Source organism: Sugiyamaella lignohabitans, chromosome B (assembly GCF_001640025.1).
Source record: "Sugiyamaella lignohabitans strain CBS 10342 chromosome B, complete sequence".
Taxonomy (NCBI): Eukaryota; Fungi; Ascomycota; class Dipodascomycetes; order Dipodascales; family Trichomonascaceae; genus Sugiyamaella; species Sugiyamaella lignohabitans.
In genome coordinates this window covers 1,319,539-1,873,136 of record NC_031674.1, presented here as the reverse complement: position 1 = coordinate 1,873,136, position 553,598 = coordinate 1,319,539, and the positions used below count along the sequence as shown (strand labels likewise).

The 553,598-nt window shown below is 46.1% G+C and overlaps 162 protein-coding genes and 7 non-coding genes across 169 annotated transcripts; 84 read left to right on the top strand and 85 right to left on the bottom strand.

Moving 5' to 3' along the window:
• Positions 1 to 3,725: 3,725 nt before the first annotated feature.
• Positions 3,726 to 5,222, bottom strand: CTA1 (catalase A; the record flags this gene model as incomplete). The annotated part of the gene is made up of 1 exon (XM_018879549.1): positions 3,726 to 5,222. One exon carries the CDS (start codon positions 5,220 to 5,222, stop codon positions 3,726 to 3,728), a length of 1,497 nt encoding a protein of 498 aa, XP_018737456.1.
• A 6,742-nt stretch (positions 5,223 to 11,964) lies between these two features.
• On the bottom strand, positions 11,965 to 12,258 carry ARL1 (Arf family GTPase ARL1; the record flags this gene model as incomplete). Its single annotated transcript, XM_018879548.1, has 1 exon — positions 11,965 to 12,258. One exon carries the CDS (start codon positions 12,256 to 12,258, stop codon positions 11,965 to 11,967), a length of 294 nt encoding a protein of 97 aa, XP_018737455.1.
• A 4,584-nt stretch (positions 12,259 to 16,842) lies between these two features.
• RER1 (Rer1p) lies at positions 16,843 to 17,418 on the bottom strand (the record flags this gene model as incomplete). Its single annotated transcript, XM_018879547.1, has 1 exon — positions 16,843 to 17,418. The coding sequence occupies one exon, from the start codon at positions 17,416 to 17,418 to the stop codon at positions 16,843 to 16,845; it is 576 nt and encodes a 191-aa protein (XP_018737454.1).
• A 1,570-nt stretch (positions 17,419 to 18,988) lies between these two features.
• Positions 18,989 to 19,294, top strand: YAF9 (Yaf9p; the record flags this gene model as incomplete). The annotated part of the gene is made up of 1 exon (XM_018879546.1): positions 18,989 to 19,294. One exon carries the CDS (start codon positions 18,989 to 18,991, stop codon positions 19,292 to 19,294), a length of 306 nt encoding a protein of 101 aa, XP_018737453.1.
• Positions 19,295 to 20,571: 1,277 nt separating this feature from the next.
• LEU4 (2-isopropylmalate synthase LEU4) lies at positions 20,572 to 22,302 on the top strand (the record flags this gene model as incomplete). Its single annotated transcript, XM_018879545.1, has 1 exon — positions 20,572 to 22,302. One exon carries the CDS (start codon positions 20,572 to 20,574, stop codon positions 22,300 to 22,302), a length of 1,731 nt encoding a protein of 576 aa, XP_018737452.1.
• Positions 22,303 to 26,220: 3,918 nt separating this feature from the next.
• SNF3 (Snf3p) lies at positions 26,221 to 27,294 on the top strand (the record flags this gene model as incomplete). Its single annotated transcript, XM_018879544.1, has 1 exon — positions 26,221 to 27,294. One exon carries the CDS (start codon positions 26,221 to 26,223, stop codon positions 27,292 to 27,294), a length of 1,074 nt encoding a protein of 357 aa, XP_018737451.1.
• A 1,117-nt stretch (positions 27,295 to 28,411) lies between these two features.
• GAP1 (amino acid permease GAP1) lies at positions 28,412 to 30,157 on the bottom strand (the record flags this gene model as incomplete). Its single annotated transcript, XM_018879543.1, has 1 exon — positions 28,412 to 30,157. The coding sequence occupies one exon, from the start codon at positions 30,155 to 30,157 to the stop codon at positions 28,412 to 28,414; it is 1,746 nt and encodes a 581-aa protein (XP_018737450.1).
• Positions 30,158 to 35,316: 5,159 nt separating this feature from the next.
• Positions 35,317 to 37,203, top strand: RTG2 (Rtg2p; the record flags this gene model as incomplete). The annotated part of the gene is made up of 1 exon (XM_018879542.1): positions 35,317 to 37,203. One exon carries the CDS (start codon positions 35,317 to 35,319, stop codon positions 37,201 to 37,203), a length of 1,887 nt encoding a protein of 628 aa, XP_018737449.1.
• Positions 37,204 to 37,965: 762 nt separating this feature from the next.
• On the bottom strand, positions 37,966 to 39,375 carry HXK2 (hexokinase 2; the record flags this gene model as incomplete). The annotated part of the gene is made up of 1 exon (XM_018879541.1): positions 37,966 to 39,375. One exon carries the CDS (start codon positions 39,373 to 39,375, stop codon positions 37,966 to 37,968), a length of 1,410 nt encoding a protein of 469 aa, XP_018737448.1.
• A 3,154-nt stretch (positions 39,376 to 42,529) lies between these two features.
• Positions 42,530 to 43,768, top strand: RPN7 (proteasome regulatory particle lid subunit RPN7; the record flags this gene model as incomplete). The annotated part of the gene is made up of 1 exon (XM_018879539.1): positions 42,530 to 43,768. One exon carries the CDS (start codon positions 42,530 to 42,532, stop codon positions 43,766 to 43,768), a length of 1,239 nt encoding a protein of 412 aa, XP_018737447.1.
• A 3,577-nt stretch (positions 43,769 to 47,345) lies between these two features.
• Positions 47,346 to 49,208, top strand: MVP1 (Mvp1p; the record flags this gene model as incomplete). Its single annotated transcript, XM_018879538.1, has 1 exon — positions 47,346 to 49,208. The coding sequence occupies one exon, from the start codon at positions 47,346 to 47,348 to the stop codon at positions 49,206 to 49,208; it is 1,863 nt and encodes a 620-aa protein (XP_018737446.1).
• A 483-nt stretch (positions 49,209 to 49,691) lies between these two features.
• Positions 49,692 to 50,276, bottom strand: RCL1 (Rcl1p; the record flags this gene model as incomplete). Its single annotated transcript, XM_018879537.1, has 1 exon — positions 49,692 to 50,276. The coding sequence occupies one exon, from the start codon at positions 50,274 to 50,276 to the stop codon at positions 49,692 to 49,694; it is 585 nt and encodes a 194-aa protein (XP_018737445.1).
• Positions 50,277 to 51,771: 1,495 nt separating this feature from the next.
• TAF4 (Taf4p) lies at positions 51,772 to 52,728 on the top strand (the record flags this gene model as incomplete). Its single annotated transcript, XM_018879536.1, has 1 exon — positions 51,772 to 52,728. The coding sequence occupies one exon, from the start codon at positions 51,772 to 51,774 to the stop codon at positions 52,726 to 52,728; it is 957 nt and encodes a 318-aa protein (XP_018737444.1).
• A 581-nt stretch (positions 52,729 to 53,309) lies between these two features.
• Positions 53,310 to 54,998, top strand: TPO1 (Tpo1p; the record flags this gene model as incomplete). The annotated part of the gene is made up of 1 exon (XM_018879535.1): positions 53,310 to 54,998. One exon carries the CDS (start codon positions 53,310 to 53,312, stop codon positions 54,996 to 54,998), a length of 1,689 nt encoding a protein of 562 aa, XP_018737443.1.
• An 808-nt stretch (positions 54,999 to 55,806) lies between these two features.
• Positions 55,807 to 56,406, top strand: AWJ20_2584 (uncharacterized protein; the record flags this gene model as incomplete). The annotated part of the gene is made up of 1 exon (XM_018879534.1): positions 55,807 to 56,406. The coding sequence occupies one exon, from the start codon at positions 55,807 to 55,809 to the stop codon at positions 56,404 to 56,406; it is 600 nt and encodes a 199-aa protein (XP_018737442.1).
• A 1,038-nt stretch (positions 56,407 to 57,444) lies between these two features.
• Positions 57,445 to 58,128, top strand: JIP5 (Jip5p; the record flags this gene model as incomplete). Its single annotated transcript, XM_018879533.1, has 1 exon — positions 57,445 to 58,128. One exon carries the CDS (start codon positions 57,445 to 57,447, stop codon positions 58,126 to 58,128), a length of 684 nt encoding a protein of 227 aa, XP_018737441.1.
• Positions 58,129 to 58,401: 273 nt separating this feature from the next.
• COQ2 (4-hydroxybenzoate octaprenyltransferase) lies at positions 58,402 to 59,571 on the bottom strand (the record flags this gene model as incomplete). Its single annotated transcript, XM_018879532.1, has 1 exon — positions 58,402 to 59,571. The coding sequence occupies one exon, from the start codon at positions 59,569 to 59,571 to the stop codon at positions 58,402 to 58,404; it is 1,170 nt and encodes a 389-aa protein (XP_018737440.1).
• Positions 59,572 to 60,164: 593 nt separating this feature from the next.
• Positions 60,165 to 60,944, top strand: NNT1 (Nnt1p; the record flags this gene model as incomplete). The annotated part of the gene is made up of 1 exon (XM_018879531.1): positions 60,165 to 60,944. The coding sequence occupies one exon, from the start codon at positions 60,165 to 60,167 to the stop codon at positions 60,942 to 60,944; it is 780 nt and encodes a 259-aa protein (XP_018737439.1).
• Positions 60,945 to 61,025: 81 nt separating this feature from the next.
• Positions 61,026 to 62,519, bottom strand: CTS1 (Cts1p; the record flags this gene model as incomplete). Its single annotated transcript, XM_018879530.1, has 1 exon — positions 61,026 to 62,519. The coding sequence occupies one exon, from the start codon at positions 62,517 to 62,519 to the stop codon at positions 61,026 to 61,028; it is 1,494 nt and encodes a 497-aa protein (XP_018737438.1).
• A 2,660-nt stretch (positions 62,520 to 65,179) lies between these two features.
• BUD32 (serine/threonine protein kinase BUD32) lies at positions 65,180 to 65,974 on the top strand (the record flags this gene model as incomplete). The annotated part of the gene is made up of 1 exon (XM_018879528.1): positions 65,180 to 65,974. The coding sequence occupies one exon, from the start codon at positions 65,180 to 65,182 to the stop codon at positions 65,972 to 65,974; it is 795 nt and encodes a 264-aa protein (XP_018737437.1).
• Positions 65,975 to 67,098: 1,124 nt separating this feature from the next.
• On the bottom strand, positions 67,099 to 68,214 carry AWJ20_2578 (uncharacterized protein; the record flags this gene model as incomplete). The annotated part of the gene is made up of 1 exon (XM_018879527.1): positions 67,099 to 68,214. One exon carries the CDS (start codon positions 68,212 to 68,214, stop codon positions 67,099 to 67,101), a length of 1,116 nt encoding a protein of 371 aa, XP_018737436.1.
• A 3,052-nt stretch (positions 68,215 to 71,266) lies between these two features.
• On the top strand, positions 71,267 to 72,859 carry UGA4 (Uga4p; the record flags this gene model as incomplete). The annotated part of the gene is made up of 1 exon (XM_018879526.1): positions 71,267 to 72,859. One exon carries the CDS (start codon positions 71,267 to 71,269, stop codon positions 72,857 to 72,859), a length of 1,593 nt encoding a protein of 530 aa, XP_018737435.1.
• A 248-nt stretch (positions 72,860 to 73,107) lies between these two features.
• AWJ20_2576 (uncharacterized protein) lies at positions 73,108 to 74,571 on the bottom strand (the record flags this gene model as incomplete). Its single annotated transcript, XM_018879525.1, has 1 exon — positions 73,108 to 74,571. One exon carries the CDS (start codon positions 74,569 to 74,571, stop codon positions 73,108 to 73,110), a length of 1,464 nt encoding a protein of 487 aa, XP_018737434.1.
• A 2,088-nt stretch (positions 74,572 to 76,659) lies between these two features.
• On the top strand, positions 76,660 to 78,582 carry SSN3 (cyclin-dependent serine/threonine protein kinase SSN3; the record flags this gene model as incomplete). The annotated part of the gene is made up of 1 exon (XM_018879524.1): positions 76,660 to 78,582. The coding sequence occupies one exon, from the start codon at positions 76,660 to 76,662 to the stop codon at positions 78,580 to 78,582; it is 1,923 nt and encodes a 640-aa protein (XP_018737433.1).
• A 3,348-nt stretch (positions 78,583 to 81,930) lies between these two features.
• On the bottom strand, positions 81,931 to 83,415 carry MNN11 (Mnn11p; the record flags this gene model as incomplete). The annotated part of the gene is made up of 1 exon (XM_018879523.1): positions 81,931 to 83,415. One exon carries the CDS (start codon positions 83,413 to 83,415, stop codon positions 81,931 to 81,933), a length of 1,485 nt encoding a protein of 494 aa, XP_018737432.1.
• A 943-nt stretch (positions 83,416 to 84,358) lies between these two features.
• Positions 84,359 to 84,446, bottom strand: AWJ20_2573 (the record flags this gene model as incomplete). Its single annotated transcript has 1 exon — positions 84,359 to 84,446. It is a non-coding gene; the product is annotated as a tRNA-Cys (tRNA).
• Positions 84,447 to 87,161: 2,715 nt separating this feature from the next.
• EXO70 (Exo70p) lies at positions 87,162 to 89,003 on the bottom strand (the record flags this gene model as incomplete). The annotated part of the gene is made up of 1 exon (XM_018879522.1): positions 87,162 to 89,003. One exon carries the CDS (start codon positions 89,001 to 89,003, stop codon positions 87,162 to 87,164), a length of 1,842 nt encoding a protein of 613 aa, XP_018737431.1.
• Positions 89,004 to 90,696: 1,693 nt separating this feature from the next.
• On the bottom strand, positions 90,697 to 90,767 carry AWJ20_2571 (the record flags this gene model as incomplete). Its single annotated transcript has 1 exon — positions 90,697 to 90,767. It is a non-coding gene; the product is annotated as a tRNA-Gly (tRNA).
• A 460-nt stretch (positions 90,768 to 91,227) lies between these two features.
• On the top strand, positions 91,228 to 92,994 carry AWJ20_2570 (gag-pol fusion protein; the record flags this gene model as incomplete). Its single annotated transcript, XM_018879521.1, has 1 exon — positions 91,228 to 92,994. One exon carries the CDS (start codon positions 91,228 to 91,230, stop codon positions 92,992 to 92,994), a length of 1,767 nt encoding a protein of 588 aa, XP_018737430.1.
• Positions 92,995 to 95,569: 2,575 nt separating this feature from the next.
• Positions 95,570 to 96,142, top strand: AWJ20_2569 (uncharacterized protein; the record flags this gene model as incomplete). The annotated part of the gene is made up of 1 exon (XM_018879519.1): positions 95,570 to 96,142. One exon carries the CDS (start codon positions 95,570 to 95,572, stop codon positions 96,140 to 96,142), a length of 573 nt encoding a protein of 190 aa, XP_018737429.1.
• A 978-nt stretch (positions 96,143 to 97,120) lies between these two features.
• On the top strand, positions 97,121 to 98,278 carry VPS4 (AAA family ATPase VPS4; the record flags this gene model as incomplete). The annotated part of the gene is made up of 1 exon (XM_018879517.1): positions 97,121 to 98,278. One exon carries the CDS (start codon positions 97,121 to 97,123, stop codon positions 98,276 to 98,278), a length of 1,158 nt encoding a protein of 385 aa, XP_018737427.1.
• Positions 97,321 to 97,656, bottom strand: AWJ20_2568 (uncharacterized protein; the record flags this gene model as incomplete). The annotated part of the gene is made up of 1 exon (XM_018879518.1): positions 97,321 to 97,656. The coding sequence occupies one exon, from the start codon at positions 97,654 to 97,656 to the stop codon at positions 97,321 to 97,323; it is 336 nt and encodes a 111-aa protein (XP_018737428.1).
• Positions 98,279 to 98,799: 521 nt separating the features above from the next.
• Positions 98,800 to 100,167, bottom strand: ARG2 (acetyl-CoA:L-glutamate N-acetyltransferase; the record flags this gene model as incomplete). Its single annotated transcript, XM_018879516.1, has 1 exon — positions 98,800 to 100,167. The coding sequence occupies one exon, from the start codon at positions 100,165 to 100,167 to the stop codon at positions 98,800 to 98,802; it is 1,368 nt and encodes a 455-aa protein (XP_018737426.1).
• Positions 100,168 to 101,593: 1,426 nt separating this feature from the next.
• PSF2 (Psf2p) lies at positions 101,594 to 102,097 on the top strand (the record flags this gene model as incomplete). Its single annotated transcript, XM_018879515.1, has 1 exon — positions 101,594 to 102,097. The coding sequence occupies one exon, from the start codon at positions 101,594 to 101,596 to the stop codon at positions 102,095 to 102,097; it is 504 nt and encodes a 167-aa protein (XP_018737425.1).
• A 311-nt stretch (positions 102,098 to 102,408) lies between these two features.
• On the bottom strand, positions 102,409 to 102,900 carry AWJ20_2564 (pyridoxal 5'-phosphate synthase; the record flags this gene model as incomplete). Its single annotated transcript, XM_018879514.1, has 1 exon — positions 102,409 to 102,900. The coding sequence occupies one exon, from the start codon at positions 102,898 to 102,900 to the stop codon at positions 102,409 to 102,411; it is 492 nt and encodes a 163-aa protein (XP_018737424.1).
• A 3,891-nt stretch (positions 102,901 to 106,791) lies between these two features.
• Positions 106,792 to 107,151, bottom strand: AWJ20_2563 (uncharacterized protein; the record flags this gene model as incomplete). Its single annotated transcript, XM_018879513.1, has 1 exon — positions 106,792 to 107,151. One exon carries the CDS (start codon positions 107,149 to 107,151, stop codon positions 106,792 to 106,794), a length of 360 nt encoding a protein of 119 aa, XP_018737423.1.
• A 4,776-nt stretch (positions 107,152 to 111,927) lies between these two features.
• Positions 111,928 to 113,736, top strand: AWJ20_2562 (Putative transcription factor sre2; the record flags this gene model as incomplete). The annotated part of the gene is made up of 1 exon (XM_018879512.1): positions 111,928 to 113,736. The coding sequence occupies one exon, from the start codon at positions 111,928 to 111,930 to the stop codon at positions 113,734 to 113,736; it is 1,809 nt and encodes a 602-aa protein (XP_018737422.1).
• Positions 113,737 to 114,844: 1,108 nt separating this feature from the next.
• Positions 114,845 to 117,118, top strand: AKR1 (Akr1p; the record flags this gene model as incomplete). Its single annotated transcript, XM_018879511.1, has 1 exon — positions 114,845 to 117,118. One exon carries the CDS (start codon positions 114,845 to 114,847, stop codon positions 117,116 to 117,118), a length of 2,274 nt encoding a protein of 757 aa, XP_018737421.1.
• A 200-nt stretch (positions 117,119 to 117,318) lies between these two features.
• Positions 117,319 to 118,710, bottom strand: ALE1 (Ale1p; the record flags this gene model as incomplete). Its single annotated transcript, XM_018879510.1, has 1 exon — positions 117,319 to 118,710. One exon carries the CDS (start codon positions 118,708 to 118,710, stop codon positions 117,319 to 117,321), a length of 1,392 nt encoding a protein of 463 aa, XP_018737420.1.
• Positions 118,711 to 120,132: 1,422 nt separating this feature from the next.
• HEM15 (ferrochelatase HEM15) lies at positions 120,133 to 121,146 on the top strand (the record flags this gene model as incomplete). Its single annotated transcript, XM_018879508.1, has 1 exon — positions 120,133 to 121,146. One exon carries the CDS (start codon positions 120,133 to 120,135, stop codon positions 121,144 to 121,146), a length of 1,014 nt encoding a protein of 337 aa, XP_018737419.1.
• Positions 121,147 to 122,631: 1,485 nt separating this feature from the next.
• Positions 122,632 to 125,166, bottom strand: PEP7 (Pep7p; the record flags this gene model as incomplete). The annotated part of the gene is made up of 1 exon (XM_018879507.1): positions 122,632 to 125,166. The coding sequence occupies one exon, from the start codon at positions 125,164 to 125,166 to the stop codon at positions 122,632 to 122,634; it is 2,535 nt and encodes an 844-aa protein (XP_018737418.1).
• Positions 125,167 to 126,297: 1,131 nt separating this feature from the next.
• Positions 126,298 to 128,616, top strand: AWJ20_2557 (uncharacterized protein; the record flags this gene model as incomplete). The annotated part of the gene is made up of 1 exon (XM_018879506.1): positions 126,298 to 128,616. The coding sequence occupies one exon, from the start codon at positions 126,298 to 126,300 to the stop codon at positions 128,614 to 128,616; it is 2,319 nt and encodes a 772-aa protein (XP_018737417.1).
• A 628-nt stretch (positions 128,617 to 129,244) lies between these two features.
• On the top strand, positions 129,245 to 130,201 carry YNG2 (histone acetyltransferase YNG2; the record flags this gene model as incomplete). Its single annotated transcript, XM_018879505.1, has 1 exon — positions 129,245 to 130,201. The coding sequence occupies one exon, from the start codon at positions 129,245 to 129,247 to the stop codon at positions 130,199 to 130,201; it is 957 nt and encodes a 318-aa protein (XP_018737416.1).
• Positions 129,430 to 132,356, bottom strand: RPT6 (proteasome regulatory particle base subunit RPT6; the record flags this gene model as incomplete). The annotated part of the gene is made up of 2 exons (XM_018879504.1): positions 129,430 to 129,926; positions 131,210 to 132,356. 2 exons carry the CDS (start codon positions 132,354 to 132,356, stop codon positions 129,430 to 129,432), a joined length of 1,644 nt encoding a protein of 547 aa, XP_018737415.1.
• Positions 132,357 to 135,411: 3,055 nt separating this feature from the next.
• Positions 135,412 to 138,720, bottom strand: TIF4631 (Tif4631p; the record flags this gene model as incomplete). Its single annotated transcript, XM_018879503.1, has 1 exon — positions 135,412 to 138,720. The coding sequence occupies one exon, from the start codon at positions 138,718 to 138,720 to the stop codon at positions 135,412 to 135,414; it is 3,309 nt and encodes a 1,102-aa protein (XP_018737414.1).
• Positions 138,721 to 139,633: 913 nt separating this feature from the next.
• On the top strand, positions 139,634 to 140,890 carry MCA1 (Ca(2+)-dependent cysteine protease MCA1; the record flags this gene model as incomplete). The annotated part of the gene is made up of 1 exon (XM_018879502.1): positions 139,634 to 140,890. The coding sequence occupies one exon, from the start codon at positions 139,634 to 139,636 to the stop codon at positions 140,888 to 140,890; it is 1,257 nt and encodes a 418-aa protein (XP_018737413.1).
• Positions 140,891 to 147,428: 6,538 nt separating this feature from the next.
• GLO1 (lactoylglutathione lyase GLO1) lies at positions 147,429 to 148,466 on the top strand (the record flags this gene model as incomplete). Its single annotated transcript, XM_018879501.1, has 1 exon — positions 147,429 to 148,466. One exon carries the CDS (start codon positions 147,429 to 147,431, stop codon positions 148,464 to 148,466), a length of 1,038 nt encoding a protein of 345 aa, XP_018737412.1.
• A 3,082-nt stretch (positions 148,467 to 151,548) lies between these two features.
• AWJ20_2551 (uncharacterized protein) lies at positions 151,549 to 154,389 on the top strand (the record flags this gene model as incomplete). The annotated part of the gene is made up of 1 exon (XM_018879500.1): positions 151,549 to 154,389. The coding sequence occupies one exon, from the start codon at positions 151,549 to 151,551 to the stop codon at positions 154,387 to 154,389; it is 2,841 nt and encodes a 946-aa protein (XP_018737411.1).
• A 1,019-nt stretch (positions 154,390 to 155,408) lies between these two features.
• Positions 155,409 to 158,072, top strand: HIS4 (trifunctional histidinol dehydrogenase/phosphoribosyl-AMP cyclohydrolase/phosphoribosyl-ATP diphosphatase; the record flags this gene model as incomplete). Its single annotated transcript, XM_018879497.1, has 1 exon — positions 155,409 to 158,072. One exon carries the CDS (start codon positions 155,409 to 155,411, stop codon positions 158,070 to 158,072), a length of 2,664 nt encoding a protein of 887 aa, XP_018737409.1.
• Positions 157,070 to 157,303, bottom strand: AWJ20_2550 (uncharacterized protein; the record flags this gene model as incomplete). The annotated part of the gene is made up of 1 exon (XM_018879499.1): positions 157,070 to 157,303. One exon carries the CDS (start codon positions 157,301 to 157,303, stop codon positions 157,070 to 157,072), a length of 234 nt encoding a protein of 77 aa, XP_018737410.1.
• A 1,185-nt stretch (positions 158,073 to 159,257) lies between the features above and the next one.
• PRE10 (proteasome core particle subunit alpha 7) lies at positions 159,258 to 159,569 on the bottom strand (the record flags this gene model as incomplete). Its single annotated transcript, XM_018879496.1, has 1 exon — positions 159,258 to 159,569. The coding sequence occupies one exon, from the start codon at positions 159,567 to 159,569 to the stop codon at positions 159,258 to 159,260; it is 312 nt and encodes a 103-aa protein (XP_018737408.1).
• A 1,848-nt stretch (positions 159,570 to 161,417) lies between these two features.
• Positions 161,418 to 162,614, bottom strand: NUP57 (FG-nucleoporin NUP57; the record flags this gene model as incomplete). Its single annotated transcript, XM_018879495.1, has 1 exon — positions 161,418 to 162,614. The coding sequence occupies one exon, from the start codon at positions 162,612 to 162,614 to the stop codon at positions 161,418 to 161,420; it is 1,197 nt and encodes a 398-aa protein (XP_018737407.1).
• Positions 162,615 to 166,657: 4,043 nt separating this feature from the next.
• PDC2 (Pdc2p) lies at positions 166,658 to 169,057 on the bottom strand (the record flags this gene model as incomplete). Its single annotated transcript, XM_018879494.1, has 1 exon — positions 166,658 to 169,057. One exon carries the CDS (start codon positions 169,055 to 169,057, stop codon positions 166,658 to 166,660), a length of 2,400 nt encoding a protein of 799 aa, XP_018737406.1.
• Positions 169,058 to 172,289: 3,232 nt separating this feature from the next.
• Positions 172,290 to 173,801, top strand: FLR1 (Flr1p; the record flags this gene model as incomplete). The annotated part of the gene is made up of 1 exon (XM_018879493.1): positions 172,290 to 173,801. The coding sequence occupies one exon, from the start codon at positions 172,290 to 172,292 to the stop codon at positions 173,799 to 173,801; it is 1,512 nt and encodes a 503-aa protein (XP_018737405.1).
• Positions 173,802 to 175,342: 1,541 nt separating this feature from the next.
• AWJ20_2544 (uncharacterized protein) lies at positions 175,343 to 177,826 on the top strand (the record flags this gene model as incomplete). Its single annotated transcript, XM_018879492.1, has 1 exon — positions 175,343 to 177,826. The coding sequence occupies one exon, from the start codon at positions 175,343 to 175,345 to the stop codon at positions 177,824 to 177,826; it is 2,484 nt and encodes an 827-aa protein (XP_018737404.1).
• Positions 177,827 to 178,060: 234 nt separating this feature from the next.
• On the bottom strand, positions 178,061 to 179,176 carry AWJ20_2543 (uncharacterized protein; the record flags this gene model as incomplete). Its single annotated transcript, XM_018879491.1, has 1 exon — positions 178,061 to 179,176. One exon carries the CDS (start codon positions 179,174 to 179,176, stop codon positions 178,061 to 178,063), a length of 1,116 nt encoding a protein of 371 aa, XP_018737403.1.
• Positions 179,177 to 182,940: 3,764 nt separating this feature from the next.
• On the top strand, positions 182,941 to 185,475 carry VPS9 (guanine nucleotide exchange factor VPS9; the record flags this gene model as incomplete). Its single annotated transcript, XM_018879490.1, has 1 exon — positions 182,941 to 185,475. One exon carries the CDS (start codon positions 182,941 to 182,943, stop codon positions 185,473 to 185,475), a length of 2,535 nt encoding a protein of 844 aa, XP_018737402.1.
• Positions 185,476 to 185,594: 119 nt separating this feature from the next.
• PMT1 (dolichyl-phosphate-mannose-protein mannosyltransferase PMT1) lies at positions 185,595 to 188,393 on the bottom strand (the record flags this gene model as incomplete). The annotated part of the gene is made up of 1 exon (XM_018879489.1): positions 185,595 to 188,393. The coding sequence occupies one exon, from the start codon at positions 188,391 to 188,393 to the stop codon at positions 185,595 to 185,597; it is 2,799 nt and encodes a 932-aa protein (XP_018737401.1).
• A 1,071-nt stretch (positions 188,394 to 189,464) lies between these two features.
• Positions 189,465 to 194,189, top strand: RPA190 (DNA-directed RNA polymerase I core subunit RPA190; the record flags this gene model as incomplete). Its single annotated transcript, XM_018879488.1, has 1 exon — positions 189,465 to 194,189. The coding sequence occupies one exon, from the start codon at positions 189,465 to 189,467 to the stop codon at positions 194,187 to 194,189; it is 4,725 nt and encodes a 1,574-aa protein (XP_018737400.1).
• Positions 194,190 to 194,743: 554 nt separating this feature from the next.
• On the top strand, positions 194,744 to 196,084 carry APM3 (Apm3p; the record flags this gene model as incomplete). Its single annotated transcript, XM_018879487.1, has 1 exon — positions 194,744 to 196,084. The coding sequence occupies one exon, from the start codon at positions 194,744 to 194,746 to the stop codon at positions 196,082 to 196,084; it is 1,341 nt and encodes a 446-aa protein (XP_018737399.1).
• A 3,765-nt stretch (positions 196,085 to 199,849) lies between these two features.
• Positions 199,850 to 199,920, top strand: AWJ20_2538 (the record flags this gene model as incomplete). The annotated part of the gene is made up of 1 exon: positions 199,850 to 199,920. It is a non-coding gene; the product is annotated as a tRNA-Gly (tRNA).
• Positions 199,921 to 200,467: 547 nt separating this feature from the next.
• On the top strand, positions 200,468 to 200,567 carry AWJ20_2537 (the record flags this gene model as incomplete). The annotated part of the gene is made up of 1 exon: positions 200,468 to 200,567. It is a non-coding gene; the product is annotated as a tRNA-Lys (tRNA).
• A 477-nt stretch (positions 200,568 to 201,044) lies between these two features.
• AWJ20_2536 (uncharacterized protein) lies at positions 201,045 to 206,237 on the top strand (the record flags this gene model as incomplete). Its single annotated transcript, XM_018879486.1, has 3 exons — positions 201,045 to 202,124; positions 202,903 to 202,934; positions 204,443 to 206,237. 3 exons carry the CDS (start codon positions 201,045 to 201,047, stop codon positions 206,235 to 206,237), a joined length of 2,907 nt encoding a protein of 968 aa, XP_018737398.1.
• Positions 206,238 to 209,270: 3,033 nt separating this feature from the next.
• Positions 209,271 to 209,789, bottom strand: NCE102 (Nce102p; the record flags this gene model as incomplete). The annotated part of the gene is made up of 1 exon (XM_018879485.1): positions 209,271 to 209,789. The coding sequence occupies one exon, from the start codon at positions 209,787 to 209,789 to the stop codon at positions 209,271 to 209,273; it is 519 nt and encodes a 172-aa protein (XP_018737397.1).
• A 2,638-nt stretch (positions 209,790 to 212,427) lies between these two features.
• NCA2 (Nca2p) lies at positions 212,428 to 214,434 on the top strand (the record flags this gene model as incomplete). The annotated part of the gene is made up of 1 exon (XM_018879484.1): positions 212,428 to 214,434. The coding sequence occupies one exon, from the start codon at positions 212,428 to 212,430 to the stop codon at positions 214,432 to 214,434; it is 2,007 nt and encodes a 668-aa protein (XP_018737396.1).
• Positions 214,435 to 219,742: 5,308 nt separating this feature from the next.
• UGO1 (Ugo1p) lies at positions 219,743 to 222,498 on the top strand (the record flags this gene model as incomplete). Its single annotated transcript, XM_018879483.1, has 2 exons — positions 219,743 to 220,928; positions 221,678 to 222,498. 2 exons carry the CDS (start codon positions 219,743 to 219,745, stop codon positions 222,496 to 222,498), a joined length of 2,007 nt encoding a protein of 668 aa, XP_018737395.1.
• A 743-nt stretch (positions 222,499 to 223,241) lies between these two features.
• On the top strand, positions 223,242 to 224,192 carry AWJ20_2532 (aldo-keto reductase superfamily protein; the record flags this gene model as incomplete). Its single annotated transcript, XM_018879482.1, has 1 exon — positions 223,242 to 224,192. The coding sequence occupies one exon, from the start codon at positions 223,242 to 223,244 to the stop codon at positions 224,190 to 224,192; it is 951 nt and encodes a 316-aa protein (XP_018737394.1).
• A 696-nt stretch (positions 224,193 to 224,888) lies between these two features.
• Positions 224,889 to 226,907, top strand: EMP70 (Emp70p; the record flags this gene model as incomplete). Its single annotated transcript, XM_018879481.1, has 1 exon — positions 224,889 to 226,907. The coding sequence occupies one exon, from the start codon at positions 224,889 to 224,891 to the stop codon at positions 226,905 to 226,907; it is 2,019 nt and encodes a 672-aa protein (XP_018737393.1).
• Positions 226,908 to 229,334: 2,427 nt separating this feature from the next.
• Positions 229,335 to 229,781, top strand: AWJ20_2530 (uncharacterized protein; the record flags this gene model as incomplete). The annotated part of the gene is made up of 1 exon (XM_018879480.1): positions 229,335 to 229,781. One exon carries the CDS (start codon positions 229,335 to 229,337, stop codon positions 229,779 to 229,781), a length of 447 nt encoding a protein of 148 aa, XP_018737392.1.
• A 1,062-nt stretch (positions 229,782 to 230,843) lies between these two features.
• On the bottom strand, positions 230,844 to 231,812 carry YDJ1 (type I HSP40 co-chaperone YDJ1; the record flags this gene model as incomplete). Its single annotated transcript, XM_018879478.1, has 1 exon — positions 230,844 to 231,812. One exon carries the CDS (start codon positions 231,810 to 231,812, stop codon positions 230,844 to 230,846), a length of 969 nt encoding a protein of 322 aa, XP_018737391.1.
• Positions 231,813 to 232,577: 765 nt separating this feature from the next.
• Positions 232,578 to 233,585, top strand: BUD17 (putative pyridoxal kinase BUD17; the record flags this gene model as incomplete). The annotated part of the gene is made up of 1 exon (XM_018879477.1): positions 232,578 to 233,585. One exon carries the CDS (start codon positions 232,578 to 232,580, stop codon positions 233,583 to 233,585), a length of 1,008 nt encoding a protein of 335 aa, XP_018737390.1.
• A 2,119-nt stretch (positions 233,586 to 235,704) lies between these two features.
• SWD2 (Swd2p) lies at positions 235,705 to 236,730 on the top strand (the record flags this gene model as incomplete). The annotated part of the gene is made up of 1 exon (XM_018879476.1): positions 235,705 to 236,730. The coding sequence occupies one exon, from the start codon at positions 235,705 to 235,707 to the stop codon at positions 236,728 to 236,730; it is 1,026 nt and encodes a 341-aa protein (XP_018737389.1).
• A 1,127-nt stretch (positions 236,731 to 237,857) lies between these two features.
• On the top strand, positions 237,858 to 238,433 carry PIN3 (Pin3p; the record flags this gene model as incomplete). The annotated part of the gene is made up of 1 exon (XM_018879475.1): positions 237,858 to 238,433. The coding sequence occupies one exon, from the start codon at positions 237,858 to 237,860 to the stop codon at positions 238,431 to 238,433; it is 576 nt and encodes a 191-aa protein (XP_018737388.1).
• Positions 238,434 to 252,026: 13,593 nt separating this feature from the next.
• On the top strand, positions 252,027 to 253,232 carry AWJ20_2525 (uncharacterized protein; the record flags this gene model as incomplete). The annotated part of the gene is made up of 1 exon (XM_018879474.1): positions 252,027 to 253,232. One exon carries the CDS (start codon positions 252,027 to 252,029, stop codon positions 253,230 to 253,232), a length of 1,206 nt encoding a protein of 401 aa, XP_018737387.1.
• Positions 253,233 to 254,449: 1,217 nt separating this feature from the next.
• Positions 254,450 to 255,799, top strand: TCD2 (Tcd2p; the record flags this gene model as incomplete). The annotated part of the gene is made up of 1 exon (XM_018879473.1): positions 254,450 to 255,799. One exon carries the CDS (start codon positions 254,450 to 254,452, stop codon positions 255,797 to 255,799), a length of 1,350 nt encoding a protein of 449 aa, XP_018737386.1.
• A 290-nt stretch (positions 255,800 to 256,089) lies between these two features.
• LEU5 (Leu5p) lies at positions 256,090 to 257,403 on the bottom strand (the record flags this gene model as incomplete). Its single annotated transcript, XM_018879472.1, has 1 exon — positions 256,090 to 257,403. One exon carries the CDS (start codon positions 257,401 to 257,403, stop codon positions 256,090 to 256,092), a length of 1,314 nt encoding a protein of 437 aa, XP_018737385.1.
• A 2,098-nt stretch (positions 257,404 to 259,501) lies between these two features.
• AWJ20_2522 (uricase) lies at positions 259,502 to 260,419 on the top strand (the record flags this gene model as incomplete). Its single annotated transcript, XM_018879471.1, has 1 exon — positions 259,502 to 260,419. The coding sequence occupies one exon, from the start codon at positions 259,502 to 259,504 to the stop codon at positions 260,417 to 260,419; it is 918 nt and encodes a 305-aa protein (XP_018737384.1).
• A 4,727-nt stretch (positions 260,420 to 265,146) lies between these two features.
• Positions 265,147 to 266,514, top strand: CDC19 (pyruvate kinase CDC19; the record flags this gene model as incomplete). Its single annotated transcript, XM_018879470.1, has 1 exon — positions 265,147 to 266,514. One exon carries the CDS (start codon positions 265,147 to 265,149, stop codon positions 266,512 to 266,514), a length of 1,368 nt encoding a protein of 455 aa, XP_018737383.1.
• Positions 266,515 to 267,114: 600 nt separating this feature from the next.
• On the bottom strand, positions 267,115 to 270,468 carry REV1 (Rev1p; the record flags this gene model as incomplete). The annotated part of the gene is made up of 1 exon (XM_018879469.1): positions 267,115 to 270,468. One exon carries the CDS (start codon positions 270,466 to 270,468, stop codon positions 267,115 to 267,117), a length of 3,354 nt encoding a protein of 1,117 aa, XP_018737382.1.
• A 311-nt stretch (positions 270,469 to 270,779) lies between these two features.
• AWJ20_2519 lies at positions 270,780 to 270,861 on the bottom strand (the record flags this gene model as incomplete). The annotated part of the gene is made up of 1 exon: positions 270,780 to 270,861. It is a non-coding gene; the product is annotated as a tRNA-Leu (tRNA).
• Positions 270,862 to 272,885: 2,024 nt separating this feature from the next.
• MGA2 (Mga2p) lies at positions 272,886 to 274,787 on the top strand (the record flags this gene model as incomplete). The annotated part of the gene is made up of 1 exon (XM_018879467.1): positions 272,886 to 274,787. The coding sequence occupies one exon, from the start codon at positions 272,886 to 272,888 to the stop codon at positions 274,785 to 274,787; it is 1,902 nt and encodes a 633-aa protein (XP_018737381.1).
• Positions 274,788 to 274,969: 182 nt separating this feature from the next.
• Positions 274,970 to 277,387, top strand: MGA2 (Mga2p; the record flags this gene model as incomplete). Its single annotated transcript, XM_018879466.1, has 1 exon — positions 274,970 to 277,387. One exon carries the CDS (start codon positions 274,970 to 274,972, stop codon positions 277,385 to 277,387), a length of 2,418 nt encoding a protein of 805 aa, XP_018737380.1.
• A 5,344-nt stretch (positions 277,388 to 282,731) lies between these two features.
• Positions 282,732 to 284,255, top strand: ZPR1 (Zpr1p; the record flags this gene model as incomplete). Its single annotated transcript, XM_018879465.1, has 1 exon — positions 282,732 to 284,255. The coding sequence occupies one exon, from the start codon at positions 282,732 to 282,734 to the stop codon at positions 284,253 to 284,255; it is 1,524 nt and encodes a 507-aa protein (XP_018737379.1).
• A 910-nt stretch (positions 284,256 to 285,165) lies between these two features.
• Positions 285,166 to 286,092, bottom strand: AWJ20_2515 (uncharacterized protein; the record flags this gene model as incomplete). The annotated part of the gene is made up of 1 exon (XM_018879464.1): positions 285,166 to 286,092. One exon carries the CDS (start codon positions 286,090 to 286,092, stop codon positions 285,166 to 285,168), a length of 927 nt encoding a protein of 308 aa, XP_018737378.1.
• A 1,078-nt stretch (positions 286,093 to 287,170) lies between these two features.
• AWJ20_2514 (uncharacterized protein) lies at positions 287,171 to 287,434 on the top strand (the record flags this gene model as incomplete). The annotated part of the gene is made up of 1 exon (XM_018879463.1): positions 287,171 to 287,434. One exon carries the CDS (start codon positions 287,171 to 287,173, stop codon positions 287,432 to 287,434), a length of 264 nt encoding a protein of 87 aa, XP_018737377.1.
• A 506-nt stretch (positions 287,435 to 287,940) lies between these two features.
• KAR3 (Kar3p) lies at positions 287,941 to 289,641 on the bottom strand (the record flags this gene model as incomplete). Its single annotated transcript, XM_018879462.1, has 1 exon — positions 287,941 to 289,641. One exon carries the CDS (start codon positions 289,639 to 289,641, stop codon positions 287,941 to 287,943), a length of 1,701 nt encoding a protein of 566 aa, XP_018737376.1.
• A 2,986-nt stretch (positions 289,642 to 292,627) lies between these two features.
• Positions 292,628 to 294,253, top strand: YRB2 (Yrb2p; the record flags this gene model as incomplete). Its single annotated transcript, XM_018879461.1, has 1 exon — positions 292,628 to 294,253. One exon carries the CDS (start codon positions 292,628 to 292,630, stop codon positions 294,251 to 294,253), a length of 1,626 nt encoding a protein of 541 aa, XP_018737375.1.
• Positions 294,254 to 294,537: 284 nt separating this feature from the next.
• Positions 294,538 to 295,254, bottom strand: SEE1 (Efm4p; the record flags this gene model as incomplete). Its single annotated transcript, XM_018879460.1, has 1 exon — positions 294,538 to 295,254. The coding sequence occupies one exon, from the start codon at positions 295,252 to 295,254 to the stop codon at positions 294,538 to 294,540; it is 717 nt and encodes a 238-aa protein (XP_018737374.1).
• A 1,554-nt stretch (positions 295,255 to 296,808) lies between these two features.
• AFI1 (Afi1p) lies at positions 296,809 to 299,214 on the bottom strand (the record flags this gene model as incomplete). Its single annotated transcript, XM_018879459.1, has 1 exon — positions 296,809 to 299,214. One exon carries the CDS (start codon positions 299,212 to 299,214, stop codon positions 296,809 to 296,811), a length of 2,406 nt encoding a protein of 801 aa, XP_018737373.1.
• Positions 299,215 to 301,481: 2,267 nt separating this feature from the next.
• On the bottom strand, positions 301,482 to 302,516 carry GRE2 (methylglyoxal reductase (NADPH-dependent) GRE2; the record flags this gene model as incomplete). The annotated part of the gene is made up of 1 exon (XM_018879457.1): positions 301,482 to 302,516. One exon carries the CDS (start codon positions 302,514 to 302,516, stop codon positions 301,482 to 301,484), a length of 1,035 nt encoding a protein of 344 aa, XP_018737372.1.
• A 478-nt stretch (positions 302,517 to 302,994) lies between these two features.
• On the bottom strand, positions 302,995 to 303,066 carry AWJ20_2508 (the record flags this gene model as incomplete). Its single annotated transcript has 1 exon — positions 302,995 to 303,066. It is a non-coding gene; the product is annotated as a tRNA-Thr (tRNA).
• A 3,988-nt stretch (positions 303,067 to 307,054) lies between these two features.
• On the bottom strand, positions 307,055 to 308,890 carry REX3 (Rex3p; the record flags this gene model as incomplete). The annotated part of the gene is made up of 1 exon (XM_018879456.1): positions 307,055 to 308,890. One exon carries the CDS (start codon positions 308,888 to 308,890, stop codon positions 307,055 to 307,057), a length of 1,836 nt encoding a protein of 611 aa, XP_018737371.1.
• A 2,286-nt stretch (positions 308,891 to 311,176) lies between these two features.
• On the top strand, positions 311,177 to 319,484 carry MDN1 (AAA family ATPase midasin; the record flags this gene model as incomplete). The annotated part of the gene is made up of 2 exons (XM_018879455.1): positions 311,177 to 319,203; positions 319,466 to 319,484. 2 exons carry the CDS (start codon positions 311,177 to 311,179, stop codon positions 319,482 to 319,484), a joined length of 8,046 nt encoding a protein of 2,681 aa, XP_018737370.1.
• A 660-nt stretch (positions 319,485 to 320,144) lies between these two features.
• Positions 320,145 to 326,213, top strand: MDN1 (AAA family ATPase midasin; the record flags this gene model as incomplete). Its single annotated transcript, XM_018879454.1, has 1 exon — positions 320,145 to 326,213. The coding sequence occupies one exon, from the start codon at positions 320,145 to 320,147 to the stop codon at positions 326,211 to 326,213; it is 6,069 nt and encodes a 2,022-aa protein (XP_018737369.1).
• A 166-nt stretch (positions 326,214 to 326,379) lies between these two features.
• Positions 326,380 to 327,072, bottom strand: ERG20 (bifunctional (2E,6E)-farnesyl diphosphate synthase/dimethylallyltranstransferase; the record flags this gene model as incomplete). The annotated part of the gene is made up of 1 exon (XM_018879453.1): positions 326,380 to 327,072. One exon carries the CDS (start codon positions 327,070 to 327,072, stop codon positions 326,380 to 326,382), a length of 693 nt encoding a protein of 230 aa, XP_018737368.1.
• An 82-nt stretch (positions 327,073 to 327,154) lies between these two features.
• ERG20 (bifunctional (2E,6E)-farnesyl diphosphate synthase/dimethylallyltranstransferase) lies at positions 327,155 to 327,499 on the bottom strand (the record flags this gene model as incomplete). The annotated part of the gene is made up of 1 exon (XM_018879452.1): positions 327,155 to 327,499. One exon carries the CDS (start codon positions 327,497 to 327,499, stop codon positions 327,155 to 327,157), a length of 345 nt encoding a protein of 114 aa, XP_018737367.1.
• A 270-nt stretch (positions 327,500 to 327,769) lies between these two features.
• Positions 327,770 to 328,984, top strand: EBP2 (Ebp2p; the record flags this gene model as incomplete). Its single annotated transcript, XM_018879451.1, has 1 exon — positions 327,770 to 328,984. The coding sequence occupies one exon, from the start codon at positions 327,770 to 327,772 to the stop codon at positions 328,982 to 328,984; it is 1,215 nt and encodes a 404-aa protein (XP_018737366.1).
• Positions 328,985 to 329,088: 104 nt separating this feature from the next.
• Positions 329,089 to 331,893, bottom strand: SNU114 (U5 snRNP GTPase SNU114; the record flags this gene model as incomplete). The annotated part of the gene is made up of 1 exon (XM_018879450.1): positions 329,089 to 331,893. The coding sequence occupies one exon, from the start codon at positions 331,891 to 331,893 to the stop codon at positions 329,089 to 329,091; it is 2,805 nt and encodes a 934-aa protein (XP_018737365.1).
• Positions 331,894 to 332,797: 904 nt separating this feature from the next.
• Positions 332,798 to 333,718, bottom strand: AWJ20_2500 (hydrophobic surface binding protein A; the record flags this gene model as incomplete). Its single annotated transcript, XM_018879449.1, has 1 exon — positions 332,798 to 333,718. One exon carries the CDS (start codon positions 333,716 to 333,718, stop codon positions 332,798 to 332,800), a length of 921 nt encoding a protein of 306 aa, XP_018737364.1.
• Positions 333,719 to 335,796: 2,078 nt separating this feature from the next.
• ARO1 (pentafunctional protein ARO1p) lies at positions 335,797 to 339,801 on the bottom strand (the record flags this gene model as incomplete). The annotated part of the gene is made up of 1 exon (XM_018879446.1): positions 335,797 to 339,801. The coding sequence occupies one exon, from the start codon at positions 339,799 to 339,801 to the stop codon at positions 335,797 to 335,799; it is 4,005 nt and encodes a 1,334-aa protein (XP_018737363.1).
• A 176-nt stretch (positions 339,802 to 339,977) lies between these two features.
• Positions 339,978 to 340,580, bottom strand: ARO1 (pentafunctional protein ARO1p; the record flags this gene model as incomplete). Its single annotated transcript, XM_018879445.1, has 1 exon — positions 339,978 to 340,580. The coding sequence occupies one exon, from the start codon at positions 340,578 to 340,580 to the stop codon at positions 339,978 to 339,980; it is 603 nt and encodes a 200-aa protein (XP_018737362.1).
• A 477-nt stretch (positions 340,581 to 341,057) lies between these two features.
• On the top strand, positions 341,058 to 342,383 carry MAK11 (Mak11p; the record flags this gene model as incomplete). The annotated part of the gene is made up of 1 exon (XM_018879444.1): positions 341,058 to 342,383. One exon carries the CDS (start codon positions 341,058 to 341,060, stop codon positions 342,381 to 342,383), a length of 1,326 nt encoding a protein of 441 aa, XP_018737361.1.
• An 810-nt stretch (positions 342,384 to 343,193) lies between these two features.
• Positions 343,194 to 346,283, bottom strand: TAF1 (Taf1p; the record flags this gene model as incomplete). The annotated part of the gene is made up of 1 exon (XM_018879443.1): positions 343,194 to 346,283. One exon carries the CDS (start codon positions 346,281 to 346,283, stop codon positions 343,194 to 343,196), a length of 3,090 nt encoding a protein of 1,029 aa, XP_018737360.1.
• Positions 346,284 to 346,496: 213 nt separating this feature from the next.
• MTC5 (Mtc5p) lies at positions 346,497 to 350,510 on the bottom strand (the record flags this gene model as incomplete). Its single annotated transcript, XM_018879442.1, has 1 exon — positions 346,497 to 350,510. The coding sequence occupies one exon, from the start codon at positions 350,508 to 350,510 to the stop codon at positions 346,497 to 346,499; it is 4,014 nt and encodes a 1,337-aa protein (XP_018737359.1).
• Positions 350,511 to 350,939: 429 nt separating this feature from the next.
• On the bottom strand, positions 350,940 to 351,548 carry FMP41 (Fmp41p; the record flags this gene model as incomplete). The annotated part of the gene is made up of 1 exon (XM_018879441.1): positions 350,940 to 351,548. The coding sequence occupies one exon, from the start codon at positions 351,546 to 351,548 to the stop codon at positions 350,940 to 350,942; it is 609 nt and encodes a 202-aa protein (XP_018737358.1).
• Positions 351,549 to 353,211: 1,663 nt separating this feature from the next.
• On the top strand, positions 353,212 to 354,042 carry SEC62 (Sec63 complex subunit SEC62; the record flags this gene model as incomplete). Its single annotated transcript, XM_018879440.1, has 1 exon — positions 353,212 to 354,042. The coding sequence occupies one exon, from the start codon at positions 353,212 to 353,214 to the stop codon at positions 354,040 to 354,042; it is 831 nt and encodes a 276-aa protein (XP_018737357.1).
• Positions 354,043 to 354,283: 241 nt separating this feature from the next.
• Positions 354,284 to 355,780, bottom strand: MAS2 (Mas2p; the record flags this gene model as incomplete). The annotated part of the gene is made up of 1 exon (XM_018879439.1): positions 354,284 to 355,780. One exon carries the CDS (start codon positions 355,778 to 355,780, stop codon positions 354,284 to 354,286), a length of 1,497 nt encoding a protein of 498 aa, XP_018737356.1.
• Positions 355,781 to 356,354: 574 nt separating this feature from the next.
• Positions 356,355 to 357,413, top strand: THR1 (homoserine kinase; the record flags this gene model as incomplete). Its single annotated transcript, XM_018879438.1, has 1 exon — positions 356,355 to 357,413. One exon carries the CDS (start codon positions 356,355 to 356,357, stop codon positions 357,411 to 357,413), a length of 1,059 nt encoding a protein of 352 aa, XP_018737355.1.
• Positions 357,414 to 357,698: 285 nt separating this feature from the next.
• Positions 357,699 to 358,082, top strand: AWJ20_2490 (uncharacterized protein; the record flags this gene model as incomplete). The annotated part of the gene is made up of 1 exon (XM_018879437.1): positions 357,699 to 358,082. One exon carries the CDS (start codon positions 357,699 to 357,701, stop codon positions 358,080 to 358,082), a length of 384 nt encoding a protein of 127 aa, XP_018737354.1.
• A 38-nt stretch (positions 358,083 to 358,120) lies between these two features.
• On the top strand, positions 358,121 to 360,856 carry MYO1 (myosin 1; the record flags this gene model as incomplete). Its single annotated transcript, XM_018879435.1, has 1 exon — positions 358,121 to 360,856. One exon carries the CDS (start codon positions 358,121 to 358,123, stop codon positions 360,854 to 360,856), a length of 2,736 nt encoding a protein of 911 aa, XP_018737353.1.
• A 402-nt stretch (positions 360,857 to 361,258) lies between these two features.
• Positions 361,259 to 364,558, top strand: AWJ20_2488 (uncharacterized protein; the record flags this gene model as incomplete). The annotated part of the gene is made up of 1 exon (XM_018879434.1): positions 361,259 to 364,558. One exon carries the CDS (start codon positions 361,259 to 361,261, stop codon positions 364,556 to 364,558), a length of 3,300 nt encoding a protein of 1,099 aa, XP_018737352.1.
• A 1,251-nt stretch (positions 364,559 to 365,809) lies between these two features.
• Positions 365,810 to 366,799, bottom strand: COX18 (Cox18p; the record flags this gene model as incomplete). The annotated part of the gene is made up of 1 exon (XM_018879433.1): positions 365,810 to 366,799. One exon carries the CDS (start codon positions 366,797 to 366,799, stop codon positions 365,810 to 365,812), a length of 990 nt encoding a protein of 329 aa, XP_018737351.1.
• Positions 366,800 to 369,190: 2,391 nt separating this feature from the next.
• AWJ20_2486 (Cell wall endo-beta-1,3-glucanase) lies at positions 369,191 to 369,712 on the top strand (the record flags this gene model as incomplete). Its single annotated transcript, XM_018879432.1, has 1 exon — positions 369,191 to 369,712. One exon carries the CDS (start codon positions 369,191 to 369,193, stop codon positions 369,710 to 369,712), a length of 522 nt encoding a protein of 173 aa, XP_018737350.1.
• A 1,222-nt stretch (positions 369,713 to 370,934) lies between these two features.
• AWJ20_2485 (Cell wall endo-beta-1,3-glucanase) lies at positions 370,935 to 371,843 on the top strand (the record flags this gene model as incomplete). Its single annotated transcript, XM_018879431.1, has 1 exon — positions 370,935 to 371,843. One exon carries the CDS (start codon positions 370,935 to 370,937, stop codon positions 371,841 to 371,843), a length of 909 nt encoding a protein of 302 aa, XP_018737349.1.
• A 669-nt stretch (positions 371,844 to 372,512) lies between these two features.
• Positions 372,513 to 374,666, bottom strand: ALG6 (dolichyl-P-Glc:Man(9)GlcNAc(2)-PP-dolichol alpha-1,3-glucosyltransferase; the record flags this gene model as incomplete). Its single annotated transcript, XM_018879430.1, has 1 exon — positions 372,513 to 374,666. The coding sequence occupies one exon, from the start codon at positions 374,664 to 374,666 to the stop codon at positions 372,513 to 372,515; it is 2,154 nt and encodes a 717-aa protein (XP_018737348.1).
• Positions 374,667 to 376,766: 2,100 nt separating this feature from the next.
• Positions 376,767 to 377,954, top strand: KTR1 (alpha-1,2-mannosyltransferase KTR1; the record flags this gene model as incomplete). Its single annotated transcript, XM_018879429.1, has 1 exon — positions 376,767 to 377,954. The coding sequence occupies one exon, from the start codon at positions 376,767 to 376,769 to the stop codon at positions 377,952 to 377,954; it is 1,188 nt and encodes a 395-aa protein (XP_018737347.1).
• An 11,947-nt stretch (positions 377,955 to 389,901) lies between these two features.
• Positions 389,902 to 390,969, bottom strand: MET22 (Met22p; the record flags this gene model as incomplete). Its single annotated transcript, XM_018879428.1, has 1 exon — positions 389,902 to 390,969. The coding sequence occupies one exon, from the start codon at positions 390,967 to 390,969 to the stop codon at positions 389,902 to 389,904; it is 1,068 nt and encodes a 355-aa protein (XP_018737346.1).
• A 2,674-nt stretch (positions 390,970 to 393,643) lies between these two features.
• Positions 393,644 to 395,749, top strand: BEM1 (phosphatidylinositol-3-phosphate-binding protein BEM1; the record flags this gene model as incomplete). Its single annotated transcript, XM_018879427.1, has 1 exon — positions 393,644 to 395,749. One exon carries the CDS (start codon positions 393,644 to 393,646, stop codon positions 395,747 to 395,749), a length of 2,106 nt encoding a protein of 701 aa, XP_018737345.1.
• Positions 395,750 to 396,859: 1,110 nt separating this feature from the next.
• On the bottom strand, positions 396,860 to 399,097 carry VTC2 (Vtc2p; the record flags this gene model as incomplete). The annotated part of the gene is made up of 1 exon (XM_018879426.1): positions 396,860 to 399,097. One exon carries the CDS (start codon positions 399,095 to 399,097, stop codon positions 396,860 to 396,862), a length of 2,238 nt encoding a protein of 745 aa, XP_018737344.1.
• A 1,524-nt stretch (positions 399,098 to 400,621) lies between these two features.
• Positions 400,622 to 401,113, bottom strand: RAS2 (Ras family GTPase RAS2; the record flags this gene model as incomplete). Its single annotated transcript, XM_018879424.1, has 1 exon — positions 400,622 to 401,113. The coding sequence occupies one exon, from the start codon at positions 401,111 to 401,113 to the stop codon at positions 400,622 to 400,624; it is 492 nt and encodes a 163-aa protein (XP_018737343.1).
• A 3,923-nt stretch (positions 401,114 to 405,036) lies between these two features.
• On the bottom strand, positions 405,037 to 406,230 carry PDA1 (pyruvate dehydrogenase (acetyl-transferring) subunit E1 alpha; the record flags this gene model as incomplete). Its single annotated transcript, XM_018879423.1, has 1 exon — positions 405,037 to 406,230. One exon carries the CDS (start codon positions 406,228 to 406,230, stop codon positions 405,037 to 405,039), a length of 1,194 nt encoding a protein of 397 aa, XP_018737342.1.
• Positions 406,231 to 408,218: 1,988 nt separating this feature from the next.
• Positions 408,219 to 408,515, top strand: FAF1 (Faf1p; the record flags this gene model as incomplete). Its single annotated transcript, XM_018879422.1, has 1 exon — positions 408,219 to 408,515. One exon carries the CDS (start codon positions 408,219 to 408,221, stop codon positions 408,513 to 408,515), a length of 297 nt encoding a protein of 98 aa, XP_018737341.1.
• Positions 408,516 to 409,375: 860 nt separating this feature from the next.
• On the bottom strand, positions 409,376 to 409,756 carry mis18 (kinetochore protein Mis18; the record flags this gene model as incomplete). The annotated part of the gene is made up of 1 exon (XM_018879421.1): positions 409,376 to 409,756. One exon carries the CDS (start codon positions 409,754 to 409,756, stop codon positions 409,376 to 409,378), a length of 381 nt encoding a protein of 126 aa, XP_018737340.1.
• A 654-nt stretch (positions 409,757 to 410,410) lies between these two features.
• On the bottom strand, positions 410,411 to 411,292 carry SPE3 (spermidine synthase; the record flags this gene model as incomplete). The annotated part of the gene is made up of 1 exon (XM_018879420.1): positions 410,411 to 411,292. One exon carries the CDS (start codon positions 411,290 to 411,292, stop codon positions 410,411 to 410,413), a length of 882 nt encoding a protein of 293 aa, XP_018737339.1.
• A 954-nt stretch (positions 411,293 to 412,246) lies between these two features.
• TFC4 (transcription factor TFIIIC subunit TFC4) lies at positions 412,247 to 415,264 on the bottom strand (the record flags this gene model as incomplete). The annotated part of the gene is made up of 1 exon (XM_018879419.1): positions 412,247 to 415,264. The coding sequence occupies one exon, from the start codon at positions 415,262 to 415,264 to the stop codon at positions 412,247 to 412,249; it is 3,018 nt and encodes a 1,005-aa protein (XP_018737338.1).
• Positions 415,265 to 416,320: 1,056 nt separating this feature from the next.
• On the bottom strand, positions 416,321 to 417,883 carry YPK3 (putative protein kinase YPK3; the record flags this gene model as incomplete). Its single annotated transcript, XM_018879418.1, has 1 exon — positions 416,321 to 417,883. One exon carries the CDS (start codon positions 417,881 to 417,883, stop codon positions 416,321 to 416,323), a length of 1,563 nt encoding a protein of 520 aa, XP_018737337.1.
• Positions 417,884 to 419,022: 1,139 nt separating this feature from the next.
• Positions 419,023 to 420,147, bottom strand: AWJ20_2472 (L-asparaginase (predicted); the record flags this gene model as incomplete). Its single annotated transcript, XM_018879417.1, has 1 exon — positions 419,023 to 420,147. The coding sequence occupies one exon, from the start codon at positions 420,145 to 420,147 to the stop codon at positions 419,023 to 419,025; it is 1,125 nt and encodes a 374-aa protein (XP_018737336.1).
• A 1,549-nt stretch (positions 420,148 to 421,696) lies between these two features.
• Positions 421,697 to 423,169, top strand: THP3 (Thp3p; the record flags this gene model as incomplete). The annotated part of the gene is made up of 1 exon (XM_018879416.1): positions 421,697 to 423,169. One exon carries the CDS (start codon positions 421,697 to 421,699, stop codon positions 423,167 to 423,169), a length of 1,473 nt encoding a protein of 490 aa, XP_018737335.1.
• A 202-nt stretch (positions 423,170 to 423,371) lies between these two features.
• Positions 423,372 to 424,097, bottom strand: YUH1 (Yuh1p; the record flags this gene model as incomplete). The annotated part of the gene is made up of 1 exon (XM_018879415.1): positions 423,372 to 424,097. One exon carries the CDS (start codon positions 424,095 to 424,097, stop codon positions 423,372 to 423,374), a length of 726 nt encoding a protein of 241 aa, XP_018737334.1.
• Positions 424,098 to 429,245: 5,148 nt separating this feature from the next.
• On the top strand, positions 429,246 to 430,064 carry SDH2 (succinate dehydrogenase iron-sulfur protein subunit SDH2; the record flags this gene model as incomplete). The annotated part of the gene is made up of 1 exon (XM_018879414.1): positions 429,246 to 430,064. The coding sequence occupies one exon, from the start codon at positions 429,246 to 429,248 to the stop codon at positions 430,062 to 430,064; it is 819 nt and encodes a 272-aa protein (XP_018737333.1).
• A 1,370-nt stretch (positions 430,065 to 431,434) lies between these two features.
• Positions 431,435 to 434,497, bottom strand: TOK1 (Tok1p; the record flags this gene model as incomplete). Its single annotated transcript, XM_018879413.1, has 1 exon — positions 431,435 to 434,497. One exon carries the CDS (start codon positions 434,495 to 434,497, stop codon positions 431,435 to 431,437), a length of 3,063 nt encoding a protein of 1,020 aa, XP_018737332.1.
• A 1,787-nt stretch (positions 434,498 to 436,284) lies between these two features.
• Positions 436,285 to 439,665, top strand: SEC7 (Arf family guanine nucleotide exchange factor SEC7; the record flags this gene model as incomplete). The annotated part of the gene is made up of 1 exon (XM_018879412.1): positions 436,285 to 439,665. One exon carries the CDS (start codon positions 436,285 to 436,287, stop codon positions 439,663 to 439,665), a length of 3,381 nt encoding a protein of 1,126 aa, XP_018737331.1.
• Positions 439,666 to 439,804: 139 nt separating this feature from the next.
• On the top strand, positions 439,805 to 441,232 carry SEC7 (Arf family guanine nucleotide exchange factor SEC7; the record flags this gene model as incomplete). Its single annotated transcript, XM_018879411.1, has 1 exon — positions 439,805 to 441,232. The coding sequence occupies one exon, from the start codon at positions 439,805 to 439,807 to the stop codon at positions 441,230 to 441,232; it is 1,428 nt and encodes a 475-aa protein (XP_018737330.1).
• Positions 441,233 to 441,478: 246 nt separating this feature from the next.
• GPA2 (guanine nucleotide-binding protein subunit alpha) lies at positions 441,479 to 442,939 on the bottom strand (the record flags this gene model as incomplete). The annotated part of the gene is made up of 1 exon (XM_018879410.1): positions 441,479 to 442,939. One exon carries the CDS (start codon positions 442,937 to 442,939, stop codon positions 441,479 to 441,481), a length of 1,461 nt encoding a protein of 486 aa, XP_018737329.1.
• Positions 442,940 to 445,085: 2,146 nt separating this feature from the next.
• Positions 445,086 to 445,853, top strand: YPT1 (Rab family GTPase YPT1; the record flags this gene model as incomplete). Its single annotated transcript, XM_018879409.1, has 1 exon — positions 445,086 to 445,853. The coding sequence occupies one exon, from the start codon at positions 445,086 to 445,088 to the stop codon at positions 445,851 to 445,853; it is 768 nt and encodes a 255-aa protein (XP_018737328.1).
• A 6,788-nt stretch (positions 445,854 to 452,641) lies between these two features.
• On the top strand, positions 452,642 to 453,457 carry PRY2 (Pry2p; the record flags this gene model as incomplete). Its single annotated transcript, XM_018879408.1, has 1 exon — positions 452,642 to 453,457. One exon carries the CDS (start codon positions 452,642 to 452,644, stop codon positions 453,455 to 453,457), a length of 816 nt encoding a protein of 271 aa, XP_018737327.1.
• A 914-nt stretch (positions 453,458 to 454,371) lies between these two features.
• Positions 454,372 to 456,333, bottom strand: SRP101 (Signal recognition particle receptor subunit alpha; the record flags this gene model as incomplete). The annotated part of the gene is made up of 1 exon (XM_018879407.1): positions 454,372 to 456,333. One exon carries the CDS (start codon positions 456,331 to 456,333, stop codon positions 454,372 to 454,374), a length of 1,962 nt encoding a protein of 653 aa, XP_018737326.1.
• A 1,221-nt stretch (positions 456,334 to 457,554) lies between these two features.
• On the top strand, positions 457,555 to 460,293 carry YTA7 (Yta7p; the record flags this gene model as incomplete). Its single annotated transcript, XM_018879406.1, has 1 exon — positions 457,555 to 460,293. One exon carries the CDS (start codon positions 457,555 to 457,557, stop codon positions 460,291 to 460,293), a length of 2,739 nt encoding a protein of 912 aa, XP_018737325.1.
• Positions 460,294 to 460,349: 56 nt separating this feature from the next.
• YTA7 (Yta7p) lies at positions 460,350 to 462,035 on the top strand (the record flags this gene model as incomplete). Its single annotated transcript, XM_018879405.1, has 1 exon — positions 460,350 to 462,035. The coding sequence occupies one exon, from the start codon at positions 460,350 to 460,352 to the stop codon at positions 462,033 to 462,035; it is 1,686 nt and encodes a 561-aa protein (XP_018737324.1).
• Positions 462,036 to 462,225: 190 nt separating this feature from the next.
• HER2 (glutamyl-tRNA(Gln) amidotransferase subunit HER2) lies at positions 462,226 to 463,344 on the bottom strand (the record flags this gene model as incomplete). Its single annotated transcript, XM_018879403.1, has 1 exon — positions 462,226 to 463,344. The coding sequence occupies one exon, from the start codon at positions 463,342 to 463,344 to the stop codon at positions 462,226 to 462,228; it is 1,119 nt and encodes a 372-aa protein (XP_018737323.1).
• An 888-nt stretch (positions 463,345 to 464,232) lies between these two features.
• JLP1 (Jlp1p) lies at positions 464,233 to 465,372 on the bottom strand (the record flags this gene model as incomplete). Its single annotated transcript, XM_018879402.1, has 1 exon — positions 464,233 to 465,372. One exon carries the CDS (start codon positions 465,370 to 465,372, stop codon positions 464,233 to 464,235), a length of 1,140 nt encoding a protein of 379 aa, XP_018737322.1.
• A 2,218-nt stretch (positions 465,373 to 467,590) lies between these two features.
• Positions 467,591 to 468,298, bottom strand: REV7 (Rev7p; the record flags this gene model as incomplete). Its single annotated transcript, XM_018879401.1, has 1 exon — positions 467,591 to 468,298. The coding sequence occupies one exon, from the start codon at positions 468,296 to 468,298 to the stop codon at positions 467,591 to 467,593; it is 708 nt and encodes a 235-aa protein (XP_018737321.1).
• A 433-nt stretch (positions 468,299 to 468,731) lies between these two features.
• On the bottom strand, positions 468,732 to 470,048 carry AWJ20_2456 (putative carboxylic ester hydrolase; the record flags this gene model as incomplete). Its single annotated transcript, XM_018879400.1, has 1 exon — positions 468,732 to 470,048. The coding sequence occupies one exon, from the start codon at positions 470,046 to 470,048 to the stop codon at positions 468,732 to 468,734; it is 1,317 nt and encodes a 438-aa protein (XP_018737320.1).
• Positions 470,049 to 471,563: 1,515 nt separating this feature from the next.
• On the top strand, positions 471,564 to 472,583 carry ECM31 (3-methyl-2-oxobutanoate hydroxymethyltransferase; the record flags this gene model as incomplete). Its single annotated transcript, XM_018879399.1, has 1 exon — positions 471,564 to 472,583. The coding sequence occupies one exon, from the start codon at positions 471,564 to 471,566 to the stop codon at positions 472,581 to 472,583; it is 1,020 nt and encodes a 339-aa protein (XP_018737319.1).
• Positions 472,584 to 473,651: 1,068 nt separating this feature from the next.
• On the bottom strand, positions 473,652 to 475,199 carry FMP30 (Fmp30p; the record flags this gene model as incomplete). The annotated part of the gene is made up of 1 exon (XM_018879398.1): positions 473,652 to 475,199. The coding sequence occupies one exon, from the start codon at positions 475,197 to 475,199 to the stop codon at positions 473,652 to 473,654; it is 1,548 nt and encodes a 515-aa protein (XP_018737318.1).
• A 691-nt stretch (positions 475,200 to 475,890) lies between these two features.
• SAL1 (Ca(2+)-binding ATP:ADP antiporter SAL1) lies at positions 475,891 to 477,681 on the bottom strand (the record flags this gene model as incomplete). Its single annotated transcript, XM_018879397.1, has 1 exon — positions 475,891 to 477,681. The coding sequence occupies one exon, from the start codon at positions 477,679 to 477,681 to the stop codon at positions 475,891 to 475,893; it is 1,791 nt and encodes a 596-aa protein (XP_018737317.1).
• Positions 477,682 to 478,632: 951 nt separating this feature from the next.
• MTO1 (Mto1p) lies at positions 478,633 to 480,720 on the top strand (the record flags this gene model as incomplete). The annotated part of the gene is made up of 1 exon (XM_018879396.1): positions 478,633 to 480,720. One exon carries the CDS (start codon positions 478,633 to 478,635, stop codon positions 480,718 to 480,720), a length of 2,088 nt encoding a protein of 695 aa, XP_018737316.1.
• Positions 480,721 to 480,990: 270 nt separating this feature from the next.
• Positions 480,991 to 482,490, top strand: MET2 (homoserine O-acetyltransferase; the record flags this gene model as incomplete). The annotated part of the gene is made up of 1 exon (XM_018879395.1): positions 480,991 to 482,490. One exon carries the CDS (start codon positions 480,991 to 480,993, stop codon positions 482,488 to 482,490), a length of 1,500 nt encoding a protein of 499 aa, XP_018737315.1.
• Positions 482,491 to 482,840: 350 nt separating this feature from the next.
• Positions 482,841 to 483,704, bottom strand: MRPS28 (mitochondrial 37S ribosomal protein MRPS28; the record flags this gene model as incomplete). The annotated part of the gene is made up of 1 exon (XM_018879394.1): positions 482,841 to 483,704. The coding sequence occupies one exon, from the start codon at positions 483,702 to 483,704 to the stop codon at positions 482,841 to 482,843; it is 864 nt and encodes a 287-aa protein (XP_018737314.1).
• Positions 483,705 to 483,965: 261 nt separating this feature from the next.
• On the bottom strand, positions 483,966 to 488,258 carry RKR1 (ubiquitin-protein ligase RKR1; the record flags this gene model as incomplete). Its single annotated transcript, XM_018879392.1, has 1 exon — positions 483,966 to 488,258. One exon carries the CDS (start codon positions 488,256 to 488,258, stop codon positions 483,966 to 483,968), a length of 4,293 nt encoding a protein of 1,430 aa, XP_018737313.1.
• Positions 488,259 to 489,324: 1,066 nt separating this feature from the next.
• SPE2 (adenosylmethionine decarboxylase SPE2) lies at positions 489,325 to 490,599 on the bottom strand (the record flags this gene model as incomplete). The annotated part of the gene is made up of 1 exon (XM_018879391.1): positions 489,325 to 490,599. The coding sequence occupies one exon, from the start codon at positions 490,597 to 490,599 to the stop codon at positions 489,325 to 489,327; it is 1,275 nt and encodes a 424-aa protein (XP_018737312.1).
• A 2,193-nt stretch (positions 490,600 to 492,792) lies between these two features.
• AWJ20_2447 (uncharacterized protein) lies at positions 492,793 to 493,482 on the bottom strand (the record flags this gene model as incomplete). The annotated part of the gene is made up of 1 exon (XM_018879390.1): positions 492,793 to 493,482. The coding sequence occupies one exon, from the start codon at positions 493,480 to 493,482 to the stop codon at positions 492,793 to 492,795; it is 690 nt and encodes a 229-aa protein (XP_018737311.1).
• Positions 493,483 to 505,543: 12,061 nt separating this feature from the next.
• Positions 505,544 to 505,858, top strand: AWJ20_2446 (uncharacterized protein; the record flags this gene model as incomplete). Its single annotated transcript, XM_018879389.1, has 1 exon — positions 505,544 to 505,858. The coding sequence occupies one exon, from the start codon at positions 505,544 to 505,546 to the stop codon at positions 505,856 to 505,858; it is 315 nt and encodes a 104-aa protein (XP_018737310.1).
• A 234-nt stretch (positions 505,859 to 506,092) lies between these two features.
• On the bottom strand, positions 506,093 to 508,093 carry AWJ20_2445 (uncharacterized protein; the record flags this gene model as incomplete). Its single annotated transcript, XM_018879388.1, has 1 exon — positions 506,093 to 508,093. One exon carries the CDS (start codon positions 508,091 to 508,093, stop codon positions 506,093 to 506,095), a length of 2,001 nt encoding a protein of 666 aa, XP_018737309.1.
• A 206-nt stretch (positions 508,094 to 508,299) lies between these two features.
• IRS4 (Irs4p) lies at positions 508,300 to 511,122 on the bottom strand (the record flags this gene model as incomplete). Its single annotated transcript, XM_018879387.1, has 1 exon — positions 508,300 to 511,122. One exon carries the CDS (start codon positions 511,120 to 511,122, stop codon positions 508,300 to 508,302), a length of 2,823 nt encoding a protein of 940 aa, XP_018737308.1.
• Positions 511,123 to 512,567: 1,445 nt separating this feature from the next.
• On the bottom strand, positions 512,568 to 517,661 carry SLH1 (Slh1p; the record flags this gene model as incomplete). The annotated part of the gene is made up of 1 exon (XM_018879386.1): positions 512,568 to 517,661. One exon carries the CDS (start codon positions 517,659 to 517,661, stop codon positions 512,568 to 512,570), a length of 5,094 nt encoding a protein of 1,697 aa, XP_018737307.1.
• Positions 517,662 to 517,879: 218 nt separating this feature from the next.
• AWJ20_2442 (activating signal cointegrator 1 complex subunit 3) lies at positions 517,880 to 518,377 on the bottom strand (the record flags this gene model as incomplete). Its single annotated transcript, XM_018879385.1, has 1 exon — positions 517,880 to 518,377. One exon carries the CDS (start codon positions 518,375 to 518,377, stop codon positions 517,880 to 517,882), a length of 498 nt encoding a protein of 165 aa, XP_018737306.1.
• Positions 518,378 to 518,793: 416 nt separating this feature from the next.
• Positions 518,794 to 520,008, bottom strand: AWJ20_2441 (uncharacterized protein; the record flags this gene model as incomplete). Its single annotated transcript, XM_018879384.1, has 1 exon — positions 518,794 to 520,008. The coding sequence occupies one exon, from the start codon at positions 520,006 to 520,008 to the stop codon at positions 518,794 to 518,796; it is 1,215 nt and encodes a 404-aa protein (XP_018737305.1).
• A 443-nt stretch (positions 520,009 to 520,451) lies between these two features.
• On the top strand, positions 520,452 to 520,538 carry AWJ20_2440 (the record flags this gene model as incomplete). The annotated part of the gene is made up of 1 exon: positions 520,452 to 520,538. It is a non-coding gene; the product is annotated as a tRNA-Cys (tRNA).
• Positions 520,539 to 523,689: 3,151 nt separating this feature from the next.
• Positions 523,690 to 525,303, top strand: AWJ20_2439 (uncharacterized protein; the record flags this gene model as incomplete). Its single annotated transcript, XM_018879382.1, has 1 exon — positions 523,690 to 525,303. One exon carries the CDS (start codon positions 523,690 to 523,692, stop codon positions 525,301 to 525,303), a length of 1,614 nt encoding a protein of 537 aa, XP_018737304.1.
• Positions 525,304 to 525,539: 236 nt separating this feature from the next.
• AWJ20_2438 (beta-lactamase family protein) lies at positions 525,540 to 527,000 on the bottom strand (the record flags this gene model as incomplete). The annotated part of the gene is made up of 1 exon (XM_018879381.1): positions 525,540 to 527,000. One exon carries the CDS (start codon positions 526,998 to 527,000, stop codon positions 525,540 to 525,542), a length of 1,461 nt encoding a protein of 486 aa, XP_018737303.1.
• Positions 527,001 to 527,531: 531 nt separating this feature from the next.
• Positions 527,532 to 528,527, bottom strand: AWJ20_2437 (uncharacterized protein; the record flags this gene model as incomplete). Its single annotated transcript, XM_018879380.1, has 1 exon — positions 527,532 to 528,527. One exon carries the CDS (start codon positions 528,525 to 528,527, stop codon positions 527,532 to 527,534), a length of 996 nt encoding a protein of 331 aa, XP_018737302.1.
• A 723-nt stretch (positions 528,528 to 529,250) lies between these two features.
• On the top strand, positions 529,251 to 530,693 carry AWJ20_2436 (uncharacterized protein; the record flags this gene model as incomplete). Its single annotated transcript, XM_018879379.1, has 1 exon — positions 529,251 to 530,693. The coding sequence occupies one exon, from the start codon at positions 529,251 to 529,253 to the stop codon at positions 530,691 to 530,693; it is 1,443 nt and encodes a 480-aa protein (XP_018737301.1).
• Positions 530,694 to 532,097: 1,404 nt separating this feature from the next.
• Positions 532,098 to 533,165, bottom strand: AWJ20_2435 (mitochondrial inner membrane protein; the record flags this gene model as incomplete). Its single annotated transcript, XM_018879378.1, has 1 exon — positions 532,098 to 533,165. One exon carries the CDS (start codon positions 533,163 to 533,165, stop codon positions 532,098 to 532,100), a length of 1,068 nt encoding a protein of 355 aa, XP_018737300.1.
• A 919-nt stretch (positions 533,166 to 534,084) lies between these two features.
• On the top strand, positions 534,085 to 535,212 carry ZRT1 (high-affinity Zn(2+) transporter ZRT1; the record flags this gene model as incomplete). Its single annotated transcript, XM_018879377.1, has 1 exon — positions 534,085 to 535,212. One exon carries the CDS (start codon positions 534,085 to 534,087, stop codon positions 535,210 to 535,212), a length of 1,128 nt encoding a protein of 375 aa, XP_018737299.1.
• Positions 535,213 to 536,692: 1,480 nt separating this feature from the next.
• AWJ20_2433 (uncharacterized protein) lies at positions 536,693 to 538,504 on the top strand (the record flags this gene model as incomplete). Its single annotated transcript, XM_018879376.1, has 1 exon — positions 536,693 to 538,504. The coding sequence occupies one exon, from the start codon at positions 536,693 to 536,695 to the stop codon at positions 538,502 to 538,504; it is 1,812 nt and encodes a 603-aa protein (XP_018737298.1).
• Positions 538,505 to 541,090: 2,586 nt separating this feature from the next.
• AWJ20_2432 (uncharacterized protein) lies at positions 541,091 to 544,099 on the bottom strand (the record flags this gene model as incomplete). Its single annotated transcript, XM_018879375.1, has 1 exon — positions 541,091 to 544,099. One exon carries the CDS (start codon positions 544,097 to 544,099, stop codon positions 541,091 to 541,093), a length of 3,009 nt encoding a protein of 1,002 aa, XP_018737297.1.
• A 3,885-nt stretch (positions 544,100 to 547,984) lies between these two features.
• On the top strand, positions 547,985 to 548,938 carry ARG3 (ornithine carbamoyltransferase; the record flags this gene model as incomplete). The annotated part of the gene is made up of 1 exon (XM_018879374.1): positions 547,985 to 548,938. The coding sequence occupies one exon, from the start codon at positions 547,985 to 547,987 to the stop codon at positions 548,936 to 548,938; it is 954 nt and encodes a 317-aa protein (XP_018737296.1).
• Positions 548,939 to 549,183: 245 nt separating this feature from the next.
• On the bottom strand, positions 549,184 to 551,628 carry TRL1 (tRNA ligase; the record flags this gene model as incomplete). The annotated part of the gene is made up of 1 exon (XM_018879373.1): positions 549,184 to 551,628. The coding sequence occupies one exon, from the start codon at positions 551,626 to 551,628 to the stop codon at positions 549,184 to 549,186; it is 2,445 nt and encodes an 814-aa protein (XP_018737295.1).
• Between the last annotated feature and the right edge of the window lie 1,970 nt (positions 551,629 to 553,598).

Below are 553,598 nucleotides of genomic sequence, written 5' to 3'. Positions count from 1 at the left end.
GATGTAAGCTGGCTGACGAAGCACTGCAGTACAAGCTATGTGCCAAGACTTTATTTTCATCGATATCTTCTTCTCAAGGTTCTATGGAGAATATCTATCAAGTAAGCTGAGATGTCAGAAAATTTTGCACTGTCAATGGCCAATGGTAAATACGGTACTAGAGCGTCTGAATCTTGAAGTACGAGCTTGTAATATTTTCCAAGAAAACCGTCAATCCCCTGCTACTAATAGATACACAGTTTCTGGTTAGAAGGATTCTAGTGTTTTGCAGCTGTCATTCTGAATGTGGCATGTGAGGATCAGCAAGGGCCTGAACACTGTATGAAGACAGTTAACAGCCAACAGCCAACAGTCAACAGCCAACAGCCAGCAGCCAACAGTTGACAATTCCAACTTTCAACTTCTTTCCGAGATGTGACACATAGTAAACTGACTAAAGTACGGAAGACGATTATTTACTCGAACTTGGGAAAATGGAAAGTGGTTGGATATATTGCACATTAGATGCATGCGAAGGTTACCCGGTTTAGGTGCGCTAAAATTCAAGGCCGGGTAATGAAATACATACAGGTGGCACCCTGTATATACATAAAATGCCTTCCCGCCATCGGCGTTTTTCGTTCTTTTCGTTACTTCACTGAGTATCAGACGTGTATTAATTTGAAACTTTTGTCATACAAAGTAACGAATTTTTACCAACTCAAGGAATTTTTTAACGAAACAAGAAAACTCAATCAAAGACAAGGTTCCAGTCTTCAAAAAAATAACTCACAATGTCTTCCAACCTTGATAAGTCTCTCGATGATATCATCGCTTCTAAGCCTCGTGCTAGACGTGGACCCGGAGGTGTTCGTAAATTGAGAAAGCCTGTGGCTAAAACTACCAAGGCTGCCAAGGTTGCTAGTGCTGCTAGCAACAAGGCCGCGGCCAAGTCAGTCTCTTCCAAGCAAAAGGCTGCTGCTGCCGCTGCCGCTGTTGGTATCAAGTCTATTCAAGAGGCCAGTACTTTGGCTACTCGTGTTATTTTATCCAATTTGGTATGTTGATTACTTTATGAGAATATTCCATGGATGGGTGAGTGCGGTATTTGCGTACAGCGATTTATTTTGTGCTGAAAGGTGTTCAGTATTGTGTCCCAGAAGAAGCATACTATTTTGCGCCAATGGCTTTAGCGTGAAACGTAATGGGGATCGGGTTGAAATGAAATGACGAGAAAGAGAGCCCGTAGAGAAAGATTAGGGCTAGAAAAAGAGCAAGAGCAAGAGCAAGAGCAAGAGCAAGAGCAAGAGCAAGAGCAAGAGCAAGAGCAAGAGCAAGAGCAAGAGCAAGAGCAAGAGCAAGAACACGCATGAAGTAAGATGTGAGATATTGACTATAGAGGGAGTTTGGGCACGTCTGTCTTACTTTCTGATCATATGATTACTTAGACCAACAGCACCGAGCTCTAAGCAATATTGCTTAGATGCCCTGTCGCTGTTATTGTTCACTTCTGCTCGCTCTCTTTTTTTGGTTATTCTTCAAGATGGGCTTAACTATGGGCTTGCTTTGATACATGTTAGTGAAATATCAATCTGTGTTTTGCTATTTATGAGATTTCTTCTCCACAAAGAGCTGCCGATAATGACTTGTACGCTTATTTTTACGCTTGGTGGTAATACCGCACCGCCTTCCCAATGGACTCTCAACCCTTATTTTTAGATTTTAACTAACCAACCTCGTGTGCGCTTTAGCCAACTGATGTTACTGAAGAATCTGTTAAGGTATGTTAGTCTGCGCATGGTGTTCGCCGAGGTTTGGTAATGGCTTATGAAACTTCCTAGTTGTAGTGTGTACAGAGGATTGGCCGTCAGTATTGGTAGTCGTTTGAAGAGGAGAATTACAAACCGAGTCCCTACAAATTATGGTCAGTTTTTCATGTCTTGTAGATGTTTGGTTTTGGTTGTGGTTCTTTGCAGTATTTTAGGGGTTTGATTCTCTTCTTCAATTGACTTCATACTGTTTGGTTGGTTGTGAACCATCATGAGTATGCAAAGTTGACTGGTATGGTCATATCCCAGTATTATCAGTGTTGGTAAATACCTATATTGAAACTATACTGTGGAACTTGCAATCAAGGGCATACAAAAGTTTGTCAGCTTCTATAGAGGGATACGTGAAATTTTCAGACATAGAGATTGCCCAAACTTCTATCTGTCTAATAATTTTGTCCTTCTTGTAAATGAAGCTGGGCATTCTTTACTTTTGTAAACAAGTCCAAGTAACGAGACTAGGTACCGAATTTTTAACTTTCGGTGACTTTTAACTCCTACTTTGCGCAATCTCTGTTTGCTAGACTTGACTTCTAGCATACTCAGACGGTCGCACTTGAACACTCTTGGTCACGGTTCCAATTGAGACTTGCACAAGACTGAAATGGGAATATTATAGGGCAAATTTGAAGTGATGGTGAGCAATAACTGGAACCGAAAAGCTTGTGGCCTATAACGTTAAGAAGAGGGATCATCCTGTCAGAAGTTTAGGTATCGGGGTTGTGTTTGTAACGATAACACTTTTGCACTATTGTTTTGCATACCCTGTGTCTATTTACCAAGCTAAACGTTATTGTTGCTCTTGCTTTATGCTCTATAATACCACTCGTCTTTGTCCTTATCCCACTCTTGTCTCAGCTCCTTGTACTATTTCTGTCAAACCTGTACACACTCCTAGATATTTCTCTGCCTTATCGAACCCAGTATTCATCGACGCATTGATCCGGTTTCATTATTTATAAGTTCGATTACCAACATTATAGGCATACTTTTCACATCAAATTGGACCTGTCAGCAACATTCAAGCCAGTTACAACAAGAATGGTAGCTCGACTGGTGTTTTTTCATTAAACTTCAAGCGTCCTGGAGACGCTGCCAAGGCCGTTGCCCAATTCAACGGAACTTCTATTGACGATGGTGCCAAGGTTATGAAGGTAAGTGATGCGCATGTGACAGATGGATAGCAACATCGTTCTAACAGAAACAGGTTGAATTAGTCGTCGACCCTAGTAAGAGACCATTGGCTTCTCGTATCAAGTAAGTAACTCTCACACACACACTCGGACACCGTTTGTTAGGTGAAACTCAGCGTTCTAACTTTGTCCTTTAGCCCTGCTCCCAAAGCACATGAGCCCAAAGCTGCTCAGCCCAAGTCTGCTGCTCCTGCTAAGAAGAACAAGAAGCCCAAGGCTAAGAGAGTCACTCGTCCTAAGAAGACTCTTGAAGAGCTTGATGCTGAGATGGTAGACTACTTCCAAGAGAGCGCTCCTGCTGCTATTTAAGCAACAGCAAGGCTAATTGTGTATTATGCTGTCTGATCTTCAGATTCAGCTTCCTATCTGTGTAATAAATATGGTTTGTTTTTTAATTATCTAATTTTTTCGCTCCATAGGGCCAGTCCTCTGTGACCACTACGTGACGAGCGAAGCGAGCCACGGGGTCTGGGGCGGAGCCCCAGCCGCCGGAGGCAGCATTCCCCGGTCCCCTGAGCTGCCTCCGGCGGCTGGGGCTCCGCCCCAGACCCCGTGGCTCCTCTCGCTGCGCTCGAGTCGTTAAATCGGGCAATGGAGCAGCTTGGGGTGGTTCAAGGTCTTCTGTGTTTCGAGGTATCGAAGTCAATCACCAGCAATGCTGGATTCAAGCAGCATTGTAGAAAAAGTCAACATATTAAATTATTTTTAAATATATAAAAAATGGCTACAAACGGAAGCCAGGGGCCTTGGCACGGGGCTTGAGCTTGAGAGTGGCTTCGCGGAGACGGCTACCGAGATCGGGTGAGACCTTGGTGAACATATCAAAGGTACGGTCTTGGACCTCGGGCTTGGCGTTTTGAAGATGGACAGACACATTGTGGACAAAGGCGTCTTGTTGACCAGACTTGCCAAAGACCTCCCAGAGCTTACCGGCTTGAACATAGTCTTCAGGGCCAGTAACGTCCCAGTGGAAGTTGGTGGCAGTTCCAACCCACTTTTCGTGACGTTCAGACAGCTGGACATCGGTTCTGTAGGTGGTAGGAGAGTAATCGGTAGGGTAGTTTGGTAAAGCACCATAATTGCCATTGACAACGCCTGCACCATCTCTTTGGAATGGGTTGTGTACTTTGAGAGGGCAGTTAACGGGGATTTGTTGGTAGTTAACGCCCAAACGGTGACGGTGAGTGTCCGAGTAAGAGAACAAACGAGATTGCAGAACAGGGTCGGCAGAAGGTTCAAAGCCAGGAACAGTGTGGGCAGGACTGAAAGCAGCTTGCTCGACCTCGGCAAAGTAATTCTCAGGGTTCTTGTCCAAAGTAAGCTTACCGAAACGACGCAAAGGATAGTCCTTGTGAGGCCAAACCTTGGTCAAGTCAAAGACATTGAAAGGAGCCTTTTCAGCTTGTTCAGGGGTCATGGTTTGAACATACACGGTCCACGAGGGGAAATCGCCCTTGGCAATGGCCTCAAACAAATCTTCTTGAGCATGGTCGGGGTTCTCAGCAGTCAAATTACCAGCCTCTTCATTATTCAAGGTCTTAATACCTTGATCAGTGATAAGGTGGATTTGGACATAGTGCCATTCACCCTTCTTATTAGTCCACTTGTAAGCGTGACCAGAGTAACCGTTCATATTTCTGTAACTGGCAGGAGTACCTCTGTCGGAAAACAGTTGCATGACTTGATGAACCGATTCCTGGTTACGAGACAAAAAGTCCCAGAACATGGTAGCGTCCTTCAAGTTAGTCTCTGGGTTTCTCTTTTGAGTGTGAATAAAAGTAGGGAACTTTGAAGGGTTTCTGATAAAGAAAACAGGAGTGTTGTTATAAACCCAGTCAATGACACCCTCTTCAGTGTAGAACTTAGTAGCGAAACCACGAGGATCACGAGCTGAATCTGGAGAACCCTTCTCACCACCGACAGTGGAGAAACGGGTAAAAGTCTTGGTCTTCTTGCCAACGCCATTCAAGAAATCCGAGCTGACCAAATCACTGATATCGTCAGTGACCTCGAAATGGCCATAAGCGCCCGAACCCTTAGCATGAACAACTCTCTCGGGAATTCTCTCCCGATCAAAATGGGCCAGTAGATCAATCAAATGGTGATCCTGCAACAACAGAGGGCCATGTTGGCCAACCCGAATCGACGCATTAGGATCACGAACGGGACATCCGTTGGATGTAGTATAAACAGGAGGAGGTCCAGATTTCTTGTCAGACATTTTTTATCTATCAATGTTAGCTACACCTCCGGGAAAACTTGGGGGTTTGGGGTGTGCTCTCTGGGGGTCGGGGCCTGCCTCCGGCGGCTGGGGCGCTGCCCCAGACCCCGTTGTGCTCGCTTCGCGAGCGCTCAAGCCGCAAATTGACACCGAAAGACATAAAAAAAACCCCAGACAGCCAAAACCCACCACAATCCCCCCAAACAGCCCCTCCGCCCCCCGACGCTCGCGAAGCGAGCACAACGGGGTCTGGGGCAGCGCCCCAGCCGCCGGAGGCAAACCCCCCCATCCCAAACTTACCTCAATTGAAGTTAATAATCAAATCAGACACACTATAAAAAAGACACCCCCCTGATCGGATGGCGGACAGGCGGTATTTATATAGAGGAGAGGGGTTCACAGCAGGACCCGAGGTAGAGTTTGCGGCCAGTAAGGGCTAGCCAATTACTCCTCCTCCTGACCCTGACATGGACACCGACGTTGCTTTTTCCGGGGGGTTGCTGGCGCGCATCACTTAGCCGCTCGCCCTGTTTGGCTGGCCACTGGACAATCTGGGGTTGCTGTAAGGTGCCTTTGTTAGTAATAAGCCCTGTTTGGAAATTCTAGACCCATCTCCACATGCATACAATGTGTAAGATCTGCCGGCTGCTCACCAGACCCTGACTTGTCAGCGCGATCTCGCTTTTTACGTGCTTATTAGCAACAAAATTATTAACTAAGTTTCCTATTACTGTTTGCGGTTTGCTCCAGTAGTGTCCTATGAACGGATGTTTCAATGGTGATCCTGCAGTCTCCTGGCAACAGGTGTCGCACCAGTAGACCGTTTCATTGTCTAAATTTCTATAATTGTTAGAATTTGACGGGCCATCCTGACCCATCAGCCACTCATTTGCTTGGTAATGGCAGTCCCTACTTTCCAACTATAGAAACTACATTGGCTAAGCTAACTAACTAACCTCGAACGACCATCAAACCACGCCAGTGGCCTGATAAACGGTCTGGCAGCTGCCAAATGGCGTCACTGAGTCTGCCTCGTGCTGCTGCTGTGAGATGGGAGGGGTGGGCATGCCTCCGGCGGCTGGGCTCCGCCCAGACCTGGTTGTGCTCGCTTCGCGAGCGATGGGGGGTGCAATTGAGCCCGGGGGTTTGGTAATTAGTGCAATTAGTGCGTTTGGGTTCTGGAAATGCCGGTTGGTCGGTGGTTGATGTCGGTTGCCTGATGACGGTTGGTAATGGGTGCTTATTTTACTGCTGCATGATCCGTCTGTAGCTGCTCGCCAGGCTGATTAACCGACCGACTGATTGACAGACCAGACCGGCTGACAAACCGATTGATTGACAGACCGGCTGATAAACCAATTCAATGGCTGACTGATTGGCCAACTGGTTATCCAGCTGATGACGGACGGACTGGCTGACTGACTGACTGACTGACTGACTGACTGACAGGCCAATTGCCAGTCTGGTTCCTGCCTGGCTGACTATCTTTTGGGTCTCGGCCATGGCTGCCGCTACAGCTGCTGCTGCTGCTGCTTACACCTCTGCTGACGCTGATTATTCATGCCTGATAAGAGCCCATTCTAGCCCCCCCTGCTAGCTAGAACTGGGCCTGGCCTGATCTACTCAGTAAGCCAAGTTTTAGTCCCTGCCATATTTTCCCTGTTCGGACTGCGATTGATTACGTTACTAGCACCAAAAAAGCCATCATTCGACCTGACCTCTCTGGTCCAGGCATTCCAGTACCCCTGCAATCACCTTCACATGCCGCCGTGTACCGGCCTCCACTTACCGGATCCTGGCTGAGTTCATTACCGACAGCACATGCATCTACCCCTCTCGGCCAGAAACACCCCCTCTCCATACAACACGCATCGATCCCAATCAAACTTCGCAATCACACTTGAAAATTTAATAATTACCTGATTCTGATTAGCTAGTGGTGGGGTGCTGCCTCCGGCGGCTGGGGCTCCGCCCCAGACCCTGGTTGCTCCTGCTTCGCAGGAGACTACGGGCGACCCTCGACGCAACGACTCGAGCGCAGCGAGAGGAGCCACGGGGTCTGGGGCGGAGCCCCAGCCGCCGGAGGCACACCCACCCGTTTCGGACCGTACCTGCGTCGCGGCATGCTTATCAGTGGACCCTGCGCCAGCGGCTTGTCGGTTCCGGGTGTAGGAAGGAAAGAGCGGCATTTTGGCACAGTTTGGTGTTATTAGGCGTTTAAATAAGGGTCAGTGGATTGTAGTGGGATCGATATATACGGGAAATGAGTGGTTTGTGGCAGTTGAGAGCCTGGTCTGGTGGTGATACTGTATGCATGTGCCATGCAGGGACAAGGTGGGTAATCTGCAGGGGGTCAGGAGTAATCTTGGCATCGGGGCATTCATGAGAATTGCTGTCTCCGATATTTTCAGTCTGAAATCCGTCTGGCGGCCCGTTCACTGTGAGAGCCTGAATTCTGGTTCGCTGGTGGGGGTGTTGCCTCCGGCGGCTGGGGCTCCGCCCCAGACCCCGCTGCTCCTCTCGCTGCGCTCGAGTCGTTGCGTCGAGAGTCCCCCGCAATCTCCTGCGAAGCAGGAGCAACGGGGTCTGGGGCGGAGCCCCAGCCGCCGGAGGCAACTTCCCCACCAGCTGCTCGTTATAGCCCCGAACTTCATTGGAAATTGCTCGGTTGCTCCCGGATCGTCTTGTTACCACTTGTGAGTTGGGGTCGTGAGTGGTGATGCTATTTGTTGCGGGCACGCTATTTCAGGGAGAGAAGGCTGATGATACCATGGATATTTTGACTCATTATATTCCTGATGTGACATTGCTCAACTTGACAATGCAAGGGTATCTAATTGTTTAAAAGAACAGTGGAGGTACGCTCTTGAAGATCCTGAGGGCCGTGGTGAATCCTGAATATGATTGATGCAAGGTTTCTACAAATATAAATAAGCTTCGGACTGAAAGAGGTTATCACTTGGGTCGGTTGACAGTTTCCTGGTCCAAATCCGCTTCAGCAGAATGAATCCTAGACTTCAGTGTTATCGTCATGTAGAATGTATCCGGACTGAGCATTCCGGTGGAATTATTAACCATGACGTCTGTGTAATGAGAGAAATGTAGTTCTCCTAACTTTTCCATAGGGGAGTTACATTTTCTCTGACTGATCATGTAACAGGAGTAAGAGTCAAGTGGATGGTCCGTCTTCAAGAATTATAAGCCTCGGAACTACAGTGATCCTTATAATCTCAAGCACCATTTTCGACCTGTGCTATTGAAAAGGATATAGTACCAGCTGGCATATATTTGTGACAGATCCATGAGGTACGACTTTATTCTTGTTCTCTCTGGAGATTGTGATTTGATATGCTACTGATTGTCTGATTGCATAGTCTTCATAACTGTAAGTAGTCGTGCTACTCAACTGTGTATGTGCCCAAGGATAACTTTGATTCATCTCGTTGCCCGAGTCATTGCTTTCGCCTCGGCCAGTACCATCTCCTGCGAAGCAGGAGCAACCAGGGTCTGGGGCGGAGCCCCAGCCGCCGGAGGCAGGTTGGCAAGAATAGAAAAGTGATATGTGCGTTTATTATCATTAGGGGGTAGATTTATCAGTGAGGGGGATATTGATAGACTGTATAGTATTACTACAACAAAATTATAGACAGAGAAGTAGGCCCGGCCCAGGTAATAATTGGTTGGAGGTGCACGATGTCACACTAGTGGCGATGGGCCAACTGGTAATAAGTCAGGGATAATGATCTGACTGGGCATGATGTCAAGCGATAAAAATCCTCATTCACTCTTGGCCAAATAGCAGCTGCTAAATCCGAAAATAGTACTCGGACAGGTGAGCTGAAGATGATACCGGTGAATGAATGAAATGAGGCTAGGAGAAACTGAGGATGGGACTAGGCTAAACATCAGGGCATGCCTCGGGATGACAATACCAGATCTAGACAGTCAAGCGACAGGACACCACATCGCGACACGTCTAGTCTTAAGGGGAAGATGTTAACCGGCATCCAATGTTTGCTTCGTTGCATGACAAGTGGTGAATGCCAGGACCAGTGAAGTGTGATGAAGAAATTGAGTGGACAACCGTGAAGTAGAGACTGAAGTGTGTCTCCAGTGTGTGAATGAAATTGTAATGCCAAAATAAAAAAGTTGTTTACGTTCCATGTGGTCTCTAGAGGAATTGGTGAGACGAAGTAGATGGTGTGGATGTAACCTCGGCGGAAACTTTAGATGAATGTTTCTTGAACTTCAACTTCTTGAATAATCGTTTGATTCCGGATTTCTTCTTCTTTGGAGGGTCTGTGTCTGTAATGCTGACACTTCAATGGCAGGAGTTGCCAATGTCTGTAATGGCGACATGGCTGGGTTCTGGGATGCAGTGATAGATGGAATCACAGAATTCACATCGGATAAAATGCCAACAATTGCCTTCTGTTGTGCTTCGTCAACTTGGACCACGCTATCAGTATTGTTTGTCTGCTCAGAAATAAGAGTTCTTCCTGTCCTCCAATTCTTGACAACCTTCTGGCTGCGGTAGGCATAATTCCCACCAGCGGAAAAGGCCAGACATGTTTTACCCAATGCTTTGCCAAAAGCAGAAGCAGCTTGGACCACCAATTTATCTCCCACAGTCGGTTGGGGTTTGGATGGTTGGCTGACAATCTTAGAGGGACCATCACCACGATCTGGATACGGAACATAGAGGAAGCAGTAAACAAGATAGCCCACAAAGAAGAAGAAAAACACGATGGAATAAATCAAGCAGAGCTTGGCAATAAGAGGGGTCTCAATTTCGTTTGTCATGATTGCACCAGTAATCCAGAAATTAAAAGGATAGCAAATAATCACAACAACAAATAATAAAAGAATAAAAAAAATAATCCAGTAAACAATCAATTACCAGAGCAAACACGGGGTGATCTTCAAAACGTCAAAATCTCGATGTAACAAAATTGTTCAGCGAGTCAAACGTTGTTGTAAAGATGAAGAAAAAATGTATCTCACGGGGCGGCAGCCCCTGTAATATACTTTGAATTTATAAATTATGGCGCTTTTGGATTATGCACGGGGTCATGTGGAAGGGAAGCATCGGTATAGCGCTTGAACCTGCGTCAACACGTATAACGAGCATAAACCACGTGATTTCTTGCTAAAACCGTCTCGTGCTTCACTCGGTTATTTGGTCACAATCTCAGAACACTCTGGATGACCTGAATTTCACCATTGTGGAGTTGATTTTTTGTAATTTATGTCTGTATTTCCTGTCGTAATTAAGAAAGTTTGTTCCTGATCGGCGATGGTGTCGATCGCGATAATGCGGGATGCAATAAGACCCTGCAGCGATAATCCGATAAGGCGACACACTGTACCGTGCCCAACTTTCAGCTGTGTGCAGGGCCGGGTCTTGGGGACTGCCTCCGGCGGCTGGGGCTCTGCCCCAGACCCCGTGGCTCCTCTCGCTGCGCTCGAGTCGTTTCGTCGACGGTCCCAGCAGCCCTCTGTGAGGAAGATTGATGTCTCATGCCAGTATGAATACAAATAAGATATTATTTTGCTTTAGCATGAAATATGAAACTACAAGAGCACGGAATCCATGAGACGGATCTAAAATACAACTTAATGGTAGAGCAGTGGTTAGAGAAACATGGTTAATTATCTAGCTAGTAAGAATCAATCTCATGTTCTTCCGTGAACTTATTGCTCAGCTATCTGTTCGATATAATGATTCCATTGCTGGCAGTTTGGATTTAAAGAATTAGAAGACATGTATGTGACGTGCTGATGTTCTACGAAATGTGAAACTACTATTCCTGCCTATAGTCTAACTTTGGTGAAAGCTATTCGAAATACGTTATAACGCAAATGGACTGTCATATCGTCATTGCAAGACCAACGGTCAGCAAAACAAGCACCGACCATTGATGAAATTTAGTTAAAAGTAAAAAATGCTGGTTAAAAAAAATTCACTCATTATAAGATCAGAATCTCTCGAATTGAGTTAAATAAAAGACATATGAAAGAAGTTAAGAGGTCAATGCCTAGCACCCTTAATATATACAAGAACTTTCAAAGTTATTCTGACCTGGGTATGGGCAGGGTATGGGGTTCACTGCAGGGTCCGTATAATCGAGCGTTATGCCGCGAGTTTGGAACGGTTTGCACGTGATATATTGAGGACTCGTTCAGGCAAACTAGCTTGTAATCTAAGATTATTAGCTACAAGTGTATAGATATGGGTAGATAATTATAAGCTCGATTTGTTCAACTCCGTGATATTGCAGTATAGCGGAGAATATTAGTATGGCGATTGCACGGTGATAGACGCAAAGATCACCAGGGCAAAAGATAAGATAATGCAGATCATTTAATGCAGTGGGACAAACTGACCATGCATAATATTATCACCAAAGAAATTAACAGGGGTATCGTATTTCTATTTTTGAACTCAAAAGAACTCAAGAGTAGACCAACTAGAGATTATAAGAATATGGAGCGATCTTCTGGGCAGAAAGAAATTTTCTTGGAGGATCCTATTTACTAACGGGTCCGGGTTTAAGTTACGAAACGTTTCTTGTTCGACTTTTTGACGGGCATTATTACTTTGTTACTGCCAAAACAGCCATACTTTTGAAAGCAAATAGCAAGCTCTAAGCCCGGAAGATATCGGTCCAAGATATCGTCCTAACAGGGAGAACTATAAGGAGCCCGAGCTAAAGTGAAATTCTTTTATTCATTACATGGTTCAGATATGCTCCTCTTTTATTACATTTACCAGCCAATCCAGACCTTCATTAAGGCCATCACCACGTATAGCACTACATGCCATTATACTCCAACTACGATCTTTAAGACTGACAAGATCCAATGCCTTTGAAACCTCTGACGCCGTCAATGCCCCCTTCTGATCCTGCTTATTAGCAAACACGAGCAATGCCGCATCTGAGAGCTCGTCTTCTTTAAGCATGGTATGTAATTCCTCAGCACTAGTCGAAATTCGGTCCTTGTCAGTTGAATCCACGACAAAAATTACTGCCATTGTATTTGCATAATAGCATCGCCAGTATGGTCGTATACTTGTCTGTCCTCCCAGATCCTATTTTGTTAGTTCAATACGATCCAAGTTACAGGGTCAATACTTGCAGACCAAGAATCCATCACCACTTTCATCAACACTTTTCTACTGCTAGACCTTTGAATCTACAAAGTACGGTAACCGCGAAGTATTAAAAATTCTGCCCAGCTCAATGGATACTTACCCAGACATTGAATTTAAGGTTTTTGTATGTAAGTGTTTCGACATTAAAGCCGATGGTAGGCACTGTAGACACCACTTCACCAATCTAATCTGTTAGTGATGTTCAGTTATGGACTGTCAAAATTCATGCTACGGAAACGGAAACGAAAGAGCGTTCTCCAGTCAACTGTAGAATCAAGGCGGGAACCGGAAGAAGATGACTGTTTTCCTTTCTCGATTCAGATATATAACCCTGCTTATATCCCTCCATTCCACCAGCTCATTTTCTCACCAATAAAATCAAACACAAGACTCATGCCATATAGATTATAAGCTTACCTGGAGTTTGTATAGAATTGTCGTTTTACCAGCACCATCTAATCCCAGAATTAGGACTCTTATCTCTTTGTCGGTATTCCATAACCGCGAGAATAGTTTACCAAAAGATATTCCTAGGTCAGGTTAGTATTATTGTCTTCCGACCGTAATCCCAAGCTCTGCTAAACAGGAATCAGTGCTTACGGCAGGCACCAGTTGCCCTGTGCATCCATACACAGCACGCCTAAAACTTACCCATTTTATCTGTCTGTCTTAGTCTAACTCGTATTTCAACTTTGCGTAAGTAACCTGCTCAGTTGTCTCGTAGCTTATGGTCTCTAGATCAACTGTTAACTCTGAGACTTGACCCGATTATCTCATCAACATCAGCAAAAGCTAGGTGTTCATGCTTCGCGACTCCGGCGCATTCTTCCCGCGGCATGATCCGCTGGCGCGGCTCAAATGCTGCCACTGCGTCGGGCTGCCGTACGCCATCAGTAAGGTGACCACGAGAGAGTCGGAAATAGTATTTTTATAGCTACGGGCATGGAATTTTAGCTTTATAGGGGAATGTCCAATTATGTAGAATCTACGACAGGAAGGGAATCTAAGAAAAAAAAAACGGACGAAAACTACTGTGTGTCGGAAGGGCGTACTTCTGACTGACAGGGCTCCTCTGGCGCAGGATCACGGTGCCTTAAATGTAGTTGTGATCTCTTCTTAGGTAAAGTAAACAGATTTGTGTCTATAATTTTCTTGGTAGAGAAAAGCGTATACTCGACTTTTTCATATGCTCCACGATACAAACATCATTAATATCTGAAAATTGCAGCTCAAAAGAGTATGTTTGTCCAGTTTGATCTGTAGATGCGGACGGGAGAGAAATGACTGGATTACGATAATTTATCAGGTGACTACATAAGGTTTCAAGGAATGTATATTGACTGGTACGAAATATTTTCGGATAATATTCTACAGGGTCTTTGGGTCTTAATTCCCAATGATTTGGCCTTCTACAATGAGCGAGAGTAAGTTGCAGTAGGCTCTGCAATGCGTGTTGAAGGAGGTCTTGAGAAAATTGTTCGAGTGTTGTTTTTATCATGCGGGAAGACAGGGGTTATTTACCTCTCATGCCTTAACTTCCTTCTGATCAAAGTAGGGGGTTTCGAAAGTATCCTCTTTCATTCTTGTTTCCCGTATGTCGCCGAAGAGACTATGCATTTAGTCCGGTGAAGAACTTCTAGAATGTATTACTATGAAGTGGTAAGGTTGGTCAAATCTCACAATTTTTTCTTATACTTACTCTTAATATAAATAGTAACAAATTAAGATACAATCGATAAAAATCAAAAAGGTGGCTCATATCTCTTCTAAATACATGTCCTTTTTAATTCTCACTTTCCCGATTGATAAACTTGCTACATATATAACTCCGTTTAATTTAAGGTAAAAAACAGAAAGTGTCGCTGACCTTTTTACAAGGAACTCCTGCTTGGTGAGCTTGATAAAGTCGTAAAGTTTAATAGCCGACTTGCCTTATCTCTGCAGGGACTTATTGCATGATGCATTATCATGCTCATCGCCTGCCAAGTACGTCGATCATTCTTGAGTACTCACTGATAAAACAATACAGAAACAGATTCCAGCGACATTCAGATATGTATGGATCAAAAGCTATAGCAATTAGCCGATAAGCTATCTACATGGGCCATTATGAAGAAGAATTAAGAGTATCTCACGGTCACGTGCATCATGCTCGTTATACGCGTTGACGCAGGTTCAAGCACTATACCGATGCTTCCCTTCCACATGACCCCGTGCATAATTCAAAAGAGCCATAATTTATAAATTCAAAGTATATATACAGGGGCTGTCGCCCCGTGAGATACACTTTTTCTTCATCTTTACCACAACGTTTGACTCGCTGAACAATTTTGTTACATCGAGATTTTGACGTTTTGAAGATCACCCCGTGTTTGTTGCTCTGGTAATTGATTGTTTACTGGATTATTTTTATTATTTTTTTATTATTTGTTGTTGTGATTGTTTATTGTCCTTTTAATTTCTGGATTACCGGTGCAATCATGACTGACGAAACTGAATTCTCTCTTACTTTCAAGTATGTGTGGTTTTTCTTCCTCACTCTCTATGTCCTCTTTGTGGTCTATTCTTCCTTGCGGGCCCCCCATTCCCCGGACTCGCACCGACCCTCACATTGTGTCCCTCCTGTCCCTGAAAAGAATATTACCAAACCAGCCAAACCCGAATTGTCGGTCGCTGATATCGTAGTCATTGGAACAGTTAAGGTACTAGTTAAAACATGCCTCGTGTGCTGTTTTACTGGATATTACGCCTACCGTACACCTCAGGTTATCAATAATTGGAGAAGAGGAACATTTGGATCGTTTCGAGGCCACCTTCGCCAGCTCGCCATTACTGAGCAGGCCAATGCCACTGAGAGTTTCAACACAGCTTTCAGAGCCCAATTCGATAGACAACAAGAGTCAATTCAAACTACCCTATCTACCAGTGCATCCCAGATCCCAGCCATGTCACCATTACAGACATTGGAAGCCCCTATCATTGAAGTGTCGCCATTACAGACACAGACCCCTCCAAAGAAGAAGAAATCTGGAATCAAACGATTATTCAAAAAGTTGAAGATCAAGAGACACTCCTCTAAAGATTCCACCGTGGTCCCATCCCCATTGTCTGAATCTTCTTCAATTGAAACGACTACCAAACCTAAAAAGTCTTTTCTCAGATTCAAGAGACTCAAGAAGTTCTTCAAGAAGTCATCACCCCAAGTCACCCAGTAGATTTCGTTCCCTCATTAATTCCTCTAGAGACCACATGGAACGTGAACAACCTTTTTTTTCGGCATTACTATCTCATTCACTCACCGGAGACATACTTCAGTCTCTACCTCATCACTATCAATTTCATCCGGTACCTCAGTTTCCAGAAATCAGACAAGACTTTGGACATTGGCGCAACATCTTCCCCTTAAGACTAGACGTGTCGCGATGTGGTGTCCTGTCGCTTGACTAATCTAGATCTGGTATTGTCATCCCGAGGCATACCCTGATGTTTCAGCCAGAGCAGTTCCTTAGTTTCAACATCCATGGCACGCACTAGCATCTTCAGCTACTCTCATATCCGAGTACTATTTTCGGATTATGTAGCACTAGTTTGGTACTCCATGCCAACTAGGAAGTCTAGTCAATGTGCTTTTATTCTCTTATTTGTCTGATTTGTGCTTGTGGGAGCACTGGAACCTGAGTACCTGATGAATTGACTAGTGTGAAGTTTCATTATTACCTGGGCCGGGCCCCTACTACCTTGTACTAATATAATAATATTATTAATTCTCTATGCTATCTTTAGACTTTGAGACACAGTAAATTAACGCCCGTATTCCACGGTACCATGGGTAGAGAGAGTGCTCTTCATCGTATCAGATATCCTTGCACTAACGGCGAAAATTGAAGTCTTTCTACATTAATTGCCCTTACATCAATCTTTCAAGCAAAATAGTCATACACCCTGGTGTCAATCGTTAACACCATTAATGGCTCCGTGCCAGGTTCATCGACGAACTATTCAGTAGGTTTATTCGGCTTGTATAATATCTGAGAAGCGATTTGTGAAAAGGGTACATTATATTAGTAAACGACAGAGCAATTGACAAGTCAAGGGATCGCTACTGAGCAGCAAAATGCCGAGAACTAAGACTGCAAACTTGAAGAAAGATAACGAGATGTCGCCAGTACAGCTAAGTATACAGTAATTATTTGAGAAAGAGCACGGTTCTAGACGCCCGACTCGAGCGAAGCAAGAGGAGCTACGGGGTCTGGGGCAGAGCCCCAGCCGCCGGAGGCAAGAGAGTCCCGAAGACAAAATAGCTCTAAACGCAGAAGCCAACAGTCACAACTATTAGAAATAAAATACCAGCTCAATGAGAGATATCGCACTGAATAAGAAAATAACCTGCGTTATTAGACGACATGGATAATACATGGTGGCTTGTAGATGTATGTATATATTTGTATGAGAAGAGGTGTAAGATTACGAGCGGTTGTACTTGACTTTGCCCAAGTCAAAAGGAAGATATCTATACTTAATCATGTGCTGGATCTGGCGTCTCATAGTTAAACTAAAGAGGATGATGAAGTAGAGAAGCAGAATCTGCCAAAGCACAGGCACGTCGAAAACAGAGAACCAAGAACATACAAAACCAATTGCAGTGGCTCTGGTAGCATTGTGCCAGAACTTGAACTCTGGAAGACGACGGATAAATGGTCTGAACTCGTCATCCTTTGATCCTTGAGAAATAGGCAATCCCTCGCCCTCTTCCATATCCTGATCACGCAGGTCCTGTTCGAGTGAAGGGTCAAATTTGGGCTGCAAAAACGCTAGAAACAAGTTCAAGAGGTAGATTCCTAATGCGTAACACACAATGTACCAACCTTGACTTAGAATGATACGTAGCATAAATACTACTAACAGCACACCAAACCCGACCCATCTTTGAAGTGTAAATGGCACAGACTTGTCTAGATATGTCTGGTATAATTGCTTGTATTTGGCCAGCTTAAGCGAGATATCCGCAACTGCTGTTGGTGTTGAATCTGAAGAGTCCATTGTGGTACTTTTAATTGATACTTGGTTTAAGAGCTTTTCTTATTTTTGTGATTGCTGGTTTTTGGTTTGTATTCTTTACAAACTGCTCAGCTTTTTTTTTTTTGAATGAAATGATCTATAACAGAATGCAATATTCCAAACACAAGATCCTAATCTTTCAATGATTATGATGTCTTTCGATGTTCAGTAATGAGATATGGAAGATGATCTATGAGGCAGCCAACGACACGAGACAATAAATTGCACTGTCTAATGAAAACCGAGTCGATAGGCTATTAGTTTACACCAAATGACAATCTGGTCACAGAAAGATCTGACAAAACTAAAAGTCTACAAATGTCACAGGGAATGAAAGTCCGGTGCCAGAAATGTCACTGATCCGTTGCTTGACGATAAGAAACCGTTAAACAGTACAGTAATTCACGTCGAGGTCTATGTACAACAAATGTACAGAATATTAGTTGCGAGTTTTGAAACTATGCTTCACAGCTCAATTTCAATCACCAAAACACGAAGTAACGCGAAATATGTCACACCAAACTCGTGGATCCAGCTTGCAACGAGAACTTTTGCAACCTCAACCTGCAGCACGTTAAATCTACGTTAATCGACCAAGCGCTGATGCGCTGGCATGTCTACCTCTGCGGCTCTGAGCCGCACGGCTCAAACCTCCGGACCCTGGCTCACCTCCAAGCGCACAACTTTGTCCTGGGAGCACGGGTCGACTGTGTCGGCCATGGAAAGAACTGGGGGACGGGGTTTTGCCTCCGGCGGCTGGGGCTCCCGCCCCAGACCCCGTGGTTCGCTTCGCTCGTTACGTGGGGTGTGAAGTCTGTGGAGTCCTTTATAGGGATGTGTATTCAGTGTGGTAGCGTGAAGAACATGTTCGAGATCGGAGAGGTTCATGAACGTGAACAGTTGCAAGTTAACGAGAATAATAAGCCCAAAAATGGCGCCAGCTACTAATAAGCGAATCAAAGTGAGTTCAGAAACACATCCGGGAACCATATTTTGACCCCATATCACGCACAGAGTGTGACAATCGCATAAAAACGACACAAACCCCGAACACCCCCTGGAATTTATAACCAAGCACCCTCCTCCAAGCGCTCTGGACACCCCCTCTCCGACTCGAGCGAAGCGAGAGGAGCCACGGGGTCTGGGGCGGAGCCCCAGCCGCCGGAGGCACACCCGCACAGACCACTAACAGACACAGAACATCGCCATCAGCCGGCCGATTATCTACGGGAACAGCGCTGTGCCGCTGCTGGACGAAGAGAGAACTGAAGATACGCCAGCAGACCACAGTCATAAATGGACGATTTTTGTGAGGGATCCAAATAACCCTGATGAGGACCTGAGTTATTTTATTAAAAAAGTGGTGTTCAAGCTGCACGATACGTATCCGCAGCCGTCGCGGTCGATTGAGTCTCCCCCCTTTGAAGTTACAGAGACCGGGTGGGGTGAGTTCGAAATCACCCTACGGATCTATTTTGTGTCTCAGGCAGCAGAAAAGAATGTTCTTTTGTACCATCACCTGAAATTACACCCATACAACCCCATTACAGGCATGCCATTACCGGGCCCAGCAGCAGCCACAATCGAGAACCCGGTCGAAAGTTTTGTGTACGACGAACTGATATTCAACGAACCCACCGAGGCGTTCTTTGAAGTGCTGACGTCGCGACCTGGAGCTCTTCTCCCCGCCAAAAACACAGAAGGCCGAAAGTACACGCAACAAACGGAGAACGAGGAGCTCGATAGACTCAGTGCGGCCCTCGACAACGTCTACCAGCAAGTGCAAAAGACCAAAGAGCAGATCAAAGCGCTCGAGGCCGAGAAAAACGGGCTCCAAGCGCTTCCGGCCCCGTCGTGATCCCTCTCCCTATGTATTTATTTTATGCTTTGTAACGTGAACGGAAGGGGGACTGCCTCCGGCGGCTGGGGCTCCGCCCCAGACCCTGGTTGCTCCTCTCGCTTCGCTCGAGTCGGGCGTCGGGGCGACAAAACCGCATCTTTTGTGGGTGAAACTGGGGCCCTTCGAGCGGGCTGCTGGGAACCAGGACAGCGAAAAAGAGACAATGTCACCTCGCCGCCCGACTCGAGCGAAGCGAGAGGAGCAACCAGGGTCTGGGGCGGAGCCCCAGCCGCCGGAGGCAGACCCTCCGGGCTCGCCGTGTTCGGCCTGCTGGACTCTCAGGGGGGAGGGGTAGTGGCCGTCGAGACCCGCCGAGACCCGTCGAGATCCGGCAGGTCCACCGATCGATGCGCGCTATCGGCGCATGTCCACGTGGGTGGGGATAATTGTCAGGGGTTTAAGAGTTCTTTGAATGTGTTTTTTGAGACGGAAAAGTTTGTGGGGATTGTAGAGGTTGAATTGGATGGGATCAGGTGGAAATGGGTGCCGGAAGAGAGTGCGAAGCCCAGGTTCCCCCGATGGCATGTGCGATGAGATCGGCTCTGAAGCGGCTGGCCCTGCATGAGATCGCTGCAAATTTTAGGACTGCGTCAGGTAATGAATGTGTCATTGGCCGATACCGGCAGGTCTAGCTAGGTTATTATTAAGAGCGCACCGTGACTGGACCAGTTGTATATAAACATCCTATTCGAACTTGGTTTGGATTGTATCTCATAAACACAAGATTGACTAGTTGAATCACAATTTCGACTCAATTCTCTTCTTTATTTATTAATATTTTTCATCTTGTCCCCTGACTGGAACCCCGCATTTGTGATTTTTCACTAGAAACCCTTATATTATAAGGGCATATTTCTCGCCTCGTGCTTTCACTCTCACCTGACCCGCCTTAGGACCTTGATCTCTGATACTTAGTACTACAGCTCGTGCTACTTTTGTATTTACAGTATTTCTACTATTTCTTTCGTACTTATTTCGGAAGAAACTGATTGAATCACATTTTGTTTTTTGGAGTTTTATTTAGGTCGGCTCTTTTGCTTCATCCTATTTTGTTGGTCCTGCTAACCCAGCTCGCTTGACTCATCACTCATTCAGCGTGATCTTATTTGACCAACTGAGAAATCTAGAGAACCATAAAGAACAAAGAACAAATCAAAACTTATATTCAAATTCAAACTGGAACTGAATATACAACTAAAAAAACCGAATATTAACGGACACTAAAAACTAAGACAATGACTTTTCTTAAAGATCCTTCTGTCAAGTACAAAAAATTCCCTCCTATCAACCTGCCAAATCGTCAGTGGCCTGCTAAGACTCTCGACGTGGCTCCAAGATGGCTGTCGACTGATCTGAGAGACGGAAATCAATCACTTCCTGATCCTATGTCGGTTGAGGAGAAAAAGGAGTATTTCCACAAACTGGTGGAACTTGGTTATAAGGAGATTGAAGTCAGTTTCCCAAGTGCCAGTCAGATTGATTTTGATTTCACTCGTTATGCTGTTGAGAATGCTCCTGATGATGTTTGGATCCAGGTTCTCACTCCATGCAGAGAAGAGCTGATTCGACGAACTGTCGAGTCGGTTCGTGGCGCTAAAAAGGCTATTATCCATGTGTACCTTGCTTCATCTCCTCTGTTTAGAGACGTTATTTTTGGCATGACTGAACAGGAAGCCAAGGCTTTAGCCGTCAAGTCGACCAAACTGGTTCGTGAGCTCACTAAAGACGATGCTTCTACTGCTGGTACTGAATGGGCTTATGAATTCTCGCCAGAAACCTTTTCTGACACTCCTCTTGAATACTCTGTTGAACTGTGTGAAGCAGTGAAGAACGCCTGGCAGCCATCTGTGGAGATTCCAATTATTTTCAATTTACCTGCTACTGTTGAAATGTCGACTCCTAATGTGTATGCTGACCAGATTGAGTATTTCAGCACCCATATTTCCGAACGTGAGAAGGTATGTATCTCTCTCCACCCACATAACGACCGTGGTTGTGCTGTAGCTGCTGCTGAGCTTGGTCAAATGGCCGGTGCTCAAAGAGTTGAGGGATGTCTATTTGGTAACGGTGAAAGAACCGGTAATGTTGATCTTGTCACATTAGCCATGAACCTGTATACACAGGGAGTTACACCTAATATCGACTTTTCAGATATCACCAGTGTGGTTGATGTGGTCGAGAGATGTAACAAGATCCCAGTGCATGCCAGAGCTCCTTACGGAGGATCTCTTGTGGTGTGTGCATTCTCAGGATCTCACCAGGATGCTATTAAGAAGGGATTTGCTCGTAATGACGAGCTGAAAAAGAAGACTGAAGGCCAACACTCGTGCTGGCAAATCCCCTACCTGCCTCTGGATCCTCAAGATGTCGGTCGTACCTATGAAGCAGTTATCCGAGTCAACTCGCAATCCGGTAAAGGAGGTGCAGCTTGGATTATTCTACGAAACCTCGAGCTCGACCTGCCTCGTGGTCTTCAAGTGGCATTTTCCAAGATCGTGCAAACCGAGGCCGAGTTTAAGGGCCGCGAGCTCAAGGGCGACGAGCTTGTTAATTTATTTGAAAAGGAGTACTTCCTGGAAGAGTCGAGCGCCAACTACGACTACAACCTAGTAGACTTCAACATTGTCTCTGGTAAGGAGTTCAAAGACCAACGTCTTCTCGACGGTACTGTCAACTACAAGGGCAAGGAGCACAAGATTGCTGGTAAAGGTAACGGACCCATCTCGTCGTTCCTAGACGCCATCAAATCGACCTTCGACATCGGTCTCGAGGTGCAATCCTACTCCGAGCACTCCATCGGCAAGGGTTCGGCCACCAAAGCCGCTACCTACATCGAGCTCTCGTGCGAGCTTCCTGGCCAGCCCAACAAATTCATCGAATGGGGTGTCGGCATCAACGAGGACGTTTCCCAAGCCTCCATCCTTGCCATTCTCTCCGCATTAAACAGAATCTCGCAACGCGTATAACCGGGTCTTAGCAATGTATAAAATCTCGTGAACAACCTCTGGTCGGGGGGCATGCCTCCGGCGGCTGGGGCTCTGCCCCAGACCCCGTGGCTCCTCTCGCTTCGCTCGAGTCGGTTCCGTTGGGGGTGGCCAGTGCCTCCGGCGGCTGGGGCTCTGCCCCAGACCCCGTAGCTCCTCTCGCTCCGCTCGAGTCGGCCCCGTCGACAATCCCAGAAACTCCTGCGAAGCAGGAGCAACCAGGGTCTGGGGCGGAGCCCCAGCCGCCGGAGGCAGCGGGACCAGTTTCGGGGTCCGTGGTTCCCGTGGATCACCCCGCTTCGACTCATGCCACGGCATCGTTGAGGGGTCCTTGTGATCTTCACAGGTAATCGCTGGGGTGGGTGCATGATATCAACCGGTCTGAGTAGGTTGATCACGTCGATTGACGTTGGCTTGCCAGGAATGGGGGGGAGTGGATTTTATCCTCAGCGATATCCCCGGGTCTCAGCTGTCTAATTAGCCCTGATCGCTTGCAGACCGTTTCTAATCAGCACCGTCCTTGTATATCTATCTAACCGTTAGGAGGAAATGCCATCCTCAACCTGTCACCGATCAGATCTCGCCGCAACGAGGAATAGCGGAATTCAATCTGTTTCGACAAAATAGCCAAAGTAAACAGCCTGTAATCAGGTAAAAATGTGAGCAGTCCTCCTGGTAATGTGTAAATGATGGGATTTGAAATTATTTGTATTGTATTAAAAGTGTATAGTATAGGACTTTAAACAAGATTTTTTCATTCTGTTTAGACAGCCGTCAGGCAGATCCTCAGATCCATCTAGAGTCTGAAGATTGGCAATATAGGATTATAGCGATTTGTAATGTACGGTAACGAAGAATATAATTATGAGGACGGTGAACTGGGCTAACCGGTACGGGTGACACCGAACCCGGTCCTTCGCCAGAAGGTGCAAAACCTATAACGACACGGACTAGAACTAGAAGAGCTGGTGCTTGTTTTTTTGGCAGAATTATTAGAGCAAATAAATGACCAGCGGGATGCGGATACCGGCTGAACAGAGAGTCATAGAGTTAGACCAGAATGGTGAATTAGAACGCTAGACTGGAATGAGAAGCAGTATACAATGGTGCTAGCAGATATAGAACTAGAGATATAACCTAGACAATAACTATAGACGTAACTAGAGATATGACTAGATTAAATGTAGATATATAACTAGGGTAAAAGTAGATATATAGCTAGAGATGTTAGCAAATATAGGGCTAGAGTTAATGGGTGTTAAAGAGTGGTACAAGTGGAGATTCAGCGTTGAGTCTAGAACATCGTTGAGACTAAAGTAGCAAAAGCTAGAGCAGACTTGGGGGGTGATTAAAAAAATAAAACAATAAAACTAGTACCTGGTGCTAGGCCGAGACCAGTACGGAGCACGGGAGCCGGAATATTGCACCTGATTTGGAAGTGGCTTAATATACCCCCCATTTTCAGATCCAGTTTGCTGGGAAAAATAGACCGTATGCAGGTCCGCTGGTCCGCTGTTCGGCCCGCAATACGTGGTTGGTCTGAATGCTAAAATGTATTTCGAACTTAAACGTGTACTTTTATTATTATTTTTTATATTTTTTTCTTTTTAGTTCATGCGGTGGTTCTAGCAGTCAGCATCAGCGGGGTTTGTGAAAACGGACGGACTTTACTGGATGTGTTCTGAATTTTTCTGGCAGGCTCATCCTATTTAGTAACCTGTTTAATTACTTGGGAAAATGGGATAATAGAAAAATGGATACAACCGGCAGATAAAGTCTTAGCACTGGGACATTTGTGGAGAAGATACAGAAATGGTGCCGTGAAAAACGATTAGCGAGCACCTCGGCACCGAAGGTTAGTTTTGGGAGGTTTTAGGGAAAAACTCGGATAACAATAGAGATCGAGACGCATGGAACAAAACCAAATAAACCCGGTTGAATATGTGGTACCACCGAATATAGCCCAGGCAACCGAATGGTGTATAGGTTGAATCTCGCCGCGACCGTTTTCCCGCCGAGCATGATAATTCCGGAAAATTTCTGCCCCCCTGTCGGAACAATCTGTAATGATCCTTAGCCAGCAAGTGGCCAAGCTCAAGCGTCATGTGTAATTCCTGTAGTCCATTAGTCCTTTTACAGAGAAAACGGGCAGCAATTTGATCCGGACCTAAGTATATAGAGTGCAAAACAGAGTCACAGCATGCAGCATGTCTCAGGCAATTTAGCCGGCATAGTAGATATTCCCCAGAAAAAATTTATCGCTCTGCATTATTACATGGGGGGCATATGGGGCATCTGCAATATGGCGGGGTTCGGTTATGATTAGTTGTCGTGGGGTGCAGATAGGTGTGGTAGCGTGTGGGACAGAAAGGATGGGGGTCATGTGTTGGTGTAATGTGATGCAGATGAGCCTGGCAGTTTCTGCGCCACTGCTACCGACCCGCTAACTAAAATGGTTATTTCTCACCATGCACAGGGAGCGGATAAAGAGGAGGGGGGCTCTGCATCCGACCCCCTTTCCCCTCCAGATCGGAACCGGATAAACACCACATGAAAACTGTTGGCTTCAGCAGGAGCCAGCTCATCATGCCCCTTTCACATCCACAAACACCCCCACCATGCAACCTATAAGTGAGCTAGCGAACAATCACCCCGTCCAAATGTAACGCTAGCACAAGAGGGGCTCCTGGCTAAATAGCAGTCGAGGCAGGGAGGGAGGGGGTGTGCCTCCGGCGGCTGGGGCTCCGCCCCAGACCCTGGTTGCTCCTGCTTCGCAGGAGTTGGCTGGATCCGTGGGGCCCTAGACGCGACGACTCGAGCAAAGCGAGAGGAGCCACGGGGTCTGGGGCAGAGCCCCAGCCCCCGGAGGCACGCCCGCCCGCCTCGGAACCCGACAACGGACCCGTCAACGTCAGTGTCACGGCAATCGTCAGTCGATCGTTTGGGGGGTCCAGTCCGCAAGCGTCTCCGGGTTACGAACGCCAGAAAAAAAGTGGCCCGAGTTTCGTGACCGGGACTGGTGTGTCTCACTCGAGATGAGAGCCCCTCGTGAGCCCCTCCTGGACCACTCGTGAACCGTCTTGAACCCCACTTGAACCCCACCTTCCGCTTCTGCCTGCCCACTTTTGGCGTCGCTACGGGAGAGTGTACCCCCTTCGCCGCTGTAGGTACGTGCTCCGCATCCCATCGCCCGCTGGCATCCCTCCCCCTTAACAGGCCCGCCGCTGGCCGCCCCTTTACAGATCATGGAAAAACTGCCCTTTCTTGGCTACCTACCGTGCAATGTACATGTAAGATGAAACTGCTAATACTGCATGCAGGAGCACACGGTTAAAATAGATCAGCCCCCTTTTTCGCAGCCGCACCGTTATTCAGCATTCCTGTTAAATTAGTTTAATCGGGTATGACGTTTTGGCGGGGTTATTTGTATTTTGGTGGATACTTGTTGACACGGATTTGCCTATCTGATTTGGCTACTGGCTTGATACACGGTATGGACTTGGTGGCTTAGTCGGTTGGTTGCTGTGTCTTGTAGGTTGAGCCACATCAGCCCGGTTGCTATTTCCCCCAAGTCAGATTCATCTCATAGGCACTATGCATACTTCGGGAATATTGATCTCGAAGGGGTAATTAGCTGCGTCTCAAAAAGCAAATGCGATGATTACCGTTTCGAGCTTCGTACAGATCCACCCCGCGCTTTTAATATCTCCGATTGTGTGTGATCCAGGATTATCTGACCATGTCTTAAAGTATCCAAACTGAAATGATTATCGTGAGTGGTTCTGATTTCCAAAACTATAAAAGCAACTGAAAATCCGGGGTTGGTATGATCTTTTTTTATTTCATTAGTTCGACTTCACACTTTTTTTTTGGATAATAGTCGCTGATAGTTGAATAATAATGTCTAGCGATAACGAAAAGGAAGAACACGCTCACGTCGCTCCTACTGGAGCTGATGGTACTCCTCTTAATCTTTATGAACGTCGTCTTTTGATTGCCAGTCATGAGACTGGTTTCACTGCTCTTTTCACAAACAGACACGTTTTCTCTATTGCAGTGTTTGCTTCTTTGGGTGGTTTGATCTATGGTTTCAACCAAGGAATGTTTGGTCAAATTTTGAATATGGCTTCTTTCAGTAGAACTGTGAACCCCAACTCTATTAGTAATCCTACCAGTAGAGGTCTTTTGACTTCGATTCTTGAGTTGGGTGCTTGGGTTGGTTCTCTTGCTAACGGTTACCTTGCTGACAAGCTTGGTCGTAAGCTTAGTGTTGTTCTTGCTGTTGTCATTTTCATTATCGGTGTTATTGTTCAAGCTACTGCTCACAACGCCAACCAAATCTTGGGTGGTAGATTCGTCACTGGTTTGGGTGTTGGTAGTTTGTCTATGATTGTTCCTTTGTACAACGCCGAGTTGGCTCCTGCCGAGGTTAGAGGTGCTCTTGTCGCTTTGCAACAATTGGCCATTACTTTCGGTATCATGATTGCCTACTTCATTGGTTATGGTACCAACTTCATTGGTGGTGCTGGTAACCCCAACCAAAGCAACGCTGCTTGGCTCATTCCTGTCTGCATCCAATTGATTCCTGCTCTTATTTTGGGTACTGGTTTCCTTACTATTTTGCCCCAATCTCCTCGTTACCTTGTCCAAATTAACAAGGAGGATGAGGCTCTTGAGGTTCTTTCCAAGCTTCGTCGTGTCCCCAAGACCAACGAAATCGTTGTTTTGGAGTTCTTGGAGATTAAGGCTCAACACATGTTCGAAATCGAGACTGATCGTGAGATGTTCCCCCACCTCATGGATGGCTCATTCTCCTCTTCTTTCAAACTCAGACTCGCCAAGTACAAGTCTCTCTTTGTCGACAAGTCTCTTCGTCCCAGAACTTTCATTGGTATCTTCATCATGGTCTTCCAACAATGGACTGGTATGTATAAACAACCCCTGCCCATGCTGCTGTTATCTGTTTGGTTTTAGTGGCATCTCCCCCTGAGATATCCTGAAACGGATAACAACCACCAGACCGAAATGAAAAATATAGAATACTAACAAATACGCAGCTATCAACGCCATTCTTTACTACGCTCCTTTCATTTTCCAAGATGTCGGTTTGACTGGTAACACCACCTCTTTGTTGGCTTCTGGTGTCGGTGGTATTGTCATGTTCCTCGCCACTATTCCTGCTGTTATCTACGTTGACAAGCTTGGTCGTAAGCCCGTTCTTATTGCCGGTGCCATTGGTATGGCTGTTTCCCACTTTGTTGTTGCCGGTATCTCTGGTAGCTACAACATGGACTTCACTGGCCGTAGTGCCGGTGGTTGGGTTTGTGCCGTGTTCATCTGGTTGTTCGTTGTCCACTTCGGTTACTCGTGGGGTCCCTGTGCCTGGATCGTTATTTCCGAGATCTTCCCTCTCGGAGTCAGATCTATCGGTGTTTCTATCGCTGCTTCTTCCAACTGGTTGAACAACTTCGCCATCGGTATTGCCACCCCCACCATGATGGTGAAAATGAAGTTCGGCATGTACATCTTCTTCGGTCTTTTCTCGGTCGCTGCCGCTGCTTATATTTATTTCTTCGTTCCTGAGACCAAGGGCCGTACCCTTGAGGAAGTTGATGAGCTCTTCGACAAGGCCGGAACTCTTTCCACTGCCGACAGAGAGCGCATGGACCGTGTCCTCCGTCAACTCGGCCTCAACTCGGACTCTCTCCCTGTCCTCGAGAAGGTTATCCCCGAGCACGTCGAGGAGGCTTAAATGTATTTGTTGTTTTGCTCTTTAAATGTTTTAAATATAATCTTGATGACCTTATCTTTGGGGGCCTTGCCTCCGGCGGCTGGGGCTCCGCCCCAGACCCCGCTGCTCCTCTAGCTTCGCTCGAGTCGGGCGTGGGGATATGAGCAACGTCTGAAACCTTTCGTTCTGGAAACCCCAAGCCCCGACTCGAGCGAAGCGAGAGGAGCAACGGGGTCTGGGGCGTAGCCCCAGCCGCCGGAGGCAGTGACCCCTTGAGGGGAGATCCCCCCGCGTGGAGGAGAAGTACAATCAAAACGTAAATTCATAACAGATACAAAAATATACAATAGCTTGAGACTTTTAGCACCAGAACTTGTAGATTCTGTAGTACCAGCCCTTGCTCTTAATGTAGGCGCGCTCCTCCTCGATTTCTTGTCTCAGGAGGTCTCTGTCGAGCTCTCTGATACCGGTGAAGAGGTCGATGTCCTTGGCGCGGATGAAGCCCGAGCGCGAGTAGATCTTGTGACCGATGTACATGGCAAGGACAAGAGGCACGGATAAATATGACTGGAAGAAGTCTTGGGCGTTGGGGGTGGCTGCGCCGACGGGGTACAAACTCAACCAGAATTCAAGACAGATGATGACGAAGTTGAGCAGGAAACCGAACCAACTGCCCCACACACCGAGAGCGGCAGTGAAAGCGAGCTCGTCAGTGCTGACTCCTTGCACAGCCATGGCTCTGCGGACGCGGATGTGGCACACACAGATGGATCCCCAAGTGAAAAGAGCAGACAATCCAGAGAAAGCCAACAACCAGTTGAAAACCTCGTTCTGCTTGCCAGAACCAGCAATGAAACAGAGAAGACCGAAAATCAAAGTACCAATAACGGCGAAAAGAGGACGACCCTTGCGGTCAATGTATCCGAGGAACTTGGGGGCGAATCCTTGAACGGCCATGGCACACAAGGTTCTGCTACATCCATACACAGCAGAGTTACCAACAGACAACACAGAGATGAGAATGACAACGTTAATGACACTGGGAAGACCACGGATACCTGCGTTGGAAATGGCAATGACGAAAGGAGAAGCAGTGATATCGACAGAAGAAGTGGCCTGCAAAAGCTTGGGGTCGTTATAAGGAACCAAAAGACCAACAAGAGCAAGTGCGACAATGTAGAAAAGAGTGATACGCCAGAATACTTGCTTAACGGCACTGGGGAGGGTCTTTCTGGGGTTATCAGTCTCGGCAGCGGCCAAACCAACAAGCTCGGTGCCACTGAAAGAAAAGGCAGCATTGACAAATACACTAATAACACCCTTGACACCAGAAGCAAAAGCACCAGGATCGTGCCAGTATTTACCACCGATGTATCCACCATGAGGACCACCACCGCACACAAGAATGATACCGAGAATAATGAAACCTACTACCGCCAATACTTTAATTAACGAAAAGACAAATTCAGCTTCACCATAACCTCTAGAACCAAACAAGTTTATAAACACCACTAGCACGTAAAATATTACCACAAACGCATCAGGATTAATGGTATGATTCCAATATTCAATAGTAATCGAAGCAGCAACAAGCTCTAACGGAAACACAACAAGCCATTGAAGAGCATAATTCCAGCCCATGGCAAAACCCCAGGAAGGATCAAGGAAACGAGTAGAGTAAGTAGAGAAAGCACCAGAAACAGGGAAACGAACAGCCAATTCACCAAGAGCATGAACAGTGCAGTATAACATAGCACCGGTCAAAGAGAAACCAATCAACACACCAGCAGCACCACCAGTGGCCAAAGAACCACCACTACCAATAAACAAACCAGTACCAATAGCACCACCAATAGCAATCATTTGCAAATGACGACCTTTTAAAGACCGTTTTAAAGGAGATCTAGCAGTGGCAGCAGCAGCGATTTCAACTGGAGTCATGCCCTCAGTATCCAAATCAGACAAGTCAATAGGTTTGAAACTATCAACAAAGTTTCTCACGAAACCACCATTTTGTTGCTCGATATATCCCTCCTCCACTGGTACACCACTACCAGCGGATTTATCATAGGGAACGCCAGGATTCTTTTCCACGTCTTCAGTCATGATTTATATAAAATAAAACGAACTGAGGTAAGAGAAAAAAAAATATTAAATAAGACGAAGAAAAAGAAAATGAAGTGAAAAGTAAAGGATTTTTTCTAACATAAATCTGGGAGGATCACACCTGATATAAATACATGGTCAATACAAGTTTGACATGCAAAAGTAATTCTTGTGGGTGTTAAATGAAAATGCACCCCTGTACCGATCGGCAAGATATCCCAAATTGCTTTTTTATGCACAACTAGGGTTTCATTGATAATGACTAGCCTATCGCACCAGTCAAGTGCGTCTATCTTCTAGGGCCGTGCATATTCCAAGAGTATGATACAAATTTACGAGAACAGTAGGCCAAGCAGCGGATGAAGAAACCGACCGGGCAGAATAGGAAATCACCAGAACAGTAAGAGATGAGCACCGCGGTCGGTCCCTCTTGCGACACTGCCTCCACTGGGGAATATGTCCTGGTCGCGGTCTGGGTCCCCTGACGGGAACTTGCCGGGGACCGACTGTGGAGGGGCTGGATCTCGGGAGGGGGGCTCTGCCTCCGGCGGCTGGGGCGGAGCCCCAGACCCCGCTGCTCCTCTCGCTTCGCTCGAGTCGTGCGTCGGGACGAACGACTGTGGGAGGGGCAGGAGGGTGCAATTTGGAGGGGCTGGAGGGGTGCAAGCAGGGAGGGGCTGGAGGGGTGGGTGTAAGCTACGAGAGGCAAGAACGATTGAGGGTGGATGAGGGAGAGGGGAGCGGATAATTACAGACCAGAGACGATCGAAGGGCAGTTAGAAATTAGGAGAACCAGGGTCCGGCTGGGTTCTGGCAACTGGTCAGCCGAGCCAGCTCAAAGCTAGCAAAAGCATACCATGTAGCAGTGCATATATCATAGTAACTAGTAGCATTGTACCTGTACATAGAACTGTACATAGAAGCTCTACATAGTAAAATTAGGTAGCGAAAAAAGGCACCGAACGAAGCAAGCCAAAACACCATGGTACCTAGCGAAGCAAGCAAAAGACATGACATGGCTGCTAGTGGGGCCTACTAACGGTGCTAGTAATAGTATAGAACAATAAATAACCGTGAACTAAACGAAAAGACCCTAGCCGGAGCAAATTTTTCACTGGCTATAGACAGAAAAGTTAGTATGGGTTTTAGTAGTCTGGATCTCGGAGGCAAGGTTAGAACGTATTCGTCCAGGTGCAGAACCTGAGATAGCAGAAAATGCAAGCTGAAATGCAATGCAGCTATGAGCTTTGGGCAGCTGGCTCTAGACTGGTTTAGGGAGAAGGCGCATCTTGGCTTGAACTATGGTTGAGTAGCTTATTATGTAGTTCCATAATGTGGGGTAGTCTAGACGAGGGGCAAAGAGGGGAAACCCTGGTCATGAGTGAGGGGGATGAGGGGGCAGCATTAGGGGACCAGGATGGAACGTGTGAGGGGTGAGGGGGGATTACAAGACACACATATACACCCAGACATAGCCATACAGAGTTAGAGGCGACAGTGCCGTCCGTCTGTAAAGTCTATGATCATTGACCAAACCCTTCTGTCCACTAGCACTTATAGAGCTTATGGTTTGTAGTAAATAACACGAAAATACCATTAAACACCATTTTTAGGTAGCTGGCATGTCCTACCCGGTTGGGTTACCGTACCTGCCAGACCGGCGAAAAAAAACAAAAAGGTGATATCTGAACACGCATTTTGACTGGCCCGTTATATGTCTATTGCAGGCCCGTTGATAAAAGCCCCTCACGATTGTACTAGATTTTGGAACTGTCTCACAATGGGTATCCAACAAAGGCAGCTGTACCACCGATCAATATTCGCTATCGTTATATCGGCCAATAAGAATATGACCCGGCAAATCTACCTGCAGCTACTGGGCCAGAAGGCGATGTTATCTGGCTCATCACGTACAGGCCATGATCATGGCCTGGCGATCCTCGATAAAAAGAAACGTAGAAAAAGCAATTCTGATGAGATGAAAGTACCACCCTAAGGGTTCATTTCTACATCTGTCGGACAAAATATGTACGCGAGCTAACAACGGCAAAGGCGGGTCAATCACCCAAACTAACATCTCCATCTCTGATCTGATGGGCGAAGAGGGGTTCAACGGCTTTGAGGGGGGGATGGGGCCTGCCTCCGGCGGCTGGGGCTGTGCCCCAGACCCCCTGGCTCCTCTCGCTCCGCTCGAGTCGTTTGCTGGGGGGTGCCAGCCATCTCCTGCGAAGCAGGAGCAACCAGGGTCTGGGGCGGAGCCCCAGCCGCCGGAGGCAGTCCGCCCCTCCCCGCCCCCAGCGACTCGCAGCCGAGTCGGAGAACGGGTTGTGGGATGCCGACGGCAATGCCGCGGGGACCTGAGCCGGGGTGTGTCTTTAGCGGGATTTAACCGCCACTGCAGGCAGATAATAACTGCACATGACTAAAATAACCTCACACGCACGCCGTTTGCTAAATTTTGACCCTCTTCGAGCGCTAGGTTGAAACACGTTAGTTCGGCCCAACTGGCAGCCTGACATATGATGAGCATGCCTGAGAGCAGAAATGATATGCAGACTCAGAAGACGGAAAGAAAATAAGGAAGAACGAAAAAGAAACATCCACCAGGAAAAACCCACTTGACTCGGTCCTGTCTATTGCAGACTGATGATTGACCGACTGACAATCGAGACACGGTCAACCCGACACCTGGTATCTGACAAAATCAACCCCGTCGATACCCGGTTTCCATTCCCGATTTTTTTAGTATCCATATCAGAGACGATGATTCAGAGTCGACAAACTGACAAAATAGAGACAGAGAGTGCTGTGCTAATCCACTCAACAAACTCTATATCGACAGAGGCGATGCTCAGTCGATCGTTAGTTGAGCTAATGGCCGCCCATATTCTTTAGAAAATATAAGAAACCGACCGACTCGCCAGAATCGCACTCAACTGTCGCACTGGATCCTGCACAGAACCCACCTGGTACCACTCGTATCGTTATTATGGGCATCGAGATATAATCCGCTCCCCGTGTGATGGCCGGGTCTCGGAAAACCTTCCCAGTTAGGCATATCTCCCGACGACCTATCTCTTATCAGGCCATATCAGGCCATGTACGCTCCTTGCAGGAAACCACTCTGTGGTCTGATAATGCACCGCACATCCCAACCCCTGGAAATCCGCTCATCCAATCACACCCATCTGAAACCTGTCCTGAAACCTACCAATTTTTCTTGCTTCCGGCGAACTAATCCAGTTAGCGTCTTCTAATTGTTTTTTTTTGGTTCTATCTGCCAGAGCCCCAGATCGGTTTAGCTCTGGCTATGCCTGATCCGTCCCTTAGTAAACGGCAACACCAGTGCCAAGAGCTTGGGGACTCGGTTGACTGGCGGTCGGGAGTGTGCCTCCGGCGGCTGGGGCTCTGCCCCAGACCCCGTGGCTCCTCTCGCTTCGCTCGAGTCGTTGCTAGGGGGTTTTGTGGGCTTTGGGAGCGGGTTGTGGTTGGTGGAGTGGGAATGCAGCTCACCGGAGAATTAGAGTTTTCCACTGTCTCGGAAGTTTTATTTTTATTCGGTGAATTAAAACATCATAAACGAGATTTTGCAGAGAATGACTAGCAAAAAAATACTCGAAACGACTGCAGTCTGCCGGAATCGGTACCAGTTCACAAGAATCCTGCTCCTTGTGAGAAGAAAGACACCCCGCTTCAGTGCCACTGAGACACTGTAAAATAGAAAAGAGCTTTATTTTTAGAAGAGAACTGTGTATGGTTTTGATGCGTTGCTGGAACCGTCGAAACCCGACTCGAGCGCAGCGAGAGGAGCCACGGGGTCTGGGGCGGAGCCCTAGCCGCCGGAGGCAGCGTCCGGGAGCACAGAGCCTGAGAACCAGTATGCCCTGGGTGTAACAGGATTTTTGGTAGGGGTATGGTTGTTTGTCAGGGTGCCTGGTTGAGGGTGGTGGTCACAGAAAGTCGGAGTTTTGGGCTGGTGTTTGGGGGTGAAGTGGTATAGCATGAACATTAGGGGTTGGTTTGTGGGAATAAGAACCTTGATTTGTGACAGTGGCTCAGTCAGTGAATTAAAAGAGGGGGTTTCAGTTCTCTTGGTTCTATTTTCTTCGTTAAAAAGGTGATTTCGAGGGTATCTTGTTTCCTATTAACAGGTCAATTGTGAGACATTGATGCTAGGGTTTTATCCGAATATGTTATTTCCAGGGGTAAACTTTAAACTGTAAATACCGGGAGCTATTTATAGTGTATCTAAAGGTTAAGTTGGATTAGTTTCGACAAAAATTTTTTTCTCTTCCTCTTATAAATGACTTGTGAGCTACAGCACTTTTGGCGCAAAGAAATATTATTCCCGAATTTATTATTATCTTAGAAAACTCTTGGCACACTTAGTTGATACCAGCTGCAGCAAGCTGTTAGACTAGTGAGTGAGGGCACTTACTTGGAAGGAGTTTTTATTTTCGTTGTAGTGCCATTGAGAAAAGTATTTAATCGCAGCCATTATTTTCTAATCTTTAGTATCAGCTCTTTTTTAATGGCAGATGTGGCTTGGATTATATGAGAAAATATTTCGAGAGGTCGACTAGAGCATGTGAAAGGGATATTCGACATAACAGATTATTTTAGTGGGACACTATGAGGGCAGTAGGTCCAAAAGAGACTTTGTCGTGTCATCCCAGACAACAATTCAGATATGAAAATACTCGACAGATGGCTCAAAATATAGCTTGGCTTTTTTAGTTCAGCGACAAATAACCGAGGCTGCACAATTCACCCGATGTCAGTCACGTGCTAACAAGTCAACCGTCAGGAACATGGCCGGTCACAATTATTCCCCGGGCCAAAAATTAATTAAAAAAAAAGTGAAAACCCCCTCTTTGGCAATCCCCCAAGCCCTCCGCGAAGCGGAGCTACGGGTCTGGGCGGAGCCCAGCCGCCGGAGGCAGACCCAACCCCCCGCTGAGAGCCCCCCTGAAGCGCCGTGCTCGGCTAAAATACTCGCTAATTTACGTTGCAGTGCACTATCTTATCAAGCGGGTTGCGGTTGCAGTTGCAGTTGCAGCCTTTTTTGTTTCTTTCACAGTGAGCAGGTCGATGATTTCAGGTGTTTAAATTACAGGATCGATCTAATATTAACAAGTGGTTTCGTTTTTTTTTGGAAAATGTCCCATAGTTTAGACAGTTCGGGCTCGGGTAACCTGCGTTTGGGCAGCCAACGGTTTGAAACCGACTCAAAAGAAGAGGTGGCTAAGGGATCAATTGGATCTGGTCTTAATAATACTGACACTTCTCCACATTCGAATTTGCGGGCAATTGTTGACATTGGTTCAAATGGAATTCGGTTCAGTATTTCTTCGGTGGATCCTGCTCGGGCTAGAGTATTCCCGTGTGTTTTCCAGGATCGAGCAGCCATTTCTCTGTTTGATTCGCTTCACAGCTCACCTCCCAGTGTTCTAGAAAGCAATGACGAGGATCCCAGTGAAGAACCGCCTTCAGTAGATGTGACTCTGGCAGGAGCATCAGCAGCAGCAGCGGCAGCGGTCGATTCGTTTCCAACAGCAGCTTCATCGTCGGTGAAAAATAATATTTCGCCAGCTACTATTCTCGAGGTGAAAAATGCCTTGATTAGGTTCAAAAAGATTTGTCATGATTTCGGAGTTCCCGATTCGGACGTCAGAGTTATTGCTACTGAAGCCACTCGTGAAGCCCCTAATTCTGTTCAATTCAGACAGGAATTAAAAGATGCCACTGGCTGGGAGGTCCTTCTTCTCAGTAAACAGGAGGAAGGTAGAACTGGCGCTTATGGAGTAGCCTCATCGTTTTTCGAAATCCACGGCTTGTTTATGGATATTGGCGGAGGAAGTGTTCAATTGTCATGGATCTCGTGTAAAGAGGGCAAGTTTCTCATGTCAGATACTCCAGTGTCTCTTCCATATGGGGCAGCTGCTCTGACCCGCCGTCTTCAACGAGAACCTAGAGAATCTGTTCGCCAGGAAATTGCCAAGAATATTGCCAGTGCCGTCGAACATATTGCCATTCCGTCTCATCTTACAGAGGCGGCTAAAAAGACTGGTGGGTTTAAATTGTATGTTTGTGGAGGCGGTTTTCGAGGACTCGGTCACCTGTTACTCAGTACCCATCATGTACAGCCATATCCACTGCCAATCATCAACGGATTCTCATGTACTGGTATAGATATTGCCAAACTAGTATCTCTGGATTCTAATGATACAACTGTGGCCACAACTTCGTCTGGAGCTAATAAAGTATTCCGGGTTTCAGAAAGAAGAGCCAATCAACTACCAGCAGTGGCTCTACTTGTTTCACAAGCATTAGAGGTGCTACCTGCTATTCGCAAGGTATTGTTTTCACAAGGAGGTGTTCGTGAAGGAGCTCTTTTCCACGACCTTCCATCGTCAATTCGAAGCCAGGATCCACTACTAGTAGCCACCTCGCCATATGCTCCTGGATTGTGTCACCGGTATGTAGAAATCCTCCAAGGAGGATTTACATCTACAACGCCATACGTCATTCGCAACCGGATTGCCAAAGCACTTGTCAACGTCTCGTTCATACACTCGTCGTACCCGAAAGAACTACAACCCAACGCCGGCCTTAATATATGCATCACCGGCGTTGTATCAGGAACCCACGGGCTTTCACATGAGGTGCGTGCACTACTAGGACTAGCTTTGTGTCAACGATGGGGCGGTGAGCTGCCCGACAGACGACTTAAAGACGCCCTTCTATCCATTTTAAGTGCGCGAAAACTCGCCTGGTGGGCCATTTATACCGGCCACCTGATGCACGTCATTGGCGGCGTGTATCCCGGAGGAAACGTAAGAGACCGAATCATGTCGCTACGTACTGAAAACGTCACCGACAAGGGATTCACGCTCATCCTCAACGTAGTGGCCGACGATGTGCGAGCCAACGCCATTATGGTCCGCGGCCGCATCAACGGGCTCGAGAAGAAGCTTAAAAAGCTCAGCAAAGACCTCGGCTCCGCCAACAGCCACAAGGTCAATGTCATAGTAAACTGGGTTTAAATTATAGACTAATTATAGACTTGTCACCGGCATGCCTCTGGCGGCTGGGGCTCTGCCCCAGACCCCGTGGCTCCTCTCGCTACGCTCGAGTCGTTACGTCGGGGTCCTGGTACCTCGATCCGATCTGGGTACTCCAACTTCACACCGGCCCGCCTCCGGCGGCTGGGGCTCCGCCCCAGACCTCGTGGCTCCTCTCGCTACACTCGAGTCGTTACGTCGACGGTCCTGACAGCTCGCTCGAATGGGTGGAGGATCATTAACGAGTAAAACCACAAGACTTCCTTTCATCCAACGCCGGTGAAGTTAAATCTTATCTTGCTTGTTCGGCCGGCAATCAAACCTAATAATATTAAAGTTCAAAACTTTCACGGGCCTGCCTCCGGCGGCTGGGGCTCTGCCCCAGACCCCGTGGCTCCTCTCGCTGCGCTCGAGTCGTTGCGTCGACGGTCCTGGCACCTTTAATGGTTTGAAGAAACTGTACACCAAGTTCAGGGTTGTAATGGGTTTGATTTCCTCTGTTGACGGTCTTGGAACCTCGATCATGATACACCAACATCAGACTTGTAATGGGCCAGACCTCTCGCTTCACTCGAACCTTCGGGTCGACGGTCCAAGCAACTCCTGCGAAGCAGGAGCCACGGGGTCTGGGGCGGAGCCCCAGCCGCCGGAGGCACAGGTCCGGGTGGGTCCGCGAGCCGAGGCATCGAGTGGGCCCTGTGAGTGTGAAACCGGTTTATATTGCTCTATATATGGGGATATATATTAGGCCTTGAGGCCCACGGAGAGGTTCTTTTCGACACGGGCAGCGGTCAGGGCTGCGATGATGGCGGCACCCACACCGGAACCGTCTTCGGCAGGAGTCACTTTGACAGGGTAGTCGTCAGGGTTGGCGATATCCCAGTCCAGGATCTCTTTCAGAGCCTGGGCTCCACGCTCTTTGAAGAGTGGGTATTTATTCACGACCGAACCGTCAGCACCAACGTGGCATTCGGTCATTCCGGTCTTTTTGCAAATAGCAGCCACTCCACAGGCCGAAAGACGGGCAGCACGGGTTCCAATGAGCTCGGCCAAACGACGGATCAGTTTCCTCTCGGGTTCAGTGGTTCTCAGGTCAAGTTCTTCTTGGAACAACAGCTCGACATCAGACAAATTCTCCCATGGATCCTCCTCAATACGTGATAAGAACGATGTGTCTAAAGTATATGGCTCATCCAACTTGGTAATATCCTGCTTCTCAAACACAAATCCTTGTTTATGCAAATCGGCCAGCGTCAATCGCAGAATCTCTCCCAGATAATACCCGGCAATCATCTTTTCAAACGCCTGTTGGTGTGGACGGGGCGACTCTTCGTCGATTTTTACGTCGTAACTAGTTCGAGGAAGCACGGCGTGTTCGTTGTCAAAAGCTCCCCACTCACAATTAATAGCCATGACCGAGTCCGGTTTAATATCGTCGTTGACATGTCCCTTCAACTTGGGAATGTTCTTGACCACCTCGTAATACGCAGCATTACATCCGGTTCCAAAGATACATCCCATCTTGGTGAATGGATCCGTGTAGTTAGAAGCCACAAGTGTACCAGTGGTATCGTTGATAATAGCCACTACCGTGATAGGCACGTTTCTTTTCTTAAGAGCGGCATCCAGTAAAGGCTGGATATCTTGGCCTTCAACACCGTCAATATCAAATCCCTTGGTCCATCGTTGTAAAATACCCTTGTTAATGGCTGGCTGGGTACATGGATACGAGAAAGTGAATCCCAAATGAACATTAGTGATCTCCTGACCAGCGTGATGCGACGCCAGAAACTGTTCCAAACAACCGGCAATGTAGTCCCACAGCTCGTCTGAAGTGCCTGTCTTGATATTCTTGGGCATATGGTATTTAGATTGAATCACGTCGAAACCTCTCTTACCGTCCAAAGTGATCTCGGCCACTCTCAAGTTCGTACCTCCCATATCAAGAGCAAGATACGTGCCGGTCTCTTTTCCAGTGGGCCAGTCCATGACCCATGTTACGTTCATGGGAATACTGCCACCCTCGGTGCTAAGACCTTTGTCCAACTCACTCACAAAGTGCTCGGTAATCTCCTTCAGCTTCTTAGCATCCACTGTGAACAGGGCCTCCAATTGACTCACCTGCTCAAGCAGGTCCCGAGGGACATCTGCCATGGATCCCTGTGGTTCGTTAGTTTTGGGTACATGGTTTTGGGGGGTCGGGTTCTGCCTCCGGCGGCTGGGGCTCTGCCCCAGACCCCGCTGCTCCTCTCGCTTCGCTCGAGTCGGGCGTGAGGGTCCCTTCGAAGGTTGTTTCTATAACACCAGATGTGTGTCCGATGTTTCCTGAGCATCGACGAATCAAATACACGAGCAACCCAGGAGAGCGACTGAACAACAGAGACAATTAATTACTGGACTTCTGAACAACTGAACCAATCGAACAGCCCACCAATTAAACCAGTTGAACAAACTGAACCAATTTTGACAACTGAACAACTGAACGACAGAACGACCGAACAACCGAGTAACTGACTTGCTGAATAGCTGAACCGATTGAACAATTCGATAACCGAGCAGCTTTAGAACAACTATTATTATCAAGCTAATGGCCACTGTTCCATAGATCTTGGATCGAGAAATTGACCAAGCTCATCAGCAAGTGATAACAGGTGACACAAATAGCACCCCCTTTAGAGTTCTTTAGCTCGGGCAAATATCAGCGCTGATTCTCGTCATATCCTATATCAAAGCTCATGGTCATCCCAGCAGCCAGCAGCCATTGTTCACCAACAATTACTCATAGTCATTCTTAATTCATTCAGAGTCTTTCAAAGTTATTCGAAATCGGTCGAAGTCGTTCGTGGTCGTTAACAGTTGGTCATAATAGGTCAAGGTCATATACAGTCGTCGTTCACAATAGTTGCAATTCCTCAACTAGTTCATCATTCAATTTCGTCTCAATAGCTCATTCACTGTCTACTAATCTATTAATGCTCAGCAGCTCCTTTGATGGTACCTCCTAGTACTTCGCTAGTGGTTGGTTTGCTCGTGTAATGGTCCAAATTGTGCCTCAGAAACATTAGATCAAACTCAATTCAACCGACTCGACAAATCAAATTGACCAACTTTGATTCCAGAAACAAAACCCAATTACCACCACCTGCTAACCTCCACCCCACTGGATGGTTATACCCAGTATTGAGGTCGAGGTACGATCATGACATACCTTACGAGAAGGGGGTTTTCTTGGACCAAGATTAACCATTGTGTATCAGTGTGTTCTGTTTGTATAAAGTACTTTTAGAAATAAAAATCCTTTGATCAAGTGCAAATGTTACCAATCAACGAATTCCAAGTTCCTAAGTTCCGAGTTTCAAGTTAATATTGAAAAACGAACACTCGTCTGTTTTAAGTTGCCAAAATTGTCCGCAATTGAAGGAAAAAACAAAGGTACCGATTCCTATTCGGGCTGCATCTGATGCTTATCTTTTGGCTGGCGGTCCTATATCAAGTTCAGGGTACTTCTGGCGTGCAGATACCCCCCTCCAAACGCATCGGGCTGAATGCGTGTCCTCCCAAGCCCAGCCCATCCTTGCTTGCTTTCAGCCTAACCCGCTGACGTATGCTAGTTTCACTGCGGCCTCTGCCCCTGCTTGGGGCTGCTTGGGGGGATCGGATCTGCCTCCGGCGGCTGGGGCTCTGCCCCAGACCCCGTGGCTCCTCTCGCTGCGCTCGAGTCGTGCGTCGGGCTGAGGTTCATGCTGGGAGGGGGAGGGGTGGTGGGGGGTAGGACACGAGGGGAGAGGAGAGGGGAGAGGAGAGAGGAGAGGAGGAAGGGAGGCGAAGGAGGGGAGGGGACCGGAGGAGGGACAAATGGATCCAGGATTTTTGAGTATGGATTTGGGTCCTAGATTGGTGGGATATTGTGGGGTGTAATCTAGGTACGTCCGGTACCCTGAGGGGTAATGGTTGGTCGAGGCGGGGTGGGCCAATTGTGGCTTGATGGGCTTGGCTGCAGACGTGGAGGGCCCGATAGGTTTAAGGGCTTGAATGTAATTGCTGATTGATTGTTGGTTGATTGCGTGGGTGTCTTACGAATGTCTTGGTCACTGAGATAGTTGTTCCGGGGTTCCAGCCCCAGATTTGCATGGCTACCAGCAGCATGGCACTTTTAAGTTCAAGCGAAACCGGCCGGAAAGCTGACATGAGCAAAAAAATTAAAAAAATAAAAATAAATGAAACCTTGAGTATTCCCGACAAAACACTGCAAACAATCAATTGACATAAATAAACACGGGATATTCTGGTCCATTGCATTGCATTCAGCGCATTTAATGGAGTCTGACATGCGACATGCTCGTCATTGCCCTCAAAGCTGATTATGTGAGATTGCGAGAATGGGTGGATAACTGAGTCGCTGTGTTAGCAATGCAATCGGTTTGTAACCAAGTAACTGGTCTGGTAAACAACGCAGCATATCTGATGTCGCAAAATTATTTCAAGTCGACAAACTGAAGAATGTATTGAGGATCAGAGGTTCTACTGGGTCCAACTACCTTGATGCTGTATATAATTATGAGAGAAAGATTTCTTGTTATGAAGTGAGAACTGGATTCGTAACGGTTATACAGTATAGTTCATAACTGGAACTCTCAATTGCTGGTGTTCAGACTAGCGAGTTTGATATTAAGAAGCTGGATCAAAGTCCAATAGCTAGGTGGAGGTTAGTAGATACTTAACTAATACGTTCGTCAGTTAATGAACTGACAAGCCAGTCTGTTAGTTGTTAGTTAAATGGTTAGTTGTTTACTTAGTTATTCAGTAATTTAGTTAATTGGTTAATTAGTCAGTTGGTCATTCAGTTTATTATTCAATTGAATGGTTCATCAGTTTGTTAGATAACTATTATTGTTATTATACCCTGTCTAGTAGCAGAGGAGGTGATCATGTAGAGATCTGCAAAAGATAGCGACTGCAATCCAACCTGGTCCAGATAACAAAAATTATCGGAAAAAGGACCATCGCACACAACCACCACACAAAACGGCCCGGGACCCCCCAAACCCGACTCGAGCGAAGCGAGAGGAGCCACGGGGTCTGGGGCGGAGCCCCAGCCGCCGGAGGCAAGAACCCACACCCCGGTAAAGCGATGAAAGCACCGCACCAGTGATACCGTGCGGCTGGGGGACAAACAGTAAACGTCTGTGAAGTTCGCTGCGAGCTTAGTGATTGATCATAGAGACAAACGAAGAGGATAGAGGATTGCCACAGAGACAACAGTGCAGTTTAGAATTGGAATTGTTGAGAAGCACCAGTGAAATAGACCATGTCCGAGACCAAGAATAAGAGCGAAAAGCCCGACAACACAGCCGCTTCGACGCCTATTGAGCGGATCCCCGATTTCAGGCTCGCTGACTACATCTACCGGCTCAAGAACCCCAAGCTGGTGTCGCTTCATAAAGAGTCGCAAGATCTGTTATTAGAAGGAATCAAGGACCAGAAACTGGCTCCACTGTACTTCCATCTTCATGCTGAGGGTCTGCCTTCGATCCCCTGGGACGAACAGTTATATCAACAGCTCAAGGCCGATAACGAGAAGGAGATCGAGTCCATTAAAGACAAAATCAAAGAAGCCGAGGCTGAGGAAGAGGAATTGTCCATTATCGAGGGTTGGGTCAAGTTAGGTAACTACTATGCCAAGATTGGTGATAGAGAAGAGGCTATAAAGACGTTGCGCCGGGCGTATGATTTGACTGCGTCGTCAGGTGTCAAGATCGATATCTGTTTCACCATCATTCGAATTGGATTCTTTTTCGATGATAAGCCTTTTATTGGCGCCGAATTAGACGCTGTTAAGTTGCTTATTGATCGTGGAGGTGACTGGGAACGTCGTAATCGTTATAAGACATATAACGGACTTTACCTGCTATCGTCTCGCCAGTTTGATGAGGCTACTGATCTTCTTATCGACTCGCTGTCTACTTTTACATCGACAGAGATTTCAACATACGAGGAAATCGTTGAATATGCTGTTCTGTGTGGAGTTATTTCGTTAGGACGTGTTGATTTGAAACGGAAGGTGATTGATTCTCCTGAAGTACTGTCGCTACTGCCCACTACTCCTGCATTGGAACCTATTACCATGCTGACCAATTCGCTTTATACGGGAGAATATTCGACCTATTTCCAAGCCCTGGCCCGTGTTGAAGAAGAGTTTCTACGTGTATCGAGATATTTGTCGCCCCACTCGGCGTATTATTTGCGTGAGATGAGACGAAAGGCATATGCTCAGCTGCTCGAGTCGTATAAAACATTAAGCATGAAGTCCATGGCAGATGCATTTGGCGTGTCAGTGGAGTTCCTGGACCAAGACCTGTCGAAATTCGTGCCCCAGAAGAAACTCAACTGCGTGCTGGACCGCGTCAACGGCGTCATCGTCACCAACCGTCCCGACAACAAAAACGCCCAATACCAACAGGTCGTCAAACAGGGCGACGTGCTCCTCACTAAACTGCAAAAGTATGGAGCTGCTGTACGTCTCAGCGGTGCCGAAAGAGTAGCTTAATAAACCCCCTTCTTCTCCCTATGGCTCTGCCTCCGGCGGCTGGGGCTCCGCCCCAGACCCCGTGGCTCCTGCTTCGCAGGAGTAAATATTTTATTTTCAGACCGTGCCTCCGGCGGCTGGGGCTCTGCCCCAGACCCCGTGGCTCCTGCTTCGCAGGAGAAACTGCGATTCTACTCCGTATTTTCACACTGGGGGGATACTAACAGGGAGTTTTCACCTGCCTCCGGCGGTGGGGGATCCGCTCCAGCCCCCGTAGCTCCTACTTCGCAGGAGTGGACGCGTCAAACGTGCTCAATTCAGGTGAATTCATTTCCATTGGCCCACCAAAACAGATATCCACCCGCCAAATAACACGGAAAAATCACGGTCATTCGACCCCTTGAAACACTCAATAAGACCCCAAAATTGCCCCCCGGCCCCGAACCACTCCTGCGAAGCAGGAGCCACGGGGTCTGGGGCGGAGCCCCAGCCGCCGGAGGCACACCCTCCGACCCCACGTATTCGTCCCAACTGGCGTGATAGTCTCGGACCCTGCGTTTCCGCAAGCAGGAATTTCAGGGGTAGTGGGGAATAGTGCTGTTCTGGGGATTGTCAGGGGGTGTTAGTGGGCGTGGAGTGAATTGAGGGGTTTACAGGTGGGATTATTTAGGTGATTGAACGTTAGTGGTAGATAACAGGAGAGGTCAGAGGGAGTGAGAGTGGAAGAACAGGTCTGGCAGAGATGTGCTCAGGTGCATGCATTTTGTGCAAGTCCCAACTACAGGAACGCAAATCTACATCACAACTTTTTTTGCATTTTATTTACTTTGCACATACGCATTATCGTCGACGGGAATAATCCAATGTTGACACTGGGGCGCGGGGGGTGCCGAATTGCGGTTGTTTGCCGAGGCGGGGTTGACCGACGGACGTTTTTCTCGAGCGGATCAAAAGCCCCATCTGTCCAGGACTACCAGATCAAACGGGTTCTGAGTCTGCCACCACAGCCGGTGTTTCAAGCGGTATCTGATGTAGCATCCTACTCACAGTTCCTTCCGTACTGTGTAGCATCCAACGTCACAGCCAGAACTCCCGACACCGACCTTCCAAGTCGAGTGGTGCTAAAAGTAGGCTGGAACCAGTTCGAAGAGGATTTCGAGAGCTCGGTCCAGTTCACGGATAATACAGTGACGGTAAGTGCGCCTCTGGCGGCTGGGGCGCTGCCCCAGAACCCGTAGCTCCTGCTTCGCAGGAGTTTGCTGGGACCGCCGACGGAACGACTCGAGCGAAGCGAGAGGAGCCACGGGGTCTGGGGCAGAGCCCCAGCCGCCGGAGGCAGTCCCCCCACAGGAACATCCACTAACAAACAACCTAGGCGATAGCCAGTAACAGCGACATGTTCCGAGAATTGTATACGAAATGGACGATTCTGCCCGTGGCCGGCCGCGATGATAAGTGTTTAGTGGACTTCTCGCTGCGGTACGCTTTCCACAACCAGCTGTATCACTCAGTTTCGCACGCATTCGCACCCAAAGTGGCCTCTATCATGATCAAGGCGTTCAGCGAACGTGCTGCCGAGCTGGCTGGCCAACCTATTTGATGGGAGGGAGATGTGCCTCCGGCGGCTGGGGCTTCGCCCCAGACCCCGTGGCTCCTGCTTCGCAGGAGACTGCTGGGACCGTCGAGGTTGAGCCGACTCGAGCGGAGCGAGAGGAGCAGCCAGGGTCTGGGGCGTAGCCCCACCGCCGGAGGCATGGCCCGTCTGGCAGTCTGTGTGCTGTATATATTATTTATATATTATTTATATTGCTATTAGAGTTTAATCGACTCGGCCAGGGGAACGCCCGAAACGAGCGAAGCGAGCAGCGGGGTCTGGGGCGGAGCCCCAGCCGCCGGAGGCTGAGCTCTGATTCGATTAGTCCAGATGATATGGTCGACAGAAAATTATAAGGCTCTCTGAAGAATACTATGTACCGGATAATATGTTTGGCAAGTTGGAGTCAGCCTGGGAAGATCAGTTCACTGGGTCTAGCATGAGAAGAGTTTGGAGTTAGTGCTATATCAGCTGGTCGTTTAAGTGGATTGAGGCCATAAGAAGAAGTTAGACGTTTATCATCGGTCGTTTCTTGTTATTGAATCGTCTACTAAATTTGTTATTCAGGTATTATTTATTTCCCTATATAAAAGTGTCTTGACTATTTATTAATGAGCTTGGTTCGATGATTTCATCGGTTTAGGCCAAAGAAGGCCAGAGTGTTGGTATTTTTCTACAAAACTTTTGGAGGTAGTTCACTTGAGAAGGTGAGATATATAAGAGAGAAATAGGTCCTCAGTTAGATGGAGATGGTCTAATTACCCATGGTTTTTGTCTCAGAGACATGAAAGACGCAATAGACCTGCTTCCCACCCTGCAGAACGACTTGTATAGACAGAATGTAGTTGTACAGCAAGCTCTATCGATATATTTTAGTTAACTTTTCTCATAATTTTTTTGGTTTAGACATATTGACGAAATATTGACGATTAGCTAGAATAGAAAACAGCAGAGAACGAAATAAAATAAATAAAACTGGAATCGATTGTGAGCTATTGTGAGCTGGCTCGGCCCCAGACCCCGCTGCTCCTTCGCTTGTCAATGCAAGTTTGGGCTGGGAAGTATGGCGGTTACTCCCAACCTTTCCCTGCAGCGGGCCGAACCCAGCCTCAGCCAAACCAAACAGCCCCCTGTTTCGCAGCTGCAATCTTCAACCGCTCCATCAGACAGACATCGTTCGCCAAGTCGGTTTAATTGTACTTACGGAAACAATTGGTCGAGTTTGGACTGTCAGGATTTGCTGGTTTCACTGGTTTCAAGAGCTTTTCATACACAAGTGATTGGTTACTGAGTGTGGTAACAGAGAAACGAGTTCTATCGATAGTGGTTTGTATCCCTGAATGCTCGTGTGCTGCTACGGCTTCACTGGCTAATTTGGTCTTGACAGAGTTGGCAGTGGTAACTAGCGTTCTCTAGTGTCCTTTCGCTGTTGATAAGCCATTGTATTTTTAGATTACGTCTCTCAGATCGTGGATTGGTTCAGATCAGGTTTATAAAGAGTGATAAAGTCTGTGTTTCAAGGTCTGAACTGACAGAGTGTATTGGTACAGCTCAGACTTAAGTTGACAACATTGATAAGAGTTAATTGGCAGAGTTGAGTAGACAGATTTGAATAGAGTGGATTGAAAGGCTCGACTTGGCAGAAGTGAACTGACCAGAGTCAATTTGCTCAATTTGCATACCTTAGCAGCCTCAGGTCTTAGTTGTCAGAGTCGACAGCATTGACAGCGTTGACAGCTTGATAGCATTGATAGCATTGATAGCATTGATTGCACTGACAAGATTTTAGTCATAGACTTGATTGATATCATCGACAAGACAGAATTGACAGACTTTAGTTGACATTGAGAGACCAGAGTTGACTGATCTGAACGACGAACTGGATTGACTGTGCATTTCCTCGCTGACTATTTGGTTCATCTGCCCAAGCGTGGTATTGTTAATTTGGACTTTTTGCATATCTCTGTTTATTTGTTTGATTGCATTTCTGTCATATTATAGACCATGTCACTATTTGGTGACGACAACGATCTGTTTGGAAGAGCTTCGGGTCCTGGGGGAGGTAATGACGACGACCTATGGTCACTTCCTCAACCCAAAGGTTCCTCCAAAGATAGAATTTCTAGTCTTCTTGCTGGGGTCTCAGTACCTCAGTCTTATGATGAGCTTTATAATAGAGTTAGATCGTCTGATGGTCGTGTGGGCATAGCTGGCCTTGAAGATGTTATTGGAGAATCAGCAATCAGTGTGGGCACTGGAGAATTGATAGTCAATCTAGTCACAAAGGGCAAAAGCAATCAGTCCCTGGATAGAGATTCCTGGAATGTGGCAATGGCACTTGTTGGATTAGCCCAAGCTGGTGAAGACGATCTTGGTTTAGATGCTGTAGATTTCAGTCGTGATAATTTACCAGAGGTGTCTCTACCTCGTACTGGTCGGACGCTTTCTAGAGCTCGTGACAGTAGCAATGTCACTAATGGCGGTAATGTCACCAGCAATGGCAATAACAACAACAATTACAGCAGCAGTGGAAATGGTGGCCATCATGGGTCAACATTGACAACAGGAACTTCAGCATTTAGTCGAGAGAGCTCTATAGGATCTGAATACCAGTCTGCACCACCAACTTCTGCATGGGGAAGTGACCAAATGACCGATCCCAGCTTGACATCGAGCTCGCCTGTACCTTCGTTACCTCTTGGTTCATCCGACACTAATCCCGGGTCATCAGATTCAGGTGCCATTTCAGCTCCATGGTCGAATTCTGCATCGGACCCCAATAATTACAATCCCACTTCAAAAGACACTATTACTATTACATTGGCACCTGAAAGAGAAGGCATTTTCATGTTTCGCCATGTTGTGTATAACCTTGAAGGCACTATCAATTACTCCGAGTACTCCAATACTCCTAAAACATTCAAAGTGGTTAGAAGATACAGCAACTTTTTGTGGTTGCAAGACTGCTTGGTCAAAAAATATCCATTTCGCCTGTTGGCCGTTCTGCCACCGAAACGACTGGCTGTTGATGGCCGGTACCTGTCATCCGACTCATATTTTCTTGAACGACGGAGAAGAGGGTTGTCACGATTCATTAATCAGATAATTAAACACCCGCTGCTGCGAAAAGACAAGCTAGTAGTCATGTTCTTAACTGTTGACACCGAGCCATCTGTATGGCAAAAACAGGCCTCGCTCAAAATAGAAGAGGAGTTTGCTCACCGCATCATCTCTCCGGCATTTGTTGCCAAATGGAACCAAGATGAAGAGACCGCCAGATGGCGGGCAGTCAACGAGTCGGCTATTTTGTGTCTCGAAGCAGTTACCCAGCTCTGTTTCATAGCCGACCGAGTGTCACGACGCCAGGATGCCATGAGTGCCGACTACAATAAGATGTCGCAATCGTTCAGCTCCTTGGCGCAAAACATTGGCAGACTCTACTCTAGCCAATCTGGCGATATCCCCGTCATCAACGCCGGTATCGGATCCGCCATCAAATACACATCCACCACCTCTGCTCTCCTGCGTGACGAGAGCCAATCGGTCGACATTGGCTTCCTGGAAGAACTCAAACAGCTCCGCGAGTTTCTCACCAGTTTCAAGGTAAGTGACAGTGCCTCCGGCGGCTGGGGCGCTGCCCCAGACCCCGTAGCTCCTGCTTCGCAGGAGTTTGCTGGGATCGTCGACGCAACGACTCGAGTGAAGCGAGAGAAGCCACGGGGTCTGGGGCAGAGCCCCAGCCGCCGGAGGCAGTGCCACCAGCGGATAGTACTAACGAACAGGAAATATTTGTCCGATATGAGAAGCTTGGCGGGAATAAGATCGAGGAGCTCCAGAGAAGAGTCGAGGCAAGCACGGGCAAGCTGAGTCAGGCCCAGGCGAGGTCTGATACAAAGGAGTCGGAGATTTTGCGGCTTCGCGAGTTCATTGCCAACGATAAAAAGAACATTGAGAGACAGCGGAACAGGGACTGGCTCATTAAAGAATGCATTAGTGAGGAAATCGAGTTGTTCCAGCGAACTCAGTACCAGATATCCAAGTAAGTCGCCTCTCCACCTGTTTATTCAGACTTCAGGGACCGGCCCGACGCCCGACTCGAGCGAAGCGAGAGGAGCAGCGGGGTCTGGGGCGGAGCCCCAGCCGCCGGAGGCAAGTCCCGTATCACAGGTAAACCGTTACTAACCACAGTAGAATTCTGTCAGGATGGTCTGTGGACAATGTCAAGTACGCCGAGTTGCACTCGGAGAACTGGTCCAGCCTCAATAACGACGTATGTGACCTGCCCTTTTAAGTTGGTTGACACGAACCGGGCGGTTGTTGTAATTTTTTTATATTTAATTAGCGTGAAAACTAAGCGACTTTTTTACTGGAACTGACGAAACCCGAGCCTTTGACGGTACACATGACCTCGGACTCGCCGTCTTCTCTCAATACCACTTCTAAATTCCAGAACTTTTTGATATATCGCAACAAACGGACCACTTTCGCGTCAATGACTCCCTTGCCAAGGGAAATACGGCCCACGTCTTCTTTTCCTAGAACCATAAGCACGAGAGCCAGCGACACCTGATTTCTTCCTACAGTTCCTCCTAGAGAAAGCTCGTGCAATAGTTTGGCAGCCACCTGGGTTCCAAGATCTTCGGGAGTGACTCCGGCGGTAGCAATTCCTTCGGCTGAAATGGGCCAACCACCTTTAGTTTCGGCCACAATGGTGGCACCAAAACCAGGACTCTTGCCAGACTCCTCACCTCTAGCAACATCCGAATAAATAAACGTCTCGACCTCGGTGCCTTTAAGAACGCCACGAGACGCATCGATCAGTCGATTGACACTGGCTGGACTGACTCTTGTAGAGTATGCGATACCACGGATCTTGACCACAAGGTTCTTGGACGTGGCATGAATAGTCTTTGGCTGAAGCACCAGATGTGGCATATACAACACGACTTCACCACCACCCAACGGCTCAGATCCACGTTTGACGATTCGCAGCTCCTGTCTGTCTATTCCGAATTTCTGTAGCACCGGGAAGATGGCTGTTCTGATGGCATCGACCCCCAGATCCTTGGCTGAGGATGTAATGCCCTTTAAGGTCAGAGTCAGCGGTTTCTTGCCGAACGGCGCCAGAAGCAGTAATGGCTCTATGAAATAGCCCACTCCCCTTGTCAATGGACAGTTGTGTGTATGTGTTCCTCCAATAATCAGCCCGGGTCTATACACCACGGTGGTACCTGTATATGAGATCTCGATCACACTGCCGTTGGTGACGGCCTCGAGTAACCGTAGAAACGACACCTCGTAGTCTGTTAAACGGTTAGTTTGGGTTGTCTGCCTGCCTCCGGCGGCTGGGGCTCCGCCCCAGACCCTGGTTGCTCCTGCTTCGCAGGAGATGGCCGGGGTCGTGGACGTAACGACTCGAGCGAAGCGAGAGGAGCCGTGGGGTCTGGGGCGAAGCCCCAGCCGCCGGAGGCAGTCCCATTTTCGAGAACCACTTACCTCTGAGACCGGGCTCGACGTCGTCTGAGCGGATCTGCGAGATCTTGACTGGTTTGCCGGCCAGTGTCGCCAGCGTCAGTTTCATACGGAAGTCTTCGCTGCCCGTGAACTGGATAATCTCGACTTTGGATGCCATTTTGGATGCAAGTTACGAGTTTTGGGGAAATATCTGGACAAGCAGGCCAGAGGAATGCTTTGAAATGCTATTGGAGTTCGTTTAGCGGATATAAATAGGTCTCGTCGCCAAATCAAGATAAGTCCTTATTCTGATATTTCTGGTTGAATACGCTCTGTCGGCTGTCACAAACCGCTTTTGTTTACAGATTTGTCAATGTCAATAAACCAAGAACTACCCCAGTCAGAAGATCAACGGAAATAATGCAAATTAGATTGAAAAAAGTCCCGACTCGAGTTCGAATTCGTGTTATTATCCAGGCTGACGGCCGTGAAGTTATCGATATCTCGAAAATTTCATGTCGATCCTCGCATGCAAAAAGATCTTTTTCAGATGCGAAATATCAGCTATCAAGTTTAGGGCTCAGAAGTTACCCTCCTTTTATATATGCTTATATGCTTCGCCATTCGAACTTTCTATAAATTGATGTCAGTACCGCGTATGGCTGATTGACTTCTTTCCCTAGGAGCTCGCAAACCATTGATATACTATTAGACAGGTTTTATTCCATATTTTGTCGCTGATTTGCTTATTTATAAGGCACACGTTTTGCCTTTGTTAAGAGCGGATATATTGACGGATATATTGGTGGAGATATTTTTTGAATTCGTCGAGTGTGAAGCTCCATCATAAATCAGGATCTTTCTCGGTTTTATAGCTTTGGTTGAAGCATATTGGTAGCATATTATATTAGTTTCGATCTTGTTTTAAGGCATTGTCATTTGCCGGAGCTATTTTATTTATTGAACATTTCCAACAATGTCCACTCCAGGAGCATCAACACCATCGTCAAAGAGACCATCGCCACCAAGTGGATATGCGATTTCTGCATCCAAGAGACTCAAAGGTGATGAGGATGTAGTAAGAACCGCTGGTGATAGAACTACCAGTGGATCTGCCACCCCTCATGGTGGTACACACGGGGGGTCTGCAGTTGACCCTGATAAACTATCAGATGCTCTATTATCAGCTGGTGTGGATTTGAAAGAAGAAGAAAACCTTTTATCGTCAACTCTGCAACGAAACGATTATCCAGCAGGAGTTCCTATGCCTGGTAATCAGGCAAATGCATATATTCAGACCCCACCACCCCCTCCACCTCTTGTTCAAACCCCCTTTTTAGACCCTAGGAATGTTCAAAGATCTATTTTCAAGTCATCCAACGAACAAGGAGTGCGATATGTCATTGATAAGGAGAATGAGATTGCGTCTGTGATTTCTGCTTCGTGTGAAGAATGGCTTAATAACATTATTACTAGTGCGGTATCTTTATCACGACACCGTCGTCGGTCTCGAAACGATGTTCACTCGAATATTGCCAAAGCATTAAGAAACATTGCCATAAAAGATAAGGAACAAGAAGAAAAATATGCTGCTAGAAGACTGGCCATGGATCTGGCATCTGGCGACCCATCTGCTGCCGACGAAAAGAGACAGCAAGAGAATGAGGAAACCCAACACCGAGCCACTAATGCTACTGCTTTAATGATGACTCAAGGAAGAAAAAAGTACAGCTGGATGACCGGAGGCTCGTCACCTGCTGCCACTGCTAGAACTCCAGCTGGCACGAGGTCGCGAAACGAAACAACCATTCGATACCGTGAGGCCCGTGAAGAGCCTGGTGTTGTGCTGCGAGACCTCCTTGCTGCTCTCGAAGACAGGCGGGCCGGTGTCGAAAATGCTATTGTAAAAGGTTATGCTAAAATGCGAAACTAACCAATCTGTAATGACTAATGAATACTTGTAATATGATTTCTACCTACACACCGGATTTTGGACAGCATTACCTGGGGGTCTGCCTCCGGCGGCTGGGGCTCCGCCCCAGACCCCGCTGCTCCTCTCGCTACGCTCGAGTCGTTTCGTCGACGGTCCCAGCCATCTCCTGCGAAGCAGGAGCCACGGGGTGTGGGGCGGAGCCCCAGCCGCCGGAGGCACCAGGGACTTGATAGTAGAGCTTCGGTTATTGACGGTGCGTGCCGTGTCGGAAAATGATGGTTTTTTCCGTCTGCATATTTTTTCCGTTAGATTGCGTGGATTGCATTTTTCCGTTGATATCCAGCCGAATCGTGTGCAGATCACTACTGAAAATCCACTGATATGCATAGTTTAATGTCGGGAATCGGTGGGACTAGCTCGGTTTTTCGCGGACTGACAGTTCGGCCGAGAAAAATGCGTTGGAACCCGGGGACATTCCTATGGCTGGCCAAGGTATATAGATGAATGATTAGTCGTTTGTGAACTGAACTAATCGTATGTTGTTTAGTGTATAAGATAATCCTAGCACTTTTGCTTACGACATGGAGCCCAAGTCTTATGAAAGCACCTTGGTAGGCTCTCACGAGCCTGCTGAGCTCGACAGCTCTTCATCCTCGGTAATAACTAATATTATGGGTGGTAGTCCTTATAGAGATATCGAAAAGAATGACAATCTAGACGATGAGCCTACTCTTCTAGTGGAGGAGAGGCTAGCGGAACAGGATTTTATTACTAGAGTTCTCACCAACGGTTCCCGTCATGCAAACGATTACGCCGATATGGACTTTGCTGAGGGCAAAAAATATCCCCCTCTACTGAATGTTGACAGGGAGTTATATCGTGTCGATTTTAGTGGTCCCGATGACCCCATACATCCATTTAATTGGCCAATATATAAAAAAGTCCTGATTTCTGCCAGTTTATGCTTTTCTACATTCTGTGTAACTTGGGGTTCAGCTATTTATGCCCCAAGTACACAGCAGATTATGTCGGAGTTCAACGTTGGTTTAGAAGTGGCCATTCTCGGTGTATCAGTGTTTGTGTTGGGCTTTGCTTCCGGCCCTGTGGTGTGGGCCCCGTGCTCGGAATTATATGGAAGAAAGCTTCCTTCAGTCTTATCTGCTTTTGGGTTTGTGTTGTTCATTTTCGGTGCTTCCACAGCAAAAGATATCCAGACACTTATTATCTGTCGTTTCTTTGCTGGATTTTTGGGGGCTGCTCCATGGGCTGTTGTTGGAGGTGCATTGGCCGATATGTTCAACCCCGGGCAGCGTGGTACCGCCATTGCCTGTTTTATGTGCGTTAATTTTACTGGTCCTGTTTTGGCTCCTATTGTTGGTGGTTTTATCGTCAACTCGGAATTACACTGGAGATGGACTCAGTATATCACTGGAATAATGGGAACATTGGCGCTCATTGCCGACATCTTTATTATCGATGAGTCGTATCATCCAGTAATTTTGTCCAGAAAAGCTCGCAGTTTAAGAGAACAGACTGGAAACTGGGCCATTTATGCCCCTCATGACGAAGTCTCGGTAGATCTCAACGACATGGTATCACGACACCTGACAAGACCTTTAAAAATGCTCTTCACTGAACAGATCTTGTTTCTCGTGTCCCTATACACAGCATTTCTGTATGGAATCCTTTATCTTTTTTTGGAGGCGTATCCTATTGTCTTTAAAGAGTATGGATTTAAAGGTGGCATTACCAATCTTCCATATATTGGGGTTTTAGTTGGAATACTGATTGGTGGAACCTGTAACATTTTGATCTTCGAACCATATTTTACTCGGCAGCTTATTGCCAATGGCGGTAAACCAATACCTCAAGCCCGTCTTCCTGCGATGATGGTTGGTGGAATTGCATTTCCTATGGGTCTCTTTTGGTTTGCCTGGACGGGCTCCTATCCTGACAAGATTCATTGGATCGTGCCATCGCTATCAGGAGTTTTGACTGGTTTTGGTTTATTCATCATCTTCCCCCCTGCCATCAGTTATTTAGTTGATATCTACCTTCCATTTGCTGCCAGTGCAATGGCTGCAACAACGCTTCTAAGATCTACTTTTGGTGGTATCTTCCCATTATTTGCCAACCCGATGTTCAATGGCATGGGAATCAACTGGGCAGGTACCCTTATTGCATGTGTCGGAGTACTTCTGTGCCCCGTTCCCTTTTTATTCTACAGATATGGCAACCAGATTATTGCCAAATCGAAATTTGCATTATGATTATTTATTAGCTAGGTTCAAATAGATGTTTTTGTTTTTAACATTCTCCCGCTCCCCACGCTCGAGTCGGGCATCGACGGTCCCAGTGGCTCCGTGAAGCGGAGCACCCCGGGTCGAGCAGCGGTTAGAGGGTAGTTTTTTTGGCTTGGTGCCATATCTCGGGGCCACTTTAGAAAAAAGATGAGCTTTTACTCTAGATAAATTGAGGGGGACAATTCTACTACAGAGCCACACCTCATCTTATCGTATATAGTTGTCTATCTTCTATCTTACTATTCGTAAGTTCCTAAGATGCAACAGATCAGACATGTCTAAATCAAAATAATTATGTAACAACTATGTAGGTCACGTCTAGTTCTGATAAAACACTTTAGGTAGGTTCACCATCCTCTAGCAAGCAGTTTGTTCGAAGAAAAACACGAGCAGATGAATTTAATAGATATTTAGTATTACTTTACTTTTCTCCAAAATTGCATAATGTAGATGATCAACTCAGCACGACCCTAAGCCATTACTCTGACCCAGATGATTGGTAGAACTTCAAAATACAAAAATGATACTAATATTGTCACAGCACAATCAATAACATGTTTTTATATAATAATAATTAATTTAACGGTCTGAAAAAGCCAGAACAACCGCTCAATGCCCCGGATCACCTACATGTTTAGTTATTACCCTTTTGGGAAGCTGCCTTTTAGTGGGTGCGGCTAATCAAGGCGACAGCGGTTCAAGATCCAGCATGATCTCCAGTAAATGAAATATATCCTTCTTTGTTCATACGACCAGGACAAGAACTTTAAAGAATATGGCAGGCAAAAAAGAGACCAAGGGCCAGACGAAACTCACTGGCTCATTCGGAGTTTCAAAGCGAGGGTCTACAGGAGTAGGAAAAACCGCTGTGAATGCCGCAAAAAAGAGCAGTACGGCGCAACCTATACTAGATCCCACGGACAATTCTACAATCAAAGGTGTATTTTCAAAGCCAGGTTTAACTTCTGAAGCTGTTGTTGGAAAGAAGGACTTGAGTCCAGGGCCAGAAGAGAAAGAATCTACTGTATCGTCAGAAATAGCTGAAAAAGATACGGTGGTGAAGAACGAATCCAAACCGCTAGCTAAACTGGATGTGGAGAAACCTGAGTACAAAAACTATCTTCGTTCTATGGTAAAAAATAGAATATCGGAACCCATTCATCAAGAGGAGTATAATACGGCAGAAAAAGTGTTGAAGCAATTTGATATGACAGCTGCCTACGGTCCGACCGCCGGTATCACTCGCTTAGAACGGTGGAACAGAGCTGATAAACTGGGACTGAACCCGCCAGCTCTGGTAAAAGAGATCCTTGAAACAAAAGAAGGAGTGTCCGATTCAAAATATAGTGAGTCTTATTTATATGGTTATGTATGAGCTGGTCAATGGCTGTTGTTATTTATGTAGTATTGTTTATTTAATTGTATTTTAAAAGTGATTTCGGGTGACGCTCCCCAAGACTGCCTCCGGCGGCCGGGCTCTGCCCGGACCCGTTGTGCTCGCTTTGCGAGCGGCTTGGACCCTGCTGCCCACCATCCGGTAATTGACTCGAGCGGAGCGAGAGGAGCAACGGTATCTGAGGTAGAGCCCAGCTGCCGGAGGCAATTCGACTGGTACGTGGGTAAATACAGAAGGCATTGAAAATCACAAGAGTTGCAACTTAGCTCGAGTGGCCAGGATCAGACTGTCTGAGGTCAGAGTCATAAGTGAATTCAGCATTTTTGAAACACTTGCTTTACTTTCAAGCAAATGGTCTGAATCGTGAGATATGCAGTCCCTGCGTAGAACCTGCATACTTTCATATGGATCACGAAAAAATTTTAGCCGCATCATTATTTAGATAGTGGAATGGTCGCCGGGGTCATTCAAACTTCTGATAGTAAGCAACGATGGTGAAACATAAGGGGATTTTATTCAAACAGACCTTTGAGGATCCATTGTTTGCTTTGGCATTCCATCCTAATAGCAATATCTATGCGACGGGTCTTGCTTCTGGACGGGTGAGCACGCAAAAGTACAGTGTAGAGGCTGGTATTGGAACTCAGAGTGAAGCATGGAGTACAAAGCGTCATAAGAGCAGTTGTAGAGCACTTGCTTATGATTATTCTGGCGATTGTAAGTATTTTGTTATCAGCAGACTTCAAAACGAGAGCTGCAAGTTTGTTTATTACTCGATTGTCTTGATACTAACCTTAAGACCTGTATTCCATTGGCTCAGATCATGTAATCAAGAAAGCTTCCTCAGAGACTGGAAAGGTTGCTAGCAAGAATCTGGAAGCTCTGAAAAAGAGCACTCCAACTGTGGCTCGAGTCAACGAAAAGTATATAGCTGTAGGAGACGAAGACTCGACATTGACCATATTTGATTTGAGATCACTCGAGGTCACTCACAAATTCCCCTCTTTGCATTACGATATGATCACTAGCATTGTGGATATGTCATTTAAAAACTCGTATCACTTTATCACTACTGGATCTTATACGCTTGTTCATTTGGATATTAGAAAGGGTGTGCTGTCAACCAGTGAAGAGCAAAGCGATGAGTTTTTAAGCGGGTGTATAACTAGTGACAGGTACTCGGTGTTTGGCATGTCTGAAGGTACAGTCACTGTTTGGGATAACTCTCATCTGGATGAGATCCAAAAATCCGGTATGACACTCAGTGATCAAAGTATTGACTGTGTTATTGCCGGAGCTGAAGAAAACGAGGTCTTTGCTGGTGGTGCAGATGGTCTTGTTTATAAACTCAACGTCCATTCCAGTAAAAAAGAGTCTATATGGACTCATTCGAAGAAGGAAGAGGTATCCATGCTCGAGCTAGACAGTGAGTATCGACTCGTGACTGCTGGCATGGAAACAGTTAAAATCTGGAGGAGTCCAGCCGATCAGAGACAGCTGGAGGAAGCCGAAGAGGCTGAACAGGCAGCTACTTCAGCCGAGAAGGACATCGAAAACTCAAACGACAGTGAGTCACAGAAGAAAAATGACAGTGATGAGGAGGATGCCAAGCCGGCCCGCAAAAAAAGCAAAAAGGGTCAAGGCAAAGCCAAGAAGGCTCGCAAGTATGTTCATGGCATTTCCAGTTTTGAAGGTCTGTAGATAAATATTTATTTGGGTTCATCCTACTAGACGTATTTCTCGGGATACTGGTATTATGTTAAATATATATCTCTGTCACTGCTTCACAGGAGTGGTTGAGAAAGATATAGTAAAGTCCAGAGTTAAACCAGCGATGAAAGATGAGTCCAAGGCACACGGCCAACTTTTCCGGGACTTACTCATCTGCTGGACTACGTTCCTAGTCAGCTCTCTGATTCGCTTGCAATATGAATTGTAATTATGTACATTTCTTATTCTACGGTGGGAGAGAGCCTAAAGCAACCCTCCTAGTCTAAGAAGATAATCAGCAGAAGCACCTGCCCAAAGGAAATGACCGGTATTAATATTCTCAACAAACCATTTCCAACAGTTGGCAGGGTCGTCAAGATTGACTTTTTTGATCATTGTCAGTACACGATAGGCAGCAAGAACCGTGGCGCCAAAGAAAAAGGGGCCCATACCACCGAAGACTCCAGCAGCAGCAAGGAACCCAATCTGTCCGTAGGCGTACTTTTCCATGATATCCTTGCTTTTATTGCCCCATTTAAGAGCAGTTGACTTGATACCAGCCTTGATATCGTAGAGCTTGTCTTGATGGGCATATATCGTATCATAAATCATGCACCAGGCAAATGATGAGGCATGCAAACATAGCATGGCTGGCCAGTTCCAGACACCCATAGCAGGGAATCCCAGAAGAGCACCCCATGTAAAACAGAGAGACAGACAGACTTGTGGATAGTAAGTGAATCGTTTGAATAATGGATACGTGAATACCAATGGTAAAGATGCTGCTCCAAGAAGGAAACAGTCGGAAGGAAGAGACAGCAGAATTCCCAAACCTGCAAAACATTGTGCACCAAGAAATGTTATCGCCGCTGGCACCGAGACTGCTTTGCTAGCCAAAGGACGAGTCTTGGTACGTTCGACTTGGTTGTCAAGGTTTCTGTCCAAAAGATCGTTGATAGTGCAACCTGCACCTCTCATTATCACCGATCCAATTCCAAATAAAGTCAGCATCCACAAAGTTTGTGTAATGGGAGCACCTGTGTGATAAGCTGCCATGGTAATTGCAACTGTACAAGGACTGTATAACAGCCATGTTCCAATGGGTTTATCTAATCGCATGAGCTCGGCATATGGCTTAACAGATAGAGGAAGTGAGTTGACGAACCTTTGTGGTAATGTAGGAGTAGCAACTGCAGCAGTAGCACTAGTGACCATAGGCGATACAATTTCTGAGGCTGCACCAGTCGCGGTGGTAGCATTAGTTGCATTTCCAGGACGATTGTCGCTGGATGAGAACCGGATGCCATTCGTGGATAGCCTTAAATTCAGGCCCAATAAACTAGCTGACCTTCCAGATCGATTAACGAGCCAATGAGACGTAGAAGCTAAACTTCCCAGCGGGGAGCCGCTTGTTTTCAATCTGCCAACTAGCATTTTAGAACCTCTCTAAAAGCTTGTTTGCGAGTCTCGTCAAGTTTAAGATGATGTTGAAAGTACTGATCTGCGACAAGCTCTCGGTGGAAAATCGCTGCATACAAATACCGACTGCCGGCATTGAGCCCGCCACACTCGGTGGGGCTCCGTTGTGGTAAGACTCCATATCTCCTAATTGGAATAGTTCCATGATTCAGTGGTCTTCTTGTAGTTTGTCAATTATTTCAACAGATGTTTTCATCTTAATATCCGTCGGTTAGTGAAATATTATCTGTTATATCCATGATATAATCAACAAGTTAAAACAGTTTTAAAAGTCTATGTTTAAGGTAAGAAGAAGACCACAAATTCATCAGTGGTTTTAACTAACTATACCTTTTACTTCTTAGCTTGGACCAGTAAATTTAATTTGGTGATAGGATACAACTAAAGTTTCGAGAATGCTACACTATGATGTATAGGTTGACGCAGGGTCTAGGATCGTTATAAGAATTTTTCAAGTACATCGGTGATATATTGTCCACACAAAATTTAGATGTTCCTAAATTCATATTGTATTGAAACAATTTTGTGAGTCGAGTATCCAAGCAATTATGTCAAGCGATTCGGACATTGAGATAGATGGTAACATTTTTGAGGAACCAGAAGGATACCTGCCTCCTCCTCCAGAACCAACATTTGAAACTTACACAAGAGACTCTAAATATGTGAAGGATGGCCAGCCTGCCAATGTCCGTATGAGATTGGTTGGCAAATCTCCGCTGTGGGGACATTTATTATGGAACGCTGGTAAAGTAACAGCTGACTACATGGACTTGAAACGAGATGAATGGATCACTGGTAAAACTGTGCTCGAATTAGGTGCCGCTGCTGCGCTGCCTTCTTTACTTGCGAGTTTGACAGCAGATAACGTGGTCATCACCGATTATCCAGATCCAGATTTAATTGACAACATCAATGAAAACGTGAAATTACTGAGAGAATCTGTACCTAACGGAGCGAAATTGCCTATCACTGTTGAAGGATATATCTGGGGAAATCCAGTTGACGATCTGTTAAATGCCAAAAATCAAAATGGCCGTAAATTCGACCTAATCATCTTATCCGACCTTATTTTTAACCATTCAGAGCATGAGAAACTAATCCGCACCTGTGACAAATGCTTGGCTCCAGATGGAAAACTGTTTGTGGTGTTTACCCATCACCGCCCTAAGTTGGCTGACAAGGATCTGGCCTTCTTTCCCACAGCGAAGGAACAGGCTGGTTTCAAATCAGAACGTATTATTGAGAAAAAAATGACACCCATGTTTGAAGAAGAAGAGGAGACGGCGCATATTAGAAGTATGGTATATGGCTATGTTGTAACGAGGTAGAACTAAGAAAATAAAAAACTAAAAGTCAAATGCTATCAAATACAGTGTCATGTTATACAATGCAAGCTATTTGGTATACGATTAATGAGCATGATGTTTGTGTCGACGGACTACAAAGGTTTCATCTCTCTTTGAAGGTGGGAATCCGCAACTTGCGCCGCCAGACACAAGGCAAACTGTTCCAGCAGGACAATCAAATGTAACCCACTGGTTGAAATTGCAGACAGAATATTTTCCGTCAATGCAGGTGGTCTCGTTTCCAGTACAAGGGCCACCAGCAGAAGCAGAGCCTGTAGCTGAAGGAGCAGCAGCTGCAACTTCAGTGGAAGGAGGAGCAGGGTTAACTGATTTGATAGGCTGGACCTGCTTAGTAAAGGTAACATGGCCAACTACACTGGTGATACTCTCGGTGGTGGTGGCAACAGTAGTTGTAGTTGATTCTGGAATAGCCACAAGGGTCAGTCCAGTAGGATCCGAATCCAATCCAGAGTTGACTGCAATTGAGAAAGTTGAAGGAGAAGCTGTAACAACAGGCTGAGAAGATGACAGTGGGGCAGCGACAGAAGAGGTTGGGATGGAAACTGAACTGGTAGATGTTTGCAAGACAGGAGAACTTACTGATGCACCACTGTTACCACCACTCTGGCCGTCAAGAATGTTTTGCATGGCTTGCGCATATGAAACGCCATTCACCTGATTTGTAAATCCCTGAGAAGCATCCCACAGCATGATACCAGCGAAATTAGAATCAGTGGAGATACTGGCTACAGCCGAGGCCACAGCGTCAGGCTGCTCATAACCTGAACCAGCAGCACTAGTTGATCCGGGAAGTCCCAAGAATAGCTTGATGTTCTTATTTGGGGAAGTGTTAGAAGCAAAGTTTTGCCAAGTGTCAAAGTTGAAGTTTGGACCAATGGAACAGTAGTTATTGTAGAACTGGATGAAGGCAAAATCAATATCAGCATTGGCCAAAACATCACCAACATTGGCATCGGGATAGGGGCATTGAGGAGCAGTGGAGATGTAATAATCTTTACTAGCACCGCTAAAGTATTGACGAAGTTGATTAACAAGTGCAACATATCCAGTAGACGAGTCGTTTTCAATATCAAGGTCAAATCCGTCAACGACAGCATCATCAAAAGGACGAGTATCAGAAGAACCACCGCCAAACAAATCCCACAAGGTGCCAGCAAAAGTTTGAGCTTCACTATCGGAAGAGAAACCGTATTGTCCAACAGCACCACCAAGAGACAACAAAACCTTCTTACCAGCCTGCTGGCAAGATTTAATATCAGCCCCAATATTGGGACAGTGGAGAAGAGTGCTACCAGGAAAGGTCTCACTACAAGAGTCAATGTTTAAAGAAGGAGTCCCAGACCCAAACTCATAGAGGAACGACAAGACATAAATGTCACCGGCAGTTTGGGCACAATAGTCACCAAGTGACTGTTCTGAACCAGCAGAAGATTGGCCCCAGTACATAACAAGATTGTTCTTGCTATTAATGTCAAAGGCAGCACGGACGCCTGAGATAGCCACAGCTAATGCAATAAAAGATTTCATGAACATCATTGGAAGAAGTAATAAAATGAATGTGGATGCTAATGCAACGAATGAGTTTGTCAACAATTGAGAATAGAAAATAAATGAAAAGGAAATATACAATTTGAGATTGGGGTATGAATGAATGGACAAAGTCACCAGACCTGCTGGGTTGTTTTATTGTTTACAGTGCTTTCAAAGCAAAGAGAAAAAGGAGAGGAAACTTATGCTGTTAGGCGATGAAAAGAAATCCAAAAAAAAAATCTTTCTTCCAGTGGGGTAGATGGATCCATTATATATTTTTGTCCGGTTCACGAAATAAGGGGGCCGATGCGCATCCCCAAGCGTGTTGGAGTGCGTTCGCTAAACCATCATCAAGATTTCTTTTTCGTAATCCAAAAAATATCCTTAATTTAGTAGTTAATGCTACCTTAATTGACCGAGTTTTGGTACGATGATAGATTTAAGGAGCTGTTTGATTCTCATTGATGTGTGCTTTAGTGGTGTTAGCGTAACCAGGGGTGCATATATTGTACTAAACAGGTAGATATATTGCACATCGATGCAGAATACTATGGACGTCTACAGTTAAGATTTACACCGTTACTGCTACTCGATTAAATGAGAAGTCCAATACGTAATTGAGCGGGTGAAAGAGGGGGATTATTATTTTGCTGCGATGCAGTAATGTTTGAAGTTGGCCGAGAAGTGGAGACCAGGAGTTGAAAACTAGTTTCCATCGGTACCAACTGTTGTGTCTGGATCCCTCTAACTTGTTTTTTCGAGCTACTTCTTAGACCGATCGTGAAGATATTTTGTTAATTGAACTTTCTCACTCAACCGAGGCCTCAAGTAGAAACAACTACAAAATTAGACATTGGTCAAACTCTATCAAATATTTTGATTCATTTCCCCCGCCCGCCCCAAAATTTCGTACTGGAACTCAGATTATTTAGCAACAATTAATTTGGCCGCCAATATTAATTATAGTTAATATTTTTTCGGTTGACGCCTTCGCGCATTGATGTATACATTCCGACGCGAGATCCCATTTACCCCCTGAAACTCTGAATGCCGATCCCTGTAGTGTATAGTATTCTGACACAAAAAAGCCGTGCCAAAGATATGGCTCGGATGGCGTTAGAATTGTGATAAAGACAACTACCACTATTTTGAAAAAGGGGGCTAATTCCTGATGCTAAAAAAAGGATTTAAGGGATATAGATTAAGTAGCTAAAATCGACTATCTTCAATTGTAATCAAAGCAGTGGCCGTCTGAGTGCCTGCTTCTTGACCTGCAAACGCGTTTCATCTCGACAGCTGCTGCTGCACATGTGGTTCACGGCATGTCGTGGAAATAATTATGTCCTTCAAGTTTGCTCCGTGATCTGTGCATTGGTTCTCTGAGTTCCACCTTCAAACTCGGATCACATCTGTCTCTTCTTACTGTGCGATAAGCTGGTTACAAGGTACAAGGCCAGATGAAGCACCCGACATTAAGTTGACTACAGATTCACCAAGAGCTTCACCTGCAGCTACCAAGCATGATTTGAGAGCCTTTAACAGTCTAAGATACTAAGAGTTTAAGCGAACCGACTTTTTTGTTAAGGTTACTTTAAAGATAGATACCTCTGAAGATACCTCTCACCCCTCAGTCATCAGGCATAATCCCATTAACCGATCCCCAAACGTAGCCATTGCAGATAATACGGCTACAATCGGATGACATGCTGACATGTTATTATAGGGGTATAGCAATAATGTTTCAGATATTCGACCCATGATCTTATACGGCGAACGCAATAAAATGCACTCCAACAACGGTACCAGCTAGCAGTTCCGTGGCGATGGACGGCTCCCAATACGCGGTTTATCACAACCTGCTCGGCATAGATCCTCTATAAATGTTTCACATGTTGGGTAATAGCTTTTTGGGAGGCGGAATTGCACCGGATCCATCTACCCGGGATCTCTAGTGTCGTCGTAATTCCGATAACTACGGTCCAGACCATGGTCCAGTGCTCGTAAATCTCGGTTAAAATCACTCTTACATAACAGTGCTATGATACCATAGGGTAACGCGACCGTGTAGAAAGACTTAATACGTATGCTAACATGTGTGCAAATCTATCGGAGACATGACAAGCCCAAAAAACAAGCAATAAATGTTCTTTGCGTCTTTGGCCTATTTTTATATCACTAAACTTTTTATAACATTAAACTCCGACACAGAGCTCCGAATTCTGAAGTGCATGTCATGCAACGTCGATCAGGGTCTCAGGGTTCGCAAGATTTTAAGTCACTCGAGGTCTGAGCCAATCTGCACGCAATCATATGCACTTTTACGGCCGATTTATATGCTTTGAGCCTCCAACTTCGCACTCTATATTAGTCCTTGTTGCTGCCTCCGGCGGCTGGGGCGCTGCCCCAGACCCCGTTGTGCTCGCTTCGTGAGCCATCAACTCCCATACCATTAATTGGGTTTTAATCCTTGGATCCCCTACAGCACTATTCGAGTGAAGCAAGAGGAGTATTGGTATCTGGAACAGAGCCCCAGCCCCTGGGGACAAGCAGTAGTGGGTCCTGATACTAGTAACTTCAATAAGTGGCAGATATTGACCGTGAAGTAACTTGCATTTTGTTCACCAGTTTTTCCTTCCTGATCACGACTGAGACCGAATCCCCGTATAATGACTGACGTTCTCGAGAGGCAGTTGAAAGATATAACCGATCCTTTGGCTATCCAAAGCCTTTCCCAGGGTGCAGAAGCCCTGGTGTATACGACCAACACGCATCCATATCTCCCTGACCAAGGCAGCGAGACGCACAAATATATAATCAAGTACCGACCTCCAAAACCGTATCGACACCCGACGCTGGACGGACAATTAACAAAACATCGAACACTGGCTGAGGCCCGGATCCTACAAAAGTTGCAAATTATCGGTGTTAATGTTCCTAAACTTATCTATGTAGACCCTAGAAAGGGTGTCATCTGGATGGAGTACATTTATGGTAAGAGCGTCAAGCAGTGGATCTGGGATGAAGAAAATGCTGTTGATACAAAAGAAATAAACGGCACCGGAGAATCTGCGATGGTGAAACCTGTTCTTGTATCGGTAGGAAGACAAATTGCTAAACTGCATCTTTCGGACTTGGTGCATGGTGATCTGACTACCTCCAATATCATGCTGACGGACTTTGACCACGGCTCTACGGCATCCCTCAAACCTGTTCTTATTGATTTTGGACTGGCAAGTCAGGCAGCTCTGGCCGAAGATAAAGCTGTAGACCTCTATGTGCTCGAACGAGCTGTGGAATCTACCCACCCTGTTCACAGTGATACCTATAACCAGTGGCTTCTCTCCGGGTACCTAGCAGAGTACGACGATAATGGCAAAGTGGGCAAGCAGAAGGCTAAGGAGGTTATCGCAAAATTAGAGAAAGTTCGTCTGAGGGGCCGAAAGCGGTCAATGGTGGGTTAGATGGCCGCACAATCTGCCGGAGGCTATCGCTCTGTATCAGATTCCATTTACTCCTGTAGCTTCGTTTGGGTCTAATCTGTTGGGATCTCTGCTTGGTCCATCTCGATACATCTTCAGATGAGGATGACCTAACTTCCTATTTATTGTAATGCATCTAAATTTTTGATAAGGCGGCTTAGCTTATTTTGCTAAAATTGTCTCGTGTTAGAAGCTGTTTATGCCATTTATGCTATTTAACATGTGTTGTACTGATATTCTTTATATCTTGTTCTGTTGGACATGGACAAACCAATACTCTATTTCAACCTTATAAGGGATTCATCAGACTTATAATTGTAGCTAGTAAATGATCAGCCGCGTTACCCCTGAAATTACCTGGCCGGGCTCTAAGTAGATCTCCGCCAGCCACATGGGCAACGAGACTTAGAGAGAAACATGGCCTTTTCTATTTCTGATTGCAAGGCCAGCTTCCCTTCCATGAACAAATAATTGGGAGACACTTTTACCTCTGAAATCAAATAAGTAATTGTAAAATAATTGAAGGGTACGTGTTGGATTGATAAACATATTCGACGCTTTAGTGAGCAAAGCTGGTAAGTGTTGCGTTATTTTCCTGTCTCGACCTATTCTTTTATTAGTCTTTTTTCATGGTCATTCGCTGCACTTGGTTTAACGTCAGAGTCGATACCAACTAAATCTCACTCTCGTTTGCTCGAACGCCGAGAAACACTCAATCTAGGTCGAGTTTGTAAACTAATCAGGCTGCGGACGCGGGTGAATCAAGGCGGTCTTAAGAGAGAAAAACTACCATTCACGGGGAAGGGGTGTGCCTCCGGCGGCTGGGGCTCCGCCCCAGACCCTGGTTGCTCCTGCTTCGCAGGAGTTTTCCGGGCCGCGAGGGCAGTCCCCACGCAAGTGCACCGGATCAGGAAATTCACGGTAACCGCCGCTTATAGGGATCTGTATATGTAATTTCAGAAGATGAAGCGGTCCACAAATCTCTGTTGGCACAGTTTGATAGCCTCAACTGGCAAACCTCCTGCGAAGCAGGAGCAACCAGGGTCTGGGGCGGAGCCCCAGCCGCCGGAGGCATGCCATGGCACATGAGCAATAAAAGTATTCGATTAGGCGGCGATTTCGTCGCGGTCCCAGCCCACGGGGTGGCTGATGTTAGATTTTAGATCTTTGGCAGGTTGCTCACGGCCGCAGTCTACAACGAAGGCATAGGGGTTACGATCGACGTTCTGTTTGAGGTTGCCAAGCGTGTGGTTTACTTCGCGGTGCTTGCATTCATCGGCACGGACGTAGTAGAGCAGGTCTTTAATAGTGGCATTGTCAGCCATCTTCCAGTACTTTTTGGCGATATCCGGAACAGGAGCGTTGTCCCATGATGGGATCAAGCCTTTCTCGATGTCGTTGATGCATCGTGTGTAGGTGACAACAGCCTCTTCCTCGAGATAACCGACGAAACGATGACAGATTCGGGGATTGACTAGATATGCAATGAAAAACGAGTTGAAGAAGACGCCTTGAGCTATCAAAAGCATACCTCTCATGAAAATACCAGGATTAGTCAATTGCATAAATGTGAGCAAGTGCATTCTCTCATTATAAGCCTCTTCGAGCAAGGTCTCGATCCAAGCACGATCTCGACGAAGCAGTCGCAGAGACTGCAAGTGTCGAACCATGCCGCCGACCATTCCAGGGACTCCAGCAATACTTTCAAGAAACACGATTCTCTGCAACCACTGTTTATCAGTCACAATATACTTAGGATCATCTTCGTGGCCAGGAGGCGGATGTTTATACCCGGTTGCCTTGTCAAAGCACCATCTGACAGTCAACAGCGCATTACGAGCAATCTTATCAGCAAAGTTCTTAGGTTCATGGTGTGCCACTGCGACATTGTTCATATCAATGAAGTTGAACCCAGGATGTGCCCAAGCCGCTGGGGACAGGTCGTGACGATCGGGCTTGGCCAGGTCATTATCACGATTTACATTAGTAGTGTTAGCTTCTGCCAGCGATTGGAATCGTTCCAATTGTTCTCCCTGCTTTGTAGCTGGTGGTGGAGCCTCAGATTTAGTGGGATCGGAGTGCGGAGTGGCTGTAATCGTACGTCTCCAGAAAGAGGTAGAAAACGCATGAACTCGAATCCGGTTATGAGCAGAACCCACGACCGAATAGACGTTACTCTTGGTAGCCAATGTGGCCAAGCGATATTTGGATGTGACCAGCATAGTTGACGATGATGATGATGATGTTCTTGTTGCGTAGTTTGGTAATGCTCGAGGTCAGCAATTGAACGCCAATGGCTCAATTATTTAATTACCTAGTAGTGGTCAATATTCAAGTACCAACTTGTCAAATTGCAATTGTAATTGTAATTGCAAATTTGTCACGATCGTACACCAGTGGGCTTGACAATAAACAAACAGAGAGAGTATCCAGATCTGTAGTGTGTTGTTTACTTGAAGTTCTGATAAGCCAGGCTATCTTCTTATTTATGGTATTCTTGCTCTGTCGCCTCTAAGATATAACGACCAAATACCAATACCAATACCAAATATCCGTTCAATGTTTCTCTGAAGAAGCGAGGTAAACGAGAACTTGCTAACCAAGAAAAATTGGCCCTTTTATATAAACAAGGGCATCGTGGCTGGCTTCAGATAAGACATGGAAGCTGCCTGCAGCTGCATCGAGACGCACCGATCCCCACGCGATTATCTACTTAAAAGGTCTAAATAGCTCGAACATGCAGGAATGTTTAAAGTGACAAAGAAACAAAGAAACCAACCATTTTTCTGGTAATGTAATCCAATGTAAGGGGGTGCATTATACGCCTGTGTTCGACAAATTAGACTGTAGAGATTTGAACATAAGCAATCTCACTGCTGGCTTCTAGCAAAGCAAATAATATTTCACCACTCATCGCCCAGCCCGAGTCCATGAGCCAGCCGAGTATGCATTGTCAGTAAAAGCAACCAATTGACTGGCTATGACAGTTGCTGTGATCCGTCGTCACATTACCAACTGCCTCTACGGAGAAACCAGGGCCAACCGTTGAACAATTTAAGTTTAACTTTACCGGCCTGACAGCTGATGCAAATATTTAACTCAATAGACTCGTATTAAACCGGGCCATCAACGCACATCCCAGTCGGCTCGCGTTCCCCGTCCGGTTCCCTGACACAAGCCCTTACTCACAGCCCCACGTGACGCGGCCATCCTGCATGATCGGGCAGGGGGCCGTTTGTACACTAATTTAACCTCATCTTGTGTTGCGGTTCGTCAGGGGTTTGGGTGGTTTGCCTCCGGCGGCTGGGGCTCCGCCCCAGACCCTGGTTGCTCCTGCTTCGCAGGAGTTATTTGGCGTCGTCGCGAAAACGACTCGAGCGCAGCGAGAGGAGCAACCAGGGTCTGGGGCGGAGCCCCAGCCGCCGGAGGCAGGCAAGCCACCCACAATTTGCTCACTGCATGGACTTTCTGCACGGATCAAATCGGAGAAGGGGCCTAGCCTACCCGCGACGCCGTGGACATCTCAGGGGGATATGTAAAGAAGTGTATTTCGCCAGGTTAAGAATTGCTGGGCAAATGTAAAATATGTTTGCCAGCTGCTGTTGACTAACCCGTATGACTAATGTGGTATTGGACCAGACCCGTTGGACTCGCTTAACGGGTGATTTTGGGTTTCAGACTGATCCTGTTATTTCAATCGAGCCCTCTCCTGCTGCTGGTTCTGTGATATGTATTTTTCTGTATCCATAGAACTCTCCATGGCAAGAGCACAGAGGGTAGTGGGGCCTAATTAATCAACAATGTTGACTATTCTCTTTGCCCACGGGGGTCAAACGGAGCCCCAGACACCGCTGCTCCTCTCGCTACGGTCGAGTCGTCACGCAGAAGGTCCTAGCCATGTCTGCGAAGCAGCGAAGCAGAAGCTACGGGGTTTGGGACGGAGCCCCAGCCTACGGAGGCACCACCCCCGACCCCGTCGTTGCCTCTCACATTGCGGCTTGGTAGATACGGTTATCTTGCGCCACGAGATAAGCAGGCGCCACATTTGGCCAGCGGTTATCTGGAATTTCACCATGTACAAAAGGGAAAGATCCACCTGCAGCCAAGTGCATGGTTTTGAGTAGTCAGGGCCAGTTTTTTTAACCCGGGTCTCCCATACATGACTAGCTTATGGGCAGTCTAAGATCAATCAGAACATTTCGCAACGGTTTCACCCCGCTTTAGACCACATTTTGCCCAGTTTCATTCATAGATCTTGCTCGCTAGCTGGTACTAGTGGATTCGATAATATGTCGGTCATATATCCGGATTTGGAAGCCATGCAAGCACATCAGACAAATTCAGTAACTGGACCCACGATGCTACCCCTCTTCTTCCAGGATCCCCGCCTTAAAATGCCCCGAGTCAGATTCAAACTTTGTTTAACAAATCTAAATTAACAAAATGCAATCAGAACTGGGTATACAGTCTGTAGGTTTCCTGTGTGGTGGCGGAATATACAAAGTTAAAATCCCGGGTATTAACTCTTTCAGACTGCCTCTTATCTTAGGCATCTTGGCGATTTGTCAAGACAGATAACTGAACCCCGATATTATTATTTATGTTTGTATTTATTTTACAAGTATTTTTGTGGTGGTTCGGCTTCTTTTCTTCGTTGGATTGAACGAAAAAAATATCTGCAGTTGACCCGTTTTGTGTCGATGCTTCGTGACTTCCCCGCTACTAGCTACAGGTTGTGTCGTTGAAATAGTTAGTTAAGCGGTTAGTTTTTAGCTAGAATTTCTGACAGATACTGATTAATCGATTGATTGATGCGGTGTGTTAGTGGTGGTGGCCAAAAAAAGAAAAGTAACTATGACGCTGCAGAAGACCTGATGCAGTGCACCGGCAGTCCTTGATAACAGCGGACAAATGACCCTGAACTTTGGCGATAAGATCATCCGTTTGTCAGAAATGGAAATGTATATATGTATGAGTGCAAGTATGCCATGTTCCAGTTTATCATTTATATTGTTTGCAGTTGATGGACCCGGTCTTTGGTTTGTCTGTTGAGCATATCTAGTGGAGTTGTGGAGTTGATTTTGTACATTATCGGACTTGATTTGATCATACGTCTATTGAACTAGATTTTTGGTATCTTTCATTTATTGGAGTTGATTTCATCATACATTTTATTGAATGAATTGGATTTCGGTATCATACATTTATTAAACTTGGTTTCATCATACATTTCTTGAACTTGTTTTCATCATACATTATTGAACGATTTCTATCATGTCAGAAGTCGAGGCCCAGCAAAAACATGCTACTGATGAAGAAGTTCTAGCCCATTTGGGTATCGAGCAAGAGCTCAAGAGAGAATGGGGTGTGCTACAGAACTTTGGTGCTTCCTTTTCCATTATCAGTGTCATCACTGGTATCACTACATTATTCGAGACTGGTCTGCTTGTAGGAGGTCCAGCTGTCATGAGTATAGGATGGTTGGTAGTAGCGTGCGTTACACTGGTATCAGTGGGTCTTTCTATGGCCGAAATTGTCAGTGCAGTTCCTAGTAGTGGTGGTCCATATTACTGGGCAGCGGTTCTTTCCCCTCCTAAATATCAACCTTTTAATGCTTGGGTCACAGGATGGTTTAATCTCTTGGGACAAGTTGGTGTTACTACTGGTATTAGTTTTGGTCTTGCTGGACTGATTTCTACTGTTTGCACTCTCAAGAACGACTATGAACCTACCCCGGGCAAAACTATCGGCATTTATGCTGCTATTCTAGTATCTCATGGTCTTATCAACACTTTTGGAGTCAAGACTCTCAAGTACTTCAATAACACATCAATCATTTTGCATAGTCTTGGAGTTGCTTCGATATGTATTGCAGTTCTTGCTAAAGCTCCAACCCACCAGTCTGCCAGTTTTGTATTTGGCAAGTTCTTTGACGGTACTGGAACCGATGCCCCTGGTTGGAGTATCCGAGCCAGTAAGGAATACGTGGCAGTGACTGGTATTCTTATGAGTCAGTATACCATCACAGGGTTCGACGCTTCGGCACACATGTCGGAAGAGACCAAGAACGCGTCTTGGGCAGCTGCTGTAGGTGTAGTGACGTCGATTGGTGTTTCGGCCGTGTTTGGATTCTTTGTAATTCTAGCATTTTTGTTTTCTATTCAAGATTTCGACTCGACTGTGGCGTCTCCCACTGGCCAACCTGTTCTGCAAATCTTTTTAGATGTGTTTGGCGTCAACGGAGCTATCGTTCTCATGACTTTTATCATGGTGTGTGTTTGGCACTGTGGTCTGTTTTCTATTGCCAGTAACAGTCGAATGATGTACTCATTTGCCAGAGACGGAGGTCTTCCTAAGCCCCTGAGCCACGTACACGGGAAGTATCAAGTGCCTGTACGAACCATTTGGCTAGCGGTACTTCTTTCTTTCTGTCTAGCACTTCCATCCTTAGGCTCGTCAGTAGCATTTGCTGCTGCTACGTCCATTGCTACTATCGGTTTATACATCAGTTATTCGCTGCCGGTGCTTATCAAGCTGATATTCCCCCGTTATTTCGTAAAGGGTCCCTTCAATCTGGGTAAACTGTCCAAATTCATCAACATCATCTGCTGCTCGTGGGTGGGTTTCATCACCGTAGCCTTCTGTCTGCCGACTGCCAACCCCGTCACCAGCCAGACCCTGAACTACTCGGCAGTAGCCGTCGGTATCGTCGGCGGCTGGGCCCTACTGTCCTGGATTTACTTCCGCAAACACTTCAAAGGCCCCATCCGGCCAGAAGACATCGAGCGCATCGACGGCACCTACAGCCTCGAAGTGAACGCCGGACCCGACGAGAAGGGTGTCACCACCGCCAGTGGCAAGTTCTAGCTTATAAATTAAATTCATGTTTGTTGTTTGTTTCTCGGTGGGCACCTGCCTCCGGCGGCTGGGGCTCCGCCCCAGACCCCGCTGCTCCTCTCGCTGCGCTCGAGTCGGGCGTCGGGGTGACATTCTCTGCGTTTTAATTGCAACGTGGGATCCCCGAGCCCGACTCGAGCGCAGCGAGAGGAGCAGCGGGGTCTGGGGCGGAGCCCCAGCCGCCGGAGGCAGGTAGGTACCTCATTAGAGTCTAGAGTCTATTCATTGTGGCAGAGCCGGTCGTAGCGGACCAGGTTGTGGATGTCCTGGACAGACGCGTTGATGAATTGACGCACTTCGAGGGCCAGCCATACCTTGATCATGGACAAGGAGTCGTCGCTGAGCACCTTGAGATCCTGGTTTTTGGCCGGGCTGATCTGCCGGAGAATGGGGATGGCCGATTTGAACAGGTCGATGTCGGGGTCCAGCTGTCGCCCGATACCTTCTAGCAGCAGGATCGATAGCACTACGGTTACGAAGTCACCTTCCATACGCACGTGGTGCTCGCGAACCATGCCCAGCATCTGACCCAGTAAATCGCCAAGTTTAACACTTCCTAACGCGAACGTTCGCTCCTTGATATGACGCACCAGCCGTTGCACTTTGAGGTAGAAGATCTCGCTATCAACCGTCGATTCGGGCGTTCGCGACCGTTCAACCATCAGCTCGCCTACTCGGTATCCATCAAAAGCAGCAATGGCTTTAAACAGATCGATAAAATTCCTTCTATTGACCTGGTTCAACTCGGTTACAAGACCGGCATCGATGAAACATACCTGGGGTCTGTATCCCTCTTCATAGAGAGTGTCGAGCTCCTGGCGGAATTTATCTCCATCATCGACTAAAGACATAAGTCGTTGGGTAGCTTGCTCGACTTCTTGGCTCGTTACAGTGTCTTGAGTAGCTAACAGATTGAGTTTGCCCTTTTTATAGAACTTGACATAAATATTTCCCGGGTGCAAATCGGCATGGATGAAGTTGTCCACTAAAAGCATTTTCAAAAACGCATCCAGGCCCTTGTTGGAAATTTCCTTTTCGATATTTCCGCTACCATTCGATCTCTGCATGAGTTTGGTCATGGGTATACCACTAATATACTCTTCAACCAACACTTTACTGGTGCTGAAGTTGATATATGGTTTTGGAAACAGAATGTCCTTTCTATCAGCGAAATTCTGTCTGAATATTAACAAATTCTCAGCCTCGAGCCGCAGATTCAATTGAAACCGCATCATGAGTGCGAATTGATCCACTTCTGCCGGCAATGACAGCCATTCCATAGTAGGGATAATATCTATAACATTGGCAAAGAACCGCATGATCTTGAGATCCCGCTCTACTTTCTGCTCTACTTTTGGATGTAATACTTTAATGACAACCCAGTCCGATGGTGGAGTAATATCCTTGGGTTGTAATTTCTCTAGGTTCTCCTGGATAAACTTTGGTACATGACGATGCTTGCCATTTAATATATCGACATTTAATCGATTTTCTTGTTGATTGGCTATTATTTGTGGCGAGAGTTTAGCTTTGTACACTTGGGCCATGGCTCCTACTCCCAAAGGAGTCTCGATAAACTCTTCAAAAATGTCGTCAAATGGCATGCCATGGAATGCCTTGGACACGATTCGTTTGGTATCGGCTAGAGAATGGGCCCTAGCATTCGAATGTAATTTCGACATTTCCCGACAGAAAGTTTCTGGGAATATGTCTGTTCTGGAGGCAGCCCATTGGCCGAGCTGAGAAAAGAGTTAGTTTTTTTTTTTTTCTTTTATATTGAACAAATGTTGATAAAAAAAACACCCACACACAACATGGTGGCTAGAATGCAGCAAATGCTATTGTAGTTATCAACAGCCAATCTGCCCACCAAAATAAATAATCCCCCTCATCTTCTTCATATACCTTTATAAAAGAAGGACCAGACATCTCCATGGTCCATGTTAAATATCGGTACCAAATGATCGATCCCTGACGCTGGTTCAGCAGCTTTATATTACCGTCTTTTAGAGATTGGATTCGTGGGCCCACCAGAACAATTGGTAGTGATAGTATTACAGGCAAAAACAGTACTACCAGCTGTACGAACCGAGCACAAGTTCCTAGTGGTTCTATGAAATTGGCCTGTATGAAATGGATGGTGCTGGATAGAACCGACCGGTTGGCATCTTGCTGGGATTCCAGTTGAAGAATATCATAGATAGCCATTTCCCTAGTCTCAGGGTCGTTCGATAGGTCATCTTCTTTGTGTGACTTATGAATCCGATCGAGTTTATGACCAACACCGCTATCATCCGGTAATTCCGGTCTCGGGGAATCGTTATATATAGTCGACTCGCTATAGACATAAGAAGCCAGGACTATAGCAAAGGCACTTCCGGCGACGGCTGTCCATTTCCCGTGCCCTGCAAATTTAGAATAATGATTACTGGAAGTTCGTGAACTGATTCGAACTGCTGACGTCGAAAATCGGCAGGTCGAACCGACCACACCGAAATGCTGTGAAGTGATTCTCGACACACATGTCGCGGTCACCGTTGGCTGGCCAAACCCGAGAATGTTCAATTGCGGTTGGCACAGCGCCTGTCTATAGCAATTCTTCAGGGTCTGCCTCGCAGGCAAAGACCACAACATAGCTGGCGTTCTCAAGCCCATCATCTCGGCCCAAAACTCATATCAATCGGGTCGCAATCCAGCTAAACCTTGCTATCTTCGCTCGACAAGATCCCGTTCCGCGCTATCCCCTTACCCGCCCCATACATGTGATTAGCCGACAGTTGCTGAGGCGGTTCTTCCCTCTGGTCCATATCTGGACTTTGAAATAACTTGTAGATAATTAATTATCAGCATCGACATCAGCCTGCTAACCACGAAGACACAATTATAAATCTATTCATACATGCATTTACCTCATCAAAATATTCAAGAGTCCGATTCTCGACTTTTCACTATGCAGCCAAACCATACCTTTTCCGCCTTTTTCACTGCTAGCCAAGCCAGGCGACCAGTCTCAGTCACTTTGCGACTTCCCACCCAGACATTCGCCTGTATTTTCTATATTTTGTGCAGTCTCTGCCGAGACCCAGACTGAGTCAAAGTTAAACCCCTTATATGCAGGGTCCGATAAGATAACGCGAGGATCGGCACTCATCACCACCTTTCACCGGGCCTCCACCCCATCTCCTCGCCTCCCAGCCCCTTTTCCAAACGGTTATCAGCCCTTACCCGTGGCAGCACTAGCTCTGTCGAGGTGAGGGGCCTGCCTCCGGCGGCTGGGGCTCCGCCCCAGACCCCGTAGCTCCTGCTCCGCAGGAGAAGCCCGGGATCCCAGCAGTCCGACTCGAGCAGAGCGAGAGGAGCAGCGGGGTCTGGGGCGGAGCCCCAGCCGCCGGAGGCAAGACCCTCCCGCCTGTATCCCATCTTTCCCCGGTAACCCCGCTATTCCCCCACTTGTGTATACGAGAGCGTCTGGCGGTTGCTTCAACGGGTTCGGGTCTGTAGATTCGGGTCCGGACTGGCTGGGACGGTGGGAAGAACGTGCTTTTGAGGCAGGGAAGAGTGGCCGGATGAGGAGGAGATGGCGGAGATAGGGCGCGGCCGGTAAGTCCGAGAGTGCGGGGGAGGCGGCGGAGGCGGGAGGGGGGAGAGAGGGGCAGGTATGGCTGGTGAGCGAGGATTTACACCCCCGCGCGCCCCGCGCGCCCAGCTACCCCTACCTCAGGGTGAGAAGTTTAGCGGCAGGCTGGGGTGTAGTTGGACTCCTACTATCAATGGTGGATCATTGGAGGACCGAGGGTAATAGGAGTATAGCTTCAAAAGTGGATTTAAATAAGTCTTTGAACCGTGGCACAAGTGGGAATGGAAATGGTAGTATTAGCGGGTCCGATCCGGGTATAGCAGTTACTAGTGGGGCCATAGGGTCCAATAGATCGTCATCGTCATCCTCTTCTTCGTCGCAGCCTTATCATAACTTACTTCATATGAGCAATGGGTCTGGGACTATTGGCACCACGAATCCACAACAACGCCAGTTACGTTTAGACCAGTTACAGCAATTTCAGCAGCGCCAGCGTCGTCAGCAGCAGCAACAGCAAGAGCAACAGCAGCAGCAACAACAGCAGCATCAGAAGTATCAGAGTGTGTTGAGTCAGTTGGCTCGTAAGCCCGTAGAGTTACAACGACAGAGTCTTTCGAGTGGATCTCAGACACAACAAAGTCAGTCTGGTATTCAGACCAACGGTCACGGGTTAAGTTCGAGTCAGAACCACAATCAGAGCCTAAGTCAGAGTCGTAGTCAGAGCCTCAGTCAGAGTCGTAGTCAGAGCCTCGGTCAGAGTCGTAGTCAGAGTATCAGTCAAGGACACAATCAGAGCCATAGTCAAGGTTCGACTATTTCAAGTATACCATCGTCGTATAACTTCCCACTGCGAGGACTGAGTGGTGGGTTGGATAAACAGGTTCAGCCCGGACAGACATTTTCGCAGACTCTGGCACATTCACAAGCCCGAAGACTCAACATGCCAGCGTCAGTAGCAAACCCTTTGGCTGCTTATAAAGCGCGAAAGGACCAGGAACGGGTACGAGTGCTCGCCAAATATGACATTGTCGGTTATATAGCCGCTGGTACGTATGGACGAGTTTACAAAGCCAATTCAAAGAACCTGAAAGAGAATCGTGTGTGTGCTATAAAGAAATTTAAAGCAGATAAAGAGGGTGAAGTTACACATTACACTGGCATTTCACAGTCGGCGTGTCGAGAAATGGCTCTATGTCGCGAACTTAATCACAAGAACATCACTAAACTGGTCGAGATCATTCTCGAAGATAAAAGCATTTATATGGTGTTTGATTTTGCCGAACACGATTTACTACAGATTATCCACTTTCACTGTCATCCCGAACGTCGTGCTATCCCCGAATCAACTGTAAAATCGGTGCTATGGCAGCTATTGAACGGGGTGTCGTATCTGCATCAGAACTGGGTTCTTCATCGTGATTTGAAACCTGCTAATATCATGCTTACTAGTGATGGCGTCGTCAAAATCGGCGATCTGGGTCTAGCAAGACTGTTTAAAGAACCATTACAATCACTGTGGGCTGGAGATAAGGTGGTAGTGACCATTTGGTACCGAGCTCCTGAACTGCTTTTTGGTGCTAGACACTATACACCAGCAATCGACCTGTGGGCTGTGGGATGTGTATTTGCCGAACTTCTCTCACTAAGACCCATTTTCAAGGGTGAAGAAGCCAAAATGGATAATAAACGAAATGTACCATTCCAACGAAATCAAGTGCAAAAAGTAGTGGAGATTCTTGGGACTCCTACTGTGGAAAAATGGCCGGCCCTGTCAAAGTATCCTGAATACCACTCACTCCAGTCGATGAAACCATACTCTCCTAACTTAGAATCATGGTACCATTCGACAGGCTGGACTAATGCAAAGGGCTTTGAACTACTGTCTGATCTTCTCGAGTACGATCCCGCTAAACGCATCACTGCCAACGACGCTCTACTGCATCCTTACTTCACCGAAGCACCTCGAGTCTCGCAAAACGTGTTCGAAGGCCAGAACTTCGAGTACCCCTGCCGCAGGATCTCCAGCGAAGATAACGATATCAAAGCCAGCTCTTTTCCCGGCACAAAACGGACTGCTATCGACGACAGCACCCAGGTCCGCAAGAAACAAAAGTAGCATCTGCATATTTAACAATTTATTTATTTATCTGTCACAGTCTGCTGCCACGTCCTGCGACGTGTTTCAGGTACCGGGTCTGCCTCCGGCGGCTGGGGCGCTGCCCCAGACCCCGTGGCTCCTCTCGCTTCGCTCGAGTCGTTTACGTGGGGTGCCCTGGCTCTGGGCAAAAAGAACTAGGAGTGGATCGAGGTGTGAGACCATAACCGGGCTGGTCGAGACTTTGGATACCTCTGTTGTCCCACTACGTCTGTGACCGGGTGTGTAGCACATAATATGAATAAACACATTTGTATCTAGTACTTCCTTCAGAATGGAGACTGTTGGACCAGTGGGCATATGAATGTTCGAACCAGACACGATATGGAATGGTATAGAGTGTGATACAGACTGTCAACAGATCGATTCAACAAGTCTGGCTACCTCATATTGAATTCAGGATCCTACTCGCCAGTCATTCCACTCTCTAAGATACTAATTTGAGCTTTCTATTACGAATTGTATTGTTCTCAACCTTATTTCGAGTTTCAATCATGCCTCCATTGGCAGTCATTGGGGCATGTTAAGATGCCAATTGATAATGGATTCGAATCAAGATTAAATATATAGAGGCAATATAGCACAACACTCGGCAAACTTCAAAAATAATCAGTAGCTTTTTGTCTTTTTTCACTAAACAAATGTAAATTTAGTTGGACCCTGAGCTTGATAACCGACTTGCCTTATCAATGCAGGGATTGATTGCATGATGCATTATCGCGATTATCGTCACCTCGCAGATCATTTGAGTCACATGAGTTTTGACTGGTAAAAGTACAGAAAAAATCCTAGACTCCCTGAAAACTACGGACTATTTGTTCTAGTCACTAATTACGTGTTTTCGGGTTCAGACAGACCGTGATGAAGTATTAAGGAACTTTTGCCTGTCACGTGCTTCACGCTCGATATACGTGTTGATGCAGGTTCAAGCACTATACCGATGCTTCCCTTACCACATGACCCTCTCCGCATAATTCAAAAGCGCCATAATTTATAAATTAAAAGTATATATACAGGGGCTGTCCGCCCCGTCTGATAGATTTTTCTTCATCTTTGACACAACGTTTGACTCGCTGAACAATTTTGTTACATCGAGATTTTAACGTTTTGAAGATCACCCCGTGTTTGCGCCGCTAGTAACTGATTGTTTACTGGATTATTTTATTATTTTTATTGTGTTTTTTTGTGATTGTTTTGATTGTCTTGATTGTTCTCATCCTATTAGTTTCTGGACTACTGGTGCAATCATGACGAACGAAATTGAGACCCCTCTTGTTGCCAAGCTCTGCTTGATTTATTCCATCATTTTTTTCTTCCTCTTTATTGGTTATCTCGTCTACTGCTTCCTCTATGTTCCGTACCCCGATCATGATGGTACCCCTGAGATTGTCCGCCAACCATCCAAACCCCAACCGACTGTGGGAGATAAATTGGTGGTCGGAGCTGCTTCTGCTCTTGGTAAAGCAATGGGTAAAACATGCCTGGTCTTCTCTGCTGGTGGGAATCATGCCTACCGCAGTCAGAAGGTTGTCAAGAATTCGAGAACAGGAACAATTCTTGCTTCTGAGCAGATAAACAAAATTGTAGGCACTTCGTCCGATGTGAGTTCTCTGATTCCATCTATCACTGCATCTCAGAACCCAGCCATGTCGCCATTACAGACATTGGCAACTCCTGCCATTGAATTGTCACCATTACAGACACAGGCAATTCCAAAGAAGAAGAAATCCGGAATTAAGCGATTATTCAAGAAGTTGAAGTTTAAAAAACATTCCTCAAAGGATTCCACCGAGGTTACCTCCACATCATCTGAGTCGTCTTCTTCCGTTGAAACGACAACCAAACCCAGAAAGTCTTTTCTCAAATTCAAGAAACTTAAGAAGTTCTTCAAGAAGAAGTCATCATCCCAAGTCACTCAATAGTTTGTCGTTCGTCTCATTAATTCCTCTAGAGACCACATGGAACGTAAACAAACTTTTTTTTCGGCATTACAATTTCATTCACTCACCGGAGACACTCTTCAGTCTCTACTTCATTATCACTATCAATTCGCCCGGTACTTCAGTTTCCATAAATCAGATAAACTTTGGACATTGGCAGCATCTTCCCCCTAAGACTAGACGTGTCGCGATGTGGTGTCCTGTCGCTTGACTAATCTAGATCTGGTATTGTCATCCCGAGGCATACCCTGATGTTTCAGCCAGAGCAGTTCCTTAGTTTCACTATCCAGTTTCATTGCACGCACTAGCATCTTCAGCTACTCTCATATCCGAGTACTATTTTCGGATCATGTAGCACTAGTTGGTACTCCATGTCCAGTAGGAAGTCTAGTCAATGAGCGTGCTTTTGTTTCCATCCTTTTATTTGTCTGATTTGTGCTTGTGGGAGCGCTGGAATCTGAGTACCTGGTGAATTAGTGTGAAGTTTCGTTATTATCTGGGCCGGGCCCTTCTACTACCTTGTATTAATATAATATTATTATTAATTCTTTATCCTTTTCCTTACTTTGAATTGCAAACTAGCTGATAATCTATCCTGAGTTTTTCAGATCCATTTTGCAAGAAAATGACAAAGCTATTATACTACAACCACTGGCTCTGACATCCTCCATCTGTTATGAATTGGAACATACTCTGTATACTGCAATGACTAGGTGTGTCACGGATTGATATCATGTCCAAATCATGTCGCTTGACTGCACTAGATTTGGTATGTTTTCCATGACTCATCTTTAATTGGTCTTCGTTATGCTAGTGGATCATTTTCCACACCCAGGAATGCCAATTGCCATTGTAGCTCCAAATAGCTCAGGACATTGACTAGCCACTCATGCTGCTACGATATCTGACAACTATTTCAGAAAACCAGCGTCTGTCATTGGTACTTTTATTACTACCAGTAGCTAATCTTCTCCCTCCTGGTTTGTCTACGAGTATCTTGGACATCCCATCTTGGACCACGGTTTCTTTTACACTGACTAAACATGCCCATTCTTCTTCAACTAAATACAATAATTTTCCTTCTTAAAATTTATAGCGTTCTCGCAGCCCGCCGGTTGGAGCATATCGCGCCGGAAGATAATACTGGAGTACATACTTTGGGCGGAGAAACGACTCGAGCGCAGCGAGAGGAGCAACCAGGGTCTGGGGCGGAGCCCCAGCCGCCGGAGGCAGGTGCCACCATTGCTTATTCTTACGTAAGTGTGGAGCTGGATCTTCCGGTTCAGGTGCCTTTGCGAAGTCTCAAGCTCCGAATAATGCGTAACGCACCTGAGAAAAGTCTAAAAATACAATTTACTAGCTAGAAGATTCAAAGGTTTACACGGCCACGGCCATTCCAGAATCGCTGGAAGACGTCATTACAGGTCTTGACATGAGGGTCACAGTCCAGTTGGACCACAAAGTCACCGTCCGTATACGCCAGAGTAGGATCCTTCTTGACGAGGGGCGAAGTGGGTGGGTATGAGCAGAGGTATTTGGCGGGGACTACGGCCAATTTTGACAAAAAGCATGGGTGCCATTGGGTAAGATGATTAAGCGCCGATGCCTCAGACTCTGTGAATTGGCCATAAGTACGGTAAAGCTGGTCCCCCCAAAACTCCAGCAGACTGATTCCATAGTCGGAGTTGTGTATGATAAATGACGCCGGATTAAGACCAACAGTATCCTGGCTGATGACCATTTTTATATCTTCAGGCTTGGTAAACTTATATGTTTTGATAAAGTCAGCCGACTTAACAACTGGAATTCCCTTCAACATTTTATTCTCAAGCTCCTTGGATGAAATAAATTCTTGTTCGATATCAATCAGAGGATTCATAATTAATGCGGACTGATCAATATACCAAAAGTATTTTGCTTTTGGAAACGCCAGGAAAGCCGCTCTCATAATATCGAGCTTGGCCCATGAAGAACTGGAAGAAGATGAGTCACTATAGTGAGATTTGAACTCTTGTACAAATCTCATATAAGTTCCATAGCCATGAGCTTTGGCGTACTCGACACGGTTTTCGATGATTTTTGTCAAGTAGTCAGGCTTGTATTTCTCGTAGTCAATTCCCATAACTACAACTACTGATGGAGAAGGGCCATGCTTACCACCGTCGAACACAAACGAAGTGGTCGAGCCAGGTCCCGAGCCAGGGGCAGCAGCTCCACCATGAGCATTACTAACACTACTACCAGGCTTTTCCTTGACTTCTTTAGCATTATCATTAGGAGCACGCTTTGGTACACCTCGACTTTTGAACAGAGCCAAATCGTTCATTTTGGGGATGATTATAGGATCATTTGTTAGCTCGACATGAGCCGAATCGGCGATAATTGGTACATAACCATTTGGATTAGAAGATATTAAACCAGAAATGATGTACAATGTAAGTAGACAAAAGGCAAGGATACCTACATAGGTGGTGGCCTTATCAGTATCAAACGAAACTGTTTTTGATTTCATACTCCATGAGCCACTTCCATCGTTGGATGGATAAGAGTATGAAAATGAGGATCTATTACGATTGTGGTGGATTTTCCGGTCGTAATCAAGATAATGGCCATTTTCAGGATCTAAATGGTCTGAAGATGACGACATGGCTTGGTTTGTTTTTGATTTACTAGTTGAATGTAGTGATTCCGATGCTGATGCTAATGCAGACGAAGACGATGCAGGGGACTCTTCAATAGCAGACGAAGAAACGTCGTTATCAGATTCGGCGAGATCTAACTCTGGTGTCTGGAAACGAGGCAATGAAACAGACGATCTCTTTCTAGGTCTTAGATTGATACCTAGCGAAGACATGGAACGATGACACGGATCACGACCAATTGCCAGTCCTGACAGTTAAACTCAATTGACGATGTATTATATCGTTAACAGATGGACACTCTAGTTCGCCGGTTATCTATCTCGTGTTAGTCAACAATTCTAGAAATCTCCTGATAAAGCTGAGAAAACCCGGCAGTTGGGGCGCTGCCCAAGACCCCGTGGCTCCTGCTTCGCAGGAGATTTCGCCGGGAACCCCCGGGGATTCCGGATCGAAATATCAGTCGCTAGGATTAAATCTTCTGGGGATTCACCATTGTTTACAATCAATCTAATCCACTGATATTTCAATGGTATCTCCGAAATCACGACAAAGTCACCATTTTTCAAAGCCAACCCAACAGAACCACTTACTTTGAGATCAAACAAGATTTTGTGTACAAAGAAACACACGACCCGCGTTTCGCAAAACAAAAATAAACGAAATAACGGCTGGACTGTTGACAGATCTCCTCGTGCCGACTGATCTATTTATCCGGCCTGTGTATCTACGTGTAAACCAAACCTCACCTAACCTCCTGTGTTCATCTTCATACAATAAACATATCAGTTCAGCCGTACCATTTATGAAACAGGCATTTTCTGTGGAACATCATTTACGTGCCCTGCGCTAGCGGGTCCTGTAATTAAAGTTAAACTCTACATAGAAACTTTATTCATTTCTTTCCTTTAGCATAGGTCTTCTCCCTTGAGGTAATTTTGTGATTGTCGTCACGAATTTTTTTATTTTTTTTTTTGAAGATAGTGGATAAAGAAGCGATGAAGTTGACCCTTAGAAGAGTTTAATATTGGGCTAGTTTCCATCAGATATGTTTATATTGGTTCACGAGACTGTAGTTTAAGTCAATAATGGATAGGAAATAAAAAACCATACGGTCATTCCGAAATTAGCGAACGTCATCGAGCCAAAAAAAGATAAAGCTCGTGCCCGGATTCGAACCGGGAACCTAAAGATGTTTGTAATTAAAGAATTGCAATCTCACGCGCTACCGTTACGCCACACGAGCTTATCTGGAATTTTCACAATTCCCTTGTTTTTGAGTCCGTTATATTAAAAGAGAGCTCTCCTCCAATTTTTGTATATCTAGGGATATGATTCGATTTATTTGGCCAAATTCCGAGATTTAACTATTCATGTCGATCTTTTACAAATCTAGTAAGGCTGGTTGTGTTTTTTTGGCCCTTCAGATTGCATATCAATGCTCCTGCCTGAGAACGCTCTTGGTGATCTTTAAATCATGGCACGGAAATTGCTTGAATTGTACTAATCATACATAAGAAGGGGAACGAAATATTATGAATTATATTAATTCGAACATCCTATTCATATAATTATATTAAAATAATAAATTATAAAGAAGAATAAAAAATATTATTAATTATAATTTTTCCTATCGACAAGACCATTGTAAAATATTACACCCCGAGCTTAGGATGTTGGTTCATTCTCCTACTGGAGGCTTTCGGAGCCTCATTGTGTTTCAGACCAGGAATATCGGTGCTCGAGTATCGGCCAGATATCGATTAGAGCGGTGACAATGATCTCTCTTTAAACAAACATGATAAAACTATTTCAGTGATTGAATCAATCGTAAGTGTTCAATAGGTATTGAATATGAATTCAAAAAGAAAACAATAACTCTTATTTCTCATCAATTAACAACATCAAACTTCTAAAATATATGACGTTTATTTGCAATACTTATCACTCCTGCTTTATCGAAAACAAAATATGAGGCATGTAATATATACTCTTTCTCTTTCTGGTTACTTTTCGGTGCTTTAGTGACTTGGCCTTTTATGCTGCTCATGTTTCATATAGTTAAATATCAACGATAGAAGCAAATGGTGCCTCAATAAATATGAAACCACCGGTAGATCGCTTCCTGTTGAGGATATGCATGCACATTACCCCTGATTTTGATAATGCAGAAAGGCAGGTAGAACGGCGCTATCAAGATTCTGCAATGTTCCATCCCAGTCGTCTTAGCTAATCTGAGTTTTGACAGGTTATTTCGGAACGGTAAACTTGATATATATCGGATAGATCTAATCAGGACTGTCCTTGATAGATGCAGTAGATTGTATATTGGAGCAAATCATAACTAATGGATCCCATTGCGAATCAACATAAGGAGGTAAGTGAAAAAGATGCCCCACTTGATGAGCTGCTCAATACACGCTGGCACCGGAATGAGGTTTGATCTAACAATTAATAGAAGGGAAATGTACATTATAAAAACCAGGAATACCAAGATGCTGTAGCGGTAAGTAATGATAGATCTGAGAATTAGAGGAAATATTTTTCTGTATTCAAAGGATGATTCTAACTATTATTATAGGAGTACACTAAAGCGTATGTGCTGGATGTGGGATGAGTCGGAGTGACACTTGATTTGTATCCCTAATAATTAACTGGTGAACCAATACTAACAGTTGACTTAACAGGATTATTAGAGACCCTTCTAATATGACTTACTACAGTAATGTATGTTTTTTTGCCGACTATCTAAGCCTGATCAACAAACGCTTAAATGATGTAATATAAGCATTGGTACTAACAAATCATTCAGAGAGCTATGAGCAATTACAAACTTGGTAAATTTGAAGAAACAGTTCAAGATAGTGAGCGAGTCATTGAATTGGCAAATAACAATGGCACTGCGAACTCTGCATGTATGTACTACTATCTATGGGGCTATTGGCTATTAATCAGCTGGCACCGTGATTTGGCCCATGTCATTTGCGGTATTTGATGCTAACAGATTTCAGTCAAAGGTCTTTATTTTCTTGGTTTGGGTCAGATGGAACTTAATCGGCTGACCCAAGCGGAAACAAACCTGTTAAAAGCATATGAAATGGCACTGGCACAGAACTCACCGTCAGCATCGTCCATTTGTCAGGCTATCCTACAAGTGCGACAGAAAAAGTGGGATGTAAGTAATCCATTGAGGATCCAGGTTAACCTGCCGTCTGAGACAAACAAGTGATCCACTGCTAACGGCGTCACCAGGCCAAAGAAGAAAAAAGAATTGCAAATGAGGCACCTTTACTGAGTGAGCTCAAGGGTCTGTTGGAAGAGAAAAAACGACAGGAGATCCAGCATGCCAGTGAAACGTTGCCATCAGATGAGTTTGAAGACGAAAAGCAATATTTGGAAACTAGCTACGAAGAAAAGCTTCGTGATCTGGCAACAATATTTGCCCGTGCTGACCACAAGTATGAGAAAAGAGAAGTTCCAGATTACTTACTGGATCCAATCTCATTCAACTTATTTGTAGACCCCGTCATCAGCAAATCGGGCCAGACGTTCGAACGCTCATGGATCCTCCAACACCTGAAAACAAGTCGCACTGATCCGTTCTCTCGGCAGCCATTGTCGAAAACAGACCTCATTCCTAACCTCCAGCTCAAAAGTGCGGCCGAGGATTTCATGAGAAAGGAGGGTGCATTTTGATCCATTTTGATCCTGTATATTAAGGGATAGTTTTTAGCTAGAACTCTTTCTCGGGAAGTTGCCTCCGGCGGCTGGGGCTCCGCCCCAAACCCCGTTGCTCCTGCTTCGCAGGAGATGATTAGGACTCTTCTCGGATTTCGGGTGGCGACCAAGTAATCATGAGCGCAAATGGAGATACTCAGGTCTGGAGCACAGGGGTCTAGAGCAGGGCCCATACCAGCACGGGCAGTTTTAAGAGACCAAAAGGAACAATAAAAAAATCCGTCTATAATAAAAGAGTATTAATCGCCTTGTCCAGGCTGACTTTGTCGTACTTTATATACTTGTCGATGTTCTTTGTGAAATCACCTCCCTTATGTCTGTCGTAGAACTTATAATATATAGGGCCTACCAGGGACTTGATCTCTTTGACAGATTCCTGTTTAATTGCTACGTCTTTAATGTTGAGTGATTTGTGGCGGGTGAGGAGCGCTTCAAACTCCGCGTTGAATACCTTAAATTTCTCTTTAACCACTTCTCTGTCTTTGGAACTGAGCTGCTTGCCAGCTGGTAACGTCGTCTCCATGAGTCCATGAGATACTTTGTGCCATGCTCTGAGAAACAAATCAAACGCATGTTTCCGCAGTCTCTGAAGTCGTTCGGCTCCTGCTACACTGAGAACTGCAGACACATTGCTCTTTGTTATATATGACTCAATAAATGCTAGATTTAGCAGCAGTGTCAGTCCTATTTGATGATCTTTCTTGCCGCTAGCTGATAGTCTAAGCTCAAGGGTCAGTATCAGAGCATCGATGGCATCCGAAAAAAATGCTGATAATGTATTCCACGGGTCATTACCTGTCTGCGTGGTAATTGATGACAGTCCTTTAACGGACCTTTTCCATTCTGGTTCTGGTTGAGGCATCCATGACCCAGGGGCCAACCCTTCTATAGCAGCAGGTGCACCATTTTTGAATTCTGCAATTTGCTTTAATTTGGACATGATATCGAGAGTAGGAACAAATTGTTCACCCGGTGAATAAGTTGCAGAATTGACTTTGGATTCAACCATTTTCAAGAATTCCACAAATACTCTTTTAGCTGTAGCCTTGGCCTTTGCCATGAGTTCCGTTAAATTAGCCGGTACTGGTATGAGTATCATTCTCAGCGTACCTGTAATCGCCATGATAGCATCAACCACTTCAAATACCAAGATCTGTTCAGTCTCCATATTTTTGTTTATAAAATCATTGATAGTCGTGCAAACCTGAATAAAGTCGTTTAACAACACTTTAGTGACCTGGTCAAGAAGATACATCTTCTGCTTGTCGTTGTCGGTTTTGGCACCAATAAGAGTTAAATCATCCGCCCTGGCTACTATTAGCCCTCGCACAGCAATGGCATATGGATTTAGTGCACAGGTGCCTGGTTTATAAGAAGTCATACTTGACGCAGTCCTGGCTTTAAGAGCTTCCTTATGAAACGGAGCTAGCGATGTTGAGACTACTCTTGTTGCCATTTCAACATATAAATCATCTAGACTTTGTTTCGACAGTCTGAAATATTCAAACAAAGTAGCAACCGTATTAACATTCTCATCAGATAGAGAGGGCATTTGAGCTGTATTATTAGGAGTCGTTTTGGCTCCTTCAAGGCATTTGTTTATGTCGACTTGCTCATATGCTGATGCCAGTATCGATCGGAAATATTCCTTGAGTTGATTGTTCCCTGATTTAATCAGTGCTTCAGTTTTATCCACCACTTTATAGAATTTTCTCAGTTGACTCTTCATCAATTCATCCAGTGACGTGTGCAGTCGTTCAATTGTATTGATATATGTTGAAATACCGCTAGCCTCCGGACCAGCTTTAATGATGGTTTCACATTCACCAGTTATATTAGCATATCCACGAATCTCCTCAATTACCGATAGACTGGAATCAACGCTTCTAGTGAGAATAGCAAACATTTTAGTTCGTCCAGATATTGGCGTAATTGCTTTCTCGGCAAAGTCAGCGTTCGATGATATCTTCCCCAGCGTAGCATTGACTTGACCAGTCAATGAGCTTACTTTAGCCAGCGTTTCTTCAAGAACATGTACTTCTGCAGCACTGACTTGAAGCGCCATTTTTGGAAGCCGTCAAACTATTTTCTGTTGGAGTCTATGGTTGATAATCTGGTTCCGAGAATAGCTTTGTTGACAATGAACTTATGAACGTGACTTTATGCATGAATATATCAATCTCATTGAGTGGGTCGGTCACGGGACTGAATATCTAAGTGGGCCGGTTGCTTGGGCTTCAAACTTAAAGAATCATCCGCACCGGTGATGGACTTTAAACAGTCTTGGATATTTCAAATAATTTCAGAGAAAATTCGGGACCACGTGAGATCTGCCAGTTTTTAAGATTGCTTTCTCCGTATACCAATGTCAAATATTACCTCCAGTGAAAACAACTTTAGTGCTATTTTAAAAATCGGACGATAAATTGCTAATTATAATGATATATATATATAGTAGATAACTTAAAACATGATTTAGTGAGTGATTCTGCTCAGCTCTCGATTTCTTCTGTTTTTTCTCCGTTTGAAACACCTAGCCCCTTATCTTCGGGTTCTATGAACCGAAACAGCACATGTTCCGGACAACTACTGGTTGAACCCGATCAGCTGGAGACCCTAATTTGACATATTAGACGAGATTTCCGTCCTGGACAGTTTATTGAGTGATCCAACTCATAGTGTCGCCTGGAATTGCTTTAATATTTTTGACGTTTAAAAGAAGAAGAATAAAATAATATTATTATAAAGGGGTGAAAGTGGATAAGTAGATCAGTCAAAATATGATCTAAATAGTTGCCAGTCACAGATACTTGTTTCTAGTAGCTATGTTACCTCTACTAGTTAATATCGCATTAGTATTCACACATTTAGCATGTTGGCTGTGAAGTTCATGGACATTGACCTTCATTTATAATAGTTGGTTATCAACCTTATCAGATCGTAATCTCACGAGTGCAATCTTAAGATGCTGCAATAGGCAGGTATAACTCACAGACTTATTGTTGCTTGTTCCAGCTAACAGTCATGTGATTCCTACTCTTCTGCATATCTGTATCAACAGCTTTTGCACTTCAGCATCAACAAATATCAAGTAGGGGGTATTACAGTGTTACCCGGTGTTTGAACCGCTTCTGCTTCACCATTCCACCTTCGATCACTGACATATGCAAGGGATCTGTCAAAGATTGATTTCATTTGCCATCTTTTTATTTCATTTCCATTCCCATTCTCTTATTTTAATCTTTTAGACGAATTTAGAGATTTTCAAGAATATTCTAATTCTCAAAACTTGAATGGAAACTTAGGAATACTTAAAAGGAATCTAAAGAGGAACAAGAAAACTGTTCATGAGATTCGTATCTAGACATGAGTAGAACTGGTTTCTTTGATGTACAAATGATGCGATCTGTAATTAGTTGAATTGTGTTAATTATGTATAGTATAGGACTTTAAATAAGATTTATTGATTGAATCGCTTTCTTTTTACAAAATGCTTTATAAACGGTAGCTGAACCGTCTCCATCTACTCGTCGAAATATCACAAATATTCTTAATAAACTAAATAGGAAATCCACTGGTGTCAATATTTTGAAATCTAAAATAGCCACGGTAAGCCTGCAATAGGTAATAAGAAGGTGGTCATCCTGGTTATGTATAAATGATGCGACCTATAATTACCTAAATTATAGTAAGAAGTACGTAAAAAATCATTTGGATAGATACTCATGTGCTAAAAGTTAGGAGAAAGCAAAAAAGCATGCGTTAACCCGGAATCGAACCGGGGGCTCATCGATGGCAACGATGAATTTTACCACTAAACCATTAACGCTCTGTTATGATTTAAGTACTCTCAGCATCCTTGGATGGTATTCAAGATATTACGGTAACCTAATTCAACGAAGTCACATGACTAGCTCTCCGTATATATATCTGCTTATATCTGCTCCTGCAGCTCTCCTGTTTCTGGTCCTTCAGCTTCAACTAATCCTAGAGCTAACAGGACCAGGTGAGTTACCATTAATAAATATTTTTCAACTATCCTAGAGCTAACAGAACCAGACTCTATTAGCATTGAAGACGGTACATTTCAGGAACTATTGTTGTTATAGAAGAACCTTCCTTACAGAATATCGAACCTGAAAAAAAATTTCTTGGGAAATGCCTCGTGTTTGATTACATGGCAAGTCACACGAGAGTAAAACAAGAAAACCACTCCTTCCTGAAATCAACAAGCCTGACGCATTAGTAACAGAATTCAATTTCGCAAAAGGGAAGAGAAAGAAGCAAGAATGACCAAAGAGCTTGCCGTCACTCAGGTCGACTCCTTAGAAGGGGATACGGCACCTTTCCTTGAAGGTATGGACAAGAATAAGACTAAACAATGGGAATCGATTAGTCATAAGCACGGCCTCGGCAATTCCTACTCACGCCCCAAAACCGAATCCAACCCCCCTCCTCCACCTTATACCGTCGAAACCACACTTCTGTGGCTCAGACGTGCAAAGAGATACGTGGCATATCGTGAACGCACCCAATCAGATGCAGACGTAGCAACAGACATCATCAGTCTCTTACCTAAATCCGATTACAAAATCCAGGCAATTCATTGGTTCGAACAAGAGCCATACCCTTGGGAGAACTTATGGACCCTACTCGAAAAACAACATGCACAAGCGACAAAAAATGCACGGGCCAAGTTGCTTAATGAGAAATGCAACAAGATCTCGGATTACCCGGAATTCTTAACTAGAAAGCGCGTTGAGGCCCAACACTCCAAGTTAGACGAGGACGTGGTGATTAGTCAATTGATTGCGGCGGTACAAAATGTGCGTTTCCGTCAAGAATTGGAGCGACTGAACAGCGAGCACAAAGATTTAACTGTTGACGACTTCGTGCGCATGGCAACCCTGAGAGCAGAGCAGCATGTCGAACTACAAGGGATAGGGAAAGGGAAATCAACCAAATGGTGCTCGATTCACAAGAGCCACGGACACAACACAAAGGACTGCAGTAGACAGACGAACAAAAGTCAACAAACACGCAATCCCCAATCCGTGAAACGACCGGTGGAAGCGACAGCTACTTCTCAAAAGTCAATACAATCTGTGGCCTTTTCGCACGACGCCGAGATGATCAATCGGATAAATCAATCTCTGGAGAAAGATCCTAAGTACTCAAAGATTCTTCAACACTTCCGTAGTCCCCAACACAGTCCATTCCCAGGCGACAAGAAGGATAAACTTTGTTATTCTTATAGAAATGATATTTTGTGTTACCTGGGAAAAATTGTCGTAGGAGTGGATGAAGATTTACGTGAGAATTTGATCAAACTTTTCCACGATCATTGGATTGGCGGTCATCACGGAATTCGTCGCACGAGACAAACATTAACTGAAGTTTTCACATGGCCCCACATCAGCGAGTATGTGGAAAAATACGTCAAAAGTTGCTTGACATGTCAAAAATTCCGAATACGCAACCACGCACCATACGGCCTCTTAGAGCCTTTACCGATCCCCGATCGCCCTTTCCAATCCATATCATTAGATTTTGTAACGAGCTTGCCGGAATCTGGTCCCCGGAAGTCAACTCAGGTTCTAGTGATTGTTGACTGCTTCAGCAAATACGTCCAGTGTTACCCATGCTCCACCAACACCAACGCCATAGAACTCGCAACGTGTATGAAAGACTACTTCGACCGCTTTGGCCGTCCCGACACCATCATCTCAGATAGAGGCACGCAATTTACATCAAACTTTTGGCGATCATTCACCGCGAGTCGAGATATTAAACTTCAGTTCTCCGCTGCATACCACCCTCAGACGGATGATCAGACAGAACCCATGAACAGGGAAGTCACACGCCATATCGCGGAATATATTAAACTTCAGCACAACGATTGGTCTGAGTTATTGTCGGAAGCCACCTTCGCCATCAACGCCACTTATAATGAATCTATCAAGAACAGCCCTTATAAGGTAGTGTTTGGGTTCGAACCCAATATTCATTTCAATTTTGAAGCCGCGGAAGCTTATCCAACAATGGAAGCCAAGTGAGCACGTCAGGCTGACCTCCACAACAGTACTAAGGAAATAATTCGACACAGCCAACAGCAGCAAGCTAAGTATCACAACAAGCATCGAATTCACAAAGTTTTCAAACTGACGGATCGAGTTTTACTTTCCACGGACAAGCTTAACCATGACCGAGGTCCAAAACGCAAAATTGATAGGAAATGGATTGGACCCTTTACAATTGCGGCAAAAATCAACGACAACGCCTACCGTCTATTGTTACCCAAGTCTTGACGCAATAAAACCCTGTGTTCAACGTAGACCAATTGGAACTCTATGAGGAAAATTTGGCACATAGTACGAAATATGACCCTCACTCACATCAAAGAAATCGATTATTATGACAATAATCCTCTTCAAATTTGCTCTTCACTGTCTGGAAAATGATTATCCTTCAAATACCACTAGTGGATCCTGCAGTTGTCTGTGAAAATATATTATTAAATCAAGAGAGCGAAGTATCCAGGAATTCTTTATTTAACCGGAATCAACAATGTAACCGAGGCACAACCTTAGAATATCCCTTTTCATTGTCGTTCCGAAACCTGTTGTGCAGCAGGACCATTGAATCAGGTTCATGACCGGAAGTAACTTCCATTAGTTATTAATTAAGTAAACAGCCATATGGTAATGGGTCCTCTACAGAATATGCCAGGGTCAACAGTATTAAATAGTATAGTGGAACTATTCTCTTCAGGAGTATGATATTAGCTCTACTTAGCTGCTTCCCAGGTATAGTGTTTGTTCTTGACCATCCCAAACCTTGGCGGAAAGTACTTGCAAGCATCAAAATGAGTTTGTACTTACTTCTCTGGACAGTGTAAGTAAAGTAACATAGGGTCTGAACGAGCAAATCAACAAAGTCATCTTCGACCCAAGAACCATTCTGCTTCCGGCCACTGGGTCTCAACAGTTACCTTTCCTTAGCGCTGCTATGGAGACTAGGCTGGCTGTGCGTGCTGTATTATCACCGGTAAAATTTGTTGAAGGAGCTATATCCACATTGGTATTCATATCCAGAGACCCACTTTCGGATCTACATGAGTAATTATGACTTCTCTAGTAATATTACGGATTGGAGAGAAGGCTTTTCTTACAATGCGGTGGATACAAGAACAAACGTGAACAGGAAGGACATGACGGGAATTCTTCGAATGACTATGGCACTTTATCTTAGAAGCTAGTACAGATGGTAACAGATGCTGACATTGTGATCAAAGGATGACCCGTGTTTCAAAGGCGGGAACAGATCTCCGAGTCGGTCTCAGTCCGATGCCGCTATCCCAAAAGATCAGTTTAGGTCCTCATCACCAAAAACTTTAAAAACTAATACCCGTCTGCTAGAAGCTTTTAGATTGAAGGGTTTATAGTTATATTAAATAATTAATTTATTTTGAGCGGCGCTGGGACACTGAACCAAGCCGAACTCGGTTGGTTCATACCAACGTCGATTTCTGACTACCCACGATATCGGAATTATGACATATACCACATGACAATATAATATCATGAAGAACCAACTAACTATGCTAAGAAGCAATTAAACAAACTAGAGTCCAGACCAGATATTATAATGGAGGAGGCGCCAAGGAACCAAAAGCCAGATACCCCCACTGCACACCCCACCACAGTCAGACATAGAAAATATCCTCGGTCGATGAGATTACCCCTGCTTTAAGGAAGCCCTGCAGGACGCCCTCTGTTCTCAGCCAATCCGACCGAATCGTGCCGAGAACCTTGGCGGGGGCAATCAAAGAATTAAAGACATGGGGAATTGAATCAGGAACTATTACCCCACATTGTGGTGCCGTAGACAGAGTCGATCTCTGAGGTCCATGGGAGAGTAAAACCCGCAGCTCGGTGTCAAACCAAGACACAACAGTTCTCCATTGACAAACAGTACAAGACTACGTCGCCTCTATTGCGCTCGCGAAGCGAGCACAACGGGGTCTGGGGCAGCGCCCCAGCCGCCGGAGGCAGTCCCCCATCACCAAAAAGATGGTCGTCGTAATATACACAAGAAGCCTGTTGACATGATAATACACACGAAGATACAGTGACGTGTGATGGCCCGTGGCAACCGGCAGATGGTTGAAAAGAGTAGTGCAGCTGTGGCTTGCCGTAGCTTGTGGTACTGTCAGGATGGTGCAGGATGCTGAGAACAGATTTAAAGTTCAACTGTTTATTTTCGTTTCTTTTTTAAAATAATGAGAATTAAGGTTTCGAACTGGAAAAGTTGTATTTAATGGCAGTTTGAAAAGAGCGGGGGTGTGATTTACGTGTGAATCAACAAGGAGACAAAGAGGTAGTGAATCGCAATGTAATGGCGTCGTCAACCGGAACTAGTGAAGTTTTGAGTTTGGCATCGTATCTCAATGGTGAGGGGAAACACTGGGTCTTTTCCTGGCGAGAAAATTATAAAAAGACAAGAAGATCCCATGGAATTGCCTTGTCTTAACTAATACCAACAGTATCCATTCAGTAACTGAACAAACAACCACACAAGCACTTTTTTATCTGCTCACTCACCATCAAAACTAAATAACTCACAAGCAAAATGGTCGCCATCACCTCATTGTCTCCTCTTGTTCTTCTTGTAGGCTCAGTGCTTGCACAATCCTGTACTCCATCTTCTCAGGGTGCAGCCATTGCCAGCAACCTGGCCAGTATCCAGTCGGCCTGTACATCTACCGACAGTCTTGTCCGATCGTTCACCAGCTCTCAAGGATTGTTGGCTGCCTTGAACATCCAGACTTCGGAGCAAAACATCCAGAGCGCTGTCAATGCTGCTATTACCAACGCCGGAGCTCTGTCAGCACCCACTGCCTGCGACGAGCAGGTTATTGTGGCTGCTCTTTTGGCAGCTGCTCCTAGTATCACTCAATTGTTGTCGGACATCACCAGCAAGCAGGCTGATTTCAATGCTGTTGGTGTTAGCAGCATCATTGTCAATGACTTGACCAGTCTTCAGTCAGGAACCTTCAAACTTGAATCGCAAGTCTATGCCAAAGTCCCCTGTAGCGCTTTAACTTCAGCCAAGAGTTCCTTGACTGCCATCAACAACGGCTTTGCTTCTGCTCTCACTGCTTATGGAGCTTCTGGCGCTGCTGCTCCCGTTTCTCCCTGTTAAAACCCCCGACCTGCGAGCGAGACTGTGCCTTTTATACTTCTTTTTCATAACAATTTTCCTGTCAAAACCAATAAAAAAAATACTTTTTTAAGAACCAGATGCCTCCGGCGGCTGGGGCTCCGCCCCAGACCCTGGTTGCTCCTGCTTCGCAGGAGTGGTTGGGACTGTGGAGGGTCGGGGTGTGGGGTCTGGAGAAGGGTCCGACTGATAAGAATGGCGATCGGCGATGCGACTTTTATCCTCGTTGGGAAAAGATAAGGGCGATAGCGGTTGGGATTTTCAGCAGCCAGTTCGCGGACCACATAGCGCCGTGCCTGTCTGACAAGTGCCGCTATCGATCGTTCGGAGGATAACAAAAGCGGAGAAACAGAATCCACCTAACTAAGCATCTCCACTCAACTCACACTTAGAAACATCCTCGTCGTTTCTGACCGAAATTTAGTTTTCAGAAACAAGATTTGTATTTTAGAGAACCACACAGAATCACTCACCAAACCCTTGGAGTCATAAATCAACTCCACTCAGAACACTTTGCATCAAACGGACAGTTGACTGATACAGATCAGTCCAGTTCATAATCAGTCAATCAATCACATCCAGACCCAAAAACAAGCTGAGATTTCGGGATATATATACATTGACAGACAGAAAGACACGCGACAGAACGTAATAGAGCCATGGCTACAGCAGATTTTCTCAGCAAGGCCATTGATATCGTCCAGAAAGCCATTGAGGCGGACACTGCAGAGCGGTATGAAGAGGCATACAAACAGTACTTCAATGCTCTGGATTATTTCATGATGGCCATCAAATGTAAGTTCCTCCCTCTCCCAATCTCTTTACAACTGCCACTCACCCGACAAAAAGCTCGCGAAGCGAGCACAACGGGGTCTGGGGCAGCGCCCCAGCCGCCGGAGGCAGTCCCCCCTTCAACACGATTCTAACAAGACAGATGAGAAAAACCCACGAAGCAAAGAAATGATCCGGTCGAAACTGACTGAGTACCTGTCGCGAGCTGAGCAATTGAAAGATCATTTAGAGAAAGCAGAGACCAAGAAGGGCTCGACAGGTGAAGCGTCTGCTGGTAGTGGCAGTACTAAGGCTAAGAAAGGGTCAGGTGGAGGTGGTGGTGGCGATGATGATGACGATAACGATACAAAGAAACTGCGAAATGCGCTTCAAGGAGCCATTCTTTCAGAAAAGCCTAATGTTCGGTGGGAGGATATCGCCGGTTTAGAAGGAGCCAAGGAAGCACTTAAAGAAGCTGTGATTCTGCCTGTGAAATTCCCACATTTGTTTACAGGAAAACGGAAACCCACATCAGGTATTCTATTGTATGGACCTCCAGGAACAGGAAAATCGTTTCTTGCCAAGGCAGTAGCCACTGAGGCTAATTCGACGTTTTTTTCTGTGTCGTCGTCTGATCTAGTTTCAAAGTGGATGGGTGAAAGTGAACGGTTAGTCAAGCAACTGTTTAACATGGCACGAGAAAACCGACCTGCTATTATTTTCATTGATGAGGTCGATGCTTTATGTGGACCACGAGGAGAAGGCGAATCTGAAGCTTCACGACGAATCAAGACCGAGTTGTTGGTACAAATGAACGGAGTTGGTAACGACTCGGGCGGAGTGCTGGTGCTTGGAGCTACTAATATTCCTTGGCAACTGGACGCTGCTATTCGACGTCGTTTTGAGAAGCGAATTTATATTTCGCTACCTGATGTTGAAGCCCGAACAAGAATGTTTGAATTGAATGTCGGCTCCACTCCGACCACGTTACAATCGTCCGATTACCGACTACTGGCGGAAATGACTGACGGGTATTCGGGCCACGATGTGGCTGTGGCAGTTCGAGACGCTTTAATGCAACCCATTCGTAATATCCAGAACGCGACTCATTTCAAAGAAGTAGCCCCTGCTAGTTCTGGTCAACGAAAGCTGACTCCCTGTTCACCTGGCGAACCTGGAGCCATCGAAATGAACTGGATGCAGGTCGAAACCGACGAACTCGAAGAACCTCCACTGACCATCAAAGACTTCATCAAAGCCATCAAAGCCACCCGGCCGACCGTCAACGGCGACGACATCACCAAACAGGTCGACTTCACCAACGACTTTGGCCAGGAAGGAAACTAGCCCTATACCCATCCTCCCCTATAGCATATTAAATACTCTCTTAGAAGGTGACTCTGCCTCCGGCGGCTGGGGCTCCGCCCCAGACCCCGCTGCTCCTCTCGCTTCGCTCGAGTCGGGCGTGTGGTTCCCTGAGTGGATTGTTGAGAGGGATCTGGAGTGAAAAAAGTGAACCCAGCAGTGGGAGGGAGAATCTTCTTGTAAAATCGCAACACCAAAAGAGTAACACAGACACCTCCTCTCGACCCTAACTGGATTGTCGAGGGAGATCTGGACTGAAGTTCGTGTCCTAGCAGTCGAAAGAGAACCTCGCCATCGACCAACCACAGCAAAAGCACCAGGAACCCCAGTCCAAGCTCGCGAAGCGAGCACAACGGGGTCTGGGGCAGCGCCCCAGCCGCCGGAGGCAGAACCCCTTCACCGAATTAAATAGCAAATAAATTAATATCAAGAACCTCAGTCAAAGCTCGGAGCGAGCACAACGGGGTCTGGTGCAGCACCCCAGCCTCTGGAGGCAGATCCCGTCATCGGAGAGATGGCTCGATGGATGCACAGATTTGTTCATAGGCAGCCAGATCGGTGGTCTCACGGGAGTCAGAGCCATTCCAGAACATCATCCAGTGGGAGTTGGGTACTCGTTGAGTGCCTTTGGATCGCTCGAAGTACCATTTGTTGACGGGGTTGTTGGCCCGCGACCGCCAGAGGATCTCTCGTGGGAACATGCGTACCATCATAGCTTTGAATACAATGTCAGCGACCCCGGACCCTCCTTGAGACGAACTCTTGACTGCAAACTTGTCGAGATAAGCTACCCGAGCACCTCGTGCTTCTTCCCAGGTAATGATAGCGGCCCCTTCATAGTCGCCAGCAATTATGATTCCAGCGACTTTGCCATTGACACGGTTGAGATAATGGTCTAAATCGAGGGTCTTTCGAAACGAGTCGTTGATAAGACCGACCAGTTTAGTCAGATCAATGTTACCAACTTTGGCTTCTTTCAACAGATTGAGCCCCTTTTCTGAGTACATAGTCTTGACAGTCATACCTTTTCGCAAAATCGTGGTTTGGACTCTGGGTGTACGTTTCATGGTCACTGGAAGAGAAGACGAGGTGACTGGCCGGTCCGTGAGTACATTGTATATAATGGGATTTCGGTTGTGATTAGGAGACAGAGCAGCTACTTCTGGAGTGGTGATGATTCCGGCCGATGTCAGAGGTAGTAACGAAAGAACTGATTTCATGGTCTGTAGGTTTTTGAGATGTAGTTTCTGAATGTCTTGTGGAAGGTAGTTTGTGAGCACCAGTTCGGACGAGATCTCGGAAAACTCTCGCTCGAGATTTATAAATATATGCGAAGCCGTGATACCGCCTCGTTCCACAGAAGGAATGCCTCCTACGGGGTCTATAAAGATGATTTTTTCTACAGTGGATCTATCAGTCGACTCGTTATTTCCATGCAGACTGCCAACAAGCGATTGGATAGTATCGTTTGCACTGATAATCTTGTGTTCACTAGTCTGAGTATCATAAGCCAATGGTGCCACTACAGGAACAATACCCAGAGAAAGAGGGTTCAAGACAGCACTTACCGAGGACAGTACAAGTCCATTAGCATTCATATTAAATAAATCTTCAACCGGTCGAGACGAGATGGGATTATTCTCTTCTAACACCGCCGCCATTTTAAGAGCCCGTTTCTTGATAGAATCCTGATAGTGATTAAACGGGCGTTCTGTCCGGTCTAGAAACTGTTCCCTTTCACTATCACCATCCAATACAATAACCGGAGAAACTCCCAATTTCATAAGCTGAGATACCGTAGTGCCAATGCGATTAAGAGTCTCTTTACCGATAAACTGCTCATCACGCACTTTAATCACCGACACCCGCATCTGTTTCTGACTCGGTACCCGTTTGACTTTCAACGGAAACAGCGCACTTCCTGCATTTCCCACATCAACCGCCTGATCCAGAGCCGGCGAATACCTCGAAATATACTGTCTGGCCTCGCGTTTAGTGGCCGTGGATCTCAGAACCGACAGAATCAGATCCTACCATGAGTTAGTTTTACTTTCCGAGAACATGCCTCCGGCGGCTGGGCTCCGCCCAGACCTGGTTGTGCTCCGTTTCACGGAGCTCCCGATACCCCACGCAAACGACTCGAACGAAGTGAGAGGAGCCGGGGGGTCTGGAGCGCAGCCCCAGCCGCCGGAGGCACACAAAAGCCACACAAAAACCACACACACACCTTTTTTTCAGCGTTCAATGCCGCCTGGGCATTGAGGAATTTCGACTCCTTTTCTCGCAGAAGTGCTTTCTCGCTATGAAATCTAGCTCGACCCCATTTCTGGCCTTCACAAGCGACCGATGACCAGCAGCCGACCAGGGCCTGCCAGGCACCTGAGACAGTTCCCGCGGGTCTGCGAATCTGACGCACGATCTCCGCCATCCGGTGTCCACAATCAATCTCTCTCTACACCCGGTATCCACCAGAAAAATTCACACCCCAAAAAAAAATTAAAAAAGAATCAAATCCCTCACTCTCTACCCTGCTGAAATACTTTTTCCCCTGAAATATACATCACCGATTTTCACTCTGCATCCCGCTGGTCACGTGACTCAACGCCTGATTTCCGGCCATTTCTCGGTCACTCCACCCGCAGCGGGGATGGCCTGACTGGTCCTGAAACGGGCCTTTAATTGTGGGGGTGGGGTGTGCCTCCGGCGGCTGGGGCTGCGCCCCAGACCCCACGGCTCCTCTCGCTGTGCTCGAGTCGTTTTAGCGGGGGACCCCAGTTTTTGCCGGGACCGGAGAGGGTCTGGACGGCGGGGGAGACGACTCGAGCGGAGCGAGAGGAGCATCCAGGGTCTGGGGCGGAGCCCCAGCCGCCGGAGGCATGCCCAAGAGACAATGCTTATATCGGGGTTTGGTGGTTTTGAGATCGATTTTACAGAGAAGGAAAAAAGGCAATGGGTCTAGTGAAACTATTTTCCCATTTAGGAAATAGGTTTTTTTGAATAATGGCAGTTAGAAGAAGATAGAGGGCAGGGAAGGCCGTTTTCATTGGGGTAAATGAAAAGATCTGCATTTCTGTATCCGGGAAGAAGTGAAATTTGAGCCCCACGGGTTCGCATGTTCACAGGATGCAGGGGAGATCGCGACAAAACGCGGGTCTGATCTCAGTTTGTTGATTGATTAACCAGTTTGTTCGAGAGGTAGAAATGGCTTTACCGAATAAACTGGCGACGACGCTGCTGCCGTCTGAAATCAATTTCCTGGCAGAAGACGAACTGATAAGCATAGTTCCACTGCAGTCGATGGACAGTCTGAAACTGATAGGACTGCGAGTGCCGAAAATGAGTCCCATGGTACAAATGCAGGTACCGTTATGGCTGGCTCTGATTCTGAAAAAACAGGCCCGGTGTAAAATAGTCATGCCCTCGTGGTTAGAAGAAGAACATCTACGTCAAGTGTATGAACGAGAAACCACAGTTCAAGACCGGTTTTCAGACCAATTGCCCTGGCGATGGATGGAACTTAGTCAGTCGTTACTAGCACATGCCTCGGACGATTTAAAAAGTCCCCTTGCCAAAGTCCGGTCATTACTCCAGGATATTCGAGAAGTGCGACTGGCAAAAGCGCGCGCCGGTATCTCAGAACTCAACGAATCTCACGTCCAAATGGACAACCTAGGACACATGGAAATCAACGAGCTACGGCCGTTCGCCATCCTGGTCATGGACCAACTCCGGCGAATAACCAGTCTCACCGAACCCGAACCCGATCACGACGACGACGATTATGACAATGACGACGTATGAACCTCTCACTACCTCCCCTCTCCTGGAGGGGGGACTGCCTCCGGCGGCTGGGGCTCCGCCCCAGACCCTGGTTGCTCCTGCTTCGCAGGAGAATCTGATCCTGACGGGATCTGACCGTGAGAGGGGGAACTGCCTCCGGCTGCTGGGGCTCCGCCCTAGACCCGGGTTGCTCCTGCTTCGCAGGAGAACAGTTGCTGGCATTGTCGACGCAACGACTCGAGCGAAGCGAGAGGAGCAACCAGGGTCTGGGGCGGAGCCCCAGCCGCCGGAGGCAGACCCCTCGTCCCCAAAAAAAAAATCACATGCTATTGTTATGAAGACACTGAGTTACGAGTGACCCGGTTGTGGCTGTCAGCGACCGTCACGGTTTGCACTTTGACAGCGACAATGGCTGCATCGTGGAAGAAACAGCGGGCGTCGGCTGTGTGTGCTGCCATGTGCTTATCGCGGAAGAACTTCTCTTTATCGGAACCTGGTTCCAGAATCACTGCGTGGCCGCTGAATGTAGCGCTGATGCTCGATAGTTCCGACTGGTTCAAATCCTGGAGAAACTGCGCCAGTCCGCTGAGATGTTGACCGTCGCCAGCTCGGTCGGTAGTAATTGAATTTGCTGTTGTGGTCGTCGAGCCCTGTTTGGCGGCTCCTAAACTACGAGCGGTGACCCAGTCGTGCAACAGCAACGATACCTTGGGATTGCTCGAAATATTCTCGAACTTCTGAGTATCTTTGGGAGTAGCTATAATCACGACACCATCCGATTCATAGGGCTCGCCATCTCCGGGTCCAATATACGTGTACGTCATAAGACTCACGTGTGGAGTATCGTTCTTGGACGTGCCCAAATGAAGCTGGTTCTGTTAGATCGGATCGGGGCACTGGGGAGGCCGGATCTGCCTCCGGCGGCTGGGGCTCCGCCCCAGACCCTGGTTGCTCCTCTCGCTTCGCTCGAGTCGTTGTGTCGACGATTCTAGCAGCTGATTCTCCTGCGAAGCAGGAGCAACCAGGGTCTGGGGCGGAGCCCCAGCCGCCGGAGGCACACCCGGTCCCCCTGAGTGACTTACAAAGGTGCCTGATTTCAGAAGGGAAACAGCGCTCGGTGGGATGTCGGACATTGATTTCGGTTGGATGTGAGGAATAGTGATGGGTTATGACAGTGGTTTTGTTGCGTGAAGAAGAATGGCGTGTTTGGCTGGGTGACAAATACAAGGGTCAGATGTCGCTCGTCAATCTCTTATCGGTGCTAGGATTACGTGGGGAAGCGCATATGCGATAAGTAGTAAACATTGCGATCCTGCTACTGCCTCTGCTGCTACTGCGTGAAATTGAGATGACTGTCTGGCCCTGGTAAACTGGTGATTCAAAAATGCCAAAAAAAAATACGGGGTTCATTTGACGAGCAAGTTACGACATTGCCAGTGTGGCTCCAGGGATGTTTTTCCACATGAACCTCTGAACTGAATCTCAGTTACAGTTTGGCCACGAGCTTATTCGATTCGCGGCTGCAGCCTGTTTGTCTTTAATTTTAATTTCCAACTCCAAAATTTATCTGCTGTTCGGTTCAGAAGGTTTTTCGTGAAATGTTAGTGGTGGCTAAGGATGCAGGTGAGCCTGTCGTGGAAAAATACCCCGGATCGTCGATTTACCCCTGGTATCAGACATAACTCCGGATATAAGAGATTCCCTTTTGGGATTGCTGGGGAACACGGTCTTCGGGGAGGGGGGGATGTGAGCTATTGCTAATGGGATTTTCAGCCGAAATTTACGGTCCTTGTTCGTGGAGCCGTTTTCGAGAAGATTTGTTATAGGAGGAGTCAGGTTATCCCGTGTGACTATCAGGGAGCAGGAACACTAAATGGTTAGTGGTGGGACGAGATGTCTGATTAATTACGTAGGGTTAATTACGTAGTTACTAGCTATAGAGTTGTTATTGCAAGAGTGAGCAAATAACGAATAAATAAGTTACAATTGGCTCGATTGAAGTATGAATTGATTATACACGATACCCAGATGTATGAGAAGAGATTGAGTACATGGAAAACACCTATGACTGCTGGTACAAACCATTGAGATAGTTCCAGCACCTGAAAGAGCCAGATAATGGAGGACCAGAAGTATGCCAGATTTGAGAGGAGAGGTTCACAAGATCATTTGATAAGTGAGATCAGACTGCAATAATTGCTCTGGTATAAAGAAGATATGACCAATAAATGAATAAATAAACAACATCTCACTCCTCACTATTCCATTCAGTAAATGGGCATGTCAGTGAATGGACATGTCAGTAAATGAACATGTCAGTGAATGGACATGTCAGTGAATGGACATGTCAGTGAACGGACATGAATGGGCATGTCAGTGAACGGACATGAATGGACATGTCAGTGAATGGACATGTCAGTGATCGGACTTGTCAGTGATCGTACATGTCAGTGAATGGACACGTCAGTGAATGGACATGTCAGTGATCGGACTTGTTAGTGATCGTACATGTCAGTGAATGGACATAGCACAAAACGGACATGCTGGATACTCCAGAGGCATCATGTTCATACCCCTCTGATATATTGAAATGGTCAGCTGTCTCCGTATTTTCATCTGTGGTCTAAGAGAACCTGGAGAAATGTTTTAGGAAAATGCTGTCATCATGAAATTTACAGGACAGTTTCCTTTTAATTTCACTTTGATTCCATGTCAAGGGTACGAGGCTGTGAAGAGTATTTTAACGGACCTTCCAGCAACTTACTGGTCCATACGGAGATGCAAGTTCTGAGCATCATTAAAAGATTCAGGAGAATCGACAGAAAACTGGTTCAAAAACTACATTTCTTCGTGGAGTGATACTCCGTTGGCTGAAGAAGAAAGGCAGTTTAACAAATTTTTGCGAAGTGCTCTGTCATCCTGAATAGTCTTAGGGAGAATGTGAAAAACATCTGGCATGAGGATACAAGAAGCTCCTAAGAGAAGTTAGGTTCTATCAAGCTATTTTCTGAGATCATTAATTTGTTTGCTGAACAAGTTGAGGACAGATCAGGAAAATCCCAAAACACCAAACACGCCTTATTGAAATCCACCAACCATCTCAAGTACCGGATCTGTACCAACATCAAGACGGGTTTACTCTATATTGGAACGCCAGGCTTGAAATATTCAAATGTTTAAATAATTGGACAGAGAGCAAAAATCAATCAAAAACCCTATAGAAGTCGTAGAGCAATTATTCAGATTTATTCTCATTCAGGTTGTCACAGCCACACATGATACTGGATCATTTCCTAATGTTTAGATACAACAGGCACCAACAACCTCTCTCTTATATCACAAACCTCCAATTGCAAAACAGAATACCCATCATCAGCGCGAGAGGACGGACTACCAGTTTAGTCTACAAGTGCCTGAACAAGCTGATAGACAAGCCCATTGGTTACCAAGTTCAAATCATTGGAATTACTACTAGCATATAAACAGGACGCAGCAGATGATCACTCCACTACAAACTCAGACTCTGGTTACGCTCCAGCTGCAACCTCCGCTTGAAGCAAGCAAAGAGCAGAAACCGATTCTGATGGCAGACAACTTCAGCAAATTGCATACAACCGACAGGCAATTGAGTTTTCTGTAAAACCGACAACTCTGCCCGTGGGCCACACTGCCTCCGGCGGCTGGGGCTCCGCCCCAGACCCCGCTGCTCCTCTCGCTCCGCTCGAGTCGTTTCCGTCGACGGTGCCCGTAATCTCCTGCGAAGCAGGAGCAACCAGGGTCTGGGGCGGAGCCCCAGCCGCCGGAGGCACACCCCCTCCAGGAACCTGGTGAGTTGCGAGCTCGCACCGCATGCGCCGCACGGTATGATCTGTTCGTGAAGCTAATGCTGAGCCGGGTTGGAAAAAGCAGACGACAGTCGAATTCAGAGTGAAAATATAAGCGCAATGCAAATGGTGAGTAGTCAAAAGTTTTATGGAAAGGCAGCCAGGTCAAGGGACTAACAATTGTAGCTACCAGAGGGTCGAAAGGGCCCGGATGTAGAGGTCGTTTGGGAGGACCAGAAGCGGATCAACGAGTTCTCTAAACTCAACTCCCGACTGGCTATCTACGAACAAACATTAAAAGAACAGCAAGCAGAGAAAGAGTTTCTGGACGATGTGGTCATGGAACTGGAGCTCGTAGACGAGGACGAGAAAGTGCAATATAAAATTGGAGACACGTTTGTGTTCCTGCCGCAACCCGAGGTGCTCGAACGCTTGGAACAGGACACAGCCAAACTGGACGAGCAATTGGCTGACACACAAAAGAAAGTGGCTGACACCGAAAAAAGCATGGACGAACTGAAAACAAAGCTGTACGGCAAATTCGGCAATGCCATCAACCTCGAAAGGTAGACAGACACCGGGACGGTGGTATGCCTCCGGCGGCTGGGGCTCCGCCCCAGACTCTGGTAGCTCCTCTCGCTTCGCTCGAGTCGGTTGCGTCGACGATACATAAGATCTCCTGCGAAGCAGGAGCAACCAGGGTCTGGGGCGGAGCCCCAGCCGCCGGAGGCAGCACCCTACCGCCCGTGGAGAGATGAGTTTAGCATTAATAAATAGACATATAAAAAATAATAGGCTTTTCGTAACGAGCGAGCGAACTGGTCCTGCCAGAGAAATGAGGGTATTGCGTTTGCGCCAGGGGTGGTGGTGGTAGGGGTCATTAGGTCGTGATTAGTGGTTGTTAGCAGAGACGACTTGGTCGACCTCGACTATGAAGGGGTACTGGGCGTCGTTGTCATTCTTCTCGAAGATGGCAATGACATCGGCAGGAGCAGATACTGCAAAGCCCTTGACAACCGTGTTGTATTCGTAGGTGATGTAAGCGCCGATTTCCTTGAGTTTCTTCTCTGCGGCCTTGACAACACGGTCTGGGGTCTCGAGTCCTTTCTCGAAAATAATGATATACTTCATGAGTGACGAGTCCGAGGCGGCCTTCTGAAGAGTAGTAGTACCAGCCAGAGCCGCAGACTGGGCAGACAGAGCCATGGTGGCCAGTGTGGCCACAAATGCCAGCGTTGTAGACACTTTCATTGCTGTTTGTAGTGGAGTTAGAGTTGTAGTTTTGTTGAGACTGTCGATTCTGGATTCTGTCGTCAAGACTTCTTTCAGTAGAACGATAGAGTCAAGTGGTAGTCTCAGTGGCTACCAGTGATACGGTCGAAGTTGCTGACAATTGGTGGTGGTGGTGGTGGTGATGGTGGTAGCTCGAACGGACGAGACAATTGGCAATCTGCTGATAACCTCGAGGTGTGAGCCCGACGCGAGATTATATAGATTTTGTTCTAATTAGCAGCGGCAGAAGCAGTGGCTGAAGCAATGACCGAGCACTGACTGACTGACTGACTGTTGCTGGGGTTGTTGCAGTGGGTGCTTGATGCAGCAGACTCTTGCAGAGGCTGTAGTTGCAACAACAGATGCAATAGCGGTTTCTCCAACTGGTTGTTGTTGGTAAGTGCTGGCTGTTTATCTTGAACAGGCGTGGCCAGAGAGTACACAGTAAAAAAATCTCACTGTCTGTATCTTGTTATCTTGTTTTATCTTGTTTGAAAATGACGGATTTCCGGAAGTGCCGCAATGATAACAAAAATATACCAGTTCCTGTTTCCTATTTCCTGTTTCTGTTTCCCTATAGTGACTTAGAAATGAAATTCAAGTTGCTGGATTAGTTCAATTATACCTTTGTTATTGCCACACTGAGATACTTGAAAAGTAGAAGTAGCAGAAGAAGCAACAAACAACAAAAACGAGATTTATCGCGATAAGGATTGTCCACTAGCTTTATATGAAAAAACAAGCAGTTCCAAGTAATAATAAACGGGTAAAAAATGTGAAACACGAATTGGAAAAAACAAGTAATTTAACGATAAAATGAAACAAGTCCCAAGAAAAATAAAATAATAATAAAAACTCAAGTGATAATAAACAAACTAAGTAAGAAAGGTAAACTGAAAAACTTAGCAGCAGCAGCGGTCGTCGTCCCAGTTGGCGGATCCAAACAGGGCAATTGTTACTAAGTGGGAGAGTGCTATGTAATACTGATACAAAACGGCTGCAATCCAGATAATTAGCTGGTGCAGCAAAGGCATTTATGTGCAGGGTAAATCCGGTTAATGAGGGGCATCTAATCGCAGTCATGCATGCTGGAATGAGCAAAACGCCACTTTGGGGCCACATTAGCTGCATCCTCTGCGGGGGACCAGCCGATCCCCTCAGCGGGGTACGCGCCCCGCCGAGGAATGAGGCCCATCACTGGTTCAAGGTCACTTGAGTCACTGTGAAATCGGGGCTTGACATTCCTGATCCGATGGCGCTAGGCCCGGGCCACACGCCACGCGGCGGTGTGGTTGCGGGGTGTGACCCGTGCCTCCGGCGGCTGGGGCTCCGCCCCAGACCCTGGTTGCTCCTGCTTCGCAGGAGTTTGCGAGAACTGCGACGCGGGCAGATTGGACAGTCACTGTTCACACCCCTGCATCTGCGCCGTTAACAGTATCGCAAATAATAATTTGATGAACCGCTGCACCGGTCGCGCGACCTCTGGCGGGGTCCTGCTGCCTCCGGCGGCTGGGGCTCCGCCCCAGACCCTGGTAGCTCCTCTCGCTGCGCTCGAGTCGGTTTCGACACGGTCCCCGCACCCCTCCTGCGAAGCAGGAGCAACCAGGGTCTGGGGCGGAGCCCCAGCCGCCGGAGGCATGCAGGGCCACCCGTCCCTGCATCGCCGCTAGCCGCGAACGGCCGCGATCGCCCACCTGGAACCCGGGCCATAGCACCCGTTAGTTTATAGGTGTGCTTGTGAAACATGGCAGTGCCGAACCGGGCTGTGTACACGGGCCAGCCGGGGGTCTGCCTCCGGCGGCTGGGGCTCCGCCCCAGACCCTGGTTGCTCCTGCTTCGCAGGAGAGGTGTGGGGACCCCGTCGAAACCGACTCGAGCGCAGCGAGAGGAGCTACCAGGGTCTGGGGCGGAGCCCCAGCCGCCGGAGGCACGCCCTCGTGCCCGTGTATGCACGGGACCATCGTAATCGGATCCCCCGCTGGCTGCCCCTCCTGCTGTACGCAGGGAGCTGGCGACCAACCACATTCTGCTGTGCGTCGGGACCCACTGCTATTTTTGTATCTGCATGGCTACACTTGAGAGGTGCGTCAGGGGCAGCGAGGGGGAGGGGGGTGTGCCTCCGGCGGCTGGGGCGCTGCCCCAGACCCCGTTGTGGCTCGCTTCGCGAGCCCTTCACCCCTCGGGGCGTGGAGGGGTGATTTTTCACCGGCCGGCGCCACCCCCACGCCGCTCGCGGAGCGAGCACAACAGGGTCTGGGACGGAGCCCCAGCCGCCGGAGGCCAGTGAGCACCCCTGTCAGAAGTAACTTTGGCTCTGAAACATCCGTGATGCTCCTCGTGACTGAGTTGGCATCGGCTCAGCCAGCCACTGGCAATGTTTAGGTTGGCATCGGCAGTGCTGAAACGCGCGGGCCACGGAACGCGACCCTTCGAGTTGAGCTCCGCAGCAGCAGGTTTTTCCGTCCATTGGCGGGGTCAGGGGTAGGTTTCTCCTCGGTCAAGCTCGCTCGTCGGGTGGTTTTTTCACAGGTTCTTCTCCTTCGGTTCGACCACGTGATAATGCGAATGCGACAGCACACGAGGGACCGCGATTGTCTGTCGGCCTGTCTGCCTGCTGATCGGGTCTCAGATCCGTGCGAGAGACGGTTCCTGGTACCTCGAACTGGGGTCCAAACTCGATTGTGTCCTGCTACCGGCTGATGGCTCCCTAGTGGGACCTGGCGTTCCTGGTGATACCGTGCATCTCCGATTTGTCGCTGCTGAAGTGCGTTTTGATTGAACCGATTTCACTTTCCGCAGGTGTTTTGCGACAGAAATCGAGATTCAAACACTGCTGCTGATGCGGATGCTGCTCGAGAACCGAGGCTCCGATGATACTCGATTGTCCGGCTGGCACCTCCCACTGTACAGGGGACCTACAGGAACCCCAATCTTATCTAATGCTTTTCAGATCCACCGACTGGCTCGGTCGAATCCAGCGGTCAGCGTCCTTTTCGTATCTGCGGACAGCCCATTGTAACATCACCAAATAACTCCTGGACACCAGCATTTGACCCGTACAACCAATTGCACACCAATCACCAGCAAAATATGGGGTCGACTCTCCAACACATCCAGACCACCCTCCGATGGCTGGCTGGAAGTCGTCAAAAAAAAGGGGTAACTTTAAAGTGGATCTGTATGCATATAAATTAGTATGCACCAGCCGATCGCCAGCGATCTACGGCGTTGCCAGTTTGGGCAATTTTATAACCAAACTGGGCGAGGGTGCTGGACCCACTAAGCAATATAGAGAAATATGATTACCTAGTATGCGATGCCATCTGCCGACTCGACGCGTGGGCCAACGTAGTTAATTTTTCTAAACATAACTTTTTTTTTCCTGTCTGCTGTTGGTGCACTGTTCGGTGCTTTTACCTGTATAATCAATCGAATCCTTGTTAAATCGGCTGTACCTGTTTGACGTGGTTGGGTAATATCTATCCGAGATTGGCAATTGATAAACTGGCATTTGTGAACAAACTGACATGCAACTTCATGTCCTCTTTTCACACAATCTCCCTCGACTCACGAAAGTTATACTGCCAATTGAAGTTTAACTTGAGGCTCTATCCAGTTGGAATTTTTTTTCTTTTGGTTTTCTTTGTTTGACATTATCAAATTGTGCTTTCACAAGTCTTGGTTGTTGTACATTTTCATTCGCTAATTTTTATTTGTTCAGTGTTCAGTGTTCGGTGATTCCTGTTTGGTTCCTTAATTCGTTAGTCGTTCTTCTTCATTCGTTAATTGGTTGGCTTTTTGGTTGTAATACGCTTGATTCATTCGTCTCTCGTGGTCTTTTGTTCCTTTGGTCGTGTCCTGTTCGTGAATTCATCAGTTCTCTCTACTCAGTCCTAAATCCCTGTCCTGTGACCTGTGATCTTGTCTTTTCTATCTCCCTATTAAGTTTGAATTCTTTTGGGGGATCGTTGACTTTATCCCACTTGGCTTGCTGTCGGCTCCTTTCCATCTATCTACCATTATCAACGCCCCATTTGCTTGTTTCGTCATATTCCCAACTGCACTAAGGTTTCAAGGCAGTTAACCTAAAATATCCACTGTCTGTACTGCTGTGACTATCACATCAACTCAATTATCACTTTGGCTATCTGCAGAGAATAAAACGTTAACGTTAAAACCTGGTGGCTAAAGTTAGTTAGGCTCACGCACAGAGACTTAATAACCATTCTCTCTACCGACATACGCGTTCTCACGTATTGGCTGCATATCTATATATATATCTATATATTGTCTGTTCCTGGTTTATCATTAATTGGTTTCTCCTGAATTTCGCATAAAATCTGGTGTCTTGGTGGGCTGATTGATTCTGTCGAAAAAAAAAAAAAGTCTGGTACCTTTTTATTTGTGGAACTGTTGTTACCAAAGTTCAATCTGCAGTCTCATTTAACTTCGACTAACTGCTCAAGCGGCGTGTGAAACCCCACCATCCGTCTGTTTTTCCGTCTGTCGTTCTTTCTGTCTTTCTGCCTGTTTTTTTGTCTTTCTTTTTGCTGTTTGTCTGCTGTCTACCTGCTGTCTGTTCATATCGGTAACTATTTGTATCCTGTCTTCCTGTTTGACTGTTGTCAACTTCTACTGCTTACCCCTGATTTTCATTTTCAACTGGTGCTGTCGACCGTGTCTCGTTGATCTCTTCTCATAGTGTCGCGTTCTGCTTTGACCTTGTCATCAACAAAACCCCACTAGTACCCATCAATGGATCTCAAAGACATTGTGTCGCAGTCCAGCTCAAATAATGGCGCTCGCCTGCACACTTCGTCGTCCACTACTCCTAAAAGTGGACTAATATCTCCCGACAGCTCGATTGTCCAGGATTCTAATAACAATAACAGCAAAAAAGGCCTCGAAATGTCTAATAACGAGTCTATAACCTCCCCCAACAGAGGTTCTGCCAATACACATGCCCTGCATAATGAGAATGTCAAAAATCTGCCATCTCCTGAACCATCTCCTAAACCGTCACCTGAACCTGTCCCTACAATTGCTGAAACTGTGACTCGTGAGCTTCCTCCTCTGCCAAGCCAGTTTAAATTCGGCAGTGGATCTTCTGTGTCAAGTTCAGTCTCTGCTGAACCGGCTCAAACCAGCAGTACTTCACGGTCTATCCCTCTTAGTTCCATTCTAGCTCATAAAAGACAGCTCAGTGAACAGCCTTTACCCGACACTGTTCATGAAAAGAAAGCTGTTCTCGAAGGACGACGAAGATTACAGCCTAGGTCGCAGCAAATGGGACAAGACCAACAACCTCCACTCCAGCAGCTTCCACAACAGCAACAGCAACAGCTGCCCCATCTGCCACAGAAACAACGGCAACAACAGCAGCATGTTCCACCACCACTACAAGTTGCAGCAGCTCCAGAATTGCCTTATTCCGAGCCTGAACACAGAGACTATGGACACTCAACCACCCACACGTTACCTCATCAGTACCCCTCACAACCTGTAAACTACTCGTCATCAACTAACTCTATACCCTCTGGGAACTCCAATCCCGAGTCTGTAGCTTACTCTCATTCAGAAACTCAGCCAGAAGAAACTTCTGAAGACGATAAAGAAGAGTACCTGCCAATAGCACCATCCGGAACGGCCACTATTCCTGTTATGGCTCCTACCACAATCTCTAGCACCAGTGTTTCCAGTCGAAGACATGCCCATATTCTTTCTGAACAACGTCGTAGAGAGAATATCAACGGCGGTTTCAAACTGCTCAAAAATGCTGTTCCGTTTTGCCAAGGAACACAGGATTCTAAAGCCATGATCCTCAAAAAGGCCGTTGAATATATCAACTCTCTGGAATTAGAGATTCAATCACTTCGATATTCCAACTCATCGACAGTGACTAATTCCTCGTCTGCTACCTCTTCTCCTTCAAATCCAATGTATAATATGAACACATCTCGTCCATCTCGGTCTCCTACCTCGGCCACTCTTCCACCTCCTCCTCCACCACCTCCTAGTGCTGTCCGTCCTGAACGAACTATATCTCAACCAAACCCAAATCTACACCCCCCTCCTCCCCAACAGCAGAATCACCACCAGCCACACCAACAACAACACCCTCATCGACACCAGCAACCGGAAGACCAACATCGCCAAACAGCCCATCCAGGACCACCTCCTCGTCGACCTCCTCCTCCACCTCCACCACCTCAACGATCTCCAACAGCCATCCCCCTTGTACAGCCTCCACCTCTTCACGTTCACCATCCACACCACCTTCACACTCAACCTGTGATCCCTCCACAAGCGGTTCCTCAACGCTACGGATCTGTAGCCCCCCCTCCTCCAACATATAATTATGCATACAACGAGTCCATTTCACGGCCCACCTCCACACCACCTACAACACGACCTCTACAGTCGCCTTCAATCTCCACCAAACGCAACTTCAGTCTCCCCAACGAGAACTACACCATTCCTCGACTGTCATCCTCACCTGTCTCCCGGCCCTCAGGAGCCTTCACTCCACCTCCCCGCTCCTTCCCACTGCCACCCCCCTTATAAACTGTCTCACTAATCCCGCTGCTTGATCCCCCCCCTTAATATGTTTCGCATAATCTGTTCTAATTATTTATTTTATCTTGCCAATCTAATTTATCCTCCAACTCCTCCTGCCTCCGGCGGCTGGGGCGCTGCCCCAGACCCCGTTGTGCTCGCTTCGCGAGCAGCTTCGGGAGGGTCGTCCGCCAGGGGGGTTGTTGGACGAAATGCAGGGACGACGATCTGTGTATTAACTCGCACGACACCCCTGTCGATCCTGTGACTGAGTCCCTGATACACGTCAGTAACAACCTTCAATTTAAGGTGTATACCGTTTTCTGACTGATCTGGTTCTGAAACTTTGTCAAAAGACAAATTATTTCAGTTGCTGAACGGGGAAGAGCTGACGGTACCTGCAGCTGTCAGCTGTCATCTGCTGGTCTCATGCAGGTCTAGAACACGCCAAATGCCTCTCAGACCCGATTCATGCTCGTCTCACGGTTCTAAAATTAACACTAGAAGCTTTAAAAAGCCGTTATTCTGTGAATTCTATAAAAAGGAAAAGAAACATCAGATGAGACCAGCGGTAGTTACATGGCTCGTATATAGATGAAATACGAAGGTGCATAATCAGCTCCGAGAGCGGGATCCGACTGCTAAATTATTCAATTTCGTGCCAAAAACAGAGTTTCCAACTTAAAAAGCCATTTCACAGCTCTACCGATACCGCAATTCCACTCTCAAATCCCAAACTCAGTTCCCAGGAACGGACCATCCGGGTCCGCTCCCGACCCCGTACCCCCCAAAAAACCACCCATCCCCACGAAACGAGCGGAGCGAGCCACGGGGTCTGGGGCGGAGCCCCAGCCGCCGGAGGCATACCCCCATCCCCAGCGGAAAATTGAATCAGAAAGCTAAAAGACCCTGATGAGAAAGCAACCGCAGCAGGGTCCATCTGCAGCGAGACCTAACCCATTTGGACCTGTGATGAGTTGCATGTCGGAAGGAGGTCTAAGCCTGGTTCGACAGTTGCAAGCCGACGGAGGAGGATTTGTGGCTGAGAATTTATTAATTTTTTTATTTGTTGTTGGGATTGAGAGTGAAAATTGAGAGTGGCTGGGATTTAAAAGTCATGGCAAGGAATAAGAAAAGTCGGTCGACCAGCGACGAGGCCGCAGAGCTGGCGACTCTGGTGAATTCCAGGGGCACAGTTGCCACGGTCAGCGAGTCTGAGGTCAATGCTCAGGGAAGTTTTGCAAAGTTGAGTAATGGAGGCGAGTTCATTGGTGAAGATGGCGATCTCAGTAATTTCGCGTCAGCAAATCAGTCGTTAGAAGATGTAAATTCAGGGTCTGTCAGCGGGATTAATGACCCGGAGAACATAAATAACAGCGACAGAAACGATAGAACCGGCCCAAACGATGATTCAGGGTCAAATAATCAACAGGGAGGACCGCCTCCGGAACCGTCGCCGCTGATACGAGCAGCACAGACAGGCGATTTAGAAGGACTGACAGCCCTGGTTGAACAGGAGAAAGCGTCGGTCCATGATTTGTCGGAAGACGGAACAAGCGCTCTTCATTGGGCAGCAATTAATAATAGACTGACAGTTTGCGAGTATCTCATTAAACAGGGAGCTACAGTCGACTTGAAAGGTGGTCAATTACAAGCTACTCCTCTACATTGGGCCTGTCGAAGTGGTCTGGTGTATATAGTTCATCTTCTGCTCAATCATGGAGCAGATCCGTTGAGAACAGATGCTCAGGGGTTCAATGCTTTACATCTGGCTACCCACTCATCAAATGTGATGCTGGTCATTTATTTGTTACATCACGGATTACAAGTTGATATAGTGGATCCTAATGGCCGTAGTAGTCTTCACTGGGCTGCATATCAGGGAGACGCACTTACTATTGATACTCTGTTGAAATGGGGAGCTGATGTTAAATTAAAGGATAAAATGGGATTTATTCCTTTACACTGGGCTATTGTTAAAGGCTCAAAACCGTGTATTCAGAAACTGATTGAAGAAGGGTCAGACGTGTTTGCCCCGTCCAACGAGGGGAAAACCCCCAGAACCATGAGCCAAGAAATGAATACGGTCCAAGCGTTTGAAAGTGCATTAGTAGAAGCAGGACGACTGACAAACGGTGATTACAGACCCCGGTTTTTAAGCGAAAGACATACCAATATAATTATATTCCTGTCGCCATCACTGGTGTTTCCAACTGTTTTTGGCTTTTTCGCATGGCTGCCATGGTTTATAGCATGGCCTATTACGGCCGGATTCTATTATGGATATCTTAGAGTGTTGAACGATTTCATATTTCCTAACGCATATTTCGGTCATGGAGCGTTATTACGGTCGCCATTTCTGTCTGGGGTATTTCTTGCCAGTTGTAATATCACCTGGGTGGTCTACCTGTTTTTCATTCTGCCTGCTACAATAGCCATAGCACCTATTCTGAACCTGGCGTTTTTTTCAGTGTTTGCCCTGGCTATGTATGCATTTTACAAGACCATGACCATGGATCCTGGATACATTCCTAAACCATCAGGAATCAGCGAGCAGAAGAAGATCATTGAAGAGCTCATTGATAAAGGAGATTTCGACTCACGACACTTTTGCATTATCACCTATGTTCGCAAACCACTGCGATCCAAGTACGATAGAAAGTCGAAACGCGTGGTGGCCCGATTCGATCATTACTGTCCATGGATCAATAACGTGGTGGGAGCACGCAACCACCGGCTGTTTATTGTGTACGTTCTGAGTCTGTTATTTGGAATCTCGCTTTTCTTATGGATCTATTTCGGATACTATATTACCACACTGCCTGTCGAGACGGTTGCATGTGAAATTCTTGGTGCTACCCTGTGTAGAGCATTTGAGTATGCCCCGTACTCGACGACAGTCGCATTTTGGGACTCGTTTCAACTGGTATGGATAGTGTTTTTGACGTTTGTACAGCTGGTTCAGATTGCGCGATCCATGACCACTAACGAAGCAACAAATCTTCACCGGTTCGGGTTTATGGGAGCCGACGATTTCTCGAGTTCACCCCGCGATCATCCCAGTAACATGGCAGCTTTAAGTCATATGGCGAACATGCCAGCAGCTCCACGAACCCGTTGCTGGTCTACAGCGTTCCGAGTGCTCGGAATCGACCAGTTCGTGTCCACATCAAAAGACACGTTTATCCGCAACAACCCCGGCGCCAGCAGCAACCCGGCCAATCACGGCATTGTCACCAACTGCACCGATTTCTGGTGTCCTGGCGGCAACTACAACATCCTCGAAGAACCCCATGGCGCCCCTGGTTCTCTCGGCGGCAATCCCATCGACTACTACCAACTGTGGGACTTCCCGAAACCCAGGGGCCACGACGGGTACCAACACGTGTAATAAAAGATTCTCGTTGTAACGGACTCTGCCTCCGGCGGCTGGGGCTCCGCCCCAGACCCTGGTTGCTCCTGCTTCGCAGGAGTTTTACGACTGACGGGACCGGCCACATAACGACTCGAGCGCAGCGAGAGGAGCCGGGGGGTCTGGGGCGCAGCCCCAGCCGCCGGAGGCAGAGTCCGGGATAGTTTATTAAAGTAGAATTAGCGGTGAGCCGGGTGGGTGGCCCGGAAGTCCTGGAGTTGCTGGATGAGGTCGGCTCGGAGCTCGTCCATTTCGCGGATGGCGTCATGGATTTCGTCATCGAGGTGGTCAATGTCGGGTTGGGGGATTCCCAGTGACGTCTGGCTTGTGAGAATGTCGAGGTCGGCCTTGATTTGTTTGAGTCGTAGTGAATCGATCTTGATTTGTTCGCTGTGTGATAATGGTACTGGCTGTAGTTTCTTAAGTGCTTTGGTGATATATTTCTTTGGAGGTCCAAGGAAAAGGAACATTGAAATTGCTATTGCGATGTGGACGTAGTAGTATACAGATGCCCACATGGCCAATGATGGTTTCAGGTCCAGGATAATGAAGGGTTGGACAATGTATCCAAATGCCAACTGTGTCACCACAAAACAGGTAATGTCGTAATACACTTTATATGGACCAGGAGTGACTCCGTCAGCAGATACAAAGATGGGACGAAGGTTTCGTCTGAAAAGTTTGCCTACAGACTGGAAAAATGCACCTCCGACAAATGTCAGATAATATCCCGGTCTTGTTCCATGCCACAGAGCAGAAGTCACAAATGTAGCTAAAGTACTTCTGAACCCGGGTTTACGGCCCTTAGGAGTCACTCGGAGATACACATAGTTTTTCAGCCATTTATTAGTGTTCATGTTCCAGGCTGCCAACAGGATATGAGTATTCTGACCCGTTTCAAAGGCCCAAGGGTCGATATTTTGCACCCTGTTCCATAGATACTTGGTCTTACCGGTCTTGGGATTGGTATATTTCCCGTTGAATCCTAATCCACTGAGAATACACGCGCCCTCGGAAATTGTCCAAGCACCGTAATATTTCAGTCTGTATGTGATACCTAGTGCGTACAGATAGAAAGCACGCACAATAAATGGCAATTCTACAGTGAACTTATCAGATTGAGCGTACTCAAGAGAAATATAGTTCGTGATCTGGGTCCATAGCACGATCCACAGGATTCCCTGCACCAGTTTCTTGGTGGCCACACGACCACTACGAGGGATCCGTCGCTTTACAATAGTATCACCACTAGCTTTCTTATGAATGACATCGAACATGGACAGATCCATCCAGCGAGCAAACTCCATATAGTCATAAGACGGGCCTGTCATAAGAGACGGGAAGAAAAAAGCGTATGACAAAAACTCAATCAATGACGGGTGTTTTCGAACTGCCCGGTCTTTTTGTAATTCCGACAGACTAGATTCTGACAGCGTGCCATCGTACACATTCCAGCCAAACGAACTGAGTTTCATACACAAGACCATCTGAGCACCGGTTATATCAATGACATTAACATCGAAATCCGGCTTGATCTGTGCCTCAACATGATTAATAAACAAATGGCCCATGACAAAAACGAAGTTGGCCCACGGCATCAACGCCGACCGAGCAAACCTCTTTGAAACATAGTACGTGAACAGAGTACTAATCAAACACGTCTTCAACCCACCCCACAAATTGAAAATACCCACCAAATACACAAATGCCACGCTTTTAAACCGTTAGTAACGACAACCGACTGGGGACATGCCTCCGGCGGCTGGGGCTCCGCCCCAGACCCCGCTGCTCCTCTCGCTCCGCTCGAGTCGTTTTCGTCGAGTTTCCCAGCCACTCCTGCGAAGCAGGAGCAACCAGGGTCTGGGGCGGAGCCCCAGCCGCCGGAGGCAGACTCACTCACCCCAAAATATACACCTGGCGCAGCAGAAGATTCGAGTCGGGCAGTCGTTTGAGCACCGCACACAGCGGGTACGACAGCGTCAGACACGCCGCGATCCGGAGCAAATCCGGCGGCAGGCCTGTCGACGCACCCGTGGTCTCGAAAAACGTGTCCAGAAAAGCTACTGACGGCATCCCGCACCGCACTTTCTACCAATTGGGTCTCTTGATCGGATCTGGCGTCGTCTCACTCTCGTACTCTCGTGAACCTCAATCACGTTTCTCACCCCCGCACGGCTGATGGGGGACCTGCCTCCGGCGGCTGGGGCTCCGCCCCAGACCCTGGTTGCTCCTGCTTCGCAGGAGTTTTTAGGAGGATCCGTCCACGGAACGACTCGAGCGTAGCGAGAGGAGCAGCCAGGGTCTGGGGCGGAGCCCCAGCCGCCGGAGGCAGGTGCCACCCCCTGAATCCGTGCCAGGGTCCAGCTGCAGGCCATGTGGCGCCCGCGGCGAGCCTGTTTTCCCGGTCCCTGGCGGGGTTTGACAGTGACCAGGAGCGAAAGAGCGGGTGCGGTGGGTTCGAGACACGGGTTTTGGTGCCGGTTCATACCCGTGAGGGGTGGTGAGAGCGGGGGAAGGTTCAGGGTTCAGGGGGGCTGCGCCGATCGGTGCAGGAGGGTCTGGGCCCGATGGGGGTGACTGATCGGCATTTTTCAGTTGCTCGCAGGTTAGCTCGGTCTCGGTAGTGAGAGTGGCGTGGTTGACCATTGAACGCCACAATTGACCTTCTCCATTCAACAACAGCCCATTTCCAATGATTTCGAGACAAATTCTGAAGACTCTGGCGATATCGCGGCACCCACTGGGCCGCCGGTTCGCCAGCTCGTCCACAAACGGCACCGTAAGTGAGCTTCCGAGAGGGGGGATGTGCCTCCGGCGGCTGGGGCTCCGCCCCAGACCCTGGTTGCTCCTGCTTCGCAGGAGTTTTTTTTGTGGGATCCGTCGACGAAACGACTCGAGCGAAGCGAGAGGAGCAGCCAGGGTCTGGGGCGGAGCCCCAGCCGCCGGAGGCACACTTCGGAAGAACGAGAACTGACTGGGTGTAGGCTATTGTCATGATGAATATGGGAGGTCCTTCGACGATTCCAGAGACCCATGATTTCTTGTTGCGACTGTTTTCGGATGGCGATTTGATCCCGTTGGGTCCGTTTCAGTCGTGGATCGCCAAGGCTATTGCGTATCGAAGGACAGCAGATATCGAGAAGAAGTATGAGGAGATTGGAGGTGGGTCGCCCATTCGCAAGTGGACGTCGCTGCAGGCTTCTGAGGCTTGTAAACTGCTGGATGAGCTTTCCCCAGAGACAGCTCCTCATAAACCATATATCGCGTTTAGATATGCTGCTCCGTTGACTGATACTACATATAAACAACTGCTGGACGACGGGATCACGAGGGCTGTGGCTTTTACCCAGTATCCGCAATATAGTTACTCGACTACTCGAAGTAGTTTTAATGAGTTGAGGAAAGTTCAGAGGGAACTGGATCCGAATGGCAAGATTACCTGGAGTTTTATTGAACGATGGCCTACACATCCTGGTCTGGTAAAGACATTTGCTCGTCATATCCAGGACCAGCTTAATGCATTTGACGAATCTATTCGTGATCAAGTAGTGATTCTGTTTTCTGCACACTCGATTCCTATGTCGGTTGTTAATCAGGGTGACCCATATCCAGCCGAGGTCGCTGCTACTGCGTTTCATGTGATGCAGGAACTCAAGTTCTCCAACCCGTACCGAGTAGTCTGGCAGTCTCAAGTGGGTCCTCGGCCTTGGTTAGGTGCTCAGACTGCTAAAGTAGTTGCTGCTCTGGAACAACGTGAGAGTACAAAGGGAATTGTCGTGGTTCCTGTAGCGTTTACATCAGACCATATTGAGACATTGCATGAAATTGATATTGAACTGAAGGAAGAAATGAAGCGTCCCGAACTTTTACGTCGTGCCGAGTCGCTGAATGGAGACCCCGAGTTCATCAAGGCAATTGCCGACATTGCCCACGCCCATCTCGCCGAGTCTACTGAAAAACAGGTCGAGAGCGGTGCCGCCATCAAACCGTACATAATGCGAATCTAATCCCCATCTTGCTGTTACGCTACCGAACATGCCTCCGGCGGCTGGGGCTCCGCCCCAGACCCTGGTTGCTCCTGCTTCGCAGGAGATGGCGGGGACCCTGGAGTGAAATTCTCAGACCAAGAGCCAGTTTCTTGTATCGGAGAACCACCAAAAAGACACTCCGACTCGTGGGAGCTCGGTCTCACCCTGTTCTATTTGTTATTTATATTTTCGGAAATTTCAGGGGTCCTGCTAATATAAACCAGGTGTGGATTTGTCTGGACTCTGGCAGCATGATGGCCAGTATCGGTAGCGGGGTCAGGTGTCACCAAGTGGAATCCAAATAGTGTTGAGTCTTTATCACTACTGATCCATGGAAAGGCACCCCGTCTACAAGTCCCCGCCATCTCCTGCGAAGCAGGAGCAACCAGGGTCTGGGGCGGAGCCCCAGCCGCCGGAGGCATGTTGGGGAGTTGTGATTTTAGGGCCGTTAGCGTTTCTTTCTAGTCCATAAGCTTTAGGCTTGAAAATAACTACCCAAAGTACTGCTTTTTGAAAAAAAGATTACTATTCAGAATATTTTTACTATAAGAACTCTCACTATTTCATTCAGAGATCGGATATTTCAGAAAAATGACATGTCAGTGAATGGACATGTCAGTGATCGGGCATGTCAGTGATCGCACATATCAGTGATCGCACATATCAGTGAACGGGCATGTCAGTGAATGGTCATGTCAGTGAAAGGGTATGTCAGTGAATGGGCATGTCAGTGATCGGGCATGTCAGTGATCGGGTATGCCAGTGAATGGACATGTCAGTGATCGCACGTAGCACAGGACGGACGACGCGTGAACGGGAATGTCAGTGAACGGACATGGCAATCGAATTTATTTGTGACTGAGTGGCGGAAAGTGTGGCCCATGAGTAGTTGGCTGAAATTTACAGCTCCATAGAACCTTGTAAATAAATTTATAATATTAATTCAAGAAGAGAAGGTGATAACAGGAACTTGAACTGTTTTTAACTTTAAATACTCAAATCATAATTAAAAACATTTCTATAATAGTTGTTCTATAGTACGATTATTGCTTTCCTAACGTCGGTCGAGAATATCTTTAGGCTGGTTGATGAATTCGAAGCGTTCGAACTTTTTATTAGAGTTCTCGATAGACTTATGGCAAAACTCTAGAGACTTCAGCATGTCATTGGATTACAGAGTGGGATTTGGTCTCTACAATCCAAAATTCACTCTTGGAGTTCATTAGCAAAATGGAGGGGTTTTTTCTCATCAATACAAGCCAAAAATACAAACAATATGATAGCTCTGGTAATAGTGAGAGAGATATGTGGACATGGACTCACCCAGATGTCCCCCCAACACCCGACTCGAGCGAAGCGAGAGGAGCCGTGGGGTCTGGGGCGAAGCCCCAGCCGCCGGAGGCATTGCACACCAGGTAGAAGAAAGTTGGCAGGAACAGTAATAAATAATAATATATAGCAGAGTTAGGTGATGACGTAGGAGCCAAGCACGGATTTGATTCGCGAGACTTCTTGTTCTAGGTCACGGAGGTTTTCCTCGAGAGGAGCAACTTCGTTGAATCTGCGGTGTGTTTTGGACTCGGAGATCATGTTCTCGACCATGAACTTCTGTTCTTCCATGACAATGAGTTGTTCACGGTACGATTGGATCTCGTCATCAGACAGTAGCGGTGTAGGTGGAACAGGAGTCGAAGTTGAGCTGGGATCCATGTTCTCGGAGATGCTGGAATTGCTGCTGCTCACTTCGGTAGAAGCAACAGCAGCGGCGGCGGCTTTATTGTGTTTAAGGGCTCGTGGAAGTGCTTTTAATGGTAACATGTTTTCTTGAAGATACTGGGCAGCTACCTGGTATATTTGTTTCTGGAGCCTTTTATCGGTTTCTCGTAATGCATCGGCAGTCAGCACTTTACGGGCCATGCTGTCGTATTGTGAAAATGACTGGAGCAGCTTGCGTCGTACAGTGGCTGCTTCGTCTAGAACTTGGTGGGGAGGGGGATTTTCGGGGTCGTTGAGTTTCATTAACATATCTTGGAATTTGGGAAGACTGATATCAATAGAATGTTTGATATGAGCCATGGAATCGTAGATTTTAAGCATATCAGGCCGGTCGGCTTGACCTTCGGCTTCAAAGTTTCGTTTGGCAAATATTGTTCGTTTACAGTCGCGGCATATTCGAATACCTATATCGTCGCGGCGAGGAAGCTGGTTCGTCCCATTATCCAGCTTATTGGAGAGGACACTGATTGGAACGTCTCGTGAACAGTCGGTACCCAAGTCGGCACACACGACTTGGCCACATACTCGACAGTGATGTTTTCGCAACGAGTAGCCAAACTTTTGAGAGCAAATAGGACAATTGTGTACATCCTTATCATTCTGCCATACAGCTACGTGATGTTCTATCGATTTCCTGCGTATGCTGGTCGTGTATGTAAACAAGCCCTCACCGAGATCAGCCAGAGCTCGTATTAGTCTTATCAACCGTTTTTCAAGCCGGTTCACTTCTAATTCGTTAATATCAACTTGTTTCTGTCGAACTTGTAGAAAATATGCCGACAGGTCATGAACGGTGCCCGAATGATCGTTATATCCTGGACGCGACTCATAACAAGTCTGACATACTCGACACCAGACACTGGATCCGCTGGTTGGATCGTGTCGGGCAGTTTGAGGAGCCAGTTTCATCTGGTACATGCTGTGTTCTCGACAGAACAACTGGCCACATTGTCGACAATGAATAGCACCATTTCGAGACACAAGGAGTTTGTCACAGGTCGGGTACGAGCATTTGTCTCGACCAGCAGGACCAGTGCCATGATTTTTCCAGTGTTTTCGAGTCACTGCTTCGGATTTATCTTGAACATTTCGTCTCGGAGTCGAACTACCACTTGCATTTCCGCCAGATCCCGTCCCAGCTCCAACTCCAGCGCCAGAACTGGTACCAGAACCTACTACTACCGATCTGTCGCTTCCACTGTCATCAAACAAATTCAAATTCAGCGACTGGCTAAACACTGAAGTGACAGTTTGCAACTGCTGGATCTGTTTAGCCTGTTCGACCTTTTTTCTGAACCAACCTTTGAGTTGCTCGTTCTCGGTCGGAGTCACTGTCTCGGAGTGGGCATCATCCAAATGTCTGTTCAGCTGAAGCAGTGACACCATTGAATCACCACAAATCGGGCACATCAGATCCGGGACTGCTGAACCAGTTCCCGAACCAACTTCCGAACCAACTCCTGAATCTGTCACTATCAGACTCGGTACATCATCTGACGACGTTGCCAAATCAAACGACGATGGAACCACCAATTCTTTAATACCATCTCCATCCAACCCAGAAAACCCAGATCCTGAAGCAGCCAGACTGGAAATATCATGCAACTGGTCTCCTATATCCATATTCGAAGAGCCACTGTGTCCATGGCTGCTACCACTACCAGAACCAGCACCAGCATCAGCACCACTCAAACCGTATCCCGAGTTGATAACAGACTCAAAACCTAGCTCACCACTTGGTCCATCTCTAAAACCATTAACATCATTCAAAGCAGGAGCTGATCCAGGAACCGACACTGGCAAGCTGGATCCTCCACTGGCTCTGGCGTGCTTATCAAAAGCCGGCTCCGGTACGATAGTAGTATCATCTGAAGTGATACTGGAGCTGACTGATTCGGAAAGTGACAGTTCACTACTGCTGGGAGGCGAGTCCACACGTTTTGGACTGGATAGTAACGAACCCACCAGGGGAGACTTGACTCCTGACAAATGCAAATTCTGGCTGTCCTCCCTACTGTTAGAGCCAGAGCCGCTGCCATCAGCACTGACTGGTGGAGTTGCCAAAGGCGACGATTTCAAAGGCGAAGTAGCAAACGGCTTTACACCCACACCCGTTCCCGGAGGCCCAAACACTCGCGAACGACGAGACATGACATGCTGGAACGGACTCTCAACTTTGGCAACAATAACTACTTCCAAAGACGTAATAAACGAGATCTCCATCTGCAATACCGCTCCTGTTCTCATATCCCCCTGGCAGCACCCGCGCGTAGGTAGCCGCGATGGGGTCGGGGGGTCTGCCTCCGGCGGCTGGGGCTCCGCCCCAGACCCTGGTTGCTCCTGCTTCGCAGGAGAGGTTTGGGGACCGGTCAGAGAAACGACTCGAGCGGAGCGAGAGGAGCTACCAGGGTCTGGGGCGGAGCCCCAGCCGCCGGAGGCAGACCCCCTGTCCCCCGGAGTGCGCAGCCGCACGGCCAGGGTTCATGCAGGTATGCAGCGTGGAGAGTTAGAGTGAGTTAGAGGGTGTTTTTGTTCAGTGATTAAGAAAAGGTTGTCCCGGTGAGAAGGACTTGAGCTGGTTCTGGTAGTGGGTCGGGGTCTGGATTCCATCGCTGGAGAGAGTGTGAAAAGCGGGAACAAAAAAGAGTGTGAAAAGAAGGTTCTCTGAGGGCTTTTTTGTACCGTTATTTCAGAATTGTCAGCCTCGAGAGTCCGGTGTCTTCTGCATTAAGTTTATTTGTTGTTGTTGTGGTTGTCGCTGCGACATCAGACATTATTCAGAACACAAAAGTTAAATCGGAATCTTGTGGAGCAGGAGGTTCGGTGGTCTGAGAAAAACTTCGATATCCAGTGGTCGAGCCGGTTTCGTGGTTGAACAACAACTGTAGACTAACAAGCTCCTGGACTAGGTCTCAAAGGCATAATCGGATTGAAAAGTGAAATTTCAGTTGGAAGTTCAGCTGAAAAGTGACACACCAACGGCAACTGTAAACAACTGCCGGGATTATATTGTGCGAAAGGCATTTTTAGGACCTTCTTGGGCTATTTTGGGTCATTTTTTGGTCATTTCCAGTTCATTTTAGGGTCGACACAAGTGTCATTAACAAGGGTAATTACAAAGACCATCTTTAAAGCCAAACTCGATATCATTTCAAATCACAGTCAAAAATTAATAGCCAGCTCAAAAGACATTAGCATGCTATAGGACAGGACAATCTATTGTGAGAGCAAAATACCATAGTCCCCTTCACTGCATACACAAGGACATTTTAACCGAGCGATCCATTCTCTGGCTCGAGTTGACTTTGTCACACAAATTCTTTGCAAGATATATATTTTCCATTCTTTTTTATTATGACTATTACCTACACTGACCTGGCATATTTTGACGACCTGCTGGTCGACTGCCTGATCGATCGGTTGTTCTATTGGGGGACCATTCGGAAAGTCCGAGAATATAAACCGATCCGAGGTATTCCCGAAAATGAGATTTTGCATATCATCCAACAAGAACTGATAAAACCAGAAAAACCCGTCGTTGCGAATGCAGTAAACCGGCTGGTTAGTTTACGGGCCATACAAAGTTTTCTGTCTCGGTTTCAAGACCCCTCGGTAAGAAATGAGTTTGACAAGCATGCTAAACGGTACCTACAAATCTATTTAAAAGACTGTGCATTTAATATCGAAGTTACGGATCGATATAAAGTGAGGACTAATAAGTCAGAAGCCTGTGTAGTAGCCAGGAGGCCATATGAACAAGGTGAGGATATTCGTTATTTAAGTGGATTTCTGGTACAACTGACTGATGAAGAGGAAGACGAGCTTAATCAAAGTAATGATAAAGACTTTTCAATTATTAATTCCAGTCGAAGAGGTCGGAACTGCCTCATGCTGGGTCCTGCCAGGTTTGTCAACCACGACTGTGAACCAAATGCTCGGTTTGTATCTGCTGGCATGAACATGTCTTTACATGCTAAACGACACATTTCTATTGGTGAAGAGATTACTGTAGGGTACGCGGAGAATTATTTTGGTAAAAACAATAAGGAATGTCTATGTGCGACTTGTGAGGGTCTTGAGAGAAATGGTTGGAAGTGCCAGAAGGAGGAGGATGTCGACTCGGAACCTGAAGTCGACACAGACACCGAGGTTCATACAGAACCTGAGGTTCCCACGGAATCAGAAGTTCATAGGGAATCTGAGGTTCATATGGAGTCTGAAGTTCATATGGAATCCGACGTTCACATGGAATCCGATGTACATACACAATCCGAGGTGCATACTGAGGGAGAGGCCAGCACCATCATAAAGACATACTATGAGACCATCGATTCAACTAGTGACAGTGACTCTAGTGACGGCAAGGACGAGGACGAGGACGAGGACGATGATGATGATATTCTAGTGACATCCAGCTCTGTGAATGGCGTGCTCAATGCAGAATCCAGTGCAAAGTCGATTGAACAAAATACCGGCACCAGCACAGTCACTAGCACAGTCACTAGCACAGTCACTAGCACAGTTTCTAGTACAAATACCAGCACAAACACTCGTAAGCTCACCAGTCAAATCAGGGAACTGCATTCTGAGTCAACATCAGCAATTGCATCAAGCTCTATATCGACCGTGACTTCAAATGAACCAAATACAAACCACGATCCTCTGAAACTAAAGATCAATCTGACCTCTTCCAGTACCCGGGGTTACAAAAGACAGTCGCTGACATTACCCAATCCCAAGTCGTTTTCACGAAATACGACAAGCTCGTCACCCTCACTATCTCCATCTCCTACATTATTCTCACCTCAACGGTCGAGTACACCCTTGTCACATACCAGTATCGAGCCAGAAGCGAGTTCCGAAAGCGAAGATAGCACCCCGACACCAGAAACCGCGGCAAAGAGAGCATTAAGACCACGCAAGTCCATGACGTTCAACTTCAGTCTTCGCGGCAAAACTACTACAGTGTCCAAAAACGCACTCTTCGAGGAATGTCAGACGCATCAGAAGAAATTCTACATGGAACCGTTTAAAGAAGAAAACAAACAGTCTGTTCTCAAATGTCACAACTGTAAAACACCGTTTATGCGACCCAAAGAAGAAAAACTGGTACTTCGCAATCTCATTAGAAACTACTGTCCCAGATGTCATCGACATTGTATACTATACAATGCATTCTGGCCCAGTATGAAGGAACAAGAAGATAAAATCGAAGTATATCGCAGTCCTTTTGACCATTCACACGACGACCTTGACTCTACTGACGACGACAATGATAATGACAACAGTCAGAACAGCAGTGATAATGACGACGATGGCGATGAAAAGAAACTTGTTTTTCAACGAGGTCGACGACGAAGACAACTCGCACCAGCAGTTTCGGACGAAATCAAACCGCCTGCTCCTCGCAGAGTATCAGTTTGGCTTGCAAAACGGCAAAAAGAAGACTCGGCCAAATCATCAACCAAAACCAAAACCAAAACAAATTCCTCTACCATCCCCCAAAAACGGACTATAAACAGGAAACCGCGAACCAAAAGAGCCAAAAAACTCAAACACGAGCACAAACCCACGCGAACCTCGTCCCGTATCAAACTCCAACGCATCGAGCAAGATCTCCCCCACACCCCCCGCCGCCGTCTCGCCTCACGCAAGCTCCTGGACTCAATGTAAATATTTATTCAACCTGTACTACCACCTCCACTACTCCTCTTCCCCCTCTGCCTCCGGCGGCTGGGGCTCCGCCCCAGACCCTGGCTGCTCCTCTCGCTCCGCTCGAGTCGTTTCTCCGACTATCGCCACACCTCTCCTGCGAAGCAGGAGCAACCAGGGTCTGGGGCGGAGCCCCAGCCGCCGGAGGCACACCCCACCCGCGTGAGCGGCTACCAGGGTAAGGAGACTGGTGAAGTAGGGATTTGTATTTTCTGATGTTGGAGAAGTGACGCAGCTGACTAACGGAACTCACCACCAGACAACAGCTACAAAACAAGTTTCACGATGGATGCGGCGTCGGTACTGGAGCAGTACGTGTCGGATTGTAAGTTGACGAACTTTTTTGCCCGGTTTGCCTCCGGCGGCTGGGGCTCCGCCCCAGACCCTGGTTGCTCCTGCTTCGCAGGAGAGGCGTGGGGACCAGGAAGAAAAACGACTCGAGCGAAGCGAGAGGAGCAACCAGGGTCTGGGGCGGAGCCCCAGCCGCCGGAGGCAGACCCCAACCACGCGTGGATAGAGTACTAATGAGCCAGTGACGAATTTGCCGGCGGAAATCGCGTATATTCTCGAGGAGATTGGCGATAAGGATATGAAGTTTTATGAGACGAGGAAACGGATTCAACAGCGCGATAACCAGATTCATAAGTTTATTCGGGCAAATGGGTCGTTGGCAGATAATCCGAAAGAGGCAGCGGCGTATCCGAAGATTCGCGCTGATTTCGAGAAGGCCATGGGTATCCAGCAGGCCAAGTGCGATCTCGCCAATACGGGGCTTTATATTATTTCCAAACAGGTCAAGAAACTGAACGACGATATTAAGAAACTCGAGGAAGAAGGACTTCTAGCACCAGCATCGCCATCGGCATCAAATGGTCTGTATTCCTCGTATAATACCGACTCGGCTCCGTCGACCAGACAGGGGTCGGTTCCGGCTGGTAGAGAGTCGACACATGGACCTGGCGCTACTAGTGGCAGAAGTGGTGCTCTTGCCAGTTCTAGAATGGCTTCTTCAACTGCTATTACTGCTGGAATATCGGGATCAGACAGGAAACGGGGTTCACCAGCTCCTGGCGCGTCACGGAGTTCCACTCCAATGGCATCAGCTCGGCCATCAAAACGACAACGTCTTGCAATGGTGGCAATGGATGATGATTTATCGACAGCAGCTTCGTCTCCAAATGGAGTTTCTGTTAAACATACATCGAACCGACCTCTTGGTGCTTCTTCTGCTGCTGTTATGAACAGCGCTAATGGATTAGGTGTCCCGATGTCTGGAGGTGTTGGCAGTCATAATGGCGGTCTAACGAGTGCTGTTCGTGAAGAAGAAGAGGTTCTTTATTGTACATGTCAACAGGTGTCGTTTGGAAACATGGTTGCCTGTGATAACCCCGACTGTCAGTACGAATGGTTCCACTACGACTGTGTCGGTTTGAAGGAACCGCCTTCCGGTACCTGGTACTGTCCTACCTGTACCAAAGAACGGAAAGAAGCCCGCGATGCCGGTCCCGACTTCAAAGACACCTCGTCCAACAAACGACGCAAGTAAATACTCTAACCAACTGGTCCTCTTACCAAACCTATTTCTATTTATTTATTTATTAATACCATCATCTTCCTCCTTTGTCGCCTTTTGCCTCCGGCGGCTGGGGCTCCGCCCCAGACCCTGGTTGCTCCTGCTTCGCAGGAGTGACTGGGACTGTGGTCAGCGAGGGGTAACCAGAGTACCGGGTGGTGAGTGAGACAGGGATGTGAGACAGGGATTTTTTGGGGGATCTAAGACGTTAGAGAGTGTGGATACCACTCCTGAGATAGCACAACCAAAATTTGTTGTGCTTTTATTATTCTGTCAGAACCCGTGAAGCTGCCCCTTCTGTCTCGATCTAACTAGAAACCTAATTATTAATTATCTATTAGATTAGTATAATATGTTTCTTAAAATGACTCGACTTGAGTTGGAGCTGGAGTTGTAGTTGTAGTTGTAGTTGTAGTTGGAGATGGAGATGGAGGCCTCACAACACACGCCTTAGATGGGTGTCTCACCGGATTTCTGGCATTTCCGACGTAACATATAATAAATTAATAATATTTATTTCCAGGGGCACTAGAGGACCACTTACTATATCAGAATGGACATCGAATCTCCCTGGTCCAAAAAGATTGGGAGAAAGCATATGACGTACCAAATAGCTTCACCTATCACCTCAAAGCACGATCCTCTCTCACAAGCATATGACGTACCAAATAGCTTCACCTATCACCTCAAAGCACGATCCTCTCTCACGACCCACCAGCAGGTCGAACCCTCTCCAGCCGGCCACGGTCCCAGCCACTCCTGCGAAGCAGGAGTAACCCGGGTCTGGGGCGGAGCCCCAGCCGCCGGAGGCAGAGGGGGGACAGAGGATGAAGAGGATTGTATTAGATAGGGAAAAAGACTATTTAAAGAACTTGGCGAGGGAGATTTGGCCCTCGTCGTTGCGGGACATAACCTTGGCCACGGCGAGCTCGAAGTCTTCTTGGTTGACGTGGATACGACGTTCACGGAGTGCGTACATACCGGCTTCGGTACAGACACCCTTGACTTCGGCACCGGAGCAGCCGTTCATTTTCTCGGCAATCTTGCGGAGATTGATGCCACGGGTCAGGTTCATAGATCGCGAGTGGATCCGCAGAATATCGGTACGGGCCTCAACAGTGGGTGGAGGGAACTCGATTTTACGGTCGATACGACCAGGCCTTAACAGAGCAGGATCTAGAATATCCAGACGATTGGTGGCCATAATGATCTTGATATCTTTAGAAGACTCGAATCCGTCCAACTGGTTTAATAACTCCAACATGGTTCTTTGTACTTCGGAATCACCACCGCTCGAACCCTCTACACGACTGGATCCAATGGAATCGATCTCGTCCATGAAAATAATACTGGGAGCATGCTCACGGGCCATAACAAACAACTCACGGACCATTCTCGAACCCTCACCGATATACTTTTGTACCAGCTCGGAACCGCTGACACGAATAAATTTACATTCGGTATGATGGGCCACAGCACGGGCCAACAGAGTCTTTCCGGTACCAGGAGGTCCATACAGAATTACACCTTTAGGTTGGGCAATTCCAAGTGACTCAAAAAGTTCAGGATGCTTAACAGGCAGTTCAATGACCTCTTTAATCTCCTTGATCTGTTTATCTAAACCACCGACCATGTCAAAAGTACTGTCAGGAACCTTTTCCACCATCATCAAAGACACCAGAGGATCCACTTTATTAGGCAAGATCTGGTGTAATTGGTACGAATCGGATCGCAGACACACTCGAAGACTGGGAGTGATCTTTTTAATATCGATATCCGACGCGATATCAACCACGTATTTCCCCTCGGGATGGACTTTAACAAGAACTTTTTCCTTTCCCATGACTTTAACCACTTCTCCAACATATGACCCAGGTTCTTGTAACAGTTGAAGTTCTTCCTTCAATAGACGCACTTTGGCATTAAGTGCGTTGCGCTGGGCCTCGAGACGTCTCAAGTTCTGGGTCTTTTCATTGATTTGAAACTCGGTTTCTTCAATTTTTTGTGCAAAAAAAGGAACCACGCCACTCTCGGCATTCGACTTTTGGCCACTAAGTTTAGTGGATCCGGTCGCATTACTGCTAGTAGCCGGTTGAGGCACTGACGAAGCCGCCACTGCTGTTGCCATTATATGATTCGTCGATACGTTACGTTAATAACGGATAGTAACTGGAGTTTTATAGATGTACTTTGTTGTACTCTGTAGTCAGAAGATGCTGATGCTAATTCAGGAGAACTTGATACCAAACTTGTCTCTTACACAGTACGAAAGTGGATTACGAGAAGCTTCTATCTCTCGTTTCTCGTCGTGTCTCGTCGTATGTCGTTTCGTTAACTGATAACTAAATCTGAATCTGGAATACCAAAACACTTAGCAAATGATTTTTGATTCTTTGATCTGATTCTGATTCTTCAATCTCTTCTCGACTGTCAAAAAATGTCTTCGATTCAGTCGTCGATTCAATCTTCGTTCGTGTTCTTCAATTCACTGGTCGTTCAATTCCCAACTCACTAAACCCTTTGTCACCTTCAATCTCAAATCTCAGGTTCTCAGGTCGTTTTAATTCGCTGTTACAATTGCTAACTTCTCAAATGCCACTCAGCTGTAGATATTACAAACACACACACTCTCTCCGAACTGTGCGTTGTGGACTCTTACAAACAAATGAGTATCTCCCGCCGCTGCTGCTTCTCTCTCCATCCATCCTCAGCCTTGCCTCTCTCTCGACTTGCCTCATTTACCCTTACCCACCGCCAAAATTACCACATTTTAGATCACACATCACGTGATCGTTATCAGGGAGCGAGAGATCAGCAGTTCCTGCTGGCTGGAGAATATAAAACCACGTTTCTCGCACCAACTCCGACACTCCATCAACCATTTATTTCTCAATAGTGAATTTTTTTCCTGGATTTTTTCTGCTGAACCAATTCATCCGTGTCGTCTCTGTTACCTGTGAAACTTTCAAAACAAACCCAGTCCATTCAATGCATTTCCAAAAGACACTGGCTCTGCTGGCCACGGCCCTGGCAATCCAGCTCGTTCAGGGGTATCTACAACTCTGCCGGTGTGATTGCGGCCTCAATTACACCGTCGTGCCTTTGCTGGGCCCTAACAAAGAACTCCTGACTTGTAACAACTGCACTCGCAAATTCTGCACCGAGCAGTCGCCGCTGTGCCAGAATCTGACCGACCCGGCGGCCGTGTCCACCTCGTGTTTCCGTAAGTGGGTGTGCCTCCGGCGGCTGGGGCTCCGCCCCAGACCCTGGTTGCTCCTCTCGCTGCGCTCGAGGAGTTGCGTTGGCGGTAGCAGCCAGTTTTGGGGGTTTTGGAGGAGGAAGGTGTGAATGATGTGCCTCATTTACTAACATGAATTGCAGAGCGCGAGTCCGTGAAGGACCAGTTTTTTATTTACTCGTTTGTGCTGATAACGTCTGTGCTGCTGGTCTACGCCGGAATTTCGCATTTCTCGGAAAAAATCAAGGCCGTAAGTCCCACAAGTGCCTGATTTATGCACAGAAACAGCCCTTCCAGGTGCTCCCGGACCCCCTAGCAACGACTCGAGCGAAGCGAGAGGAGCAACCAGGGTCTGGGGCGGAGCCCCAGCCGCCGGAGGCACACCCCCTCCCAGAAGTGAGGCAGCTAACGAGTGTAGATCTTTGGTATCAGGAGATGAGGGCCGCGAGTGACCTGTCGTCTGTGGGGCAGGTAGCGGCCGAGGCGACGAGTCAGGTTGCCAGGGTTTGTATGCTGGGTATTTATAGAGTGGGTTTCGTCTGAGCAGGTGAGCTAGTGACTTGGTTTCCGAACAGTGAGGGTCGGATTGAGGTGAAGCTGAAATGGCTGCTGAAAGGTCGAGAGAAGGGGATGCGAGTGACAAGGAGGAGTTTCTGGATGGGGTATGGCCGGACCCGGAACTGGACGAGCTGCTTATCAGCGCAGAGCGAAGGTTCAGAGGGACCTGGTCGTTTACTGTGTACCGGATGTTGGTGAATTTGGCGTTGATGAGCTGTGTGTTTGTGATTAAAAGCATTTTTTTCCTGCGGGATTTGGTGGCTCTAGGAGTGTCTGCGACGTACTTTTTCGTAATTATTCCTCTGGAGATTGCTCTACTGTTCTCGTATATCGTCATGGTTCTCATCACTCCAGACTATAAACGTGAAAAAAAGTCTGCTGGAAAATTGGCGAACAAGTCTCTTCTGTCTCGCGGCGCAGGGTTTACTGGCTGTGAGACCGGTGAGCTCGATTTTGGTGTGATCCACGAACTGTTCTGGAACAGAGCTCCTATCAGTACTGCTAACAGGTTCACAGGCCTGAAAATCCCCTGGCAGATCCATCAGCTCGGTCTTGACAAGGCTGTAGTTCACCGTCGCTCGCTGTTTCGGGCAAATACGTTCTACGTTTCGTCGTCGGTTACTTCTGACATTGCTCATGAAACTGATGTGTTTGTCACAGGTTGGCGGCCTGACGAGTCGTCTCCTGTTGCTGCCAGACGTGCTGCTGTTGCCAACGAACAAAACAGCTGGCTTGCGGATACTATCGATACGCTTCTGCCCGATATCACGAATCGAATCTGGGGCCGCAACTCGCACCCTCGATCCTATGCCGTTACGCTCTCTCGCAGCTCAAAACGACGCTCTTTCAACTCCTCTGCCGTTAATAAGTACCCCTACGGGACGCTGGGCAAATCCGACGAGCTCGAATTGACGCAAAATCCACACTCCAGCGACGAGAATGACCTCCAAACGACAGCACAACCCCGACGAAGGGTCCACTATGGCCGTCGCGTCGTCAAAAGACTCCACCATCTTGCTAATTACGCCGACGAGCATCCGTAGGGGGGTGGTTAGACTGCCTCCGGCGGCTGGGGCTCCGCCCCAGACCCTGGTTGCTCCTGCTTCGCAGGAGTGGCTGCGTTCGTGGTGGCTGGTCGATGCTTCTTCTTACAATATAGCAAATATAACATAAACAAATAGTTCAAAAGGTACGTAAAAAAACTTTTGGGCCGAACCTGCATATACACGTAGTAGCGGGAGCTCAGATCTAGACGGGGATTATTTTATATGCATTCAAAGTGTCTTGCCAGCGTCTCTCTCGTCTCTTTTTTTGTTTGTGACGAGTCGACAGAGGCTCATCCTTTGGTCGCCTGCCTGGTGAGACGACCGTGGATGGGGTGACAAACTTAGTCTTGGGTTTCAGCAGCTTCAGACGTTGCAACAGCAGCAGTTTCTGCGGTTGGCTCGGTCTCAGATGGCTCACTGCTAGTGGCACTGGCAGCAACGGGCTTTTCTGGCGAACTTTCAGCAGATTTCGTAACTGACTCGCTGGAAACAGATGCAGCAGCAGCAGAAGCTGAAGTGTCTTTAGTGTCCTCTTCGTCACTCTTCTTATCATCCTTGCCAGACTCCTCGTCAGAATTCAGGTGCTCAAAGATATTGGCCCGGGTGTTCTGACTGGGGGTTCTAGATCCTTCTTTAGACAACGAAAGACCAGCTGACGAGGTAGATTTTCGGCTACTTCCACTACCACCGACATCTCTGTTTAACATAGACGAAGGGCCAAGGGTCTGGTGACCGCTCTGGCTTCGGATCATGCCGATTTTACTCAGATCTCCGGCCATCATATTACTGGATCTCAACGAGTCGGATCGAGCATCGCCACGAGCATCTCCTCTGTATGAACCTCCTAAACCACGACCAGAACGGTTGTTACGAACTTGTCTAGCAGCTTCTTCAGCTTGTTGCTTACGAGCAGCCTCATCGTGGATCTCGGAAAGGGTCTTGGGACCCTTGTCAAGTCGCTTGTTCTGCCATTTCGCCTTTCTCAGATCGAGAACGTCCATAATCATGAACTTCAGACGACTGGGCAAACCCTCCTTCTTGCGGAAAAAGTCCATTCGTTCAAAGTAGTACTCGAAATGCGTCTTAAGAGTAGTAGTGGCTTCTAAAGTACCTCCCACAGTGGTCATCAATTGACAAAGTGATTCAATAACATCCTCACTAGGGTCGTCTTGACTACACAGTTTGGTGATACAAGCATGAATGATCTTCTCCGACAACAGCTCCAACATGTACAATTCACCAATGAAACGAATCAAACCAAGACCTCTTCTCTTGGCAGTCACCATGACATAATACTCATCGGACATGACCTCGGGGTCAATAGCTGAACCGTCAGGGTTGGTTGGCAACTTGTCAGTCCAACCACGTTCAAACTCTTCTTGACATCTGGTAAGCAAATACTTTCTGAAAAGAGCTCCTCCCTTAACTGGATTGTTCTTAGCATCCTTGACATTCTCGTCTTCAATGTCCTTGTCAACCTTAGATGTCATTTGACGACAGAATTGTGCATACATTTTCGACCAGTGAGGTTCATCTACAGCCTTGGCAAATGTCAATTCAATTACCTGTCTTAAAGTACGACCGTCCTTCTCCTTCTTGGATTGATCAGTAATTTCCATGATTTGCTGAGAGATACGGTCAAAGTTCTCAAGAGTCATCTTATTAAGAAGAGAGTTGACCTTTCTTTGCACCTCTTCGGGCGATAATAATGCATTTTCGTCAGCTGGCTTAGCAGTTCGTACTTTTGGTACCCAAGCATTGGCTGATCTGACAAGCTTCTCAGCAGGAGCAGCTGGTGCTGCTGGGGCAGATCCATCATTAGGACCGTTATGACTGCCATGAGCACCGCCATGGTCTCCACCACGGTTCGATCCTTGTCTGTCACCACCACCTCTTCTCTTGGATGAACCTTGTCTACCACTCTTAGAACCCATTGAAGCGCCGAGATTGGTCGAAGAAGACATTCTACTGAGTCCCTTGTGACCACCTCCCATGTTACCACCAAAAGATCCAGAAACATTTCTATCACCCATGTTACGGAAATTACCACCCGAGCCAAATGAGCCCATAGCTTGCTGGCTGTGGCCTCCAACGCTCATATTACGCATAGAACCACTTCTAGCAAACGAGCCCTTGGAAAACGACTTACCACCAGCACCACCGCCAACATTTTCAAGGTTCATAATGTTCTTAATAGCCTCCCAGTTATCACGAGGAGGGAAGTTGACTACCGATTGGAACTGTAGCAAGAAGTCAATGTCGTATATGAATGCATTAACGGAACGGGTACTAGGAGGGGTAATGCCATTAGGATATGTGAAGCTGCTGACTTCCTCGCTACTAGGACGAGTAGCTTTAGCAAGTTGAGCAGTAGCCGCGGGGTTGGCTGTAAAAGTAGGAGCAGGAGCAGCAGCAGCAGCAGGAGCGCCAGCAGGACCAGGTCCGGCTCCAGCAGTTGGAGGAACTCCAGCAGCTGGTCCACTAGGAAGCTGACCAGGAATGCGATTCGAAACACGACCATTCAATGAATCGGCACCAGTAGCAGCACGACCAGCAGCCACTGATTCTGTGGTCTCACCAGTAGCAGCAGCAGCAGTAGCACCAGAAGAAGAATCAGTAGCTGTAGTAGCAGAAGCAGCAGTGGCAGCAGCAGAAGCATCTTCATCGGCCTTTTTCTTATCAGCAATAGCCTTTTCAGCAGCAGCCTTTTCAGAAGCAGCCTTTTCAGCAGCAGCTTTTTCAGCAGCGACCTTTTCAGCAGCCTCCTTTTCAGCAGCTTCTTTAGCCTCTGCTTCTTTACGAGCTTTTTCGTCGGCTTCACGTTTAGCCAGTTCCTCTGCCTCGCGTTTTTCCTTCTCTACACGATCAAGCTCGGCTTTCTTTTCAGCCTCGGCAGCTTCTTTCTTCATTTTTTCTTCTAACAGTTTCTGACGAATCTGTTCTTTGAGCTGGTTCTGAATCTTGACAGGACTTGTCGATCTGGCAGTAGTTGGAGAACCAGCGATTCCAATCGACGAAGCAGCTGGTTTAGGAGATGCACTAACAGGTCTTGGCGAGGCACTTCCACTGGATAAACTGCTATGAGCAGCGGGAGAAGGACTCGACACCGTAACAGGTTTATGAGCACTCAAATCAATAGGTTCATGAGTATAAGGATCTATCAACTTGATAGAAGCACCTTTAACCGGCTGAGTTCTGGTAGGAATAGGAGATCCATGAACAAGACCAGGACTGCCAGGAATTGGCACACCGCCAGCTCCACGAGAAGTGTCTAAAACAGCTGGCAAATGACCAGGGGACCCTGTAGCAGCATAGTAAGCGACCTGACTTCCCTGTAGCGGACCAGTGTAGAAACCGTATGCCGCGGGCTGATACATATCGTACGGAGAAAAACTGTGGCCAGCAGCAGCAGCAGCAACTGCCTGAGGAGATGCCACGTACTGTTGATAATGGTGCTGCTGCTGATGTTGGTGATGTCCATGGTGTGTATGTTGTTGTTGTTGTTGTTGTTGCTGTTGTTGCTGTTGTTGCTGTTGTTGCTGTTGTGGAAGGGGTTGCTGACCCTGACCAGCTACAGGACTCGCGCCCTCACCACCGGCAGGGGCACCAGAACCCGACTGGCCTCTTCCGCCTCGATAACCAGACGACATATTAAGCCACTTCACGAGTTAGTACTCACTTGACACACTTCTGACGGGGGACCAATGCCTCCGGCGGCTGGGGCTACGCCCCAGACCCCACAGCTCCTGCTTCGCAGGAGTCTTGCGAGCCCAACCACAAAACGAAACCCCACGAAAACTCCTGCGAAGCAGGAGCAACCAGGGTCTGGGGCGGAGCCCCAGCCGCCGGAGGCACGTCGCCCTCCCCCGTGAATCCACTTACCAAATATTTTTTTTCCAAAAAATCTTCCCAAAAAAGTACCTACAAACCACACGTTTCCTTCCCGAAGCTGAATCAGTCAACGGCGTACTTGTGTGTAGAGTCTGAGGTTCTGTAAAGGGGTCCCAGAAAATTTGGTTTTCTTGATTTGAAAATTTCAAAAAATCAAAAAACCTGTCTGTCCTCACCTGCTGCTTATTATTTTCGGTATGAATTTTTTTCTGCCGCACCATCCTCCCCTCCTCTCGTTCAGCCGTGCGGCCAGGGGGGGTCAGGGTGTGCCTCCGGCGGCTGGGGCTCCGCCCCAGACCCGGGTTGCTCCTGCTTCGCAGGAGATGCGTGGGGAATGCCGGAGAAACGACTCGAGCGCAGCGAGAGGAGCAGCCAGGGTCTGGGGCGGAGCCCCAGCCGCCGGAGGCAGCACCCCCGCCCCTGGTAGCGGGGGCCGCGCGGCTGAGTGAGGCGGGTGGTGATCGGGGATTATCTGGTGAAGAGCGAGGGTCGTATTTCGAGTGGTGAAGAGCAGGCTGAGTGAATTGTTTCGCGATCGGGTTTGAGATTCGAAAGGGTTTGGAGATATTTACAGATAGGAGAAGAACCTGGTACAGTCAATTGATATTTGACGTCGATATTTGACAGCTGAAGTGATATTTGAAGTGATATTTGAGAGTGACAGCAGACCAGATGTCGTATCCCGGACAGCAGCATAACAGCTACGGTCACCATGGATCCAGTGGTGGTGGCGGTGGCGGCTACGGACCACCTTCGGGCCCTCCTCCTCAACAGGGCGGTTATGGAGGTGGTTATGATAGCAGTGGATATGGTAGCAGCGGCGATTATGGCCCGCCATCGGGCCCTCCTCCTACAGGACCGCGTCCTGATTTTGGTGGAAGTCATAGCAATGGTGGTAGCCAGTATTCGAGTTATGGACCTCCTTCAGGGCCACCTCCAGGATCGCATCCTGGCGAATATGGCCACAGTGTTCCTACGAACCAGATGCACAGCTACGGTCCAAACGACCAGCTCCAGTACCAATTGTCCGACTGTTCAGGCAAGCGCAAGGCTTTGTGTATTGGTATCAACTATATTGGCAGTAAGAACGCTTTAAGAGGCTGTATCAACGATGCTCATGCCATTTCTGCTTATTTACAAGACCGTCATGGATATAAGAAAGACGATATGGTCATTTTGACCGACGACTCGCGTGACCCACGATCTATTCCTACTAAAGAGAATATCCTTCGTGCTATGCAATGGCTGGTTTCTGGAGCTCAAACTAATGATACTTTGTTTTTACATTATTCAGGCCATGGTGGTCAAACTCGTGATTTGGATGGTGATGAAGACGACGGATTTGATGAGACTATTTATCCTGTGGACTTTGAACAGGCTGGTAATATTGTCGATGATCAGATCCACGATATAGTGGTTCGTCCATTGATGCCAGGAGTGAGACTGACTGCCCTTTTCGACTCTTGTCATTCAGGATCTATTCTGGATCTGCCCTATTTATACTCGACCAAGGGACTATTGAAGGAGCCCAATTTGGCTAAAGACGCTGGTATGGGACTTATGGGCGCTGTGACCTCGTACTCACGAGGCGATCTGATGGGAGTGTTCAATAGTTTGAACTCCGTGTACAAGAAAGCCACCACAGGCGGGCGAGCCAACGAAATCACCCGTCGAACCAAGTTCTCGCCAGCAGACGTGATCCAACTATCTGGCTGTAAGGACGACCAAACGTCTGCCGACGCCGTTGAAGGCGGCACTAACACCGGAGCCATGTCGTACTCGTTCATCGAGGTCATGAGTCAGAACCCCAATCAGTCCTACATCTCACTACTCAACAACATGCGCCAGGTCATGGCCCGCAAGTACACTCAACGGCCCCAGCTCAGTTGCAGCCATCCCCTCGACATGAACCTCCACTTCATGATCTAGTCTTCTCTAACTTATATATATTACACTTTACACACTTCTGGCGGGGGGTCTGCCTCCGGCGGCTGGGGCTCCGCCCCAGACCCTGGTTGCTCCTGCTTCGCAGGAGTTGACAGGGGGAACTCGACGCAACGACTCGAGCGAAGCGAGAGGAGCAACCAGGGTCTGGGGCGGAGCCCCAGCCGCCGGAGGCAGCACCCCATCCTGGGGTTTACTCGTGTACGATGTGGTCGAGCAGCTGTTCGGAGAAGTGGGTGATTTGCTGGAAGTTCGTTTCAAAACCTTGAGACCCGCCGTAGTACGGGTCGGAGACTGTTTTGTTGAACGATTTGTCTTTGCGGAAGTCGCCGAACATGTGTACTTTAGTCGAGCTGGTGGCTGGTTTGAGTCGCAGAAGGTCTTCGTAGTTGCTTTCGTCCATGCCCACGATGTAGTCGAACTTCGCGAAGTGGCTGGCGTTAATTTGCTGGGCTCGGTGGTTGACGACAATACCGTGATCGCGACACACTTTCGCCGACCGCCGGTCCGCGTTCTCGCCGACATGATACGCTCCGACTCCAAACGAGTCGATAGTCGCGAACCTGTCCTGGTACCCGGAAGTGTTGACCACGTGTCGAAACACCGCCTCGGCCATGGGCGACCGGCAGCTGGGCTGTTAGTAGGGGGTCGGGGGGCTACCTCCGGCGGCTGGGGCTCCGCCCCAGACCCTGTTTGCTCCTGCTTCGCAGGAGTTGACGGGGGGATGGGGAGTGAAATGACTCGAGCGAAGCGAGAGGAGCAACCAGGGTCTGGGGCGGAGCCCCAGCCGCCGGAGGCACGTGGCCACGGGGTGACTTACATGTTGCCGAGACACACAAATGCCACCGAGACTTTGCGTTCGGGGTTGTTAGTGCCAGTCATGAGGTTTGATGTGGTGGTTGGACTGCCCGATGTCGTAAGTGGTGAAGTTGGTTTGATTGATGCAACTGTAGGTTTACGCGGCTCAGTTTATACTGGGTGGCTGTTTGGGTGTTGCTGGATGTGCTGTGATGGCCGTGGTTGTTAGTGGAAATTGGTCGGCAGTGGGAGGTTGAACTGAGGTTGCTCGAGTACTGCCGATGTAACGACCGTATAGAGACACATCTGGAATTTTCAGGGGGTTTGTAAACAGATAACCAGTCGATTACCCCTGAGTGATCGGCAAAAATGCTGATCGGCCCGGTATTAGCATGCAGATCAATTCATTTACCCCAGTCAAATCGACCTTCTCCTTATTCGATCTCAATAAAAGTAGGATATTTAGTTTCTGTCAGATGTCAGTTATTATATGAACTGTTTTATATCTTGTGGTAATTGTTCAATATCGAGTAAGAGCCGGCTAGATATGCATAGACCCCGTTATATGAATAGAGTGGTGACAGTTGTGTCGATCTCAGCGTGCAAGCTTATTAGTCCTTATATTAAATAAAATGAAGTTTCATTCTAGTGAAAGCTTTTGACACATCACCCGATGCTGACCAATTCCCTACACCCGACTCGAACGAAGCGAGAGGAGCCACGGGGTCTGGGGCGGAGCCCCAGCCGCCAGAGGCACATGTGTCTGTCGCGTATTCTGTGAAAGTAGGGCTCCGCTCCCAGACCCTGGTTGCTCCTGCTTCGCAGGAGTTCGCATTGGTGTTAGTTACTGGGGTTTTGGCTCTGTAGTGACCTCATGTGATTTATTTAAATGCCCAAGCGCTGTTTTTCAGGCACATCGTTAATTTGATTGGAATCTCGCTTTACCACCCTTGGGCTAGAGAAGAAATGGCAGTCATAAACCATGTCTCTATATAACAGTTGATGGTTACCCAAAGTAATAAATTAATACTGTGAAGAACTGACAGTAACAAATACTTTACAGGTTTGCTTTATCGTTAAGGCTACTAGATAAAATTGATGGCCACCTTGAATATAGCCTAGGAGAGTCTCACAATACCCCTAGTAAGTTGGCTACTCAACAATTCTTCTAATTGTTCCCTTTACTGAACTGCTTCTAGAAGAGACCACCAGAACCTAGAGTATTGAATTTGAAGATGTGGTGACCCCAGACTGAGAAATAGAGTTTCTACGATAAGTGATCGCAACACGGAGACGAGTTTTCACTAACTTCTTAATCAATAGGCCTTGTCTCTAAAACCTATTTTATCATATCTTTCAGGTTTATTCGCATAGCGACCAAACTTTGCAGCTTCATTCTCAAATTAAACGATATCTTAGTTGTATCAACATACTTCCTAGAGGAAATTCGATTGTCTTTGAGCAGTGGGACCGTCGACAAAACGACTCGAGCGCAGCGAGAGGAGCTACGGGGTCTGGAGCAGAGCCACAGCCGCCGGAAGCAGTTCCCATGTCCCGGCCCTGGCCGCAGGCTAAAGTTGGGGAACGGTACAGTCGAACCGCCTTATCGGCTTATCGCTGCAGGGTCCTCTTGCATGGTGCATTATCGCGATCGACAATACTGTCGATCATATGTGACCATTCGCAAGTAAATTAGGAAATACAAGCACAAATTAATATAAGACAAGTTCATAATGGTAATTCAGACTTGCCAGAGTGTTCTGAAATTGTTAGAATCAATATACCCAAAAGAATCGCGAGCGGACTTCAGAGAAGTCACGTGCGTCATGTTCGTTATACGCGTTGACGCCGGGACCAGCACTATACCGATGCTTCCCTTACCACATGACCTCTCCGCATAATTAAAAAGCGCCATAATTTATAAATTAAAAGTATATATACAGGGGCTGCTGCCCCGTCTGATACTTTTTATCTTTATCTTTGACACAACGTTTGACTCGCTGAACAATTTGGTTACATCGAGATTTTGACGTTTTGAAGATCACCCCGTGTTTGCGCCGCTAGTAACTGATTGTTTACTGGATTATTTTTATTATTTTTATTATTATTGTGTTTTTTATTTTGTGATTGTTTCGATTGTTTTGATTGTTCTCATCATATTAGTTTCTGGACTACTGGTGCAATCATGACGAACGAAATTGAGACCCCTCTTGTTGCCAAGCTCTGCTTGATTTATTCCATCATTTTTTTCTTTCTCTTTGTTGGTTATCTCGTCTACTGCTTCCTCTATGTCCCGTACCCCGATCGTGATAGTACCCCTGAGATTGTCCGCCAACCATCCAAACCCCAACCGACTGTGGGAGATAAACTGGTGGTCGGAGCTGCTTCTGCTCTTGGTAAAGCAATGGGTAAAACATGCCTGGTATTCTCCGCTGGTGGGAATCATGCCTACCGCCGTCAGAAGGTTGCCAAGAATTCGAGAACAGGAACAATTCTTGCTTCTGAGCAGACAAACAACACTGATACTGTGGACCAAATTGACAAATCACAACAGAAGGCAATTGTATGCACTTCATCCTATGTGAATTCTGTGATTCCATCTATCACTGCATCCCAGAATCCAGCCATGTCGCCATTACAGGCATTGGCAACTCCTGCCCTTGAAGTGTCACCATTACAGACACAGGCAATTCCAAAGAAGAAGAAATCCGGAATCAAACGATTATTCAAGAAGTTGAAGTTCAAGAAACATTCCTCTAAAGATTCCACCGAGGTTACGTCCATATCATCTGAGTCATCTTCTTCCGTTGAAACGACAACCAAACCCAGAAAGTCTTTTCTCAAATTCAAGAGACTTAAGAAGTTCTTCAAGAAGAAGTCATCATCCCAAGTCACTCAGTAGTTCTGTCGTTCGTCTCATTAATTCCTTTAGAGACCACATGGAACGTAAACAAACTTTTTTTTTGGCATTACAATTTCATTCACTCCCCGGAGACACTCTTCAGTCTCTACGTCAATGTCACTATCAATTTACCCGGTACTTCAGTTGTCCAGAAATTAGACAAACTTTGGATATTGGCAGCATCTTCCCCCTAAGACTAGACGTGTCGCGATGTGGTGTCCTGTCGCTTGACTAATCTAGATCTGGTATTGTCATCCCGAGGCATACCCTGATGTTCCGCCAGTTCCTTAGTTTCACCATCCAGTTTCATTGCACGCACTAGCATCTTCAACTACTCTCATATCCGAGTACTATTTTCGGATCTTGTAGCACTAGTCGGTACTCCATGTCCACTAGGAAGTCTAGTCAATGAGCGTGCTTTTTTTTCCATCCATTTATTTGTCTGATTTGTGCTTGTGGGAGCGCTGGAATCTGAGTACCTAGTGAATTGATTAATGTGGAGTTTCGTTATTACCTGGGCCGGGCCCTTCTACTACCTTGTATTAATATAATAATATTATTAATTTCTTCAATTTAACTTTGAATTGCTAGCTCCGTTCTAGCTTTTTCAAGTATCATATAAATATACCTCCGAGTTCGGGAGAGAATGTGATGTACATGTGCTTTTGCCATCGGCTGCGCTTTTCTACGACGAATTTGACTTTGTATAATAGTATGCTTCTTTTAGTCCCATACGGTCTATAGTACTGAATACATATCATATTATTCATGAATCTGATTATAAAATGTTAATCTTAATAAAATTATTACATAGCTCAAGTAAAACTAATATTAATATTTAAAATATCAGCATTTTTAGATGTCTGTTCAAATCAGACCTAGTTCGATATATTATTTTTATAAATTTATATAATAATTATAAAAGTTTAAATATCTATATCTAACTAACTTATTTAAGATTTAGTATACACAAAAATATAAAAAATTAGAATATTTTACGGAGCTACTTGAGCAGCCATCTGTACCTTTTTTCTAATGAATAAAGTAAACCATTAAGGCTCCTGGTGAGTTTCGTACTGGTTCGAAATGCCGGGTAACTTTGCTGTGTTGATATTGTTGGCAGATGAAGTGCAAGTGCACCTAAGGCATAGTATTGAAAGTTCAATATATTCAGCAAATTGAATTCATTTCCAGTCTAATACAGTCAATTCTACCTTCCAGACTACTAGACTCAGCCATATGGGGTCTTCTCGAATAATGAGTTCGGTTGGGTTTCACACAGTAATTTGGGTAACACTAATTCTCTAAAAGGCGGGTAACACACACATGGGACACATGGGACCCCGTTCACGGGTTCATTAGCATTCCCACTCGACAACGTGGGTTGATTCATGAAACAAACTATCCAGAATGAATTTCCAGACTAATATCTCCAGTAAATTACGCTCAAATAGTAATTTCAGTGAATAGCACCGGCTCTGGCTGCTCATAGACACAAGAGTGCAGATTTGATGGTGCAAGTGATCAGTTTAAGCTTTCCCGAAAAGTACCTCCAGACGGTCGAATTCAACTATTTCAGTCCATGGAATGAGCTCTCCAAGGTCAATTGACCAAACCAAAGTCGCCAGTTGATCGTGTTCAATTGGTATGGCCACCCGGTCGCATGGACTCTGACTCAGGATTCAGCCTGCGTGCAAGCGAATCAACATGAGCTTTCCTGACAAATAGCGTTTATGATAGTCCAAGCCATGCGTAATGAGATACAAATAAAATAGTTTCATTTATAAAATAATTCATTTCCATTGATTCGACTGTCATGGTTAGGTATTCAAGGAGTAATTCAAGTTTAACGATGTCGCCAACTTTGTCTGCCGGGTAAGTGGTATATGTTCCAAGTTTTTCTATTTATGTACATTTTTCTTGTTCCTGTTAAGGCTCCTTTTTAGTTTTTCTAAATTTCCATTTTATTCTTCAGAATTAGAGACTATTCTTGACTATCTATCAATCTTATCAATGTTTTAGCAAATTTGTTGAATTCTCTTAGAGGAAAACAAGAAAGTCGGTCGATATCAAGCGAAGTTAGTGTAATGAAATAAACTGTTGGAAATGTCAATCCCAATACATCTAGCCAATTGGATTGATATCCATAAGGAGTCCAATAATTCCTGTTACTGACATTTAATGCCACTTTACAGACTATTTCCACCATATGGGGCAATCTCATGTGACAAGTTTGGCTAATTACTACCAGATAACCTGTCGATTACCCCTGAAGGATCGGTGAAAAACGCTTATCATCCCGCTATTAGCATGTCGATCGATTCATTTACCCCGGTTAAATTCAACTTCCCATTATTCGATTCTGAATAAAATAGATACACCCGTTTCTATAACGATTCCATTGTTGTACGAGGGAGTTTTCATCTTGTTCTAAATCCTCAGTGTCAAGAGAATAAATTTTGAAAATGTTTGGTCCCCGTTATATGAATAAAACGTAACTGATGAGCCGATCCCAGCATGCAACCTTATCTATACGAACAGGCCGATTTTCTTATTAAATAGGCAATTCCACCAGCTTCTTCCATCCAATCAACCTCTTTGACCCCGCATGGCATTGAGCCAATTCCCACGCACGACTCGAGCGAAGCGAGAGGAGCCGCGGGGTCTGGGGCGCAGCCCCAGCCGCCGGAGGCAGGATCCCCCACCAGCTAGCCGCCGTGCAGCTGGGTGGGGGTGGTAATGTATAATTAGGGCCGATCAGATAGGTTGCGGTTGCTCGAGCAATATCGAACGAGAGGAAGTTCGTCAGATACTAATAACTTGATGGCATTGAGAAGAGCCCAATTAATAGCAAAACAGTTGAGAACCGTGACCACGAGTGCAACGAATAAGATGGCTTCAGTTTCGACAGTTCCCTATGCGTTGAACCACACCATGTTCCGTATAAAGGACCCCAAGGTTTCGCTTGATTTCTACAAGAAACATTTTGGTATGGATCTGGTGGCCACTTTGCCAGTCAATGAACTGGGGTTCACCAATTACTTTTTGGCTTTCAATGGAGCCAAGGCTCTTTATAAAGACAAGCCCTGGTACGAGCGCGAGGGTGTGCTTGAGTTGTGTCATAACCACGGGTCTGAAAACGATTCTTCTTTCAAAGCCAATAATGGCAATGTTGAACCTCATCGTGGATTCGGTCATATCTGTTTCTCTGTAGACAGACTCGAACCATTGTGTGAGAGTCTGGAAGCTGCTGGTGTCAAGTTCCAGAAGAAATTGTCAGACGGTCGTCAAAAGGATATTGCTTTTGCTCTTGATCCCGATGGATACTGGATTGAACTTGTTGCTAACAAGACAATTGCCGAGGCTGATAAACTGCCAGCTGGCGATTTGTCCCGTATCCGTTTCTACCACACTATGATCAGAGTCAAGGACCCAGTTAAGTCGCTCAAGTTTTACGAAGAAACTCTTGGTATGGTTCTTTTGCGTACTAACGAGGTTCCTAATGCCAAATTTAATTTGTATTTCCTTGGATATAACAAGGACCCTAATTTTGTACGCAATTCCGGAGAAGGTATCTCGGACCGCGAGGGTGTACTCGAATTGACCTGGAACTACGGTACCGAGTCCGACCCCGACTTCAAGTACCACACCGGTAATGAGCAGCCCCAGGGATTTGGACACATTGGAATCACCGTTCCCGATGTCGACGAGGCCATGGCTAAACTCGAAGCCAAGGGTGCCACCATCAAGAAACGCCGAACCGACGGCAAAATGAAATTCATTGGCTTTGTCGCCGACCCTGACGGATACGCCGTCGAGATCCTCCCTCGCGCCGATTTCCCTGAAAAGATCGTCGAGTAAATACTTCTCTAACCCGTTTGTTTCTTCATCCTATTTCTGCGGACCTGCCTCCGGCGGCTGGGGCTCCGCCCCAGACCCCGCTGCTCTTCTCGCTTCGCTCGAATCGAACGGGGGGGCCCGTCTCAGGCTGTTGTAGCCCGATCGCACTTTCGAAGATTCGAGTTCCTTAATTTGTTTGTTTCTCTGCTGTTCTCGGTTTAGCTAATGATTAATAACTTGTGAGAAAACGTCAAGTAAAATATATTGATAAGTTGAACAAATAACTTTCTGTGCGTAAAATTGTTCCGTAGTAGGGGATGCTGGTCTGTTGCATTTTTCGAGTCGGAGAAAAGAAAATTAATTTTGTAGCAGGGTCGATTGAAAGAAGAAATTGGACCATCGACGTGAGGCCCTTTCCCTCGTCCATGTACCCTTTCAAGTAAACCACCTCCAGAAATTGTGGGAGAAGACAAACACTACTCTTGCTCAATCTTTCTACAGCAACCACAGAGATCTAGTCAAGAAACTGGATGAAATCAAAAATACCTAGATAAGATACTTTTATAAGCAAATACATAATACATGACTCAATAACAAGAGCAACCCACGATAAAACCTTTTTTTATCTGTAATTCAAGGCCACAGCTGATTCTTGGGCTATGAATGCAGTGAAAAAATCCACTGATCTGGAGACTTTCGGGACTTTGTAGCAGGCTGACAAAAAGATCAATGAAGCCAAAATTGGTAAGTTTTAAAGATCTACCAAAACATCGTTGTCCTGTCAATCTATACAGAGATAAGTTTTACCTGTAAGTTATAGTAGGGATTGAAAACATACTAAAAGAGATTGCTAAGAGAGTTTTGAGGTAAACTACAAAAAAACATGACAACTGAAGAACCAAGCTCAATAATCTCGCTGGCCTAACATTCCCAAAAATAAGAGACGATCAGCTTTCTACAATTGAAAAAATTCAAATCTTCTGGTAAGCCCTGTCGCTACGGAATGTACTGTGTTCTTATCTTACAAGCCTTGAGATAGTGCTTAATGAAATAACAAAAGTTGGACTTAGCTGCTGCCAGAATTTATACACGAGTGGGTACAACAAACATACTCCACAGTTACTGGTAACCAGAACAGACGTGCAAGGGGGCCAGGTTTGTTTATTGACATTTCATCCCTAAGGGCAATCGTCGAGTAACAAAACTAATATCGAGCAGAATTAGGAACCAGTATCCTTCAGTTCCCTGAAGTACCCAGAACTCACTCGGATGACCAGCCAGTGAAAATCTACATCAAGCACGAGTATAGCTGGGATAACCTACAAAAACTTTGTCCATAATCAGTTACACACGAACGGGGGTGGAACAGCCTCAGTTGGACCCAAATCTAGAGAAATTGGCCATTAATTAACTGCCCATAGATTCTAATATGAACGTAAAATCGACCTCGCTGCCAAAAGAAGCAGAGATGATCTAGTGGAATCCTTACTCAGACGAGCCATTTAATCTGGATATTATGGTACAAGAGCCATATAACCAGGGCTCACCCACAATACATGGGTTTTGGAAGGCATTCTACGTGGAGTCAGTCAACTGTCTTCTCGACTCAAAGCCACTACTAGCAGAGAGGTCTGAGCATCGGTTGGTTGCGGTCAAAATCTATTGTACTCATTATTTATATATATATATATATATATATATATATATATATATATTATAAATATATAATATATCTAACGGTTATCTCTAGAGACACGGACGTCAATCAGTGCGAGGCACCTCCAGTTAAAGCACTGCCCCGGTCATGGTTGCTCTTGCTCCCCAGAAAACGACTCGAGCGGAGCGAGAGGAGCAGCCAGGGTCTGGGGCGGAGCCCCAGCCGCCGGAGGCAGACGGTTTCCCTAAATGTTCGGGGCTGAAAAAGGACAGTGGTCAGTGGATCAGTTGACATTGAGTTTCGTGCTGCGAATAGGACTGAATATAATCTTGACTGATATCCGACGTCATCCCTACCCAACCTTAACCTTAAAACCTTAGATAGGCCAGTCGCCTGTTCAGTCCGTCCCTGGTCATACCACTTAAAAATTCAAAGGAAAAAAAATGAACTACAAGCCCAAAACCACTATCCGGCAATTCTCAGCCCATTGACCAAATTTTTTTTTTATTTCTTATTATTTATGGATGGTTTTATTGCGGTTGTTGTTCCCTTTTTATATTGAATGCCGAGATATTTCAGAGCACGCAGGCATATGCGTGCTTCCCCTGAGCCGCTGTCGCGCATATGCATAGAAGGAAGATTAGATCGCAGACCCTTGCGTGTTCAGCCGCTGCCCTTGTTACGAGAGTGGACACTGACTACAGGAACGTACATATAAAGCCCGGATCTGCTGCTGTCGATGGACGAAGCTTGCTAACATTTGAATTGTGTTATCAGGCTGCCGAATTCTGGTAGTTTTCCGATCAATTGCACACTCAATTGCGGATATTTTCCTCGCGCCAACCGCCAGACAACTCTCGTGTGACGCAAATGTCGGACCGACGCGAAGAAACGGCCGAAGAGATCCGTCTTCGCGAAGACGCCCATCGCAAAAAGTACTGGAAACGTTGGGGTCCATACCTCTCGGAACGCCAATGGGTAGGTTTTTGAACAGGGGGTACTGCCTCCGGCGGCTGGGGCTCCGCCCCAGACCCTGGTTGCTCCTCTCGCTTCGCTCGAGTCGTTTTTGGGGGGTGCCGCGGTCATCTCCTGCGAAGCAGGAGCAACCAGGGTCTGGGGCGGAGCCCCAGCCGCCGGAGGCATGAAGCCAATCGAAGTCTAACAAGTGAACAGGCGACTGTGAGAGAGGATTACTCTGCTAGTGGAGACGCGTGGAGCGATTTTCCTCATGATCAAGCTCGGTCGAGGGTGTATCGTTGGGGAGAAGACGGCATTGCCGGAGTCAGTGATAACCATCAGTTCCAGTGTATCTCGTTTGCGTTTTGGAACGAGAAGGACGACTTTCTGAAGGAGCGTTTATTTGGTTTGACTGGTCATGAGGGAAATCATGGTGAGGATGTTAAGGAGGATTATTATTATCTCGATAATACTCCGACGCATTCTTATATGAAATACTTGTATAAGTATCCTCAGAGAAAGTTCCCATATGAAGAGCTTGTTAAGGCCAATGCTAGTAGAAGCCGTCTGGAACCCGAGTTTGAGTTGAATCATACCGGCATTTACGAGGATAACCGGTATTTCGATATCTATATTGAAATGGCCAAATCTAAGGATAATGCTGAGGAGTGTTTGTTCCGGGTCACGGCTTATAATCGTGGTCCCGAGGCTGCTCCGCTCCATATTGTTCCTCAAATATGGTTCCGTAATACGTGGGGCTGGGGATATGAGGAGAAACACAAGAAACGGGAACGGGAGTTCAAAAAACGCCAGGCGAAGGAGGCTGCTAATGGCCAAGTCACTGGTGATGATCCTGGGGTCGGGTCCGGTAATAGTGATTCCGATAGCGAGAATAATGGCGTTGACGATGAACATGAGGACGAGGCTCCTCATGGAGGTCCTGGTGCTTGGGGTAGTTGTGGAAAGGGCAGTGGCGAGATTCCTGATATTAAGCAACGGGATAAGTTCCAAATGGAATCGAATCATTGGAAGCTCGGTAAGAGATATGCCCATTTTGCACCTTCAGTAGGATTCACCGAGAATGACGATGATGTTGATCCGGTTTTACTGTTCACCAACAACGAAACAAACAAAAAACGCTTGTATGGAGTTAAGAATGAAAGCGATTATGTCAAGGATGCGTTCCATGAACGCATTGTTGATGACAAGGAAGCCGCTGTCAATCCTGAGAACCATGGAACCAAGGCTGCTGCTTGGTATGCATTTGACGCTGGCCAGGGTATTCCTGCTGGTGACTATGTTTGTTTGCGATTCAAGTTCTCTAACAAGGATCCTGGTCAATACCAAGAATTGGACGAGGAGGAGTTTGATAGTATTTTCGACGCTCGTGAAGACGAGGCCGACGATTTCTACTATAACATTTCTCCCTTGCCAGTGTCGGATGATTTGAGAACTATTCAGAGACAGGCATTTGCTGGTATGTTGTGGACCAAACAGTTTTACCACTTTGTTCATAGTCAATGGAGTAAAGGAGATCCCAACCAACCGCCCGCCCCACCTCATCGAGCCAATTCTCGTAATAGTGAGTGGAAACATCTCCATATTGACGATATTCTGTCTTTGCCTGATAAGTGGGAGTATCCATTTTTTGCTGCTTGGGATACCGCGTTCCACTGTATTCCGTTGGCTATGATTGATCCTGATTTCTCCAAGAAACAGCTCGATCTCATGACCAGAGAATGGTATATGCATCCTAATGGCCAGATCCCGGCTTATGAATGGAACTTTTCCGACGTCAACCCCCCTGTCCATGCATGGGCCACTTTCCGGGTGTTTAAGATTGAACGAAAGATGTATGGTCGTGAGGATCTCGACTTTTTGGAGCGTGTTTTCCAGAAACTGCTGCTCAATTTCACCTGGTGGGTCAACCGAAAAGATCGTGATGGTAAAAACGTTTTTGAAGGTGGATTCCTGGGTCTTGATAATATTGGTCTCTTTAATCGATCCGAGCCGTTGCCTACTGGAGGTGTATTGGAACAAGCTGATAGTACCGGATGGATGGCGTTTTTCTGTTTGCAGATGCTGAATATTGCACTTGAACTTGCCAAGCGACGTTCGGTTTATGAGGATATTGCCTCGAAGTTTTTCGAACACTTTATTTTCATTGCCGATGCCATGTCCCACCGATACGGCAGTGATGTTGAGAAGCCATTATGGAACGAAGAAGACGGGTTCTATTATGATGCCATTTCGTGGGGTGGCCCATGGAGTCAGCAATTGCCTGTGCGTTCGTTGGTAGGATTGATTCCTTTGTACGCCTCGTTGACTTTGGAACCCGAGGTGCTTGAGAAATGCCCCTCATTTGCCAAACGTGTCGAGTGGTTTATTGAGAACAGACCCAAGATGTCGAGTCGAAACATGGCCAGTATGAGCAAGCGTGGTAGTAAAGGTCGACTTTTGCTATCGCTTGTTAACCGTGACAGACTTGGGAAGTTGTTGGTGCGAATGCTCGATGAAGATGAGTTCTTGTCTCCCTATGGAATCCGATCCATGTCGAAATTCCATGAAAAGAACCCGTTCTCCATGGAAGTTAATGGCCAAACCTTTACAGTTGGCTATGTTCCAGGAGACTCGAATTCTGGTTTGTTTGGAGGTAACTCCAACTGGCGAGGACCCATCTGGTTCCCTACGACCTTCCTTCTCATTGAATCATTGCAAAGATTCTTCCTTTACTACGGAGCTGAGTACGAAGTCGAGTGTCCTACTGGTAGTGGCCAGATGATGAACCTTGCTAAAGTTGCCGAGAATATCCAGCACCGTTTGATCAACCTGTTTACACGTAACGACCGTGACGGCAGACGTCCATACAACGGATCCGAGGATATCTATGACCACGATGAGAACTTCGTTGACCATATTCTATTCCACGAGTTCTTTGATGGTGACACTGGCCGTGGACTCGGATCTAAGCATCAATGTGGTTGGACTGGACTCGTTGCTAAGCTCGTTCACGACGTCGGTGTCACCTGTACACGAGCCGCCACACCCCGTGATCCTATCAGTGCTGCCGAAGCGTTCTTTGACGACGTCATCACACCTAAACGTCGTCGTTCTCGTCAACTGTCGCGTCACAGCAGTTTCCTCCGTCACGGCAGCAAATCGCGAGCCTCTCGTCCCGAGAGCAGAGGCAGTTTCGAAGACACCACCCGTGAAGCCATTGAATCGCAGCTCGATCCCGATGCCGCCGAACGTATTCGCCGCATTCTCGAGTCCTACAACCTCAACACCTCGGCGAACGACGACGAGCTCGAAACAAAATACTCCAACTAGTCTCTTCGTAACTGCAATAAATAGATATCCGTTGACTTGGGTCTGCCTCCGGCGGCTGGGGCTCCGCCCCAGACCCTGGCTGCTCCTCTCGCTTCGCTCGAGTCGTTTCGTGAAGGGCCCCAGTAGCCTTCTGGAATGGGAAGACCCTTCATGTGAAGATGTTTATTACTAGACTTCATTTTTATCTGCTATTTTTTGGCTTTTCATCATTAAAATTTACTTTGAAAATATATATATTTCTAAAATAAACAGTATATTATTTACTTATTTATAGCACTGGACAGTCTAGTCCCTCGGAAAAATTGATCAGACACTAAACTTAGATTTTAATTTTAATTCTGTTTTATATTAATTAAATAGTACATAGATACCCGATAATGAAAGTGGATTGGCAGTCTTCAATGAGGCTCAGAAGCTTACAATCTCCCAAAAGTGTGAGTTCTCGGGATAATTCTTAACAGCGACCAAATTATGATATTAATCAAATGATAATAAGACCACCGCTGTGTTTTCTGGTTTATGCTTATATAAACACAATAAATGAATATCAATCCAAACAATTGATACCTTACAATAATTAACTAACATAGAACGGCCGGGATCCTCGACGCAACGACTCGAGCGAAGCGAGAGGAGCAACCAGGGTCTGGGGCGGAGCCCCAGCCGCCGGAGGCAGACCCTGACCCCATGTTCGACACCACCAGTCCGGTACCGGAGACGCAGGGTTTACCTGAGAAGCCGGCCTAGCCCTTATCTTATCGGGCTGCAGGAAGCTGTAGGTTAAGCGTTGCGTGCAGAGGTTACCCGGACCGATTTGAAAAATCTGTACAGGGAGATTGGCGGATTCAGTCATCGAGGAGCGATAAGGGAGATCCACCAGCCACGAGCGGTACATATATAGCCGGGAGAGTCAGCAGCTGCTGGTGATATTTCAGTGCAGGATCTATAATTATTTTTTCGAGTTTTTGACTTGCAAAAGTTCATTGACTGGTATTTTTATATTTTGACACAAGAGCGAAATGTTCCCAGTTTTACCTGTTACTTCGGTTTCTGGACTGATTGAGACCGCTGATGTCGTTTCTGGCTCAGTGGGTCGGGTTCTCGTGAGTCTGTCAGGAGATCAGATCAAGGATACACTTCCAATTGTTCGGTCGGTATCGGAGAAATTCGTCGACATTTCTGTTTTATTGACAGGAGATGCTTCTACAGACGAGCTTATTAGTTTATTGGATGCTGGTGTCGAATATTTGGTGGTTTCTGAACCAGTTGTAGCTGATCTGATCGAATCAGGTGTACCTGGTTCAAGACTGGTAATTAATATCAGTGAAAAGGCTGGTGAATTTTTAGAATCAATTGCTAGTGACTCGTCTCAACTGGATTCTAATTTGAATATTGGATTCTATATTGGTTCTTTTGGTATTTCTAAACACCAATCACTTGTCGCAGCTGGTCAGGCTATTGCAAAGACTGTTCTTGCTACAACTGGAGGAGCTAGATTCCTGCTTGTATCGGACCCATCTTTTGTTTCTTCATCAAATGCAATTGCCCCTGCTATCCCAGTCGTCGAGGCTCATTACTTATCTACAGAAACCACTGGCAATGGTACTTTATCTATTGCTAGTTTCATCACCAACCGTCTGGTCAGTGACCGTGTCGATGGTCTATATACGACTTTGGTAGTTGATGCTTATGACAACAGTCTTGGACTGGTATACTCTTCAGAAGAAAGTATCAGTGAAGCAGTTCGCACTGGCAAGGGTGTGTATCAATCTCGCAAGAGGGGATTATGGTACAAAGGACAAACTTCAGGTGCTGAACAGACTCTTTTACGAATCGATGTCGATTGTGATGGCGACTGTGTTAAGTTTGTAGTTGACCAAACGGCTCCTGGATTCTGTCATAACAACACTTCGACGTGTTTTGGTCAGTATTCGGGCATCAGTGCTCTCGAACAAACACTCATTTCCCGCAAAAAGAATGCTCCTGAGGGCTCATACACAGCTAGACTTTTCAACGACTCTAAACTGCTAACAGCCAAAATCATGGAAGAAGCAGAAGAGTTGTGTGATGCCAAGACTGCTAACGAGATTTCCTGGGAGGCTGCTGATTTGATTTATTTCGCCATGACCAAACTGGTACAAGAGGGTGTGTCGTGGAACTCTGTACAACGCAATCTAGATCTCAAGTCGAGAAAAATCTCCCGTAGAAAGGGTGATGCTAAACGCAAATGGCAAGCCAAGCTCGAGGAAAAAGAGCAAGACGCCAACAAGAGTCGTGACGATGCTAGACAGGACAAAAAGCCCAAAAACGCCGACCAAACCAGTAGTACTGTTACTACTAACGGCACAGAACAACCACAGATCAAAATGAATGTTGTAACTGTGACTCCCGAGACTTCTGAGACCGAAATCGCTAAAGTTCTAACTCGTCCTTTGCAAAAGTCGGCTGATATCATGAAACTGGTGACTCCTATCATCAACAATGTTCGTGATAACGGAGACAAGGCATTGATCGAGCTGACCGAGAAGTTTGATCGCGTCAAACTGCAGTCTCCAGTGTTGTACGCACCATTCCCCGAGAATTTGATGCAGATTTCCGAAGAAGTGAAAGCAGCTATTGACCTGTCCATCTCCAATATCGAGAAGTTCCATGCTGCTCAGATTAATAAAGACGAGGTTCTTCACGTCGAAACAGCACCAGGAGTCATCTGTTCACGATTCTCACGAGCCATTGAGTCGGTGGGTCTGTATGTTCCTGGAGGAACCGCTGTACTTCCATCGACTGCAATGATGCTTGGTATCCCAGCCAAAGTAGCTGGATGTAAGAACATCATTCTTGCATCACCACCACGATCCGACGGTACTTTGACACCCGAGGTTGTATATGTGGCACATAAAGTAGGAGCCAAGGCCATTTTGCTGGCTGGAGGAGCTCAAGCCGTTGCTGCTCTGGCATATGGAACCGAGTCAGTTCCCAAAGTCGACAAAATCATGGGTCCTGGTAACCAATTTGTCACCGCAGCCAAGATGTTTGTACAGAATGATACCAGTGCTCAAGTGAGTATTGACATGCCAGCAGGACCTTCTGAAGTTCTTGTCATTGCCGATGGAACCAGTAACCCGGCATTCGTGGCATCGGATCTGTTATCACAAGCTGAGCACGGAGTGGATTCACAAGTGATTTTGATTGCTATTTCTATGACCGACGACCAACTGGCTGCTGTCGAGACCGAGGTTCACGAACAAGCGATGCGACTTCCACGAGTCGATATTGTCCGCGGTTCAATTGCTCATTCGACGACCATCCGAGTCGATTCTATTGAACGAGCCATGCAATTGAGTAACCAGTACGGACCCGAGCACTTGATTCTTCAAGTGCACGAAGCCAGCCGACTGCTGCCACTGGTCGAGCACGCTGGCAGCGTTTTTGTTGGAGCCTGGAGTCCCGAGTCGTGCGGAGACTACTCCAGCGGTACCAACCACACCCTTCCCACCTACGGATACGCCAAAATGTACTCCGGTGTCAACACCGACACGTTCATGAAGCACATCACCAGCCAAGAGCTCACCGAACAGGGTCTCAAAAACATAGGCCCTGCCGTCATGGCCCTCGCGGCCACCGAAGGACTCGACGGTCACCGTAACGCCGTCAAAGTCCGTCTCGAGTCTCTCGGAGCTCTGTAAACACTATCTACAAATCTAACCGGTTTCTGTAAGTCTCTTGTGCCTCCGGCGGCTGGGGCTCCGCCCCAGACCCTGGTTGCTCCTGCTTCGCAGGAGACTGCCTGCGACCGTCGAAGAAACGACTCGAGCGAAGCGAGAGGAGCAGCGGGGTCTGGGGCGGAGCCCCAGCCGCCGGAGGCACATGGGGGACACTTCAATGTTTGTATTTTCAATTGTCGAGCTCTTTTTTGAGGTTCCGACTGTAGGGGGTTTTGGCGAAGTCGCTGTAACCGCCGATGAACTTGCCTTTGATGAAGATGTAGGGCACCGTGGACTGGTTCGTGAGGTTCTGCAGCTCACTCTGGAGACTCGCTCCATCGTCTTGTCGGGTCGGGTTAGTTTTTGCCGCCGAGTGACGCCGTTGGTACCGAACCACCTAATTTCAGAATAAAATAACTTACCTCTGGTGTCCAGTTCGAGGATTTTGGGCTTGACGCCCTGGCCTTCAACATTGGCAATGGCCCGTTTACAGAAGCTGGTCGTTAGATAACTGGCAGGATAAAAAATAGCATCTCGGGCTGTTGCTGGTGTCAATGGCTCCATAGCCAGTTCACTCGTTTCACAGCACGCTTGGATCATAGCTTCAACAAAAAAATTAGCTTTATCACTCAAATCAAGTCCTCTGGTCACTTACGAGCACCATCTGGATCAGTGTTAGTAACATGTCGGAGCCAAAAAAAAACAGAACGGGCACACTCACGATTTCGATGCAATCAGTACTGGATTGGAATTGATTAGGCTCTTCACGAGCTCGGCCGATTTACTCATTTTTCACTTCAATAAAGCTCTTCACTCTCAAAAATGCGGAAAAAGAACGGAATCGAGATTCGAACTTAATACTCGCTATTTATATACCTATCAGTCAGCAGCAGCACCTGCTTATCGGATGAACCCCAACCGCTATCGCACCCTGAACCGTCTTCCGAGTTATCTTTCAAATCCAGGGGGAGAGGATGTGCCTCCGGCGGCTGGGGCTCCGCCCCAGACCCTGGTAGCTCCTCTCGCTTCGCTCGAGTCGTTTCAACACCAGTTCCCGGCCAATCTCCTGCGAAGCAGGAGCAACCAGGGTCTGGGGCGGAGCCCCAGCCGCCGGAGGCAGAACCCCCTCCCGAGTGAAAAGAGATATTTAGTATTTAATTAGTAAAACTACTCTTCCATGTCGTCGCCGCCCGAGAGCTCGTCTATAGCGTATTGCTTGGCTTCTTGTAGCAGGTCGGCGGGCACGAACTCGTGTTTTCCGCCGGTGGCTGACTGGCTGACCCAGGTCATTTCGAGCTCGAAATCCTTGTCTTTCGAATCCTCGTGAGCCAGATAAATGATTTTGGCAGCTTCTTTAACGGCTTGACGGGCATCCAGACTACCGAGATCCAGTTTCTCGAGCTCCGATTTCGCCACTTGACGGCCCTTACCGGTGGCTGCTCCGTGGTATCCCCACGAGGTTCCACTGGGCTCAATCATGTACAAATGAGCACCCTTTTCATCCACTCCACCTACTATGGTGGTGATTCCAAAAGGACGGACCGAACTGTATAATGTATAAGCTTGGACATAGCTTCCTAATCTATCAGCAAGAGAACGCACCGGTATTGGCACGCTGTAAGTGGATCTCCACGAACTGGCCTCATCACGACCCCGATTGACAATATGTCTTCCATCAGGAACCAGACCCGAATATGCCACTCCGATATGCTTATCGACAGTTTGAATTCGTTTATTGGAATTGGGAACCAGCAGCTTCGAGGTGATGATTTTCTCGACTGCTAGAACCACTCCGTCCTTAAACCGAATACCCACCGAAGTACCGCCGTTCTCAACAGCCTTCGACGCGTACTCGACCTGGAAGTTTCTTCCATCCGGAGAGAAAACACTGTTGGACAAATCGTATCCAGTACCAATTGAAGTCTGTCTCTGTTAGCTCTGGTGGCTTTCTTGGGGGTGCGGTGCTGCCTCCGGCGGCTGGGGCTCCGCCCCAGACCCTGGTTGCTCCTGCTTCGCAGGAGATTGACCGGTACTGGAGACTGAAACGACTCGAGCGAAGCGAGAGGAGCTACCAGGGTCTGGGGCGGAGCCCCAGCCGCCGGAGGCAAACCCCCTCCCAGCCAGTGGCGAGTGGTGGCAATTGCTCGCTGGCGGGTTGACTTACCATTATAACGGTGCTGGTGTGTGTAGGGGATCAAGGGAAAGTCAGCAATGGCTTGTTCTTGTCCGCAAAGAAGGAATTTGGGTGTGTTCGTGTGTGTTTTTTCAGGTGGATTGGTCTTGTGAATCAGGTCGCCGGTGTCGATGTTGGTAAGTGAACCTGCTGCTACTTTAGCCGTGCGGTACAAATCACCCTCCATAGAACTGCAAGGCTGCAACCGCTGTGACCTGAAATGCAAAGAAATCAAAGTCCACCGACCGCAATTACATAGGAACTTTAATGGGGGTCTATAGATTTCTAGCGGTCTTTGTGTGTTTCGGAGTGGTTTTAGAGTCATGGTCCTGTGATTGTGTCCAGATACTTATGGTTGACGCCGTTAACCGTTTATATACGCTATAAACCTTCTCTGGACTCGGTAATCGAAGTCATGAGTGGATATTATCTAAGTCGAAATTGACTCGATTGATAAACTAAAAAAAAAAATCTGTCGAGAAGCGAGAGAGCTGAGGTAGTTGTCAGCTGATCAACTGACCAACTCGCCCTTTACCTCTGGAGCATCTCTCAAATTGCCTGTTGTTGTGACCTAAATCATTGTTACTGGAGGCAGAACCAGGGCTCTCAGATGTTGAAAGACACAAGAGTGCTATTTGAGGATGCAAGTGATCTAATATACGGCGAAAAATTGAACATGAGCTTCCCGGCTAGTATCTCCAGACGGTCGAATTTAGCTAGTTCAGTTCATGGAAATTATTCTCCAAGATGAAGTGACCAAACTAAAGTTCTCCAGTCGATGGTGTTTGACTAGTATTTCCGTCTGATCCAATAAACTCTGGCTTATAGATGCAAGAGATCTAACTGATAGATGCAAGAGATCTAACTTATAGATGCAAAAGATTCAACTTGCGGCAAATGATCGAGCATGAGCTTCGCGACTAATATTTTCTGTTCATGGCGTTCCAAGCCATGAGTAAGTGAGATCCAAATCTAATAATTTGTTTCTTCATTGATTTCTCGTGGTCCGAGATTCAAGAAATCGCCATATGGACCCAGAAATCTCATGCGAAGCAGGAGCCACGGGGTCTAGGGTGGAGCCCCAGCCGCCGGAGGCAGCAGCCACCCTCGAAAAAATAATAAGAACAATAATAATAATAATAATAGATTACAAATTACCTGACGACACCCTCTTCGAGTTTCGACAGCATAGAGTCGACCTGCTCGGTGTCGTCAGTGAGAACCTTGGCCAGATACGAGATGCCCATTTGCTGGGCTTTGAGGATCTTGGACAGTTTGTCGAGCTGCTCTTCGTCGCGTTCCCAGTCGAGGATGTTAGAGGTGCCAACAGCAGATGTGCCATTGGATGCAGAAGTGGAATTGATACCAGACGAGGCGGTGTTGCCATACACGGATATCTGCTGGTCCAGGGCGCGAGCGCGTTCTCTCAGAACCTTCATTCGTGCCCAGACTTCGTTGATGCGTCCAAATACCGCTGGGTTATCGATTTCTTTATTTAAAGCCTCGAACTTCTGTTTCAGCACCTCTTCATCAGGCCTTAAAACATACCCTCGACTTTTCAAAACCTGGATTTTCACTGCTAATGCTAGAGTTCGATGTACAAGTTTGCTATGACGAGCCTTCATTTCACTGATTTTCACTGTCGTATACAGATCGTGACGAGTGGATAGTTCATTGAGCTTGTTATTAATTTCGTGCATTCTCAGTCGATAAGCATTGACTTGCTGTTGTTGTAGCAGTACCCGTTTCTGTAAATCCGAAAAACCTACTGCCAATACCGGTACAGACGACGAATCGGGCCGGTTCTTGATAGCTTGGTCCCATTTGGCCTGATCTTGACCCGGGGGTTTGGTGTATAAAAGAGCCTGTTCAACAGGCACTTTGTTATAAAAATACGCCTGAAAAGCGCAATTCGCGCTCGATGGGTCGCACGAGTCTTTAATCTTTTGCAGCTGGTCCACCACCGACGGTGACAGATTCGCCGCCGTCTGAGGACGAGGTTGGGCAGGAGCCTGTGAGTTGAAGCTGATATTCATGGACGAACCCAGTCCATTCTGCAGCTGTTGCTGTTGCTGCTGCTGCTGCTGTTGTTGTTGAGGCTGTAGCAGCAACTGTTGAGTCTGCTGTTGAGGCTGTTGTGAGAAAGAATTCGTGCCACCAGCACCGAATCCAGCACCGAATCCCGAACCCGTTGCTGAACCAAAGCCCTGGTTAGCAGGCTGGCCAGCAGCATTTCCACCTGCGGTACCAAATAACGAACCACCGGCCTGTGCACCTGACACACCCGAACCTAGCGTCGACTGGTTCAACTGGTCACTGGGTTTCGACCACGAAAACATTGGCGTGCTCATCCTACACTCAAATTGCCGTAATATGTGAGTCTCTCCAGCATCAAATTTCACTTCACGAACTTTTGTTTACCCACTTCCTCGTGTATTAGGGTTCCCGCCGTGCGGTTCGGGGACTGCCTCCGGCGGCTGGGGCTCTGCCCCAGACCCCGCGGCTCCTCTCGCTTCGCTCGAGTCGGGCTTGGGGGGTGCCAGGACCGCTCGAGGTCGATGGCAGAACGGTTTAAGACCGAAAAAGTGGATGAAAACGACCTCGCGGAGCCCACACCCGACTCGAGCGAAGCGAGAGGAGCCACGGGGTCTGGGGCAGAGCCCCAGCCGCCGGAGGCAGTCAGGGACCCCAAAGGTACAGTTACGAGTCAATTGCGGATTAAAAGTACAAGCCAGTCCTTGGAGAAAAGAGAACGAATACTAAACAATTAACAGGAACAGGGCTGGCGGAAGGAAACGGAAATTAGAGTCGAAAGAGGGCGTGAAAAGAAAAAGGAAGGGTGAAAGAAGAGCAATAAAATGGGGGAAAAAGGGGAAATCACAAGTCAGTCATGTCATAAACGGAATAAACCATACAAATTATAAACCGTACCTGCCGAGTTTACAGCGCGTATTTGAAGCATTAAAGTAAAGAGCGTGCGGGCAGAGTGGTTTATAAAAGAGCAAGAGCAAGACCGGCAGCAGCCATGAGACCGCCGTTGACGATGACGGAGCCGGCAGCACCAGTGGCTTGCGAGCTTGTGGCAGCGGCCGTGGTAGAAGCCAGGCCAGAAGCAGAGGCTGAGCCAGTGGTGCCGGCAGTGGTTGGCGAAGCAGAGGTTCCGTTGTTGAAGAGAGCAGTGGTCGACGATGAGGTCGAGTTGGTGAAAGCAACTTTCGACGAAACAGAGCTGCTGGTGGTATTGGCCGAGGTGGTAATGTTTGCAACACTGGTGGTCAAGACAGTAGACGAAGTCGAGGTTGAAGGAGGTGCTGAAGTAGTAGCATTAATAGCGACAGCTACAATAGGAGCCTCGGTGGTAACAATGGCTTCAGTAGAAACAGCAGTGGATTCTTGAACAACCACTGAACCAGACACAATCGTGACATAGTCGTAAATAGTCGAGTAAATGGTGGTGGTGATCTCGACAGAGGCTTGTGCTGAGACAGTAGCAGCAAGTCCAAGAACAATAGCAGAGGCAGAGGTGGAGGTCAACTTCATTGTTTCAACTGTTTCAACAAAAAGACGAACAAAAAGGTAGATACAACTGAATTACTGACAAGACGAACAAACAGAAGACAGGAAAATAGACGTAATTAACAAACCAGAAATATTAAAGTAGTCGGGTCGCGGGTATTAATCGGAAGAAACTCTGGACAAAACGACTAAAAAGACTGGAGAATAAAAAACGCGAAAACGAAAAATAATCAGTAAAGGAGAGACTAAACCAGCGGTCTTTTTGAAACGAAGGAAAAACAGTTGGTTGTAAGGAGTGAGTACGAGTGACAAGAGAAAAAAAAAATGTGTATGAGAAAAAACTCAATTTCACAAGAAAGACGTGAAGTAGAAACAGATATATTCAAGCAACTGGTAAGAAAAGGAGAAAAAGGAGTCGGTCAATCGACGCAAAAAAAAGAATTGCGACCTGTAACACGCCGAATAGCAAAGCTTGCAGCTTTGATTGCAGAAAAATGTGTAACCTTCAGGAGGGACCTTAGGATCCAAGCGTCGCCTGCTGTTTACGGCTGCTCCGTGCAGAAATGGCATGCATATCGGTGTATACCTATTTCCTGTTTAGGTTAAGGAGGTCGCTACGAAAAAAATATAAAATATGCACCTCGTCATTTTCGGGAAGCCAATAAACATCGCTGCAGAACAGGCTTTGCGAGGGGGAGGGGGTCTGCCTCCGGCGGCTGGGGCTCTGCCCCAGACCCCGTGGCTCCTCTCGCTTCGCTCGAGTCGGGCGAGGGGGTCCCCTGCTGGGTTTTTGGGGTGGTGGTGTTTTTGGTTGGATGGGTTTCGGGCTGGTGGGAGTAGGGTGGAGTTTGGGGGATTGTGAGGTGAATGTGGGTTGGTTGTGAAGTGATCGGAGATGTTTGGAGGTGGAAAAGTGTGTTTTGGTCGGTCTGGCCCGTTGGCCCGTTGGGCAGGCGGCCGTGTGTGATTTACCAGGTGGGTCTGTGCATCGCTGTTGGCAATCAGACACTGGCAAGTCTGAGGGGTGCTAGGGCTCCAAGGGCTCCATCTGCCGTAGCGGGAGGGGGTGAATCTTCGGCCAATTGGCATCGGCGGCCTGTCGTGCACTGCTGGAGGGGGTAGTAGCCATCGGTTAATTATTGTTTGGGTGCTATATTCACTGACTGCTATCGTTGTAAGGAGACTTGACTGTGGTCTGTGTCCAGTGATTTGTATCTGTGAGATTGGGTGATCTGTGTGGTCTGTGTTACAGAGTACGTCAGTTTTACAGTTTGGCAATTTGCCCCCGCTCGTTTCATAACACCACGTTTCAAGAGACTGAATCCCGAGCTTACCTGTATTCACCCTCTCTCGTCCACAGCCAGTTTCTCACTCGGGTCACTACTCAACCTCACCTCTCAGCTAACAGCTTCATTTCACTTGAAATCTGAACCAGCAATAGACCGCCAGGTATGAAATGAAAAAATGAATGCCAAGTATGAAATCAAGGGGCTCACTTAGCCAAGTCCAGCAAAATAATGTCGAATCGGCCGAACAGAAGCTATTGATAGCCGGCAGTGGCAGCAGTTCATTCGATCGAAATCGATCTCGACCGAAGGTATGTAACTAACTAACGGCATGAACTAACCCCGCCTATCACTTCAACCCAGCAAAAAACAACCCTCACCACACGCATCCTCCACCCCTCGCTCGACTCGAGCGAAGCGAGAGGAGCCACGGGGTCTGGGGCAGAGCCCCAGCCGCCGGAGGCAGACCCTCGGTTTCACACGACCCCCTTTAACCAGGTGCGAAGTTTCAGTGCATACGTCGACGCAAGCGGGGTCCGTAATTAGGAAGCGCTGCGGGCGGTCACCTTCCTGTTTAGGCGGCCCGCTGGGTCTGCACGGTTTAGGTAATAAAAATTCCATTCCTGGGATCAAGCCAGGAGTACATATTAATTACCCATTTCACCCCCTATCGAAAAGCACCCTGCTCCACATCGGTCGGACCAGGGCGAGGGGTGTCACTTCTTGGCTCACTTCTTCGTCGGGTTCCAACCCTCTCATCCCCTGTCGCACCTCCTCCCACAACCCACAGACCGTACGGCCAACGCTATTTCCCCGCATCCATCCCCACCATTAAAGTTGGCCGCAGCTGCTGGCTGAAAATTAAGTTCTCCGCCGAGTTTCATCCCCTGTCGCGGGCTCTAGGGGTCTGGGGTGTGCCTCCGGCGGCTGGGGCTGCGCCCCAGACCCCCCGGCTCCTCTCGCTTCGCTCGAGTCGGGCGAGGGGGATTGGACTGGTTTTGGGGGTGTGAATGCTGTTTTGAGGGTATCTTTTGGCGTCTCGGTCGGAGCCTGTGGACGGTTTCAGGCTGGTATTTCACGATTTAAGGGGCAGAGAGCTCTTAACTGTAGCATTTCATTCGACATTTGTATTATACTAAAATTAATAAATAGCAAATAATAAATATCCGAATGGAGATCTCTTATCCGAACTCTCGAGCGTTTTATGCGGCAATATTTTATAAATTGTTAAATATGAAAATAATATTTATACATAAAAAATATTGAAATAAAATACAAATATTAAAATAAATACTAAAATAAAACATGAAATATTGAAATAGCAAAAACAACCGTAAAAATAAATTCAATTTGAGAATTTTGAGTATTCTCATTTGACCGCTATTGCGAGTTGAGGGTGTGCCTCCGGCGGCTGGGGCTCCGCCCCAGACCCCGTGGCTCTTGCTTCGCAAGAATTTGCTGGGACCGTCGACGAGCCGACTCGAGCGAAGCGAGAGGAGCCGGGGGGTCTGGGGCGCAGCCCCAGCCGCCGGAGGCACCCTCAACCCCCAGCATTCGTGTCCGTAGAGATATTTCAGTATATTCATTGCGGATTAGTTGATTCGGCGCTCGAGTTCGAGCTCGATCTCCTCGAGAGCACGCATTTGTGACCGGGTTGTGAAGTTTTGGCGCTCGACAAAGTTCATGACGACCTCGAGGTAGCCCAGGACCTGGTGTGGAGTCGGTTGTAGTGCCTCTTCTTGGGCGGTGCCGACACCTCGCAGTTTCACAGCGGTCGAGTCGGTGACTTCTTCGTCGTCCTCATCATCCACCTGAGACAGCCCTAAGTGGTAGTTGATGATGGCTTGTAACACTTCAGACTCGTCGACATCCTCGACTCCTACGGACTCTTCGGCTGAAAAGGCAATGAAATTGCCAAGATCAATCATATCAGCCAGCTGCTGAGTCTGCCATAATTGAGCATAGCTGGTTTCGAGGATCTGGGGCGTGGGGAACGGCATCACCGTGTTTCCAGGAACAGGACTGCTGACAGCTCCAACTCCGGCAATACTAGGATCCAGCATACTTGACGATGGCGGGGGCATAATATTATTGTTGTTATTGTTATTATTGCTGTTGTTGTTGTGAGTATTGTTCATGATTGCATTGGTGGTTCCTGATAACAGCTTCTGTTTGGCTTGTTTATTCAGCGATGGCAGAACTGAAGCTTCGTGAAACGCAAATTTAACTACCTCGGGCGTGATATCGTGATCCCATGCTTTGACAGCCCATCTCAGAGCCTCGCGCATTGTAACTACTTCCAATGGGTTCTGACCTTTGGCATAGCATTGCACCATGAAATCGATCCAGTGTTTCCGGTACAAAATCTTGAACTGTTCAACAACTCCTTTATCCAGTGGCTGGAAAAACGACACTGAATTCGACGGCAGAAACTGTACTCTGACGTTAGATGGTGGCGGTGATTCGGCTAATCCTTGGATATGTGCCGAGAAATTGTCCATTACCAGCAACACAGGACGGGAGCCGACATGCTCGTAAAACGACTGTAACCATTCTTCCATAATCGACCCCGTCAACCACGCGTTCTCATTCGACCGCCAGTGACTATCAATAGCAGCAAGATTCACATTGGCCAAACTACGGTACTCACGAGCTCGTCCAATACCCCATAACGGCAGTTTATCAGTACCAGACGCATTAGTACACAGAATGAGGGTGATTTTCGACCGGTCTTTATTCGTAGCACTGGCGGTGGGTGGACGACGCCAAAATAAACTTGTTTCGTCCATAGTATAAATGCTGTCTGGAGTATAGTTTGCAGTCAGCTGTTGAATCGATCGAATATCCACTGCTGTAGCATCTCCATACTGTTTATATGTCTTATACCGTCCCTTGAACCGTGACACCCAACCATTAGAAAAAGTAGGAGGGTTCTGGTCAGCGTAAATTGGAATCTGCTGCCAGATAGTCTTGGCTGCTTTGGTCAGAGTTTCACCGGAAACAGATGATGGAAACGCGCTTTTACCGCGTTTCTTTTCAATTGCTTGAAGATAGTCGAATAGAATTGCCTCGAGTTCGGGCCATTGAGCACTTCTTTGACGGAATGCTGACGATGGAGCTCCCGCAGCAAAATCAAGATGTTTATATCGATCATGAAGCGAATGAGAAATGGCTGCCTGACTAATGACTCGACCGAACTTCTCATGAAACCAGATGATCGATTTGGCCTGACTGGGTCTAGGATCCTGGGAAAAGAACCATTCTCGCAGCGTTTTCCGCTGTTCGTGAGTAATGGCTGTTCTTTTGACACGGGGTTTTTCCGACCCATGAGCGTCTGGGTCATGAACATCGTCGTCAACCACATCATCCACATCATCCACACCTCCACCAACACCCACACCACCGACTTCTCCAACACCAACTCCACCGACACCCCCACCATTGGCATTTGCAGAAGCAGTAGCTTTAGCGACTGCAGCAGCCACTGCTGCCACAGCTTTAGCAGCCGCTTCATCGTCTTCAGGATTTCCATGAACATGACCCATCTGAGGATGTCCATGACCACCTACACCCATGCCGACCACGGCCGGGTCTAAATTAGCACCCAATCCATGATGAGCAGCCGCATCCAGGCCATGATGGTGATGATGGTGATGGTGATGAGCGTCGGTCAACCGAGTATCGACATATGACTCGACTCCATTCGCGTCTTTTAATCCACCAACCACTGAATTATCATTCCCAGGGTTTCCCGCCAAAATATTAGCAGCTGTAGCAGCGCGAATGGCCGCGGCTGCCGTGTTAGTGGCTTCAATCAATGCCGGATCATGAGGTCCGTAATCTTCTTCACCGCCATGACCTTGTTGTTGGCCCTGCTGTTGAAGATGGTTTTGACCGGAATGATCCAGGCCCTGGCCAGGAACCTGTTGTCTCTGACCAATGGACCCACCGGACGACGGCTGCTGCTGCTGCTGTTTCCTAGCACGAGGCATTGTCTATGTCTGGATTTCTCGCGTGTATCCTCTCGCGACCGCGTGCCACACTCGAAATTATATTCTCCTCTCTCAGAGACAATATCACTATATCAAACGCGCTGGAACACTGCTCTCTCAACTGGCACGACACCAATATAAAAATATCCTCTTCACGACCCGCTATAGCAATGCAACCACAACAAAACATCGAGAACTGTTTTTTGTCTTATACCCAACGGCGGCTACCGGTAGCCGCCGGGGTGCGGCGCTTGCCTCCGGCGGGTGGGGCTCCGCCCCAGACCCTGGCTGTGCTCGCTTCGCGAGCGGCGTGGGGTCCGGGTGTGATTGTGGGGTTCTGGAGTTTCGAGGCGATTGGGGTCCAGAGGAGGACGGGATCTCGACGTCGCTCGCGAAGCGAGCACAACCAGGGTCTGGGGCGGAGCCCCAGCCGCCGGAGGCAGTGCCCAGCGACACGGTTCTCGTACGGTATAGCCAGCGTAAATTGTAGATATCGTGTGTAAATGTTTCGAGAGCTCCATGAGCTGGAGCGTCTCCAGTAGTGGTATGAAAAGTGATTTTTGCAGTTCTGAGGTGGGTTCGGGTGCTGGCTGGTCTGATTGGACCTGTTCTTGCTGCGCGTTCTGGTAGTGAGTGACTCGAATGTCTGTATCAGGTATCACAGAAGGTCGGCGGGTGACAGTTGAGTCTGTTTCTTGCCTGTGAGTCAAGGTGGTGAAATAGTAGTAGTTAGATGTGTGAAGACAAGAAGCCAGGTGCGGTTGGCTCACAGTCAGCTGGAAATCAGCTGGAAGATCCACCAGAAGCTGGTGGAATCTGTGAACTTATAGAGCATGTTTGGTTCGAGGGCAAGTTGAGAAGGCCAAAATGGAAGCAAAGGAAGTGGAATAGAGAGGCGAGAGGTAAAAGGGCACTTGTCCAGGACATATAATTTGCTAGTGAAGATGTCTATTGGCAGAATGATGAGAATGACTTTTATACAGTATTCTACAGCGCTCGAAGACAACTGGAAAGGGTGTCTTTGAAGCAGCATCCAATAGCGTGACGACAAACTTGGAAGGGTCTTTGAAAACAGCATTCTACAGTCTCCAGACAACTTGAAAGGATGTCGTTGACAGCAGATTCTACAGTCTCCAGACAAAATGAAAGGATATCGTTGACAGCAGATTCAACTGCGCTCGAATATAATTTGGAAGTATGTCTTCAAAAGCAGTATTCTACAGCGTGAAGACAACTTGAAAAGGCGTCTTTAAAAGCAGCATTCTATAGCGCTTGAATATGACTTAGAGAGATGTCTTTGAAAGCATCGTTCAACAGTATGACGACAACTTGGAGGGAGGTCTTTGAAAGTAACATTCAACAGCGCTCAAATATAACTTGGAAAGATATCTTTAACAGAACCATTCTACAGCCTCAAGACAACTTGGAAGGATGTCTTTAAAAAACTCTACAGCACTCTAAGACAACTGAAAAACCAGCAATCTCTATATTGAGACAAGCTGAAGCTACCGGTACTCCAGAGCTATTAGCTGTTAGCTATTAGTATTAGAAATTTTCTAAAAGTGTTCCGTGTTATGAAGCTATTAGCCATTAGTAGGTAATAGAAGTACTTTAACAATAATTGGTTCCGTGTCGTTATCTCAGATAATAGTCACTTATAATCGAGTAAACAACATTTCACTTTCGCTTAATATTGCGAAATAATTATCGTCGGAACATGGACAGACTGACGCTTCGGTCGACGACATGTTATCTGTTTGGTCACGTTCAAAATGGGATTATTCCGGCTGTTAGTTCTTATGGATAAATTTAGCAAACAGGCTATACAAAATCCCGCCCAAATAATTGCTTTCTCTGGTAAGAGAGGTATCGTTTCTAGAGTAAAAATAATTAGAGTCTTTGAACTGTTCAGTTTGTATTTTGTATCTTTTTTGGACTGTGGCTGCCAATAGGTTTGGACAAGAAAAAAGGATACTGTCAAGCAGCATCCAACTATGACATCACTTTCTTCATTTTCATTTAATCCAGAAGTATATCTGGATTCATCCTATATCCTAATATTGCTACCTTAGAAATCAAGATTGATCCCTAAAATATTAGCGGAACTTTGTTGAACTTTTGGACCTTCCCAACCCCGCACTCTTGACACCGATCTCGCTTCCCGCCGAACAATAGCTTATCCTCTACTTTTATTTGGCCTACTTCCCCAACTATATTTTTACTTGCCTTCCAATAATGATGTACTCCACTGGTTTTGGACTTATTCCGATGTAAGTTCCCCAGATTCGCAGGGGATTGGCATCTTGGCTTTATTAGACCGTGCATTGCCCGGATGTTTTGGATCAATTGTCTGGCGCTATGAATGGTTCAATTCAGACTGACAATAGACTGACAGTAGTGGGGGAGAACTTTTCGGATCTGGATCTACCTACCTGTAATCTGCTGACTTGGTGCATAGATATTCGTCACAAGGATCTCAAACTGGGCCCACTTGATAGGATATTCGGGCCAACTATCCCGTACAATTATACTTAAATAAGGTTCTTTTATATTTCTATTACAGTTACTTTTAGATTTGTGTTTCTAATCTGAGGCATATAAGAAGAAGTAGTTGCTGTTCCTCGTTTCCTTACATTGTATTCCAGTTCATTGGTTCATTTGCTCCCCCTCCGACCATTTGAAAATATCGGAATTAGCAATTAGAACGCTATCGCCGTTTGATGAATCTTTTGCCGTGGATAATCATAATCCCCTGTATGCCCCTGTAAGTCCCCCTATTGTCTACTGATTGGGGAAGAACGTTTTAGCGTGTGGGTTCCGTGGGGTACATATTGACGTACATGGTTCTGAAGATCCATTTCCTTTATTAGCAGTGATGCCCACTGGGCAAAACTTTAAGCGACTCACCACAATACTCCTCTATCAACATGCGTTCTCGCTCTGCATCATGTGTAGCCATTGATTGACTAAAAGCTGGTAATCTATGAGTGATGATCAGTGGGGTCCTAGATCTTGCTCGACATTTTTGACTGCGGGGTAAACGTTCGAAGGTAGATAACTGAATGGAGTTACGGATCAAGCTTCAACTATTTGAGACATTCGTTTTCGTTTTATGACTTTTTTCAAATATATATATAGACAGCTATAGATACGTGTCAGTGATAAACAAAGCATATTGGTTTCACTTTGTGATTACAAAGCTGATTCACTTTTTTTGATCTGAAAGTTCAACATGTCCAAGGAAATGACAGCTGCTACCGTCTACGTTGTCGAAGATGTTTCAAAGGAAAAAGAAGAAACAAGTATTTCATATCCTGAGAGTACTCAACTAAAAGTTGATAAACATGGAAATGTCCTAGATCCACAGCCTTCAGATAATCCACATGATCCGTTAAATTGGTCAAATATTAAAAAAAGTACCATATTATTAATCGTTTCATTCGCTGCGTTTTTACCAGATTATGGAAGTGCCACTGGTGCGGTAATGTTAATCCCACAGGCTGCTATCTGGAATACCACTCCTGATACTGTGAATCACTCTCAAGCTGGTAATGTAATTATGTTGGGTTTTGGTGGTTTGGTTGCTTGTATCCTTTCCAGTTATTTTGGGAGAGCTCCTGTCCTCTTCTGGTTTATTGTTAATGCTGTATGGACTGCCGTCTGGTGTGCTACTGCTACCAGTTTCAATCAATTCATGGCTGCTAGAATTTTGAACGGATTCTTTTCAACCGTCTCTCAAGGATGTGGTATGATGTTTATTGAAGACATGTTCTACTTTACTCAGAAACCTCGTCGAGTTAATATTTTATCAGGATTTATCATCTTCTCGCCATATTTGGGACCAAGTCTGTCTGCTTTCATGTTAACGACGCAGAGCTGGCGAACTGGTTTTGGTCTTTATTCTGCCCTCACTGGCTTAGCTCTCATCCTTATCGTTCTATTTGTAGATGAGACTTACTATGACCGTACTCTCGCTGACAGTGAACAACCAAAAAGAGTATCGAGATTTCTCCGTCTTATTGGCACCGAGCAATTTAAATCGAGGCACCTGAGAAACAGTTTCAAAGATTCGATTATGAGACCCATCAAGGTTCTTATGAGGCCTACTATGTTTCTTAGTTCTGTCTATTATGCGATGACCTTTGCTTGGGTTGTTGGAATCAATACTACTCTCTCAATTTTCTTCACTTCGACTTATAACTTTGGTCTCAAGCAAATTGGCTTCTTCTACTTTACTCCAATTGTTGCCACGCTTCTTGCTGAAACCACTGGTCACTGGCTCCATGACTATATTGGAAATAGATATATCAAAAGACATAATGGAGAGTTCCGCCCTGAGACTAGACTGCAAGCTATTTTCCTGTCTTTTCCATTCACTGTGGCTGGCCTTGTGCTATTAGGTTTCGCTCTTGAAAAACACTACCACTATATGGTGGCCAGTCTTGGCTGGGGTATGTACGTTTTCTCCGTCTTAATTTTGACTACTGCTTTGAATGCGTACAATCTCGACTGCTACCCTGAGGCCAGTGGTGAAATCAATGCTTGGATTAACTTTTCCAGAGCAACTGCAGGTTTCGCTGCGAGCTATTTTATGATTCCATGGCTAACAAAGGTTGGTGCCATTGCCGCCTTCTCCATTATGGCTGGTATCTGTGCGGTTGCCCTTTGCATTATCATTTTCATGTTTATTTTCGGACCACGCTTGAGAAAGTGGTCTGGACCATTAAACTTTCATACCTTTTAGGGTGATTGTATATCTGTATTTAAGTTATGAATAAATAAGAGTTTGGATTTTTGTACAAAATAATTTTGAATTACGAAAATCGTAAATGTTTAGATACCTTTTGAGCGTTCTCCACTGAGATCAATCAGCCAACTGCATCCTCTGTTTTAAAATGCCTGTCACCTGAAAAATAGCATTTAGTTTCTGTGTGTCTGATAAAATCAGCCAATTTCCATGCTCCATATTCATCTGCAACTTCCTATATACAGACATCTGACAGCATCTAGTTCATGCAGTAAGTAGAATCATCCAATTTCCATGGATTCATAGCCATCTGTATATTCTGGGTTTGAAAAACCTTCTTCATCATCTGACATAACGTCCAAGTTATATATCGGATCAAGGTTATATGCAAACTGTGGGTTGGCCTGATTGCGAAACAGCGCTTTCCAAATAGTAAACGACTGAGGTTCATATCTTATCAATGCATAAGAAGGTTTTTGGTAAAAGTGAAGCTTCAAATCGGGCTGGTTTCTCAGTACTGATAATGGCAACTCATTAAACAAAAAACTTCGTTCCGCATCTCCCTCGACGTCATCATCATCTAAGTATTTATCTATCGATGGAATAAACACCGTGTTAGGTCCATTTATATCCATATAATCATCATCAATTTGCGTCAAAGAGCTATCTGATAGTCTATTGGCATCATTGTGCCATCCATTTAAAGATAGCTGGGCTAAGGTATCCACGAGCTGGCGTTTAACATGTTCAGACGTCACATCTTCAGTTGCAGGTCTTTTTGTGCCGCGATTCTCATAGGACATCATTAAAACGCCACTAATTCCATGATTGAAAGATCCGAATGTATAAACTGTTCTATAAATCGAGATAGTGTACAATTAATTTTTGTTTGTTATGACCCTGTCAAGAGCATGACAATGAAGTTTCTAGAACCCAGCTAAATCAATATTGGGTAAATTTCCTATTTAGCTTATTTGTTATCTTGATAATGCATTATCAAGGTCATGTGACATCGAGCTGCGAAAAAATCGGAACCGGCAACCTTAAAAAAAAACCGTCGGTGCTATATAATAAGAGAATACCCAAGAATTATTTCAACGGAAATTTGAGCGGGTATCCGGTTATTTTTTCACCCCGTTTTAATTGCCTCGATTTGCGCGGAAAGCAATCCGCCTTCCCCGGCGTGAAGCTGCAAAGTAAATCGGCATGGAAACTTCTTTGGGTAGACTGATGGACAACAAAAGCATGCTTGATAATTAATTAATATACTTATGTGAATGAAGATATTTTAACCGTACTGAGAGCATATCTCCCCACAGCTTATCCACCGGTTAAATAGAGATAACCCATCTAGCATTGTGCTCCAGGTGGGGGTCGTGCAGAAGAACGGCCCCACCTGCATGCCCCGCCATACCCCGAGTGCACATCACCCCACAGGAGTCTCCCCGATTATAATATACAATATAATCCCGTATATTGAACTTGAAAAGATTTAATAACTTGTATACACAAATAGAATATCATTACTATTGTAGAAGATGGTTAGACAAGCAATTGACTCAGGTTGGAAGTTTAAACAGGCTGATAAGCCCGACTCAGACTACTCATCAGTCTCGCAGTTTCCCACTGTAGTCCAGTTGGATCTCCTCGCTCAGGGAAAGATTCCTGACCCTTTTCTGGATTCGAACCAGTCCAAAGTTCAATTCATTGGTGAGCGTGAATGGATTTACAAAACAGTTTTCACTGCTGATGACGAAAATGAAGCTACCTCTGAACTGGTTTTTGATGGTTTGGATACTCATGCTAATGTCTATCTCAACGGTGAGAAGATCCTCTATGCGGAGAACATGTTTGTTCAATACAGGGTTGATGTATCCAAGAAATTGAAGAAAGAGAACGAATTGCTAATTCACTTCGAATCTACATATGTAATCGGCAAAAAGCTCGAAGAAAAGCATGGCGCTGACTTCCTCTGTTGGAATGGTGTCAGTTCCTCCAGGCTCGCAGTGAGGAAGGCTCCTTACTCCTATGGTTGGGATTGGGGTCCAATCTTATTGACTGTTGGTCCATGGAAGCCAATTTGGTTAGAAAGATATTCGTCTAGAATTGTCGATGTGTCATATGCTACCAAATTCAACAGCTACTCAGATGTTACTCTAGAGATCACTACCGAAGTCGAGGGAAATGCTGGTGGTCTGAAATATGAACTTATATCTCCTAATGGTGATGTCGTTGCTAGTGAGAGTGGCCCCTCTAAAATATCATTTAACTTGAACGATCCTCTTCTGTGGTATCCCATTGGCTATGGAAAGCAATCTCTTTACACCCTACGCACATCATTGATTTCGTCGGGAAAGACTATTGACTCTAAGGAGACAAAGATTGGTCTTAGAGAGATTAAGCTGGTTCAAAAGCCTTTGGAAGGAGAAGAAGGTACCAGTTTCTTTTTCCAAATCAATGGAATTCCTATCTTCTGCAAAGGATCTGATTGGATTCCTTGCGACTCTTTATTGCCAAGAGTGGATGCCAAAAAACTCCGCAACTGGGTTCAATTGGCAGCTGATGGAAACCAAAATATGATTCGTGTATGGGGAGGAGGTGTCTATGAAGATGATGCCTTTTACGAGGCCTGTGACGAGATTGGTGTTATGGTATGGAACGATTTTCAATTTGCATGTGGTGCTTATCCCGCCGATAAGCACTATATTGATATTGTGAAGGATGAAGCTGTATACAATGTTAAGAGACTTAGATCTCATCCTTCTATTGTTTTGTGGTGTGGTAATAATGAGGACTATATGTTTGCTGAGCACTACAAGCTTGAGTATGATGCCAAGGATTCTAATCCCGAAAACTGGCTCAAGACCAACTTCCCAGCTAGATACATCTATGAAGTCACTTTCAAAGAGGTTTGTGAGAGTCTAACACCAGAAGTCCCTTACCACTTTGGTTCGCCTTGGGGTGGTGCACTCAGTAACTCCAAGGAGTATGGAGATACCCATTCCTGGGAAGTATGGATGGCAGATGGAAAGCAGTTGCCTTACCAGGAATATCACACTATTTCCGGACGATTTGTGTCTGAGTTTGGTATGAAATCTTATCCCAACATGAAGACTATCAAAGAGTTCATTACCGAGGAAAAGGACAGATATCCTCAATCTCGTGTCATGGATGACCATCAAAAAGCTCCTAGAGATCAATCTTCTTTAGCTCTTTATCTGGTTGATAACTTCAAGCACGGTTATTCAATGGAGAAATATGTCTATGCTACTCAATTACTCCAGGCAGAGGCATTGAGCAATGCATACCAATCTTGGAGAAGGCTGTGGAAAGGACCCGGTAAAGAATACTGTGCCGGATCTTTGGTCTGGCAGTTGAATGACTGTTGGCCAGTTGTCAGTTGGTCATTGGCTGACTATTCTCTTCGACCCAAGGCCTCATTTTTCACTATTAAGAGGGACATTGCTGATATTTCTGTCGGTATTTTCCGCAAGTCTGAAGAGATTAAGAAATCAAAGTACACTGATGTTGATATTGAGAAGAAAGTTTCAGTCGAAGTATGGGGATCCAACTTTACGCTCTCCTCGGTTCCTGCTGATTTGATCTTGACTGGTTATGCTGTGGATGGTAAGAAGCTTTGGACCAAGACCCAGTCCAATGTTGTTTTGCATCCTAACAGCAGTACCGAACTCACTGTCGAGGCACTGAACGATGAGCAACCTTGTATTGTGTTTGCAAGATTGGAAAGCAAGGGCAAAGTCTTGGCTAGAACCGCAAACTGGCCTCAACCACTCAAGTATCTTGACTTGGCTAAGCCTGATATTTCTCTGTCTGTCAATGGCGATGAAATCTCAGTTCGTGCAGATGCCCCAGTTAAGGGACTGATCTTTGATCTCGAGCACGACGAAGTCAAGTTCGAAGACAATTGTTTGGACTTGGAGCCTGGTGTCGAGCAAAAAATCCACGCCAAGGGCCTCAATGGCCGCTCTGTCACATATCTCCATCTCGGAATTGCCTATTAAATTATATTAAATAGAAATGAATTGCATTTTAGCATTCATACTTCTAGAGTAGCACCTAAACTACTAGTGCTGCATTTATCCTCTCACTTCTCAAACTTGAGACTATCAGCGAGAAACCAAATTAAAGCGATAGAAACAACTGCGCCATCGTCGGGAGACGTAAGATAGATACTGGCTTTGTCTAACTGTTTAAATTCCTACATAATAGTACCCTTCTAGTACTGGAGCTACAGCTTAATAAATTAGATCTTCTACGTCGGTGGGAAACCTGATTCCGTTTTGCTGACGAACTTGATCCATAACACTAGTGAGTTCAATGGTCTCCTTGAGAGGACACAATGGATTGTCGATGATCTTGTCTCGAATGCAGCGGGCTGTAGAGTCTGCCTCCAAGTAGAATCCATAGCCTGGAACATCGAAATTGACTGTTTCCGTCTTACCGTCTATAGTGATCTTGTAATATTCAGGTCTATTGGCACTACGGGGGATCTCAACAAATCCACGATCACCTTCAATTAACACAGAGTGACCACTGGCAGTTGTGATATCCATAGAGCTTGTAGCAACGCACAAAGTATTAGAGCCAGGGAACACTAAGAAGACACCGACCGATTGATCGACGTCAACTTGAGGATTCTTAACAGCAATACTGCGAACAATTGGCAATTGGTGCTGATTTTCTGGATCTCGGTAACCAAACAAAAATGCCCAGGTCAACGCATACATTCCTTGATTGAGAAGAGTTCCTCCTGCTAATGATGGCATGTACTTCTTATGAGTGAGATCAGTAGCAGCAAATCTACTGAGATCTGCCGAGATCCTTCTAATCTTGCCAATGGCACGGTCCTCAAAAAGACGTTTCTGTAAATCCAGAACCTGGGGGAAGAACTTTGTCCAAACTGCCTCCATAAGAAAGAGGTTCTTCTGCTTGGCAAGGATACTCAAGTGCACAGCTTGAGCAGTATTAGCTGTGAAAGGCTTCTCTAATAGAACATGCTTATTATTATTGAGAGCAAGTAAACAGCATGAATAGTGAAGAGCATTGGGAGTAGAAATGTAAACGACATCGACATTCTCGTCTTTAACTACTTCTTCATACGAGCCGTAAGTCTTGACATTCTTAAGCTGGTCTCTCACGTCAACGTTCTTAGCATCGCCAGTTGCAATCGTAGTGTCAATTAGTGCCTGAGCCTTGGCTTTGGAAGTTCCTGAACCAATTGCTACCACCGTATGAGTGACATCAGTCACTCCTCTGGTATGAGGAGGATATAGTAAAAGGTCCTGAACAAAGCTCTCGGAGATGTTACCAGTGTTGAAAATACCCCACTTGATATTGAAAGGAGACGACATTATAGCAAATTTCACCCTGTGTGCCCTGATATAATTGTACTGGCCTGCATTTTGACATCGTCCAAGGGCTCGTGCTTATATATATGTTGACATCTGGGGTATACAGCTATCGGTCTGGCCATGAGTGGGGGTGATGTATGCACTCCACGTCTCGGAAATACCACCGGTCCACATGCAGCATATCGTGCATGATTCAAAGTGGGGGCGCTTCTCCCTACCAAACGTGCGGACAAATTCACGGACCGTTCTCTTCCTAACAAGCTGGATGGATGAATGATGTGCCTCCGGCAGCTGGGGCTCCGCCCCAGGCCCCGTGGCTCCTCTCGCTTCGCTCGAGTCGTTACGTCGGCGGTCTTGGCATTCGTGTCAACGTGCAAAGCGGGGTCAGGCCCCTTCAATAAACGCTCAGTGGCAGTCAATTGGATAGAATAAAAGGGAGAATATATTTCTAGTAAACCTGAATGCCCTTTCTGATTGCTAAGTCTGTTCAGAAGCATAAATGGGATCATTATATAACACCTCTTGGCATGTAACACATATGCTACACTTTATATAATTAAAAATAATCATGGTTGCAATATTAGCGGCACCAGCGTCAATATAGAAAACAGATAAGTTAAATGCTTGAACTGTTCGTTAAATCTTGGGAATGCCACCACAAAAATTCACAGTACAAAATGGGGCACAGCTTATCGGCTTATGCACGATAAGAGCTCTAACGAGAAATGCACGCCCATCTATTTGATTCTCGGTTATCTTGTTTTCTTTTTTTTTGAATGCTCTTCTCAAAACTTCAGTGTTAAATTAGATTTGAACCAGGTGGCTTTTGTTAATGGCCTGAAGGAACTTGATTATTTGTTGTAAACAGAGGTACGAATGAAATTCTCGATCGATTGTCATGGCTGAGATTTAAGAATAAGAATACAGCTTTCACTTGCCGGCCAAGCGGTACATATTGAAGTTGCTTCTCATATATACTTTTCAAGCTCCTATTTCTATATTTCAATATTATTCTTTCGAATAAGACTATTCCTGATAATTTCTTATAATTTCTTAAGAATTCGCATAATTCCTCCGAGGAAATTCTCTCTAAAGGAAGAACAATAAAACTACATAATCTCCCCTAATAGTGAAGCGGTTACCCGGAATGCAGATCAGAGAATAGTCCAGCATTTAGAGGAATATATTGCTAGAAGCAGTAGCAGGTCAGAAGCTTGTCATTAACCATTAATTCATTTATATCTACGAAATTTTATGGGTAGGGCTTATTAAATCCATCAATGCTTGTTTCTGGTTCACGAAACAAACGCCATGAAATGCACGTCTCCACAAGATCATGTTTAATTACATTCGCAATACCGGGTAACACTAAAACTTCGAAAGCAGGAAAAGTACTCAGAATACTGAAAACAAGAGCCATAACGGTGTTAGAGTACTAGTATAAACTTTGATAAGCGCAAATCAAAAAGAGAATTAAAGAATTAAAGAAAAATGAGGAAAAAGCTAAATTGAGAACCAATTCGCCGGTTTGGTGATTTCTCGACACCGGGTAACATCTATGGGCCAGTTCAGACGTTGGAAACGCAGGCAACAGCAAGGCTGGCTCATACATTTAACTATTCAAGATGAATATACAAACTAATATCGCCATCTATCTAATCCACTTTACTACTATTTCTGCCTGGTTGCATGGATGTCACAATGAAGCAGAATGAGCTTTGCCGACTAATATCTCTATACAGCTAAATTCACTAGCATTTACGGATTCAGCTTGAAATGAACTCTCCAATAGGATGACCTAGCTAAACAAATACTTCTAGATGATCTCGTTCAGCAGGTCTATTGGCAAAAAGTGAAGGGAAATGTCCCGATTAATATGACCAGTGCCAGTCTACGTAAAATTTTAAGAGCCATCGTTTAAATTCGCCCTCAATTCTTAATGTCAGGGGTCGATGTAGGATTTAAAACAATATTCTCCTAATAGTTTTTATAAGTAATGAATGGAAGGATGGAGATAGAAAGTTTTTTCTAATACTATTAACAATGTCTCTTCTGTATTAAAGATAACTGCTGTTATACCAATGCCAGAAAAAACAAAGGAGAAAACTACATAAAATAGCTATAGAAACATTCAGCAATATCTGGTCCATTAACAGGAACCCTGCCAAAGAAAATAAATGGGTAACCCAATAGATATGAACTCTGCATTTGAGGAGTGGTAACATCAAGTCGTCAACTTGCAGCTGGCTGATATTGTTCAAATCGTCAGCTTACGTACTTCATGTTCATCCCACACCCGCCTTCGAGTCTGTTTTATCTGCACTTTTTCCAATCGTCACATTTTCAATTCGCTGTTCTTCCCTTTAAGTGCTCATCTCGTCAAATTGCAAACTCTATCTGCCTCTTAGTCTCTCTATGGGTATTACTAGCCTATGGCATCCAATGTCCAGGGGTCTAGCACATGCAATAAAAATGTTAAGAGCATGCATCAAATATCCAGAATTATATCTACCTCTTTCTACTGCCCAATGCATGGGACTCTAAAATATACTGGCCAGGATGAAATATCAAACTAATAGCTACAGCTAACAGCGTTCAACGAGTATTTCTAGCCGTTGGCATCAGCCTGCATGAATGACCAGTTCAGACTAATATTTTCAGCCGATTGTATTAAAATAGTTCTATTGCTCCGTTCAATTAATGCCACTTTCTATCACTCGTGGCATCTTCTAATGTAATCTTCTAATGTCTAATTAGTATGTATTATATTTGCTGAACGTCATCTTCCATATTGCATGATTTTCACATGCGATTGCGCTTAATCTTAGCCACTCTGTCATACTTCAATTCTCTTTTATCCGATTTCTTAATTTTAAAATTAAGTAAAAAAATCCAAAGTTCCAAGCTGCCCTTTCCTGTACACTTGGACAGAGTCAAAAGCTGATGGAGCCGTCGACACAGCGATTCGAGTGGAGCGAGAGGAGCCACGGTGTTTGGGCAAAGCCCTAGCCGCAGGCTAGCCGCCGAGTGATTTATGACATCACTGCCATTTGTTGAAAAGCTGTCATGGTTGTCAAGTGTGCTAGCAGCTTCCTGTTAATCAAATGTAATTTTCTAGCAGAATCAGGTTTTATACTACCCCTGGCTGATCGATGTCACTCAGAGACCCTTGTTTTATGTGGGAAAAGGACTGATTGCCCAGCAACGGCTCAATTAAACAAGTGGTTTAGGGGTTCTGCAATAATAACAGATCTGCAGTACCCTTAATTTTAGTCGTACATGCTAATCTGGTGACCGCCGTGGAGAAAACCTTAGTCTAGTTATGAGCATACATACACGATAACAGAAGTACACTACGCTCAAGGTTTCTTGTTAGCGATAGATATCAACCTACAAGGAAGTGAAGGTTTTCGAACTGCATTTTGGTCAGTTTGTTATTCATTCACATCTCTAGACTGAATCACAAGAAGGCTTTATAAGCAGTTAGCAGTCATAATTGGCTAGTGATTGCATTGTAAGAAAAGATACGAAAGGGTTTCCGGCAGATCCACCGTTGTTACCTTATGCCGCTGTGATCCGCCATCAGATTGATTTTCGCAGTTCTTCGAATGGTGTCTAGTTAATATTTGATTCATTTGTCGTGTTAATCATTTATGATCCTGGATTTGGGTTTGAATTCGTATTTTAATCTTGTTTTAATTCTTTTGAGTTAGGGCTGGTTTGTTGGTGTTGAGCCGTCTTTGAAACACTTACACGCATACAGAATGGCCACCGAGTCTGTAAATGATGGTCTGAGTGCCATGGCCCAAGCTGCGTCTAGTTTGCGGTCTCGGGAGTCTGTTCCACTATTTCACACACCTCCACCTGTTGATAGAAGTAGGTCTTGGATGGTTGAGAAGTCTGAGAAGGAATCATATGGTATTACTGAGCTTGACGATACGATAGTTCTCAGCCAGAGTATAGAGCATTCGGAAATGGATCATAGTGGATCTGGGTCTCCAACTGGTATAGAGAAGATTTCTAGTGCTAATGAAATTAGTGGTAACAAAGGTGCCACTGATTTTACTAAGAATAGCGTAGATGATGGCAACACCTCGACATGGACGTCTAATCCAATTACTTCTGCATCTGCATCTGCATCTGCTAGTACTACTGCTACTACACCTACCACTACCACGACATCTATGACATCTTCTGGTACGCCAAGTTCATCTGATATACCTACCACAACTGCATCACACATATCTAATGTCATTTCTGAAAGTACAGCTGGAACGAGGGCTGGTTCGACGTCAGGAGTGACGTCTGGGACGACGGCTATTGCCACTGACGGTATTACAGCTGGTGATGCCGCGACACCAGCTTTAACCAACAGCATAAGTGAAGGCACAGAGAAAAACATCTGTGCTAATACAACTAATACACCAGGTGCCAACGCCGTCAACGAAGATCTGACGTCTGGTGTCGATAGCGTTGCTGTGACTGACCAGTCGTCTGCAGCTGCCAGCAAAGAGCCGAGTTTGAAATCGTCACGAAGCAGCAGCACCTCTTTGGAAAGAGTTGCTGAACTGCATGGTGAAGAGGATTCTCATAGTGTTGGTGTGCCACCGCCCCTTCCAAGAAGAAGATCTCATTCACAGCATTCAGAAGAGCGCCATGATTTGTCACATCAGACTCCATCGCTGCCCCGGAAACTCACTCCTGCAGTCGACAGCTTCATTCATAGTTTACAAGAACCCAAGTACATGACTCCATTAAGTGGTGACGAAATTGCTGAACTATATCAAGAATTCTATCATCAATTTGCGGTTCAAGCTGAAGAATATGTTATTGGATCATCTAGTAGTTCTAAATCTCGTGCTTCAAAGGAAGTGCCCATGCAAACATATCGAGAAATTGCTGAGAAAAAACGTGAGAGATCACTTCGACCATCGAGAATAAAGTCCCTCGTGGAATCTGCTGAAGCAATTGTCTGTGAAGCAGTTTATAGCAAGATCTTTGCTATTTCATTCGGCGATGATAAGCCTCGTAACGAGCACCTTCAGGGCCGTGTCCGGGCATTGAATGCCATTCCCGTAACACTAGACCATTTGGCATTACCTATTAATGAATCTGAACTGTTACCTCTTCTCACCGAGGCAGGTGAAGAACTCGTGAATATGGATAGGGCCAAGGCGCCTCGAGCCAAGCTCCATCACCTGCTTAAAGTACACAAAGTGGTGGTGGCTGCTTTAACTGAGAAACGAAGTGACCAAACCAGTGCAGATTCTATACTTCCCGCACTGCTTTTTACATTTATCCGGTTTGAATCACCCAACTTGAGGCTGAATATGAACTTTATCAAGCGGTTCCGCAACAAACAGTTCCTTCAGGGTGAAGATATGTATTGTCTGACCAATTTCGAAGCTGCTATTGAATTTTTAGAAACTTTGACTCTGGATGCTTTGAACATAGATGTTGCCAGTATTCCTAGCTCGATAGATATCACCCCATTAATAACAAAACCAGATTCTGACCCATTGAAACATTCGTCGCCACGGTCTTCTAGAAGTAATTCCTTACAACAATCCCTGAATTCATCGACATCTCCAAGAAGACAGCACAGTAGTTCTAATGTAGCATCATCGGCGAATACTGGAATACTTGGAAAGCGACTCTCTATTCTGTATCCCGGTGACATTGCATCCACTGCTGTTAACTCGGCCGACCAAAGCATAAAATCTTTCAGCTCGACTGTGGGTAGTTCGTATAGATTTCTAGTGGGAAGATTTGTGGACAAGAAAGATGGTCAACTAGACGAAAAGTACCCGGATACTTTGGCCGAAGCCCGTAAGGTTGTTGGATTGGATGGCCCCAATGGCGATTTGGATCACTCGCACCGAACCTTGTCTGAAGACAGTCTTCCATTGTCGCCTGGACGAGATACTGGCACACCTGTGAATCCAGTTGTGCCTCCACCGCCAGTTGGGACCTCGCGATCTCGGTCTTCATCTTTACACATGGCCAATGGTGCCCTCGGATCTTCTGACTCTATCATTGGTAAATTTGCTGGGGGAGTCATGAGAAACTTCAGATCCCCTTCGTTCAGTCAGCCACATCCAGAAGATGAAACACATGTTACGAATGGTACCACCAGAGCAACTGCTGCTGTTGTCAATGTTCACAGCAAAATCACTAAGCCTATTGAGAAGCTACTTGTCACTGATACCGATTCCCTGAAACTGTCAGATATCAGAGATCTACACAATGATTATAAGCGATTAGTCGAGCACCTGAAGACTCTCAATGCATTTGAATAAGCATATATATGTATATCTATATATATTGATAGATAAGCGATGAAAGATTCTTGAATATAATGGTCTAGACGGCGCAACGATTATACAGATATCTCAGATCGCATGTTAAAGTATGCAAATCAATCGTCAATGACAGGTGGACGAGTCACCCTTGACCATTGAAATCGAATATTGCTTTCGAGTTCTGCATTCGTAGATGTTGGAAGCAGACGCTCAGTATTCTCTTCGACAAGTTCAGGAAAAATCTGAAGAAAGGCTTTTTCATTGCCTAGCTTTCTCTCTCGGAGATAGTCAATGACAATATTTCGGACTTCCGGATTTTTTACATCTATCCGAGGACGGAATGCTCGTTGTATCTGATCCCCAAGTAATGTCTCTTGGGCGATAGGCTCCAATTGATCATCAGAATCCTCGGATATCGAGTTAAACAACTTTCGAATGACACTATCTGGTCTGCTATACTGCTGCTGGAAGTCTTCTGAATATATGAAACACTGAAATGCCCAGTCTCCGAAATCCGTTTTGATACAGGTATCCATATCCCATTTAGTCCCATTTATCAAGGGAATATAAGTTATAAATGAAAACATTATACCAAGTCCCCATATGAACACAACTATCGCCTTTAGTTTCCTGGTATTAATCCAAGGAACGGCCTTGAATACCCAATCAGCAGATACCATACTGAAAAGTATTGAGAAGTATAACGCCGGAAGGTAATCTGAAATGTTAATATTTGAACTAGACTCTGACCCTATCTTGGCAAAGTGTACAAGCCAGCCTGTAAGCAAGTGACCAGCTTCATGATCTGCTCTGACATTGTAGGAAGAGCGTCTCATGACGAGCCAATCTCGCCGGAGCCCTATAAGTAGCAATAGTTTGAACAAGACATAACCGGTGATACACAAAACTGACATGTACCAGTTCACCAAATTTCCGAACAAATTGACTTGCAATCCTAGCTCTTTTAAAACGAGGTATTTCACACTCTCGGGCATTAGGGGAAGTTCATACCACTTCAGGGCGCTCTCCAAGGCCCTACCATCCGAGCTAGAGGCCTTACTCAATTCATCGATAACTTCAGTGTATTCTAGGAACTTTTCTCCTAAGGACATAGGGTGATAACCCACCATAGCCACATTGCTTGAATCATTGAAACCAGGATGGAAATTAGTTTCTACCGACCACAGTGTATACTCTGGCTTCCCCATAGTAGTGCATGTGACTTCAAAATGATCTTCCCCCCAGGATGGTAACCTTGTTCTATGAGAGAACAAGTAACAACCAGTAACAACATGTCTGAATCTGACTGCGGAGCCTATAGCTTGCCATTTGCCGATTTTGTTCTGTTTATCTCGGTTCTGATCTACAATTTCTACCACCCAGAGATCATTCATATCCCCCGGGTATCCATCAGCGCCATAAGCTGACACTTCGTATGACCAGTCTCTTTCAAGGACATGTGACTTCACATTGTGTGAATGTAGCCGTTTGTTAGTAGGGACATGTAGCAGTCTTACGATGTCTCCATTTGATACGGGCCACGGGTCAACTCCACTGTCGTTTCGAATAATAGGGGCAGGCGGTTCTATTAGCCAAATATTATTCACGTCTTTGAACTGATACAATGATGTCTGTTGTTGAAACGATTTTGTGGGATAAAATAAATCGTGAGAATGCAAGTATCCACTAGTCTTGACATTCCTCAAGGTAATAAACCCACCGTACGCTATATCTGAGGGGACCATGTGTTGATTGGAACCTATCAAACTGGATTGAAAGCGCCCAGACATTTCATAGTCTCCTCGACCAATATTTGGAACAAGATGTAAATGAACCATCCACGATGATATAAATATGAGCAGAGGGACCACTATAAGCACTGCGAAATGAACACTGTACACAGTAATAACCCTTCTGATATTAGCTTTCGAGTCCGAAAATGTCCACCAAAGGCGATAACAGCTAGTAACAAGAACAAACATTAATGAGCCTGTACCAGTAATTCGAGAAGCTGCAGCTCCTCCTAAAGAAACTGCCATTAAGAAGAGGTTTGTAAACCAAGGACGAGATAATGAGCTGTCTAAGCTGTAACTGTAAGATCTCTTCCAAAAGTAAAAGGAGCAGACCACAAAGAATTGCATAATAGGTTTTGACAAGAAATACTGATTCTCAGTATTAAATGAGTTCTCAAGTAATACGGCCAAGGTCCCCAAAAAAACAAATTGTTTGTCGAGGGAGAACGTATTCAGAGTCAAATAGGACAGATATACACTAAGCAGTCCCAGCACTCTGCTAAGAATTCGAAGATGAATATAAGGGAAATCGCCATATACCTGCCCAATTTCTCTAAAGGAAAAATTACCATCGTAGGTAGACGTTAGTCGGAGGAATGCATAATAAATCAAAAGGGTGAGAGGAGGCTCAGAAACAATAAAAAATCTTCCTTTATAGTATGAGTTTAGTGCTCTACCAATAGCTAACTCCTCAAAAACAACATTTTCCACAGGAACCCCACACAAAATGATGCTCACTGTGGCAATTGTTACCAGGATAACCTTTCCAAGGATTCCGCACTTGGTTTTCGAGTCTAATTCTGTCTCAAAATCTATAGGATTTGCACTTATTCTCAATGCGGGATTCCACAGACCAAGTCCGACACCTGTCCCATGATTCAAATAAGCTGAGAGACCAGCATCACCGCCATTCCCTGGCACTAAAGCTAAACTGGTGTCAAGATCAGGTTGGGATATACTACGAGTGTTATCTTGAATTGCAGTTTTTTCGTCTGAGATACCGTGGCCAACAAGAATCTCGAAATTTGCATCTTCGCTGTCAGACTCAAATGATACTACAGACTCAAGGCTGGCAGTCTCAAGCTCACTATTGTCAGTGGACTTATCTTCAAGGAGTGACATAGTCTAGACCACTAAAGCTCTGTTAACTGGAAGCTCGATAATACATCCCGAGTTAACCAACGAGTTCAAGTGACAACCTCGTCGGCACACGGCCAATTAGCATTAAATAGACACCCAAATATGGAAAATGCATTAATAATATCTAACTTCCGTATTCTACAAACATACAGCATAAATAATAAAATAACTATTTTTTAAAACTTTACGGCTTTCCTCAAGTCGAATCGATATGATCAAAACCCCCCCCTTCCTCACCTAATAAGCCAATGCACCAATCAGGCCCAAACATTCATCACTGTACTGTGCTAACCAAACTCCGTAGCAAAAGACATAAAAAACTAGTGGGTAAATGTATAGCTTTTTCGGAAGGCAGGTTCCAGGCTCTTGGACCGCTGAGGTGAAATTTTTGCCCTGCATACTGCGAGGTTGACCCTGCATCAAGATCCCTAGCACCGTTACTTCAACAGAAGAAATGTATTGCACAAACGAGTTATCAAGGTTAGGGCCAATATTTTTCTGAAATATTTTTTTTCCCTGCTTCTCTTCTCGAACTGTTGTACTTCAAGTCTTCAATAATCAAAATCTAAAAAAAAAAAATTACAAAAGAAAATTAGGAATAAAGTCAGTGGATGAAATTCTAGTTTCGTTTGAGACTGGAAATTAGATTCAAAAAAGATTTCTTTAACTACTGGCTTTTGCCCTTGTCCCTTCTAGTTGTCAGTGAAGATGGATATCGCTACACCAGTGGGAACTGAGATCACATCAGTTGATTTCGGATTTTTGACCTCACAAGAGATCAGAAAACTTTCTGTTAAGCAGATAAGCAGTCCGGAAGTGTTTGATAATTTGGGCCACCCAATTTCTGGTGGTTTATACGACCTTTCTCTTGGCGCTTTCTTGAAGAATTTGTAAGTAGTGGAGGACTGCAATGGACACGAATTGGGTGTGATTGATCGAATTCTAACTCGAAGCAGATGTTCAACATGTGGTCTGGATGATAGATTCTGCCCTGGTCACATTGGCCATATTGAATTGCCCATTCCTGTGTACAATCCCTTGTTCTTTGCTCAAATGTACATTTTATTGAGATCGTCGTGTCTCTACTGTCATAGATTTAAACTTCGTTACCTGGAAACGCATTTGTTTGAAAGTAGATTGAAATTGTTGCAGCATGGCTTGGTTTTAGAGAGCATTGAGATTGAAAACCTGAGAATTGGTGGTGGTCTCGAGGATGATATCGAAGAAGGTGAAGAAGACGAAGCTGGTTTGGGCTACTCCACTTCAAGTAGCTCTAAGACCAGTGCTGAGATTGCTCAGGCCAACGACCTAATTGCTCGTAGAAACAAGTATGTATCCAAGGCTATCAGCAAGGCTATTGCTGAGGGTAGAACCTCGAAATCAGGTGTTCAAACCTCATCTGTTCTTGAGGAGCGTAAGAGAGTTGTCAGTGAGTTTTACAAACGTATTCTCGTTAGACCCAAATGTGATAACTGTGGTATGTTTTCTCCAAAGTATAGAAAGGATGGCTTCACCAAGATCTTCGAGACCGCTCTTACTACTAAACAACTTTCAAACAACCGAGTCAAAGGTATGATGAGACAAGAGATGGTTTTCGAATCAAAGGAGAACTCTGCCAATGGTACAGAAGAAGTTGTTGAGCTTAGTGACATTCCAATTCCTAAGGCTAGTGGAAAGGACTCGAGTAGATATGTTTTGTCTACCGAGGTGAGAAATATTTTGAGAGCAGTCTTCAATAAGGAGCAAGACGTGTGCAAAGTGCTGTTTCAAATGAAGCCTGATTCAACGGAGAAGATCTCTGCTGATATGTTTTTCATTCAGTTTGTGGTTGTTCCTCCCACCAGATTCAGACTCCCATCTCAGTTGGGAGATGAAATCCACGCCAATACTCAAAATGACTTGTTAGCAAAGGTTCTGACTACTTCGCTGAGAATCCGTGATCTTAACGAACAAATTTCGGTCATGAGAAGCAAAAAGATTGGTGGTGAAGAACGTAAGCTTGTGTTCAACCAGCTCATGAACGGCTTTGTTACCATTCAAAACGATGTTAATGCATTCCTTGACAGTACTAAAAATCAAAATCCCACTGCTGGTAAACTGCCACTTCCTGGTGTCAAGCAAGCATTAGAAAAGAAGGAGGGTTTGTTCAGAAAAAACATGATGGGTAAGCGTGTCAATTATGCCGCCCGTTCAGTTATTTCTCCTGATCCCAATTTGGAAACCAATGAAATTGGTGTTCCTCCAGTGTTTGCTGTCAAGTTGACTTATCCAGAGCCTGTCACTGCATACAACTTCAACGAATTACGCCAAGCCGTCATTAATGGTCCTAATGTCTGGCCCGGTGCTACCCAAATTCAAAATGAAGATGGGTCTATCATTTCTCTACATAACATGACTACTGAGCAACGTGCTGCTCTTGGTAGTCAATTGCTAACTCCTTCAACTCTTCCAGGTGCTAGTGGAGTTATCAACAAAAAGGTATACCGTCATATCCGTAACCAGGATGTTGTGCTAATGAATAGACAGCCCACTCTCCACAAGGCTTCTATGATGGGTCACAAGGTACGTGTGCTGCCGGGTGAAAAGACATTGCGTCTCCATTATGCCAACACTGGTGCTTATAACGCCGATTTCGATGGTGATGAAATGAATATGCATTTCCCTCAAAATGAGAATGCTCGTGCTGAAGCGTTACTGCTTGCCAACACTGACTCTCAATATCTTACTCCTACATCAGGTAAGCCACTTCGTGGTCTTATTCAAGATCACATTAGTGCTGGTGTTTGGTTGACGAACAAGGATACATTTTTCACTCGTGAGCAATATCAGCAACTCATTTACGGCAGTGTGCGTCCTGAAGATGGTCATACTACTGGTCCAAGAATCTTGACTGTGCCTCCTACCATTTGGAAGCCTGTTCCATTGTGGACTGGTAAACAAGTCATTACCACAGTGTTGCTGAATATCAAGCCTCTTGATCGTCCAGGTCTCAATCTTGTTTCTAAGAATAAGATCAAGAACGAGTACTGGGGCAAGGACTCGGAAGAGAACAAGGTCCTGTTCCAAGACGGTCATCTTTTGTCTGGTATTTTAGACAAGTCTCAATATGGTGCAGCTGACTATGGTTTCGTTCACTCTGTTCACGAAATTTACGGTGCTCACTCTGCAGGTATGCTTCTCAGTGTTCTGGGTCGTCTTTTCACTAAATATATCATGACAATTGGTTTCACATGTGGTATGGACGACTTACATCTTACTTCTGAGGGTAACAAGTGGAGAAAGGACATTTTGGATGGTGCTTTTGACGTTGGTTTGAAGGCCGCTGCTGAAGTGACCAATCTTCCTGAACACACGACCACCAACGATCCAGAATTGAAGAAACGTTTGGAGGAAATTCTTCGTGACGATAATAAGCTTGGTATTTTGGATGCTATCACCCAGTCAAAGGTGAACGCTGTTACGTCTAGCGTCGTTTCCAAGTGTATTCCCGAAGGTACATCCAAGCGTTTCCCTCAAAATAACATGCAGTCTATGGCTCTTTCTGGTGCCAAAGGTTCTAATGTCAACGTTTCTCAAATTATGTGTATGCTTGGCCAGCAAGCCCTTGAGGGTCGTAGAGTACCAGTAATGGTGAGTGGTAAGACATTGCCCTCTTTCAAGCCCTTTGAAACTGCTGCTAGAGCTGGTGGTTATATCTCTGGTCGTTTCTTCTCAGGTATTAAGCCTCAAGAGTATTACTTCCATTGTATGGCTGGTCGTGAAGGTTTGATTGATACCGCCGTCAAGACTTCTCGTTCCGGTTATCTTCAAAGATGCTTGATTAAGCAGTTGGAAGGTGTTCATACCAATTACGATAACACTGTTCGTGATAGTGATGGTACCATGATCCAGTTCCTTTACGGAGGTGATGCCATTGACGTTATCAAGGAGTCTCACTTGAAGCAATTCGAATTCTGTGCCAAAAACTACGAGTCGCTGCTTCAAAAGCATCAACCTAGAAGTTCCATTGAGAACATCAACACTGATGAAGCCATTAGCTATGCTAAGAAGGTGCGCAAATATCTCAAGAAACACGGAGATGAAGAGCACCACTTGCAAGCCCCTAAATATGATCCTGTTCTGGCAATGTACAATCCATCCAAGTACTTGGGTAGTGTTTCGGAGAAGTTCCAGGATGATCTTGAGAAGTTCATTGAAAACAATCAAAACTTGTTTCCCAAGAAGGATAAAAAGGGTGGCTCCAGCACTGGTATTACAGAGAAGAAGTTCCGTTCTCTTATGCAACTCAAGTATATGCAGTCTGTTGTCAACCCTGGTGAAGCGGTGGGTATTATTGCATCTCAGTCTATTGGTGAGCCTTCTACTCAAATGACCCTTAACACCTTCCACTTTGCTGGTCACGGTGCCGCTAACGTAACATTGGGTATTCCTCGTATGAGAGAAATTATCATGACTGCGTCTGCCTCTATCAAGACTCCTCAAATGACTTTACCAATCTTGGACAGCATCAGCGATGACCAAGCTGACATCTTCTGCAGAGCTGTTGCAAGAATCGTATTGTCCCAGATGATTGATAATGTAGTCGTCACAGAGAGAACTGGTGTAAACGCTCAGGGCATGGATACCAGATCGTACACTGTTCGCATGAAGTTTTACAAGCGAGAGGATTATGAGGCAGAGTACGATATTTCTCAACACCAGCTTGAGGATATCGTTGCTAACAAATTCTTGGCTGCTCTTGAAACTTATGTCCTCAAGGAGATCAGAAAGCAGAAGAAGACTTCAGAAGCCGAGTCTATTGGTAAATCTGTGCCTGTACGAACGACATCAGCTAGCACCGCCAAGTTGTCTTCTTCTGAAGCTGCTGATGATGGTGACGATGATGATGATTCTGATGATGAGAACGTTGATGAGGAGGATGCCAAAGAATCACAGTCCAAATCCAAGCAAGCCGCTTCGTATGATGGACCCGATGACGAAGAATTGGAGGCTATGGAGAAAGCTCAAAAGTCATCAGATGAAGAAGATTCTGACTCCGATAGCGACTCTGACTCTGATTCCGACTCTGATGTGGACATGAAGGATGATGTAGATACTCCAGCTACCTTGTCAAGTAAGGCTAAGGAACGTCAACAGGCAGTTGTTGGTAAGCACAACACCGTGCGCAAGTTCAACTTTGACGATAAGAATGGTGAATGGTGTGAATTTGAGCTTGAGTATCCTGCTGAAACCAAGAAGTTGCTCATGGTTAACTTTGTCGAACATCTGTGTCGTACTGTTGTTGTCAGAGAAATCCCCAAGATTGGTAGATGTATTCGTCCTACTAATGACAAGAATGGTCGTGTTCTAGTTACTGAGGGTGTGAACTTTGGTGCCATGTGGGAGGAAGATGCCTTTATTAATGTCGATGGTATCCTTTCCAACGATATTTCCGCAGTTCTGAAAACTTATGGTGTTGAGGCTGCTCGTAACACCATTGTCAGAGAAATTAACAATGTGTTCGAAACTTATGCCATCACTGTTAACTTACGTCACTTGGATCTCATTGCTGATATGATGACAAGAGAAGGTACTTACTTGCCATTTAACAGACAGGGTGTTGATTCTGGAACTTCGCCATTCATGAAGATGAGTTTCGAAACCACGTGTCAATTCCTGACGAAATCAGTTCTTGATGGAGGCAGTGATACTTTAGAATCTCCTAGTGCCCGTATAGTCCTCGGTAAGATCTCAAAGGTCGGAACGGGCTCCTTTGACATTTTCTCTCCTGTTTATTAGTTGTGGTTTTGTTGGTTTATTTAAGTGCATTGTAGATATATTATATTAATTATATATGTTTTTTATAACACATGGTGTAGCGAGATGTCACTTCCAATGACTGTCATGGGGTCGACTGCTATGGTTTATGGCTATTTTTGCGGAATTATGACCAACGACCAACATCCTTGCTTATCTTATCAAATAATGCTTGGCTTCATTGGTTGGTGCGGCTGAAAAGTCGTGAAGTGCATATGGGAAATTGACCATCTTGAATCCATGTCAGAGAAGCGCCAGATCAGTGGTTTGCAAGTGTGTGAAGATGGCGTCAATTGAAGCCGTTTACATCATTGATTTAAATGGGTAAGTCTGGTTAGGAGATTTATTTTGTTCTGTTACCAATACTAATAATTATTAGCCGGACAGTGCTGGATTACCCAATATCGGGCTCGCCGCCTTCCATTAAGAGTTTGGCCAGGCTCGTGGTAGATGCCGAACAAGGAAAGATTTTAGATGTGTCGCCAGTGATAGAAATATCTTCTTCTAGAATACTTTTTCATCAGAAACACGGGAACATGGTGTTCATGCTACCATGTACTTCTCAAATGCCCGTAATGGTACCATTTGAATTTATCAATAGATTTGCCGAAGTGTTGGAGAAGTATTTCACACCACCGGTTGTACCCATGAGGATAGAAACTAATTTGGACGTTGTGAGCCTGTTATTGAATGAAATGCTTGACGATGGATACCCCTATGTAACTGAGCCAGATGCCCTTCGTGATCTGGTGCCGAATGGTGGCTTGTTGAGTAAGCTACTATCGGGAGGTAACAAGACTGTTCCAACACAATCAACGATCCCCTGGAGGAGATCTAATGTCCGACATACAAATAATGAGCTTTTTGTAGATATTGTTGAAACTCTTTATATGGTGTTACCTGCGAAACCATCTAATAGCCTATCTGGCAGAAGAGTATCTGAACCTATTGGATCCTCGGCACTATACTCACATTCAAGCCAACCAAACAGTGCATATTATTCTACTAGACCACTGGTGTCTAGGATTGAGGGAACAATATTTGTAACGTCTAATCTATCAGGCATTCCAGAGATTTCTCTCAATCTTAATACTCTAAATAACCATTTAGGACGGCCATCGTTTCATCCTGCTGTCAAAATTGATAAGTGGGTCCAGTCTCCAGGAACTTTACAGTTTATTCCACCTGATGGCAAAGCGCTTATTGCGTCATATACCTTAGACAATAACCGTGTTGGTGGTAAGAATGAAAAGAATAGGGCCCAAGGTCAAGGACTAGTATTCGCAGAATTCCGCACTGGTCTGGGTATTGCGAAAGACGAATTCGAAGCTCGGGTATGGACGACCATGTCTCGAGAAGTTAAGCATGTAGAGGGCCTGAGTGTAAATGTTATATGCGATGGCCAGAGGACTAAAAAGAATATAAAAGGACTGCGAATCACATCTGGAGATTTTCATTTTAATGATTGGGGTATTGGTGAATGGACTTTCCCAGGAAAGACTCCACTTGGATGGAGTGCTTCTTTACGAGGTGCTCTAGAACGTGAAGAAGTAGATGATGAAGAGGATGAATCTGAAGAGAACTCGAAGTCAAATGGAGTTGAGGATTCAATCGGTGACTCTTTTAGAGATGCTACTGGAAGCAGCCATAAATCGAAGGCATTAGATTCAAATGTGGCATCGAAAGAATCAGGTTCAGGGATCAAACCTATCTTTCCAACACACCTGTCAATCACATACACGTTGACGGGAAATGTTCCCAGTGGAATCAAGGTGAATAGCCTACGGATTCTCAAATCTCCAGGCCTAGGGGAAGGAGTCAAACCATTCAAAGGACTACGCTATACTACCAACGTTGGCGAGTACATAGTTAGATAACAAAATGCATTCTACATCCTTGAAAAACTTAATTCCCATTTGTTTTCTTTCTATAATTTACATTCTTGCTTTCTTCAAGCAATTGAACCTTTGCCTTCGGCTCTGTCCTCAACCGTTGGACAGCTTGTTCGCTTTTTTGTGGTGGTTCTGTCCATACTTATGGCCTAGCCTTTACTTCAAAACCATTGACCAGGAAATCTATAATTTTATCCAAGCTATCCACGGCAATGTCGGTCTCTGGCTCGTCCTTTACATGGCGATTTACATTATTTTCTAGAAGAATAGTAGCTGCACCAGCTCGGAATCCTGCTTGCATGTCGTCAATAGAGTCTCCGACCATGACAATGTTAGCTGGATCGATACCCTATTTTTTTGTTAGTTCAATCGGCTCGTCAGTATTTCCCCATCTTTTCGGTGAAAAGAAAAACCTACCCAAGACTTGGCGATATGTAAGATCCCGTCGGGATGCGGTTTAGGAGGCTTGAATTCGCGTGTTACTATGGGACCGAATTCATAGTCGGACAGGAAAGCATTCAACAGGTGGTCCACAGGAATCTGGTAGTATTAGTAAGAAATAAGGAATAATAAAATAAAATGCAGCAACTTACTGGAAAGTTTCTGGTGCATATGGATTTTTTGATATTGTGTGAATCAAGGAACTGGTTTTACGTTAGTCAAAATTCGTCTTTTGTAGCAGTCCATAATTGTCAACAACTCACATCCATTAATTGTCTCAATCCTGGCTGAGGTTTCATTTCCAACATAGCAGCTCTTTCAATAACCTCTAGCTTTTTTTGAGCTACCTTTTCCTCATCTGGGGGTAAACTATGAACATGATCCAGAATATCGACAGACTTATCGATACCCAAGGCATCTCTCATCTGCTCTGAGAACTGTTAGTATACCATTCTTATACTATACCCTCAAAGCCTTATCGGCATGCTCGGTATTTTATAGTATATATATATCACATACTGAACATATAAGTCTATTTTCTGGTTAATAAAAGTCAAGATAACCATCGCGGATGGATTACTCACCTGAGGAAGACAAAGTGTACCGTCCATATCGAATATAACGGCCTTGATTGGGATTTCCTTGGTGCCATTTGACGAGCCACTAGGATTCAAAATAGCCCTTCTGGGAGCTTGAATTGGAGACATGGTTGAAAAGAACGCTTTCAAGTGCTGACTCTTTATACGCTTTATCGACATCGAAGATAAGATAAACAGATCGGCTTCTGATTAGTTTGATGCAATACGCCATAAGCAGCACGTGACCGGAGAAAAGCCATAGGAATGTGGAAGTTTTGCAAGGAGAAGAGCTAAAACACATCAGCCTAAAAGTCTCTGGTGTAATAAAGTACGACTGGAGAATAATGAAATAGTGATTATCTAATTCTATATCTCTCACCGTCTAATATTCCGAGTCGACTGCATGGGTTTAACAGCAGGACAAAATGTATGACGGCTACTCAGATATGCTCATTCATATACAGAACACAGTGCTGGATATCATGAGCCGGAAACATAAAGCATAGACTGATGAGTTCAACAAAGCTTCACCCATAAAATCATGAAGCCGTTAGCGAAGTGAGTGACCCATGACAATCTGACTGCAATTAAGTATTAAGAGAGTGGTCATCCCGGTTATACATAAATGATGCGACATAACATTGTCTGATTTATATATTATAGATAACTTAAAACATGATTTAGCGATTGATTATGCTCAGCTCTTGACCCTCTGCCATTGGCACTCTATGAACCAGCACATGCTTCCGGACAGCTACAAGATGAACACGGTCAGCTGGTGACCCTACTTTGAGATATTAGTCGAGATGTCCATCCTGGACACTTTATTGATTGATCCAACTCATGCTGTCGCCGGGAATTACTGATATCAAAAGTGTGAGTTTTATACCGCTGTTACCCGGTATCTGTCCTGATTCTGGCTTCCATGCAGAGGATCTGACATGGATGTAGATGACTCGACATGTTCTTCCCCGACTAATATCTGATCGTGCAGAGGATCTGGCATGGATGTAGATGATTCGACATTGACTATATACCTGATCGTGCAGAGGATTTGGCATGGATGCAGTTGACTCGACATCGGCTTGCCCGACTCATATCTCCAGATGGTCGAATTCAATCAGTATTTCCTTTGGTATCAGAATTTCGATAGTTCTTAACAGATCGCTGAATTTCGCTGAGCAAGGAAAATTAAAATAAATAAAATTTTGAATAAAAAAATAAATATAAAATTTCCCAAATGTAAAATTGAGGGGTTACCCGGATTACAAATTCAGTAGCTGAAAGCTCGGTAATAATGAAAGCAGAAGTCGCATTGGTTTCCAGGATGGACATCTCGACTAATATATCGAAGTAGGGTCTCCAGCTGACTGTGTTCAGCTTGTAGCTGTCTGGAAACATGTGCTGGTTTATAGAGGGCAATGTCGTTGATTGAAGGTTGAATTCTTCCTAGTTAGGAAGAAAGAATCGGGACAGAAACCGGGTAACACCGGTAAACCTCACACTTTTGATATCAGTAATTCCTGGCCACAGTATGAATAGGATCACTCAATAAAGTGTCCAGAATGGACATATCGACTCATGTATCGAAGTAGGGTCTCTCTAGCTGATTATGTTCAAATGGCAGATATCCGTAAACATGTGGTCTTATGGGTCATAGAGGGCAAATCACAAATGTCAGTGATCGAAAGTTGAATTCTTCCTTATTGGGAAGCAGAATGGACTCGAAAGCCGGGTAACGCTAGTATACTCACACCTTTGATATCAGTAATCCCAGGCAACAGTATGAGGATCACTCAATAAACTGCCCAGAATGAAAACCTCGACTAATATCTCTAAGTAGGGTCCCCAGCTGATCGTTTCCAACTGCTAGCTGTCCGGAAACATGTGCTCTTTTGGTTCATAGAGGGCAAACGGCAAAGAACGAAAGCTGAACATATCAATCGCTAAATCATGTTTTAAGTTATCTACTATATGATTCAGGCAATTTTGAGTCGCATAGTTTATGTATAACCAAGATGACTACTTTCTTATTAGCTGATTGCAGGCTTGCTATGGCTATTTTAGATTTCAAAATATATGATTCCTCTGAATTCCCATTTAGTATATCAAGAAAAATTTGTGATATTTCGACGAGTACCGGGAAAACGGTTCAGCTACAGGGTTATAAACCGTTTTGTAACAGAAAACGAAACCGGCTCTACTCATCTCATATGTAGATAGGGATGAATTCTCACTCAATTTTGTTCTGGCGGGTAAGCGGTATAAGTTTAAGTTCTTTCTCATTTCCATTTATCTTGTTCCTCTTTAGTATTCCTAAGTTTCGGTTTAAGTTTTTTGGGAGTGGAATATTCTTGAAAATGTCTGCATTCGTCTAACATTAAAATAAAATAAGAGAATGGAAATGAAAAAAAAAAAACATTTATCGAAAAATAAAGACATATTTCCGCAAATATAACATATTTCGATCACAGGTGGTGGTGCAATAATTTTGAAGCGAACCAGTTGCACAAGAGTGCCTATTTCGTCAAAAAGCTAGACCATCGTGTGATTTTTGATTAAAAGCGCACTTCTGAATGGTACTACTGTGATTTAGTTGATAAATTTGGCTCGAGGGTGTGTTAGTGGGTTTTTCTGGTGATACTGGGCTATGTTGGGGCCTTAAGATCACGCAATAATACGGATGAGTGTTGAGGTTATCATTTTCGTATTCAAAAGGATAACAAGAGCGGGCCTCTTGGTGTAGTGGTAACATGATAGACTTCCAATCTGTCGCCGCGGGTTCGATTCCCGCAGTGGTCATACCTTTTTTGGCAGCTCTAGACAGAGCTGATTTCTTTTTGTGTTTGTTCTTTATTTCTTCTATTAAAGAGGTTTTCAATAAAACTTTCTTATTTTCATTATTTCTCATAGTTTGGATTTTGTTTTTTTGAAAACATCGATGGGACTATCTTTGCAACTCCTAGCAAACATGTTCAAAAAAGCTGCCAGCGCACAGAGTGAAAAGCGTGCGCTCGTATGAATAACACTGTAGTCTTCTTGATAGGGATGGATGATTATATTTGAGTTTAGATTGGATTCGGAAACAGCGTATAATATTGGACTGAAAACACGTGTTCGCTTTTTCAGTATATGATTTCTATATTGCATACCGATAAGCGGTGATACACGCACCTGCTAGAGCCCGCCTAAAACAGCAAAGTAATACATAATAATGAACAGACAATAGACTAAAGAGTCCCCAAGAATATCGAGGATAAAAATATGGGGGAAAAGAGATATAACACAGAAGGTACAAAATAGCGAAAAAGACTTGAGTGATTATAAAAACAAAGTTCAACAACAAGTGGCCTTGCTAGCTCAATCGGTAGAGCGTGTGACTCTTAATAACTTGATTCATCAAGATAAAAGTCATCACAAGGTTGTGGGTTCGACCCCCACGTAGGGCTTCATTTTTGCGACCTGTAACTAGGTAACCAGCTTTTTTTTGCCTTTTATCTGACAGACCCAGACTCAAGCTTACCACAGGTCCCATCAAATCATTTGGTTTTCTCTCAGTCACACCCATACACCGCAAGCAACGAATGATTGGAAGCAAACCGAGAAACACAAGCGAATGCTAAGAAGCAGTTTCAAACCCTACAAGAAACGGCATTGGCGGGTTTAATACCCAACTTTCCCGAAACAGAACTCCCCACAGCTCTACCGGAACGTAGACGCGACGACTCGAGCGCAGCGAGAGGAGCAACGGGGTCTGGGGCAGAGCCCCAGCCACCGGAGGTGGCCCCCAGTTCGCAGATGCAGGGACAATAAATCAGTGCGGCTGGCGTTACTAGAAAATCACGGGTGCGATAGAGAGGAGGATGTAAACACGTTTGATTAAACGAGTGTGGTCAGGAATCTGAAACATCAGAAATACACAGACAATGAAACTGTCATTTCCTCCATTCACACGGGCGTGTGTGATATGTTTTGTATCGTTATCAGTGGGAGTGCTTGGACTGCGATATTCGCTGTTCGACGCGGTTGCGACGAGGCCAGCAGATGGCGAGAAGGCTGCTCCGCATCCTAAGATGGCCGATATCAGCATCCCATATATCACATTGGTACCAGGCCAGTCGATAGTATACCCCTGGGTTTTATTATTATCGAGTTTTGTTGAGCAGTCAATAGCGGGATTCATCATCACTGGTTTGACTCTGGCATTTGGCGGCAGATACTGCGAACGAGTATGGGGATCTAAACATCTGGCGATATTTCTTGCGATCCAGAGTGTGATTCCGAATCTCGTCTGCTGGATTTCTATTTATACAAGTTTTGTATTATCAGGACGGTCCAACGAAGGACAGTTGTTTCAGACTGTCAATGGAGGAATCGCATTACAACTGGGGTTCTTAGTGGCGTTTAAACAACTGGTACCTGAACATACCATAGTCTTATTTAAGGGACTGGTCAAAGTGCAAGTCAAGTATCTTGTTATGCCTGTACTGGTAACATATACTATTTTTGGCGCGGTGACTGGCCGAGTGGCTCCAATAGTGCTTTGCTGGAACGGGTTTCTAGTGGCATGGGTATACTTGCGATTCTATAAAGTATCATATACCGAGTCAGTTTTGCCGTTATCATCACAAACAGACCAACTGGACTCACAATTGCACCACCAGCAGCTACAACCACGAACCAAGATCCGTGGAGACGCCAGTGATACATTTGCACTAGCCAAGTTCTTCTACCCGCGCCCATTGACTGGTCTGGTAGCATCCGTGTCTAATCTGGTGTTCACAGCATTGGTATCAGCCAAAATATGTACCCCATTCAACGACGACGAGGTCGAGGCCAGCAATTTCCAGACCCGGATTCGCACTCGAGGCACTGCCGGCCCTGCAGCCCGCTCCGAGCTCGATAGCGACCGTCGTCGTGCTCTCGCACTCCGCGAACTCGGGTCCCGCCTCGAACAATCCAACCCGCCCCTTGCATCTCCCGTCGCTCCCTCACAACCTACTCTCGTCTAATGAATAATGAACTGCTATCTTTCCTATACCCCTTCCACTGTACTCTTGGGGGGGTCACTCTGAGGGGTCTGGCGCTGCCTCCGGCCGCTGGGGCTCCGCCCCAGACCCCGTGGCTCCTCTCGCTTCGCTCGAGTCGTTCGTCGGGTGTCCCTGCTGGAACTTGGTCCCTGAAGTGGACCCTGATCTGCGGACCCTGCGCCATCCAACGCTGGATATTACCTGAATCGGCATTTAACACCTCCTCCTCGCTCGAAAACGAGCACAGCCTGTAAGAGTGGAACCTAAACGAAATACACAAGATTTCCAACCCACTTTCACCCCTGAGCTGGCTGGGCCCTGATCGACAGACCCTGCGTCAACACGCTCTCCCAATCCTCAGGCCCAATTCTCCAAAACCGCCGGGACCCACCCGCTCGCGAAGCGAGCACAACGGGTCTGGGCAGAGCCCAGCCGCCGGAGGCAGCACCACCCGACCCGAACCCGCCAGACCCGGCGGACTCTGCCCCCCGGAGCACAAAGGAATTAATTAACCCCGTGGCGGGTCGGGGCAAACCCAATGGGCGGCAGATGGCCGGTGCAGCACGTCTAAAACCACCGGGCCCCTACTGCAGTAGTTTATTATTAGACAAATGGGCCCGATGACGGCGCGCGGGTTGCGGCTGGCAGGGGGTGTGTGGCTTGGGCTTTATCTAAGTTTGAGGGTGCGGTGCGGTTGCGTTTTGCATTTGGGTCTGCGGTTGCGTTGCGTCTGCAAGCAGTTCTTGCGTCTCAGAGATTGTCTTCTTTGAACTTCTTTTTTTTTTTGCTTCCTAAGCTTTTTTCATTTTTTATTAATCGTACGCGTTTTAGAGTGATTCTCTCTTTTTCCTGGTTTGGTTTAATTGGTTTCGTTTTGAAAATTGAGTAAGTAAAAGTCTTTTTAACGAGTCTTAAGTCTCGAATGGTGCGTGGATTAATCGGGTCCCTGGCGATTGCTAATGCTGCTGGGTCATCATCCGCTTGAAATATTGCGATTCAACATTGAATTTTTGGAATTTTGGATTTTTTTGATATCAATTTCAGTCTCAGATTAGGATATAACAGACTGGCAACAGAAAAGTATCAGTTTCCAGTAGATATGTGTGTTGAAGATTCGGTGATTATATTCAGACGTGGGTTACACAGTTGCACATGAGGCAAGTTGCCCAGTGTCTCTACATCAGTATATGATATGATATTGAACTCGTGACAACACAAGTCAGCTAGTGAGGAGAAATGGCAAAGTAATCGGGTTCAGCGGGTTTTAGAAGATGGCAACTAGCAACGGTCACGATGAAACATTCTGAAGACAACGCCGGATCAGTGGTGGCGCTAGTTTCAATTGATCATGTGGTTCATGAAAACCTTAATTGAGTGTTTAATTTTTGGCAATGAGTCAATTGTTGTCATTTGTATCAGGGGTTTCAAATCGACTATACTTCGAGCTTTGTTATTGATTGGAGTTGTCTAGAGACTATAGGATATGCTATTGCAGCATATGGTCTCCTAGCAGCAAGTAGAAACGATAGCAACAGCAACAGCAACAGCATGCAGTCTTATATCGACTGCTGTATGATAATGAATGGCCCATAACCTGTTAAGAAGTATCGAGTACGACTGTCTAAGACAGTCTATGACAACCTGTGACAATTGTAACAATTGTTGGTTGGCAATGGCTTCTAATCGCTGTTGCAATTAACAGCTTCCGATGATAACTCTTGCTGAATACGATTGCTATCACTGCTACAATAACTGAATGTTACCGTGTTATGCTGTCCTGCTGGGTGCTGCCACTCAATGCTGCTTCTGAATGCTACTACCGAATGTTGTTGCTGCTGCTGCTGCTGCTGTTATCTGTGGTGCTGAAATGCTATTACTGATTGCTCTTGCTTCTTCTGTTGCCTGTTGCCACTGAGTGGATACAAGTACCAGTGCTTCTATTGCTTGCTGCACCGATTTCTACTGCTGAACGCCATCACAGAAAGCCCCCTGCCGAAACAGACACAGTGAATCCATTCACTGCTGAATGCGAGATCCACTACCCACCCAGAAGCTCCGCGAAGCGGAGCACAACCAGGGTCTGGGGCGGAGCCCCAGCCGCCGGAGGCAAGAAACCGACCCGTCGATGTCCCAGCACTAGCTAGATGACACCATATGAACACAGACTTGTACTAACAAAAAAGCAGCATACTGTAAATTCAACACACACAAGACGCAATTATGCCTTCTCATACTCTGACATATGACGACGGCACCCAGCATGGGTCAGTTCAGGTGGCCGGTGAGTTTTCTAGTTGGTCGCCCTTAGATCTCACTAGTGCTGACGGCAATTTATACTCGATCACATTACACGATTTAGAGGCCGGCAAGACTTATATGTACAAGTATGTCATTGATGGCAACTGGACTACCGACTCGTCAAAGGAGATTGTTCGTGATTCGAGCAACAACGAGAACCATAGCTTCACTACAGCTGAGCTCGCTCCCTCGACTGCTGCTGTTGGAGGCAGTTCTGTTCCTCCTGAGACTATTGCAGCTGCTTCTGGTGCTTCTGATGTTGCTGGTATCCCAGTCGACTCGAAAAATATCGTCCGTGAGGAGCCCAGCATTTCTGCCCCCAAAGATGCTTATACTCCATTAGATTTCAAGAAGGAGGTTCCTGAGACTAGTAACATTGGCTCGGAGTCTGTTCCTACTTCTTCTTCTGCCACTGTGGGATCCAGCACTCTTGGTACCCCAGCGGCTCAAGCTGATGATAAAGCTAGTGTTTTGACTCTTAAGAGTGAAGAGGCTACTTCCAAGCTTGTTGGTTTGGACGGTCAACCCATCAGTAGCACTGCTTCAGTAACTTCTGGTCCCACATCATCTTCAGCTGCTGCTCCTACATCAGCTTCTGGTTCTGCTTCTGGTTCTACTGGTCAAACTAGTGGCGGAATTTCAGGTGCTGTCGTTGGAGGAGCTGCTTTGGCCGCTGCTGGTGCTGCTGGTTTGGCTGCTGTTGGAGCTAAGAAGGCCGGTGAAGCTAAAGACACTGTTGTTGATAGTGTCAAGGGCAAGTTCAATGAAGACGAGAGCTCTTCTACTACCCCAGCTCCTCCTACTTCAGCTGCCACTGCCACTCCTCCTCCCGCTTCTACTGCTAGTGCTACTTCTTCTGGTCCTTCAGCCAATAGTTCGGAACTTCCTGCTGTGTCTATCAACCCCAGCAAGGCCATTCCCAAGACTGTTCCCAAGGCTGTTCCCGGATCTGTACCAGTAGCTCGTACTGTGGCTCCTACTGGATCTCTTGGAGTTCCCAATTCTCCTCCTACCAATGCTCAAGGTGTCAGTGCTGGCAGTCCTGGTACCTCTGCTGCTGTACCAGGAGGTGCTCCTGCTATTACTAGTGCTCCAGTTTCTGCCGCCAACACCAATGGCGGTTCTGGTCAAACCAGTGGTGCAGTTGCTGGTGCTACTAAGACATCACCTCCAGCTCCTCAACCTGGATCCCGTCCTGCTATCACCACTACTACAAACACAATTCCACACGAAACGGCGTCTAAGACCATTCCTGGCTCGTTCCCCGGTCTTGCGCCATCTCCATCCCCAGATGTGGCTCATAACATCACTGCTCCACCTGCTTCAGGCACTGCTACTTCTGGTAACAACCTCTACCAAACTCTCGACCCTCAAGCCAAGGTTCAATCTGCCACTTCTCCAGCAGTGAGTGCTGCTGGTAAGGCCATTGCCACAACTACTGGTGCTGCCAACTCTGCTACTGTCGATGCCACCGCCGCTGCTGCCGCTGCTAAGGCTCACATCACCGGTGCTGTGGAGACTGGTTCTACTACTCCTGCCGCTAGTCCTGCTATCTCTACTGGTACCACTCCTGCTGCCGCAGGTACTCCGTCGACCTCGGGTGCTCCCGCATCTGCTGGCACAACTGCTTCTAGCAAACCCAGCACGAGCTCGGCTGCTTCGTCTTCTGCCCGTGAGCCACTCACTTCGCTCCGTAACAAGAACTCACAACAGCTCTCCGAATCAACCGGTTCTTCCTCATCGTCCAAACGTAGAAGCTTCCTCAGCAAGATCTTCTCCCGAAACAAGTAAGTGTGTGTCTCCGCATGCTCTCACAGCGCCCCTCCTCCTGCTTCTACACGCGAAACATCCTACCCAATGTATTTTACCTTCCTAATTCTGTCCTCTGTCTCGCTTCTTGCTTTTTTGCCTACCTGCTTGTTTGTTTAAGTACTTAGTGGCTCTAATTTTGTAATAAAGGCCCATCGCTGGTTAATCCTGTGCTGCCTCCGGCGGCTGGGGCTCCGCCCCAGACCCCGTGGCTCCGCCCCAGACCCCGTGGCTCCTCTCGCTGCGCTCGAGTCGGGCGTTGGGTCGTGGTAGTTGCTTTGTCATATGGTGGAGCTTTGAATAGAACATGAGACCAGATAATACACAAACAGGAAAACGCTAACAACAGCCTTGAATCTCAACTGTCAACCGTAGAAGGACCAGCCAGAGCTCACCTGGAGTCGCTAATGATTTTTGCTGGCTGCTACCCAACATTGGTGCTACAAGGAAGCCAGAAATCTAAAACTGTGGAAATATGGTTCAGGAACTAAAATCGTCGTCGTCTTAGGACGGCTTTGGAAGGCTCTTCAACAATTCGAGGTTGATATGTTCTGTGGTCAGCCAGGTGATGGTGAACAATCGAACTTGAAAATTAATGGTACATCACTCTTTCCTAACGGGCATTGAAAGTCGTAATAATAGCTGCTAGATTTCGATATACCTGCTGGAAGATCAAGAATAATGAATGTCTGTTAACATCTTATTGGGAATTCTGTAACTTTAGAAAATTGAGGTCTAAGCTTTACAAGCAAAAAAGACAATCCGTAATAAAACCAACACATGGTCACTTCTCCTGGTGCTATGTAAATGCCAGGAGTTGAAATCCATTGCCATATCTATCTATCTATATATGTAAAACAAGACATTTTACAGAGCTTTGTCATATAGCAAACAGGTTAGATTTTTAAAACAATAAATATTATAAATATTATAAAATAATAAATAATCAGATATAATTTCTTTGCTCTCACACTCTCTCATCTGAGTTCTAATGTTAACTTGAGGGACAAGGTGCTTTTTTTTACGTTAGAAGCACAAAACAAATCGGCACAATAAAGGAGTCAGAGTCTGAATTATAAGTTTTATATGAATTCAGCACTTGGTAATAGAGGAGTAGGACGAACAGAAGGAGATATGGGTGCTTGTAAGGCTAAGTGCTATGCAGGGACTTGGAAATCCCCCCTGATTTTTGAAAATAAGCTTGCGTGCATACATGCTTGCTCCATTGGTCGCAGAAGGGGGAACAGGCAGCAGCCATTCTGGATAAGGAGCCCACATTTTTGACGGCGAGGATTATTTAGGAAAGTTCGAAACTAATTTGGTAGTGAAACCCTTTCTACAGAACACAAACCAGTGTACAAACGGTTCTACAAACCTACAAAACCAGTTCACCAAAAATGAACGAGCAAAAGCAATTAACATTGCCAAGAGAGCACCAAAAAGCCAAATCCAAACACCTACCGAAAGTTCATACCGGCCATCAGTTCACATCAGACCAGCAGCAATAACCAGGGAACGCGATACCAAACTCACAACTCACACAACCCGTACTCCCCCGACCAAAAAAACCATCGACAAAACCCCACGCCCGACTCGAGCGAAGCGAGAGGAGCAATGGGGTCTGGGGCAACGCCCCAGCCGCCGGAGGCAGACCCCCTCCTCCCATCCCGAACCCGAGCCAGCATCCCAGAAGAGAAAGTCGCTCACAGCAAGGACCCTGATGGGCACAGAGACATGGATAAAGGCGAGGCTGGAACGGGCGGCCAGATTAGGCAGGTCAGATTCCATGACCGGAATTCAGAGGCGGCCGAGAATGGATGTATGCGGGTACCAAGCAATGCACTGCAGCCCGAAACAAGAACAATGACAACAAATGCGAGCGTCAGGCCAGCTGTTTTAGGAGTTGGGCGTGATAAGCGGATAGCGAGAAACGGGTGTGGCATCAGAAGAAAGTCGGACCAGATTAGTCCTGATTAAAGTTCCGAGTAGCAAAATAGCGAAACTGGGTCAATAGCGTCAACGGCTCAGGCCGTACCACACGCCACTCACTACCAATCTATTACCACAACCGAACCACAGGGATCATCGATACGCAGGACTAGCAAGGACCACTAACAAATGAACGAGCCCGGGGCCAGCGATGCAGTGATAGACAATCGGGAGCCGAGCCATATCAGACAATAGCGGGACGAGATACAGGCGGGTCGAGCTCGAGGTCTGGTGAGAGGGGTCACGACACTTGACGAGCGACGGGCTGCAGGATAATGTAGTGTGCATCGACGATCGGTTCCGAATAAGTGCCTTTGTTTGGTATGAACCTGATATGGAGCAAGCGTTCATTTCTAGCAATAGAAAAAAAACAGAAACTGCGATTGCACTCCATTCATGAGTGGTGTGGATGTGCCTCTGGCGGCTGGGGCGCTGCCCCAGACCCCGTAGCTCCTCTCGCTCCGCTCGAGTCGTTTCGTCGACGGTCCCAGCATTCTCCTGCGAAGCAGGAGCTACGGGGTCTGGGGCAGCGCCCCAGCCGCCGGAGGCACACCCCTCAAAGAATAATAATTCATTATACCATTAAACTACAGAGGCAAGACGCTAACCCGGAATAAAATAAAATAAAAAATATAACAAAGACAGACGGTAGAAGAGGTGTAAGGTGTGAGGGGTTTGTGTGTGTGTGTTGAAAGGGGTCGAGGGTATGATGAAAAGAAATATTAGGTGTCGGCCTCGTTGATACTTTTACAATGGACTCTGAATATAGGCTAGGTTGAAATTAGAGAAAGCGTATAGTTGAAGAAAGTGGTGAGTTGGGGCGTCGGTATGAGAATGTGAAAATATGAAGATATAGGTTTCAGTGGTCGAATTGGTGGGAGTGGGGTGTTGGTTTATACTACTGTAATTTATCAGGGATTTGGTGTTGGATTTGGAGGGATTTGTTGTTATAGAGAGACCAGGAAATAGGTTTGTGGGTGTTGAAATGGGGTCCTCAATTGACTAGCAGAGTCGGGTTTGGCCAACTTAAACCTGAGACATGGTAGGGATACCAGTACGAGGAGCGGCCGAACGACGGCTAGTAGGGAGGCTGAAAGCACCCTGGCTGAACACACTGATGGTCGAGTAGATGAAAAGACCCAAGATGGTGAAAGCAGAGAAGTACAAGAAAGCAACAGAGGCTTGAGCACGACGACATCTGCCAGAAGAACCCTGGGCCACAGTGTTGTGGTCGACATACGACTTGTTGTTACAAGAGTGGACTCTGAGAGCAGTGGCAATAGCAGTGGCAGCTGCGAAAAGGAACACAAAGTTGAGGAAGTCAAAGATGGCAATGACAATGGGGAAAGCCAAGAACTCGACAAAGGCAGCTCCCAGGCCGTAGAACACACCAAATACAAGACCAAATACAGTAGCGAAAATACCGAAATTGACTTGAGGGTTGACGTGGCTTTGATCAGCAATAAGCGAACCAATCAAACCAAGCAAGATGGCCAAGTACACGAAAAGAGAACCACGGAGAATGGGGTCGATGAAAGCAGCCATTTTATATACGGTTCAAACCTGAAGTTACCAGTAGATTTCTAATTATTAACACTTGAAAAAGTAGAATAAGTTACGATTCTTCGATTGGTGAATTGATTGATTGATTGTTAAGTGTCTAAACAGATAAATAAATAATTATATTATCGCAAGACAACAGACAATGACAAACACAAAAGCACAAAGTCAGGCAATCACGGAAATAAAATCACACAGTTGCAGATACAATTACAAGAACAAATAAAAATGTTTTTGTAGCTTGATTTCCTAACACTAAAACCAAATAACAGATATTAAGTTGGGGAACTTTTTTTTTTTCTAATACAATTGACGAGGCACTTGCTCTTTTATATAAAAAATGATAATACTAACAACATAAAAAGCAATAAAGACGCAAAAAAGGCAAAACAAAAGAGAAATATAGTTTAACCCAAACAGGCAGTGGTCAAGCACATCCATGACAGCCTTGCTGACGCTCACTCGGTCCGTTCTACAGGGTAACAAATGCAAAGCTTATTAGTAATGGCTAGTACAGGCAGCTCGAGCTGAAGTAAGCGGGTCGGGCCCCGGGCCAGCTGCGTCCGCTTGGGCTGGGGTGTGCCTCCGGCAGCTGGGGCTCCGCCCCAGACCCTGGTTGCTCCTGCTTCGCAGGAGATTATTCTTGGTCAGCCTGAAGCAACGACTCGAGCGCAGCGAGAGGAGCTGCGGGGTCTGGGGCGGAGCCCCAGCCGCCGGAGGCAGGCCCGTATGAAATCGCAAACCGCAAGCGCAAGCGCAACCGCAATCCAGACCCCGGTCAACCCGGCTGCTGGCTGGTGGTCCTTCCTCTGGGCGCCCCAGACCCCGTTTTGCCCGCTTCGCGAGCTAGTGGTAGGGGCCAGGCCTTGCGATAGAGACCTGACTCGGTTCTGTTTGCCCCCCTCCCCCCCTCCCAGGCCCGGTGAAGTCGCTGACAGGCAGACCCCCAAACTAACCCCCGGCCCAAACCGCTCGCGAAGCGAGCACAACGGGGTCTGGGGCAGCGCCCCAGCCGCCGGAGGCAGGCCCCCATCCCCATTCCCCAGGCCAGCAACCCGACAGTTCCGTGCTTTGCGGTATCTGGAGGAGTGTCCGATGGGTTGCCGGGTTGGGCAGGTGCTTGCTTGTGTTTGTTTTTCTCTAGCCCCAAATAGTGTGCAGCATGCTGACAAGGACAAACAGGAAAATCAAAAGCAATTCTCAGGTACCGACCTCAGATGCTGGCTGCTGTGTGCAGCGCGCTACATCACACCGCATTGCATACTGTGTGTCTCATTGTACGATGGCTTCGGGCCTTTCTTCTTTGTTTTCTCCCTGCCTCTCTGGGGAGCACCCTCTGGCCACTGCTGGCCAAGCCCGTTCTGCCTGGTTTGGTCCACCCGCAGCCGGCCTGCTACGGGGATGGGCCTGGGTGGGGAGGGGAGTCTGCCTCCGGCGGCTGGGGCTCCGCCCCAGACCCCGCTGCTCCTCTCGCTGCGCTCGAGTCGGGGCGTCGGGGGCCCTGCTGGTGCGATTCCTTGGGGTGGGGTGTTTTTTCTGGGTCGGTTGGCAGTGGGTGGGTCAGTGGGTTTGACTGGGGTGTTTGGAGGTTTTGATTGGGGGGTTTGGGGGGTTTGGGGGGTTTGGAAGGCGATTGATAGGGGATGGCGGTGTGAGGGCCCAGTCGTACTTGGGCTCGTCTGCTGAGAGCATCGGTCGAGCCGGTTGGCGTAAATGCCGCCGCCGCTGGCAGGTGCTCGGGGTCACCATCGGATTGGCGACTGTACCCTGCATTGCTGCTGCATGGATGATGTAATTGCACCATTATTACGCAACGCTAGTCTCACCTCATGACTCCCACGACCTCGTGAGTACCTGGTACGAAAAATACCCCAAAACCGCAAAAAACTAATTAAATTGTGCATCATGTACCCGCAACTATTAATTGCTTCCTGCGTCGTCGCTGCCGATACCAGTGTCCTCGGCCCTTTCCTCCATGCAGGGATCCTGAGACCCTGCTTCGGTCCCGGATCCCGGGTCGTATCGGTTCGGGTTTGCCTCCGGCGACTGGGCTCCGCCCAGACCCGTAGTTCGCTTCGGTCGTGGCGTCGGCGGGCCTGGGGTTTGGTGGTTAGTTTAGTTTATTCGTACAGCTCAATTGACCGGGTTAGTGAGTTTTGTTGTGAATGCCGTGTGTGAGGTTGTACGGTTCGCTAGAGGAGCTCGTGTGGATACGACTGGAAATTGCGAGTTAATTGCGGTAGCAAGTGTGGCTCAAGTCTGTCCTGCCGCTACTCTGGCGAGTCCATCTGGTCTCTGGTTAAACCCAAATTTCAACCTGGTCTATTAACAAAATCACTGTCCCGACAGGCTCCTAATTCACCACCAGTCCCCACGCTGGCTCGCGAAGCGAGCACAACGGGGTCTGGGGCAGCGCCCCAGCCGCCGGAGGCATCAGACCACTCCCCCTGAGAACTCCCTGGTCGCCTCGAGCCCTAGCCCCGATGATCTGAAATCAATTGCTGCTGCAGGCAGTGTTCGACCAGAAAGTTTAATTTGAGATCAGTGATTGAGAGTGAGAGCGAAAGAAAGTGTGAGAGGTGTAAGAAAGTCCGGGTTTGAGTGATCAATTGGCCGTCTCAAAATGGCTAATCACAGAGTTGACAGGTTTAGGAAGGTTTTAGAGAGGAAGGGAGGGTCAGTGGACGATGATAGTGTTCTTTCGACTGCAGCAACTGGCAGTTCTGACCAGGGGAAGAGAGCTCCGGCAGCTTCGTCTTCGTCGCTGTTGCTGACGTTTGAAGACGGCAATTACGTGCCATTGTCAGTTGTCAAGCAGACTTTAAGTCAATTTACTGAGAGTTTGCCAAAAGGTTCGGCTGATTCAGGTGCGGTTGGTGCTGCCGGTTCAGGTGCTGCTGGTTTAGTTGATGCTGGTGCGGGTGATGGGGTCGAGGATAGCGAGGCATGGCATACTCTTGGATGGGCTGCTCTGTCGGTGTATGGCCATGTGGTGAACCATTTGCTGGCCCAGACCCTGCCAATTACAAGTGGAATCCTCTATTGGGACGATTTGCTTGACTCGGGACCAATGGGTCTGGCTGTCCATGGAGTCCAGGTTCTGCCATGGTGGTTGTATTCCCAGGGCTCTAAGTTTATTCGTGGAGAACACAATTGGAAAGAAGCACTAAATAAACACACGAGTGCCTATGCTCATGCTCGTGCTGGTGCTCGCACAACCAGCCAGACTGGTCAAGGCAGTGACACAGGTTCAGGCCATTCTGGTCATTCTGACCGTAAAACACACCTTGGAACCAATGTTTTAAGCGCAATTCATTTCAGCCTGAGCTCGATTCCATTTAAAAAAATCCAGCCTACTTCAATTACCGAGCTGGTATATATGGCCAATCCAGCCTATGTGTCTCTACGAAGAAAGATCAAACAAAACAGGAGAGAGTTAATTGCTGCTCGTGACAGTGCTGCTAGAAGACTGGGTGTAGTGGTGTCTCAGTGTTGGAACGATGAAGAGGACGCTAAAATGGATGCTACAAATGTCGCTGAGTTTGAAGCAAAGCTGATTGAACGACATACTTGTGGATGCATCGACACTATCTATAGAGAGATTGTAAACGAAGAAGGTGATATCAACAGCACTAACCACAATGCTACGGTTACTCCTGCCAGTTATGCCCAACGAATCATCACCGTCATCAATATGCTGCCTGCTGATAAGGACCGGTATTCAACTACCATCCGCAAGCATGGAACTCCAAGTTTTTATATTAGGTATTGGCCCATGGCTACATTGGCACTGGCTGGTGCTTATAAAGTGTTGGGAAATTGGCAGGCCATTACAGACTGGGCCAAGACCCAGCTATGGGAGACTCTTGTGGCATTCTGGCAGAATAGACTGGTTAAACCATTGTACCAAATCTATGAGACTATTCGGTATGATGAAAACGAGCAACTGTCACTTATCAGCAAAAAGTCTCTTGAATCGGACATCCAATCTTTAGAACGGATGGTTATTGACCTTGTTACTAAGACTGACAAGTCCATTTCCCCAGACATCTTACAAACAAAGGTAGTACAAGGAGATCTCACTGATGTTCTTGTAAATTACGAAAAGCAAATCCAGACACCTATTCGATCAATTGTCAATGGCGAGTTGATTCGGTCGTTATTAATTCAAGTCCAGAAAGCCAAAGTTGATGTCGAAGTTGCAGTTAGTGGCATTGACAAACTTCTACAGTCCCAGCAACTGGTCTTTGGACTAGTAGCAGCACTACCAGCCATAGCTGTTTCTTGGTGGGCCGTCCGTGCTGTTGTCAATAGCACACTTGAAGGGAATACACAGCGTAGAGTTAAAGGTGCTCACAACATTAAAGGTGAGATCTATTCTTCCTTGTACAATGTCAAACGGATTCTTCGTAAGGCGGCAAAGAAAGCTGACAGCAAGTGTGATCTTTCTCCCTTGGGTGTTGGTTTGTTACTTTGTGAAACACATCTGCTTCGGGATCTGTCAAGACAAATTCTCAACCGCTCTCGATACCGCGAGTTTGTTGATGACCTTGACCAGCTAGAACTATCACCATCTGTTTCTGCTAAACAATTAGCTCTTGACAGAATCTACTGGCGTAACTATTTTTAACTTGTATAAAATAATACAACCCTATGACATAAATGTGGGTTATCATATTGTTGTCACAGGCATGATAGATGTTAGCAGTCGGTCAAAGTAAACAAGACTGATAGTGGCTGTTTTCTTCAAGTTAAAGGATTAGGTACACAATCTCGAAAAAAACAACGGACTTGCCAAATCATTTCACTCGCAAACTAATTCGTCGACGTTGTCAAATTTCCATCGCCATAGTCACTACGCAATCCACTAACTATCCCCTTATCTCCACTAAGTCAAGTTCTCTCAACGGATAATTCCAGTGGCATCCTAAACTCGAGATTAGCATCATTGGACGCTCTATAAATCCATGCCTTGAAAGAATCCAGCTATTATTTCCAGGTACGCCACTGTTTTAGCATATGAGAATGCCAATATCCAACGTTGCCATGTTTACATGCTTATGCATTACCCTATTGATATATGCATCACAATATTGACATATGCGATGAGGTGTTGGTTCGTGCAATATATTCTAAGATTAATATAAGCAGCCTTTCAGGTTAATTTAATTGTATTTCTCGCATCCATGTGATGATTCTCGTTCGAGATATCGTCTCAATAACTTAGGGAAGAGCGGCTGTTGTCTCAATTCTTTAGATATTGCTTGGGCTCTTTGGTCCATAGAGGGCAAATGACAGAGATCGAGAGCTGAGCAGAATAAATCACTAAATCATTTTTAATTATCTATACTATATAATTCAGACAATTCTATATCGCATTATTTATATATAGCCGGGATGACCACTCTATTAATACTTGATTTGCAGGCTTAAGATAGCGACTACTGATTTATACTCCGGGTAACCCCTCAATTTTACAATTTAGGTTTTTTTTATATTTTTTATTCAAATTTTATTTTAATTTTCCTTGCTCAAAGGAATTCGGCGATTGTTAAGAAATATCGAGAGTCTGATACCAAAGGAAATACTGATTGAATTCGACATCTGGAGATATTAGTCGGGCAAGCCCATTTCGAGTCATTTACATCCATGCTAGATCCTCTGCACGATCAGATATTAGTCGGGCAAGCGCTGTCGAGTCATCTACATACATGCCAGATCCTCTGCATGATCGGCTGGAGATAGTAGTCTGGATATTCGTCCTGGATCCATACTGCCAGCTGGAAATGCTAATATTAATGCGTGAACTGGGGAGCGTCACGGGCTCCCTGGCAGCTGGAAATACCAATACTTAGAGGGCAAATTAGTTGATTGAGGATAGAATTCGTCCTAATTGGGGAAGCCAGAATCAGGACAACTACCGGGTAACACTGGTAAAACTCACACTTTTGATATCAGTGATTCCCGGCTACAGAATGAGTTGGATCAATCAATAAAGTGTCCAAGATGAACATCTCGACTAATATCTCGAAGTAGGGTCTCTCCAGCTGATCATGTTCAACTTGTAGCTGTCCGGAAACCTGTGCTCTTTTGGTTCGTAGAGGGCAAATGTCAGTGATCGAAGGTAGAATTCTTCCTAATTGGGAAGCCAGAATAAATTCAAAACCGGGTAACACCGTTAAAACTCACACTTGATATCAGTAATTCCTGGCAACAGTATGAGCTGGATCACTCAATGAAGTGTCCAGGATGAACATCTCGACTAATATCTCGAAGTAGCGCCTCCAGCTGATTGTGTTCGGCTAGTAATTTTCACCAAAGCTGACAATTCATTATATGAAATGAGGGATTCCAAGAACCTAGACTTCTTGGATGTATACAAAGTGCTAGAATAATACATCTAATAGGTTTAACTGCAACAAATACCCTCCAGACAATTTGTTAAAGCACCAAGGAAAATCTACCTCAAAGGCAGAACGAGCTAATATTTAAACATAAATTCCTAATAAATACAACAAATGGTTAATGATCTACAAATAGACTAACACTGCGACCTTTCACAAAAGGGCTCGAACGCTTTGGAACGTTTAGCTGCTCGTTCTCTTTATTTGGCGAGATAGAAGCAGGTAGGTGTACCACATTCTCATCAAACTGGTCATGATCGGGAGCCAGAGATAGCTTGCGCTTACTTGGAGAATTCTTAACCGAATTCGAGATACTGGTCGAGTCATTATTAATAATTGCAAGTGCTGTAGAACCAAGTATGCCTTTAGATCGTTCAAGAATGGTGCTCTGAAGTCTTTGCTCAAACGAGCGAACTCTATCATCCAAGATAGAGAGTTGATTAACTTTGCCATCAACATCTGCATTAAGTCGTTCAATCTGTTTAGACAAATTCAACTTCTCTAAACGCAAGCTTTCTATCTCCTTTGTTAAACCATCACGAATAGATTCTTGTTCAGTGATAGACTTGTCGTGATATTTAAACAATGACAGCTCAGATCTCAATTGTGCGATTTCGTTATAAGCTTCTTTGAGTTGATTCTGAGAATCCTGTTCCGATTTTTGACCAGAAGTCACCAAAGCGGCTATATTGTTTCGTAATATTTTCATATCCTCACCATATTGAAAATCAACCAGGGATTGTACATCCGCACCAATGCTACTCAGCTTTGCCGTGATATCAGAATGAAATTTTATTTCGCCTTGGGACTGATCTTGGAGATTGCGCACGTTGCTGTCCAACTCCACCATTTTTTCCTGAAGCTTGACGTCTGATTTTTCCATAGATAGCTTAAGCTCCTTTGCAATCTTTGCCAGAGATGCCTGGATGGTTTCCTTGTTTCCAGCCAGTTGGTCTGCTAGCTCATTACTCTTGGCAGTCTCTGACAGTAGCGAGGTTAGCTTGGTGTAATTGGTATCGTGGGTAGAGTTGGCTTGATCAATGTGAGCCTTGATAGTTTGTTCAATAGCAGAATGCTTCTCTGTAAGACTTGACACAATAGCCGACCTTGTAGTGTTATGAGCTCCAGAGTTTTGAGATTGCACTAAATCTAATTTAGTTTGAAGTTCCTTCAAAGAATCACTTCTTGCACTCGCCATTTTCTCCAAAGTTTGCTGCAGATTTCTGGCGGTCTCCTCTTGACTGTTTTCTTTGTTGGTATCTGAGAGCTTGAGGTCTTCCATTTGAGCTAACAGAAGTTTTTCGTTGTCAAGGATTTGATTTAATACTGAGGTCTGCTTTGCAAGATCTTTTTCATAAGATTTGCTGCCCAGAGACTCTTGTTGGCTGGCGAGTTCTTGACGTAGAGATTTGTGCTCATCCTTCAACTCTCCCACCATGTCTTTTGCAGAATCCAATTTACCAATTATTGACATGCTGTTTTCTAGAATCTGTTCCTGTAACTCTCGATGGGCAGTAAATTTTTCGGACAAACCTTTGTCGATGGATTGAACTGATTTGTTTGCAGTTTCAACATGCGACTCTTGTAACTTGGAAAGTAGAGATTGGTACTGGGATAGCAATTTGGCGGTGGTATTTGAAAATGATTGTAGACTGTTATCAACAATTTCTCTCGTTGAATCATGCTGTTTGACAAGTTGAGAACCGATATCTTTTGATAAAGAGGTATGATGCTGCTCTATCTCCTGAAGTAACTTGTCATCCTGTACACTCTTCTTTGGAACAGACTCAGTAGCCTTTTGGTAATGTTCACCAAGAAGCTGCTTCACACTATTTATTAGATCGATATGCTGTGTCTTGACTGTTGTTTCAACATTGTCTATTTTGTTTTCAATACTCTCCTGATGCATCAGGTTTGGCAGGGTGCCCACAATTCTTTGCACATTTGTGTCAAGAGTTTTGAGGACATCTTGGATTTCCATAGACTTTTGAAGAGTTTTTTCAAGCTGCTTCATATCAGTTTTCGAATTTTTGGCAGACTCTGCTGCAGTGGCCACAGCTTGGCTAGCGGCAGTAACTAGTTGTTTAGAATGCTCTTCTGCCTGGTATAGCAGTTTGGTGGTGTCCTTGGATGTCTTGCTCATTTCTTTTTGTAATATCCCAATCATTCCAACCAGTTCATTATGCTGAGAATTAGCATTATCCACAAGAACACGAGATGATGATTCGTTGGTAGAAGCACGCACTTTTGACAATTCCTTCAAGTAAGTTTCGTTCCTTTCAAGAGAGCTATTCACATCTCTAGAAGATTGTAAAAGTGAATCGACTATGACAGATAAAGCATTCTGCATTTCCTGTTGATTTTCCATCGAAGAGGTCAATCTGAACATTCCATCTTCAAGTGTTGACTTTACGCTCATTGTAGACTCTTCGGTACGTTTAGCACGTTCCTGCAATTGGGACAGGGCGGAACCATTGTCCCTAGATCGGTAGGCCAGCCCACCAAACTCAACTAGAGCTTCCTGCACCGAATCCTTGACCGCTTCATTCTCCTTGTGAATTTGTTTAGTCAAATCTAAAAGTTCATTAAGCTTCTCATCATGGTGAGAGGCGGAACCTAGTCTTGATCCAAACGGCTGCTGCCTTATCGGACTGGCACCAAAAGCACTGGCGGCAGTTGAAAACTTGGTTGGACTTCCATTAGGTGTATGGTTGAGATTAGGAGAATCAGGATACATGGGCATTGGCGAAGGGTTTCTATTGGGATCAGATGAGTCCCAGCTAAACTGTGTTAGTTTCAATTGTCATTGGCATTGGCATTCGCATCAATGGCATTCGCATCAATGGTAAAACTTACAAAGGAATCTTTCGCTCTTGAAGATTCAAAGTAGATTCAGTATGTTTGAGTCCACCCATGGGAAACACAATTGATTGAGTACGATTAATTCCCAAGCCAATACCAATACTAGTCGCAGGAGCCAGAGGAGGGCAAATTAAAGATATCAAAGACAATGTTGCGGTAGTAGCAGTTGCGATTTATAATTTGTGGGTATGGAAACCAGCAAAAGAGGGGTCGGATACGAGACAGGTCCACACTCAGCTTCAGATCAGAAAGCAGATGGATATGTGATGTATGGTTTAAGTTGGGTTGAGTGGAGTCTGTTGGTGAAGCGTGACAGATCTGCTCAAGATGCGTTGATTTTCCTTTTTCGGATACTAATAAACATTTGCATCAGCATCGCCATGGCAACACTATAGGTGCATTATGATATATACTGAGAGATGCTTCCTCCATACAAGAAACATACCACCAGAAATTACCAGTCTTCTCACTACTGTCTAACTCGATCATTATCACCTCGAAATCTCCTGCGAAGCAGGAGCCACGGGGTCTGGGGCAGAGCCCCAGCTGCCGGAGGCAGTCCGCTATGATAATTGATGTTAGGGGATATCACGTTACCGGTTGAGATTAGTATGAGAAGTAATAAATATATTTAGCTGCAGCAGCGATTAGAGCATCAGAGCAGCGGGCAAAATGTCGAATGGAAGCAGCAGTTTGCGGCCATATTACGATCCCGAGACGTTCAGATCTCCAGTCAAGGGCCATAATGGGCTGACGATAGTTCACGGGACAACCGTGAGAGACTCACTTTCAAATCAGGGAGCACATACCGCGGTTTCGGCGCCTAGTCCTGGCAGCAGTAGCAGCAGCGCCAGTGGAAGCGGCGGTTTTGTGTATTTGGATGCTGGCGATGGTTTGAATGCTATAGCTATGTCGTTGACAAGATTATATGCTAAAACTTTGGTGTCGCAGCCTTTTGAGATCAGTAGACTGTTACTTCAGGTTGGCGACTGGACCGATGTCCAGCAGAGTAGAAGCTCAGGGGCAAAATCCAGAGATGGCTTGAATAATAGTAATGGAGACGACCAGACGTCATCAGGCAATAGAAACTGTTCAGATGACGAAGAAGAAGATGACGACGAAGATGAAGATGAGGATGATGAGATAAACTATTTCACGGCGGTGTCGGGCGACTACCGACTTCAGGAGATGCGGAAGAAGATCAAACAAGAGAAACGAGCAGCAACACAAGAATCACCGGATGGCGACGGCATTCCATCAGGAGCTCGACCTGGAACCTCGTCGTCACCACCTCGCATAAAACCCAATTCAAAAGCATATACTGAAGTGATTCGACCGTCTACAATCCGGATCTTCGACATCATGTCGGCATTAAATGAGAAAGACGGAGTCAAAGGCTTATGGCGAGGACTGCAAACGACATTTATTTTTGATGCACTGACATCTATGGTTGAGGCATGGCTGTCCGGATTCTTATCGTCGATATCGGGCATTCCCGACCCTCAATTTGTCGAGGTTCTACATTCACCCAACCCGCTTCTGTCACTAGGAACAGCCGTCACTGCGGCCGTCCTGACTTCAGTGATCCTATCTCCAATTGATACTATTCGCACTCGCTTTGCCGTGAGCACTTTTTCAACAGGACCACGATCATTCCGAGCATCAATCATCAGCTTGAAATCATACACCAGTCCATGGCTGGTTCTGATTCCGACCATCCTTCAATCCGGTCTGACATCTGTAATCCACCTGTCAACCCCATATCTTCTCTATACCAAGTTCGGCATCGACATGTTCAGTTCGCCATCATTATACAGTGCCATGTCACTCGTATCATCCATCATGGAACTATCCGTACGTTTACCACTCGAAACATTGACCCGTCGGTCACAAGTAGACTCACTGGGTCTGAAACCCAAACAGCTGATAGTCCAGCCTGCCCAATACCCTGGCGTCACAGGCTCATTCTGGAATATCATCATCGGCCGAGAACCCGTCGACACACTCTTCCGCGGCTGGCGGGTATCAGTCGTTGGCGTCCTCGGCGAATGGGGCGTCCGAGCCATCCAAAACGTCGAGAAGGAGCGAGAGCACTTCTAGCACCTCTGTAAATAGTCTAATCTCATGCCATTAACGTATTGAGAGGGGTCGTGCCTCCGGCGGCTGGGGCTTCGCCCCAGACCCCGTAGCTCCCGCTTCGCGGGAGTTGCGCCTCCGGGTCCAGAAGTTAGCAGACCGTGAACCCAAAATCTCAAGGGACTACCCGAGCAACTCCCGCGAAGCGGGAGCTACGGGGTCTGGGGCGAAGCCCCAGCCGCCGGAGGCCGACCCCGGACCCTGGTGCGGCTGTGCAGTCGGAAAAGTTGCTGCTTCACGAGATTGCGACGGATATCTTGATAACCGTCAGAGAGCATGTCGACAGATCTGGCGTCGTTTCAGCAGTATCTGTGTTCGTCGCGGCGGATCCTGGCTCTGGGTATGTATGCGGATGTGGCAGTGGTTTTGATTGGGAGAGTGGATTGGTGATGGACGGTTTCTAACGGCGGTTTGTAGTGGGAGCAGGGCTATCAGCCAGTTCAGGGCTGCCGACGTTTCGCGGGTCGGGAGGTCTGTGGAATGGGTATGATGCTACAGAGTTAGCGACTCCAGAGGCGTTTGAAGCGGATCCATCGCTGGTTTGGCAGTTTTACAGTTACAGGCGAAGAGCAGCATTGAAAGCCAAACCCAACGCAGGACACTATGCCCTGGCGGAGCTCGCAAGGAGACAGGGTCCAAACAAATTTTTGACATTGACACAGAATGTGGATGGGCTAAGTGTGCGAGCCAAACATCCTCCTGAAGGACTTTTACATTTGCATGGCGACCTGTTTACGCTACAATGCACCTCGTTCACTTGTACATATAAAGAAGAGGGAAATTTCCAGGACCCTCTGACCCCAGCTCTACGAGAAAGCATAAACCAGTTCGACAAGAAGTTATCTGGTGAAACCAGTAATGACAGCAACAATGACATCAACGCCAACGACGAAGGTGCAAGTGATGAGGGTAATGGTCATGATACCATCAAACATATCCCCATATCAGACTTGCCAATATGTCCGCTATGTCGAGTAGGACTATTACGGCCTGGAGTAGTATGGTTTGGCGAGCCACTACCTCTACGAGTGATGACAAGAGCCGACGATTTCATTACCAGCGACGAAGTGGACCTAATCCTGGTGGTCGGCACTTCAGGCACCGTTTGGCCTGCAGCAGGTTATGTCGAGCAAGTGGTCATGAACGGCGGCAAAGTAGCCATTTTCAACATCGACCCGCCCGATATGACCGACAAAGACTTCGACGGCTGGATCTTCACGGGCGATGCCACCCACTGGCTGCCCAAAGCACTCGAACCACTCGTCGGCAAAATCCGAGTCCCCTCACGCTAAACCGTCCTCACCACCACCCCCCAGCCCCTTCACAGCTGTGTATATTTATATCTGTATTTATTTCCAATAGAATTTTTTGCATCTGACCCATACCCGACGCCCCGACTCGAGCGAAGCGAGAGGAGCAACGGGGTCTGGGGCGGAGCCCCAGCCGCCGGAGGCAGCACGGGGCTGGGAGATGTGCCTCCGGCGGCTGGGGCTCCGCCCCAGACCCCGTGGCTCCTCTCGCTTCGCTCGAGTCGATAATTCAGGGGGTGAGGAGGTTGCTGGTTTGGGTAAGAGCTATCTCCGGTGGGGGTGGTTTCAGGGGTAGTGACCCCCACGTGGGATGCATGGGATTGCGTGAGACATCGGGGGAATTGCGAGTGGGGATCGGAGTCCGGGTGGGAGTGGCAGTGTGAGATAAGCCACTGGGTGTCGGTGCAGTCTGGGGAAAGGCTGGTTTGTATTTAACAGCAGAGTCAAACTCAATTTCGGAGAACAAATCGATTTTGCGATTACATTACAGAAGAATCAGAACAGAATGGAGTTTCAGAGGTAGGTAGTCAGTTGTCAGCCAGTCGGTCAATCAACCTGGTGGGTGAGCCGTATAGAGAGGAAGGCGGAAGAGGGGCTTGGCTGGCGTGGTCTTGGCTTTCTTGGCTGGTGGGCTGAGTCGGTCCGATTGACTTTGATTGAGCTAACAATGGCATTTTAGACTTGGAGATTCGGGCCTCAAGGTCAGCAAGATCATTTTTGGCGCAATGTCAATTGCGACCGAGGGTGCCAAGGGCAAAGACTGGATTGTGGACGACGAGGAATTGGGATTGCAATTGCTGAAGAAGGCGTACGATTCAGGCATTCGAACTATTGATACAGCCAATGTTTACTCTCATGGTCATTCGGAATTGATTGTTGGCAAGTTCTTGAAAAAATACAACATTCCTCGTTCCACAGTGGTGATTCTGACCAAGGTGCACGGACGGGTGGACGACCCCAACATTCCCGATACCGAGATCAATTGGATTAACCGCCATGGGCTGAGCCGGAAGCATGTTTTTGACTCAGTTGCTGCGTCAGTCGAACGTCTTGGCACTTATATTGATGTGCTGCAGATTCATCGTCTTGATAAGTCGACTCCGAAAAGGGAGATAATGGAAACCTTACATGACATAGTCAAGAGTGGGGATGTTCGCTACATCGGTTCTTCAAGCATGAGGGCAGTTGATTTCGCACAATTGCAGTTCATTGCAGAAAAGAATGGCTGGACAAAGTTCATTTCCATGCAGAATTATTATTCGGCACTGTACAGAGAAGAAGAAAGGGAAATGATCCCATTCTGTAACGATACAGGAGTGGGATTGATTCCTTGGAGTCCTCTTGCCCGAGGAGTTCTTGCTCGGCCTCTGGATACTATTAAGTCGACACTTCGATCGGGTACAGACCCCATGTTCACTAAAATGAACCATGGAGAGACCGAAGCGGATCAGGCCATCATCAACCGAGTGGAGGAGATCGCCAAAAAGCGACAGGTGTCGATGGCCATTGTGGCACTTGCTTGGGTGCTTTCCAAAGGCGCAGCACCCATTGTCGGATTTAATAAGCTCGAGCGTATCGACGAGGCGGTCGCATCTGTCAGTTTCAAGCTGACCGACGACGAGATCGCCTACATAGAGGAGCCCTACCAGCCCAAGAACATTATCGGTTACGTATAAATATTTTAAAATATAAAATATAAAATCTAAATTTATAATCAGAGCACGAGCAATTAACAGTTGCACCTTCACCGAAAAAACCAATCACGCCCGACGTAACGACTCGAGCGAAGCGAGAGGAGCCACGGGTCCGGGCGGAACCCGGCCGCCGGAGGCAGTCTGTCCCGCCATAGAGCACGGAAAAAAAATTTTCAATCGAACTTCCAGAAGAGAGTGAGCTGCAACCGGATCAGACGAGAGAGTGGCGAGAGCGTGGGAACAAGCTTTTTTTGGAGGCTGAAATAACGTTCGGAGACATGCTCTCATTGATAGGAGGACCGATATGTGTCAGGTTGGATATGCAAATAAACTACTGAGAATGCATAAAGTGAGTACAAATACAATAGTATCGGCAGTAATAATGTGTAGAGTCGCACGACCAGCCAAAACCTTAAAGTTTAAATAAGATTTTTCTTTTCATGCCCGTCGCGGCCGTAGTATGTATGTAAAATAGATTCTCCGAGCGCCCTGCATAGACGGACAGGCGATCGTGCCGATTAGGACTGTCAGATCTGTGAGCTGGGAACGCGCTTATATACGCCGATCTTGGACATGTGGAGTTAAATCCCTTTTATATGGCGATTGACCAGCGGGATCTCGAGATCTGACAGGGATTTTTTCTAGATTTTTTGGGAGATTTTTTGTGATCAGACAGAAATGGTCGCGACAGGTTGGGTGAGATTGCTATGTCTGTGTCTGTGGTGGAGCTGGCAGTTGGTTCCAGTCAGTTGCTTTAATCTGCCGGGAACTGCTCCACGAGACTATGTCAAGGGAGAGAGAGTTCCTTTAAATACAAACGCAGTGTCGGTAACTCGATGGAGTCATAGTCGTGGTAAACCCAGTCTGGCGTTTCCTCATGATTACTATTCCAAACCGTTTAAATTTTGTCAGCCTGAGGGTGGATATACTCAGGTGCCAGGCAACCTGGGATCATTGTTGTTTGGTGATCGAATCTATGATACTCCATTTGATATTCGAATGCTAGAAAAAGTAGAATGTGCTCACCTGTGTAGTTCACATTGGGACGATATGGAAGCGGCTTTTCTTACGAGAAGTATTTATACTGGTTTAGGATACCATTGGAATATTGACAACCTGCCACTTGTATTTGAACAGGACGACGATGCTCAAGCACACTTTCTCAATAACAATCTGGCTGGTGGTGTACCATTGGGTTTATTCTACTCGGTTCATGCTCAACCTTTGGTCAATGTGTATAATCATTTTCGATTCACATTTCAATACCACGAACATTCACCGGGTCAGTACAGGATAGTAGGTGCTAATGTGGCTCCTTACTCTAAGAACTATACAACAGAAGAGGAGTTGAGAACTTGTAAAGTGGGAACTCCAAAAATTGCGTTACCGCCTCATTCACCTGGTGCGGTCGATATCCAATTTACCTACACAGTTCGATGGGAGCCATCCAACGTGAAATGGGCGTCGAGATGGGACAAGTATGTGGATATCCAGAACTCCAGTGTCAAATGGTTGGGTCTTTGTAATGCGTTGTTCTGGACTGCCGCCATATGTTTTGCTTTGGGCCACTTTGCTTCTAAACGGATTCGCAAGGATATTTATAACATTCGTCAAAGCAGCGAAATCAGCGGCGGTAGTGGTGACGATTCCAGTTGGAAGTTCCTGAAAGACAGCGCTTTGAGAGCGCCTAAAAATGTACTTGTGCTGAGTATTCTGGTAGGAAACGGGTTCCATCTCTGTTTTCTGTTTGTTTTGACCCTTGTATTTGCCGGTTTTGGGCTCATGTCGCCCGAGAAGCGAGGCTCATTGGCTACTAATGCCATCTACATCTACGCATTTACTTCGATTATTGCCGGATCAGTCTCGGCCTACTGTTTCAAGTTCTTTACTGGTGAAGACTATGACGACTCGTATGTTAGGTCATCGAGCGAGAAAAACAACACTCTCATTAAGAGCAACCTGACCTTGTGGACCCTGCTGTTTATTCTGACTCCGACATTGATCCCCGGCATGATCTTTGGAGGGTTTATTATTATGAACTTTTTTGTGATATTCCAGGGTTCGTCTGGAGCAGTGCCATTTCCCGTGATTGTGAACCTAGTGGGACTGTGGTTTTTCGTGTCGATCCCATGTTCTGTGGTTGGCAGTTTTCTTGTAAAGAGGAAAGGCGGCAACCTGTTCGGTGGATATCAACCATACGACTATGCCAGGAGTTCGGAAAAGCCCCTCAAACCAATTCCAAACCTGCCGATATACTTGAGACCCATAGTACGAACCCTTCTGGCTGGTGTATTACCGTTCATAACAGTATCAATCGAGCTGAGATATATAATGAACTCGCTGTGGCTGCACAGAATCTACTACATGCTGGGATTCCTATTTGTCAGCTACGTTCTCATGATCGTATCCTGTGTCATGCTAACCATTGGCTTCGTATATCTGATGTTACAAGCAGGCGACCATCGCTGGCAATGGTCGAGCTTTCTCATGGCAGGCTCCATCAGTATTTATGTGTTTCTGAGCTCGGCAGTCCTGCTGTTTTACCGCTACTCCTACGGTGGTGTAGTAGCCACCCTGCTCTACCTGACCTACACCCTGATCCTCTGTGGAGCGCTGTTCCTGACAACCGCCAGCATCGGCTTCGTGTGCACCTGGGTGTTCATCCACACTATATATTCGGCTGTCCGCATAGATTAATGTCTGTATATAACTCAACCCGTTATTTTTGTTCTCCGGTATGGGCCTCCTGTGCACTGGCGGCCAGGAGGATGTGCCTCCGGCGGCTGGGGCGCTGCCCCAGACCCCGTAGCTCCTGCTTCGCAGGAGAGGACTGGGGGGATAGCACAAGTTCCAGTTTCTGTCAACAGAAACCAGCGCTTTCTTGAGCACATGGTATTATACCTAGCATATGTACCAGGCTGACCTCATAGATAAAGTATATATATAATTCCAGTGTCAGCTCTTTTCTTCCTGACGACTGACAGTATCACCTTCATGAACACACCAGACTGTAAATCTAATGTATATATATGTTGAAATGTCAATATTTTTTCCTTCAGCTTCTGGCCCGTAATCTCACATCGATTCCGCCTGACGGAAAGAGTACAAACAGACAAACAGGGGCATAAGTCGTCATATTAAAAAACTATAATCTGTTATTTTACATCAAAATTACTCGCTTGAGCATCCTCATCTTTTTCTTCGTCCTCTTCATCATCTAAAACCACGACATCTGGAGCATCTTCACCAGCCAATTCTCTTTCCTCAGGAACAGAGCTCACCACATGCCTTTCCTCTGGCTCTTCCTTTTCTTCTTCCTCTCCAATATCCGCTGGTAACACATCCTCGTTCTTACCAGCTTGAGACTCGTCATCGTCCTCGTCATCATCTTCACCCTCATCTTCATCAACAGTGTCGTCCAGCCGAGTAGAATCACGCTCTGCCTCAGTCTCATCATCGTCCACCTGGTCCAACCGGGCTTTCTTCACACCCTTGGGCCTTCCCCGTGGCTGACCAGTCATGCTCATTTCCGACTCATAAATCTCCTCCTCGTCAGAAATTATATTATCGAGCTCATCTTCATCCTCTTCACCCTCAGCACCAGTCTTTTCGACCCCTTGGCCTTCAGAACCGGCCTTCTTCTCCTTCTTCCTGGCAACAGCAGCCTCATATTCTACACGGTTAGCTCTGCTCACGAAGTGAGCACAACGGGGTCTGGGACAGCATCACAGGCCTCGTGGCTCCCTCTCGCTGCCCTCGAGTCGAGCGTCGGGGGAAGGGTATACTTACTGACGAGCTCGTCCTTGACTGAGGGAACAAATCCTCCGAGTTCAATGTTTTCTAGGGCTCGGAACACATCCGCCGCTGTGATGGTTTTTCGGCCGGCGTTGTGGGCTACTGAGTTGGCTTCACTGGCGAGGTAGTTAATAAATACCGTCGTGCTTCGCGACGTGGCTGTGAGTCCGTCTTTTGGCAGTTGCATCTCTGGTGGTAGCGTGTTTTTCGCGAGACGTGCTATGACTGATTTCGGTAGCAGCAAATCCTGTTCCAATTCGTTAGTTTCCATCTCTCAATTGCTCTCTCCGGTAGCTGAATGTCACTTCTGACATGTTCGTAGCTCAGAGATCTTACTCACTTCAATGGAGAATGCTTCGCGACCTTTTACGGGGGTGCCAGCAGAATTCACAGGTTTAAACCCGTCTGGGTACTTTTTCCAGCCTTTTGGTGGCATTGTCAATGGCGTATATGAAAAAAAAAAACACGATTGTTTGAACGAGTCTTGGCTGAAGGTCAGTGAAACGCGTCTGATCAGTTAGTATTTACTCTCGGGTTCCAGAGCCAGCTTGAATCGAGTGAAGGTACTGGTGAAATATTCTACTACTGAGTTCAGAATAGCTATGTTAGGCGAACTCACGGCTTGATCTCGGCTGATCTTATTCTAAATCTCCCCAATAAAGTTAATTGTCTTCTGTATAGAGAGAAGATGCCTGAAGATAAATAATACAACCAATAATCTGTAGTTTTTAGAGATTTAACGAGTTCTGAATGTACTTTCCAGACAAGCAAGATCCTTGCATGTAATGCAGGGTTTAATTTAAACTTGCATCAGGTGGGCATTTATATCGGCCTTTGTATACCCTGGAGATATCACATTAACCAGATATATCCCAATATAGCGAGGATTTTTCTTACACTGTCATTTTAAGTCATATTTATATTTATTTGTTTGGATATATTTATAGATATATGGTTCTGAAGTCAGGGACGATTTTTATACCTTTATATTCATGGCTGATCAATTGCAGATCTCCTTTACAACTATAAGTGGATTCTCTTATAGAGGAATGGTTACCCTCTACGATGAAATCTAATCAGACTTCACCACTGACAACATTACACGCATCAGTATCCGCACGAACTGTAAAGCGCTTCGATCATTCATTTTGAACCCTGATCCCATTCAAATAGCAAATAAACCAACGAGTGTTCACAATAGAGAAGCAGAGCACGGTTTATTAGTTCAATTGCAAGGGAAATTAATATTTAATACACGGCAAGAACTAAAATACTGACCAGAGAAGAGCAAAAAGTGCCACTGAGTCGACCACCATCTCGAGCCTGATTATGCCTTTATCACCGCCTTTACATCATCCTGTACCACAGCATCCAATTCCCCCGTTCAGGTCGCCACCACCAGCAGAAATGAGTGGCAATCCATACATTCCCCAAGGCAATCAAGGCCCAGGTCCGGTTCCAGGACAAGCACAATCCCATGGCGGATGGAGTGGCCAACATCAAGCACCACAGCATCACCCAGGTGGTCAATATCAGCCATCTGGCAACATGTACCAGCCTCAACAACCACAGAACCAAGGATCGTTCGGCACAGGAGCTCCATATGCCAACATCTTCAACGATCCCAGTGCACAAATCGGCATTGAAGTTGGACGAAACGCACTCAACTACGGTCAAGAATACATCGGAAGAAACGTAAGTAACCCCTCTTCTATCCCTCTTATCCCGCAGACATCTCAAAACCTTCATTCCACCCGTAAAAAGCTCGCGAAGTGAGCACAACGGGGTCTGGGGCAGCGCCCCAGCCGACGGAGGCCAGACCCCCTCTCCAAACCCGAAAAATATATCTAACACCAGCAGATTAACCAGTACGTGTCGATATCGGCATTGAAGTACTATTTCCAAGTTTCCAACTCGTATGTCTTCAGGAAAATTCTGCTTGTGTTGCTGCCATGGAGACACAAGCCGTGGTCGAGACATATCCAGCGGTCCGAGGCATCAGGAGCTGTAGACGGGTTCGCGACAGCTCGTGACGATATCAATGCTCCTGACATGTATATTCCGGTGATGGGGTTCACGACATATGTATTATTAAGCTCGGTATTTGCCGGGTTGCACGGAAATTTCCACCCGGAGATTCTTGGCTACGTCGCATCCAAGGCCATTGCGTTTGTGATTGTCGAGCTCATGATCATTAAACTAGGAACGTACCTTCTGAGCGCGGGATCTAAACTGCTCGACTTCGCGGCCTACAGTGGATACAAGTTTATTGGCGTGACTATAACGATGTTAGTGACCTCCATCATCGCCAACTCGGCTGTTATGTGGGCGGTATTTTTGTACACATGGGCGTCGAACTCGTTCTTCCTTCTTCGTTCGTTGCGATATATCCTTCTTCCCGATGGAAACACCAGTCCTGTTGCCGCGACCATCTCGTCTGGCCAGCGTCAGCGACGTATCCAGTTTCTGTTCTTCTACAGCTTTGTGTGTCAGTTTGTTCTCATGTGGGTCTTAGTCGCATAAAAAAATCGCTAGATTATATCACTTCTCATACCTCCGGTGGGCTGGGGCGCTGCCCCAGACCCCGTAGTGCTCGCTTCGCGAGCTTCTGGGTGCTTTATCCGCGTTGTGGGTCTGCCTCCGGCAGCTGGGGCGCTGCCCCAGACCCCGTTGTGCTCGCTTCGCGAGCTCTTTTTCTGTCAGGAGGAGCTCTGGAAACCCCCACGCCCGATTCGAGCGAAGCGAGAAGAGCAGCGGGGTCTGGGGCGGAGCCCCAGCCGCCGGAGGCAGGCAGAGGACAGATGAAGAATAAATAACGGGACTAAATAAATAAGAGGGTTAGTGAGACTCGTGGGCTTTTGAGAGCATTTGCAGTCGTCGCAGAGTTGCTTGGGCGTAGTCGGAGCTGTTGCGGTCAATGGGACGAGAAGAGTTTGCTGGGTATGCTGAGGGTGGTGGTGAAGGTGTAGGTTGGTCGGCTGTGGATAGCTGTTGGTGTAGAAGACTGGCAGATTTCACCGCTTTGAAGTCGGGCCCGAGAGTCGTGAAGTCTTTAGATACACATAGCTGTGCTCCATCCAGTCCTTGGAAAACTATCACGACAGTGAAAAACTTCTTGCCAGGGGCCACGGGCATTATTACAACGTGGTCCACGGCTCCAAATCGACTGAACAGATCGCTGATCTGCTGCTCAGTCCATTCTTGTGTAGGAGTATATCGAAATCGCAGTTTCACTGTCCGCTCTTCTTCAGTCGCATCAGTCTCTCCAAGATCAGGACTGCTGCTCATGTCTCGAGATCGAGCAGCAGATTTGGTCGCTGAGTCTGACTTTTTGTCATTGTTTTTGTCGTTGGCAACCTGGACTTGCGCTTTTCGTTTCTCCATTTTCTCTTCGTGCAGTCTCCGTTTCTTGAGTCCCTCCATTTTCAGCAGCTCGAGCTTTCGTTTCGCGTCTGATGCTGCTTTGGCTGACTCGACCGCCACTTTTTCGCTCTGTTCGAGATCCTGCTGGAGTTTACGACGATTCGCATCCAGCTCTTTTCTACGAGCTTCTTTTTCAATCCATGCTTTTCTCAACTGATCATATGCTCTTCTTAAATTTTCAGACACGAGTGTTTCAAGTGCTAGATTTAAACTGTGGAACTTCACTTTCGCTTCCTCGGACGGGTTCTTGTCTGGGTGATATTTCAAAGCTACTCGTCGATAAGCTCTCCTAATATCCGACTCCTGGCTGCTGACATCGATCTCCAGAAGCCCATACAGGTCAGTCTGTGCCGTAATAGACGGGTCCAGCGTTTCTGAGGTCATCCTGGAGCCTCTGTTGGTAAATTTCACGTCTGATTCTGAAGTCCTGCAGCTACTTGTTTATATATTTTCATTTTCATGCACCGCCGATCGACCCTGGGGTCTGTTTTTGCCTCCGGCCGCTGGGGCTCCGCCCCAGACCCCGTGGCTCCTGCTTCGCAGGAGATGGCTTGGATCGTGGCCGGATGTGCTATTTTCAATTTATAAAATTGTGAAATTATATTCAGGGGCTTTTATTAGTGAAAGTGCGTGATTTCTGGTTGGATATGCCGGTATGAACTGTTCAGCTGCTGTGGGAGATTTGGTTCGTGATTCACCTGTGATTCTGTAATTATTTATCTGTGGGTATCACTGGAATTTGGAAGTTTGATTCGATGATAGTTGAGATTATTCGGTCAATTATTATTTTTGAAAAAGTGAAATTTCCATCCTCAATCTCTGACGTTATCAGTGGGTAGCGCCGTGCCGGATCTGAAGTATGACTGATATCAATGGTAATAAATAATCCTGTAGTCTGAGTTGCATTTGTGTCGTTATACATTGCATCTCCATAGGGGTAATACTTATTCATTAATCGTTGATATTTGCCACTAAAAGGTACTGGAGTTTCCTTGTTTCCTGTAGATAAAGCCTCTAAAAGTTCAGTGAAAATAGCGATTCTTTTGCAAACTTAGATTGGATCAATACTGAAATACTGTAAATATAAAAGTCTCTTGTAGAATCAAGGAGGACTGTGTCAGGAGACATTAGACAAGATCACATCTAGTTATGGCAAGCTTCGATACAAAACGACTTCTGTCAATCCAATCCCATGTGGTGCATGGCTATGTTGGCAATAGAGCTGCAACTTTTCCTTTACAATTACGAGGATGGGATGTCGATGCCCTAAATTCTGTTCATTTGTCGAATCATACTGGTTATGGATCTTTTCGTGGAACTAAAGCATCTGCTGCTGAAATTAAAGATGTATATGAGGGACTGAAAGAGATTGGATTTGAATACGATGCCATTTTAACCGGCTACGTTCCTACAGCTGAGGCTTTAGCCACTGTTGGCGAGATTTGTCAAGATATATCTGAGAGATTCCCCCACTCGATATGGGTGCTAGATCCTGTTATGGGAGATGAAGGTAAGCTGTATGTGTCAGAAGCTGTCATTCCAATCTACAAACGAATTATTAAAGAAGGTAATGTGACTATTGTCACCCCTAATGCTTTTGAAGCAGAGATTCTCACTGGCATCAAAATCACCTCGGTTGAGACCGCCAAACAGGCCATGCAGGTTCTTCATACCGAGTATAATGTACCCAATGTGGTTCTATCGTCTGTGACTCTTCCTGATTCCGACTCGACTTTATATGCATTTGGATCCACCAAAAAGTCCGACGGCACTGCCAGAGCATTTTATTTTGGTTTCCCTGTTCTCAAAGGCTACTTCACTGGTACTGGCGATTTATTTGCTGCTTTGACTCTAGACAGATTTCACAAATATGCTGGCCATGGTGATGACGGAAAACAGAGAAGACCTGCCCCTGACTCTGTGCCTGCCGACCAGCTGCCACTTTTCCTTGCTGTCAAGGACGTCCTAGGCATGATGCACTCGGTTCTCGAACGTACCCTGCACTTTTCGAAATCGCTCGGTGGTACGCTTGTAGGTGTTATTGGCGACGCCGAGAGCATGAAGTCTCTTGAGCTGCAGGTTGTCCAGTGCAAAGACATTATTCTACCAGAAACCGCTCCTCTTTACAAGGGCCTCCAGATCAACCTTATTCCATAGACACACTGTATACTATTGCATATTTAGATTCACGCGTTCTTGGCCAGCTGTCATTTCTCCTGCGAAGCAGGAGCCACGGGGTCTGGGGCGGAGCCCAGCCGCCGGAGGCACGACCACCTCCATCGCCCTTTTGCCTCCGGCGGCTGGGGCTCCGCCCCGGGCTCCGCCCCAGACCCCGTGGCTCCTGCTTCGCAGGAGATGGCTGGGACCGTGAAGATAGGGTGTGATACAGACAAATTTAGCAATGCCTTCGAAAAGTATTAGAATTCTGCATATATTCAGGGTTTCTCCTGATCGTGTGTCACTCAGAGCGTAATGAAGAAAGTGTGACATTGAAATACCACCTTTGAACCTAGGAACTTATAGATTAGACTAACCAATGACAGACTCTATCATCCAATTTCTGGAGGCAAGGTTGTTCGAAGTTTACTTGGATCAGAGCATATTCAAGCTGAGGCGGGATGCAATACAAAATGTGCCGATGCTCAATTCTCTGGTTTGATATATAGACCCTGATCCAGAATTTGGACCGATAAGGACATAATTCAAATATATTGTACTTTAGCTTATTATTTCATAAGGGGAAGGGGGTGCATTTTCGTGGACCTTATTTTGTTACATAAGTATGGATTCAAGCTCGGGACCTTACCTTATCGCGATGCATCCTGCAGAAACGCCAACAAAATAGTACAGCCAATCAAATGGCCGGCAAACCACAATGCCCTTCAACGAATATATGAAACAACACAGAATAAATCTCATATATATTAAATGGGTCTTCTCGCCGAAAGAGTGGTGCGAATTAGAGTCCTGGAGTAGCTATATAGCCACGTGGCTGCCGCTATCTTCTCGTGACTACATTGATCATGCGAACCCTGCATAAACAATAAAAAAACAATAATATACAATAATTTGCAAGACCACAGGGTAGATAGTCTTAAATATTTCAAGAGTTCAGTGGGTTCTGATCTAATTTAAGATACTTCCAATACATGTCATGGCGTCCCTCGAAAACACACGGCCTTTTAATTTAACAATAAGGGCCGGGTAACTTGCCAATATTAGATAAAATGCAATGTAGTATGTATTAACAGGTGTGTTGGGACTGGGACTCCAATGTATTTACTTAGTTGAACATATTTCCAGATAAAGTCTATCATTTCCTGTCTGTAAGTTTCAATTCCAGCCTACCAGCTAATTTTCTCTGCCAATTTCCGTAATCTCGACTAGTGAGCTCGGCCTTCCTCGGCTGGTTGCACTTTGTATTGAAGTCCGGGTAATAGGAAGATTATATGAGGATCAAGAGACTTGTCTGACTGATGAAATTAAGTCGCTTGGCCGTGTATCACTTAAAGTAAACTGGATAATGCTATTCATAAAACAAAAGACAAAAAGAAGCAGTATCACGTCATAATTTGCATTGAAATATAACTTATCATTTGAAATCCTGGTCAGGTAACAATAACTTAACGCCGGGTAATATTTTTGTTGGCATGACGAACCAAACTGATGCCACCCAACGTAAATTTTACTCGAGTGCAATCATCTGGAGATATTAGCTTGAATGTTCATCCTGAATAGCTTATGTCCTAATCTAACTAGTGTTTCCGGTAGCAACTACAAAATTTAGCTGGTAACCTGGACGTTAAGTTCTGTCGATTAAGATCTCCAGACGGTCTTATTCAACCAGTACTTCCATGTTTAGAGTAATTTCTTGAGTGTTCAGATATTATTCGTCTGATTGCATGGACTCAACGGAGCAATCGAAACTGGGGATACTTGTATCTATGGGGCAATTCGAGCGGTGGGGTTTGCCTCCGGTGGCTGGAGCACCACCCCAGACCCTGGTTACTCCTGCTTCGCAAGAGATTGGCACCGACCGTCGACGCAACGACTCGAGCGCAGCGAGAGGAGCAGCCAAGGTCTGGGGCGGAGCCCCAGCCGCCGGAGGCATGCCGACCCCTGATAATCCCAGATGCAGCATGTGCACATAACCGGTGGTTTTTGAGAACTTTTCACTGAAGTCCATGACGAAGATCGACAGTGAACTTCAGGTATCGCGAGACGAACGAGAGGAAGATTTTGACCAAAAGTGTAGAATAGAATCTAATATCATAGAATGGCTAGCTCGCCGTCGGTGTCGTCGGCGCTGCCTTTTAACTTGGAGGTGATGGCCTCGTTCCGGCCGTCGAAAACTCTGCGAAATCACAAAGAAGCCCAGATCACTTCGTTAGACTTTGACGACTCGGGGTTATATTGCATCACAACAGCCAACGAGACTCAGGATGAGTCGATTCAATTATACGATTGTAAGACAGGAAAGCACAGTAAAACTATTTTCAGTAAAAAGTATGGAGCCAACTTGGCCAGGTTCACTCACAACTCGATGAACTGTGTATATGCATCCACGAAAGAGGACGATACTATCAGATATCTATCGCTACATGATAACCATTTCATCCGGTATTTCAAGGGCCACAAAGATCGAGTCACGTCGCTAGAGGTGTCTCCTATGTCAGATACGTTTATTTCGGCAAGTTTAGATCATTCGGTACGGTTATGGGACCTGAGGTCGCCCTCATGCCAGAGTTTACTGAACGTACCAGGCCCTATTCTCGTGACGTTCGATGCTACAGGAGTTGTATTTATTGTTGGATGTGAACAGTTGAATTCTATTGCATTATACGACGTGAAAAACCAGGAGCGACCGTTCATGTCGTTTGAACCCAACACCCCAGCCGGCGTCCGATGGTGTAAGATCGAGGTTTCTAATAACGGAAACTACATCATGTTGGTCACCGATGCGTCTACTTATATATACGATGCTTATAATGGCACACCACAAGGACGACTGGCGGGATTAGTGCCCCTCAATGGCCGACAAGCTTCCTTATCGTCACAATGTGCGTTTTCCGTGAACGGTAAATACATTTTCGGAGGATCTAACGACAAAAAAATCCATATCTGGGATACAAGCCAGCTGTCGAAATCAGCACCCACCCTCTCACCGGTTATCTCGCTAGACAGCAACCAGGAAGTAGCTGCGCTCCTAGCGTTCAGCCCCAAAACTATGCTCATGGCCACAGCAGACAAAGCACTAACCTTCTGGCTCCCTGACCGAGATCTCATCAACCTCAACAAATAAAGAGGTCCCTAGATTATATATTACATACATTTTTATTGGCTCGCACTTGGCTGTGGGGAGAGTGCCTCCGGCGGCTGGGGCTCCGCCCCAGACCCCGTGGCTCCGCCCCAGACCCCGTGGCTCCTGCTTCGCAGGAGACTGCTGGGACCGTCGACGGACCGACTCGAGCGTAGCGAGAGGAGCAGCGGGGTCTGGGGCGGAGCCCCAGCCGCCGGAGGCAGAACCCTCCCCCGACAGTGAGTGAGGGAGGCGTCACGTGCTGAAGTTAAAATCACTGCCTCGTTCAGAGTCGTAGAGTCGTAACTCACGGCTCGTATAAGCAGGTAAAAATGCCGCACATAATCTCCGCCTCCTGTGGGTGTTTCAGTTACGGCCTGTGTGTATATTAAGAGCACGCATCCGATTCTGGGGCGAGCAGAGTGTGTTTCGTTTCTGGTTGTTATTTCAGCTCAAATATCGCCTTTTGTCATGGCCAACAACGAGGTTTATATTAACAGGTCTTTGACCACTATTCAGAATGTAAGTGTGCCAGCGAGGAGACGGTAAAACAGACCGAAACCGCTCATCCGACGGAGTTCGGCTGTCGACTGGTGGATGTGGTCGTTGTTGCCAATTTCATAGGTTTTTCATGCTGATTATTCAGCTATTTCAGTGTCGGTGAGGATCTATTGAATGCTGTGAAGTCGATTCTGACTTTTCGATTTCTTTTTTTATCATTTTGCACACTCTATCAGCTGTGATTAGGCTGTGATATCAGTAGTGATTAGTTATCACTGCCTATCACTCGCCGGCTATCAATGAGGCTCCAGTGGTACACTCTCGGTTTTCCGGTATTTGCTGTTTTCCAGTAAAGAGATATTACTGTGGAAATACGGACTGTAATTAGTTCTGAGATCGGAATTGATTTGCGAATTAGATCCACATCGCAGCGTTTGATATCCGTTCGGTGTCCGTTTGATTCCATGAAGTGGCTAGAATTATTACTAACGAGCTTGTAGGAGTTCCAGTTTCTCAAAGACTCGAACGTCATTAGTGAAGGGTTCTACAACGAGGTCATCAATGCCCTTCCCAAGCACTACTCCAACGGAGCTGCTCCTGTAGCTGCCATTGCTGGAGGTGCCGGTGCTATGGCTGGTGGTCCACCTGCAGGGCCTCCTCCTGGTGGACCTCCTGCTGGTCCTCCTGGCGGTGAATTCGCCGAGGCTGCCTATGATTATGCTAAACAACAGCCTACTGACTTGGGTCTTCGCAAAGGTGATCATATTGTCGTTTTGGAGAAATTGAATGCCGACTGGTGGAGAGGTCGTAATACCAGTACTAGTGAAGAGGGTATTTTCCCCAGTAACTACGTTCATCTCACTCACGGTGGTCCTTCTCCTCCTTCTGCATCTTACAATGAGAAGAACGCATACACCCCTCCTCCTAATCCTCAGTACTACAACTCTGGTCCTTCAGGCCAGGCTCCTTATAACGCCCCTCCTCCTTCTCAAAGCGCTCCTCCATACTTTCCTCCTCCTAGCACCAACTATTATCCTCAACAGCAGCAGCAGCCTCAGCCCGTGGTTGTCCAACAACCACCACCAGCCCAAGGCAGCCACCACGGCTCAGATGCATTCAAGAAGTTCGGCAGCAAGCTCGGAAACGCTGCTATCTTCGGTGCTGGTGCTACCATTGGTTCCGATATCGTCAACTCCATTTTTTAACCCCTGTCCAATCGCTGCCCTTTGGCTTATAAACTTACATAGGCGCTATAGTATACGTATTTAATATTTAACGGATTATTTTGATTTCTTGGGTCCATGCCTTCGGCAGCTGGGCCTCCGTCCCAGACCCCGCTTCGATCAAGCCAATACCTTGGCGGGACCTGTAACTTCCTTTACCGCAGAAGAGAGGGATTTGTGTAAAGAGCTACAGATTACTGCAATCTCTTCGGAATCTTCAACTTCGATCGAGCCGTGGCCTTGGCGGGCCTTGTAACTTCCTTTACCGCAAAAGAGAGGGATTTGTGTAAAGAGCTACAGACATTACTGGAATCTCTTTGGAATTTTCAGCTTCGATCGAGCCGTTGCCTTGGCGGGCCATATAACTTCCTTTACCGCAAAAGAGAGGGATTTGTGTAAAGCTACAGATACTACTGGAATCTCTTTGGAATCTTCAGCTTCGATCGAGCCGTTGCCTTGGCGGGCCATATAACTTCCTTTACCGCAAAAGAGAGGGATTTGTGTAAAGCTACAGATATTACTGGAATCTCTTTGAAATCTTCAGCTGGACTTGATTATTGGCATCCTAGGATTATCTAAGCAAAGAACTTCGCCAAAACCATGTATAAATTTCAAATCTCTCACAGTGATTCTCCTTAGTGCCAGTTTCAATACGAGCTCTGCAATGCTGACCAGATTGCGTCACATACTTAGACCAAGCCAGTATAAAAGTTTCTGGTCGCGTGTATACAAACTTTTTTCATCCGTAGCCATCTACGAGAGTGAACAAAAATTGAGTGTTTAAAGGAAATAGGTACATCAACGTGAATCAGCTCACCATGCATGTGTCAAGTGTCGACTCCTGTGGCTCGTCGCCAGTCACTCCAGCGTTAGAATGCAAATAACTGGTTACCTTCAACGTAAAATATCAAATGAAATTTTAAACGAGAAACCGACAGGATGATGGCACCACCAACTTACAATTTAAAACAGTGGTAAAATAAAAATCCTAGCTCTTTTTTAATCTTACTGCTTGGAACTGGGTTTTTACACTAATCAATTTATTAGTTCTGTAATAACGTCGACCACAACTAGATCTAACAAAGACCCTGAAACAAAGTACAGGATAAAATCAACAGGTCCGCAGGTCCTTATGCCATGATTAATGGCGATTTGGTATACACTTACTGCAATTGAACCAGATGGGTATCATTTATTTGAGAACATTGTTTTATTATGGTCTTGGTTAATATTGACATCTATGGTCAACAGCTTGCTAATGATCTCGCCTGGACTGTCTATATACCATTCGAAAGACAATGCTGATTTCTTGCAATGAACTGATGGATCTTATCTATTTGAGGACTCGGTTGTTGTTTTCTTGGTATATGTTTAATATCATTTATGTGGTCAATATTTTGCCTAGAAAATCTCGCTCACCTGGTTTTGTCCTTGTGATAATTGAATGACTGCTCTACTTGACTTTCGTACAATTAGATCCCGAACCATTTATTTGCGAACTTTATCTTGTTGCCATCTTCGTATACGGTTAAATTATCATGGTTATGACAATGTTTTGCCATTTATCACATCTGGCTTTGTCGGTATACTAATAGAAATAAAGTTCTATGTGACTTGTTGCAAATTCATCCAGAGTCCATATTTAGTTGTGAAAGATATCTTGTAATACCCCTGGTATATGGTTAATATAATGCTTTTGGTCATAGTTTGACAGTAATCTCACCTGGCTATCTCTGTATGCTTGTGAATTATTATTCTATACGATTTGTTGCAAATTGACCTCTAGCATAACCGTTCACTTGTGAACTCTGAGTATGATCTTCTTGGTATCTAGTTTATATCAGGCTTATGGTCGACTATTTGACATCCGTCAAACCTACACCCCGCTTCATATCATTTAATGACAAAGTGAGCGACTCTATTGTAAATTGAACCAGTTGTGTCTCAATTACTAGTGCACCTTGTTTTATTTTTCTCTTGGTATATGGTTAATAATCACAGTTATGGTGAATTGTATTGTTTCCCTATAATCTCACTAGCCTTTTATCATTCGAAATATACTTCTAACTTGTTGCTACTGTGAAATCTCTTTTTTAATTCTCCGGTATATCATCAAGGTCACTGTTATGATCAAAAGGTTTCCAATAATCTCACCTGGATCTGTCCGTTGCCTTTCGGTTGATTATTCTATGTGGTTGTCATTAGTTGGTGATGAATATTGGCCATTTGTAGAAGTTGTGGGCACACGTTGATGGCTGTTGGTAATATCAGTAATACGGTAGTGTGGATTGCTTATTATAAATTAATCTTTCTTTGCCTTCTAGCTCTCTTTTTCGTTCACATCAACTATCGTAAGCCTGCTTTTTGGAAATAATCTATGCCAACATAATTTGGACCTCATTCATTTAACAAAAGTTTTGAAAGTCTCAGCCCTTTAATAGTGGAAAGAAAACGGGTCATTGTTGTTGAATCTAGAGTTCCTGAGATAGTTGTCTAACTGGATTCTAAGTTAATGACAAGGAACTAGGGAGTGGGTAAATTAAAAATATAAAGAAAAAATCCTCTTTAAAAAGTGTAATAGAGATTAGCCGAAAATTATTTGCTGTCTCTTGGCCATGAACTCTTCAATTTATTTCCAAGAGATGGTATTTTCATGGCCAAGATTAAAGAATCTATACTGGTAACATTTAGGATGATTTAAATATTTTCTTTCATGGATATTTCAATTAGTTCTACTTTACCAGTGCTAAAGTTAATAGAGAAGAGTGAGCTGACTGTGAATGAGAATCTCTGAAGTTTTGGAATACTTTGTATTCGTTTATTTCAAGACAACCCAAAAAATAGTCGACTCTTGTCCTTGACGAGAAGAAGAATTGGTATGGCTCTTTTTCAAATTCAGAACTGAAGTTATTATTCTCTATTACCTTTTCAGAAAATAACATATGAACTGGATGGTGTTCTAATTTATTTCTGAGATAATAAAATAACTCAAAACCAGACAGAACAAAATGTTTTCCAGTGGTAGTAAGAGATTAATTAATTGGTATCTATTTCAATATCAAGCTGGAAGAAATTGATGGTTTCAAAGACAGAGGGTATAGCCAGTCGTAGACGAGATAAAAACAAAATATTCTTGAAAGCCAGGGTATTAAAGAAGTACCAAATACAGTTTTCTGGTTTCACGAGCTTCAGATTTTAAACCATTATTTCCCTGATAACCAAATGAAACAGGAAATTAGATGAACAGCGATTTCGTATACTAGAGAAGTAGTATCAATTTCGTCAACGGGGAATTAAGTTTAATGGGTGTGCAGATAAATACGTTCACCCCTAATATTAACTTTAAAGCAAAGCTACGGGTTAAGCCCGCCCTTCAACTAATCGCATAAATTATTTACTCTATTGCACAGTAATGACCATTGCTGAATATCAAAAGATATATTTTTTATTTTAGAATTTTGATTATTATTGTCAGCGAGAGCTCCTGGTTTTGAAGATTCTAGCCGACCGAGACAGTCGGTAACGGAGCGCGACTCACTATCACAGTCTGGACCTTTCTTCATGTTCTCTGTTATTGCTTTTTAATTCAAGTTATATAGAATAGACACAGATTTTACACAAGCATATCAGTTGAAGTTGAACACCACCAATAGAATTATGAAAAATCAAATGACCTCTACCCCCTCCCCTCACCCCCCTCCTAACATTTTGAAGTCCGACCGGTATAAAACCGCCTACAATCTTATTTTTCCTTTTTGAGGAGGGTTACTGACAACAGATCTCATGTGCAATGTAAATATTCTAAGACATTTCCAACCCGTGTGTTTGAGACAACAAGTACTCCTCACCGAAGCCACCAAAAAAATAAAATTTAAAGTAAAAAAACAAAACAAAATGTAGACTCTCGCAGATCGAGGAGGCCGGTAGTGACAATCGTCTGCCGAACCATGGTTTAAGTAGATCTCCGCATAAAGTGGTCTCGTTCCGCTCGTTCCCATGAACGGGAGATTTCTGCTATGCTTCTGTTTTACACAAATATCCGGAACAATGACATCTTGGAAGCCCTTGTCATGTAAAAATGCTGCGATCTTCTTATTGATCATTGGTTGTGTTTGATGCTAATCAGTCTCGATAATAATCCCAAAGTGGATTATGCTGCCGAGTTTGGTCGGTTCCTCCTGTGGGTCTGCAGCTACGTCATTTAATGTTTTATCCTAGAGCTCTCCAGATATGTCCTGGGCCGTTGTGGCTCTAGTAATCTCGAACCTGACAGATGTTCAATATCCGACCGGATTTATTATATTTTTATTTCCAAAGTAGTTCCGGATAATTAGAATCTAGTATACATAAGTACATTTTGGATTAATATATTCTAAAAATGAAAAGCTGGTCGGAACTAGGACTAAAATGATGACAACGAGGACAATAAATAGAACAAAAGATTTCCCGAACCATACAAAGTTAACCTGCCTATCTACTTTACTTGTCCACCACCCCCCGTTTTTGATATCATGACTATGAAAATCCCTTAGCCGACATCGTTAGCTAAGGACTAGTCCTGACTGATCTCTCTTATTCATGCAACTAATCGGTGACTCCAAAATGCTAGTCATACTTTTAATCGTGCTATTGCTAGTTTCCCCGCTAATCAAAATGCTGCCGTCGCTCCTGCTGCTGCCGCTACTAGTGTAGACGCTAACAAAAAAAGAAGTCCGATAATCAAGACCTCTGGCAGACTGACAATCAGATAATTTGCGAAGATCCCAGTGCCGGACTAAAATACTACATCATATTAAGTGTCGCTTACCTATAGAAGCTGCCAAATAAAAATGACAACCGGTGCGCTATCAGGCGTCAAGCTTGGTGCACTGCAGATCATCGAGTCGGCTGTCAATCCATGCAGATGACTACACTGCAGGCATTTAACGGTTATCCATACCTGAAAATCGTCTCTCGCTAATGTGTTGTCTCACTTGTATCAAAAGCACCGCTCTCGTCTTCCAGTTTTCTACCTACTTTCACAACCTGGATCCCAGGTCTACCTGTCACGACTACCACTGCCGAACTAACCTCCTCAAAAGCCAGATCTGTACTCTAGAAAAAGTTAGATCGCAACCTAATCTCGCGTGGTGGCGCGCTATCACATGGTTTCTGCCTGATATGCGCCGATCTCCTAAACACGGAGTTTCCCCCTTCAGGGGTTGTTTCTCGTTCTCATGTAGGGGGAGGGGGGGGTATGCCTCCGGCGGCTGGGGCTCTGCCCCAGACCCCGTGGCTCCTCTCGCTGCGCTCGAGTCGGGCGTCGGGCTGCCTGGTAAAAAACGTTTTTTGGATGGACTGTTTGGTTGGCTGTGAGGTAGAAGTGGAGGGAGTGGGTCGGGTCGGAGGTCGGTAAGTGCCGGCCGACAGGAAGCTGGGAAAGTATTTCCCAAAAGGAGATGTCCTTACAGATAGGATCCCAAAAGAGAGGGCAGCTGTGGCAGAGCGCATCTGTGGTATGTATTCTGGAGAGGAGTGAGTAGCTGCTCAACGTGTTTGCGTCCGCGATATGTCCGTGTGAGACATGTTCGTTTGATGTACCGCTGCACTGGCTTCTATAAAAAGAGACAAGGGGTTGGCCGGAGATATACATTACGTTTGCACTATACATACACAGCATAAATAAAAATAAATAAATAGACAAAAAAGATAAAAAAGAAAAAGAAGGTAAATCAGAATCAAGAGTTGAGATAAAAGCAAAGGCGGTTAGTAAATGCAACCGGAAAAGCAAGACAAACCAGCAGCAAAAGACAAAAGCAATGCTAAAAGCAAAGGCAAGAAGGGAAGCTAGTGAGTGGTATAGATAAAAAATCAACCATATATAAATCAAGAATAATAAAAACGGAATAAAATAAAGCAAAATATTATTATACATATTTGATAGGTATAAAATAAACAGTACATGAAGTTTGCCCACATATCCAAAAAATAAATATGGAACAAATAATATTAAATTAGATGCTTCTTCCACTACTGTACATATTTTCCATTGCCCACAGCAAACGTTACATATGGAAATTGAATAGGTCTGCATATTACGTATGGAATATACCGGGCTATAGCGGTGGATCCTAAGCGTCGTGAATAAATCCGGTTTCGGGACTATACATGAAGTGATAGTCATAGCCCTGCCAGCTTGGGCGGAGCAGCCCGCAAAGGCTCTATTCTGTGACCCCTAGAATTAAGAGTGAGACCGCAGAAGCTGCGACGTTATCCGCCAGACCAGTACACCCATCCGTCAAACGCCTCACTCCTCCTCCTCCTCCCTCCACTTCACCCCACCGCACCAGACCTCTCCTAACCCAGCTCCGACCCGATCCCCACGCCCGACTCGAGCGCAGCGAGAGGAGCAACCAGGGTCTGGGGCGGAGCCCCAGCCGCCGGAGGCAGCCACGGTGGTGACCTGGCGGCTAAGAGAGCAGATCGGCCGCAACCTGACTGACAGGCTTGCGGGGTGCAGCAGCAGCAGTGGCAGGCTGGCGATCGACGGCTTGTTTAGGTAAGGCGGACTCCCCACTTCGGAGGGGTGCTTGAGAGCGAAAAGATCAGGCCATTTCTTGAGATGCTGGCGTGTGGACGGGGGGTGAGAGGTTGTTCTGCGAGCACGACACCGGCACGGGATTCTGATCCGAACGAGCTGTGAGTCTGGCAGGGCCCGCTGCTGGACAACTGAGGCGGCGGGGTAGGAAGAGCACGGCCGGTGTCTCAGTCGAGCAATGCGCTCAGAGCGGCGCCCGACAGTGGATAGCGAATAATAATAAAAATAAAAATAAAAACCAAATGAACCAAAACCAAAAGTAAAAGCAAAAAGTAAAGAAGTAATATTAAGCTCAGTGGCATGTCTTTCTCGCTGCTGCCTGCTGACCTACCACGCCCAGCCTGTCACGTCCGGCCGCTGCTCTAAACCCGCCCGGGCTGAGCTTAAGTGGTTTAAGCAGTCAAGCCCAAAACTTAAACTAAAGCTTAAGTAAAATTAACCTAGCGAGGCGGCCGTAGGTCTCTCCTGTCCTACCAAAAGCATGGGCACTAGAGGGGGGTACGAGGGGACTGGGGGTCTGCCTCCGGCGGCTGGGGCTCCGCCCCAGACCCTGGTTGCTCCTCTCGCTTCGCTCGAGTCGTTGTGTTGGTGGGCCGGTCATGCCCATCCATGCCTAACGGCCCCCAGTCCTGGATCTTTAAGGTTAACCTTGTAAATCATTCGCTAAACCAGTAGTGGGCAGTCGCGGTATGGGGCCGCCATTGTTAGCGCTGCATCGGGCCATCTTCTCCATGATTTTGATCAAAATCACACACAGCCATGGGTGGGCCCGTGTCGGGCTGCTGGGGGGCAGACCCCGCTACTCCTCCCGCTTCGCTTGAGTCGGGCGTCGACGGGCCCAGAAACTCCTGCGAAGCAGGAGCAACCAGGGTCTGGGGCGGAGCCCCAGCCGCCGGAGGCAGACCCCCTACCCCTCGTAAAGGCCCAGCAAACAAACAAACAAAAGCATGTCGCGATACTCAGTGATTGGCTGTGATACAGATCCCACTAGCACCACCTGGTGCTAGCGAGGAATTAACACAATTTAGACTAGTGCAGCTGCATGCTAAATTAGCGGGGAGCACCAGCACCAGCACCAGTGGGGACTAATGGTCTTTTTTTGATGGGTGGATGTTTCGAGGCAGGGTGGCGCGCTGTTGAAAGCAGTTAGACCCCAAGTGCCATGAACTTCGCAGCTCCAATTTGCTTTTTGATTGTCGCATTTCTATCTCCTTTGCGCGATTGTACGTCCCTCCTCCCCATCGATCACACCCTCAGCACTAACCGGGCTGGGAAGGCAGATCCCGGCCACACAATTGAAGAGAGGGGTGGCTGCCTCCGGCGGCTGGGGCTGCGCCCCAGACCCCACTGCTCCTCTCGCTGCGCTCGAGTCGGGCGTCGACAGTCCCAGTGGCTCCGCGAAGCGGAGCACAACCAGGGTCTGGGGCGGAGCCCCAGCCGCCGGAGGCAGACCCCCCCCCTCCCCCTCTTCGCTCGAGGTTAGCGTGTGGGGGCCGGAATAATCTGCATCCATCGGAACCAAACAAAGGTCGGTCGTCTGCACTCACAACAAAGGTCCGGAACAACATCGGAATGCACACCCTCGACTATTTTCACTACATACGCGGGGCTGGCCGCTGCATTTTTGAATGAGATTCCATCCGCTGCTGCTGCTGCTTCTAAAGAGCAGATGCTGGAGGTGCCGCTGCGGGATGCTGCTTCTGCTTCTGCCTCTGCCTCTGCCTCTGCCTCTGCTGCTGCTGGTGGGCTGCCGCTATAACTGCCCCACTATTATGGCAGCGAGCGAGCTAGTTTTGGCGGTGGAGCTGCTGCTCTCGCCAACGTCCGCTAATGAGCTGGCCCGCCTGCCTGTGCACTAAAATTGCACATCACCGCAGTAGCGCCAACACTAGCCCCGTGGTCTAGTGACTGAGCTGGGCCTGTTCCACTCGGTGGGAGGGGCCAGCCTCCGGCGGCTGGGGCTTCGCCCCAGACCCCACTGCTCCTCTCGCTGCGCTCGAGTCGGGTGTTGAGGGGTCCAGACACTCCTGCGAAGCAGGAGCAACCAGGGTCTGGGGCGGAGCCCCAGCCGCCGGAGGCATACCCCGCCACGCCCGAGTCGACCCACTAGCGGTGACAAGCTAATGGCCTGACTGATTAACGGTCTCGTGTGTTAGTGTCATGGCGGGCGGGTGGTGGTAGTGGCATCAAGAGCCCCTCCGGCTGGCTGATGGTTGGTAGCTGGGACCGGCCCAATGTCTGTCAATCCACGCGCTAGTCTGCTGGTCTGCGGGCCCAGAGAGCCTGATGCAAGTCAACTGTCAACTGTCAGTCGTCCGATGGGCTGTCGATGATGGTCGGCCAAGCCATTGTCTTCTGGCACGTCCGATGGCCGTGGCTGGCCGCCTCCGTTCCTCTTTCGACATGTCTTACCACGGAACGAACTCACATTTTTTTTCACAATGGATCGCTAGATCGCGCGTGGGGGAGGGGGGTCTGCCTCCGGCGGCTGGGGCTCCGCCCCAGACCCTGGTTGCTCCTGCGAAGCAGGAGTTGGCTGGGATCGTGGGGCGGAACGACTTGAGCGGAACGACTTGAGCGGAGCGACAGGAGCAGCGGGGTCTGGGGCCGACAACCAGCCGCCGGAAGCACACCCCCTACCCCCAGTTGGCTACATCAGGCAACCAACCAACCCCGCTCGTGGCCACATCAGCATTTCTTGGCACGGACCCCCCAAGCTCGCGAAGCGAGCACAACCAGGTCTGGGCGGAGCCCAGCCGCCGGAGGCGCACCCACTGGCCCCCAGCTACCCCACCTTGGTCCCCGTGGACGGTGGCAGTTCTCCCCGGTAATGGCCTTACCCCTCTTGACGCAGTAGCTCGCGGAAAAAGAAACGTGGTGGTAACGTAATGGATTACAGGAGCGAACATGCCCAGTGTAGCCATGTACAGCAGACCCAGAAAAACAAAATAAAACCTCTCACTAGAGCTGATGACCGGCGCGAAAATAAATCCAGCACTGAGCGCCCTTCCGATCCTTCTGTTTTCAGGGCGCTGCCGCTCGGACTGCCTGGTGCATGCTGCTCCTTCCTATCTTTACAATATTATAACGCTCCAGCATACGGGTTGCACAATCGCTGCGGCCGGCCCCTCTGGGCGGGTCACGGGCTGAGAAGGAGGGGGGGACTGCCTCCGGCGGCTGGGGCTCCGCCCCAGACCCTGGTGGCTCCTCTCGCTGCGCTCGAGTCGGGCGTGGGTAGTGGGCATCGAGGGGGTGGGGGGCCGAGGAGAATCGGCTGGTTGGTTGGCTGGGGTGGTTCGTGACTGGCTGGCTCGTTTGTTCGTTTGTTCGTTTTTTCGCACATCGCAGTGATTAAACATGCGCTGCAGGTGATGGACACCTGGGACTACTGAGTGCAGCAGCAACAATAATTTGACAACCGGCAGCCCGTCCTCAATAGCAAGAATATGCTCGCTGGACGGTAGCAATGAGCACCAGCCAGGGGTCCGGTACGGTGACGTGCGTGCCTCCGACGGCTGGGGTGCTGCCCCAGACCCCGCAGAGTTCGCTTCGCGAGAGCTCCTCCACACCCCTCACCCGACTCGAGCGAAGCGATGGCAGCAGCCAGGGCCTGGACCAACGCCCTAGACGCCGGAGACAGCCCCCCAGGCCCCACCCTCGGATTTTTCTGGAGCGAAGGATGTGGGACATTTCCTTTTGGCGACAGGATGGAGGGGGGGTGCAGGATATGCATGGGTGGGGATTATGATTGGAAAAAGCAACGGACGATTTTTTTCACGATTTAGGCAGCGGCACCTTGCTTTTTGTTGTAATCCAAGGGCGGTGGTTTCTATGTACGGTTATTTCGACGTCCATTAAACAAGAGACAGATGACTGTGCTCAACGTTGGTACGACCGCTGCAGATAAGACAGAAAAAGACCACTCGCTGACAAAAGCAAATGTGCTGCCGCTGCTGCTGCTGCTGCTGCTGCTGCTTCTGCTTCTGCTTCTGCTGGAGGTGACGCATTGGCGGGTGTGGTTGACGGGCTTACAGACCAACTGGGTTGATGTGAGGCGGTGGTGGAGGTGGAGCAGGAAGTGGTCATGGCGGAAGGCTACAGCTGCTGTCCGCCCATGGAAACGACGACGAAAAAACAAATTCGCGACGGACCGGCTTCCATCCATCCATCCATCCATCCATCCATCCATCCATGCGCTATCACCGAACCAGCGAACCAGCTACTGTTAGGCAGATTCCATGCTGGTGATGACGAGCGTCTAACTAGGCAGGCTTTCTAGCTGGCTGCTGCCACTGAGCGTGTTGCCAACAATAGCATCAGCCCATCATTAGTCGTCATCATCCGGTTTAGAAATGCGAACAGTTTGGCAGGCCGTACCGGCGGGGCACGGTGACGCTAGTACGTTGATGTGGCTCGCTCACTGGGTGACCGACCGGGTGGTCCAGCAGCCGGGTGTGCCCAGTAATTCACGGTGACGTCTGCCATGTCGTGATCGCCCCTCCCTCCTCTCCCCTCTTTCCCGTTCCCGTTTCCCCTCGGGTTCTCCCCTTCTTCCCGCTCCCGTTCCCGTTCTCCCCTCGTTTCTCTGACTTCGCGGGCTCCACGGTCCTCGCAATCTCCTGCGAAGCAGGAGCAACCAGGGTCTGGGGCGGAGCCCCAGCCGCCGGAGGCAGACCCCCCCCCCTCGCTGGCCCCCTTGAGATGGAGTGTCGTTTTCTTATCTCCGCGTAGCTGCCCCTCGTGGACGGGAGGTAGTGGGTGGGTTTGCTTTTTCTGGGCAGTTTTCGTAGCCAGTGTCGTCTCGTGTCGGTTCTCGTGTGGCCCCCCGCTTCGCCCACTTAAACCGGGTTCCCCGCCTGCCTCCGGCGGCTGGGGCTCCGCCCCAGACCCTGGTTGCTCCTGCTTCGCAGGAGGGTGTGGGGTCACCCTTCCCGGCCAGATCCCATCGTGGGTTTGTGGCCCGCCCGTGCCTCTATCGGTCGGTCACAGGCTGCTGGTGACGCTGCTGCTGGCTGATAACATCGCCCCTCCTGCCTTTCTGAACCAGCAGGCTGTGGGTGGTGCTGGTGCTGTTCTGCGCTGCTGCTGCTGCTGCTCCTCTCCCCCCACCTCCATCTCTCGTTTGTGTTTTTGTCTTGCTACTCAAACGAGACTGAAACGAATGTGTCCCACTCGTTCGCATCATGTTCGCATCATGCAGCTCTCGTACATACCTTCCAAATCTGTCCATCCCACAACCTCCCACCAGCATACCGACCTACTGCCAGGATTATCACATCTCCCTGCTTAATTGCTTTTTCTGCTGCTATCTTGCGCGCATCCCTCCCCTCCCCGTCTTTATGCTGTACGCACCCCTCCTACTTTCTCAGAATGGGTTGTCTTTGTTTTAGTCAGGGCACATTTTACCCACTAAAACTAATCCTAGCTATAATCTCTCTGTACTAGTAGTAATAGTCTAGCGGATTTTTATCCCGGTGTGCATTATATTAATATATATTGATTGTGTTTGGTCCTCTTTTTGATTTTCCATTTTTTTCGTTTCGATACTTTGGCTCTCTATTGTACATACCCTTATTAATCGCTATTAATAATTCTTTTTTATTTTCGTTTTTTTTATTATTTCGATTATTTTATTTTTCGTCACCGGTTATAATTGTTCTAAGTATCCTTTTCAATTTTTAGGTTTCTGGAATTGGTTTGGTTATTTCGCTTAATATTTAAACTCTCAGCTGGTAAACTTTTGTTTCTCGCTTCGTTTTATTAGTACTTTTCGCTAGTATCAGTACCAGTATCACCACCACTTCGATATTAGTATTTACTATCAGCATCACCAGCTCGATATAATCTGTATCGATATCAGTATCAGAGTCACTACTATCAGTACCGCTACCAGTATCACTCCAGCTACCAGGTTTACTCCAACGTACCGCTCCCACTTTTCGTGTCCAAACCTTGTGCTGCACTTGTCTGGCTTGAGCTTTTGATAGTCGATTTATTTCTACCATTGGATCCCCACTGACAGTTATCACATCACTACTTGACCTGTCCATCTGCAGACGCTTGCCACTCCTGTTTCTGCCTGTTTGGGTACTTTGTTCTGGATCCTCCGTTGGTATCCGGTATCACTATCTATTATCTGTTTCAGTCTACCTTTTTGGTATCTGTTTGATATCCAATTGGTTCACGGTTGGTCTTTTTTTGGTGCCTTGGTTCCAATTTCGTCCTCTTCCAACTCCTATATTGGTACTTTTGGTTCTACCTTGATTTCAAGTGTAGTCATTGTCTTGACCACTTTTCGTGTGATACATCTCCGGATTTTTTTCGCTACTAATCTAGCTTAGTCTACCTGCTTCCGTCTCTTCAACCCCTACTTCGTCTCTGCCTGCACTATTATCTAAACAAGCTATACGCACTCCGCATCATCGGCTCGTTTGCGTGGGTGTTAAAAAAAGCTTATTTTGTTGCAATCCTGAGAGCACGTTTAACGCTAAAGTTAAAGCTTATTCTTTTACTTATCGCTAATTACTAGCTAGCCTGCTGTGGGTGTGTATTTTTGCTGACTGGTCTTTATATTTTTTTGACGGTCACTATTTTTACAACTCCAATTTGCTAGCTGATAATTATTCGTGGATTTAGTGGCTATCTCGCTATTTAGCCTAGTCTTGTTCCTTATCTGGTACTGGCCTTTTTATAGCGGTTCTGCCGTTCTAGAGTGTCTAGTATATCGTGGATTCAAGCATCGGCCCCGGTATTGGTTTAGTTCGACTCGGTATCGACCTCCAGCAATAATCTAGTCATATTCAGTCATATACTGGTCTTCTAGGTTCCTCAAGTATTATCATACTACTTCATATCAATCTGTATTCGTCGACATTTATCGCTATCTGACTACTTTTGGGTATAAGACTACTGTCTATTTGTCATCTTAATCATCTTGGTAACCCTGTTAAACTCCGTTACTGAGTCCTCTTGCTACATAATAACTCTGTCAAACACAAATGTCTGACTTTACCATGAGTAATCCTCCCGAACATCAATTTCCAAGCCATCATCCTACTTCAATGGTTTCACCTACTCTTCCCAGTGCAAACGCTTATAATCCGCGTCAACCTCCCCGGTCGCCTGTCGAGAACTTCTATCACACATCTAATAATCCAAGCTCAATGCAATACCCTGTTCAAGACGACCTGTTTGGCACTCGATTGTCGATTTCCGGCGGTTCGGGAATACCTCCTCCTCCACTCCCATCTGGTTTGGGTCATTATTCTACCACAAATACCGGTGGTTATCAGATGCAGTCGTCTTCGTCATCTTCGTCGTCGAACCATGGAAGCTTCTCCGGTCCCAGTTATATGACATCCAGTGGAGGCACAGGGTCAAATCAGATGAACTCCAACAGCAATATAAATTCTGCTGCCGCTGCTGCTGCAAGATCTCGCCGTAGACGCAGCTCGGCCGATCAGTCGCAGTTGCAACAGCAACATCACCACCACCATCGAACCACGTCCAATGGTACTGTGTACGAATTTGTCTCACTTCCTGCCTCGCAGAACAATAAACGACCTCGACGAAAGTACGAGGAAATTGAGCGCATCTACAATTGCAGCTATCCCTCGTGCACAAAAGCTTATGGTACTTTGAACCATCTGAATGCTCATGTTACTATGCAGCGTCATGGCAACAAGCGGACGCCTGATGAGTTCAGAGAAACCCGTCGTCTGTGGAAATTGCGTAAGAAGGAACGTCAAATTATGAACCCTGGTAAGACATCTTCAGGTCCTCAACTTCCACAACAACACCAGCACCAGCAACCACAACAACAGCAGCAACAGCCACAACAGCTGCCTCATCAAACTCACGGTTCTTATTCGACTGGACCTCCAGTTTCTGGTGCCGCCACCCTCTCACGACCCCCTCCTTCCGGTACTTTATTGCCTCCATTAGGCCCACCAAGTCCTATTTCCATGCACTCGACGTCTCCTACTTCGAGCTATTTCTCCCGTCCTCCTAATGCTGGCGCTGGTGTCGGTCCTCTGCCACCTACTCCACTAAATATGTCCATGTCATCGTCTATCTACGGTTCTGATCTCAACCATATCAAGTACATGAACCAGATGAACAGCGGCGCTCCTCACATGCCATATACCCATCAACCCCCCTCGAACTACGAGTCCTCACAATACTACCGCGAAGAAATGTCGTAATCAAGCCCGCTTCTCTTGTGCATCCCCTCGTTAAACCCCCGTCCTCTCCCCGCCAGCACACCCCGTCCACAATACAGCGATAAACCCCGCCCTCCCGTCCACCTGGTTGTCCCTATTTCTGTTTCTAATTGTCTTCCAGTGCTGTGTTTTGTGTACAGTATTTTATTTATTTATGGTCCCGGTTGTCTAATGAATTTTTGTGTGTTAATTTTCCCTTCTCCCCTCTTTGCCTCCGGCGGCTGGGGCTCCGCCCCAGACCCCGCTGCTCCTCTCGCTTTGCTCGAGTCGGGCGTTGGTGGTCCCCTGCTGTTTTTAAAGTTCGCCTCGAGCTGGTTTGGTTTGTCTGTGCTTTTGGCTGTCGAGAAACGAGACACCACAGGGTGGGTTGACACGGGTCTCAATTGACTACCCCAGGTTGACCCCTGTATTTTGCGGGGGTGGCGGCGGCTGCGTCAAGGCGTGGCTGATCGCGTGGCGCACGTCAAACCTTAATTAATTAACCGTGCAGAATGCACTACAAAAGCTAACCGAACAGAGATAAACTTTGTCCCTTAGCAATTGCTGACTGAAGCTCCACATGCTTTCCTTCCATTTTCTGCATTCCCCATCCACTTCACTCGCCTCTCGTGACCGCGGATGGGGTGATCTGGTTCTGGGAGTTGGTCGAACTGCCTCCGGCGGCTGGGGCGCTGCCCCAGACCCCGTTGTGCTCCGCTTCGCGGAGCGGCAGGATCTTTCTACGGCCGGTTCAGGCTTGGTTGGCGCTATTATTTGCACCTAAAGAGGAGCTCTTTTGGCTGGTGCATGCCTGTCTGGTCGGTTTTGTACCTGTTTTTGCCGTGTTTGTCATCACTTGTTGCTCGAACGAGCTGGCTCTTTGTTTTTTATTCTTATTTTCAACTAATTATGATTTTACTGAATGCTTTAACGTCCGTTTTTGGGGATCGAGCAGTCTGCTTCCGAGCACTTTGGCAGCTGGCATGCCACCACAGCATCCGAAAACCCCGTCACAAACCCTCAAACCAGTTGTCTCACCCACCCAGCACCTCCACAGGCCCTCCCCGACGCCCGAGCGAAGCGAGCAACCAGGGTCTGGGGCGGAGCCCCAGCCGCCGGAGGCACACCACCACCACCCCCTGAGTGCGGCGCGCGCCGCACCGTGAAATATGCAAAAAGTTGATCCGAGTGATCTCGGAGACGACCAAGAAGTAGACATAATGGATAGAGTAAAGACCGAGCTGGTGGTTGGTGCGGTGGCTTTAGGGGCTTTGGCCGGCGTTGCAGCGACTCTGGGTGTACAGTTTTGGAGTCAGTCGAGAGCAGGTGGTGCTCCGGTGGCTGGTAAGCCGGGGAGTGACGGTTTATCATCCAAGACAGCGGTTCCTGCTCATGATGAAGACCTGATTCAGGAGCAGTTGGCAAGAAATATAGCATTTTTGGGCGAGAAAGGAGCTTCTAAAGTCCGCAACTCGCATATTGTGATTGTAGGAGTCGGTGGTGTAGGTTCATGGGTGGCTACAATGCTGGTAAGAAGTGGTGTGGGTAAAGTGACACTGATAGATTTCGACCAAGTCACATTATCCTCGTTGAATAGGCATGCTACTGCTACTTTAGCCGACGTGGGTACTCCCAAAGTACACAGTGTAGCGAAATTTTTGAACTCAGTAGCTCCTTGGGTGGAAATTACTCCGATAGTTGCATTGTGGACTAAGGACTCGACACATCTTCTTGATGGAGCCAGTTTCGTAGTCGATTGTATTGACAATATTGATACGAAGGTGGATTTACTGGAATACTGTTATAAGAACGAGATTCCTGTTATCAGTTCGATGGGTGCTGGATGTAAAGCGGACCCCACGAGAATCCGAGTGGCAGATTTATCCATGTCAATTGAAGATCCATTATCACGATCGACCCGACGAAGATTACGATTAAGAGGTATTACTACGGGAATTCCCGTTGTTTTCTCTGCTGAAAAGCCTGGTAAAGATAAAGCCAAGCTGTTAGAGCTGGATGAAGAAGAGTTCCAGAAAGGCAAAGTCGACGAACTGTCGGTATTACAGGATTTCCGAGTGCGTATTCTGCCAGTATTGGGACCTTTACCGGCTATTTTTGGGCTTACTATTGCCACTCATTTGCTGACATTTATCGGAGATTACACATCGGTATACGATCCAGTGCTTGGAGGATACTCGTTAGCAGGCAAGCAACGAACCAAGTTCTACGACAGTGCCATGCAAAGTCTCATTGGCCAGGCCGCACGGATGGGATGGAAAGAGACCCGCGACGTGCCCGTAGACCTCAACGATATCGGGTACCTAATAGACGAAGTGTTCTGCGGCAAAACTATCACTGGCCAGTGCAACCGGATCTGTCTCACGACCTGGGACCCGTCGAAACCCATGAAAATCGGCAACATCGTGCCCGTCAGCAAAGAGCAACAGAACCTCCACGAAAAAGAGATCATCAAAGGCAACAAATCCCTCGAAGAAGTGTACTCCCCAGACACCCTCGACCACGTGCGACGCCGTCTTGACCTCGGGCTCTGGTACGACCGTTTCCGCTAGACCCTCTGTATTTTATTATTTCATCCGGTTTTTGCCCTGCTGCCTCCGGCGGCTGGGGCTCCGCCCCAGACCCTGGTTGCTCCTGCTTCGCAGGAGTTGGTTCGAAACCCCCGACTGGTCTCCGGCGGCTGGGGCTCCGCCCCAGACCCTGGTAGCTCCTGCTTCGCAGGAGATGTCCATGACCGATACGCAACGACTCGAGCGAAGCGAGAGGAGCAACCCGGGTCTGGGGCGGAGCCCCAGCCGCCGGAGGCAGCAGGTCACCCTCCAGTGGGTAGGAAATAAATACATTAAATACCGAGGAGCATTTTGGCCCGTTCGTAGACGAAAAAGGAGCATGCGAACATGGGGACCACTTTCATGTACCCGATGGTGAGTCCCACGAAGAGGCCGCGGATGCCGCGTTCACGGATGATGAGTTTGGCGGTCGAGATGATGTGTTGTCGTTCATGGTTGCCAACAGCACCGCTGACTTGCATTCGTCGTCGGACTACTTCGAGCGGGTAGGATGCGGTTTGTGCGAACAGACCTGACAGTCCGCCAGCAGTCAGTTGAGCCCATGCTTTCAGTGGTCGTCGTGACGTGGTGGCATTGAGATGTTCTGATTCTGGCATGGAATAATCGACGGCAATTGATCGTAAGAGTTTGGATCGGAAGATGTCGTGGAATGAGTCGTGGGCCCAGAACGATACTCCGGCGTATGGGATCATACCAAGTACTGTCGGTGTGAATCCTCGGTAGAAATTGGCGATTTTTAATGATGCATGACTGGGTTCATTATAAATGGTTGTAATAATGCTCGCAAGTCGGCCGGGACTACGTTTAGTTGGATTGTTGGCCGAGGAGAGACTTGATGCAGTGGTAGTTGGAGATGGAGAGGGTGATGAGGTGGTACCAGTAGATCCACTAGAAGAAGCAGCAGCAGAAGCAGCAGCAGAAGCCATGTTCGAAGCTAGTTTTGAACTTGATTTAGTAGAAACAGCAGCGGTATTGACTGCTGTCTTGGATGCCTGTCGAGCTGCTTTGACAGCTCCTGTATGGTCATAAGCCAACCTCACTCTAATCAGATCTAATGGATATGTGCAAAACACAGATGCTACGCCAGATAATGAGCCTGACAGAAGTCTTCTTAATGATGTTTCATATTCCGAACTGGGGATCAGGATCCCTCGAACTTGTTCGTATGCAATAAACTTGATTCCTGCATAGGGGAAGATTCTCAACAGAGTAGCAGAATGACCACGGAACAGGCCCAGCGGTCCCTCAGAAACTACAATGTGTTTTCCTGCTTTATAAAAGCCAGTCCAGGACCCAGTATACTTTCTAAACTCTGGGTTCGAGGTCTGGAACAAGATCTTGACTCGGTCTAGAGGTGCTATCAACGTTTTCGCAGCAGAGCCTGCTAGACCGCCGGCTATACCAGATTTCACCACGTAATCCAGACTCTGCTTGTCTTCTCGTTTTGTCTTTTTATGGTTGAGTTTTGGTCTATGAGTATTAGACGTCGCTACTGCAACGTCGTCATCGTTGTATTCTTCTATCCTTGCTGTTTCGTGATGGGCATGACGGCCACCCAGTGGAATGGTCCGAGACGACGTTGACATGGCGGAAACAAGTCGTAATCAGCCAGTCGGTAGAGCGCTTAGGGACGACTGTGACGACTATATCAGCAGTCCAATAAATTAGCAATGGCCAGTGAGACTAGACCGAACAATGCAAGATGAATTAACAGCGCTGAGCAAACAAACGAACAAACAAGAAAAGAGAGAGGAACTTGATAAGTGGAAACTTGAAGCTATGGAATCTGATCCAGAAATTTCGAACCCAAAATCTGTGCCTAAAATCTAAACTGAAATCTGAACTGAAACCTGAACCAAAATCTGAACCAAAATCAGATCCTGCAATTTTAATCTGAAATATGTGAACCAAGACCCAAACTGAAATCTGAGCCAACCTTCTAACCTGTTAATGGTCTCTGAACTTGAGCAATCTTTTCACACTAACAGCGGAAACCAAAATCACCCGGATCAAACAACAAACACCAGCACTTGCCAAACCTACAGAACCTTGATATATCCTGAGGATGCCGCAGACTTGGTTCCGTGCTGACAAAAGAACGTCTACCAGTGGACCACTGATGAAGGACCGTTATCAAAGCGGGTAGGTCGGTATCTGAAGACGTCAGATCTGGTGCTACCAAGAAATTCTTATAAAAGGGGCCAAATTTCGAACCTGAACCACCTTTTCACTAAACAGAACTGAACTGAAAACCTGTCGCTCTGCGATACCCCGCTCAAAAACAGCAAAATGTGGAGAAGTGAAAAGGCAAAACGCAAAATGCGGGCTCTAAACAGACAATCTTTTCTCGGTAATGCGTTCCGCCCATATGGGGTAGATCTCCCTGTCTACCGGTCGGTATCTCCTCGGCGATGCCCTCCCGCACGTGACGTCTGCACCGAACGGCCGGGTTCCGGGGGGTGTGCCTCCGGCGGCTGGGGCTCCGCCCCAGACCCCGTGGCTCCTCTCGCTTCGCTCGAGTCGGGGCTGGGATCGTGGCGGTGGGGCAGGGGGTTGTGTGGCGGCGGGAGGATGAGGAGAGGGGGAGGGGGGAGCGAAGGGGAGTTAGCATCGAGGGAAGATGCTGCGGTATGAGGGGCTCGGGGCGGAGATAAGCTGCTACTGGGGTTTGAAGGGACACGACCCTTGGGCTCCGCCGGTGACGTGAGTTTTGGCTCGCTGCTGACGAGCAGAGCTCCACTTGCGAGCGCTCTGTCGTCATCCAAGCAGCCAAGAAACCCAATCCCACGAAAGGACCCAGCGAGCCACCTTGAGCCAAGCTGTGATCCACGTACCCTTCCCCCACTCCCTCTCTTCCTCCTTTTCCCTCGCTCCTCCCCCTCCTTCCCCCCTACTCCTCTGTTCACCCCTCCACCCCACGATCCCAGCCCCGACTCGAGCGAAGCGAGAGGAGCCACGGGGTCTGGGGCGGAGCCCCAGCCGCCGGAGGCAGTCCGGGCCCGCCCGAGGCATGCCTGCGGGTTCAAGGTGGGGTGGAGAGGGACGGGAGGGGGAGGAGGGGAGGTGGCAGCGTCGAGATAGCGGAGGGGGGGTAGGTAAAGCAGCCGGCCAGACCAAGATTAGTCCGGGTGGACTGAGACATTGGCGCGTCGGCGATTGCAAAACTTGGTTTGTGGTTGGTGGAAAGGGCTAGGACAGCGGGACTGATAAGATCTTGCATGGGATGCTTATCAGTGGGTTTGCGCGGCCATTCTGCACGGGTGATGCCGACCAAAGAGAGTATATAAAGCGGGCACAAATAATATTCCTGCTTGGAGTGAAAAGTATCATACGATTACGATCTGTGAAAATATATATAAACGGATCAGGTTCCTGGTTATCGTGTGACTTGATATTTTACAATATAAGCATAGACCAGATTAAGATCAAGATCAAGAGTGGATTTCTTTGAACAACTCTGTATTGCAACTCTACTCTACTTTTTTATCTCTTCTACTAGAAATACTACAGTTTAAATTTCAACAACTGCAACTTCTACAACTACATTAGTACAGTTGAGCATTCCCTGTATTAACTAAGCACTTTAATTACCTGGCTATTTTTGAATTGATCCAATAATTGATCCAATAATCGATCCAAGAACGATCTAAGTACACCCAACTATAACTACACAAATATTTCACAATGTTGACTCAAGCCATCTACGGAAAGGACAATGTCAGAGTGTTGAAGGTCAAGAAGAACCCTCAGAACCCCAACTACCAGGACGTCATTGAACTGCGAGTGTGTGTCTTGTTGGAAGGAGACATTGACGAATCGTATACCAAGGCCGACAATGCGTCGATTGTGCCCACTGACACCGTCAAGAACACCATTCACATTTTGGCCAAACAAACTGAAGTATGGCCAATTGAGCTGTTTGGCGCTACTTTGACCAACCACTTTGTCACCAAGTACTCTCATATCCATGCTGCTCATGCTTCTATCACCCAATATAGATGGACTCGTTACGAGGTCGACGGCAAACTGCATCCCCATTCGTTCATCCAAGACGGTGCTGAGACCCGGGTGGTCCATGTTGTTAAGAGGGACACTGCGGGCTCGGCGTTCTCCATTAATTCAGGAATCAAGGGACTTACTGTTCTCAAGTCGACAGGATCCATGTTCTACGGATACAACAAAGACGATTTCACCACCCTCAAGGAGACCACCGACCGTATTCTGTCTACTGATGTCGATGCTTCGTGGCTGTGGGCTGCTAAGACTGTTCCTACACTTGCTGCTGTCGAAAAACTGGCTTCTTCTGGCGTATTTGACGATGCGTACACCAAAGCACGAGCCATAACACTCCGCACCTTTGCACTCGAGAACTCGGCCTCCGTGCAAGCCACCATGTACAACATGGCCAACCAGATCCTTGCTGCCACTACCCACGTCGAATCAGTACACTACGAGCTGCCCAACAAGCATTACTTCAACATCGACCTGTCCTGGCACCACGGGCTCAAAAACCTCGGCAAAGACGCTGAGGTCTACGCCCCGCAATCCGACCCCAACGGCTTCATCAAGTGCACCGTCGACCGCACCAAGTCCAAGTTGTAATCTCTCTCTTTTTATTTACTAATTTTTTCCTGTGTCGCTGCTGCCTCCGGCGGCTGGGGCTCCGCCCCAGACCCCGCTGCTCCTCTCGCTCCGCTCGAGTCGTTCCGTCTCGGTCCCAGCAACTCCTGCGAAGCAGGAGCTACGGGGTCTGGGGCAGAGCCCCAGCCGCCGGAGGCAGACGGGGACGAGTAAAAGTTTCCTGCGAAGCAGTGCCACGGGGACTGGGGCAGTACCCCACCTGCCGGAGGCAGGCCGGAAATTGTAAAAGTGACTTGTTTTGTTGGCTAATTACAAGGATCGGGGAGGCGACACGCTTATTCGTAGATCCAGGCGAAGTTGGCGGGCTTGTACTCGACAACCTCCTCCTTCTTGAACCACAAAGCGATCTCCTTCTTGGCGCTCTCGACAGAGTCGGATCCGTGGGCAACGTTTCTGCCGACATCGATGGCAAAGTCGCCACGGATGGTACCGGGGGCAGATTGGAGAGGGTTGGTAGCACCCAAGATGGCACGGCCTTGCTTGACAACGTCCTTGCCCTCCCAGACGGTAGCAAGAACGGGGCCAGAGCGCATGTACTTCAAGAGACCAGGGAAGAAAGGCTTCTCTTGGAGGTCGGCGTAGTGCTCACGGAGGAGCTCCTCGGAGGGAGTGGTCAACTTGATAGCGACAAGCTTGAATCCACGTTGCTCGAAACGGCCAATGATGGGGGAGACAAGTCCACGTTGGACACCATCGGGCTATCGTCGTTAGTAACAACTCTGTCAATTGAAAATTCCTTCAAGCTCTTCTATATCCAACATCCTAGCTCCAAAGGAGAGAAGTAAACCTGCTAAACGAGCGATTTACTGTTCGTACCAGCTTTTTGGTGCGAGGAAGTGAAGTCTTAGCTGGCGATTTAAGGAGTAAAGGAGTCGAAACAACAACGAACCAGCTCAATTTCGTCGTGACCCATTGCAACTTCAATTTAACATACCTTGATAGCAATGAAAGTTTGTTCGGAAGCCATTTTGATCTGGGTCTGGATTTTTTTACAGTTTGACAAAGAAAACACAAAAAATCTGAAATCACGAAAAGAAAGAAAAAGAACAGAAAGGAATTTTTCACTTTTTATGTACGCCAGCTGCCAGCATCTCCCCCCGCCATTTGCAGCCCATCGCTCGGCGTGAGCCCCATGCCCCATGAGGCAAGAGTTCATGGTTATTGGCTGATCGGGCTGAAATTTCACTGCGGCTCGGGCTCGCTGATCTGTGAGTCTGCCTGGCCTGCCTTCGGCGGCTGGGGCTCCGCCCCAGACCCCGTGGCTCGCTTCGCTCGTTTTTCGAGGGGGGTGGATTGTTTGGGGGATGATGGGGGCGAAGTTTAACTGGGGTGAATTTTCGTGTCCATTTGTGAGAGAAGTGTGATAACTGGAGTTGCAGAACTGACTAAGTCTCTCGCTACACCTGGGATCCATACAGCTCTACCAATAGAGTGATTGGCTTTAAATGAGAGCTTTCATTGATGTTTTGCCTTTCTCAATTCCCATTTTTTGGTTTGTTGAACCTTTTATAAAATCATAAATCTCCTTTCCGTTGATCTTGTTGGATATATGTCTACCATTTTAATTGCGTATAATAGTTACCCTGATCGTAGATTACCCGGCTGGCAAAGGTCAATAAAGTTTCAGGGTCTGGCAGCTGGAAAGCATGATAATTACCCGGCCTGCATGGTTATTTTTCACCCAGCTAGGAACGAAGGTCGAAGCCCCTGCCAACTGCGGCAGTGAAACCGGCGTGCTCGAAGTCCAGTTGCTACTGGTAGTACTGATAGGTCTGACTGTTATCTGCCAATTTCAGAAATGAGAAATGACGTCGCCCTCAGCACCGCAACCACCATCCAGCAACCTCACTCCATACATTAAACAAAACACACCACCCAAAAAAAACCCCCCCTGAGCCCGACGCACCGACTCGAGCGCAGCGAGAGGAGCCACGGGGTCTGGGGCGGAGCCCCAGCCGCCGGAGGCAGGCCCACTCCACCACCTGTATCGCCGAACGGAGGAGGATAGATCGCGGAGAATCGCTGTCCAATTGAAAGTAGGACGGTAGCGATGGCCGCGCAGTTGTGGGTAATTGATCGGGGATTAGGGGATTTAGGTATTTCCGGGACTGCTGGCCCGCATGAGGTGAGTACAGGTTGGCCGTTTGGAGGCAGCCAAGGAGGCAGTTGGTTGGCTTGCTGATAAGGAAGATGCGTCAGACTACCGTATTAAGTTGATCCGGATATATAGGGAAAGATTTTTCTTCGCCTGGAACAGTGGGTGCATGAAAAATATGCATATTTACGTGCGTGGTGGTTGGTGGATCTGTGTGTTGTGGCCAGTCAAGGTGAGGGTGGTGAGTAAACGTTACTGCTTATACGCAGGTGCCAGGATTAATTTTTGTTGGGAGCATGTTATCTGTACTCTGAGATAGGGGACTTGTGTGGCTTTTGAGGTGCAATGCGAGGTGCATTTTTGGCAGTCGTCTATCTGTCTGTCTGTCGCCTTGAACAGGTGGTAGGTAGGTAGGTAGGTAGTTACGTATGGTGAGTTAATGGATCTATTTATTGGCTGTGGCCGTTAGTTGGGCGTGGCATGTGCTAGGTTTGTTAACAGGTGTGCCCCTTTGTTGGCATGGTTGGCATGGCAAGTCCACTTTCCAGCAGCTGGATATTCTCGAGACTGTTTTAAGATTAGGCAAATGGTAGGGGTTGGTGCTAATGTAGATATAACGGTTAAAAACATGCCATCATCTGGCTACAGTTGGGCCTGTTTTTATTTTTATCTTTGTTTTTGCTTTTGGTTTGGTTTTTGTTTCAAGCAGGTACTAGCTGATGCTCGCTAATGCCAGCTGATGCCAGCTGATGTTAGGTGGTACCAAGTACTGGTGATACAGGTGATGCCGGGTTTGGTGAGAAACTGATGATGACGTGGGCAGGTGCAACCAGGCGCAAGAACGACTGTGGTGCCCGATTGACAGTGTCCAAACCCCCACCTGTATATATCCAGTGAGACAGGACAATGAACAATTCTATTCAATCTCAGTAGCTGAAATTAAAATTGTATATTTAATATATATATCCGAATATTGAGAAAGAAAATCAACCAATGTTAGTAAACACCATTGAGAGAACGCCTTACAAAAACACCTGACTGGACCACCACGAGATATATTTAAAAATAGTTCGAGGTATAACTAAACATTCCATATATGCTGATTCCTCTTTAGGGAGCGGAATAATGAGGCCGCTAAAACATAGGCCGCTTAAACATAGGCCGCTTAAAACATAGGCCGCTAAAACGTAGACCGCTTATACATAGATTTAGGTAAAACGTGTGTTAAATGTCCCAACTGCAAGGTCTGGTATACTGTTAGCCCCTCACCAGATGCATATTGCTTTGCAACTTTGGATACAAGCAAAAGAAAAGAAAAAAAAAACATTTCCAGTACGGGAGCAAAAAATAAAACAAAAATTACCCACTATCAGCCATCTAATAAACGATCATCAATTTTTGGGTTTTCCCATTTTCTTCTTCTTCTTTTTTTTTTTTGCAAGGATCAATTTTAGAAATTCATTCTCAATTGCTTTGATAATACCTGATTAGTTTATCAATTCATAATTTATTATCAAAAACTGACAAAATGATCTTTAACTCCAACAACCCAAGCTCTAACCTCCAGTGGTTGACCACTTTGGACACTGAGAACCTTCCCTCCAAGAACTTCCGTCGTTCTTCCATTATCGGTACCATTGGTAAGTGGATTTGATCCAAGTCAATTTAGATGAGAATTGTGGAAAGACTAACAGGAACAGGTCCCAATTCCAACAATGTTGAGATGTTGGTCAAGTTGAGAAAGGGTAGGTAGCAAAAGCTGATAACACGAGTAGGGTGAGCTGATGATTGAGATGTTCCGATAAGCAAACAACAATGAGAGGAGCATTGAACAACAATGCTTTTTAAACAATGGAATAAAAGAGGATACGAACTAGGGGGTCAGATGAATATTATACGACTTAGAATGGTACTCGACGACAAGCAGATTTTCTTTCATTCATAATTGAAGAAAACGACAGAGGGGAGTCATACTGAACTTATTACCAGAGCATTTACCAGATCACTTGTAACATACAGGCCATTTTAATTTCGATTATAAATCATTTGTTGGCATGCTTTGGCTGGTTAATTGTGGTTATTGTTTTTGTATGATTGCTCTACAAACTTGCGATACATATTTTCAGCCGGTTCAATCAGACGGAGGTGTCGGAAAAGGAGCCATGAGGCTATTGAAGCAGTGTTAATTTCAATTTTAATGCACAGCGAGAGAATCCAATAGTCTCGGTTGTCTCTGTTGAGTTCGTTTTTCACGAAATATCCGCCATTTGTCCCGGTGCCCCTCACCAGACCTGCCGCCTGTTCCCTTGTACATATTTCGTTGTCTTGAGCAGCGGATTAACCCATGCAGCGGCTCACAGTTGTTTCATGCATCTCGGAAAAACTCAATCACCCCACCAACTCCTCGTCCGCCCTGGCCTGACCCAGCCGTGTCAGGGGGTATACCCCTAAGACCCTGTCAGTCACTCCAAAAAAACTCCTCGAGCTTTGCTCGAGGAGCCACGGGGTCTGGGGCGGAGCCCCAGCCGCCGGAGGCAGACCCTCCCTTCCCGCTCGTACTAACCGAACAACAGCTGGTTTGAACATTGTGAGAATGAACTTCTCTCACGGTGAGTACTCATACCACCAATCTGTCATTGACAATGCTCGTGAGTCGACCCGAGTTTTCCCCGGTCGTCCTTTGGCCATTGCTCTTGACACCAAGGGCCCTGAGATCAGAACTGGTACTACCACTAGCGGTGGAGACTACCCCATCAAGGCCGGTCATGAGATGATCATTACCACCGACTCTGCTTACGCCAAGAAGTGTGACGACTCGATCATGTATGTTGACTACAAGAACATCACCAAGGTTATCAAGGTTGGCCGTATTATCTACGTTGACGATGGTGTGTTGTCTTTCGAGGTTTTGGAGATCAAGGACGAGCAAACCTTGAAGGTTCGTGCTGTCAACAACGGTAACATCTCTTCTCACAAGGGAGTTAACTTGCCCAACACCGATGTCGATTTGCCAGCTCTTTCCGAGAAGGACAAGTCGGATCTTAGATTCGGTGTTAAGAACAAGGTGGACATGATCTTTGCCTCTTTCATCCGTACTGGCGACGATATCAAGGCCATCCGTGAGGTTTTGGGTGAGGACGGAAAGCACATTCAAATCATTGCTAAGATTGAGAACCAACAAGGTGTCAACAACTTCGACGACATTCTTAAGGAGACTGACGGTGTCATGGTTGCTCGTGGTGATTTGGGTATTGAGATCCCTGCCTCCAAGGTTTTCATTGTTCAAAAGCAGCTCATTGCCAAGTGTAACTTGGCTGGTAAGCCCGTTATCTGTGCCACTCAGATGTTGGAGTCCATGACTTACAACCCCCGTCCTACCCGTGCCGAGGTTTCGGATGTTGGTAACGCTATTTTGGACGGTGCTGACTGTGTGATGTTGTCTGGTGAGACCGCCAAGGGTAAGTACCCTGTTGAGGCCGTTTCCATGATGCACGAGACCGCCATTGTTGCCGAGAAGGCCATTGCCTACCAACCCTTGTTCAACGAGATCCGTTCTTTGGCTCCTTTGCCCACCTCTACCTCAGAGACTGTTGCCATTGCTGCTGTTGCCGCCAGTTTCGAGCAACAAGCCAAGGCCATTATTGTCTTGTCGACCAGTGGATCCACTGCCCGTCTGTGTTCGAAGTACAGACCCAATTGCCCCATTCTCATGGTCACCAGAAACGAGATTGCCGCCCGATACTGCCACTTATACCGTGGGGTGTACCCATTCGTCTACGAGAAGCCCCGTGCTTCCAACTCTGGCGAGTGGCAACAAGACGTCGAGGCCCGTCTCCTGTGGGGAATGCAACAAGGTATCGATCTCGGCATCTTGAACAGAGGCGAGACCGTGGTTGTCATCCAAGGATGGACCGGTGGTCTTGGCCACTCCAACACCCTCCGTATCTTGGAAGCCAAATAACTCTTCAGCTATGCTAATTAATTATGATGATAAATACCTTCCCCAACAACCCTGGTATGGGATCCTGCCTCCGGCGGCTGGGGCTCTGCCCCAGACCCCGTGGCTCCTCTCGCTTCGCTCGAGTCGTTAGGTGGGTTTGTCACGGTTTTCTAGCGAGTGTGCTACTGAATTCTGATGATAAATACATCACACCCAACTTTTGGGTCTCCGCTCGGGCACGGGGTTCTGCCTCCGGCGGCTGGGGCTCCGCCCTAGACCCCGTGGCTCCTCTCGCTTTGCTCGAGTCGTTGCGGGGCTTTTAGACAGTTCTGGGAAGTGACTCCTAGCTCGACTTCGTATGCTCCTCTCGACGTTGCATGGGCTTTGTCTCAACAGCTGAGAGCTCGGGCACGAACTGAGTGACCTGACTCGAAGCTCGACTCGAGCGGAGCGAGAGGAGCAATGGGGTCTGGGGCAGAGCCCCAGCCGCCGGAGGCAGCGACCCAGAGAAGAGTGTAGCTCGACTCTAGCGGAGCGAGAGGAGCCACGGGGTCTGGGGCGGAGCCCCAGCCGCCGGAGGCAGAGTCACAGTGCGGAAATAATAAAATAAATAAATAATTGTCAGTGGGAGAGTCGAATGCCTCGGTGTTGTAGGAGGGCGTCGCGAGCAACGCGGGAATAAATATTTATGAGAACTGTCCATTCGGAGGGTCCTGGTTTGGAGTTGATGTAGCTGGTCATCCAGTTGAGAAGCTGGGGTACTTTGTTCCAGTTGGAGTCGCGGGTTATGACGTCGAGCAGATATGTTTCGAAGAGACAGACGTCGTCGTAATGGGGTCCTGTTTCGAGGCAGGTGTCTATCCAGGTGGTGATACGGTCGCGGACTTCTTGTTGTGATGTCAGTCCGGCAAATGATACAGGTTCGTAATGTGGGAGACTGACGGCTGACGGTTGAGGTGTACTTTGCTGTGGTTTTGGTCGCCGGTGTTTCGTGGCTAGATTGTGGTGTTCTATGACTTCGTCTCGAATCTGTGTTGGTAGTTCGTTAAGGGTGTCCATATTGATTTTCGTCGTCATTTGGGTGAAGGTGGTCAGCCCCTTTCGTGGTTTTGGCATCACAGGAATCATTTTCTTTTTTTGCTTTGATGGTGATACTTTGACGGGTGATGGGGTAGTGGACGACTCGCGTTTAACAGAAGGTGGAACAGGCGACTGAGGTCCGTTGGCTGGAATGTTGCTAGTGGTAGAAGAGGGTAGAGAAACCGCGTTTGGGTCTTGATGTTTAGTGACTGCTGGTGCTGTTTCAGCACGCTTTATGGCTTGAGAGATTGTCTGTTGAGCTTTCGTAGCGTCCTTTTTATCGGGGTTTTCCTCGTCGTCAAGTTTCATTTGGATCCCCACTCCACGTAGATCGATCCACGGACATCCAAAAGCACGGATCATCTTCCGTAGTTCACCAAATATTATGTCATGGTCTCTTGTAATCTCATCCAGTATAGTTGATTTAGAGTATGCGTCACATACACCGCAACCCATATATTTGGGAGGCTCCCTTGGAGCACCATCTGCTCGCTGGTAGATTTTTAGCGTGAGATACTTTGCTTTGACCATGGCTTTGTCCATTCGTTGACAGAGCTCTTTAGTCAGGTTTGACAGAAACAGGTCTGCTTCGTCTTCGTTGTTTACTCGCACGGCCCATGCAATCTCTACTCCGATGGACTTTGGCCCGGCGATGTTGGAAATGTCTGTATCATCCAATCCAAATGCATAGTCATAAAGCTTTGCTGCTGTCTTTGTTCCTAACAGCGTTTCCAAATCAGATTTTTTACACTTGCGGACATCAGCACAGGTACGGATATTCATCTTGGCAGCCAGTTTTCCTGCTATATGAGACCCCATACCTGGTAAGTCTGCAATTAGTATGTTTGTAATTGCCTCTACTGCCTGAGCAGAAGAGATGAATTTCTGACCTGCTGGTTTTGCTTTTCGGAGTGCTAGTTTGGCGAGCAAAACGTTGGGACCAGCTCCTACACTAGCCTCAAGACCAGTGAGCTCTCTGATACGATTGCGAAGTCGGTTTGACAGGATCCCAACTGCTGCTGAAATATCACACTCGTTGATCTTCATCAGTTGTTTACAGGTGCTGGTGATATCCACAAGCGCTTCGTCTACGGAAACTGGGAACAACAAGTCGGGGTTGTTCTCAACTAGTGATTGGTACAAGTGTGATGACGCTGCTTCGTATCCAGGAAAATTATAATCCAGAGAAATCAACTCGGGGCATTTCTTCAACGCTTGTGATACCCACATGCCATTACGAACCCCGTATCTACGTGCTACGTAGTTGCAGCTAGCAACATCTGAATTGCCAAAAGAACTATTACTGACACATACTGGTTTGTTTACCAGATCGAGTCGGTCGAGAAGTGCTACCGAAACGAAAAAGGAGTCGTAGTCCACGTGGAGAATGACTTTGTCTCCGTCCCCTTCAATGGGGGATCTAGCTTCTTGAGATTTTTTATTCTGTTCTATAGCCAGCCGCTGGAACTTTCTTTTCAACTCGGCTTTCCATGTTGATAGGTGGTGTAGTCTTGAGTTTTTGTAGTAAGAGGAGATAAACTCTGGGTGCAAGCAGTTGACATAGCGAGGGTGCCGCGATGGTGGCTGGCCCGGTTCCTTGGCAGTAGTGTCGTCTACTTTTCCTCCTGTCTCCGCCTCAGGGCTTTCTGCAGCTTCTTGTACGTCGTTTTCGAGAACACTTTCGGTGGTCTGAGGGTAGCTTTCGGAGTCTACTAGTGTGTATCCTTTTGACGTGGTCTCCTTGTCTTTGCTAGTACTCGGCAGTCGGTTGTCGTCGGTAACGTTGACCTCTGTCTTGATCCGTTTAGACGCACTAATCGTTTCATCGTGTGCTGTTTCTAGTTCCTTTCTCTTTAGTGGTAGCTCGAGAAGTAAACGGAGTTCATCGTCATCTGAGCTAAGAGACGTTGTTCGGAATGCCACGCTCGCTCCGGACGGTCGGAATGTTGCACTGGATCCTACTGGCTGGAATAACTTCGGCTTCTCTGGCTTTCCTGACGAGACTCCTGCTCCTGTAGTCACCGTGTTTGTGTGCTTTTGGATGCCAGACTCTGTATCTTTGCGGCTACTGGTGATCCGACCGTTTGTGGTCGTCTCAATATTATGGCTGTAGTCGTCTTTGCGGCTGGTGTGATCATTGCTACTGGACCAGTTCCTTTCGCTGGTTGTATCTGACTCGAGGATGCTTTTATCTGTGCCAATCTTGACGTCTTTTCTACTATTACCATCACCACTTCCTCCGTTACCTCCACTACCGCCACTGCCACCACTACCCCCACTACCGCAACTACCTCCACGACCACCACTACCGCCACTACCATCGCTACCACCATTACCACTACTAACGCTGTCCACACCACTACCACTGCCACTGCTATCAACAGTATGACCCCCGCTGTGCTTGTCAACAAACTTCTTAGGTCCGTCTATGAGACTCGACTTGACTTTGATGGTACGGTAGTCTGACCATGGCAACAATTTCTGTTGTTTGACACTGTCGACAATCCACTGTGGTTGTACAACTTTGAATTTGGAAAATTCAATCCGTTTTCTAGGGGTCAGCGAAGTGGCGAGGATATGCGTCACTGACGTCTTGCCAGTCAGATACTGAGCATGGATCCCACCATTTAGCGTAATCAACCTTTTCAATTCAAAAATCGACGGCTTCGTATATCCCGTGACATAAATTATACACCCGCGAAAGATATCTGATTTCTGGTCAGACCCGAGTGCTGCTTCTTGTGCTTGGTTTTGTAGTTTGACTACTTTGTTCGCGATATACTCGCCAAACCCGCCAAACTCAGTGCCTTCGTATTCTTTCCCGCTTTCATCCTGGAACTTGTGATTCAGAATCCGCTTAGCGTTGTCGTTCAGCTTCAGCGGTGGCGGTGCCATTTAACCCGACCTTTCGATCATGCTATAAATAAATATAGCAATGTTGTGTTTTGTATTAAAAAAGAATAAGTTCACAACTGATCGTCTGGTTGATCCAGGGGATACTCTCTTGCTATATATGAACATTAATTGATTCATGCATATTCAAACCGGACCCAAAATCCAAAGACTGAGTTCTATTCCCATTCCAACCTTAAAGTCCATATATCCACACACCCATCAAAGAAAAAATAAATAAATCAGAACAACATGATTCAGAATCAGTTAAAAAAAATAAGAATCCAATCAATAAATCAACATCAAAAAAATACTGACACCCGAGGGATTCGAACCCTCGCCTCCGAAGAGATCAGGACCTTAACCTGACGCCTTAGACCGCTCGGCCAGAGTGCCTGTTGTTGAAAATCTGATCCTGCAGACTCATTTCCGGCCAAGTACCACGTCTTTTTCGTATCGTCGGAATCCCGGCTTTTGAGGGAAATAACGCCATTTTTCAACTCAGAGCGCCAAGGTCCATCACAGGAGTTAGAACACTGGGTCCACGTCCCCACGCTGCCTCCGGCGGCTGGGGCTCCGCCCCAGACCCTGCTGCTCCTCTCGCTGCGCTCGAGTCGGGCGTTAAGAACCCGGCAGCGTGGGTTAACGGGCTCGTAAATTTTACACTGATTCTCCATTGACTAATGCCAGAAGAGCCAGGTTACAGTTTTAGCGGAATTTCTATTTCTGGTGGCATTTTCGTAGAATAACGTTCCGTGACTCGTGGAACGAAAACGGCCCTATCTGTCGGGCATCGGCGGCCAATTGCCTCCGAACCCTATTTTGTCCCCTGTAAAGCTTGAAAGAGGGGTAAAAGTTCCCAACAAACCAGCCTTGCGGTTCCAGATGCACCTGTTTTTGTTCAAGGCTTAGGTTTGCCTCAAATGACCTAGTGTGTGTGCGATAGAGAGCCGATAGGGAACGCGCCTGGGTGAAAACAGGCAAATTAGACGCATCTGTGCGGCGTATCCAGCAGAAAACTCCCAATCTTGCGTAGTTGCCCTGGTAGGCTATCGAGAAATAGGGGGTCACCGGCAGCTGGGGAGGGGGTGCTGCCGGTGTTGCTGGTGCTGCTGAAGTCAAATGAGCTGAGGGCGGGGGCCGCAGGAAAGCTAGACGCAGAAAGCAAGTAGCAAGGGAGGAGAGGAGAGGAGAGTGGGGGGGGGGAGAAGGGGAGGAGGGGGGGGGAGAAGGGGAGGAGGGGGGGAGGGGGGAGCTAGGGGAGGGAAGGCTAGCCGGCCGGAGAACAGGCTGCCAACCCATGGGCATGAAAGCTTGAGGGGCTCAGCACCTGCAGCATCAGCGGCGGCACAGGCAGAACCAGCGGCAGCCTCAGCAGCATCAGCATCAGTGGCAGCATCAGCAGCATCAGCGGCTTGGGCAGCAGCAGCAGCAGCAGCAGCAGCAGCATCAGCAGCCCACTCAGGCTACCTACGGCTGGCAGCTTGGCCGGCTGCTCGAACTTTAGTAGCCCCCCCTGCAAACTAACCCGCAGCCAAGCAAAAATTAACCAAAACCGGAACCTGATTCACTGATTTATACATCATCAATCACTACTCATATCCAGCATTACGCAGCAGTGGGCCGGTGACTTGACTGCTCACTTGTACAATAACATTAACAAAAAGGTTGAAAGAAATACACCATTCAATAACTAAACTGTTCTCAAAGTCACAGAAAGACTGTAAGTAGATTGCAACTTCCTCTGATAGGCTAACAGTTCCTAACGACCTTAAAGTATCACAGCATATAAATATACCAGGGCTCGACAAACGGACCAAACGGAGGTGACTGGACTTGACTGGACTTGATTGGATTGGTCTGAACTCGACTGATCTTTACTGTATTGAACTTGGTCTTTCTTCTTAGGGCATTTGTTTGTGGAGAGTCATTTGATCCAGCCGTTAGATCTGATCTTAAATTGGTTGTACCTCCATCGACCTGATAGCTCTGGCATCAGTAACAAACCATCGTCTTTCCTGTTAGCTATTCGCGACTCGACTGTGATTTTGAATTTGTGAGTATGTTTTATTTCATCTTTAACTGATAAGATGTGGACTTGTGGACTGTGGACCGTGGACTTGTGGACTATGGATTGTGGACTTGTGAACTGTGGACTCGTGGACCCATGGCCAAACTCTTAAACTCGTAAACCCATGAACTTGTGGATCCATGGACTCTGGATTGATGGGTTCATGGAGTTTCGAGTCTTGTTTTCATGGACTTGTGGATTCTCAGCTGTGTGGATTCACGGCTCATGGGCTCATGAATTCATGGAATCGAAGCTTTCTTTGCACGATTCACGTTACTAACCTACTGTTAGATCTAGTCGTTATTGTTGAGATATATTTCACTAAGGTAATCACATTTAAGATCGAAGCATGGCTGATATTCACACAGATCCTTCGGGGTCTTCAAAACGATTTTCTGGTATGAGATCCCTAGCGAAGAGTTTTTCAACGTCGCTTCGTGGACAACAAGGTAGACCTCAGAGCCAAGTTGACGCTAAAGGACAGGCCCATAGCGATAATGTACCGAACACGACGATATCAGCCCAATCTCAGGCCCCACCTCAAGCTCAATCTTTAATGCAAGCCCAGGCATTTGCTAATGCTCAACTTCAAGCACAAGCCCAAGTTCAAAACCACGCTCAGCAACAGGGTATTATGGATTCCAAAGATTTCCTCGACGGAACTATTACCCCTAGTAACCAATCGAACTCAACTTCAAATAGCAGCAGAAACAGCCTGAGTGGTCAATCGTCATCATCTCGTTATTATAACAAATCACTGATACATCAACAAATTGTCGATAACGAGGCTCTAGCAGAAGCCAATGTCAAATTAGAACAGTTTTCTCCTCTGGGAAACAATAATACATATGGACTGTCTTCATTACCGACTCCACCGCCAACTAACCTTGGAGGATACGAGACAAGTAGTGGGTCAAAGCATAACTCAACATCCATGCCAGGTTCAGCTTCAACTTCTTCAGGACTACCATCAGATTCGATTCTAGGAACTTCATTGTCTACTATGAGCACCGACAGTCTGTCAAACGACCCATCGTCTTTTGATATCTCGGAACATATTCGTATGGAACTATTCGATGACGATGGATTCACACATCCAAGCGAATCATCTCTTTATACAAGCCCTCAAGATGCCTCGGGAACGTCACCCTCGTCTTCAGGCGACTCACCTCATTCTCACAATGGAGAAGATGAGTATAAAAAAGTTTGGATCGCACCTGGATCTATGGAACTCGATACTACTACTTCTCCATTCCTAGCCTCTAGTGTAACTGGCCAAGTCGATGAGTCTAGATTAGATGGAATTCTCATGCCTTCGACTGATATTTTGCCGAAGCAAGAGGTATATGTCCCGCCTCAGCAACTAAACAATGTGGGTGATCCAGAGTATAACGATAGAACCAAGGGTGATGTTGATGACAGCAGAAATGGCAATGGTATTGTGAACTCGACATCGAGCTCGACTCTAACCAATAAGTTGCTTGAGAGCCAGGTGCCTACAAGACCCGAATCTGGATCGGAAAGAGAAAGCCAGAGTCCATTTTCGATGTCGACGTCACTGTCATCATCGCCGTATTCTGACGGAAAGAGCAGTAGTAGCGGCCACAGCATTGCCAACACTGCCAATACCAGCATTATGAGCACCAGCGATGAAAACGACGTCGCCAGCAACAGCGACAAACTTAGTACGGAAGATTCTCAATCATACCCACCACCAAACTATTTCCCCGATTTCAATCCAGAGGACTGGAATGATGTATCTAACCTGAAGTATAAACTGCAGGTATCAGAACTGCCAGCAAAGTCTCGAGTGGAAACACAGATTAAGCTAGTCATGAATTTCTACCCACCCCCACCACAATCAGCATTACACATAGCATCTGACACAATATCCAAACCCAAATTACAACTAAAGGATCCTTTTGTGCCATCACCCGACACTCTGCATTTAGAGACCATAGTCGTGTGCCACAGCAATGTACACCATTACGCCAACATGTGTAACGGATGCATCCGACGAGAACGCAAACGTGCTTCACGTAAGAAGGTTCGTCTCCCTGTTGAAGAGGCACACTGGTGTGAAGACACAGAAAAGCGAGGAATAGTCTTCAACTGCAAAGAAGTCGTGGACTTTGGTGCACTCGATGACATCGAAGTCGATGGCAGAACTGTCACGGCTCGCCAAATCGAACTTCCCATGCGTTTGGCATGCTACTGCCGCCACCACAGCGAGAAAGTAGGCTTCAGGTAAGTACAAGAGGCCGTAGACGTAACGACTCGAGCGAAGCGAGAGGAGCCGGGGGGTCTGGGGCGTAGCCCCAGCCGCCGGAGGCAGGCCCTCACAATGAACAGAAACTAACAAACAACAGGGTATTTCTGGCGGTCAAAGACCACACAGGAACGGTAGTAAGCCGGGCATCTACCACGGCAGTCATGATCACAGACGACCACAAGACCGGGTCGAATATGGCCACATCTGCTGGGGAGACCAGTAGCAGCGGGTTTGCTGACGAGGGACCAAGGGCTAAAAAGCGAAAAGCCAATGATGATGATAGCGAGACAGAAGCTCGTGATAGTGGATCGCGTGATAGAGAGAAGTCCCAGGGTCATTTGCGCCAAAAGTCACAAGGCATGAATGCTGCTACTGGTGGACTGGGAGGAGCAGGTGTAGCAGGCGCTGGCGCTGGTGCTATATCTACTGCTTCGGCCAGTGGGAACCATCAACAGCGTCAAGAAATGATTATTGACTCTGTTCCGTTTGTAACCGGTAGTACAGCCCCAAGTAAAAGCAGTAGCCTGGCTAATAGCCATAACAGCAGTTATCAGGACGTCCGCACGCCTCTTTATGCGGGAAGTGGGCTCGTGGCAATCAACAGTGGTGGAACTGTAACGGCAAATACGAGTAGGGCTCATTCACCAATAACCGCGTCTACCTCGGCATTCAGCAGTAGGGCAGCTACACCAGGGTCAAGTGATGCAACAGCTAGCTTTGACAGGGCCAGTTTGCACGATGGTCAAGTGATTCCTCCTGGATCAAGCTGGATGAATTTCAACCGCAACGATATGGATACTCAGATGCCGGTCATCGAAAGGGTAATTCCTGGTCAAGGATCCATTCGTGGTGGTATTGAGGTGACTATTCTGGGTACTGGGTTTGTCAATGGCTTAGTGGTTCGGTTTGGTGATAATAAGTCGCCTTCTACTCAATGCTGGAACAGCACAACTCTGATTACACATTTGCCTCCAGCCCAAACTGAAGGTCCTGTCAATGTGACATTTGATGGCTGGATTGGTGGTGCCGAGAACAAGCTGTTTAGGTATTTTGATGATACCGATCGTCAACTGATTGAGTTGGCTCTCCAGGTGGTGGGATTAAAAATGAATGGTAAACTAGAGGATGCTAGAGAAATCGCAAAGAGGATTATCGGCAGTGGAGTTGGAATTTCAAATGAACTTCGTGAACAACTTTCTGGTGGTAATGAGAGTGGAGGAGGAAGTAGCAATCATTCGGCTGGTTTCTTGACTCTGAGAGGAGAAAAACTCCAACAAATGCTTATTTCGTGCTTGGACTTTGTTAAAACCATTGACGATTGTTCCAAGTTTGCTACAAATTGGGATGTTTGTAATAGCGAGGAGCAGACAATGCTTCACTTGGCGAGTAGCAGAGGATATACAAGACTTTGTTCAGCTCTGATTGAAGCAGGTGCTGCGCTCGACTATGGTGATAGCAATATGTATACTGCTTTGCATTTTGCGGTGTTCCATGGCAGGGAAGATATAGTTAGATTGTTGCTTAACGAAGGAGCTGACCCCTGTATTCGCACAAATGACGGTTCTACAGTGTTGGATTTGGCTAGTAGAGAGCTTCGAGACGTTTTGATTGACGAGTACATTGACAGTGAATGGGATATGTCATCTCATGAAGGAAGTGTTTCTGATGAAAATTCGTTTGAAGAGGATGATGAGTTAACTGACGTGTCTGAAGATGAGGTGTCTGGCAGAGATCTTTCTGAGCAGGAATCTGAGCTGGACATTGAATGGGACGATGATTATATGAGACCTGGTATTTATGGTAGTGCCCCAGTATCATCACGGAGGTCGTCACGGATTTCATCTCGCCGTCCAAGTATCAGCGAAAGTAATGATGTCGCATCTGTTAGGGGCGAAAACTCGCCTAGGGGTCTTGCTCATTACTGGGCAGACCTACGAGATAACGCAAGAAACGGATTCCTTCGCCGTCGACACGCTGATGAAGAGCCACAGCATGGTCAACATCAACAACACAGACATAGCCACCAACAGCAACAAGCAGCTGCAGCAGCAGCTTTTTGGAACTTTTTTGTTCCCGAAAGACTAATGTCTCACGTTCATACCCCCACTGAAGACAATGTACCACCACCAAGTTATGAGGAGATCTTCCCCGAGGGCGCAACATCGTCAGAAAGCTACCAACGGGCGGCATTTGACGGTGACAAACAAGTTGAGTCGACGACTGACGAAGCTGCTGAACACATTGAGTTGGGTTCTTTGCCTGATACTGAGACTATCGATGACACTGTAGAATTCCCAACATCTGCCGAAGAAGAAGAGGATCGTGTTCTCCAGGCATGGAGAGAAAAGCAACGTGGGCTCCGTAACGATAAGATGTTTTTCTTCTTCTGGCTGCCTCTGTTCATCTTCATGTTGGTGTGGCTGTCTCTCAAAGCGATTACGTTTATTGATAAGACAGATTTCACGTACATCAAGCATCAGACAAAGTCAATTGTGCAACTGGGCACAAATAGGTATTTATTAGCTCTCCAAGGCCAACAGCAACGACAACCGGAAGGGCTCCTCCCTCAACAAGTTTAACGAGTATGTATATCATGTAAGAAAATGCTTATTATGTTCTGTTTATATGCTTTGGTTTTGCCAAAAGTTTTTTTATCTGCTGCTTCAGTAGCATCCAAATGCCAAGACAAGAGTAGAGCCACCTTTCACGGAAATAGATACTGAATGTCAATGACCAGAAATGCTGAACTCCCTCTCAACATAAATGCAATCGCTGTTATGGACTGGACTTGACCTTCCATACCAATACTTGAATGTATACCTATTCCATATGCCTATTCTGACATGGCAGGTTCGGTTATATATAAATGATGCTACATAAAATTGTCTGAATTATATAGTATAGATAACTTGAAAATGATTTAGTGATCGATTCTGCTCAACTATGGACCCTATTCCATTTGCCCTCTATGAACCAGCATATGTTCCGGACAGCTACAAGCTGAACACGGTCAGCTGGCGACCCTACTTCGAGATATTAGTCGAGATGTCCATCCTGGACACTTTATTGATTGATCCAACTCATTCTGTCACCGGGAATTACTGATATCAAAATTGTGAGTTTTACCGGTGTTATCCGGTATCTGTCCTGATTCTGGCTTCAGTTAGGAAGAATTCTATCCACGATAGACTACATTTGCCCTCTATTTATGGGCATTTCTAGCCCGTGACGCCCCCCCCCCCCCCCAGTTCACGCCTTAATACTGGTATTTCCAGCTGGCAGTATGGATCCAGGACAAATATCCAGACTAATATCTACAGCTGATCGTGCAGAGGATCTGGCATGGATGTAAATGACCCGACATAGGCTTGCTAGACTAATATCTGATCGTGCAGAGGATCTGGCATGGATGTAGACGACTCGACATGGACTTGCCCGACTAATATCTGATCGTGCAGAGGATCTGGCATGAATGTTGTTGACTCGACATGGACTTGCCCGATTATTATCTCCAGATGGTCGAATTCAATCAGTATTTCCTTTGGTATCAGACTCTCGATATTTCTTAACAAATAGCTGAATCTCTCTGAGGAAAATTAAAATAAATAAATTTGAATAAAAAATAAAAAAAAACATTTCCCAAATCGTAAAATCGAGGGGTTACCCGGATTATAAATCAAGTACAGAAAGCTGGTAATACTGAAAACAGAAGTCGCATGGCACTTAATATGCTTGGATAAGCACATCCAAAAAGGAATTAGTAGAAACCAGAGAGGAGTAGCATCTCTGCGGCGAACACTCGCGGAATCGTGGTTTCTAAACCAGGGGAATGTCTTAGTAGGTATAGCTCTTAGTATTATTAAAGTATATAAAAAATATATATTTTAATAAGCTCTTTCCTATTGTGGAAATTTGTTTTCATTTCCATTTCCATTTCCATTTCCATTTCCATTCTCTTATTTTCTTATTTTTATTTATATTTCGTAGACGAATTCAGAGATTGTCAATAATATTCTAACTCCAAAAGACTCAGATGGAAACTTAGGGATACTAAAAAGGAATCTAAAGAGGAACAAAAAGAACGGTCATGAACAGAATTAAACCTCTTACCCGGCGTTTGGAAAACTCGGTTTTGCCCTATTTTACTTACAAAAGCCGGGTAAGTTGTATTTTTATATTTGTTTATTTTTGGATGTGTTTGTGTATTGTATATTATAATCGTTATTTTAGGAGATATATATTGCTTTTCTATAATTATATTTTTAATGTGGTTCTATTATCTACTTGTAAGGAATATTTCTTGAGTAGTGTTTTTATCTTGATTTTGCATATCGTATTGTCTGTTGATAGGCACTAGATATTTTTGAAGAAAGTTTATCGTTAAGCGTAGGTAAACAAGTAAGTGGTATTAGAAGGTCTATTCTGGTATTTGTGGATTTTTATTTTCTTGAATTAACGGGTATGAGGATTGATATTTTAGTTGAGCTGAGGAGAGACAAAGATGTGGTTAGCCCGCTCTCCAATGGAGGTTTGATCAAATTTTAAAGCGCAACGACTTCATCTTTACCTCGATCTTTACCTCGATATAAATCTCATATCTTCTTTAAACATATGAAACATGATATATTAAAGTGTACACAGAAAACTACTACTTAACTATTGGCTCCCCATTCCAAGCTGCATTGCAGTTCCTGATTAAAGTCTCAATTGTTATCGAAGGATCTACTTGCTGTCGAACTCGTTTGAAAACTCCTTGGGACGGGAGTTTACCATACACTTTGGATATGATCTCTGATAATGTGTCCATCACCGGTTTGCGATGAATAATTATTCCTTGAGAAGTTAATCCATGAAGAAGTTCAACAATAGACCACGGTCGCGACGGATTTTTGAAAAAACCTAGGTATATGAGCTTTGTGATGGAGGTGTCAGAAAATATTACTTTCCTGTTTATTACTTTGGGAATCGTTACATTCAAACGTTCTTCAGTGCGAGGAATTTGTGGCCCATCCAAAATTTCCAGAGCCCCATTGGACTCAAGAAACATAGAGGGGGTGAGAGGGGCGGTTGTATATATATCACCCAAAGCGACAACTAGCTGTCGTACCTCTTCGTACGTGTAAGACAACTCCGATAGCTCATCAAATAAATTGTCGAAATAATTTAATGGAAATGGGTGTCCCCATGCCTGGAGCAATCTGAGAATGGATATAATTTGTTCGGTGGAATACTTGACTCCACCCTTCACTTCATTCAGTCGTCTGCCGCTGGATATAATTGCAAATACCACACTAGACACCGTTTCTTTCTTGATATCTACCCCATGTATATACACCTTTTCCAGATGCGTCCAGGCTAGTTTGACATCCCCGGATCTAGCCAGAGAAGAAACATACAAGTTTTCCGTAATGTCATCCCTAACTGTGGGAAAAGACTGGTAAATATGTATGCAAGTGCTATAACTAGCTGACTCAACACACCCGTACATGATTGCATGTACAAATGGAGGATGTATTTCTGGCTTGATTAACTTTTGGTTTGTGATCCTAGTATTCCGTGCATTATTCACAGTTGTGAATTGATCCAAAATATACTGAGTATCATGTTGAGTTGAGTACTCTCTGGCGACTTGACGTAAAGCTTGGGCATATAAGTGATCCTTATCATTCGCATTTATAATATTCGACTTCAGTATATGTTGAATCATTTTTGAGCAATCGCGAAACGTTGATTGCCTCTTGACCATGGCAGTGAAAAGTCGAGGAGAGTTGGTTTGAATGCCCTTGGATTGTAAAAATTTAACAATACCGTCCACAGAATAATCTTTGTATGAATTTATCACAGCTGCCCAGAAGTATCCAGAAGTCACCTTTCGTCTTGCTGCCCTTGCATCTGAGCGGGATATTTTCCTGGAAAGAAAGAAAGGTTCACAAGCTACAAACATTCTTTCTACTATACCAGGTATCAATTGTTGCGTGGATAAAGTTCGACCACTTGTATTGCCAGATTTTGGATATTCTCCAGATTCTTCTAGAGGCCCGGTACCAGAGATTATTTCTTGTTCACCATTTGTGTGATCAGCAGTAGATACAAGAGGCTGAATGATGTTTTCATTTTGTTCAACCAACTTATTTTCCGAATAATTTCGATAACCTATATTTATCTCATCTGATTCCTCTATCAAAGCACTTTTGGCAATAGCCAAACCAAGTACGGATTCAGGCACATTTACAGGTCCGTGCTTCATCAGATACTCTATCAGCGACTCCACATACAGCGAGTTCGAATTACTATTTCCAATCATAGCCTCTTCTATGATCCTATCCAGCTGTTTCAAAGAGCTTGGCTTTTGTGGAAATAAACCCTGCCTGTTAAAATAGCACACAAACTTTAAAATAGTCTCGGCCGGTGCTCTTAATTCGGCCCATACTTTTACCAACCTATCTAGTAAATTTCCCTGTAAACGATTCTTCTCACAAATAGCCTTAGGAAGGATTGAACAATACTCCAAAAGAACAGGGAGATAAGATTCGCTTTTAAGTGCTCCCAGTGCCAGAGTATTAGCAACGTCTTCACAGGTGGGTTGCACTCCGTACTGCGCCATTTCCAGCTGGACATTCACTAGAGAGGGATGTTCTTGTAGAATTAACAAGCGCATGACCCCCAAGTAATATCTCGACGCTACATCTTCACCAGCATATTTAGGAAACTGGCCAGTTTTCTGCTTGTGACCGTACAAAGCTGTCAAGACTCGTTTTCTGAATGAGTCGTCATAACAAGACCGGGTTATTAGCTTTTGGAGTTCGGCGGGAGTCAAGCCTTGTTCTATGACTCGAGAACATGATTCAAGATTAGGTTGTTGTTCAATTATTGAACCAGAATGACTCTGGTTCTTGACTGTATTACTATCGGGCCTTGAAAATTGTGTATGTTGAGAGACTGTACCAATTAGTCGAACAGCATTGGGTACAAGTCTAGGTGTCCCAGAATGAGCCTGCCAGGATCTCAGAAACTGCTTGAACTCCTTCCTGATTGCTAGCATGCCCTGCCCTCTTCTCTCAGAAACGGAGTTAAGTTTCTGATCTCAACTACTTGATAAAATTCCGTATATGGATCAGGGTTAGGGCCGATTTAAGAAGCTATAGAAATAGTATATTTCTGGCCGACTCGAGAAATCGATTTCCATTGATCAGTGGTTAGTCTAAGTTAAGCCCGAGCAAACGAACTCACAAATTAACATACCAGCTCTGAATGTTCTTTCTTGGAGTACTCTAGAATCTACGTCGGTTATCGCTCGGTAGTCGGGAAATGAGCGGAAGGTAGGTTTGTGACAGACACGTGATTTCGTGATGGCCGTTTGGCGTTGTGTATTAGTATTGTTTACTAGACCTAACTGAGAGAGTCGAGAGAGGCGTCAGGTCGGCCAAGATGCCCAAATTAACGGCTGTTTTCCCTGCAGCTAAATCAGCGGTGTCGAAGTCCCTGCAGTAAAGTAATGCGTCAACGAATTGGACCCTGCTGCAAGATGTTTCGTCCCTTAATTTAAGACATTAAAGTAATTATTATTTCAACACAATTCTAATAGTTCTTCGGCCTTCGAAATGGAGCCTAATTCTGAGCCATGGATAACCAAGATAACAAAATACAGCTTAAATATACACCAAAAAGTATACTCTAAATAACGGTCCTTCTAGAAGCTGTGAGATGCTTCGCGGGGTGTTACATGCAAGCGGCTGTAGCTGACAAAGCGTGAAATTTTTTTTATCGTGCTTGAAACTTTCAAAAAAATTAATACCCTAACCACAAATCAAACTGTACTAGAATACAATATATTTGAGATAGATAAACCAGACCTTCTTAAGTATTGTCATATAAACATTTTGATATTATTTCAATTTTTGAAATTTTTTAGAAATATTGAAAATGTCTGACGCCCCAGAAAAACACATAGCCACTTCGCCTAAAGAAGATGAGGTTGTTAATAAAAAATTAAAGGTTGATGAGCAACCGGAAAACCTGTTCACAACGGTTGGTGAAGCAGCTCAAGAGGTCGATAATATGAGTGATGAACCAGAGGTTATTGGATCTGAGTCGCTACGAAATACAGGTGCTGCCGATGCCGAGGGCCACCCTGTCCAAGAAATTGACAGTTTGTGTATGAATTGTCATGAGAACGGTGTTACCAAGCTTCTTCTTACTAAGATTCCATATTTCAGAGAGGTTATTGTCATGTCGTTTGAGTGTGGCCACTGTGGTTTCAAGAATTCAGAGATCCAACCTGCTTCTGCTATTGCTGAAAAGGGTGCCAAGTACATTCTTCAAGTGACTGAGAAGGCTGATTTAAATCGTCAAGTTGTCAAGTCTGAGAGCTGTACCTGTACATTCGCTGAGTTGGACGTTGAGATCCCTCCTAAGCGTGGCCAATTGACTACTGTCGAGGGTCTTCTTAGTCAAATTCATTTTGATCTTTCATCTGATCAACCTGCTCGTAAGGAAATTGATCCTGAAAACTATGCTAAGATCCAAGCTTTCCTCGACAAGGTCCAGTCTGCTATTAATGGCGAGATCTTGCCATTGACCGTGACTGTAGATGATCCCGCAGGAAATTCGTGGATCGAGTTCAACCCCGGTGAGCCTGCTCATAAGTGGTCTCACGTCGAGTATTTCCGTACTATTCAGCAAACTAAGGATCTTGGTATGGCAGTTCCTGATTCTGTTCAAGCTGAAGCTGATGCTAAGGATGCTGCTAAATCAGCTGCTCTTGCCGCTGCTGCTGACAAACATAGAAATCCTTCTGCTGCCAAGACTATCCAAGAAGAGGAAACTGAGATTGAGAACTTTTCCAACGAGGTGCAAGTGTTCGAAGCCACCTGTCCTGCTTGTCACTCGGACTGCCCCACTCATATGAAGGTGGTTGATATTCCTCATTTCAAGGAGGTTATCATCATGAGTACGGTATGCGAGCACTGTGGATACAAGTCAAATGAGGTCAAGACTGGAGGTGCTGTTCCTGAAAAGGGTCGTAGAATTGCTCTTAGAATCGACGATGCCGATGATTTGGCTAGAGACATTTTGAAATCCGAGACATGTGGATTGGTTATTCCCGAGCTCGATTTAGATTTGACCCCCGGTACTCTTGGTGGAAGATTCACTACTGTTGAAGGTTTGTTGAGACAAGTCCACGAGGAGCTAGAGACCAGAGTGTTCACTGAGACCTCGGACTCTATGGACACTACTACCCTCAATAGATGGAAAAACTTCTTGGCCCGTCTCATGGCCGCTATTAATGGAGAAATCAAGTTCACAATTGTCATGGAAGATCCTCTAGCGGCGTCGTACATCCAAAATGTCTATGCTCCTGACCCCGACCCCAACATGGAAATCGAGGACTACGAGAGAACCCATGATCAAAACGAAGATCTCGGTCTCAACGACATGGCTGCCTAATCACGATCATTACAGTAATAACACCAATAATAATAATAATTATATATATATAGATGTACATCTATTTTTATTGTGTATAGATTTTGTTCATATTTATAAAATTTCACCTTAGATACTACAAGCACACAGAGGACAAATAAACGAATAATCCCAATCGCATCAGGCCGTCTATCTATCTGCGAGGAGCATAGACATTAGACACTGGCACCTTCTGGAACTTCTCCACAACCCGTTGAATGCCGTCCATACCCCTCTTAAGGGCCTCCATGTCGGGTCCGTACGAGATTCGCACATAGTGGAACATAGGCGAATCATGCAGCTCTCTTCTGGCAAGAGGGTTCAGATCAAAGAAAATCTTGGAGTTGTTAGTGGCTTAGTTGACTTGTGCCTCCGGCGGCTGGGGCTCCGCCCCAGACCCCGTGGCTCCTCTCGCTTCGCTCGAGTCGGGCTTTGGGCGAGCGACTCAAAAATATTACTTACACCTGGAACAACAATGACCTTTTCATTGAGACATTCTTGGAAGAAACCAAGGGCTGTCTTGATCTTTCCTGGAAGATGAATCAAGTTCAGCCATAGGTAGAAGGTCGAACTGGGGCGAACTTTGAATTCGAATCCCATATCCTCCAGTCGCTTGATACAGTAGTCACGCTTGGCACAGAAGTGCTTCTGTAAAGCGGCCATCTCTTTTGTCACGAGCTTGGGCTCTAACATGGGAATGGCGGCTTTTTGGAAGGGCACATTGGAACCACCGTCCAAGTACGAGCCAGCCGAGGCCAGTGCATTAATGTACTGTTTAGGGCCGAGAATCCAACAAATACGCCATCCAGGCAGTCTGAATGCTTTCGTAAGACCGTCCAAAATAAGAACAGGGTCCTTATCAACGTCAATGATATTAGCGGCTGCACTCTCACTAGAACCCTATACCCCTCGTTAGTAACACACACCAACCACTGCCCGCCTCACCACGCACTCGACTCGAGCGCAGCGAGAGGAGCCACGGGGTCTGGGGCCAAGCCCCAGCCGCCGGAGGCACTGCGACCTTCCCCAAAATACTCACATCACAGCCATTATTGTAGTCATATCTCGAGTAGAACTCGTCCATGATAAGAAGACAGTGGGCTCGGCACATGTCCTGGAGTCTTCTGAGGTCCTCGCCCTTCATTGCCTGACCAGTGGGATTTCTAGGGTTCGAAGTCAACATAGCAGTGACACCACGATTGAGTTCGTTCTTGATGATGTCGAGGTGAACCTCATAGTTGTCACTGTCGTCCAATGGCACCGGGATAGGAGCAAAGTTCTTGAACAGAGCCAACATTTCCGAGTAGGCCGTGTAATCAGGGAAGAAGAACGACAAATAACAGTCTCTCAGGATAGCGGCAATTCGGATCAGACCCGCACGTCCACCGGGAACAATACACACATTCTCAAACGTATACTGGCTCTCATAGCCTTTCCGATAATGTTCATTATAGAGATTGGCCACTGCTTCACGCAATGACTTGAGACCAGCAGTCGAGGCGTATTCACGAGTACTTTCATCGACTGAAATGCTCGTGGGTTTTTCCATACAGCCTTCAATATGACCGACCTCAGGAGCACCCTGTCCGAGGTTACTCCAACTGTGGGTAGGATCATCTGGTTGGAACCCCTTAAGAGTGGCCTGTTCAGTTGTCCAAATAACTCCTGTAGATGATTGTTCGGTATCAAGACCAGGATGTTTATGAACAGGCTGATTATATTGGTCTGGTAGAGGAATAGGAGTACTAGCACCACTGGCACTGTGATAAAGAGCAGGTCTCCGCTGCTTCGGTTCGAGCTTATACAAATCGTGAGCCATTGTTAATAACTTCTTTCAAGAACAGCCAATTCTTCAACAAACTAGAAAAAAAACCCAATTGGTCAAAAGCGGTTCGTAACTAGGGATCGGCCAAATTAACTTCAAAAGCCAATTAGTTACCAGAATAGTTAATTGGAGAAACTCTATATTTATAGGCTCGATGCTCCTTCTGTAGTTCCATCCCGTATGTGCGGCGTGCCATCGATCCTCGTCACCGGATAAACATGCCGAGAGACCGATTTCTGCGTTTCGACAAACTTGCAACCGGATCAATTAACAACCGTCTCAGTTTGCCAACATTTGAAAATCCCAGCTCAAAACCTGTCTGATCTGCTGCTGCTATTTAAACTCTAGAAATTATGACTCTATAAGTTATTTGAGACCCCCTGGTTCGGTGACTGATCCACATAACCCCGCTGTCGCACGAGTTCCCCACATGTGCTATAGCCGCCTGATCGGCAAATCTGGAAGCGCTCATCTTTTCTTGGCTACATGTCAAAGTACACAATGGAAGCTCTTTCTGCATGGGCCCTGCAGAACAGGTCTCCGTCAGACATGTGCCCTGGTGCCGCAGTCTGATAGGAATCGGGTCGGGGTCACGGGTCGACAGTCTGGTGGGGTAACCTGCCTCCGGCAGCTAGGGCTCCGCCCCAGACCCCGCTGCTCCTCTCGCTTCGCTCGCGTCGGGACGTCGGGTCCCAGTTTGCTCGATGAACTAGTGGGCAATGGAATAGGGCGTAGTTCCGGTTTGTTTTTGGGTGACGGAAGCCGTGGGACCCCGACGCCCCGACTCGAGCGAAGCGAGAGGAGCAGCGGGGTCTGGGGCGGAGCCCCAGCCGCCGGAGGCAGTGCCTCCCCTCTCCAGAAAACCATACCGTCACTAGTGGACACCGCAAGTTAGAAACTGAAAAAAATAGGGCCCTGTTATACCTTGGGGTAAAACAGGGTTCGGGTTCAGGGGTGTGGGTTGGGGTTGGGAGCCGCTTAAGCGGGTGTGGTCGACGTCGCTGGCAGCTGCAATGGGCCTCAGTCGGCAGTGTTGTTAGTTGTTTAACCATACTAGACTCGATTACCAGCCATGGCTACTGTGAACTTTCGAAGAATTGATGTCGATGCTCTCGACCCCGACAATGCTCCTTCTGAGGACGTATATCCTCAATTCCCGCCTGTGTCGATTCAGGAGGTGACACAAATTGGGTCTGAGGCCAAGAGCGCTCTGTCCAAAGGCAACTTCAGCTCCTCTTTGAAACTTCTGCTCGGTTCTCCTCCTTATGGAGGTGATGCTCAAACTAAGGTAAGATTGTTATTTTGGTTGTTGGCGACGTTCTGGTGCGACCTGTAAACTGAGATGTGGATCTGTGTCATTTGTGTGGTCCTCCCGAACCACCGCGCCGGGATCTGAAGGGATGAAAGTATCGCGAACTAACTCTTAATTTTTAGGACTACCATTTAAAGTCAGTTATTGATGTTCTGGCTGCTGTCAGATCCAGTGAAATCACCCCTGTAGTGGAATCGCTATCGTCGGAACAGCAGGATGTCCTGATCAAATATCTATACAAAGGGATGGGCTCGCCTCTAGGCCAATCTCATGGTAATGGCAGCATTCTGCTATCCTGGTTCGAAAAGACTGTCGATGTCACTGGCCAGGGCCCTGTCATTAGATATCTCTCTGATAGAAGAACGGTATAAACTGTTCTGTAATCTGTGTACTTATTTCAGTTAACTTATTTAAATAAAAGTTCCACTAGGTGCTACTACATGGGCTTATAATTCTCAGGCTCGATTGCTGGGTATTCCAATTGTGATTTGCAACACGTACTTACTGACAATTGTTATGACTCTAGTGATTTAGAGTTGTTCTCGTAGAAACATGTTCTCCTGACGGAGGTGTGCAATTTCCGCCTCCATCTCCCGATATTTCGGAATATCTCTACTCAACAGAGCTTGCATGATTTCGAGCTTACTGTCTGTGTAGTTTTGGTTTCGGTCTATTTCGTCGTCGAGACGGTCGTAAAACCGTGAAGTCAGCTTGTCAATATAAGACTCCATTTCATCTGCCATTTCTTCACGCACTTGCTGCTCAATTAACAATGCGTGCTCTTCAGATGCAGCAAGCGCCGCTTGTGACTCAGCCAGAGCAGCTTCTAGCTCCTTTACTCGGAGTAGTAAGTGCTCCTCCTGGTCGTCATCGGATCCCTCAGTTAGAGTCGTGGATTCGTTACTGTGAGCAGAGCTACTGGAGCTATTGGATACACTTCTAAGCGAGGGAATCCTTGTTTGAGGCACTGACACTTCTCTGGCCAAAGCTGAATATCGTAGAATCTGTGATGCTTGGTTATAGTCGCCATAATGATCGATAGTCACAAGAAGTGCAGACCGTTGATGTAACTTGGGGTTGAAAGCATTGGAAAGTAATAATTGAGTGAGTTTACTACTACGAAGTGCAGCAATGTCAGCAGGGTTGTTGTTACCTGATCCCCTCTGCTTTTGAAGACACTGACCAAGTAACATGAGAGATTTGTTTATAGCACAGCTTTCTACTAGGCGGTTTCCCTGGGTTCTGGATGCTTTCACTCGTTCTGAACCTGCCAGATCAGCGATTGTCAGAGTAGACGATGAAATACTTGAATCTACTTTGTTGATTCGCTTGATTTCAATAATTATAAATGCGTGTGATCGACTTGATGACTGATTAGATCCTGTAGAATGGGCAGCTCGTAGAGACAAGCCATGCTCAATAGTCTTGAATGCTTCCTCTTTATCCGCCACATATACCTTTCGAACGTCTGTGAGATATGACTTGCCGGTTTCAGGATCAGTCTTGATCAAGAGAGCTGGTCTACGGCCCAAAGCACCTCTCTTGTTCGCATCTCCATACAGATCAAATATACGATCATTGTATATTTCAACCATTGAAATATACATGGCATAAGAGTATTTGTCACTGACATCTATCTTATCATCCAAAGAAAATCCATTAAGAAGAAGATTGTTAGGAGAGACGTGATTGTTACTTTTCGATTCGTTGCTCCAGTCGAGCATAATGCCTGCCTCAATCGCTTGTGATGTACGAGTACGACTGGTTCCTGATTTGGATGAATTCATGTCGCTAATTGCTTCTGCTGTTTCAAACTCAGCAATTTTACTATGAATAGATTTAAAAATCGTATCTAATGCAAAATGAATCATACCTGGAGTTTGTTTGTAACCGAGAATTGTATGGGTTTTGCCTGAACCAGAGGCACCCATTGAGAATAACAGAGCATCGTTATGGTTCTTAAGCACAGTTTGAACTAACGGTAACACGGCACTTTTGTATACATCTATCTGGCCACTGCTTTCTTTAAAGATTCCATTGAAGCTGAATGCTTCTTGCACTTTGTATCTGCTGTTTTTAGGCGGGTCCACTACCACTTGGGGTGATCCTGGTACAAGCGACAAAAAGGGATCCTGGACATGGTTTGCTGGTCGGGGTTTTAATCTCAGATATACTGGAAGGTACTTCTCGTTATCCCCCAAATCTTCTTGACTACGACTGCCACAACTCATTCTTATATTGTGTTATTATAACTGCTACCGAAAGGTTCTGTAACTTGATACTTCGTATTGTAGGTTAGCATTCTATTATTGTTTTTCCGTTTTGGGTAATGCAGCCTCAGCCGTGCGTAAACAGACCATCAAAAATACCCTCGATAACTATCGACACACTAAAAACTTGAATCCAGAAAACCCCTCAGCTTCTAAGATTTGATTATTGAATAAGGGCTCTTGTCATTTCATTGAATGGTTATCTCTTATCTAATAGAACCCAAGCTATTCATTTCTCACCGATATTCTAGTGTCAAAATATTCCAGTTATGTGAAATCTTTGCTGGATTAGTGAAGTAAAACCCAAACCCTGAAAGGGGCCAAAATCCGTTATGTAAAATAATCTCTCGATAGCGTTCTGGTAAAGGAGGAAATAAGTATATTTACAATTATTCCAAGTCAGGGGTGTATCTCAATTTGTGGCAAAAATTTTTTATGACCAGAAAGTTATTTAAGAAAAATCAAAAATTGAAAAAACGACAAGGGTATATAAGGCAAAATTGGCGAAAATGCCCATTTTATAATAAACTTTTGGGTCAATATTTTCACGATGTTATAAGCTCAGCAGAAATAGCCAGGACATTTTAATATAATGGTGCTGGAATTAACTCAAGCGCAGCTATATTCGGCGAGTTATGAGCGATTTTATAAAAACTAGACCTTTATCATGTGATATATGTGCATATCATGCAAGATCTATGCAAGATTTATTAAAATTCTCCTGCATTTTATGCTAGATCCAGTTGCGTTAGTGCCTAGGTTATCTTAGATATGCTAGCATATTATGCGAGGTTATCTTAGATATAGTTTGGACCCTGCATAAAATGCAGGGTCCTGTCTACGTGAATTTGGACATTTAGATAGAATAGTATGGCATATTAAGCAACTGTCATGAGTTGAAGACATTCAATTTGGAAACAGGGCAATTGAGTCCAATATTCACGATTCTCAGGGTGCAATCCCTTGGAGTCAACGCCACTCTCTGGAGGTATACATTTGCTAATTTATGTTAATTAGGGGAGGTATTATTTTTTTTACCACTGGTTAGCGAGACAGTGATCGTTCTAATACGAAATCTTGAAGGATATATGGCCGAGGTGAATAGAAGCCCTCAATTCTGTCCGACCCTTATAGCCTGTTGCCCTGAATGAAAACTAATGTTTCTGCCAGCTTCTCTTTGATAGATTTCTGAAACTGGCACTATCCAAAAAGCATACCCGTCAACAATCTATGGAATATCTCCGTGGAAAATATATCCTAGATTATTCCCCATTGAAGGAACGCCAGCCATACACACAATTGGTCTTCTATGTGTCTAGACGGCCCAAACACAAATAGTTTTATAAAATTTCTTTCCCTACGTCTCTAAATTCAACATGCACTGTATGCAGGGTCCAGAACTATATCTCAGATTACCTCGCATAATATGCTAGCATATCTTAGATAACCTAGGCACTAATGCAACTGGATCTAGCATAAAACGCAGGGGACTTTTAATAAATCTGGCATGAATCTTGCATAGATCTTACATGATATGTACATATATCCCGTGATAAAGGTCTAGTTTTTATAAAATCGTTCATAACTGGCCAAATATGGCTGCACTTGAATTAATTCCAGCACCATTATATTTAGATTCTCTGGCTCTTTCTGCTGAGTTTATAAAATCGTGAAGATATTGACCCAAAAGTTTATTAAAAAATGGACATTTTCGCCAACTTTGCCTTATATACCCTTGTCGTTTTTTCAATTTTTGATTTTTCCTGAATAACTTTTTAGTCATGAAATATTATGCCACAAATCGCGCATCACCAGATACCCCTGACTTGGAATACTTGTAAATATACTTATTTCCTCCTTTACCAGAACGCTATCGAGAGATTATTTTACATAACGGATTTTGGCCCCTTTCAGGGTTTGGGTTTTACTTCTCTATCCAGCAAAGATTTCACATAACTGGAATATTTTGAAAAACATTCTACTAGCATTTCCTGTTTAGGAAGGGAATGTCCAGACAGATGTTTCGAGCTGGGTACATTTAGGAATATGAGTTTCGTTCTTGAAATGTAATAGCCAGACCTGAGATGAAATGGCCAGTATTCAATAAATGTTGAAATCGAACAGTAGTCTCTACAATTGCCTTTGCTCATGGATTTCGTTCTAGGGAAACGAAGCTCTTGATAGCAGGTCAGTTCGAAGCCGACATGAATGTCACAGGATGGTTGTTTGAATGTTTTGGTCCTCTTCTATGCCACTGAGATCAATCGTTGGGATAGATAGTCCAAAGTATTAAGAATCGGCCGTCCAAGTATGGGTTAATTGTGGATCTGGTCAGAGAGGGACTGGAACAAAGAATCGCAACTGCTTAAAACAGTTGCTTTGCGAAACATAGAACCTAGGATCCTTCCTTTGGTTTATAACAAAAGTTAGCTGAACCTGAAATTTATTTTCTGATGTATTGGGGTCGTCTAGAGGAGTTGCTAATTTGGGGCTTGTCAAACTCGTTTTCGGTTTACGCAGTCCGCACGTATCTTGAATTTATAATTTCCTGGACTAAACTGTCTACAAATCGATGCAATTCCATTCTTGCTCGTTCTTAGGAATGTAAATAGCCTATAGCGAGTCGAAAACTAAATGACTACATTAGCTAGCGCTAGAAGCCAAAGCATACATGTCCGTCAGTTAACCGCAGAACAAAGTCAAGGCGCAAAAAAGGCGCTAATCACCCTTCCTTCAGCACACTTACGAAGTTTCATATTAATTCAATTTATATTTTGAATATCTAAAGCACGTTACTCTTCATCTGATTAAATATATCTACTCGTGAAGTGCCAAAACTTGCTGTCCCAAATTGTGGAATCACGTGATTTTAGACGCCGATTTTAAGAACGCGAAGATTTACGAAATAAAAAGCTGTCAATCAAAAGCAACCGTCTAATATTTTTGAATGGGATCCTCCCACAAACAGAGCGAAATGTCTGATAGTACAGAACCAAAAGAAGTACAAGCTGTAGAAGCACCAGTTAGCGAGAATACAGCAGTAGAATCGGCAAAGCCACAGGCGGCAAAACCTGTTCCACCTCCATTACCTCCTCGACCAAGGAAACGATCGCGGGACGAACTTAACGATGACATCACAACAGGTGACGAAGAGACCTCTTCACATCCTATACAGAGTAAAAAGCAGAAGTCTGACAGTCCAAGAGATGGTGATGCCCTTTCTAATGGTAGCGAGGTAGTTGCTACAATTGATAGTAGCAAGGCCGACGAAGAGTCGAGTGGCACCGCAAAGGAAACGAATGAGGATGCTGATAGCGAAATAAACAGTAAATCAAACATTGAAGCAGAGATTAAAGGCGAATTAAATGGTGAGAATGCCCAGAGCGACTCTCAGACGATAGATACAAAAGACAAAGCCATAGATACACTTGATGAGCCGATCGTGCCAAGTACCGAAGATTCACAAGCTAAGGTGAACCAAGACGCTGAAGACACTGAACAAATTGAGACCAATGATGAGGCTAATGATGTCGAACAACCTAAAGAAACAGAAGATTTGAAAACAACCAGCCAAGATACAGTCGAAGATAGGAAAGATACACAGTCGTTCGACGCAGATGCGGACACGGAAGAACAGTCTAAGATTGATAATGTCAATGACAAGAAAGAACCTATCGCAGTAGGCGAAGAAACATCTAGTACGACCAACGACAAGGAAGAGGACGATAAAGAAGAAGATCCAAATCCTCCTAAAGCTGTTTTCGGGTCTGGTACAGCTTTTGGATCTAGACCATCATCCTCTTCTTCTATTAATGTTTTTGGATCTGGAACTAGCTTTGGTTCCAAGTCGTTTTCTGGTGTATCTGTTTTTGGATCTGGTTCGGTCTCGAAAAATGACGAAAGTCTGTCGAACGCAGAGTCTAGTAGTCCTGCCTCGGCAGCAGCAGAGGACAAACCTGTCACATCTGTGTTTGGGTCAGGAACTTCTTTTGGTAGTAACAGTATATTTGGTAGCAGAAGTAAGCTTCGCGAGGAGTCTTCAAGATCTACATCCATCTTTGATCGGCCAGACACTGCTGACAGTATTCACAATTCCGACGAAGACGACACAACTAATGATGGATCTGAAGCCAGAGACGAATCGCAGGATCAGCTGTTTGTTAAAGTCCCAGCACCCCTCGAACAAAAGCATATTGAAACAGGAGAAGAGTCCGAAGATTCTGTATTTTCTTGTCGGGCACGCCTTTACGCTCTCAATTTGACCAATTCCGCATCAGGCTGGAAAGAACGTGGTGTTGGAACGCTGCACGTCAACAAAGAGCGAGACAATAAAAAGGCACGAATTGTTATGCGAGCAGATAGCGTGTTTCGCGTTATCCTTAATCTGCCACTTTTGCCTACCAGCGAAGTTCTTGAGGGTATGAAAAGTTCTATGGTTAGTGAGAAATTTGTGCGAGTGACTGGATTTGAAGGAGAGACTCCATTCCAGTTCGCTATAAAAGCTGGTAACAAAGACCTGGCAAAAACTCTTCTAACAACCATCCAAACACTAATAAAAGAACTTGGACAATAATTAAATTAGATGCTATATAATTTATACCATTAGTTTTTCTAAACCTAGTCGAACTACTTGGAATCACTTATTTGAAACCACTGATGAAAGTTCTGTTTTATCTCTCTAGTACTCTCGTTTCACTAGTAAAATGAAAGCCTGATGTCGACCAGCATTGCCCGAAGCGTCTTGCACCGGCGACATTGGATGTCACATTGATGACATCTAAGAGATTTGGCAAACTGGATTTATGTTCAAATAAAATAGAAGATGGGGAAAGCGCAGTTCAATCATATGTCAACGATTTATTCCCGTTTTCTAAATGCAACTGTACAGATGGTTTGACCTTTGGCACCACCAAATTCAAACGAAGGGTATTTGACTATTCTCCACTTTTCAAATGCCCCTTCTTTGGTAATAGCATTTATAAGTTCGGGTTCTGTAAAGTTGCATGACGTAATGAGCAGAATACCTTTACTTTTAACCATATCCTTTACAGCGTGGGCGTATTGTTCCACACCAGTGCGCTCTACTTCGTCTTCTCCCTTGTATTTTTCAGAAGACAGTGCAATAGCATCCAACGTCCCCTTGTCTAGTACTACATCCCATTGACTCTGACTCTCATTCCAATTAGAGGATGTTAAAAAGTCAGCATGCTGGAACTTGATGTTTTCGATTTGTTCTTCAGCGGCGACGGACTCGGCAAACTCGACAGCGGGCGCTGAGTAATCAAGGCCAGTTAGCTGACCTTCAAATCCAGCTTCACGTACAGATATTAAGAGCCGACCATTTCCTGTTCCTAGATCAATCACTTCTGTGCTTTCAAAGTTTACGATTTCAGGAATTTCACCATCTTCTGCTAGAGTTGTTAAAAAGTTAACTACTTTCTGCTCAGCATTCGAGTCATCAAACCAGCACTCTCCGGTATCCTGTGGGTTCTCTTTGAAATTTTCTTTCTCCACATTATAGAAATTATCCCAATAGGACTTTGTGCCAAGTTTTGATGGATTTAAATCGGTCATAATGCTGTATACTAGCATAATGGATCTGAGGTTTCAAATTTATTTCATGCAATAGCCGCCAAAGCGCATGCTTCTAGTGTCGATCTTTGCCTGTTCTATCTAACTGGTTTATGTTTCCGGCTACTGCAGGCACATTTTTTAACCAGTTCTCAAATGGCACTACGAACACTTGCAATGACATAATAATCACCTAAGCTGCATTTAGAATTTTAACTTACCAGAAGAAATCGGCAGAGGATCAGCCGATCCTCGTCTATTGCTTAGGCTACTAAGCTGCTTGTAAGGGTCAGGTAGAGCAAGCAGGACATACCAGTGATTACCGGCAACTATAGTCGATTATGGACGAAGCATATTGCACAAAAAGAATTGAGCAGGCTACATGAAAGAAATTCGAATAGAAAGCTGTTGAGTATACCATTTTAATCGGGAGGTAATACGACAAGTGACTGACAAGCGAACCAATATCGGGCACAACCAAGTAGTATCAAATTGAACGGGACCATGTTCAATTCGCATTTAATTGCTTATCGTAATTTGAAAGTTCAGCCCGTCCTACTCATGCCTACTGATCGTACCCCAAAAAAAAACCCTGCATCGAATAAACATCGAATAATAAAACACAATAAAAGAACCTTTCTAGGAAACTATCTATTATTCTTCCCTCTATTCTTCAACCAAACAATTACATGCACCAGCCTTTATGCAGGGTCTATAACTATATCTAAGATTACCTCGCATAATATGCTAGTATATCTAAGATAACATAGACGCTAATGCAATAATATCTGGCATAAAACGCAGGGGCTTTTTAATAAATCTGGCATGAATCTTGCATAGATCTTGCATGATATGCAAAATTATCACGTGGTATAGAGGCATAATTTTATAAAATCGCTTATAACTCGCCTAATATCGCTGCGCTTGAATTAATTCCAGCACTATTGAATTCATAATTCCCAGCTGCTTCTGGTCAGTATATAAAATTGCCAAAAAATTGGCCGTTAAATTTTCGTGAAAAACAGCCATTTTCGCCAATTTTGCCTTATACCCCTTGTCGTTTTTCAATTTTCGAATTTTCCTAAATAACTTTTTGTTCATAGAATTTTATGCGACAAATTGCGCATCTAAAGATTGCCCAGGGTCAGAATAATTGTAAATACACCTATTTCCTCATTTACCAGCACGCCATCGAGAGATAATTTACATTATAGTTTCTGGGCCCGTTTAGGGTTTGGGTTGCACTTCAGTACTCAGCAAAAAATTAGAATAACTGGAACATTTTGACAGTTGGTTAGTAGTGTCCACAGAACTCGAATGCCCCCTTTGCCGTGTATTATCAGACTCAACCATCAGTCAATGATTCTGTGGAGTATTATTATTCTCTCGAGAGTGTAGCTCTATACCTCAGCTTTTCCATGTAGAGCAGAATGAGTCAGGGTCCGGCACAGCGACCATTTTACAACTAACTTATTAGCATATTATGTATTAAATTAAAGCAAAATCGTATCAGGCATGTCACATGGTCTAGTAATAATACAGGTTGAAAAGATATCGTTAAAAGGGCACTCCATCCTGGGGCACAAAGGTGTTTGCAGGACTGTTAAGTTCATCTACGAGGCGTTTATAGGCTAGTTTCTGGAACTGGCCAATGGACTGGAAGTAAAGCTTTCCGGCAGTGTGCTGTTCAATGCGCTGTAGAAGGCGCACAGTCATGATTCTGATTGAAGCATCGCGATGGAACATGCCAAGGCATAAATAAAATAGGTTATTCTGGTGGGTAGCAGAGAGGAGCCGGTTGATGTCATCATAGTCTTGAGTATGAGTACAGAGAGCTTCAAAAACAGAAGCCGATTCTTCATAACTTAGCTGTTGAAGTCTCAGTCGATCTAGATGGCATTCATAGTCAATAACGTACTTGGGAGGTAGCTGCCATATTCCTCGTTGATCATCAATGTAATATTTATAACTGCGAGAGGCTCTCCATCCTTCAATAACAGGTGCATACAGGGCAAAATCAGATACCTTCTGAGACTCACTTGCCCATGTATAACCGTAGCCAGGAACCACAAGATAGTCGGGGTCGTTAAAAGACGGCCATAAATTGGTAGCACCATACTTGTATTCTTCGTAATTGGTTGACATGCGAACAAATCGTTTAATATACTGCTGGCAGCGGGTGCGTACAGAGGTTTCGCCGTAGTGATTAGCCACCATCTTCTTAACCTCATCAACAAAACTCAGATCTTCGGCATTTACAGGACCAGAATAGTTTGGTAAGCCGGCACCAGAGCTTCCATTTGCCAGAGACCGGTGATTGCCAGGTGGAGCTGGGGTTCCAATATCAGGTGATATTTTCATGGTGCCATGCTCTAGGTCCACTATAATGTCCCACCAATTTGCATGATGTTCAAAAGTTGGATTCTTAACACCAGCAATATATCCATTGGACGCCAACAAGTCATCAACCTTGCTGAGATCCGTGTATGGAAATGCATGAGTAGTATAAGAGCGAAGAATACCACCTCCAGAAGCTAAAGAACAACAGGCTAATACGTGTTCAGCAACATCTCGAGATAAAGCATTCAAGCCAATAAATAAAATTCTCTTTTGCGTTAAAAGGGCGAAAATCAGTACTAATAGAGGAGGAGTGTGTGGACCATAAATTGTGAGATGTGGGTGTAGAGTTGTAAAAGGCTGATTCATCGAAGTGAGAAGGGCTATTAATTTGATTAGAGAGAAATCGCCAACAGACTCTGGAGAAAAATCGGTAGGGATTTTAATAGGAATGTTCATAGATTTGTATGGTACAGTAGTGTCGAAAAAATGAGAATCTCTTTGTGCAGTTCTCGCTTGAGAACTGGAAAGACGTTGACCTTGGTTACGAAGGTCGATGTAGAACGACGGTTGTTGAATGGTAGTAGTACTTGTCCGCCTCGTTAAGCCCACTGGGGTTGATGTGATAGACGATGGGGTAGCAGGTGGGCCGGCAGTTGTAGGGGTAGTCAGAGGGGTGCTTAAACTACTGGCCAGTGTTAATGTAGTAGTCGATACAGGAGCTACAGCTGTTGCGGCTGCTATGGCATCAGCAGTGGTCGAGGGTGGTGAAATATTAAGATTCGACAAGCGCGAAGAGGTTGTGGCGTCAATAGAGGCATTAGTGGCTGTGCTGGACGATGTGTCAGTACTATTAGTAGTTCCAGCAGCAATTGCAGTGGGCGGTGGTACTTCTGTGAATGGTCTGTCTAGAGTTGTGGATACTAAGGTTTCCGGAGACTTGGGAGAACGAGGAGATCGAGGCTCAGATTGAGTTATAGAAGAACGAGAGTTGAAAGAATGCGCTAGAGATCTTGGTTGAGAAGATCTATTTCGATTACCAAATGCATCGTGATTGTCGTCATTTTGAGCGTCGAACTTTTCGATAAATAGTGAAGTATACTCAGAAGAAGCTAATAACAGTCTTTCTGAAGGAGTGAATCGTGGAACTTGTGACATATCAACAGAGTTGAGGATATCATATAAATTCTCTAAATGAGAGATTCCAGGAGCTTCGAAATAATCATCTAGAGCCAGCAGAAGTAACGGCTTAAAAACTTGGAAAAAAGGATGGGGAGTAACAATTGCCATTGACTTCACAATAGCACCACGTCTTGCATTTGAATCGAACTTAGTATTTACCAGATTGAGAACATAGAACTTCTCAGCAGCCTCTTTGTCAACTTCATCGAGAATATTATACTCGAGTTGTTGAGAGCCAGGTCTCCTATATAAGAAAAACACGGTCCAATCTTCATTACGAGCATGGATCTGATCAGGAAGCATGAGCTCAGCCATTAAATGACGATCGCTTTGAATAACTTCAGGATACTGGTGACTAACAGTAGGACCAGCATCAATGTCGAATTCGGCTGTCAACACATATTCGACATGACGAGCCTCCATATGGGCATTACGAGGATCCATTGTCGGAGCTTGTGCTCAACCGAGATCTAAATGTACGAGACAACAAGTCGAAAGAAACCAAAATAAACACGATACAAATTGATGCTCAAACTGTAACTGGATAATTTCAGAGTAAAAGAGCAATACTCAGATAAGAATTGAAGAATCGAAATGGACAGTTGAAATTACAACTGATGGAATGCAGTCAGATCACAGAACTGATCGAAATGGCAGATGAGAAACCACAATGACAATGACACTGACAATGACTATAAGACAGTTCAATCCAAAGTCAGCAGTCTCAAGGCTGCCAATTACTTAGCTCACTTGACACGCCTAAACACGTTTATAAAAATGTGTTTACGTGGAAACTAGCGATGCGTTATTGCAATATACACGTCTTTGAGACCAAAACGTTACTGCCAAAGTCACGGTAGCGATTCGGTCAGTAGAAACTCGTGATCGCGTCCCTGAGGTAATAGGACAATGCCCTTGGGAAGACAAAGTCAACTATAAATTTTCTGTAGTTATAGCAACCAGCTGCTGGGCAATAATAGCGATAGTAATGGTTACCTGTCAGCACCAATGCAAATATCCAGACACCAAGCACCAAGCAGACGGGTGGGCACCTTTCTTTTAACAAAACTTTTGCCGTAAACAGATATTTCCCAATTGGCGGCAAAAAAAATTGACAACGACTTGAGTTTATCGATAAATCGAAAACCAAAAACAGTCTAACTAATCTTAAAGTCACTTACTGCTAACTGACCACCAGAGATTAAGGGCACCAAATTGACGCTAGCTAGCCCCTGAATTCGACAGGCACACCCTTACCCACGACGAAGATCAGGCAGCAGAAACTGGAACAGGAAACCAAATGCCGAGCATTAAACTCGAGCTGAACTCGGCCAAATAAACAATAAACATTTAAAATTAAATTCTAACGGCAATACCGTATCCGGACACTCTATAGAACTCTCTCTTCTCCTCCTAACTTTCACTCTAACTTTCACTCCCACTTTCACTCGACAGTTCACAGTCGCAGCCGTATCACAAGACGAGGCCGGTTCCCGACGCTCGACTCGAGCGAAGCGAGAGGAGCCACGGGGTCTGGGGCGGAGCCCCAGCCGCCGGAGGCACACACACCCCCTTCCCTGAAGTCCAGGTTCGATCATACGATACCGGTGGGGTCGGTCGGGTGTCTCAGGTGGCTGTCAGGCCGAGATGCAGGTTCATTTGGCCAGAAAGCAGCAGCAGATTCAGGGGCCTGATCGGAGATGCGGGTGGGCCCATCAGAGCTGCATCACGCACTGCTATCGACACCGGTCTCATTCCCGGGGTCGTCGTTCTTCTGTTGCTTGCTGTCGATGGCGCCGATGGGGGGTGTCCGGGTGTCGCCTCCGGCGGCTGGGGCTGCGCCCCAGACCCCGCTGCTCCTCTCGCTTCGCTCGAGTCGAGTTGGGGGGGGGGGGGGGGGGGGGGGTCCCTGGCGGTGGAGGGGAGAGGCTGTTGTGTTTGGATTCGGTGCTTTTGAGTGGTTTCGGTTGGTGAAACTGCCGACGATGGATGGCGATGACGCTAGTAACCAGCAGATCAGTTCGCGATGGTGCCGTTTGTAGATTCTCTGCCGCTCGTCTGATGGACTGCTTTTTCACACAAAAGCTGTTTTGATACCGTGGATGGCTGGTTAGTCTTTGATTACTTTTCTAATTCAGGTTCTGGACCCTCAATGCGCGGTTTCTCGACTCTAACTCGTAAACAGGGCCGTAATGTGGTTCGGGCCCGGCGTGTCGAATACGTCCCAAACGCCTGTGTGCCCAGTATCTGAACCCTATTTTTCGCACAACCAATTCCCATCTGGCGTCTGGCCCGCAGTCCGCCATAAACAGCCTGTTTCAGATCCATTAAACTCCATTTTTTCCTAATCTGTCAACTCATCTCCCGCTGATCCTGCACCACCGCTGCATCTCGCGATCCCTCAGGGTCCACCAGGGTTCGTGATCCGTGGTTGGGTGATCGTGCCTCCGGCGGCTGGGGCTTCGCCCCAGACCCCGTAGCTCCTCTCGCTTCGCTCGAGTCGGGCGTCGGGAGACCGGTTTGGCTTGAATTTCGCTGAATCATGGTCAATTCTGAAATGTTACGTATAATTTATTCTGCGTATAAAGACTGGATCTAGACTCCTCGCAACCCCGACGCTGGACCTCGAAACCGGAACAAGCTCGCGAAGCGAGCACAACGGGGTCTGGGGCAGCGCCCCAGCCGCCGGAGGCACATCCCCCACCCCCCGGTTACTGGAGCGAGTTCTCGAGTTGGAGAAGCGATTTGGCTGTGTCGACTACTGTTTGTTTGAGGGTGTAGTACTCGATGCCGAGTTCTTGCTTGCTCTTGGAGTTGTCGACTCGGAAGCAGTGCTCGGGAGCTGGGTCGGGAATCGAGGTGGGAACAGGCACTCTTCCTGACAGGTCGGGGAACTCGGTGAGAAGGATTTGACAGATTTGCTCGAAGAAGAACCGGCCTGATGTGGTCAGGTATCGCTGGCCTGCTGCTACGTCCTTCTCATAGGCAAGCAAATGGGCCTTGCCAACGTCTCGTACATCGACCACAGTTGGGAGTCGAGTTGCCGGGACACTGGTTAAAGACCCGTTCATGAGCTTGTAGAAAGTAGCAGCTGATGTTCCGAGATTGGCAAGACTTGTGACATTGTGGATGATGGGTCCATAGACTGGAGGAGGATTGATCACTGACAACGAAAAGTTGGGCTTTTCTCGCTCGACAAAGTCCCAGGCTGCCTTTTCTGCTAACGCTTTACTGGCACAGTAAACAAATCCTCCTTCTGTTGATGCTAGGGCTTGTTCATAAGTGGCTGGGTTCCAATCCTTCTCAGAGTAGGTATGATCATAGTCAGCACCCTTGGGAATGTCGCCAATTGCAGCAAATGACGATGTGATAACCACTCGCTTGACTTTTGGGTTGACTTTCTTGATTGACTCTAAAATACCAACGGTACCACGGATGGCAGGAATCAGCAACTGTGATTCATTATCAGTGATATTGGACGTAATATATGGACTTTGAGTATGAATAACTCCGTCCACATTAGCAACAGCATCATCAAAAGCTCCTGGACTAGTGATATCAGGAACAATCTTGAAATTGTATTTTCCAGGGAATCGGCTGTAGAATTTGCTTTTCTTCACGGTTTCCAGAGATTGCTGGCTACGGACTGTGCCAATAACCCTATATCCAGCCTCGAGAAAGTTCAAAATAACATGGGCTGCGATATATCCACTGGCTCCGGTGACAAGGACTGTTCTGGCTGACATCTTTGTATTGGTTGATATTGGAAGTAGGTTTTTTTAAATTACTGGTTACTGATAACTGGTCTGATAATTGCTATTATCTGAGTGATCTATATCCAGATGTACCAGTACTACCATCTCCTTATATAGTCCAATTGATTAGGTACTGAACGTCGAAAATCTAGGCCATCCTGACTAATCTGACATGTCAAATAGTATTATTCCGCCTCGAGGGATTCTCATCAAAATGGAAGTGCCGGTATCCGGCTCAGGAGTTTGTATATATGGACATGATCTCGTGTCGGAAATAACGGTTATCTGCGTCGGTGTTACGTAACTAGTTAGATTAACGCCGAATTCAACCAGACTAGTTCACCGTCTATCGGCGCTCGCTCGGAACCGCTCGGATGACAGCTATATGTCCGTGTACGGGTATACAGGCGTTAATAGTGAACTCGAGGGGCCAAAAAAGAACTCAAGAGTACAAAAACGAAAAAATATATGCCTTCGACCAGACTCGAACTGATGATCTCCTCATTACTAGTGAGGCGCCTTACCACTTGGCCACGAAGGCGGCTAGATGTTATGTGAGACGCTCTGACTCTTCTTATATGTCATCTCCTTCCCCATCCGGAAGTTAATCTTAACCTAACCCTGGTTTCGGATATGTAATAAACTCTAGTAGTTTTTACCCCTGAAGTTAGAAAATTAACCCCGGTACTTCCTATACTGTGTCCTAAGTATCCGGAGACTTGGCCCCGTACTGGGGTACAGATTTTGCATTTTCGCTAGGAATAAATCAGCGCCTCCGGCGGCTGGGGCTCCGCCCCAGACCCCGCTGCTCCTCTCGCTTCGCTCGAGTCATTTCGTTGAGGGTCGCACTGTCGACTGGGGCGCTGCCCTAGACCCCGTGTCTCCTGCTTCGCAGGAGTTTGCTAGGGTCCCCATGCACCGACTCGAGCGGAGCGAGAGGAGCAACCAGGGTCTGGGGCGGAGCCCCAGCCGCCGGAGGCAGTTCCACCGTCGGCAATAGCAGTTGCACATAGCCCATGTTTACCCTTGCATCGAATTGTGCCAGTAGAAATCAGGGGTCGGGAGTGAGAACATGCAGCCAGAATCAGGTACCGACTCCATTAGTCGGGTCTCGAGCTCCAAGTCAAATGGATTTAGAAATCTAGACCCTGTTAATATAACAGCTTGAGTGGAACGAGAGCAACTGGGGTGGTGTTCCAGAGTCCCTACACAGTTTGAACTCCGATTGTGAGGCAGCCCCGCGGACTTGGCCGATGCACTGTGGCGTGACCCTTGACGGAGATGTCACTTACGAAAAGAACCCCGTGGCTGGTTTTATCAACAAAGAACTTTTTTGTGTTTTACACACCTTAAATTGAACTCGGAGATGTTGTTTCATGCCAAGCACGGATCTGTTTTGCATGCCGCAGCCTGTGACCCTGGATCGCCGGAGAACAAACGAGCTTCGACGTGACTGGTGGACTGTGCCCATGAAATCGTCCATGTCTCGGAGAATAAACATTATACTTCCAGCCCCTGCACTCCGAATAGTTTATTTGCTGTCTACAACCTCCGATTGGTGGAAACCATAGCCCCTGGCGGCCGCTGATCACGGAGTTGTAGGGAGATGTAATATGTTCTCCGCCACTGGTCATGAACCGGGGTGAACGGTATCCCCCCACTGGAACGTACCATTGTTTCGATCGACTTTTGGTCGGTTCTATGGGGTTGGGTTTCTGCCTCCGGCGGCCGGGCTCCGCCCGGACCCGTTGCTCCTCTCGCTTCGCTCGAGTCGGGCGTCGGGGTGTCACGCCTCTTGTGGTGCCGAACCCTCTGAGTAGTAGAGGGCGGGTAGTATCATGGCATTTTCAATCAGTTCGTCTGTTGACAGATCTTCAATAGGCATTTAGACGAACAATGGCAGTAGGATGATAGGAAGTATGATAGGAAGCATGGCTCGAAGCACTCATATGATTAATATATGTCAGCTATAAAATAAATGAGAAATTGACTTCCAAAAGTAGCTTGTAGGTGCCGTGACCGGGTGGTTTGTATTATTCCTGGCTCAGTTGGCTCGATTCTGGTGGGCTTATTACCCTTACAGATATGTTTCCTAAAAGACCCCTTACGGATCCTATATAAGTCACACACTCAAGCGTAGATTACAGAAGACAAAAGTATATGTGAACTTAAAGCTTGAAATATAATATTTAAACCTCCAAAAGAGGCCTCGAGAATCAATGGAGACAGCGATAGATATATATGGCTAGTCAGTTACATGATAGATAAGGATTAAATGTCTGAATTGGGATATGTTAGATTACTTTAATTTAAAGATCGACGGTCACTGCGGCAACCGGTTGCTGGACGTAGCATGCAGGACAGTTGGATTGCGGGGAAATAAATGCCCCTGTATGACGCACGGAAATGTCGGCGTCAACGTGATCACACGATGCGAACAAAGACATCGGTTCACTGACATCATCGTACTTTTATAAACCCCCAAACCACCCGTATCTAAAACAGAGGAATTTGCCAGGAACAGGTGATGCCCAGTACACCGCACAAGGGTCCGGAAAAAACAGGTCGAGATCGGAGTTGGTACCTGTCGCTCTCTCGAGTCATTAGTAGTCGAGGGATGAAATACTCAGTTAGTTAGATAAAGGAAAGACAGCGGGGTAGCTACCAGCAGCCAGCGGATCGAAGCTTATTAGGGGTAGCGTCACGCGGGCAATCGACAAGATAACCCCACTATTGCCCCTCTCGTTTCTATAGCTTACGACGCTTGCGTCTTATCCGGATCATGCTTTACTGCAAATGTCTCCCCTCTAAAACATAAAAAAAAAAAAACAATTGCAGTCCAGACCCAAAACCCTTCCCATCCCCAACCGCTCGCGAAGCGAGCACAACGGGGTCTGGGGCAGCGCCCCAGCCGCCGGAGGCACAACCCCGTCAACCAACATATCTCAGAATCACCCCACCTTCACCCCTCACAGGGTCGATTGGCCCCTCTTTATTTTCAACCACAGATCTACAGGGCTGAGGAACTAGACCCCACTACAAGCCCTACCGCTGGTTGGGGTTATTGCCCTTCCGGGAGGAATCTTGAAACTTTGTTAGTGGTATAGCACCACTTTGCTAACCAGATGTGGTATTCATTCACCCACTTTGTTCATGACCCCACTTTTTGCCGTAGTCACTCACTACCCATGGTCTAACTAGCGGCCAATAGTATCATAGCACCGATTAGTATATAAGGCCGCCATGTCCTCGTTAATCGTTTAGCTCTTTTCCTTCCCTCTTCTTTCTTCGCTATAGCCTTTTTCTAGTCTATCTAGTCTATTTCAGTGGTGTCTAGCACAATAGAAGCTCACTGAATAGCCTGTTAGTCTACGGCCCTTTGCACACAATTCTCCTGCTATAACTTCCTCTCTTAACTCTCTCTAGTGTTCTCATTGTCAAGGATGCACCCAACTGCCGACATCGATCCTTCTGAAGCTGATCGCGAGAAGATCCGCGAGATGCTCTCAGCTGCTCGAGACTACGCCAAAACCAAGTCTCATGATGCTGAAGTTTTCTTGAAGGAAAACAAGAAGGATCTCGACGAGGAGTCGCGCTCCGAGGCCGAAAAGGACATTCAAAAGTTCCGCAGATACAGTGACACCCTGGAGGATGCCCTTGCCAAGAGTGAGAACACAAAGGGTCGTACCCTCAAGAAGGCCTTTGGCAAGAAGACCTTGTCTGTCGTAAGTATAATATCCCTTAGAGCAGTGACTCAGCTACTGGGCCCCGACTAACAACGTCTACAGGTGAAGGACACCCTTCCGGATGCCGAACAGTTCACGAGCTTGGAGGAGATCCTCCACAACAATGGCCTCGCTTAGGCCCTGTTAGTGGAGGTTTATTTATAGTTGTTTAGTATTTACATATATGATCTTGATTCTTGATATAGGTGCCTGTCTCGGCGGCTGGGGCTTCGTCCCAGACCCCACTGCTCCTCTCGCTTCGCTCGAATCGTTTTGTGTAGGTCACCACACTTGCTAGTGAGTTCGACCATGAGTTCTCTCGTGCTGTTTCAGGGCATGATTGGGTACTCTGGAGGCTAACATTGACGGGGGCCAGTCAGAGAGTATCAGTCTCAAGCATTTCACTGCGTGAACTAACCACTGGTAACAATTGGGATACTGAATGATCAGTATCCAGTATCCGAGAGAGTATTCCTGATCTTCACAGATACACTTCTGCTTCACTTTAGCACTGAAAAGTTCGGACGGAAAGGGGATTTAGGGCAGTCATTGGGCTCCAATAGCACCAGACTGATAATTGGGTGCCAAGTCGTTTGGAGCTTCTTGAATATTCACTTTCAATTGGTTTACTCTTGCGGTTCTGTAACACCAGAATTTATCTGACTGGTTGTTAATTATGTACAAAATTTGGACTCTGATCCGCATACCACTTAACCAGAATTCACACCACTCACCCGGAAATAGCTCGCGAAGCGAGCACAACGGGGTCTGGGGCAGCGCCCCAGCCGCCGGAGGCAGATCCCTTCACCGAGCGAGACCGCGTTTGATGTTCTGCTTGACGATATCCATGGCAGCAATAGCGTCCTCGCTACTATCGTGTTCGCCGGTCTGGATGGTGCGACCCAGGTATGTGAAGGCCAGCTCGCGTAGTGAATGTGTTCGGGTGGGTTTGAGGTCGGGATAACGGAGAGCAGTGTCGACGACTCGGGTGTGACAGAGTCGCAGGCAGCGAAGGTCGTTTTCTAGACCGTGGCCAACGAGAATCGTGGCTGAATCAACAAAGTCAAACAGCAGCTCGCGGGCTTTTTTGAAGGTGATGGTATCGTATTTCACGTTGTTGACAGTGATCCCGTCTTCGAGAGAATGGACTCCGCTGAACCTCGTGTTGAGATCTATTACGTCGCCATATGGATATGTTGTTCTGTCCAGCACGGTCTTGCCAGTGTCCCAGTCTACCACAGTCAGACGGATCAACTCCATCCCGAAAGTTGTGTACGCCATTTCGCAATCAATTGCTGCAGCAAACAGTCGTGACTTGGTGTTAGATGTTTCTGTACTGTTCGAAGTCATGGCAGTGGCACTCGCGGTAGTAGCAGGACCCTCTGTAGAATTGTTTTCGGATGTGTGATGAGGTGGAGCTGTGGTATAAGGGATAATAGAAGCTAGGACTTCTGCATCGTCAATTTTGAAGACGTGTCGAGTCGTCTGACAACAGCCATTGCTTTCACCTACTGGCTGTGAGCAGCATGGAAATATATCGCTTCTCTTCTTTTTCACCGGATCATACAGTCTTCTCAGCTGATGGAATCTACATATCGTGGGTTCTTTATTGTTGATCTGAAACGGCGACCCGCACCGGTCACAAGTCGTTCGCATTGCACTATCGAACTGTCTACCAGTCGTTGGCGGAAGGGTCAATTCGTAGCTGCGAGTTTTCAGAATTTCAGGAGGCACTATAAGCTTTTCGAGCTCGTTTCGATACAGCTCACTCGTGGACTTTTTAATAGCTCGTTTGCGTTTAGCCATACTTTCTTCGCTGTAATGGCCAGCCCTGATGTTTTTGACCAGCGTGCGAATATTCATCGGATACGATACTGTCGTACTAGTGGACGCCGTCTTATGTTCCAAGTGAATAGCCAGCTTCTTGGGCAGAGCATGTTTACTGGTGGATATTAGAGTACTATAAATTGTCTTCAAGTACGACATTCGCTGAGGATGGGTGGCCGGACTGGTCACAAGTGGTCTCACAATCAGATTCTCGGCATCTTTAGGTCTATTTGCTGGGTTCAAAACTAACTTCTCGGTATTGGGTCTTGCCTCCGGCGGCTGGGGCGCTGCCCCAGACCCCGTTGTGCTCGCTTCGCGAGCATGCTGGGTCACTTTTGCTGTTACTGGCGCGGTTATTGGTGCTGTTGATGGCGGTTTATTATAGAGCCGCTGGGGTTCTGCCTCCTTGGCAGTTGTCTCAGCTAATTTCACAGATCGTATTGAGTCAGCTTTCATAGATTCTTGTTTAGACGTCGAAAGTTTCTCTCCAGGAGCATTGCTTCTTGGATCTTGTCCAGCAGCTACCAACAGCCTGGATTCGTCTTTACCATTTCCATTTTCGTTTCCATTTTCGTTTTCATTTCCATTGCCATTGTCATTGTCATTCTTAGACTTCACACCTGCTTCATTGCTAGAACGAGTCTCATTTCCAGTCTTCTGTTTCTTCCTTGCACTTTCCGCCTCTGGACTCAACGTATCATGGTGACGCTGCCTCTCATGCGAGAAGAAGCAATTGATAAGTTCACATTTCTGGCCCTGCTTTATTGATGGACATTCTATATTTGAGAATAGTCCATTCAAAGTCTTGAACATGCTACTTTAACAATCGCTTTGAAATGAACGACGGATGTGAAATCTGAGAAAGCTCTTGATAAGCTACATGAATGCTCCAGTACGGCTTGATATTTATGCGCTAATATTTGGGTCAGTTCATAATATTCTTTTCCATTTTCAAACAAATCTCAAATCAAATTGGTTTCTGATCCAGTATCTGCTGAAAATCCACCCAAGAGTGACTTTTACTAATTATTTTGATTTTATTTTAAAAACTCCGGGTGAATCATCAGGTTGGTAGCTGGCAGCCAGAGAACTCAGGGGGTGATGCGGTATCCTGAATGGGTTAGGAACTCATTTCGACTATGGTGCAGCTGGAGAACTTATCTCGTGAAGTTAATTTCAATATAGACAAGACAGGGAAGCAATGCCTCAAACGATACGATTCATATCCATAATAGGGCCAAATGTAAGTGTTTAAGCTCGATAGACTTTTTTTCTGGTTGTTTGGATAGAAAATGGAGAGAGATGGATGCAGAGTTGTACACCTTGTAGCTTTGCGTATCCACATAGGGAATATTCCATGAGAGTACTTGGCTGATATCTCTCTTTCAATTGTCTTGGTAATTACAAATACCAGTCAAGAACCAGTTGATTCCATGCGCCAAGTGCCAGGCTCACGACGCCTGGCTCGAGCGAAGCGAGAGGCACCACGGGGTCTGGGGCGGAGCCCCAGCCGCCGGAGGCATTGTTCCACCAGTTCCAAAGACCAAGACTAACTGTTGATAGAACTCGCCTCTTTATTTGAAAGCATTCGACAATGATAAATATGGCGATGAGACCAGGCAGAAACGTGACAAGGATATAAGGTATCACTTTCTTTCACATATGGCTCTAGACTACATCGTGACAGAACCTACATATGCCAAATCACCCCGAGACTGCTCGCTGTTGCTGGTCCACGATGGTGTGGCCGTCTACGGGTGCTCGATGAATACAAGTGCGAAGATTCTGATTGGCACCGATGCCCAGGATACGAGTCGGTACGACCTACGGAGCGTAAGTACAGTAGGGTCCTGTACGGTCCCCGGTTCTTAGTCGAGCCTTTTTTATTGCTTGTAATCTCGTTCACACTATGAATGGGCTGAGAAAGAGCTGCATATAGATATGGATGTTTTGAGTTGGTCGGAGACGATTTGAATCGCAGACACTAACGAACGACCAGGCTTTTAGGGCGGTACAGAAGGCATACATCTCGTTCATGTGCAATCCGTTTCGCGACGTTTACAACCCCAATACAGAAATCACCAGCAAATCGTTTGATAGGGCCATCGAACAGCTGGCCATCGCATGGAACACCCCCTCGGTCCGCAAATGAGCTATGTCCCTTATCTTATTTATCTCTTCGTTTTATCGCTTTTTAATGCCTCCGGCGGCTGGGGCTCCGCCCCAGACCCTGCTGCTCCTCTCGCTACGCTCGAGTCGTTACCGGGTGAATCAGCCAATTGTTGGAGGGGTGTTATCAGGGGGATTGGTGCAATCTGGACCTTGCATTAATATATACCCTTCCAAATTGCACTCTTTTGAAAGTAAAAAATAGAGTCCTCTGAGTTGCTTTGATATTGATTTTACTGTTTCCATGTGAATTCAGAAACGTCCCTGAAACGCTGTGGCCAGAGATAACACACATTTTCAGGGTCCTGTAAGGGTCCGTGCGGCTGAACTTATCATATAACCTAACATCCAATTTTTTTTATCAGCAGTCTTCCTGCAGTGAAACTTTTCAATCTCGATAAGGTCGGTCAAACTATTTTGTCAGGACATCGCTTTGTTTGAGTGAACCTGGTGTGATTTTACAGGTTTCTTATTCACGGGAGGCTTGGTTTTTTCTTTGCTTTTGTAAAGTTCGAAAAAATTTTTTTGTTGCCTTCTTTTCAAGCCTGTTACTGACTATTTGTTGCTCGTACATCGAGTCCCTACAGCCTTTGATCTGGATCCACTCTTTTTTTGCATTCCAATTGCATTGTTGAATTCACGAACGCTTGAAAAGTAAGTGAAATCAGATCTACTACTATAGATTTCTGTTGATTGTTTTGAGTGAGGTGAGGTGATAGCTAACCAAAATTTGTAGATTTTATTTCTCTGCTCATCATTTGAGTTCGTGGACTCTGACGTTATTTATTTGTAATTGACCGAGTTAGTTGTTGGTAGGTATTCACAAGTTTACACATCTAGTTTTGTAGCAGTCTTTTTTATGACTTCTTCTAGTAGATAGTACTTGGTGGTGACTAACAATATCTAGGCTGTAGAGATAACATAGGCACAATGGAGGGACCTATTAAGTTTGATGCTGTCAAAGTCTATGGCCAGCTCAAGGCCATCGTTGAGGCATCAAACTCTTCTTTGAAAGAACTTAACGAAAAGTTCTCTGCAAAATCAAACGACATTGACGCCCAATTGAATGGCTTAGCTGAACTTGCATTGTCATCTCAATTGACGGTACCCATCCTAACAGTGGCTCACGACGTATTTTTAGAAATCGCAGCTAGGTGGATTTCTATGCATTCTCATCTCAACCAACTTTCTATTTTATCTGCATTTGCCCGAACTGTCTCAATATACCCTTCCTTAACTCAGCTTGCCCGTCACTATTGTGGAGTTGTGACTAAACAGGGTATTGCTAACTTATACACAGCTTTTTTGGAAGAAAGTTGTGATACTGCTCTTCTGGCTGTCTACAGACTCTTGAATCACGACAGATCTTTTACTCGATTCCTCGATACCGATGTTCTGTATACAATCCTTGAGAGCAGTCAAGCGAATGCATCTACTAAATATCTGACTCTTCGAGTTTTGGCTATTTACATCAATGCCTCGGAATCATGCCGTGATGAATGGTTAGCTCAACACATTGATATTTCAGAACCAATCTTAGGATTCATTGATTCAGAAAAACTTGATCTTGTTTTTCTGCCCTTGGTGGAGGCCAAGCGTATATCTAATGCTATAAACGCTATCCAGACATCAGCGGAGACCGCTGTTTATGATGGCCCCTTTAAACCGTCCCCATTAATTGCGAATCTTGGAGGTACTCTTGTTCCAAATTTCCAACATTCTGACGCTTTTTACAGTACCTCGGATTTTGTTGCTACACCCACTATTATGACTTCGCTTCAAAAAATGGCATCTGCTGTCGTATCTTCTGAGCCTATTCTTCTGACAGGCCCTGAGGGTTCCGGCAAAACGTTTTTGGTCGACGAAAGCGCCAAGCACCTGTCTGCTTATGAATCCATTGTGCGTATCCATTTGGGTGACCAAACTGATGCTAAACTTCTAGTTGGTACTTATTCCACTGGTGAAAAGCCAGGGTCGTTTGAATGGCGTCCTGGTGTGCTTTCTGTGGCAGTTAGAGAGGGTCGCTGGGTGCTTATTGAAGATATAGACAAAGCTCCCACTGAGATCCTGTCTCTTTTACTTCCTTTGTTGGAAAAGCGACAGCTTTTAATTCCATCCCGTAGTGAAGTTGTCAATGCCAAGCAAGGTTTCCAGCTATTTGCTACGATGAAGTCTGTCCATTCAAGATCTGGTGCTGAGGTTCTCCCAGAACTTATTGGTAAGCGATTCTGGACTCAGGTCAAAGTAGAAGCTCCATCCCAAGAGGAGTTAGTAATGATTATCAAATCTCGGTTTCCATTATTACAAAAGCTGGCTGGTACTTTTGTGCAAGTTTATGTTGATCTGGCACACCATTTTACAGCACCTAGATTCTTATCATTGAGTAAATCCGCTCAAAGACAGATTTCTCCTCGTGATCTCATAAAATGGGCTAGACGAGTTCATCACATGCTGAAACAACAGGGAATTACAACCCCTGACCAAGCATTAGCTTCCTCTATTTATGACAATATTTTTGCTGAGGCTTTTGACTGTTTTGCTGGCTTCATCCCTACATATGAGGGTCGGGAATATTTGGCTGCTATCATTGGAGAGTCGCTCGATATATCTATCAACAGGGTCAACTTATTCCTTTCCAAACATATCCCCGCCATGTCGGAGACATCGACAAGTTTCACTATTGGTCGTGGTCAAATGATAAAATCCAGGGCCCTTTCAAAGGCTAAATCAAGGATTCTGTCGGCTCAGCGCTCCAAATTCGCTCTTACTGGTCATAGTTTAAGACTTATCGAACAAGTTGGTGTAGCCAGCTCTATGTCTGAACCTATTTTGCTAGTGGGTGAGACTGGTACCGGTAAGACCACAGTAGTGCAATATTTGGCCAATGTACTCAACAAAAATATTACCATTATCAATGTTTCACAACAAACTGAAACTGGTGATTTGCTGGGTGGATATAAACCAGTTGATAGTAAGCTCATTGCTATGCCAATTAGGGAAAAGTTTGATTCACTCTTTGAAAACACCTTCTCAGCAAAGAAGAATGAGAGATTCTTGGCAATTTTAACAAAGTCATTTATTAAGGGTCATTGGGGCAATACTATAAAGCTATGGCGAGAAGCTTATCGAATGGCTGAAGAAATGCTTTCTAAATCTGATAGCGACTCGAATGATACAACGACCGAAAAGCCAAAGAAGAAGCGTAAAATAGACTCTGCCACAAAAGCTCTTCTTCTTGATCAATGGAAAGAATTCTTGAATGAGGTAAATAGCTTTGAAATTCAAGCTAAACAAATAGAAAACTCCTTTTTCTTTAGTTTCGTTGAGGGTCTATTGGTACAAGCTGTGAGAAGGGGAGATTGGGTATTGTTGGATGAAATCAACCTGGCATCGTCGGATACACTAGAAAGCATTGCAGACCTGTTGGTAGAAAACCCCTCAATTACACTTTCTGAGAAGGGTGATGCGGGTTCTATCAAGGCTCACCCAGACTTCCGCTTGTTTGCATGTATGAACCCCGCTACTGATATTGGTAAGAGGGACCTACCGGTGGGTCTTCGTTCTCGATTTACAGAACTTTATGTGACATCTCCGGATAGGGACATTTCTGATCTCCTTGCAATTATTGATAAGTACATTGGTCATTTATCGATGAGCGACCAATGGGTTGGAAATGATGTGGCAGAACTCTATCTTGAGGCAAAGGCACTATCGGAGCAGAATAAAATCGTTGATGGTGCAAATCAGAAACCTCATTTCAGCATAAGAACTTTATCTCGAACACTGGTATATTCTGCATCTATTTCTCATATCTATGGACTGCGAAGAGCTTTATTCGAAGGGTTCTGCATGAGTTTCCTTACATTACTCGATAAACCATCCGAAGATATTCTGCTACCAGCGATCACCAAATACACAATTGGTCGACTTAAGAATGTCAAATCGGTTATTTCTCAAATCCCTCCTGCTCCACAAGATGGGCATAGCTATGTCCAATTCAAGCACTATTGGCTCAGACAAGGTGCCCTTCCTCCCAAGGAACAACAAAACTATATCATTACCCCTTTTGTTGAAAAGAATCTTCTCAGTTTGACTAGAGCAACTGCTGGTAGATTGTTCCCTGTCCTAATTCAGGGTCCCACGTCAAGTGGAAAAACGAGTATGATTCACTACCTGGCAAACAAATCTGGTCACAAGTTTGTTCGTATTAACAATCACGAGCACACAGATTTACAGGAATACCTAGGTAGCTATGTATCCGATGAACGCGGACAGCTCAAGTTTCAAGAAGGTGTCCTAGTAGAAGCAGTGCGAAATGGTTATTGGATTGTTCTTGACGAGTTAAACCTTGCTCCAACTGATGTATTGGAGGCATTGAATAGATTGCTCGACGATAACCGAGAGCTTTTAATTCCCGAAACTCAAGAGATTGTCAAGCCCCATCCCGACTTTATGTTGTTTGCCACTCAGAATCCACCAGGACTGTATGGTGGAAGAAAACTGTTATCTCGAGCTTTCAGAAATCGTTTCCTAGAGTTGCATTTTGACGATATACCTGAGGATGAGCTTGAAATTATTCTTAGAGATAGATGCGAGATTGCACCTTCATATGCTAAGAAAATTGTTGACGTCTATCGCCAACTTTCGGTAGAGCGTCAATCGACAAGATTGTTCGAACAGAAGAATAGTTTTGCCACACTTCGTGATCTCTTCAGATGGGCTCAGAGAGAGGCAGTGGGCTACGAACAATTAGGACTAAATGGTTATATCCTCCTTGGAGAGAGGGTTAGAAAGCCTGAGGAAAGGCTCATTGTCAAAAAGGTGATTGAAAAAGTTATGAGAATCAAGCTTGACATCGAAAAGTCTTACTTAGAGTTACTTCCCCAGCGGATTGTTGAGTCAAATGACAAGGTGGTATGGACAAAGGGAATGAAGCGTCTTTTGGTATTGGTGTGGGAGGCGATAAAGAATAATGAACCTATCCTTTTGGTTGGTGAAACTGGTTGTGGTAAAACCACCATTTGCCAAATTCTTGCCGAAAGCCTAGGGAAAGAGTTGCACATTGTGAACGCTCACCAAAATACCGAGACAGGCGATATAATTGGTGCCCAACGTCCAGTACGTAATCGTGGAGACCTCCAGAAAGAACTTGCTAACGAGCTTCGTCATGTTTTGACTGCTCAGGGCTTAGCTGTGGAAAGCGCTGATCTCGAAGAACTAAAGCAGATGTACACCTCCCTGGATCAACCCAATGTTGACTCACTGACTCATACTAAGATTGAAGGGTTGGTTAACCGTCTTCAAATTCTATTTGAATGGCACGATGGTACCTTGATCCAAGCCCTCAAGCAAGGAGATCTCTTCTTATTGGACGAAATCTCTCTTGCAGATGATTCAGTGCTTGAACGTCTCAACAGTGTTTTGGAGCCTGAGAAAACACTACTACTATCCGAAAAAGGATCTCAAGACGTTCAAATAGTTGCTCAAGAAGGTTTTCAATTTCTTTCTACTATGAACCCTGGTGGTGATTATGGAAAAAAGGAACTTTCACCTGCCCTTCGAAACCGTTTTACAGAGATTTGGGTACCTTCCATGGAGGACTTTGAAGATGTCTTGCAAATTGCTGAATCAAAGCTCAAGCCTGAAGTCAAAAGGTTTGCCAATTGCATTATTCAGTTTGGTCAATGGTTTGGTCAGAGATATGGAAACGGTGACGCTTCTTCAGGTATTATTTCGCTCCGTGACATTTTAGCCTGGATTAACTTTATCAATACTCTTTCAGAGAGAATCTCACCCGAATTAAGTGTGTTTCATGGTGCCTGTATGGTATTCGTAGACTCGGTTGGTACGAACAACTCAGCTGCTTTGACTCAATCAGTGGACATTCTTGAGCAGCATAGAATCAAGTGTGTTCAAAAGTTATCTTCGTTACTTGACACGGATTTCACGATTGCCTACCGTGAGATTGCCTCGATTGAAGTTGATGTCAATGAATTGCATGTTGGTCCATTTATTCTTCAAAGAGATAGCAGGTCAAGCAAAGAGGCTTCTTTCAACCTGAAGGCTCCTACAACCGCCATGAATGCGCTTCGTGTAGTTCGTGCTATGCAGGCACGCAAGCCAATTCTGCTAGAAGGTAGCCCTGGTGTAGGTAAAACAAGTCTCATCACGGCAATTGCAGATGTAGTTGGACGGCCCCTGACGCGAATCAATCTATCAGAACAGACTGATCTTATAGATTTATTTGGTTCGGATGCACCTGCTGAAGGCAGTAGCGCTGGTGAGTTTGTATGGAAAGATGCTCCATTTTTGAGAGCCATGCAAAGAGGTGAATGGGTTCTATTAGATGAGATGAATCTTGCATCACAGTCTGTCTTGGAGGGTCTCAATGCTTGCTTAGATCACCGTGGTGAGGCATATATTCCTGAATTAGATAAGACATTCTCCTGTGGTAAAGGATTCACTGTCTTTGCTGCTCAAAATCCACACTATCAAGGTGGAGGCCGTAAGGGTTTGCCAAAATCGTTCATTAATCGTTTCTCTGTCGTATATGTTGATACCTTGACGTTACCAGACTTGCATCAAATTTCATCGTTTATCTTCCCCAAACTTCCCACAGATACCACTGAAAAACTTATCAAATTTGTTTTGGAGTTGGATCACCAGATATCAGTGAAAAGATCCTTTGGTCAATTAGGCAGTCCTTTTGAATTTAACCTGAGAGATACCATGAGATGGCTCGGTTTGGTGAACAGTTCTGCAGGAATATCCTCCAGGTGCGACCCAGTGGAATTCTTTAATATTATTATCGGCCAAAGATTCCGTTCGAAGTCAGATAGAGAGGCAGCTTTGGCCCTTTACGAGCAGTTCTTTGGGCCATGTGAACAGAGTGATCAGTATATTCAAGTTGCCCCCAAGCTTCTACAATCTGGCCATTCGCTGGTAATTCGAGACGGGGATTTTGAATCAGGATTTCAAAATGCCTTACTTTTGCAATGTAACAACGATGCTCTGGAGTCAATGATTACATGTGTTCAAAATGCCTGGCCCTTAATTTTAGTGGGTCCAACCAACTCCGGTAAAACCAGTCTAATAAGAGGTTTAGCTAATTTATTGGGTAAGAATTTGAAAGAGTTTCCAATGAATGGTGACATTGACAGTACTGATTTATTGGGTGGATTTGACCAGGTTGATGTTGCTCATAAAGCATCTCAGTTATTCGCAGAGGTGAGGGATCTTTGTCTTGAAACAATCTCCTTTGTATTAAAGCATAGTGCAACTGCTGAATGGAAAGGGCTTCTGTTTGAGTTGTCGCAATTGTACGAAAGTGCAAACACCGAAGAGTTTGTGGCTAGTGACCTGTACAATGTTCGTAATGTTTTAGCAAAAGTCCCAGTATACAGCGACAAGTTCAATGCCAAGGTGGCCAAGTTTATTGCTATTGCCGACACTTTGATAAAGCAGGCAGGCGAAAATCAAACTGCAAAATTCCAGTGGTTAGATGGTACCCTTGTCAAGGCGGTAGAAGAGGGTCATTGGTTGATTTTAGACAATGCTAACCTATGCAATCCATCCGTACTTGATCGTCTCAACTCATTACTTGAACCTAATGGATGCCTGATTGTCAACGAATGCTCTTTAGAAAATGGTGAACCCCGTATGATCATCCCTCACAAGGACTTCAGATTATTTTTGACTGTTGACCCTCACTATGGTGAGCTCTCCCGTGCTATGCGAAACCGTGGTGTTGAGATTTTCCTTGAGAGCCTAGACTCTAGAGCTACTTCGTTTGACAGAAAACTGCTTGAAATCAACTCACATATTACAGATGCTGCATCTTCCACTAACCTAGAAAATGCTTTACATGATCTGAAACTTTCAGTTAGTACTGAGTTTTCTTCCCAAGTTTCTAAGCACATTGGCTCTTCTAACTCTTATTTGCGAACATTTTCGCTGCTCGATGATGCCATTGTTGGATCAGAAATCGATGATCCAAATATGTTAGTTAAGGCAGCTGTCAGTTTCATTCCTCAATCTGCCCTTAGTGTCCTGAACAGATGGAGGACGTTGGTCTATAGCAGTAAGCTTTTCTCAGCTGCCTACCAAAACTTGTCAAACTTACTGATAGAAAACCTTGCATTCCTGAATGATGTCGGATACGTTGCCGCGCTTAGATCCTTTTATGATTCGGCTCTGACTGACGCAGGTGAGACTTCTCTCAAAATTGCAGATGAACTGCCTTTAAATCCCTTGGTTGATACAGCAGTATCGAGGTTTGGTTTCGGTCTAGAGCATGCTGGAAATGCTCATCTTATTCTCAGTAGTCTACATTACTTGCATATTATCACGCAGACTATTGCAAATGTGGAGAACAAAGCTAAAGCTGCAAGACCCTCCGAGATGACTTATCTCGAGAAGTCGGCAGCTCTTTCATTGGGTAGATCTTTTAAACAAGCACCAAAAGTGATGGTTTTCCCACTAATAGCAGGGATCGCAAATTTTGCATCTCTGTGCTTAAAACGATTTTTGGCTGAGGGCAGTGTGAATAAGGTAGGTTGTTTACTGGACTCTATACCAGTGGCTATAATGTCTGTGAACGGCACTAACATGTATCAGACCACATTAATTGTTATTCAAGATTTAATATTTGTTTGTTTTGACATTATCGACCTTACAAATCATTCTGAGCCCTACGAGAACAAGCTTCACATATATCGTGATATTTTAGACAAATGGGTTACAGATAATGCCAAAATTCCCGAGTTCGCTCCTTTTGTCAGTGATATGATCAAAGTAATTGAATCTTTTGGATCTGAACTTGATCTCACAACCGGTATTTCTATGGAACTGATATGGAAGGCTTACAAACCAGATCTCCCTGTTACGGAGTTAGCTTGGGATAGCTATAGGCGATTGATTGATCTCTCTAATCGTTTTGACGCAATTGCCAGTGAAATGTTCGATGACTCTTCGGCGAATGTCAATGCTTTGCGAGAGTCGCTTATTGAAAGCATTGGCGCCGTGTGCCAGAATTCAACAGGTATTGACGATCTGCTAATTGTAAGTAGCATCCCGGAATTAAAGCATTTTTATTTCTTTTACTAACTTTGCAGCATCTTGAAAGAGGAATTTCTGAGTTGGAAAATCTCGCGTCGAAATTTCATGATCGCCGAGTTCATTTATTCCAACAAACCTTTGCAAATCTTTCTGTTATGGTAGAGCTTCACGCTACTTCTAAGGTATGTTTAACACAAGTCCATTCACCTATACACAAACACTAACGTTTTAGAATGAAAATCCTTTTGAAATTATTCAACGACTTTCAGGGTTTTCGCTTATTGCTACTACGGACCTGTTAAGTTACAAGAGAAAATCAATAAGTGAGTACAATTTCCCATGGCCCAGTTTTTATCACTGTCACTAACAAACTAGATTCTCCGTATCCTCCTGTTTTGAACTCACTGGTGAATAGTGAGACTAATAGTGATCTGGATGAGATCATCGACAAAAACAAGATTCTGTGCAGAATTCTTGCCGACCAGTAAGTAACGTGTAGGACACTAAGGTTACGGTAATAACTTTCTAACATTTTGGTAGGTCCATTTTAAGGGAAGCTCCAGTCGGTCAATTCAACCAGGCTTTTAATGATATCAAATTTCTTTCCCAATTCTTGGTTAAAAATGCTAACGCCTTAACTGATGACAAACTTGCCTTACTAGCTGATTTCCTTTACGAGCGTATTAGTGAGTGCGAAGCTTTGCATCGAGAAGCCGACGAGTCTTTACAGAATAATTTCCAGCAAGTTAAAGAAAGGTATTTCTTACCAGGGCTATCTCAATTGAAAGCAGGTATTTCGGCAAGGTCAGTAGGAACAGCATGGATTCTATACGCTGTTGGAATGGTTGTGTTGTACATCCCTAACCTTCCGTTTGACCCTGCAATCCATCAACATGTTGAACATGAGCGTAAATCTGTAAGGTCCCGTCAGTATGACAATGAGAGGCAAGCATTAGAGATTATTCGTCAGATTTTTGTGGGCGAAAAACCAGATTCTGTGGAGCGAGCCTTGATTTCCCATAGACCTGAAACTGTTAATGACATCACGTTTGATACTTACAGACCCAAAGAATCACAATTAGAGAACATCCACAGAGAATGGATGTCACTAATGGATACAGCAGTGGGTCCAACAATAGTAGAAAAATTGCTCAACTCGAGTCTTGAAGAAGTTGAACTTTGGCATATAAACTGTTCCCGTTTCATTTCTCGTATTGAAGAAAGGTTCTTTCATTATTATGACATTTCTTCTATTCTGACTGGTTTTATCAAATCCATGCAATTAGGATTCGGTATCATCGCTTCCAACCGTGATACAAAGAATCAGCTTCCATGGCTGGTAGATCCTATTTCGCTTATATCTCCTTCCTTTTTATATGAAGTATTTGAGGTATCAGGTAAGCGATTACTGAAAACAGGAGAAGAACAGGTTCTCGAAAGTTTGTACTTATATGCATTGCAATGTGCAGTCTTCAATATTAAGAAGACATCTTCAACGAGAAATAAGGATAACCAACCTTCGTTTTCTTTAGTCGACCTAGTTTTGAAAACATTTTATTATAAATGGTCATTGGGTAAAATGCGTCAGAAGGAGGAGGAAGCCGCCAATGCTTCTATATTCAAGGATAACAGCGAGCAGGAGGCCGACGAAGATTTCAAACGTATGTTCCCTGATTACGAAGAAGTCATGGATGTGGATGAATCAAGCGAGAAATCTTTCATTGAACCACGCTCTAGAGAGTTAATGAATATCCATAAATCTCTCTTCGATCCCGGCGAAACGCCTTTGACTTTGAGTAACGTTGTACTTGATGGTGTTGAAACTACTAGAAAATTACTTCAGCATATTACTCCCAGTACTACAGACAAGGTTTCTGCTGCTAACATTTTATCTTCTTTGATATTCTCTCTTTCCAACAAGATTGAAAACGTCTTTGAAAACAAGAGCGGCCCTATCAATTTTTATCATGATTCTAAACAGGACGAAACGGATCGAGTAACTGAGCTTGCTAAGGCTATTCGCAATAGAATCAAAAATTTGTTAGAAAGATGGCCGGAACATTCAACGCTGCAAAACATCGCCGTTTCATGTGAAGAACTGTTAGCTTATCCTTGCACTGCTCCTATTGCTCGGTTGTTACAGAAACTGGAACAAATACTCACATTTCTTCACGAGTGGGAGGCATATGCCAGTAGGGAGGTGTCCGTTTCTAGTTTTATTGACCAAGTCGTTTCACTGATTATTTCGTGGCGAAAGCTTGAACTTTCTACATGGGCCGGGCTCCTTCGATCTGAGGAGGAGGCCTTCGAAACAAAAGCATCTCAGTGGTGGTTTTACTTGTACGAGAACATCATTGAAATCCCCATGCGCCCTGATGATGTGGATGCTTTAAACGTGGCCGATTTGGTACAAACTCTTTCTGTCTTCGTCAGTGAGGCAACATATGGCCAGTTCGAAACTTATCTTGTGTTATTAATAACTTTCTCCAAGCATGCGAAGTCGCTTGCAGTATCTGATCCAAAGTTAGACTTGATCTCGAACGCTGTCTTGAACGTCGTGACCTTTTATCGCCAGTATCTCCCTCAGGTTGAAACTGACATTCTGGAATTTAAGAAAACACTAAAGAAAGAAATGAATGATGTCATCCTTCTTGCAAGTTGGAAAGACACCAATATTTCTGCCCTCAAGGAAAGTGCTCGTAGATCTCATCACAAGCTGTTCAAAATTGTAAGGAAATATCGTTCCTTCCTGGCTGGAAAGATAACAGGCTTGGTGGACAAGCCTTCCAAGGCAATTCCTCTAAATGTGAACAGTCTCCCAGCCGAACTTAAGATTGATGGCATTGCTCTCAATTCTATACAACCACATTTATATGTCGCTGAGAAGTTCGAGTTCTGGCAATCAAGGCCAATGAGATTGAAAGGTATTCATGGTACCATCAAGTATTTCCAGTCAATGGCTTCTAAGATTAAATTGGACGAAGTGCTTTCCCTTGAACCTTTAGCAGTTAGTGCTCTTGAGGATTCAGATAGACTTCGGAACGCCACTCCTTCGACTGTTAACGAGGAAAACAAGAAAGTGATTTCTTCATTGAAAATGGAGAAGTCCAAGACCCTAACCTTGACTTTGAAAGGACTACGGGAAGCAGGCTTGAAGTACACTGTGAAGAGAGACATTACGAGTGCCCAAAGTAAGATCACCCAAATATTAGCTTCCACAAACTCTTTGGATGCTATTGATACTGGAAAAGGAGATTCTTATTTTTTCAAGATTCTCGAATTTCTGCCTAGGATCAGATTTGCCGTTTCAAGCAATGAAACCGATGTTCCTACAAATGATCTTCAACGTGCTTTGGCCATTGGTGAAAATGCCTTGTCAGTTTTAACTGCTCAGCGAACATCTATATCTATGCTCGCCAGAACATCGAGCACTCTACAGTCAATGGAGGAAACAGCGAAGAAAATCACATCATTATTTGATGCAGGCGACAGAATTTTGCCGGTTTCAGGTATTTATGACGACTGTCAAAGAGCTTGGCGCATTCTGCACTGGGCTCCTGATATGATAAAGTTTGTTTCGAATGTTTGGAGTAGCCTGGTGAGCATGGGTAAATTTACTGATAATGGAGACTTCACGAATGCTGTCAACAAATTCGCTAACCGACTTTCTGACTTGAAACGACAGGTATCTGAATTTGATGTCTTATATCAGTCTAATGTCAGAACGGAGCAGTTAACTATTGTTGTTCAGGATATATTTGAGTGTGTCGCCGAGTTTAAGATTTCCATTGATGGCCTTCGCAGTGATAGCAAGTATCAACTAGTTACTGATACCTTGTTGAGCTGGATTAGATCAGTCGATACAACTGCGGAAACTAAGGGATTCGCCATGCAACCTGAGTTTGAACTTGCTACTTTAAATACTGCAGTTTGCGATTTATCAGATTCAGTTTTGGTTGTAACGCAAAGCATCCTAAAGACATGGCAAGAAATTGCCAACTTATCCGCAGCTGAAGACAATTGGTTCACCGATTCTCAATCCCGTTTAATCAAGTTGGCAAAGCAATTGCATGGAGACAGAATCATTGAAAAGATCACACAATGTGTTAGCATGGTAGTTTCTATCGGATCCCAAAACGAACTGGCTTCTGGTGAAGCAATTTCTACTTTTGCTACTGCTTTACCATTTGTTCAAGAGTACTTGAAACTCTTCAAACGGATTCATCATTTAATCATCGGTAACTATAGTGTCACTTCCAAGGCCACATATCTGCTACTCTCTTGCTTAAATAATCTGTCAACTAACGGCTTCTGTACTCCTTCGGAGGAAACCAATGAAGTAGATAGCGGTGCTACCAAAGAGGGTACAGGATTAGGAGATGGTTCTGGCGCTAAAGACCATTCGGAAGATATTGAAGATGATGAAGATCTTTCTGAGCAAGCTCAGAAGGATAATGAAGATCAAGAAAACAATGATGATAGAGATGGTGAGGATAATGCCAAGGAAATGGAAGGCGATATGGCTGGAAACCTTGAGGACGCCTCAGATCAAGAAGACAAAGATGACGATGAGGACGAGAATGATGAAGATAATGAAGATGATGAGATTGATGATGAAGTTGGAGATATCGATGACCTTGACCCTAACGCTATCGACGAAAAGATGTGGGATGAAAAGGCAGATGATAACAAGAAAGAGAAGGACTCTGAGAACGTTCCTGAGGGTAACTCTGACGAAATGCAGGGACAGGATGATGATGATGAAGCCGATAATCAAGAGAAGCCCGACAATCAAGACAACCAAGGTAATGAAGGTGACAAGGAAGAGAAAGAAGAAGATGACGAAGCAGAAGATGAAGAGGATGTTGGTGAACAGGAAGATAATGTCAAGCAGGACAATGAAGAGCTTGAGTCTCAAGTTCCTGAAGCTGATGCATTAGAATTGCCAGAGGATATGAACTTGGATAATGAAGACTTAAATGACGAGGAAAATGGTGATAATAAAGACGAGATGGATGAAGACATAGAGAATGGAGACATGGAAGACGATATGGAGGATACCAAAGAAGACCATGAAGGTAACGAACATGAGAATATCGATCGGGATGATGATGAAGACGGACAGGAAGATGATAACGACGATGCTGAAGATGTTGAAGATTCGAACTCTATGCAAGTAGACGAAGAGCCAGAGACTGAACAGCATCAAGGTGAGGAGGACGAGCAAGGTGATGCGCCGGAGGCAGAAGTTAAGGATGAGGGTGACGCAAAGAACGGTACTGAAGAAATGCAGATTGATACGGAAGGATTGCAAGGGCCCGACATGGCAGATGAGGATGACGCAAACGCCGAAGAAAGCACCACTTCTAAACAAGAGTCTTCTTCTAAAGGAGAGGGTGCTGATTTGGAACAATCAGAAGAGCAGAATAATATGGATGACGGTGGCGGCAAAAGTTCACTTAAGCCGAAGGAAGAGGAGCAGAGTATCAAGGAGGAGGAAGATTCTGCCGATGCCGAAGATGAGGCTCGTAAAGAGGCCAATGACTCCATCCAAAAACTTGGTGATGCTATGAAAGAGTTCTATAGACGCCGACAGGAAATCAATAAGCCGTCATCAGATGTGAAGGAAGAGAAGCCCGAAGATTCGGCAAATGTTCGTCCTGATGAATTCGAACATGTCGATGGTGAGAACAGCGCACAAGATACTCAGGCTCTGGGTGAATCTAATGCCGATCATAAACAGAATATCGATGAGAATATGGCAATTGATGACGAGGTAGACGAAATTCCTGAAGCTCAAGAACAAGAAGTCAACACCGAAGAGCCACTTGCTACGGATGGGGATGACCAAACTGAGGAACAGAAGGATTCTGACCTTCAGGATGCATCATCCAAGATAACGTCTATGGTCGGGGAGCGGGCATCAGCTGCAAACGACGAGTGGTTGGCTGATGAAACAGCCGACAATCAGCAAGATTACGAAGATGACGATGATGATCTGGAAATTGTGGGCTCTGATGTGAATTCCAGCAATGAAACCCCTTGTCGGGAACTTGACGATGCTAGAGTTCTTTGGAAAAAGTATGATTCTAATACTCAGGAGCTTGCTTTGTCGTTATGTGAACAACTTCGACTCATCTTAGAACCTACACAGGCAACGAAATTGCGAGGTGATTTCAAAACTGGTAAGAGACTGAACATGAAGCGGATTATTCCATACATTGCGAGTTCATTCAAGAAAGACAAGATCTGGATGCGACGTACGAAACCTAGTAAAAGACAATTCCAGATTATGATTGCAGTTGATGATTCGAAATCTATGAGCGAGTCGCAATCAGTTGATTTAGCTTTCCAAACCATTGCATTGGTATCTAAAGCATTGACATTACTGGAAGCTGGTCAACTCGCTATCACTAGATTTGGTGATAATGCTAGATTGTTACATGGATTTGAAAAACCATTCTCTTCGGAATCCGGTGCTGAGGTCTTGCAATGGTTTGGCTTTGAGCAGCAACGTACAGATGTCCAGAAACTGCTGAGTAGTTCGCTCCAGCTCTTTGAGACTGCTAAATACTCAGCTCGTCAAGACTTGTGGCAGCTGGAAATTATCATTAGTGACGGTATCTGCGAAGACCATGAGGCTCTTCGTAGACTTGTGAGACGGGCTCAAGAAGAGCGTATCATGTTGGTATTTGTGATTGTTGATGCTATCAACAAAAGTGGCTCTATTTTGGAAATGAATCAAGTCAAATATCAAGAAGATGCTGAAGGAAATATGAAGCTGAAAATGGAGAAATATCTTGATACCTTCCCCTTTGATTTCTATGTCATAGTGCGTGATATCCGAGAACTTCCTGGCGTCTTGTCCTCGGTTCTTCGCCAGTACTTTGCTGAAGTGGCAGAGCATTGATTTTAGGCATTTGCATAAAATATTATTATTTTTATTTAACTACACTAGACGGTTGTTTTTCATCTAGTTTGCATTAGATTGTTATATTCTAATTTATTAATGTATTATTAATTTGTATTAATTGTTTATATTACATGAAACTACAATGCTGTACGCTCTTGTACAATTATTTCTGTCTCTTGTAAATCTTCTTGAGGAAAACTTCCAAGACTTCACCCTTGAAACCTCTCGATTCATCAACAGCAGCAATTTGTTGACGAAGTTTAGCAACAATTTGCTCTTCATAATTGTGGTAGTCTTGTTCGATATTGAGCTCTGCAAAAACATCCTTGACTCTCTTTTCAGCATTAGCATCCTTGATACCATAATTCTTATCCAAAATTTCCCGTTGAGCTGGGCTAGCCTTTTGAAGAGCCTTGTTGATGACCCAACCACACTTGTTGTCCTGAATATCAGTACCAATCTTACCAATGACCTTTGGATCACCGTAGCAGTCAAGGTAATCATCTTGGACTTGGAAATATTCGCCAAGAGGAAGGAGAACATCCTTGGCTTGCTTTAAATCAGCTTCGTCAGTGATGCCTGTCATGTACATGGCAAGAGCAACTGGGAGATAGAAACTGTAGAATGCAGTCTTATAAGTAACAATATAGGAATGCTTTTGAAGAGAGAACTTGCTCAGATCAACCTCATCCTCAGGAGCAGTGATGAGATCCAATAATTGACCAAGCTCAGTTTGGAAGGTGACCTCATGGAAAAGCTCAATGAGATCAACGTAGTAAGACTCCTTCTTGAAGTACTTCTTGAGAAGAATATAGATGGCAGTCTCAAGAATGAAAGAATCATTGATGGCAATCATCCCAACCTTAGGCTAAATGAGAAGTTAGCAAATCAATACTAAAGCCAGAATTGGGTTTCTATTTTTCGAGATCACTGCTCATTTAACTTACCTGAAGGTACCAACAAGGTTGACCACGTCTGGTCTTAGAGGCATCCATGATGTCGTCGGCAACCAAGAAAAAGGCTTGCAACAGCTCAACACACCAACCAAGAACAGCGGCACGTTTATACTCAGCATCACTCAATTCTTTCTTACCAGACAAAAGTTTATAGGTATCAATGACTGATAAACCACGGTTAGCCTTACCGCCAAGAGTGTTGTAAATGAGATTTTGCTTGATCCAATCAATAGCATCTTGAGAAATCTTGGTCTCAGAAACTACCTCGAGCAATTCATCAACAAGAGCAGGGAAGATGCTTTCAAACTTCTGTTTGGCTTCGGACATTTTAAACAGGGGTGCTGTGTTCGTTTACAGTATAAGCGCGTAAATGGAAATTTAACAGGAACGGGGAAGAAAACAGCCAACCCCTGAAGTGGAAGCCGCTTACGCGGGTGGCTGAATTTTCAACTCAGTCATGTGACGACGACTTTGATCTAAGAAATTTATTTTTACCCTAACATCGAAATAAATTTATTTTCACCTAGTACTGTCAAGGTAAAATTTGTATATTGATTTTGCATTTGTACCTGAAATCCAAAATAATAATTCTATACAATGGGTAAACTGAAGGATTCATTAGTCAGACTTCAAGAGTCTGTAGCTGCTGAAGAGCACAAGGCCGGTAAATCAAATAAGCCCAATAAACCTAAGGCACCTGCTCCAGTAGCTGCTCCGGTCGACGACGATATTCCAAGCCTAATAGACGAACTGGCTGCTTTAAAATCTATCCGAAATGAAGTATCTGAATTAAAAGAAAAATCTACTTTATCCAAGAAGGAACAGAGAAGATTAGCTAAGCTCGAGAAGTTGCTGGAGGAAGTTGAAGAAGACGAGGATGAGGAGGACGAGGAGGACGAGGATGAAGAATCTGCATTCGATACCACCAAGCTTACTGAATCAGCCAGTGAGAGTGAGAGCGACATTGAAGATGAGGAGGTTCATGATGAGGATGAGGAAGAAGAAGAAGAAGATGATGATGATGAAGAGGAAGAAGAGGAGGAGGAAGATGTTGCCTTGTCAGATGTCGAGCTTGATGACGATGCTGATGTTATTCCACACCAGAAGACTACTGTCAACAATGTTAGTGCACTTAAACAATCTCTCTCATCTATTACAATTAACCACGAAAAACTCCCATTTTTCGAGCACCTCTCTGTTGAAGCTGAGGAGCCAATTGTTCTTAAGGATATTTATGATGATTTAGAAAGAGAGTTAGCATTTTACAAACAAGGTTTGGCTGCTGCTAATATTGCTCGCAAAAACTTCAAGAAAGAAAAGATTCCATTTGCCCGTCCTATCGACTATTTTGCTGAGATGGTCAAGTCTGATGAGCATATGGATAAGCTGAAACAGAAACTCGTTGAAGAGGAGACTGCTAAGAAGGCCGCTCAAGAAGCTAGAAGACAACGTGAACTCAAGAAGTTCGGTAAAAAGGTTCAACATGCCAAATTACAAGAACGTCAAAAGGAGAAGCGTGAGACTTTGGAAAAGATTAAGTCACTCAAGAGAAAGAGAGGTGGAAATGAGATTTCAACTGATGATTTCGATGTTGGTATTGAAGAAGCAACTACTGAGGGCCCAAGTCGGAAAGAGCGTTATGGAGTTAATGCTAAGAGAAAGGCTAAGGACGCCAAGTACGGTCACGGTGGTAAGAAGAGATTCTCTAGACAAAACGATGCTAGTAGTAGTGCTGATATCTCTGACTTTTCGAACAAGCGTGGTAAGTCTACCCAGAGACTTGGTAAGAACAAGCGCGCTGCTAGAAGATAGTTGTTCTATAATTGTATATTTAATATTTAAACATTTTCTGCTCATAAAACTGCGGTAACCTGTACGTGGACAATAACTAATGTACAATATTCATTAAATATTTACTAAAATCTATCTATAAGACCAGAATCTCGCAATGACTCAAGCACGCTCTCATCGAGATATTTATCTATTGTAGGCTCCTCGCTAAGACCCTTCCGCCGTCTGGTCTTTAGAACAAAGTCCCTTGCTAAAGCAGTTGGCAAGGCGGGGGTGAGAGGTTTTGTGACCTGTTCTCTGTCAAGAGGGTCACCAGGAACGATTTGCCATTGGTCGAATACAAGTGAAACAAATGCTCGTCCTCTAGTAGCAACTCTTAAATCTGTTTCAAAACCAAAGGAGTCGATGACGGGAATCACACCCTCCACAAGGTACAAAGGAGTACCAGGAATAGCTGAATCTGATAATACCTCACCTCTTCTTCGTCGTAATAAGCCATAAACAGCTGCAACGGCATCTCCAGGACATGTGACATTACATAAGTAAATGGGCTCTAGCAACCGTGGTGCCGCTAGTAAAAATGACGAGTAACAAGCCCGACGTGCTGTCGTAATTATCTGAGCACCACCTCTGGTGTAAAGCTCATCAGACAAAACTGCGTCGAGAATTCTGAATTTCGTGCTTCTAATAGGCTCTTCACATAATGGACCCTCTCTCGTACTCCAACGGAATCCCTGCTTTATCGACCCACTGACAGCGTTTAAGAGATTCTTATCTACTTCATCCGGTAACGTGTCATCCAAGAGAATATTGGGTCCGAGATTATCAGGACCAAATGCCCAAATTGATCTAGCAGAAAGTGCATCCCATTGAAAGTTCTCCTGGAAGTACTTTCCCACTTTTCGAGCAGGCCACTCGTTGATTTTGATCTTGCCTGCTTCAATATCTTCTGCGATACCTTTTTCCAGAGGTTCTGCAATTATCGTTATCTTGCTGCGCTTGTTGGGCGTTTCGGTGAATGCTTTGATTGCAGAGGTTTCTACACAAGTCTCAGAAAACCTGGTTACAGGATCAGAAACTTTGATGTTCATTTCAGTATACAGTAGACGAAGATCATGTAGTACGCAATCCATGTACATCTCTCCGCTGGCTAGTAAAACATGCTCACCAGACTCTTCTACTTTTGTCTGTAGTAAAGAATAGGTTTTGGTAACTTTTCGTAATCCGTCTAATAATTTAGGCAACTCGGACGGGTTGACTGGTTCGACTGCCACCTTGAAGATAGTCTGAGCCACATATTTTATTGGCTGGAAAATGTATGCATCTTCATCTAGCTGTGTTGAAACTAAAGTAGCTGTTTTGACGATTAATGAATCAACACCACCTATCAACACCCAATTACCGGCAGGTACTGCGTTGACCGCTACTTTGTATCTAGTATTTGGAATCCATAGCTCAGATACTCTATTAACAGCCATGTCCTCCTCATCTTCCAAAGTATAATTGTCACCCAAAACACGCACCTCGTCGCCGACATTAAGCGTGCCACTGATGACCCTACCGAGAGCAAAAGTTTCAGATCCGTCAGAACTGGTGAATAATTTGGCAACATTAACAGCCAAAGGTCCATCTTGGTTACAGGTATACATAGATTCCACCAGTTTAGAGTCCTGTTGTGGGCCTGTATAGGTGCGTTGAATTTTTCTTTTGGCACCTTCAACCGGTGAGGGAATACATGCCAAAATAGAGTCAACCAAGGCAGAAGAAGTGCCGAAAAACTCCTTGCAGACAATCTTTAATAATGGTTTGCTATTCATTTTGTACACAAAAGGTTTCAGATGAATGCTTAGCTCAGATAGGGTCTTTTGTAAATCTTCCGCACTTTCACCAATAACTTGACCATAGATCTTATACAGAGGGAGAAGAATGAAATGTACGAAAGTAAGAGTTCCCTGAGAATCAAGATTCTTTCTTGTGAATTTCTTGCTTTCTGGGTTGTAATAAATATTGCCCCATAGACGTTTAGAAAACTCATCCACATCAAGTGGAGTTTTGAGGCTGGATCGTGTACTGTACATAGCTGCAAACGACTTGACGGTAAAACACCATTCCATGGATGCCGATGAAAATACAACGTTGCCCTTGTGTGGAGATACAACCTTGGGGTCTAATGGCGATATAGTTTTGAGAAAATCGTTGATAGTGTCAAGAACATGCAGGATCTTATAATACGCGTCAACAGGTGGTAGTTTCAGGTCGAGGATTAATCGATCAATCTTGTTGATGACCACAACGAACGACAAACCCTCTTGTACAATATGCTGTAATACTTGTCGAGTGTTGATTTGCAATCCTTCGATGACATCTACCACGACTACCATTCCATCCACAAGTCGAGCTGCCACAGCCACCTCGTCAATGAAATCAACATGACCCGGTGTGTCGATAATATTAAATAAGTGTGATTTTCCTTTACCATTCTGTAGTAACAGCGATATGGGAGAACATCTTATTGAAATGCCTCTATCTCGTTCTAGCACATGGGTGTCTGTATATCTGAATTGCTCATCTTCTTTCCTACCCTCGAATGCTTTGAGATCATGTGTTTCGGTAACCAACATATCTACCAAGGATGTTTTACCATGATGAATTTGACCAGCTATGGCCACATTTCTTATTTGGTCAGGTAGTCCCATGAGGTTTGCTTGGTATGCCCTTGAATAGAAAACCTCTGGAAGCTCACTCTCCTCCACTGAGAATACTTTTGTCTTTATTGGTGCTATAATGGGCTCGGATAGCGATTGGGTATCAGTATCTTGAATAAGAGTTTCCACATCCCGTCCAAATACTTCTTCAGCATCTGGATAGTATTTTTTGTCTTCATGAAGCACAATAGATGTGGAAACAGATGTTATAGGACCCTGGTCCATATCGACATCTTCGTCGACAGCATCGCCATTTTCAACATCTTCCTCATCATCAGAGTCTACAGCTCTTTGGCCATCTTCTTCTTCATACTCATAACCTTCTTCATCGTCGGAATCGCCTCCATCTGGTCCAATATAGTTACCAAACCTGAAGAGTTAGTTGAATTCGCACTTAAAAATGTACAATGTATAAAGGTAGCACGAAAATTTTACTTGACACTCTGTACATTGACCAATGACATTTGAACTTACTCATCATATAGATCCTCATCCATTTTTAGCAGGATGATATCTAATCAAATAAATAGAAGTAATACAGCTATTAACCTAGTCTGCTATAACAGGTTCATGATATATTGAAATGTGCTGCAGATTTCAACACCAAATTTCAGATGGGTTAGGGTGTATATTGAACGTATCTTGCAGAGAATCTTAGATTGAGTCCGATGGTGATAATACCACCTTTAATAAAACGCTGTTATTAAGAGATTCATTAATTAAGAAAATTACCAGTTGAACGATATCTTGCAGGGAATCTTATATTTCTCCGATATCGATAATGCCAATCTCCAATCCCAAGAAACGATAAACTATCGGTAATTAACAAAATTAGCTGTTGAACAATATCTTGCAGGGAATCTCATGTTTTGTCCAATGTTGATAATAACAATTTCCAATATCCAAAGACGTGAAACTATCGTTAATTAACAAAATTACCTGTTGAACGATATATTACAGCGAATCTCATATTTGTCTATGTTGATAATACCAATCTCTATACCCAAAATCGTAATAATATCGTCAGGAGATTCATTAATTAATAAAATAGTATATTCCAAAAAAAATTATAAATTATAGGGTATAAGCGAATAAAATTACTTTTACAAAAAAATCATGCTTAATAAATTTACATGAGGAGGGCAGCAACACCGGCGGCAGCAACACCGAAGATACCAGCCTTGATACCGTTACCACCGTTGGTTTGAACGGGGGCGACAGAGGGCTCCTCAGTAGCGGGGGCAGTAGCGACAGCAGCGTTGGTGGAACGAGCAGGGCAGTTGGTGACAGTGGCGGGGCAGTCAGTGACGGTGACGACATCAGTCTCAACAGCGTTGGAACCAGCAGGGGCAGCAGACTCAGCAGCAGCAGCGGCGGAAGTAGTACCGGCAGGAGCAGCAGCAGAAGCAGCAGAGGAACCAGCGGCAGGAGCAGCAGAAGTAGCAGCAGCAGCGGCAGAAGAAGCAGGGGCAGCAGCAGAAGAAGCGGCACAACCTTGAGGAGCAGCTGGGGGAGAACCACTTGCGGAACCACCGTAAGCCTTAATGGCAGAGTCGAAACCAGAGTTGATGCTGGCGAAAGCAGAAGAGATAGCAGAGACAGATCCGCAAGGAACAACCTTGTAGGCAGCAGACTCAAGAGCGTAAGTCTTACCAGAAAGGTCGCTCAAGTCACCTTGGACAATGGTTTGAGTACCAACGGCGGTAAGATCAGAAGCCTTGGAGGTCAAGTCAGACAAAAGAGACTCAACGGCAGAAGAAACGCCTTGGATGGCAGAGGTAAGAGAAGAGACATCAGAGTCACTGAGGGAAGAACCGTCAAGACCGTTGACAGCACTGGTAAGGGAATCAAGAGCAGAAGCAATGTTGGCCTCAGTGCTTTGGATGGAAAGAGCACCGTTGATACCTTGAGACTTGTCAAAGCCCTTGACATCAGAGTCGGTGGTCTCAACAGCAGATTGAAGAGTCTTGATAGCAGAGAGGACAGAGCTAACATCGGCAGCAACCAATCCAGAGAGGATGGAGGCGAGAACAACAGCGGTGAACTTCATTATAAAGAGTGTATAGAATTTAAGATTGAAAAATGATCGAGATGATTCTTTTGTTGATTAAAAGAGTATGATAAAGAAAAAGAGAAGAAAAAAAAAGATAACAATGCTTGGATAATGGTCACCTTTTATACTGTTTTTCGCACCCAATTTCCAGAACCATCATTGTCGCGTCAAAGCTATTTGGGCCATGCAGGAATTGGTACCGAGGAGAACATTTCAGTGTGGGGTAATCAACAAGTATGCTTAATAGGGAAAGACATGATCCAAACTGAGTCGTGAATATGTACGCCTGCCGCCCAAGTGGGGCTAGCTTAAAAGCATCATTTACTAGTTGTGGATGAGGTTAACACCAACGTTATTTTTTAGTTGACATATGTAGCTATGGAAACTCTTTTTTAGACTGTTTATGTGCATTCGTGGCGCACCCCCTTTCTTGTGGGTTACAATCAACAAAAAGCCACTATTTTGGCACTTGTCTTGGCGCTGTTTATCAAAATTAACTTTGGCGCTATTGACAGAAAAATGCCACTAGGAGATCCATATTTAAACTGTTTCCGACAATAACATGTCCCGATTAGGCTGGCTTCATTCTTTTAGAGGGGTAGTTAGCGTCGATCTGTTCCATTATAACCTGAGGCGCTAATGCATATACACTCTTAGGTCCGCATGTCCCCTCGCTCTATACAGTATACATGCTGTATACCCCTCCTCCCCCTGACACGGCGTTATACAGTGGTATGTACAGGAGCAGCATCCAATAGTCACAATTCGAGGGCTGGTGAAGAATCATTAGCATACCAACTGCATCGTAAAAGTGACTAAATGTAGCCTTTGGGTTGCAGTAAAGCCCGCAGACCATCTGCGGTAATGCGAATTAACGCAAGGCACTCTCTTCTCCCATTGCAGTAGCAAGTTTATGCTTGCTTCAAGCCCCCCCTGCTCCCCCCCACCCCCCGCCGGTACATTTTTTGCATCGGGAAGACTGCGAAAAGCCTATTGTGGGCGTGTGTTCTTTCCAAGACGAGCGACAGAAGCGCTCGGTCATCCACATGGATGGACTGGGACACCGACTTGGGCACCCAACTGGACGCAAAATTGGAGACAAAATTGGACACTGGCATCGACATGGATAAACATGGATGGACAAAATCGTTAGAATACCACGAGAACAATATCGGTTTGTTGCCATGGTGAGAGAGCCGTTGCGACTGTCGATTGCTACTCGGTCCTATTATAAATCTGTTATATATAGAAAATGCCCACAATCTTTGTAGCGGCTGTTCCACTATCTACAGTTGTGGTGCGTTTGGAATGCATCTGCTATACTAATCAGCACCTGTTTGCCGAAAGCATAGCGGGGTCGTGATAAAAGCACGACCCACCTGCTATTGTGATTGGGTACTGATGCGGGGCAAGCGTCGTGTTGACAAGCATCGAGCCGAGTTCAGTTATGTTGTCGATATATTATATAAAGTTGAAATCAGAGTATTTATCAATAGTGGGGTCAAAACATTGTGCCTAAAATGCCAGACATGAAACTGGCGATTATCGCGATTATCGCCAAAAAAGTAGAAAATATTTATATCGGTAAATAGAGTAAAATAGCCGTGATCTGGTGATCAGTTGTGTGTTGCTCGGAGTTTAATTGTATCCGACTTAGAGTTTTCCCGACGACCCATCGATCTGGACTTAACTGTATATGCCAAATTCAATGTCAATGGCAAATTTTATTATAAACGAGAATAATGTCTGACCCTCAAGTATGGCCTATCAAACGAACAATCGGAACTGTATTCCGAAGGTTTAATGTTTCGGAGACTAGAGCGGGCGATTTCCTGTCTGGCCTCTTAGATAGCGGGGGTTGCATTTAAACAGCCGAACCGAGAGGTGCTTAGAAAAGTAGCTAACTCGGGACTTGGCTTCACTGCAAACTCCGAAACAAGACAATAGTCCGCGGAAAATTCTCCGATAGCCGGAGCATCCTCCACCGACCATGGCAACTACCGGGTCTCAAGCATAAACCTAGAGTAAAAATAGATATGTATATTACAGTATATTATTTTATAGAGAAATGTGGTTTAGTTGATAGCCGAGCGGGCAACGCGGAATGGAGCTTCAAGACCAGTCCAAATCTTAAACTGTTCAATTCCCTGGTACAACAGCATTTCACGGCCCTCGACAACGTTCCAACCATGTGATTCCTTAGCAAGAGTCATAATGGGAGTAACTGCTGGCTTATAAGCGGCATCAAGCAGAGTCTTCTCAAAAGGACTGTCTTGCAATTGCATGCTGAGGAGCACATCAAGACTTTCCAGAAGACCAGCATCGATTGGCTTGTCAGCAGGAATACAGCTCATAGCGACTAAAGGTGCAGTTCCAACCTCTGACTTGATACTGGCCTTGTCTGTAATAACCTTGACATTGTACTGCTTGCCAAACTCAGCAGCGAGTTCCTCACCCTTGCTCGACGTACGATTGAGAATGTAGATAGTATCGAAACCCAGTTGGTGGAAAGCATAGATAGCAGCTCTCGAAGTACCTCCTGCTCCAACGATAAGAGCAGCATGGCCCTTACCATGAACAACACCAACACCACTCGACTTGAGAGCGTTGACAATACCAATCCAGTCGGTATTGTCTCCTACAAGCTTACCGTCGTCAGTTCGGGAAATAGTATTCACTGCGCCAATGGTCTTGGCATGAATAGAAAGCTCGTCCAGGTGGGAAATAATGTCAACCTTCAAAGGGATGGTGACACTGGCACCGCCAAACTTGGTACCCAAGTCAGCGATTTTCTTGGCTACTTCACTGGCATCAGCTGTGTCGAGTCTTGAATACTGGTGTGGTAATCCAAGTACCTTGAAACTGCTGTTATGAAGAGCAGGAGAAGGCGAGTGTTCAACTGGATGACCAGCAATAAAAAATTCCTGGCTCTCGATTCCACCAATTCTATAAAGAATTTCATAGATTTCCTTGACACTCAATTGACCTGGAGCTGCCTTGGCTGGCAAAGCAGAGTGGGTAACTGGAGTCAATACTGGGTTGACAACTCTACTCAGCTGGCCGACAGCTCCCATGTTGATAGCAATCAATGGCTTTCTAGTATGAGCACGACGGAAAGTTTCCAAAAGGAAATTATCTTCTAGTGTCTTGGCCATGCCAACGAACTTGACAATATCACCAATACGAAGAGCCTCTTCGTAGTAGTGCTCCCAAGTGGCATCGTTCCATTTCAAATCACCTGCAAAATTATGATGCGAAGCAATAATCTTGGAGAATCCCTTTTCTTGAACTAATGTTTTTAGAACTGTAGCTGATAATGTTAATTCCAAATCAACAAATTCAACTCCTAATTTGTATCCAAGTCTGATAAGCTTCTCAGCATCTTCCTCGGAGTTGTCTGGGAATTTTCCGCCTTGAGATTTAGAACGAACTGTGAATATAATTGGTAGCAGCGTGTTCTTTCGCAGAATACCAATTTGCTCAGCAACATATTCGAGACTGGGGATATCGCCAACTTGACCATTCTCCCTTAGAAGATCCACACGTAACTCGACAGCTGTAGAACCCTCCAAAATTTCATCAAAGTTATCGACAGAATTCAAATCCTCGTATGTCAGGGACAAGAAGTATGAACGCTTTTTGGGGATCGTAACTGGGCGCGTTCCTGTGATGATCTGCAAGTAAGCATCAAGAGACTTGCGAACCTTTAACGACTCAGCATCGCTGTCAAACTGAGACGCAAAGTAGAAACGGTTAGAACACTCAAAGTACCAGTGCTCACGACGCTTCCAAACAGACTGGATATCGTCAACATAAGCTGGGCGTTCCTTGTCAATATTCAGGTATGATACAATTGAGTCGATGTTACGGTGAACATGAAGTACGATGTTTCCGTTGCTCATGTGCTTCTTCAACACGACTCGAGCTTCAGGAGTCTCGACAACACCTCCACCACAAGCAGCAACATATCCTCTAGGATGTTGAGCCAAGAAATCTTTTAAGATTGCCAGCTCATGTGCACGGAAACCCTCCCAACCCTCAGCATGGATAACCTCAGGAATGGTCTTCTGAAGTTTAGCTTCCATATATTGGTCGAGGTCAACAAATTTAAGCCCAAGAGAAGCTGCCACCCATTTGCTCATGGAAGTTTTTCCAGCACCTCTCATTCCGATAACCACGATAGTTTTGTCTCCATTAGGAGCGAGCTTAGCAGCGGAAGCAGTAGCCGACGAATCATCAACACCCTGTAGCTTAACCTTGAATGAAGAAGACAAAGTATCCCACCAACCAGGCCAGGTCTTGCCAACACATCTACGATCAGTAATCAAGACATCTTCGTTCAACACAGCAGCTAGCAAACTGAAACTCATGGCCACACGGTGGTCGTCGTAGGTGTGGACACCCTCTTCCGGAGCATGCTGTTTCTCAATAGGCTTGCCATCAATTTCAAGACCATCTGGCAATTCTCTACAAGTAACACCAAACTTAGCCAGCTCGTGAATCATGGCATCAATACGGTTACACTCCTTGACTCTTTGATTAGCAATACCAGTGATCTGGGTGGTGGTTCCATTGCCGTTGTTACAAGCAATAGCAGCCACAACCGAAGCAGTCAAGAAAGCATCAGTCATAGGCTCCATATCAACATGAGGCAATGGTTTAAGGGTACCCACAGGAGGTCCACGCACAGTGGTGGAAGTACTGGTTTGAATAACAGTACAACCCATTGGCTTCAAGACATCGACAGCAAATCTAGCATCACCCTGCAAAGAAGACGAGCCAATGTTAGGAACAGTACATTCAGTTCCGGTCATGGCAGCAAATGCCAATGGATAAGTGGCCGAACTAGCATCGGACTCAATGACATACTCTTCAGGATTCTTGTAAACGCCTTGAGGAATGTGGTAGGTGTATTCTTCAGTAGTCGATTTCTCAACCTTGATACCAAAAGAGGCCATCATGGCAATAGTCATATCAATATAAAGCTGGGAGATAGGCTTTCCACCGACCAAAGCCAGGGTAACTGGTTCCTTGGCATAAGGAGCACACATGAGAATAGAAGAGACATACTGAGAAGAAATAGTAGCTGCGAGCTCAATACGACCACCCTTCAATCCAAGACCACTCTTGATGCGAAGAGGAAGAGATCCCTCGGCCTCGACATACTCAATGTCACTACCATTGGCACGCAAAGCATCGACAAGTGGTCCAATAGGACGTTGCTTCATACGGGCATTACCGGTCAAAATAGCATATTCTTCACTGTTTGAAGCAGGAGTACCAATTAAAGCACCGATAGTGGTTAAGAATCTCGAGGCAGTACCAGCGTTTCCGAGATAAAGCTCAGATTCTGGAACCACCAGGTTACCTCCGTTACCAGTAACGACAATAACATCACCACCTTCTTCCTGTTCAACTGTACCGGCTTGTAGCTTACGAACTGCGTTGAGCATGTGTTCAGTATCATCAGAGTGTAACAAGTTCTTAATTCTACATTTTCCAACACCGAGACCAGCCAAAACAAGAGCACGGTTAGAAATAGACTTTGACCCCGGAGGAGTGACAATAACCTTAGCAGGCGAAGATCCAGCAAAATTCCCAACAGAAATGTTATTGGAAAGAACAACTCGGATATCGTCATCAGCAACAACAGTAGCCTGTTTCTCATAAGTCTTTCCAATTTCCGAAAGAAGTACAATCTTTTTTTTCTTGCCGTCATTCTTCTTATCCACATTCATGATTCTTAATAGATCATCAACATGACAAACAATGTTCTTAGATCTCTTACGGACAAGCTTATCATCAGGAGTAGTAGGAAGATGGTAAGCAGTCAAGCACTTGGTAAGTCTAGCAACTGCAGCAGCACTCAAATGGCCCAAATATCTCGACAACTCGGCCTCGTAAACCATACCAATAGACACACATTCTCCGTGGAGGATATGAGGCATGTAAAGAGCTTCAAAAGCATGACCAATAGAGTGACCAAAGTTGAGCAAGTTTCTCAAACCACCCTCTCTTTCATCAGCAGTGACGACCTCAGCCTTGACTCTTACGGAACCAGTCACAATAGAGTGGATCATGTCCTTAACAGAGTTGAGATTAACTCTTCCAGTAGAATCTCTAGATCTAATAGTTTCAAAAAAGGCTTTGTTGTATGACTCCAATCTACTGAATTCTTCTTCGTTCCAAATAGCAGCAGTCTATAAAGTTAGTTCCACAATTTTGTACTTAACAAATCATGCTACCAGGGAGCACACTACAAACTTACCTTGATAACTTCAGCCATACCATTGATAAATTCCCTCTCTGGGAGAGTCTCGAGGAAGCGAATATCGATAAAGATACGTTTGCTCTGCCAGAACGCACCGACCAGGTTCTTGCCCATAGGAGTATCAATACCAGTCTTACCACCAATTGAAGAGTCCACCATCGACAAAAGAGATGTTGGGATCTGAACAAAACGAATACCCCTCATAAAAGTAGCAGCTACATATCCAATCATATCACCAATGACACCACCACCAATGGCTAGAATAACAGTATCACGAGTACATCCTTGAGAAAGCATCCAATCCTCAATCTCAGCCTTGGTCACACGGTTCTTAGAAGCTTCACCAGGAGCAATCAAATATTTTAAAAGACGGGCAGGGTTTTCAGGGTTTTTCGCTTTACAAGCGGCCTGAAGTTTGCTTTCTAATTTTTCAACATGGTCGAATTTGGCAATATTAGTGTCCGAGATCAAGACATAGGTCGATGAAGGAATGAATTCCAGCACCTCCTTGACAATGTGGTCTTCAATACCATATCCAATGTGAATGGAATCAGATCCAAGAATCCGAACTTTGGTAATTTCCGACATTCTCAAATTTGATTGATTTGTGTAGGGAATTAACACCAATCGTACGATTCAGTCACTTGAACTTCAAGGTTTCAAGTCGTCGAACTGCATGCTCATCATCCCTTTGAGTCAGACTGAAAAAATTCACCTCGTTTGTAGCATACGGATCAAGAATTAGCAATATTTATCCTACGAAATCACAATTTCATTTGAAAAGTCATGTCCTGAAACGGGATCTTGACGTTGTACGTTATATTTCTTACCCAATCAATCAAACTCCTCTGTAAATTAAGAACAATTGAATTCCTGGCCTAGTCCGGCTGCAGAATGGTCAGTTATCTGGATGACAAGACCCTGCATCGGCCATGCCACGATATGGGCAGAGGGTTTAAGATAAAGGCAGGGGTAAATTTTTTACGTAGATCGCATCTCAAAAAAATATATAGTGCTGAAAGATTACTCGAAAAGATCAGTAACAATATCAAACAGACTATAAAAATGGTCACTCCAAAGAAATCCATTTTGAAAAAGACCAAGCATTCGAAGACTTCTCAGACCCAGGAAGCTTCGCCAAAGGTTAAAGAGGTGAAAGAGGTGACCGTTAAGACTCTCGTTTCTAATGAAACAGACGCTGACGAGAACCCTGCAGAGGTTTCACTAAACTCAACGACGACCTCCATTACTACCACAACGAAGGGCACAATTGCGCCTACATTTCGTATAGTAACTGGATCTTATGAACACAACCTGTTATGTGTGTCACTAAGTCTTTTCAAGGATTTAGAAGTCTTTAATCCCATTTTCCACTTTACTGCGCATACTCAATCTATTAGATGCTTGGCTCAATCCAAGCGATATCTAGTGAGTGGATCTAATGACGAGCATATCCGTATTTATGACCTTCAAAAGCGTAAAGAACTTGGGACCCTTTTACATCATAGTGGTAGTGTCACAGTTTTGGAATTTTTTGAATCCAAATGGCTGTTTAGTGCTGCTGGCGATGGTAACATTTGTATCTGGAGATGTAAAGATTGGGAAGTTCTGGGAGAACTCAAAGGTCACAAGGGAGCAGTTAATGACATATCTATCCATCCTTCTGGTAAAATTGGTCTTAGTGTTGGTGAAGACAAGACTTTAAGATTGTGGAATCTCATGACTGCTCGTAAGGCCAGTATCGTCAAGCTTGGCGGGGTAGGTTTAAAGGTTAGATGGACTAGTGAAGGAGATCAATATATTATTGGATATGATCGAAAGATCGAGATATACACAAGCTCTGCTGAAAAGCTGGCTGAAAAGTCATTAACTTCCGGTTTACAACATATGGATATCTTCAAATCTAAGGAAGGTGAAGAGTACCTGGTCACATCTCATAACAACGGCAAGATTATTTTCACCTTGATATCTAGCTTGATTAGTGAGAGCAGTGATAAGGACGAAAAAAATACTTTTGAACTTGTTGGTCACGGTGTCCGTGTCAAGCATTTCAGTTTTTATTACAACCAACAAAACGAAACTCCATATATGGCCTCGGTATCATCCGACGGCAAGCTCGTCATCTGGGATCTTAGCGTTCGTGATCAAGTCGCTGTGTATAGTACTGCTGACAGACTAAACTGTTGCATTATTGTCCCGGAGGATATTGAAAAAGCTGATAGTATGAAAAAGAGACTTCGCGCTGACGAGAATGGCGACGCAATTTCCGATACAGACTTTTCCGAGGTCGAGTCCGATGGTGAGGAAGTAGTCAAACTCTCTAAGAAGCAAAAGAAGAAGAACAAGAATAAAAAGGCAAAGGTTTCAGTGGAATTTGAAAAGACAGATTAGACTAAACTATTTAAAAATATAATTTTGCATATACTGTTCAGCTTTTCACCGTTGTATAGTGATTTGCTACTGGCGAAGGATGTACGATAACGCACGTGAGGTTATCATGCTTCAGGCCTATCTATGGGAAATCTAAATCTTCGTACATTTGATATCTATTCTAGACGCTATAAATGATGCACTCCACATTGTGTAAAAGTTCTTTGGGTGTTAAAAAATACACCTGATCACGAAAACTGATCTGATCGTCTATAATGCTGGTGATAGTTGCGAGGCATGGACGAACTTCCACCGCTCGCTCTGCTCGCTAAAACCCACACTTAATAGTTTAATTGTGTTCAAATAAATTACATATAAATAGAGTGGAGTAATTAACTCAACCAGAGCTGGGAGTCGGTGCTCCACTGCTGTTGTTGGCCGAGCCAAAAACCTCATTGTACCGAGGACACGATTTGCTAGAAATGTTAGAAAATTCTCTAATAGATCTTAGGAATCCTTCAATGGTACTTACTTCGTACGGATGTGCCCAATTGCACCACATGTGGCACATTTCCTTGTGGTTGACTTTCCACGGCCAACACCTTTTCCGGTAGAATCTCCCTTCTGGGCTTTTCGCGCATTTCGTCTGTCAAGATTACGTTGGATACGAGCAACTTCATCTTCAAGAATCTTTCTGTTACGTTTGTTACGTTCCTCATCATTGGTAACCGTAATTTCATCAGCACTAGAATTGTTAGCATGTTATTCTCCACGTACTAATTCTTCCCTATATAGCCTTTTCAATCACCTCGATGTATCCCCTTCCTATACTTACACAACTAATGAATCTTCTACCATCTGTCGTCGTTTGACATAGGCTCTAATGACATTCGGATCTCGAACCACTTCGACCTTTTGTTGAATAACTCCATACTCATCTTTGACCAAACGAGTGATTTTAAGAACCTTATTCTGTTGGTTATTGGATGTGCTGTTATGAGAAAATAGCGACATTTCATCGTCTTCTTTGTCATAACCGCCGCCAGGGGTATTTGCAGACGACTCTCCAGTAGGCTCAGGGGGGTTATCACGGTTATGTTCGGCCTCATCCCAGCCAAGCTCCGATACGTCCTTCACAGACAAACTCTTCTGCTGAGTTTGCCAGATTCGCTTGATCTCTTCATTGTAAATTTTCTGTTGAATGGCTACGTTGTAACTGTGGCCACCAAGTTTGGAAGATTTCTCAAGCTTGTCGTTGACAGACTCTCCCATAGCCTTGAAGCCACCTTTCATGGAGGTACGTAGGAAACTAAATCCCTCTCCTCGGCCTGAAGGGTCACCTTCTCCATGCAACTGCAGCATGGCCTTGCCTTGAGTAGCATTTATAAAGTTTCTGGAGATATTCCATGGCGCTAGCTGCTCTTCAATGCTCATACCATCAGCATCCTCCTGATCATCTTCAACGGTTTTTCCGTAACCAGCATCTTCTAGGTGCTGTTGGCCAACCTGCATCGACTCTAGCAAAACAATATCTTCAGGAGTAATCATTGAACGAATAGCATCTTCTGGTGGAAGGGTATCTCCAGCTTTAACCTTCCAAAATCCTTGGTCATCACCGCTTCTTTGAAATTCCATGAACTCCTTCAGACGTTGTCTATTTTGCATGTCATTTTGGTCTGGGAAATGTCCCGAAATATCCTTGACTTGTAAACGTTGATGAGGGTTCTTGTTCAACACTCGGTACACTACCATCTTTAACCTGTTTTTGCTAGCGGTAGTCACTTTTCGTGAATGAGGACCCGGAATCGCCGTCACAGGCAACGTCTGTCCTACAACAAACACGTTTTGAACGGTACGCAAAAAATACTTTTGTCCAACACCTCCTCCAGTACTTCGAACAAGCAGAAAATCAGTCTGCTTTGGGTCATGCTTAAAGATCGGTGCTCGTATCATTCGGTTATACAGAGTGGGGACAACTTTGCCTGGATCCACAAAACCAAAGTTCCAAAACGCACTTTTATCTTGAACACCCAGTACATGAGTTTCACCAATAGCCAGCTTAGGTCGCTCAGAATCCTCGTTATTTCGTTTCCGATAATAGTTGATCAGTTTGCTTCCCATACCAAAACACGACAGAACAATTGGAAATTCCTCACAATACTCAAGAAGGAAAAAGTGCGCAGAGTCGCCCAGAGTAAGATCACCCGTTTTGTTGAGCAACTGAGTAATATGCTTACCCTTGTCTTTCTTCTTTTTCCGTTGTTTCACCTTGGAAAAGTGTATGGTGGTATTGGGTTTAACAACAAAAGATGGACGGTGAAACGATCTCATCTGAGATTTAGATAACTTGACTTTGTAGTGAGGTGATTGTAATCGTAGAGCAATCATCGAATGGTCAATATTCAAGTTGCCGATAGTCGCTCGGATTTTGGATTGATAATTCTCCTTAAGCATATCGTATGCTTTATCGTTGGAAATATTGTATCTTGATTGAAGTTGGCTTTCACTTGTAGGGACTGTTGAATTGGCAGTGGGATTATACATTCGTCGAGTTTGACTTTCATGGGCAAATAGCAGGTGGGAGTCATTCATATCTAGAATAGTTTTCTTTCGCAGGGGCTGAAAAACTCCTTCTAAAAATGCATCTTCATCGTCAGAATCATAGGGTTCGTGGTCAAACATAGCTAGAGAGCTGTAGTCGAGTTTTGGCCTTCGTCGTTTTCCCGAAACTTGCAATTCTCTCGGGCCTTCAGGGGTTGATTCGTCACCTTTAAGTACAGTTTCAGACTCATCTGTTGCCTTATCTTTCGTTTCTGAATCTTTAAGAGGCGATCTTGGCTCATCATCCACATCGGATTCAGAATCGTCAAAAACATACCAGTCGGCAGACGCAAACTCGATTTCTTTGTCTACACCTTCAGGAAGCCCATGACTGTCACTCAGTGAATCCTTGTCTTGGCGTCCAGTTTTCCGCAGAGATCTCTCAATCCACGAACTGTTGACTTTGACCACATTTGTATCTACTTTTTCGACCAGTTGGTTTGATCGGAAAACTCTTTTTTGATCAGCTTCAATTTCTAATCTTGTCTTAATTGGGGCCGCAGACTGTTGCTTGACGGGTTTGGCTTTCGGTAGGACCAGCTTAGACGGCTTTGGGCCAAATATTGTATGCATTTTTAATACTGCACCACTTCTAAATTCTGGATAATAAGCTCTTAATAACTGTTCGTTTGTGGTTTTGTCGTCAATCGTATCAATCTCTTCAATCAGATCTGACTTTAACATATTACCAGTATCCTGCAAAAGATCTGATCCTTCATTTAAAACATTTAAGGCGTTCTGATTAACATGTGGTTTTGCATTTTCTTCAGTTTCACCTTCTTTCTCAAAATCCTCTTCTTCCTCTTCTCCAATTTCGCTCAGAGATGCTCTTGGATGAATATCAATATCCATATCTCCCGGCTGACCCTCTGCGGTGAGTTCATCGTACCAACTTTCATTAAACCCATGACCACCATCTAGCTCTCCAGCCAAACTGATGCCATCTGCATTTATACTCAGACTACCGCCTCTATGGTGAGCAAAGAAATCAGGCATATCAATTTCTTCCTCATCATTGTCGTCTTCCTCGTCATACTCAGGTCTTATTGGTCGTCCACTCGGAGCCACGCGATCGCGGTCTAATAATTTATTGCCGACTTTCTTTTCTGCCTCCTGAGTAGCTTGGATCTCGTCTTCATCATCAGCCAATTCATCTTCATCCTCAAAATCAATGGCGTTGTCGGCTGGTCTGATCAAGTCCGCTCCTGACAAGTCCCTTGGAACTATCGATTCAATACCGCCTCCTGTCGCACCAGGAGCAAACAGCTTATCCCAATCCTCCTCTTCTTTGGCATCTTCTGTAGCCGTTGGCGGTGGCATTTTTGATCTTTGCTATTGTAATAGTCTAAACTTCAACTCCTCCTCTTGTATCTCGTGAAGCGTTCAATCATGGAAGCCCTTGCCCTAGTTGATGTAAGGGTTACTGATAAGATAAGACCAGGCTGGAGATGTAGATTCTGAGATTTCGAGAGTCGTAGAAACAAGCAGAAGTGATATTGGTTTAATATAAAAAAATTTTCATTAAATAATACATTATAAATAATCCAAACATGCACATCCACAACCACTTGGACACTCTTTCTCACCATTGCTCACGAACCACTCGACTCCGCAGTCTGCGTGCTGGATATGCTCGCAGTTGATGCACTGGAAGAATCGCGTTTTGATCATGAGTTTACAGTAATGGCAGGTTCGGGCGTAGCTACGGTTAAGCGACATATCTGTGGTGTTGACGAGCTCAAAGTCTTCTAACTGGCGCATTGTTCGGAATTGAATATATGCACAGTGGAACTTGTCGAAAATAGAGGGTCTTCGAACTGCTTGGAGACCTCCTGGCAACGTATAGTTAAATTTGAGAATTTCCAATCTCTCTACTTGTAAACCCCAGGAGTATAGCATCGTAGCATATTGATCTCGATATGCTATGAACTTTTCGGTTTTGTTGGGATCAAGAAGTTGAGGCGGTTGTGAAGGAGCTGGTAGTAGTACAGCAGGTGGTTTGTTACCAGCTGTTAAAAACTGGTCAGGAAAAGGACGAGGAAACTGCTCGGTAAAATCCAGGAACTCTTCATTAAGAATCTCTACCCGTACTGACGGCAAGTATGACGGGGTGCTTGCTGGCTCAGGTTTACTAGTCTCACTTCCAACAACACTATTTCTGCTCGGTAGCTGTGTATTAATCCCGCTTCGATTAAACATGAGTCCCAGGTGCAAATCATTATCGCTATCAAAACGTGCTAGCTTTCCTGGAACACTCTTGACGCTGTTGTTAGCAGTAGCGTATCCACTGTTAGTATTATAGTGGTTTGGTAGTACCATTTGTTTGGAACTGGTAGACGACATGTCTCGTGATTGAACATGAGATCGGTAGTGTGGTGTGGATGGTATACTAACAAAGTTGCGGAACCCTCCGATATGCTTCTCAGGTGATGCAGAAACTAGACTCGACACCGATGTTGGCGAATGGCCACCCACATGACTAGAATTCGGGTAATTGGAAAAGAATATTGGTGAGAAATAACCACTACCACTACCGCCAGCAGTTGCAGAACCGGGTCCCCCCTCTCGCCATAGCAAATCATGAGCGAATGGGCTCTTAATAGCATGTGGCATTACAAGCCCACTGGCTGCACTGTCAGAAGAAACCATGTTATGGTCATCAATGGTGCTACTACCAGACAAAATACAAGACATATGCGCCAGCATCTGGGTGTTCTGTTCTAACTCGAAATATCGGAACAGCTCTTCTACGAGCCATCGCCGACGAAACGGATGCTGACCCCAGTCAAAGTTAATATCTGTTGATAATTTTGTAGCGGTTGCCAGCGATGTAGCTGCACTGGGCAATGCTATCTGTGATTTCTTTGGATCTGCAACATATGACGGTGGTAATAGGTTCATTAATGAAGTGCTGACATTTCCTGCCTTTGACAACGTATGAGCATGTTTATACACTTCAAGGTTGGCACCTATAATCAGTTCGATGAGAGACCAGCAGTAAGCAATCTGATGACATCCATACTTTTCGGCTACTTGTCGGTTCCATTTAGCTAGCACTCCTGGCGGTGCACCTAATACCTTATACTCGGCAGCCATATCTTGTCGAGAGGGGATCAAATGCTTGAAATCGAGTATTCTCACCACGTTCATTTTCTTTTCAGGAATTCCACGTTGAGATCCACCCGAGTTCGAAACAGGTGCACTGCTGTCTATCTTGCTAGAAGCTTGTCTGAATCGCAGAGTATTTCTTAGTTTTCCTGTAGCAAGTAGGCCATAGTAATGCTGGTCTAAAACACCGTCGTTGTCCAACAAATCAGAATCGCTTTCAAAACTGTCTGAACTGTCACTATCACCACTGTCATCGCGGAAACTAAGCATCTGACTGAGACCCTTCTCAGGGAATCTTGTTGATAGCTGTCTGGAAACTGTAGACTTCATCGCTGATTTTCCAATGAAGAAGCATACCAACTCACCACTCTTTGACCATACAGCTCCACATCCTTTCGGCACAGGTGTGCTATCAAATAGAACTTTAGACGTCTCCGATATCTGCTGAGTCACTTTGAGTCCTCCTTCTACTCCGCCATCTCGGTCACTATAAGTCAGATCATCTGCTTCAGGGCTTTTTTCGTGGATTATTAATCTATGTGTGGCGATATCCTCGTCGTCCAGGTCGTCGTCGCTTGAAGAGCCTATAAACTCATTAGTGAGATCAGGAAGTTCTTCGCCATCCTCACCGAACGAAAATCGACCGGCAATTCCAACTTCACCAGTGTCGTCTTCTATATGCTTCTCAATCTCTTGGCGCTCCAGTTCTTCTAGGGATACCTTTTCACCGAGAAGAAATCTAAGACATAATTCTAAACAGTATTTTCCGTGTGACGCCAGCAATTCGGCTATTTTCGCAACCTCCTCCTTGATTAACTCGTACTTCCCCTCTCCAAATGAATCATCTTCTTCCACTCTAAATTTTGGTGGTGAAAATGGATAATCCACTGGAAATAGCACATGGATTCTAACAAACACCAGGTCCGATTCGGTATCTCCCCATGGTGCTTTAAGCGTGATAATACACTCGCCAGTCGAAACCGAGATTTTCTCAAACCTGACTTTCGGGAATTTGTGTCCTACTATACTAACTTCTTCGCCGAGATTACCTGGATTGGATGAATCGCCGCCCAAAAAGTAATCAGATCTTATGCTGGTGTCAAATGGAGGATCAAATGCAGCTCTACCCATACGAACACCAGCAATCCAGTCGAGATGCGAGTTATTGTTAATGTTATGGTTATAAAAGTTAGTTTTAGTTGCTCTTGTCATGAACCCTGTTCGTGTGTCCTTAACAGGAGCTCCTGTTCTACGATTGTGTGCATTGTGATGATGGTGATGGTGGTGACGATGATGATGTTGGTGATGGTGATGAGATCCATGTTGACGGCCACCAAACTCCGAACCTCGTTTTCCAGCACTACTAGGAGAAAGGCCAAATGGGGTACGAGTAGCCGGAAGTCCCCCTGTCGTATTCAAGCCCTTGTTATAAGTACGAAGACTTCGTACATTTGGCTCGTTATGATAGGTTTCATATCTGGCACCTTTTCTAGTTATTCTCATAGTCAATTTGGCTCCACGTTTAAAATTGGCTGATTCAAGAGTTCTGTCTTCTACAGGCCAGAGTCTCAAGTCATGGTCTTTTGACCAGGTAACCAGTTGGAACTCACGGTCATCAATATCACCTTCCCCTCCACGAGACCGCCATACAAACTCCTTAACCGGCTCTGTGTGTCCTTTAAACTCGAAACTAGAATCTAAATAGTGTTCTCCAGCCATATCCTGTAAGTTTGTTAAGAATACACTATTATTACCTCCTCTTAAAGGCATAATAACACATCCACTGCCAAACGGCGTATGACGGGCTCTCCAAATGGGAAAATCTGTCTTGATTGTGATATCGGGCTGTTCGTCGTTCAGTTTATAATCCCATCCTTTGACTGTATGGTCATTCGAGCATGTCAATATCTTGCTCTCACAGGTCCTACTGAAATCAATTGAGTTGACCTTCGAGTCATGTGCACGAATCGTATGCAGTGGAATCGACCCTTTGCGTGTATCCCATAAATAAACGTTTCTGTCGTGACAGGAAGCAAGAACAAAAGGATTCAGACGATTCCATTTCACCTGTGAAGCACCCACGTTCCAGTCAGCAAATGTCGTAGTAGGCTTTGACGGGTCTCGCAAGTCCCAAACATTGACTCTACTATCCACTGAGCACGTGGCGATTATATCAGGCTCTGCAGAATGAAAATTGATATCAGTAATGGCTCTCTTATGGCCATGAAGAACATGTTCGACTGCACAGTCCGACGACATGGCCAGATTCCATACCAGCGCCTTCTGATTCGACGTCGATATCACCGAGTACGGTCTGAACGCATGAGGACACCATTGCACATCTGCCACCTCCCACGAAGTCCTGTGGTGAAGCCATCTCGGTGGCGAAAACGGGTCGTCCAAGTCTATCACAAACAGTCCCGACCGACTAGTTAACATTCGTTAGCATCCCTTCCATCGCATCTCCGTCCGATCGAGTCTCTACTTACGAAGCAAGCGCCACATCCCTCCCGCATGGGCTAATCGTCATTGCACCCACACCCTCATCGACCCTCAGCGACAACGGATTACCAAAGGTAACCGAATCGTAAGCCGATGTCATGATGTGAATACTACCCTCGGACCAAACAAAACCCGCTCGAGTCTCTTATCTACATATGCACGCTTCGCGAACCTCTATGTCACGTGATTTCAGGGTCCAGAAGGGTCTTCCTCCGCCCCAAACCCCGCTGCTCCTCTCGCTGTGCTCGAGTCGTTGTGCTGGGATCCCCAGTCATCTCCTGCGAAGCAGGAGCTACGGGGTCTGGGGCAGAGCCCCAGCCGCCGGAGGCAGACCCCCCATCCAGCTCAGATATCAGTGTATATATTCTAGAGTTTAGCTCGCTGGTCCTCGAAAACAACTTTATTGACAATGGAGCCAACTTTGCTCAGGCCGACTTCGACAACGTCGCCATTTTTGAGCCAGACAGGTGGGCTTCGGCCCATTCCGACGCCGGAGGGTGTGCCCATGAAGATAACATCGCCAGGAAGAAGAGTTGTGCCTTGACTGAGGAAGGAGACGGCAGCCGGGACGTTGAAAATCATGTCGCCAGTGGATTCGTTTTGTACTAGATTGTCGCCATTGAGCTTGGCGTAAATCTGGAGTGAGTCGGGGGTTCCAGTGACCTCTTTGCTGACAATGGCAGGTCCAAATGGAGCGAATCCGTCGAACATTTTGCCGAGGTTCCATTGACTTCCTCTGTTCAATTGCCAGTCACGGTGAGAAACGTCGTTGCCAACGGCATATCCTAAAATATAATCATAGGCTTGTTCGGGGGTAATGTCTTTACATTCGCGACCAATGACTACAACCAACTCACATTCGTAGTCTGTTTGGTTTTTGATCAATGCAGGTGTGGGAACTACAATATCGTCACCAGTAGCACTCAATGCAGTCTTGGGCTTGTAGAAAAGGACAGGGTACTTTGGAATGGGCATCTTGGCTTCCAAAGCATGTTTACGGTAATTGAGTCCTAGACATCGAACAGTTGCTACATGTTCAGGAGCAAGAGGGGTCAGCAATCTGCGAATGGCCACGGTTTTGTTTTCAATCTTATAATCACCAAAAATATCACCGCTAATGATTCTGGCTTCCTTGGCAAATCTGGTATCGGTGTTGCCAGCCTGGAGAATGGCATCTCCATAGTAGATTTTGCCGTCAGTAGCGACAAATCTCACCAAACGCTGTAGGAAAATGTTAGATTACGATCTGAGTTTATTATCGTCTCATGCTCGTCCTCGTTTCTTTAAACCCCAGATGTGGAATCTCTCGTAAAAATATCTTGTGAAATCTCGTATAACTTACTTTAAACAGCTCCTTAGACGACATTGTTTTTACGAATCTCAACGTCTGACTGATGAAGTCAGCCTGGTAAATTACTTCTCCGAGCTGGGAATAGTATCACCCAAATGTGGGGGCAGTCAGTGGGGGTGATCTTTCATCCGAAAGGGTTTTATCCGACCTGCAGGGGGATGTAGTCGGAAGGAGTAAGTCGGCATCCGACAACGGTCAGAAATCCCCGTCAAATGGGCAATACCTCTGGGTTCTGTGTGAAATTTGGCTTGGATATTGGATTATTCGAAAGAAGAAGTGGTTCTGAGAGTGCCATTGTCGTATTTTGTGGACAATTTCGGCTGCTTTTGATATCACTTTTCAACCAGTGGTTTATAATATGCTGCTTTCTTGGAGTGTATATAGAGAGATTCATAGTCTTCTCATGCTACTTATGAAGTGATCACTTGTAATTTTGCAATTAACTTCAAACACTCAGTATGCTATAGAAAACACACCGAACCGAATCAGAAACGCAAATTAAAAATAAAAAAATTTATTTAACAGAATTCCGAGCCCAAAACAGATCTAGAGACGGGTTCCAGATCAACCGTAATCACGTGACGAAGCGCGATGGCGCAAACTAGCTCGACCGACGCCGGGGTGATTTAAATTACACGTGTAGAAGAGATACAGCATAGAGCCAGACGGAGAACTCGAGTGATCCAGTGAAAAAAAAGACCAAACCGACCAAGATGTCGTCACAAGTTCAAGTGGGACCTCCTAATCTCAGCGAGGTAGCCCCACCAGCATTAGCAGTGGGAAACTTTTTACGTCATCATAAACTGCTCAAGCAACGTCAAGCAATTCTCAATGGCAAGCGATACGATTTCTTTAGAGGTAGGTTTGAAACATGTTACTACGAGACCATTTTGGCTCGATATATAACTGGATGACGCGGAACTAACCGAATACTTTTCAGTCAAGCGAGCTATTAGAGCATTAGAAAGCCCAGACTATACTAAAGCTCAGAAGAAGAATAAGAACCTACCGGAAATTACAAGCCGCCAACAGGCTCTAGAAGCGTTTAGACTGCTTCCTTTGAACAGATTAGCATTCCGTGTTGATAAAATCGAGACCCAGACGGCGCTAAAGCATGGACTCAAGCCTGCTCCAGGTGTTCCAGTGATCCAGATTGTAGCACAACAGGAGTTTGGCGATGATATGTACTACGTGTGGTTCCACGAACCAGTACAAATCGTCACTTATTTATATGCAGCATTGGCAGTTGTAGTAATTTTTGGAATTGTATTGTTCCCTCTATGGCCAATGAAAATGAGACTTGGTGTTTGGTATGCTTCTATGGGTCTTTTAGGACTTCTTGGTTGTTTTTTCCTAATTGCCATTGTTCGACTGATCCTTTTTGTCATCACATACTTTATTCTTCCTAAAGGCTTCTGGCTTTTCCCTAATCTGTTTGAAGATGTTGGCTTCTTCGAGAGTTTTGTACCTCTTTACTCGTGGTCAGGCGACAAAGTTGTCGCTCCCAGTATCGCAGCAGCTGCTAAAGCCAAGAAGCGCAAGCAACTGAAAAAGAAGAGAAAGCAAGAAGAAGAAAAGGAAAAGAAGAAGCAGTTGGACGAACAGCTTGCTAAAATGGCCAAAGCAGGAGGAGTCACTGCTGCTCAAGCACAAGCTGCTCAAGCTGCACAGGCTGCTCAAGCTGGACAACCAGGCCAACAGCCTGGTTTACCCCAGACTCTTCCACAAGGTGCCGGTATTCCCAATCCAGGAGGACCATTTGCCCAACTCACACCAGACCTCGCCAAGTTATCTCCAGAACAGCAGGCTGTTCTCGCAGCTCGTATTCGTGAAATCGCCGCTCGTGTCGAGCGTCGCCGAGCAGAGTACGTTCAATCTGGACAGCCCATTCCACAAACTCCCCAGGCCATCCAAGCCCTCAACGCCAAATTCTTCCAGGAAGAATCAAACAAGTTCAGAATGGACATGATGCGAGCTGCTGCCCAAATGCAACAACAGCAACAACAATCATCCTCAGCTGCTCCCTCTGAACCTTCCTCAGATGCCACTCCAGAGACCACAGCTCCCCAGACCACACAACCCGAGGTAGCTGTGGAGGATACGAACAAAAGTACATAGACTTTCTAATTTTCACGCATTGTCTTTTCGAGCTGCCCTGCCTCCGGCGGCTGGGGCTCCGCCCCAGACCCCGCTGCTCCTCTCGCTGCGCTCGAGTCGGTTCGAGGACGGTCCCAGCAGTCTCCTGCGAAGCAGGAGCCACGGGGTCTGGGGCGGAGCCCCAGCCACCGGAGGCAGACAGGGGTCTATTAGGAATGCGGTTATCGATAATATATACATAGGTTGTTGACGAGGTGCTACTCTATCTTTTCCACCAGGAAGTCTTAGCAGGCTCGGTTTCCTTGATCTCGCCGCCAAGACCGTAGCGTTTGAGGGTATCTTGGACATCGCCGAACGCCTCTCGTGAAGCTCCTTGCATGACGAGGGTAGGTGGGCTCGAAGTGAGCACGCGCTCGGCAACACGACGAAGGTCTTCGGCCGTCAGCGCATCGATTTTTTCCACCATCTCGGCAACAGGCACTTTTTTGTTGTTGAGTTGAATCTGGCGGCCAAGATCTTCAAGCTCAACCATCTTAGACTCGAGGTTCATCAGAACAGAGCTACGTAACTGCTTCTTGGCTCTCTCGACCTCTGTATAGTTCAGAGCACCTTGTCCTTTAGTCATAAGAAGTGACAGTTGAAGTCCGATAACTTGGGAGAGGTAGGGTGCAGCATTTGGAATACAGGAAGCAGAAATGCCGAATAAGCCGTCGTCTGAGTAGGAATGGTTGATTCCAAGACAGCTCTCAATGTATCCATAGCAGTTCAACACATCTGTGTACAGACGAGAATACATTCCCTTGCCAGGACCACCGGCTGAGAAAGAACCTCCACCACCAAGCAGGGTTTGCAAACATGCTAGAGCGTAGACATCATCGTCTGCGATAGATACGCCACGATACAGAACGTGTAATTGATAAAATTGAGGCAGATTGCCAATTGGTTCAGGAAGTGGCAGAATCTGTTCTCCTCCTGTATAAATAGATGGTTGATTATCAATAGAGCTAGCAGCCTTAGGGTTGGATTTTAAATCTCCCAAGTGTTTGGTAGCGAGCTCTACGGCCTTTTCATGAGGAACGCCTACAAATGAGGCAACTATTCTATCTGGTTGATAAAAAGTATCTCGATACTCGCGAATCAACTTTGCATCTATCACTGACAATCTGTCTTCGGGACATAGTAATGGGTTTCCCAAACCACCTTTAAATGCAGTCATATGAGCAACTTCTGGAAGAATCAATTCTGGTTTCTGCCAAATCTCATAGATTTCATAAGCTGCCGTGTCTAGCTGTTGTGCCACTTCCTCATCTGTAATTAGGGGATTCTTGACTGTATCAGCAAGCGCTTCAAACATCTGATCCGAATGATCATGAAATACTGAAGCTTGATACATAAGAGTTTCTCTTGAAGAGGCACACATGTAGTTGCCTCCCAACTCCTGCAAATGTTCCTCCATTTGTTGTGAACTGCGAGATGTAGTCGATTTAAATGCCAATCTATCTATAATATGAGACACTCCAGAGAACTTTTCTGATTCGAATCTTGAGCCAGCATGAATATAAAGACCCATGGCTGAGAAATGGCCTGGAATGGGGTTGGTGGTCACTCTGACGCCATTTGGAAGGGTCGTCAAAGCGAAATCCGCTGATGTTGTAGTACTAATCTTTCTAGTCAAAGATGGTAGAGATCCCAACTGGCCAATTCTAGAGACCTTGGGTCTTTTGGCGCCATCCAACAGGCGTCTGGATGACCTCATCATCTTGGTCTGGTTGTTCTTGGTGATAAATAATAGCTGTCTTGCCTTCTCGGTCTAGACCGGTGCATATAGATCATCATGAAATTTCAAGCCTCTTCCTGCGGCGTGAGCCGCATCGCCAGCTGAAGTTGTCGAGATGGATGTTATTTTGGGGTTCTTAAAAGAAGCCGGATGAATTATATGATGTGATGAGGGGTAGAGATTCAGTCGGGCTGCTGATAGAGAGTATCAAACAATATATCCCACTAATTTGACACGACATTTAATTGGTGAAGGAGTTCTTATAAGCAGTCACGAGGTCCGACTGATACAGTTTGTTCCGTAAGACCCTGATAGTGGAAAAAATGCAAGATGCTGTTCAAAGGAAAGATATCTATACTTGATTCGTGAACTTTCATATCCCGGATCTAACTCTACCATATCTTGGGATATGAATAACTAGGTGATTGGGCCCTTGCACGGCTGTGCTGCATCGAGGATATGACTGATTGCCTATCAGTTGATGCTGCCGATCGCACAGTTGAAACATTCACTGTTGCACGATTCCTAGTCACTTTTCACAAAGTATAGATAAAAAATGACTCGTTCGTTCACAATTTCAGTTCCAGCTTCATCCGCCAACATTGGACCAGGGTTTGATGTGTTAGGAATCTCGCTGACGCTATATCTTAAGTTGGATGTTAAAATCGACCCAGCTGTTTCGTATGAAGACCCTCACAACTGCAAAATCACCTATGAAGGAGAGGGTGCCGAGAGTGTACCACTCGTAGCAGACAACAATTTAATAACCCGTACTGCTCTATATGTTTTAAGATGTAATGGCATTCGTACTTTTCCTACTGGTACTCATGTTAATGTGAACAATCCCATTCCTCTCGGTCGTGGTCTAGGTTCATCAGGTGCTGCCGTGGTAGCAGGTGTTATTCTTGGTAATGAGATTGGAAAATTAGGATTTTCTAAGCAGAGAATGCTTGATTACTGTTTGATGATTGAGAGACATCCCGATAATATCACTGCTGCTATGATGGGAGGTTTTGTTGGTTCATACTTGCGCGAACTCAGTGCTGCTGATCTAGAACGTATTGAAATCCCGCTTGCTGAAGTTTTACCAGAACCAGCTGGTGGTGCTGATACTGGATTAGTTCCTCCTGAACCGCCAATGAATATCGGTCATCATATCAAATATGGTTGGGCAAAAGAGATCAAGGCTATTGCTATCATTCCTAACTTCGAACTCTCAACGGCCACTTCACGTGACGTCTTACCAACTGCTTACACCCGTAAGGACGCTATTTTCAACCTCCAACGTTTATCAGTACTCACTACTGCCCTTACTAGATCTCCTCCCGATGCTGATTTGATCTACCCTGCCATGCAAGACAAGCTTCATCAGCCATACCGTAAGACTTTAGTACCTGGATTAACAGAAATCCTTGCCTCAGTCACTCCTAAAACTCATCCAGGTTTATTGGGCATCTGTCTTTCTGGTGCTGGTCCGACAATTTTAGCACTTGCTACTGAACGATTTGAAGAAATTGCCCAAGAAATTCTCGCTCGATTCGCCAAAGAAAAGATCCAATGTACCTGGAAGTTGTTGGAACCTGCTGATGATGGTGCCACTGTAACCGAACATTAATTGTCTAGTTGATTTTGCACTTGATATCCCTTAAATTCTATATTCACCTGTTCCCCCACAGCTTTTCACGTATCTATAAATAAGAAGATGCATATGCCATGGGTAAACAGATCTTCACATGTGCGGCGATTTTTAATTATCGCCTCATTGCAGGTGGCTGTTACCGTGGCAACCAGATCATGCACCCTCTTATTTACTTCTTCAAGTAAATGTAAATAGACCCCAGTTTCACTTAGACCATACTATCATTTCCACACAGATTATATATTTTTGATACCCAGTAGTATGACTGTCAGGAGCCCTGCTTCGTCGAAAGTTTCGACACCTAAGCGGGTCGCTGACCAGACACACACTTTTTCTCCATCATCGATAGTCCCCAGCATCTCGCAAATTCTGAGAGCAAAAAATGGTGAATCTCAACACGGTACCATTGACATTGCTTCAGATTCCACTGTCCAAGATGCAGAATTTGCATCTAAGAAGTGGGTCTGGGTTCCTGATGAAACTCTCGGATTCATCAAAGGCTTTATAGTCTCTGAATCGGACAATGGTAATACTCTTCATGTGCGCTGTACCGATGATTCTGTAAGTATTGTAGTAAATCTGTTCAAACCAATGAGAAAACTAACAGATCAATCTAGGACCGGACTGTCAAATACGATGAAGTAGAAAAGGTAAACCCTCCTCAATTTGATCGTGCTAATGATATGGCCGAGTTAACCTTCCTCAATGAAGCCTCAGTTGTGCACAACTTGGCAACAAGATACTCCATTGACAATATCTACACCTACTCTGGATTATTTTTGGTAGCGGTAAATCCGTATAAGAACCTGCCAATTTATGGTCTTGATACTATTAACGCTTACAAGAACAAGCATAGAGACGAAGTTGCCCCACACATTTACTCTATAACTGACCAAGCATTCCGAAATATGCTCGAGACTTATGAGAGTCAGTCTATCCTTGTCACAGGTGAATCTGGTGCCGGTAAAACTGAAAACACTAAAAAGGTCATCCAATATTTGGCTGCTATTGCTAGCGAGTCAAACAAGACCTCGCAAAGAAACAGACCCAATGGCAAAGGTGCTACTTTTGAACAACAGATTCTTCAGGCAAATCCGATTTTGGAAGCTTTTGGTAACGCACAGACAGTACGAAATAATAATTCCTCAAGATTTGGTAAATTCATAAGAATAGAATTTAACAAATCCGGACAAATTGCTGGTGCTTCTATTTACTGGTACTTATTGGAAAAATCCAGAGTAATTTATCAGAATTCTAAAGAGCGAAACTATCATATTTTCTATCAACTTGTTCGAGGTGCCTCTAAAGATCTTCGTGAAGCCCTCATTTTAGAGCCTGATGTAATGTCATACTCTTATTTGAAGAACGCCAATAAGAGCATTGAAGGTGTTGACGACAAAGAAGAGTTCAAGAATCTTCTTGCTTCATTCAAGATCATGGGTTTATCATCCCAAGAAGTAAATGATATTCTAAGGATTATATCAGCCATACTTCACATTGGTAATATTCAGCTTGGTTCAGAAAGCACTGATCAAGGTCGAGTTCTTAATATTCCGCAATTAGAGAGGGTGGCACATTTACTGGGTATTCACAGCGACCAGTTTATGAAGAGCTTGTTAAAGCCCCGTGTAAAGGCTGGCCGTGAATGGGTAACCCAGTCCCGGTCAGCTGAGCAGGTGAGACATTCACTGGACTCTCTTGCGAAAAGTTTGTACGAGCGTATCTTTTCTAGCATTGTTAACCGCATTAATCAAACCCTGGAGAGATCAAGCGACAATACGTCGTTCATTGGTGTTCTTGATATTGCCGGTTTTGAAATTTTCCAAACCAATAGTTTCGAGCAGCTTTGTATTAACTACACCAACGAGAAGTTGCAGCAATTCTTCAACCACCACATGTTTGTACTCGAGCAAGAAGAATACACCAGAGAAAACATTGAATGGAAGTTTATTGATTTCGGCCATGACTTACAGCCCACGATTGATCTTATCGAGAAATCTAACCCAATGGGTGTTTTTTCGTGTCTTGATGAAGAGTGTGTTATGCCGCGTGCCACTGACCAATCATTCACTGAGAAGTTGAACAACCTATGGTCTAACAAATCAACTAAATTCAAGCCTACCCGTCTTAATCAAGGATTTTTGTTGACCCATTATGCCGCTGAAGTGGAATACTCGACCGATGGTTGGCTGGAAAAGAACAAGGATCCCATGAATGAAAACGTTGTAGCCTTGCTCGTGGAATCTTCAGAGACTTTGGTTCGCCATTTGTTCTCTGATGAGGCAGAGTCTATTGGTAAAGAGGAAGTCGACCTTGGTCGCTCTCAGCACAGAAACCGAGTCAAGAAAGGTATATTCCGTACTGTTGCGCAACGTCACAAAGAGCAATTAGCATATTTGATGGCTCAGCTGAATGCAACTCACCCTCATTTCGTTCGATGTATTGTGCCCAATGACCAGAAAGCACCAAAACAATTTGATAATATGCTTGTTCTCGACCAATTAAGATGTAATGGTGTTCTGGAAGGTATTCGTATCGCGAGAACAGGATATCCAAATCGGCTCTTCTTTTCCGAGTTCAGATTGCGTTACGAAGTCTTGGTTAGTAACATGCCAAAGGGTTACATCGAAGGCCAGAAGGCATCGGAATTGATCCTCAAAAACCTCGGTTTAGATGAAAACCTTTATAAAGTTGGTTTAACAAAGGTGTTCTTCAAGTCTGGAGTTCTTGCAGAACTTGAGGAGCGACGAGAAGCCATGGTACGAGACATTATAACTCGATTCCAGTCCACTGCCAGGGGTCATCTTCAAAGAATCAAAGTCAGAAAGCAGCTATTTAAATCCCAGGCAACTCAGATTATCAAGAAGAATTTGCAAATTTATCTTCAACTCAAAGATGATCCTTGGTGGAAACTTTACATCAAGACCAGGCCTATGCTTATGGCTTCTCGAGATGCCGGTCAAACAAAGGCTCGAGATGAGGCAATCAAGAAGTTGGAGACCGCTATGAAATCCATTCAAGAGGAGAAAGCTTTGCTTGAAGACAAACATATTGAGGCAGAGCAACAGGTTGAGAAGCTAAATAAAGAACTCGAAGGAGTCAAATTGCTAGTTTTGGACAAAGATGAGATATTAAAACGATCTCAAGAGCAAGAGGCAGCCCTAGAGGAGCAGCTTAACACTTCACTTGAAGATCTTGATAGACTGGAACTTCAGATTGAGGAGTTACTGGAGGCCAAGAAAAAGGTTACCTCGCAGGCCGATCTTTGGCGTAAAGAGCTTGAGAACGGAGCTGTTCTTATTGGCATGCTCGAGAAGGAGAAAGTTGATCTTAAAGAAAGGATCGCACAACTGGAGCAAGAGCTGGAGCTTATCAAGAGCCAGCAGGTCAAAGAAAGTTCAGCTTCTGAACAGCTGTAAGTAAATAACCATTGTCGTCCGGCATTTCCTGATACTAACTAATTAGTGCACAAGAGCTTAGCTTCCTCAAAGGATCGCAAGTGGAGAAAGAAAAGAAGATTGCAGATCTTGAAGAGCGACTCAAAACATCAGACTCAAAGCTCGAGGATCACATCAAGAAGACTTCTGATTATGACTTGGCCAATAAGAAAATCCAAGAACTAGTTAAAGAGAAGAAAGAAATCCGTGAACAATTGGATGAGCTCACTAATAGTTCTGCCGACTACGAAGAACTAATAAGAAAGAAAGTAAGTACACTTAAAAATGTGACAGCTATAAATTTTTTACTAACCACTTACCTAGGAGTATGAAATTACGGGTCTCAAATCCGACTTAGCGAAGCATCAAGACCAGGCTAAGCAAATGGATAAAGAAAAAGGTGAATTGGTAACAAAATACACAACGCTTAATTCTGAGCTTAGTTCCGCCAAGCGTGAAGCTGTCAAACTTAAGAAGGAATATGAAGCCATGGAGAAGGAAGCTATAGAGTCACGTCGTCTATTAGAAGAGCGCATTTCTGAGGATATCAAACAAGGTCAGGGTCGAAAGCTTATGGATCAACATATTCAAGAGCTAAAGCTCAAGGCTGCCACTCAAGAAGAAGCTCTAAATGCCGAGCGAGAAAAGTTCAAAGGAGAGACAGCTGCTAAGCAATCTCTTATCAACCGTCTACAAGCTGAAAAGGAAGCACTTTTGGAAAAGGTGAAGAGCTTTGGTAATAGCGAGGAAGAAAAGATGAGCTTGATGAAAGAGCTTGAGATCGAGAAAGCGAAAACAATCGAAGTCAAAAAGCTAAGGATGGAAATCACCACTTTAAACAGTAAGCTCAAGAGAGCTGAAAATACAAAAGAGGAGACAATAAAATCAGTAAATGCTCTCAACATTCAACTTGCTGAGAAACAAGATAATGTACAACGGTTAGAAAAGCAAATCGCCAAAGCAGAATCCAATATGAATCCTTTGACTGTAGAAATTGAGCAGCTTAAAGCGCAGCTTAAAGACCATATGGACAAACAAGAATCTTGGAAGCTCGAAAAGACTAGAACCTCGAAAGAGCTAGATACTCTTCAAAATCAACTCTCTGCTGTCAAGCTGGAGAAAGAGAAACTACAAGCAGAGCTTTCCAGCAAAAAATCACAAATTGAAAAGCTACGAGAGTCTATGGCGGCCGAGATCCAATCTCAAGTTTCAAAAGTTGTTCAGGAGAGAGACCAGTTGGCAGCTAGCGAGAGAAAGGTTAGAAATGACTTTGAAGATATCTGCCTCAAGCATGCTACGTTACAAGTCCATAAGGAGAAAATGGAGAGAGAAATTGAAGATTTGCATCACGATATAGCCCGAGAGAAGAAGGCAGCTCTTTCCGCTGAAAGGATGAGAAGTGCTTTGGAGGAACAGCTAGCTTCAGTCAAAGATTCTAGCGAGACTGAACGACGTTCTAGGTCCGAAGTCGAAGTGATGAAGCGCAAGCTTACCATTTCGCTTGACTCGGCCAAACGACAACTTCAAGAAAGAACTGATCAGCTATTGGCTTTACAGAAGATTGTTAATCCCAGATTGAGTAGAAGTAGTTCGGTTAGTTGGGAGGAGGCTAGCAAGGATGTGCCAGAATTTGTTGACCTCGCTCAAAAGCTGGAGGAGTCCGAAAAAGCTCGCAAAAAGGCAGAAGAGAGTAAAGCATTACTCAAAGCCCAATTGGAAGATGCTAAACAAAGATGGGCCAAAACTCTTGACGATAAGGACTCTGAGTATTACGCCAGTAGACGAGCTCTTTTAGAAGATCTGGCAAGCATTGCAACCAATCCGTCTACTCCTCCTACACCAGTAAGAGGAAGTCCAACTAAGAGACCATTGAGTTCTAATCTGAGCAACGGCAATTTCCAGGTTCCAAAATTTGATTTAGCTTCTGCTGACCGGTCAGTGGCAAATAAAGAGAATACTTCGTTATCTGCCGGACCAGAAGTCGATATTAAAGGCAAGAGTCAGAGCGAAATCGAAAAGATTCTATCGACTCTACAATCCTCGAAGAATGACTTGTTGGGAGTATATCATGACACCTCTAAGAATCTCGTGAGAACCAAAGAGCAACTCGCAGAAGCTATGCAAGCCAATCAAAGACTTGAGAGAGAACTGAAGGCTCTTAAGTCTAATGGAACTATGGGTGGTTCCGCCCACGGTTCGGAAGAGATCACCGAGATTTCCCTTAGACTGGATGCTGAGATATCTAGAAACCAAGAGTTACAGGAAAGCATTCGTTTGTACAAGAGTCGGTCTGAAGAATACTACAGCAAAATCGAGACAGCCGAAACTATTGTCATGAAGGCATCTCGTGCTGAGCAGTTTGCCAAAAGCCAATGCCGGGAAGCTGAAGAGTCTCTGACAGTTGCTAAACAGGAATGCAGACAAGCAGAGAAAGTTATCATGGATCTCCAAGCTAAACTCCAGAAACTCGAGGGTGAGCTAGAAGACAAGACTATCGATCTCAACCATAGCAAAGAGATCCAGCAACGCCTTTCCAAAGAGGTCGAAGATTTCAACAACCGATGGTCTTCAGAAATGAGCCTATCCCACTCTTCCATTGAGGCTATGAGAAAGAGATATAACGACGAAATTCGTTCCCTTTCAGAAGAGCTTGAAAACCAAAAGCAATCTTATTCTGAGTTACATGGTACTCGTCGCCAACTTGAGAGACAGATTGAGGAACTCAAGAAGAAGGAGACATGGCAGACTGAAAAAGCGGATCTTGAAGCGCAACTTTCCGAACTGCAAAAGTCTAATGAAGATTCAACCTTGGCATACCAAGACTCACAGAAGAGAATTGGTTCCCTACTTTCGCAAGTGCGGACTTTGCGAAACACCATGAATGACATCACTGCCGACAGAGATCAACTGCAAAAGGACAAGCGCACATTGGAAACTCGATTGACCGAAATTTCTAAAGAATTTGAAGATCTCGCATCATCTAACTTGGGCCGAAGTGGGACCATTCGAGGAGTTCCATCAAGTGACTTGAAAGATCCGGATTCGGAGATTGCAGAACTGCGCCAGGAGCTCCGGAAACAGTCAGAGGCATCGTCGATAATCTTAGAGCGACTACGTGATTCGAAAGCACAGTTAGATGAAGACCGGAAAGCTATTGAACAAGAGCGTAAACTCAACGAGGAGTTGCAACAGCGACTCGCATTGACTGACAAAGAAAAGAAACAACTACATTTACAATTACTAGAGATGGAAGCACAATCTCTTAGAATAAATTCAGCAGACGAGTCTAAATTCTTGAGACAAAAAGTCACAGAGTTGGAACACCAATTACAAGAGAAAGAGCGTCGCCATGCGGATGACCTTCGCTCTTCTAGATACAATGATAGATCTGTTCGCGACTTGTACACTCAGATCAGTCAAAAAGATAAACTAGTACAGAAGTTACAAGAAGAGAACGATATGAATGAGGATAGAATAAAGAAACTCAAGAATACCCTGGAAATGCTTCAAGGGGAAGAGTCTACACAGCGACTAGCCGCCAAGAGAGCAGAAAGAGAGGCGAGAGATGCCAAAGAGAGCTCACTACGACTTGAAAAGGAGCTAGAGGGCTGGAAGAGCAGGTTTGAGAGCCTGACTTCAAACCGCCTATCCAGAAGCGAATACGGTGGTAGGTCATTTGTATAATTTTCTATTAATATTTTAAACATTGAATATAATTATTTCCAAAGAACAACCAATATTTCAACCGAGATGCAAATAGCGTGCCTTGCAGAATCCAGGGACCATAACTTTATCCCATTGTTGGTATAACAGAACTATTTTTAGGCTCTTATGTGATCAAGACATATTTCTCACGAATAATATCTTAAAAGATTCTATTATATAACTTTGATTCACCGTCATTGTTTCGTTCACATATTTAAAGTGGCAGCGCTAAAGCCGTGTATTATTACTCTGCATGAAATTCTGAGATTAGGAACTCGATATTAGTAGTTCACATACACGAATTCATAATAGAATAATATTAGAACTCAAGTGTACAGTTTCGCAGATAAAATGTCATCGAGGACAGATCGTGCTTGTATGATTTGTGGTATTATCCAACCATTTAGAGTAAGTCAGTTCTTTTACTTAACTGCCTGAACTCGAAAGAGAGCTATGCAAGTTGCTGGCGTCGCTTCCCCAGATCCAAATGGCCTCTTTGGGCTTTTTCAATTTGTTAGTTCTTCAAGAGCTATTCAAATAAAATGACGGAAAGATGGCATAGTTAAACAGTAGTTGAAATCAGGGGCTAACCTAACGATTTAGGACTTTGTTCATAACGGATGCCCTAATTGCGAGTCGATTCTGGCGTTCAAATCAGATGATAGTTTAGTGCAAGACTGTACTAGTCCTTGTAAGTCAATACAGATTTAATCTGCTAGATAAGAGAGCAAAGGGCATGACAAAAGGAGTAAATCTAACAAGAAACAGCATTCGAAGGTCAGGTAGCTGTATGTGATACTGGAGCTTCATGGGTATGTATATCAAACTTGATCAGGTACAGATTGAAGAGATGCTAACTAATTCTAAAGGTTGCTAAGTGGCTTCGAGTTGATGGATTTCAGACTGGACTATATGCTGTCAAGGTGAACGGAAGGTTACCTGATGAAATTGTTCAAGATCTACACGGAAAGGGAGTTATTTATCGCGCTAGAGACGGCAGTGTTCAAGATTAGAGATGCCACAAAAAGCTCAAAAGTGCATTAAAATGTTTTATCTGTATTCTAGACGAGTTGTATCTTTGTCAATTGACTTTTCAGACCCTTGATTCGACCATGCTATGCTAATGTGCTATTATTTATATACATATTTATATGTTGAAACTAATATATACAAAGTTGTTTTCGTAAATTCGTCGTCAATGTCACATTTCGTTACATGTTTTTCAGATTTCTATCGTGGGTCGTCTAATTTCATGGTATCAGCCGATATTTGCAGCGGTTGAGGTGAATCAGTGATAGGTAGATATTTGTCAAGGAGGATATTTTGAACCAGAGAATAGGCATTGGAAGAAAACCAATACAGACAGAGGGCAGTCGGTGCTTGCATGGCAATAGTTATAAATATAATAGTTCCTCCTCTGGCCATGTTGGTCAAAATGACGGGTATACTAGGACCAGAAACACCAGACTGTCCAGCCATTGTAAGTTCTTTTTCACTATCGGGATTACTACGAGCAACTTCCTTTAGTTCTCGTTCTCGTCTGGCGGCTGGACTAAGATTTGAGAGCACATTCCACTCAATATTAGCCATACTGACAGCACCAATTGCTAGCGGTAGAGCGTAATATGGATCTGATACTATTAAGTCGGAGTACCACCAAAAAGAATCAGAGAGAAAACTCGGTTCACTTGGAATACCTTTAAGAGCAGACCATCCACACATTGATCTGATAACCATCGACATTTCTATCCAGATTGGGATTTGTACCAAAGGTAAAGTTAAATTTTTCCAAGTCTGACATTTGAACTTTTTAAATAGTTTTATCCGTTGTTTTCTCTTTTCTTTGACAGTCAAGACCTCAATCTGTTCCCTAGTCAATAAACCCTGTTGGGCAGCTTTTGAAGACGCCAGCCGAGCCTTGAGAATGGGTCCCATACCAGATAAGAGAGGCTGTAATTCCACTTGTTTTCGGGTCCTTAATCGGTTTAAAATGCTGATCGGTAGAGTAAAAGTGCTTCGTAGCAGGATCGTAGTCAGCGGGATCAGAGCGTGCCATTCCAAGCCAGACCAAGTGTGAAGGTGTTGAAACGCATCATGGACTGGTTCGACTAATGATATAAGTTCGAATTGTGTTTTACGAGAAGCATGGAAATGCCGCGTCCGGACTGCCCATGGGACCAATGTCCTACCTTTCAGTGGTATTCGTGAGCTTTTCAGCATTTCCTATCGATAATTTAAGAGAGAAGCATTTTATGCAGTCTTAATAATGTTTAAACATCAGTTCATGCAGAAATGCATTTATAGTGTAACTGTGCATGTGGAGTTTATTAGGCTCTTGACAAACAAAATCGATGAAGCTGAGTTTATGAGTTGGTGTCTTGCTCAGTAGCTGTAATTTAATCACATTTTAACTTAACTAGATTCTTGGGAAACTCGCGATGACAAGGCTGCTAGAAATCAGCTTCTAATATATATCCAAACATCCCCATTCACCTGCAAATACCCCAGATCACCTGCAACATCCTCAATCACCTCCAGATCAAATCACCTCCAAACACCCTCAATCACCTACAAACATCCCCAGATCACCTACAAACACCCTCAATCACCTACAAACATCCCCATTCACCTGCAACATCCTCAATCACCTCCAGATCAAATCACCTCCAAACACCCTCAATCACCTACAAACATCCCCAGATCACCTACAAACACCCTCAATCACCTACAAACATCCCCATTCACCTGCAACATCCTCAATCACCTCCAGATCAAATCACCTCCAAACACACTCAATCACCTACAAACACCAGGGGAAGGAGTTGATATTGATTCTATACGCACTTCGAACAACTATATTCGTGCCAGGATCATGAAGTGATTAATTGATTTGACTTGATTTTGTCTAGTGAAAGGCAGACAGTGTCAGCTATGCCGTACTTGAGCCAATATCACAGCAATCTCCTGCGAAGCAGGAGTAACGGGGTCTGGGGCAGCGCCCCAGCCGCCGGAGGCAGACAGATTAAGCTCGAGCATAACAAATATTGTCCATAAAAAATAGGAGCCGCCATAATAATGAGCTGAATAAATAGGCCACAGTTGAAGTTAAGCGCGACTTCTATGCTTCCGTGGAATTAGTCAAATAATGGCCGTGGATTCATCGACTCAGGAGCCTCCAGGAGAGGTAGAAGAGGACCCGACATTTGAGGGTAATAGCTTTTTGAAAGAAACAGCTCCTTTGGATATTTCCAAAAGAGCCAATTCACCCAGATATGAGGTAGATCCTCCAAACACGGTTTCAGAGTTAACAGCTCCTCCAACACCGATCCACAACAAGTACACCAGTATGGCAGACTTGGATGAGATATTGAATGGCGAGATAGCGTTTCCTACAACGTTGATGTCTAGTGGGTCACGGGAAACAGAGAGAGTATCAGGGGCCCATGATTTGGTAAATGAAGATTCGCAAATATCTATCACACATCCTCTGCCGCCTTTGACTGCTACACAACCACTACGAATATTTAGAGAGCCTGGTTTGGGAATTAATGTCAATCTGGGACCAGATGGATTGAGTGGTGACCTCGGACTTCTTGGAAACACACCAGCACTATCAAGACCGGAAGTTGGAACCGCGTCAGGTGTGACTTCTGGGTTAACGTCCGGAGTAACTTCCGGGGTTACGTCGGGGGTAACGTCGGGGACCGTGACTGAAGCTGTAACGAGAGTCACTAGTAGAATGACAGGAACTATTGCAGGAACTGCTAGCGATACAATTGGAGTATCCACTACCACCGGAACAGGTACATTTCTTGGTACTGCCAGAGAAACAATAACTATAAGTCAGCACTATAACGACCATGATGAGGACAATATCGACCCTCGGACAGATAATAGAGGAAGAGAGGGCAGCGAGAATAGTAGTATTAGACAAGGGAGTATTAATGAAAAAACCTTGGAAAGAAAGAGCTCGGAATCAACAAGTATCGGAAAACTGGAAGCAAGGAAATCTCGAAGAATACAGCTTGTGATTCTCTCGAGTCTGTTGTTTTTTCTCTTGACAGTGTCGATCTACTTTAGTATCGGTTTGAGTATTCCTGTGTAAGTTCTGCCTTTTATTTTTAAAGTAAAATTGAGAAGGTCTAACGTATTTTCAGTAAAAGTAATGAAACTGAGTCAGATAAAACGAGGTTCTTGGAAGAAATTGGATACGAAAAAATAACTAAAGATGACAACGAAGTAAAAGCACTAATGAAAGATGCCCGGCTTCATCAAACTTTCTATGGAATTAATTATGCCCCCAGAAACGCACTATATCCTGATTGTAATATCAAACAGCGGGAGGTTACTCTAGATTTAGCAATCCTGTCTCAGCTGACAAAACGGATCAAGGTGTTTTCAACAGACTGCAATCAGGTGGCATATATATTCAATGCTATTCAGGATTTGAAGCTGGACATGACAGTTTCAGTAGGAGTGTGGGTTGACTCGTCGTTGGCAATCTCGTTGCGACAAGTACGAGCACTCCGGGAGCTTCTCAAACATTATCCAAGCCAGTATTTCAACTCAATAATTGTCGGAAACGACGTTCTATTTCGTCAGGATACAGGAATGGAAATGCTAGTTACATATATTGAATATGTCAAGGCGTATCTACGAAAACAAGGAATAAAAGATATCCCTGTAGGCACCTCAGAAATTGGGTCGAAATGGACACATGATCTGGCGAAGCATGTCGACATCTTGGCAGCCAACATACACCCGTTTTTTGGAGGGGTCAACGTCCAGAATTCTACCAAGTGGACTTATGACTTCCTTCTCCGACAAGTAGCGGGTAGAATAAGTCCAGCAAATGTGATGTACATTATATCGGAAGTTGGTTGGCCAAGCGGAGGAGGTGCTCTACATGAGGCAGTTGCAGGAGAAAAAGAGATGCAGATGTTTTTGGACAACTGGTTGTGCACGAATCAGGATACTGATGTCGGTTGGTATTGGTATGAAGCATTTGATCAACCTTGGAAGGATAAATGGAATACAGAAAGCTTTCAGTGGGAGTCTCAATGGGGACTGTTCACCGCAGATAGGAAACTGAAGAACATTACTATTCCCCTGTGTTCACAGAATACCAGCTAGGCTAATACAAGTTGCAGTAGATATAGTGAATAAAGTAAAAACTGGCTTTCTTTTTTTTCCATAATTATGCGTTTGATAGTGAAACTCCATAACGAACTACCCAGGCTATCCATAATGATAAATACCCAATATAATGAATCTCAGAAGAACCAACACGTTTTCATAATTCACGCCAAAATACTGGAATCCAAGAATTGAAAATATTAAGCGGTGATGGAAACAAAGTCTAGGCCGTCAACAGGACCCTCAAGTGCAAAGGTGGCGGCCACCAACATTCCAGAGCTTAATGTCTTGTCGGAAAGCCAGGCGTCTCTGTCATTTAGAAATTTTGAGACTACTGAGAATACTCCAGGGGTAGATGCCGATGGTATAGCAGATGAAAGTAATATCGGCAATGCCTCGACTCCTATCCACGACAAATACGCGGGCATTCGTCCGGAAGAGCTAAGGTCACTGTTGGATAAGAACCTAGAAAACTCAAGAGGTAAGATTAGATTGTTTAGTTAACTGACAGAACTAGAACTAACAAGTCATAGATGATGGAAGTTTGGGTGCCACGCCGGTCGCTCCTTCACAAACAGGGAGCAAGGCAACTTCTCCAAGAACAGTCTATGGAGAACCGAAATGGCCAGAACGAGTTCAAAATAGGTCACTGACAAACTTTTCCAATCGGAGCAGGATATCACTTAGTCTAAACCCTAACGAGAGTGCTACCACCGAGTTTCAGAAAGAGGAAAGACAAAGTGTACATCGTGTTGAGGGCAGCAGTGTTATGTCCCTGTCGGATTCATGGAGAGACCAACAAAAAGCAGACGACAGTGATAACAGTGGAGACAATGTCCAATCGGGACCAGATGCTGCTGCTGCTGATAGTTCCAAGAAACTGGACAAGTCAAACGATGATAATGACGCGTCGAGCGACGAAATTATTGAAAAGCACAAGACCACATCAGATGGAGGTGATGACGACGACGAGGAAGCAAGAAAAAGTACAAAGCTCATCACCTATTTGAAACGTGCTCTATGGGTGGCTGTGCCGGTATTTTTGATTCTTCTGATTTGTTTTATAATGTAAGTTGATTAAAGACCTACTGGCAGGACAGCAACTAACACAAACAGATACCAGGAAAACCGAAACCAGTCGAGCTCGAAAAACGGCAATATTACCAAGCCACCGTCAAGAAAGAAAGTCAGTACCAGTGACCCGGACGTCAAGTCGCTTATGGGAAGGCCAGACCTTCACAAGGTATTCTATGGCATGAATTACACGCCTCGTAATGCTCAGTATCCAGAGTGCGGGGTCACTCAGAAAGACGTTACCTTGGACGTTGCTCTGCTGTCGCAGCTCACTGACCGGATAAGAATATACGGTACCGACTGTAATCAAGGAGCACTGATCCTAAATGCTTTCCAGGACCTGGGACTGACCAACATGTCGTTGTCATTAGGAATATGGATTGACAAGAGCCACGAGTCGTCAATTCGCCAACTGACCGAGATGGAGCACCTTCTGTCGAAATACCCTCTGCACTACTTCAACTCCATCCTAGTTGGAAACGAGGTACTTTTCCGAGGAGACCTGTCAACCGGCGAGCTTATCCGGTACATTGACTATGTGCAAGACTACCTTCGATATATCAATGCCGGACACATTCCAGTCGGAACGTCCGAAATCGGGTCGAAATGGACACCAGAACTAGCCAAGCATGTGGATATCATGGCTGCCAATATCCATCCATTCTTTGGAGGAGTCCATGTCAGTATTTCGGCCAAATGGACGTACGACTTCCTGTTGCAACAGGTGGTGCCTCACATACATCCCGAGAACGCGACCAGCATCATTTCTGAAGTTGGATGGCCCAGTGGAGGAGGTCATATCCAGGGCTCAGTAGCCGGGTTGTCTGAGCTACAATCATTCCTGGACAGCTGGATCTGCGACCCTCTAGACAGCACACATAAAGACATTGGCTGGTACTGGTTCGAGGCTATTGACCAGCCCTGGAAGGAGAGATGGAACACCCCGGACTCGCAATGGGAGACCCAATGGGGCCTGTTCAACGCCGACAGGGAGCTCAAGAACATCACCATCCCCACCTGTACCCTCCAGCGGCGAGCCAAAGAAAAAAACTAGACCCTAGCTTCTTCTCTACCTCGCCACTTAGTCCTATATATACCTGATATACTTGTTTGTCTGATCGCCACGAGCGGCCCTTATGCCTCCGGCGGCTGGGGCGCTGCCCCAGACCCCGTAGCTCCTGCGGAGCAGGAGATTACTAGGACCGTCGCCGCCCTGACTCGAGCGTAGCGAGAGGAGCAGCGGGGTCTGGGGCGGAGCCCCAGCCCCCGGACGCAGTTTCAGGGGTGGTCGAACTAGGAAATACCAGGGGGTTTGTCAGATCGGCCGGCGCGCGCGGCTGTGCAGAGGGTATAAAAGGAATTTTTCATGCTGCGAGAAGCTTTTCTCTCTTCATCTTACAAACACACTTCCGGAATACCAAGTAGTATGAGATTTGCCTTCGATTCTCTAATTGCATAAATGGCTGGAAGGAGAGCAAAGCAGTGCCTGTTAATAATCTTCGGCCGACCGAATACACTCGGCCGAGGTTCGCTTTAGGGCCACATGTTCGTTGACCGGAGTCGACGTGCCTCCGGCGGCTGGGGCTCCGCCCCAGACCCTGGTTGCTCCTGCTTCGCAGGAGACCGTCTACGAAACGACTCGAGCGAAGCGAGAGGAGCAACCAGGGTCTGGGGCGGAGCCCCAGCCGCCGGAGGCAGCACCCATCGGGTAAAATTCATGTGCTCAGATTGTAGCTAGTTTATATAGGGTCCATAGCCAGAAGAGAGAGAAACATGCGAATGACAGGGTCACGTTGCCGAGGATGTAGAGGTCCGGGTAGCGTGCCGTGAAACCGAGGGCCGTTGGGTAGAGGTATTCGGCCAGGTGGAGGGCGATGGCGGCTGTGTAGGAGCCGGTGTGTACGAGTCTCATGAACCACGAGTTGGGGAGGATTTTCCAAAACCGCGAGGGGTTGAGGTTGCCGATAAGCCAGTTCCACAGGAACACGATAACCACGTACTGCAGAACGAGCCCTTCTCGGTGCAGCAAGGGCCACAGTGAGAAGGTCGCGATGTTGTTGATCCAGACGACATTGGATACAATGTTCGGATCCGGGTACGAGAGTAGCACTGTGGCTGGCATTAATGGCAGAAGGACGCTTTTTTCGTGAACTTGGAAAGAGAACAGGAAAAAACCCCATGCTCCAGCACTTAATGCCCATGGAAGCAGTTCCGGTCGTGGTTTGAAAAATACAATGATCATGGCTGGTGTGATAGAAACCAGTGTCGCGACAAGACTCGCTAATTGTAGCTGTTTATCGTCAAAGAGAGTCTTGAGTTTGACAAAAGTATTGGCAGTACACCACAAATTAGCGACTTTATCTTCCCAAAGACCCCGTGAAAATGGGAAGATACGATGGATGCTTTGAAGAATCACAGGAACTCCTCCTGATAATAACAAGGGTCCAAACAGTGCAGAAAACGTTAAGATCACTACTACTCCAATACCCAGTAAACGAATGATATTGGGTCGAGGGAAGATACAGTCACCCAGCATATAAGCAAAGATGATTGGCGCGTAGTAAAGAGCCATCTGTTTAAAACCAAGTGCCAATACAAAGAACAGAGCTGAGCTGAGACGATGACCATTGACAAGATTGACTACAGACAACAAAGCCAGACCGAGCATGACCGTATTATACTGGAAATGGCCATGATCAATAAGAATAACAGCCGGCTGAAAGATAATAGCAGCAGCTGCTATAGACTGGTCAATAGGACTCAGTTTATTAGGGCTCTTAGTACCACTCCATCTCACAAACCAGATAACAGCTGGAATATAAACCGCCAGCTCGGAAAATATGACAGTGGCTCTCATATAAGATTTTAAATCATAGTCGTCGAGACCCCGAGAAGAGCCCAGAGCAAACCAGCTGGGATTAAAAGCCGAACCAATTTTGCCTAATAACCAAGAATGATATGCTGTCAAGGGTGGATAATCCAGTCCCCACCATTGAAGGTCATAAAAGTACCATTGATCTATTGGCAAATGGATAGTCAATTCCATCCAGTGTCTCTGAGCCTCGAAATCTCCGTGCATCGGAGGGGACTGAAATCCTGAATATGGGCCAAGAGCTACTGCCGACCGTATAATAATAGCAAACGAGATAATGATATATCTGGCCACCCATTGAGTAGAAGCGCCTTTAAAAGGCGAAAGAAATTCGAATAACGGGGAATTGACCAGTGGTGATGGAGGCAGACCCGATGCTCCTGTATAACTGGCTCTCCTGGATCTGGCCGGGCTATTAACAGAAGATCCGGGTCGAGATGAGTACGGACTCGAATTCGAAGCCGATCCAGTAGTTTTCACACCAGAACCTGGACCACTAGAACCGCCACCACCACCAGCATTAGCCTTTCGTTTACGAAGCTGGGACTGAGACGACCCAGCAGTGGATCCAGACCACGACCCCGGTCGGTTTGCAGCAGCACCTGATCCTTTGGTACCGGTTCCATGACTTTTACTGCTGCCATTCCCACTGCTATTGCTGCCATTGCCATTGCCATTTCCACTACCATTTCCATTACCATTGTTACTGATTATGCCATTATTACTGTTACTGTTGGTACCCCCCCTGGAGCCATTCTTCAGACTCGATTTCAAAGGCGAGCTTTGACGCTGGCTAGCTGGAGACCCAGCGGCTCGATTAGCGGTAATTGAACTTCCGTGGCCTAATGACGGTCCAGGAGAGCTGGCTGGCGTGGTTTGTGAACCAGACCGATTCAAGCTGGGACTACCATTTCCTCCTCCCCGAGGCGACCCCGACAGACCAGCAGCAGCCCTTTTCGCGGCGTCCGACGCATTCTTCGCGTACGCCAGACCCTGACTCGACATTTCCGGCTCAAACTGCCCCGCAATCAACAAACAAACCTCGACTGGAATATTATTTGTTTATATTTTCGCGATCTCTCCTCCTCCTCGATATCGGCCTACTGATAACACCGATCCCCCTTCTGCACCATTAGCCGCGCCCGCGCTCGACACGTCTCGTCTCCGGGTAAGACGTGCCTCCGGCGGCTGGGGCGCTGCCCCAGACCCTGGTTGCTCCTCTCGCTTCGCTCGAGTCGTTACAGGGGGATCCCCGGGCAGTCTCCTGCGCAGCAGGAGCCGCGGGGTCTGGGGCGCAGTCCCAGCTGCCGGAGGCATGCCTGTCCAAAGCCGCGAGAGCGACAGGGGACACCCCCGAGAACGGCGGCAGGTCCAGGTTGATGGGTAGGCCCACTTTCGTAAAGTCTAAGTGGCCTGTCGCTAGCTCGGGGCCGGTGGGGCACGGGTTCGAGGGGTGCCTCTGGCTGCTGGGGCGCTGCCCCAAACCCCGTACGTAGCTCCTGCTTCGCAGGAGATGACTCGGTGGCCCCCCAGTAACGACTCGAGCGAAGCGAGAGGAGCCACCAGGGTCTGGGGCGGAGCCCCAGCCGCCGGAGGCGCGGACCTGGGTACACGCATATGCCCGTGTCGCGCAGCTGGTCGGTTGCGTTGCATGGCGCAATGATCCCGGTAAGTGTAGCACGGGCGGCGGCGGTGCAGACTGCCGCCAACCTCGCTCTTTTAGCACGGTTTCCAGCCCCGATCTAGTCAGGTTCCGGGCTGACTGCCCGGGACCTCGTGCCTCCGGCGGCTGGGGCTCCCCAGACCCTGGCTGCTCCTCTCGCTTCGCTCGAGTCGTTACTGGGGGGTCCCCGAGTCATCTCCTGCGAAGCAGTAGCCATGGGGTCTGGGGCAGAGCCCCAGCCGCCGGAGGCACACAGGGCAAGCACCCCCGCCAGCAACCGGGTCCACAGATAATCCGGGTCCGGAGTCGCGTCTCGACAGGTGGCAGGTGGCAGCCGGGTGCATTGCTTTTGCGTTGAGATCGATCGACCGATCTACGCTAGTAAACTCTCTGGGAATAAACTCAAAGTGCGTATTCTAAACTTAGTTTCTTATCATTCGCGGTTGATTTTAGCACGAAATCCATTCAACAAAAAAAAAAAAACCGTTTTTTTATCTTTTGACTTCCGAGTTATTCCTTTCTTCTCTTTCTTTTTCTTCGTCTCAGGTGTTCGGTTTTTAACAAACTGGACTGCTGTTGAAGTGTGTGAAAAGCGAGAACAAAAGAACAAAGCGGTCTAGGCTGATTTTTGGCGTCCCGCTTAGAAATTGTCTCGCACTTGGATTTAAACTACGAAAGTGAGACATACTTCTTGTGAAGTTTGTTACCGGCGAATTTTTTTTGTGAATTTGTTAGTCTCGATTCTAGTTTTTCAGTGACAAACTTGGATTTTTTAAAAAAAAAATCTGGTCGTGTGATTAATTGATTGTCGGTGGTGTTCCAAGACTCGAATTTTTCCGATTTCCTTGTTGTATGCTGGTGGTGCACTTGCTCGCAGCTTCGCTTGTAAATTATTTGTCTGTTCGTGGTGTATTATAGAGAACTCTGTTAGGTAGTTTAAACCGGCAGATACTACACTGAATAGATACAACTGTCGACTGGTGTTACTGGTGGATTGTCTTCAAAAGAAAGTGTTGTAGGTGCAATAGCTATATTGCAGAACCTCAACTTCATCAGCATCATCGGTGGTCACAACTGCAGCTGCTAATTGTTTGTACTATTTTTCACACCTGCCTCTTTTGGAGTTTGGTGTTTTAACCTGTTTTTTGGTTTTATTATTTTTTTGAATTATTGAATTAGCCACTGATTTGGTTACTTCGATCGGTTCTTGATTCTTGGTTCTAGATTCGATTGATTGAGTGATTCCGATTACTCTTGATCCATTTGATTGGTTCGTGATTTGATTGATTGACTGATTGATTGATTCAACTGTCGATTATTTATTACTGATTGATCGGTGTTATATTATTCAGCATTGAAACTTAAATATCCCCACTAGTACTACCCAACTACCCATCACCACTAATCTCGATTAGTTTCACTGTTAATTATTACTAGTCACAATGAGATCCGCTAGACTATTTATCGCCCTGGGTGCGGTATTCACATTCCTGTTTGTGTTTGCAGTACGAAACACTGATTCCGACACGTTTAAACGATTCACAACGACGCCAGTTGAAGAAGAAACTACAACTGAAGAAGGTGAATCGTATGAACAAGATCCCTATGTACCAGGTATGACGCCTGAATTGAACTCCAAACTACAAAAATACAAGCGAGCCAATGCTACTTTTGTCACTTTGGCGCGAAACGAGGATCTCGAGCACCTGTTGCCCAGTATCCGATCTATTCAAGACAGATTCAACTCGAGATACCACTACGACTGGGTATTCCTCAACAACAAGGAGTTCTCTGACGAGTTCAAGATTCTTACCAGCCGTCTTATTACCGGAGAAGCCAAGTACGGTCTTATTAATGAGAGTCACTGGAGTTATCCTGACTGGATTGACCAGAAAAAGGCCGCCGAGACAAGAAAGCAGATGAAGGCTGATGATATCATCTACGGAGATAACGAGCAGTACAGACACATGTGTCGATTTGAGAGCGGATTCTTCTTCCACCACCCACTGATGCAACAGTACCGATACTACTGGCGTGTCGAGCCCGAGACTAACTTATACTGTGATATCAACTACGACGTGTTCAAGTTCATGAAGGACAACGACAAGAAGTATGGCTGGACCATTTCCATCACCGAGTTCGAGGCCACCATCAAGACCCTGTGGAAGACCACCAAAGATTTCCTCAGCCAGTACCCCGAAGCTCTTCACGAGAACCGACTTGAGAAGTTTGTGTCGTTCAACAACCTCGACACGTACAGTCTGTGTCACTTCTGGAGCAATTTCGAGATCGCCGACATGGAATTCTGGCGTGGCGAGACCTACTCTAAGTACTTTGAGCACCTCGACAAGGCCGGTGGGTTCTTCTATGAGCGATGGGGCGATGCGCCCGTCCACTCTATCGCTGCCTCGCTCTTCCTTGACAAAGATGATATCCACTATTTCGATGATATCGGATACCGACACCCACCTTTCTACCACTGTCCGGCCGACCAGAGCCAAAAGGGACTCAGCTGTGCCTGTATGCCCGAAAAGACCTTCGACTGGCACGGATCCAGCTGTCTCCGCGACTACCTCCGCGCCAAAGACATCAAATTCGACGAAGAGTATAATAAAAAGAAGACAACTTAGGTTGTCTGTTTCCCCATAAACCCATCCTGTCCTGCCTCCGGCGGCCGGGCTCTGCCCGGACCCGTTGTGCTTCGCTTCGCGAAGCTGCTGAGACCGTCGACGGCCGACTCGAGCGAAGCGAGAGGAGCCACGGGGTCTGGGGCAGAGCCCCAGCCGCCGGAAGCACGGTCACCAGAGTTGTTTCAGTAATCATTACACGGAATCAGGACCGTGATATAGAACCCAGAGAAGGGTAGGTAATAAATAAAGACGGTGGAGTTAGACCATGACCAGTTTGTCGACGATGGCGTCGAGCTGGGTGGTGTCGCAGCTGGAGCTGAGGGTCTGGATCATGTCGCAGCTCATGCGTTTGTAGTCGAAGACGACTTTTCGGGCGTAGTCGAAGCTTTTGGTGGTGTCTCGCATGTACGCGACAGCGTATTCTTTCAGCGACACGTCGGTGGTGCGTTGTTTGAGAATGTCTGGTCAGTTGTTAGTATCCTGTGGTCAGAGAGAGACAAGAGGAGGAGGAGGAGGATAGAGAGAGGAGGACATACTGATTATTTCTTTGTTGGAGGTGTCAGCACGAATGCTGTGGAGGATAGGAAACGAGAACTTGCCCTCGGTGATATCTTCACAGAAGCCCTTGTTTTTGGAGTAGCTGTCGGACTGCAGGTTGAGAAAGTCGTCCTGGACCTGGTACAGCACGCCCATAAGGTTTGCGAGCGGCACGAGATCACTGTTACCATGTTAGAACTGGACATTTGTCAACTGGATTGCAATGCACTTACATATCAACAGGGCTCACTGACTGCATCAGTCTGACGGCCAGACGGTACAGCCCGCCGGTTTCTGGTGGACTCTGTTAGTTTTTTGGGCTCGTGGGGTGGGTGGTGTGCCTCCATACGTACTGTTCATGACCATCTGAATGTACTCCTCCTCAGTAGGACACTTGTAAGTCTCTCGCCAGAAGAGGTCGAGACCCTGGCCACGATGGAGGTTCTTCATCTCCTCTGAACGGTGTTAGTATCTGCGACATCTGATAGATTGCAGACAGGATCCAGAACCATTAAAGAGATGGTTTGGTTCAAGTGACCAGATCAGCACTTACCGACATAGATCTTGATACTTTGATCTGAGTCCAGTTTGTACACCTCCTGGAGAGCCACAAACATAATGTAATTGGCCGAGTTGATTGTTTGAGCGGTCCCGAAAATCGAGTGTGCCACTGGCAGACCTCGCCGGAGCGTGGCATTGTCCTCGACATCGTCGATCAACAGCGATGCGGTGTGAAGCATTTCAATCACTTTCGAGATGATTTCCAGTTTGTCTGCCGGAACTTTCAGAACTGAGTTAAACGCAGCTATCATTCTAGGACGAATGTCCTTTCCAGGGACCTTTTTCAGATATGAATAAGGTCCACAGATGATCTAAAATCCGTCGTTAGCACCATTGCCACATAGCATCGTCGTCGGTCAGGACTTACCTTCTCGTTTTCATCAGACCAATCTCCAAGTTTCATTGTGAATTAAGCAACAAGAACAAACGAGGAAAGAGGCACCAAGCACGAACCACTGTGTTTGTTTACTTTACTATACAGTCTAGCAGTCCAGATCACTCACTCGACATCCGCCATCTGGTCCTAAATTTGGGGCAATTATCGACGTTTATTAAACATGCAAGTCGCCCCCTGAATAGGTTGCACTCGGTAGTAAACCCGTACCCTCGAAATAACATCAGATGACAGGGTCAGCTCCGGAATCCAATCGATTTTAATCAGTAAACTTTTGTTTCTGTCAGATTTGGGGCGAGGGGGTTTGCCTCCGGCGGCTGGGGCTCCGCCCCAGACCCTGGTTGCTCCTCTCGCTGCGCTCGAGTCGTTTCGTCGGGGTCTCAGTCATGTCCTTTCAGAGCTCACTAATCACAGTGGCTGTTCGTCCTTCTCCAATATAAAATAAATTATATGAAGTAATTGCTGTAATTGAGAAGGTTATTTTCATACTTGAATGAAAAACATCTAGAAGCAATTTAAGATGCATCAGAGAGAAATAGAGCCAACAACCCAGAAACTAAAACTCGAATCCATTTCTAATGCAGTCTTCTTTGAACCTCATCAGGTCTAGCTAAGTTTGTTTTTGGCTACTGAGTTGGTTGGAATAATTGATATTCTGTTAATGTCTAATGTTCTGATTGCTTGGTATTTTCAGTATGGCTCCAATTGCTATTGTATGGGTCGTTATTTATTTAATTGAACACCTGTTTATTTTTTTATTTATAACTTTCCAGCTGGACCTGCACGCTCCCACTATGTCGTCAAATAATATCTGATCTGACCCCTTGATAATTCAATTAATGGTGAGAATATTAATACTGTAGACAGCATCACACGTCTCAATTGTGGCCTAATGGTGAAATATTGCCGATTATACTCTCTCAAGAGGAGGTGCCACGGTTCTATGTGCCATAAGACGGTGTAGTCAAGCACAGTAGACTGTTCACTCGAGATGAAGAGAATGTGCCATGAAAAAGTAGAAATGTAACTCGCAGTCCTTCTGTTGGTTATACAGCAGTTGAATGCTTCTAAATAATATTGTATCATCTCACTGAAGAGACAATACTACTGACCACCACCGTCTGCTTCTTGCAGAGGACTCTCTGGATGCGAGCATGACATATGAGATGAGCCAGAGCAGAGCTTCCCAAGTTTCGACAGGACATACTAGCAAGAAGAATAAAATATTTCAAGTAAAGGAAAAGAAACTTAGGTCTTTTAAAACCAGTTATAATTATAAATCTGAGAACTCGACACAAAACCACTGGCAACCACTCTCAGCACAGAGACCCTGATTTGCGTCAAAATCTGTCAGAGAATTTTTGAGGAGACTGCTGCCTCCGGCGACTGGGGCGCTGCCCCAGACCTCGTAGCTCCTGCTTCGCAGGAGATAACTGGGGACCCCGACGAAACGACTCGAGCGAAGCGAGAGGAGCAACCAGGGTCTGGGGCGGAGCCCCAGCCGCCGGAGGCAGCACCCCACCCCAGTAAAGACCCCGGTAAGAAGATGTCACCTCCCGGTAGTGCGATAGCACCGATTCATGCATGGTGGTGATGTAGCAGCATGAGACAGATACTGGTTATTATAAATTGATTAATACTGCTAACAATAGCAATTACAGCAGCGCAGGCGCCCTATATTTATTATTATCATGGAAAGACTACCACTGGAATGGTTTTTAGAGGTCCCTATAGTGACTCGGGTATGGACGAGCTCAATTGTGGTGACGGCGGTTCTTGAACAATGTGGCGTGGTGCCGCTTTATAAGCTTCCCTACAACTATCGCATGGTTGTCGAGAACAACGAGTACTGGCGTTTGTTCACATCGTTCATGTATTTCGGACCATTGAGTCTCAATCTCATGTTCTCTGTATTTTTCATGTCGCGGTACTCGCGAATGCTTGAGGAATCGTTCTACCGCAACAAAACCGGCCAGTACATCTGGCTCCTTCTCTTGGCCATGCTCTCTCTAGCCACAGTAGCCACGTTCATGCCCGATCTCATGTTTCTCGGCCCATATCTGTCTATCGCCATTATCTACCTATGGGCACGACGAAACCCCGACGTCCACCTGTCATTTCTCGGGCTCTTTGTCTTCTCAGCACCGTACTTCCCCTGGGTGCTCGCATTCCTGTCAGTCGTGTTCGAGCAAAGCACACTCAAAGGCCAGCTCGTAGGCATCGTTGTCGGCCACTTCATCTTCTTCTTCGAAGACATCTACCCCTCAATCAACGGCGGCAAACGACCACTCCTCCCACCCTGGGAATGGTTCACCAGCCAGCCTTCCTCCTAATACACATTTGCATTCTCTACTGGGGGTGTGCCTCCGGCGGCTGGGGCTCCGCCCCAGACCCTGGTTGCTCCTCTCGCTGCGCTCGAGTCGTTGCGTCGACGGTCCCAGCCAAAACTCCTGCGAAGCAGGAGCAACCAGGGTCTGGGGCGGAGCCCCAGCCGCCGGAGGCAGCACCCCCTCTCCCCAAAACTGACTTGACGGAGCGAAAGGAGCCACGGGTCTGGGGCAGAGCCCCAGCCGCCGGAGGCAGCAGCAGCGCTCCAAGAAAAAGGTCGTCATCATGTATTTCGTCTCGTTTTCTCGTCAAAAGATGTTTATAGTGGGACCCAGGAACTCGAGCGGGTCGTAGCTGGGGATCTCGCTCTCATCGGGTTCTGGTGTCAGGTACGACTCGAGTGATAGAACCAGGTCGGGTGAGTACATACTCAGGTTGTTCAGCTCGGTCGAGGCCGTATCGTCGCCCATGAGCGTGAGTGAGGCAGTCATGGGCGATTGGTCGGTATCGCTGACTCCGCCAAGTGACTGGCTTTCTTCGTGCTCCGAACTGTTCTCCCATAGCGGAATCGCTTCGGTATCGGCCGTGGTGTTCCAGATATCAGACGCACTGGCTACCGACGATAGCATCACATTAGCCCCCTTTTTCGACATTTTTAATGCCGAAGCTGCGGCAGCAGCAGCTGCCGGTGCTACTGATGCCAAAACAGAAGCCAGTGGTTTAACTGTGGAGGTAGAATTGCCCGTACTGATGCTCGTGGTGGAGCTGGTGGCAGTAGTGGATATGCTGGCAGGTCCGGCAGTTGAAGACGGGGTATCTACATTTGTGTTATTACTGGCGTTGTTGCTGGCGAGGGCAGAGGTGATGATATTACTGCTGGAGATGCTGGAGATGCTGGCGTTGTGAAGTGAGGATGATGAGGTGGTGGTGGGGTTATTAACAGCAGTGGATGTTTGTAAAGAACCGACTGTGAATGCCGTTGGCGAAGGTTCTCTAGTAAGAGATGCCGGGTCGGTAGTAGTATTTACCGGAGATGTCCGAACAGATTGGGTCGTTGAGGATTGGGGTTCATGCTTAATTGAAATCAGACTGGGCGTCACTGACGTGGGAGATGGCGTGGTTGATGCCGCTGCTGCTGCGGCCTGGCTGGTTGTGGATGCTAATAACGTGGCCAGTCCGGATGCTCCGGTCGACGGGCTCTTTCTGCGTTTGGAAATTAAACTCGACGGCGAAATCGTTGACGGAAGTTGCGCGGAAATGCCTCCTACTGACGCAGCCTCGCCAGTTGCGCTCTTGGTCCGCCGTTTTGAAGTGCCACTCGGTTTCTTATCTGTAGTCCTGTTAGTTCTTGGTTCGGGATGTGCCTCCGGCGGCTGGGGCTCCGCCCCAGACCCTGGTTGCTCCTGCTTCGCAGGAGAGCCGTGTCGTTTCTGGTCGACTGGGAGGGAGATTGCTGACTCGGGTAGCCCGGGTACAAAAAGCCGGCACAGGAAATATCAGGGGTAATGGCGCGGCTGGATGTGTGGGTGATAGGGTAAGGAGAGAGTCACCGTGAAATTCAAAAGGGGAATGCAAGAATGGGCACGGACAGAACCGGTTGGGACTTTCGATCGACTCGGCCTCTGCTCTTGCCGGCACGATGGGACCGGCTCGTTAGTCTAATAAAGACCGACCGGCTCTAACCACTTCGAGGAACAACAGGGTGAAAACGTGGGGGCCTGAAATTTTGCTTCCATGCCTGCGGAAAAATTGTCATGCAGGTGTGCAATATTAGACTTTACAAGCTTTACTGTCAAACCGCTTGTAAATTGACGCTCTCTTGCTCAACCCAATTGCTCGGATATTAAAAATATCGTCTGCTGTTTATTGGAATTTCATAATTCCATTGTCGTATTCATCCTGTAAACCCAATAAAAAACAAATAATCCAATAAATTCCAAGTTGTAATAGTAAACCCAATGCCCATCTGTTGTATACCTTCCCCTTCGTGTTCCCCTTTCGTCTTTCCCTTCCGTGTCCATCTTCCGCGTCCATCTTCCCAGTTCCTCTTCCGTGTTGCTCTCCGAATCCTGCCCGAGAGTCCCCGAGTGATGTCCTTATTCTTTCCAAAAAGTCCTGTTTCACCCCCTGATCTTCTGATCCCACCACCTCCTAGGTAACTTCATATACTCACCTTTTGAAACTGATTTCCGGCCCTTTCTGGTGGTTGGTAATACAGCATCAGCACGATGACGGGTGCTAATAGTGATTTCCGATGTCGAGCTCCAGCCTGTTGGTGCACTGGCACTACATGGTTTCGGCAGTAATGGTCGAAACGCTGGTCTTATAGGTACAAAAGCTGGTTTCGTCACGGCTGGTTTGGCTGTGATAGCTGATGTTGTTGCAACTGCTGTGGTATTAGGCCCACCACGAATACCTGGCGGGTTGTTGTGGGCGCTAGCATTAGCAACGGATGTAGTAGAGCCTGCACCACCAGATCCAACTGCTACACCTAAAGGTCCAGCTCCAGGTCCACTATTCTGCTTACGTTGTTGTTGTTGTTGATGTTGTTGTTGTGTCTGCTGTTCTCTTCCCTCTAATGAACTTGACCCAATTGATGTCGAGGCTGTCAGTGACGATGGTTGCACTGAAGCCATAGTGTAGCTGCTGTGTATTTGATTGTTGTTATAAAAATTCCGTAGATTGTGGTGACATATAATCTAGCCAATCTGTAGTATATTTGACGTTATTGTACCGTATTCTATTGGTTTGTTTGTTTGATAGCAATTTGATTGAAGCGAGGGTGAATTCGAAATGTTGTCTGTCTAGGTCGAGAAACTCCAGTCGTCTTTCTATTTGCTGTGAAATAAATATCGTTTTATTAGTGTGCCGTGTTAATGAGCTGATAAAATTGATGACGAGCAGATGCTGATTAGCTTGTTCGTTATACTCAGTTCACACTGTTAAACAGTTTTCGTTGTGAACTATGCTATGTGTTCTAAGATACTGGTATCAAGGCGTGCACTCAGTTTTTCAACTGTACTGTTCCGTATGCTGTTGTGTATACTATTCTGTATCAGTGTGTGCCGGCAAAGTCAAACTCAAAGTCAAAACCAAAATTCAATGTCGATATCCACAAAAGTCCAGAAAGACAATAGACAATCGTAAATAAAAAAAAAACGTGCTGATTCACTGTCAATTGTATTCAATTCCAACGTGCACTTCCCAAATCGTACCAGAAGGATTTAGGTCCGTGGTCAACACACAATGTTACCCACACAAAGGTACTACTACTAGGTGAAAAAAAATAAAAGAAAATAACAAGAAAAAAAAAACGAACACAATGAACAATAAAAAAAAATAAAATAAAAATCAACCGAAATCAAGATCCAATTCTCATCAAATCCTCTATAATACACACCACTGAACAATGGCTAATGATATTTACAAAATAGTGGTCTTGGTATAGAGTTAAAAATTTCCCATATAATTTCCGGCGTTCAGTGCGTGTAAATTGAGTGTGTGTGACAATCGTCGGTATAAAAATTCGGCCTTGTAACTCCGACCAGAAATATGAATATTCAGAAAACAGTGAAAATAAACAATCAGTCTTGTTAAAGAACAAACCAAATCAATGTCGATTTTTTAAAAATAATAATAACCAAAAAAAAATTTCGTTAATATAACCACATAAACAATCAAACAGTAGTTATACAAGTAAGAAAAAAAAATTATAACCAAAGTCGCAACTGACCGTTAATATACATTACAGAATGTCCATCACACACATCTACTGCCGATACAGGCACAAAATTCTCACGGATGCTACTCGCAGCTGGTTGTGTGTCAGATGGCGAGGGTTGTGCGAGAAATCCCGGGTGCCGGTGCCGGTGGATGATGTTATTTAACTTGTAACCAGCAGCACCCCTGGCCGTCTGGCTGCTCTTCGCATGGGGGCTAGGAGCTGAAGGTTGCTGCAAGCCTAACACTATTCTGCGGTATTCAGTTATGCAACTGTGCATTTACCACGCTCCCGTTTGGCTAGCCGTTAGGCCCGACTGGCACGAAAAAGGCCCTATCTTCACCCGGGCCTGAGGGAAGAACAGGTTAGGGGTTAATCCGATGCCCGACTTCAGCATGTCACCGGAGCGAACCGGGCAGAACGCCACAGGCGGTAGAAAGGATATGCGGTGTTCTGCATGCGCGCTGCATATTGTTGCATATCCCCATGTCCACCAACTGTTAACTTTATTTTCCAACATGTAAACTAATGTTCAAACCCACTCCCCGTTTTCCCGCCAATAGACTCTAAACCCAATCCGCCAGTCTGACTCAGTCTTGTCGTGGCCAATGTTTCGGTTATTTTGGCCTCCTGACCCACTACGGGAGGGGCTTTGCCTCCGGCGGCTGGGGCTCTGCCCCAGACCCTGGTTGCTCCTCTCGCTGCGCTCGAGTCGTTTCGTCGGCGGTCGTGGCAGTCTCCTGCGAAGCAGGAGCAACCAGGGTCTGGGGCGGAGCCCCAGCCGCCGGAGGCACAGGTTCCCCCCAGGAGACTACGTCAGGGGGGAGTTGCTTTTTCGGCGGGGGCCGTATCGGCGTATTCTTATATGGGGAGGGGCCGGAGTGATGCCGGGACTGGGGATTCAGGGGGAATGCTTGGAGAGGAAGTGCGGGTGAGATGGACCCGTCGGGGGACTCGCGTTGCGGGACGGGGTCCAGCCGGTGGTGGGCTGGCTGGCTGGGGACTAGGTGGTGCGACCGGATCGCGGGTTCAGGCTCCTGGTCCAACTCCACCGGCAATTGGCGCCGACAGCCGGTCTCCCGCCGGTCGCGAAAGTGAGATTGAGGCCAAAAAAACACCCCAGCAGCTGCTGCTGTTTCGTGAGACTGCCAACGAAACGACTCTAGCCAAGCGAGAGGAGCAACCAGGGTCTGGGGCGGAGCCCCAGCCGCCGGAGGCACACCCTCCCCTCCCACCGAACTGTCGGGTGCAGGAGATGCCGGCAGTCAACACTGTTCGGTCGGTTGGTGATGAAACCAGCCGGTGCTTGATTTGATTTCGGCAGACCGCTGATAGGAGATTCCGGCAGGTTAGCGGGAATTAAGGTTTGCTGGCGAGTGTCAAAATTCCCCGGAGTACCCCGTATATTATTATGAGTACGAGTATTATTAATGAGTCTAAATGTTAAATGTTAAAAGTTACAGGTTACTATTATTATTGTGATTATATTAGCATTTGGAGTCTGTTACAAACAGTGATTTATTTTTAAACCACCGGTTCCATGCACACCGCCCGTTTGGGCCCGGTGTTCCACGTCGTCGCTCGATCTTTATTTTCCAGGCTAGCCAAGTAGGGCAGGTGTCGAGCTAATCGACGCATCGCCAATCCTGGCAGTTTATCTGATCCGCTCGGGCGCATAGATACATGTCTCAGTTGCTCTTCTATAGAGTCATCGACCCCCGATTGACGCGATTGGCAACCACTGCTGCCACTGCTGCTTCGAGAATATTGGCTTACCAGGCCTGTTATCTCTGGCTGTGCTATGGCAACCGTCATCTCCGGCAGCAACACCAGAGTAGCATCTTAACGGGCCGGCATGCCTCTTCTGCTGCTGATAACACCCGCAAACAAAACAATAACAACAGTAGGCAACAGTGTCATCGGACGGAACCTGGATGCCGAAACATGCGCGTCACCACATCTTATTTATATTCGTAAATTTGATCCCCCAACCGCTCCGCGAAGCGGAGACGACGGGGTCTGGGGCAGGGCCCTAGCCGCCGGAGATCGGGCCATGCACCCCCCTCGACTTGGCGCCCCGAAAATGGGCCTCCGTCTCCTGCCAGCGCTAATCCGGCTACTTCGCTGTCTATCAGGGGTAAAGTATCGTGTCTCGGCTGCTGTCACCGCGACCGAGGTGCCTCCGGCGGCTGGGGCTCCGCCCCAGACCCTGGTTGCTCCTGCTTCGCAGGAGATGGCTGGATTCGTGGTGGGACGGGTCTGTGAGGGAGCTTGTGTGCAAATCAATTTCTCTTGTGGGAACTGCAGCAGCGGTTCGTCGTCTCATTTGGCATCTCAAGGCTCCTATTGACCATATATCATGTAGCTGTTTGAATTGTGACAACATAATCCATACTCCCGGAGGGCTGGCACCCTCTAGTAACGACTCGAGCGAAGCGAGAGGAGCTACGGGGTCTGGGGCAGAGCCCCAGCCGCCGGAGGCAGCTTGAAATGTAGTTTGTTAGTTTTGGAAAGCAGTTATTTAGAGTCTATTTTCACATCGCTAAGTAGTATGGGTTAGAAGAGTAGGATTTAGAGTTCCAGCCTGGAGCTAACTGCTTCTAGAAAGTCAGAATTAGGTTTGGCAGACAATGTAGCGAGGGAAATTCTCGTAAAAAAATGCTAATACAATGCCAGAGAATACAACCGATGCCGTTGAGTGTTCCCGTAATGATAACAGACTCGTCATACTTTAGTGTAAAGGAAAAAATAAGGTTCAACAATAGTACATTTCAATTTGTAATGTGAGCCTTGACAAAGGGCAGAGTGAAAGAAACGAGATCTATGTCGCTCCGCACAGAGTTGTAAGCGGCAGCGGTAGCTGTTCAGCACACCCTCTAAACAGAATAATATTGACAGCACTTCTGAAGTGAGTCTGAGTCTGGCATTATGTGCTACTCTTATAAAATGCCGGTCTGGAAACAAGAGGCTGTAGAATTTCTAGAAAACCATGACGAAATATTCTTTCTAGAGAGAGCATGTAGATAGATCCCATGAGTGCCCATTAAGGAACCGAGAGTCAGGTTCGGTAAAGTCTCGCGTAGTTTTTAAATTGTATCCAGTAAAAAGGACAGGCCCTCTGAGAATATGGTCTGGAGTCGGCTGCTTTACAGAAATTGTCTGTAAATAAGAGACTGTGACTTCATAGAAACTACGAGAAAAAAGCATTTTCAGAGAGAGAATGAAGTTAGACCCCATGAATGCTTCCTTAAAGGAGAGAAGGAGAACACGAGTGAAGTTTTGTGTAATTTCAAGACTGCAGTATCAGTAGTAGCTACTTGCCAACTGGGAAACCAGTCTGAGCTCTGAAACTAGTACAACTGTAAATGATACTCTAGGGAAAAGAGGGAGTGACATGTCTAGAGCGAAGAACCATTGCGCCTAGATGAAGAACGAAGAATGCAAATAGACCCCACGAAGCTTAAACTCAGAGGACGAAAGGACAGGTCTAGTTTTGGATAATTGTGAAACTGCTGTGCCCTGTAGATACCATTGATCGGGCCCAATGTTCTTGTCCCAAAGATCCGCCTGGAGTCGAGAGACAGTAAAATTTCTGGAAACTACGATGAAGTCTTATTTCCAATGAGATAATGCAGATATATCCCATGAATGCTCAGTTAAGAGACAGAAGGGTGGGTCCAATGAACTCTCGTGGCTGAATTGTATGCAGTAGTAAGCACATCAATTGTGAGTATAATTAAACCTATCTGGGGTCTGGAACGAGGAGCTACTGTAATGGATTAGTCTGGGTACAAGAGGCTGTGGAAGATCTTGAGCTATTGTTTGGAGAGAGTGCATCTAGATAGATCTCATGAATGCTCAATTAAAGGACAGAAGGAGACTACTGTAATTTAAATTGTGTCCTGTAGTAAGTACCCGTATATTGAGCTACATTTAGTGAGGAGAAGGCTGAAAAAAATCCAGGAGCACTATGGTGAGATCACATGGTCGGTAGAGTTTTTTGCCAGTGCCAGCTGACATGAGAACCAGTTGAATGTTTTCTTTCGATGACTAAGCTAGTATACAAGTGCCATTCTTTGAAGGTAGATTCTCAGTTATAGCATGGCCGAAGCAAACTCTTGACTGGTAAAATCAAATTATTTTCAGCTATTTTCGTCTCTCTGGCTGATTAGTTAATGAGTCATGAAGGTTACACGACAGAAATCGTAAATATAATATTAACGTAGGAAAAAGCCAGAGTTAAGCGAGACTAAAATAACAGAGAATTGACAAATTAAATACAACGAAGCAACTGTTTCAAAATAAAATGCTGTATATACACACAAAAGAGTACGATCAACCCCGGGAAATCAGGGACCCCCAGCCGCCGGAGGCCAAACCGACCACTTCAATAGCACCAGAACCGATCAATTAGAACTGTTTACAACCTGGTGCACGGCTTTGAGGACGTCCGAGTGGATCGCGGCGCTGGCGGCAATGACACCCTTATTATCGCGAAGAGTGCGACCGACACCGAAATCAAGCTCTTTACCGAACATATCAGTGACACGGCCACCGGCCTCGTGAACAAGAACGTTTCCAGCAGCATGGTCCCAGATCTTCTCCTGATAAGTGCTGGATACAGGCAAACGGAGGTAGATATCACCGTCGCCACGAGCAATACTGCAGTATTTGGCTTGCGAGTCCATACGGACAGGCGGTTTCGTGATTCCTAAAGCACTGGCAATAGCAGCTTGAGTATCATGAGCACTGTGGCCCGATTCAACAGATTCGCAGAAAGTGGCATTGGCCGTCGAAGTAATGGCATTGAAATGGATCTGTTTAGTATTGGATTCAGTAGCAGCACTAAACAGAGGACTAACAAAAGCACCCTCACCTCTAACAGCAGTAAACAAAGCCCCATTACCCTCGCTACCACTCTCACCAGCCACTTCACCAGCAGCAGGAGCAGACGATTGACCGACTTGTAATGGCAGATTAGGACATCCTATAACACCGACCTGGACTTTTCCATCAACCATCAGAGCCAAACAAACTGCGTACTGGCCTCTACGAAGGAACCCCTTTGTCCCGTCAATGGGATCTAAAGCCCAAATACGGCCACTATTTCCACCCTCGGAATTGCCGTGGTCAATCGCATCAATCATCTCGTCCGCCGACTTCAATTGTCCGATCTCGCTAGCAAACGAATCATTACTAGCATCCTGAACCAATTTCCAGACATTCTCACGAAGCCCGGCATCGGCTCTCAATTTGGCACCATCCTCTTCACCGACAACCTCATCCTTAGGAAACGCATGTCGAATAGCACTAATAATAATGGCCTGGGCCCCGAAATCGGCCACTGTCACGGGACTGTCATCCGACTTCGTAATCGAGCTCAAACTGTTCCTGGCCGCAACCGCCGCCGTCAACCGCGACGCTCTCTGCACCGCCAGTTGTGCAATTCTCTTCTCCACACTAAACAAACCCATCTTCTTCTTCACTCTCACTCACTAACTTCGGGTTTCTCTTCACTTCATGACGCATCTCGAGGGTCACTGCACAGCCGTGTCTGTGGGGGTGAGAGTCTGCCTCCGGCGGCTGGGGCTCCGCCCCAGACCCTGGTTGCTCCTCTCGCTTCGCTCGAGTCGGGCGTCGGGAGTCCCATAATGAGTGGTCCGAGGGGTGCTTTCTAGGGGTAAAAACTCCCAACTCCACGCTGGCCCTACCCCCTGGACGCCCGCTACAGGGCCAATTTCGTTACTTCAGCAGCTGCAGGTCGGCGACGCAGGGTCCAGGGTATCTGCAGGGGGTTGGGGGTCTGTCTCGGGCGGCCGGGGCTCAGCTCCAGACCTTGGTTGCTCCTGCTTCGCAGGAGAGGGTGGGGTAGGACCGACTCGAGCGCAGAGAGAGGGGCAGCCAGTGTCTGGGGCGGCCCCAGCCGCCGGAGGCAAGCCCGACCCCCAAACGGAGTTTAATTTTAGAGAAACAGAGCTGCAGCTCGTGTTTAGAGTTTGGGGATCGGGGCTCGTATTGCAACTGGGTTTCAACAGCCAGCCGAGATTGGCTCGAGAAGAGGGTGTATGGACGGGCGGTGTGTAATTTTGTGTGAGGGTCGCGGGGTGGTGATCGGCGATGGGGGTGCATTATCTTTTGTCAATCGCTGCTGCAGGAGATGAGTATATAAACCGGGGGAACCGCTTTGGGTGGTTCATGGAGGTTCGGTTGTAATTCTACCACCACCAGCATAGTCACATTTAGTTTGTTGTGACAAAACTTTTGGGTTTTTTTGCCGCTGAAATCGCAGCAGGACATTCGTACTAACAACAGCAGCAGCAGCAGCGGCAGCAGCAGCAGAAAAAGTCGAGTCCGCTGACCACAGCCGACGGAATAAAAAAAGTTTATTATCGCTGTCGTCGGCCTTGCGACGCAAGGACCCGCCCAGTCTGATACGGCCCATTCAATACCAGCGTGTCTCAGAACCAGCCACCAGGCCCATAAATAGGCGACTGGGAAGTCCACACGCCCACCGACTGACTCACCACTCCCAGAACCACCTCTTGAACAAACTTCTTCTTCTTCTTCTTCTTCTTCTTCTTCTTCTTCATTCACCATCCACAACAACCTCCCTGTGGCCTCTGACCAACCGACCCATCTACCGCTAATCACCCGTAGCAGCACCACCGCAACCCGACAATAACACACCCTGCACTACAACCCCATTCTACGGTAAGTTGAAACGCGAAAGCCACCCCCCATTCGTCGCCTGCCTCACCTCCTCGGCCCCAACCCCCCTTTGTTTTCACTCCCCCACGCCCGACTCGAGCGAAGCGAGAGGAGCAACCCGGGTCTGGGGCGGAGCCCCAGCCGCCGGAGGCAGTACGGGGCCGGGGTCGTGCCTCCGGCGGCAGGGGCTCCGCCCCAGACCCGGGTTGCTCCTCTCGCTTCGCTCGAGTCGGGCGTCGGGAGAATGGCCCCTGTGGGACGTGAGACTAACGATCGGAGCAGGGATAGGAAAACAAGTCCGGAATCGAGCGGTTTGTGGCCCCTGGATCTCCGTGAAAGCATCTCCAGCAACCCGGCCTGGTAAGGATCTCTGCGTTTTATCCGCACATCGGATCTCCCAACCGCCTTAGCCAGATCGCGGCCGGCTTCAACCTCCGGCTGAGATCGAGCAGCAGCAGCAGCAACAGGAGCAGTACCGGTCGGTGATTGTCCCAACAGTAGTAGCCCGTGTGACTAGCGTGGAGGCTGCCAGCGAGCCCACTGCCCGCCAACCTGCGTTCCACCCTGCGTGAAAAAAGAGCGGCAGCTGAAAAAAAAAAGTAGCAGGGGGCCTGCCTGATTTGTTCCGTGTGTGTGTATATCAGCTGGCAAGCAGCAGCAGCAGCAGCAGCAGCAGAAAACAGCGGCAGCATAATTTCTCAGACGAGGACGACGACTGCTAAATCGACCGGCGTCACCCACCTGAGCGCCAACAAACCACGCGCTTTGCATTTGCCAACTTCACCACCCACCGACCCCTGTTCTCTAACGGCCCATTGAGCTGCTCGCGACCCGACCAATTGCACCCAAATCTAACTCCCCCAGTAGCCCACTGCCACCGTGTACCCCCTGCGACCCAACAACAGCAACACAAACTGCCACTCTCGACCGCCAGTAACCAGCCAGCCGGGTCGTGCTAACCGCAACAAAAATGATAAAAGTGAGTTGTTCGTGCCTCCGGCGGCTGGGGCTCCGCCCCAGACCCTGGTTGCTCCTCTCGCTTCGCTCGAGTCGTTGCGTCAGGATCCCTTCCCAGCGTCTAAACTCTCCTGCGAAGCAGGAGCAACCAGGGTCTGGGGCAGAGCCCCAGCCGCCGGAGGCAGACCCCCCTCCCCCGTGTACTAACGCGTGATCCAGGGCATTCGCCGGTCTCTGAAGGGAGAAAAGCGCACGTCGAGCTCGTCAACGAGCCAAGGTCCATTACACTCGCACACGTCGCTGCCCGCAAAGTCCAAACTGGCCACGACGCCGCCGAAGAAGATTATTCGTGCCATCTACGATTATAACGCCCAGGGCCCTGGCGAGTTGAGTTTTGCCAAGGGCGACTTTTTATACGTGGTTGGAAGCGAGAATGCTACCGATTGGTATGAAGCGTGTGATCCTCCGTCGAATATGCACGGAATGGTTCCTGTGACGTACTTTGAGGTCGTCTCGCGTCAGGAGAGTATTCATACGATCCCTATTGGCGGTGATATGAGCGGTGCCAGTGGTGCCGCTAGTACTTTGACCGCTACTACTAATACTAGCGCCACTCAGGTCTCGTCTCCAGAATCGGCTGCTTCAAAACAGCGCATTTCTCGTCAGAGTAATAACTCGTCGTCGGTTTCGTCTAATCGATCTCCTTTGTATGGCATTGTTTTGTACGATTTCAAGGCTGAACGACCCGACGAGTTACAGGCCAATAGTGGAGAATCTATTATCGTCATTGCTCAGTCGAATCAAGAATGGTTTGTAGCTAAGCCCATTGGTCGACTGGGTGGACCGGGCCTTATTCCTATTTCTTATGTCCAGATTCGTGAAGTGGGTTCTGATAAACCGGTTGAAGATGTCCAAGCAGCCATTCGTGCTGCTGGAGTACCTAAAGTCGAGGAATGGAAGAGAATGGCGGCTGAATATAAAGCCAGTAGTATTCCACTAGGAAAATTCGACGATGATAATGCTGCCAGTGCAGCAGTTTCTCGTCAATTGAAAGCAATGAGTTTACAACGAGAACGTCATAGATCTACTAATACTACTGGCTCATCCACTGATGAGTACGGTGGAAATGCCATGGTTGCTAGTAATAATAACGGCAATGGCGGTGTTTCTGGTACTGGACCAGGCAGTATTAGTGGATTATCTGGATCGGGTGCTAATGGTATTAATAGCGGAGTATCAACTCCTATTAATGGAGTACCAGCAAGAAATAGCTCGACTCCTTATCATGTTGTAAACGCATCGGTCGATAGATATGCGTTTGACGGAGGCAGGTACTGGTACCTTGTAGTTGCCGAATTGAGCAATGGTAAGTTTCGCAATCTATGCAGATACTACCAGGATTTCTACGATTTCCAGATCAAACTGCTTGATGAGTTTCCTGACGAGGCTGGTCGAACTGGTAAGCAACGAACTCTGCCGTTTATGCCTGGTCCTTTGACCTATGTCAATGACTCGATTTCCAGTCAACGACGGGCAAATCTCGACGACTATGTTCGCAATCTCGTCATGATGCCGGGTTATGTCTCGCGAAGTCCAATAGTTCAACAACTATTTGCTCTTCGTACTGGCGATGTCGAGACTCCTTATAAAACCAATATCATGCCTCAACCTCCTTCGAGAGAATCAGGTCATGATACTGTCTATGACTCTAGTCAGTACGATGCAAACGGTGTCAATGGCGGTTCATCAGCAGGACCTGCTTCTGCTGCTGCTGGAGCTGGCGCTGGTAGTGCTGGTCTGAGAAACTCGAGTCTGCGAAATTCAGAGCTGTCGAACTCGACTCACGGCCATGAACGATCCATTGTCAACTCATATGCCGGCTCTGTCTCGTCACAAGACCAGTATTCACAAGACACTGATTCACAACTTCCACATCTACAATCTCAACACTCTCAACAACACCTACAACACCAACAACAATACTCACAATCCTCACAACAACAACCACAGCTCCAGCATCAAGACCATTCTCAGCTGCAACAACAGTACCAACAAAGCTCCATGTCCCATAACCCATCACAATCTCAGTCCTCGCAGTCGTCTATGTCGGCGCCATTATCTCCTCTTGAACCTGTAGGACCTCGATCACACTCACGAATGGCTTCCGAATCAACTGTAACTGGTACTCACAGATCCCACCAACGTCAGCAATCATCTGCTGCTGGAGCTGGGTTTATCAATAGCAATTCAGCTGGAGGTGACGATACAATTGTGCTTGAACGAGACGAGCATCCCGATGAAAACGATTCATCTTTCGGACCCTCGTCATCGTCTGTAGTGACCGAAACACCTGCCGAGGTCACATCCATCAAAGTCAAGGTGTTCTACCAGGACGACCTTATCGCCATTAAACTGCCATCGAACATCACCTTCGCATCCCTCCACGAGCGCATCAGCCAGCGTCTCGGACTCGACAACCCCACCCTCATGTACAAAGACGCCGATGACGAGCTCAACGAAATCGCCGACGACGACGAGTTCCACACTGCCTTAGGAAACAAAACCAAACTCGTCCTCTACGCGCGATAAAGACACTTATCCCCCCGTACCGTACCCACACGAGACACTAGCGGACCCTCTCGTCTGCTCTTCTGATGATCTGAACTGGCCATATACGATTTACGACTCCTATGAACTGAATATCTACTGTTGCTACGCTAATCTCCCTTCTTCCCTCCCCCTCTCCCATGTACTTTTACTGCCACATAGCACGCTAACAGGACCCTCTAACCACGTCTTCGGAGACGGGCTGCCTCCGGCGGCTGGGGCTCTGCCCCAGACCCCGTGGCTCCTGCTTCGCAGGAGAACTCGACCCTCGTTGACGAAATGTCTTCATTGACTGAAGAATTTTCATTTTAAGATGTAACAGGTATCAAATCAAAGAAGCGAAAACTGGAGAATGCAAGAGAGGAAAAGGGAAGAGAATGAGCCTTTTCTCAAATCATCTGTTAGAGGAAATGCATCTACAAATCGGATCACGTATCTTGTGATAAGGAAGAATGGAAAGTCGAGACTGTTACGAAGAGATTCGTGGTCGTTGCTTCGAGGAAAATTCTGTCGTGATGCTCCAAGACCAGAGTTCCCAGATTCGTCACTCGATTCAGGTCGTCAAGGACTTGGGAAGTGTCTCCATCAACTGAAAAATGTCATTTGTAGTGCTCACGATATAAGATTAAGTACGAAAGAACTAGAAGAGTCAAGAGTGAAGACCCATACACTTCTATAGTTACAGAATTGGAGAAATAGAGAAGAGAAAGAGCTTTTTCGCAAAGCATCTTCCAATGTTGAGATATCTGTAAGATATATTGGTTCTTTTCGTGATTAGGAGAAAGAAGAGATGGGAAACAAGTGCCCGAATTTGTGGTTCCTGGTTTGCAAGAGACTTGGGTTGTGATCCCTGAAGGAGTCCAGTTCTCGACGCTCCGACTCGAGCGAAGCGAGAGGAGCAGTGGGGTCTGGGGCGAAGCCCCAGCCGCCGGAGGCATCTCCCCGTCCCCTAGAAATGACTCGTGCAAAGCGAGAGGAGCAACCAGGGTCTGGGGCGGAGCCCCGGCCCTCGGAGGCATGTCCCCTGAATCGTGGGGGTTTGAGAAAGAAAATACTGATTACGATTATATATATAGATAACAGGGAGATAGATTAAGGGGAGATGGTAGGAGCCGGAGCAGGGGCAGGGCTAGAGGGGGCCGGGATGGGGACGGGGAGACCGTTGTCTCTGTGGTGCTTGAAAGCGGCAGCAAAGTTGATGATGAGAGCAGCCAGCAGACCGAAAGCGATGATGAGTGGACCGTAGACGTTGTCGAGGTGCTTCTCGCTACGGGCGCTGATGTGCTTGAGACGCTGCATGTAGATTCCGTAGCCCCAGATACCAGAGAAGATGGTCAGAGCAAACAGGAAGTAGGCAATGAGTTCGGCGTGTTGAACAGAGAAAGAACGCTCGACGGACGAGTAAAGGGTGAAAGTAAGTGCAGAAAGAAGGGTGGTGACGTGCAACCAACGGTTGAAGGTACGTTCATTGGCAAGCCAGACCTTTGTTTCAACCTTGACAGCACCAGAGTTCTTGATATATGTCGAGGGTTCCTTGACTCCAGGAGGAAGAACAACTTCCTCGTCTTCCGAGTCGACATCCAACTTGGGTCCACTGTGTGTATAGGTAGGGAATCCGACAGATCCTCTCTTGGCAGAAGAAACGCCAGATGAAACACCGCCATCGCTCGAGTCCTCGTCAGGTTCATAAGCATTCGAACTGGTGGCTTGAACAGCGTTCAAAAGCTTGGTAGAAGGAAGAGTCTTGGGATAATCAGAACTGGCAAGTCTGTTGCGTTTATACACCTCGGTAGGGTCTTGACGGATATCATGCTCCAATTCAGGCAACCAGAATGGAAGACCATCGACATGGTCGTTTTCAGTGTATAAATTAGCGACACCCTGAACGAATTTAGAAAAGTTAGGGATTTCAGTAACCAAATGGCCATTGATAAGCTCCTCGATCCAGGCAGGATATGGTTTGTTAGAACCCGAGGCAGGAGCAGAACCAGCACCAGTAGAAGTCTTGCCATTAGTCTTGACACGCACTTCAAGAACAGCATAGGGGAACTTGGAATACTCGGATTTACGAAGAACCTTGAGAGGATCAGCAATACCAGGAATGTCAAGATCAGCTCTGTGCCAAGAACCAGGCTCACGAATAGGAGAGTCTTGGTTCAAAGAGTCTTCCTTGATAAAAGAAATGTCGTTATCAAGAATAATACGTACTCTATCGTCACCAGGAATCTCAAAAGCAGTACGAGTATGAACAGTTCTAAGCATAGGCTCGAGCTGGTGGTCTTGAATATAAGCGTCCAGATCGTGAGCTGCAGACTTGTATGCGTCGATTTGAGCAGGCGAGGTGTTACGAGCCTTCAATTTAGCAACCTGTCTCTCAATAAGAGTCGAGGCATTGCCGTCAAGGAACTGGTTAATATGCTTGGACTTGAGGTTGATTCGGACAACCTTGTCATCGTACTTTTGTTCCAAAGTGATGTTGGGGTTCTCATACAAACGACCATGCCATCTGAGTCTAAGCGAGGGAATGACAGTGTCGTTGTTGGAATCACGCTTCTTTTCCAATTGAGCATCATAGATATCAAAGTTCTTGTTGTCAAGGTATAACGAGGTAACAACAGGATCAGTCGACTCGTCATCATCACCGTTATCAGAACCACTGTTATACACCAACACGGGCAAATGACGGAGAATCTTGGTCTTGACCTCCATAACATTGTCAGGATGGATCCAGAACTTCAAGGTCTTGAAACCAGAAGCACGGTGGAAAGAAGACATGACAGCAGAGGCAGAGGTGGGATAAGCACCAGTGCCGTAGTTTTCACTCAATACAGAGTACAAACCAGACAGTCTGTAAAGCAAAGGAGAATAATCTTCAGAATGGAAAGGAAGAGCATTGAGACGTACTTGCAACAAGGGTTTAACCTTGTACTTGGGATGCAACCGATCGTGCTTCTTGACAATCTTGGCAAATCCAGTGAAGTTGACCCTTCTGAATCTGTCAAGTTGAGAAGCCAATTCAAGAATCTCCTCGAGTTCAGCCTCGACTTTCTTGGCATCGAGGTTCTGAGCCTGTTCAACCGTCTTTTCAATATCAGCAATGCGTTTAGAGAGCTCAGTGTACTTGGCACTCTCAAAAGAGTAGACCTTTTCAAGCTCCGAGTCGAGGAAAGTGCCGAATTTGGTCTCGTCCTGTTCAGTCCAGGACGAGTCTTGCTCACCAGAGTCGGAAATAACCGACTCCTTAAGGAGCTTCTTCAATTTTTCATAACTGATGTACTCTTGTTTCCAGGGAGGGTACACCTCATTGGCGAGACGCAATCCGAACAGCATTGTAGCAACCACAACCTATTAGTCTTAGCAAACTTCAGTTCAAATCCAGTTCAAATCCACTTAAGTTCACTCAAGTTCAGTTAAATTCAACTCTGTCAAATTTAAATCCAAACTCAAATCGAAATCAGTCTAATTGGAACTCAGAAATATTCGATGAACGTCGGTTCAACTCAAAATTCAAACGTTCAATCTCCAGTTCTCACTGTCCAATTTCAATCTCAATCAATCGTAGTCTTCAAACGAGAATCTCTGTCAACTGTAAATTTCAATTCAATCACTGAATCTGCTACAGTCAAACGAAGCCAAGCCAAAAAGAAAGTCGCAATTGAGTCTATGAACCAACTGCAACACTCACAAAAAACCTTTTTTATATAAAACACAAAAGATCCTGACCAAAGACAGAAAACAAGTATCCAAGTTTGTAAACGAGAAAAAAAAGAACGCACTCTGTACAGTAAAATATTTCTCTCTCCAAAACAGGCTTGTCCGATGAGAGACACACACACACAAAAGATTATCACCAGCAGCAGCACCACCAGCCCGGTCCATGCAAAGGCCTCAGTGGCTGCATAAGCCGGTAATTTTTTTTCGGCGCACATGCTCCTTCTCACATTCCATGCCAGCCGTGCGCACATGGGACCCTTCCAGCCAGCCACGAGCCACCCAAACCACGACGCCGGTGCATTGCCGATTGCAGACTGGCCGATCGCGGTCCAAACAGGCAATAGGTTAACGAATTAGGCCGATTTCGATGCACCCATTGTTCGAGGAGGCTGCCGGGGGGCTTCTGCCGGAGACGGGGTGTGGCTCCGGCGGCTGGGGCTCCGCCCCAGACCCTGGTTGCTCCTGCTTCGCAGGAGTTTTAACTACCGAGTACCTCCGACAAACGACTCGAGCGAAGCGAGAGGAGCTACCAGGGTCTGGGGCGGAGCCCCAGCCGCCGGAGGCACACCCCCGTTTCTTTGTTCCATACTCCTGTAAAGAACAAGTTTGTTGTCGGCCCAATCAGGAAATGTCGTGTGCTGCACCGTCCCAAAACAGCCCGTCATCGTCCAACGGTCTGCACCGTGCAGCACGTGCGTGTTATATAAATTCTGATAGCTGCATCTCAATTTCCCGGTAGCCGCGCCGGCGGGCATGACCTGCCTCCGGCGGCTGGAGCTCCGCCCCAGACCCTGGCGGCTCCTCTCGCTGCGCTCGAGTCGTTGCTCCGGCGGTGTCAGCCGCCTCCTGCTAAATAGGAGAATAGGAGTCACGGGGTCTAGGGTGCAGCCCCAGCCGCCGGAGGCACTGGCCCTAGCCCAGGAATGCAGGGCCACTTTAATCTCGCATAGATCGGCAGGGGTGTGCCTCCGGCGGCTGGGGCTCCGCCCCAGACCCTGGTTGCTCCTGCTTCGCAGGAGATGACACGGACCGTGGGAGAAACGACTCGAGCGCAGCGAGAGGAGCAGCCAGGGTCTGGGGCGGAGCCCCAGCCGACGGAGGCAGACCCCCCACCCGTGGAGAAAAGGAAGGTCATGAAAATTAGCTGATTACACAGCAGCCGGATCGCTGCTTGGCGGGTTTTTCGGTGAGGGTGGTGGTGCGGCCGGTGAGGCCTGTTTTAGAGGTGGACGAGGGACCCTGTCGGGTAGCGTTGGTGGGGGAGTTGGAGGATGAGGAGCCGGCAAGGGCAGCCTGACGGTGTTCGACCACCTGGCGAATGAGGATTTGGAAAGTTTCTTCGATGTTGACCATGGCTTTAGCACTTGTTTCCATGAACCCACAGCCGTGAGCTTTCGCCCATGCCAGACCCTGGGCACTGGAAATAGTGCGGTGGTCGCTCAAATCGCATTTGTTGCCAGCCACGATCTTGACTGGAGCGGCCACATCACGGCCCCGGCCGCCCGCGTCCAGGTTCTTTTCAATGAGCTCGTCGAAATACTCAAGATTCTCTAACGACGTCTCCGACGTGATATCATACACCAGTAAATACGCATCTATGGCCGAGTCCACACTGAACAGCGACCCCAGCATGTCTCTATATTCCTCCTGGCCCGCAGTATCAATAATATCCAGCCGGTAGCTCACTCCGTCTACTGTTCTCTGTGTCGAATACGAGTCCTCTGCTCCTGTTAGTCCCTGGGGGTGGGGGTGCTACCTCCGGTGGCTGGGGCTCCGCCCCAGACCCTGATTGTGCTCGCTTCGCAAGCTTCTGGGGTCGAAGGGGGGTTATCCAGGGGTGGTTGTCCTGCCTCCGGCGGCTGGGGCTCCGCCCCAGACCCTGGTTGTGCTCGCTTCGCGAGCTTCGAGGGTTAAAGGGGTCGGTCAGGGTCTCCCCGATGTCCGACTCGAGCGAAGCGAGAGGAGCCAGGGGGGCTGGGGTGCAGCCCCAGCCACCGGAGGCACACCGGTCGTGCACTTACCAATAGTGGGATCGTACTCGTCGACCCATTTGCTTCGGATCAGTCTCATGGTGATACATGATTTGCCGGTTCCTGGGAGAGTTAGTTATCAGTTTCCGTTGGTTTTTGGAGTAGGACAATCGGGACCTCGTTCGGTTGTTGGAGTCACGACGACGACAGGATCCAGTTTCCGTCTCCTGAACAGGAGGTCAAAAAGGGGTTTAGAGGCCACGCTTGGTGCTTCACAGGATCTGGCCACGAACGTGACGAAACGACTCGAGCGAAGCGAGAGGAGCAACCAGGGTCTGGGGCGGAGCCCCAGCCGCCGGAGGCAGACCCTCCCCTGAGAAGGGCCAACAGCGGAGAGGAGTCCTCGTGAACGAACACACAGATCGTGACCCCTCTGGTGTAGGATTGTACTCACCTCCGTCGCCCAGAATTACCACGGATATCTTCCTATTGGTCTGGTCGGCCATGTTGAGTTATATATCGTGTGACTTGCGGTGGATGGCGCGTGATTTTTCAGGGTGTTCTTTTTCGTCGTTCGCGGAGATGGCTCTGTCTCGCAATAATTTGGTTTCCAAAAAGGGAATCGTTCTGTTAATCTTCAGCCAGCGAGCGGTCTATCGGATATCTCCCTAAGATCGGCTGGTACCCCTATCTCCTGTGCTGCTGGTGCGGGCGATGCCAATGCTGATGCAAATGCTAATCTCTAAGCTGCTGCCGTTGTTGTTGCTGCTGCTGCTGATGCTGATGGTCGGTCGTTAAAACCGTTGACTGTTGCTGTCGCTAGTTTCTATCGTCTGTTTCAGCTGACTTCTGTAGCTGAATTCTATAGCTGATTTCTGTAGCGAACGTTTGTAGTGGTGAACTTCTGTAGCTGACTTCTGTAGCTGGTATCTGAAGGACGACTCACGACTCCTCTATCTGACTAATATAGCAGATTTCTGAGTTGATTTCAGTAGCTGATTTCAGTAGCTGACTTCTAAAGTTGACTTCTGTCTCTGTCTGAAACTTCTGTAGCGAGCTTCTTCTGCTGACTACTTTCGGTAGCTTCTTCTGCTATTTCGTCTCCTGTATTCTTTCGCTAGCTTCTTCTGCTAACTAACTTCTTCGCTAACTTCTTTGCTAGCGTCCGTTGCTAATCTGTTGCCGATGCTTGCTACTGATATTATATTATCAATGCTGTCGCGAACCTATCTCTTTCGACTGACTATCAGGAACTGATGATAGCGGACCTGTTGGCTGGCTGATTTTCCTGTTCCTACTACTACTGCTACTACTGATCAGTTGTGCCGACTGAAATAGTCTGCCTGTTGCGGTAGTTTTTGTTTGTAGTATTATCCTTTATGTCAAAGTCGACTTTTTGTCAGGTTACTTGTGTTACCCAATGCTGCTTGCTGCCGCTGATGGTGCTGCTGCTGCTGGTGCTGCTGCTAGTTCTCCTGCCGGGGGTGCTGCCAGTGGCTCTCCTGTCGGTCTCCTGTTGGATCTCCTGCTGGTGGTTCTCCTGCTGAATCTCCTGCCGGGATGTACTGCCGTGGATGGAGGTGCTCCTGTCTATCAATCTCGGTTCTCGGTCAGATCGAGTCGCTGGTTCTTTACAACCCCGCTTCTGACGTGACTCCTGTGCTCCTGTCGTGTCTCCTACCGGGCTGACTGATCCTCCTGTACCGTTAGTAACACAGAGAAATCTGTAGCTGTGCTGTAGCTGTAGCTGTATCTGTAGCTGATCTGTAAGTAAAGTGTTTGTAGAGCGTCTGTAGAGCGTCTGGAGCTGTAGCGTAGGTAGAATCAGAGCTGTATACCTGTATATCAGAGCTGTATCACCAGCAAAATCTTTATATCCGAATCTGGATCAGTCGCTGTATGTTCATATGTACCCTGAGTCGGGGACTGATTGCGGTTATCAGAACAAACAATGTACACGGGTCTGGTCAATGACACGAGCCTGTGATAGAGAAACGGGTGTGAAGAGTAAAAACTGAGAGTCAAAGTAAAAGTAAAAGTAAAAGTAAAAGTAAGAGTATAAAAGTAAGAATTAAACTGAGACGAAAGTCAAAGTCAAAATCAGACAGAAAGAAAGGCCCTGTTTGGCTGGAGTACTCCTGCTCAGTACAAAACTTTTTCTGGCTACTGACCGACAGAGCTAAAATCCAATGCTTAATAAAACTTCTCCCGATCAGGACAATTGATGGGCCTAGCACCCAAATCTATTTACCGTTTCCGTGCACCGACATCTTCCGCGTCGTTTCGAGACGCGCGCTCCCTGTCAAAAGTGGGGGCAACGTCAAAATAACGTGACGCAACCCCTACCCGAGCCACCCCTGAATCCAGGGGCTGGCGGCCTGCCTCCGGCGGCTGGGGCTCCGCCCCAGACCCTGGTTGCTCCTGCTTCGCAGGAGATGGGCACGGACCGTGCGGGAGAACCGACTCGAGCGCAGCGAGAGGAGCAACCAGGGTCTGGGGCGGAGCCCCAGCCGCCGGAGGCACCCCTCAGCCCCCAGGCGAAACGCAATTCGACCCAAGATTTGGGCCATGTTTCGATTTTACTTCCACGCAGATACCGCTGCCGTTTCGGTGTTTAGAGTTTCAGGAGGCACTAGGCTCGCATGCGATCCTAGTCCATTTAAGCTTTTTGACAACGCCGCCGCTGGTGCCAAATATCGCCCTGGCCGATTGGGCAATGGTTGTCCTCATAGGCTCGTGCCCGGTCTCTCAACCTTGTTAGCAATCAGTGCCATCTGTTTCGGCCTCCGAAGGGCCGGTCGGTGGACCCTGCATGTGTGGATGCAGGGTCTTGGGGTGCTGCCTCCGGCGGCTGGGGCTCCGCCCCAGACCCTGGTTGCTCCTCTCGCTGCGCTCGAGTCGGGCGTGGGGTGGTGGGTCGGTTGGGGGGTGCGGAATGGGGAAGATGTGTCGGTGATCAGGGGGAGGGGAGTGGGGAGTTCGTTAGGTGGTGGAGGGGGTGGAGGGGCAGGAGGAGGGGTGAATCTGAGTCCACGGTCAGGGGGAGGGGTCAATGGGGACTTATAATAAAAAAGTTATTTTGAGAGAAGTTTTTCTTCAGGGGGGATGGGGTCACGCGAGTTCGACTCCGCAGTCTTAGTGGGAGAGCGGCCATGAAACAATGTCCTTCGCTACAGGGTCCCCTGAGCTCCCAGAAGTTCCTGAAACTCCAAGGAGCTCAAGAAAAGCTCGAAAAAACTCGGGATGCTCGCGAAGCGAGCACAACCATGGTCTGGGGCGGAGCCCCAGCCGCCAGAGGCAGGACGACCCGCTAGTGGATGATTGTTTTAGAGATCCCTGAGAGTTCAGGAGCTCGCGAAGCGAGCACAACCAGGGTCTGGGGCGGAGTCCCAGCCGCCGGAGGCAGGACGGCCGGCCCGTGGTGATGGGTGGGGGTGTGGCGGTAGTTCGTTTTTGATATATTACTACATTCATGACGGGATTAAGTCTATGTCATATGATATTTGTTTGGTCTGGATGGTGGATGTTGGATGGCTGTGGTGGTGTGGTGGGAAGAGGATGGAGAGGAGGAGGGGGAGGATGGGTTTATTTGGTGAAGGAGAAGTTCTCTTGGGGGATTCTGCCACGGAGAACAGGGATCTCGGTACCACGGACGTAGACGTCTTCGAAGAGGATCTTGGGGTCGGCATCAGGAGGAGCGTCGGCCTCGGCCTCGGCGGTTTGAGCATCGACATAGGCACGGGCCTCCTTGTCAACGGCCTTCAACTCGGCCTCAGTAGCAACACCGAGATCAAGCAAACGGGCCTTAAGACCGGTAATAGGATCGTTAGAAGATCTCATTTGTTGAATCTCCTCACGGGTTCTGTAAGTAGTACCGGGATCAGACATCGAGTGACCTCCATAACGGTAAGTCTCATACTCAAGAACAAGAGGTCCCTTACCAGCAGCAGCCCATTCCTTAGCAAACTTAGATCCTTGGTAACTGGCAATGACATCCATACCATTAATCTTAAGACCAGGAATGTATTGACCACGCTTGTAATATTCGGTCAAGGCGGAAGAACGAGAAGCAGAAGTACCCATACCATACTTGTTGTTTTCACAAGCAAAGATACAAGGAACATTCCACAGCTTGGCCATGTTATAAGACTCAAAGATTTGTCCTTGGTTAGAAGCACCATCTCCGTACAAAGCAAAAGTAGCCGACTTCTCGTTTCTGTATTGATGGGCAAAAGCAATACCCAAACCAACAGGAACTTGAGCTCCTACAATACCATTACCACCATAAAAGTTAGGAGCAAACATGTGCATGGAACCACCCTTACCGAACGAAACACCGGAACGACGGCCAAGCAATTCAGCAAGAACTCCCTTGACTGAGGCTCCACGCATGTATGCGAAACCGTGACATCTGTACGAAGTGATGACAGTGTCTTCTCTGGTAATAGCATGTTCAATACCAACAGCAATGGCTTCTTGACCAGTCGACAAGTGACAGAATCCACGGATCTTCTTGGCCTTGTATAAAGCATCAGCAGCCATTTCCAAACGACGAACAACAGTCATGTCCTTGTACATTTGAAGCAATTCATCCTTCTTAAGACTCACTTCAAGAGAAGGAGCCTCCAAATTGTATGTGGCATAAGAAGACTCTGGAAGTTGGATAGTGACGGTATCATCACCACCAGAAGAGTAGTTTCTACGACCAGCAGCAATGGCAGCAGAGCCAGAAGCCGAACTGGCTACTTTAGAAGCAAGAGAACGACGAATTGAAAGCATTCTGGATTCTCGCAAAACACCGTTCTATCTTTCTTTTCTTCTTCGTTGATGAAAATAAAATATTCTACTCCGAAGAACGGGTGTAAAAACTAAATAAAAATGCGAAATGCAAGCGTGCTTGTTGCTTTCACTGGCTTGGAAAAAAATTGTCCCCTTTTCCACCCATCCATCCACTCCCGCACCTCCCACCACACCCCTCCCCCTCCTGCTGCTGCCGCTGCACCACTGCTTTTCGCCTGTTGTTGGGCAATCCTCACCCGGAAAATTCACCCTCCACCCGCATGTATCGCACGGCTGTGCCCTCCCACCCGTCGCTGTTGGGGGACCTACCCGGATACCTCCGTCGAGGTGGGGGGCCCGGATTAACTGTCGTGCCCTGGACCTTGCCCTGGGGGTCTGCCTCCGGCGGCTGGGGCTCCGCCCCAGACCCTGGTTGTGCTCGCTTCGCGAGCGGCTAGGGGGTCGGTGCGGGGCTGGGTGTTCAGTGGAAGAGGGTGGTGATTGTGGCTCGCCGAGTGGGTGGTGATTTTTGTTTTTGGGTGGTTTGTGACCCGCTGTAGTGGATGGACTGGCGCGTGTTTGTGGCTGTGTTTGTGTGTGCTCATCTGGCAGTGTTTGGCTGTTTTTAAAGCTTTATTCGTGTGTTGATGGGGATTATTCAGTTAATCGTTTAAATGTGTGAAGAGCTAGCGGTCTATTTGCAGGGGCTGCATTTTGACTGTCGTGTTGGATTGAGAATAGGTGGTATGAAGTGGAAAAAACTCTGACATGGGTTTAGAATTGATCCGTGATATGGTTAAGGTGGTTTAATTTTGATAATTGAATTTATTTTCAGGTTCTGTTTCTCTCTCCTGGCTCCAGTGCTTGGTTTGAGCAAAGGGTCCCATGTATAACAGCCAATCAAGTGGTACAGTAACTATATCTCCAGAACAGCCATGGGCGTCTAAAAAACGCATCAGGGGACCCCCTAGCACCGACTCGAGCGAAGCGAGAGGAGCCACGGGGTCTGGGGCGGAGCCCCAACCGCCGGAGGCAGACTTCACCCCTGCCAGGGACCCGTGCTCAGGGGGTGGGAATGGCTGTTTTAGGGTGAGATGTATGTCGACTGCTGCACAGATATGCAGGTCGAAATCAAAAAAATTCAGGGATCGGCAGGTTATCAGTGAAACTTCGCGGACTGGTATTTTATTTATTTTGAGCAAGAGCCATGGTTTTGAGCGGGGTTAAGAAGAAAAGAGCAGTGGCGACGAAGCCTGAAGTGGCGAAGGAGTCGCGGAAGAAGGAGAAAGAGGTGCTGGATATCTTTCGACGCAATTTCGAAGCCCAGTTCGGGTCTGTTCAGACTGGCGCTGGCAATTTGGCAGACGACAGTAGCAGTAGCGACGACAACGAGAGCGAAAGCGAACAAGAAGACACGTCCAGTAAAAAGAGCAGATCCAGAAGTCTAAACGAGTCAGACTCGGAGCCGAACAACTCGGATTTCGACGACTCAGACGACCTAGCACACACGCACTTCGACGACGAAGATGACATGGCCACCTCCTCTGACTCGGATGACGAAGGTCCTATGGTGGTCAGGTTCTCCGACACATCAGCTGGCCGCAGTGGGCTAGATATGACGGCGAAACAGGAAAAGAAAAAGTTCATGGTAAGTGCCAACATGCCTCCGGCGGCTGGGGCTCCGCCCCAGACCCTGGTTGTGCTCGCTTCGCGAGCGGCCCTCCCTCAGAATCTAACCCGTGAACCAGACAAACACAGCACCCAAAGTTCAGACGGCAGAGGCCAGTAAGAAAGGAGGCAAAAATAGCAAACCCGATGAGAACGAGAGAGAGAATTTAGACAACGATATTGCATTACAGAGACTGATTAACGAGTCGCATATTCTGGCCGAGGCCAATCAAAAAGGCCATTTCTCGGGCGCCGATATCTCGACGGAGCTCGACCTTGATCCTATTGGCAAGTCGCGGCTCAAGGCACTTCAGATGCGAATGCAACAGGCCAACGGCCGTAAACCAGCGACTGAGAAGATGCCTATGAGTCTGCGAAAAGGTATTGAGAAGAGCCGCAAGATGAAACAAGACAAGTACGAAGCATATGCCAAGGAAGCTGGCATTGTCCTGGCCCGACCAGCTGCCGGGTCCGTGAAAAAGAAACCCGTCAAACGAGACCGAGGACTCAAAATTGCATCTGTCGGAAGAAACACCCGCCACGGTCTCGTCATCAGCAAAGCCGAGATCGCGAAATACACCTCTGGTCGAGGCGGCGCCAAGGGCAAGCGGAAATAGTTCCCCAGGATCGGGGATGTGTGCCTCCGGCGGCTGGGGCTCTGCCCCAGACCCCGCTGCTCCTCTCGCTTCGCTCGAGTCGGGCGTGGGGTTCCCATTTGATAGAATTAATTCATTCAATTTACGATTTTGTGAGGCCATACCTCCGGCGGCTGGGGCTCTGCCCCAGACCCCGTGGCTCCTCTCGCTTCGCTTGAGTCGGGCGTGAGGGTCCCCTCTGATCGAAATTATCTTTATAAGGTGGTAGAGGGACTCTGAAAGGTTTATTGTGAATTCCCAATCTGAAGTCAATAAATCTCTTTCAGCCGGTTTCCCTCACCAGACATGGACTTTGCAGCCTGTACTACTCTTATTCTATCTCGACTGCAAATATCAATCTAGCAAAGATTATTTTTAGCAGAGGTGATGACTTGCAAATCGCAATACTGGATTAATTAATTCTTTCAGAGGGACTTTTAATCCCGAAAATGCTGGCGTGAACGCTGCCTTTGCTTTCGGTTCTCCCATTAAACATGTTGATACTCCGATGTCTAATGCTACTATTACTGTCATACCCCTCTAATTAACATATGCCATCCTTACTTTTGGCAGATATTATGAAAAGGACAAATAATCACGATTCCACACTGAATGTTTTCAGAGCATCGACAGCGAGTGAAACAGCAATTAACAGCTTCGTGGTCATCCAATTATGAACTAGTAATTCCAGTAGAAAAATGTCCAGCTCGAGGTGCTGGGACCCCCACGCCCGACTCGAGCGAAGCGAGAGGAGCAGCGGGGTCTGGGGCGGAGCCCCAGCCGCCAGAGGCACAGTCCACCGTGAAAAAAAATGAATGGTTGAATAAATAAGGATATGACACTCAGACCGTGTCAGTAGAGTCTGCGGTCAGCGAATCGATGCGCTTGTGAAGAGCAAGAACCACCGCTTCGAGGACTGCAAACCGTTTGGCAACGTCGTCGGGACTGGGTCTAGTGGCCTGGATGATTTCTGCATCGACTGCTTGAGGAATGATATCCAGTTTGCCCACTTCGTAACATTTCGACTTGGACGTGAAGAACGTGTATTTATCACGTAAATGGTCCAAGGTGTGAGGCGTACTCTTGTATACGCGACCAATTGACGTTGAACAGCCAGTACATAATAATTCACAGTATGTCGAACCTGAATCTTCAGTTTCCTGACGAGACGGGACAACAGAAATAGCTTCCAGCACGCTTAAGCTCTCAGTAGCATAATTCATGAGCGTAAAAGCCGCTAAAGTGGGAGTAGAAACAAACCACGCAGAGCTGTCACCAAAGATCTGATTACATTGTGCACACTGGAACACAAACGGGTTAACCATGCTAGCTAGTCATCCAGTCAGTAGGACACCAGTGGGAAAGTCAGGTCGCGAAGTTCACCATCATCAGATCCGACATGACGATCTGCATAATATGTCTCCCAACCCGTCCTTCAACTGACAGGTCAATATCTGTCTTCAAACATTTTACACTATAAACAGCACATGATTTGAATACTCAATTATCCCACAAATGAACTATCTTTCAAGATTATCAGTCTTAATATTACAAACTCGTATAAAATCTATCGCAACAGCTGAGTAACATAACTGGCTACCCTCCCTTTATCAAAAACCCCAGCCCTTATCTTTTGACTCAGGGGGTGGCTGAAAAACGTCCCAGATCACGGTAATTCACGGTGATTGATCTATAACCACACTCTAGGAATCTGACATGGTCCAAAAAGTACTGAACTGAAACGCGACACCCCCACGCCCGACTCGAGCGAAGCGAGAGGAGCCACGGGGTCTGGGGCGAGCCCCAGCTGCCGGAGGCAAAGAGCCCCCCAAAAGAAGTACAAACAACCGATATGGCATTATTACAAGCTACAAAGATTATTTGTTGAGGACAGCGTTGGCGAAGTTGGGAAGAACAAAAGAAGCACGGTGAATCTCCTTGTTGTAGTATCTGTTCAAAGCCTGCTCCTCGGGGGCAGTCCAGGAACGAAGAGGCTCCTTGAGGTTGGCGCTCTTGTTCTTGGTACAGACCATGAATCCGATTTGTCCTCCGGGGTAAGTAGGGATGGTGGTGTAAGCGTACTCGACTTGGGGGAATACAGTCTTACAGTCGGCCTTGACCTGCTTGATGATATCCATGTGCAACCAGACGTTCTCACCTTGAGTGGAGATAACACCATTCTCGGTAAGAGCATCGTGCAACAATTGGAAATAAGGCTTTTGGAAAAGCGACTCAGCAGGCCCCTCGGGATCAGAAGAATCAGTGATGATAACATCAAAAGTATTCTTATAATCATCCAAAAACTTGAATCCATCACCGATATGGACCTTGACCTTGGGATGTTGGAAACCAACAGCCATTGAGGGCAAGTACTTCTTGGACACACGGATGACAGCCTCATCGATGTCACAAAGTACTGCTTCCTCAACAGAGGAATGCTTAACAACCTCACGAAGTACACCTCCGTCACCACCACCAATGACCAACACCTTCTTGGGGTTGGGGTGAGAGTTCATAGCCAAGTGAGTGATCATTTCTTGGTATGCAAACTCGTCACGTTCAGTGGCTTGAATGACACCGTCGAGAACAAGAACATTACCATAATCAGATGATTCAAAAACAAGAACATCCTGGTACTTGGACTTCTCGACATGGAGGATTTGGTTGCAACGGAGGTTCATAGCTTGGCCGGGCCACATGGTGTCCGAGACCTCGCTGAACCAGCCGTCCTTGATAGTTCTGTGAGTCAATTCAGACATATCAAATAATAAAAAGGGGAAACTTCGTGAGGGAGTATAAGTCGGATTCAAGGGGGAACTAAAAAAACAATTTAAAAAATTAGAGTAATTTTTTAAATTGAGATTCTAGTAAAAAACAAAAAACGCTTGTGGTAAAAAATTAAAAAAAAACTGGGTTTTTTTTTTGTTTTTTATTTGATTTTGTATGTGGATACAAAAACGGCTGTTTTTCTTCAAATGAGCAACAATTGATCTAATTTGAGTTAATCTAAAAAAAAAAAAAAAGAAGAAAAATTTATTTGAGCAACCAGGCTATTTATATACAATTTCTAGCACCTGTCCTTCTCCAACCCGAGTACCTTTTGACCGCATATCAAGCAAGGCTGACCACAGTTCTTCTCTTGCTTCTGAAGGTATTTTTGCTGCTGGTGCGTCATGCAATGAAAAAAAAAACTCTCTCTCTCCACCGCCAATCAGCGACCCTGCAGTTATCGTGGGCTGGTGGGGTGCCTGAGGCGGGGAGGTGTGTGTCTCCGGCGGCTGGGGCTCCGCTCCAGACCCCGCTGGTCTTTCTGCTTCGCTCGAGTCGGGCGTGGGGGAGGGGCAGGGTGGGGATTGACTGGTTGGTTGGCGAAGTTGGAGGGGGTTGGAGGGGGAGGGGGTCCGTGTTAGTTGATTGGGGTCCCCTGCAACAGGCCCTTGAATTAACCTAACATCGCACCCAGCATATTGACTATAATGGTTAAACTGCCGCTGTAGCTGCGAGCGTGCTGCACGGGTCCCTACCCCTGAGCGCCGATCCCTTTTCCTCCCTGACGACTTGACGGACTCTGACTCAATCCAACCCACCCTCTCCCAAAGAAAAAAAGCCCTTCTGAAGTCCCCGACGCCCGACTCGAGCGCAGCGAGAGAAGCCGCGGGGTCTGGGGCGCAGCCCCAGCCGCCGGAGGCATGCCACCACAGCAAAAAAGGTCGTCAAATTACAAGATATTTATCCAGAATGGCCCGTGCGAGCCTGGGATTGCCCGAGATCATGTAAATGAGGTGCAGATTATAGGCAGCCTCGGAGCGGAGGTCGTAGTCCGGGTCGAGTTGGTGTTGTGGTGCTGCCAGCACGCGGTTGTAATACTCGACCGCGAACGAGTTGAGTCCGAGGAGGTGGAAGATGCGGCCCATGTTATAGTCGGCTTCCTGCTGCTCGTGAATACCTTTTTTGCCTCGTTCGTCGTAGTATTCGAGCAGATAGCTTAAACCCTGTACGATTTGGAGATGGCGGTTTGTCGTTTGTCTCTGGAGAGCACGGTGAACGTGGACAAGGCCCATGGTCAGCAGGAGGAGAGTGTCTTTGGGCTTGAGGGCGTATACTCGTAGCAGATAGATCAGACACGAAACGTAACTTTTTCCCAACAGCATGATATGTCCGTAGAGTAGAAGTAGTACAGGACTCTCTTGAGTGAGTACTAGCGATTTGTCGTAGATTTTAGATGCTCCTGCTATATCTTTCTTCTGGACAAGAGAGTCGACTGCTTTTACTTGTCGAAGAAAGAATTTCTGGTTCTTGACGTCGCGGAACATCTCAGTAGCAGCATTTCCTGAACAGAATATAGCTCCGTATAATCGGTAGATATCGTTGTAAATCTGGTGTGAATTCATAAATAAACGCATGCTGTCGTTGGCACTACCAAACTCTTTGGTGATGTATGCACATGTAAGGTCGACAAGGTTGATTTTAATCACTCTTGTCGGGTCGAGATGGAACACAGTAGCATTACGGGCGATTTCTATCACCTCAAACGCAGCAGCAGGACTCTCGTATCTCGCCTTGAGCAGCGCTGTCTCCATAAAAATATCAAACCAGTCTTCAAAAGTGATGTTTCTGAACTTGGCTGGATCTCTGATGGCTTGCTCGCTCACATCATCGTCTTCATCCTCGTCCAGTTCCTGTTCGGTGATTCTATTTGATAGATGCTCAATTCGCTCTTCAATGGTTCCGGTGTTATACTTTTTCTCAAACGAAGAGAACATCTTACTTTTCTCTGAATAGAAGAATCTTCTGTATGACTTGAACGAGTATATAAGACCAGTGGCGTTCCGTAGCCATTCGGAAATAGCAGCGGGGTTTCCCTGGAACCGGCCTTGATCATATCGTTTGAGTTGTCTGAACCTGTCTTCAGTCAGGTTTTCAGCATCTCGTTCTCGTTGCACTCTCTCGATATGAGTAAGTCGTCTGTATTTACTTGGTTTTCTGAGTCCAGCAGGGTCTCGATTAATGAAATCAGGTGTCGAATATCGGTTCTCTTCACCCCCTTCAATCACTACTTCAGGTTGAGCGTGCTGGTCAGTAGTGGCAACCTGCTGGTCTTCTGTCGACCGCAAGGTATTCACTTTGGCAATCAAATCCCTAGCTTCACTAATACGATTACTTGCACCGTACAGTTCGGCCAGTGCTACTAGTGCTTCAATATTGTCGGGTTGCACTTGGATCACCTCAATATACCGTCTTTCAGCATCGTCAAAATGCTTTTGTTGGAATAAACATTTGGCAATGAAGATTTCCAGGTTGACATCTCTGAACTCATCGTATCCTTCTAGTGCTTCGAAAAGCTCCAGCGCCGGGGCATAATGGCCATGTGTGTATAGGGCTTCTCCGATGGATAGATACAGATCTGAGTAATGGAGAGGCGGGAATGTTTGAAGAATCTTGACATGATTAAGAGCTTCTGAAGGATCTTTATCGAGCTCAAGACGGCTTAATACTAGCCAGTATCTGATATCGATAGGAAGCTCGAACTTGGAGTCGTCATTTGCATAAGGAGACAATTTGAACTTGGCAAGTTTCTTCCTTCGTTCATCAAACTCGGCATCTGTCTTGACTTCTTTCCACCAGGTTTCTTCCTTTCGTCCATTCAAGAACCGAGCTACGTCTCTTACCGTCGTCAGGACCTTCGAAAAGTCTTTCTCATAGTAATATAATTCAGCTAGATTGTTTAACTCGTTAAACAAAAAGGGGATTTCTGGTTCATACTTGTCTCTTCTTGGCCGCCGCCGCCGCCTTCTACCATTAGTTTCATCATCGCCATCGGAAAGATCATCAGAATCCAAATCAGAATCCGACTCTGGCTCCTCTTCACCTTCTAGCTCCCTCTTTCGTTTGATATCATCATAACGGATATTCTGAGCAAGAATATCTTCATAAATCTCAATTGCTTCACGAGCTCTTCCTAACGATTTCAAAGAAATAGCCAGATCCATGATCAAATTAGACTTTTGTGACACATCATCTATCAAATAGAATAAATTCTGTCGGATATTCAATGCTGCTTTAAGTGCTCGAGTATAATTGCCAATTTGGCGTAAAAGCTCGACTCTTTTCAGCTGAACATCTACTTTCTGAGGATTCACTCGTAGAGCTTGACCGTAGAACTCAACGGCCTGAGCAGGATTACCCAGATCCTCACTCAATTGAGCACACTCTATCCACTCGTCATAATTCTTTTTGTTCAAATGAACAGCAGTGATCTTTGCTGCTAGCACTTTATGCCAGTCACCGGTATCTTCATATATCGCAGCAAGTAAAATATATGCCCTACGAGCCGACGGGTCTAGAGTAATTGCTTCTTCAATCAGTTGAATAGCAGTATCAGTGTCTTGATTTGAATATGCCAAAGACGCTTCAGCAAGCAATTTCGTAACTTCAGGACTCAATTCAGGCTCTCTGTACCCACCTCGTCCTCTGCCACGTTTTTTGGAATTATCTCGATTGACGAATTCATCCTCAGACTCGGAATTCAGTTCATCCCACCCGTCATTCTCCTCTTCCTCGTTATCAGAGATATCACTAAAAATTTCATGAGGATCGAAATTGGCACCCTCGTTATTTCGTCTGTCATAACCATGAGATGCCTGAGAAGTACCTGCCATGACATAATCAGAATCGGGCTCAGGATCCTCTGACTGAGCCCGTAAAGCAGGGTCTACCCAGAACTCGTTCATGCTCAATTCTCCAAACAATCGACCAGAAAAAATCAAAAAAGTGCCGAGCCAGCTGGCAATAAATAATTAATAAAAAACAAAAGAAAAAATAAATAAAAGATCGCAAAAAAGCGACCGACAAAATCACCAAAAACACGGTCGTGAAGTAAATACTGGTCTGACATTGTTTATATTGGGCCCTAATTAAATAAATTATCAGCCGCACGCTGACTCCAGACCTATAACGAGATCTGGAGAACTGGTGAAGTAGCAAATTGGACTCGATATCCAGCTCTAAAACAGCCTGAAAACTGAATAAAACTAACAGACATGACCAATTCCATAACATACATCCGCGGAGACCTGTTTGAAGCTCCAGAAGGTTCAATTCTGGCACATTCGTGCAATTGTCAGGGTCGATGGGGATCAGGGGTAGCTGCAGGGTTCAAAAAACATTACCCCCAAGCGTACGAAATATACCACAATCACTGTACTCAATACACATCAGAAACCGAGAAACGACAAAACTTACTCGGAAAATGTCTCTTAATATCACCCCAGCCCGGAGACACCAAAAAAAACTACATCGCGTGTCTCTTCACGAGCAGCGGCTACGGACGCACCGTCGACCCACCCTCCTCCATCGTCTCCGCGACCTCAACAGCCATCTCAGATCTGATCCGCCAAGCCCAAAACGAGGCCCCCGATTCACTAACCGATCACGGGATCCACATGCCAAAAATCAACGCCGGACTCTTCCGGGTCCCCTGGCAGGACACGGCCGCGGTGCTCGACCAAGTCGGCTCGAAAATCACGGTCTACGAGTATGAGTGAAGGGGGCAGTGCCTCCGGCGGCTGGGGCTCCGCCCCAGACCCCGTAGCTCCTGCTTCGCAGGAGATTGCGGGGACCGTCGACGGAACGACTCGAGCGCAGCGAGAGGAGCCGGGGGGTCTGGGGCGCAGCCCCAGCCGCCGGAGGCAGTAGTTAGATTCAGCGAAAAATAAATAAATAGCTCTAGAAAGACAGAGGTGCTGTCGGGAATTACGATTAGAAAAGAAACAGCCAAGCGGGGTCCGTCAGATGTCGCGGTGGACGGTGATTGGGACGTTGTCTATGAAGCTTCGGCTGGCAGTGTAGGAGAAGCCTTGGAAGAGGCCGGCACCAGCAGGGACTGGCACGTTGTGGTAGTGGGTGTCGGGCGTGAGGGCCATGTCGACGAATTCTGACGAGAAGTTCTCGGCAAGGACGGGATTTGTGATGATGGGGATGATGGGCGGGATCAGATCGGGGTGTCGCACCTCGAGCTTTTTCCAGTCCAGTTTGCGGAAATATCGGTGCTTTTTAATCACCTCAATGTCTTTATATCCCAAACGACGACGTGGATCTTTGCGTAATAATCGCGTCAGGAGATCTTTGGCGTCGGCTGATAGATAATATGGGAGGTTGAGTTTGGATTTGGTGATCTTGTCAATGATCTTTTGATGGTTGTTACCAGTAAATGGAGGACTGCCGGTCATCAGATCATAGCATACTGCTCCAAGAGACCACCAGTCGACAGCGTAGTCGTACTCTTTGCCAAGTAGGATTTCCGGTGCCATGTACTCGGGAGTTCCCAAAAGCGAATTGCACGTGGATCCGTCTTCAGCAACTTTACTCAGACCAAAATCCGTCAGCACCAAATGACCGTCAGCGTCAAGTAAACAGTTCTCGGGCTTCAAATCTCGGTACACCACTCCGACATTGGCGTGTAAATGATGCAATGCTAGCACCATCTCAGCTACATAAAATGCAGCAACGTCTTCTGAAAACATCTTCTCAGATGCCAAATGTGTAAATAGTTCACCACCTTGAGCATATTCAAGGATCAGGTACAGTTTATGGTGGTCTTGCAGGGCATAAAACAGTCGTACAATATAATGGTGACGAACTGATTCCAGAATCGATCGTTCCGACTTTGTCTGTTCGACTTTCTTATCTTCAATAACCATAGATGCTTTCTTGAGCTGTTTCTGAGCATAAAGTTTACCAGTTTTTCTTTCTCTGACAAGCAATACTTTGCCATAAGCGCCCTGGCCAAGTACTTTTAAAGGCTCGAAATCATCAGGTTTCATTTTTCTTGAAGCAGCAGCGGCAAAACTCGAAACGTAGTTTTTGTCGATGCCGACTTCAAACGACTTTCCCAGTCTATGATAACTAGTTCCAGGAGGAGTCAGGGCTTGGAAATCCTGACCTTGTGAAGAACTGAGTGATGCAGTGAGTTTAGAAGGGGTCACTGAAATAGGTTGTGACCGACTGGGAAGCTCAGCAAGCGTGTCATCGTCCGAACTGGCAGAACTGGATGGTGGTGGTCCATTAATAGTCACTTTTGTGAACTTGCTCACCAGATCTCCATCACATGGATCCTCACCAGCTCGCAAACCAGATCCAATATCAACGCCATTAGCACCCTCATGTGTATCGTCGATACCAGTCTCACAAACTCCCCTATCATCTAAGACCGGACTGTGGTCTCCTTCATCCAGAAACACAAAATTCTGCGAACTTCGCGAAAAGTTCCGTGGTCGGCCCTGGAAGGGTCCAGGGCCATCTACAGGACCGTCGATATACTCAGTCTCGTCAAACAGAAAAACCGTCGTCATTTCAGCGTGTGTCTATAACCAAATCAGTCTGCTGAACAATCCACAAATCAAATGAAATTAAATCAAATCAAATCAGTCAAGCCAACTAACAGATCAATCAAAATCAAACGTGATCCGGAATACCAGACTATCAGAGTCAGAACCAGAATATCAGAACCAGAGCCACGCAATCAGAATAACAACTTCGAACAGAATTCAAAAGAACTTTGCTCAATAAATTTCAATCAGCCAGATCAAACGAAATGAACCGAATCAACGAGTAGCATCAAATGCAGCCATCAGCCAATAATCAACTGCACAGTTCAACTGCGTAATCAAATCAAATCAAATCAGACGAATATTAAAATCCCGCAGTCAGACACGAGTAATAAATCCCTCTTCTGAACCACAGAACTAACCGAAAACACCAAATAAATCACAAACAACCACTAGAAACTAAAAAAGCAAGACTGTCAAAACGAGAGCGTGAACAGAATTTTCAGTCTTATGCGACTGCTACTGCTGGTGATGCCTCACAAACTAAAAATACCAATAGGAAACTCGAAGATCCAACAACCGCCATTGAAGAAACACCCAAAGAATAAAACCAATCAAAACAAAAGTCGCTTTTCACTAACAACAACCAGCGCTAGCTAATAAAACAAATCACGCGTCTCGAATCAGGTTGCTTTTCACTACCAGCGTTTTTCACGTGTCCAAAGCGAGTGGTTGCAAGTCAATCAACCGCTCGCTCCCAGATCACCGCACCCTGAAATTTAATTTTAGCCGCGGCCGCTGCCGCCCTGCCACATTCTTCCTCAAACGTGCAATTAAATCGTGCATCGAGGCCGCATACGTCCATCTCAGGGGGTCTCGGGGGGTGGGTCCCTGCTGGAGTTGAGGGTTTTGGGGGTTGGGTCGTGTCTCCGGCTGCTGGGACGCTCCCCAGACCCCGTAGCTCGCTTCTCTCGAGGCGTGCGGACCTGATAGGGACCATGAAAGGGCTGGTTTCGTGGGGTTTGGGAGAGGTTTGACGGTTGTTTTATTAGAAAAGCTACAGAAAACCGCCGAGTTTTTATTAAACCACCACCGGAGACGCTCGCGAAGCGAGCTACGGGGTCTGGGGCAGAGCCCCAGCCGCCGGAGGCGCAACCCACCCGTTACAAAAGCGCCCCACCGACTGACACGCGACCTGCTCGGGTGGTGCGTGATTTGATCACGGTTGGTCGGGGGTGGGTCGGCGAGGCGTAGCTGATGATCATGGACTCGGTGGTGTGTGCGAAGGTGAGGAGCGGTCGGTGGTGGGTCGGGTTGTTGGTGCCGTAGGTGGCTGAGACTGTCAGACATCCGAGGTACAGTGGGGATGATTGGAGGTAGGGGAATGTGTTGGGAAGGTCGTTTTTGAAGAGCGAAGTGAGAATGTCATTTTCGTTGTCAGCGGCTGAAATTAGTTTGTCACAGACGAGTGCTGACAGGTTCGTGGTGATGATGTCTTCACCATGGCCCGTTGAGCAACAGGCCGTAATCTTAGTGACGGTGTTCCTGGTAGCATTTGTGGAGTTGAGCTGTTTTTTGAGGGCAGTTCCGGGGCCAATTAATGCCGCAGGTCCGATTCGGCCAGGTGGTTTGAGCGAATTTCCACCGGAACTCGAGCACAGAGCGATGTTACCGTACCTATCTCCGCAGATGACACCCACCGTGTCATTCAGCTTTTCGTCCAGGTCGCTGTCACCGTCTACCAGAGAGGAAGCAGAAGGATCACCAGTGGTGTAATTATTATTACTGGTGCTGCTTGTGCTCGTACTTGTACTGTAGGTTTCGGCTTGAGCGTTAGATGTGAATCCGTTAGCATCGATAGTGGAAGTATTAGGAGTGATTGGATCACCGATAATAGCACTCCACTTGTCAAAATAACGTTGTGCAGCTGCTGTTTTCTGGTCAGTAGGGGATATTAACTCACAGGATGAAGACACACTGTAGTCATAAGCACCTGTCCCAGACAGAAACAGAGGTCGAGAGAGACCCCACTTGATATATTTGCTGGCAGTACTACTAGTACCAGTAGTGTCACTAGAACCGCTATCTGACTGGCATGTTTTTTCAGCGATGATATCGTCGCCCAGCTTTTTAGCTACCGAGATGGGGTTCTTGACACCAGACAATGCTGCTACACCTGTACCTAGCATAGTCTTCGAATCAATTATAGACGCATCGCACTCGACATTTCCTAGTGAATTGAGGTTCGATCCCGTACCAGCATTTGTCAAAGGTGAATCCTCAAGCATTTTACACACTATTTCACAGACATCTCTAGATTGATGACTGTTCCGTAAGTTTCGCCTCTGGCTGTATAAAGCAGTCTCACCCTCACCCTCACAGTGAGACCCATCCTGACGGTCACTCTGAGACTCATTCAAAAACTCATCCTCAGCATTATCCTGAGCCCGATTCTCTTCAAGTAAGAGCTTGATACCTAATTGACATGCTCGTTGACACAATCTCGAATATTGAGTCTCTTTCTGTTTGGAGTGTCTTCCTGCTCCGAGATGCACTGCTATAAACGGGACATACCCATCATATTCAGGGGTTTCTGGTAGCATCCAGTTTAAGCTGTATCAGAGCAATATCACTGCGTCGAACTGTCACAGGACTGCTAGTTTCACCCCAGTTCGTGGCCAATTGATCAAATACAAACTTTGATTCTGACGAGTCCACGGCCACCAGTCGTTTGGCAGACAGTTTATTCTTGTCTTTCAATTGGATCTCAGCGACTCTGAATTGTGTTGGTTCAATTACTGTAGCACCAGCTGTTGAAATTCTACCCGAATCTGGTTGATCTGAAGCTTCGGATGAATTAATTTCAGTATCAGGTTCAATTTCAACTCCAGGTAAACCAGCGGGTTCCTCGATATCGGCGCTCGTCTGTCTGACTCCGTCAGTGAGTGTTTTATACAGCAAAAACGTTCTCTGTCTCTGTCGAGCCGCCGTCTCTGTAGAGTCAGATGGCACTGCACCCATGCTCTGACAACCAAAACAGAATTAAATCACTACCAAATCAATTGAGAAAGTGAAATTAGCATCACCAGACCTAAATTAATTAACATAGCAGACCCAGCATCTCGCATTCAACCGATACAAGAATATACCGCAAAATACGCTTACCCTGTTAATATATAGTAATGATGCAATGCAATCTAGACGTAATAAATATTGATTCTGCTTTTGCAACCCAACTTGTCTCATCTCACAGATAGCGAAGAGACCTCAGATTTTGGATCAAACGCTGATACCCGCCATTCCTCAGCGACTCTTCGTGATACTGAGATACCACAGAGTCTGTAAACACTCTCAGAGCGAAATCTAACAAAACAGCGGGCAGGAGAGGCAGCCAGTCCGACGGCAGTAGGTAAGTGACAGCAGCAGCATCAGAACCGACCCACGACCCAAATCACAACTTCAACTTCCATTTCCAACAGGAAACTCATAACAGAAAACAGCCCAGCCCACAGATCATAACCCGGAGACCCAACTAAACCACCCCCACAGCTAACGTACGACACCCGACATGTCGCTACCACCCTGGCGAGCCGGTGCCCAAACACCCAAAAGTAAGTATTTTCCGGGCGAGGGGCATGCCTCCGGCGGCTGGGGCTCTGCCCCAGACCCCGTGGCTCCTCTCGCTGCGCTCGAGTCGTTGCGTCGACGGTCGCGGCCATCTCCTGCGAAGCAGGAGCTACCAGGGTCTGGGGCGGAGCCCCAGCCGCCGGAGGCACACTCCCACCCCAAGAAAGTGGCTAACAGACACCAGCAGGGTACACGGCAGTCTCGACTTCGATGTCTTTGGGCCGCTCAGCGAGTTCTTCAGCAAGTGCCAAGGAACATGCCCAGGAGAGTAAAAGGGCTGCCAGCGAGAGTGAGAGAGATGGCCAGTGGCCAGAGAGTTTGAAGGAGTTTGTGGCCAAGTGTTTTAAGGAGGTTCATCCAGAGGATAAAGAGGTGATGGAGTCGCAGTTGAAACAGATTATTACAAAGGCGTTTGAGACGAAGACGACGTGGACTATTGACTGGAAGTCCATGTGGGTGCCGGTTATGCTGGAGAGACGGCATAAAGAGCAGGAGCTGAATAATAGTAAGAGAGCAGCTTTGGATGCGAAAAGCAAAGTCGGCGGTATCAAGAAAAAGAAGAAAATCGACGGAAAAATTGCGGAAAGCGGCGGGTTTGCCGGCCGGGCCGCTGCCAGTGCAGAGTATAGTGGATATAAGAGGGATTCTTTTGGCCAGGCATCCAATAACGACGTCTTAGGTGCTTATAGTAACAGTAACAGCAGCAGCAACTACGGTAATGGGTATAGTGACGATTTTGCGAGTAATGAACGACGGGAGAAACGACTACGACGGTTTGAACGAGAAGCGAGAATGTCGCCCACTCCCCCGTCAACGGCACCAGCAATGACAGCAGCAGCAACAGGCGCAATACCGTCGATAGATCTTGAACGACCAGTGGTAGGACGAGCAACGAATTTAGAAAAAAAGTATTTCCGACTGACATCGGCGCCAGACCCGGATCAGGTGCGGCCGTTGAATATTCTGAAGCAGACGTTAGAACTTTTGAAAGATAAATGGCGCAAGGAACAGAACTACCCGTACATTTGTGACCAGTTCAAATCGCTGCGGCAGGATTTGACGATCCAGCACATTGAGAACGAGTTCACGGTGTCCGTGTACGAGATCCACGCTAGAATCGCTCTAGAAAAGGGAGATTTGGGAGAGTATAACCAGTGTCAGAGCAGGTTAAAGGAGCTGTATGACAAGCATATTCGAGGCAATGCCAACGAGTTTCTTGCCTACAGGATCCTATATCTGTTACATACACACAACCGAGCTGAGATCGGTCATTTGCTGCGAGAACTGAGTGGTAATGAGCCTGCACTGAAAGACGCGGGTGTGGCACATGCGCTGTTGGTCGATAAAGCCATGACTCGTAAGAACTACCACCAGCTGTTCCGGTTGTACACAGAAGCGCCTAAAATGGGTGGATACGTGATGGACTCGTTCATCCCGCGAGAACGACTTTCGGCCCTGGCTGCTATGTGTACCGCGTACCGGCCGGACCTGTCACTCGAGTTCATATCGCACGAGCTGGCTTTCGACGAGATCCAGCAGTGTCTGGAGTTCCTCGACCAGCACGGGCTGTTGGACCACGTCAAAAAAGACCCGCTCAAACTCAACACCAAAGACGCATACGCCAAAATCGAGACGGCGCGCCAATCCGCGTACAAAAAGGTCGACATCAAGGGCCAGATCTAACACCACACGCATATATTTATTGATCCCCGACGGTGCGGGCGCTGCTGCCTCCGGCGGCTGGGGCGCTGCCCCAGACCCCGTGGCTCCTCTCGCTGCGCTCGAGTCGTTTCGTCCACGGTCCCGGCCATCTCCTGCGAAGCAGGAGCCACGGGGTCTGGGGCAGAGCCCCAGCCGCCGGAGGCAGCCCAGGGCTAGCTAGTATCTACGAAAAGGAGGGGGCCAGGGCGATGATGGAGAAGGCGGATGAGGCGCTTTCGCGGGCCAGGAACTCTCTGACTTTGTTGAGAGCCGGTTCGGAGAGAAGGTCCGAGTCTGGTGAAAGGGGTCCGAGATCGATTGGTCCTTTGCGACGTCCGTCGAGCTCGACCAGGTGGTCGGAATTGCGTGCTCGAGTGAGACAGACGTAGTGAAACTCCACGCTGGCTTCGGCGTCTGGAGCGGCCGTGTCGCCCTTGATACCCACTTTGGCGTGCTGTTGTTCCAATTCTGTGCTGTTTTCCAGCAGCTTGACCCGTTCGACGGTGTTTAAAGGAATCGACTCTTTGATCAGTATGTCAATTGTCGAACCAGGTTCGATCATTCCAGCAGGAATGCCATTCGCAAGAGCATGCAGAAGTGCCATGGTTCCACAGGCATTGCCAATTGTCTGTTTAAACCAGACCGCCTGTTCCTTATCAGTGCCAGAAACTGAGTTATAATAATCATCGGCCAAATCTTTATCTGAATCATGGCGATACTCTTCATACGTGTCGGACACAGGGAATACCAGCAACAGAGCATACACGGGTCGCGGGATCATGGCCAGCATGTCCGGGTCATCAATCACATAAACATCGTGAAACGACAGTGCCGTAGTCACGCCCAACGAATGAATCAGCTCGTCAAACACCTCAGGATTACACTCCAAAGGAACAAAATGTTTAGTCATGGTCGCTAAATTGCTCTCAATCGCCTCCGCAGCTGGTGATCCTAAATACACTCAAGCCGTGCCTGTGGGGTGCTTCACGGGGAGCCTGTGCCTCCGGCGGCTGGGGCTCCGCCCCAGACCCTGGTTGCTCCTGCTTCGCAGGAGATGGCTGGGATCGTGGACGTAACGACTCGAGCGTAGCGAGAGGAGCCACGGGGTCTGGGGCAGCGCCCCAGCCGCCGGAGGCAGCACCGCCCGCCGAGTTTTCCCGGCCGCTACAGAGCATGAATGGCCCATTCGTGCCCGTAGTCGGGCGGATTGGAGAGGGAGTTGGGTAGAGAGTTGAGGTGTGGTAGGGGCGGGTGTGGGTGACCCCCTGAGTTAGTCAGGGGTAATTTTCAAAAGATAAGATAAGAGGTGGGTGTCGATCGACGGTGGTGGGTGAGGAGAGAGAGAGCGCCGCATGTCCGGTCGCTGAAATATTCGCGTCTGTGAGTTAATGAGAGAGTGAGCGAACAGCGGTCGAAGAGTAGGTCTCCATTGCACGAATGCCGCCACGAAAAAACTCGAAATCGGGCACGAGGCCGCCTCCTCGGAAGACCAGAAAGGCTGAGAAAGAGAACGGGACAACTGTGTCTGTGGCAGAGGAGCCGGTTCAAGCTGACGCTGCAGATGGGGAGGACGAGATCCCCGTCCAGGAACCAGCTGATATCGCTGTTTCTTCGGAAACCAATGGTTCTGAAGTTGAAAAAACTGTTGAAAATGAAACAGAGGCCAATATAGAACAGACAGAATCGAAATCAGAAACCCAGTCTGAGTCCACTGAACAGACAACTACAGAGAACGTCACAGAGGAGATGGAAGTCGAGGTCGACCACCCAGATCAAGTGGAAACAGAAAAGACTGAACCTGAACCTGAACCTGAACCTGAAACTGAAACTGAGTCGAAATCTGCGACAGTAGAAACAGAAGCTCAACAAAAAAAAACTCACGATAGCACGAAATCAACTGCCAAGACGACCGCCGAACCGTCGCAGCAGCTGGCTAAGGTCAAACCCCAGTCAGTGGGCTCGCCAAACCAAACTGTATATGTACAAAACCTCAACGACAAAATACAAAAACAAGGTATGTTTTTGCTCAAACAACTAATTACTTGTCATATGTCAGTGGTATCACATCAGCGAGCGTGAAGATGTGACCTGGGGTGGGATCTGAGTGCCTGGTTGTGATGACATAGTCAATAACTAAAGGATGATTAACTAACCATTTTTGTAGAACTGCGAAAGTCGTTGTACCACCTGTTCTCACGATATGGCCATGTGGTAGACGTGATAGCATTAAAAACGCCAGCAATGAGAGGCCAAGCACACATTGCGTTCACCAACATCGAGTCCGCGACCACGGCTCTGAAAAACCTACAAGGATTCAATTTTTTTGGCAAACCCATGAGAATCTCGTTTGCACGAACCAAATCTCATGCCATTGCCAAACTCGACGGGACATATATCATGCCCACGGCGCCATCACTCTCCAAATCACGACTCCCCCTGGCACCCTTCGAAACGCCCGACCACATCGGCATCACAGGGTCGAAACGGGCCCGTGAAAAAGACCCCGAAGTCGAGGACTACTAGACACTCAGCACCGCTGCTTATTTATTACATTTCTACACAGTTTGGCCCGGACCTGCCTCCGGCGGCTGGGGCTCTGCCCCAGACCCCGTGGCTCCTGCTTCGCAGGAGATGGCTGGGACCGTAGACGCCCGGCTCGAGCGCAGCGAGAGGAGCAGCGGGGTCTGGGGCGGAGCCCCAGCCGCCGGAGGCAAGGATGGCAGGTATAAGCTCACCACACGACCGAACGTCTGAAGCCAGATGTAGAGGACAGTGGAGTAGGCTGCTGGAGGAGGGTGTTCGGTGCGGAGCAGTTTTAGGAGTGAGGCTGTTTCGCAGGGGTGGAGAAAGAAGGTTGGGTAGCCGTGGATGGGGTGCTCGCCTTGAGTGAGTGAGCCATGGACGGGTTCGTGGTGGTCGGACGGGACCAGCTCGTCGAAGATTGTAGAGATGTCGGTGACAAGATTGTTGTTGTCGGCGGTGTTGTAGATTGAGATGTAAAGAACAGGGACGTCAGGACTCGCTCGCCACGGGATTACGTGGTAAATAGCCCTCAAATTCTTGTGATATCCTGCCTGGTCATTAGTGATTTCGAGATACACCTCGCCTAGTTTCTAAAAATATCAGTGGTTAGTAGATTTATTTCTGACTGGACACTGGATTAACCTACAGTTTTTCGTAGAGAGAATAACAATTCGGTGCCTGAACGAGCAAGGAGTGCTAGAAGGCCTTCAAAAGACTCCGTGTCCAGACAATCTCCCATACTCAGTCATATCACTCACTTAGAATCACTGTCAGTATGGGGTATATTGGATCAGTATATTATAGGGGTCAGATATGCTACTAACGATTTACACATTGAACCTGCGAACCTCTATCGTCTCAAATCGACCTTAAGCGATTATACTGCCTCCGGCGGCTGGGGCGATGCCCCAGACCCCGTAGCTCCTGCTTCGCAGGAGTTTGCTAGGGGGCCCCTCGCTAACGACTCGAGCGGAGCGAGAGGAGCAGTGGGGTCTGGGGCGCAGCCCCAGCCGCCGGAGGCTGTCCAGAGTACCAGCTGCGAAACTTAGTAGCAATCGTATTTATTAGCGAAGTATGGAAGCAATCAAGTCTTATGTAAGCATATATATGCAACTTAGCATAGAGAAAGAAAAAAGCTAAACTGACAGGTGGAAGGAGGGTGGTATTTATATTCAAAACGGCAGAGGTAGGGCAGGGGCACGCGTTTCAGATCTCACAAGTGACCAGTTACCCCTGACTGCCTCCGGCGGCTGGGGCGAAGCCCCAGCCCCCGGAGGCAGACCGGGTGGTGGGTTGGTGCTGGCAACCTGGAGTGTTGTTTAATAGCAATTTTTATTAGCAAATTATATAAGCAGTACCGTTATATAATTACGGCCTATTTCCAACTAGGTGAGGATCGAAGTCAGCTAGGGGGGAGAGGGGTGATATTTATATTCATGAGGGCAGGGGCAAGCGTTTCAGATCTCACGGGTGACCAGTTACCCCTGACTGCCTCCGGCGGCTGGGGCTTCGCCCCAGACCCCGTGGCTCCTGCTTCGCAGGAGTTTGCTAGGGGCCTCCTCGTTAACGACTCGAGTGGAGCGAGGGGAGCAGTGGGGTCTGGGGCGAAGCCCCAGCCGCCGGAGGCAGACCGGGTGGTGGGTTGGTGCTGGCAACCTAGAGTGTTGTTTAATAGCAATTTTTATTAGCAAATTATATAAGCAGTACCGTTATATAATAACAGCCTATTTCCAACTAGGTGAGGATTGAAGTCAGCTACGGGGCGAGAGGGGCGATATTTATATTCATGAGGGCAGGGGCAAGCGTTTCAGATCTCACAGGTGACCAGTTACCCCTGACTGCCTCCGGCGGCTGGGGCTTCGCCCCAGACCCCGTGGCTCCTGCTTCGCAGGAGTTTGCTAGGGGCCTCCTCGTTAACGACTCGAGCGGAGCGAGAGGAGCAGTGGGGTCTGGGGCGAAGCCCCAGCCGCCGGAGGCAGACCGGGCGGTGGGTTGGTGCTGGCAACTTGGAGTGTTTAATAGCAATTTTATTAGCAAATTATATTTCAAGTAATTAAATTAAGGCCTGACAAAAAAGTATCATCTCACATGTCGTTCTGACCATCCAAATTAATAATCAATATCTACGGGGGGGAGAGGGGGGTATTTATATTCATGAGGGCAGGGGCAGGGCAGGGGCAAGCGTTTCAGAATTTCGTTACCCCTGAATGCAGCTGCAAGTTACCCCTGAACTGCCTCAAAAATTGCACGTCTCCTGACTCACTCTATCGCGCTATAGATATTATTTTTTGGTGTGACTGGTCGCTGACGGGCTGCACGGTCACCTGAAGCCGGTTCACCGGGGTGGGGGTCTGCCTCCGGCGGCTGGGGCGCTGCCCCAGACCCCGTGGCTCCTGCTTCGCAGGAGTTTGCTTGGGGATTCCCCACTACCGACTCGAGCGGAGCGAGAGGAGCAGCGGGGTCTGGGGCAGCGCCCCAGCCGCCGGAGGCAGACTGGGAAAAGATTTGCTGCCCCAGACCCGGTGGGTCGTGCGTCGCCGGAGCGTGCCAGGGGACTCCCCGCTAACGACTCGAGCGGAGCGAGAGGAGCCACGGGGTCTGGGGCAGAGCCCCAGCCGCCGGAGGCAGGTCGAGCCCCCCTCTATAACCCCCGGTTAGTCCCGAGGTGCACCCGAGAATCAGCCGGAGCACCAGCCGATGTACGGCTGTGTGGAAGGCCAGTGGGTGGGTAGCTGCTGAGTGCCTTTGAACAGGTGAAATTTCTGGTTTTTTTCAGATTTTGGAAGTTCAAAAGTGACTGGTATTTTGAGGAGTTGATTGACAGTGCTTAGTAAATACAATTGACTCGGAATTGAAGAACAGAACCCCCGTTTGGCCCCATCTCGCTCCGTCTCGCTCCGTCTGGTTTTGGTATCCCCAGACTCGCACGGAATGGAATGGTGTATAGGGTTAGGACGAAAATCTGGGGAGAAGTGAGTTTGGGAGTTTGATGGACCAATAGGAATGCAGATGATTGGTCTTTTACGGTGCGAAGTTGGAAATGGGAGTTTACTGGCTGGTCAGATGCTGGTGGGTTAGTTTTTAAACAGTGCCTGATATTTTGGTGAACCGGGTTTTGAATTCCTGACTATCATTTTTTTGTTTCCACCGCTGAAAAAAACAACTTCTGGAATTCTGGTATCTGGTTTAAAAAGCCGACCTGAATCGTATCCAGTGATCAAATCCATCCATATTTTGAAATCGGATTTTGGTCCATTAATCATTCCGAGTTTGTCGTTCCGAGAAACACTCAGACAAACCCGCTAACTGATAACACTTCTGCTACTATAGGTTGATTCCTTTTGTAGAGAACGCTTTTAATATCTGATATCTGTTCTGTTTCAGTCGTAATTGTAACAACGAGATCTGCTACGACTCAATTGCAATACTCCAACAAACACACCCGTACTGCATTTTTTTCACCTTCTCGCATCAACTGGAATCTTTTTTTGTCACTGCTACAAAGAGCCTTGTTCCAATTTACACAACAAAAACCATGTTCAAGTCACAAATCGCTGTTCGTGGAGCTTCGTCCATGATCTCGCGTAGAATGTTGTCATCTTCGCGAGTTGTGAGCAATGCCGCTGCCGCTGCTGCTGCTCCTGTTGAAAGACTTAAGACTTTCAAGATTTACAGATGGAACCCCGATACTCCAGAAGAGAAGCCATATCTCAAAGAATATAAAGTGGATTTATCCAAGACAGGACCCATGGTTCTTGATGCATTGCTGAAAATTAAGAATGAGCAGGATGCTACCTTGACATTCCGTCGTTCGTGCCGTGAAGGTATTTGTGGATCATGTGCCATGAACATCGACGGTAGAAACACTTTGGCATGTCTGTGTCGTATTGAACAAGACGAATCTAAAGACTCGAAGATCTATCCTTTACCACACATGTTTGTGGTGCGTGACTTGGTTCCCGATTTGACGCTATTCTACAAGCAATACAAGGCCATCGAGCCATACCTGCAAAGAGACTCTGTTCCCGAGGACGGAAAGGAGAACTTACAGACCATCGAGGATAGAAAGAAGCTCGACGGTATGTACGAGTGCATTCTGTGTGCCTGTTGTTCAACTTCGTGTCCTTCATACTGGTGGAATCAACAAGAATACCTCGGACCCGCCGTGTTGATGCAAGCCTACAGATGGATGGCCGACTCGCGTGATCTGGCCACCGACAAGCGTCGTGAAATGCTACAAAACTCCATGAGTTTATACAGATGTCACACCATCATGAACTGTGCCCGAACATGTCCCAAGGGCCTCAACCCCGGTCTTGCCATCGCTCGTATCAAGAAGGAGATGTCTTTCTAAGTAACTAATTTACATTTTTTTATTCTTTTTGGGGGGCCAGTCTGCCTCCGGCGGCTGGGGCTTCGCCCCAGACCCCGTGGCTCGCTTCGCTCGTTGCGTGGGGAATCGGACTGGTTCTTTTCGTTTCGGTGTAATTGGTTCACTGCCATATGTTTATAAAAAGTCAAGCCACGAAACGAAGCCATTCTGTTAGAAGCCCTTGACAATTACCAACCCGCAGTTCACGACAAGCTCAAATGACAAATGTTGATTAAAAAGTAAATGTCAGACATAAATGAATTGTATCAAGTTTTATACAGTTTATCTTACCATAACCTGCTGAATTCCATTGATCCTCGCTCGAAAAATGACATCATTTTAGTTACATTTGATTTATAGACCAGCCAAAAGAACAGACGAGAACGTAGAGTTTTCTCGGGAAGCTGTGGTTTAGTGAGAAGCGTACTTTGTGCGAGCAGCTCCACCACGCTTCTCGAGCTTCTCCTGCCTCTTCGACTTGGTCTGAGGACCTGTAGCTTCCTCGGCAGGGCCTTGAGCACCTCCACCAAACTGGCTCCTCACGCCCTTAAAAAGTCCCCACGCCTTATACGCAGCATACAATGGAATCTGTCATGTTAGTCCTCGCCATTCCCCCCAAAAAACTCCTGCGAAGCAGGAGCCACGGGGTCTGGGGCGGAGCCCCAGCCGTCGGAGGCATCAACCTACCGAGAAATATAAATACCACACGGCATTACGGCCAGTAATGACCACCAGCAAATCACACAGAAACGTCACGTAGATGACATCGTGGAACCATTCGGTCAATCCCGGCTGGTTGACGTCAGAACCCGGGCGAACGAGCGAGCCCTTGGCGTCGAACACAGGACGGCCCATTCGTTCGATCTGGTACTCGAGGAAAAACGCCGGCAGCGACAGGATCAGGTACGGTTTTATAGACCGAGGCCGTGACAGAACAAAGTATGACAGCAGGAACAGGCCATTAAATACCAGCGACATGAGATGCAGAGTCTTCAGACTGGCGGTATTAGACACCGCCAGCTTTTTAGCAGCTGCGTTGGCCATTCTTGTTTTAAAGTGTGTATTTTCAGGTCGACGAGCATGAAATGTCGCCCATGATCTGGAATCTCGTGAAGTTGCCAGGATGTTAGGGTACGTCCCTGGGGTCGGACCTGCCTCCGGCGGCTGGGGCTCTGCCCCAGACCCCGTGGATCCTGCTTCGCAGGAGATGGCTGGGACCGTGGGGAGAGTCGACTCGAGCGGAGCGAGAGGAGCAGCGGGGTCTGGGGCGGAGCCCCAGCCGCCGGAGGCAGGTCCCCACAGCCAGCCAGTATCCGGGGAAAAAATGCGGTTATATATACAGGGTAGAAATGCTAGGACGAGGAAGGTGGTCGGCGTCGGCGACGGGAGGGGTTGTAGCGGAAACAACCCACTCGTTCTTTGCGGTCGGTGGGTGCTTCTTTGCCGTGTTGGAAGTGGATGATTCGCGAGACTTCTTCGTCCAGGGCCGCTAGACTGGTGAGGAGGAAGAAACAGCTTTCGACGACAGGGACTCGTAGGGGTGTGAAGGGTGAGAGCCAGAATTGTGACGAGTTGATTCCGACTTCGAGTCGGACGACTTTCAGGATCCGGATCCATTCTTTGAATGAGTACGTTGTCTCAGGAGATTGGGCCAGTGTTCGCGACAGTGTCCGCACTTGTTTGATGAGAACAAGCATTCGTCGTGTGTGGATCTTCGATAGGTTGGATGTAGAGATATTGGCATTCTGAAGGTCGTTGGATGTGTAATGAGACGAGGTTCTGGCTGTTGGAGATGACCGTCCTGATGACGACCGACGGGCTACACGTTTCTGTGGCCTTTTGGATGTGGTTTTTGGTGGGGATTTCTCGTTGTATGAGGATGACGGTGAGATGTGTGACCTGCCTTTTAGAGAGTTTGGTTTCTCGGTTGCTTGTTTTTCTCGTGTATTACTCGGTTTGTGGACAGATTCAGAGTCTTTATTCACTTGAGGATCACTGCTGTCTTTCTCATCTGGCTGCTGTGGTTCATCTTCGTCGTTGTCGAGGTCTTCGTAATCGTCATCGTGGGGGTCATCGCCGCTGTGTACTAGGACTTCCGAATCTGGATAATCGACCCTGCCATCAAAAGACTCGCCTTCTTCGCTCTCTTCGGGCAAACGTACTGCGACATTATCTGGTTGGTCATCGTCGCCTTCATCGTCGTTGAATTCATCGTCTGATTCCACGCTTGCCTTGCGAGATTCCTGTTTTTCTTCTCTTTCCTCACGCGCCTGCTCATTATCTTCGTTTTCGTTTTCGTTTTCCTCTTCTTCATGCTCCGACTCGGCTTCTTCAATGTCTTCGATAATATCCTCATTCACATTACCTTCGGAATCATGTGCTGGACCCTCGGGTGTAGGAGTATCGCTGTCACTATCGTCATCGCCATCGTTGTCAGTTTCGCTATTAGATTCTATACTGCTCGGCCAGTACCTAAACAACGATTCGTCAGACTCGTCGTTAGTCATTGTCGATGCACTCTTTAAGAACAAAGGCTGGCCAGGTCGACTCGTCGGTACCAGTCCAGCATTGCTAGAATCCTGTCTTTCGAGCTCTGTAAATGGATTGTGTGATGCTTTCTTTGTATGGCTACCAAGTCCCTTGTTAAATACACTCAAATTGCCAATGAACCCTGTTATTCGTACAAGCCGTCGAGTAAACCTATCACCTTCTTCTGTAATGAACGTAAAGATAGTAGAACTAAGACTTGAAATCAGGATAGTCATCATAGGCACTGCTCCGATTGCCCATACTACAAAGAACGTTCTTCCTCCTGGAGATTTTGGAGTGAAATCACCAAATGAATTAGCCACAAACAGCAATCCACAAAAGTATATTCCTTCAAAATACGACCACCCTTCAATAAGTGAAAAAGCCATCGCTCCTATAAGAAGAAATGCTGCATACAACAGCAACGCCTTGAATGCTAGCTGATTGTTGGCATTGGAGATTTCTCGTCGATGGATCCGTCTTAGAATATGAAACGCATCTTCTGGCTTTAGCGTCTCGAATTTGTTTTCAGCCACCAGCTTTTCATATTTTTTCTTTCTTGCTTGTTCGATCCGTCGATAAACCAAGGCTGTACCATTAGACTCTACAATGGCAGCACTTATCGAAGCGACACTGAGACCAATAAGGAACACGCCAATATAAGCGTAGAATATGATTATAGTTCTTGACAGATGGGTCTTAGGAAGAATATCACCAGCAGCTACTGTTAAGCATACACCCATGCAAAAATACATCGCATCACCAAAAGTCAGTCCTTGAATCATAGCAGTAAAAATACCTCCTCCAAATCCAATCCACACTATAAATATTACATTAAGAAACATCAGTCGAGATTGCATATGAGTAATTGACAATGGCACAACTGACCGTTTTAATCTCCTGCCAATTTCGTTGATAAGTAGTAGAGTAGCACCAATGAAATATAAAATACATGCTACTACTCCAAACCAAAACCCATCGTACGCTCGTACGCTGTCGTCGTCGAAATAAACGTACTTTGATGCTATTATGAGACCCAATAAAATCATGCTTGCAATATACCATCCTCCTATGGAAATAGTTTGTGACAATCTGTGGTTAATTAATCCCGTGAAGTTCATATACAATGACAAATTCGACATGCAACCTAACAACAATGATAGTCCATTCAGCGCGTAAATCCAAGCGAAATCCGCTGGATACCTAACTGGTTCTGTCACTGTGGCTCTCCAAGTATCAGCTACCGAGGCAGTTGAGCACAGATTGCCCAATGGACCAATAGACGCAGCGATGATTGGCGCACTACTAGACAGCATATACCAGCCAACATTAGCCCAGTTCTCGGGTTCAACTTCCAGTTGATGAATTGGCACATCCGACATCATCGACTCACGAAGATTTTCCACCACCAGCTCCACTGGAGTCATTGCTATATAATTAAGCTCGTTCTGGGACAGTGGGAAGTTCGGTATTCGGTCTCTGAAAATAATGCTCTGAATCGACGAATTCGACCGATCCGACTCCTGATCCTCCAAATCATCGCTATCAATCTGGTCATCACCGCTATTATGGGCATCTCCGCGATCATTATCAGTAGATTTGCGGTTGAGTGTTTCTGATAAGCTATTTATCACACTACGCACTCTGCCGTTTTCGTTCTTTCTGCTGTTTGACTTCCTACTACGAGGAACTTTCCGCCGAGGAGGTGGTTTCGGAAGATGGTGGAACTTGAGCTTCGACTTCAGTTTCGAAGCTGACATGGAAGACCGCGATGTCGCTGGCTGTAGCGGAGCCATCGGAGTGTAACGGTGGGCCGAATCGTGGACATCTTTGGGCTCGTCCGATGATCCACTCGAGCTCTTTCCAATCCCGTTCTCCACTCCCATTATTCACTCGAAACGCTCGGAAGCAGAAAAAGACGGTCTGACTAACTAGCTCAACCACAGGATGGAGCTTTGTTCAAGTCAACTCGCTATCTATTTAAGATGCTCATGCCCTTTTCTTCCATGCGTGCTACGTCCGAGATATGTGCATGTTCCATGCACATGCGCGGCTAAGATAAGGAGTCTCTGCGTAGATCTCAGATGAACGGTGGGCGTCGTCAGCCCCACCTCTCCCCCTCCACCCCTCTCTTCTAAACCATGGAATGTTTTCCTGCTATTTCACCCCTATAACTCTAAAAACGTGTCGCCAAGCCTGTGCTCTCTGTACCAGAATACTTTGTGCTCCCCTGCCACTGGCCCGGGTGGGCCTGCCTCCGGCGGCTGGGGCTCCGCCCCAGACCCCGCTGCTCCTCTCGCTGCGCTCGAGTCGTTTCTAGCCTCTTCCCCTCTCGCCGCCATCTCCTGCGAAGCAGGAGCAACCAGGGTCTGGGGCGGAGCCCCAGCCGCCGGAGGCAGTCCCCGTCCCCCTGGATCGCTGCCAGTTAAACTACACCCCACCTGCTGTGAGCGACCTCACTTGGCAGCACCCCAATCTTATCAGTCGCCGCACGAACGTGCGGCATAGATTTCAGTGCTGCGAATCCCGCGACTCTAACGTCCTACGTCACAATACACGAAGACGAAGCTCCAGCCACTACCACATATCACGACACCTTCAGTGCCTGTGCGCGACAACTTGACACGGTCCTTTTGTACTTTTAAAGGAATTCGACAGATCTTGTGCCGCAATTGATTAGGGTGTTCTTTTTGGGCGTATATCAGGTCGGCAGAGGTCACCTTTTAGTTGGATTTACTGCCTGTTTTCCACATGTCTCCAGTTGAGGCTAGCCAGGAGGACCAACCTCCATTGAGTGGGCCTGTTCAGGGTTCTGACCCTGAGAATGGTGCTATTGATTCTTCCGAGATGGACGAAGTGGATTTAAAGGAACCTGCTGATACAACCACTTCTGATAGTGCTACTGTGTCTTCCGAAAAGACAGTGGTCAAAGAACAGAGTCCCGCCGACGGTCCAGCGTCGGAACATGACGTGCAAGAGACTAAGGTTGATGAATCCACTGCTGCTAGTACAGAAGGAGAATCTTCTCAAGAATCAGAAAGAGCAGACGAAACTGATAATACAAACGCTACTACGGGTTTGTCGTCAGAATCTATTGATCCAGTGGTATCGACTAGCAATGCTGCTAGCACTGCCGAGTCTGAATCAGCAACTTCGGCTCCGGCTACTAATGTAGAGACAGCATCAACTTCTCCAAGCGTTTCTTCGTCAGCCTTGTCGTCTACTACGACAGTTCCTAATAGCCATTTGGATACTCCAAAAAAACACAACCGTCGTTCGCCGTCAATGGCTTTGTCCATTTCGTCTATTGACAGTAGTCAGCAGGCCAGCGTCTTTATAAAGAAGACCTTAGCATCGATAAAAGCGAGCAAAGATATTCGTAAAATCAGCGCCCTAGACAATGCTCTTCACAAGGCAATTAGTAAGTTCACCGTGCTCTTTGCCAATTTTCAATGACTCCAGTTAAATTAGTGCTATTACCACCTATCGAGCTTGCTCATATTTAACAGAGTCAAAAAATGAAGATGAAGATGGATATGGATACGATTGATACTAACTAATTATAGAACACTTTGAGGAAGACCCATCGGCACTATCTACTCCTACTTTTGTGTTTGAGCCACTGAATATAGTGTGTACGCAGTCAAGCAACAACGAGTTAAAGGCAGAAGCCATGGATTGCATTGGAAAGCTATTTACATATGCGTATTTCCAAGACCCAGAACCACCAGAGGTTGATAGTGAATCGGGAATCACACCTCCTCCCACAATTCCTCTGGTTGATAGGGTTGCTGCGTCAATATGTGAGACTTTCAAGACAGAGGACATTGATGCGAGGGTCGAGTTGCAAATAATTAAAGCTCTTCTTGCAGCTGTTATAAATGACAAGCTGTTTGTGCATGGTAAGATTCTGCTCAATTCGATTCGAAAAATATACTTCATTTCAGTGCGATCCCTGTCTCAGGCTAATCAAGGAGTAGCCCAAGCTGCCTTGACACAAATGGTCGATAAGGTCTTTGAAAGAGTGAAAAAATTCATCAACTTGTCTACAAGAAGCAACAAATCATCAAGCTTAGATGTATCGTCGCTGAGAAACGGATCAGTTGCATCTACAACTTCTGCAGGAGAGGAGAGTACTCCTGAACTTACTCTGCGTTCTATGACTCAGAAAACAACTTCACAAAGACACTCGATTGAAGACGACCGGATAGCTAAAGATGAATCACTTGAATTGAATGTAGACGATGCAGGAGCTGACTCAAACGATTTGATGATCAAAGATGCGTTCTTGGTTTTTAGAACAATGTGTATGTTGACAGAGAAGCCTTTGGAAGATGACGGCACCAATCTCAAATCACAAGCAGTGCGTACCAAATTGTTGACATTACATCTGGTTCACACTATTCTCAAAACCCACATGAGCGTATTCACATGTAATAACTTGTATATCAAGTCGTCAAACAAGGGCGACGAAAAGTTTGTCATTGCTATCAAGGATTATGTGTGTTCGATGCTGGCAAGAAATGCCGCGAGTATTTCGAGCCCTGTATTTGAAATCTCTGCGGAAATCCTCTGGTTAATCTGGAGTAATTTGCGTAGTCAGTTCAAGAAAGAGATTTCTGTATTTTTAGTGGAAATTTATTTCCCCATTTTGGAAATGAAAACTTCCACTGTACACCAAAAGCAATATTTCTTGTCGATTCTACAGAGAGTATGCAATGATCCTAGGGCATTGGTTGAGATTTATCTCAATTATGACTGTGACCGAAATGCACCCGTCAACGTTTTTGAGCATATTATCGATGTTTTGGTTAAGATGGCTGTGACTCCTGTCCACATGACACAAATGCAACTTCAAAACTATTACGAAGCAAAGACGAAACATCAAGTATTGGCAACTTATAATCTGTCTCTTCCTCCTGCTCTGGCAATCGCAAGTTTGGCTGGTCAAAGCCATGTCGAAGCGTCTGCTCAATATCCCATGGAATATAGTCTGAAAATGGTAGCCCTCGACTCACTAGTAGCTGTGCTTCGATCTTTGCTCACCTGGTCTCAACGTGGTATCGCTGCTGCGCTGACTACCAACAGCACCAGTCATGACGCGTTATCAGAGTTGAATGGCGCAGTGGGTGATTCCAATGTCGATTTGGATGAAACTCCGTCTGGAGCTGCCACTCCAAACCTTTCCAATGGCAAAGGGTTTTCAGACGACCCATCACAATTTGAATCGCTTAAGCATCGTAAAGCAGCTTTATCTGGAGCAGTACGGGAATTTAATTTCAAACCTAAACGTGGTCTAGAAAGGCTCATTAGAGAGGGGTTCATTTCTTCCAAGGAACCTATAGAAGTGGCCAAATTCCTGCTTAATACCGAGGGTCTTGACAAGGCCACTATTGGAGACTTCCTTGGTGATGATGATCCATATCATATCTCGATCATGCATGAGTTTGTGGATTTGATGGATTTCAAGGGTCTTTCATTTGTAGATGCACTACGACGATTCCTTCAAGGGTTCCGATTACCAGGAGAAGCACAGAAAATCGACAGATACATGTTGAAATTTGCGGAACGATATATTTCCGACAACCCAGGCGTATTCTCCAATGCAGATACACCATATATTCTTGCCTATTCGGTTATCATGCTCAACACCGATTTGCACAGTCCAGAGATTAAACAAAGAATGACTACCGAGGAATTCATTCGTAATAATCGTGGTATAAATGACTCGGCCAACCTGCCAGATGAGTTCCTCTTGAACATTTACCACGAAATTCAAACAAATGAAATCAAGCTGTTGTCAGAACAACACGCAGCTTTACTCTCATCAGGTGGTACTCAGGGTGGCTCGTTTGCAGCCAATTTTGGTTTAACTTTGGCAGCTGTTGGAAGAGACCTTCAACGTGAAGCATACATGCAAGCATCCAAGGAAATGTCATCCAAAACGGAACAGCTTTTCAAGAGACTCATTTCCAGCGAAGATGGTAGAAACAAAGATAATGAGTTTTATATCGCATCCCATATTGAGCATGTCAAGCCAATGTTTGAGTTTGCTTGGATGTCTTGTCTTGCTGGTTTAAGTGGACCATTCCAGGAGAGTGAAGAAGCCGATGTTGTCAGGTTGTGTATGGAGGGCTTGAGACTGGCTATTAGAATTGCCTGTCTGTTTGATGTTGAACTGGCTCGAATTTCGTTTGTGTCTGCACTAGCTAATTTCACAAATCTTCAGAGTTTGAGTGAGATGAAATTAAAGAATGTAGAGGCTGTCAAAGTGTTGCTCACAACTGCTTTATCCGAAGGAAACATGTTAAAGTCATCGTGGAAAGATGTTTTGACTTGTATCAGTCAATTGGAAAGATTCCAGTTGATTGCCAGTGGTATTGAGGCAAAGTCGATTCCTGATGTCACTAATGCTCGATTTGCCTCGCGTGAATCAGTTGATCGAGTCCGTTCGTTTGGTAGTCCTGCTAACTTCCGAGCTGCAGTATTTAATCCTGAAGTTGGTCGCGAATTGCAGTCTTCAACTATCGAGGTAGACATGGACAAGATTTTCACACAAAGTTCGCAATTATCAGGAGATGGCATTGTCGAGTTTGTCAAGGCATTGACTGCTGTTTCCTCTGAAGAAATTCAATCTTCTGGTAACAGTGACCATCCACGGATGTTCTCGCTGCAAAAAATGGTTGATGTATCGTACTATAACATGGAGAGAATCAGAGTTGAGTGGTCACAATTGTGGGTCATCATGGGAGATCAGTTTAACAAAATGGGCAGTCATGAGAATGCCAATGTTGTCTCATTTGCTCTCGACTCTTTACGACAATTGTCATTGCGATTTTTTGATTTAGAGGAGCTTTCGCATTTCAAATTCCAAAAGGATTTCCTTAAACCTTTTGAATATACTATGGTTCATAACAACGACAAAGCTGCTAAGGAGCTGGTTCTGGAATGTCTTCAGCAAATGATTCTAGCCAAATCGGATCGTATCAAATCAGGCTGGAGTGCTATGTTTGGCGTTTTCTCAAAGGCATCAAATGTAGAATATGGTATGTAAAGTGATTGGTTGAGACCGAGTAGGGATAAAAGGTACTAACAAAATAGGGTCTATTGTGAGTGCATCATATGATTTGACAAAAAAGATTTATGACGAGTATATTGTACAAGTGATTTCACAGGGTAGTTTTGGCGATCTAATGCTTTGCTTGAGTAGCCTTGCAAAGAATCCCAAATACCAAAAAACCAGTCTTCATGCTGTTGACTTGCTCAGAAAATCTATCAAGAGAATAGCCCCATTGAAAAAGGAAAAGGATGCAGGAATTAAAGACGAATATACAGAGTTATGGTTCCCTATTCTCTTCTCATTGCATGACATCATTATGAACGGTGAGGATCTAGAGGTTAGATCAAGAGCACTAAACTACATGTTTGATATTTTAGTTGAATATGGTGGACAGTTCGAACCTAGTTTCTGGGACTCGATTTGCCGAAAGCTTCTGTTCCCGATATTTGTTGTTCTCAAATCCAGATCGTCCAAGACGCAAGACGAACTGTCTGTGTGGTTGTCAACAACAATGATTCAAGCTCTACGGAACATGATTGCATTGTTGACGCATTATTTTGAGACGCTGGAAAGAATGCTAGACGGTTTCTTGGAACTCCTCGTGACATGTATTGACCAAGAAAATGATACTGTTTCGAGAATTGGTAGCTCATGTGTATTGCAACTGGTCATCCAGAATGTCGAAAAACTATCTCCTCAAAACTGGTCCTTGATTGTGGACAAGCTGGAATATCTGTTCAAAACGACCACTGCACATGAACTCATCGACAACAGTCTGCTAAGGGAATCAGAAGTGGTTTTACCCAGTACTCCGCCGACTAGTAGTTCTGAAAACGGTGCTGCCAATGGAGGACATAGTCGCAATGGCAGTAAAGATGAACACGCGAATCACGGTGAAGTTGAAGGAACAAGCCCGACCCTGTCACCCACGAAACACAAATCCAAGAATGGCAAGAAACCATCAAGGTTCAGAGCGACCATTGTTCGCAGTATCCTGCAATTGTTAATGATCGATACTGTTGAAGAGTTACTGAACAACCCCGAAGTGTTCAAGAAGATGCCAACCGACGACATTCTGCGATTGAGCGGTCACTTGAAAGCAAGCTACCTGTTTGCTAGGAAATTTAACGACAACCGAGAGCTTCGACTGGAGTTGTGGAGACAGGGATTCATGAAACAACTGCCCAACCTTCTGAAACAAGAGTCCACATCTGCTCTGACATATGTTGGTTTGATGATGAGGTTGTACAAAGACGACAGTAAACTCGAAAACGGCAACCGTCGCGACGAGGTCGAGATCGAGCTGATTCCACTCTGTGTCGAGATCATTAAAGGATACAACCACCTCGTTGCGACTGACGAGCGATATGTGAACACCCTCTCGCCTGTGGTAGTGCAAATCCTAGACGAGTACAGCGGGTTCAAGGACAACGAATTCGAGAAGAATATCCACGACTTCTATCCCGAGGTGGTCAAGATCCTCGGCAAAGACCTGTCACCAGAGCTCCGTGCCGCTGTGCAAAAGGTCCTCACCCGTCTGGGAGAACTCAAGTTCACCTAGTTTTAGAATATATCTAAGTATATTTATACATGTGCTGTTTATTGCCTCTCGGGACGGGTTCTGCCTCCGGCGGCTGGGGCTCCGCCCCAGACCCCGCTACTCCTCTCGCTGCGCTCGAGTCGATTCGTTCGGGGTCCCTGGTATCTCCTGCGAAGCAGGAGCAGCGGGGTCTGGGGCGGAGCCCCAGCCGCCGGAGGCAGCGCCCCTGAGGGGAGAATGCGAATGAAATAAATTAGAGAGGTGGAGTTACAAAATACCTGAGTCTTTGAGCGCGTTTTGGAGGATGGTCTCTTTGACGGCCGCGAAGACGAGGCGGATGTTGGACGTGTCGGTGGCTTGGGTAAGATGCGGGTAGATGTTCAGGCCGGCCCGGTTGGTCTGGGTGAACCTGTAGAGAATGTATTTGACGGCCTTGTTGACGTCGTTGCCGCCCGTGTAGTCGGGGAAGTAGTTTTCTAAGGGAGAATAGGGTAGTTTTTCGGTGAACACGTCGATTTTGTTGAGAAAGAGCACCACCGAGGTGCGTGCGAACCATGGCGAGTTGATGATGGAATCGAAAAGTACTAGCGATTCGGCCATACGGTTTTGTCCCTTTTGTTCTAGAAGGACTTGGTCATATTCAGAGAGGGCGACACAGAAAATCACAAGCGTCACGTTCTCAAAACAGTGGATCCATTTCTTACGTTCAGATCGCTGGCCTCCTACGTCGTACATCAAAATATCCAGACCACCCATGTCGAATCGGGTCTCATAGATACCGGTTGTCTTGATACGGGCTCGTAGAATATCGTTGACACTGGGGATATAGTCAGGGTCGCCGATTCGCTTCACATTGGAAAAGAAGTAAGGAGCAGAGTCCATGATATAAAACTCCGACCGACGTTGACTCACTAGTTTGCGGACTTCGGGTCGCGCCCACAATCTTTCGACAATGGAGACTAGCTCGGGATCAAGCACGGTGTCAGGATCAGGGGAGATAATCGACTTGGAGATATAATCGAGATCTTGTTGTGACACTGGACTGTATCTACGTTTAGTAGTCAATGTAGACATGGTGGCAGCGTCAGAGTGCTGAGTAGTAGTATCATCAGTCTGCGAGTGACCAGCAGTTTCAGTGGTTTCTATACCATTAGTATCATCAATATTGTCAACATCAGTTTCGGAAGTGGTTTCAGTATCAACAGAAATACCGAATTTGGCAAGCGCATCTACAACTGCTTTTGAACAGTCGAGTAAATTCTTGTAGACAGTAGTCTTGTACATAAGTCTCTCTTCCTGAGAATAACCGTTCTGATGAATGATCTTCATCTGCTTGAGGATAGTTGATTTACCACTTTCTCCTGAACCGAGAAGTAGGATTTTCACAGGATCTTTGCCAGAATTGTCATTACTGGAATTGGGTTGCATGGGAACTCCTGATACTGCTGGACTTATCATATTATTTCCATTTGTATTGTTCTGAGTGCTATTCGTACCGGAGTAAGTACTAGCAAATGTAGATAAGGGAGTCTGACCCCCAGGCAATGGTCCATTGCCATTGGATCCACCATTTGTCTGAACATGAACAGCAGAACTGATGTCAGCGCCTCCAGATTTGCCTGACACATTCGACTTGTTGGCTCCTTGGGCATTTCCATTAAGCCTTACTGTAGCATTCTGATTCTCATTATCCTCCGTTGACTTTGGACTGGATAAACAAGAGCCCATTGTAGCCGCTAGACTTGGAACCAGCAAGCAACCTCAATTTTTTATAAAGTCAGTTTTCAACCAAAAATAAAAATTATTTCGACCAATTGACAGAAAACCCCTTGAAATTTCACTCCTTGCAATTTCGAGTAATTAGACTATACCGGTTAGATAAGACGCCGGCTTTCCGATACCCAATAACGTAATAAACAATTGAAAAAAGGACAACTCCAAGTGCCGGCTGATAATCTGTATATATATATATACAGATTAATACTGGAGCAAAGCCGTGAGGTCCCGGCAATAACGACAAATATCAGACAGTGTTTGAGATTACAGAAGCGATGAAGGTCCACCACACCCAAATAGGGATAGATCCCTTTTATATGTACTGAATGTATCTCACCTGCACTAACGCTCCTTTGCCAGAGTCGTGCTCCTCCTGCTCTATATCAGTATATGGTTAGGGTTTTTTCAAGAACCCGCCTTGGAAGACCGCCTGGCCGTTGAGTTTTTACTTGTGGCGGATGCCGGAGACCCTACGGAGTTATTCGCGTTAGTTCTTGGCAAAATAAAACGTAAAAATAGCCCCAAAATAACCCATCAAAAGATAAAACAATGGGTATTTATCCGGGTTAAAGACGAACGAGAAAAAGCAGCTGCGACTCCAAGGGCCCGCTTGTCGATCATTCAGGGGTAACCCCCGGACCCCGCCGGCAACACTACCCACTATCAGGAATTGCCCCACTATACCCCACCAAGTGACTTAGAGCCCTATCCGAGGAAGATTTATAGTATAGCATTTGATTTCAGTAGGTTCGTTGAGTGATTTAATGGTGTGAGAGTGTGGTTTTCGTTTGTGTCAACCGAAGTAAGAACCACATCCACATTTGATTACACAGATCAGCAGCGAGCATTAGCACACATCCCTGCCAAATACCCTGTGTATACTGAGAGTAAGTGGCCAGTAGATAATGAAGGTAAGAACAATTAACCGAAAACAAAGGAAAAATTAATTAAATCAATATCGAGGATTTAATAGTGACATCAGTAAACACACAACGAGCCAAAAGTCAAAAAAAATATCGAAGTAGTTAACAATAAATAATCAAGATAATTAAACATACAAGCTCTTCGGTCATCTCAGCTCACTCAATAACGCCGCAAACCCACAGCTCAAACAGGCAGATCAGCTGACTTTCAAAGAACCAGACCACAGAACCGACCACAGAGCATAAAACGACCACCAAAACTCCTCGAGCTCCGCTCGAGGAGCCACGGGGTCTGGGGCAGAGCCCCAGCCGCCGGAGGCATGTCCCCCTCCACCCCACCAACCCACGACCCCACCGACCCCACCGACCCCAATCAGTCTGATCTAGAGGGGACCCTGAACGTTACCCGTTTCATGCAGTCGCGAGACCCATTTGCGGATTGAGGCCGTTATGATCCGGGTGACCTCCCAACCGCAAGCAGCAGCTGCGGTCTGAATGTTAGCCGCGCGGGCGCCACAAACCACACTACAACACCTCATCATTATCTCTAATTGTAAGACTGGCTAAGGTTAATCTCTTACATCGCCAACTATCAGTTAGCATTTGATTGCCACCAAGACCAAGGTTATTCCCACGTTTTCCAGTCGGAGAGACCATAATTTGTGTGATTAGACCGTCAATTACCAGTACCAATAACCAGAACACGATTACAGCTTGCCTCTTTTGAAGTTTGCAAATCGAACATCATAAAATAACGACACACGAACCACATCAGCTGGTTGACAAGATATTCAATAGATAATAATAAACCACACGCGATATGAACGCTGAGTAGTAAGTAATCATTTTATCCAGCAGAGAATGAGCATATGTCGTGTTCATATCATTATTGAAAGAGCCAGAGAGCAGGATCTAACGCATTTCCAGAGTAATGATGCTGATTGATATTCGGATCAGTAAGCATACACCCGACGGACCAAGAAAACAGATATCACGCTTGTAGACAGTAATCCAGTATCACTGGTACACGAGCCACGTCATCCGAAGGATGTGTGATAAAACTTGAACTACGAGAAATGCACATTCAAGGTGATACTATCAGTTACTCTTCTACACGTACCGTCGGAGATGTGTGTTTACAGCCGGTTGGAGGGTAGAATTTGGAGGATAGAGACATGGCGCGTCTTCTATCACCACCAAACCAACACCACGCTACAGTTACACCCCACGTAACGACTCGAACAAAGCGAGAGGAGCCACGGGGTCTGGGGCAGAGCCCCAGCCGCCGGAGGCAGACCCCCTCCCCCAGTCCCAGGAAAGAGGAACTAACGCGAGGATGTAGATACGACTACCTGTTCAAACTGCTCCTTATCGGAGACTCAGGAGTAGGAAAATCGTGTTTGTTGCTGCGATTTGCCGACAACTCGTATACCGAGTCATATATCTCGACGATTGGCGTTGATTTCAAGATCAGAACCATTGATTTGGACGGCAAGACAGTCAAGTTGCAGATCTGGGACACGGCCGGCCAGGAACGGTTCCGGACTATCACTTCGTCATACTACCGTGGAGCCCACGGTATTATTGTGGTGTACGATGTGACTGATCAAGACAGTTTCAACAACGTCAAGCAGTGGTTCCAAGAGATAGACCGTTATGCCACTGAGGGCGTCAACAAATTGCTTGTGGGTAACAAGAGCGATATTGCCGATAAGAAGGTGGTTGAGTACAGTGTTGCCAAGGAGTTTGCTGATTCAATGAACATTCCGTTCCTTGAGACGTCTGCCAAAGACTCGACTAATGTCGAGCAGGCTTTCTTGACCATGGCCCGTCAGATCAAAGAGAGAATGGGCGGTGCTGGCGAGGGCGGATCGAGTGACAAGGCCAACGTCAACTTGCGTGGCCACAACGTTTCTCAATCCAACCAGAACGGCTGCTGTTAAGTGGGTGGACCATCCTCTAGCGGTCCCTTTTTATTATTATTTTTTCATCGCTTCATGCCCTACACACCACACACTTGCACCCACCACCTCCTCCTTTCCCGCTATACCATCCACTTCCTTGCCTGCCTGCTTATCTGTCTTGCTTCACTAAACTTAAACTAATAAAGAGTTCTTTTATTTGCGAACCACGGGCTTCTCTTCTGGAGTTCAGCCTCCGGCGGCTTGGGCTCTGCCCCAGACCCCGTAGCTCGCTTCGCTCGTTTCTTCTGGGGTCCAGGGTCTGTCTCTGGCGGCTGGGGCTCTACCCCAGAACCCGTGGCTCGCTTCGCTCGTTTTTCTGTAGGTTTCTGGGGTCGTTTGGGGGTGTTGAGGTCAGCCTCCGGCGGCTGGGGCTCTGCCCCAGACCCCGTAGCTCGCTTCGCTCGTTTCTTTCGGGAAACCAACTACTCAATTGCCCTCTAAAGTTGACTCCTGAGCCACTCCAGACCTTGCAGCTGGCTTAGTTCGATTTTTCAGGCACCAACTGAGATTCCGAGATTCCATCCCGGCTGGTGAACCTCTACGATGACCGTGATCCAGTGTCACAAAAACAACTCAGCTCGCTCCAGTGAATGGACCAGTGAATGGACCACACCCGTCCGAGCGACTCACAGAGCAATTGACCCGTTTCCACTGGAAAATACACCCTCTTCGTCTGGCAATGCCACCACAGAGACCCCCTGAATCCCACCACAGCAACCCCCAGCAGCTGCCCACCGGTCCCAAAACGAGCGAAGCGAGCCACGGGGTCTGGGGCAGAGCCCCAGCCGCCGGAGGCAGACCCCCCAACGGCCAGCTTCTCCGTGAAATAAAACATTTGGTAACAAATGTAAAACTGAGAGTATCAGGAAGCAGAGGCCGGTGGTTTGACGGCGGTAGGTAGTGAGTGGGTCATGGCGGAGGCACTGTCTTGGCCAGCTGTTTTAGACAGACAGAAGAAAGACAGACAGAAAGTGTCGAAAGTAGCAGAGTCTTGCAAGAAGGAGAGTTACAGTCCATTCCTTCGCCGAGTCTCAGTTGGGGCCCACTTTGCTACTGCTGGTGCAAGCAAACGGCAGAGTTCAAGCGGGGGAGTCGAAATGAGGGCGGCAGTTGTACGGTTACTGTTCTCGTCATGGTTGCTCTGATGGTCATTAATTTTATTCAGCCGAGCCGACGGACGGTAACATTAACAATATAATAATAATAAATAAGTTTAGTACATGAGGATGAATATGAATATGGTATAAGTAGAGAAGAAGAAGCCGAATCGGGGTAATTGACAGGATGCCTCTTCTGTTATCGCGCACTTGCCCCTCCCCGGACCCCGCACATGCGATGCCTGATAGCAGTGGGGTCTACGAACTGGGCACACAGAGGTGGGGTGGGGTCGAGCCGGAGCAATCGGAGGGCGGGCTTGTTGCCAGTAGGTGTGCGAATGGGGCAAAGTGGGGACAAAAAGCGGGGAACTGGAGCTGGAGTTGGCGAAAAAGGGGGAGGGGAAAATTTCCAAGAAGGGAACGGTGCTGCCTCCGGCGGCTGGGGCTCCACCCCAGACCCCGCTGCTCCTCTCGCTTCGCTCGAGTCGGTTCGTCTCGGTCCCAGCAACCAATTCCTGTTAGGCAGGTGGGGAACAAGGGGAGTGATGTCGTCAGTGGGTGGGTCCAGGGGTTAGAATGTGTATTATAATATCTTTTCAAAAGTAAACAATGCTAAAAAATAAATAAACTTTGAGCCTGTCTTCAGCAGCAATGGCATGTTTCAGAAATATTTTGTTGGTATAAGGTTATAGCCAGGCTCGCAGACCTGCAGAACCAGCCAACGTCAACTGCGCACTCTAACAACCGACTGAACGGGCCAACGATGTTCACCAGCCAACCTTCCAAGAACAGCATCAGACAGTAGGCAGGAGACAAACAGCCGTCAGGCACCTTCCCGCAACGAACATGCGCATCATCGGCTGCTGCATATGAGCCATATCCAAATATCCCCTACTCCTTCCCTGTACACTACATTCTGCGATTCTGCGATTCTGAGATTCTGAGATTCGGTGCATTCTGTGCATTCTGCGCGTTCTATACATTGTAGCAGGTTCTGTGCATTGAGATCGTGCCTGTTCCTGTCACTCGCTCTTGTTCCTGTCCATGCCAGGATTGACTGTCCATCTCCGCCCAAACAATCCTCCTCAAACACCAACACCCGAACCAGCCAGCCAACCAGCCAATCAACCGTCCAACCGTCCAACCATCCAACCCTGAAACGAAAAAAGACCTGCTCCAGCGGCCTGCTTCCGCTCCCAACTGCACCCTCTTGGCGTCTGCCCCTGCAGCTGTCACAGCAGATCGCAAACCCTGTCACGGAACAAACAAACATTCCAACTCCTCTGATCCATCGCTGCGATCACCGATAATCAGGCTCGGACGATGAAAGGCTCCCCTTCTCTGCCTCTGGCGAGGCACGTGCTACGGGGAGGTGGGCCTGCCTCCGGCGGCTGGGGCTGCGCCCCAGACCCCACTGCTCCTCTCGCTTCGCTCGAGTCGGTCCGTCGACGGTCCCCACTATCTCCTGCGAAGCAGGAGCCACGGGGTCTGGGGCGGAGCCCCAGCCGCCGGAGGCAGGCCCACCTCCCGTGCCCCTCTATTTACCCCCCCCCTCCCCCTATGAGACCGTTCTAACGGGGACGGGTTCGACCAGTGGGACGTGCAGCGCTCATGTATCAGGCTGAAGGTGGGGCCAGGAGGGGTCTTAAGAGTGTCTGAAACAAACAGATACGGCGGCCGGCGTTGGGATTTTTGCTTTGAGACCTGTATGATCCTGGTGAATGCTGTGCTACTTTGACTGTGTAGTATGAGATGAGACGGACGTGTGGTTGTGGTAGTGGTAGGGTAGCGTGGTATGCGGTGGAGGACCAGCGGGAGGTTGAGAGGCAGCAGCAGCTGAAGCAGAAGCCATGCAAAATTGGCGACGGTGACGTCGTTGTTTCTTGTTTGGATCAAACGGCACTGGCTGTTATCACAGCAGAAGCGCTTTTCAAACGCTATTGCAGCAGCTGCGACATAGCGTGTAAAAAGGCTGCTTCCATGCCAGCAGTGCCAGCAGCAGCAGCACCACCACCACCGACATCAGCAGCAGCATGCATTCTGATAGAGACAGTAACCGCGAACGATTGGCAAACGGCATTGCACCAGTCGACAGGGGTTCAACGGGCAGACAATAAACAATAACAATAAAATAATAAATATGAAACAGAAAATAATAAAAAACAAGCAACTGATAAGAGATAGACCGACTAACAACAAACAAACAAACAACAGGGGTAACAGACGGGTAACAATTGGTAACAGCAAACAACAACAGACATACAGTCAGACAGAGAGAGAGAACAGGCAGACTAACCTAGCAGAAAAGGTGACAGCGGGCTAGTCACAACCCAACAAAGAGTGTGACAAAAATTGACGTGCTAGAGGGCTGGAGCTAGTGACCCGGAGCCTGTGAGAGCTGAGCCCGAGTGAGACTGAGAAAAAAATCCGACTTAGACTGAGACGCAGACAGAGAGCCAGTCGGGTTAAATGCACGTCATCGTTGATGCTAATGCTACGTCGGAGTGGTAATTAGTTCGGTTTAGGTAACTGCGTCCTCGACAAAAGGCCAATTAAGACCAGAATGGCTAGCGAGCTTTTGTTGCTGTTGTTGTTGAGCTGCTCGCTAGGTAGCATTGGGTCTGATTAGATCCGGGCCGATAAGGGGTAATAATTTAGTCCTCCCGTTTCACATGTTTCACGACCAATTCATGCCAAGTGCTACGTGATAATCAGAGCAAATTACTAAGTAGGTTGTTGTGAAACGGGCCGTTGTGTTAGAGGATGCATTTGTGTAATTTTGCTATTCCTATTTTATTACTATCATTATTATTATTATTATTATTATTATTATTATATTCGTTATTCGTTGTGATCGTAGTGGGGCACCTTAGGCTCCTCGACGCTGCCACGCCGGTTCATTGTCATGCATGCTGCACCGAGCTCTGGACAACTAACCCCTAGATCTGGCATAGTCGATCTAAGATCGGCCCCACTGACAGCAGCACCTCCTCGACCCTCTCTCCCCTCTCCCTCTTTCCTCTCTCTTCAAAATTTTCTCCTAACAAACCTCGATCGATGAGATGACCGGCCGATCTGCTAACCCTGGTTCTAGCCGGGTCGAGACCCTCACGGACTCACGGGCGGTGGTGGTCCTGCCTCCGGCGGCTGGGGCTCTGCCCCAGACCCCGCTGCTCCTCTCGCTTCGCTCGAGTCGGTTTCGTCCACGCTCCCTGCCAACTCCTGCGAAGCAGGAGCTACGGGGTCTGGGGCAGAGCCCCAGCCGCCGGAGGCACACCTCCCCCAGCCCCGTTTGCTTGCTGCGAGCTCGCCAGATCGACAGACCCACGGGCAGAAATTCGGCTCGCCAGTTTCACCAGTGCCCCTCACTTCGCTTCGTTCGGCCCCAAACAAACAAAGTCGCCCCGGCTGGATCAATTGCCTCCGGCGGCTGGGGCTCTGCCCCAGACCCCGCGGCTCCTGCTTCGCAGGAGTTGGCTGGGCCATGGACGAAACCGACTCGAGCGAAGCGAGAGGAGCAGCGGGGTCTGGGGCGGAGCCCCAGCCGCCGGAGGCAGGACCACCACCGCCAGTAGCCCATAGTTGGAGTCCGGCCGTTGGCGGTTGTTTGCCGAGACAGGCAGAAAAGTGAAATATGTCTCATTTAACAGATTAAGCTTAGCCCCACTTTCTTTTCGCGACCCCTTGCTTCACGTACCTCAGACTGTGCATAGGCGTCAATGCAATGCACCTGCAAATGGTTAATAGCAGGCGGGCCGCATGTGCCAGGCCTAAACAGGCGTCCTAGTGCATGTGTATTTTATTCCTCATGCAGCATTCAATCAACAATCACAGAAAAGGGGGAGGGGGGGACCTGCCTCCGGCGGCTGGGGAGCTGCCCCAGACCCCTAGCTCCTCTCGCTTCGCTCGAGTCGGTTTCGTCCACGGTCCCCGCCAACTCCTGCGAAGCAGGAGCCACGGGGTCTGGGGCAGAGCCCCAGCCGCCGGAGGCAAGTCCACCCTCCCCCTTTTCTGTGATTGTTTTTTACCCCTATTCGCGGGTGCAACAAAAGGCACCAACTTGAAACAGCGTTGCAAGTGCGCAGTGTCTGATCCTCTATAGGAGTTGCATATTTTTTTTCCATGGCACCATTGGACTGCCAAAGTCTAATTGGTGCGCTCATTCCACACATTCTTAAACAGTCGTCTCTTTATAGTAATGGTACATATTGGCAATAAACTTATTAGCCTGACTCGCATTGATTGTGTATATAACGTGTTTCTCGGTGCTTACTAGGTTTTTTTTCTTTCTTTCTTTCTCCGTCTTATTTAAACCAGTCTTTTTCAACCCTCGTTTAGATTTTATTCTTTCCTTTCCTTAACTCGACTTTTTTTTCCGTTCTACTTTATTCTATTTAGATACCCCTCTTCATCTACCCCCCATCTCAATCTTGCTCCAAGATTGCTCTACGTCACTCTCTAGCCCAATTCAGTGCACGTTGACACGTAAATTTATTTACTCACTTCGTGGCCCGCCTGAGAATTTCTGCTCCGAGCCAATTGACCTGCCTGCAATACTGCCTGTAATAGTACAATCGCCTCTCTGTTACTGAATTCGTACCATTTTGTTTCGTCTCGTTTCTTTCGTCTCGTCCGTTTAGTTAGTGCCGTTTCGTCCCATCCGTTTATTTGTGCCGTTGTATCCGTTCTGTTCGGTTGTTTTTTTTCTGTTATTAAACTATTACCCTAACAGACCAACACCAGTCACCTTCATTAATTAATTTTATTAATTGGTGAACCGACGGTATCAACCCCACTATCACCGCCTCGTTATTTAGTCCTCGCCCCGCCCGTGTATACCGTGTATACCGATTCTAGACAGTAATCTTGGATTAAGATTTTTTGGCAGAATTTCCTTTTTAGCGATAAACCAAGTCTAGTCATACCAGACAGGCTTAATTCCCCACCTCGCTCTTTTTGTTTTTTCCCTTTCCGATTACATCGCTAACCGGTGGACTGGATATTTCGTCTCATTCCGTTAGCCAAGCCCCAAGTAAGTACCAACCACGTTGAAAATGTATGATGCCCGTATCGACACGATCGCCTGCGCCACCTGCCGTATGGGGTCTAGTCGAAAAACGATAAACCAGATTTGTCCTGATCTATCAGAGCACCGACCACGCCTTTTCTTTTTCAAAGATTATAAAAATGAGCCGAGGGTGGGGTGTTCTTTTTAATTGATTGATTGATTTTATTTTGTTTTTTTTTTATTTGTTTCTTGTTCAATCAAACCTCGCTTAATCGACTTTAACACTAACGTGTCTGATAGATTTTCATTAGAAAGAACTTTGTTCGGCTACATTAAGCTATTAAACTTTGTATCTATAAAGTTGACCACATTCCCTACCTACCTGTCTGATCTAACTGCTACTCCTACAAGTGACTTATATCACACGTTCCTTCTGACCTGTATTTTGTAGAACCATTGACGGGTATTTTTTCCTTGTGCTCTACTACTACTATCCTTTTTTCGTTTAAAAGCATTTTCATAAAAGGAGAATCCAATTGATTTGGCTTTTTTTCTCTTTTTGTTCTTTGATTCAAGTCACCTATTACTTTTCACGTGAATTTTTTTTGTTGACGTTAATTGTCACTGTCAATTTAGTATCTTCTCACAAATCAAAAACCAAAATGCGTTTTTCAAAGTCGTCTGTTGCTGTTGGTGCCTTGATGGTATCCTCTGCTGTCGCTACTCCCGTCAATGTCTATGAGACAGAAATCGAACTCCACACTGTCACTGTTGTTGCTGGTCAACAAGCCCCTGCTGCCCCTTCTCCCGTTGTAGCTGCTGCCCCCGCTCCTGCTCCTCCTGCAGTTTCCCAGGCCCCAGCTCCTGCTCCTGCTGCTCCTGCCGTGGCTCATTCTCATGCCAATGGTCCTCAAACCGTTGTTCTCACTGTTGATGCCGGTGCTGCCCCTGCTCCTGCTCAACCCACTTCGTTTGCCGTTGTAGCATCTGCTCCTGCCCCTGCTGCTCCTGCTCCCGCTCCCGCCTCTTCTCCTGCTCCATCCAGTCAATCGACCCCTGAGGCTGTTGTCGACTCTTATGCCCAAGGAATCCTTGATGCCCATAACCAAGACAGAGCCAAGCACTCTGCCTCTCCCCTTGTCTGGAATGCTACTTTGGCCGCTTATGCCCAACAGTATCTTGACAACCAGAACTGTGTTTTCGCTCACAGCGGCGGTCCTTACGGTGAGAACATTGCTTCTGGCTACGGCAGCCCTTCTGATGCCATTGGCGCCTGGTACGGTGAGGTCAGTCAATACAACTTCCTCACCGGTCTCTTCTCTGAGGCCACTGGCCACTTCACCCAAGTTGTTTGGGCCGGTACTGAGCAAATCGGATGTGCTCAAGTCAGCTGTAGCGGTGGTGCTTTCTTTGCCTGTGAATACTACCCCAGAGGTAACATCATCGGCGAGTTCCTCGAGAACGTGTTTTCCAACTAAACCACCACCATAAAACGACATGCCAGGCTGGCTCTGCATGTCCTTTCCTTGCTTTCTTGACTTCCTTTTCTTGTATGATATTCGATTCAGACTCAATTATTTCTCTCCTACAAAAGTCGTGTGTTGCCTCCGGCGGCTGGGGCTCCGCCCCAGTCCCCGCTGCTTCTCGCTTCGCTCAAACCGGACGTCGGGCCAGTGTTTTTTGGCTGGGGACTTATTCTCCTACGAGCTCTTGTGCTGCCTCCGGCGGCTGGGGCTCTGCCCCAGACCCCGCGGCTCCTCTCGCTTCGCTCGAGTCGGGCTTCGGGCCGGTGACAGTCTGGGTCTGGTTGAGGTGGATCTGTGGTTCCGAATTGCGGTCGAACTCGTGTGGACGTGACATCACCAAAAGTCGACAGTTGATGGCACTTCTTGTATCGGATATGATTTGACAAGAAAGATTCCTGGTTTCACTGGAGCTGCTGATATTGATTTTGTCTCAGATTGGCAAATTGGCTCTGTAGAAGAAGAGGTCTCAGTTGTTCTTGGTGCTCATGCCAATAACCCAGCACCTGGAAAGCACTGTCTCACCAAAGAACCAGGATGAGGTGACCTCTCTTGAGGCACTGTTATTTGTAACTTAACCTAATATATATATTCTCTTCGAACCTTCAGCTTGTAATTGTTACTAGAATCCTGTTGTCATCCAGGCATTGGCGTTGATCGAGAAAAGTAGCATACTTAACCTTGTCTCAGTCTGAAGCACCACCAGCGCAATCAGAGGTCGGTGGTTCAGTGGATCGAAAATACGACTCCAGGTCGTTTAAGTTTCTAGAACAGGTTCCCCCGACGTAACGAGCGAAGCGAGCTACGGGGTCTGGGGCAGAGCCCCAGCCGCCGGAGGCAGAAGTAGCACAAAAAAAAGAATGCATTAGTTAGCTCATGAGAAGGTTGACGGCCCAGTCGATGGACAGGGTTCGCAGGTCGGTGTAGTTTTGGCCGACTCCCACGAAGAGGACGGGAATGCCGGTGGAGTATGTCATGTTGACCATGCTTCCGATCATGTCGCCGACGGTGTCGCATTTGCTGATAAGGAAGAAGTCGAGGTTCCGGTTGGCACCGAATGCTGCGTTGAAGTTGCGTGCTTGTTGAACCGAGTCGGTTCCTACTAGAGCTTCACCGACCATGATGATTTTATCGGGATTAGCCAGTTGGCCGAACTTTTCCAACGACGACATGAGCCGGTCGTCATTGTGTCTTCTTCCTGCAGTATCAATGAGTACGACATCAAACTCGTTTCGTTGGCCATATTCAATGGCTCTTTGAGCTATCACAGCTGCGTCTTTACCGTATCCTTCGTCAAAGATCTGAACTTCTCCAGTACCTAATCGCTGGGTCAGTTCTTGTAATCTTCGTACATGCACTTTCAACTGCTCGACAGCTCCTGATCTGAATGTGTCACATGCGGCAATGAGCACTTTGTATTTATTCTGAAGAAGCCAGAACCCGATTTTAGAAAGGTTAGTGGATTTACCCACACCATTGACACCGACTACTGAAATGACATATGGTCTTTGTCGTGACTTTCTTGCAGCTTGAACCTCGTGTAACAGGTCTAGAGATGTGTTGGGTGTGAGGATTCGTCGTAATGCGTCGGTCATGGCTGTTCTTACCGTCGCTTCTACAGTAGTCCAGTTTTGTGTCTTGGATCCTACCAGACTCTTGTCAACTGTCGAACAGAGATGCTCAGCTACTTCTTTAGCAACATTTTTCTTCATTAAATGGTTCTCCATAGCAGCCAGAGCCTTTTGAAGATCTTCAGGACTGATGGTTTTACCACCAAGAAAGTTCCGTAGAAAACCAAACGAACTGGATGCTGCTGATGCCACACCGGCTCCAGAACCAGCTCCAGCAGCTGCTGCTACACTAAACCCGCCAGTTCCTGTACCGTCGTCTGTATCAAGAATACCTCGTAGTTCGTCAGAAAGCTCTTTCAGTACAAATTCTCCACTCTTGGTAGACGAGCCATAGTTTTTCAAATCACCAGTAAATTCCAGAACATTTGAAGTATCCCCGGCAGTCGCAGCATTTCCACTGCCATCTTTTGCTGACGAGTAATCAAGAACCACATCGTCGTCATCGTCATACTCCGCCATGCCAGAATCGTCCCATCTACGTCGCATCTTCTTCTTGGTCTTAGTAGCTGCAGATGGCTTGCCATCTTCAGCACCCGACTGGTTAGGAGATCCTGCTGATGGAGTTGTATTCGACGACTTTTTACCTCGTCGACCACCTCTTCTCTTTCCACTAGGCGATGAAACAGACCCACTACCATCTGTTTCAGCAGCCAATCCTGAAACAGCAGCAGCTCCAGCACCAGATCCAGATCCTGGACCACCAACAACCGAATCGCTTGTTAGTCCATCATCCGTGTCATGACCATTAGGACTATTTATAATCTCATATTCACCCTCGTCAATTTTGATGTTCTTGATATCAGGAGTAGTACCCTCGAGTTCAGCCAACCGGACTTTCAGCAGCGCCTCGAACTTGGTAAAGTCAATACCACTAGCAATTGGTTCACCTGCTTTGATATTATCTTTTATATCATCACTGAATAGCGATAGAAAGATCTTTTTACTGTCTTCTAAAAGACTGTCGACATATCCTAGCTGTAGAATAGTCTTGAACACTGCGACAAATGTCATGCCAAGATCATTCGACACAGAGTATTTGACGGTGTACCCATCTTTCTGGAATCCCGACGTGCTCGACTTGCGGTTCTCAATAAACACCGTCGAAATCAGCGTATTCACCACACTATCAGGAACATTGGCATACGTCGCCGAGTAGAGCACCACTCCACCCGACGAGAAAACCGACAGCAGATCAATCATGTCTACTGGCACTGACTCTCTTCAGTTCTTCTTCTCCGTTCAATATTTTTTCACACTTTCCACAATTAGCGTCCTTCTCAATCCAGACACTGCTTTCACTGAATCCAGAAACTGAATTCCTTATCCAAAAGACCACACGATTCCAAAGCCTTCCTTGCCGTTACTCTCTTCAGACGGCCATCAATCGAGATCAACTGCTGGCTTATCAGCCGTGGTCACATGGTTTAGCCGTGCCAGGGGGTCGTGCCTCCGGCGGATGGGGCTCTGCCCCAGACCCCGTGGCTCCTCTCGCTTCGCTCGAGTCGGGTGTGGGGTGGCCAACAGGAGGGGGTACGGGGTTAAAGTCTTTAGCGAGCCGGAAAAAAAAAGGTGCGAAGAGCGGGGTTTTCTACCGGTAAATCCACTCTTAGTCCAGCAGTCAAAGCCGCCAAAACCCGCAAAACCCGGCAAATCCCGGCTCACTTGACACCCCCACGCCCGACTCGAGCGCAGCGAGAGGAGCCACGGGGTCTGGGGCAGAGCCCCAGCCGCCGGAGGCACAACCCCCCATCCCAGACCAGACCCTGGAGTTGGACCCTGCGTCGGGAGCCGCGGTAGCGCCAGGGTTGGGGTGGTGTGTTTATATGTGATACCGATAGAACACCAGGTTGCTCACTTAGACACTGGACAGCTACCGTAGAGGCACGACTGACTGGAACGCATTCACGCGTGAATTTCGAAGTAAGTTTGAAGTCGGTTTGGTGATGAGTTTGGGCGGTTACAAGAGTGTGTTTTGGGCGAGAATGGTCGCGGAAATGTGCCGGTGAGAGCGGATCGGGAATATTCTAACCAAGAGACAGACTGGATTAGAGATTACGAGGTTGGTGTGTTAGTAATAACAAAAGCAGCTGGATACACAGTTTTAACACGAGAAGCTTAGTCGAAATTGTGGATGAAGCTTGATTTGCATTTAGAAGTGCGTGCATATTAATTATCCCGACAGCACAACGCCGCCAGCAACAGCATTACAAACCGAAAACAACAAAAAAGTGGGGCTATTGAGACTCGCAGCAGCGAAATCAAACTGTTTTGAGCTCTACTGGAGGACAATTGGGTTTTGGTCAATTGAGTCAGTTGCTGGCCTATTTCGGTTTTCTGTGATAGGGTTTTTTTTGTCGATTGGTGTGTGGTTTCAGGGCTTGGTGAACATCGTTTGCACGCAACTGCGGCATCGGATCACACATGACTGTTCCGTCTAGTAAAAGTTACCATTCAAACGGAAACGGAATTGGAACTGGTCTCGACGGGTTCGACGACGAGACAGATTTCCGACCGCTTCGTAATCGTGGTAGTATCGTGAAAAGCTATATTGAGAGCAGTGGCAGTGATATCAGTGACGAAGACGACTCTGACAGTATAGCAAACACCCGAAACCGTCGGAATAGGCTATCTGGTAAGGCCGGTAGTAAAAACAAAGACAGTAGTGACAGTGACACGTCAGGGAATGGGTCAGAGTCTTTGACTACAGCGGCCTCTTTCCCAATCAGACTCAAGATAGGTACCAAAGCAGCTAAGCTTATTGAGATGAGAAACCTGCGATCTCGTCGTCAGATCGATGACGATGATGACGATGGTGTTGAGGAGAATCATTCTGGAAATGGGTATATTAACGACGAGGATGAAGATGGGGATATCAGTCTAAGTCGGAGTCGTAGCAAGAAAAAAGATTATAATGAAGACAAAGACGATGAGGATGAAGAAGAGGATGTGGACGAGGATGAGGAGGATGACGAAAGCGAGAAAAATAAAGACGACGATGACTATGAAGACGCTATAATTCCTCGAAGACGACATTCTCGGAAATCAATCAACTCATCGTCAGCAACTGCAAGTAAAAGTACGAAATCAACTAGTCGATCGAATAATAGAAGTAGAAGGGGGAATATTGATGACGATGAGGACGAGTATCATGAACTAGAAGAAGACGACGAAGAAAACGACTCGGACGAGGACAATTCTGGTTCTGATAGCGAAGACAGTTTTGAGAAGTCACGCAAACGCAACCAGGATCGCGGGTTTATAGTGTCGGATGATGACGAGTCTGAATCGTATAAACGCAAGAAAAGGCGCCAAAAAATGGCTAAACGAGCCAAGAAAGTTGCTGCTAGTAGAAGCAGTAGAAGCCGGTCTCGACGAAGACGAGTTGATGACGACGATGACGAGGAGTCGGAATACGAATCGGATAATGGCCAACCAGAAGCTGAAGAAGATGAGATTGCTAATCTTCAGGAAGAATTGCGCGAACTACGTGAATCTGCTACACCACCTCCTGAACCAGTGAGAAAACTTCAGCTTCGAGAACGAAAAGAAGTCAACTACCAGATTTTACCACCACCATTACCAGACGAGTCTTTTGAGACGGTAGCAGTGTCTCCCGGTCGCAATACGCGGCGAAGAGGTGCTGGTACAGGTCCTATCCGAAGACTGTTTCCTACCACAGGACCATTTGGAGGAAACGACGTGGTCTCTGTATTCGGATCGGGTCCTGGTGGTATAGGAGCAGCAGCCGGAGCTGGTGGTCTAGGAAACTTCCCTGGTCTTCCAAACGTTTTAGGTGCTTTAGGAGGTCCTGGGGGCAGTGGTACAGGCGGAGGGCCTAATGATCCGACGGCGCTGATTGACTCTGATTCCAGTGATGACGAGTTGATTGGGGCTGGAGGAGCTGGCACCGCAGGAGCTGCCGGTGGCGCAGGAAAGTCGAAAAACAATGCCACTGGCGTGTCGCAGTTTGGCATCGTCAAGCCTAAAAAGCCCGGTCTTGCTGACGCCGACCCGCTAGGAATTGATACCGATATCGACTTTTCGGCCGTCGGTGGTCTGGACAATTATATTGACCAACTGAAAGAAATGGTCACCCTGCCACTTCGGTATCCGGAAATATATCAACGATTCGGCATCACTCCTCCACGAGGTGTATTATTTCATGGACCTCCCGGTACTGGTAAGACCCTCATGGCCCGAGCACTAGCCGCTAGCAGTGCTAAAGAAGGCAAAAAAATCACCTTTTTCATGCGGAAAGGTGCCGACTGTCTATCGAAATGGGTTGGTGAAGCTGAGCGACAGCTGCGATTATTGTTTGAAGAAGCCAGGAACCAGCAACCATCGATTATTTTCTTTGACGAAATCGACGGTCTTGCCCCAGTAAGATCATCCAAACAAGAACAAATCCACGCTTCCATTGTATCAACTTTACTAGCATTGATGGATGGTATGGACAATCGTGGCCAAGTAATTGTTATTGGTGCGACAAATCGACCTGACTCGGTCGACCCAGCACTTCGTCGTCCCGGCCGTTTCGATAGAGAGTTCTACTTCCCTCTGCCTGATCTCGAAGCAAGGAAAAAAATCATCTCCATCAACACCAAAAAATGGGATCCTCCACTGAAACCCGAGTTCATTGATCACGTTGCTGGACTCACGAAAGGGTACGGAGGTGCTGACCTGCGTGCTCTGTGTACTGAGGCTGCTCTAAACGCGATCCAGCGGAAATACCCTCAAATTTTCATGTCCAACGAAAAACTTCTACTCGACCCGCAATCCATCCATGTAACTCCTGTGGATTTCATGAAATCCGTTGACAAGATCATCCCTTCGTCTGCTCGTTCGACTTCATCCGGTGCCTCTCCTCTACCCACCAGAATCGAACCTCTGCTTGGCGAGCCACTCAAAAGCATCATTCACAAACTCGATAACCTACTCCCTCGCACCAAAAAGCTCACTCCCCTCGAAGACGCTCTCTACGAAGAGATCCCGGACCCCGATGGCGGGTTTGCCAGACAGGAAGCCCTCAAAAGTAAGTACTTTCCGTTGTCGTATTGCCTCCGGCGGCTGGGGCTCCGCCCCAGACCCCGCTGCTCCTCTTGCTTCGCTCGAGTCGGGCTTCGGGAATCGGACTCGTTGATTGGATTGCTAACTGTTTAGATTTCCAAACTGCAAGGGTGTTTAGACCCCGGCTGCTCATATGTGGCGAAGAGGGAATGGGCCAGCAGTATATCGGATCTGCCATTTTGCATCATTTGGAGGGTTTCCATGTACAGTCTTTTGACCTTGGAACGTTGTTGAGTGACTCGACAAGGACCCCTGAGGCTGCTATGATCCAGCTGTTTGTGGAGGCAAGGAGACACACCCCGAGTGTGGTGTATTTGCCAAATGTCGAGACTTGGTTTGCAACTATTAGTGATGCCGCAAAGTCCACTTTTAGGAGCATTCTGAGAAACATCAATCCGACAGAGTCGGTTCTAGTACTTGGCTTGTCAGACGTTCCATACGATGAGCTGGATCCTCAGCTCAAGGATTTATTTGGATACTCGAGTGAAAGTTACCAGGAGTTGGTACCTGTATCATCCGCAGAACGGTTAAAAGAGTTTTTTCAAATCCTCAGATATTACATCTCGAGCAAGCCGACTGACTACCCAGATCCTGACAAACGCCGAAAACGTGTGCTGGAAAAGCTGCCAGCTGCACCACCAGAGCCTGAAAAGATTCCTACAAAGGGCGAACAGAAACAGCTGGAGAAGAAGGACATGCAACTTAAAAATCTTCTCAAGTTCAAACTGAGCGGACTGATGGATTTGTTCAAAAACCGATACAAGAGATTCAAAAAGCCTCCTATCGAGGACTTTCATCTAGTTCATTTATTTGAGCCTCCTCCACCAGAATTAAACATCCAGCCTGCTTATGTTAAGCAGGGTGATAAAATTGTTGAGGTTGCTACTGGGAAGAGCTATTATAACATGGATCTAGACATTATTGAAGAAAGGCTTTGGAATGGATTCTATTCTGAGCCCAAACAGTACTTGAAGGACATTGAAATGATTAGCTCGGATGCTGTTACTACTGGCGATAGGGAGAGGATAATCAAAGCATCAGAAATGGTTGCCAATGCCCAGGTGGTGATTGATGAGATTGCTATGGACACTCAGTTCATTCAGGCCTGTAAAGAGATGCACCAGCGAGAAATCGCCAAACAGAAGCGAATACTGGCAGAAATGAGTCTCAATGGAAGTGTCAATGGACCTCCTTTACCTAACGGGACAGTGGCAGTTTCTACTGTTACCGAAGAGCTGCCAGCAATACTACCGTCTGCTGGCGAGTCAGAACAAGCAACAGTGACCCAAGTGCAATCTGAGACGGTTGTGGAAATTGATATTGAGTTTAATGGTACCACCGAAGCGAAGCTCAAGGAACAGGCTGATGACGATGTGGAAATGGAAGAAGCAAACAGTAACATAGATTCAGCTGTTGTTGAAAACTCTGAGGACGCTGTTACGACGCTTAAAACGGAGCCAGACTCAGTTTCGAAATCAGATCCGACTCCAGAACCCGAGCCCGAGCCACCAGTACCAGCACCTGAGCCAGAAGAAAAGGCCGATGTCGCGGATCCAGTACCAGCTTCGCCAATTCCAGAACCGGAACCAGAGCCAGAGCCAGAGCCAGAGCCAGAACTTCAACTCGATGAAGAGCTGCTGTCTCAATTTGAGTCACGTCTGGTCAGCGAGTGTACGAAAAACGAGCTTGTGGTAGAGCAACTGGAGCACATTAACACATGCCTGGTGGACACCATTTGGAAGCACCGCACGTCGTGGGACCGTAACAGCATCATCGCACATCTTCACAACAGTCTAGACGAGGTCCTCAAAGCGGTCAGTGCTACAAGGCAATAATGATATAATGAGAGTAGTTTGTATTATAACCATGCTACTGAATAATTTATTATTTGTATATTACAAGATGCCATTGACGTCAGTCTTCGTACCCCAATCTACCGTCTCCCCGATGCCCGACTCGAGCGCAGCGAGAGGAGCAGTGGGGTCTGGGGCGAAGCCCCAGCCGCCGGAGGCAAACCCAGCCCATCTAATTAGCCAACAAGAGCCTGGCAACGTCGAGAACTTTCTGGTCATCGCCATATTGGCCCCAGATTTGCATGCCAATGGAAGATACACCACCATAAGGGATGGAGATGGCAGGAATGCCGGCGTGGTTGGCGGGGACAGTGAGTGCGTCGTTGACATACGAGTCAACAGCCGACTCGGCGTCGAAAATGCTGTCAAAAGTTGGAGGCTTAGTTCGGGCAGTGGGGTGGATAACGACGTCGATGTTGCCTGGAGTGTATGAATTGTCGGGATACAGGACGTTTGGAGTAGCGAAGATAGAATTGAATTCCATCTGCAGCTTACGACGGACTCTCTGGGCCTTTTCGAAATGGTTTCCATATGCTCGGGCAGTGAGATTATAAGTTCCAAGAAGAATTCGACGTTGGACTTCGTCTCCGAATCCTCGAGTTCTAGTTGGTCCATACAGAGTGCCAGTAGGACCCGAGTCACGATCCGACTCGGCTCTACTGCCGTATCTCACACCGTCGTATCTCGCGAGATTCGAAGAAGCTTCTGCCAACGAAACAATGAAATAAGTTGGCAACGAACTTTTCAAAGACGGCAGTGATACAACTGTCACAGTATGACCGTCTCGTCGTAGTCGGTCGAGACATGAAATCCACATTTCACGAACTTCCGGTGACAAATCGATAATAGCCTCTTTAATAACGCCGATGTTGAGTTTTCGGTCTTTTGACCCCGAATTACTGGCAATTCTAGTATTTGCTTCGATTTTGTCCCGTAAAGACGGCGATACTGAGGTGGGATCCTGGGGATCGTAGTGATTTAATGCATTAAACGACGCCTCTACAAGCGAGATGTCCTTTGAAATAAGACCCACGGTATCTAGACTTTGAGCATAAGCCACGACTCCGTGTCTTGAAAGGAGTCCGTAACTGGGTTTGAAACCGATAACTCCACAGTAAGCACTTGGCAGTCGCACTGAACCACCAGTGTCGCTTCCTAATGCTACATCACACATATCAGCAGCCACAGCAGCAGCACTTCCACCAGACGAACCTCCTGGAGTCACTTCCGAGTCTGTATACAGCGGATTTAATGCCTTGCCGAAGCAACTGTTCTCATTAGTGGACCCCATGGCAAACTCGTCCATGTTGGTCTTACCAATAACCACTCCACCAGCACGCCGTAGAAGAGTGACGGCCGTCGATTCATACGGACTGGTGTATTCTTTCAGGATATCCGAACAACAGGTAGTCGGCAGGTCTAAAGTACAGAACAGGTCCTTGACTCCAATAATCTTTCCATTCAATGCTATCACCACCTGTTAGTTTCTCCGGGGAGGGGGGTCTGCCTCCGGCGGCTGGGGCTCCGCCCCAGACCCTGGTTGCTCGAGCTTCGCTCGAGAAGGTTAGTTGGGGAGGGGATGGGATTGCTTACCATTGTTGACGGGGTTTGCTAGACGGTCTTCGGTCTCAGCTCGAACGACGTCTGCTGGTCGGAGCGAGACAAATGCGTTGATGCGTTTGTTGTGTAGGGCAATGTTGCCCAGATAGGTCTCGAGACGCGACAGCGAGCTCATTACGGTTCTGGTCATTTTTCACAAATTGGCAGGCCGCGGCCTTTATCTTTTATATGAACCCTGGAAATGCAGATATTGGGTAACTCTGACAAAAAAAATTAACAGCTTATTGCCGAATTTGGGCTTATCAGCAGTTAAGTGCCCTGTCTGATCTCAACACAGTAACCAAACCGCGACCGTTTATGATCGGCATGCCAATCAGTGAAAAGTTTCCAGGGACCGCAGGTCATCGCAGGGCAGTACACGACTGCATAGCCCGCCGACAACCGGCAGCTGACCCGGACTCTTCCCCAAAGGCACCCGGGCCTCCAAAACTTGCACCGGACCCCACTTCACGACTCGAGCGAAGCGAGAGGAGCCACGGGTCTGGGGCGGAGCCCCAGCCGCCGGAGGCAACGCCCCAAAATGAAGTAGAATTCGTAGTATATTGGGTCGTTACATAATTTACTCAAAAGGAGTTTCATAAGGAACCTCGGCCTGGGGAGTGAGACGGAAAGCGTGACGGGTCTGGCCCTCGGCGTCCCAGTCGAGGAGAGCTGAGTGGACGGCTCGTCGGTTATCCCAGACAACCACAGTTCCGTCTTCCCATTTGGCACGGACTTGTGTATCGGCGCTCTTAGCAATGACATCGTAGAGGAAGTTGAGGAGGTAGTCAGACTCTTCGCTCTTGAAACCCTCGACATATCGAGTGAACTGGTTGTTTACAAAGATGGCCTTCTTCTTAGTAACGGGGTGGGTACGGACGATAGGGTGGGCTGTCTTGACAGGCTCACGTCTGACAACACCACCTCTGACTCTGGAGAACTCGGCTTGCTCGTGTGCAGAGTGAATGGCTTTAAGTCCGTGTAATCTCTTCTTGAACTCCGGTGACAGTCTGTTGTAAATTTCGACAGTGTCGGCAAAAACGGTATCACCACCAGTGGATGGAGAGTCTAAAATTCCCAAAAAGGTAGTACCAGGGGGTTGCTGCTCATAAGTGACATCAGAGTGGAAAGCAGTAGAGGAGATCTTCTTGGCAAAGTACTCGTCAAACACCTTTCTCTTAGAATCACGGTAAACCAAATGAACTTCAGGGTGACCTTCAGGAGATCCAGAAGTAGGGTGGATGTGTTGACGGCCAAAGTGTTCAGCAAATTTAAGGGCTTGCTCAATAGGAAGATCACGAAGATCTTGATCACGGAACACAACTACACCTCTCTCAGCAACAAATCTAGCTAAATCATTCTTAGCTTCATCAGAAAGCTGACTCAATTGAACACCTCGAATCTCGGAACCGAATTTAGGAGTCAGTTCAATGTGTGAGTAGCCAAACTTGACAATTTGGGTGTTTGCAGGAGCTCTCTTATCAGCATCAGTAGATGGTAATCCATTAGGGAACAAATTGGCTAGGTTCTCATCAGCCAAAAGACCAGGGTCTTTGAACTCGAATTGTTCATAGGGAGGGTACTTTTGCTCAGGGTTAAAGGTAGGAGCATAGTTAGGATATCTGAATTCGGATTTATCGAATTGCAGGTCCTTTCTAGTCTTCTCAGGAGTGTCGGACTTGATGTCCAGGTTCTTAATTGATTCCACAATAGAAGACATTTTTATTTCTTAATTGTACGAATGGTGTGAGAAATCGGATGATTGATAATCGTTAATATGAAATCCAAGACATTAGAGTGGTTTTTATACTTTTGACAACATAGCAGAGCCTAGCAGAGCACAGCAGACGTTGCTAAGTCTCTACTCCACAAGTCGGATTCCGAACAAGTATCACGTCATGCCCATAAAAAATAGCGCATACAAATAGGCGACGAGTGTTGTTCGACTTAATAAGCCGAGATATGATATATTGGGGTTTTAACTAATCTGATCAAGGACACGGTAGATTGGGGCTGTTGATTCGTTCAAAATGCACCGCCAAGATGTAACTCATGCACCGCCAGAGCGGGGAGGCTTCAAATATTTTCTTTTTAGGCACTTGTCACGATATATCCAGGCCAAAAAGTGAGGCAATGACCTGGACAAGCTAGCATGACATGTGTGAGGTTGGGAAGCCAATTTCTAATGGATAAGTCCTATTGCGCAATTGCCTTGACATCTTGCATGTTGATGCAGGACCGATAAGATAGAGATTGTCGTACTGGAAATTTTCCAGCCGATCGGTGCATACAGAGATAAATGAGATATCTCAGGCTGAATTCCATGCCACAATTTCGACATTTGACGGTGCAATTACCGTGGCGCCATCGGACTCCAGGCTTGAGAGTCTCGGCCCATGAGATTTATTGTAGTGTTCCAGTTGCAATTAGCCGAGCCCAGCCACCCACTGGCTTTTTTTCTAGAGTCATTTTGTTTGCAGTATGTAAGATACAGGACCTATTCTGCAAGAAACCAAGTCCCCCGTTTTACCCTAGAATCTACCCTAATCAACCAATCAATAAATACGGTATTCAGTTATACCATTAAACAAATAACATCTATCGTTTTATTAATTTAAACTAACATTTGAATTTAACGTTCTATCTATTTAACATTTCACCAATAATAATTGGCAGTTGACAATTAACCAGTTTAACATTGACCAACGACAGAACTCTGCCAATCAGAACTTGTCGGTAAGTCAGATCGTGGCGTGCATGTGCACGTTGAATCAAGCATATTTGATGTGGCTAACAAAACATAGCAGTTCATAGCATCACGTCAAACACAAGCCAATGGTGCAATTGGACCTCAACATTGTCCACTGTTAAATATAGCAGTCCATATAAGTACTCGAGCTGTGGCTGACCTAATAATCAACAACTGACCAACTCGGAATAGACGGGCATATAATAATACTAGATTAATCAATTTGCCACAATGACAACTGACAAGAAGATTACCCTTTACGCTAACAAGCTGTAAGTACCTGGTTAGTCAACAAAGCAGCAGCAACAGCAGCAGCAACAGCAGCAGCAGCAGCACATCTAACAGATTCAGTTCCCCCTTTGCAAATAGGGCATGGTTTGCACTTGAACTATCAGAATTACCCTATGAGTTTAAAGAGGTCGATTTGGGTAATAAATCCGAGGAGTTTCTAAAGGTATCTTCGACAGGCAAGATCCCCACAGTTTCAGTTGACGGAGTCAATTTTGTCGAGTCATCTGTTATCGTGCATCTTATCGCAGACCTGGCCCCTAAGAAGCTCCGAGGCGACGACGCAATTGCCACTGCCAAGAGTCTTCTCTGGGCCGACCGTTATTTCGAGGCCCTCAAAGGATTCTTCCAAAACACTCTACAAGCCAAATTCGCCTCAGAGCAGGAGCACGAGGCCGCCTTTTTCGACAGCCTGGACACTGTCCTGCAGTACCTCAACCACCCAAGCTCGACCACTCAAAACTTCCGTCCCCTTATCGGCGACGTCCTTATTGGTCCACACATCGCACGAATCCACCTCCTCATCGACCGCGGCGCCATTCCTACCTCCATCAACAAAAAACTCGCCTCCAACCCCAAATACGCCGACTACGTCCAATACGTGGCCAACCTCCGGGCCTCGCCAGCCTTCAAATCAACCTTCGACGAAGAAAAAGTATTTGCCCGTCTCAACCAGCGAATCCAGGCTAGTCTCGCCGCTGCTAACCAATAACTGTAATAATAAACCGGTGACGTTTTCCTGATGGGGGACCTGCCTCCGGCGGCTGGGGCTCCGCCCCAGACCCCGCTGCTCCTCTCGCTGCGCTCGAGTCGTTCCGTCTACGGTCCCAGCAACCTCCTGCGAAGCAGGAGCCACGGGGTCTGGGGCGCAGCCCCAGCCGCCGGAGGCACGAGAGCCCCTTTAGGGTCGAGAGGGCAGTTTCAGTTTCTGCTTGTCCTCTTCGAGGGAGAGGTTGAAGCTGATGGGACCGGCGTCGACGAACCGGATCGGGTGGGTGGTCAATGAGAGCGGGGTAGACAGATGGTATCGATGGCGGTCGGCCGTGATCCATGGAGACGGGTCGGGTGTTGTGGACGAGTCGGAGAGCGTGGTTGATTGTAATGGGTGTATGTGGGATGGGGCGTCGTCGGGTTTGAGTTCCATGATCAGAGTGAATGTGATATCAGCTGGCAGTTTGCCAAACGATTGTGACATGCCAGCCAGTGTCGCAAGACACGCTCGGTATTCTTCCAGCAGCGAGGTCCAGGTGACTGCGATGTTGTCGATACTGACGGTCTGCACCGACTCGGGCACTTCAGGGAAATCGCTGATATCCACTACAAATCGTTCTAACGGCGTGTTGGTCTTTTCCCGCAATATAACTATCGACAGTCTGCCAACACCGCCTTCCTTGATTCGACTCATACACGCCACGGCCATGTCCTCGATCCACTGGTTAACTCCTGGATGGCGACACTGGTGCAAAGCGATACCGTATTTCCGCACCGCACGAAACGTCTCTGGTGGATAAACTCCTCGTAGATACAGCACATTATGGACCAGAACAACCAGGAACTCGTGAAACGTGCCCAACAGCTCGGAAAACGAGCCGGGATGCTGCGACGACATGTCCTGAACAAACTAAATCTCCATGTCCCGATACCGGCTCTTCCTTGCATCTCATGCTCCTGCCGCCTCATCGTCGGATCGACACTGCTCCCCTGATACTGCCCAAACCGGCCAGCGGGCCATATCCCGGCGGGGGTCGCTGCCTCCGGCGGCTGGGGCTCCGCCCCAGACCCCGCTGCTCCTCTCGCTGCGCTCGAGTCGTTGCGTCGGCGGTGCCTGGGCCTTCGGGGGGTTTGTGGGTCCGCGCCTTCGGCGGTTGGGGCTCCGCCCCGGACCCTGGTTGCAACTCCAGCTTCGCTCGAGTCGGTCGTTGACGACCCCAGAGCGACTCCACTGCCCGACGCCCGACTCGAGCGAAGCGAGAGGAGCAACCAGGGTCTGGGGCGGAGCCCCAGCCGCCGGAGGCATGGCCACAGGTGTGTAATTAGGTCGATTACAGGATGTGTCTATCTACATTCCACTTGCGTTTGGGCAGGTGGTCGAGCGAGGCGACCGCATTTTTGACGGTACTGACGTTGTTGTCGAGGGTGATGAAGTAGTCGGCAATGACGCCGGCGAACCACCGTTTGCCACCGGGCTCGAACCAGCCCAAGTGGCCGCCGACCGAGGTGGTCACGAGGTATGTGTATGGGTTGACTTTGGCTTCGGCGTAGGGAATGCCCAGTTCTGAGACAACGGGGTCGTCGAGCGAGTTGAGGATTAGTGTGGGTGTGCGAATCGACGTCAATCGGTGCACACTGCTGCCGAGTCTATAGTAATCGGACGACGAGTCGAACCCGAAAAATGGCGCAGTGTACAGGTCATCGAATTCAGGAAGGGTGCGTGGTGACGGTTTGTTGAGTGCTCTCACAAAGTGCTCGTTATTAGAAAGCACGTCCTTGTGGTTCTTGACTAAACGAAGCAGGTTTTTGGTCATGGTTGGCGAGTACAGATTACGGCCAATGTATGTATTTTGCAGCTCAATACTGCTGACATTGAGATCCCAGGGGTTGGCGACACAACAGGCTCCTTCTAATTGAATGTCTGAACCCTCTTGACCAAGGTAGTTGGCCAACATCGATGCTCCAAGACTATATCCAACAGCATAGATTTTACGGTTGGGTTGGATTTCCCGGATCCGGTTGACAAAATTCCGGATATCTTCAGTGGCAGCACCACAGAACAATTGAGGTGTGGTGATCTTGGTTCGGTTACAGCCTCTACTGGTCAATACAAGACACTCGAAACGAGATCCTGCCTTGAAAATAAGCTGGTTGATGGTGGCTCGGACATACGATTCATGAGACCCACCAGTCAGCCCGTGAAGAGTAATTAGCAAAGGACGGGTTTCATTTGGATTCTCGAACTTGATAATCTCTTCAGGAGTCAAGTATCGTGTTCTAGACGGGAATTTAGGAAGATTGTCAGTAGGTTTATATTTAAGAGCCTCTTCCCATTCGGTTTTCGAGGTAGGAGTATTAATGACGTGGTCGACAGACACAGTAGCACCATTGTCCCAAGTCAACAATCGACGTCCGTAGTAAATTTGATCCACATTTTCGAAGTTTCCAGCAGCAGCATACATCGTTTGAAGATGGCCATTAAACAGAAGAGGACTATTCCAGAACCAGGTGTTGTCCTGGATCTCAGGAATGTGGTCCTCAATCAGCCTGTCCAACGAGATATACTCTCTATCGTAGCCCGAATCCTTGCTCAGTGGCAACTGAACAGGGTCCGCGGGCTTATAAGCCTTGACTGTCGAGTAAACCATTTCACCACCGTAAAAACGTAGACGTATTAACAGTTCAAATCAGATCAGATCAGATCACTTGAAAACCAACTACAGAAAACTAGAACTGCAGCAAAATCAGTGGGCAAGAGGTAGAAAAAGCAGTAAGACAGTTCACAAGTTAACCAAGCACGAGCTGAGTTGGTAACTGTACAAAGAGCAATAGAAATAGGTTAAACAATAGTTTAAAGGCGAGCCCAAAAGTTTATCTCGATAAGAGCGAAGCGGCTGTACCTAAGAACCAGGTCAAGGCGTCTAACTATGGCCGCGTCAGACCCAAATCTGTCGCAGGACCAGCAGAAACCGTTGAATCCACTGCATCTGCTCTGCAACGGACCACCGACCTACACTATAATCTCCTGCATGACCCTCTGCAGCGACCCGACTGCCGGAACAACTCTCTCCGACTGGTTCAGAGGGGTCTAAACGGGCTATGCCTCCGGCAGCTGGGGCTCCGCCCCAGACCCCGTAGCTCCTGCTTCGCAGGAGGCTGTTTCTGTTGTGACTGGGGAGGGGGAGGGGAGTGTGCCTCCGGCAGCTGGGGCTCCGCCCCAGACCCTGGTAGCTCCTGCGACCCCCGGCGAAAACGACTCGAGCGAAGCGAGAGGAGCCACGGGGTCTGGGGCAGAGCCCCAGCCGCCGGAGGCATACCCCTGGACCCTGCAGCAGGTCCTGCATGGTGCAAATGGCCGTTCCTGTATTTTAACGTTTCGAGTCGTGCCTGAGTGGGTTCGGGCAGGCAGTTCGTGAGTTGGGTTTGAAGTGGAGTGATTTTTGTGGCTCGGGAGGTTTTTTTAAGGTTGGTGAGGTACAAGGTTGCCTGGTGAATGATGAGAACGATGGGGGTTGGGACCGGGCAGGTAGCGGTGTCGGGTAGGGGTATGCAGGCAGAAATTAAGGTCACGAAAAATTTAACCGAGCTGATTGTGGATCCAGCCGATTCTCGGTGGATCGATCGTTCATCAGTGGTAACGCGGGGTAACGGGCCTCATTAGTTGCAAACGGTCTCTCCTGTATAAAATAAATAAAATACCAGCAGACGCTTGGGTCTCCCATGAAATAATATCACCAGTCGTTTCGAGATTTGTGTCAAGAATATTAACGGGGAATATTAATAGGAATATTATCACCGAATAATTCATCGGTAATAAGAAAATTGGGGGCACTCGTATCAAGAGTCATCTGACGAATATTATTCATAGGAATTATCAAGGATAATAATTGGTGATTGGAATATTCATAGGAAGATTATCAGGATAATAATTGGTAATTGAATAGTATCAAGGATAACAATTGGTACTGAATAACAGCAGGATAATAATTACTGTAGACTGATATTATTTTGGTGTGATATCAATAGCTGCAGTTGACACTGTCGTTAGGCAAATTATTATTTGAACGGCTATTATTATTTTATTATTTTTCAGACTGCAAAGAAATCAGATAATATTGGTTTTAGTTTTGATTTGATTATTTTGGTTATTGGATAATTATACGATGCTTTCCAGATCAGCGTTTCTTCATGGCCATAGCGCAGTTCGTGCTGCAACAGCTCGAACTGCCAGTCAACTCAGTACCAATGGTACTCGTACCAGTTTCCAGAATATATTTGTTCAGAGCCGTAACAGCCACTATAATTCGAAATCAGACGATGTCAATGCAAGACCTCCAGTGACAATTCCTCAACTACGGAAACTATACAAAAACAAGACCCCCATCTCCATGATTACTGCCCATGACTATATTTCGGGGATGTTGGCTGACCGAGCTGGCGTGGACATGGTTCTCGTAGGCGATTCACTAGCCATGGTTTCTATGGGCCATGAAAGTACTAGCGAGATTGATCTCAACGACATGGTATACCATACTCGAGCAGTATCTCGAGGAGTCAAATCGTCATTCCTGATTGCTGATCTGCCATTCGGGTCGTACGAAACAAGTCCTGAACAGGCGTTCGATTCGGCTGTGAAAATGATAAAAAAGGGCAATGCCCAAGCCGTGAAGATTGAAGGCGGCAAGGAATTATATCCTACTATTAAAAAGCTGACCGATTTCGGTATTCCTGTTGTTGGCCATATTGGACTTACTCCACAACGTCAGAATGCATTAGGCGGGTTCAGAGTTCAGGGAAAGACTGCCAAATCCGCTGTTGAGCTTCTTGAGAATGCATTGGCTATTCAAGAGGCCGGATGTTTTATCATGATCATCGAGGCTGTTCCCGACAAAGTGGGTTCTCTCATCACTGAGAAGCTCTCAGTTCCGACCATTGGCATTGGCGCTGGTCCCGGTACGTCTGGTCAAGTGCTGGTCCAGCTCGACATGCTCGGTGGTTTCGATGCTTTTGTGCCCAAATTCCTGAAAAGATACTCTAACTACCTCGAAACAAACGTCAACGCCATCAAAACCTACAGCGACGAGGTCAAGTCCCACCAGTTCCCCTCCACCGAGCACACCTACTCCATCACAGACGACGAGTTCGCCAAGTTCCAGGACCTCGTGGCCAAAAAGGGCTACTAACCCGCTATCTAATCTTCTTTGCATTGTAAATAAAAACTGTGAACTACTAGTGTCGGACTGCCTCCGGCGGCTGGGGCTCCGCCCCAGACCCTGGTTGTGCTCGCTTCGCGAGCTTTGCGGGGGTGTGTAACTCGCATTCCGAACCACCTCGTCGCAGTCGGAGTGTATCATATGGCTTGGTACTATAGCTATTGTGTTGCGTAGTGCGTGTTGAGTGAAATCTATCTAGTCTCTGTTCTTCATCTATTACTCCGGGAGAGGGGTATGGGACTCTTTGGAATCTTCTTTAAAGGTTTAAAAACAAAAAACAACTCATTAATGACGAGGTGGAGAGGGAAACGATGTGAAAAATCGTTTACGTGACTGCCCTGTTAATAAAAAGTCGTCGCTTAGCAAAGCCATGGTTAGCCATTTTGGCCAAAGCTCCGTCATCACTTTAGACGGTTGTCTCATTGAAGAAGTGAATTTAAAAAAAATTGGATGGGCTTTTTCCTTGTAAGCCTTGAAAGTTGATAACCTGGCCGCTGAACCATTTTCTCGTATATTAGTTGGAATGTTGATTTAATGATGAATCCAGTTCAGTCAGATATTGTTGAAATCTAAAATAGCCAAAGTAAGCAGCCTGAAATCAGTTAAATACGAGGATGGTTCTGGGATTTGATATTGTTTGAATGGTATTAATTGTGTATAGCACTTAAAAGATTTATTGATAATTGGAGAAATAGTATCTTCACTAGGTCTGTCTTTATTAATAAATGCTGGAGAGCGTTGAAGAGAAGATTTTGTATGTTACACAATAAACAGATCTAGGATTAAAGGAATCCACTAGCCAGGATCCGTGAATCTCGAGCGAAGTGAGCAACAGGGTCTGGGGCAGCGCCCCAGCCGCCAGAGGCCGCCGTCTGATACCTCTGAGATCTAAGAGTTTCGTGGTTTATGTTACACAATAAATAGAGCCAGTACTGGACCAGCACAGTCCGTCCTTGCGCAGGCGAGGGGACCGTGACGTTCGAGCGAAGCGAGCTACGGGGTCTGGGGCAGAGCCCCAGCCGCCGGAGGCAGAGCCCCCTAGTCCATGAGCAGACAGTGTCCGTCACGGATGTACTTTTTCCTTCCGTGGCTGGCATCGTCGTTGTCGAGTCGGAATACCATGGTTCGGCCGAACTCGGGGGCGATGACGCTGTGCTCGATGTTTTCGCGTTTGGCAATGGCGTGGAGTTTTTCCCGTGGTTCGAGGAAATGTTCGTCTGAAAGAACAAATGTTCCCCAGTGTACACCGATCATTTTGTGTGCACCGAGATCTTTCATCACCTGAATGGCCTCATAAGGATCGATATGCTGTGGTCGAAGATGCCATCGTGGTGTATACGCTCCACAGGGCAACATGGCCACCTGACAGCCTCCACCAAACACCTTTTGGATACCAGTGAACAGATCAGGTGAGTATCCAGTGTCGCCAGCATGATAGAAGATGGGCTTATTATGGTTCAGCACCATGAATGAACACCAGAGTGTGTCATTCGAGTCGACCATCTTTCGACCAGACCAGTGCATAGCAGGTGTACATGCCACCTCCCATCCAGAAACAGGCTGTGGTGAGGTCTTTTTCACAACATTGTTACCATTCGTACTACCATTAGTAGTCTCTTGGTCGGTAATCTGGTTAGTAACAGAAGTTTCTCCTCCAAAAGGAAGTCGAATCTTCTGCCACCAGTCCAACTCACGGTAATTCGTGATACCTCGTTTCTCTAAGTGACTTCCGACACCGACTGGAACAATCCAAAGAGCATCATTGCCTATCTCGTCAGCCACTTCGAGCTCTAGATGATCAGGATGATCGTGCGAGACAAGCACTACATCAACCTTTGGTAAGTCTTTAACACCACATGGAGGAGGCGAGATTCGTTTCGGTCCAACATATTGCGAAACTAGATGTTCACCTAAACATGGGTCTGTAAGCATATTGAATCCTGGAAACTGAACAAAAGCACAACTCTGACCTAACCATGTAAGAGTAAGACGGTTATTGACATCTGGTAATAAATCCGAACCACTGTCAACTTCCAAATCACCTCCTCCAATACGTCCATGACAATGTCCTATTGGCCTGTCGTCATGAGACTTTTCCTCGCCAGATTGACTTCTAGTAACATTACCTCCGCCATTGACATTATTCCTGACGAGATCATTCAAATCAAGAACAGTATCACCTTCCCTGCCATTTCTGCTTCTGTTGTGATACTCCTTTGCATTTCGGAACAACAGGTCAAAATCAGGCATTCTCGTGGGTAGCACCTTAGATATTAGCTGGGGATCTAATGGAACTCCTCCTCTAGGTTTGGCATGAAACAGTTCGGTGATTCTACAATAAATGAATTCAAAAACAGTCTGAGTCCGATACTCCTGAAATGGATTTACATACTTGCCAGCCACAATCATAGATCCGAACTTAGTTCCTGGCCAGTCTGCCTTCTGGCCCTCTTCCAGATCACTCTCGACCAATTTAACTCGTGCACGTTCGGAGATTTCATAGCTCGTTCTCAGCTGGATATAGGTCGAATACGCAGTATATGCTACCACGATACCAATCCCCGTACGGGCTTTCACGCCCAACATGACAAACCGTCTGGACCAATCCCGACTCTCTAAACCTCGAATTACTCTGGATCAAACCCAGAATTCCAAAAAAATATAAAGAAAACCAAAAAAAGTGAATGTCCTCTAAGTCCACACAATCGAATCGAACCTCGCTGCCAAAAATCGACAACGACCAATTCCGGTCACCACTACACTTCCTCGGAGAGACACTTCACTGCGACATGCGTCGAGCATCAAAAAAATATTTAATTCTAGACGCATATTGAATGCACGTGATATCAACCTTCTCCCGGCTCGGTCCATCTCAGTTCCGCTCCACACATTTACTGGGCTCCAAATCTGCCAGCGACTCGTATATAAATCTGCTGCAGCGCCACTACCAACTTCTCTGGCCTCTGGAACCTTTTCCCTGGCCTGACTCCCCCTCCGGTATCCAGGGTCCAGTCAGCCGATCCTCGCAGATACCCATACTTCGTCAGTTGCCACTTTCTGGACGGGTTCTGCCTCCGGCGGCTGGGGCTCCGCGCCAGACCTCGCTGCTCCTCTCGCTGCGCTCGAGTCGGACGTCTACGGTCCCAGCAACTGTGCAAAGCAGGAACAATCATGGTCTGGGGCGGCGGAGCCCCAGCCGCCGGAGGCAGTCGTCCAAGTACGCTATGTTACAGGTCTTATTAGTGTATATGCAATAAATTAGGGAGCGGAGCGGGTGCTATGCGAGCTTCATCGTCTGTTTGGCCTTTTCGTAGACGAGATAGCTGATGCTGACGGCCGGAGCGACCTTGGCTAGATTGGGTCCGAGTCCGCGGAACAGGCCCCGGTATCCGTCTCGTTCCACTGTTTTTCGTAACACGTCTCGGAAGCCTTTGTAGTGGTACGGGTGCGCTGCAGTGCCCTGTGCTTGTAATCTCGTTCGGAGAAGGTTCACCGGGTACACGGCAGACGCTCCAAGACTGCCACTGAGGGCTCCCATGGTGAGAACGATAATGTTCGCGGGTTTCACTTCGCTGGGGTCAACATTGAGTTTCGTGGCTTGGTTGTTGATATATGCTTTCTTCATAGCAGAGAATATACCGAGATCTAGAGCGGCAAATGGAAAGATTCCAAGCACTCCAACATGCAGTCCGCGGTAGAAAATACCGATGCCTCCTTCCGACAAAGTGTTTCTGACAGTCTGAAGCAACAGCTGGTTACCTCGTAAAGGCGAAAACTGGGCTGAACATTGCACTCGAAATTTCAATGTGTCGATAGGATACACAGTCAATTGAGCGGCCATTCCTCCTAATCCTCCAGATACAAATGTTGACAGACGAGAGAGCTCCGAGGGATCAGAAACACCCTCAATTTGTGCAAACAACCGCTTGGCTGCTTCAAATGTACCGAATTTCATCGCCGACTCGGGGAATACTTTGACCACATTCAATCCGTTACCTACGAAAAATGCCCGAATGCCTCCTTGTGCCCACAGATGTTTCAAAGCTGCTATCAGTGGACTGCCCTGTGGAGAAATGGGGATATTTTTCCCTCCTTTCAATAATGATTTACCTGCTGATGAAGATGCTGCTTTTAACACTGTTTCTTTCGCAGCTTGTGCCGTGGCAGCAGTTGCTGCTGATTTGGCTGCTGGAGGTGCTCCACTAGTGGCAATCAGGTATACTTTTAACCGATCAAACGGAGCTGTACAGGTTCTTGATACTACACCAGCCAATCCACCAGCCAAAAAGTATCCAATGCCGTTGGATGATTCACTATTAAGTAAAACATCACCTTCAGAAGAAAGATCCAGTTCTTCAATGAAGAACATATATGCAGATTTCAGAGGAGACTCGTGAAGATCGAATTTAGGAATAAATGTCAGTTGCTCTTTCCAGTCGTCCAGTGATATATAACCGTCGTCATCCGAGTCTATAGCATTGAATAATACTTCTAATTTCTCATCATCGATTTCGAAATCGGCGTCATTAAGTGATTCGAAACCTCTTTTTAGGTCCTCGATCCCCAATAACCCATCGTTATTAGAATCTAGGTTTTTGAACGACTTTTCTAGAAGTGCTTCGGTAGTGTTGACATAGTTTTTAAATGATGCATAAGTGATTTTTTCCAGGGGATACGGGTATGATGGTGTAGCGTCTGGACCGGTTGTTTGTGGATGTATAGTAATAGTGCTTGTGCCACTTCCGCTAGTACTGACATTAGCACTTTCAATGTTGTTGGAATTGGCGTTAATGGCATTACTGGAGCCACCGGTTGGACTGCTTCCAGTACCAGCACGGTTTATGATATCAGCATTTGCATTGTTATTGTCTTTTTCGTCTCCACATTGAATCATGGCTTCTAATAACTGATTCACAGCATCGTCTAACCCGTCAAAGTCCTGATACCGTTCAACCATGAAATCAGCGAGATTCTCAGCGTCGATTACATTTTTACCCTCAACATCCAGCTCCTCGAACAGTTGCCTGATCCGTGCTTCTTTGCTAGAAGCATTCTCATCTTCTGTCATTTTCAAAAGTCGACTTGATTATCATAGGTTATGTCGATGCAAGGCTATTACAAATTGTAACCGTTTTATTTGTGGTTTTCCGATACTCCAATGCTCCTCAACCAATTCAATAGTGTAAACAATAGTCAAGTCAAAAGCGAAGCTAATAGTGAAAGTCGATAAGCTTCCAAAAATCTTTATAGCCGTAATAATCAATCGGTTAGATGTTGGAAGGTATGCAAAATCAAATGCAAATAGTGTTGCAGTGTTTGAAACAACAATTAGAATATGAGGCTTCGTCTAATAAATAAAAGTTTAAACACATGTAATGGCACCCAGATCCAGTGTGATGAGTGTGAATTGTGTTTTTTTACTCTCGATTGTGTTGATTCCGCGATTGCCTCGTCAGTTTAATCAGCTCCTGAACAAGCAGCCAGCAATCAGCCAAATTATCTAATATCAATTGTTAGAAAAATTAAGGTTACTGTGGAACACAAGCGGAGATCTGCTACTATGTCAGCTCTGTATGTTTATTGGTGATGAAAAAATCCACTGTAAACTCGCGCGCGGTTATCGGTCGGCAGGTCGGCCACTTTAGTGAAGCTGTGTAGATCGGGACCGGCGGATAAAGGGATAGAGAAAGGGATGGTTTGCGGATGGCCTTAGAATCTTGGTTCTGTCTCTCGAAAATTTGAAGTGTTTTATCGAACGAAGATACTGGAGTCTCTGAGCAAGGATTATGAAGTCAGAATGGAAACCAAGAGCCAAAATTCTGGACCGCTGGTGTAAGTTGACTGGCCTATGACGACCCGTACATTTACGCTTACGCATGATTGCTGTGTGATAAGATATGGGTTAGGACGCTGAAATTTATCTGATCTTCAGTGATTCGAGCATTGAGTTTATTGATATTCGCTTGATTGACATCGACTTAATTCAAAACGGTCTGGTTGACCAGTGACTGAATATAAAATGTCGGGGATTCTGGTCCAGGCAAACAGTCTATTACAGGCTTCACGAGTATCTAAACAAGCTCTTTTGTTTAATAGAGTAGCGACATCTGTTGCTAAACGGCGTATCGCTCTTGACGCCAGTCTCAGAAGCGAGCTTGAAAAGGCACCTCGTCATGATGTTGTTGTAGTAGGAGGCGGTCATGCTGGTTCTGAAGCATGTGCTGCTGCTGCTCGAACAGGTGCAAACACAGTTTTGGTAACTCCAAAACTTTCAAATATCGGAGTCTGTTCTTGTAATCCTAGTTTCGGTGGTATTGGAAAGGGCATTTTAATGAGAGAAATAGACGCTTTAGACGGTGTATCTGGTCGGATTGTCGATAAAGCCGGTATCTGCTTTCAGACATTAAACAAATCGAAAGGACCAGCTGTATGGGGTCCTAGAGCCCAGATTGACCGGAAAATCTACCAGAGAGAAATGCAGCATGAGCTAGAAAACTACGGACCCAACCTAAGCATCATCCAAGGAGCAGTTAAAGACGTTATTATCGACTATAATCCATCGCCGTCTAGTAATCAACCAACTGATTCCACTACTATAGCCACTTCTGATACTTCTTCTATCCCTAATGAAGGACCAACTGTATGTGGTGTTATTCTCGAGGATGGTCAGGTATTGGCAGTTCCAAAAGTCATTATCACCACGGGTACTTTCCTGTCCGGAGAAATTCACATTGGTTTGACAGTTTACCCAGCTGGACGGATTGGAGAAGATGCCACATTTGGTCTCAGTAAGACGTTAAAAAGTGCTGGATTCCAAATGGGGCGTCTTAAAACTGGAACTCCTCCACGTTTGGAGCAGTCGTCTATTGACTATACGGGTCTCAGAATCCAACCTGGTGACGACGTTCCTACTCCATTCAGTTTTATGAATGATGACATTGCATTGGTAAATGACCAAAGGGTCTGTCATTTGACACATACCAACGAGAAAACACACGAAATCCTGCGTAATAATCTAGATAAGTCGATTCATATCCGAGAAACTGTTAAAGGACCAAGATACTGTCCTTCAATTGAAAGTAAAGTGATCAAATTCAGCGAAAAAAAGGCACATCAAGTATGGTTAGAGCCCGAGGGTCTAGATAGTAATCTTGTATACCCCAATGGCATAAGTGTTTCTATGCCACCTGAAATCCAGTATGAAATGTTGAAAACAATCCAGGGTCTGGAGAATGTGAAAATGGTTCAACCTGGATATGGTGTAGAATATGACTATGTTGATCCCAGAGAGTTGAGACCCAGTCTTGAAACGAAACGCATCAGTGGATTATATCTTGCTGGTCAGATCAATGGAACTACCGGGTACGAAGAAGCAGCTTCGCAAGGAATCATTGCTGGAATCAACGCCGGAAGAGCTGCCACTAACCGAGAACCGTTTATGATCAAGAGAAACCAGGGATATATAGGAGTTCTCATTGACGATTTGGTCACCATGGGAGTAGAAGAGCCTTATCGAATGTTTACATCAAGATCCGAATTCCGATTCACTGTCCGGTCTGATAATGCCGACCTTCGACTGACCGAGATCGGTCGTTCTCTCGGTGTTGTTGGAGATGACCGTTGGGCTCGATACGTGAACGATAAACAGCAGTACGACGAAGCGAGAAAACTGCTGATTTCCGAGAACCATACTCACAGCTCCTGGTCTAAAAAGATTCTCAAACCATTCAAATGGGGTTCAGACCCCCATAAACGAACAGGCTACGAAATCCTTCGAGTCCGTGAACTTGAAGGAACCGATCTTATCCCAGCCATTCCTGCCCTGTCGAACATCTCCGGCAAAGTGCTGAAACAGGTGGAAATCGATGCCAAATACCACCCCTACATCAGCCGCGAGCTGTCCATGATCCGATCCCTTCAAGCAGACGAACAACTGGAGATTCCCCGCGACATGGACTACTCCAAACTGCAATCACTCTCCAACGAATCACGTTTCCTTCTCGAAAAGATCCGTCCCGAGACCCTCGGCCAAGCCCGCCGAATCCAGGGAGTCACTCCCGCTGCCTGTGTCGACATCTTCCGGTTCGTCAAATCGTACAGGGTCTAATGTACATACTCTATTTATTCACTAACGCTTTTTCTACGGGTGTGTCTCCGGCGGCTGGGGCTCCGCCCCAGACCCTGGTTGCTCCTGCTTCGCAGGAGATTGCCCCGACCGTCGACGAAGACGACTCGAGCGGAGCGAGAGGAGCTACGGGGTCTGAGGCAAGGCCCCAGCCGCCGGAGGCGCGGCTTACCCCCTGAGCCAGCCGCTCCCCGGGTTATACATGAATTGGTCATCCGTGAACTTCTCCACAATTCAGCTTTTGGATCCAGAATGAGTGTGGCTCTGAGGGGTATAAGGGCGAGATCCAGGCTCGGTGCCGGGCTGGCTCGAAGCTCGGTGTTGAGATTGACTGCTCGTGGATCGCTTGTGACAATAATGGACCAGAATCGGTCGAACTCGACGTCCCAGCAGCAGCAACAGCAGCAGCAGTCGTCAAATCCGCAAATGGCATTCCCATGTCTCGATAAATTAGAGACGAGAACCAGTTCGTACGAATTCGGTCCTGAACCGTCGTATGCAAAAGTGGTTTCTGGGTACGAGGTTTATCATAGCAGCGAACGGCTTGATCTCGACTACGGTGGGACCCTGCAAGAGTTCGATATCGCTTACGAGACTTGGGGGACACTGAATAGTGAAAAGTCGAATGCGATTCTTCTTCATACAGGATTGTCTGCATCTTCTCATGCTCGATCGCACGCAAAGAATACGAAACCAGGCTGGTGGGAGAAGTTCATTGGTCCCGGCCTCAGTATAGACACTGACAAGTTTTTTGTCATTTGCACCAATGTGCTTGGTGGCTGTTATGGATCCACAGGCCCTTCGTCTATTGATCCAGCTGACAATAACAGATATGCTACGAGATTCCCTATTTTGAGTATAAATGACATGACTCGTGCCCAACAGAGACTAGTAACCCAGCATTTGGGCATCTCGAAACTGTATGCGTCTGTAGGTTCATCTATGGGTGGTATGCAATCATTAGCTCTTGCTAGTGAATTCCCCGACCTGGTTGGCCGAGTGGTATCTATTTCTGGGTGTGCTAGATCGCATCCAAGTTCGATTGCCATGAGACACACCCAACGTCAAGTTCTCATGGCAGATCCAAACTGGAAACGAGGGTTTTATTATGATGGAGTACCTCCTCATGTAGGAATGAAACTCGCTCGTGAAATCGCCACTATCACTTATAGATCCGGTCCAGAATGGGAAAACAGATTCGGTCGTGATAGAGCTGACCCCAGAAAAGCGCCTGCATTATGTCCCGATTTTCTTATTGAGACGTATTTAGATCACCAGGGCGAGAAGTTCTGTTTGGAATATGATCCCAACTCTCTTTTATATGTGTCAAAGGCCATGGACCTTTTTGATCTTGGTAAAACCAATAGTGAAAGAACAAGAGCCACTCGGTTAGTTGCATCTCAAAGAGCCCCTAGCGAAGATTCCGGAGCCAACTCGCAATGTAGTCTTCCTGATACCCCCTATGAAGAACAGCCACGGGAGTCTGCAATTGTGACTGGCAAAGATGATCTCGTTCAAGGAATGAAGACCATGTCGCATCTGCCCACACTTGTCATCGGAGTGGCATCAGACATTCTTTTCCCAGCTTGGCAACAGAAAGAAATCGCCGAGGTACTTCGTGAGGTCAGTCCCACACCCGAGCTGATCCAACACCTCGAGCTCGGCAACGATATCAGCCTCTTCGGTCACGACACCTTCCTCCTCGACGTCGAGCATGTCGGTGGCCCCATCAAGAGATTCCTAGAATCATAATGTGTATATAACGAAACAACTGACGACCCTACACCTCAACTCCATCCTGTCTCCGACAAGATTAACCACCATCCAAACCCCATCAACCACTGGGGATTTGCCTCCGGCGGCTGGGGCTCCGCCCCAGACCCCGTTGCTCCTCTCGCTGTGCTCGAGTCGGGTTTTTTGGGGGACCCGGGCTGCTGTTTTGACCAGGTCAGAGGACTGGGATCCCCGACGAAACGACTCGAGCACAGCGAGAGGAGTAACGGGGTCTGGGGCTGAGCCCCAGCCGCCGGAGGCACACCCCCGTTCCCCAAAAGACATCATTAAACAGTATATTATGTACAGGAAAGCTCCCGAGAACGGGTTTATTTCTTTTGTTGGGCCAAGAATTTACGAGCCTTCTTACGCATGGTTTCCAGTTTGCGCTGTTCTCTGGTGTCCTTCTTGGTTCTCTTCAGTGGCAGGGTCTTGTCACCGAAAAATTGTGTTTGGAGGAAGTATTTTCGCGACATGTGGAACTCCTCTGTGACAGCGGCATCGGACAAACCGAGTTTCTCGATGGTCCAGAAATATCTTTCGGGATCCTTTCGCTTGAGATATTTCAGTATTCCCTGACGATTGTGAACTAGTTGCTGTAATTGACGCAATCCTTTAAGATCCTGTTTGTTCTCTTTTAAATGGTTGGCCAGGAAATTGATGCGAATGGTCCACACGGCAGCCTGGACCTCACTGGATCCAGTGTCGCCCTCAAACCGGGCAAAGTCCTTGACTGCAAAGTTGACTGCCAGTTTCTTGGACTGGTAAGGGGATGAGTTTTCCATGCTAATTATGCGTTCGATGACACCTCGTTTATGCGATTCTTCCGACAAAATGGCCTCTCGGGCCTCTCGAGGAGCTTTTTGTAAAGCAGCCTGCTCGGCTCCATATAACAGGTTGGCCGAGTTCTGTGCGTCTAGAATGTCGATTTGCGTATATGGTTCTGAAACACGGGCTTTAATTCTTTCCAGAAATCCCACACCTGGCCGTCCTAATACCGGATCAACAAATGCTGGCTTGGGTTTCATCATCTGACTAGCAAAATGCTTGTGCACTCTTCGGATCTTCTTGAGATACTTCTGCTTCACCAGAGCCTCGGACGAGGCATGGAAGTTTCTCACAACATTTAATGTACTGGGGGCCGAGTTGTATCCAGTCACCAACGACTGAAACGGTCGGAATGGCCTAAACATATTCCAATAATTTATATATATTCCGGCACCAGTCCTGGTCGTTCTCAATGTACCGTCATCTCTGGTGATCAATTTTGAAAAATTCAGGTGGGTAGGGGTTACCCCTGTATAGCCGTACTATTTACTTTGGCGGTGTGTCGAGGTGCCTCCGACGGCTGGGGCTCCGCCCCAAACCCCGTTGCTCCTGCTTCGTAGGAGATTGCTAAGACTCTCATGTGATACTCGGTTTGAGAGGATTGTTATACATGTATTTTTTACAGTCTAATTTATGCCATGTCTGAAACTGAATGTGGCTCTACATAGGGGACAGCTACTGGATCCGGCACTCTTGAACCATTTGTAAAGACAGTCGGCGTGGAACTTGTTCTTACAAGTGGTACATGTCTTGTTAGGCAGAGAATGGTCCTCGTGGAGAATTGAGTAACAGATTGCACATTCTACAATACCTTCGAAATGCATAGATACATTGCGTTTGAACAGCTCTAATGAATCAATAATGGATCCGTTTTGTGCTGTACCAATTGCTTGAGACGCCAAAAGCCATGCTCGCCATTGCTTCTCACGAACTCCAATCCGTTTGATACCCTCGACTTGCAAGTCCCGTAATGGATACAGCGGTGGCATGCGAATAGCTATCTCCATCGTCTGATCATCTGTAGTGTAGTAAGCCTTGACCTCGTTCGTAGCTCGGGCTATTTTGGCACTCATATTCTCGTCATTGATACTACTGTTGCCATCTAAACTCTTCTCTATGGTGTTCAACTCCCGGGTAATGAGAACTGGTGAAACATATTTCTCAGTGAACTTTTCAACAGCAATAATAACACTGCGCTTCTTTACGCTCAAGAACCAGCTTTTGGCCAGTGATCCGGTATACTGAAGAACAACGAAGTAACTGCGCAACAGCAATAGTTCCACCTCATCGTTGATATCTTCAACTAGCGTGCCCTCGTATTTGTCGATATTGTCCAGCTCTTTGCTTTTCTCGGCAATTTTATTCAAATCATTGCCAACAATATAATACGAAATCAGGTCCAGCAACAAATCAACCACATTGTCAGCATCTCTTCGCAGCTGACCAATGTATGCACGCCGAAGGTCATAAGACGAGTTTTGAAAGTGATCATATACAAGCTGCCATGCCCATAGATAACCAGTCATAGAGTGGTCGGTCTCATAGACAGCAGGTACATTCTTGACCATTTTCAACAGGCGAGGGGGGAACCTACCTGCAGCATCTTCCACTTCTTCATCCTCATCTTCGTCGATCTCTGATTCATTCTGTTTAGAAATACTTGACTTCTGAAGTTCGAAGGAAATTGACTTCTCTTCCTGTAACGAGGGAATCTGTCTATGCAATAAGACAAATGCGATTCTCTGAACGTCTGAACTTGGAGTACCGAGAAGACCATAAAGCTTATTATAGTCTAAGAGCTTGGTCGGTACCGACAAGACTGCTTTCTGGAGCTGAACAATCGTCAAATAGTCAGGCTGATTGGTACTGGCCTCAGCGGCATACAATTGGTCAAACAATTCCTCGTATATAAATCGATATGCTTCTTCTGGTTCACCCGAATAATCAAATTCCTCTGCCAATTCTGGTGTTGAGTCAATAACCTTCTGGGCAACAACAACAAATCGAAATGTAAAATATCTGAGAGCCAAAGATTCGCTCATATCAATAAAGTTTTGTTCAAGAAGCTGTATGCATGATTTCCAGATACCAAATACTGTTGGAAGGCTGGGATATAAGCTCATCAGTTTAGGTACAAGCTTTGTCAACTCGATTCTTGAGTTTAGTAAGCTATCAGTTTCCGTATTGTTGATACGAGTGAATACCGACTGAAGTACCATTAGAAGACGATTCAACGGGATCAGCTCTGTACTGACGTCATTTGCTGGAACATCCAGCAGCATGTTGAGATATATTAAAGACTTGAGACCAGTCTGACTAAATTGCTTCTCATTGAGACCGATCAAATCGCTTGCAAACTGATTACGAAGGTTACCAAGAGCAGCAAATTGCAGGAGATATTTTTGGAGGCCATGAAGTATTGCAGTAGTTCCAAGTATGCTAGTTTTAAAAAGGATACGAAGCTTGGGGATTGTTGGCTCCACATCTGAATCAGCCGCTTTAACGAGTACAAGATCAAAGATATTGGCTAACACTCGACTTGAAAAGTATCCTTTTGTAGTGAGCTCAGAAGACGAACTCCACAATAAATTGACTAGCCTACTAACCAAGCCCCTGTCACCCTCAGAAATAGCTTCAACAAATTGAGGGACAGAGAAGTCTGTTGACTCTTCCGATAATAACGTGGAAACTTCACTCCCAAAGTCAAGGAGTGAAGCTGAATCATCGCCTTCGGCGGTCAGCTTTCCCAAAAATACAGCAGATGAGATGACCTCCGATGCATATAGCAAAAATAAAATAATATCTTGAACAGTTGAAGCAGGTAACTTAAGAAAATCTGCCTTGTTTTCAATGACGAGTGACTTGACGTAAACAGCAGTTGATGCGAATTGCTCTATATTTACACCAAAGCTTGCACTTTCTGCTTCTTCCCCAGAGCTCACGAGAAGAACAGCACCGCCCAGTGAGTCTGCAACTGCCAGATCAGAGCTAACTTTGGCATCAAAAATACTATTCAGATGTTTCTCAATAACATCAGACTCAGAAAACAAAAGTTGCTTTAGCGAATCGGCTGAGCTTGTGGCTCCAGTCTGTTGGACACTTTCTAAAAGTCTCTGTCCTCGCTCAACAAGTAGTGGAATGTTTTCCATAATCCTATTATGCTGCACTTCCTCCAGTAGCCCTTCGCACAGTACTTCGAAGTTTCCCGTAGTGGGAGATTCTATAGAATGAAGCAATTTTTCCACTGTCGAGCTCTGTTCTATCGTCCATAAATAAGAGACAAACTGCTTACCTTTTGGACTGGAAATGAACTGCGCAAAATATTGGTTGTCATCTGCTAGAAGTCTTTCAAATACCTGCATTGTTCTTCTAGAAGGCGGTCCATCGGTAATAGTTAAATAGTTGAGAGCATCGTTAGCGGCCTCCTCACTAACAAACACTCCATGAGAGCATATGCCGTAAAGAATAGCAGTCCATAGTGCATCGGTGTCATTGCCTGGTGATATGTGCAAAAGATAACGAAGGTACTGCGAAACAGCATCAATAGGTGCAACGATTGTTTTCAGCGAGGTAAACGATTTCAGAAGTCCAGCTAAGTAATCCAACTTCCTATCTTCGTAGGATGATTTAATAATGCAAGTGAATGACTGTTCCAAAACAGGCTGAAGAGAAGAATTCCCATTTGACACACGGTGTTTGGCATAGATTTCAAGAATCGCAACCAAGTTTGAGCTAGCTTCAGAAACAATAAATGAAGGAAGGTGGTCGACCAGAAATGAATCCAATCTTTGAGAAAGAATAGAATCTGGAAATAAGACTTTCTCATATGAGACGAGTAATGTACTGACCAGGTGAACCTCAAAAACATTGAGTCCTTTTTCCAATTTATCCAGTAGCGCAATAATGATACTAGAGAGCAATTCTGAAAACTGCTGTTTGAGCGCAGTATCTGAAGCCGTCGCCGATGTGATTAATGTGAAATTCGTTAGTGACTCTCGACTCTGGCGCTTTACAATCTCGTCGATGCAAGCCTTGAGAGATCGTGAAACTTGATCCCAGTCTAATGAACAAAATTTCACCAGCTTTTTACTTGTCACTTGCACAAGCTCCTGAGAGATTCTCGTGGGCCGGGTCACGATTACAACGCTGTTAAATAAGTTGGTAAATGCAGTTTCAATAATATGGTGGGAATCTTCTTGAGCGACCACAGACTTTTCAACAATAGTCAGGTAGGCACCCCAGGCATGATAGTTTGAAAGAGCCGTCTCTTTGGTGACTCCCTCGCTAACAGCTTTCAACAAAGCATCTCGATTTTCGCTATTGGAGTAGGGAGAAATATCAGTTGGCAAAGCAGTCACTAATGCTAGTAAAGATGGCCAGAAATAAACGCTTGACCGTCTACTTCCTTGTGACACAAATTTACAGAGTGCAGAGAAGGATGTCGACTTTTTGGAGTTAGCAAGCTGCCAAACATTAGCGTATTTTCTCGTAAGACCAATCAGGGCCTGCAATAAACTCGTTGCTACTAAAGGTTCACTGGATTTTAGACTCTTGTAAACAACATTCGTGGCTATATCTTCCAGAACCGGCTCAACCAGTTCATGAGCACCCTTATCCTTTACCAAGGAGCTGATTAACTCCAAAACTGCTCTCGATACTGAAACGTCTGAAGCATGGGCAAGTTTCCACAACTTTGAGTATCCGATAATGTCCGAATATTTTTCTGTTATGTCAGACGAAGATGACTTTTTGGATGCTTTTGAGCCTTCTGCTAGTTGAGAAGAACCATACCTCCTGTCTACTAGCTTTGTCAGAATCGCAATACAGCATCTCAACACTCTAAAATACTTTGCTTGCGAATCATCGGGTGAGACGTACCGTTCATCACTTAGAGAAGCAGCGCTTTCATTCTTTATCATATTAGTTGAGAAATCAAGAAGAGGCTCTTCGAAAATGTCAAAAAGAGCGCTCTGTTTCTCAGGGCTTGGAAATACCTGATCCAGGGCCTGTTGAGCAGCAGTCGCTACTGACCTATCGATGTCATAAGTTCCAGCTACCCATGGAGAAATTGTATCTTTTAAATGCTTGGTAGATTGTTTACCAAGCAGTTTGCAGAAGGCTCCCTGAACTCTATGAGCCGATGCCCGCACGGAGATTGAAACATCAATTGAAAGTTTGGAATATATCAAGACCCATGCCCGTTGTAGATGAGTATCATCTATAATATCATTTGAAGTGTTGTCATTTTCAATTGCTCCAATCAATTCTAACAATGCTTTTTCCTTGGTTGTTGAATCTCTCTTCAACAGCCCTTTAAACAGGACAGTCAGCGACGGACTTGTGATTAACGATGGATCTGGCAATCCTGTCAGGTAAGACAGAGAAACTTCATCTCCGAGTGTGGTTCTATAATCACCGAAAGACGATCTGGTAGGTTAGAATCAAGACCTTTGATTTTTATTAGCGTCCCAGATAACTAGGAACTCCGCTTCAGAGCATTTTCAGTATTTATTGCTCCTCCTCTGACCATCATTCCAATTTTCTGGCCATATTAGCAAATCACACTGATTTGCTCTTGCTACTTACTTGCTATATCCTCCAAACCTCGCCATTGTCTTAATATTTCACAGGAATCAATAAATCAATAAAACATCCGAATTTGTCACTCAGGGTCAAATGGATCAACTACAGTCACCACTGCATTGATCCCACTGTTGCCGTGCATTTGGCACGGCTCACAAAATAGGATGTCCTACTTAAGAAATCTCTGAATTTGAAAAATTATGATCTGATCTCATTCTTTATTTCAGGTTGATTTTATAAAAATAAGAAAACCAATGCCCGACTCGAGCAAAGCAAGAGGAGCAGCGGGGTCTGGGGCGCAGCCCCAGCAGCCTGAGGCAGTACCTAATCCCATTCTGAAAAGTTTAAATGATAACAATAGTTTATTATCAGTCAGTATATAATTCTAAAGCAACTACAAGCCTATTTCAAGGCCCGGTTGGCTTCGAAAGTAATGAAAACAAGCGAATAATCGCCGAGCTCATACAAAATTCTCTCAGTACGCTGGTATCCATTCAACTTGGATGGCAAGCAGCGGAAAGAGAAAGCAGAGTCCGGGTCAGATTCGTCATCTTCATTTCTGTTACGCATGAAGGTGGTCGAGAATCTTCCGGGTCGGAAGATGTTGACCACTTTTTCAATGACGTCAGCGTTGGACATGCCGTATTTGGCAGCAGGAACGTTTGTTTCAAAACTGGCATAAGAAAAGCCCTGCTCGGGCGTGACATGAATGGTAAAGTAATTCCCCTGATTCACCACACCATTACATGAATAGCCGCAAGGAGTAAAACAGAACGAGTCCACAGTTTGTTTGAGAGTCGGGTAAATCTGGTCGATGCCCGTCAATTTGGTGACAATGTTGCCTTGGTCATGGCCAGGATCCTCATCATCGGCTGGAGCTCCAACACTTGACATGTTATTCGACTCAACACCAGGAATTCTGTCTGAACAGAATTGATTGGCATGAACTGGGTTGAGGTCGGTCATGAGAATCTCAAGAGTCTCATCATCAAATGGAGCGTCCGCAGATAAGTTATGCCCATTAGTAATGCTGGTTCCATTACTGACACTGCCAGATGCACCGAGAGTGGAACCGGGAACAGTTCTTCTCGGGAAAGTACAGTCATCAGATGGACCAGCAAGGTACAAATACCAATGATCTTTTTGAACATCACCGATAACATACGAGGATCCGTTGGCAAACTTGTTATCAAGACAAGCAACCTCGTCTTTCCAAGACTTATGAGGATGCTTCTGGCGGTCGGGAAACATGAAGCTGCGACGCGAGTAAAAGACTCTCCAAGGCTGCTTGTCCTTGGGAAAGCCACAATACTCGCTAACAGCATCAAGTAAAGGACCCAATCCAACAAGAAGTGTGGTTGTACCACAAGTCTTGAGAATCAATTTGTTGGCAAATACAAACAAACTGGACTCGGAAAGAACAAATGCGTCCATCTTTGAGCTGGACACCACAGATAGGACTTTGCATTGGACAACGTCCAGAACCTGCTCCCATACTTGACGAGGAATCTCACGAAGACCAGACTCTGGCATGCCATAAGGCAAGCAGTGTTCATCCGGAGCAAACCAGATCTCAAGAAGCTTTTCAGGGCCCTCGAAAGCATCAGTCGAATCTAAATTAACCGACACATCGTGGTTGACGAACTTAGATGTATGGTTAACAGGATCAACAATCATTCTCTCTTGTTTAAAGATGGAGCTACTCAACAAACTTCAAACAGGGTCCTGAGACTTGAAACGAAACTGCAATAAACGAGTAACTGCACAAAAAGCTATGCTTTTACTCTCTATCAATAGATATCTGTAATACGATATTCGTCCGCTAGCCTACCTGAGTTACCAACGAGGGGAGCGAAGGTACCAGGAAGGAAGGAGATGATCAAATATCAATCAGAAATGTTAAATACCAGACTCGATGCTGGCAAGGTAGTAGTGTAGAAGTGGGAAAAAACTGTGGGTGTGAGTCGTGTTATCTGGGTTTAGCGGGACGAGAGACACGTAAGAGATCCTCCTTGGTCATACGAGGGAAAGTCTTTTGAGACTGGAAATAAATCAAAATAGGGCTCACCAGAGTATATTTTCCTAGACTTGACAGGAAAAAACTGGCCCTACTTGGATTGGGGGTTTGTTAAGAAGGAGAACTTGTTTTCTTTAGGATTCCTTTCGGAATGAACCACGGAAAGTTTTTAACCAGACTAGGTAAGAGTGGTTGTAATAAAGCGCTAGAAACCGGTAAATTCACACAAGAAGTGGTTTACTTCTTGAACAAATTACAAGTATTGAAAAAAACCTGGAAATAGAAACTGGGCTAACAAATGTGAAATTCGAGCTGTTTAAAAATTAGAAAACTTTGACTTCAGCAAAAAAAAATATTGTGTTGCAAAATTATCAAATTGGCAGGATATGTGGAGATTTGAGTGATTTCCTGGTGAAAATATTTTCTTTCTTTTTATCAGTGAATAAAATAGCAATCTATCGCAAAGAAAATATTACTACTGTTTCAAAGATAAAAGCGGATAGATCCGGTCAATAATTCAATAGGAAAAGGGAAATTTTCTTGTGAAAAAGTGTTGTTGTTAAAACAAAAGTCAACGGCAGAAAATTCTTTTATATTATTTGACTGTTGGAGTTATCTTTGTTATATGCTAGCAGCTGCATGATATTTTATTCGTTGATCTAGTGACCATATGCAAGAGACCAGCAGCCAAAAAAAAAGAGTAGCAACGTAGGACTACAGGCGGTGCGCCACGATAAGAGATTAAAATATATCAGGGATAAAAATATTTAAAGAATAAAAGGAGTTAAGGTAGAACGAAAATATCTAACACCGCTGGTAATATTAATATTTATATTTATATTAGTATATTAATAAAAGTACCTAACTTTATAAAATACCATAAAGAAAATACCTCATTTGATCATTAATCATATCTTAATTGATTCTAGCTGAAAAATGCCACAGGGTTTGTAGTCAAGCATATCGGTATCTTGGCCACTTGGCACTACTAGTCTCCCCGCATCCTCCCTCATCTGGCAATGTAAATATCGCTTTCCAGAAATGAAACGGATTCTCTCTGGGCCCTAGCAATAATGCCTTACATGCACTGACAATGATCTCAGATTGCCAATTCCACTACATCAGCCAATCACTTCAGACTCAGTGCCTCCTGTTGGAAGCTTGAGTCAGGTTCGAGGGTGAGCGGGTTCGATAAATTTCTGAATTATAATCGGTAATAAGCCGAAAGCTGGTATAAACAAAATTTGCTAATCTAATTAAAGAGCTAGAAAAGTTACAGAAAATTAATACCTCAAAATATAAAAATAAAATGTTGACCGAATATGAAGCCAAGCAGTCAAACAAAATAACAACTGCCCGGTGATTATTTCGGCCATCCATACAGATCTATCTCACAAAATTAGCTGGTCTTATCTATTCGAACTAGAAATAAAGGAACAAATAGCATGTTATCGCAAGATAAAACGACCTGAGGCTTATCAGAACGACAAACCACGTCCACTAAATCCGCAATAATCCCCTCCTGGAGACAGCCAGTATTTTGATGAGGAGAAAAAAAATACTCTTCACGAAGTTTTTCTGCATTAAATAGACACAGTTTGAGCCGGGTAATCGTGCATATTACTCTCTGAGACTGCTCAAGTTCCAAATGATGACTCTGATGAGTCCGATATTGTGGAGAAAATCATAGAAACAATATAATTTAGCTAAATTGATGAGTTGGTATCTGTCCCTGGAAATAAATGCCCAAGGATTATAGTAAAACGAAATGATTCACGAGGACTAGGGCGGAGCACTGTCATCTGAGACTTTCCCATCATAAATATAATAGTGCTTCATATATATCATTTCATTTATCGCCTATGAATACTTTTACGATTCAAAAAAGAGTCTCTGGTCTGGCTGACAACGTTCTCTCTTTGAGGAGCCAGCTTTTTAGCTTGGCCTAAAACCTTGACGAGAACTGGTCCCTTTTTGTAAAGTGTCTTCTTAGGAGTCTTTTTAGCGACAGATCCGTCAAGTTTAATATGCTGGGGTTTTTTGGGGTTTAGAATGCTATTGTTTGAGGTGATAGTGTTGCTGCTACTACTCGTCTCCTTCTTGGCCTGCTCTTCTTCAAGCTCCTCAAAGACAGAATCCGGGAGAAGTGACGAAAGGGCTTTTTCTTTCTGTTGTTTTAGCCATAAATCACGTTCTCTCCGTCGTGCTTTCTCTCTGGCTACTTCTTCAGCTTGTAGCCTCTCTCGTTCTATAGTTCTTTGCCTTAATTGTTGTGCAGCGGATGAGTTACTTTCTTCCTCTGGAGCCTCATCTGAATCCGAGTCCTCTTCAGCCTCCGAATTATTTTTATCGTTACTAGTTCCATCGTCTGGTTGTTCCAAGTCTTCTTCATTCTCGTTTGTCTTACTGGCCCCAAGTTCGAAATCATCATCGTCGTTGAATGTACGATGCTTGGCTGACGGCGTTCCAAGGCCGTTGGTAGCTGATGCCCCTGACGCAACTCGTCTCACTGGAGTTCTTGGAGGCTGTCTTAATACTGCCATTATTGTATGCTTCCAAAATATAAATAAATAAATAAATAAGAATAGATGATTCCCACAGTAGGCTGTCTATCTACTGATCAGCAAAAAAATATTTGATTTATTGTCTTCTTCTCAAGAACCTGCATAATGCAAGCACGGCGCTATATGGCTCTCGAAAAATCACATGATCATTATATTCTACTTTATATGAGGAAGATCATTTCCATAGAGGGTATAGAAATGCCTGCCGTTGAAAAGCCCAGTAAATGTCTTTTGTTAACGCTTCGTTCGCATTAATTTCTTGTGTAATAGAAATAATGATGCATGTGATGATATCATGGTCTTCAGAGGTAAATATCAATTGGGTACCTGGTAAAATATTATATATATAATATTTATTTCTTGGGGAAGCTTATAAACTTACAAAGATAGTGAGCAGAATTGCGGGGAGAACGATAGATAACCAGGTGATTTTCTGAGATTCATCTTGCTTTTCCACGTGTAGTCTCTGTTGCAAAATGTGGGTCACGTTTTGCCATGTTGTCATATTAGCCCTATTTTCAGGCGACTCTCTGCTCACAGTCCGCAGTTGGTTTATGCTGTCTGCAGTTTGTTCATGGCAAGCATGATTTAATGAGTGCGTTATTAATTTGAATTCTTTCGTTGCTACCTCTTGCGCAGCCCCCAAAAGCCTTTTTGCATCTCTTGTGGCAGGAATAGGGTCATTTTTCTGTCTCTGATAAATTGACTGTATATCCCTTTTAGCCTTGATCAATGACCTGTACCCTGCCTTTAGAGCCTCTTGTATTTGTTCCATCTGTGGGTCGGATAATTTATAACAGCTCTTAACCAGATAATTCGCATTATTTACAGCTTCCAGAAAAGCAACCTCCATAGTTGGACTCGACTGTTGTATTTCGGGTCCTTGATATGTTTTTGTCATGATGACGTTGGTGTCCGGAGAAGTTATGACCCCTCTTACATTAGCAAAGAGTAACTGCACCATTATTGTCATTAAAATTAAAGCGTTCATAATTTTAAAGACGCTTGACTGACGATGATATCTATGGAATTCTTTGCTTTTATAACTTATCTGAGTGCTCTTTGTTCTCTTAAAATATACTAGTATTTATTATCAGAGTTTCTTAGTGTAGAACTTTAATATATTGCCCCGTTCTCCAGGTTTCAAGGTTACCCCCTATCTAAAAGAATATTCCCATAGTCAGCAATACTACCAAGGACAGAATGGGACCAAAATTCGCCTTAGACTGACCATTTGTAAGAGGGACAGCTGTTTCGCTAGTTGTAGAAATACCTTGAGCAGATTCGGAGACAGTAGCGGTGGCTGTTGAGTCCAAACTGGCCGTGTCAGTAGCAGTACTTTCCCCAGAACCGTAGGATTCAGCTGTCTTTGTCCCGTAGGAATCGGTACCATAAGGCCCAAATGTACTCGTTGCGTACAAAGCAGTAGAGTCTGTACCTAATGCCGATGATCCATAGGAGTATCCACTACTCGCACTTGCCGTAGAACCAGGTCCAGCTAGGGTATATTGAGTAGTAGCGGCGTTAGTGTTATAAGCTCCGGTAGTTTCATATTCTGCTGCAGAAGCACTGGGTGTTTCTGCTCCCGCAGTAGTTGAAGCTGCCGAACCTCCCAGTGCAGTGTCGCTATAGCCATTGAATAATGTGCTCAAGACTTGCGATGTCAGTACTGTATAAGAACTTGCCGCATCTTGAGCTTGAGCCACATTGATCACTGGGTTGTCATTATGTTCAATATTTGCCAGCCCCTGAGGTGGATAAAGCGGCAATCCTAAATTACCGCCAGTACTTTCAGTAGCGACTGTGACAATGGCCGGATATGAATCGCTGTTTGTTACTGCGTCATATCTTGGCTCAGATTTTTCGATAGTATCTTCTGGTCCGGGGTTTTGACCAGTTATTTTAACCAATGCCTCGTTTACTGAAGACTTAAAATCAGGGTCATGGACTATAGCTGCAAGCAATGATGAAATATCAGGTTTGTCCAATGCCTGATCTCTAAGGATTCTTTGAGAAGAAACTCCAGCGATTTGGCAAGCTATTAAGAAGGACGTCAATGCACACAGAGTCGATATCATTGTCTTGTTATCAGCTGTCGTTGCTATGTCCTTCAAAAGTTGACGACAGGGCCCTACACTTTATATATCCGGGAAGACTGATCATGAGTTTTCTATTACCGTTCTTTGTTCTAGATTTCATGTCAATTTCAAAATTTCGTTTACTTCTTCGACTAAACCCAAAATCACAAATCCTCTCAAACAGGAAGCTATAGAGTAAGCGGGGCAGTAAGGCTAACGAAGTATTTTCAAAATAATGTATTAGAGAAAGAATAGCCTAATAAAGTATAATAAAAATATATATATAAATAAAAATTGAATTTAAAGAAAGTCTTGATAGAAGAAAAGAAAGTTAATGAGTGATTGGGGTAAGTAATGAATGTGGGAGGCTAGTCCATGCTCTTTGTATCAGATGAGGTTTAAATTAAAAGTCCGAACAAGACAACGAGTCCCAAACTCGAGTAACCGACACTGGCAACAGATGAAGCGCCAGATTTGGATGTCACTTTCTTAGCAGCATCTCTAATAACCCGCAACTTGCTGTTTTCCGAAATCAATTGGTTCTTCACGCTTGCTCCAAGGTTTCCTTGTTCAACGGCCATAGAAAGATCCTGAGCTGCCAAGCCAGTTCCAGAAACAGGGCAGTTCTCACAGTTATTTACGGTAACAGTAGCAGTTGCGGCGGTTACAGTCACAGTGACAGCAGGGGCACAACCACCTGGTTGAACTGGTCCGATAGGACTTGAAGGTGGAGAGGAAGGAGATGGGGGCATTGGGGGTTTAGGAGCAGCAGATGAAGGTGGTGGGGTCATTGGAGGTTGAGGAGCAGCAGAGGAAGGTGGTGGGGCAGGTGTAACTGGAGGTAAGGGAGCAGGTGGTGGAGATGGAGGAGAAGGAGGTGATGGGGGTGATGGGGGCGAGGAAGGAGTAGCTGGGTGAGATGGCATGGCTGGAGGAGTTGGGGAAGCTGGAGGAGCTGGAGGGGCTGGAGGGGCTGGAGGGGCTGGAGGGGCTGGAGGGGCTGGAGGAGCTGGAGGAGCTGAAGAAGCAGGGGGGGCAGCTGGAGGAGCTGAAGGAGCAGCAGGTGGTGCAAGAGGCATGGGTGGAGCGGAAGGAGCAGCGGGCGGGGTAGGAGGCATGGGTGGAGCGGGAGGAGCAGCAGGCGGAGCAGGAGGCATGGGTGGAGCGGAAGGAACAGCGGGTGGGGCAGGAGGCATGGGTGGAGTGGAAGGTGCCGATGGTGGAGGTGGGGCCTGGTTAGACGGAGCTGCTGGGGCAGGAGGCATGGGAGATGAGTCACTTGGTGGCATTCCTGGGGGTCCATTAGGTGATCCGCTAGGAGGTGTAATATCAGGAGTATCTTGTATATAAGTTAGCAACAGAAATGACGTATTACAAGCAACTGGATGTAGGAGTATACTTACTTGTTGGTGTAACAGTTACTGTAACAATTTGAGTAGTTGGTGAAGGGGTGAAGACATGGGTAGTACTTTGGAAGACAGTGTTGGTCATGGTACAAGCTTCCATGGTGCAGGAGAAAATGCTAGTGTATGTGACCAAAGCAGTGGTAGTTACTGGAGGAGGAGCAGGGGCTGTGATATCAACAGTTTGGACCTCAGTCACAGTGGCTTCAGAACAAGGAGGGGTAATGACAGTTACAATCGAGCTTGTATCTGTAACAGTAGATTGACAAGTGCCGCTATCACATGGATATGGGACTGTGGATGTTACCTCAACTTCAGTAGTGACAGTAGTAGGATCAGGAGTAATGCTATCAGTAGATACGCTTGTGACGGTGATAACTTGACCAGGGAGAGTTACAGGTGGGGCAGTAACAGTGCTCACTTGAGTAACAGTGCCTGTAACTGTAGTCTCGCCTCCGGTAACTTCAACGGTTTCAATCGATGTGAAATAAACATCAGAAGTAATTGGAGGTGCTGTCATAACAACAGTGGTGGTGACCTCACAAGGATAAGCTTCAGACATGGTAGCAGTCAAAGTAACAGTTCCGGCAGGCAATGTTACCAACTGAGTTGTGGTATAGGGACTAGTATAAGTTTGAGTCAAAGTCTGATATTGGGTGAACTCTTGGGTCTGAATCAAAGTAGACAACTGAGTCTCAGTGAAGTCCTGGGTTTGGACTTGAGTTTCAGTGAACTGCTGAGTTTGATACTCGGTTTGAGTGAACTGCTGAGTTTGATACTCGGTTTGAGTGAACTGCTGAGTTTGATATTGAGTCTGCGTGACAACTTGAGGAGGAACCGAAGATGGAGCGGGAGCTGTGCTGGCGCTATCACCAGAACCGGCATCAGTAGCAGGGGTAGATGGCAAAGGAGCATCAGTAGAAGTAAACCCTGTATCATCAGTGGTAGGGGCTGGGTTATCAGTAACTGTATCAGGAGCGGGAGCAGGGGCAGGGCAGGCACCACCAGCGGGTGCAGGAGATGAACCACAACTAGAAATCCAAGGAAAGAAGGTATTTTCAACCACATGGTTGAAAAAGTCCTCGTTGTGGAACGTACCAGATCCCTCGAAGTTCAACTGAATTTGGTTGGTCTTGGCAGCGTTATAGCATGAAGCACAGTTACCAGCAGTAACAGCGTTCTCCTGAAGAGAAGAACACAGGCAGCCTTGACTTCCAGCACAAAGATCTGAAAAGGTGAGCATCTGCTCACAAGAATTCCAACAGTCGGATTCAACATTTTCGCTAGTGCAGATGGGAGTGCCACCGCTGCTTCCAGAAGAACCACTGCCAAAGAGGGGACCGAAGGTAGCAAGGACTGGGCTGCTGAAAGTGAGCACAGCTGTGGCTGTAACTAATTGATTGAGTCTCATTTTTAAGGAGCGATAAGAGACTTTGATGGATATCTAAAGAATGGAGTCTGAGAGGAATGACTGGATTCTTCCGATACCTTATATATAGTTTTCAGATTTCTTTTCTGTTATTGTAAAGGCTACGTGCCTTAATTTCAGTTAAATTGTAAATCTTTTTCTTTAGTGTGTCATATCGTATTTCTCCAATGTAGCTTCCGAGGACCGTTTAATTTGATAGTTTACAGAGAAAAAAATATTTAATTTTAAATTGAGAGTTATGATCTATCAATCTTCTTGACATAGCCCTTCCCACCTGTTCTGAAACGTAAAGATAGTTGAAAATCCTTTTGTTTCGCTCTGTTCTTAATTAAACTAGTTTAGGTTCTTCCAAGTCCAAAATCAAAACGGCAATAGTTAAATTGCATTATAAGTCTACATTCAGATTCTGTAATATCTCGCAATCTTGTTCATTTCCTATAAAGTTATTACCGTACTCGCTTAGATTACATTTCATTTACATTTCTGGGCGATGTCCAAACGTAATCTCTTGAAACTTTGGATCGAAACTCAAGAGTATAATGAATGACAATGTAAACAAAGTGCTAAGGTATAATGGTTTGTTTCATTTGGCTGGCTTTTTTTTGTCTTCTATATTATTCCTGCAGGACGTTCGGGATATTGCCATGTTTTGTGTTTAGTGGGCCCAAGCAGATATGTTTTGCGGCATATGCAAGATGCAACGTTAATTTAGGCGATTCATCCAACGTCTCGTCTAAAAAGGGATCAAAATAATCACATTTGGGAAGATAATTCTGGCCAATGGTGTATCGCAATTTGTAATACACATTTTGACACAGTATCTTCGAGGTTAAATTGTCTGCAGGGCGGTACGTCAAATAGTGAGACTTGGGGGATCTGTGGTGGAGTTTAACAAACTACTGTAGAAAACAAAAAAAAGACAATAAAAATCAACGACTTAAAGAAAACGAGCCCTATTAATCTGAGTTTCAAACAATTTATATAAGTAATAGCTTAGTGAAACGATGCTATTTAACCTGTAGGCTGCTAAACTGGACTCAATGTGCCTCCGGTTTATGTAAGCTAAATGACTATCGAATATACGTATGTGCAAGCCGTTTGTGACAAAAACGGATAATCCAGGGGTAGACCTGCATCACCGGCTAAAGTTAGATTTTGCGTTTCAGGGTCTTTTATAATCAAGTACAAATGCACGAAAAGACCTACGTGACAAACTACCTAGCTTCAATGACCATATGGTATTTGGAACTAAAAAAGGAATTAAACATGTCACGCAATATCTATCAGCCTGGCTGCAGATCAAAGACAATGCACGGTTGAGTTAAAGAGTAATTATCTGGTGCTGGTCTTTACTGAACCTCAGACGTTTACCAACACCCAAAGTGCGAGTTCTCGGGATAATTCATTCAATTCAACAACAAACAAATGATAATATTAATGAATATGATAGTTAAAATGTAATAGTGTCGCTGGTTTAAGCCTACATAAGACAATAAATGAATATCAATCAATCAATCAATCAAGTACAAATAATATAAATTAAATATAAGAAATTTACAGTAAGGAAATAATGTGTCGAAGTAAAATATGGGTTAAAAGTTGGGAACTAGAAGAAAATTGGTTGATATTGGCTACCATCTTACAAGCTGCTTACAAGATAACGAGAGCAAATGCAAAAACTACGGCCAGAACTCCTCCGGTAGCTTTAGCAGCGCCACCCTGAGCAGGTCCACTGGTGCTCTTACAGCTGTCACCACTACACTCGGCAGCAGGAGCAGATCCACTAGCGCTGGAACCCGAGGCGACAGAACTGGCACTCTCAGATCCACTCTCAGCACCGCCTGTTGCAGAGCCATGAGCTTCAGTGGGATTGGCCGAAGCAGGAGCGATGGTCGACTGGCCTGAAGGGAGATATGTGGCACAGTCAGAGTAGACTGTGTAAGTTTTAGTTGATGAAACCGAGGTGAATGTTGAAGTAAAGTGATGCAAAGAACAATCATTGCAAGCGCTCACAACGGGACTGCATTTGTCACAGGTCTTCGTAGTGACCATAGGAGCGACAACAGTAGGAGTTATTGTGTGTGTTGAACAGACATTATCGCAACACTCTGTGACTGTTTGAGTGAGGGTAGTTTGCACTGGAGGGGCAGTGTTAATGATGGTGCTGTAGAAAGTTGTCATAGCACCAGAGCCGCCGCCAGTAGTAGAAGAGAGCAAAGCAAACGATCCTGAACTGAGAGTGATATTAGAAGATGCAGAGGTAATAGCTCCTCCAGTGGAAATGTTGGGACCTGAGGACGCAGCATCTGATGGGGTATAAGCAGCAATCGCTGAGTGGCCAGCTAGGGCAAATAGACCGACATTAGAGAACTTCATCTTGGTAATTAGTAATAACAACGAGCGAATACAGAAAAAGATTACCAGGCTTGGATATCCAGTATATATAGTTGGACAGACATTGTTAGACCAAGATAGGCTATTTATAACTCAGGCGCGGGTACTGAGTGAACTGGCCTGAGGCCAAACTAATTTTCTGAGATGCCTCTTTTAGAAACCTTGATAATTGTGTATAGTTTGGCTTGGTTTCAACGAATATCAAAGGCGATCAATGTTTGTCTTCGTCTCAATAAACTTTAGTAGTGTTTCAGTAGCGCCTGATACCAACAAAGGCGAGGATTCGCCAAGTGGCTGTTAAAATATTCTGTGCAGACACCCACGACCCGGCAAACGCTAAGAATCAATCCAAATAAAGATCAAATTCCGATTCTTTGACTGACAGTCTGTTTCCTACAGAAAATGAGGCAGTCAAAGGATTTACCTTCAGATGGGATTCGCTTGCGCTAAATACAAAGCTGGGTGGGTATATAGCAAGATTGCTTTATTCTGTGCGTTAACCTTGTCCATGTCTCGGAGATTTTTATCCGACATCACTTGGTGGCAGCTTTAGTAAACGAAATGTAATCGTCTGAGTCCATTAAACTCGCTGTAAGAGTTGCCAGAGGTTATCGTTCACCTGACTACTGCTTTCAACGCAGAAAACACTGTGGAGGTGCACGCATCAAATTCATTTGGGAGAAGAGGTCTAGAAGTAGTGGTCAAACGAAATAAAATAAAATATAATAAACTAAAAATAAAACAAAATTAAATTTTCATACAGTAGAAAGTGTCATTAAATAGCTCGTAAAACTTGCAACGCAAGGAAAAACACCTTACATCAACATAGCGACAGCAGCGCCAATGGCAATGGCAGGAAGACCGGCCTTAATGATAGCTTGTCCGTTAGATTGAGCGACCTCAGTAGACTCAGGGACAACAGCAGGAGCAAGGGTAGAGTTACCAGTGGCTTGAGGAACGGGAGCAACAGTGCTAGCACCGACAACGGTAACAGTAACACCCTCAATGACAGTGATGATGGTAACGGGGCTGGAGGATTCAGGTGCAGCAGGAGCCTCGGGGGTAGCAGGAGGAGCCTCAGATTGAACAGGGGCAGCGGCAGGAGAGGTAACAGGGGAGGCAACTGCAGCGGCAGTAGTCCCAGGGGCAGGAGCAGGGGCGGGGGCCGAAGACGCGACAGGGGCGACAGCAGGAGCAGATGAAGAGGACTCAGGGGCAGGAGCAGCAGAAGACTCACTGGCAGGAGTAGCGGCAGCAGAAGGAGTCGAGGTAACGTAGTGACAAGAAACAACGTTGGAACCAGTGCAAGAAGTAATGGTGACAACGTCAGTGCTGACTACAGTAGCACCTTCAGTAGTAGCAGTGACGACAACAGTGGAGTTGTAACCAGCTTGAGCGGCACCAGCAAGGAGGGCAACGCTGGAAAGAGCAGTAAGAGCAGAGACCATTTTTAAGTTAGAAATGTAGTAAAATACTAGGAAAATAAAAGAGTGGACTTCGACAGAAAGCGAAAATTGAAATGAATGAACGTTAATTGAGATGAGAAAAAAAGGTTGAGCTCGGGGCAACAGTCTGATTTTATACTAGTGGGAAGATCGACTATTAAACTTCATAATTATCCGCCAGAACCAGACTTCCCAGACTGTAAGTGTTAAATTCCAAGCCAGAGAAAATAAGGGGTTCACATCTTGCATACCTTCATATTTGATGGGAAGCATGCGACTATTATCAGCGCCTGCTGCGCATATTTATATGCATATGCATTGTCGATAGTCGGGTAGATTTGTATCTGTCATTTATTTTGGATTCGGCATCACCTGAACTATAATATTAGCCAATGGAGCGGAATATAGTAACATGGTTTCGTTCAACTAACTAATGCCGTTGCTCATAAACTACTAAGTCTAAATCCATATCTGCTTTAAGGAAGGTTTTTATTTTTTCGAAAGAGGCGTTAAGCTTTCGCCGCCGTAGTACTTTCTGTTATGTTTCTGCCGATATAAACATCTTGTGCCAAGTATAAACAAAACACGTTTTTGGCAAGCATTGTAATAGGTTGACCGTATTATTATTTCAATCGGGCAATTAAATCCAACATCTCCCTCCCCCCTATTCCTGTATTTACTGAAAATTACCCCACTCTATAGGGAGCAGCGGGGCCACAGTAACGGGCGCGTGGTATTATGTATTTTGACCCATCGGCAATCCTATACCGGTCTTCTGTAGCCAGGACAAAACTTCGCAGTAATCTGCCTGCAGTGCCGGTCTGGAGCTCTCTTATTTAGATGATCGATTTTGAAGTTCGGATTCTTCGCAACGGTTTCTACTGTTTATTGCATGTTGTTTACCCCTGCTTTCACTCTTACCCCTTCGTTCTCGAAATCATTCTCTGCCAAATTCCATTTATAGAAGCATGCATCTGCAAGATCGCGTTGTTTGCATGTATGATCACCACTATCCGGTGTTAAATTGAAACTAACATGCATTGGCAATCGACGGCTCCGGTGGCCTGGCATGCTTTTGAATAAGCTGGCAACGAAATTGTATGGATACTTACTACCTGGCGCCATAATGAAACATCAATACAGGCTGCGAAAAGTGTCTGCGGCGACATTATTATGTCATTTTGTTATTGTTAGGGATTATGAAACTCTATTGCAGTCTGAACAACTTGCCAATTGACTATATTGTGCAGTCAATCGAATTTACTGCAAATAGATCTATTAGGGGTAATAATAGATCACTATGAAAGCAGAAACAGGCGCTGGCAAGAAACTTGGAAGGAGACCTGACAGGAACCAACCTGAGAGGTGCCCGGGCAGGAACCTGGTAAGATCCTCGTCACGTTTACTGCATTTACTCCCTATCATTTCCCCATATTGCCAATTATCAAGCACTCCTTAAATTACTGCGTAAGAGCCTGTATACCGCTCGGCTAAAGTACCTCCGTCAGTGTCAGTCGGATGGGTTTCTGGTTGACAGTAACTAGAGCGATGCAAACAGACAACAGACAAAGCAATTGCTTTCAGCACAAATGCTTGGGAGAATTGACTGCTGTTTAATTTGCTAGGCCAGTTAGGTCGTCAGTTTCAAGTGCTGTCGTGTTTGTTTTCATTACTTCGTATGACGTATATGCATCTAAATATGAAACGAGTATACGCCTACATCACCAGAGGCTGTGACAAAACCTAATTACTAGACCAATAACATCTAAACATCAAAACATCAATAACCTTAGAGCTGAGTAATGAATGCTTGCAAATATATTTCAGTACACCATACAGTGCATAATAATAATATTACAATACTTCTAAGTATAATGTTTGGAGAGCCAGATATTGATGGTTGACTTCGTCGAGGTCAAACGACACATATGGCTAGTTCGCTCGTTAAGGCTGTACACGCTATATATTTACGGATTTGGGGTCGTCACATTCCATCTGCAGGTACCGCTACGAATTGGGACTGGGTAGAATCCAACGCGGTTAGGAATAATCTTTAGAGTTTGACAGGCTCGACAAATTAACATTTGCCTAACTAGGCAGAGACGGGCAAACGACGGGCAAACGACGGGCAAACAAACTAAATAGAGAAGTCCTCTTGAGCTTCAATTCATCTAAAGTTGCATCTTCGATTCATGAGAATGGATTGCCTCGAATATGGGGCGATGAGAGCCGCACTTGATTACATCGAGCAGGAGCAGGGGAAGACGCGATAAACGCGTCTATCACACGCTCAGCACTTGGACTGTTGCTTCCAAAGACATTACACTACTTGGCAAGAAAGTATCGAGACAGAAGTTTTGCTATGGAAACACCTTTCTAGCCCCCAAGAAATTAGATCGCAGAGCCCTAACCGCTATCAATTTTGATAGGACCCTTGGTCGTGTTAGTGAATGGAATCCTGCCCTAAGATCCGGTTCTAGGATCCGACATCTCATCTCACTACACTTCAGAAGTTGAACCATTGCCCAAAGACGTTGTTTCAGCTATTCCTAGAAAGCAAGAGCTTGACCCATTATTGCAGATTAGAGCCATAGGGTTGGTTCTGGATGCGTCTTATATAATGATATAGTATCCGGATATAAGCATCGTTATCATGCTTCCTGGCTTTGATAACAATTTGTGGAGAAAATGTCAGGCATAATTGATAAAGCATGTTTGAAAGTAAGTTAATAAGTAAGACAAGAGAGTTGAAATGTCCATACTGACTATTTAGATACGGGAGGAAATAGACGGGCCGATGGCTATGTCTGCAAAATATGCCAAAGGGGCAATAGTCCGAAATCGAATCAGATAGTTTTTTGTGACGACTGCAATACTCCTTATCACCAGTTATGTCACATCCCGCCAATAGACCGGATTGTAGTCGAGGTTCCAGATGCTCAGTGGTTTTGCAAAGAATGCCAGCCTAAACGAAGAGAGCTTCCTCTGGAAACAGGACTATCAGGAGAAGGTTTATCCCTCGAAGTTGTAAGTTTCTCTTATCTCTACTGGCATGAGCCCAAGTTATTTGGCTGTTGATACTTAGCCACCATCTCATGCCGAGCAGGAGCTATGGATGCTGTGTGTAAGGTTCCAACTATGGATATGTTCAGAAATTAACAGATTATTTAGAAACAAACTTATTTATCATCGCTTTCCAAGGCACAACTGATAGATTTAATACGCTATGCAGAAACTTTGGATCCCAATTTACCACTGTACTCAGCACATGCGCACTCGATAGTTCTCAAAATGCAACTGGAAAATAGCAAGCGACAATTCCCAAGCTCGGCGAAAAATGGCAAGGTGGACTACGAAGAACTGTTAGTCGATGCATTAGCTGCCAAGTCAGAAGGTAAAGGTGTTGAACTTGGTGAAATATGGTCGTGGATAGCGAAAGATACCCAATCACCAGACACTGTAGACTCTTCATTCATTCAGTCCGCTACCCGGGCTCTCCAAAGAGCATTGAGAAGAGGACGTATTATAAAGAGAGGAACTCTTTATTTTGTCAATCCCAACTATGTAAGTTACTCAGCTTGGACTCTTTTCAAGGGTACGGAATAGCAACTAACAAACTAGCAACCTCCATCTGAGCTATCTTTGACACAGTACCTGGCTGCCGATGACGAGGCAATGTTCAGCGAGATTCCAGTGAGAATACCTCCTCTGACAGAAGAAGATCATTATTATTGTATTGACGATAATGACGAGGTATTCAGTCACAAGGTTTATCTAAAGGTGATATGATCATTAATACCACTAAGAATAATGAGATGTTGGACTGGTTGAAGAAGCCCTTCAGCTTTCCAACCCAGTGACTTCTAATAATGCAAGAGAAGTAGATAATGCGCTTCCGTAATTTCCAGGTAAATCGTCTGGAAATACAGCTACCTTTGAAAATCGCTTGGCAAGATTCAAGACACTCTTAAGACTCGACTTTGTCAGAGTCTTGCTAAGAATCTTGTCACGGTTGCTAGTTTTCAACACCGCAATGATTTTCACAATCATTAGCGCACTAAAAGATCCACAGAAGAGAATTTGGTCACTTAGATATGAGAAGTAGTCGTCATCATCAAATGACAATAGACTTTGAACGACATTTCCCAAATGCTCCATCATCACTTTAATAATATCGTCGCTACATGATGCAATGGTTTGGTAACACAGTAGTTCATTTCCCACTCCTAGAATAGGCGCTCCCTGGCCCTGCAGTGCTTTGCCATTCTCACCTAGGACTACACTCTGAATATAATTCCAGTAGTAGAGTACCATAAAATAGCCATAGTGAAAACCAGCTTCTACAAATTGTACAGTTGGCTGCTCAAATAAATATTTCCATTCTTCCATCCAGTCTTGCAACTCGTATTCAATCGACTCTAACGTCAAATCACTGGTAATGAACTTATAGACTATTGTTTGAAGAGTTATTTCGGCAATCATTCTACCGTCAAAATTAGTTGCCGAACTGAGATCAAGAGTTCGTCTACACATGTTCAGTCGTATTTCGTCAAGAATACACATTCGTCCTGATTGTACACAATTCACAAGGTGTGCAAGACATAGATGGTTCCACACTCTATAAGCCGTGATTTCGTCGAGCTCGGTCGCCGGTCCTACACCATCAAATGACATGACGAGTCCTAAAACATCTTTGGTAATGAAATGCTGTAGAGCTATTCCACTGTAAAACCAAGCGTCGAAAACAACTTCTCCTTTACTGAGAGATGAAGCATATATCGCTAGGACGCACAGTGCCTGCATAAATTCAATTGTCTGCGGTACTACTACAAGTGACTGGGTCAATTCGGTCATTAACCGTTGTAGCAAATCGTCAAATGCCCTCACTCGTAGGCTTTTGTTGTAATATCTGACAGAAACACAGCAACATACTGTTAGTAAAAATGTGCATCTTTTTAGAATTCTGTCCAGTAACTGTTCAATTGGGATATCCTCAGGAAATGAAACCCATCGATTGTAATTTTCTCTGAAATGGTTCAGTAGATCACTCGCTTCTTGTTCAGTGACAATACCTAGAGTAATGATATTCTGGTCATGAACTACCATCTGAGGTTCATACAGACGCATAATTTGAGGGGGCAAGTAAGCGCTTGAACAAAGCGACCCGAAAATATTGAACGGCGACGCATTGAATGATAAAGACGACCGACCAAATGCCGCTCCTTTAAGTCTGTCTTCAACAGCAATTGGTAGTTCGTCTCGCTCATCTTCATCATAGGTATTAACATCCGAAGCTGAAGCAATTCCTTCTGGCGTATTTAGTAGTGAGCTGCTCATGCGACGAGGTCGTGATTTAATATAATGTGCAGGCTGAAATTGACCCAATATCCTACCATCAGCACGTCTCCGTTTCCTTCTCCGTTCAATTGCTGAATCTGTGTCATCTCCTCTTCCTTCTAATAATCTTAAAATTTTGGCAACATTGTGTTCCACGTTGTCTAATCTACTGGTGAACACTGAACCGCCGCCACTGCCATTTTCCCAGTTATTGAGTCCTACAGCAACTTCATCTGAATCTTCCACAAAACTACAATCCAGTGCTAAAGTTTGACATCTCAAGCAAGCCAAACTGTTTGGAGCTGGAAAACATCTCGTCTTTTGCTTTCGACACGAACTACAGGCGCGAGATGCTCGGGCTGCTTTTTTGCTTTTACGTGCATTGGCCCTCTTGCTTGGACGGGAACCATTAGAAACTGGACTCGTTGGTGAGTCAGAAGTGACACTGTTCGCGACATCTCCTTCACCTGCCATTCCTGCCTTTGTCACTTCATTGGCATTCATTTCGGTTTCCGTTTAAAACTAAATATTTGGGGCCCCATTGATAAGACTAGTTTGTTTCATGCGACAAAATCACATGACTTGATTGGCGATTGCTTATCTTATCTAGATATTAAATGTTGCAGATGGATAATCAGACTAGATAAATCAAAAAAAAAAAAAATATTAATAAATATAAAAATAAATACATAGAATTGAAGGGATAGGTATTATTCGCCTTTTTTCTTCTTCTTTCTCTCTTTTTTATCCTCTTTCTTGATCTCTTTCTTATGCAGTCTTATTTTAACATTAAGTCGACCAACCGAGCTCCAAATTTTGTCACTAATAGTATTTGGAAGCTTGCGGCCATATAAGCATTGGTCGACGAGCCACATTCCAACAAGGAATCCTTCTCTATCTAGTGTACCATCATGGTGTCTATCAACTAGATCCCAGATTTGTTCTAAAAGTGAATCTGGCAATCGACTTCTCCGCCAAATATCACGAACCATTATTCCATGGATATCCTCTGCTGGATTCCGTTCATCAAGATCTAAAGAAGCTCTGTGATCTATTCCACTTTCAGGATCGGAATTTTCCTTTTTAACCTCAGCCTCGTCATCATCTTCTTCTTCATCACTTTCATCAGGTTCATAAAGATATTTCAAATGAACGCCCTTGTTGGTAGCCCAGATTCCTTCATACCGTTTTTTCTCTCGGTCGGTCAGAGTCACTGCGTCCATATGATGTTTCCATGGCTTGTCTTCATTAAAATTTCTGTGTTTATGCTCCTTACGCATTGTGATTTTGAGGTTGGTAGTTGGAGGTGCTGGAGCTGGTCTCTCCGGACGAGCTTTTCTCGAGAATCGACTAAAAAAAGAGCCCCCTGAGGTATTTGGTGATTTAGATGGCGCTAAGCCTAGAGTGCCTGCTGTATGCGTTGCGGGCCGTGGTAGTGTTGGAACTCGAAGGGTCGAAGACAGAGATACATTGGAATTAGATCCTTCTCCCAGAGAATGTGATACTCGTGTAGCATGAGGTCCCTGCGAGTCTGCTGTTGATGAGTTGACTGTATACCCGCTGCCACTAGAGCCTCCTGAAGATGGTGTGAAGTTTTTATAGCTGAAGTAATCAGGATGGATTGGTCCATTGGAACCTACGGTGGCTGTAGACGCTCCACTATAGGTATTTGGTGACCTTGATAAGGTACGACGTGGCGGTTCTCGTGGCGAAGGGAGCACGGGCGATCCAGTCGGACTACTAGAATTCCTAGTAGCTTTCCCGGTACCAATGCTATCGGAACTATGATTTCTGTATTCTTTTTCCCAGGCGTATGGCAGCAATAATGTTTCAGACAGCGACATTTCCTCGTGGAATGTCCTAGGCCGAGATAATGAGGTTGACGTTCGTGTCGATACCACTGGACTTTGGGTCATTTTGCGTCCTCTATCTGGACTCTGAGATCGCTCGGAACCACTCATGTCGCTTTTCATATTATCCATCCAGTTAGCAGCTGCTAGTATAGATGCAGATGGTCGCTGAGGAGCAGGTGCCACATATTCTTTAGCGGCCCTATGAGTGGTATCAGCCGATGTTGTTGTCGTCGTCGTCGTTGCCATTGTTGTAGCAGTCGGAAGGGTCGAACGGGTCCATCTTGCTGCTGGTTGATATAATCTCTTCCTCTTCCTGGTATGCCTCTGTTGTTTAGTATTGACATCATTATCAATCTTTTCAAACATATCTACAACAGTAGTTCTTGCAGCCATAGCAGCAGCTAGTGCAGAACCCGCTGTGGTTCCCGCAGGAAGTGGTGGAGGTGTGGTTGAAGCAATAGACCCGGCATCGCTAGAAGGTGGGAGTGCGGTAACAGAAAGTGGTTTATTTGTCGCCCCAGCTTTCTTAGCGGCTTCTTTTGCCGCTCGTGTTAATGAGAATCCCGTTTGTGCTGATGAGGGTATGGTAGTCGAATGTGAATCTTCGTGAGAGTTTATCTCCCCTGAATTAGGGGCAGAATGGTGTTTATTAGGTTCATTCGTTCCGTGACCTTTTATTGAACTATGTGGAAGAATATGAGCTTCCTCAGCTGCAGCCTCAGCTGCAGCCGCTGCTACATTGGCAGTTGCAGTGGGATCAAGTACCGCTGTGTTAGAACTGGTATGATGCTTCTCGTTTTCCGTTAAATTAAAAGATGGGAATCCACTCAATATTCTATCTCGGAAACTGATACGAGAATTAGTTCCTGGTTTCGTCTCATCATTAGTATGTTTGCTTCCGGTATTAATGTTGTCGGTGTTATCAGCAATATTGTAAAGGGAGTCTGTATCAGCTATTGAAACAGACGTCGTAGATTGCCTAGAATTAGTGGGTTCAATGGCAGGCAACACCATTAAGGAATTAGCAGTTGCAGCAGCAGCCGCTGTCGATGCTTCTGTACTGGCATTCTGGTCTTCAGGATCTTGACGGGTTTTATTGAATGCAAAAAGGGCCGCTTTAGCAGATCCATTCATTTGCGAATTTAACGAATCTGTCGATGTATTGACTGCATTTGCAGTCGTTGATGGCGCAGAAGTAGCTGCCAAAACCTGTTCTATAGCGGTAGAATCCTTGTTGTTGATGTCACTTGAGCCACCAGTGCCCCTCAAATTACTACTAGTTGTCTTCGAACTGGGCGCAGAATGTCTTGAATTAGAACTTGTAGCCTTTGGAGAAGCTTGAGCAGTGTCCACGTTCTTTTTCGCAGCAGCAGCGGCAGCAGAAGCAGAAGCAGAGGCTGCACTAGCAGCCGCTGATATAAAAGAGTTCTTATTATTGACCACGGCATCTCGCTCGGATTTAACCAGGGCATGTGAAGCTTTCTGTTGTTCTTTGATTCGCTGCCGAAGAGATTTATTTGGCCCCGTCTGTTTGAACTTTGGCCCTGAGGCTGAACCAGCAGCTAAAGTTGCAGCAACCGATGAAGCAGCAGCTGCATTTATAGCGGCTTGATACTTCGCCAACTGATGTTCCTGAGAAGAGCCATTATACTTAGTTTGCGACTCTGCAGCTGGCGGCATTTTATAGCTATAAGCTCTTTTCTTGGCGAATTCAAACGGATATCTACTTTTTGAGCATTAGAAATTTCATACAATCCTGGTTCAGTACAGTAACCCGTGCTCTAACGAAGCTGATCAGATCAACGAATGAGGTGATCAGGAAAATGGCCCCCAGTCTTTTAAGACCACTGAACCTATAACACAAAATTTTCACCAAGGAATAAACAGATACTCGGAGTTAGGATATCTTACCCTAAATAGATCGTACAGATGCGAACAGTTTAACGGATTCAACGGATAAACAGCTAACTTCGATAATGAAATATACCCACTATAATCAATAGTCAAATGAAACGAATAATTAGTCCCAATATCTCAAAAGTCCAACAAATCGAACTACATATACAAAATTAGGCGATTTCCGCATAAAGAGGCTCAGCAAAGAATGATTCACGATAATCAGAAACTAAAAATAGACCAAAGGTCCAGTTAATAAACACTTCAACAAACAAATAACAGTATTTAACCAACCAACACTGCCAAAACATGAATACCAGGCCTTACCTTGAAAATGAGAGCGAAACAGAGTCTAAAAATGACCGAGCAATCCGAACTACTAAATTCAATTTGACACAGCAGGGATTAATAGGACTTGTTTGTTGATATCGGGCTATGCAATGCATACGCTAACAGATCCCAATGTTGTTATAAAGATTGCATTGAACGACGACGCGGCTGGTCGTTGATCTGTATGGGAATGGTGAAGTGGTGATCTGAATACAGCCTGATACAAGCCATACCCGTAAGAGTTTTTACGAATTAACCAAATGGTAAGTACTCAAATGCTTCTCAATATTTGATTGACGTCAAGCCCTTTATTAATTGAAACTAACAGAGCAAAAACAGAGTGCGATTTTCAACTTCCAGTCGCTACTGCTTGTGATCCTGCTATTGATCTGTACTGCCACATATGCCCGAGCCCTGGTGCCAGCGCTTGTTGACAGACAAAAAACTGGGTAAGTACTTGTTTGGATGTCTCTGACAGTGTCTTTGAGTTGTGCCTCCGACGGCTGGGGCTCTTCCCCAGACCCCGAGGCTCCTCTCGCTATGCTCGAGTTCGTTATTTGGGGGGTAGGTAGCTCGACGAATAGTGACAACAGGACTACGGAAAGGTTTTCGTAATTGAGTTGTTGAGATGCTAACTTCTGGATACAGCATATTCGGCGTTTTCTGGAAAGCTGCTAGGATAGGTGAGCGACTAAGTCCATACGTGAGCTTGTGCTGCATTGCCATGGCAGTGACGCTGCTCATCCAGTAATGATCTAATGAATGAAATAAATTATTTATGATGACTATTCCCAGTGTCTTGAGTAGTTCGTTGCTATTGTTTTGCCAGACCTGTCATTAAATTCAACGAAGTACTTCATATTTTATATTAATTAGTATCTATTATTTATTACAGTGCCCTATCTTCCGAGAGGAATGGTGTACGATATATCTAAAGCATCATTCTGAATTAAAAGACTGAGATTCGACTTTTGGACTGGTACTTCAATGGTAAGATTGGCGATGGAGTTTCCAGGAGAGCATCTCTGGAGAGAGATCAGCTCACGCTCACCACTTGCAAGAATCACAAACCAGGATTCTGATTGTGGTTTGTGGAAGTGAGGAGCATAAACCTTCTTAGCTTTTACCTGGTGGGTATGTTTTAAAGACACCTTGACTTGGGACTTTTCAAGATGAGCATTGATGGTCAATATCGGTAAATTCGATACAACTCGTTTGAATTCTTTTTGTTTCTTCCACGCAACATGCAATTGTTTAGCAGCTTCATCAGCATTTCCAGCAATATCTTGCAAACGAGGACGACGGTCGTCATAGTCCCCAGCAGAGTCACGTAATCTAAGACCTGGGAGCGCCGTCACTGGGTCGGTGGTATCCCAATACGCCTGCTTGATACAACGCATCAACGAAATAAACTCAAGACAACTATTCAAATATCCCAACTCAGCACAAGTATCAACAGCTGCCTGAAGAATACGTAAACTCTGATCTAATACTGCAACAGTATCTTGCACGTAATCTTCAATTGGAAGCTCTATTCTGCTCATATGTGCCTGAACCAGGAGGTACGCCTTAACATGGGGGTCTACCATTCTCAGACCCACGTCCTCTCCATGAAATCTAACCTTCTTAGATAGTTCTTCGTTGATAAGATCTTCATTGTGACGAATAGCAAGCTCATCGTATTCAGTCGCCTTGGCAAGAATGAGAAGACAGTCGCGTAGAGACATCGATGGCTTGATATTTTCCAAGAACTTTTTCATCGTCTTGTGAGACATATAATAAAAACTGGAGATTCTCAAAAACTTTGTTGCAAGTACAGTACAATCTTCTTGCTCCACAGCACAACCAGAATCAGCCAAGTTGGCTATGGTCTTATTGACCAACTCAACAGCCCAGTCATTTATTTCCTCTGACTCTTGGCCCTTGATTTTATAATAAGTTGGATTACTGTGAATGCGACGATACAAAAATGTCCAAGTGAGGAAATCTAGTGCTTGCTGTTTACTGGAAATAGTGCCAGCACTAATTTCAGCTCCCAAGTGATCCTCTAAAACCTTATGTAACGACGACTCCACTGGAAATCCACTGTTCAAAAAATATTTGTAGAACGATTTTGTCGACTCCTTAGTATAGACTATGGCCACACCGCTGGTATCAAACGCTGGACGCCCAGCTCTTCCCATCATTTGCAATACATCCGTCAGATCCATGTCCCGATATGTGTCAATCTTGGCATCAAAGAATTGAGTACCCTTGATAATTACCAGGTAAGCAGGAAGATTCACACCCCAGGCCAAGGTACTTGTAGCCACCAAGATTTGCACCTTGTTGGTAGCAAATAGCTCATGACTGATTCTTCTGTCACTATCAATCAGACCAGCATGGTGCAGTGCAATTCCGAATTGTAAAGATAACTTTAATGTCTCATCAGTAACTTCTTCCAAAACCGTAGCAAGTTCATCCTCTGTCATCTTTAAAAACCTTCTAGGGTTCTCTTCCATACCACACATTTGAATAAGATCTTGAGCCGTAATTCTTGTTTGTCTACGAGAGGCAACAAAAATCAGGACCGGTTTAGTAGGTGAGTGACGTTTGATTGCTAGGAACGCAGGTTTGTTCATAGTCTTCATCAACGGACAGAATCCCATATTATCAGGGAACCCATCAATATACATTTGTAGAGGCACAGGACGGACAGATTGAGAAAAGTTAAACAATCCACTACCATCGTCGACACCCAGCCAGCTGGCCATATCTTGGGCATTGGCCACAGCGGTAGACATACCCAAAAGCCTAACTTTTCTCTTAGTCTTGTCAGCGATAAAGTTCATACGACTTACAATCATCTCCAAAATAGGACCACGATCACTAGCAAGCAAATGGATCTCATCCATAATAATCAGCGAAACTTGTTGCACAAATTTTCTAGTCTGCCAATTTCTACTAATACCGTCAAATTTTTCTGGTGTGGTGATGATGATATCTGCTTTGCGGATACTGTCTGCGTCAGGATTAGTATCACCAGTCAACTCTACTAATTTAATGCCAGCCTGTCGACAGATACCTCTAGACCAATCACCCACTCTTTCCTTCACAAGAGCCTTCATGGGAGCAATATAAACCACTTTAGATCCAGGAAACTTTTTAAACGCTGCCCAGATTGCCAGTTCACAGGCAACGGTTTTACCCGAACCAGTAGGGGAACCAAGCAATACACTGGTGTCCTTGTGGTACAAGGTATTGAAAGCCATGGTTTGCATAGGGTTAAAATACTCGAATTTTTGTCGATACATGGACTCCAAAAGATCGTTCTTCAACGCAGTGACCGGTAATGGTCTCAACTTCAGGAGTTTGGTCTGAATAGGCTGAGTCTCAGGTCGGATCAGATGTTTAAAAGAGACAGCAACGCTCGTTTCAGACCCTGCCCAGCTGTCTGACATGACCCGCACGATAAGCTGATCTGGAAGTGGCTCTGAAATTGGAATGGTGAAATCAAGCACATGAGGAGAGTCCATTGATCCTTTTGATAAGATTACCTTTTCATTGTGAAGAATCTCAAACTTCTCGGAATCCTCCTCTATCCACACCCAGAAAAATTGTGTTTTACCATGATATTTCGGATCCCACTTGAAATCAGGCTCGAGTTCTACGTGTACACGCAATACTTTGGCAGTAATGGGCTGGATTTCTGCATTACTGACTTCCAGCAGTGGAAACCTGTCAGCCAGTCTCGCTACATTGTTTCCCTGATGGGTATTGCGAACCAATTCACCGATCTCTCTCGTTTCCATTTCTTTTAAACTGAGAACAGACGGGTTTTTAGCCTCGAGATTCCTGATAATCTGCATTGGCAGCTCATTAAACTGAGCCAGTGGATGCTCAAACGACCACAGTCTGCGATCGACAGACTTACACAGCGACAAAAGAACTCTTGCTAAATGACCCCATCGTCTGTTCACACATATCAAGAATAGCGCTCTAGCAATACGAGTAGCATTCTGTGCAACATAGTTTGCATCTGATGAAAGAGCAGAGTCTTGGATAGTAGCTTTTGAAATAAATGCTTGTAAAAGTACATTCGTCTTTCCCTCGGGACTGTCAAGGGCACTACCAATCTGACAAGGAGAAGACTCTTCTCTCAGCTTGGTCAGCTCTTTAGATTCCTCTTCTCTTGCCTTGATACCGTCGAATTCGCCACTCATACTAATCATAGCAAAAATATCAGCCTCTGTGGCTAGCGGTTTTAACAGTGTATTGAACACCTCCACACTGTTATTCAAAAGATAAAAGTCAGATGCAATTCGACCAAGATCTTTTGCTAAAAATGAGTCTGTTTTGCCCTCGTCGAAAATAATCATCTGAATAGAATGAAGTCTTCTAGCAGCCTCGACAACTAAAGCTCTTCTGCGGGCACCTAACAATGGGTCGTCCACCACATCATTCCATACCAATCCGTACGCTAATGGATTCTTCCTCATACGAACAAACAAATAAGTGTATCCGAGCCACTGGACACCCTCATCAACGTTTGTTACTGTACCAAGTGAGATTTCAGCATTCAAGTTATCGGCAAGTTTTGGTTGTAGTCTTGACTCAATTGGATGTTGTTGGGTAATGGCCGAAAGATAATGGTCGAGCCTGTCCAACGAGGTACAAAGAATACCAGTACCATATTTCTCAAATTGGGGTCTACCAGCACGACCAAAAATCTGAATTACGTCAGATATTCCCAAATCAACAAAACCACCCTGTTTGGCATCGTAGATTTGGGTACCTTTAACGATAACAACGGCGGCTGGCAAGTTAACACCCCAGGCAAGAGTGGCTGTACAACATAGAACCTTGATAGCTCCGTTCATGAAAAGCTTTTCAGTCATATTGCGTTCTGCTCGTAACATACCAGCATGATGGACACCGAATCCACGATCAAACAACTCTTTCATATCCTTGTTCTTATGCTTGCTCATTTCCCGCTTGAATCCGTCGTAACCATCGACCTCGGAAGAATCAAATAGGTCCATATCTCCATTTGCCTGGGCCATATTCATAAATGTTCGTGAAGTTTTTACAGTATCTTTTCGTGAATGAACAAACACCATTACTTGGTGCCCTTGCTGTAGATTCTCAATGAGCTTATCATATGCCACTTTATCAATATTCTCTTGGGCCTGCTTACTTCCTGCTTTACCCTTAACACCTACAAACTGCTGTTTCAACGGAACAGGTCTGAAAGATGCATCAAAATAAAACAGTCCCTGTTGCAAATTTACTCTTAGAAACTCAGCAACATCGATAAAGTTAGGCAGAGTAGCAGACAAACCTACAATACGAATCATGGACTGAGTACTTTCGACTTGTCTTAGCGTTCTTGCTACCAAAGACTCGATTACAGCACCTCTATCTTCATGCAAAAGATGTACCTCATCAATAATCAGCAGCTTGACCTTTGTAACCAGTTCATTATCGCCAGTAGATTTACGTGAAACCACATCCCATTTTTCAGGTGTAGTCACGATGACTTGAGTGGCAGCTATCTCGGCTCTGGTGAGTTGCATATCACCAGTCAACTCGCGCACATTAACTCCGAGCCATGCTAAACGATTACCCATTTTTTCAACCACTTCAGCAGCCAGGGCTTTTAAAGGAGCGACGTAGACGATCTTAAAATCGTCATACTGGATATCATAAACACCACTCTCCTCATCATAAGTACTATGGTGCAGAATGGTGTTCAGCATTGTAAGTAAAGCAACATCTGTCTTACCAGCACCTGTAGGAGCACAAACCAGCATATTCTCATTGGTATTGTATCCCACTGGGTAAACCAGTGATTGCATGCGATTGAGCGTCTTATACCGACTAAACGTACCTTGGCACAGAGGGTCTAAATCCTTAATAGCAACAAGATCCGAATCCCGAATAACTGTCTTCTTTTTAGGATAAGGAATGATAACTTCCTCATAAAACTCTTCCTGAGTACGTGTTGTACCCATTGGCAAACTGTATTTGGTACCAAACGCACTCAACGTATTTCCAGCATCATGGGCCCTATAGACATGAGGATATTTTGGATCAACTGTGCCATATTCGAGCCTACTGGCCTTTTCCTGTAATAGCTGACGGTTTGCCTGAACCTGCCTTTCTCTTTCAGACTTTGTCAGAATGCCTGAAACGGCACCATTTTCCTCCTTAATGTAGTTAGAAATGTATCTTAATTAACTCCAACCCCTACAGCCTCTATCGAATATTGCACAAAACGAATTGGCAGTAAAGAGCCCTTTTCAAAGTCAACTGGGATACTTACTTCATCAATGAATAGAGTAGAACGACGTTGAATCAACTCACTGACTAGACCTAGATTGTCAAACCCGAGCATATCCGCAAGAGTGCCCTGGAGCTCGCTGTCTGCTATGTCAGATTTGAGAATGTCAGTCAGCATGGCCTGGAGATCCTCTGCTGAGAACCCGCTGTTGGCCCTAGCTGCCAATTGACATTGTTCTTTCAGCCATTCAGTTCCTGACAGTCGACTGGATGCTGATGTGTTTAATGTGTCATGTTCGAGAGAAGAAGCCCCGAATTCAGGTAGTACCAATGGGTCGTTATCAATGATTTCCACCGAATTTGGTGTCGAAGGGATGTTCAGCTTTTGGATATCGCTCTTCATCTGAGCCACCAGGCCCAGAAAATCCTCCAGCTGTTTTGGTTGCATTGGTTCAACAAAAATGCTATGCTGGATAAATAATAATAAGAAATAAACAAAGAATTGGTAAGAATTGATAACTGTGTAAATGTAAATTCATAAGTCCACAATCGGACAGTATCTGCCATAAATGCTTACATACCAGCCGTGTGGATCACGAACTGGTCACCCATGCAGGCCGAAAACCGAAAAATCAGGGGTAATCGACCCTGGCCTCCGTGGGCTGGGGCTCCGCCCCAGATCCCGTGGCTCCTCTCGCTTCGCTCGAGTGGAGGACGTCGCGGTCGGTGAGAAGAATCTGAGGTTCAGTTGATAAGCATTGTTATTTGATAAGAGAGTCACAGAGGGATATGTAGCACAAACCCCACTGAAAACTCTGGTTAATAAATTATATTATTAGTAATAAATTAATTATTATGAGAATTTCAACTCTTTTCTTCTAGGGACGAAAGCCATTTTTGCACCTGAGCTCTGTTCTCAGCAGACTGGGCGTCAAATTGGGCCAGTTTGGTTTCTAGTGAGACAATTGACTGCCGCCATTGAGATATTTCAGTATGCATAAGTGAAATGGTATTGTCAATATCCTTCAGGCGAGCTAGTGAATTTGATGCGTCGGTATGAATTCCCTGAAGACTTTGTAGACGAGCAAGAATCCTGGGAATAATCGAGCCATAAGAATCTATTATGGCCACTTTACTATACAAAGCGCTAATCTTCAGTTCAGAAGTCAGCGTAGGAGTTGATGCGTTGGGGGATATAATGTTGGATATTGCGTTATTGACAGATGAAAGAGATGCAGTTGTTGTTAATTGACGTGGTCCAGAAATCTGACTCTTCAGAGTATCTATTAGCGTCGTCAATTCTTTGAGGTTATTAGTCGTCTTTTGGATGGCTTTAGGGTCATTAGAGAAAAGACTGATTTTACGTCGAATATCGTCGACTGTTACGAGAATCGGCTTGGGTGATGGGGTCGAGGATAGCGATGCGTCTGGTCCAAGTTTGCTTTCTAATGCCGATAATCGTGACTCGAGCTGTGCAATTCGCTCAATATATTTTTGAACCACAGATGTCGTTGCCTCAGTAGTTGTCCCTGAAGATTTGGGATTCTTTAATACAGCCGCAGAAGCAGCACTACTAGAATCTTTCTCTTGGTCCCCATTGTCTGGTTTCGTAGAATCTCCAGTAGGCTGTTCTCCTAGCTTATTGTAAAGTTGGACAGCACTACTAGGATCAGAATTTCTCACACCCAGCTTTTTAAGAATATCTTCGAGGGTAGCAACATCGTCCTTTGCAATTTTTGGTTGAATTGGATCCCGTTCCATCTCTGCCTGTACTTCGGCCACTTCCCTCTTCAGCCTGATTATTCTCATTTCCAGAGTTTCGCTGACAGATCGTGTTTTATACGATGACTTATCAATGACCCCAATGCTTGGTGAGAAGTCGATATCATCTTCTGTATAAACTTCTTTAGTAGCAAACTTGTCCTTAGCCTGCGCTAGAGATGTGCTTCCCTGGTTAATATCCTCATTCTCCTGTTCAATTACAGCAGCCGATGCACTCAACTGCACCGGATCCGGAGTCTCATAAACCTCATTGGATGACAGATCAATATCAGGGAGCCCCGAATATTTGACAGACATTTTTTCAAATACCCCAGCAATAAGAAAGCGCTCGCGTTCACGCGCTCCAGCATGAATTTATCAATAATACGGCTGAACATCAGACTCTCTCCAGGAGGTTTTGCCTCCGGCGGCTGGGGCTCCGCCCCAGACCCTGTTGCTCCTGCTTCGCAGGAGATTGCTGGGACCGTCGACGTAACGACTCGAGCGGAGCGAGAGGAGCAGAGGGGTCTGGGGCGGAGCCCCAGCCGCCGGAGGCTGGTCTGGACCCCTATGCGCATGAACCACATGTAGTAAGTCGAACCCACATGGTCAATGTTTGAGGCTGAAATCGTATTTGAGGGTTCTACGAGGATCGAAGTAAGTGAAATGAAGTGATTGGCGAAAAATAGGAGGTTTTCTGAGGTTATTTGAACTTGGTGTTACAAACTATGTGTATGCCAGAACTCAACTGGACAATGAGAGCTCGTGTGGCGTAACGGTAGCGCGTGAGATTGCAATTCTTAAATTCAAACATCTTTAGGTTCCCGGTTCGAATCCGGGCACGAGCTTTAATTTTTTTAAATGTTTTCTTATTTAGCTACCCATTGCTTTTATAGAAAGTAGATTAATGTAGTGGTAGATAATTTTTTTTCAGGAAAGGCTCCTAAGAGATGCTCGTGGCAGGCACAGAAAGCGTCGTGGGCGGTGGTGCTGGATATTTGAATGATGCTTTGATGTGGTTATGTCCTGGTCAACTGTCTTGAGAGCCGAAACAAAACTGCCGACATTCGCATAAGCATGCTATTGGTATGAACTTTGTCTGTATATGCCGTATTTGTGGGTCCCCTTGAACATTTTATATGACTCTCTTGTGCAACATTTTGATTCCTCGAAGACTTCTTCCGCTACTTCAACTTCCTGGTTACGAGGTTCGTGTCAACATTCATTAATAAGAACTCATCCATTGCTTTTTTTCTCGAGCTATAAATTAGCCATTACCACTTCCTGCAACAGTAACAAAGTTCAAAATTGAAAAGGAGGCAGTTGAATTCCACTTGTGGCTAGTTAAGTTCAATATACGTTAGATTAGGCAGGTTCCTGCAAGATTAGAGTGCATATCACCGTTATGTTAGAAATATAGTCATTCGCAAGATTGATAAAGTATTGATTGGTCTATGTTTGAAAAAATGGTTTTCAATCCGGAACTATTGTTCTGGTTCTGTGTTCTAAGCCGGTTAATGGTAGCTATCGCTATCGTCTCATCTCTGACGGCTAGCAGCAGACGAGAGGAAAGCCGTTCATAAAGATAAGGGCATATGGAGTTTAAACACAATGAGCTGGGCTTAAGTTTCCTATTAACAGGACAATGTACTTAAGATTCGCCCTGTCATCTGCTTCTCTTAGAAAAATAAGCTGTAACTAATAATTATCAGTTCTCTCCTCCTCTGTGAGGTTTGTAGATTAGATTTGGCTCCGGAACCGAAATAAAATTAAAGTTCTGATAAATTTCAGCAGCTAATTACATTCGATAACTTATACGAAAACTGCGTAGTAAAATATATAGCATGTTGTACTTTGACAGATAGCACCTTCATTTTGATGTTCCCAATATATGCGGCAATACTCTAAATACATGTGCCTATTTATCTATCTCCTCACGCTGCTTCACGTCTCTAAATACTATGAAGATCAAATTACCCAGAAGAGCCCCCAAAACTATAGCATCATAGAGAGAGCACTACTAGACACGTGAATAACGTCGTCGAATGATAACGAAATACGGTAAGCTAACCACTAATCTATATACATACAACCAATATTTTCATCTCACAGATATCCCGGTTTGAGTGCGAGATCGGAGCCATATAACATATTAACCTCTGAAACATCCAGCAGTAGCAGTAGATACGACGAATATATCATAGAATGGCAAATCTCGTACAAAATTTCACCAGCTGATATCACCAGCTGATAAGCGCGGAAAAATTAAGCTCCACTAAAAAGCCATGAAACGAGCACTAGAAAGACTGAAACTACTGCAACAAGTTGCGGGTAGATTAGTCTATCCAGTTGTATTAGACCCAGAAGCACATGTGTCGGGTGCTGGTCGTGCTATCGGTGGTGTTAGTTTTAGGAGCCCGCTGGATGATGTAATGATAGACTAGCTTGAATTGTCACATGAAAACTTTTTTTTTCACGGTTGCAGCGCCGATCCTCCCCTCAACCATACTAGTCGAGTTGGTGAAAAATTAACTGGAATAAGCAATGATAAGCGGAAAATCGCTTTTTTGACCAACTCTTTCGAGCAATCGAAAAGACGACTCAACAGAAATAAATTCAGGGGAAAGTTGACTCCTATTCTACCGAGTCTTTGCCGCTGCGAACATAAAATTTTGTCTATTGTGATTACGGTTAAAATTCAAGCTGCAAATTAGAGTTTAAAAGGCGCAGAGGGTAAAAGCAATGTCCACCGAATCATTTCCCCACACCAACATCCTTCTCCTACACCGCCGTTGAACACGATACATCGAAAATCCTAACAATCTCCTGCAAAGCAGGAGCAACGGGGTCTGGGGCGGAGCCCCAGCCGCCGGAGGTATTGTTTCTCTCCAGAGACCACCCACCAGAACGTCCTAACTTTCACAAGCAAAGAAAAACGCACGCATGTATGTTAGTATGTAGAGATGTAGCGGGTGGTTTCAGTTCCGCAGATGTAGAAGACGACCTTAGATTGGCTGTAATAGCTACCATGAGCAAGGATCTGACTGTTTACGATGCAGTGGACCACATGGAAGCGAGTTTCTAACGGAGTTATTCCGTTAGTGTGCAGTAGTCCAGCAGGATTTCTAGCATGCTGAGATTGATGCTCCGCCGTTACACGGTACCGCTAGTCCAGATGGTGCTGCTGGCAGTAGGGGCATTTGATGCCGTCTGCCCAGTAACGAGGTCACAGTTTTCAACCAACAGGACTCTTCTAAACAAACACTTGCACATATCCACATCATTCGTAGGTACTTGACTCACGTGAGATCGGAAGGACTAAAACGCGCAATCGAGGGTTATCTCCCAGTTCAGTAAATCCCCCTCATTTTTTCTGATGATAACCATTCGTCGTTGCCTAGCACGTGAATCAAGAAGACGCCGCGATGGTACCCTGGGTTTGCCCTTTTCAGCGTTTGGGTATATCTGCCTGCAGTTCTTAATCTAAATTCAAGTCAGCTATGAGATATGTCTTAACTCAGTAATTGATCGCCTATGCCGTAGTATTTCTGACAATCACCGGTTTACGACAGGAGCTCAACATTTGGCTATAAATATAAGACATGATCCACGGTTTGTTAAATAGACCTGAGAGCTGTGTGTTCTGAACCAAGTCAGTTCAGAGCTTAAATTATTGTGGACTTATTGATTCACGTTTTATTTATAGACAAAGTTTGCACTAGTATCAGTGCTTACTATTGGTTTCTTTTTTGACTTACTTGCTCATTAAAATCTATTGGTACTATAAGGTTTACGACCATATAATTTGCAACTTATTGGCATTCCTTTGATTTGATTAATTCGATTCTGTGGATTTTACCCGACTCTGATTTCGTTTGATTCGTTAGTTTAGTTCATCAGGTTGTTTATCTGTATCCTCTTTTGGAGTATTCTACTAGACCTTATTTGGATTTGTTCATTTTGAAAAATTCATAATTGAGTCTTGAAACAAATATCACAATGGATAAAACTGCTCATAATAGTGAAATTGAAAGACATGAGTTTGACAACTCTTCTGGCACTGGATCTGGTGTTGGAGTTGATCCTGAAAAGACCATCAACCATGTGACGCTAGAACTCGATGACACCATGACTGAGAGATCTAATGATCTTTTCGGTATTGTTACAACCGATTATATTCTTTATCGCAAACAAGCGCTAATTCAAGATGCTCTTGATGAAATTGGCATGACCTGGTTCCACTGGAAAGTGCTGATTCTCAACTCGTTCGGTTATATGGCTGATTCCGCCATTGTCGTCATGGCTTCAATTGTCCAGCCTCAGGTGAATCTTCAGTTCAACAGAGAAAACGATATGATGCCTGGTGTTTCTACCGCCATGTCTACTGGTCTGCTTGCAGGTGCTGTGGTGTGGGGTTTGGGTGCTGATGCCATTGGAAGACGTTTGGCCTTCAATACTTCGTTGTTCGTGTGTGCTATTTTCGGTATTATTGCCGGAGCTATGCCTACTTTCTTGTCTTTCACTGCTATGGTAGCTATTTCGTCTGCCGGTGCTGGTGGAAACTATGCTCTTGACTCGAGTTCGCTTTTCGAATTCTTGCCAAGTTACAAAGCTCATTATGTTACCTTGATGGCCAATACCTGGGGTCTCGGTTACTTCATTTCTGGTATGTTTGCTTGGGCATTCATGTCGGATTATTCATGTCCTGATGCCTCGAACTGTACCAATGCTAATAACATGGGCTGGAGATATCTTTACTACACTGTTGGTGCTTTCATGTTCGTTCTCGCTGTTTTGAGAGTTGTACTAATCCGTATGGTTCAGACCCCTAAGTGGTTGATCACTCAAGAAAGAGACGAAGAAGCTTGGGAGATTCTGAATAAAATCGCTCTCAAGTACAACCGACCCATGAGTCTCACTTTGGAGCAATTAACTTCTGTCGGCAGAATTGACCGCAGTGAAATGGACCAGAGCCGCTTTTCCATCACCAGAATGTTCAAGCACGTCCGAGGTTTGTTCGTCAGTAAGAAGCTGATCTACTCCAACGGTTTGCTGCTTATGATCTGGATTCTCATCGGTTTGGGTGACCCTCTGTACTCTATTTTCCGTCCTTACTACCTTAAGACACGTGGCTACCAAGACAACACTGTTGCTTCTAACTACATTACTTGGAGAAACTATGCTATTTCGAACGTTTGTGTGTTCGTCGGACCTCTTCTTGCCTGGCCCCTGATGAACACTCCCTACATTCGTAGAAAAGGTACCATGGTCATTAGTTCGCTGCTGACCATGGTCTTTTTGTTCGCTTACACCCAGATCAAGACACCTACTCAGAACCTGGCTGTGTCTTCCATCATATCTGCTGTCGAGAACATGTTTTTCGCTGCTTTATACGGAATCACCCCCGAGCTGCTGCCCACCCACTCCCGAGTGACTGGCTACGGTCTCTTTGTCGCCGTCAATCGTGTGTGTAACATCATTGCCAACGTCATTGCCGGAGTTGCTGGTGTCAACACTGTAGCCCCCCTATTTATTGCCGCTGCTATGTTCGGAGGTATCTCGTTGTGTTCCATCATCCTGCCCTTCGAGCCTTCCACCAAGTTCGTAGCATAGAGCTCTTGTTGTTTTTGTAATGTATATATAGCACCCAATATACTTGTTTTTTGCCAACCTCTATGCCTCCGGCGGCAGGGGCTCCGCCCCAGACCCCATAGCTCGTGCTACGCATGAGATTGCTAGGACCGGTGAAGAAACGACTCGAGCGCAGCGAGAGGAGCAGCGGGGTCTGGGGCGGAGCCCCAGCTGCCGGAGGCAAGACAGATCAATCAACTTTATATTCCTATGTGTAGCTAATCAATTCTAACACCAATCAGTTCGAAGTCGACAGGGCTTACCCAGGCAACTCTCTTCAGGTTGCCGACGAGATTGTAACCGTTTGTCTTGAATTTCAAGGTGTCTGTGTAGTTTGTCTTCAAATGAGCGACTTGGATCAATACCTGGCCGTCAACAATAGCTCCAGTGGCAGCAGTGTCACCGAAGAAGTCGGCTCGTCCGATGAGATCCTCTCCGTTCTTGTTTCGAATCCATTTGCCTTCGCCGATGGTGATTACAGCTTCTTTGCCCTTGCGTCCCACAATGAGCTTACTGGCAGCCAGGTCAAGAGTGAAGGAGCTTAAGCCAAGTGGATTATTAGCCAGTCTGTATTTCTCCTTAGATTGAATCGAGTAGCTCGACAGAGGCTGGCCTTTGGTTAGCTTGATCTGCAAACTCTTGTTTTTCTCTTCAAGGGAGGAAACTTGAAGCTTGTCAACACCGAGACTTCCCTTCGACTTCTCGCCAAACAGTTCGTTGACAGAACTAAGAATAGCATCGAGAATGGCACCAGTATTATCACTAGCACTGGTAACTGCTACAACGCTGTTGAGGTGAGGAGTCACGACTGAGAACTGACCGTACAATCCGTCGGCTCTGAAACTCTTACCGTCATTGCATCTCCACAATTGGAATCCATATCCAACACCCCATTGGCTAGGAGGGGACAAGTTAGTCTCAGTTTGCTTCGAAGTGGCCTGTTCAATGTACTTTTCTGAAACAAGCTGCTTTCCATTCCATTTACCCTTGTTGAGTAAAAGTAAACCAAGCTTGGCAAGGTCTTCAGTGGTCAATTGGAAACCCCATCCACTGGCATTTAATCCGTTGGCATCAGTCTCGGCGTAAATGTTCTTCATGCCAAGTGGCTCAAACAAACGAGGTTGAAGGTACTCAACAAGTGTCTTACCAGTTACTTGCTTCAAAATAGCACCCAACATGTAACTTCCAGGAGTGTTGTAAAGGAACTTGGTACCTGGCTCATAGGCAATATATGAAGTCAAGAAGTGTTGAAGAAAGTCTTTACCGTTGTTACGGTCTTCTGGCAATAGCTTCGAAACAGTCCAGTACATTTCAATCTGTTCATCATGACCAACAGTCATAGTCAACAAATGTCTAATCTTGAGCTTCTTCATGTTGTCACAAGGACCAGCTGGTAGTCTATCAGGGAAAAATGACAGTACATAGTCGTCAATTGTCAACAGACCCTCATCAGCAGCAATACCAATTGCCAGAGAAGCATAGGTCTTCGTGACAGAGTTTACTTGATGAGTAAGATCTGGAACAAATGGATCCCAGTATCCCTCACTGACAACTTCACCATTGTGAGCAATGATATAGGAATTGACACCATTCCGCTCAAGTTCATCCACCAACTTGATGATTGCTGACTCGTTCAAGCCCAGTGATTTGGCAGACTTTCTAGGAAGAAGCGAGGCCATGTTTAATTATCAAGTCTCAATTAAAAAATTTGTTGCAATATTGTATCGATTGATCCAAGAATAGATTGATACGTTAAAAAAATAATGAGATAGAGACATTTTTCAGGATATTTTGAGCTGTATTTTAACCCCTCCCCCTGATAACGTGGGATGAGTGGGGTAATTCAGCCAACTGACCGACACCCACATGCAAAGCCCTTGACGCAATGTCTAATCAGCATGCAGACAATAGTAGAAGACCTAACGTATAGGTTCGGCTAAGAAATTATCCAACTCAACCGATCTTGTTCGGCACTTTTATTAATAGCAAAAGTGGCTCAATGGCTCTAAAAATATGCAACAATTGTAAATACCTGGCACACTAATGCATTCATTATTCATATTCCGTACGTTCATCTTGTGTTCGGTTTGCCGACATGTCCACAATGTCAGTTGTATTCTTATTAAGGGGTGCATTATTCATGTCGTCGATCTCTAAACCTGTCTGTCAAGCTAACCGTACCTCGCATCATCACTAAAACCTTATTTTAATTATTCACTTAAACTGACTACAATGCGCCTACCGCTTACTAAATTGGAGCTTAGTTTATCTAACCCATGTGGGATCTTCTCTAGCCCACCAACTAGTTTCTCTACCCGAGGAGGAATAATCTGTTTCGTGTGTAGCAATTGACTAGTGAATGTGATTAGTTTGTTCCCATATACCAAGTCTTCATGGAACTTTTTCAGTAATACCGAATGAACTGTTATACCAGGTGGAACTTGTCTGGGTGCTTTCACTATAGCCACGAGCTCTCCGTTTGGTACTAATGTCTGTAGAGCATATGTTGCTGTCTCTGCTCCTACGCAGTCAATTGCATATGATATACCTAGCGTTTTGGCATATTGACTCGATGTGACAGGATCGTACCTGTCAAAAATTATGTCTGCACCGATGCTCCGAAGATACTGTCTATTGCTCATACTGGCTACTGCGGCTACTTTGAATCCGGCATATTTTGCTAATTGGATAGTGAAGATACCAACGATACTCGACCCACCCCATACCAAAATCCATTTATCACTATTGGCACTATTGGGCTCCATACTTATTTTCAATGAGTCGTAAATTGCTGTTCCGCTCGTAACCAAGCCCACACCAATGGCAGCGGCCTGGTCAAACGTGATAAAGTCAGGTATCAGTCCGACATTCTCTGCCGCTGCTATTGAATATGTCTGAAAAGTCGATGTTCTGATATCTCGGTAATTCGTACTCGGTGCAAAAACTCTGTCGCCAATTTTAAACCCTTGAACCTCTTCACCAATTTCAACCACATATCCTGCTGTTTCCCTACCGTTGATCCATGGTAGACTGTGCACTCCGAAATCATACACAATACTCTTCCAGTCTATAGGGTTTAATCCTACACATACATTTTGGATCAGGATCTCGCCCTTGGCAGGCTTTTGTTTGGGCCAGTTATCTATTAGCACCAACTGCCCTTTTTTTTCTTGCAGAACCAACGCTTGTTGTACTTGTAGAGTCATTTTTGTACGTCTCTTACAAACTATAATTCACTCTGCTCATTAACTGACGTAGAGTAGACCCGCTAAGTCTGAAAATAATTACAACTTTGAATGAGGTTCAGTACGGTGAGTGCTGGATCAGATGGCAGGCTATCTCGGTTGTGTTATCTGAAAATAATTACAACTTTGAATGAGGTTCAGTACGGTGAGTGCTGGATCAGATGGCAAGCTATTTCGGTTGTGTTAACTGAAAACACGTTTTCTGATGAACTATCTATCGCACATCCGTCCAATGAATGATCTGTGCTTGTATTAATACTACTGTTGGACACATCTTTGCCAGCATGTATATCTAGTTACGACAACGTATCTTGCGCCCACATCCACTAGTCTCACTAGACGTTTGACGTAGTGATTGGCTATGTTCCCGCGATTACGTGCTCAGATAAGATTTTTTTTAAGCTCCGTACTCATCTCCGGGCTATTGTCCGCTATTTCCGTACCATGTGTAACTAGTTCTCGTGCTGCTGTCACCACCCTGCATATTTCTCCGGATTGTTTCACAAATATATTGCATAATTGCGTCACATCAGCAGATAAACAGCGATCGACACCCAACTACCAATTTGGTTTATTTCGGGATTTAACATTGAATTTGGTATAAATATACCATCCTCCAAGTATCCACAAAAATTAATTACCGTGGATTTTTTTTCTATAGCATTCGGTCTTTTCTCTCTCTAAATGACTGCTCCTCAAAAACAATGGATTCTCAATGCATTCGCCATGCATACACCAGGCCATTTGAATCCTGGTGCCTGGAAATCCCCTGTAGATCAGGGCTACCGCTATAAGGACATAAAATTTTGGGTTGATCTGGCCAAAAAGCTCGAAGATGCAAAATTTCACGCCATTTTCTTTGCTGATGTACTTGGTGGTTATGACGTCTATGGTGGACCAAAAAATCTAGTTCCAACCTTGAAAGCGGCAGCTCAATTGCCCGTTAATGATCCCTTATATGCTGTGTCGGCAATGGCTGCTGCTACCGAAAATATTGCCTTTGGAGTTACTGCCAGTACTACTTATGACAAACCATATTTACATGCAAGAAGATTTTCTACTGTTGACCACCTCTCTGGCGGCAGAGTTGGTTGGAATATCGTGACTTCGTATCTGGATTCTGCTGCCAGGAACCTTGATCTGGAGACTCAAATTCCACATGATGAGCGATACTTAATTGCTGATGAGTTTCTGGAAGTCTCCTATAAGCTCTGGAATGGTTCTTGGCGAGACGATGCTGTGGTCAAGACTAATGGTATATTCACAGATCCTGATGGAGTCCGTGAGATCAATCATAAAGGAAAGTACTTTAACGTCCCAGGACCACATATTTCCGAGCCATCTCTACAAAGAACCCCACTCTTATTCCAGGCAGGGACATCCACTGCTGGCAAAAAATTCGCTGCAAAGCATGCTGAGGTAGTATTTGTTGGTGGACTTGATCCAGTTCTAGTGAGAAAATCTGTTGACGATTTGCGTAAACAAGTAGCTGAATATGGTAGGGACCCAAGGTCGATAAAAATCATTGCTTCATTCTCAGTCATTATTGGTGCAACAGATGAAGAGGCGGAACAAAAGGAGAAAGAGCTTTTGAAATACGCAGATCTGGATGGTGCCTTGGCTCTGTTTGGTGGTTGGACAGGCTACGATTTAGCCACATATGCTGATGACGAGGACTTCCGTTTCGTTAAAGAAGCAGCCATTCAAAGCTTTGTGACCCATTGGTCCAAATATGTTCCCGGTTCTGAAGGCAAAGTATGGAATAAAAGAACCATTGCTGAGAGGATTTCTATTGGTGGGCTGGGCGGTGCTGCTATTGGTGGACCGGAGAAAGTTGCCGATGAATTGGCCAGATGGGCGGAGATTGCTGACCTTGATGGGTTCAATTTGAGCTATACGACAGTCCCTGGTAGTTTCGATGACATCATTAAATACCTATTGCCAGAGCTCAGAAAACGTGGCCTCTTCTGGGATGATTACGCAGTACCAGGTGGCACTGCAAGAGAAAACTTCTATGGAATCAAAGGTCAGAGTTATCTTCCAGACGATCATCCTGGAAGTAAGTATCTCTGGAAGGCTGGTGAAGAACAACCAGATTTAAACTCGGCAGACAACATTAGTAAATAGCAATATATGCCTTTCTGCAACATGAATATTAGATAATAAAGTTTCTGGAAGACTGGTAAAAACAACCAGACCATTTTTTAAAGTTGTAAGACATCATTACTAAGTAAAAATATATATATATATATATGTCTTATATTTATAATGTTCAGCCGTGCTACCCCAGAATAAACGCAGAAAAGGGGAATCTCCATCTCACAATCAGACGGCGTCCGATTTTTGATGTGAGACAGAGATTCCCCTTAGCGCGGAGCCAACATAAGCCGGCTCTATTTTAATTTTCCCCTCCTAAAAAGCCAACCATGGATTGGAAGCCGAACTTTCCTATGAATATTCGCGAACCCAATTCTTCCTCGAAAACGAATCCTTGAATCTCCATGAACAGTTCAAAACCGAATCCCACTTATTTTCTTTTCAAATAGCCTTCAGAATCTATCTCTTCGTAATCCTTACATTGGTATCTACGGGTAATGTAATTGCGACAAAAACGATAATAAAAATCTAAACAGGATGAGCCCTAATCGTATTCTTTTACTGCCAAAGATATTCTTTAAAGCAACCGAATTTTATACGCCGAACCGAACCGAACCAACTATATTCTGGCGAACTTTCGCACTTTTTATTCCGTTATTCCCATTTCTTAATTCCGTATCATTTTACCATTTTCCCTTTTATGATCTTTTCCAAAAAAAATCCAAAATGTTTCCGCTGTAGCTAAATTCATGGTAGGAGCCTGTCTATTTATACTTTTTTTACGATTGGGGACAAAGGCTGCTTTAATCCAATAACAGCTAAGTTTATCGTATGATCGCAATCATATAGAATAGAAGTACAGCTACATTAGAAGCTGTTCCTAACTCGGTAGAATCTAGTCTCATGATCACCCCACATGCCCACTTGAGCAAGCATCAGACTTCGGTAACCTGGTGAACTCGATACTGCATTTTATGCATTTACCAGAATCAATATTACCCGCCGATTATTATCCGCTGTTTTGAAGGACGACCTCAAACATATTATCCACTAAGAAGTGAGAGAAACTGTGTCACTATGCATATGCATAAGATAGGCAGGATACATGCTGTTTTTAGCTGATAGCTCGGATAAGAGTTAATATGCACGATAAGACTATTTGTAAAATTTGTTTATTGACTATTGGATTTTATTCAATGTCACCTAGTGGTGGGTTCAAAATATTAAGAGGATCACTGTTAACCGGTTCAGGAAGTTCACCATCCCATAGACTAAACGTTAGTACTGATGTTAATATATGACCAAGTCATACTGCTATTTGATTACTTACCTCGCAAGTACTACTCTTTCTTCTTGCTTGTTACCCCAAGGCAACCGTCCGTGTTGTGCAACTAAATTGTTAGAATTCCACATAACCACATAATCCCGAATAATTTAATACCCCTTTCCTCTATACGTACTTCGATTGTCAATGACCAAAAGGTCACCCTCCTGCCACTTGTGCAAAACACGACCCTTTAGAGTCTCCTCAAGGATAACTGCCAAGTGTTCCTCGGGAATAGGAGTCCCATCCCCGTAGGTTGGAAGAGCTTGGACCTTGGCTCTTTGGCTATCTGTTTTCCTTGACAAAGCTTCGTAGTGTGCTGCAAGTGATGTGAACAGAACAGGGTATCCCGTTCCGGGCTGCAATCTTACAGGAGGTACAATATTGGTAACCTTTAAAGACCCGTCTTCAAGCCATTCATGAAAAGTAAACTTAGGATCTCGATTATATCGCTTAATTTGCGCTTCAATCTTGGCCTTCTGGACTTCCTCACTATCTCCTTGCTTGATCTCTTTTCCAAAAGCTTGATAAATTGTGGAGTTTCCTGGGTATGCAGGCTCTTTTCGGTAAGTAATGACATTCCTTACACCTTTTTCAGAAAGAGCCTTGATAATTTCAGGATGGTCTCTATTAATATTGTGATATAGTTCTAGAGAAGACCCCAGAGGCGTTTCTCCCCCAATTGGTGGAGATCGTTGACAGAAAAAAAAGACATAGGCTGGAGCGTGGGGTACTTGAGGGCTTTCATTGTGCGCACCAATATTTATCTCGTGGGAAGACTCATTGGCCGGCGCAACATTGGGAGCTAATTCCGGTCTATCGACCACGATACCTATAATTTCATGGGGCTTATAGCCAAAGGCATGTGATATCTTGCTGAAATCTTGTGCATTTTTCAATGGAAGTCCTCTGAATAAGATGGCTCCATTGGTAGCCAATTGGTCATTAATGATATTCTTCTCTGCCAAAGCCTTCACACTGGCAATTGCTTCTTCAAGAGTTACGGGAGTTGATGGGTTGCTGACTGCTTGCACAGCTAGCGGTAAAAGTGATCCAGAAGGATGTGGAGTTTCCAACTTTTTCTGATTGGTTCGGGGTAACTCTACCTGTTCAAACGTCACATTACCTGACCCCTGAAGGGTATCTACAATGAATTGGCTGCTAATCTTTGTAGCCATGATTCCAGGATATAAACTATAGAAAATAAGATCCTACAAGTTGACTCATGGGAGAGATTTATATTATCGGTCTAGATAAGGTTCTGGAGCTGTTGCGTCGTATCATACATTTTTGCACAATCTTGCGTTGACCCTGCAGAACCCCACTATTGGGACTAATAGCCGCCATGCAATCAGCGGCGCTGTATCTTCATCTCCGAACATCAGTTCCGATATATCAAATGCTGGAAGTAAAAGTCTAGAAGCTGACCTGGAACCGGATAGTGGATGTCGGAATAATCACTTGGCCAGCCATCTTGGGAGTACGAAGGCGGTTCAAACAGGTACGGTTGTCGGTCTATGAGCGAAGTACCTTCTTTGGATTCTCCTCGAAAGTAAAGTTGAGAACGGCAGTCACAAATTTTTTTCACGAAAACTGGTAAGCCGGAGTTTTATAGTACGTTGCATATCTTGTAATTGTTCAGTCTTCACTGGTCGTATTTAAAAACAAAACTGCAGAGAAGACAGTCTAGGGTCCTGTTATAATTAACGGCGTCACCTAAAATGGTAAGATCTGATGCATACTGGATGTCTCCTATCACATATGCTTCTGTATGGTACATTTGAACTGTACCTTAGTGGTTATCTCGACAGGCTTTTGAACTGCAGCAGCACTGACGCCCTCTACAGGCTCAGACATGTGCCTGCTCGTCCATCACATATCGCTCCGATCACCTTTGTGGTTGAAGGTGCTTCTGGTAGTGTGTTTGGTACCACTACGGTAACAGATCAGGAGAAAAAAAAATTTTAAAACTAAAATGTAAGATAAGATATAATCTATATAAGATCTAGTTGATCCTCGATCTTAGTTCAAACAATTAAAACCGTTGACAAACCGTTAGCAAGAGTTCTTTTTAGCATTTATATATATTACACAACAATGGGTCTTCCTCCAGCTTGGTCTTTGTTAGACCCCAATACTGTCACAGTTGGCAACGCCTCAGTCGATGATGCCTGGAAGGTTTGTGTTATCGATGGAGTATACTTCGGTGGTAACGACTATAATGGTAGTTTGGGTGCTCGTATCTCATCTATCTTCGTTATCTTGTTTGTCAGTACTGCTTGTACTTTATTCCCTGTTATTGCCTCTGATGTCAAAGGAATGCGTGTACCTGAATATGTTTACCTGTTTGCCAAAAACTTTGGTACAGGAGTCATTGTTACCACAGCATTTGTTCATTTAATGGATCCCGCTTATGGCGAAATCGGTCCCAACACCTGTGTTGGTATGTCTGGTAACTGGGCAGAATATTCTTGGGTTCCTGCTATTATCCTTGTGACTGTCTTTATTATCTTCTTAGTTGATCTTATCAGTGATGTATATGTTGAGCGCAGATATGGCATCTCACATAACCATGATGATGATTTAGTGCACAGTGCCATTGTTCAACCTGCCCAACCTTCATCCCAAGTAGACTTGCACTCCGACATCGAGGCTCATCACAATCATGGACACACTGAAAAAGAGGCTGACCTCTACTCATACCCAGCTTCTAAAGCTAGTTCTCTTGCCGAGAAAGATTTCCAGACTCAAATCGCTGCCTTCCTCATTCTTGAATTTGGTGTTATCTTCCACTCCGTTATGATTGGAATCAACCTCGGAGCTACTGGTGATGAATTCAAGACGCTTTATATTGTTCTTATCTTCCACCAGAGTTTTGAGGGTCTAGGTATCGGTGCCAGACTCAGTGCCATTCAAGGATTTCCTAAGAAGTGGTGGAAATACGCTTTGTGTCTGGCCTACGGTTTGACTACCCCTGTTTGTGTTGCTATTGGTCTCGGTGTTAGAACCGCTTACGACGGAAACTCTTACAATGCTAACATTATTCAAGGTGTCTTAGATTCCATTTCGGCCGGTATTTTGATCTACACTGGTTTGGTCGAGCTCCTAGCCAGAGACTACATTTTCAATGAGAACAGGACCAAAGACCTGAAAAAGTTAACATTTTCTATTATTTTCATTCTTATGGGAGCCGGATTAATGGCTCTTTTAGGCAAATGGGCCTAAACCTAGATAGCTTTATCATAAAAGTTAAATCAGTTCTGTCATATATACTAATTCTTGATCTTTGTTCATTCCATACGTAATGCAATCCAATATTTTGATTGTGATACTCGGTTCAATGCCACATTGAGAAGCACACAATGGGATTGTCTTGAAGGCTCAGACCCTGGTCTCTCTAGTTAAAACACCTGCAACCATCTATCTTGATAGACGAAACCGTTTAGCTTGAGACAATCCACTGCTGAATGACATGATCTTGTCTCGGATAGCTGACTATGATAGTCAATGAAATATTTCGCGAAAACTGCTGAACTGTTTCCTACTTGCCTGTCATTCTCTCAGTCTTTCTCGCTCCCTCTCTTTCTCCTGCTGTATACTGTAGATGAATTATATATTTTCGGTAATCTTTCGTACCATATCAGCTACAGATTAATTATCTGAGCTTGGCCATTGGTCTGAAACATTCATCAAAGGGCTAATGTCCCATTGTCTCAATTTTTACGTGCAAAAGCCTGCATCGACAGATTAATTGCACATATCAAAGAGTACGAACAAAACGATAGTATTACCGTTATACCCAAATATTACATCTTGCACCAGTTTCACAAGCGGCTGCACAAACTACAGTCTACCCCGTAGTGACGAATTCAGCCAAATATGAGTGAAAGTTTTAACCGCTTGAGTAAGCTGGGTTCTTTCGTTGGGTCCCACAGACCAAATATAGACTACTTCGTATGCTTGTTTATCAATTGCATTCACGGATAATATCAATCCCATGCGTGCGAGGTTTTTGTTGATAATTATCGAGAATGACAGTTTTCAGATTATCAACTTGAGCCGCTGAATTTTCGTTAAAATCCTCCTAGCATAGCCCAAGTTAGTGTTACATCAATTGAATTTCGAATAATAAGACAATTACTTTTAATATGAATAAACAATCGAAAGATGAAAGCCTAAATATACCTGAAACAAGCTGTATGCCTTAATTAAGTTTGTGCATGCAGGGATGAAGTTCCTGGACTTCTAGCTTTGGTTCGAGAGTGGCTTAGAATTTACATGCACCCCTGCTCATAACATTAAATGTTTCACTATTGCTGTTCCAAGGCTTCAAGCGTCTAAAGGCGGTCTACGCCTGTTCTGCTCTCTTTTCTCTTGATACCTTAATGCTAGCTATGTGAACTGCAACCCAGCTTTTGCTATATAACCCCAAGGACGGAGTCTTTTTAGAAATGGTTAATCACGGGGACCCTTCCTTCAATATACCTTCATGATGAGGGTTGGTCCAAAAAGCTTGAACTTTATGTCCGACCGAGGACATTTACAACGAGTGGCTCAAAGCTATGGTCGATGGAAACTAGCTCTATTTTTAGTTTTTGGTGTGTCATGTATTTTAACATTGAAACCCCTCCGTTACTCCTCTGTTCTATTCCATACACAGCAGCTAATACTTCAGTCAAAAAATGACACCCACATTGATTCGAGTATGGAGTCTCCATCGCTTCATCAGCGAGACGGAGCGCATATGACTGTTTACGATGTTACAGCTCCTTTAGATGATATTGGGAGTCCAATCGCATCGCAGCAGCTAATTTCGGATTACGATTTTGGAAACAGTTATGGTCACCCTTGTATTGTATCATACAGTGCTCCTAACGTGGCCTTCACAAATGTCAGGCTAACCTTGAACATTACATGTCAGGGAAGCCAATACGATCGGTTGGGTCGTATTTATATTGGGGAGACTGAAATATGGAGAATGTCCACTGCTGAGCCCAATGGACAGGATATATCTTCTGGCTATGTGAAAGACGTAACTAAGTTTCTCTCACTGTTTAAGCAGTCTGGCCAGAAAGTCACATTTGATCTTGGCAATATATTAGACTCAACTTATACTGGCACCTTCGTCGCAAGCCTAACAGCTGACTTCTTCAATTCACCATCTACCTCTAGTTCAAATGGAACTGTTGCTGATAGTATTATCAAAAATACGAATCCACCTGATCAAATCACGGGTCTTGCTCCATCGCTCTACTGGACCAGCCCTGATCAACCTATGAATGCCCAACTGCCAATGCTCTCTCGAAACACAACACGCGTTGCTATAAACATTGCTGCGACAGGGAATTCAGGCGAAGAGTTTTGGTATACTCATCTTATTAACCCATACGGAAATGGAAGGAATACGGGAAACAATGGACCGGGTAGATTCGTTGAGGTTTATGTGGATGGCCAACTAGGAGGTATTGCAGTCCCTTATCCTGTTATATATGCTGGAGGATTTGCACCTTCAATGTGGGCTCCCATAGTAGGATATAGAGCATTTGATTTGCCGTTCTATGAAGTAGATCTGTCACCACTTCTACCACTATTTTGGAGTCAGCCTACAAATATTACCTTAAAAGTGTCAAATGGCGAGCAAGAATCGAATTCTTTTGCTACCGATGAGAATTGGTTTGTTAGTGCTAGTGCCATGACCTGGGAAACTGAAGGTGTGATTGGATACGGTGGGATTGTGCCAACTACGAGTGACAACAAAGCCTACACCTTTGTTTCTCCCTCTCAAGCGAATCTCAATAAAAACTCTGATATTGTACAGGTGGTCCAAAACGATTTTGATATCTACCTCCAGGCAAATCTACTCTATGCGAAATCCAGCAATATTGAATCGGTTACAGTTGCTTGGTCTCAATCAGCGCATTACGCAAACTTACAGAACAATACAAATCAAGGAAACTCACAATATATTGCACTGATTTCTCAATTCACTGACGCATTGACAATCAACGGCAATCCTGTACTAGCATCTCAACAGTCGACATCAGACTCTCTGGAAATTAATCTAGGCGATGATACAGCTACAAATGTATCTACGGTATCAATAGTTCGCGCATATGTGGAGTCAAATATGAATACCAAGACCCAATGCTTTCAGAATGGTACTGCAGAGTCTGTCATTCAGGGTGCCCTCGAGATGTCTAGTAACTCCTCAAATACCATCTCTTATCAACAGTTATCTCTTTCGAATGGCCATCTTTATAGTAGAGATATGAGTGCTGACTATTTGAACGTGATTGCTGATACTTCTTCGTCGTCAAACGTCGGAGGAAGCTATGCCAGCTCCTTGACCGGCAATCAACATTACCTGGGACTGGCTGACAATGCAATCAGCCAACTGAACAGTAGCGGTTTCTTAGAGGGAGCTAGTACACAAGACTATACATCCATAGTGCAACAACCAAGTAATACCACTTTGTCTCAATCCGGTTTCAAGAATCTAGCTCTTGTGCTTGGATAGCCACGCCTAACTTCTTATTAAGGGTTGCACCATTTAACGTTACCTATCAAAGACCACTCCGATGCTTTCTGTCCAATAATAGAATGTTTAAATGTCACGTAAATGTTATTAATATAAATATATAAATGCAAAGGTCGTTAAATCGTAAATGGAGAGTTCAAAAATGACATGGTTGACAACAAAAAGCCCCTGTCTAGTGTCGAATAAGTACAGGAGCCACATTCTCCTTATTTGATTGATCTTTGTCCTCTAAAAAGAATTTAGTCGAAGATGCAAGATTTAAAGTATTAAGTGAAACCTTTCGTCGAGTAAGTTGGGTTCGTTTGTGAATGGTCCATGGGACTGTCAACTCTTTTGGTTTAGGAGATTGCGAAGTAGATATGAACCCTTTTACTCTGCTGATATCCAGACTAGCTAGAGGTCGTCGGCTTCGGATTTTGCTTGGAGTTGTGCTATTCGACTTCTGACAATATTCAGCCGGTGGCACATTTTCTTTTAAAATTGCACTATCAATTTGTAATGTATCAAGATGTTGAGGGCTCAGATCCTGTTCTTCATTCTCTTCATCACAGAATATTTTGAAGGGAGGAGCCTCAAAGGAATGTGTGGTAGAGCCAAATTTTCGTTTTATAACGATTGGCATTGTGGTGGAAATTTTGTTCGAATTGTTATCAGTAACTTGACTGAGGTTAGTATGCAACCAAAACAGTTGTAAGGCAATAAGGCTTACATTGGCTAAGTGGAGACATGGTTCAAATGTCCAAATAGTGTCAAATATATTGTATGAAGGCTGATGTCAGAAGAACATCCATTAGACAATGCGGAGATTCTTTCAATTAAATACTTTCTCTGTAACGCGGATCAAACGCCCGCCCCTCAGTTGAATCGCGTTTATCAATGCGTTATACACGCGATGCTGCTGTTAATATAATAGAATGTCCGACGTTGTGCAGACAACCTCGATTTTGGATCATCTCGACGCGTCCTCGCCGTGCATATTACATTCTAACCGTGCATATTGGGTGTTATGAAGTTTGACTGCCATTCTTCTCGCCGAATATCTTGGGAAATTCAGGAGGAAACGCTTCCAAAAGGGTGTTCGCGTATGCCTAGTTGATGAGCGCGCCGTGTTTAATTATATTTGCTAGTTTTTAATGAATATGTGGCCAATTTGTCGTCAGTGACTGTCCGAAATTAACCAGCTAGAGCATCTGGTGGAAATGTTTCAGAATTGATTGAAACTCCAATCCACATATCCCCTATTTTACGGATAACTTCTACCTGTAACCTGGCTCTTTATAACGTTCTACGAACTTTGGTTTTTCTCTAGATATTGTACCTAAAGATATCTTTCTGTTATGCATGCTATTTAAGTTCAACACTTGATGATGTGACGACCCAGTCATTGAAACCATATGGAGGCATTTGGTCAATCCAGATTTCAACAGAGCATGAATTATGACGACTCAAACTTAGATATTCCAATACACTTCCAATACACTTCCAACAGTTGCCTCCAAACTTCAAATGGTTCATAAAATAAAATGATGATCGACCAACATATGCAAGATAAGGCATTATCAGCCTAACCCAATGAGATAATGCAAGATAAAGAATTAAGAACGGATATACGGCTGACTGCATTTATTAAAAAATCAAAACTATAAATACCAAACTTAAAGAAAGGAAGAATGAGAAGTAAAAAAAATTCAACTATATAGGAACATCCTCGAAAGGATCATCAAAAAAATCTTCAAGGGAAGTCGGCAGGGCAAAAATGTTGCCGTCAGAAGAGGTTGGCGAGGACAAAGCACTCGTGGTAGTGGCCGTTAAAGAAGTCTGGCTGGCTGTCAATGCAGGATCAGTTTCAACCAGTGTAGTTGCAGAATATGAGGAATTAGTTGATGAGAGTGCTGCGGAAGAAGATAAGTAGCTCACTTGGAAGGAAGATCCACTACTAAAAGTTTCAGTTGCTGGTATAGATGTAAAAATATTGGATGTAGCAGCAGGTTCCGAAGAGGAGGAAGCAATCCTGTCAATTCTCCTTTCCCTTCCTCTTCTGCTATCAGAATTTCGATCATCAAAGTCATCATCCCATCTTAGAAATTCTCTAAGTCTCTCAGGATTCTCAATATAGGCTCGCCATGATTCTCCCTCTTCAGGGCTACTCTCTCGAGGCGAGTCATACTCACTTTGATCAATTATGGAATCCCACCAAGATTCAGACTCAACATCAGATCTCTCCTCAGAGTTCAGGTACATATGTTCATCGCCAGTCACCACCCGATCAGACTGACTTTCTTTATTGATGAGATACTGATCATCTGAGCCAAAAGTTGTTCCATTGCTGGTTTCTCGAGGCGTTTCTCGAGATCTCTTGGAGAGCGAATACTCTTCAGATGATTCTTCCAAGTCGTCCAGATAATCAAGATCTAAATCAGTCCATGCATCGTCTGTAGCGTCTTCATTATACTCTTGTGGAAGACCATTAATGTGGTCGTCTGATTCGGCCAGGTTCTCATCCTTAAGTTCGCTATCGACCTTAAGTTCACTATCAACTGCTGAAGGTTAGAAATCAGGTACCAGTTATGGATACAGTTGATACTTACCATCTACAGGGGGTTTAGCTACCTCTTTCTCTTCTGGGGTTGTCGGCTTTGGGGGACCAATTGAACTCGAAGTCACCTCTGGAGACGGGACAGCACTCAAAGAAGCATCCTGAAGCGGTCCATGTTGCGCCAAATCTTCCTGCGCTCCAGAATCCTGTAACTGCTTTTCAAGTTTTTCATCATCAGGAAATTGATCATTCGTTGGCATGGGAGGTGCTTTATCGTGAACTGGAACATTTATCTGGAGGTCAGGAGCAGGACCCTTTCCTAAACCCGGAACTGGGGGTACATCCTCTTGTTCATTCTCATCATGGCCGACGATGAGATTCACCCTTTTGAGATCATAATATGAGTCCTCATCTCTGTCGCCATCATACCTCCAAGACTCTTCATAGTCCTCTCTGTCCTCTGTGTCGACTCTGTCGATTCTGTCGACCATTTCGTAACTTTCATTGTCGTCAGAATCTTCATTATCTCCCCAATGTCTGGATCTTTCTAATCGTCCGTACTCATCATATCTTGTTCTTTCTCGATGCACCCTCTCTTTATGATCCTCCTCATCTCGGTCGGTGTTATCATACCGGTCTTCTTCTGAATGAGAATGACGACTCTTTGCTGAACCTGGAACATCTTCATTCATTCGATCGTTCCCCGGTCTGGTCGGCTTGGGTACATCAGCATATGGCTCTCCCCCTCGAGTTTTAGACATTTCTTCATCATATCTATCCCTGTTCCTCCTTGGCGGGTGTGAGTCTTCTTCGACTCGATTTCTATATCTCTGGTTTCTTTCTTCATCATTTCGATGGCGACGACCCACATCCGTGTCCTCAAAATCGTAATAATCAGAGTCATATTCATTTCGATGATGATTGTTACGTCCGCGGGTTGATCTTTGGTTGTTTTTCCTTTGATTAGCCTGATTTCGTCTCTGAGAGTTTCGGCGGTTGTCATCTTGGAATCTGTCATATCGATCGTATCCGTCATATCTGTCATACTGATCGTGTCTATCGAATGACTGGTCATAGCTATTATTGTGATTATATCCACCATTACCTCTGTTTACTCTGATTGGCTGTCTTGGACGTCCATTTTGATTATTATTTTGACGATACTGTCGATTTTGGTTCTGGCGATTTTGGCGGTTTTGACGATTTTGGCGATTCTGACGGTTTTGACGGTTCTGGCGATTTTGACGATTCTGCATTGCCTGTCTATTGCGTTGTTGTTGGCGGCGACGATTCATCTCCTCAGTGTCATCGTCATCAGTGAGCCTAGAAATTATCTCTTCGTATAACCCTCTTTTTGCCAGAGGCTCATGTACCGAGTCTGCAGAATTTATCACATCCGCGTTTGGTTGGCTATGAGTTTCGATCATAGATGTCTCAATATTGTCATCCCGCTTTACAAACGAAAGTTTCTTAGGAGTTATTCCGCAATTCTGTTGACACTGGGCAACGCTTTGTAAGATTCCCCTCGGGACAGTGGGTTTCAGTCCTGCCACTGCTTGTGCACCGAAGGAATTGGATATAACATCATCGTCCATTGATAGTAAGGCTGGTGCAACGATGAGAATACCTGGGTCATCAGAACTAAATGCGCTAATAATGGTCGCAGGACTACAAGTAGGATTGAACTCATAGTGGATTGAACCCTGAGGGAATATGGTTGATTGCATTTCAGATAGGGTGTTAGAGACCAAAGGAGTACCGTCCTCTGCCAAAAACTCGGTGTCAATTGTACCTTTTTGAACGATCAAGTTCTCAGAAGCCCTTGCGTGAGAATGAGGGGCTATTAGACCACAAGGCTCCAGGTTAACTACTGTCATACTCACACCTGAGCCAAAAACGGCTGGAAATTCTTTTCCAGATGCCGCAACTGCTCTACCACCTGGGCCCACCATCTCTGCATCTGATGGAGGATGGTTGAAATCAAACTTGAATGCTTCATCGCCACCAAGTTGCTCCAGAAAGTTTATTTTGTCAGTCTCCGATGGAAGTCCACGAAGAGCCAAGAAAACTCCGAAGTCTGGGGGTAAACTGACGCTCGAACTACTCGGGGGGCTTGGTGACGTGCTTGGAGGTGGCGAGGATGGAAGAGGCGTAGAAGCTGAGGGCGAAGCTGTTACTGGTGCTGGAGCAGGCGGTGAAGGAGGGGGAGGAGGAGGTGATGGTGGTGGCGGAGAGGGGGCAGGAGGAGGAGGGGGAGAAGGAGATGGAGGGGGAGGAGAAGGGGATGGTGGCGGAGGAGCTGCTGCGACAGGAGCGGTAGATGGCTGCGGCGAAGGATTTGCAGGAGGTGGTACAATATTGGGCAATACAGTTGGTTCATTTAGAGCCGTTGAATACTGCCCAACTAAAGTGGCAGGCGGGAGAGGAACCGGACAATCGACATCGGGCAGATCACAATCTTGAAAATCATCGCAATAGAAACCCAGGGGCTCGTCGCTATCGGAACAATCCGGTGAAGGGCTGCAGTCCGATATTGATAAATAATCTGCTGTACATGAGGGAAGTGGGACATTAGTTGAAGTACATGTAGAAGTATCATAATCGGTTGAATAATAGCTCGAATAATAATTAGTAGAGGGAGCGTCATAGCTCGTAGAATAGCAGTAGCTGGTTTGTGCATAGGGCGTAGAGTAATAGTAGTAGTCGGTATAACAAGTGGCGTCAAGAGAATCTGGACAATAATAGCTATAGTAGTAGCTAGAGGTGTACCCATAGTAGTCGCTATAGTAGGCTGTCGCAACACTGGCGGGATATACAGTTGTATAAGTATAAGATGTTGAGTACTGAGGTATATAACTCGTGAGATCTGAATCATCAGCAGGATCAGGATCGTAGTAGTAGGGAGAAGTCGAATATATGTCAGGGCTCTTTTTCTGTAACTGGTTGTTTCCAGGTGCCGCATCAGCAAACGACAATAACAGTAATGCTACAGATGAAAGCCACTGACAAGTGTTAGCACGCATTTTAACACGCGTCATGACGGTCAGGTGAAGTTGATCGGAATTATTTGGTCATTAGAAAAAGTTTGGAGAACATTAATGATTATTTTATATAATGTGAAGCTATCCACAGTTGCAAATGGAAGCTAGAAACATATATAGCCTGTTCAATAACCAACAGTGGACCGAGTAACTGTAAGTAAGATCGTAATTGGAGCATCAACCCGGTAGCCTGTTTAGTTATTTACAAGAGCTGACATTCAGCCAGCTACCAAAAATAGTCGGTTAGCTGAGATTCAGCTCTCCGAGCCAAAAACTTTTTAGCATATGCATAGACTAAACAAAAATATGGCAATTCAAAGAGAGAAGCCACAACAATTGTTGATATGGTACCTAATAATGAAACGAAAACGAAGGTGACTTCTGTTGTCCACTATCGGCATCAACATAGCAGATGGATCAATGGTCACGTGCAAATCACGTGGTTAGACCAAACTTAGTGTCAGAGCACAGATTAGCATTGACCTCATGGATGAATTTATACAGTGGAAATGATAAAAAGGCGTAATATTAAGACGAAGAAAGCAATTGCAAAGCCTAGCTTCTATGAAGAAGAGGATGAGAGAGACGAAAATGTAAGAAAACCGATTTAGGATGGGAGATGTTTAGTTTACTAACTGATTACTAGCCAACTTCAGTAGTTGTACCTTCATTACAGGCCAAAAGCCGGGCCCAGTTCATCAAAAAGAAAAATAGAGATCTTTTCAATAAGCAAAAGGAGGTGGGTGATGCATCTAATACGTAAGTTTTGGTCACAAGTGCAGAGTCCAGACTTGTTCTATAAGGCATTGCTAACTGAGACAGGAACACCAAGCAACCTGAGCCACCGGTTCAGTCCTCTATAGTTTACACCGAATCGGTTCTAGAGGAACTACGGAAAAGTAGCACTCCGACTTACAAAGGCTATGGAAAAGATGAAGCAGAAAATGACAACGATACATACGACAAATTTAATGATAATGATAATGACCAAACTTACGATAATTATGAGAATAAAACTCCTACCGAGGAGATTGCAGTGATAAACGACGCATTTAAAAACGGTGATGATGTGATAATGATAGATGAAGATGGCGATGAGGATCAGAATGACGAAGAACTAAGAGAAGAGCGTATGCTGTTGAATGAACTGGATCTTGATGGTAAGTAAATGCCAACGGTCGATATCAGCTACTGATTTCTTGAAGGGCAATATGATTGTGGCTACTAACGTATTAATAGAAGGTGCTGGATTTGAGGATGAGGAGTTACCAATTGGGGTACAAAGTCAATTAAAGCAGAACGAGAGAAGACGCCGGGATATTGAAAATGCCATAAACGGATTATCAGACTCGGAGGGCTCTCAACTAGGAGAAGTTGACTTGGACAGTGAGGACGAAGCGAATTGGGAATTAAACCAAATTCGTACTGGTAGTGGGACTACTCAGGCTCGATCATTGTACTCCCCTTCGCTATATGTTCCCGAGATGCCAGATTTAGTAGATTTTGACGACGCATACAGCTCAATCAAGGCCAAACTCGACCGATTGATATCGATGAAGACAGAGTTTTCTTCAAGAATTGAAGAGATAAATAATGAGTTATCCAGTCTCGATGAAAAGGAGTCACAGATCCAGAAAGAGATTGACCAATCTGGCGAAGAATTGGCCCGAAATATCGCCTCGTATACTGGAGCTAAAAATCTTTAGCTGCTATCTCCAGCACTCAATACTGCAATCCAGCAGACCTTCGTTACGGGTACATAGTGAGGGTCATGTAAAACAAAGCAAGCTTATTTATTATGAAAATTGCGGGGTATTAATCCAAGTTATGTAATACTACGTACATTATATGTTACATTATGGATATAAAATTAGAAAATGCCAATGCTATGCAATTCAGACTGCAGGATATCTGGGGTATGTCAGGCTAAGTCTAGGTTCCTGCTATTGTTATGATGTCAGATGTCACAATTGTAATAGCATTTCGTCATGCGAAAACCAATTCCCACTAGTCTCAATTTGTTCCTCACAGTTGAATCTCTGAACGTTACTGGATCCAATACCTCATTAAACCAATGCCATTGTATGCCCAGGTAACCGCGTTCCAGATGGTTTTTTTTTTTTGCTTTGACGTAATTCAGCAAGCATACGTTGCAAAAATTCAACACCCCGGCTTCTGAATTTGCCGACAGTTGTAACCACGGGATGGTTCTTCTCTAGCTGTAGGGACGACCCTGCATATCTGGAACAAAAAAATTTGCCGTGTAACGGTGTCGATCACTGAAAATCTTTCACGCAGATCACAATTAGAGTCTGAGATATGCATGGTAAATGCAAAAATTTGCGCCCTTCCTGCCGGATGCAGGTTCCGGTGGTCGACGAAAAAGAAAGAGAAAAAAAAAGATGTAAGCAACTGTAAACTAAAACCGTGTACAGTGCATCTAATGTAACAAAGCATAGGGCTGAGTACCATGTAACATGAAGCATCATGCCGGCAGAAAAGTCCGGCCAGCACTGAGTCAAGGCACTGAGTAAAAATACTGCGCCAGCATCAACCAGCACTGAGTAAGGAGGAGAACAAATATAAAAGGATGGTAAAGAACTCGAGTAATTCCATTCTTTTCTCTTTTATCATCATCAACATCAAGAACAACAACTAAAAACCCAATCCTCGCTTAAAACATAAAAAGCTTTTGGTACAATTGTGAACCACTTCTAATTTCCAAACTACACTACACTACACTACAAAAATGTCTGCCGCTCAATTTGAAAACTCCATGACTCCTGTCAAATCCACTGCCTCCCAAGTTGGCAAGGCTGCTAAGACTGGATTCAAGAAGGCTCTCAGTGTCACTCTCACTGTCATGTGTGGAAAAGCTGTTAGTGACGAAGTCATTAGATTCTAAGTTTTTCACACTCCCACTTCCTATGCAAGATAAGAGCACGCCAAGTGAAAGCTAAGCTGTCTAAGCTAAGCAACAGTCCATTAAAGATAAAGTAGAAAGCGTAGTCATTCAACCTGACTTCGGCGTTATTTGTGATTAATCGTTTTATTTTAATTTTTTTTGTTATTTATTATTATTATTTATTATTTATTTTTACCGTTTAATTGAATTAATTATTTTCCTATATGTTTGTTTTTTAATTTAACCGCATGGCGGTAAATTTTTTCGGAGATCGGTTTAGTCCGATCTTGGTAATCTAGTATTACGGTTATCAAACCACACCCAGAACCAATTTGAACACGGTTCTCCAGACTGACTCAAAAAAAAAAAAAAAAACCATCAACAATAATTGCAGAACCAGACCGTTGAGTTGCCGATTTCTGTCTGCCAAAAAAGTCGGGATTTTTCGTAACATTACTTGAAAAGGTATTTTCAACGTTAGATCTCATCGGGTCTTTGATTGCTGATGCATATAGAGACGCATCTCAGTCAGTCACCAAATGTTTCAAACCCGGGCCAGTTCAGGCTCCAAAAACGATCCAATGAATATTCAGCATCTCAAAATTAAGTTCAATCGATGACATTTGATTAATTGACTTGACTTTGGCACAAACTTTTTTAACTGTTCATGGATGACATCGAATCTAAACTATCAATATGGGCCTAATAGTAGTCTGAGATTTCATGATCTGGATCTTATCGATTCTTCCGGTGCTTTTTGTCACTTGCATACACCACCTGCAAAGGTAAGGGCAGCAATGTGTCAGTCACTGTAGGAACTCGAAATGACTGAATCGGTGACTGAAATTTCAGTACTCGGTTATATAAATAAGAAGAGACTGTCGATGTGTTGATCTGGATAATTCTTCACATTTTACATTTGGATCTATTCGTATACTAATCTATATTAGTCTTTAAATTATTATTGACTGTTAATAATGTCTCCTCGTCACTTCACAAGCATTGCTGATATCTCGAGCTCGGAATTGTCGTATCTCGTCAATCGTGCCATTCACCACAAGGCCAATGTCCGCAAGGGCGTGTATAATCCCGCTACTCCTCTGGCTGGCCAGGTAGTTGCTATGCTTTTTAACAAGCGTTCTACTCGTACCCGTATTTCCACTGAAGGTGCTGTCAAGTATTTGGGAGGACACCCAATGTTCCTTGGTAAGGACGATATTCAATTGGGAGTTAACGAGACTCTGTATGATTCTGCCAAGGTTATCTCGTCCATGACTTCGTGTATTGTTGCCCGTGTTGGTCCTCATTCGGATATTCAAGGTCTTGCTGCCGCTTCTCGTGTTCCAGTTATCAATGCCCTTTGTGACACCTACCACCCATTGCAAGCTGTTGCTGATATGATCACGATTAAAGAGAGCTTTGGCGAAGTCAATGGACTCAAGGTCGCCTGGGTTGGTGACGCTAACAATGTTCTCCACGATCTAGCACTTGCTTGTGTGAAATTGGGCATCAACATCTCTGCTGCCACTCCCAAGGCCTACCCTGTCAGCCAAGATATCATTGACTTAGTTTCTAAGGCCGGTGCTGAGACTGGTGCTACCCTCTCTACCACCACCGATCCCCTGGAGGCTGTCAAAAACGCTGATGTCATTGTTACCGATACCTGGATTTCCATGGGTCAAGAGGAAGAGAAGCAGCTCCGTCTCAAACAGTTCGCCGGCTACCAGGTCACCCAGGAAATGGCTGCCCAAGGTGGTGCCAAAGAGAACTGGAAGTTCATGCATTGTCTCCCCCGTAAGCAAGAAGAGGTCAACGACGAGATCTTCTACTCCGACCGCTCTCTCGTCTTCGAGGAGGCCGAAAACAGACTCTACTCCGCCATTGCATGTCTCGAGGGATTCGTCGTCAACAAGGGTAAGCTCATCCAGTAAACGCTCTCCTATAACCTGTATATATTATTTGTAATGCTTATTTATGTCCTAGAATCTCTTACTGGGGCACTGTGCCTCCGGCGGCTGGGGCTCCGCCCCAGACCCCGTTGCTCCTGCTTCGCAGGAGAAACACTGGTACCCCGACGTAACGACTCGAGCGGAGCGAGAGGAGCCACGGGGTCTGGGGCGGAGCCCCAGCCGCCGGAGGCAGGTCTGTACAAGGAAGATGTGGGTCTCTATTCTTTCTAGGTGGTACTAGTTGGCTTTTCGTGGCCGAGGAACAAGTCAAGGTAGCTCGAGAGCTCGGCCGGTTGGACGTTCCAGGGATGACTTTGTGAAGTGGGTGCTGCCAGCATTTCCAGAGATCGAAAAGCTGGGATGCCTAAGCTGGTTCCAATGGTGATATGAGCAGTGCCGTTGGCAAATGGGATCTCTGGAGATGCTACTTCTACTTTTAATGCCATGGCAGCGTCATCGTGACATAGGGAAAGGATACGGATGGGACTTGAGACGTCGGGAATCCTTAAGTGGACAGGATCGCCTTCGGCAGGTATGGGGATACTGCTTTTGTCAGTGATTTCGTCTAGTTTGGCGAAACAGTCCTTCTTCTCAGCATTGTCTTGGGCGTCGCGATGAACCAGGGTTACGTGGAAACTGTTCTGTACCCTCATCGACTCCTTGAGATGTTTCCAGTAGCTATCGTTGACTTGTGGATTAGCTGCAAAGAAGCTGTCAATCAGTTGTATCATAAACTCTTTGTTCGCATCCAGAAGCAGACTATAATACATCCGCTGGAGAGGAAGTGGAGGTGCAGGCTCTGCTGGAGACACTGGCTCAACAGGTTTCTCTTCTTTCTTCTTTGCATCTCCCGTATTTTTGGTCTTTTCCTGTTTGGGATTCTTTCCCTTTACTTTTACTGGTTCTTTCTCGGCTTTATATTCTAATGCAAATGAGAGAGCCTCATCTATCTGCTGCTCGCTGAAGTCGCCAACGAGAGCATACTTCTCCTTCAAAACATGCAATACTCTTTTTAAGTTCTCCTTTGTTCCACTTGGAACGTCAAGGTTGATAATCTCATGGAACCAATTATCAGGGGCTTGAGATGGGTTGACCCTCTGAAATCGGTTGACGAATCCTCTCATGATTCCATCAACCTTCTGGCTACTGAGACCGGTGATTGTTTGGTGGTTGTCTCCTCTGTTGGAAACTCTATCCCGTGTAAACCTGAAAATGCTCTCTGAAGCTCCGTTGGGCAAGAAGTTAAGACAAATAAATCTAATTTCGTCTAAAGATTTCGCCAACAAGTCTTCCATGATTTGCCGACGCTCGCGGACCATGTGATTGTTTCTATCTATGAACATGACATTATGAGTTTTGAATCCTTCACAGGCATCTGTCACCAGCCTGACTTTTGCTCCTTTCATGAAGTAGTTGTCATTTTGAACTAAGCCCCAGCCAGTGAGGTGAGTCAGCGCAAGAGCCAATGTCGTTTTACCACAACCAATCGTGGCTGCTGGGATCAGAGCGTACTTAATATCAGCAGCAGGTATACCATTTGTACTATTCGCAGCAGCGTCTTCCTGCAATTTTGCAAGCTCCATGCCACTCTGTCCTTTGGATTGGAGAAATTTCTCTCGTAGGGCAATAATACCATGATTTTTCAAGAAGTTGGCCGCTGCTACTGGATCATTATCTAGAATTGGTTTTATAAATTTGAGATATTCAAGCGTAAGTGGCTTGTTTCTCTTAATTGATGCAACTGCGGTGTCCGGTGATTTAATGTATGCCTTAGTGACTTCTCTCCAATCTCGATACATGAGATAAGGCTCTTCAAATTTATACTTGAAGAAAAAATCGTCACCAGTATTCTTTTTACAGCGCACCACAAACCCTTCAATATCGTCATTTTCCCAGGATCCTGTCTCTGAACACTCATGTAAAAACTCTTTCAGCGTTGTGACATCATTTTTTACCAGATATTTTGTCTTGATAAAACCATACTTCTCACTGAGCTCGTCAACCACTTGAAACGGATAAGTGATGAATTTGCGAGTGTTGGCATTTAGGCCATGTAGATATATACCAGCCTTATCATTGGTATAGGGCAAAATGTGCTCCTCAAACGAATCGTCACACAACTCTCCTACCGCCGTAGCATCAAGCTCATATAGCTCATTTGCCAGTTCCTGTCTGGTCTTACCAACCCTGGAAAGATGACTGTCAACCCACTTCCTGGCGACCCACGAATGGTTTGTTTCGTTAGGACTATCTTCACGAGGACCAGTAGAGTGCTTGCTTGTGACTATCAAAGTACCATCTTCTAGTCCTGACAAAAATACTATACATCCGTTTTCTTTCAAAGTCAGGTAGTAAGGACCCTGTGTGTTATTCTCGATCCATTTCCATGAAGTGGTAGCAACTTCATCAATATTAAAGAATTTATCGTATCCTCTGACAACTACCTTATCTCCGAGGGAGAATAATCCTCTAGCATTAATTGGTAGTTGAATCTTCTCCTTGCCATAGTCCCACTCGTTGAATTTCCAACCGGTCAGTCTGATATCTGGTCGGTCCCAGATCTGGTGCTCGGACTTCCGTGCCTTTCCAGCCTTTGAATCTTGAGTAGCTGCCCACTCAAGTTCAGCAATCAAAGACGGATCAGCTCCATTAGTTGCAAGCTTCTCAATCATATCGTCAATTCGACATTATCTTGATTTTTCACCAAGAGCATGTTGATCTAGAGATTTCTCAGTATCGGTATCACGTGATTAAATTGAAAATAGACCCTGAATCTGATTCAGGTAGAAAGGTTCCTAAAACATGTCATATTGATTCTTCATAGAAAATACTTCCGTGGTTATCAGCAGTCTGGCCTTTTTATTAGCTACTTACAGGAGTTTTCAGTTCATGATGGATTTCGGACCGGCATCTTCTTCATGATGATTCTTCTGCTTGGGATGCAGATGACCATTTTCTGGACGACATTGCCCTATTGTCGTGAATCAACACTCCAAGACAATATCTAAGGAGACATGCTTCCACAAACTAGCATCAATCACAGTTCGATCAGTCGCGTTGGGGCAGTGCTTATTGCCTATTATCAGATGGAAAGTATGTATTTTGAGTTTCATGACTGCCTTACAGGCGGGGGGTGGGGGGCATAAGGCAGAAACTTGACAAGTGGCCGCCTGAGAGGGTATACACCTAAATATGCAACTAACAGAGAGAAAATAGCCATGTGGTTTGGCACAGGTCCCAAATTTCCAGAGAAGAACTATATTTCGAGGAAAATCCACTCCTATTTGGGAACCGTTTTGGACAGTTAATCTTGCATGAGGCGATCGATGATCTTGACAGGATCATGCATAGTTAGGGCTCTGCAAGAGAACCCAGGCTACATCAAATTGTTACTGGTTCCTTTGGATTTCAAGTCTTTATCACACTTTTTACTTTCATTTTCAGATTTTACACTGTCATATGATGTACGATAAAACTCCCATTAGGGTTGTCTTGCGCTAAAAATCTGGTCTCTGGTCGACCAATTGACAGGTTTATATCAGCTGGAATCTAGAAATAGATTTTTTTACTAGCACTTTTTTTGGAGATTAGAAATATGCGAAATTTATTGGTTCTCTCTTTGATGATTCGAAAAGCGAGTAAAGCCGGCTCTATAATGTTCTCTAAAACAAAAGAAAATACAACTGTTCCGGTTAAACTACCAAGTATTCATTATCTCTCTCTTGACGAATATCTTGTCCGACCTCCATGTACTAGTACACATCGTCAGATTCAGATTCAGTTTAACGAAATACCGGGCTATATCGGTTTCAGATGCTAAAATCGAGACTTCTACGTCAGGGCCAGCTCGGTGAACTGCGTTTCGCTCCAGCCGTCACCCCCTGCAGACCATGAGCAGCGAGATCTATCCGCTTCTGGCTGGACCGTATACCGCATGCAACTCAATTACAGCGACATACTGGTCTTCTAACCTCTGTAGTGTCTCATAGCTACAATATAATTACAATTCTGACTGCGATGAATGAAAAGATCAAAATATAAGTTAAGATTTAGAGATAGATTTAAAAAAGTACCCCTGAGATTCATTTAGTTACCCTGACTTAGCAGAAATATCAGTTAGTTTTGACAACCAGAAATTCTTTCAATTTAAATAAAAACGCCAAATCAAAAACCAAATAGACTGGATCTTATCACCCAGCTCAAATTCAATACTCTCGCAAACTCCTGCGAAGCAGGAGCCACGGGGTCTGGGACGGAGCCCCAGCCGCCGGAGGCCTACCGGCTACGACAGTCAACTCAGTTACCCTGTCAGCGCGGGTGTTGAGCCAGGGGGAGCGGCAGATCTGGCGCGTCACGGGCAGCCGAAAAAAGAAGGGTTGAGGTGGGAGAGATATTTCAGAGCGCACCAAAAAGAGACAAGCGACAATCGACACTCGTGTGAGCATTGGCGTGAGCAGTAGCTAGGGGTCGAACTTTTCATTGCAGAAAAAACTTGTTAACCTTGGGGTTTAAAGTGATTTTCTGGATTTATTGGTTTGATTGGTTGTTGTATACTGAGTGTTTGCTTAATTAGTTTGTATAACGGCCTCAGACCCGTTTGATTTGGTCGCATTAACTCGGAGTTATCGGGATTCAGTTTGGT